Raw genomic sequence first — 514,157 nt, forward strand, 5'->3', positions numbered from 1 at the left:
TAATTGCTGAGATACCATTTCCTCTCCCTCCTCTTGTCCTTTCAAGAGCGCCTCATGCGTTTTGTCAAGAAAATCTTCACCTTCCTTTATACACTGCAGTGTGGACAATTGTGCCTCCAGTCCCTTTATCTTCTCCTCCAGCAGGGCCACTAACTTACACTTGCTGCAAGTGTAATTCGTGCTACTCTCAGGTAGAAATACAAACATCCCACAATCTTTACATGTCACTGCCTCTGCTCCCTCACCAGCCATGCTGCTGCAATCCATTTCAAAATTGTCTTTATCTTCACTTCTCTTTAAATCCCACTGCCAACTGCCACTTGAAACTACTTGTGGGTAGTACTTTCTACAGAACCCCCAGGCTAGACCCCCAGGCCAAGAGCCGTTTGGCTCCTGCTCTTTGGCTCGCGCCTCTGGCAAGGATGAGCCTTGCAAATTAAAGGCTCAAGCCCCCAAATACCTCTGACTCAACAGCCAGAGCAACAGTAGAGGGTGGGGCCAGCAATTACCCCCAGGCAAACAAGCTCTCCTCACTCAGCAACAGCTGCACAAAAGACACACAAAAGCAACCAGAAACCCCTCTCCAGCAGGCACCAAGCACTCACACAGTTCCCTCCCACGGCAACCCTAGGTAATGCTCCCCAGCATTTTTAGAAAAGCAAATCAAGTGTCACTCACCTTACCAGCAGCTCTGTTCTAGATCCAAACACTTTCTTCTACTGCAGCTGAGCCACTTCAGTAGGCTCTCCTGCCTCAGCAGTTCTTTTACTCTAAGCAAGCAACAGTGCTTGCTTTGCAAGGAATTCCTATTATATTATTGACAAGGCTGATCCTTTTGAATGCCGTACAAGTTTCTCTCTTTAAGCTTTTCCTTCCACTTGTATGACTGTGGCTGATCCCAATTTGGCATTAAAAATGGTTCTCAAAATCTTTAATGTTGATCCTTCTGAAGACTACATATCTGATTATTCTCACTGACAAGTGATAGTGTGGTGGCAAAGGAACTGAACCATCAACCAGGAGGTGCCTAGTTCAAAACTCATTGCAATGGCAAGTGACTTTCTTCCAATCACAGTGGGAATAATATTGGCCTATCTTGTATGTTTGCGGTACCGATAATAGAGACTATGTGCTTCCTCCTATATAACAGTGCCAAATGCTTCCATTTCTGCTCTGTAAACACAGGGATTATTCTTGAGGTGCTCAGGTACCACCTATAATCTGACTTAATTCCATTTTATGCCCTTTTGGATATTATCAAGAATGTGCCACAATGAACATTTCCTGTGTTAACACTTGTGTTTATTTTAGGCAACCATATAGTTGCATTGCACTTTAATCAACTTCTAATCAAGGAGGCAGTATATTTTCTTAGACAGGAAGCTGAATGATGTAATATTATGTCCTGTCGCTATGGAGACCTTTGCTTCTGTTAGTGTGCTATGGTGCTTTAAGGTAACCCAGTATAATCTTAAGGGAATGTTTCCAGTCATAGACCTTTCACCTTGGCATGATTTCATCCAGATACAATTTCCACCAATTTTACTGGTTTTGACAGAATAAAGGACAGGACCATCTGAATAAAATAAAATATCACCATTAAATGGGGCGGGGGGAGCTTAAGGTATAAAGTAATGATATCCCTCCCCCAACAGCTGCTTTTAGTTTAAGAAGAAGAAGATAGTTGGATTTGAAGTTTCTAAAACTCCAGTGTGTGTGAGATAAAGTAATAAAATGCAGGTTGCCTAACTTCCTCTTTCTGTGGCTTAAACAATAAGCATAATCCAGATACTTCATGTAGAAATTGAAGACTATTAAGAAATTTTATTAAAGAAATTTAACATGAATCACTGCACCTGACAACAGATAAATGAGTCTGACAACAGATAAATTTGTTGCTCCCATCTATATATCTAATAGCCAACATACCCCCCCTGTGTGGATATCTAAATCTGCAGGTCCCCATGGAGGCTAAACAGATTTTTCTGCACACCTGGAGGACTCCCCAGGTTTGCAGAAATACCTGAAAACTTTTAAAAATGCACGGACAGTTAATTTCCCCCTCAAAATAAAAACTGCTCTCTGTGCATACGCTGACAATGGAACTTATCCATCTGGCCTTGGACCTCCCAAAGCCTGCAAGGCCAGGAACAATGGGGCCATAACTCCCCAACACCAGGACCACAGGGGAGGCCACTGGAACCATGGCAGATGCTGCCAGGGCAGAATCCTTTCCCCAAGCCAGTGGGACCACAATGGAGGAAGCAGTTCCTGCAAGGGAAGCTGCTGTGGCGGGAACCCTCCCCACCAGGGCTACCATTGGAGGAAAGGGCAACAGGAACATGACTTTCCAAGCTGCCAGTGGGGGAATCCATTGAGCCATAGAAGAATGGTGGCCTGTCTCGTAGGGACCCATGGAGCCCACCCTGGCAAAGGCTACAGAGTGGGACTCCCGAGGCCCAGAACCAGGGGCCTCTGAGGCATGCCTCTGTGTGTGAGAGAGAGAGAGAGTAAGGGTGGGTGGGGAAGAAGCCTCAGAGATCAGCGGCTGTGCAGCTACCAATCTACAAGGCATGCCTGTGCGGGGCACAACTCATGCACAAGCCAAAACACATCACACAATATTCTGTTGTGGGCCCCCAATTGTTGTTTACTAATTACTATATAATGCTAGCCCTAGTACATTAACATATGAAGCTGCCTTATACTGAATCAGACCCTGTCAGTATTGCCTACTCAGACTGGCAGCAGCTCTCCAAGGTCTCAAGCTGAGGTTTTTCATGCCTACTTGCCTGGACCCTTTTGAGCTGACGATACCAGGGATTGAACCTAGGACCTCCTGCTTCCCAAGCAGATGCTCTACCGCTGAGCCACCGTCCTCCCCCTTTCATTGGTTTTTTTAATGTTCTCTGACTGCACTGTTTTACATTCTGTAATCCTTAGTGAGCCTTAGTGAGAAAAGCAGGCTATAAATTCAGCTAAATAAATAAGGATTGCATATAAATCCCTGGCCAGCTTCTCTTTTCCCACCAGTCTACCATAACGATCAGCTTCAATGGGTTGACACAATAAACTGTGTCTGGGGTCAAAATCACAAGTTGAGCAGTACATGCTGAATTTAACATGAAAACTATTCAATGCACAAAGAAAGAAAACTGAGTGTACACTGTTCACAGATTTTGTGTGTGTTCACTGTAACTTGTGAACAAAGTTTGAGGTACCTTCATGTGTCCAATCAGTATTTTTAGAACAGAAATTTCTGCTTTAAGTGACAGTTATGACACAAGGGATGTTTTGTGAATTCAACAATCTTTTTGCAATAGCACTGAAGCATGCAGAAATATATACATAGCCGTTCCAGTGGGGAAAAAAAATTCAAAATTGCTTGTGTGCTTTGTTAGCACTTCAGGTTGCAAATATGGTTCATGTGGCTAAATAGTTTAGTTTAGTTTATTTATGATTTATATCCTGCCCTTCCACCAAGTGGCTCAGGGCGGCTCACAGCGCATAAAACCTAACATTAAGATATTAAATTAAGCATTTTAGACAATTAAAATTAAACATTTATAATTAAACATAAATAATTATCAGAATAACAGAAATGCAAAGGGAAGAGCTCTGGTCTAGTCAGTTGCCTGGTCATGCATGTGATGAGTTTTCTGTTTTGTGCACACCTCCTGCAGTTTGAAATGGTACAGCTCATACACAAATTCAGGGCCAGTTTAAGGTATTTTGCTCCTCCAAGCAGGGTATGCTCACCCCTCACTGGCCACATGCCACTGCTGTCTGGGTCTAAGTCACACCCCTGCACCCTGGTTGGGGAATTATCATTACCCAGTTCCAATTTCTGCTCCCATGTAACTGAGGGCATGGAGAAAAAATATCCCCACAAAGTGTCATTCTAGGAATTTCCTCTGGTTTCTATGATAAAGACCATAAAGACTAGAGAAACAGCCTCATTGGTCTCTTCCTCGCTAAACACCACTTTGAGATCCCTGTACTCTTTGGGTTTGGATCTCACTTCTTCTATGGTCAGGCATAATTTCTAATTTGCTGTGGGTGGATCAGGACCCCAGTTGTCTCGCCACTTATAGCTGTCACAGGCTGAGTCCTTAAAGTCTATGATTTGGTCACCCCACCTAATGTTCAGCTTGTGTTTGGCCACCCAGCCTACCCCTAGCACCAAGTCAAATGAGGACGAGGGGGCTACTACAAAAATCTCCATGTCCCAGTGATCCTCTATCCCCACTGGTACCAACTGGGTTTACTCAGTGCAGGGTTCTCCATTAATTATTGTCCCATCCATCTGTTCGAATTGAATGGGGTGGTGTAGAGGGCTCTTGGCTAGTCCTAGAACCTCTACCATTTTGGGGGGTAATTATGTCTCTGATACACCCTGAGTCCAGCAAAGCATGAAGTGTTTTTGGGCAGGGTTCAACAAAGTTAGTGGGATGAAAAATAAAGTTCCCGTGATTCTCACACTCAGGGGCGCTATTCGATCTCCGACCTGCTGCTCGGTGCCGCTCATTGCCAGTCGCTCCTGTTTCTCAATGGCCCTTCTTCCCAGGATTCCTCTCCGGACTCCAACACTAGTATAACATCCTTGTCTCATGGGGCAGCCCTGTCCCAATTCCTTCGAGCGGCTTTCTGTCTTCTTGGGTTTGGGTGCACTGGTCTTCGGAGTAAAGGGGGGCCTCGAGGTTTTCGCCATGTGGTTCACATCCCCACATCGGAAGCAATGCCAGGGCCCAGCAAGTTTTGGTGCTGCCCTGCTGGGTCCCTGTTTCTTCCCTTCTGGTTTTGCCCCGGACCGAGACTCACGTCCCCCCTTATCCCCTTGCTGCTGTTGACGCTGGAGGGCGATGCGCCGCATGTGGGTCTCCACTTCTCCTGCTAATTGGTTCCACCCCACTAGCAAAGTCGGTTGGGCTTGTGTAGGCCCAATCCAGGATGCTGGTTTTCAGCCCTCTCAAAATGTTCCATCTTCATCAGTTCACTCCACCTGCATACTTTGGTTGCATTAGCCCAAAAGTCCGCGGCGTATTCTTTCACAGATCGGGTCCCTTGCTGCATGTCATGCAGTGTGGCTAGGGCCTGCATCTCTTGTAGCGTGTCTTCATACTGGGTTAGGATGGCTCATAGAAACGCTTCTACAGAGTCCAGTTCGGGACTGTGGGTCTCATAGAGGCTTACGGGACTACGGGTCTCATAGGGACTGCAGCAGCGGCTGTGGGGCCGGTAACAGCTGGGGTGATGGTGGTGGTCTACCTTGTGGGTCGGGCGGTTGCTGTAGGGCCAACACTTGTTTGATCTGCTGACCAACCTCTTGTGTAAGGTGCACGTTGTTCACCCGCATTTCTTCCCTCAGGTTGCATGCCATTTCACCACCTCAAATCTCATCAATTGGAGGAAGTCTCTCGGATCTGCTCCATCTTCTTCCCCCTCGTCATCAGGGATTGGGCTTGTCGCCTTCTCTTCCCTTTCATCACCCCCTCCTGTTCCTAGCTGGTCCTGGTCATCTTCTGCTTCCCCTCATAGTCGGAGGGGTGGTAGTTCCAGGATTGCATCTTGTCTGGCCAGGCCGGCATCCATTAAACTGGTGGATCTGCATGGCCCCCAGTCCTTCAGGGTGACGAATAGTCTCTGGATGTGCAGTGGGGAACCCCCCCCCCCAGCCTTTGTCTTCTTGTCCATTATATGCCACGGGGGTTGCTTTGGGATGGCTCCTGGTTCCCAGCCTCAGGTTTCTGGAGAGGCTGGTCGATCTGGGATCTGGCTATTGTCCAGTGCTTCTTCCACCATAGCATTAAAAGTTACTGGATCTGGTTCAGTCCCAAAGTGAGAGTTCTTTCAGTATGTCAAGCTCCGATAGTCCCAATAATGATATCCTTTGTTTATTTCAAATAGATTCATTTATTAAGACCTAGAGATGCTTACAAGACAGGTAACTGAAAGAACTGAAGAACTAAAGCACATACAGAGATATATAATGGGGGTTCACAATTGTTACTATTTGGCGGGAATATCTACCTTAAGGGTCAAATGTTACTACAATAAACAACAAGAGAGGAAGAACTGCATATCAAAGAGATAAGGATGTTTGAAGTTACTAGAGCATTCATTCTCACACTCGTGAGACACAACAGCGTTCCATGAGAATCTAAACATTCCTAACCAGATGGCCCTGGCCATTAAGTGGTAAATACCACAATTCAGCTTCTAAGGGAAAAATATATGCAGGAGCTTGACAAGCTGCCCCCAAAGAATTATAAGATCTCAGAAGGAGGAGCTCTTATTGATCTAACTTCATCTAATTGGAAGACATGGCTCCTGGGCCAACTGGGCAGGAAACCCAAGATATCTCCTCAAGAGCAGTTCCTCAGGCATGATGGTACAAATTTAAAGGGACTCAGAAAGAGCAGAAAGAGACTGCTGCCCTTGAACTTCTATCCTGGAATGTGGCTGGATGGACATGATGCATCTCTCAGTACTCAGATATTCCTTTTTTTTTTCCATCAGAACTACAATATTATTCTTGTACGAGAGACTTGGTCAGATGGTGATCTAGTTTTAGAAGGTTTTAATTCTTTTAGAGTTAATGTAAAGTAAAGTAAAGTAAAATTTTATTTATATCCCGCCCTCCCCCACCAAGCAGGCTCAGGGCGGCTAACAACAGGAAAACAACAACAATACATTAACAAACCATTGCATTAATAAACATTAGATTAGCCTTAAAAACCAGTTAATACATTAATTAAAAACCATTATTAATCTAATTACATTAAATTAAGTTACATTAGTTAAATCTAGTTGTATTATTGTCGCTGACGCTATATCTGTCAGTTGGTATCGATGGCGAATATTTCTTATTGTGCACTTGTAATTCAGCTATTTGGAAACGCCAGTTTAAAGAGAGTGGTCTTGCAGGCCCTGCGGAATTGATCAAGGTTCCGCAGGGCCCGCACCTCCTCTGGGAGCTGGTTCCAATGCACTACCAGGGCATGGGCTAGGGCAATTGAAAGGGGGGTTAGTTATTTTAACATCGACCTCCTGAAAAGTAAAATGTATAGCAAATCCTCCCTTGGGGCAATTGGCAATGGCCGTGAATCTTGGGGAAGGAAAAACTTGCTGATTATAAACAGTTATCTACCCCCTCTTTTCTAAAAAAGGAACCTTCCCCCCAAAACTGACCAATGTATATAAAACCAGCCTCTTTCCAAGTGTGAAAAGGTGAAACCCCTGATCCTGGAACAAACCATTTTTGGTTGGTATAAGATGTTATTGAGGGAAATTGTGGGGTTAATTTTTCTCTTCTTTTGTACCATATGGCTAGTGAATTATCAAAAATTCTTAGCTCTCTTTTTTTCTTTTTTTATAAGGTCCAAATTTCATAAAATATCATGGAGCATGTTTGGGGAAAGTGGATATAATTCAATTGAAACCCAATCAGGCGAGCAGTAGCTGCTGTAATCGATGTACCAATATTAATTGCTTCAGAATATAAGTTTAAGTTTGTTATATCTAAACCTCCTCTCTTCTGGAGCCTAGATAAGGTTTTAAAGCTAATTTTAGGTTTCTTCTGAATCCATAAGAATTTAGTAAACAATTTTTGCCAAGTGGTGAAGGCTTCTTTCTGGATTTTTATCGGCAATGTGCAAAACAAAAATAAAAATTTTGGTAAAATAAAAGATTTTAAAATACTGATTCTGTTCTGCCTGCACAAGAGGGCAGAGAATTAATCCAGTAAGAAGAAGGAATTGCTGTACCGTTAAGTGCATTGGGTTATGGGTTTTGTAGTTCTCTAGGTGCTGTAGGTCAGGTGGGATTATATAGCCCCCCCCCTAATTGGCTAATTGTGGAAGGTTCTGGCCCCTTCTGTGGACCTGGGAAAGTTTTTATTGTCCTTTTCCTGTCTGTTTATAATCCTTTGTTAAGCAACTAGAGCAACATGGGCACCCAGGGGAATGCGTCTGTCTTTCCACCTCTCATTCATAATTTGTAAGAGCTATCCAGCGTGCGTGTCCCACCTGATGACAGGGCACAGTGAGTACTCTGTAATATGCCTTGGGATTTCAATGAAGTCTGTAAAAGTTCTGCAAGTGTGTTTGCGCTAGTTGGCCACATCTGGACACAGCTGCTATAAAGAGCTAGCCTAGCTGCTGGGGCTCCAGAACAGCCCATGTCAATATTTGAACGTTGCTTCTATTCAAAGTGCTTTCTATATCTTTCTGTAACCTATTGAAATTAGTAGAAAAAAGGTCTGAAATATTTTTAGGAATATATATCCCTAGATATCTTCAGGGTTTATTCGGGAGGACATATTGGTATTTAGATTATACTGTTTCTACATCTCTTTGTTGAATATTGATAGGGTGTATTATGGATTTTTTTTCATTAAAAGACAAACCTAGACTTTGCTAAAATTTTGGACTTCCTGATGGAAAACTGGTAAGGATAGGGGAGGTTTGTTAAGATAGAGTATGACATAGTCTGTATAAAGTGCAATTTTGTGGGATTCTTTACCAATATTGATTCCCTGTATGTGTTCATTTGCTCTACTCATAATTGCAAGGGGTTCCAAAGCCATAATAAATAAAAGCGGAGAAAGGGGGCACCCCTGTCTAGTAACTCTCTGAAAAGGAATGGAATCTGTGGTTGGATTATTGACTCTTAGTTTTGCAAATGAGTCTTTATATGTGCATTAATTGAATTTTAAAAGTTAAGTCCAAAGCCCATTTTTTTTAATAAGCGATTTTAGATATGTGATGTTGACACTTTTGAAGGCTTTGTTCACATCTAGTGCTATAACTAGAGCTTGGATTTTTGCTTGTTGGATGTGTGACATCAAACTAAGAGTCCTTCTGATATTGTGAGCAATATTATGGATGGATAAAAAACCTGATTGGTCTCTGTGAATATATAGGGGTAAGATTTTTTAAAGTCGATTAGACAGAATTCTAGTAAATATTTTTTGGTCAGTGTTTAAGTGGGCTATAGGTCTATAAGAAGAGGGTTGTTGTAAGTCTTTATCTGGTTTGGGAATTAAAACAATTTCAGAATATGACCATGTGTTGGGTGTTTGACCTAGTGTAAAGATTTCTTCGCATAGAGCTTCAAAAGGCTCTGCTAATTCTGCTTTGAAAATTTTAAAGAACTCAGAGGGGAAACTGTCTGGCCCTGGTGCTGAGTTGTTCTTTAATTGTGTAATGGTCTCCTCTATTTCTTGTTTATGCTCTCTTGTGAGTGAAGGTATAACACTGTATTTTTCCAAGTATTCTGAAATGCTTTCATGTGGGATATCCTGTAGCTTATATAAGTTAGTATAATATTCTTTAAGTTCCTGTTTGATTAAATTTGAATTTGTCAAGACTTTGCCTTCTTTGTTCTTTAATGAATAAATCATTCTGGCAAAATTCCTTTCCTTAACCTTCGAAGCCAGTAGTTTAATTGTCTTTGGAGTTTTGAGCCAATATGTTTGTTTAGTATATATAAGGCCTTTCTGATTTTTTTTTTTTGTGATTAGTGATTCTAGCAGAGCTTGTTGGACTAGGAGTTTTGAATAATTTATTTTATTACCTTTTTAATGTGCTAGTTCTAATTTACTACTTTCTATGTACAATGAATTAATTTGGGAATCTCTCTCTCTTTGTTAGGGCTGAGGCAACTGCAATCTTGTCCTCTTAGCACTGCTTTCATGGCGTCCCATGTGGTACCGGCAGAGGTGTCCTGGATTTTATTTTCTTTAAAATGTATATTTATATTTTTTGCTATTTGTTCCTTTATATCTTGTTTCAAGAAAATAGAGGTATCGAAAGTCCATTTGGTGTCTTTTTTTTGTATGTTCAAAGTCTTGCAGTTTACATGAAATAGGTGAATGATCAGACCAAGTTTTTAATCAACCATATCTACCAGAACCGAAGAAGTCAGCAAGAAGTCAATACGTGTGAAAGAATTGAATTGGGAAGAGTAGTATGTGTAATCCCGCTCTCTTGGGTGTTTCAGCCTCTAAACATCATGTAAACCAAATTTTTGTATTATATAATGCAAGTTTGTCATTTCCTTAGAATGTGCATTTTTTTGCGGTTTTTGATCTGTCCCAGTGTTTGTCTAAAATGAAATTAAAGTCACCTCCAATTAAGGTTTCACCTTGTTGATAGTCCTTAAGCTGTTGTAACATGTCCCTAATAAACTTAAACTGATGCTTATTAGGCGCATATACAGAGCTTATTGTTATTCATTTTCCATCAAGCTTACCTTTGATAAAGTTGAATCTACCTTGGGCATCTTTTAGTTCATCCTGGAGCACAAATATTAATGTTTTAGCAATTAGTATTGCTGTCCCTCTGGATTTTGATGACCCTGGGAATGAGAATTGAGTTGGATACCAAGTGGTGGATAGTAGTAGAATAGATTCCTTTTTGTGATGTGTTTCTTGGAGAAGGAGAATTTGGGGTTTGGTTTTCAGAATGTGGTTTGTCACCCTTTTTTTTATGTGGTTGTTAAGGCCGCGGACATTCCATGACAAGATTGAATATGGCATTCTATTGAGAATTCAGTATTGCTTTGCAAAATAAATTAGTTTTTAGGTACTTGTTTTAGAGCTTCTTCTATAACCTATCAAATTAGCTAGTTTAAACCAGTTTTTTTACTGTTCAACAATTAACAAAACTATTCAAAATCTTATTTTATTGAATGTTGTTTACTTAAATGGTGATTTTAACAAGCTTGACTACGATCAAAGTTACAGTTAGTTATAAACCTTTAACTCTAAAAAAAAAAAAAATGTTTCGAACTCTTAATGCCCAGATCAACTGGCAGGTCTTTCCTATGACCAATCTCAAAACTTTGTTAATCTCTTCCTAAATTTTACAGAGAGCATGATCCCTCCAAAGTGCCCCAAGCCCTGCCCACCCCCCTTTAGCTTATATAGCATTAATCACACTCTCCATTATAACATAAATAAAATTGACACAAAGCAATGTGTACATACATGTTGTTAGATTTTCCCTTTGTCTTTAGAGAACATTTTGGTAGGTCTTCTGGTGTCTCAGTAGTCTCACTATTATAGTATGTTCAAGTCACTGTCCATTGTTAGGATTTAGATGTTGCTGCATTGATGCCTATCCTTCAGATGTCTTCTTCCTCTTCCCTTTCTTGAGATTTGTCTGGTGTATCTAGTAAAGATAATTTTCTTTTGGCTGATTTTCATGTTGAGTCTTTAGTTGGGTCTTGTCCCAGAGTCTGTAATAATTGCAATCCACTTTCTTCATCTATTGCATGTAAAGTCAGACCATTTCTCTTTACCATTATTTTTCCTGGTGTAATCCAATTGTAAAGTATTTTTTCTTCTCTCAGCTTTGTAGTGGATATTTTCAGCTTTTGTCTTGCTGCGAGGGCCTCTGGTGGCAGATCAGGAAACACTGAAATTCTTTGTAGCTTCTTGCCATGAAGAAGGCATTTCAGCTTCTTTTTGAATCGTTTCTATAAGGTGTTTGAGTGCAATCAGGAAACTATCTTTAAATGCTTTATATAGAATTCTGCAGGAAGACCATCTGGTCCCGGAGATTTATAATTTTTTTTTATGAGGCTATTGCTTCTCCCACTTCTTTTATTGTTATAGGTTCATTTAAAATTTTCTGTTGGTTTCTGTAAACTTATCAGGTTTATTCTGCTTAAAATAATCTTCTAGATCCTCCTTTGACATCTGCTTGACTTAATTCAACTTTTTATAGAATTGTTCCACAATTTGACGTATCTTTTAAGTTTCTCTTTTAAGTTTCTTTTAAGTTTCTCTTTATTATTTTAATCTCTCAACACCGTTATGACTCTCTTGGCATTTTCTTTCTATATGCCAACCATCTTCCTGGTTTACTGGCAAATTCAAAATAATTTTATCTGGCAACAAGTATTTTTTTTATGGGGGAGGGGTAAGAAAGAAAGAGCACAATAAAATTTAGAGGTTCCAGAGCTCCACTCCTGTGAACTCCTGTCCAAAATGAGGCCTGGCTAGATAGATAAATGGACAGACGGATAAGAGAGAGAGAGAGGCAGACAGGCAGGCAGACAGACAGACAGACAGACAGGGAAAGCCAAACTTTTTAAATTGAAGTGCCACTGGATTTTGGATCATTATTTAACTGATTTTACTATACTTTACATTGAAAAAGGAAAGGAAAGGGAAGGGAAGGGAAGGGAAGGGAAGGGAAGGGAAGGGAAGGGAAGGGAAGGGAAGGAAAGGAAAGGAAAGGAAAGGAAAGGAAAGGAAAGGAAAGGAAAGGAAAGGAAAGGAAAGGAAAGGAAAGGAAAGGAAAGGAAAGGAAAGGAAAGGAAAGGAAAGGAAAGGAAAGGTCCCCTGTGCAAGCACCAGTCGTTTCCGACTCTGGGGTGACGTTGCTTTCACAACATTTTCATGGCAGACTTTTTACAGAGTGGTCTACACTTTCCCCCCAGTAAGCTGGGTACTCATTTTATCTACCTTGGAAGGATGGAAGACTGAGTCAACCTTGAGCCGGCAACCTGAAAACCCAGCTTCTGCCGGGGGATTGAACTCAGGTCGTGAGCAGAGCTTAGAACTGCAGTACTGCAGCTTTAACACTCTGTGCCACGGGGCTCACATTGGACAAAAGCATGTCTATTAAAAAAGACAGTCCATGAGACAATTATAAAAACCTTCCCTGCTTGCTCGCAGCCTTTATTGCTCATCTGCCTCCTTCCTTACTCAACCTGCTGCCTTCATAAGAACATAAGAACATAAGAGAAGCCATGTTGGATCAGGCCAACGGCCCATCAAGTCCAACACTCTGGGCGTTTTCGCACTGACCTTCAAGTGGCGCGACCACCCTCTTCACACCGGAGGATCTGCGCGGATTTCGCACAAGAAGCGCCAGAGCACCCAAAAGAGCCGGCGACTTCCGTCGCAAAAGCCGCTCAAACGTTTTCCTGCTTCTTGGCGGTTTCCGTTTGAGCGGGTTTCGCGACGGAAGTCGCCGGCTCTTTTGGGTGCTCCGGCGCTTCTTGTGCGAAATCTGCGCAGATCCTCCGGTGTGAAGAGGGTGGTCGCGCCACTTGAAGGTCAGTGCGAAAACGCCCTCTGTGTCTCACAGTGGCAAAAAATTTTATATACACACATACACTGTGGCTAATAGCCACTAATGGACCTGTGCTCCATATTTTTATCTAAACCCTTCTTGAAGGTGGCTATACTTGTGGCCGCCACCACCTCCTGTGGCGAGTGAATTCCTCGCTTGCCCACTGCCTTCCCTGCCTTCCTTACTGCTCACCCACTGCCTTGCTTGTCTGCCACCTTTCCCACCTTTCTTGCTGCTCACCTGCAACCTTCCTTGCTCATCCACAGCCTCCCTCACTTGCCTGCCACCTTCCTTGCCTTCCTTGCTGCTTGCCTGCAGCCTTCCTTGCTTGCTCACCATCTTCCCCGCCTTCCTCACTGCTCACCTGCTGCCTTCCGCACTTGCCCGCCACCTTCCCCACCTTCCTTGCTCATCCGTTGCCTTCCCTGCTCTCCAGCTGCCTTTCTCATTTGCCTGCTGCCTCCCTGGCTGCTCATCCGCCATCTTCATAGCGCGCTCGCCACCTTTCCCACTCGCTTGCCCACTGCCTTCCCTGCCTTTCTTGCTTGCCCACAGCCCTTGATTCTAAGTTCAAATGTGGCAAGCTGTATTATTTAGTCAAGTGAATCAGAGTGGGTTAAAAAAAAAGGGGGATATGAATGTGAAATGGCTCATTAACCAATTCCATAAACGCTACCCTCAAAAGCCTGGGGGAAAGGGGGAATATGTTTTTTTGAGGGGGGCAGAATATAAAGAGGGTTGTTTGTTTGCAACACATTAAGTAACCATTTCAACCCTGGGAACAGGGAACAGATAGCTCCAAGGCCACCCAGTGTTATCTGACTCCCAGAGACTTTCACAGTTTTGTTTCTTCATGCTTAGGGGGGCTTAGAATGCTTAGGGCGGTGTAATGTATTGGCTGAAATACGCGCCCACGCGCAGAGGCGGCTGGGTATCCCAGGCATCTCTAGCGCGGGGCGCGGAATCCCCGCCTACCACATCCGCGGCGGGAAGTTTAACAGGCCAGGATTGGCCTGATCTGTACAGGAGGTGGAACCGGGAAAATGTACATAAGCGGGGCCCGGCCCGCGTGTTCTCTCTCTTGCAACGTGCTCCTAATAAACTATGTTGCCCTACTCTCGTCTCCGCTTCGAGTACGTTACAGTGGTGACGAAGGTGGGATTCTAGCCTCATCGGCTACAACGGAGATCTAGGGCAACCACCGGCCACTACCGCTGACGCCGCCATGGCAAGCCAGAGCGGAACCACCGGGTCCATCGAGACCTTCGACCCAGCGAATCCAGAGGGCTGGGAGTCCTACTCGGAAAGGGTCGAGTTCTACCTCAGGGCCAACAAGATCACCGACGCCGGCACAAAGAGGGACGTTCTCCTGAGCGTTTGCGGGGCAGCCACGTTCGAGATCGCCAAGGGTCTCTCGGCGCCCGCCCGCCTCACGGAGAAGTCCTACGAGGAGATCATCAGGCTCCTCACCGGCCACTTCTCGCCTCAGCCGTCACGGGTGGCCCGCCGGTTCCTGTTCCCCAGGAGGGACCAGGCTGTAGGAGAATCGGCCGCCGACTATCTGGCAGCCCTCCGCAAAATCGCCGGGAGCTGCAACTTCCCCCAACTGGAAGAAACCCTGGCCGACCGATTCACGTGGGGCCTCCGCGACGAGAGGCTCCAACAGAAGCTCTTTGCCAAGGAAGAGCTCACCCTCCAGAGCGCCTTCAGCGAAGCGGTGGCGTTCGAGCGGACGGCCCGGACCTTCCCCAAGGGCCGGACGGACGCCGTCCACCACAAGGAGCTGGACTACGACCGCCAGGAGGAGGGGGAGGCCCACCAGCTGCGCCGCCCAGCGGGGCTACCTAGCAGAGCGGCACCACGGCAGCGAGCGCCCAAGCGACCCCCAGCGGCAGAGAGAGCCCCGGCAACCAAGTGCGCCAGCTGTGGCGACCCCCACGACAGAAGAAACTGCCAGTATCGGACCTGGGACTGCCGGAGCTGCGGGAAGACCGGCCACATTGCTCGGGCTTGCCGAGCAAAGGACAACCGCCGGAGGCCGACCACGCACCAAGAGTCGGCGGACTTCCACACGGCGGACTCAACAACCCCCCAGGTACTGAACTTGCCCCTCAACAGCCCCGGCAAAATCAAACTGGCGGTCCTCATAGAGGGAAGCCCCTGCCAAATGGAAGTGGACTCAGGGTCCTCCCTTTCCATAATAGCCGAGGACACCCTGAGGGGCCTGTGCCCCGGCCGGCGGCTGCAACTCAGGCCGGCGGACTTAATACTCAGGGACTTCCAGAGAAACCCAGTACAAATCGCGGGGTGGGCCCGGGTGCAAGTCGAGCGGGGGGCCTTCCGCGGCCCGCTGGACATCCTGGTGGTGAAGCGACAGCTGACTACCCTGTTGGGACTAGCATGGTTCAAGCCCCTGGGAATCCGCGTGGAGGGGGTGGGGCAGACCCTAGCGCCCAAGGGGTTCGGGGAGATTTGCCGAGAGTTCCCGGACGTGTTCGATGGGTCCCTGGGGAGCTACAAAGGGCCGGCAATTTCCCTACCACTAGACCCCACGGTCAGGCCGATTCGGCTCAAGGCGAGGAGGGTCCCTTTTGCCTTAAAACCGAAGATAGAGGCGGAACTAGACCACCTCACGGCCCAGGGCGTCCTGGAGCCGGTGGACTACGCCCCCTGGGAGACCCCCATAGTAACCCCAATCAAGCCAAACGGGGACGTGCGAATCTGTGCCGACTATAAGTGCACGATAAACAAGGCACTACAGGACAACCCCTACCCAGTGCTGGTGGTGAGCCACGTCCTGGCTGCTCTAGCGGGGTCTAAGGTCTTTGGGAAGCTGGACCTGGCCCAGGCCTACCAACAGCTCCCAGTAGACGCCAAGACGGCGGAAGCCCAAACCATAGTGACACACAGGGGGGCATTCCGGGTGAAGAGGCTACAGTTCGGGGTAAGCGTCGCTCCGGGGATTTTTCAGAGTATAATGGACGCTCTCCTTAAAGGGATCCCCGGAGTGCAGCCGTTTTTTGACGACGTTTTAATCGCCGCCCCCGGCCCCGAAGAGTTCGGAAATCGCTTGAGAGAGGTGCTCCGCTGGTTCCAGACAGCGGGGCTCAAGGTCAAACGGGAAAAATGCTTGCTGGGGGTCCCACGGGTGGAGTTCCTGGGTTTCGCCGTAGACTCCGCGGGAATCCACCCAACAGAAGAAAAAACTCGAGCCATCCTGCAGGCCCCGGCTCCCACCTGCAAGGCGGAGCTCCAAAGCTTCTTGGGGGTGCTGAACTTTATCATTCGTTCCTCCCCCACAAGGCAGCCCTCGCTGAGCCCCTCCACAGGTTACTGGACAAAACGGCCCCGTGGGTGTGGGGAAAAAGGCAAGCCGCCGCATTCCAGGCGGTCAAGGACATCCTAGTATCTAATGCGGTGCTCCACCATTTTGACGAGGGTCTCCCCGTCATCTTGGCGTGCGATGCGTCGCCCTACGGAGTGGGGGCAGTCCTGGGGCACCAACTTCCGGACGGGAGGGAGGTCCCGGTGGCATACTACTCCCGCACGCTGTCTCCAGCCGAGCGCAATTACGCGCAGATAGACAAAGAGGCACTGGCAATCGTGGCGGGGGTCCGCAAGTTCCACGAATATCTGTACGGGCGGAGGTTCACTATTGCCACCGACCACAAGCCTCTCCTAGGCCTGTTGGCCCCTGACCGGCAAACCCCCCAAATTCTCTCACAGCGCGTGTTGAGGTGGAACCAATTCCTCAACTCCTACACGTACACACTGGTGCACAGGGCAGGCAAGGCCATGGGCCACGCGGACGCGCTCAGCCGCTTGCCGCTCCCAGAAGTAGGCCCAGACCCCGCCCCCGCACACCAGGTCATGATGATAGAGAGCCTCCCGGAGCAGCCCCTCCACGCGGCGGAGGTCGCCAAGGCAACACAGAAACACAAAACACTGGCGAGGGTGCTCGACTGGGTGATGAGGGGCTGGCCGGAGGGGAACATGGGGGAAGAATTCAAACCATACACGACCAGGAGGGAGGAACTAGCCGCGCACAAGGGGTGCCTATTATGGGGAAGCAGGGTGGTGGTCCCGCCTCCGCTGCAAAAGCGAGTCCTGGAATCCCTACACGAGACCCATCCCGGCATAGTCCGAATGAAGGCGTTAGCCAGGAGCTACGTCTGGTGGCCGGGAATGGACGGGGAGATTGAGACGTGGGTGCGCAGGTGTCAAACGTGTCAGGAGTCAAGGCCTGAGCCCCCCAGCGCCCCCGCCACACGGTGGGAGTCCACCCGGAAGCCCTGGTCGAGGCTCCACATCGATTTTGCGGGGCCATTCCAGGGTCAAATCTTCATGATCATTGTGGACGCCTATTCCAAATGGCTGGAGGTCATTCCCGTAGGGTCCACCTCAGCGGCCGCCGCCATCAAAGCGCTGCGCAGGGTCTTGTGCACACACGGTATTCCGGATACCATAGTCTCAGATAACGGGACAGCATTCACAGCGGCGGACTTCCAAGGGTTCCTCAATAGATACCTGATTAAACACATTCGCTCCGCCCCCTTTCACCCGGCCACCAACGGCCAGGCGGAGCGGATGGTCCGCACAGCCAAGGAAGCCTTAAGCCGCATCGTTCAGGGAGACTGGGACCACAGACTAGCTGCGTTCCTTTTCGATAACCGGGTCATCCCCAACCCGGCCACCGGGGTCAGTCCGGCCGAGCTCCTCATGGGGCGCAAACTCATAACACGGCTGGACCGACTACACCCCGACAGGACCGCTGACCCCAGCGGAAGTCCCGAGGTCCGGGACGCGGCAAGGGGGTTCTTCGCAGGCGACCCAGTTTATGCCCGGAACTACGCTAGGGGACCCGAATGGGTGGCGGGCAGAGTGTTACGAGTAACGGGGTCCCGCCACTACGACATATCGACAGAGGGGGGCCAGGTCCTACGGCGGCACATCGACCAGCTACGCCGCCGGACGCTGCCCGAGGACCTGGCGGACATAGAGGAGGCGGAGCCAACCAGAGGCCGACCAGACGACGCGCCCCCAACGACGGCAGGGCCGACGCCCGAAGTGCAGGGGCCCACCGAGGCCGACCGACCCGAGGAACCAACCCCGCCGCCTCTGGCGGCACCACAACCCCCAGACGTGCCCGCCAGGGAAGCAGCGCCCCCCCACAGGACCTTCCCAGACGGTCCACCAGGGAGAGCCGACCGCCCGCGTATCTTAAAGACTATATTCGTTAACTAGGGGGGGAGGAGTGTAATGTATTGGCTGAAATACGCCCCCACGCGCAGAGGCGGCTGGGTATCCCAGGCATCTCTAGCGCGGGGCGCGGAATCCCCGCCTACCACATCCGCGGCGGGAAGTTTAACAGGCCAGGATTGGCCTGATCTGTACAGGAGGTGGAACCGGGAAAATGTACATAAGCGGGGCCCGGCCCGCGTGTTCTCTCTCTTGCAACGTGCTCCTAATAAACTATGTTGCCCTACTCTCGTCTCCGCTTCGAGTACGTTACAGGCGGGGGGGTGCTATTGGTAGATTTTGGTGCTTAGCAGTTTGAATGTATAACAAACATATCCAGGGTTATAACTATGTGGACTGGGGTCACATGCATTAGATTCAGCAAGAACCATCTTGCTGTCTAGCTTACTCAATAAAACACCTTTATTCAACTATGAAGGAGTATTGATTGAAAGACAGACAGACAACCTTTAATGGCATGTCAAAAAATATAAATTACTATAAAAACAGTACAAAAACCAGACAGAATCCATCAAATACATCAATTAATGGTTTCCTTGGTTTGAATTGCAAACTGGAGAAAATAGGCAACATTAGCAGTTAGTGAAGAATTATGACTTGAGAGTAATCACTGAATCTTAGCACAATTCAAATTTTTTCTCATAATTTAGTGTAAAATTGACAGTCTAATAAAACATAAGAGACAGATTCAATGGCTTCCAGATTACAAAAGCATTGCCTTAATTCATAAGGATTTTTTTGGCACCTTCCAGTGAAAATAGTTGATGGCAGTACATTAAATATAGCCAGCATAAATGCTCTTCTTTGCTGAGGATCAGTTAAAGAGCAAAAATAAGTAGCTAGCTGTCCTGGAATAGGAGATAAGCCCAGGTGTAATAGGGAGCAAGTTTTCCTAGCTGCCTCAATCAGGTGCTGGCTTTGAATATCTAGAAACCTACATTTGCTTATCTGGAATATTTCTGAAGCAGAATATAAAAATTAGTCCAAAAAGATGCCTATAGAGACAATTTTTTTTCTCAGCTATTTCCAACCATTGAAAATCATGAAGCTCAACATTAAGAAGGCAAAAGAGTTTGTACTGGAATTAAATGGAAGAGCCAAAATTTGAAAGTCAACAGCCAGGCCTGAGTTTCTAACAGCATCTGGCCAGTTTCAAGGCAGATTGTGGCATATTGTACACCATCAGGCAGGCACCCCTTTTACTAAATTTTGCATACAATTTGACAAAGTGATCCTAAATGATTCCCACAGTGGTGATATTCCTAAGGAATTTACTTTTTCATCATCCAGAGGCTGTAGCATGTTGGATTGTGTTCTAATTCCACTGTCTTTTATAGGAAACATTGAATGTTTCTATATTGATGTTCGCACAGAGAGTGACCACTTTCCTTTTGTCCTTTTAATCATTCCCCAGTCGTATTTTGTGCCTTAACGGGTCCCTCCAGCTAACTCCTTCCATCCTGAATTTCTCCCCAGATTTATTTGGATGCATAATCTAACAGAGTATTAATTGGTGAAGATTGGGCAGTACTTAACAGTAGCCAGTAGCCTGAAATAGGATTAATACTTGCCATCTGTCTTTAAAATGTATTGTAATGTTTTAATTGTTTTATCTTGTGTATGTTTTTATTGATACTTTAGATTGCAGCAGAAGGGATTGGGTGATTCATAAATTCAGTAATTTATTTATTTATTTATTTCATTTGATTTATATCCCGCCCTACCCCACCGAAGCGGGCTCAGGGCGGCTCACAACACAGAATTCTAACAATAAAATCAAAAATTAAAATACATTAATAATTTACACAGTAAAAATAAACACAATTCGTCAGCGTACTATCCTACAGTCTTCCTTAAAATCAGATTCAGAGGCCGGTCAGTTGTATGCCAACCGGAAGAGGACTGTCTTACAGGCCCTGCGGAACTGCCCAAGGTTCCGCAGGGCCCTCACCTCTTCCGGCAGCTGGTTCCACTAACAGGGGGCTGTGATCGAAAAAGCCTTGTCCCTAGTTGACTTCAAACGGGCCTCCTTTGGCCCGGGGATTGTAAGGAGATTCTGAGAACCCGATCTCAGTACTCTCCGGGGAACATATGGGAAGAGACGGTCCCTAAGGTAAATAATAATAGTTCATCGTCCGTCTTGCTGTGCATCCCCACATTGGGACTGCCGCAAGGCAGGCCTGCTGCGGAGGTTGATTGACAAGCCTAGAATTCTTCCAGATAACTGGCGGTCTGCTGTTAACAGACTATGTCTGCACTACCCCCGTTTAACGGACTCCCCCCAACAGCAGACCGCCCACATTCCCCCAGTTCCTTTTTCGCCGCTGTTGGAGTAGGTCAGTTGTCAATTTCTTCCAGATTTCTCTTCAGAAATGGCATCTAAGCCTGTATTTAAGAAATGTATTAGATGTGGTGTTAAGATGCCCACTTCAGATGAGCACGATCTCTGCCTGATCTGTTTGGGAGAAGGGCATAATGTCCCAAAGTGCAGCGTCTGCCAGGCGTTTACACCGAAGGCACGATCTGACAGGGCAGCACGTCTCAAAGCAGCCCTGTGGGAGAGAGCATTCTCATCTATTCTACAGGATAAGGGGCAAGAGCCCTCAGGGGCTGATATAGAGGGGCCCTCAAGTTCTGCCTCTGTGAGATCAGTCCCCTTAGTCCCATCCTCAACACAGTTACGACCTCCAAAACGTGCAGCTTCTGTGTTGGCAGGGAGTCGGGGCAGGCGTGAACGGCCACAGATGGAGGAGACGGCTAGAGCAGAGTCTGAACCTCCGCCCCTAAAGAGATCAAAGAAGTCAAAGACAAAGCACAAGCATAAGGCTGTCGAGTCTGCTTCTTTGGCCGGTACAGCTTTGGAGGAGTCGGTTCCAAGAACCCCATCTCCACACTTTTCGGATCCAGGGTCCTTATCGGATCATGATCCTGACTTTGCTACAGGGACAACCCCTGTGGAGGTCCCAGTTGTGCAGGAGAGATCTCGACCCCGTGCTGTTGGAAATACTCAAAGGGGTGAATTATATAGCATTGGATCAGTGGGCAGCATGGAACCCTGGCCATTAGATGAGACTGAGAGTCTCTCAGCAGTGGGTAACTACCCAGTACCCAAGGACTGGAACCGAGATTATGATCTTGAGTCTTCCATCTCAAGAGTGGAGAGTAATTCCAATCCATCACCTGATGAGAGCCTGGGAGATTTATTTTCTTCTCCAGCTAATGAGGACTTTAAGTTGTATAATGAGCAAATGGTGCGCATGGCGCGTGCCTTAGAGATCAATGTAGCAGTGTCAGATACAAAGCCTAAAGATAAAATCCTGGCACGCTTGTCAGCAGAGTCACCAACCACAATAGCATTCCCTATATTGAAGGGTTTAGATGAGTTGTCACTGCAGATATGGAAGACTCCTGGGTCAATGCAAGCAACTCCAAGGAAACTGGAGCATTTGTACAGGGTAAAGCCTGACAATGCAGAGTATCTTGTGCAGCATCCTATGGCTTCATCTGTCATTATTGAGGGCATGCAGACGCACCGCAAGCCAGGTCAACATAATTCTCCATCCAATAGAGAAGGTCAACGTTTAGATTTTATAGGGAGGAAGATATATGCCTCAGCTGCTTTAAACTTTAGGGTAGCGAATTATGAAACAATTATGGGAGGCTACCAACTGTTTTTGTGGGAGGGCATCCAGAAATACGTTGAGATGCTACCTCTTGAGGCCAGATCTCTGGCTAGAGTAATTCATTCGGAGGCTAGATTAGTGCTGGGAAACACTCAGCAGAAATTGCAGCAAGATCAATGGCTTCAGGTGTGGTGCTGAGACGTCACTCATGGCTACGTACAACCACTCTCCCTTTGGAAACTCGAACACGGGTGGAAGATTTACCATTCCATCGCACATCGCTCTTTGCACAGAATACTGATGAATTCTTGTCAGAGATTAAGAAAAGCAGGCAAGCAGCGAGAGCTTTAAGTGTCTACTCTGGTGGACATCAACAGGGCTATCGCTATACATCAAGGCAACAGCAGTTCCCTCCTCAGTTTTACTGATCTGCTCGTCCTTTTGGCCAGCAACCCTTCCAGTATCCTGGTCGCCAATTTAATAATCAATCTGCTCCCTTCTATAGGAAACGTAATGCTCCTAGGTCAAGAGGCCCCTTCCAGCAGAGGGAGCAGCAGCAACAGCAGCAGCAGCAGCCATGACTTCTGCAGGAGCAAGGGGGGAGGGAGCAATGTTTTCTGGATCGTTTGTGTAATTTTGTTAAGGCCTGGGAAGAAATTTGTTCTGATTCCTGGATTCTGTCAGTGATCAGTTCAGGTTATAGGTTAGAGTTCTGTTCCCATCCAACCCTTTCGCAGGGGTACACTGCATTTGACAATCAGTTCCCAGAGTTGCTAGTACAACTAGATGAGTTGATAACCAAAGGAGCGGTGCAGGAGGGCCTTTCGGCCTCAGGTTTTTATTCTAGGTTTTTTGTTATTGACAAGAAGGATGGAGGTCGCAGACCTATTTTGGATCTGAGATCATTAAATGAGCATCTGTGTATTAAAAGATTCCGTATGGTCACTTTGCCTTCAGTCTTAGAACTCCTTTCCAGAGGAATCTGGTTTGGTGTTTTAGATCTTAAGGATGCATACTTTCACATTGCAATTTACCCGGAGCACAGAAAATTCCTTAGGTTCAGACAGGGACAGAAGGTTTTCCAATACTCTGTGCTACCTTTTGGTCTGGCAACAGCTCCACGCGTTTTTAGAAAATGCATAGCTGTTGTCATAGCATATTTTAGAACTAAGGGCTGCACCATTTCCCCATATTTGGATGACTGGCTGTTGGTGGCCGAATCACGGGAAGAGTTGCAGGAACAAATACAGTTTGTGTTGAGCACTTGCACTAGCTTAGGACTCATAATAAATTACAAGAAGTCACATTTAATTCCATCACAGCAAGCCCAGTTTATTGGGGCATATCTGGACTCACAAGAGAATAGGGCTTTTTTGCCTAGAGATAGAGCTCTGAGTCTAAAGAGGATGGTAAGGGCCTTCCAACGGAAACGTTTTCAGCCCGTTCAAATGATACAACGAGCCCTTGGCTTGATGGCATCTACGACTGTTGTGGTTCCCTTTGCTAGGTTGCCTGCTACAAAACTGGTTCATAAGGCGGTTTGATATACGGGTGCATTCCCCACATCACGCCTTTAATATCCCTAGAATGGTGCTTAAATCATTGGAATGGTGGACTTCAGACTTACATTTATTTGAAGGGGTTGAATTTGGGCCATGGTCACCTGAGGTAGTACTGACGACGGATGCCTCAAGGGCGGGCTGGGGTGCACACTGCGAAGGTATTCAAGTGCAGAATACATGGCCGCGGTCGCATTCCGGCTATCACATCAATTTATTAGAGTTAAGAGCAATTAAGTTGGCTTTAACAACTTTCTCAGATATTTTACAGAAGAAGAAGGTGCTGGTACAAACAGACAATTCCGCAGCTATGTATTACATGAACAGGCAGGGAGGGACCGTCTCTTTGAGGCTGTGCAAGGAGACACAGGATCTATGGGCCATAGCAAGTCGCTTAAGATCCTCTCTTTGAGCAATCCACATAGCAGGAGCGGCCAACCAGGAAGCGGACTCCCTGAGCCGCAAGTTTCTGGTCAATTACGAGTGGTCCCTGCAAGAAAAATATATCAACCCAATTTTTGCAAAGTGGGGGATGCCGAAAGTAGACCTGTTTGCTACAGGCCAGTCAACAAAGGCGCAATTTTTTTGTTCATGGGGAGGCCACGATCAGAGGTCAATAGGGGATGCATTTCAGTTCCGGTGGAGAGGAGAACTGCTATATGCATTCCCACCTTTCCCCCTCATTCCAAGGGTCCTGGGAAAGATCAAGGTAGATCGATCCAGGATGATTTTAGTGGCCCCATTTTGGCCAAGACAGGTCTGGTTCCCAGAGTTGCTAAGGCTGACCCGGGGGAATTTTGTTCCTCTCCCACAGGTTCCCGACCTGCTAGTTCAGGTCAGAATCTACCACAAGGTGCATTTGACAGCATGGTATATAGAGCTGTGAATGAGGAGTTTTCGGAGGAGGTGCTACAGGTATTAAGAGAGGCCCGTAAGCCCTCTACTCGTCGATCTTATGCGAGTAAATGGGACCGTTTTGAGAAGTGGTGTAAGGAAAAGAATTTATGCCCATTTACTTGTCCAATTTCTATAGTTTTAGAGTATTTACTATTTTTAGCACAGAGTGGTTTGGCGGTGTCATCAATTAGGGTGCACCTAGCAGCAATCTCTGCTTGCCATATGGAAGTGGAGGGTGCCACGGTTTTTGCTAATAAAATAACCAAATGTTTTTTAAAGGGTTTGTTACATAGGTTTCCACCAATACTTGGTATTGTTCAGCAATGGTCTTTGTCTTTGGTATTGGCATATCTAATGAAGGCCCCATTTGAACCTTTAAAGTTGTGTACGTTGTCTTTTTTATCATGGAAGACACTGTTCTTAGTGGCAATGACTTCCATTAGAAGGGTGAGTGAGTTAGCAGCATTAAGAGTAGATCAGCCTTATCTGCAATTTTTTGAGGGCAAGGTTGCTCTTCATCCAGCAAGAGAATTCCTACCAAAGGTAGTTAGTAGATTTCATTTGGCACAGGATTTATCGCTGCCAGTTTTCTTCCCTAATCCATCTTCTGAGGCAGAGAAGAGATTGCATATGTTAGATGTTAAGAGAGCTTTATTGTATTACATTAGTCGAACAAGACAGTTTCGCAAGACGAAGACACTATTTGTGTGCTACTGGGGTCTTAGGAGAGGAACTCCAGCATCCTCTCAGACCTTATCTAGATGGCTGGTTTCTATTATTGGCCATTGTTATAGATTAGCAGGGGTCTCCTGTCCAGTTGGAGTAAAAGCTCATTCAACGAGAGCTATGGGTTCATCAGTAGAGGCAAGGAGAGGAGTTCCATTAGTGGAGATCTGTAAAGCCGCAACTTGGTCCTCAGCAGAGACATTTGTATGACACTACGCATTAGATCTGCAGCAACATCAAGATGCAGATGTGGGAAAAGCAGTTCTTCATTCGCTATTTCAATAAGAGACTCACCCCACCACCATCAAGGTGAGAAGCTCGAGAGTGGGTCCCAATGTGGGGATGCACTGCAAGACGGACGATGAAAAACAGTGTTGCACTTACCTGTAACTGTTGTTCATCGACGTCTTCTGTGCAGACACACATTCTCTCCCGCCATCCCCGCTGTGAGTTCTCATTGATACAGTAGGTTAAGAACTTTTGGCGGCGGAAGCGGAACTGGGGGAATGTGGGCGGTCTGCCGTTGGGGGGAGTCCGTTAAACGGGGGTAGTGCAGACATAGTCTGTTAACGGCAGACTGCCAGTTATCTGGAAGAATTCTAGGCTTGTCAATCAACCTCCGCAGCAGGCCTGCCTCGCGGCAGTCCCAATGTGTGTATGCACAGAAGACGTCGATGAACAACAGTTACAGGTAAGTGCAACACTGTTTTTATGGCTGCATGATTCAGTGTTCACCATAGGTGATAAACTGTTTCAGTTCCATATCAGTCTGCACATAGGCATTCTTGCAAGGCCTCATGGGAATTAGAGTTTCTCCTTGTACATGTCAACAAAGAATGTGTATATAACATTTGCTAAAAGAGGTAGATCTCAGGACTCATTGCAGTGAGCTATTCCCAGCATGCATCACTTCATTGAACAGTAAAAGGAAAGCCAGTCAGATTGAATTTAACATTGGATAAATTCATGCATGAACATTCTCACACTGTGTCATTGTCTGGAGTGCAAGAAACAGGCAATGTATCCAGTGTACATTATGGACATATCTACCTGTGTGTACGCACAAAGAGATGCTGAACTTCAAGTGAGTTGTTTGGCATAGTATTTGAAACAATACCAATGGAGAGGGGACAACTCACATGCAAAAAAGCAGTCAATTGTGTTTGCATTAAACTCCTCAGCATCACTGCCTTTTATACCCCATTATTGATTTGACTACCAATTCCACAGGTCCATTGTTGCATGATCATTTCATTGAATTCCTTACAGTCCAAGTCATATTTTTTGTTCATTCCTCCAATATGCTCTGGTTTTTTTCTTGCATGCCAGTCTTCTCATTCCTTCTAATATCCCCGTCTCCTTTCTTTAGGAGGAGTGATCTAAGGTTGCTGGTTCCATGGCTGACCTGACATTTGGAGAGTTTTTCTGAGAAAGGAGTCAAATACCATGGCAAAGGGTCAAAATCAGAGAGGAAGCTAGTTTCTTCTTGGCTTGAGAACTTTTGTCATTCACTTTTTTCCTACCGTGTTAATCAGGCTCCACCTCTGTGACATCTGACACAGCCAGACTCCTCCCCTAACATCCTCTTCAGGGCTGGTCCATCCATTAGGCAGCTCTAGGTGGCTGCCTAGGGCATGGCCCTGGGGGTATCAGTTTAGGCCCTTCCTCCCTCGCTTCCTCAGTGAGGGAAATAGGCAAGCATAGTGGCACAGCTGCTGCACCTCAGAGCTCATGTGTTACCCTGCTGCTGTTGCTCAGTCCAGCTGCCAGTGCTTCCAGAAGTACCAGTGGCTGGGCTGAGTGATGGCAATAGGGCGGCATGCACCCTCTGAGGTTCAGGAGCTGCCCCATGCTGCTGCCACGGCACTCATCCTTGTCTTCACTGAGGGCAAGGGTGGGGTGGGGGGAAGGCAGATCAGTTACACACAGAAGAGTTACAGATTCAAAGATCACCACAAGTACCCCTTTAAAACAAAAAGAAAGTCAAGCCTGTTTTTTGGGGGGGGGGCATATATGGTAATTATTACACTTTGGAGCAACAAATGTTTTATTGATTCAAGGCAGATGGCTTTTCAGATTCAAGGAGCAGATTTAGACAGAGGTTGATGCTTCCTTATTCATAAATAGTGCAGGAACAGGTGTGAGGAGGAAGGGTTTAGCAATGCTTGGTTGCTGCTGAAAGGTTAGAGGTCTAGGATCAGGGAAAATAACAATGAATACAAAGACAGTTCTGCTGCATGAGATGTCTTCGGATTCATACTCTCAAATATGTACATGCCAGAAAGAGATTCTCTTGAGGTCCCTAATTAGCTATGCTCCAATTAAAATTACATTTACAACACTTTTCTGTGGCTAGTCTGTCAACTGCTTAGGGAAGCAAGAAAACACGCCAGAATACCTCAGCAATTGGCAAGTCCTGTAGCACTTCATCCACACACTGATGTATGGCCTGGGACCTGCCTACCTGAAGGACCGTCTCTCCCCACACGTTCCCCAGAGAGTACTGAGGTCTGGGACGCAAAACCTTCTCACCATCCCCGGGCCCAAAGAAGTCCGTCTCAAGACAACCAGAGACAGGGCCTTCTCTACAATGGCCCCCACATGGTGGAACCAGCTGCCGGAAGAGGTGAGGGCCCTGCGGGATCTTACTCAGTTCCGCAGGGCCTGTAAGACAAGCCTCTTCCGGCTAGCCTACGCCTGACTAGATTAATGTGGCTTATCAGACTTTAGTGAAATATACGGTATAGTTTTAATGTTAAGATTTTAAGGTTTTTAAATGTTTTGACTTTTTAACTGTAACAATTTTGCACTTTGTGTATTGTTTTATCGTTTGTTGTGAGCCGCCCTGAGCCATTTTATGGGAAGGGCGGGATATAAGTCATAGAATAAATAAATAAATAAATAGAAACTGACATTGTTTGAGACGTGTTGGGATAGAAGCATGGTTCTATTGGCATCCTTACCTCTTCAGCCCCTCCTCTTTGCCCCTGTGGCAGACAATTTAAAACCTTACTAGGGCTCAAGAGTGCTACCTACAGCATGCAGGATCTTGGACACCCATTAATTTCCATTACACACTAAAGAATCCTGCCAAGCCTAATCCTTCTTGGACAAAGGACAACCTGGTTTGGGCCAGACCACCTATTTATCATAGGAGTTCAGAGCCATTACCAAGTGTTTAAGGTGGGTGGTACTGTATTTTATAAGTCTCTGATTTGTAACAGTAGCCTCTGACAAAAGAGATGGGGCTTTTTCTGGGATTGGTGAAATCAGCTCATCACTCTTAAAGAGGATGTTAGTTTAGGTCCAATTGACCATAAACATCTGGGCATTTGGGATTTCCCCATCTTCAGTATTCAGCAGAAACTAGAGTCTACAGGACATTAGGTAGGGGTTAAGATTCCTCCAACATCTTGGTACTGCAAGAAACTCTCTGAAGAACCTGCTACTCCAGTGTACTTAACTGATTTGTTCAAGTGTATTGATTTTTATTTCAGAATTATGTGTGCTGTGTTCTTGCATGTTTTACCCCCTGCGTTTTGTTCTGCACTTTTTCTACCTCTTTGAATCCAACCACCCTTTCCCTCCCCCCCCCCTTTTATAATAGGCCTTTTTTTTTGGTCATTGCTTCGGCATCTATTTCTCCGGAATATTTCTTTGAAGCTCTTTCTTATGTTCACAGTGCCACACAGTTGAGTATAAGGTATTTTCGAGGGTTTCTACCCTGTTGTTTTGTTATTGCTCTAGTACTCCACTAGGATACCTTCTCAGCAGGCCAGTCTGGGTGTTCTCATCTGGGTGATGGCAATCCTTGGTCTATGTGAGTTGCCCAGCAAGGAATAACACTATTATCCTCTTCCTTCCATAACAGCCCCCATCAACAGCATAGTAGTGTGCTAGCAGAAACATTGTGTACATCTAAACAAAGCCACTGAAACTGTTATCAAAGGATTGCTTAAGGAAGATGGAGAGATGGTTCATAAACTGCATAAACTGATGAAAACATGGAGTGCACATCCATACAAGAGCCACTGTTTTCATATTTTTGGCAGGGCTTTTTTTGTAGAGAAAGCCCAGCAGGATCTCATCAGCATATGAGGCCACACCTCTGACTGTCAGGACGTGGAACTTCAAACAGAGACGGATCATAATGTTGCAAAATTAATCCATTTATTTGAGAACAAACAACCCAGTATAGTGGCAGGTTGAGTTTGATAACAAGCAAAGCTGAAGACTCCCCTTTTGTACATTTCAGAGGGGGGAAACAATATAGCATTTTCACACTCTTAGAGACAGTCGGCGCTTCTCATACTTTCTTATCTCTCTCCCAGGAAACAATCACCTTGAATATGCTAAACTTCAAAGGCCCAGATGTCTTTCAGGCCGGGTGTGAAATTTCTCTCCCTGTGGTTAGGAATTGCCTTGGGGAAAAATACATGTTTCTGTTCTCATGGTTAGTAGAAAGCAGGGGTCATAGCAGATTACAAAATGGAGTTAGTTATGTCAAGTATCTATTCTCTACCATTATCATACTATAGCTAAGTTACACGTCTGACACTGACATCACCCTCATTTACATACTAGGCCACACCCCCGTGTGGTTAGCAGAATCCTTCCTAAATCTCCTGCTTAACATGTTTAGGAGAATCCTCAACTTTTGATTTTGAAGGTCAGCACTCCTGCATTAATTACTACAGATTAAATCTGCTGAGTCAGACAGCTCCCTAGAAAACACAAGGAATTAGAATTAAGTTCCACAAAAATGAATTCACCATAGAGCTTGCAATGTTGGACAAAAGATGTTCCTTTAGCTCTTTGTCAGCAAAGCACACACCTTCTGGCCCCTAAAAGGCATGCTCACTCCAGCAAAATTAAGCCACTTCGATAGTCTCCATTTTAATGTCACTCTTAAAGGCAAAAGCAACTTCATAGGAAGTTTGACTTTGCGGAAGTCGTGTAAGTCTGTGTGTGCGTGTGGGAGAGAATGGCTTGAAGGATGGCGAAAGCACCCAGTAAACAGAAAGATGCATAACAACCAAAAACGACAGAGGTTAGATGGCCATCTGACAGCAATGCTGATCCTGTGAACTTAGGGGGGAAGTAGTTGTAAATTTCCTGCATTGTGCAGGGGGTTGGACTAGATGACCCTGGAGGTCCCTTCTAACTCTATGATTCTAAATGCCTGAGGCTGCAAAGATACCATAAAGCATTATTTTCCCTTTGCAACTCCTGTTTATCTATACGAAAAGTCATGCAGATTTTGTCAACTGATTTTAATACAGTTAACTATGAGTTGAATGACAGCCTTAGCACTTCGAGGATGAGCACAAGAGGCACTGGAGCCCCATTTAAAAGCAAAATCCTGGCTCATGTGTATGATTGCCGTATGTCACACTTTGGACTGTTGACTGTTGACACTATAGCTAGTAGAGGCTACAGAAAAACATAGGAACAGTACCATGAACTATTACTAAGGTAAGAAACGTTTAAAGACTTCATAGAACAAAAGAAACAAATACCAGTTTTTGGCTGGGGCTGATGGGATTTGTAGGCAAAAAACATCTGGAGAGCTACCGTTGGTCACCCCTGTGATAGGGCATATATGTCAGGTCTATGACTATCTTCAATAATAACAAGTCTCCATTTCATCAGGATCAGCGTTTATTATAAGACAGGATAGTATCATTGGCAAGGCCAGTGGCGAAATTAAAGAGGGATGCTGGTGAGTGAATATATATAGAAGCAGTTAGCTGTTACAATGTACGCCTAACTTTCTGGTGCAAGGTAAGTTCAAAACACTAAATTGGTAGAAGACAGACATTCTCACATCACAGGATTCATTAGCAAAACACTCTAACAGATTGGGCTGACCTTGAAGGACAGTGTTAAAGGGCCTTTATACTTTTGTTTCCCCAGCAACATCGCAGGTGTTTCAGCACAACGCAGCAAGATTATTAGAACATTAGAAAATGGCAAGGGATCTTTACAATATCTAGAGGGAGGCATACAGGAATTGTGTCTTATCCTTGTCTTTTGAATTCCCCTTTCAGTCTCTTTCTGTGCTAAAAGTATCCTTGCGAATATTCTCTTTTTTAACAAATGCTTGATAACTGTTGGTACTGATATTGGTTCTCTGTACCACATGGGTCTCTACTGCCTTGGACATTCTATTTTAAAAGGAGTGCCAGGAGGAAGGGAGAGGTAGTCAGTGGGTAAGTAGCTACTTTTCCAGTGCTGTACAAGGCAGTAAGTTGTCCCCATAATAATCAGATGCTTGATAGCGGGAGGCCCAGAAGGAAGCCCCAGAGCTTGGAAGGGAAGCTGAGAGTCCAGGTTTTCCTAGTGGGCAATCCCTACAAAGCCAGGTGGTGGCAGCAGTCGACCAGAGAGAGAGAGAAAAGCCCCTCCTTGTGGTGGGAAATGTTAAGATCCCTTGCCATGTTAATGTTTTGTTCCATCACGGTTCTGTTCTGAAACACCTGCTATGCTGCTGGGAAAACGGAAGTATTTGGGCCCGCTAACAGTGTCTGCCTCTTAAGGTCATGACTATCTGCTAGCGTGTTTTGCCAACGAATTTCATAGTGTGAGAATGTCTTCTTTGTAATAATTTAATGTTTTCAACTTATCCCGCGCCAGAAAGTTAGGTGCGCCTGTAACGGCTAACTGCTTCTATATATAATCACTCACCTGCAACCTGCCTTAATTTCATCGCTGGCTTTGCCAGTGGTACTATCCTGTCTTACAATAAACGCTAATCCTGATGAAATGGAGAGTTGTTATTATTGAAGATAGTCGTAGACCTGACAGGAAAACCTTGGAGGGCGTGATGGAATAGGCCTGCAGGTCAGAGCAGGACTCTGCCATCACAGAGTGAAATGAAGCTGACAGAAACATAAACTGCAGATGGGAGTTCATTTGAATAGAAGAGAAGAGAATGGATTTATACTCCACCCTTTATTTGGAGTCTCGGAGTGGCCTACAATCTCCTTTTATTTCCTGTCCCCACAATAGGCACCCTGTGAGATGGGTGGGGCTGAGAGAGCTCTTTCAAGACCCAAGGTCACTCAGCAGGTGCATGTGGAGGAATGGGGAATCAAACCCAGTTGTCCCAGATTAGAGTCCATGCCCTTAACCACTACGCCAAACTGGCTCCATTAGAAAATATTCCCTCCATATAGAAAGATAAGTAAGAAGGAGGAAGTTCTAATCTAGCTTTCCCCTTGACATGCTTTTCTACATGCAGGGACATTTTTATATGGAGGACTACATATGTTGCCCACAGGCTAATGTGATACCACCCAGACGGAGAACATTGTGGTGCAGGTTATCGTTTCCTTTAATTGTCTCAGCCTGAGAACTGCCCCCCCCCAACACCTGCTATCCAAAGACTTAGTACTCAAGTATTAGCTGGAAATATTTATAGGCTGCTTTTCAATCCTACTGGATCCACAGGGCTGGTTAAAATAACATTTTAAAGTTATTTTATAATGGTGGAGCAAGGTTTGAGAAATCTTTACTTTTCAAAAGATCTCAGATCAACTGTATATTTCAGAAAATCTGGACTATCATTCAGATTTCTTAGAGTGCTGATTTCCATTCTTTGCGTACATTGAAAGCAGTATACAGATTAAGAAGATTCCTACAAACTGCAGATTAATATCACTTTTTAAAGACTAGGATATTATTTAGTGTTGTATGTTTCTGCTTCTGTACTTTGTTTTATTGGGTTTTTTTTTTTAAGTTATGCAAATACTACCATGTTAACCTTGTTATTTGGGGGGAAACCTTAAAATAAAAAGTTATAGAAAACAATATGCATTCACCTAAATAATATCTAAAGAGCCAGTCATTTTAAATACACTTAAAGGAAACCAGCAGATCCCAGCAGATTAACACAAAAAAGCATAATAAAACAGCTCCTCCACATTGAGTAGCAGACACATCTCAAAATTACAAAGTAAAAGGACTCTGAAAGACAACTGTTTTCAGCAACTAATGGAAAACGAATCAGAAGGGGGTCAGAGATACTTCCAAAGGGAGTAACGTCACTATTCAGAAGTTTCTCTCACAGTACTGATAATGGAGGATGTGAAGAAGGGCAGAGCTGGGAACTTCCTGTGTGCAAATGCAGCCCATGTGCTATCCCACCCAGAACCAGGCCTATTTGAATGCTGTTATTTTGGGGTTTTTTTAATCTGGCATCAAACAAAACCTCAGAAAAGACCTGCATATTCTGAACAGTGCTGAAATCCAATCAATCTTGCAGGTGTGCTATTCCCCCCACCATCCAGTCTTTTCTGAAAAGAGGTCAGTGACAAGAATACTTCCAAGGTGCCCAGGGACTTGTACAGCCTTCCTCTTTGTTTCCAGCCATAGTTCTGGCTTTCTGCATGTTCACACTGTAAACAGTCATTTGCAAAAGAAGAAAATGTTTTCATAATGCAGATTTATTCTACTTCTCTTTATTATTTACATACAGTCGACCGGGTTCTCTGTTCATTACATTTCCCGTTCCATATCCCAGTAGGGTTGCCAAGTCCAATTCAATAAATATCTGGGGACTTTGGGGGTGGAAGGAGACATTAGGGGTGGAGCCAGGAGCAAGGCTGTGACAAGCATAATTGTACTCCAAAGGGAGTTCTGGCCATCACATTTAAAGGGACGGCACACCTTTTCAATACCTTCCTTCCATAGGAAATAATGAAGGATAGGGGCACCTTCTTTTGGGGCTCATAGAATTGGACCCCCTGGTCCAATCTTTTTGAAACTTGGGGGGTATTTTGGGGAGAGGCACTAGATGCTATTCTGAAAATTTGGTGCCTCTACCCCAAAAACAGCCCCCCTAGAGCCCCCAGATACCCGCAGATCAATTCTCCATGATTTTCTATGGGAATAAATCTCCATAGGGAATAACAGAGTTCCCAGAAGACATTTCCCTTCCCTCCCCGGACTTTCTGATGACCCTGAAGTGGGGGGAGGGTCTCCAAACCGGGGGTTCCCCTGTCCCCACCTGGGGATTGGCAACCCTATATCCCAGTAATGACTGTAAGCCATATATTGCTCATTCAGGTCATTGGGGACTATTCTATGAAAAGGACTATTTTCAGAAGGCTTATTGTGCTTCCGGATTTACTCATGGTGGTGGTGGTGGGGGGGGGGGAACACTCTAAGCCGGATCTACAGAACATATAGTGAACACACATATATTATTATAATAAATCCAAATTTGAAAAAATAATGACAGGTACTAATATCCAGAAACATTCTGATCAGGTCAGTATTCTGGCATCTCTCTACCTGGTTTAGAGTTCGAAAAGGTCAGAGGAGGGGAGAGAGTGAAGAAAGAATGACTCAGAGACCATGTTAAGTGACAGAGATGTTACCTATCAGCAGAGTGCCCAAGAAGATTCAAATGATAGGTTTTCACCAATCACTGACTATAGGGAGGGATTTTATGTGTTGCCTCATTTCTCTGTTCTCTGACAAACTGCACACAGGCAAAATATGTGTTTGCATATACTGACATGCAGTCAGCATTGGAAACTGTGGAGCAGCAAATCCCACAAAGACTGTCATTCTTCTCTGTGGGCGAGTACTCCTGACATCTATTTATATTTATATTTATTAATTTATTTGGTTCACTTATATTCTGCTCTTTCCCAGACAGGCTCAGGGCGAATCACATTCTGATAAAAACCAGTCACATATAATAAAATCAATAAATACAATTTAAACAACAGCATTACATCAACATTAAATAGCAGAGGCGGGCAGCACATAGTGCAACTTTAGGTGTAATCATTCAGTGGCCTGAATATAAAGATTCAGAGGACAGATCACTGGGGGGGGGGGGGCAGCCGATGGTATAGGCAACAGAGGAGAGGACGCCCACCTGCCTCAACTAAATGCCTGGCAGAACATCTTTCACTTTCCACTTATACAAAACATATGACATCTCAGGTCATGTTTGTTCTATCATGGCAAGTATAGGCGTAAACTACGTGGGAGCTCCGGGGCTTGAGCCCCTTCCGGATTTTCCTGGTGGGGGCTAAGCGCCCTCCGGGCAACCAACACAGGACTTGGAGGCTTCCAATTTAAATTTTTAGGGAGGAGAGATCATTATCTTCAAAGGCATGAATGGGGTGGTAGAATTCATGTGTGGTTTTCCCTCTGGACTGCAAAGTTAGTGGTGTTAATGACTTTACAACCCCAGCTTCTTAGAAATGCTAATTGAGCTAAAACAGAATAAAACTTTGTTTGTCTTAAAGGTGTTACTGGACTCAAACTTCGTTCAACTAGTTAATGATTGGGGGGAGGAATAACACTGTATTGCTATGTTGCATACATATTGCTATAGTATTCTATGAGCACATGTAGGTATATTTGCAGATCTTAAAGTGGCTATTCTAAAAGTGAATTTCAAAAACAGGACACAACAAGAGACCTCTGAGATACTATTATAACCACTGGCCAACTCTCACCTTTTTCTGGGTTTGGCTTGGTCCATGGGCATTGTTGGGGGGGTGCTTCCTAAATGTATGGGGAGGGAGCTTCTCCATAAATTCATAGGTAGTGATAATGGAGGCTCCTCCCTATGATGTCACTGGCTCCTCCCTATGATGTCACTGGATCAAATGCCTCTGGCATTTCCCACTCCCCGGGAAATTGAAAAGTCTACGCCCCTGATGGCAAATTATGAATTTGGTGATGTTTCCTTATTGAACTGTTTAGTTATTTCTCACTCATCCCTCAGGGCTGAAAAGCCTGTGCTGTAGTTTGGTTTCACTTCCTGTTCTGTTTGTTGGCTGATAGATTCCGTTCAACCAGAGGCCAGGAATAAAACTTTCAATCTTTTTTGGCATCGTGTGCTTGTGAAATTATTACACTGTTCAATTTATGGATCTAGGAGCAGGGCTGGGCAAAGGCTTAGGTTGAGAGCTGGGAGAGCCACTGACGATCAGACCATGCTAGGCAAGTTGTACCAGTGGTCTGACCCCCTTTCAGACCATTTCATATGCAAATAGGACAAGGTTGCAGGTTGCTTGACAGGAAACAGATTTTAAGTTTCAAAACACAAATGCCTGTAACTTTTCTTTCTTCATCAGTATTCCACGAATGCCCCTTTTCCCCCCTCCTCACTGCCTAGTCTGTGGTGATGAGTATAAACAATGACCAGTTTTGTCTCACATTGATGTATGCTCATCCCTTTTTTTCTCAAATGTAGAGATAAATGCTTAGCAAAGAACAGTAACTATTTAAAAGGAAAAATGGAGAAAGATTTCAGAAACAGTTAATGACTCTAACTTTCCATAACTATAGGACAGACAATTGGGAACCCTCAAGGACCTGCAGGAGGCTTCTCATTTCCCTCTCTCCCACTATTTCTTTTTCCCTTTCCTGAAAGCGGCCGTAGCCTCTTTCCTTTTCCTGTTTCTTTCCTCCTTCCCACCCAACAGTCAACTTATACTTAATTGACCCTCTGTCTTCAGCTTCCCCTTTAGCAGCCTCTTCCCAGGAGAACCATGGACAGTTTTGTGCTGCCAGCCTCTGGGCCAGGCCCACTTACATGGTAGTGAATCCTCAAGGACGTATGGGGTGGCACCTCACTTTCCTCTGTATCCTGCTCTCTGCATTATTTGCTCTTTCCCTCCTCCTGGAAATCCTCCCCCATATCCTCTTCCCTTCCCTTGCCTCATCTCTTCTCAGCCATTCGCCAACCTCCCAATGTCCACTATATTATTTATTTATTTCTCCACACTGGAGACCAAAACAGCTTAAATTATTCTCTTGTCCTCCTTTTTTATCTGCACAACAACCCTGTGAGGTAGGTTAGGCGAAAGTATGCGACTGGTCTATAATCAGCCAGCAAGATGAGGATTCAAACCCCATCCTGGAATGGGCCTAGCATGAGCTTCATTGCCAAGATCCTTGCTGGATCAGGGGAATGCTGTAGACATCGTTTATCTTGATTTCAGTAAGGCTTTTGATAAGGTTCCACATACTATCCTTGTTGACAAGTTGGTAAAATGTGGTTTGGATCCTGCTACCATTAGGTGGATCTGTAACTGGTTGACAGATCGCATCCAAAGAGTGCTTGTGAATGGTTCCCCATCTTCTTGGAGAGGAGTGACAAATGGAGTGCCTCAAGGATCTGTCCTGGGACCTGTTCTGTTCAACATCTTTATCAATGATTTGGATGAAGGAATAGAAGGAATGCTTATTAAATTTGCAGATGATACTAAATTGGCAGGGGTTGCAAATACAGGAGAAGACAGAAACAGGATACAGGATGACATTGGCAGGCTGGAAAACTGGGCTAAAACTAATAAAATGAATTTTAACAGGGATAAATGTAAAGCTCTACATTTAGGTAGGAAAAGTACAATGCATGGTTATAGGATGGGGGAGACTTGTCTTAGCAGTAGTATGTGTGAAAAGGATCTAGCAGTCTTAGTGGATTATACGCTGAACATGAGTCAACAGTGTGATGTGGTGGCTAAAAAGGCAAATGCAATACTGGACTGTATCAACAGAAGTATAGTGCCCAGATCACGTGAAGTGATGGTATTGCTTTACTCTGCTCTGGTAAGATCTCACCTGGAGTATTGTGTTCATTTCTGGGCATCACATTTTAAGAAGAATATAGAGAATCTGGGATGGGTCCAGAGGATGGTGACGAAGATTGTGAGGGGGTTATCAAGGCTCAAGATTCCCAATAATGAAGTCCTTTGTTTTGTTTCAAATAGACTGGTTTATTTAGGAATTCAAACGGGCCGCAAAGAACATGGTCCTTGAAAATACTGAGATACCAAAGGTTACATGGTGCATATATAGGATATCATAAAACGTTACAAAATGCGCTTCATTCAGATCTAAGGTTCAAAGGGTACAGCAGTGACTACCCATTTTACTACAAAAGCATTCTCACGCCACAGTGTGAACTGATAAGGAGTCTGTGAATATTAGAGAGAGTGCATCTTTCAAACACAGCATGCCTTCCCCGATAACATAAACATTATTTTGCCAGATGGTTAGGCGTATGTGCTTTCTGGGTTGTTAAAAATGGAGGAGAATCAGAGTATTAGCCTGACATTTGTTCAGCCATCTTATAAAATAACTGGGCTTGACATAATGCCCCCCCTTAGGTTGGCCCCCGGGGTTTGTGTGGGTGCTTGGTATAGAACTTTTTGACTAGTTTGGTGTAGTGGTTAAGTGTGCAGACTCTTATCTGGGAGAACTGGGTTTGATTCCCCACTCCTCCACTTGCACCTGCTGGAATGGCCTTGGGTCAGCCATAGCTCTGGCAGAGGTTGTCCTTGAAAGGGCAGCAGCTGTGAGAGCCCTCTCCAGCCCCACCCACCTCACAGGGTGTTTGTTGTGGGGGAGGAAGGTAAAGGAGATTGTGAGCCGCTCTGAGACTCTTCGGAGTGGAGGGCGGGATATAAATCCAATATCTTCTTCTTCTTCTTCTTCTTCTTCTTCTTCTTCTTCTTCTTGTAAGGGAGCTTCTACGTCCCTCCTAGCCATCCACTCATCATGTGATTTTGGGAAGTGTTTCCAGTGAATCAAAAAGTATAACACCCCTCTCTTTATTCTAGCATCTAAGATTTCTTCCACTTCATGATGATTCTGATTCCCAGCCAGGATCTGGTCCGGCGCTGGGGGTCGAGGATGCCAATGCATTGCACCAGGGTCCCTTCGGAGTAAACTGGAATGGAAGACAGGGTGAACTTTACTAAACATCTTAGGCAGATCTAATTCTACAGTCACTTTATTTATAAACCGTTTTATGCGAAAGGGTCCCAAAAACTTGTATGCCAATTTTTTAGAAGGTTGTGGAAGGGGCAAATTCTTAGTGGACAAAAATACCATATCCCACACTTTAAAGTCCTAAATGGAGGAGCAGTTTTTGTCATAATGCTTTTTGTAAGATTCCTTGGCAGCGTCCAGATTTTCCTGGATGTTATTCCAGGCTTTCCCCAAATGAGTCCACCATTGTTCGAAAGAGGAGGGTGCCTTCGGTGACTCCCCTCCTGGCAATAGGGGGAACGGCTTTCCCCATTGACCACCAGGAACTGAGTAGTTTTTATGGAGCTATGCACACTGTTGTTGTATCGATACTCCGCAAACAGGAGTAATTCTACCCAGTTCAACTGCTGGTGTTTCACAAAACACCATAAATATTTTTTTAGCACCACATTTTTTCATTCCGTCTGCCCGTCTGTCTGGGGGTGGTAGGCTGAACTAAGCCCCTGCTCGATGCGAGCTAGTTTACAAAACTCCCGCCAGAAGTTGGCAAAGAACTGAGACCCTCTGTCGCAAATCAACTTATCAGGAAATGAATGTAGTTTCACCACATGTTGGAAAAATGAATGCTCCAGTTTCTTGGCCATCGGTATTTTAGAGCAGGTAATGAAATGCACTTGCTTTGAGAAGGTATCCACTACTACCAGAATTACGGTTTTTCCCTGAGAGGGGGGTAGTTCCACAATAAAGTCTTACAACACTATTGACCACAGTGAAGTGACTGACTCTAATGGTTGTAGGAGTCCTGGGGGCTTCCCTCTCCCCCGTTTTGCCATGAGGTAGACTGGGCAAGAGGCCACATACTTGGAAATATCCCTTTTCATGAACGGCCACCAGAACTGCCGATATACCAAATGAAGTGTATTTATGTAACCAAAATGCCCGACCATCTTGTTGCCATGGCAGCCTTGTAGCACTTCCTTTTGCAAACTTTCGGGCACATACAGTTTTTCTCTTTGTACCTAAAGCCCCCTCTCCCTTCTTAACACCCTCCAGTTTGGCATCTCCCTCCTTCTCTACCTCAGCTTTCAATCTAGCTCCCCACTGATCTTCAGTATCCTGGCGCAGCTTTTGTGAGCGGGTGGTTACTGCACCCCCCAAATGTGAGGGTGAGATCAATGAGTCCATTACTTCCTCTTTTTGACTGTTGTGCTGAGGGAGCCGAGATAGGACATCTGCTAGAAAGTTACGGGAACCCAGGATGTGTTTTAATTTGAAATCAAATTTTGTGAAGAACCCCGCCCACTGAATCTGTTTCTCTGTTAGCTTTCGGCGGCCTGTTAGGGCTTCTAGATTTTTGTGGTCCGTCCAGATCTCAAATGGGACCAGGGCACCTTCTAACCAGGACAGCCAGGTCTCTAGGGCGAACTTGATGGCAAATGCCTCCTTGTCCCATACAGACCAATTTCGTTGCTCTAGGAAAAACTTTTTGGAAATATAAGCACAGGGTCTGAGCGTTCCCCCCTCATCGGGCTGCAATACAATTCACCCCACAGCCACATCACTTGCGTCACATTGAACCACAAATAATTTTAGTTCATTTGGGTGGATTAATATGGGCTCACTAGTGAATAGTCTCTTTAAGCTATCAAAAGCTTCCTGGCATTTGACTGTCCATGCTAACTTCGCTCCAGGCCATTTCGCTTCCTGCCCCTTGCCTTTCATTTTCAGTAGGTCTGTTAGTGGTAGCATAATTTGGGCAAACCCCTGGATGAAACTACTGTAGAAATTAGAAAATCCAATAAAGGATTGTAACTGTTTCCGAGTTTTGGGTGGCTCCCAGTCTAAGACGGCTTGTACTTTGGCTGTGTTCATCGCTAAACCCTTCCCTGACACTCTATAGCCCAGGTAGTCGAGTTCCGTTTTGTGAAACTCGCATTTTGACAATTTGGCAAACCGTTTGTGTTCATACAATGTTTTTAGCACCTCTCTCACCAACTTTATGTGCGATTGGAGGTCCTCTGAATATATGATGATGCCATCAAGGTACACCACCAGACTTGGTATAGGTACTTTCTAAGCACCTTGTTTATAAAGTTCATGAACACCCCTGGAGCTCCTTGTAATTGAAACAGCATCACTAGGTATTCAAATTGTCCCATGGGGGGTGTTGATTGCCATTGTCCACTTGTCCCCTTCTTTTATGTGAGCTCTAAAGTACGCATCCCTCAAGTCCAATTTTGTAAATATCTTCCCATGGAACACCATGCTGAGTAGATCTTTTATGAGGGGAATCAGGTAAGCGTTTGAAGGTGATATAGCATTTATCCCTCGGAAGTCTGTGCAAAGTCTTAGCCCCCTGTCCTTCTTTTTCTGGAATACTATGGGGGCAGCATGGGGGGCGGTAGCCAAGCGGATAAACCCACACGCTAGATTTTTGTCTAGGAACTTACATAGTTCAGTTTTTTCTGCCCACCCCATTGAGTAAATTTTTGCCTTGCATAAGGTCTGACCGGGTATCAGCTCTATTGCACAATCAGTCTCTCTGTGGGGTGGGAGCTCATTGGCTTCTTCCTCGCTGAACACCCTTTTCAGGTCTCTGTATTCCCTGGGAATTGACTTCACCCCTTCTATGGTGAGGCACAGTTTTTCGTTTGGGGGGGTGCTTCCGAGCCCCAACCCTTCCTTCACATGTGATTCTTACATGTGGGATCTTGGAAGTCTATAATTTGGTCTCCCCATCTGATGTTGGGTTAGTGTTTTGCTAGTCATCCCACTCCCAAAATTATGTCAAATGAAGATGAGGGGGCTACCAGAAAGATTTCTGTGTCCCAGTGATCATCTATCCCGACTAGCACTCTGCGTTTGCTCTGTGCATGGCTCCCCTTTCATTATAGTCCCATCCATCTGTTCGAACTGGATGGGGTGGTGCAATGGGCTCGTATGGAGTCTCAAAGCCTCTACCAATTTTGGAGTAATTATGTCTCTGGTGCAACCCGAGTCTAGCAACGCTCTGGCAGGTATGAACCGCTTGAGACTAGGGTTCACTAAAGTCAAGGGAATGAAGAACAAAGTTCCGGTTACTCTCACCCTTAGTGGCGCCGTTAGCTCCACGACCTGCTGCTCGACGCCTCTCACTGCAGGTCACTCCCATTTCCCGGCTCGTCTTCCCAGGATTCTTTCCCCAATTCGGTCACTAAGAAGATCTCCTCCTCCCGAGGTGCTGGGGTAGCAATGCTGCCTTTCACTGGTTCCCTCGGGCGTCACTCCAGCTTCTGGGTTTTGGGAGTGCTGGGCTTTGGAGTGAGGGGGGCCCTGGAGGTCTCTCTGGGCAGTTTGCAGCCAGGTGGTTCACATCTCCACATTGAAAGCACTGTCAGGGTTTCGGGGTACCCCCTCCACCAGTGGTCACTTTCTTCCCCTCTGGCTTTGCCCCAGACTGAGACGCATTTCCCCTTGCTGCTGTTGGTGTTGGAGAGCCACTCTCTTCATGTTGGTTTCTATTTCTCTCGCTAATTGAACCCATCCTACTAGTGTGGTAGGTTGGGCTTGCTGGAGGGCTCAAGCTTTACCAGATTCTTGCTATACATACTGTTGTAGTGCTTAATGTTTTTAATGTTTTAAATGTTTGAATGTTTTAGATGTTTATATATTTAAATGCCAATTTAATTTTATGTTAGACTATCTCTTGTGAGCCGCCCTGAGCCACCTTCATGGGAAGAGTGGGATATAAATCATAAATAAATAAATAAATCCAGTATGCTCATGTTCAGACCCCTCTGGAACTGTTCTACCTTCATTTGTTTGTTCCAACTGCGTATTTTCATGGCATTGGCCTGGAATACTGCAGCGTATTCTCTCACTGACCTGGGGTCTGTAGCATGTCATGGAGGGTAATCAGGGCCCAGGTTTCTTGGAGCGGGTCTTCATACTGGATCAGTATTTTATGTAGGAATGCTGCTACTGAGTGTAGTTTGGAACTGCGAGTTTCGTATAGACTCACGTACCACCTTTTGGCAGCCCCTTTCAGCTTGGAACCCAGGTAATCCATATGCCTGAATTCGTCGGGGAAGGTGTGCCCCCAATAATACATGAAGCTATTCGTCTGTATGGTAAAATACTCCACCTCTTCAGGGTCGTTGTCAAAGGTCATGGTTAGCTCTCTGCCCCATGCAACGTCCGGCAGTTGTGGTCCCCCCACTGGCGCTGGAGAGTTCAATGCTTGATCAATTTGCCTCCTCATCTCTTTGGTCATGAATGCATTATTTGCCCACATTTCCTTGCGGAGATTGGGAGCCATCTCCACCATCTTGAACCTCATGAGTTGGAGGAAATTCCGTAGGTCGGGATCCTGATCCTCCTTTTCCTCCTCAGGAACCAGATCGGTGGCTTGGACTTCCCAGCCATTACCTCCACTCATTTCCATGTCACTGGGTCTGGAGAGGGGGTAGCTAAGAGGCTTTATGATCACCATCTTCAAGTACTTGAAGGGTTGTCATATAGAGGATGGTGTGCAATAGTTTTCTGTGGCCCCAGAAGGTAGGACCAGAACCAGTGGGTTGAAATTAAATCAAAATAGTTTCTGGCTCAACATTAGGAAGAATTTCCTGACCGTTAGAGCAGTTCCTCAGTGGAATACGCTTCCTTGGGAGGTGGTGGGCTCTCCTTCTTTGGAGGTTTTTAAACAGAGGCGAGATGGTAATCTGACAGCAATGAAGATCCTGTGAATTTAGGAGGAGATGTTTGTGAGTTTCCTAGATTGTGCAGGTGGTTGGACTAGATGACCCTGGAGGTCCCTTCCAACTCTATGATTCTATGAGTTTGTGTTTCTAAGTTGCATTCTTGAAGAGTGACTGGCATTCATTGGCCTCTTTCTCAAATATCTGGATCCCCAAAATGCAGGAGGGCAGTGTTTCATAATTCTGAGGTCATGTCTCAGAGTAAGGCACAGGAAAGAGCGGTGCTTGTTATAGTGAAATGGCAGAGTGTTTTCTTTGCCCAAGTCTCACTTCCACTCTACAAACTTTTACCTATTACAGGCTCTAAGGAAACATAAAACGAGGAAAAGTTTACTTTGAGTTTTCTTGAATGATTGCAGTTTGTCTGATACTCTCTGCTTCAGTGAGTGCCTCTGTTTCGATTAAATAGCTTGCATTTTTGGGCATCAAAACAACACATGTCAACTTTTTCGTTCCTACTTTTCGCATTATCTGTTTTGATTTTTGCAGAACATTGTACACCCACACGCATGATTAAATAGAATCACTGCTTCCAATTCTCTATATCAGAATAAGGTCTCATTAAAAAATAGACTTCTTGCTCTCTTCCCCTTGCTTGGAAAGGTAACTGCAGCAAAAATCTGTAGTGATGACAGCCTGTTATTATTTTGTAGCTTTAATATTTTTGACACATTCTGGAGAAAAAGAGGGAAAACAAACAAACAAGAAAAAGCAATGCTCAAAGCAGATGTTGCGTAGAGGTTCTCTGGTTTTGTTCAGAACTCATCTCCAATGTACCTTGGGCATTCCAGAGGCTTATAATAAATATGTGAGCGAGATGGAAAAATCGAATTAATTTCATCGTTCTTGAGCATCTGACAAAGCAAAGAAAACTTCTTGGGCAAAGATGTAGGCTTTGAAGTAATCAAGATTCTCTTTGGACTTGTAAGGTTCTAATAGCTAGACTTGCCAAGAGGCAGGCAACCTCTCAGGGAAGATCCCCCTTTCACTTGCTGTTGCATCTCAGGCAAGCAGAAGAAAAAATAGTGGGTGGAAATGTCTTTGGGCTACATGCCAGGCAATGTGATAATACCATAATATTTTTAGAGCATTGGTTGCTATGTTGATGTCATATCTGGGGTTTTGCCTAGATGCAATGTTGGCATGCAGCCTGACATCATTTTGAAGTCCTAATCTTCCTTTGAAGCGTCTGAGATCTGATTTGTATGCTGCAACAGATGAAATAATTGGGCGGCTGATTCCTTGTCTTGTTTTGATGCTGTGTCTGTCAAATATGGCTTTCCCAATTCAATATAGTACCCACTCTTTTTTTTAAAAAAAGGCTAGAATGCCCAGCATAGATATATGTTCATGGCTGCTTCTGACAGTCTTTTCTTCTCTTCCCATGGGGGTGGGTATCCAAGAACTTCATTAGGTGTCTTCAAGGGCTTGGTATGGTTGTTACTTTGTTCCTTTAAACAGCAGGCTCCCTCGTCATATTACAAACTTCTAAAAAATCCCAGTTACAAAAACAAAAGTGCTGATGGAGAACCGTGAAACCAAAGTCCCCTTTCTATACCAATTTGTCTTTTGATTTTTTTCACCAGTTGCAATTAACTCAGTTTCACGCTTGACAAATTGTACAGTGGAGGCTGAGCTGTTCAGATGGATTGTGCTAAAAGCCACTTGTACATGCACATTAGTAGTAAATAGACCCCACGCATTATTAATGAAGGGGGCGTGGCCAGTGATGTCACTTCCGGTGACACCACCAGAAACTGTCATCAGGGTCATGACCCCAATGACGTCACCCAGGTCATGACCCCAGAGTCACATGACCGGAAACTGCATCAAATGGAGGGTGGAAGTGACCTATTTTGGGGGCGCCACCATGATGTAGGCACCCCGCATATTTAATCAAGCCCCTCCCACCAGGAGGTGTCCTGCCTAGCCCCACCCCCATGTGACCTAGCCCGCCAATCAACATCTATGCCCCACCATGGTGTAGCTACCCTGCATATTTAATTAATTAAGCACCTCCAGGAAATGACCTTACTGACTCACACCACATGACATAGCCAGGCCAATCAGCATCTATGTCCACCCCCCTGTGACGTAGCTACCCCGCATATTTAATTAATTAAGCACCTCCTCCAGGAAATGACCTTACTGACTCACATCATGTGGCATAGCCAGGCCAATCAGCATCTACATCCACCCCGCTGTGACGTAGCAACTCTGCATATTAATTGAGCAGGCCAGAAACCACATGTGTAGCCACCTCCCCTGCCCCCTTCTCCGGCGCCACCCACTGCAGCATTATTGAACTTCTGCCTGTGGCACCCCACCCCGGAAAATGGGGGCTGCCACTGAGAAGGCCTGAGTAGGTCCGTGTGACCCCTCTAACAACACACCCAGTCACCCCTGGTTATTTTAGGAAATAAGCCATTTGTGCTTGAACACACGTGGCTCTGGCTGAGAACATGGAAACTCCTGTCAGGTCCCAGGTATTCACCACACCACCGCCATTGGGGAGGCCTAGCTTCAACAACATTGGCACTCCTGCCAGGCAGCTGGTATTTGACATCCCTTCTGCATCTACTATGTACGCTTGGCAGAGTTGTCCCTATGCGCTGTACTTACCTGGTCTCCAATGAGGCTGCAGAGATGCCTGAGCACTCCGCAAGTCCAGAGGTAAATGGTGTTTGAACCAATGTTATTTACTGCAATATATTGTAATAATACTTATCATCTATTATTAAAAAGTTAATACAAATACATTACATTTTTCTCCTCCCTCCCCCCCTTTTCATGACCCCCGACGGTGTGTTTTAATTAAATTGCTAAAAATAAAATGTTGTTTTATCAATTAAAGAATCTTCATTAAAAAAATCTTAAAACAAGAAGAAAAAGGAAAGAAAAAACCATAATTATAATCCCTCTTCATTATAATTGAAAAAAAAATATGTTCACATAGTCTCGCTTTTTGACTGTAGTCCATTTATTATTCCTCTAAAGTTCAACCATTGTCAAAAATCACCAAATATCTTTTAACCTTCCATTGTTTTTCAACATATTTTTGAAATTTTTCCCACTCATTTCCAAACCTCTCTAGATCATATTCTCTCAAGATTCTTGTAAGCTTGTCCATTTCACTCCAATGCATAACTTTCAAAGTCCAGCCCCACTTTCCTGGTATTTTATCTTGCTTCCACATCTGCGCATATAATGTCCATGCAGCTGAAGCATGTACCAAACCATTGCGCTATCTTGTTTCAGAAATTTTATTAGTTTACAGTCTTGTAGCACTGCTTTCTCCTGCATTTTCTTTATAGTGGAATCCACTGTGTCAATTCTTGAGTCTTGGTCTTTCACCTTTTCTTCAACCGCCTGCACTTTCTTTAATGCTGCTTGGGAGCCTTTTCTGAGATCCTCAATTTCTTTTTTTTTAATTCTTTTTAAATCACCTCTGCACTGGATTCAATGTCTTTTTTTTAATTCTTCCTTACTCTGTGTTATTGAATCCTGTATTATTTTTACCAATCTTGCCTCCATGGCCTCTATTGCCTCCTGCCATTTTGATATTTTTGCTTCTTCAAGTGTTCTAGCCCTCATATGAATCTGCTTTGCTCCTGATTTATTCACAGACATCACTGTCTGCCCATTGCTAAAATAGGCTCTGAAGTTGACCTCATCAAATTAATTTTCAATATCACAGTCCTATAGATTAAGGCATGCCCTTTTAGATGAACCTAAAATCGCCATTCCCAGAGACTCCTAAGTCAAGATATTATTTTTTTAAAGTTTTATTTTCTTCAAAATGGTGTCCGCAGCTTTTCTGTTCCCTTTTTAAAAAAATTTCCTTTTTCTCCTGGAGTGCTCCAAAATTAATTCAAAATATATAGTCCAATAGATCTCACCTTTTAATGATGATATCTGCCGGCTCCACTATTTTTTAAAGTTCCGTTTAGTTATAAATTTTTCTTAAACTTTTGACCTTCTTTTAATGGCCGCCGGTACTTCTCTATGATTTATAGTCCCAGAGAGGGCTTGGAGGCTTGCAGTTTTCCCTTCCCTTAATGGCCACTTCCTTCCCTTCTTGCCATGAAGTCTCATTTTTTATGGTTGAGAAATCTCACATTAGTTTTATAACGTCATTTCCTGTGACATCCCACAAGTCAGCAGATCCGTTTCGGAGGGGGTTATCTAGCCCGACCACAGGTATTCAAAACAACAGTTGTTTTCCTTCTTTTAACCTTATTTCTCCAAATTCGTTAGTCCCAAATTTACCCCCTCCTTTATCTTCCTTACTTTAACATAACGTAATTGGATCCAGACCTTTATCTTTATTTCAAATAAGTCTTATTTTAGTCCTGGAGTGATAGATAAAGATCTTTTACCTTTAAAATTGCAATCCTTTTAAACACCGTTCTCTTCAAAGATAGACGTTATTTAGTTCCAAAGAAGCTTTGAATCCTGGTGAATTTAAGTCAATTTAATGACCTCAGAAGTCCTCTGTAGACAGAATGCAGTCCTTCTCTGGGGACTCTTCAAAGCCAAAAAGGAACCCCACTGGGATTCCTTGTCAGCCAAAATAAATCCCCTCAGAATTTAATATGCGTGTCTTGGCCATCTCCCTGCCTGGAAGATGTAGGCAGCAGGCACTTTCTCTGCCCAGAACAGAGGCTCTGGTCTGCTCCTCTATTGAGAAGCACCTCAGTCCTCCATGACTCAAAACTGGAAGCCAACTCCAGAGGTAAATGGCAGAAAAGAAAACACAATGATGCCTGCATGGGGAAGCCAGCATGATGTGTGGATGGCACTTTCCAGTCGCCCTGAAGATGAGATAGACTTGGGAATGCCCAACCCGCTGTGATGTATTTACCGGGACCCTGCTGAGCAGTTTGAAGATGATGAAGAAACTCCAGAGGGGGGTGCAAATGAAGAGGTTTTAGACGAATCTGTGGAACAAGAGAACGCGGTGTCAAACTCACAGGTAATCATGTAAAGCAGTGTTTGTGAATGGGTGTATAATGAAGGTGGGTGATGGACTTTTTCACTGAGCTGTTCTTTTTATTTTATTTTGACAGCTTGATGAGAATTTTATCCAGGCTTTCAGTAATCTTCACATCGGTAACCCTGTTGACGTGAATCTATCGCGTGTGTCATGTTTCTGTACCAAAGTTACCCAGTGTGACAAGAAAAAGAAGAATAAAATGAATAATAAGAGGAAGAGGTAGTTTTGTTACAAGAAAGACATTTGTTTTTCCACAGAACACTACAGCGGCCTTTACCACCCATCTAGCACAGTCACTGGACCTTCCAGGGGCCTGGGAGGTTGGGCTTGTGGAAATACAGTATCCTCACAGCTGGAAGACCCTCACTAAAGATTCCACCATTGTAATCGTTACCAAGGAGAAACAGTGGAAATACAGATTCAGTAGCGGCTATTATAAAAGCATTCCTAAACTGGTGGTGAAACTGAACACCACCATACAGTCACATTCCCCCCCCCCCCCTGAACTGAGCTTGGACTATGACCCATGGTATAGGAGGATTGGTCTAAAAGCACCACCTACTTATACCTTTCAGCTTCTAAAGAATTGGCTCACCTTTAGGGGCACCCACAGATGAGGCGATCCAAAATATAAACTTTACAGCAGACATCACAGGGGGGTTCAGCACTTTGTACATTTACACAGACACTGTGGATCACCAAATTGTGGGTGATGCATATGTTCCATTACTGCGTTGTATCACTGTGCAAGGGGAGACTGGCGACTGTATCAATAATATCTATGACAAGCCACACTATATTCCTGTGAATAAGCACCACATAGACACCATCACTATTGAAATAAAGACGGACCAGAACAAGATCGTGCCATTCCAGTTTGGTAAGGTGATCGTGAAGCTTCACTTTCATCCGTGGAAAGGCCTGGGCTGTTAAGCACACAAAGATGGTCATCTTAAAAAGCTATGGGGATCCTGACCTCTATAGGAATCACTACAAGAACTAGACTGGCTATGCTCTTCCTGGTTACCATGGTGCCCCAGTGATGTATGGGGCTGGGGTAGGTGGAATTTTTAGAGCCTTTTCAGAAAAGCTATCCCTCTTTTGAGAAGGGGGTTTGAACTCATGAAGCCCCTTGTGAGAACTGCCACCAGAAATATAGCCAAAGATGTAGTAGGTCATGTTTCTGGCGCTGTTCTAAATAAAGTGAATCCTCCTATGCAACAAGAGGGCTCAGGCCTCAAGTACCTTAAAAGACAGCGCGTAGTTAAAAGAAAGGCATCACGGGCTCAACTAATTGGCCCACCATGCCCCTTTAAAAGAAAAGCTGTGAAGTGCAAGGTCCCTCAGAAGCAGAAGGCCAAGAGAAGGGCAGGAAGTCGTCTCCCAAGCCCCCGAGATATATTTTAAACAGCAATGGCTTTTATTCACAGCGGGTCAGAAGAATGCACCAAATCTGTGTTGTCGTTTGAGCAGATTTGTGACTGCCTAGTCCCACCACCACCAGTCCACATAGGTGAGTTGCTATAGTGAGACACAGTCCAACAACACTCTGTGTACTTAACTATATACAGGTTTATTTACATATATACAAACTCTCATCGAAGTGCTCCGCCAATCAACCATATAGAATAGAAGGGTAGTTATGTACAGCACAGCATTACTTATATACATATGCACTTAGTCACTCTACCAATGAGTGCTGAGTCATCACCTTATTACCTCATCAACCTTTCAGTGCTGAGTCATCACCTTATTACCTCATCAACCTGGTTAGAACCAGTTCTTACTTGGCAGATCCTTGCTAGAACACTAATGTCATCTATTTTGACATTAGGTAAGGTAAGGTAAAATTTTATTTATATCCCGCCCTCCCCCGCCGAAGCAGGCTCAGGGCGGCTAACAGCATCCAAAAGTAAACAATACAATAATAAGACATCAAATTAGCATTAAAACATAATTAAAATAATTAATTAAAACATTCCTAAATCTAACAATACTAAATCTGGCAGTAGACATTATTATTTGACGCTATGTCTGTCAGATGGTATAATGATAGTAGATCCCCTAAACCGGACCATTTTGGCGTTTCCTTTATTATACACCTATAATTCATTCGTTGATGAACGCCAGTTTAAAGAGGGTGGTTTTGCAGGCCCTGCGGAACATTAGCTGTCAGATCAGCATTCTTCACTTGCCTCATGCCTTACTGAGCATTTTCATATGCTAACAATCTGAATTGGACCTATTCCAAACAGCCCCTACACAAACCAGCATTGAGATATGTCTATATACTGAAGTTCCTCCCCTGGCTGCTTTGTCAGAATCAGCGCCACTTGACTTTTTTATCACTGGAAATGGAGATGATTATATGGATTTAAATAATACCCTGCTTTACCTGTGCTGCAAAATCGTGAAAGAAGATGGGACAGACCTTGACAGAAATGCAAGGGTTAGTCTAGTGAATTACCCTATCGCGTCCATCTTTAGCCAACTGGATGTGACTCTGGGAGACAGGCTCATCACGCAGTCGCATAACGCATATCCATACAGAGGGTTTATAGAAGCTGTACTGAATTACACCGATGATACTCTGAAAACTCAGTTCTCTGCAGGCCTGTTCTACAAAGACACAGCTGCTCAACATGAATCAACTGCCCTGGATGGAGACAAAAAAGGGTTTGTTAAAAGAGCAGCTCTAGCAGCTGAAAGCAGAAAAATAGATTTGCTAGGTCAGCTTCACAGTGACCTGTTTTTCCAAGAAAAACTGCTCTTAAATGGCATGGATGTCAAAATTAAACTGACACGCAGTAAAGATGCTTTTTGCCTCTTGGTGGATGAATTAAACAGGGGTTGCAAATTAAACATCTTGTCTGCTTCCCTTTTCGTCAAGAAAGTCAGAGTAGCCCCGGGTGTCCGTTTAGGCCACGCAGAGGCGCTCTTCACAGATAATGCCAAATATCCTGTGGACAGCGCGGGCATCAAAGAATTTAGCATCTCTGCAGGAAGTTGTGTCAGCAACCAAGAGAATTTATTTTGGGGGCAATTACCCAAGCTGCTGGTTATCGGACTGGTGGATAATAAGTCCTTCAGTGGGGCCCATAATAAAAACCCATTTAACTTTAAGCATCATGACATCAATTTCTTTGCTCTCTACTTGGATGGAGAACAGGTACCCAAAAAACCACTGCAGCCGGACTTTGAAGGTGGAAACTTCATGAGGGAATACATGCATCTGGTTCAGGCCACTGGTAAACATATGAAAGAAAGATCTTTGTTAGTAAACCGTGAAAAGTTTGCACAGGGCTACATGCTATTTGCATTTGATCTTTCCCCAGATCAGGAATGTGCAGACCACTATTCCTTGATTAAAACTGGGAACCTGCGGGTTGAAGTGCGGTTTGCTAGAGCATTGCCTCACACTATCAACATGAAGTGGAAGTGAAGTAGTAGTGAGAGGAGATGATAACCATGGCGAGAGGGCTGAGGGACGAGATCCAAGCCAATGCCACGTTTATGGCCCAAGAGATGCGGAGGCAGATCGACCGGCTACTGTGGCCGGACCCGAGGGGGACACTAGGGTTCCCGGGAAAAGCACCACCGGTAGCACCACCAGCTCCACCAGTGGGGCAGCAAGCACTGCTCTAAGCCCCGAGAGCTCCTGCGCCCCCTGCTCCGGCACCGCAGCCAGTGGTGCCGGGGCCCCACAACTACGTGCAAGGAAGGGAATTGGATGCCACCTTCGATGGCGACCCTGAAGAAGTGGAGTACTTCTCGATTCAAGCCAATAGTTACATGCACTATTGGGGGAACACATTCCCAGACAAATTTAGTAGAATGGACTACTTGGGGTCCAAGCCAAAAGGAGCGGCCAAGCAGTGGTACGTAAGCCTATACAAGACAAGGGGTCCTAAGCTAGACACCATGGCCGGCTTCTTGCAAGCCTTGCTCACCCAATACGAAGACCCTCTGCAAGAAACCAGGGCCCTCACGGCACTGCGGGAGCTGCAACAGGGGTCAATGTTGGTACGTGAGTACGCGGCTGATTTTAGAGCCAACGCAGCAAAAGTCCAGGGTTGGAACAAGCTAACGAAGATAGAACAGTTCCAGAGGGGCCTGAACGCGAGGGTGCTGGTTGGTAGGGTGGGTGCAGCTGGCAGGGGAGGTAGAGACCAACATGAAGAGAGTGGCCCTACAACGGCAACAGCAGCTAGGGGGAAAGGGAGGATGTGAGTCTCGGTTAGGGGCAAAACCGGAGGGGAAGAAGGGCCCACAGACGAACGGGGCTACCAAAACTCCACCTGTCTGCAAGTGCTATCGGTGTGGGAACCCGAACCATCTGGCGGCAGATTGCCCTGAGAAACCTCGAGGGCCCCCCCTGACTCTGAAGCCGATGGCAATGACGCCCAAGAGGACATCCAACCATCCCAACGAATCAGCGAGGGAAAGCACCGCCGCTTCCACGATCCCTAAGGAGGAGACTATCAACCTGGACGAGTTGAGCAAGATGTCCTGGGAAGCAGAACTGGCGGGAAACAAGGACGACCTGCACTGAAGGGTGCCAAGCAGCAGGTCTTGGATCTAACAGCACAGCTGAGAGTGAGAATAGCTGGGTCTTTGTTTTTTGTCCCATTGACTTTGTTAAATCCAAAGCTCAAGAGGTGTATGCACACATGAGCATTAATTGACTCGGGGTGTACAAGGGAAATAATTCCCCCCAAATTAGTGGACGCCCTCAGACTTACGCGAACCCCGCTACCCCATCCCATCCAATTCGAACAGATGGATGGCACGGCAATGAAGGGAGATTTGAGACACGCATACTTTAGGGTACGAATTAAAGAAGGGGACGAGTGGAAAACACCCTTTAACACACCGATTGGCCAATTCGAGTACTTGGTGATGCTTTTTGGATTACAAGGAGCGCCTGGAGTGTTCATGAATTTTATCAATGAAGTCCTGAGGGAATATTTGTACCGGGGGGCGGTCGTATACCTGGATGATATAATTATTTATTCTAATTATATGGAATCTCACGTGAGTCTTGTGAGGAAAGTATTTTCCACCCTGTACAAGCACAGGTTGTATGCTATCTAAGTGCGAATTTCATAAGAGTGATTACTCTTACTTTCATAAGAGTGAATCCTATTACTTAGGATTCAGCGTGTCCAGGAAGGTTTTAGCCATGGACCCGGCCAAGATCCAAGCAGTACTGGACTGGGTACCCCCGAGGACACGTAGACTGCTACAATCTTTCATCAGATTTGCAAATTTTTATCAGACCTTCTTTCAGGGGTTCGCCCAAGTCATGTTACCCCTCACTGATCTCTTAAAGACCAAGGGGAAAGGCCCTGAGGCAAAAAAGCAGGGAGCCAAATTAAAATGGATGCCAGCATGTCAGAAGGCGTTCGATAAATTAAAAAGATTGTTTACCAGTGAGCCGGTGTTAAGTCACCCCAATGAGCTCTGACCCTTCGTGATGCAATGTGACACTTCCGACGTGGCCATAGGAGCAATACTTTTGCAAGCGGACACGGAGGGAAGACAGCGCCCTTGTGCCTACATTTCTAAAAAATTCTCCCAAGAGCAGCGCAATTGGTCTGTGTGGGACATAGAGGCGTTTGTGGTGACTTTTGCCTTAAAGACATGGCGATCATGGCTAGAAGGGGCGAGAGTGCCCTTTGAAATTTGGACTGATCACAAAAACTTAGAAGTGCTAATAGGGTGCCGAAAACTCACTGAGAAGCAAATTCGGTGGGCAGGGTTTTTTGCCAAATTTGACTTCACTCTCAAACATATTCCAGGCTCAAAGAACTTTCTGGCGGATGTGCTGTCCAGGTTGCCCCAACATGACAGCCAAAAGGAGGAGGTGATAGACTCTATAATACCCCCCAGCCATGTGATTGGAGTGGTTACCATCCGTTCCAGGAAAAAGAGGGAATTGGTGGAGCCATCGGGGCGTCAGAGATTGATACAGGCAGTCGAGGCAGAAGGAATTGAGAGACCAGAAGGAATACATAAAGGGCAAGGAGGGTTCTGGTACCATGAGGGTAAACTCTATGTACCTAAGAGCCTCAGGAGAGAAGTGCTGCAAGATTGCCACAATAGTAAACTTTCAGGATACTTTGGATATGTGAAGACCCTGCACTTGGTCAATAGGCAATTTTGGTGGCCACAAATGAAAAAAGACATTTCGAGTATCTTTCTACGTGCCCGGTGTGCATCATGGACAAGAAGCGGGGGGGAGGGGAAGCCCCCCCGGGCTACTACAACTTACCAAGACTGCGGGGAGACCTTGGTTGATTGTCTCTATGGACTTTATTGTAGAGCTGCCACCCTTCCAAGGGAAAACAGTGATCCTGGTGATTGTAGACACCTTTTCAAAACAGGCTCATTTTATGCCTTGCGCAAAAGTACCAAACGCCAAGAAATTAGCGTACCTGTTCTTCCAACACATGGTCAAAGTGCACTCATTCCCTGATAAGGTCATTAGTGACAGGGGCCCACAGTTTGTTGCCAACATTTGGTGGGAGTTTTGTAAACTAACTGGAATGGAGCAAGGTCTGAGCTCCGCGTACCATCCCCAAACTGACGGGCAGACGGAGAGGGTTAATGCGCTTCTAGAACAGTATTTACGGTGCTACGTAAATCACCAGCAGTCGAACTGGGTGGAACTGCTGCCCTTTGCCGAATATGGATACAATAATAGCATTCATGGCTCAATTAAAACTTCTTCCTTCAAAGTAGTGAATGGGTATAAGGGGAAACCATTCCCCCTCCTACCAGGCAGCACTAACAACCCAGCCCTTTCTTCATTTGAGCAATGGTGGGGTGATTTGGGCAAGAGTTGGAAAACAATCCAAGAGAACTTAGAGGCTGCCAAAGACATGTATAAAAAACAATATAATAAAAACATGCACTGGAAGGGGATTTTAAAGTTGGAGATACTGTATTCTTGTCAACCAAGAATTTACCATTGCCACAAACCTTGAGGAAGCTGGCGTACAAGTATTTGGGACCATTTAAAATAAAGAGAGTAATAAACAAAGTGACTGTGGAATTAGAGCTACCCAAACTGTTTAGTAAAATACACCCTGTTTTCCATTGCAGCCTTCTCTGGCGAGATCCGGGGGCTACGAGCTAGCATCCCTGCTTGCCAGCGCTCACTCCGATTCGAGTGGACGGTCAGAGCCATCATGAGGTGCAGGAGATATTGGATGCTAGAGTGAAAAGGGGGTTACTCTATTTTCTGATACGGTGGAAGTACTTTGGTAGTAATTTGGAAGTAATTTGGTAGCTACCAGAGCACAATGGATTATCAATAAACCAACTTTGTTTCAAAATCAACGGCTGGTTATTTTGAGATCTAATGCTTGGCAGTTATAGAGATAAACCACAGGTGAAATGTTTTGTTTGACTATATGTAACATGGATACCCTGAAGCTAACTACTGTATTATCTACTAACCCTTACACCAAAAAGACTTTCTTGGGAGTGTATCCAAGCGACTGGCTCCCCAAACAGAGAGTGGATCAAAGACCAGCAGGGCTAGTTGTAAATACCCATCCACATGATCTCCCTGGAGAACATTGGCTTGCCATATACTTGACAGAGGATGGGTGCAGTGAGTTCTTTGATTCATATGGACATGTACCTAGCAGTGTTTTATTTCCTAAATCCATTGTGAGATTTTTGAGAAAAAAATGCCAGTGAGACTGCATTCCAACCAAGGCAACTACAGGCATCTGACTCTGTGGTCTGTGGATATCACTGCATATTTTTTCTACAGTTGCGCAGTAAAGGAATTTATTTTGAGTAGATTCAAGAGCTGTACTCTGATGATTTAGCGCAGAATGACCGAATGGTGGAGCAATTTGTAAAAAAGAAGAAGGGCATGCCAGACATGCTCTAAACTTCTTTGTGCAACCCCAGGCCTCTGTATCTTGCAGTGAGTTCCACAACAACAACATTGTATTTCAATAAAGCGCCCCCTTGTGGGCTTAAAACCTGACCTTTTGTCTGTTCATTTTTTTAAAAAAACTAAACAAACAAAATTTCTTTTAATTAAAAAACCATTTATTTACAAGTTTACAATGTTATCCAGCCAGGGGGTGTGACAGCTTTGTGTTTTTTAGATGTTCTGTAAGACAGCTGTGGCGTCTCTGGAATGGAGGCGGGGTTCTTTAGGTATTCAAAAGCATGGCGATTAGCCGTGTTGCCCACAACAGAAGATGGAACGTTTAGTTCAGCCACAGCCTTCATGAAAACATCCCAACCTTTAGGCTGGCGATGGCTAGGCAGATCATGTGTTTGAGTGATGGCCTTCACCGAATCCATAAGATGAGATGCCTTTATATTTTCACCTCGATATACAAAGGTTCCATTGCCATCCCAAGAAGAAATAATTTTGTTCTGTTTCATTTTGTTTAACAGTATCTTTGCACGGTACTTAAACCTGTCAGGCAAGGTGTCTATTATTTCTTGGAAGACCACATCAGAACTCGTATTGGTTTCTCCAGAGGCTGTCTCTGGCTGAGGCAGAAACAGGTTCAGTTTAGATTTTTCAGTTTCTCCCTGCTTCACATGAGCTAAATATTTTTGCAGCAGAGTTTCAAATAGGCTTACTTTTTGAAACTCTGTTAAATCCTGCCTTTGGAGAACACCCTTCATTTCAGTATCTAGGAAATGCATTGCATTAGCTCTGATGTTCTCCTCCTTAAAGGGAGAGGGGTTCCTTAATTGTTCCAGCTGATGGCTAGGAACCAAGTACATTTTTTCTGCATATTCCATCACCTGCTTGTTAAAAGGCCAGTTAAGAGAGGGATAGCAAAGCTTAACAGAGGCCCTATAAATCCACCAGATTGTTTCACCAGCTGTTTCTTCTTTTTCAGTGGTACTCTCCTGTTACTCAGTTACTGAAGCTGAGCATAGAATGGCTTTCTTTTGTTGCGGGGTAGTCTTGATAAGTAGTTTTAGGAGGGGCAGATTCCTCTTTATATGACTGGACATGTTGAGGATTGGAGGATTCGGAGATGACAGACTGTTTAGTGTACCGTCTGTTTCCTTTTGTGCCCACTGGGGGCTTGTTTTGTTTTTAAAACATACGCAGCAGGCCACTGGGGTGGGAAAAGGCCCATTCTTAACCTCAATGAATCTGGCGTGCATGCATTTAAATCCACCACCAGATACCCATAAGGTTTTTGTGTTGCATCCTCAAAGGCCTCCAGAAAGAATTGGGAATTCCCCGGGTACGGGGTTTTTAAACAGAACCAGGTATTTTGTATTCAAACATATGGTTCTGATGCTTTTTCCATGAAAGAAAATATTCTGAGTAATAAATATAATGCTCAGATTCCGATGATGCACGTATTTGAAGGCTCTCTCAATTTCAGGGCTTTGACAAGCAGAGTCCATCAAATCATCCACTATAATCAGATTTACTTTATTAGTGGGGAGCAGTTGATCATCATTTAGGGTTTTAGGCAGCCCTTCAACAAACTTTACAGATGTGAATTTACAGAGGATTTTGTCATACAGATTCTGCCAACAACTGTAAGACCACATGACATTATCAGGTGATACAGAAAGCACATGTTGAGCATTGTCCAAAATACTCTTTACAAAGACACTCTTGCCACGATTGCTAGGCCCTGCCAGTACTGCAGAAAATGGATGTTGTCACTGTACATCTATTTTAAAAACCATATGGCAATGTTCTGTATTTGTCCACAAGGACCCTCTTATCATAAATTACTTTGAGGGTTTTCTTAAGTAGCCCTGTCTCAATAAGCCACTGATTCCTTTCCCTTATGATGGAGGGTTGCTGGACTCTGATCTCTTTAGATGCCTGCTCGGCAGTGTAATCTAAGACCAGGTCCTTCAAGGTATTAAAGTTAATTTTTTCACAATTAGAAACGTTGAGGGTGATGCCTTTGGCTTTCATGCACACCTTTCCACCCAACAATTTGTAACCATAGGTTTTAGGACCTGCTGACATGGGAGTTTCAATGTCAGACATCCTAAATACTCTCCGAGAGCTGGAATAAAATTCCCCTCCTTACTGAGAAAAATGACTGAATCCATGTCATGGTAAATGACGTGGTCCTGCAGCCTGTCTAAAATTTCATACAATTCTAACCGTGCATAGGATGTTGTAAAACATGCAAGCAGAACATTCATGTTGCCAGCTAAGGTAACTGTATCTTTTGCGTGTTTCCAGGACACGCTTGCTGTTTCATGGTCAATTATGTCAAATCCTGACACATCTCTATCTCGGCTTGGCTTCGCGAACGAAGATTTAAGAAGGGTGCAATAGTCCATGTCTGCTGCAGGCTCGCTGGTGGCTGACAAGACCAATGCGGGACAGGCAGGTCCGGCCACAGTGGCTGCAGGGAAAAGTCTGATTTAGGGTTGGTGCTGTAGCAGTGCGATTCTTCCTCAATCTCCTTTTGTCCTCAAGACCAGCTATACGTGCTTTCTCAAAAGAAGAGACAGCCTGGTGGACGGTGTGCCTCCATGCTTTGCGATCTGAGGCTAGGTCAGACCACTGGTGATGGTTGATGCGACAGGTGCCAAGGGATTTCTTCAAGGAGTCCTTGTACCTCTTCTTTGGTGCCCCTCTATTTCGATGGCCGGTGGAGAGTTCGCCATACAGAGCAATCTTGGGAAGGTGGTGGTTTTCCATCCTAGAAATATGCCCTGCCCAGCGCAGCTGCGTCTTCAACAGCAGTGCCTCGATGCTGGTAACCTCCGCCCGCTTGAGAACTTCAGTGTTGGTCACAAAGTCACTCCAGTGGATGTTGAGGATGGTGCGAAGGCAGCGCTGATGAAAGCGCTCAAGGAGTCGCAGGTGATGACGGTATAAAACCCACGATTCGGAGCCATAGATGAGGGTTGTCATCACAACCGCTTTGTAAACATTGATCTTTGTGCCTTTTTTCAGATGCTTGTTGCTCCACACTCTTTTGTGCAGTCGGCCAAAGGCACGGTTTGCCTTTGCCAGCCTGTTGTCAATCTCCTTGTCGATCTTAGCATCTGAGGAGATGATGCACCCCAGGTAGCTGAACTGCTGGACTGTCTTCAGAACTGATTCACCCACAGTGATGCAGGGAGGGTGATAATCTTCCTGGGGTGCAGGCTGGTGGAGAACTTCTTTCTTCTTCAGACTAACTTCTAGGCCGAACAGCTTGGCAGCCTCTGCAAAGCAGCATGTCATATGCTGCAGAGCTGATACCGAGTGGGAGACGAGTGCAGCATCATCAGCAAACAGTAGCTCTCGGATGAGTTTTTCCATTGTCTTGGAGTGGGCCTTTAGTCGCCTCAGGTTGAACAGGCTGCCATCGGTGCGATAGCAGATGTAGACACCATCGTCATCATCTAGATCTACTGCGGCTCTTTGAAGCATCATGCTAAAGAAGATCGTAAAGAGAGTTGGCGCGAGAATGCAGCCTTGCTTTACACCTGTGCCTATTGGGAAGGTCTCCGAGAGGTCGTTGCAGTGTCTGACTTGGCCTCGCTGGTCTTCGTGTAGCTGGATGATCATGCTGAGGAACCTTGGGGGACATCCTAAACGTTCCAAGATTTGCCACAGGCCTTTCCTGCTAACGGTATCGAAAGCTTTGGTAAGGTCGACAAAAGTCACATACAGAGCCTTGTTCTGTTCCCTGCATTTCTCTTGGAGCTGCCTGAGAACAAATACCATGTCGGTGGTGCTCCTGTTAGCTCTGAAGCCGCACTGGCTCTCTGGGAGGAGTTCTTCTGCAATGCCGGGCACCAGTCTGTTCAGGAGCATTCTGGCAAGGATTTTGCCTGCGATGGAGAGCAGGGTTATCCCCCGGTAGTTGGAGCAGTCTGACTTTTCCCCTTTGTTCTTGTATAGGGTGATGATGATTGCATTGCGAAAGTCCTGTGGTAATTTGCCTTGTTCCCAGCAGGTGACAAGTACTTTGTGAAGTGAGCTATGTAGTACTGTGCCCCCATGCTTCCAGATCTCTGGTGGAATTCCATCAACTCCTGCTGCCTTGCCACTTTTCAGTTGCTTGATGGCTTTAACAGTCTCTTCTAGAGTGGGGATCTCATCCAACTCTGTTTTCACTGGTTGAAGTGGGGTGAGGTGAATTGCTGAATCTTGAACTACGCGGTTGGCACTGAAGAGAACCTGAAAATACTCCGACCACCGGTTCAATATGGATGCCTTGTCTGTGAGGAGCACTTGGCCGTCTGCACTACGTAAGGGACTCTGAGTCTGATATGATGGACCATATACTGCCTTCAGGGCTTTGTAGAACCCTCTTAAATCACCAGTGTCTGCACACAGCTGGGTTCTCTCAGCAAGCTTGGTCCACCACTCGTTCTGAATGTCTCGAAGCTTGCACTGGAGGTTGCTACATACAGCGCGAAAGGTTGCTTTTTTCCCAGGACAGGAGGGCTGAGCAAGATGTGCTTGGTAGGCAGATCTCTTTTTCGCCAGTAAATCTTGGATCTCTTGATTGTTCTCGTCAAACCAGTCCTTGTTCTTCCTTGTGGAGAACCCGAGGACTTCTTCAGAAATCTGCAGGACGGTAGATTTTAGGTGCTTCTGTGGGGCAACTGGAGTCCTCAATTCTTGACTGGAGTTTTTCCTGGAAGGCAGCTTTAACTTCGGCTGACTGGAGGCTGCCAACCTGAAACTTCCTCCGAGGGATACCTCCTCTCCTGGGTGTGGGTTTAAAGTGAAGACGGAGATTGCAGCGTACAAGACGATGATCCGTATGACATTCTGCACTGGGCATTACTCGGGTGTGTAAGACATCTCGAAGGTCTCTCTGGCACACCAGAATGTAGTCGATAAGGTGCCAGTGCTTGGACCGTGGGTGCATCCAGGTTGTCTTTAGACTGTTCTTCTGCTGGAAGATAGTGTTGGTGATGGTGAGCTGGTGCTCCATGCAGAATTCTAGCAGGAGGCGCCCGTTGTCATTGCAGTTGCCAATGCCGTGTTTGCCAAGTACACCTTTCCAGGCTTCCGAGTCTTTACCTACTCTGGCATTGAAGTCGCCAAGGATGATCACCTTGTCCTCTGTAGAGGTCTTCCGTACGAGGTTGCGTAGATCAGCATAGAACTTTTTCTTTTCTGCAGGATCTGCTTGAAGGGTTGGGGCATACACACTGAAGAGTGTTGCATGCTGCTTGTTTTGAAGTGGGAGGCGCATGGACATGATGCGATCTGAGTGACCTGTTGGCAGGTTTTCGAGTTTGGAGGCAATGGAGTTCCTGACCATGAAGCCAACGCCAGAAAGGCGGCTCTCAGCCTTTGACTTACCTGACCAGTAGAGGGTATAGCCAGCACCGTGTTCTTGAAGACTACCTTCCTCAGGGAAACGGACCTCACTGAGAGCTGCTATGTCGATATTCAACCTGAGAAGTTTGTGGGCAACTAGAGCAGAGCGTCGTTCAGGGCGACCACTGTCTACTGTGTCAAGCATGGTTCTGATGTTCCAACACGCAAGCTTTAGTCTTTGCACACTTTGTGAGGCAGGTGCATGCCTTTTCTTTGTTGTTATTTTTTGACCGCAAGTAAGGATGCCCGTTGACCGCGGCTAGTCAACTGGGGTGGAGGAGACGAGCTTTGTTTAGGCCACCTTTTCTAGGCCCCTCTCCGTGTGGAGCAAGCAGTGCTGTCCCTAAATAAGGCTGCTTGGTCGTTCAGGGTGCTGCCGAAAAATGCTTTCGTCTCCGGGTTAGCATCAGGTGACCAATACCCTGAACCGCCTACATGCAGGATCGGGACTGCGGCTTCCAGTGGCACCTTCCACCTGCCGTTTCGCCCCTTGCCCATCGCTGCAGGACTTGATGTGTTGTGGGTTGTGTATGTGGATATGCCCTTCAGGCCTGCGCAGAGGAATTTTTTAGGTGAAGCCCAGTGTGTGCGGTACTGGCTCCACCCTTTCACCTGCGGGTCATCTGCCATGGCCCAGTAAGCCGGGACGCCGGCAGCGAGTCCTCCAGGTGGTAGGTGTTACATTAACGAGCTCTATCTGCCCGGGTTTGATGTTAGAGTTTTCCTTCTCTTAGGCTGGCAAGGTTGGCGGGCCCAGCCTGCCCATCCGGTTATACCGCCGGACAATTCGGTCGCACCATGACGTAGCAAACTCTGTGAAAAACGGGGGGGACCAGCGAGAAGGTGTTGCTACGGATGCAGTAATGCAGGAGAGGCCATTGCAGTGACCATCTGCCAGGCATAGCCAGACAGTGACCACACGGCATTCACTACACCGGGAGAGGAGAGGCTATGTATTGCGCATACACTTCCCCTGGGGGGGGTAGGATACCCAGAGGGAGCCCACCCCCCCCACCCCCCACCCCCATCCTGACACATCATATGCTGGAGAAAAGGCAAATTCTAGAAGCTTGGTAGCATCCCTCACTATGGTAGTGTTTACCAAGTTTGAACACTGGCCAAACTTGTCCCACAAGAAATTTAAAAATAATGTTGCAATCTGCCTCTTTGCAGGATTGACAGCTATGTGCACTTTAATGTATTCAGAAAACAGGTCTTCAGAGCTTTCCTCAAAATGCCACACCTCGCTAATAGACATGATCTGATACCCCTTCTCGAGGGCCTTCATCAGTTCCACTGTGCACCACACGCTTTCTAGCACTCTTTCCACTGAAGAATGCATACAACGCTCTTGTTGCTTAGTCTCTGCACATATGTGACAGAGGGGGAACAGAAGTTTGCCCCCCACCTTGTAGGGTAATATAGGGAAAAAGAGACCTCAAGGTGGAACACCTTCAGTTTGACCAGACCAAAATATTCAGATACTGGGGCAAAGTCCTTATAAATAATTTAGGGGTGTCCAATTGGATATTTCTTTGTCTTGTTGACAAAAGGGTACAGGCTGGTGAAATCATAGTAATGTATGTTTTCACCAGCTTTAGCAGTGTAATAGAGGCAAATGGCATTTGTTCTGCCCTCAAAGAGAGCATCTCTGGGGAGCTGCGATGATGGAAATTTCTTCTCACTCAGAAAGCCTCCAAGCTCCCTGTCAGCTGTCACCCTCTCCCTCCACTCATGTTCCCATATGGACCTAACAGCATACCCCTGGCTTTTCAAGTAACTTTCTTTCCTCAGGGTTCTATAGTGTAAGTCAGCAAAGGATGAATCTGTCAGTGGGTTTCTATCACTGGGGCTGTAGCATGTGGGGCAACCATGGAAAAAGCACTCATTAAATTCAAAGGCTGTTGGCCACCCCCCAACCATCGCATAACCATCAAGAAAATAATTTCCTACTTTTAGCTCACTACCTTTCAGGGCATGCTGTATCTGGAGACCCTCCTTGTGCTCAATATACATTAGCAACTGTATGGATGGGGTTGAAAAACGCTTTTCTTCCCTGTGGTAATGGTCATGTGGCAGGAGGGCAATTGTATCAGGTTTCAAAAACATGTGCCTATACATTGCCATGCACACCCCAGCGAGAGTTATGTGGTTAAAGGGTCAATTCCTGACATGGATATAATTTCCTCCCTCTACAAGAGACAAGCCTTTCTCAGGATTTTAACATCTTGTTGACAATAATAGGCCAGATCTTTTTGTAGGTTAAATTCATTGCTTTTGTTCTCCATGTACCAGGAAAGAAACTCTGCTTTCTCACCCTTCATCATGTTATCAACCCCATAATCCTCCATCCTAGGCATCGACCCCAAAAACTTCCAATTAGCAGCTGTATTAAAGTAATAGGGGAAGAACCCCTTACATCCAGAGAAGCCCATGGCCTGTGGCAATTTGGCCAGCTTCATTGGCAAGAAGTTTAAGCTATCCAGAGATCTGATGCCTAGCTTCTTAACTGTGATGCACATGAGCTTCCCCCCTTGCGTAAGCAGGTCGACTTTCATCTTTTCTACTAATAATTGCCTAATGATAAAGTAATTATCATACCCCTTCGCCATACCATACCAAACCTTTAATGGCATAATAGATTCAGATAAAAATACACAGAATATCAAAAATTTAAACATTGGAGATAAAATCAAAATAAAACCGAGTTTACAGATGTATTCAAACATGGTCAGAATTAAATTTAAGGATGTCAGCCAGAAATTTTGCCACAGCCTCACTAACCACCACCAACCTCACTAACCACCACCTCAGTATCACTCAATAAATAATAACAGGGTGGCAGAATAGACAAATCTGGAGAAAAAGAAAGCTTGCCAAATAAATCTTTACGGAGGTTATGGTAAAAAGAACAATCAAGCAATATATGCTAGATTGAGTCAGGGGTATTCGCTCCACAGGAGCAAAGTCTGTCGGCTAAAGGGACTCGCTGATATCTCCCTTGTAAAACTTTGGAGGGAAACGTGTTTCGTCTAGCCAACATAAATGCCCTGTGATGACTTGGAGTGGTTAGGTCTGATAGATAATTGGGCCTTTTGCCACAAAAAGCATAAAGAACTAAGGAAGCTGGAGAACAAATATAAGGGTCAGTTGGCTGTAATTTCGTTTCCTCCGATTCCCACAGTCTCAGTTTAATACATCTGAAGATATATGACTCATCAGAGGTAGAAAAATCATCTACCTCTAACCCCAATTGTTTATTTATTTATTTATTATTTATATCCCGCCCTTCCCACAATTGGCTCAATTGTCTACATCTTCGCATTATGCGCTAGGAAGTTATAATTCTTGAATTTCTTGTTGATGAATTTTTTAACAAAACTTGACACACAGCCCTTTCAAATAATTAATTATTCCATAATAATGATTCTCATTATTCAAAACAAAATGGGTTCTCTGGTATACAGCAGGCTGTGTTCTAAAAATTTCCCAACCTTTACCACCATTCAATACCTCTCCTATATTTACCTTTAATATTTTTCAAAGGTGGCAACATCCGATAATAATATCTCCTGCTCATCTGAAAACCCAAGCTCTCTGTACAACAGCCACGCCCTTTCTTTTAATTTAGGAATGGTTACCAACTTCTGTGACATAACACCAATGAGACTTATCCCAAAGCACAGAATACGATTGCCATGATCTGGATTTAAAAAACGCTGCCACTTCTTTTTGATAACTTCACTATAGAGGACGGTACTTATAATTCTCTTCCCTCTCCCCCCTTCTGTTCCTTATTACCGTCATAATTAAGCGCAGGGTTCCATGAAGATGAATTTCGGCATTACTCTGCATGAGGTTTGACATCTGATTTTTAAACTCATCAGCAGAAAAGCCACCTGCAGGCATCCTTACAGAATGCAGGGGATTGCTTAGCCCTGCCCCATCGATATGGAGCTGCACTAAATCACCATCCTGGAATCTGGCTCTCATATTGTTAAGAAGGCCTTGAATAGCTTCCCATATTGCCTCTTTTATGAGGGCAGGTTGGCTTAACTGCTCTAAGTTTACAAACTTGAAGGCCTCTGAATACTGATCCATTGGCAAGTTTGCAAGATGTCATTCCCACTCTCCAACTTTTTCTAGGTAAACCTTTGGTGTGTCAGGGCTAGGGGACGGTTTTTGTGGGGGTGACGAGGGGCCTTGTTTCCTGACTTTTGCCAACCACAATAATGGATTATGGTCTGCACCTATTTTTGGAATAATCTCTATTTTTCCTTGGCCAATTAAAAAAAATTCTTCACCTAAAAAATTATTCCATAAAAATTTATAATCCATTTGTTTGATATGTACTTCTTGTAGACAAATTATATTACATTTTTGTTTTTTTAATCCAATGAAACATTTTTCTTTTTTGTGGTGAATTTAGTCCATTTACATTCCAAGTGATTCTTCAATTATTCTGAATCTGCAAATTCTTTGTTGTCCTCAAAAGGCCTTTCCATGCTTTGAATATCTATTATTGCAATTCTCAGTCTTTTGTACTCAAAGCTAAGACCTTCTGGTAAAATCCATCTATATCTTATTCCCTTCGGCCTTAGCTTTTCTGTCAATTTTTTGAAATGTCTTCTGTCACTTATAACTTTCCTTGGCAGCTCCTTCATTATTCTTATTCTGCTTTCTTCCACCACCATTGCTTTTTCAAAATCCTTCCCACCATGTCTCTTGTAGTAAATTTTACTACCACATCCCTTGGTAGCTTGTTCTTTCTAGCAAATTCAGAGTTAACCCTATAAACATAGTCATACAAGTGTCCCGTCACCTCAGGGTTCTCTCCCATATACTCAACAATGATTGCTGAAATATACTTCTTTAAGTCCTCTTGGTCATTTTCAGGCACACCTCTTAGACGGATCGTGTTTTCCATTAACTTACAATCTTGTAGTGTTGCTTTCTCCTCATTTTCTTAATGGTAGCATCTTGATCTTTAACTCTAACTTCTATCTCCTGTGTCTTCTGTGCTGTTGCTTGTGACTCCTTCCTGAGATCCTCAATCTCTTTTTTGATCTCTTTCTTGACTTCTTTAGCACCAGAATTTCTTTAGTTAATTGTTTCTTACTAACAGTTATTAATTCTTTCATCACCTTCACCAATCTTGCCTCCATAGCATCCAATTGTTCTTGAACTTGTTTAGCCATTTTTCCTTTCCCCAAAGAACTTGCCCTCAAATGTGTAAGCCTTGGTCCCAGCTTTTGGTCAGACATCACTGTCCTCCCATTGCACAAAATGGGCTCTGAGGTTTTCAGCAATCAGCAAACCAATAACATAATTCTATAGATCAGAGCATGCCCTTTTCAACAAGCCCAAAATCGCCGTCCTCCGAGCTTCCTAGCTTGAGATATTAATTTTTAAAATTATTATTATTTCCAAAATGGCAGCCGCAACTTTTCCAAGCGCCTTTTTAAAACAAAATTTCCTTTCTCCAATAGCCCTTCAATTTTAATTTCAAACATATAGTCCAAAATATTTCACCTTTTTGGGATGATTCCTGCCAGTTTTATAATTTTTTAAAGTCCCGTTCTATTTTAAAAAGTTTAAAATCTTTGACCCTTCTTTAATGGCCGCCACTGTTTCTCTATGGTTTTGGGTTGTAGAGATGGCCAGGAGGCTTAAAAACTTCCCTTCTTTCAATATTCACTTCCTGACTTTCTGGCCATGAAGTCTCGTTCTCAATGGTTTGTAGTCCCACGATAGTTGTAAAAAGTCACTTCCTGTGTCGTCTTGAAGATCAGCAACTCTGTTATGTCGGGGGGGGGGGGTTCAAATTCACAGGTATTTCAAACATCAGTTATTTTTCTGCACTTTCCTGCTTAGCTTAATTTCCAAAAATTCCAAATTTACCCTCTTCTTCTTCTTAACTTTATGGTCTTACAGTTAGTTCCAGATCTTAATCTTTTTATTTTAAAAGTCTTATTTTAGTCCCGGAGTGATAGATAAAGATCTTTTACCTTAATGAAAGTCTATTCTTCTGTACATCATCCCGTTCACATTCAGATGTTATTGTAATCCATAGAAAGTTGGAGTCTTGATTAATTTAAGCCAATTTAATGGGCCCAGAGACCCTTTGTAGACGATGGAATGCTATTCTTCATCGGGGACTCTTCAAAGCCGGAAAGGAACCCCGCTGGGATTCCTTGCCAGCCAAAGTAAATCCCCTCAAAATTCTTCAAGCACGTCTTAGACAGTTCCCTTTCTGGAAAATGTAGGCAGCAGGTGTTAGGATCGCCTTTTAAGCCCAAAACAAAGGCTCTGGTCCGCTCCTTCTAAAAGAAGCAGATCAATTCGCCATCTTCCAACTCCGGAAGTTTTTTTTTTTGGCCAGTTTGTGACACAGAGTGTTGGACTGGATGAGCCATTGACATTGTTCCTATGTCCCTTGTGGTCCTGTTCTGCTCAGCAGCTCCAACTCCATGGCCAGACAAATGGCCACCATGATGTCAGCAATGGTTGACTGTGGAATCCAAAACTGATTGCTAACCACTCTGTAACAGTATGTGTTGGCAAGCCACCGCACAGTGATCGTGACATGCTCCTAAATGGCAATGTGTACCCTCATGGCCATCCCTTGGTGCTCACTCCTGACCCACAGTGACTCCACCAACCAGCTGAAGATGGCCCTTGTCATCCTGAAGTTTTGAAATCACTGCTAATTCTCCCACTCTCTCGTGACAAAGACATGTCACCACTGCAAGTAGTAGAACAAAATAGGAGTAAATTGCACCTTTAAGACCAACTCAAATTCAGAACATAAGCTTTTGTGTGCATGCACACTTCTTGAGCATACACCCACCAGTGACACAGGGCACCCTCTTGCACCATCCTGAAAAGGGTGGCCCTTGTGAGGGATCATCTGGCAAGATAGTTCTTCGTTCACACTCTCCAGCAATCCCAGTGCCCTCCTGGCTTGAATAAAGCTGAATGTCTCCTAGTGATGCTGCAGGAGCATCCGGCAAAATTTAATGCCAAGCAGGAGAACCACCAAATGAATCTCCTGGGGGTCCATTTTCAATGCTTACTGAACTATGAGTAGAAATGGAAGTGGGATTGGGTGGGGAGTGGAGTGTTTCATGGTGGGGAACCATGGATGTGTAGGAGCCAATAAGTTTCCAGAGCTCTGCAGAGGGATTACAGAGCTATTGGATGGAAGCAGTGCTTATGTTATGTGCATGCAATAACAATTTTTTAAAAAATAATATATATTTTTAAAAAGTGTGGAGGATGCAAAGCAATTATCTGAATGATTAACCATGGGGTTAGCATGCAGTGAAGCTGGTTCAGGATGGGATGTCTGGGAGAAATTTTCTGATTATGTGATGTCTTTGTCTAGGAAATTCCATACTGCTCAGCTCATGATTTTTGGTGATTTTAATGCTCGGATAGGCAGTAATAATCAGAAATAGATCTCTCATTTTGGCTTCAAAACAGCTGAATCCCTTCCACTACAATTATGTTTGCCCCGTTGTTCTAAAGATACTTTAACCAATAAGAAGGGTCTTAGATTAATTGAATTCTGCATAGCACACAATGCTATAATATTTAATGGTCTCTCCAAATTTCCAGCCGCAACTGATTTTACTTTTTTTCCCACACGGGGGTTGCAGTGTGATAGATTTTTGTTTGGGTTCACCCAACCTTTTGTCATCTATCGATAGATTATATTATATTATATTATATTATATTATATTATATTATATTATATTATATTATATTATATTATATTATATTATATTATATATTTTTAATTTTGTAATATTGTAAGTTATGTCTCAATAGTATTTGTATCAATAGTTTGGTAACTGCTATTATTATTCATTTAGTTTTGTTGTTTGTTAAATAATTTTTTAAAAATAAAAATTCTATACTTCATGCTCACAGTCCAATGGGTCATAAGCAAACAAATTCCATATGATACAGAAGAATACAGTCTAATGATACAGAATCATATAGTCCAATAATACAGAAGATAACCAAACAAACAGGAATACTAAGTATAAAGCATAAAATATTCCAATGATAAAAAATAATAAAAAATAGATTAAAAATATGCCACAGCAAGAGTTACAGTTGGATCAGTATCAACCAAAGCTTTGTAACTACTTCTTGTTTTGAGACATGTTCCCATTTCTGAATAACTTTTCTTTTTTCCTAGTTTCCCATATCTGTTTGTATAGCAGGTGTGTTTTTATTGCTCTCCCCACAGAGGTCTATACTTCTATGACACTTTGAACATTTGAAAAGCGTTTTCAGTGTGGCGGTAAATATTCATAGGTGATTATATACATTTATTGGAGCTCCTTTCAGTATACAAGTCCTGGAGAGCTTTCTTACTTGTCCTAAGAGACAATGTACTACAAATAGCAACCGACAATCATCACCATGTATAACATAAACAAGTAAGGTGAGACAGGATCCAGAACATACCTTCTGGCTTGTCATCTGTGCAGAAAGATATATATAGCAAGATATCTCACCTATACATATCCATGTGGCAAAGAAAGAGAATGCTCTTGTAGAGTAAGCAGAGGTGACAGGCTATTCACTAATGATCCATAACCAGGGCATAATTTTAATTGGTATGACTGGCCATGTATAGGCATGTTTGCTTCCACAACCAGTGCTGAGTGCTTCTGATACTGCTGAAAGGCATCCTTAGGGATGCCTTTCTAATTGCTTGACCATGGGCCACAATTAGATGAACTGCATCTTACTCATTATTGACCTGGGAATGAGTAGATTAATCCACTCAAGCTTTTCATAAGATGAGGTGGAAATAGTGATCACCCTGGGCAGCAGTGACCATGTGATTTAGGAATCTACAGTCTTAGGAAAGGGGAAACTGTACATAGTCAGACATATAGGTTGGACTTCAGAAAGGCAAACTTTGACAAACTTAGATCTATGCTAGGTAAAATCCCAAGGTCAGAAATACTTACGAAGTAGGGGGTTCAAGAGGGGTGGAAATTTCTTAAAAGCACAATCAGAGACTATTTCTATGAGAAGAAAAATGGGAGGAGCCTAAAGAAAGCAACGTGGCTCCATAAACAGCTCTCTAAAGACTTGAGAAATAAAAGGACTCATTTAGGTAATGGAAGGAGAGCCTTATAACCAAGGATGAATATAAACAAATCACCAGTGCTTGTAGAGAAAGCGTTAGTAAAGCTAGAACTCAGTATGAGCTTAGGCTAGCAAAAGATGCTAAAAACAACAAAAAACAGTTCTTTTCTTACGTTCAAAGTTAGAAAAAGAGCAAGGACATGGTTGGCCCATTGTGGGGATGGGAAAGTGAAATTGTAACAAGTGTCAAGATCCCTTGCCATGTTGTTCCAGTGTGGGAACTGAAGGAAGGGGACTGTATACGAGTCCACCAAAAACCTCCCTTCCCTGCAACCATCCAAGAAATTGGGATATAAGTATTTGGGACCTTTTAAGATAAAAAGAGTAATAAATAATGTGCCTGTACAATTAGACTTGCCTAGACACTTCCCTGGAAGTGCCTGTCATCTATCATTCAAAATAAACATTTATCCTGAATTCATGGAGAGTGCTTTTTTATTGACAACAGGTGATGAAGGGAGGGCAGAACTGCTCAATTCCTAGTTTTCCTCAGTCTTCTCTTCTGAGGGAAACAATGCTCAACATGGCAAAAACAGAACAAATGATGAGGGTAGGGAGCTGTATGTCAAGCATGATTGTTTTGGTCCATTACCAAGTTTAATCACTGTCCTTTCTGTATTACTCCAGTTCCCATGGCTGCATATCAAAGCTAAATAACCCCTCTCAGTTCTCACCTTCCTTTTTCCTTTTCCCACCTTTGAGTACCAAATGTAGGAATGCCTTGCTTTGATTATAGAGAAAAGGAGGCACCTCCTGAGAAGGTCTCCCAGTCAATACTTATCAACAATAATGAGAATGCATGAGACCCGGGGAAGTTTTAACCACAAAGATAGTAGTTCGCATATTTGTAATAGTTCACACGTATTTGTTATGTCTTTAAGCTATCTTCTCTATACTCTTTGATGGAACCCTTAAAGCTTCATACCATGGGTAACTTTGTATCACTTTCAAGGTGTTCCACCTTGAAGCAACAATGGATTATCAATAAACTGAGACTTTGTATTCACCAACTGCTTAGTTATTTGAAACTTCCATGCTTGACATTTTGAAAGTGATCCTCGAGGAATTCAACTGAACTGGCAACTTTCTGACCGGATGGCAGAGAGAGCTCCAGATAACAGTGAATTCCTCAACCCTCTGGAAAGAGGACGAGATCGAGGTGAGGACCCTCTCCCCCCGTGGCATATCCTAGATGCCCAGAGAGCTGCAGGGCACGGGTCCCCTCTGCACATCCAACAACTCCTGGTTACCACCAAAGTTGGGAACCGCGAACTTCGAGCACCCTGATGGAAGAAGCACCAGCTTGGAAAGATGCCATCCTGACCCGGCATTCCCGCCGAGTAAGAGTGATGATCGGTGAGAGTGGCCTGGGGGGCTCGTGGGAGTATGCCCCACCCATGGAAGGTGAGGAACGGGAAGAGCCCCAACCGGACGAAGAAGATGGGGGTAGGGATCCCGAGCAGCCTGGCCCTGACGAAGAAGAGGAAGAGGAGAGAGATCCGGTTGAACGAGGGATACTCCAGATCATGAGAAACGAGATGGCAGATCTAGCCAGGGGCCTGAGAGATGAGATTCAAGCTAACGCCACCTTCATGGCGCAAGAGATCAAAAGACAACTCGAACGTGTGCTGAGGCCCGCAGACCTGAGAGGGATACTGGTACTCCACGTCAGGAGACCGCCAATAGCCCAACAGCCTCCGGCCCCACCAGTGATCCCCGCCGCTCCCAGCTCTGGCACCACAGCCGGGGCCACCAGCTCCAGTTCCCTGTGACTACGGCCGGGGAAGGGAATTAGATGCCGCATTCGACAGAGACCCCGAGGAAGTGGAATACTTTTCTATCCAAGCCAATAGTTACATGCACTATTGGGGAAACACCTTCCCTGACGAGTTCAGCAGAGTGGACTACCTGGGGTCAAAACTGAAAGGGGCCACTAAGAGATGGTACGTGAGCCTGTACAAGACAAGAAGCCCTGAATTGGATACCGTGGCTGCATTCTTGCAGGCGCTGCTCACGCAATATGAAGACCCATTACAAGAAACCTGAGCGCTGACAGCCCTCCGGGACATGCAGCAGGGGTCGAAGTTGGTACGTGAGTACGCAGCAGAGTTTAGAGCCAACATGGCCAAGGTCTGGGGTTGGAACGAACTGATGAAGAAAGAGCAGTTCCAGAGACGCCTGAATGCCAGCGTGCTAGATTGTGCCTTGCAGCAAGCTCACCCCACTATGCTGGTGGGGTGGGTGCAGCTGGCAGGCGAAGTAGAGACTAACATGAAGAGAGTGGCCTTACAGCAGCAACAGCAGCAAGGCGGAAAGGGGGGACGTGAGTCTCGGTCTGGGGCAAAATCTGATGGGAAGAAGGTTCCCCTGGCTGGGGGAGCAACCAAGCCGCAGACCCCCTGACGATGCTTTAAATGTGGGGACCTCAATCATCTGGAGGCTAACTGTCCTGAATGGCCTCGAGGCCCCCCCTTACTCCGAAGACCAGCGCATCAGCACCCAAGTAGTCTTCAACTCTCCCCAAGGAGTCAGTCAAGAGGAGCACCATAACCTTGACTGCCATGGATGAGGAAACCATCATCATAGATGAGCTGAGTGAAATGTCCTGGGAAGAAGAGCCAGTGGGAAACAAGAGCGACCTGCACTGAGAGGTGTCGAGCAGCAGGTTGGGGAATTAACGGCACCGCTGAGGGTGAGAATAACTGGATCTTTATTTTTTGTCCCATTGACTTTACTGAATTCGAGACTAAAGAGATTTGTACATGTACGAGCCTTGATTGATTCAGAGTGCACCAGGGAGATAATCACCCCTAAACTGGTGGAGGCTCTAGGCCTCCCTAAAGTCCCATTGCCCCAACCCATACAATTTGAGCAGATGGATGGGACAGTAATGAAAGGAGAGCCATGCGTAGAGCAGACTCAAGCTGTGCCATTAGGCATAGAAAATCATTGGGATACTGAACTTTTTGTGATTGCTCCCTCCGCTTCCTTTGATGTGGTTTTGGGAGTGGGCTGGCTAGCCAAACATGAACCAGATATCAGATGGGGGGACCAAAGTATAGACTTTACCGACAGTAAATGCAAATGCCATCAGTGGGCTAAGGCGTGGGGAATGGAGCCCCCCCCTAGGAATGAGAGACTATGTTTAACATAGAAGAAGTGCACTCCATCCCCAAGGAGTACAAAGACTTAAAGAGAGTGTTTAGTGAGGAGAAAGCGAATGAGCTCCCTCCCCACAGGAGTATGGACTACGTTATAGAACTCATCCCTGGGCAAGAGCTATCCAAAGCTAAACTATACTCAATGGGGTGGGCAGAAAAAGCTGAATTGAGGACATTTCTAGACAAAAATCTAAAGAGAGGATTTATCCGACCGGCAACAGCCCCCCACACCACCCCAGTATTATTTGGAAAAAAGAAAGATGGGGGACTTAGACTCTGCACAGACTTTAGAGGGATCAATGGGATTTCTACGTCAAACGCTTACCCCATCCCATTAATTAAGGACCTGTTAAGCACGGTATCGGAGGGGAAAGTGTTCACGAAATTGGACTTGCGAGATGCTTATTTTAGAGTACGAATAAAAGAAGGCGATGAGTGGAAAACCGCCTTCAATACCCCCATGGGTCAATTTGAATACTTGGTCATGCCATTTGGATTACTTCATTAACGAAGTACTAAGGGAGTACCAGTACAAAGGAGTCGTGGTGTACCTGGATGATGAGTTGTATTTTCTTTAGCGGTATCTTAATAGGCAGTGCACGAAACAGAAACATATATTTGGGAAGTAGGAAAGATTTAACCAGTGAAATCCGATCAAACCAAGAGTGAAGTTGTCTATTCCATTTTCAAAAAAGGATCAACAGAGATTTAAATAATTAATCAAAATTAACATGAACAATGTCATAAAAGAGTACTGGTATCTCATCTTCTTAGAGACCTGCTTAAAGTTAAATCGTGTTTGTAGCTTGGCTACAAATTAATTGGTCAAATTAATGGGGAACAGCTCCAATTCAGACTGATTTAACTACCAAGCCAGAAATTAAACTAAACTTGTGTAAGGTATCTGAAATTACTTCTAAGGAGAAGAACTATAAATAAGAATTTCATGAGCATAAAGTGAGATTTTATGTTCATAGTCTCTCACTTGAATGCCTTGTATCTGAGGGTTTTGTCTGATGACCTCCTCTAATGGCTCTACAGCAAGTGCCAAAGGAAGAAGAAGACTGCAGTTTTATACCCTGCCCTTGTCTCTGAATCAGAGACTCAGAGTGGCTTACAATCTCCTATAACTTCTTCCCCCACAACAGACACCCTGTGAGGTGGGTGAGGCTGAGAGGGCTCTCACAGCAGCTGCCCTTTCAAGGACAACTCATGTGATAGCTATGGCTAACCCAAGGCCATTCCAGCAGCTGTAAGTGGAGGAGTGGGGAATCAAACTCCCTTCTCCCAGATGAGTCCGCACACTTAACTACTACACCAAACTGGCTCTCATCAGGAAAGGGAATAGCAGACAATCTTGCCTAGTACCCCTATTTATATTAAATGCACCAGATTTCAGATTGTTTGCCTTAACTTAAGGTTTTGTAGAGGAATACAGAGCCTGCAGAGTACACAGAAATTTAGGCCCGAAACCCATGTCTAAAAAGGGAAAGAAAATTGGACTTTTCTAAGGAGTCGAACACTTTAGCCATATCTAGACTCACCACAACTTGCCTCTTTTTGGTGAGTTTTACAAAAAAATATTATATTTAGCGTCTGTCTGACATTGTCCATTACATTTCTATTGGGTATAAAACCCATTTTATCTAATTATAGCTTCTCAACCATTTTTTTAGACCATTTGCCAATTCAAAAGTGAAAATTTTGTAATCTGTATTTAATAATGCTATTGGGTGATATGACGCCAGGTCTAGAAAGTTCTTGCCTTCTTTTAGAACGGACACAATAGATGCTGCTCTCCAAGAGGGAGGAACATCTCCCCTCCGGAGGATATTATTACATACATTAGTAGGGGGTATATTGGAACCCCACCCCAGACAGCAGCCAACTCCCAGTACTAGCCAGGAGTCCCAATTAGGGCCAGGCTCCAGTGCTCCAGGTCCCTTAAAAGCCCCAGGAGTCCAACCCATGTCTCTATCACTGCCACCACCACACTAGTCTCTTAAGAACTGGAGTTGGGAAGTCTCCAGCCTTTCCCAGGAAATTAGCAACCACCCTGCAAGGTAGACTCACAGAACAGCAACCACCCAGCCAAACAAACGTTAAGAACAGTAAAAGGCTTCTTTATCCTAATAGGTAGCCCTGGTCTAAGACACTACATTAGCCTTTGGGACTTGGCAATCAAGATTCCGCACAAGAGTAACTGTTAAGAAATATTTTATTGTGTGTGCAAAGGAAAAGAATAAAAGTTTAATAATTACAGGAAGGGATGAAAACAGACCTAAGCATAACCAGCCTTACTAAAACTTAGTATAATTACCCACACAGGCAACTTCAGTTAGACAGGACCATAGGTTCTTCAGGTTCAGCTAGGCACACAAGGTTACCAAAGTACCACCATAGCTCTGAATAAGTTAGCACAACAGCACACCAAGATATGAAGGAAGTCTGAGAGGAGTCAGATCAAACTGGGCTTGGCATAGCCATATTTTATAACCAGGTCACATTAACTGCCCGGCCCTTGCAATGAATTCCACCTGGGATGTTCAGACCACTCCCTAAATTAAGGAATGATTTAGAATAGCCCCAATCCGTCATCCTTCCAGCTGTGGAATGTTCTCTCTTAAATAAGAGCCTCTCTCTTCATGACACCCACCCACAGCTGACCCATCTTGCCAAAATTGCATCCCAGCTCTTATATACTTAAACGCTGAGTCTCCAGATCCTTAGGTATGAGTTACAACTTAGATCACCAAAGGCTTTGGCCCAAACTTTAGGCACCCTGAGATCAAACTTACTAATGATTTAGGAGGACCCCAAAGCATTACAGGGGGACTAATAAGTGAGCAGAAAACGCTTTATAAAATTCAGTCCTGAAACCATCAATTCCTGGAGCTGAATTGGTCAAGTTTTTAATAGAGCCTAATATCTCCTGCGAGATTATAGGGTTGTCCATAAGGCTTTATCTGAATCTGATAAGGAAGGGGAAAAGGTGTTAGAGGTAAATCCTCAATTGCTTATTCTTTTGGCTGTAAAGATGAATATAACTTTGCATAAATAATCCACAAAGATATTAACCATCTTTCTGGATGAGTGTTTCTTTTCTTTTCTTAGAATCTAACAAGCCCTGGATGTGGCAAGATTTCATCTCCTTTTTTGTTCTCCAAGCCAAAAGCTTTAAAGATTTGGGAGAGAGATTCCAATATTTTTGCTTTGTAAAAATGAATTGATTTTGGACCCATTGTGAGTCAAAAGCATCCAGCAATTTACATTCAGCTAACAATTTTTATCGATTCTCCCCCCGCCACCCCACCGCGCTTTTAGTTTATGCTCCTCTTCTATCTTGGGTATGTTAACTCTCATTTGCTCTCTAATCTGTGTTCACTGTTTTTTTAAAATGTGATGCCTGTGAGATCAATTTCCTCGCATAGTTGTCCTCATAGCATCCCAATAGATGGCATCAGAGATATCCACAGACTTGTTAGATTCAAAATAAAATTTCAGTTCAGAGGTTAGAATGAGAACAGATGATTACCAATATTAAACTTCCGTTTGACTCCAAAGTTTTATTATTAAGCAAATGGTCTCCCTCAGATGATAACTTGATTGAAAATATAAGGATACACATCTTGCTATCAGTAGAATGCACTAAAATTGCAGCCAAATGGATATCCCATCATAAGCCAACAATTATTGACTGGCAACAACGTCTGTGGGAACGCTTTATAATGGCTAAAATTTCCAATTCAATGGTTTCTTCTTCTGTTGATAAATACAAAAAAAATCATTTTGCCCCCCCAGTCGGAATGAAGAGGCTGACACAGTGTGTTGGATAAAAACCCGGGCCGCTTTATTGAAACATAACTTGAACGAATAAGGATGGCAAGAGGTATAGGCCTACAAGAACAAGCCCTGGGGTCGAAACACCAGACCCCGCCTTGTCCTAGAAGGGCGAGCCACCCTGCCCCCAGCACGAGGCCAATACCATCTGACTAGTGCTGAGCAGCCAGGCCCAAACTCCACCTCCACCTCTGTCGGCATCAATCACTCAGGAAAGATCTGCCCCGGTGAGGATTTGTCATGATCTGCACTCCCAGCATTGAGCCGTAAAGCCCATCTACCGTTCATACAGACCACCTGCACCCACTGGTGCAGAGCCATAGGTGCTCCCCTGAAAAGACTGTAGCCAATACCTCATCCTGCCAAGTGACCAAATCCACCAAACTACACCCCAAACTCCCTACACTATCAAGCAGTACAAGGTAGGCAAAAAACAAATTCACATAGACCAAATCTGTGAAAATTAAAAAAATTCCTACCTGGCCCCTAATAAGGCGACCGGTAAAACCTTTACTGCATAGGGCGGGTGGATGGGCCAAGAGCCACGAGAAAACTGCTGCAACACGGGCGGAAGCCGGGGCTTTATAGCCCCGAAGCCATGCCCCCTCCTCCAACTCCCGGATGGCCGGGAAGCCAGCGTCAGCCTCCCTCCTTCCGGGAGCGCAAAGCACGGCCCCCAGCCTATAACTGGCGTTGCCAGTGCGGCTGGAAGGGGCCAATTTGTATCAATTTGGCTTCCTATTGTAGAATATTTGGCAACTTTAGACATAATTCCTAAGAATTCGATGTACAATCAAATGCTTTACTTCTAACGATGGTCAACTGAATGTCTTATGTTACTTTTGTTTTTAAAATCAAAACTTGAAGTTATATACTTACCTACCTTCTGCAAAAGTTTTTTATTTGTAATATCCTTTTGAACACTTAATAAAGGAAAAAAATGTAAGAAAACAAACAAACAACAGACGGTTTTCCAGCAGAGGCTGCAGACAGCTGAATCCACTGCTCCAAAACACTAAGTAGCTTTTGTTTTGTTAGTAACTTATTACTTTCAAAACTTCTTAAGGATTTTTATCGTTCCCTGTTTTAACTTTGAGCAGTTTATTTTAAGTTTATTTTACAATAGTCTGCTGGAGATAGGAAAAAGAGCCTTGGCTGCTTAATTGGATAATTGTTGGCGCTTTCTGCTGGTGGAATGGCTTGCTGCCATTGTCACGTTCTCAGGGTGCAGGCAGGCAGGAGTCCAAAGCCAGTCCAAGGTCAAAGTTCAGGAAGTCAAGCAAAAGCCAAGTCACCAATGCAGAATCACAAACTGGAAGCAAAATTAAGCAAATTGAAATTGAACTGGAATCAGAAGTCAATGTCCAAAAGCCAAAAGGTCAGGGTGCCAAGGAAATCAAGCAGGTCAGGATCAGGAAGGAGCGTGGATGGAAGCCAGAAAATAGACTTGTGGCTTCCACAAGGTTACCAGGTCCTGGGTGGGAGCTATAAAGGAGCCTCAATCAGCCTGCTCCCTTGGTGGCAGTGACTCTGCTAGAACTCAGAGCTGAGAGACCTGAAGCATCGGCGTGCCTCATGTCTTCGCTCTGAAAGTTCTTTCCAGAACCTGCTTGAACTCTTGAGATGGGAGGAGGAGAGCTTGGAGGAGATTGATCATCAACAGCTAACACTAGTGCCTGGAGAGTGATTGATGGGCCAGCTGCTGTTTGTTCAGCTGAGGAAGTGGCTGGCAACTCTTCCAGGTCTGTTAACCCTTCCAGCTCCCCCTCATCAGGGCTCATGACAGCCAAGTGAAAACTTTGCAATGTGTTTAGCTATAAACAACTATGAAGTGGGGAAACATTTAATCTTTTGGAGGAGGAGACCGCTTTGAAGTGACTAGCTGTTAAGACTTACCTTCTAACCAAGCAGCTTAATGACAGAAGAGGGCTGTGTTGTAACTTCAGGACTGAAATGCAAGACACAACACCCCTCCCCCTTAGTTCAAGACACAAAGTCTTTCAAGTAGGCTGGCGCCCTGCGTTCCCTGGTCGACCTCCTTGGGGTTATTTGGGGAGTTGGAGCAACCGCCGTGGCTGGCGGGGCGGCCGGTTCCTCGTGGTGGGATGATGCCGGAAGAGGGCTGTCTGCCACTGGTTGCTGTTCCAGAACCTCCTCTCTAGGGGTGGTCGCTCCCTCCGCTGTGGTGCTCTTCCGCCCGCATAGTCGGTGCGGCCGGGGGTGTTGCTGTTAGTTCTCCCCCGCTCCCCTGATCACTGTCGGTTCTTCCGGCAAGGTGCGGCGGCGCAGCTGGTCAATATGCCTCCTTAGGATCTGGCCCCCCTCTGACGAGACCTCGTAGGAGTGGGACCTGGTGACCCGCAGCACCCGGGCGGCTACCCACTCTGGCTCACTTGCAAAGTTCTTTGCGTATACCGGATCCCCTGGAAAGAATCCCCTAGCAGCTTCCCTGGTTTCGGGGGAACTGCGGAGGTCCATAGCCTGGTCAGGATGCAACCTGTCTAGCCTAGTGATCAACTTCCTCCCCATTAGCAACTCGGCAGGGCTTAACCTGGTGATGGGGTTGGGGTGATTCGGTTCCCAAATAGGAAGGCCGCCAGGCGGTGGTCCCAGTCTCCCTGTACAATGCGACCCAGGGCCTCTTTAGTGGTGCACACCATGCGCTCTGCTTGGTCGTTGGTGGCTGGATGGAAGGTTGCGGACTGAATGTGCTGGATGAGGTACCTATTCAAGAACTCCTGAAATTCCTGGGAGGTGAAAGCGGTACCATTGTCCATGACGAGGGTCTCAGGAATCCCATGAGTGCAAAAGACCCTTCGCAAGGCTCAGACCGCCGCCGCGGTGGAGGTTGAAGCTACGGGAATCACTTCCAACCACTTGTGTACGCAACGACTAGAATAAAGAATATTTGGCCCTGGTATGGCCCCGCAAAGTCCAGGTGTAACCGGGACCATGGCCTCCTGTTGGACTCCCAGCGGTGGACCGGGGCACTGGGCAGATCAGGCCGGGACTCTTGGCAGGGTTGGCACCTTCGAACGCACCCTTCTATCTCCTCGTCCATCCCCGGCCACCATACATAGCTATGTGCCAAGGCCTTCATACACACTATCCACGGGTGTGTTTCGTGGAAGGCTTCCAGCACTTGCTTCCGCAATGGGGGTAGAACCACCACCCTGCTACCCCAGAGAATGCACCCCTTGTGTATGGACAGTTCATCTCTGTGTGCTGTGAATGCCCTGAATTCTGCATCTAGTTTGCTCGCGGGCCACCCCTTCCCACCCAGTCTAAAACGCATGCAAGGATGCAGTCTCTACCCGTGACCCTAGCTATCTCAGCGGCGTGGAGGGGCCTCTCGGGTAAAGTCTCTAAGTATTACATGGTGGGCAGGGGTGGGATCCGGGTCCGTAGAGGGCAGCGGCAGGCGGCTGAGGGCATCAGCATGTCCCATAGCTTTGCCAGGGCGGTGGACCAGGGCATATGTGTACGACTTGAGGAACTGGTTCCACCGCAGGACGCGCTGTGACAGAATTTGCGGTGTCTGGCGGTCTGGGGCAAGGAGGCCCAGTAGCAGCTTGTGGTCCGTGGCAATTGTGAAACGCCTACCATACAGGTAGTCATTGAATTTACGCACACCCTCCACTAGAATCCCACCTTCGCCTATGCCTCTGTAGCCAAAGTCGATCCAAGTGTTACTTGGTAAAAACCTCACCTTTACCAAATTTGAAACTGTTTCAAAGACCAGCTGTTGGGAATGTATGTACACTAATGGCTGCATATAAGTCTGTGTGCATATAAGTATGTGGGAGAGCCAGTTTGGTGTAGTGGTTAATTGTGCAGACTCTTATCTGGGAGAACCGGGTTTGATTCCCCACTCCTCCACTTGCACCTGCTAGCATGGCCTTGGGTCAGCCATAGCCCTGGCAGAGGTTGTCCTTGAAAGGGCAGCTGCTGTGAGAGCCCTCTCCAGCCCCACCCACCTCACAGGGTGTCTGTTGTGGGGTAGGAAGGTAAAGGAGATTGTGAGCTGTTCTGAGACTCTTTGGAGTGGAGGGCGGGATATAAATCCAATATCTTCTTCTTCTTCTCCAATATCTTCTCCAAGAGCTGTTTCAAGTAGAGAAAACAGCATGGTGGGTAGGGGGGGGGGGGGGGGAGAGACCTAAATCCCCTTTCCCTGAACACAATCTCAGTCAGGTCTACATGCTCCTGGGAATCACGTTCCAACCACAGAATTTCTAGATTTAAGCATCCGGCAGGTCTGAGGACTCTGTAACTGAGAACCCAGTGATACATGACTGCAGGGAATGGTGGATGTTTCAGGGTGCCCTTTCAGCTGATGTGGAGAGACTTACGATCTCCTTTCCCTTTCTCTTCCCGCAACAGACACTCTGAGGTAGAAAGGGCTTGATAGAGCTCTGACAGAAACTGCTCTTGAGAGAACAGCTCTGACAGAGTTATGACTGACCAAAGGTCATACCAACAGTTGCATATGGTGTCATGGGGAATTAAACCCAGTTCTCCCCGATTAGAGTTTTCATACTTAACCACTACATCAAACTGGCAAGCCTCTTCTATCACTGTTGCAGTTCACTTAGGAAGAAGAAGAAGAAGAAGAAGAAGAAGAAGAAGAAGAAGAAGAAGAAGAAGAAGAAGAAGAAGAAGAAGAAGAAGAAGAAGAAGAAGAAGAAGAAGAAGAAGAAGAAGAAGATGATGATATTGGATTTATACCCCAGCCTTCACTCTGAATCTTAGCATCTCAGAGTGGCTTACAATCTCATTTGCCTTCCTCCCTCACAACAGACATCCTGTGAGGTAGGTGAGGCTGAGAGAGTTCTCACAGAACCTGTTAAGCCAAATGCCCCCAAAACGAGGTTGGGGAATTAATCAGGTGGGCACCTGGCTCAAACAGGGATCTTTTACCAATGTATACCAGGCTCAACCCTCCAGAGAGTGAATGCTCAATGAAAGGACTCTAATTTAATAAAAACCAGTTGTGTTTTATTTGGAATAATATAGCTCTTTCACACAAGGCAAAATGCAATTCAATCACACAGGTCTAAGAAACATAGATAGATCGATAGGGGAACATAAATGGATACACTGACAGGGTGATATTTACCATCGTAGTCTTCCAGGAAGTCTCCAGTGGCGATAGTTGAGGGGATGGGGGGAGGACCCGAAACTGATCAGGAATCGGGGATGGATCTATGCAGCGGGATGCGGGATACTGATAGAAGCACACACGAGTGGAGTGGGGTCAGAGGTTATAAGGACTCCTTTGACCCCTTAGGGGATGGGCAGTGACGGGGAGGAGAGATGGGGAGGTTCTGTGATGACCATGAGGGCTGGGCACCATCAGTACCAATAGTGAGTTCCTTGAGGACACCTGATTGGGTGTTGGCTTGGACCAATGAGCTTTACCTTAGTTCTGGGCATCCTAGAAACTTCCAGGTGGCGCCAGGGTCTGGGACGTCTTCACAGGTATCAGTATGGAAATAGTTGGGGGCGCGGGATTGTTTGAAGAGGTGACAATAGGGAATCACATATGCACCTAGGTCTCCCCGGTGTAGATCGGGGAGACTGGGATGTGCCAGGAAATGCCCTTCCTCTTACTCTTTGATCTCTTGGGCAGGGGGCCTCTGCCCAGTGTTTTGCTAGATAAAGAGCATCAATAGTTGAGCTGTTATTCCATTCATGGGCTAAACAGGTTGCTTGTGGGCTGAGGGTGACTTGAGGTGTGTACGTGATCGTTATACCATGAAGAAATGAAGTCCAGCCTGCTGGGAAGATGGCTGCGCGTGGTGTTGGCTTAACACAGTGGGTTCCATGTCCAGCTCTACCAAACAATGTTGCCCGGATAGCTCTGTGGCGGTGCAGGTCTCTTCCACTCCCTGGCTGGCCCGTGCAGCGACGGGGAAATATCTGTGGGTGGGCAAACGCTCTTTACCTGGTTGGAATGCCCGCACCACTTGTATCTAGAAACACACACAAGTCTCGTTATGCCTCTGGGTAGCTTTGCCTGCACTCTCTCTAGCCAGACGGGAGCAAGCCCACTTCTCCAGGCGCCCTGGCAACCTTGCTTGTGACTTATGTTTTTGGGGAAAAGGGGTCTTTTCCTCACAAACCTGCCCTTTCAAGGACAGCTCTGGGAAAGCTATGGCTGACCCAAGGCCATTCCAGCAGCTGCAAGTGGTTCTCCCAGATAAGCATCTGCACACATAACCACTACCCCAAGCTAGTGCACCTCACAGAGGAAGGGTGAGGGCAACTGTCACCCTCTCTCCAGTCCCACCACCATCATTGCTTGCCAAGCCAAGGGCTACCACTGGTGCTCAGCCTCCTATATGCCTTCCCTCACTCACAGTTCTCTATATTCCTTTCCCACTTCACACATGATGGAAATAGTCACCCACCTATAGGTCAGCTCTCAGAGGCTGACTGAGATCCCAATGCTATACATGCTTACTTGAGAGTAAGCTTGCATTAAGTTCCCCCTTGAATTCTGGGAGCTGCACAATATGTGTGAAAGAGTCACATGTGGCTCCCAAGCCACAGCTTGACCACCCCTGCTCAAGACAGTAAAAACTGGTGAAATTCCCAGAGCCCTGCAAAAGATGTTATGTTAATTCAAGACAGAGGTTTGGGGGATGTGATGTCACATCTGGATGACACTCTAGGTGTCCCTCCAACCTCTATGGTCCTTATCCTCTGCACTATTTCCCCTGACATTTTTCTCCTGCTACTCAAAACATTTAGGGCAGGAGATTGAGGGTAAGGGCAAAGGTTTGCTCATGGTCAACAAGCAAATGGTAAGCCTACCAGTTTGGTGTAGAGCCAGTTTGGTGTAGTGGTTAAGTGTGTGGACTCTTATCTGGGAGAACCGGGTTTGATTCCCCACTCCTCCACTTGAACCTGCTGGAATGGCCTTGGGTTAGCCATAGCCCTGGCAGAGGTTGTCCTTGAAAGGGCAGCTGCTGTAAGAGCTCTCTTAGCCCCACCCACCTCACAGGGTGTCTGTTGTGGGGGAGGAAGGTAAAGGAGATTGTGAGCCGCTCTGAGACTCTTCGGAGTGGAGGGCGGGATATAAATCCAATATCTTCATCTACCTCACAGGGTGTCTGGCGTGGGGGAGGAAGGGAAAGGAGATTGTGAGCCGCTCTGAGACTCTTCAGTGGAGGGCGGGATATAAATCCAATATATTCATCTACCTCACAGGGTGTCTGTTGTGGGGGAGGAAGGGAAAGGAGATTGTGAGCCGCTCTGAGACTCTTCGGAGTGGAGGGCGGGATATAAATCCAATATCTTCTTCTACCAAAAGGCCCGACCAGTTCAACATTTCAAGTAGCCATACAACTATACTGTTGAATATTCTGCACCAGGTGTTCCTTCACAAATGAAGTTTGAAAGGATTCCCTGAAAATAAAAAGTTAAAGCTTCCCCCAACCTCAGCCAGGATGCAATTCCCTGCATAGTTCAATCGGTTCATTAAAATGTCCTCTTTTTTTTAATTAATGCAGGCCAAGTTTGCACAGGGTTACTTCCACCACAAAGTATGCTAAAAACATTGTAAAAATGATGCGTTTTTATCTTGCCTGAACTGTGGGTCATGGTTTCTGTGTTGTTTGCATTGTGTCTCCGGACACAAAAATGCTATTCAATGGGCCACTTCTCCAGCTAATGTCATTGTGACAAGAGGCTCCTCTGTTCAGTGAATGTCTGCAGTCAGTAATCCATGGAAAATAGACAGGCATCTCTTGTCATTTGGGAGTGTTAATCCTTTGCTCCTAAAGCATGAAAGTACGCAAGGATAACAAATGTAGGAGACTAAAACTAACATTATCGTTGGGTTTTATTTTCTCAGCAACGGCAGAGGTCAATGGAATTGCTGAGTATGTCAGATAAAATGTGGTCAGGATTAGCGAACTGCGCTCAGGAAGCTGAAGAGCTCATTGAACACAGAAGGGAATCAATCTCTTTTGGTGCGTCATTGTGAAAGCGGCAGTGGCATGTGACGCAGCTACTCCAATGGAATACTGTAGTATTAACTGTGCCAAGTCCATCCTAACAGTGGTTTTCACTTAAAATCCTATTATATAGAAGGTTTCAGTCAAGTTTTGGCAGGTAACACCACTCCAATATAGGTGACTCTGCTCTGGCTGAGTTGGTTTAAGGACACAGGTGGGCACCTACAGACAAGAGGGGATCTCTACATATTCAGAACATAAGGAATGCAGGAAGAGATGACAGTAAATTTAGCAAGAGGTGATGGGGCTTTTAAAAATTGGCCAGGTGACTGCTGGGACATATGATAATCTGCTATCAATACAGAGTCCTTTGAAGGGGGAGAAGAAATCCATCTGAGAACTGATCACACCGTAGAGCAGGGGTATTAAACTCATTTTGTTATGAGGGCCGAATCTGATATAAATGAGACCTTGTTGGGCCACGCCATGTCGGGTTGGGCCGTGTGTGTTCCTATTTAAGATTAGGTAGCAGAGATATAAACTTTATAAAGGGCACAGACAAACACTATTAAAGATTTTTTTAAAAACTTAAAACATGCTTAAAACATTAGCATTGATCTTAAAGGTGCTTTCTTTGAATCTATCCCATGCAATCCAGGGGACTGGGCAAAGGAAGCTCCGGCTCTTTCCTTCCTATACTATACTAAAACAAAGATTATGATCTTCAGCAAGCAGCTATAGTGGAATAGGTAGGCAATGAATAGCGATTTATTAGAACAGGTGACTTCCTTTAAATATCTAGGGATTATCTTTCATCGGTCAGAATCTTGGACAATGCTCTTAGCACATATTAACTAGACAAAAACTTAATAAAGTACTAACTGAATCATACAGTTTTTATGGAACAAGAGGTAGTGCTTCAGTAACCCCCTCCCCACTCTTGATATTCAGTTGCACAGTCAAGTCTGACTCTTTGTGACCCCATGGACCTAGTCACACCAGGCCCTCTTGTCTTCCACCATCCTCCGAAGTCTGCTCAAATTTATGTTAGTTACGTCAGTAACGCTGTCCAGCCATCTCATCTTTTCCCATCCCCTTCTTCTTTTGCCTTTTGTCTTTCCCAGCATCAGGATCTTCTCCAGTGAGTGCTCCCTTCTCGATGTTTCAAAGTTTTATTAGATTTCCAAAAGTGAAGGGAAAGGGGGAGATGGGAACAGAGAAATAAAGTTGGTAATACAGTTATGGTTCATTCTGCCTGGTAATAGTCCTCAGCATACAAAGCATTAAAATATTATCCATTTTGCATTGTATCTTCACCGTCTATATAAAATCTTATACAGATTGTAAGTCAATACTAAAACTATATACTTATGCAGCATTACTCTTTTACATTTAATATTGGTCTAAAAGCTCAGATGATAATAAAAGTTCACACTGCAATGTCTTAAGTATCTAACCACTCAAATAACTTTTCCCATGCTTCCTTGCATCTTCCTTAGATTTCCTTAGATAAATAGTCTGATTCCACCGTCTCCAAGATTCTCCCCAACAAATCCAGTCTAGTGGGAATTCCTTGGAGCCAGTAGAATTTCTGCGCCAATAGAATTCTAGCCGCAGTATTAAAATGGGCTATTAAGTTAAGAACATAGGAACATAAGAACAAAAGAGAAGCCATGTTGGATCAGGCCAATGGCCCATCCAGTGCAACACTCTGTGCCACACAGTGGCCAAAAAATTTTATATACATATATATATACACACACACATATATATATACACACTGTGGCTAATAGCCACTGATGGACCTCTGTTCCATATTTTTATCTAATCCCCTCTTGAAGCTGGCTATGCTTGTAGCTGCTACCACCTCCTGTGGCAGTGAATTCCACATGTTACTCATCCTTTGGGTGAAGAAATACCTCCTTTTATCCGTTCTAACCCAACTGCTCAGCAATTTCATCGAATGCCCAGGAATTCTTGTATTGTGAGAAAGGGAGAAAAAGTACTTCTTTCTCTACCTTCTCCATCCCATGCATAATCTTGTAAACCTCTATCATGTCACCCCGCAGTCGACGTTTCTCCAAGCTAAAGAGCCCCAAGCTTTTTAACCTTTCTTCATAGGGAAAGTGTTCCAACCCTTTAATCATTCTAGTTGTCCTTTTCTGCACTTTTCCCAATGCTATAATATCCTTTTTGAGGTGCGGTGACCAGAATTGAACACAGTATTCCAAATGAGACCGCACCATTGATTTATACAGGCATTATAATACTGGCTGATTTGTTTTCAATTCCCTTCCTAATAATTCCCAGCATGGCGTTGGCCTTTTTTATTGAAATCGCACACTGTCTTGACATTTTCAGTGAGTTATCTACCACGACCGCAAGATCTCTCTCTTGATAAGTCTCTGCCAGTTCACACCCCATCAACTTGTATTTGTAGCTGGGATTCTTGGCCCTAATGTGCATTACTTTGCACTTGGCCACATTGAACCTCATCTGCCACGTTGACGCCCACTCACCCAGCCTCAACAGATCCCTTTGGAGTTCCTCACAATCCTCTCTGGTTCTCACCACCCTGAACAATTTAGTGTCATCTGCAAACTTGGCCACTTCACTGCTTACTCCCAACTCCAGATCATTAATGAACAAGTTAAAGAGCTTGGGACCCAGTACTGAGCCCTGCGGCACTCCACTGCTTACCGTCTTCCATTGCGAAGACTGCCCATTTATACTCACTCTCTGCTTCCTATTCATTAGCCTGTTTTTGATCCACAAGAGGACCTGTCCTTTTACTCCATGACTCTCGAGCTTACTAAGGAGCCTTTGATGAGGAACTTTATCAAAAGCTTTCTGGAAGTCAAGGTACACAATATCTATCGGGTCTCCTTTGTCCACATGTTTGTTCACCCCCTCAAAAAAATGTAATAGGTTAGTGAGGCAAGATATTCCCTTACAGAACCCATGCTGAGTCTTCCTCAATAACTCGTGTTCATCAATGTGCCTACTCATTCTGTCGTTGATAATGGTTTCTACCAACTTTTCCGGTATTGAAGTCAGACTGACTGGCCTGTAGTTTCCCGGATCTCCTCTGGAACCCTTTTTAAAGATGGGGGTGACATTTGCAACCTTCCAATCCTCAGGAATGGAGGCAGATTTCAATGAAAGATTACATATTTTTGTCAGAAGATCCACAAGTTCAACTTTGAGTTCTTTCAGAACACTTGGATGTATGCCATCCGGATCTGGTGACTTATTAGTTTTTAATTCGTCTATCAGTTGTAGGACCTCCTCTCTTGTCACCTCAATCTGACTCAGGTCTTTCAACACCCCTTCCAAAATAAGTTCTGGAGCAGGCAAACACTTTTCATCTTCCACAGTGAAGACGGAGGCAAAAAATGCATTCAGCTTCTCAGCCATTTCCCTATCCTCCTTCAGTAATCCTTTGACCCCTTGGTCATCCAAGGACCCCACTGCCTCCCTGGCTAGTTTCCTGCTTCTAATATATTTGAAGAAAATTTTATTGTTGGTCTTTATGTTTTTTGCAATATGCTCCTCATAGTCCCTTTTTGCCTGTCTGATCACAGTCTTGCATTTGATTTGCCACATCCTGCGTTCCCTTTTATTAATCTCATTTGGACTAGCTTTCCACCGCTTAAAGGAGTCCTTCTTACCTTTTACAGCTTCCATTACTTTCTTTGTTAACCATGCAGGCCTTTTCCTATACCTGTTTGTGCCTTTCCTAACTTGTGGTATATATTTTATCTGAGCTTCTAGGATTGTAGTTTTAAATAGCCTCCAAGCTTCCCCAAGGGTTTTGACTGTATTTACCTTTCCTTTCAGTTTCCTCTTCACATGCCTCCTCATCTCAGAGAATTTACCCCTTTTAAAGTTAAATGTGGTTGTGCTGTTTTTTTGGGCAACTCTCTATTTATACAAATGGTGAAATCAATAACGTTATGGTCACTGCTCCCAAGTGGTGCGATCACATTTACATCTCTCATCAAGTCTTGGGCATTACTTAGGACCAAATCCAGGATCGCCCCACCCCTGGTAGGTTTAGAGACCATCAGCTCCATAGCACAGTCATTGAGAGCATCTAGAAACTCAATTTCTTTCTCTCAACCAGAACACATATTGACCCAATCAATCTGCGGGTAATTAAAATCACCTATGACAACACAGTTTTTACGTCTAGCCACTATCTTTAATCCTTCCATCATATTATAATCGTCCTCTATCTTTTGATTTGGTGGGCAATAACAAACTCCCATAGTTAAATTTCCTTTTGGGCCCTCATCTCTTTTGTATAAGTATTGGGATAAATGTTAAATAAGAAAAGTTTTGGCTTAAATTGTATTAAAGCCTATTGTCTTGTCTTTAGCGTACCTAGATTCCAATTGCATTCTCATCCACCAACTCATTGTAATACCCATGTCTTCTAGTTCTCCTTTTGTTTTCAGCTGATTATCCTTTTTCAGCAGTTCTTCATATTTGTAGATCTGATTTAATTTAATAAGATTTGATGGTACAAATGCTTCAACAGGTGAGACCCATTTTGGAATTTTCTGATATATTCTAGGTTTCGCCCATGACCAAGTATGATACAAAGATTTCCTGAACCAGTGGCTTTTAAAGTAGGAATGCCCTTCTAGCCTTTGATATCACAGGTACGCATGCCAACCCATGGTAAGATCGTGTCCCTCTAATACTAATTGTCTCCTGACATTCAATAACGCCCAGTCTCTTAGCCATGATAGCACTGAAGCTTTATAATTTAGTTGCCAAGCTGGGAGACCCAGTCTCATTCTTGTTTTAGTGTCTTGCAGTGTTTTCAGATTAATTCTTGGTTTTTTCTTTTTCCAAATAAGAACATAAGAGAAGCCATGTTGGATCAGGCCAATGGCCCATCCAGTCCAATAAATTCAGAGGTCATTTTATTAAGTTCTTGTAAAAACGCATTTGTTAAAAGCACCGATATAGTTTGAAATAAGAATAAAAGCCTTGGCAAAATATTCATTTTTATCAAGGCCATTCTTCCCATTAAAGAGATGTTCAAGTCTTGCCATTTGTCTAAGTCTTCTTTAATTTCTTTAAGAAGTTTGTCATAATTATCCATCTTTAAATTGCTGCATTTATTTGTAATATGAATACCCAAATATTTCACCTTTTTCTCATAGGAAAAACCAGACTTTTGTTGAAGAAGATGAATTGATTCTATTGTCATATTTTTAGCCAAAAATTTTGTTTTAGCATAGTTTATCTTCAAACTGGCCCAGATTTCAAATTGATTAATTTTGTCCATCAAATGCTCCATTGAGTCTAGGGGCTGCTCTAATATAAAGACCAAATCATCTGCAAATGCTCAGTTTATACTGTCCCCCCTTGATCAATGTACCCTTAATATTTAATTCTTCTCTTATCTGATTATTCAATATTTCCAAACATAGAATAAAAAGCAATGGTGATAATGGGCAACCTTGTCGTGTACCTTTCTGGATGGGAATTGGATCCAATAGTTCACCATTAACCCTGATCTTCGCAGTCTGAGAGGAATATATTGATTGTATTGTCCTTAAAAAGTTGTTGCCACATTCCATTCCCTTCAATTGCTGTATCATAAATTGCCAATGGACATTATCAAAGGCCTTCTCTGCATCCAAGCATATCAATGGCACTTGTTTCTCTGGATGGGTCTCATAGTATTCCATTAAGTTACATATTGTTCTGACATTGTCTTTCAGTTGTCTTCTAGGAAGAAATCCTGCTTGGTCTTCGTATATGATAACCAACAGAACTTTCTTAAGACGTTATGCAAAAATTGAAGCAAAGATTTTATAGTCGACATTTAAAAGTTAAATTGGTCTTTCAAATCCACTCCTTCTTTTGGAATTAAAGCTATTATTGCTTCCTGCCATGAGTTTGGGACTTGCGCTTCTTTTTGAATCACTTCTGTAAGATGTTTGAATGGAACTAATAAGCAATCTTCAAACACCTTGTAAAACTCTGCAGGAAGACCATTCAGAAGAGAAATCTGAAGACTTGCATAAATTGTTAAGCCAAGCTCTTTCTGAACATGGTGAACATTCCCTGTGATTACCACCGGCTTATCTCTTGCTTGCCTCAGGATATTATCGCTAATCCTTTTCTTTGTCAATTTCAAATGAATTTCATTGGGCAATTTATTCTTCCTCGTGAAACTTGAAGGAACTTGTTTCACTTGATCAATATTCCAGCTTGTCTATATCCTTCTTAAATTGTGGTGCCCAAAACTGAACACATTGCTCTAGGTGAGGTCTAACCAGAGCACAGTGAAGGATACCAACACTTTGCATGATCTGGACAATGTACTTATGTTGTTACAGCCCAAAATCACATTTGCCTTTTTAGCTACCACACCACACTGCTGACTCATGTGTGGTCCAAGACCCCTAGATCCTTTTCACACATACTACTACCAAGAAAAATCTCCCCCATCCTATAATTATGCATTGGATTTTTCCTACCTAAATGCAGAATTTTACATTTATCCTTGTTAAAATTAATTGTATTTGTTTTAGACCAGTTTTCCAACCTGTCAAGATCATCTCGTTTTCTGACTCTGTCTTCTACTGTATATGCTACCGCTTCCAATTTAATATCATCTGCACATTTAATAAGCATGCCCTCTAGTCCTTCATCCAACCTTTAAACAGGTCCCAGGATAGATGCTTGGGGCACTCCACTTGTCACTCCTCTCCAATAGGATGAGGAACCATTCACAAGCACTCTTTAGGTGTGATCTGTCAGTCAGTTACAGACCTACCTTACAGTAATGGGATGCAAACCACATTTTACAGATCACAGACACTGTCTTTACTAGTTAACCAAGATTATCTGAATAATATTTCAGGAGTTTAAGTGCTAGATGCTTAATTAAACAAACATTATTGGATATAAGTTCACAAGTAGATCATGGCTTTCTTAGTACGATAAGTTCAACTACTTCATATATATAGGTCATACCTTGATGACTGATGGTTATAGAATTTTGAAAGGCATTTACTAGGGCTCGGATTATATATATTTTATTGAAATTTTAAATTGACAGGGTAAGGGGATACGGAATAGGAAAGAGGAAAAGGAAATAAAGTGAAATAAATTAAACAACATAGATTACATCATTAGATTACAAAAGGTACTCTTAGTCTATAACAGTTAAAAAACTATAGATTATAACTGTTTGCTAGTGTAAATTTTATAATATCAGAATTGAGGAACTTGCCCCAGCGGAGCCCCTGGGTTAGTGCATGGGTTCCCAGGGGTGGCCACAGGCGACACCCGTGCCACGCCTACTCACAGCACGGACTCCCCCATAGGAGCCCCGGCCAGGCGCCGGGTGGACCAGATGTGAGCACCACCCGCTCCCCGTGCAAGTGGCCCCCGAGGAGGTCCTGCTGTGCGGCAGCCCATTCTCCCACCCCCTCCCCTTCTGCTGGGGTCTGCAAGGGGAAATGACCTGGGGTCTGCAAGGGGAAGGTCCTGGGGGGTGGGCAGGCATTGACAGGTGGCTATGTTGTGCAACATGACACACACAGCGACCAGCTTGGCTACAGGCCGGGGCTGCATGGTGCGTCAACCACCTGTGTGGTGCAGGCAGCGGAACCTCATCTTCTGCTGCCTGAAGGCATGCTTGATGACCATGCGAGTGGCCCTGTGCAACTGGTTGTATGCTGCCTGGTCCTCAGGTATGTCCTCCAGGTACAGGGTCAGCAGGTAGGGCAGCAACAGGTACCTGTGGTCACCTGTGGAAGAGAGGACGGTGAAGGCCCTGGACCCAGGGGCCATGGTACCCTGCCACCTGCTGGTCTTACCTAGCAACCACCCCTCGCCCTCCAGCCAGGCAGCTAGGAGGCGGCTGAGGCCTTAGGACGTGAAGATCTGAGCATTGTGCACACTCCCTGGGAACTTCACCACTAGATCCGTGAAGAGCCCCTGGCGGTCGCAGGATGCCTGCACGTTGAGACTGTAGAAGTGGTGCCTGTTTCAGTACACCATGGGATCCTCTCACAGGGCCACCAGGGTGACATGGGTGCAGTCCACAGCCCCCATGACATTGGGGAACCCTGCAAATGCCGCAATGCCAGCTCTGGCAGCCCGCAACTCCTCTTTGCCTGTTGGGAATAACACACGCTGCTGGAGGCACTGTAGCATGGTGTCTAGGAAGGAGTGGAGAAAGCGGATGGCCAATGACTGGGAGACCTCCAAGGCCTCGGCTACCACACCCTGAAAGGAGCCCATCGCCAGGAACCGCAGGGAGATGAGGACCTTCTGTAGGGCAGCTGCAAGTTTAGGGGCTTAATGAATCTCACTCATTCAAAAACTGGGGTGGTGGCTCTCAGCAAGGACTTCTGCACAGAACCAGTGCATTGAATGCACTAGTGCCATGCAGCAGAGATGGAGCATGGGCTTCCTGCATGCAAATCATCTGCCCACTGAACCACAGTCCCACAGAAGAAACACCCACGTGGAATCCCTCAATACTCTACTTGTTAGTCACTGAAAGAAAATCTTGGGAACTATTATTTATTTATTAGGGTTTGTAGAATCTTTCGGGATCAAGTGCCGTGTTCTACTGGAGAAAGTTTTCCTTCCAGACGTTTCGTTCTCAGCTGCGGAGAACATCCTCAGTGGCGTTGCAGCCGGAGCAGGCGCTCAGACCTTCTTGGCTGCTGTGCATTGAGTGGGGCCAGGGCTGCTGGAGAGCTGCTATTTCTAGGCTGGATTAATAATAATTTATTAATTAATAATAATTTATTAATTATTTAAAATTTCTATCCCATTCTTCCCAAAAATGGGGTCAGGGTGGGTCACATCAATAAAATCTACATATATATAAAACAACTAACTAAAACAACCAAAAACAAAACAGAACCAAATTCTAAATACAGCCAGGTCAAAAGTCTAAAATTTGGCTGGCACAGACAAGTAGCAGTGATCAAAGTCAGACTCACAATGGATTCACAAGAGCGCCCGCATGTGGCAGGGAGGCCATGTTGATGTTTAATGATGTCCACTGCCCCAATTAAAGACCTACACAACAAAAAACACAAACTAGTGACCGATTTACTAAGAAATATATAGAAACCAGTCCAAATGTCCAAAACATGTACATTCAAGTCCCAAAGTAGTGTGGTGACAAGCCAATTGATTAAGTACTTGTTTCTTTCCAGTCTTCACCAGACCTGGGACCACTAACAAAAGAAAATAGTGCACAAAAATATCAGAAGGACATCCAGACACCACCAACCCTCTTCCAGTGAAAAAATATCATACTTACATATTGATTCAATTATATAGATTCTTTACATAAATTTTAAAAAAGGGAATGCAGAGCGTTTCCAACAGCAATTTCACATCGGCTACAGCTCAGTATGAGGCTTCTTGTGCACCCTAATGATGCAACTAGGCAAAAAGGCAAACATCTCATTTACAGCTGCCATTACACAAACCTCTTAAAGGTAAAGTAACATATTTCTAATGCAACATGCTAAAAGACACAAACACCACAAACTATATCCACAGCAGATACAACATACAAAATATTCCATACAAAGAATATCAAATCACATAATTTATACAAAATTGTGTTATCACACAGCCAAATTATGCAAAGCACTCATAATATTATAAAGAAGACCATTCATAAAAAAACATGTCAAATCATTGGTCGTATTCAGTCCATATGGAGAAATGCAATTCATCCGGTGTATCCAGTATGCCTCTTTTTGCAGCAGGATCTTGTGCAAGTCTTCATTTCTATCTGTTTGTTCATATCTGTATAAGGTGAAAAAACAAAAATCTTCACAGTCATGATTCTTTTGCAAAAATGGCTGACCATAGGAGCTTCGATCACACGGTTCCTAAGTCTGCTCCTGTGTTCCAGAATACGTACTCTAAGGGCTCGATAGTGCTGCCAACATACCTTAGGCCACACCCACAGATGATCAAATACACAACACAGCGGGTAGCACATGTAGAGTAATGATATAGAACAAATGGTCTAGTCTTTTCAGCAAAATAATACTCTTTGACATTCATAGATAAATGACAAATTGCACACCTTTTACAAGCAAAGTGCCCTTTAAGAGTATGCTTGACCGATTGGTATTCTCTAGATCTTACCAGTTTATCCCTAATGGAATAAGTGCGATGCAATCCTATTTGTGGTGGCATTAGTAAATTGGTCACTAGTTTGTATTTTTTTGTTGTGTTATCCATTATAGTGACCTCTCTCCGTTTGTATTCTATTCCATTTTGGAGAGTTATGGTACAATATGATACACTTTTTGCTTATACTGATGCTCAGAAAGAGCAAATACTGGCTGATATGCCAGACATTGGAGATGCTATAAGAGAATTCACCACAGATTGGGGGCAGTTTTTTAATGCCCAGAAGAAAATAAGCAGATTGCAACTACATGCTCTTTTCCTTTCTGAGTACTGTAGAAATAATAGAATTCCAAGAGGCCTCAGGGTGCACAAACCTCCAGCTATGTTTGCAGAAGACGCAGATTTCAGGATTAAATGGGCTACTATTTTGAATAAATTCTCTACAGATCTGATGCTATTACTCATTGAAAAATCTAAAGCTGAGATTGTTGTAATTAAAGCTGATGTGGAAAAGATGGAAGTATCCCTGAAAGAGACATGTTCTACTCAGATTTTTTTATAAGAAAATTAAGGAATTTAGGAGTAGTTTATATGATTTTGAGAATAAGATCAAAGAGGTTAAAGTTAAGAAGTTCAACAGGGACCTTAAAGACTACACAGATGGGAGCATTTATAATTGGACTGTAGACTGTCCTAAGAAATCAAAAGCTAATGAGTGTAGGTCTTGAAGAGCCCAAGAATCTAAACAGCCTGAGAAATAGTCACCCACTCTTCCTTGGTGAGCCAGTTCTCTGCCCAAATGACCCCAGTCTCAGAGACTAGGGCTTCCAGGACTGCTCTCTGCTCCACAAGAGCTCCAGCATGGCACAGGTGGAGTTCCAGCATGTGGTGATGTCCCTAAACAGGCTGTGATCTGGCACGCCCATCAGTGTCTGTTTATCATGCAGCAGATAAGTATCGCTGCATAAGAAGTGACGTGTGATGAGCCGGCATTTCTGGAGCAGAAGCTGGTATGCATGGATCACAGCAATGTATCTGTACTAGATCCCTGGCCCAATGCGTCCCTTACCATGAAGTGGAGAAGGGGGGGCCACACAGGGGGTGCATTTGAGGCCCAGATGCTCAACCACCACTTTGATGTTTGGGCCACCATCTGTTACCACAAAGCCCATGGCAACATCCCTGCCCAGCCACTAACTGCCTTTTGATGATGGCTCTGAGATTGTCCGCTGTGTTTGGCATGTCAACTGGTTTGGTGTGCAGCTGGCCCAGCAGCTCTGCCCCTGCCTAATGCTAGCACCTTCCCCACCCTGAACCTCGCTATGTTGCCATCAGTGTACAGTCAGGGGAAGATACCCTTTGTGAGCATGTTGGGAGGTTCAGAGATCCAAAGTGAAGTGAACAGTCCTCCTGGCAGCATGGGACAAATGCTCCTTCGCTGTGGACCTTGTGCCTCTGTAAAGAGATGGTACAATGGTGGCTCATGGTGGTTCCAGGGCACCAGGTACTCAAGCATCACTAGCATCCCAGGATTCTTGGACCCTGTGAAAGGAAGCCCACGAGTGACCATCCTGGCAAATTTCCAGGACAGCATCCTCCTGCTGTGCCTCGTCTCCCCCTCTTGGCACACTAGTGCCACCTCCACCAAACATCTCTGGCAGAGGTGTCTGGCACCCCTGCCCTGTCGTGGAACACTTTTGGAGAGCTCTGGAGGTGGTCACAGCAGGACTCACTTCCTGGCTGAGTGGTGGCGACCGTTTGGGCACCCCAGCAGCAGCCTGTTTTTCCCCTGAAGAAGCTCCACCTGGTCCCTGCCAGACTCAGGTGGGAGGGGTTCCTCCCACAACTGAACCAGGCCCTACACAGCTGCCCTTGTGGCATAGTGGGGATTCTCCATCAGCCGGAAGTGGTTCCAGACTGTGAATGTGAATTGGTGCCCCTGCTTGCCAGCAGCTTGGGTTTCCAATGGAGCTGCCTCCTGTGAGGGGCTCAGGGTAGACACATGTCTTGGGATGGCATGAGAATGCTGAATGGAAGAAGGGAGTTGAGATGGTGGTGCCTCATGCATCTCCATCTCTTCCCCCTCCATACCCTGCAGCCTCCCCTCCTGACCATCCCTAGAAGGCCTGCTGGTGCCCAGAGGAGCAGACGACATAGGCTGGTCATCCTTGGCCAGCTTCCTCTCCAGCTCCTCCACCACACTCTGTGAACTCCTTGGTGTGATCTTTCAGGACAGAAAACTGTCCCCAAAACTCAGCTCCAAGGAAGACTACTCTTGCTACCCCTTCTCCTACTGCTGAGGTAAAGCAGCATCAGCTGGAGGAGGGACTGCCTAAGCAGCAGACCCCTGCCCAGTTCCAGCACCTACAGGAACCTGTGCTGGGGCTGTCCCACCAGCTGCCTCAATGAAGAGCCCAAGGTGAGGCTTCACCCTATGAAATATAAAAATGCACTGCCCTTCAGTGACTGAAGGTCAGATGCACACATACCGTGGTCTTTTTTAAATAGAGCCTGTTCTGGCCTAGTCATATTGCTTTTTGGAGAAACCTACACTCTTTCACCCTATCTGGTCTAGTCAGTTGAGAATGAGAAATTGAAGCCCTAAGCTGGAGTACTTAGACTTGTTTAATAGAGGATAACAATTCCTAAAAAAAACCCTTATTTGGCAGGCAGTCTATTTACTGGCCCTGTTCAAACCAAAAACACCCTTAGATGCCACAAAAGCCTTGTAAAACACAGTACCAAGCTAGCATAGGGGCAGAGAAACAAGACCACTGGCCTTTACTTAACTACACAACTCAGTCACACTGCCACAGTCCTCCTCCTCTCTTACCCCCAGGCAACAAGTCAAAAGGAATTCACAGGAGGGGAAAGTAACCTGGACCTGATCTACAAAGCCAACACAGACAACCAAAGCTGCAAGGCCAATCCCACCCCCACCCCGGGAAAGAAGGGCAAAATCTCAGAACAACACAATGTAACCTACACCCACCACCAACTCCCTTCCAAGCAACCAAAAGGAAGAAAGGGACTTTAAAATACCAAACCACAAAACAAGTCACAATGTCAAAATAAAAAGCCAAAAAGCCAACAGCACCATTAAAGGGAAGAAACAACACAGCAGCTTCCCCACCAAACAGTAAAGTCTTCCAAAATATCTAAAACCAGTAACAACATAGTGGCCAAAACTTGTGAACAACCACAGTTAAAGTGAACAAAACACCCTGCTCCCTCCCCCAGCAACAAGTAGGAAATATAACAGCAGCAAATAACAACAGCAAAAATAGGAAATAGCAGCAGCAATTAATTTATTTTAATTAAATGCAACTATTGAAAGACTTTAAAGACAAAATCTAAAACTTAACCCCACCCCACCCCAACAGAAAACCCTAACCCATCTCAAGGGAGCCACCCTCCAAAGCAGAAAATCAAAGGACCACTTTATATTTGTAAAAAGTCCTTTTACGTGTCTTAATTCCAGTTTCTTAAAAAAAACAAATTACCCCAAAACTTACCTGATTTTTTCTTCTCCACTTCCAGGAGTCCCGTCAGTCCAAGCAGCCAGGCACAGGCAGGCAGCAGCAGCTGTTGCCAGGGGCCAGTCAGCAGCACATCTCTCTCTCAGCCAAAGCCAGCCAGAAATGGAGTCCAGTAGGCAGCAGGACTCCTTAAATCTGTTCTCTGGCCATGCACAGAGCAGTTTCAAAAAAGAACACTGCTTTGTGATTGGACAGAGAACACTGTTTACTTGCAGTTTTATCAGCAGGCCGCAAGTAAATAATGTTGCTTAACTGGGCTGGTATAGCCTAGCCAGCAGCAGCAGCAACAGCCTTGCAAAGCTGTTTGCAAATGCATGCCTTTGGTTGACTTCAGAGGACCTTCCTCCCCCTACCCCTCCCTCCCTGATCCAAGGGAGGCTTCGGAAAAGGTGGGGAAAGGCAAAAAAAACAGCAGGAAAGGAGGTAAATAGCTTCCCTTTAAACCTTCCTCCCCACTGTTATTTGGAAGCCCCACATACCACTTAATACTGATTCGGCAATATTAGGGGTAGCCATAGTCAGCTCCCAAATACCACCAGAGAATCTGATTTGGCTGTATTCTGGGCCAAATACAACTGAATCTGTGGCTATTCAGGGTTTGTTCAGTTCAGCCGAACCAAATGCACCCCTAGTTGCGAGCTCTCCCTCACTGGCAGTCTTTAAGCAGTGACTGGACAAACACTTTTCAGGGATGTTCTAGGCTGATTCTACACTGAGTAGGGGGTTGGACTAGATCAGGGGTGGCCAATGGTAGCTCTCCAGGTGTTTTTTGCCTACAATTCCCATCAGCCCCAGCCAGCATGGCCAATGGCTGGGGCTGATGGGAGTTGTAGGCAAAAAACATCTGGAGAACTACCGTTGGCCACCCCTGGACTAGATGACCTGTATGGCCCCTTCCAGCTTTGTGATTCTATTATTCTATTCTATAACATTGTATTTTGGCATTAATATTATTTTCTTTTTGTGTTTTGTTGATAATATGTTCTTTTTGTGTTTTGTTGATTACTATAGCTGAGCTGAAGCAATAAAGTTACCTGATGTGATGGGAATTATTCTAAACAATATGTAGATTGTTTCATACTGGAACAGCTTGAAACATAAAAACTGTAGAGGAAAAGGAGCAGAGAACCACAAATGCTTTTGGACAAACTTGTTTAGAAAACTGTCTTCTTGTATATTTGATTACACTAAGTACAATGTGGAGAATCTGGGATGGCTAAGACATGGACTTTTCTGGTTGAGGTTTTCTTCCCCAGAATATTTATGTAGAGTCACTAATCCTGCCAAGCACTAGTGGTCCCAAATTGTGTGTTTATGTGTGTGTGTGTATGTAGTGTCTGGCAACCAGACTTCTCTCTCTTGAACACTACTGCTTCCACTGGTTGGAAAGAGGTAATGCAGCCTGCTGACAAGCCTGTAGTGTAGGGATGGTAAAACTTGCTTAATGTCTTGCGGCCTGTTTTGTTCAACATTTTTATAAATGATTTGCATGAAGGAATTAAGGGAATGTTTATTAAATTTGCAGATGATACTAAATAGGAAGGAGTTGCAAATACAATAGAAGACAGGATTATCTTGACAGGTTGGAAAAGTGGGCTGAAATCAATAAAATGAATTTTAACAGGGATAAATGTAAAGTTCTGCATTTTGGTAGGAAAAATCCAATGCCTAGTTATAGGATGAGGGAGACTTGTCTTTGCAGTAGTATGTGCGAAAAGAATCTAGGGGTTTTAGTGGAGTATCCACTGAACATGAGTCAACAGTGTGATGCAGTGGTTAAAAAGGCAAATGCAATATTGGACTGTATCAACAGACAGGGGAGTAGACTTTTCAATTTCCCGGGGGGGGCGTGCTGGGGCCCTGCCAGAGACATTTGATCCAGTGACATCATAGGGAGGAGCCAGTGACATCACAGGGAGGGGCCTCCATTATCACTACCTATGAATTTATGGAGAAGCTCCCTCCCCATAAATTTAGGGAGCACCCCCCGCCCAACATTGCCCATGGACCAGGCCATACTCAGAAAAAGGTGGGAGTTGGCCCAGTGGTTATAATGGTATCTCAGAGGTCTCTTGCTGTGTCCTGTTTTTGAAATTCGCTTTTAGAATAGTCACTTTAAGATCTGCAAATATACATACCATGTGCATAGGACAAACTAATGGTCACAAATTTGACAGTAAAAGGCAATACAGAAAAGCTTTAGGGGGACATTCCTTCCCCCCCCCCCCGCTGTTTTCTGATGGCCCTGAAGCAGGGGGAGGGCCTCCAAACTGGGGGATCCCCCGCCCCAACCTGGGGATTTATGCAAACCACAAAAGCAATCTCTGTGATATGAATAAACGACCAAACTTTTAAATACTTTTAAAATATGTTTATATACTTTTTAAATATAAAACTGCTTCATACCCAATATGTTTAACACAAAAGCTCACACTGACAACCATAAAAAGCAATTAAATCCTTATAAGCAGAGCCCATAGTGATTAACTGATACGGCATACAAATAACTAGTTAATAATACAATAGACGCGTTTCTTGTTTCTAGGCTTCCCAACCCTCCCGCTCTGGCGGGAGTCCCCTGGGTTTGCAGCCTCATCTCCCGGTCTTCAAGAAGTGGGAAGTGGGGGGTGGGGGGTGGAGGGGGGGGAGAACATACATGTAGGCTTCATTATAGAGCTCCTGAGCCGTTTGTAAAATGTCTGCCCCTTTAAGGCTGGGCAGGGAGCAGGAAGGGCTTCGGAGAACAGCCCCGCCCTTTCTTTTGCTTTCACTTTCACAGCAAGAGTTCTCCGGAAGAAGATCTGGTAAGTGTGTGTGTGTGTGTGAGAGGGAGGGGGCAGGGGATTCCCTGGTTTGGAGGCCCTCCCCCCTTTTAGAAAGCGTGGGGGGGGGAGGGAAATGTCTACTGGGCATTCTATTATTCCCTATGGAGAACGATTCCCATAGGGAATAATAGGGAATTCATCTGTTGGTATTGGGGGCTCTGGGGGGGCTGTTTTTTGAGGTAGAGGCACCAAATTTTTAGTATAACATCTAGTGCCTCTCCCCAAAATACCCCCCAAGTTTCAAAACAATTGGACCAGAGGGTCCAATTCTATGAGCCCCAAAAGATGGTGCCCCTATACTTCATTATTTCCTATGGAAGAAAGGAATTTTAAAAGGTGTGCTGTCCCTTTAAATGTGATGGCCAGAACTCCCTTGGAGTTCAATTATGCTTGTCACATCCTTGTTCTTGGCTCCACCCCCAAAGTCCCCAGATTTTTCTTTAATTGGACTTGGCAACCCTACTTGTTTCCCACCTCATCAGTATTATGATATCTTCCACTTGTGCCGTATATTACAAAGGAGTAATCCAGTTCCTTTCTACAGAAGCATAGCAAAGCCAACTCCATTGCTGGCCACAGGACCCTTCATACGGATTGGATACAAACACTGAAGGCACCACCTTGAACATACAAATTACAGGTCGTTTATGAACTAATATGATACATTTCAAAGACCCAGGGGTGAAACCAAAACTTTATCTCCAAACAATTTAGCTGTTACAGGGAGCATGCATGCCCTCTTAACACTCACCCATTGTTGCAATATATTTCTTTTCATTTGGAGCAAGCCACTTATCTATCTGATTCCAAACCTTCACTTCTATGTATGGCATAACACTCTCCAATACATTTCGTTATGCAGCAATGAGACCAAGTATATATAAGGAGTAAGTTATTTTTCATTTAGAGCAGGACCAAAGTCTGTCTTTATTGCTGGCAAAAAAGGCTCTAAAGATACTGCCTACTGTTGGTCCTTTTCAAGGGAATGTACCCCATAATTCCCTGCAGCTGGCTCTGCAGTCTCATGGCCCCAAAGGTGCACAGACCTTAATCAGACCTTAAATTGCCAATTTATTTATATCGCTTTAATATGATTTCTTTAGTTCTTTGAGGCAACCTAATGTTTCAGACAAAACCAGCCGACATAAAAAGTTTGTTTCATATTTATGTCTCCTTTACAATTAATTTTATTATCTTATGCAGGAGTCAATCCATGGGTCATAGGGAGGGACAGTGGCTCAGTGGTAGAGCATCTGCTTGGGAAGCAGAAAGTCCCAGGTCAAATCCCCGGCATCTCCAACTAAAAAGGGTCCAGGCAAATAGGTGTGAAAAACCTCAGCTTGAGACCCTGGAGAACCGCTGCCAGTCTGAGAAGACAATACTGACTTTGATGGACCGAGGGTCTGATTCAGTATAAGGCAGCTTCATATGTTCAAAATAGCAGCTGTCCTTTCAAGGACAACCTCTGCGATAGCTCTGGCTGACCCAAGGCCTATATATATATATATATAGTAGTTAAGTGCACGGACTCTTATCTGGGAGAACTGGGTTTGATTCACCCCTCCTCCACTTGCACCTGCTGGAATGGCCTTGGGTTTACAATCTCCTTTATCTTCTCCCCCCCACAACAGACACCCTGTGAGGTGGGTGGGGCTGAGAGCGGCTGCCCTTTCAAGGACAACCTCTGCCAGAGTTATGGCTAACCCATGGCCGTTCCAGCAGGTGCAAGTGGAGGAGGGGGGGGAATCAAACCCAGTTCTCCCAGATAAGAGTCCGTGCACTTAACTACTGCACCAAACTGGCTGTCACCAACTACATGTTGGGTTCAGTATATGCTACAGTTTACAGCTGCTGTTGATACCTAAATCATTCAGTCTATGATTCTAAGTCTATGATTCCAAGAAGCACACTGAATAAATATCAGATGTTTGAGGACTGCAAAACATAAACAACTATTACACGTGTCTTTATTAAAACTCTTAATACTTTCTTTGCACTGAAAGATAAAATACATACATATGCACCTTAAAACACAACCATGCTATAAGGAGACTTTTTAAAAAACAGAAGCTGAGAATAACAGTCCTCAGAAGACCAGCATAGGGCAAGGTTAGGGAATTATTTTTGGCATCATATAAATCACTGACCACCGTTTGTGCCATTGTGCATCTCTCTTTGCCTTGACCCCAGGGTTACAAAATCAAGCTCCTTCATGAGCTATGAAACTAAGGCGGAACCCTGCACTGCCCTCTTTAATTCCGTCCTTCCTTCCAATGGCTTCCTTAGCTCTTACATTCTCTTTCCCTGATCCAGGTCTCCAGATGACCTCTGTGGTGGAGGAGAAGAGCTTGCAAGCCTGTCAATTTCCCCCTCCTTCCCTGCTTCACACATGGCAGAAATAGTCACCAACATATGGGTCAGCGCTCAGAGGCTGACTGAGGTCCTTACTTGAGAGTAAGCCTGCATTAAGTTCCTCCTTGACCTCCAGGAGCCGCATGCAGCTTCCAAGTCAGCTTGGCTACCTCTGCTGTAGCGGAAGTTTGTCATGTGATTGTGCCACAAGGGTTAATAAGGTTTCATATCCCCCTATAAATCTCCACAATGTGAGGTGGGTCCTTGCTCTCATTTTCACAGTGGGTTCCCTAACTAGCTATCCTATCCTGGTATACCCCTTGAAGAGCACTGCAGTAAGCTAAGAACTTGCTTATGGTCCCTGGCCTGAGAGATATCTGGCTGTTCAGGGCCAGGGCTTTTAGTGCCCTGGCCCCAACCTGGTGGAACTCTCAGCCAAGTAACATCTGTTCCCTTGTTTCAGTTTCACGGGGACTTGTTTCAGTTCCACGGGGCTTGTGAGGTGGAGATGTTCCACCAGGCGGGACTTGTTTCAGTTCCACGGGGCTTGTGAGGTGGAGATGTTCCACCAGCAGGGACTTGTTTCAGTTCCACGGGGCTTGTGAGGTGGAGATGTTCCACCAGGCGGGACTTGTTTCAGTTCCACGGGGCTTGTGAGGTGGAGATGTTCCACCAGCAGGGACTTGTTTCAGTTCCACGGGGCTTGTGAGGTGGAGATGTTCCACCAGCAGGGACTTGTTTCAGTTCCACGGGGCTTGTGAGGTGGAGATGTTCCACCAGCAGGGACTTGTTTCAGTTCCACGGGGCTTGTGAGGTGGAGATGTTCCACCAGGCGGGACTTGTTTCAGTTCCACGGGGCTTGTGAGGTGGAGATGTTCCACCAGCAGGGACTTGTTTCAGTTCCACGGGGCTTGTGAGGTGGAGATGTTCCACCAGGCGGGACTTGTTTCAGTTCCACGGGGCTTGTGAGGTGGAGATGTTCCACCAGGCGGGACTTGTTTCAGTTCCACGGGGCTTGTGAGGTGGAGATGTTCCACCAGCAGGGACTTGTTTCAGTTCCACGGGGCTTGTGAGGTGGAGATGTTCCACCAGGCGGGACTTGTTTCAGTTCCACGGGGCTTGTGAGGTGGAGATGTTCCACCAGGCGGGACTTGTTTCAGTTCCACGGGGCTTGTGAGGTGGAGATGTTCCACCAGCAGGGACTTGTTTCAGTTCCACGGGGCTTGTGAGGTGGAGATGTTCCACCAGGCGGGACTTGTTTCAGTTCCACGGGGCTTGTGAGGTGGAGATGTTCCACCAGCAGGGACTTGTTTCAGCTCCACCGGGCTTGTGAGGTGGAGATGTTCCACCAGCAGGGACTTGTTTCAGCTCCACCGGGCTTGTGAGGTGGAGATGTTCCACCAGCAGGGACTTGTTTCAGTTCCACGGGGCTTGTGAGGTGGAGATGTTCCACCAGGTGGGACTTGTTTCAGTTCCACGGGGCTTGTGAGGTGGAGATGTTCCACCAGCAGAGACTTGTTTCAGTTCCACGGGCCTTGTGAGGTGGAGATGTTCCACCAGGCGGGACTTGTTTCAGTTCCACGGGGCTTGTGAGGTGGAGATGTTCCACCAGCAGGGACTTGTTTCAGTTCCACGGGCCTTGTGAGGTGGAGATGTTCCACCAGCAGGGACTTGTTTCAGTTCCACGGGCCTTGTGAGGTGGAGATGTTCCACCAGGCGGGACTTGTTTCAGTTTCACGGGGCTTGTGAGGTGGGGATGTTCCAACAGCAGGGACTTGTTTCAGCTCCACCGGGCTTGTGAGGTGGAGATGTTCCACCAGGCGGGACTTGTTTCAGTTCCACGGGGCTTGTGAGGTGGAGATGTTCCACCAGGCGGGACTTGTTTCAGTTCCACGGGCCTTGTGAGGTGGAGATGTTCCACCAGGCGGGACTTGTTTCAGTTCCACGGGGCTTGTGAGGTGGAGATGTTCCACCAGGCGGGACTTGTTTCAGTTCCACGGGCCTTGTGAGGTGGAGATGTTCCACCAGCAGGGACTTGTTTCAGTTCCACGGGGCTTGTGAGGTGGAGATGTTCCACCAGGCGGGACTTGTTTCAGTTCCACGGGGCTTGTGAGGTGGAGATGTTCCACCAGGCGGGACTTGTTTCAGTTCCACGGGCCTTGTGAGGTGGAGATGTTCCACCAGCAGGGACTTGTTTCAGTTCCACGGGGCTTGTGAGGTGGAGATGTTCCACCAGGCGGGACTTGTTTCAGTTCCACGGGCCTTGTGAGGTGGAGATGTTCCACCAGGCGGGACTTGTTTCAGTTCCACGGGGCTTGTGAGGTGGAGATGTTCCACCAGGCGGGACTTGTTTCAGTTCCACGGGCCTTGTGAGGTGGAGATGTTCCACCAGCAGGGACTTGTTTCAGTTCCACGGGGCTTGTGAGGTGGAGATGTTCCACCAGGCGGGACTTGTTTCAGTTCCACGGGGCTTGTGAGGTGGAGATGTTCCACCAGGCGGGACTTGTTTCAGTTCCACGGGCTTTGTGAGGTGGAGATGTTCCACCAGCAGGGACTTGTTTCAGTTCCACGGGCCTTGTGAGGTGGAGATGTTCCACCAGGCGGGACTTGTTTCAGTTCCACGGGGCTTGTGAGGTGGAGATGTTCCACCAGCAGGGACTTGTTTCAGTTCCACGGGGCTTGTGAGGTGGAGATGTTCCACCAGCAGGGACTTGTTTCAGTTCCACGGGGCTTGTGAGGTGGAGATGTTCCACCAGGCGGGACTTGTTTCAGTTCCACGGGGCTTGTGAGGTGGAGATGTTCCACCAGGCGGGACTTGTTTCAGTTCCACGGGGCTTGTGAGGTGGAGATGTTCCACCAGGCGGGACTTGTTTCAGTTCCACGGGGCTTGTGAGGTGGAGATGTTCCACCAGGCGGGACTTGTTTCAGTTCCACGGGCCTTGTGAGGTGGAGATGTTCCACCAGCAGGGACTTGTTTCAGTTCCACGGGGCTTGTGAGGTGGAGATGTTCCACCAGGCGGGACTTGTTTCAGTTCCACGGGGCTTGTGAGGTGGAGATGTTCCACCAGGCGGGACTTGTTTCAGTTCCACGGGCCTTGTGAGGTGGAGATGTTCCACCAGCAGGGACTTGTTTCAGTTCCACGGGCTTTGTGAGGTGGAGATGTTCCACCAGGCGGGACTTGTTTCAGTTCCACGGGGCTTGTGAGGTGGAGATGTTCCACCAGCAGGGACTTGTTTCAGTTCCACGGGGCTTGTGAGGTGGAGATGTTCCACCAGCAGGGACTTGTTTCAGTTCCACGGGGCTTGTGAGGTGGAGATGTTCCACCAGGCGGGACTTGTTTCAGTTCCACGGGCCTTGTGAGGTGGAGATGTTCCACCAGGCGGGACTTGTTTCAGTGCCACGGGGCTTGTGAGGTGGAGATGTTCCACCAGGCGGGACTTGTTTCAGTTCCACGGGCCTTGTGAGGTGGAGATGTTCCACCAGCAGGGACTTGTTTCAGTTCCACGGGCCTTGTGAGGTGGAGATGTTCCACCAGCAGGGACTTGTTTCAGTTCCACGGGCCTTGTGAGGTGGAGATGTTCCACCAGCAGGGACTTGTTTCAGTTCCACGGGCCTTGTGAGGTGGAGATGTTCCACCAGGCGGGACTTGTTTCAGTTCCACGGGGCTTGTGAGGTGGAGATGTTCCACCAGGCGGGACTTGTTTCAGTTCCACGGGCCTTGTGAGGTGGAGATGTTCCACCAGCAGGGACTTGTTTCAGTTCCACAGGGCTTGTGAGGTGGAGATGTTCCACCAGGCGGGACTTGTTTCAGTTCCACGGGGCTTGTGAGGTGGAGATGTTCCACCAGGCAGGACTTGTTTCAGTTCCACGGGCCTTGTGAGGTGGAGATGTTCCACCAGGCGGGACTTGTTTCAGTTCCACGGGGCTTGTGAGGTGGAGATGTTCCACCAGGCGGGACTTGTTTCAGTTCCACGGGCCTTGTGAGGTGGAGATGTTCCACCAGCAGGGACTTGTTTCAGTTCCACGGGCCTTGTGAGGTGGAGATGTTCCACCAGCAGGGACTTGTTTCAGTTCCACGGGGCTTGTGAGGTGGAGATGTTCCACCAGGCGGGACTTGTTTCAGTTCCACGGGCCTTGTGAGGTGGAGATGTTCCACCAGCAGGGACTTGTTTCAGTTCCACGGGGCTTGTGAGGTGGAGATGTTCCACCAGGCGGGACTTGTTTCAGTTCCACGGGGCTTGTGAGGTGGAGATGTTCCACCAGCAGGGACTTGTTTCAGTTCCACGGGGCTTGTGAGGTGGAGATGTTCCACCAGCAGGGACTTGTTTCAGTTCCACGGGGCTTGTGAGGTGGAGATGTTCCACCAGGTGGGACTTGTTTCAGTTCCACGGGGCTTGTGAGGTGGAGATGTTCCACCAGCAGAGACTTGTTTCAGTTCCACGGGCCTTGTGAGGTGGAGATGTTCCACCAGGCGGGACTTGTTTCAGTTCCACGGGCCTTGTGAGGTGGATATGTTCCACCAGCAGGGACTTGTTTCAGCTCCACCGGGCTTGTGAGGTGGAGATGTTCCACCAGCAGGGCCGGCCGTGGGGTGCATGGTGCCCCTGGTAGACTTATTGCCTGCTGCCTCTCTCCACAGGGGTACTCCCGGGCCACCCCTCCCCTCTTCTCTGCAGCACCACAATGCGGTGCCGCACTCCACCCCCCCCCCCCCGGGGCGCTCAGAGGAGTGATGCCAGCTTCCTGCTTCAGCGGGTATCGCAGTAGAGTGTTCTCTCTTAATAGAGAGCAGGATGAGGCTTTGCTCCCCCTCCCTTCCTGTTCTGGAAGGGAGCAAAGAATTTTCCTGCTCTCTATGAAGAGAATACTCTATTGTGATGCCCGCACTGAAGCGGGTAAGGATAAGACTAGCATCACTCCTATGAGTGCGCTGGGGAGGGCAGAAGGTGGTCTGCCCACTACCAACACCAGCCTGCAAGCCAGTGACGGTGGCAATTAGGCATTTGCCTTGGATGCCGGGAGGGGTGTGTGTGTCAAGCATGAGATTTCAAAATAACCAGTCCTTGGATTTTGAAAGTTTGGTTTATTGATAATCCATGTGGCTCAGCCGAGTGAGGTATTGGAACTGATACCTTGTAACTTTAGGATACATGCTTTAAAATGGCACATCAAAGGTTCTATAAACAATTCTACATTCACGTGTGAAATTCCCACGCTAAATCTCTTATCTATATTACAGCTAGCGCATCCTTGGTTCAGGCCTGGCTGAGCCTGAGAACGAGTCCCAGGAGGTCTTATCTTCAAAGAGGACATTTCTGCATTTGTTAGTCAAGGCGAAAGGAGTACAGAAAGGAGTTTACTACTTTGATGTCCCTAAGCTTAATTTACGGTTAGTTGCAGTTCTCAAATCTGGCAGCTACAATATAGAAGAAATATACAATGCTTGACAGGGGGAGAGCACAATTCAGCGCCCCCCCCCCCTCCAGGCGCCCAAGCAAATGCCTAATTTGTCTAGTGGGTGGACTGGCCCTGTCCCCCAGATGTTTGGTTGAGGGCAGCGATGGCATCCACCTGGCTGGCACTCTCACCCCTCCCCCTCCTGCAACACGGTAGCTCAACTGGAACTCGACCACCGACAGTTTGAATTGTATTGCTGTTATTAATTTTATTGGGAAGCTTATTTATTTTTAAACTGTTCAGTGTTTATGATTTGAATTCATTGTATACTGTCCTATTTGGAGAAGGGGCGGCATATAAATGGAATATGATAAATAAATAAATCCTCCTTAGCAGTGGTGGGATTCAAATAAATTAACAACAGGTTCTATGTCCTAATGACCATTTTAACTATACCAAAAGATATGCCAAAAGGTAGTTTCATAATTCACGCATTAAATACTGCAATAAGAACAGTAAAAGAGGTAAAGACAACTAGATTATGTTTAAAGAAAGATTTATAATATTAAATACCCGTCAGTTATTGAAGATATTTCCATATTGCTGTTTGATTGGCATCCTCACTTGCAATTTTCTTTGCTTTTATCCGAGCATCATCAGCTGTGTGATTTACCCTTAACCATCTTTGCACTGTAGGAGTAGGTTATCAGAGGGATTCCTCTTCTGAACACCAAGGTGCTATTATGGTTAATGGCCTTTGGAAAATGGTTGGCCCCATTTTCTGAAGTCCACCTAGATCTTCATTGCATCTAGCTTGTCTGTTTAGTGAACTTCCCACACTCATCCCCCAATACATAATTTACTGCTATGCCCTTCCTTATCCCTGTCTATCAAAAGTCATTTGAATCCAGCAGCACCTTAGAAACCAACAAGATTTTTTAAGGTATAAGCTTTTAAGAATCCAAGCTCCCTTAATGTTGGGGAAAGCAGTAGCCCAGGGGCAGAGCAATTGCTAGTGAGGTATCAGTCATAAAGGGGTCACACAGAGAAGAGAAAAATGTTACAGTCCCCTTTTCCTGAACCTGCCAATTCTCTTTGTACCCTGTCAACTTGGATGGAAAGCCAGAAACAATCAACACTTGAAGGGAGGGGACTGAGCAGAAGGGAAAATAGCCAATTAGAGACAGTAAAGAGGGTCTTAAGCACAGCGGGGAACAGCCACTTCAGATGGAAGTGGGCTTAGTGTGGGGGCCTTATATGGTACACACTGGTTTATGGGTTCTCATTCATAGTCTTTCCAGGTAACTGGAAAGCTACCTGGCAAACTCTTCAATTTCCAAATTAAAAAATTATGCATGTGTGTATAGGTGTGTGTGTTAGAAGAAGAAGAAGAAGATGATATTGGATTTATATCCCGCCCTCCACTCCGAAGAGTCTCAGAGCGGCTCACAATCTCCTTTACCTTCCTCCCCCCCACAACAGACACCCTGTGAGGTGGGTGGGGCTGGAGAGGGCTCTCACAGCAGCTGCCCTTTCAAGGACAACCTCTGCCAGAGCTATAGCTGACCCAAGGCCATGCTAGCAGGTGCAAGTGGAGGAGTGGGGAATCAAACCCGGTTCTCCCAGATCAGAATCCGCACACTTAGCCACTACACCAAACTGGCTCTACACCACTCAGAGTCACAGAGTGGCTCACAATCTCCTTTACCCTCCTCCCCCACAACAGACACCCTGTGAGGTGGGTGGGGCTGAGAGGGCTCTCACAGCAGCTGCCCTTTCAAGGACAACCTCTGCCAGAGCTATGGCTGACCCAAGGCCATTCCAGCAGGTGCAAGTGAAGGAGTGGGGAATCAAACCCGGTTCTCCCAGATAAGAGTCCGCACACTTAACCACTACACCAAACCAGCTCTCTCACTACACCAAACCAGCTCACTTAACCACTATACCAAACACACACCGACACACACACACATACTTCAGTGATAAGAAGCTGGTACTGAGTGTCCCCAGTTTATTTTCCCCTCCTTCATACCTAGGGTGCCAGACAGTCTGCTTCTTGGATTCTGATCTTTTCTGGGAGATTTGAAAGCAAATTACATTCTCATTTTGAGCCACGGAGGGCGGTCGTCGCCAAGTCCTTGCACAGCTCGCTGTGCCTCCCCCGCGCTCTGCGGCCGATTCCTCCCGGAGGAGCGAGGGCGGGGCAGGACGGCGAGAGAGCCGCCAAGTCACACCCCCACCGCTGGGCAGGCGCGAAGAAAGGAGCGGGACTCGCCGGCATCGTCGCCTGCGCTGGAGCTCAGCAGGGGCCGTGGCTGCTGGAGAGGGAAGGCGAAACCGAGGAGGAGGAGAGGCCGCGTCTCCCGCTCTGGGCTTGGAAACTGACCCTTCGTGGGACGACCGACTGCAGCTGGAGCTGCGGGACCGGCTGGGCCAAGTGGCGCTTCTGCGCTTTCTGCTCCGCCCCCAAGCTTGCGCGCCCAAACCGGCAAACTCCGCCTCCTCCTCCCAGGGAGGCAAACGGAGTGAAAGCAGCCTAGCAGCTACCGCTGCAAGCTGCACGCTCTAGATAAAAATTAACACCAGGCGCCGGCCAACAACCGGTTCTGCCGAACCAATAAGACCTTAGGTAACGGTTCGACAGAACCGGTGCGAACCGGCTGAATCCCACCACTGCTCCTTAGGCCACTACCTCCATTTGGGGTGGTGCTAATACGGGAAGAAATTACATCTGCTGCCCATCTCACATGTCCTCCCATTGTACGGACCTCTTTCATACAGATATTGCAGCCTTCCTTCACTGGTGTTTGGCTACTGCCCTTAATAGACAATCTGGTTTCTTGATGAACACTTATATCGACAATGGCAGATGAAGGGGTGGCGGTTTGGGTTGCTTTATTCTTAGAAATGGTCACAAACATAAAAGAAAGCCCGTCGGGGAAGACAAGACATCTAGGTTCTCAGGGGGAGCCAGTTTGGTGCAGTGGTTAAGTGTGCGGACTCTTATCTGGGAGAGCCGGGTTTGATTCCCCACTCCTCCACTTGCAGCTGCTAGCATGGTCTTGGGTCAGCCATAGCCCTGGCAGAGGTTGTCCTTGAAAGGGCAGCTGCTGTGAGAGCCCTCTCCAGCACCACCCACCTCACAGGGTGTCTGTTGTGGGGGAGGAAGGTAAAGGAGATTGTGAGCCGCTCTGAGACTCTTCGGAGTGGAGGGCGGGATATAAATCCAATATCTCCATCTACCTCACAGGGTGTCTGTTGTGGGGGGGAGGAAGGGAAAGGAGATTGTGAGCCGCTCTGAGACTCTTTGGAGTGGAGGGTGGGATATAAATCCAATATCTCCATCTACCTCACAGGGTGTCTGTTGTGGGGGAGGAAGGGAAAGGAGATGGTGAGCTGCTCTGAGACTCTTCGGAGTGGAGGGCGGGATATAAATCCAATATCTTCATCTACCTCACAGGGTGTCTGTTGTGGGGGAGGAAGGGAAAGGAGATTGTGAGCCGCTCTGAGACTCTTTGGAGTGGAGGGCGGGATATAAATCCAATATCTTCTTCTTCTTCAGCTAAAAAAGACTTGAAGGCGGTGACCCCAGGCTATGGTGGGCCACCTCTCCGTTGAAAAATTCCTGGAGGTTGGGAGTGCTGTGGGTGGAGAGGAAAGGGGGGTGGAGGGGGGGGGAGGAGAGAGATTTCACCTAGAATCTGATCTATCCTAGAGTTTGTCCTCTGAATCTGCCATTTTGTCCAGGGGGAATGGATCTCTGTAGTCTGGCAATCCATTGTAATGATAGGAGACCTGTAGGCTTCACCTTGAGACTGGCAGCGCTCCAAGTTTGTGTGTGTGCGGGTGTGTGTGTGTGCACGCGCACGCCTGCGCCCTTCCTCCTGTCTTGGATCTTCCTTTCCCCATTTGAGACAAAGATGGTGGGGGAGGGAGCCCGCGAGGGGCTCTCGCATTCCCGCAGCCTTCCCAGCAGCGGGAGGAGACTGTGGCCGTTCTGAACGGAACGGAAGGGGGGGGGGGGGAGAGAGAGCGAGCCTGCCTGGCCTGCGTTAGCCGCGCGTCTCGAAGGCGACTTTTTTGCAGCAGGCGTCGCTCCCGCTGGCGAGTGGGAGGGCTTTGGGAGGAAAGTCGCGGCGCAAAGTTGTGGGAAGGGGCGGCTCGCCTCGCCTGCCTTCTTTTTCCCCCCGCCTCTCCCTCGGCCCTCCACAGCGGAGTTCAGGGCTGGGCGCCTGCGGGGCGGGGGGCGGCCGCCGGGCTGCTGCTGGCGCGAAAGCAGCTCCCCGCTCGGGCGCCCCAACTCCACCCCTCGGGCCGGGAGGCGGGCGGAGAGCGGAGCAGCCTCGGGAGGGGGAATGGGGCGCCGCCGGGTCCCTCCTCGCAGCTAGCCGCCTTTGGTGACAGCCGCCTGGCGGGCCGGCGGGCGGGCGGGCGGAGGAGGAGGAGGCCAGCCGCAGAGAGGGAGAGACCCGCCCGGCTCGCTCCATGTGCGCGGCTCGAAGCAGGCAGCCTCGGTCGCTGGCGGCGCTTGGGGGAGCTCGGCGCGGCAGCAGCGCTAGCAGCCTCGGGGGCTCCGGCGTGGCCATGCGAGGCGGCTGCTAGAGCGCCGTTCGGGGCCTGCGGGCGGGGGGCGGCCCCCGGGAGGGAGGGAGCGAGCGCGCTGCAACGCCGCGGACGCAGCATGGGCTGGCTGGGCCGGGGCGCCGTGTTGCTGCTGGGAGCCGTGCTGTCAGCCCACCGAGGAGCCGCCACCGCTCCGCAGCAGGGCGCTAGCAGCAGCAGCAGCAGCAGCGTGCCGCGCCTCAGGCTAACCTACAAAGGTAAGGCTCGGGGCGGGCGGGCTGCAAGCGTGGGGCCGGGAGGGGGGGCGCTGCCGGCGGAGACAAAGGAAAAGAGTTGCCCGGCGCGGGCCCCCAAGGCGGGCTGGGCTCGGGGGGCGCTCGGCGAGCAGCCTTTGCCCGGGGCGTCGGGGAGCCGCCGGGTGCGTTCCTGAGACGTCCATCTGCACCCCGGCCCGGAATGCCGGAGGAGCCCCGCTCGTGTCTGCGCGCTAGACGGGCTCGTTGGCAGCACGAAGGAGTTAACCGTGCCGTCATGCATGTTCCAGCGAGGCTCGTCTTGACAGCCTGGGGGGCGGGGTGGGGTGGGGGGCTTGCAAAGAGAACGGGGAAGTGCCGAGGAAGAGCAGAGAGGGGCTCCCCGCGAAAGTCTGCCGAGGAGGAGGTGGGCGGAATGGAGCGCTGGCGCGCGCTCGAGGCGCTGCAAAGCTTGCTGCCTGCTGGGCGCGCGTTGTCTCCAGCAGCTTCGCCGGTGCTGGAAGTGGCGGCGGCGGCTCGCGAGGAACCGGGCTGCGACGGCAGAGCAGCGCCTTCGCCGTGCCCCGGCTGCAACCCGGCCTCTCTCGTCAAGCCGAGGGGAGCCAGGCTTCTGCCAGCGCCTTTCAAAGCACACCGAAGTCCATGCAGCAGAGTGAAGGCGCGATGCGTTTGGGGCATATGGAAAAAAAAAAAAAAAGGAGGAGTGCGTTTTAAAACCCACCCTTTGGGGGAAAAAAACAAAAAAACTTTTGGAGTATTCTGGCTGCAGATGTGAGCAAGTAACAAAGCTGGGTGTTTTTTTTTTTTTTCTGCTGTGGAGGGGAGGGAGAGCATGTGTTTGTGGTCAGAGATGTCTGCCCCTTTGCACAGTGTTCCGTGGCTCTGCAGTTTATGTTGTGCCAGGAAACCCCCCCCCCCCCCAAAGATCTTTCGTTTTTAGGAGTCTGTTTCCATGCTAGGGAGGATTCTTGTTTGGGTTGGCAGGAGTTTAAAAGCAAAAACACACACACACACTCCCTCCCCCCAACCTGCTAGGCTCTGATACTAATTAAGTTACTCAGGCTGTTTACATGGGGGTAGCTCAGTTGATGTCAGTAAAGCTACTTTGAAGGAAAGGACACAAGAGCTAACAATCTCCAGACAGACATTTAAAAAAAAAAACTTGCTAGGTAAATGAAGCAGCCTTTGGAACGTTCCTGCGTTCTGATGTAATTGTGAAATCCATGAGCCATTTCGAAAATAGGCATAAACTGGGTGGGTAAACAACTTTTCCTGGTTCCTAGGAAAAGCTAATAAATTTGTCACGAGGAGATTACTGTATACTTAATATAAATTCAAGTGAACTGACTGAGTTTTGATTGCTGGCGTAAGGTGTTGCTGCACCAGTATATTGGCTCCCCTAAATGGATACTTAATTGTTTGTGATCCAATTTGCTTTCATGTTTCTGTTAAAACGTCGTTATAGTAAGGGGGATTCAGTTGATGGTTCACAACATTCTTTTAAAATGAATAGCAGTTAATTGGTAGTAGTGGACTATGGTAGCTTCCTGAAAGTTAAGTGAAGCCTTCATTTTAACACCACTTCCCATAAGGAATTACCATTATCCATTCCATTCATCACTGATGAGTGATGCAGAGTGAGATATTAAGGCAATATTGCCATATTGCTTCTGTATGTTGTGTTCTTCTTTTCATTGAGCTGATACCCGTAGGGTGGTTTACATTGCTATTTATTCAGTCTTGCGTACCAAAATGGGCACCAAAAATTCAGAGCGCTGCATATCTTTCTTGGACTCAGTGGGATTTACATCCAATTCAGTACGCAGCCCAAGTGCTATTTTTACTGAGCCAGTTTGGTGTAGTGGTGAAGTGTGCGGACTCTTATCTGGGAGAATCGGGTTTGATTCCCCACTCCTTCGCTTGCACCTGCTGGCATGGCCCTGGGTCAGCCATAGCCCTGCCAGAGGTTGTCCTTGAAAGGGCAGGTTCTGTCAGAGCTCTCTCAGCCCCACCCACCTCACAGGGTGTCTTTTGTGGAGGAGGGAGATAAAGGAGATTGTGAGCCGCTCTGAGACTCTTGAGTGGAGGGTGGAATATAAATCCAATGTCTTCTTCTTACCCCACTTGTATTCCAGCCTTCCAGTGAATTTAGGATGGTGCACACTGTGGTATTATACTCAGGGCCAGCTCGCCCACTAGGTAAACTAGGTGGTGCCCAAGACAACCGCCTAGTTTGCCTCTCCCTGCTGCTGCCGCCACCACCAGCCCCTTCCCTTCTGCTATGCTCCCCCCCCCCCGCAAGCTTGCCGCAATGAGGCTGGGCCCTACCACCTTCAAGGCAGCTGGGCGTTTTTTGAAGTCACTGTGGGAGGAGGCTTCACTCCCCCTCACTTCTGGTTCCAGAAAGGAGACGGGAAGAAGTCTCCTCCCATGCTGGCTTCAAAAACGCACAGCTGCCTCGAAGCTGGTAGGGCCCAGCCTTGTTGCAGCAGACTGGGGGGGCGGGAGCATGCGACGGAGCGCAGTGGGGCGGAGGGAGGGCAGGAGGTGGGGGTGGGCGGCACTGGGTAGGGTGCCTGCCTGGGGCACCATGCGTCCTAGGGCAGGCACTGATTATACTATAAAACAACTCTGCGGGGAAGGTTGTACTGAGGTAACAACTTTTAAAATGTCATCCAGTACATTTCATGGTGGACCAGGTATTTTGAACACAGACCTCCGTAGTCCAGATCTATTCCCTTCACTGTGCTGATGCAGAATTTCCCTGTGCTAAAACTAAGCTAGCAGCAGAAAAAGAATGTTAATAATCCAAGCCTCATGAGCTATTTGAGCCCAAGCTTAAAACTAAGCTTGTGATTCACAGAGAATTAGGGTTTGTAGAATCTTTCGGGCTCAAGTGCCGTGTTCTACTGGAGAAAGTTTTCCTTCCAGACGTTTCGTTCTCAGCTGCGGAGAACATCCTCAGTGGCGTTGCAGCCGGAGCAGGCGCTCTGACCTTCTTGGCTGCTGTGCATTGAGTGGGGCCAGGGCTGCTGGAGAGCTGCTATTTGTAGGCTGGAGGGGGTGTGATGAAAGGGCAATTGGTTTGTGGATGTGCCCATTGTTTGGTGGGGCTTCACAGAGAATGTTTGTGGAATATTTGAAACGCTTGCAGTGCACTGAATACGTGCTAACTAAATGCTTGTTACTCTTGTTCCTGCTAATTGTGGCATTGCTTACTCTCGACCACATGGATTTTGCATAGCGGAGAGTTCTTGGATGATCAGACTGGTGCTAACCTGAGTTTGGGATGTGTTCTTGCGATGCCAAGGCAAGTCATAAATATCAAGTTCTTGAGGGGCATGAGAGAATAAAGAAGGTAATCTAATAAAGCTTTGGGTAATTAATTGCCCTTCTAATGGCTCTTGCTGTGAATATTTCCTCAATGAAAGGAGCACAGCGGTCGTTTTAAGAGTTCTTGGTGAGTTAACAGGGAAAATGTTATTCAACAGCACATTCATACGCCCCCAGCGTCATGGTGGATTTTCCAGGATGGCACCACCAGCTCTGTATTTATTTCAAATATGCAAAACATCTCTCCTAGACTACTTGGTGAGTCTTTTTCAGGGAGAGGATTCTTGATTAAAATGAACTGTGAAATGAACACAACACGCGCCCCCCCCCTCCCCCAATTTTTATTGATCACTCCTTTTTTTATTTGGCATGCGCGTAGCTGGGGTTTTGTATCAAATACATACTTTGTAGTCGATCGTTACTAGCTGTTACTAAACAGTCGTCACGAAAAATAGTAGTGAATTTTAATGACTAGTTAAATCCGAGTGCGATTAAAATGGGAAAAAAAATTCTGCTGATTTTAAAAGACAATTCGTAAAAGTATCAACCTGTGCCGGCCTTAATTTCCTGTTGGTCACTCGCTCTGAAATGAACACTGTTACTCCGCCATTACTCAGGTTGCCAGACAGACACATGTTCTGTGACCTTGCTTTTAAAATATATATCCTTGTGACTTCCCGTCCTCCAGACATTTGTGCCATATTAGAACAAATATTGCATGTAGATTGAGAGTGATATAACAATGGCGAGCAGCATGGACATTTTCAGCAACTGACTCTTGTGGGTACTGGGGACATGTCAGAAATCAAAGAACCATGAAAATATTTTAACCATTTGTTTGTCAAAAAACATCCCAACGCCCATGGCTATTGGCTGGGCTTTTTTGAGCAGGAACACACAGGATTGCCGTTCTGGCTGGCTTGGCATTGGGGTATGTGGCCTAATATGCAAATTAATTCCTTTTTTATTTATTTATGGTTTATATCCCGCCCTTCCCACCAAGGTGGCTCAGGGCGGCTTACAACAGGTAAATCAAACATAAAATTTTAAGTTAGGTATTTAAGATATTTAAACATTTAAAACATTTAAGCATTGCGGCAGTATGCATAGCAAAAATCTGATAGAGCTACATTTAATTTCCTATATCAGTTAGGTGTAAGCTAGCCGGAATTCTTGCTGGGCTTTGTCTACAAAAAAGCTCGGTGTGAAACAATGGTGACACCAGGGGTGTGACCTGGTATGCAAATGAGTTCCTGCTTGGGGTTTTTTTCTACCAAAAAAGTCACGGCTATTGGTATAGAATTATGGGAGGTTGTTTTGTGCACAACCACGCCCTCTCTCTCTCTCGGCTTGGCTTCGCGAACGAAGATTTAAGAAGGGTGCAATAGTCCACGTTTGCTGCAGGCTCGCTGGTGGCTGACAAGACCAATGTGGGACAGGCAGGTTGTTTTGTGCAAAACCACGCCACCTTCTTTACAAACTGTCTATGACCATAACCTATTAATGGGATGCCTAGGAGTTGTGGGAAGCCTGGAGGGGCACGCAACTTCCCTCTCATAGTGTTATGGCACAAACTAATTCTTCGGGCCTTCTGGTTTTCATGTGCACAGCCCCTCTCCTTCTCATAAGTGGTCATTTCATTTTGTGAATTATAATTAGCAAATCACCCAAGACCTGGACATGGAGTTTAGGAAAGCATTTAAAGGCAGCGTTCATTAGTTATCACCTCATTGTACTTCAGACTTGAATATATCCACTGACACCACTAAAGCACATTTTCAGTGGATGAGTAGCATAAATAGTTGAAACATGAAGAAAGCAGGCCATTCCCCATTACATCAATACTTAGTGCTGCATTCAGTCTCACAGTTCATTGTGTTTGTTGCTAGCCGTTCTTCCTTGGATATATATCGTCTTACTGATCATGTTGGGTGGGTGCAAATGCAAAACTGAGGCTTTTTTAAAGACTCTGGAAGAGATTGGGAACTGGGTGGAAAAGCCCACCTCCCCCCCCCTTCCTTATCCCCTCTCAGTACCAAACTCCTGCTACCTCTCTTGCCTGCAGTGAGAAACACTGATATTAATCGCAGAATTTGAAAGCTGATTTTTAATGTTGATTTAAAATCTATGGTTAAGTAGGAATCCTGGTAAGACTTATTCACTTGGTGCCAATATGCCATGGTTGAAACGGGTAGCGAGAATTCATTCCTGAGCGCAGGGAGAAAAAGAGGGAGAGGCATCTTGCACCCCCCTTCGCTATCTCTCTTTAGCTACTGTTAAAAGGGAACCCTAACCCTTCACATACAGCTGCATGCTGTAGCTGCACATGACTGGGGGCTGCATGTGAGTGAAAGACCCTTTTGGGTGGAGCAAGTTACATGGGTCTTGAATTCTCACCTTGTAATAAACCCTTTCCCTTCAGCAGCAGGCAGACTAGGTGGGAAAGACCCACCCGTGGCCTAACCCTCGGCTGCGTCACTCAGATGTACCTCCCGCCTTTGTGGAACCTCCCTATGGAGGTTAGCAGAATTACAGCTATAGTGGTGAGCAGAATGATGTCTCTATTGATCGAGCATTTACTTCAGTTCATGTCCCCACTGGTTTATTTCTTTGCTCTTTTGTTTTTATGAACGAAACAAACCATCCCACCTTTTAGTTGTCCTCTTAAGTGGCTTGGTTTGCAACGGCTTTGCTTCTGATCCTTCCAAGTCTTGTTACCCATACTTATCCTCTGCATGTGTAAACCGCGTGCTTCTGAAATGCATCTGTTTCATCCAGTTTGTTTACTGACTACGTCTCAGTACTGTCCAATATGTTTTGGAAGATTCCATGTGGTTCTTTTCTTTTTTATTGTTGCTCAATTGAACGCACATTACTTCAAAACAAATGACTGGGAACATAGTTGTGTTTCTTCATTTCTTTCCCCCCCCCCCCTGTTGGTTCTATTCAAACTATATTAAGATAATTTGCTTCAGAATTGATACAAATGATTATAGAATAATAATAGTAACCAGATTAAAAGATAAATAGCAAGAATCTAATGAAGCAAACAGCTTAAACATTAAAAGGGATTTTCCCCCCCATGCATTTTGGGGTTGCCAGGACACACCTGGCAAGCCCTTGTATCAATCAGGCGTTTGCCATGCTGGTGAACTGAAGAAAGCAAAAGCAAAAGTGACATCATGGATTTACAAAAAAAAAATCCATTCTAAAACTACATGCCTCAGTTTGTGTGCCCCAGGCACTCCCTCCTTCCTGCTGGCACTTCAGGTGCTGGCGAACAAAATAACAGGTTGCCAGGGAATCTGCCTCATGCGTTTGAGTAATTTGGTGAAATTCTATTTGTAGAAGATATTGCAAAGGGGGGGAATGCAGCAACCCAGGGAAGTTTGCAGTAATAGCTAGTCATTTAGGGCTAAGCTAAAACATTTCTTTTTTTTAATCCAAGCTTTTATCTGAAGTTATGCTGTCGTTTTTAACTGAAGTTATGCTGCTGTTTTTATGGCTGGCATTCCATCTGAGGACCGGCTTTAGAGACTTTTCTGACTGCTTTTATCATTGATGGATATTTTCCCTTTTTGTTTTTAGCTGCCTGTGCCAGATCTCTGGAGAAATGGACTATGCATTTTCCAAATGAGTAATTTCTTTTTAAACACACACAATTTTCTTTGAACATCCGATCCAAAAGCACTGCCCACAATATAGTCATCAACAGAGGCTAGCCCAGGGGTGGCCAGACTTGCTTAACGTAAGAGCTACATAAAATAAATGCCAGATGTTTGAGTGCTGCAAGACATGAATGTCAGATGTTTGAAAGTTGTAAGACAAGGAAGGAAGACAGGCAGGCAAAGGGGGGGGGGGGAGAAGACGTGGAAAGAAAGCAACTTTAAATGTATTTCCCAAGCTGCTGGCGGGCTTGGAGAAGTGATTTAAAGAGACAAATGCCTTCTCCAAGCCAGCCAATGAGGTGGGTGGGGGTTTCAAGAGCCACACAATATGTATGAAAGATCCATATGTGGCTCCTGAGCTAGTCATATAATGTAAGAATATAACAAGAGCCTTGCTTGAATCAGACTAGAAAGGGTCCCTATAGTCCAGTATCCTGTTTCACTCAATGGCCAACCAACTGTCCTGAAAGGCCAGCAAACAGGATATAGAGGCTCAGGCCTCCTTGGCAGCCTTCCAATAAATCCTATAGTTATCAGTTAGGAAATAATCTTGTCTTTAACACAACCGTCAACAGGAAAGTTACTAATTATTAAAGCTTATTATACTTCGTTTATATCCTATCTTCCTCCCTAGTGGGGACCTAAAGCACCTTACGTTGTTCTCTCCTCCATTTTATCCTCACTCCAACCCTATGCAATAGGTAGGGCTGCTGCTGGCCTCCAAATGGTGCCTGGAGATCTCTCAGAAATACGACTGCTCTCCAGACTACAGAGATCAGCTCTTATGGAGAAAATGGTGGTTTTAGAGGGTGGGGAGTCTATGGCATTAACCTGCCTTGAGGTCCCTCCCCCACCTAAACCCCACCCCAAGGCTCCACCAGGAATTTTCCAACCCAGAGTTGGCAACCCTTGAAGTTAATCAGACTGAGCGCGTAACAGGTCCAAAAGATCTTCCATGGCCAAGTGGGAGTTTGGATTAGGATCTCCCAAATGAGAGTCTAGCACTCAGACTACTGTACTACCGTGCCTTTCCATTAGTATTTCCAGATAACACTGTCCTTGTGGTCCCTTCCTCTGCACAGGACCTGATTCTTCTGGAACCGACTTTCAGTTTATTAGCCCCATTAAAGATCGGAAAGCATCACAGTTGGAAATCAGTTCATGTTAGGAAAATTTGCTTGAGACTATTCTCCCCAAATTCATGTTAGTTCATGCATCTGCTTGGAGGTTGCAGTCTTCTTTTTTGAAGGATAGAAAAAGCCAGAGGATCTGGAACGACATTCAGACGCTAGTCTTGGAAGACATGCAAGTGGGGTTTTGTGAGCGTATGCAGGAATTTTGCAACATTTCTCAGCTAGATCCCATCAGATCTCAGAAGCTAAGCAGCATAGGTCCTGGTTAGTATTTGGATGGGAAACCTCCAAGGAACACCAGGATTTTAATATGGATGCAGGCAATGACAAATCACTTCTAAACCTCTCTTGCCTTGAAAGCTCTATGGGGTCAGCATAAATCAGCTGTGACATGACAGCACTTTCCATCACCAAGGCACACATTTGCTTGCTGTACAAAAGCCCAGTTTCTTTTGCTTCTATTGTTATGAACATATATGGACATATGAAGCTGCCTTATACTGAATCAGACCCTTGGTCCATCAAAGTCAGTATTGTCTACTCAGACTGGCAGCGGCTCTCCAGGGTCTCAAGCTGAAGTTTTTCACACCTACTTGCCTGGACCCTTTTTTAGTTGGAGATGCCGGGGATTGAACCTGGGACCTTCTGCTTCCCAAGCAGATGCTCTACCACTGAGCCACCGTCCCTCCATCTCCATCTCTTACTGCCTGGACCCTTTTTAGTTGGAGAAGCCGGGGATTGAACCTGGGACCTTCTGCTTCCCAAGCAGATGCTCTACCATTGAGCCACCATCCCTCCCTGACTGGCAGCAGCTCTCCAGGGTCTCAAGCTGAGGCTTTTCACACCTATTTGCCTGGACCCTTTTTTAGTTGGAGATGCCGGGGATTGAACCTGGGACCTTCTGCTTCCCAAGCAGATGCTCTACCACTGAGCCACCATCCCTCCCTGACTGGCAGCAGCTCTCCAGGGTCTCAAGCTGAGGTTTTTCACACCTATTTGCCTGGACCCTTTTTTTTTTTTGGAGATGCCGGGGATTGAACCTGGGACCTTCTGCTTCCCAAGCAGATGCTCTACCACTGAGCCACCATCCCTCCCCAGTTATGTGAATGAAAAAGTTGCAGGCTATTTGCTTTGGATTGGACTTCCATAGCCCTCCCCCACAAGGAGCTTCCTGGTCCCTTGAAGGGCCTTTGCCCTGGTCCCTTGAAGGTCCTTGCCTTTGGAACAGCCTCTTGGCTTGGAGGTAGAAGCAGAAGTGGAAGCAACGGGAACGTCTGGCATGGGAGCTCAGCTGGAAGACAGAGGGAGGGAGCTGCAGTGGGGTGTGCTGGAGGTGGCAGGGAGGAGAAACGGCACTCAGTGTCAACTGGCATTTCCCCTTGGCTTTCTAGGGTGGTTGAGTCAGACCATGTCCAAGGCAGACAATGAGGGAAAGCTCAGGGAAGGGACAAGGCCTGCAACACTGCCTCAAGAGTGAGACCCACCTTGGCCTCCTCCTCCCCATGATGTGAAACCAAAATAAAAAGGTGCACCACAGTGGCTGAGCCACCCCCTGGGAGAGGGGAGAAAAGATGACCAACATCAGCTGTCCCAATGAGTGAGTCTGGCGTGGGAGCACAACTGGAAGACAGAGGCAGGGAGCTGCAGCAGGGGGTATCTTGTTTCTGTCTTCTACTGTATTTGCAACCCCTCCCAATCAAGTCTCATCTGCAAATTTAAGAAGCATTCCGTCTATTCCTTCATCCAAATCACTTATAAAAATGTTGAACAAAACAGGTCCCAGAACAGATCCTTGAGGCACTCCATTTGTCACTCCTCTCCAAGAGGATGAGGAACTGTTCACAAGCACACTTCAGGAAGGAGGTGGCAGGGAGAAGGTTTGGGCTGGCCATGATAGGGGATGCCTGTATGCAGAGCAGCTCCATTGGAAGTGAGCTGGGGGAGAGACCAGATTCACCCCCTCATATTTTATTGAGTGGAGGAGCTCAAATGTGGTGCAGGTGCCCCCTTCTTTTATATGCATGGGGCCCCACTAGCTGATGACTGGGCTTGGGGTGGGGAAGGGGTTTAATAATCCCTAATTTCTTCATGGCTGAGTGCCCCACTAATGGAATGGAAACTCCTGGCTACAGCCCTGCAAAGTCCTTTTCAGACACCGAATCCTCATTCTTCACGCATGCAAAATGGGAATGTGTATAATTATCATGTATGTGCAATCACCATTTTGTGTGAATGGGGCAATGTGTATTTTCTATATACATGCAGTTCAGGTACATGTGAGCAGAAGCCCTGGTTTTTGAGAAGATTTGTTCATGTGTACTGAAGGACTGGGAAACAGATGCCATGACACACAGTGGTGCAGGAGCAGCTTCCCAGCTCACCATGATTCCCAGAAAAGCCAGGCAGGACACGAGCTGGCCAGCAGCCAACCCATGGGGAGGGACAGTGGCTCAGTGGTAGAGCATCTGCTTGGGAAGCAGAAGGTCCCCGGTTCAATCCCTGGCATCTCCAAAAAAGGGTCCAGGCAAATAGGTGTGAAAAACCTCAGCTTGAGACCTTGGAGAGCTACTGCCAGTCTGAGTAGACAATACTGACTTTGATGGACTGAGGGTCTGATTCAGTACAAGACAGCTTCATATGTTGGGGAGGGACGGTGGCTCAGTGGTAGAGCATCTGCTTGGGAGGCAGAAGGTCCCCGGTTCAATCCCTGGCATCTCCAAAAAAGGGTCCAGGCAAATAGGTGTGAAAAACCTCAGCTTGAGACCCTGGAGAGCCGCTGCCAGTCTGAGAAGACAATACTGACTTTGATGGACCAAGGGTCTGGTTCAGTATAAGGCAGCTTCATATGTTCCTATGTTCATAGGGGCCAGCAGCAGAGGCATGAGGCAACAAGGGTGTCAGAAGAGCAGCAGAACCCCACCACAAGGGATGGTCCTTTCTTCATCTGTTGTGGGAGCCGGGAAGACGACTTTGGAAAGGTGGGGCAGGAAACAGGCTGCGGTAACCTCCTTTGTCCAGCAGGTGTCAGAGGAAAAGGCTTCCAGTGGGGGAGGGCAGGGAAAATGGGACACCAGGCAGGCAGTGCCCAGGTTCCACTACTCCCATAGGCCCATCCCCCAGGTTCGAGGGAGTGAGTGGGGCCAGGATTGTCCTTTTAAAGGCGCACCCTGGCAAAATCAGGGAGGGGAGGGGAGGGTCAGGCTTCAAGTACAGCAACTGGAGAGAGGCTACTAGAGTGTTTAGTAAGAGAAAGTTTAGTAACCCCCACCTCAGTCTTTTCTGAGGTACTTCCCTTAAGGGTAGCCTTGCTAAAGAAACTATGGAGAAGGAGACAGCCTTGGACTTCAGCCTGATGCAAGTGTCTGACACAAGGAATGGCCCTTGCTCTGTGTAAGGTACATTGGAGATACCAATACCACCAGAAGTCAGCTGCTTGAGCCCTGGGCAGGTACAGCCTGCAAGAACCATTCTTCTTTCCTCCCCGCCTTTGAGTGGGTGGGGCTTTGCACAGTTACTTCTATTAAGCATGGGACCCTGGGAAGCTTTCCCTGTTATCCATTCCCTAAGACCACACAGACTGAAGAACAGATGAATCATAGAATCAAAGAGTTGGAAGGGAACTCCAGGGTCATCTATCCAACCTCATGCACAATGCAGGAAACTCACAAATATCTCCCCCTAAATTCACAGGATCCTCATTGCTTGCCAGATAGCCATCTAGCCTCTGTTTAAAAACCTCCAAGGAAGGAGAGCCCACCACCTCCTGAGGAAGCCTGTTCCATTGAGGAACCTCTCTAAACGTCAGGAAGCTCTTCCTAATGTTGAGCTGGAAACTCTTCTGTTTTAATTTCAACCCATTGGTTCTGGTCTTATCTTCTGGGGTCACAGAAAACAATTCCACACCATCCTCTATATGATAGCCCTTCAAGTACTTGAAAATGGTGATCATATCACCTCTCAGCCGCCTCCTCTCCAGGCTAAACATCCCCAGCTCTTTAAACTTTTCTTCATAGGACTTGTACTCCAGACCCCTCACCGTCTTCATTGCCTTCCTCTGGACCCATTCCAGCTTGTCTGTTTCCTTCTTAATGGACCATACGCTGAACATGAGTCAACAGTGTGATGTGGTGGCTATAAAAGGCAAATGCAATTTGGGCTGTATCAACGGAAGTATAGTGTCCAGATCACGTGAAGTGATCATATTGCTTTATTCTGCTCTGGTAAGACCTCACTTGGAGTATTGTGTTCAGTTTTGGGCACTACATTTTCACCGTGAAGGTTGTAAGTTGAGATTTTTAGTCAACAAGTACACCCAATCCCCACATTGTACATCCCAGAAAGGTTGTCTTTTCTTGTCATATGCTTACTTATAAATCCATTTAGCTTTGTCTAATTGATGCTGGGCCCCTCTCCAGGTTGTTTCGAAGTTGGTCCACCATGTTTGGAAGTCTGTGGCTTCCGGGTCAGTTTTCCTGGGGAGGGTGGGTAAAGGTTCGCCCTCAAACCCGTGCACGATCTGGAATGGCGAGCGGTTAATGGAGCAACGCATAGAATTCTTATACGCATATTCTGCAAAGGGCAATAATTCATACCAATTGGATTGTTGGAAATAGATAAAGCACCGCAGGTATTGCTCTAGCATGGCATGAATACCTTCAGTCTGCCCATCCGTTTGGGAGTGGTAGCTAGAGCTGATCCCCTGATCCATTTTGGTCAGCCGGCAGAACTCCCTCCAAAACTTGGTGCAGAATTGTGACACCTGATTGGATATTACCTTATCTGGAAAACTATGTAATTTCACCACGTGGTTAAAAAGTAATTTAGCCAGCTTCTTGGCTGATGGGATTTTCGAGGATGGGATAAAATGAGCCTGTTTAGAAAACGTGTCCACCACCACTAATATCACTGTTTTCCCTTCACTTTCCAGTAAGTCAGTTATAAAGTCCATTGAGACCACAGACCAAGGTCTGGTGGCCGTCTCTAGAGGCTGGAGCAACCCTGCGGGTTTACCACACCTTTCCTTTGCCATTATACAGATAGGGCCCGAAGTAATATAGTCTGAGACATCTTTTTTCATTCCTGGCCACCAGAATTGTCTTTGCACTAAGTGTATAGTTTTGATGAAGCCAAAATGCCCTAAGAGCTTGCTGTCGTGGCACAACTGAAAGACCTCCTTTCGCAGCGATTGGGGCACATATAGAAGAAGAAGATGATGATATTGGATTTATATCCCGCCCTCCACTCCGAAGAGTCTCAGAGCGGCTCACAATCTCCTTTCCCTCCCCCCCTCCCACAACAGACACCCTGTGAGGTAGATGGAGATATTGGATTTATATCCCGCCCTCCACTCCGAAGAGTCTCAGAGCAGCTCACAATCTCCTTTCCCTTCCTCCCCCACAACAGACACCCTGTGAGGTAGGTGGGGCTGAGAGGGCTCTCACAGCAGCTGCCCTTTCAAGGACAGAGTCTCAGAGCGGCCTACAATCTCCTTTCCCTTCCTCCCCCACAACAGACACCCTGTGATGTGGGTGGGGCTGGAGAGGGCTCTCACAGCAGCTGCCCTTTCAAGGACAACCTCTGCCAGAGCTCTGGCTGACCCAAGGCCATTCCAGCAGGTGCAAGTGGAGGAGTGGGGAATCAAACCCGGTTCTCCCAGATAAGAGTCCGCACACTTAACCACTATACCAAACTGGCTCTCCAATTCCTGAATCCCAGCCCATCTGCATTTGCAACTATCGATGGGGGTAGGTTGGCGGATCCTTCATCTTTAGTGGCTTGTTTGATTTTAGTTTGTAAGTCCTCGGGGACCTTTCCCCGTTTGGTTTGGCTATGGGTTTGAGCCGCCCCTCCCCCCACAGTTGCGCTGGGGTGGAGTCCACAATTGGCTCCCATTTACTTTCATGGTGAGGCAGTCGAGAGAGTGTGTCTGCTAAAAAGTTCTTTTTTCCTGGAATGTGCTTTAGGACAAACGCAAGCAAGATAAAAATCCAGCCCAGTGCTCTTGTTTGGGGATAGTTTCCTGCTAGCACATAATGCCTCCAGATTTTTATGGTCAATTCATATTTCAGATGGAACCCTGGCACCTTCTAACCAATGCCACCAGGTCTTTAGCACATGCTTTATAGCGAATGCCTCCTTGTCCCATACTGACCATTGTCTTTCAGTTTCATTAAATTTACACAAAATGTAAGCGCAAGGGCGTAAGCGGCCCTCCCCATTTTGTTGCAAGAGGGCGCAGCCTATTGCCATGTCCGATGTGTCATACTGAACCCAGAATTTCTTAGTGTCATCAGAGTGGGTTAAAATAGGCTCAGAAGTAAGCAGCTGCTTTAATTTGTCAAAAGCCCTTTGGCAGCCCTCAGTCCAATTAAGGGGGGCACCTGGCTTGGTAGCTCCCCGGGCCCTTCCCCTTCGTCTTTAAGAGGTCCATTATGGGCAGGGCCACCTGTGCAAAGTCTGAGATGAAGGTTCTGTAAAAATTACAAAACCTTAGGAATTGTAATTGTTTCCAGGTGTGAGGGGCCTGCCGGTCCACAACAGCCTTGACCTTGGCTGGGTCCATTGGCAGCCCCTGCACAGAGACTTTGTACCCCAAGAGATCCAGTTGTTCCTTGTGGAACTCGCATTTGAATAGTTTTATAAACAGTTTATTTTTGTATAATGTCTTTAGCACCTCTTGCACCAGTTTCGCATGTGAGGGGAGGTCCTTAGAATAAAATAAGGAAGTAATCTAAATAAACCAGGACCCCCTTGAATAAATATTTGTGTGGTACGTCATTAATCAAGTTCAGGAACACACCCAGGCCTCCCTGTAATCCAAAAGGCATCACTTTGTATTCAAACTGGCCCATTGGTGTGTTAAAGGCTGTTTTTCATTAATCTTCCTTTTTGATGCGGACTTGGTAGTAAGCTTCACGTAAGTGTAGCTTAGTAAAAATTCTGCCCTGCGAGGCGGTACTTAGCAAGTCTCTGATTAAAGGTAAGCGGCACGCATTGGACATTGAAACTGCGTTTATGCCCCTAAAGTCCGTGCACAGTCTTAAACTCCCATTTTTTCTTTCTAAAAAGCACTGGGGCCACGTGGGGGGGAGGATGCAGGGGTACTACAGCAGCCGTTTATTTAACGTGTACACAGACCCCAGACCAGACTCATGTCTAAACGAATCTGGGAGCCCCGATTTCAGGAAGGTCTACAGTTTTATAGTCACAGACAATCATTTCCAGTAAACGATCGCCCAATTACAGGAAAGGACCACCCCATATCCCATACATCATTACAAGCGTCATATTACTAAAGGAACAAGGAGGAGACAGGTGGGGTCTTTCCATACATGGCATTGATGTTGCTAACACTCTTGCAGCAATATCCTTCATTAAAAACACATTTGCACCTTTGACCTGCTCCCAAGACATTTTCCAAGGTATATTACTCAATGCTTATTCCAGCCAGTTTCTAGTTTCTCTTTTCGGCAATTGCGGTGGGTGAAAGATTAACATATGAACATATGAAGCTGCCTTATACTGAATCAGACCTTTGGTCCATCAAAGTCAGTATTGTCTTCTCAGACTGGCAGCGGCTCTCCAGGGTCTCAAGCTGAGGTTTTTCACACCTATTTGCCTGGACCCTTTTTTTGGAGATGCCAGGGATTGAACGTGGGACCTTCTACTCCCCAAGCAGATGCTCTGCCACTGAGCCACCGTCCCTCCCCAAACTTCTCTTCAAATTAACTTCAAACTTCAAATTAACTTCCTCTTTTCCTTACTTTCGCAATCTAGAAGGATTATTTCATTAGCGTCTAGCAAGCACTTTTAAAATCTCTTTGACCTTTTGCTTTCTTGCCCTTGTGCCTAATTAATGGCTTTCAATTTACCTTATTTAATATCTTTTTATTTCAGCCCTTACCACTAAGCCCTGGAGTGTAAATTATTTTCCCTTCCTCCCTTCTCTCTACTGTAGTTAGTGGTCATTTTATAGTTTTGATTTCCTCCCTGGTTGGAAGGGGGTTGGGCAGACATTGACCAGTGGAAAGAAGAAGAAGAAGATATTGGATTTATATTCCGCCCTCCACTCTGAAGAGTCTCAGAGCGGCTCACAATCTCCTTTACCTTCCTCCCCCACAACAGACACCCTGTGAGGTGGGTGGGGCTGGAGAGGGCTCTCACAGCAGCTGCCCTTTCAAGGACAACCTCTGCCAGAGCTATGGCTGACCCAAGGCCATGCTAGCAGGTGCCAGTGGAGGAGTGGGGAATCAAACCCGGTTCTCCCAGATAAGAGTCCGCATACTTAACCACTACACCAAACTGGCTCTCCAGTTTGGTGAACACATTTAAAAGATATGGGAAAAGAGAAAGAAGAGCACAAATGAATATTTATCCTCTTCCTTTTCCTTGGGAGAAAGAACCTTAAAAATAGAGCTTCCCCACACATAGACAGATGCAGCACTCACTGGCTGCCATGTCTGAGCTGCTGGCTGGCAAGGGCTATGCTGGGTGAGCGGCTTCTTCCTATGCCCACCCTTCCCATGGCCCCTTCTGCTGGCAGGTGATGGCAGCGATATCGGAGGAGCCTAGCAGTGGCTGCTGCTGTGGGGGGGAGAGCTCCCTGGGGCTGCACCAGCCACAAACACTCAAGAGGTACCATTGGGGCCAGGGGGGGGGAGAGGCTGTTCCCCTCCAGCCTCTGACCCTCTTGGGTTCTTCTAGGCAAGTGGTTAAGCCTTGCCTAAGGTGCCAAACAGTCTAGCGGTGCCCCTGCTTATACGGTTGCATTGTTTGTTGCACTGAAACGTGGTTAATGAACCCCCTCCCGCACTCCCCCCCCCTTTTAATGCATACAGACCCCTTAAAAGAGAAAAGCTCAACTAGGAGAGACAGCAGAACCCAATGCAAAAACATAAATGTCGTTAGGGTTTGTAGAATCTTTCGGGCTCAAGTGCCATGTTCTACTGGAGAAAGTTTTTCTTCCAGGCGTTTCGTTCTCAGCTGCGGAGAACATCCTCAGTGGCGTTGCAGCCGGAGCAGGCGCTCTGACCTTCTTGGCTGCTGTGCATTGAGTGAGGCCAGGGCTGCTGGAGAGTGAGGAGCCCTGGCCTCACTCAATGCGCAGCAGCCAAGAAGGTCAGAGCGCCTGCTCCGGCTGCAACGCCACTGAGGATGTTCTCCGCAGCTGAGAACGAAACGTCTGGAAGGAAAACTTTCTCCAGTAGAACACGGCACTTGAGCCCGAAAGATTCTACAAACCCTAATGATGATGCCAGCCGTGAAAACCTGAAATCTTTGATAACATAAATGTCGGTTTGCAGATTTGACAGGAAAGTTGTAAGGGCAAAGAAAAAAAGTGTTAGCAAAACGCAAGGGAAGCAAGGCAATAGAAACTAATAAAAAAGAAAGAATGACAATTACAGTCATCTTTACAATCATCCTTTCCTAATCCAAGAATGATGCAGAACTCAAAAGAGGCTAGTAAACTCCAAAGAAGGCTGCCCCCCCCCCCCGCAACAGAAAGATAAAGCTTAAACGATCAGCAAAGACTAAAAGGGAAAGGAAAACGAGAAGACAAAATAGCTGAAATTGAAATAATAGTGTCAGTAGTCGACCTATTAAGTAGTTGACTGGGGAAGGCAATGGCAAACCACCCCATAAAAAGTCTGCCATGAAAACGACGTGATGCGACATCACCCCAGAGTCAGAAGTGACTGGTGCTTGCACAGGGGACTACCTTGTACCTAGTAGTCAACCTGAAGGGCTAAAGAGAAAGATTGGGCAGGGAACTGTAATTAGCATTCGAAAAAGAGCAGTTTAGCAAGCAGTAAATAGGATTAGTGAATTATGCAGATTCATTAAGGGAGTTATCCAGTCTGTGAAGAGTATTTAATTGGGATTATGTTCCACTTCACCAGAGATTGGGAAGAGTCCAGTTTGCATTTGTCTTCATCATAGGATTTTGTAAGGTTTCAGTATTAAGGGCTTGCAGCAGGGCATGGCTGCTGTCAAGGTCGAATGCAGTGAAGCGTTTTCCAACTTGCATAGCCCCTGAAGGGAGCCGCTGGTATCTGATGTTAACTTCTTTCGATTTGGATGTGAATGGTTAAAGAAGATTTCTGACCATCAAAGTCTTCCTCAGCAAATCTGGGAACATGAAGATACATTTCTCTTTGTAAGCCTTGTTTCTTTGCTGTCTGGAAGATACGTCGTACAGTGCAGTGATCATGAAACTCAGCAAAGATATCACATGGGCCTCTTCTGGAGCCAACATTTTTGGTGCCAATTCAGAAAGCTCTCAGGTTCAGGGGGGCTGTTATGTCATTTGAACTGATGCTAGCCAGGGTTTCTTGTGCGCCTTCCTCCTCATCTATATCATGAAATTTAATGGACAGACTTTTAGTTTTTGTTTCAAGAGCTAATAGTTTGTATGCTGCCAATATTTTCCACTCCTGCAAGTGTTTAATGTCATCCTGAGCCTTTAGTCCTAATTCCATCACCTCATTAGCAATGTCTGATATTTTTTAAATCATTTTTTGTATTGCCTCTAGTTAATCCCCTAAGGGTTTTAAATGAAAGTTGAAATGGTCTAAGGTTTTTTTTTTTTAAGGTTTTGAACAGTTTGTATGAAAACAGAGTTCTCTGAGAGATTACCTTCTTCCAGTATTTCTGTGTCTCCTCCATCCTTGAGGGTAGAAGAGAGGAGGTTTTTTTTGTTGTTGTTACAAACTGGGTTAAAGAAGGATTTAACAGATCGATCTTTCTCTTCTTTTTATGTAGATTTGCTTCTGGAGTGGTTTCTCACGCCCTCCCAAATTATAAACACATAGAAAAGATGACTAGTAAGGCAAGATGGGCAGGGTGAAGGAAAGAGAGTGGAGTTTAGACATCTTCCAAGAAGTCAAGCCAACATCATGCCCCCTTGTGTTCCTAATAGAAGGGGATTACATGGGAAGTGATTATCTCCCAGTCTCCTTTTCTATAGACATAGAATCACAGGGTTGGAAGGGGCTATACAGGCCATCTGGTCCAACCCCCTGCTCAATGTAGGATCATCCTAAAGCATCCTCGACAAATGTTTGTCCAGCTGCTGCTTACAGACTGAGAGTGAGGGAGAGCTCACTACTTCATTTGGTTGATGATTCCACTGTTGAACAACACTTACTGATGTTTTCCTAATATCTAACCACCTCAACCTTATTTTAAACCCATATAAACCCTGCTGCCAACAGGAATAGCTCCCTGCCCCCCTCTAAGTGACAGTCCTTCAAAGACTTAAAGAGAACAATTATGTCACCATTAGGGTTTGTAGAATCTTTCGGGCTCAAGTGCCGTGTTCTACTGGAGAAAGTTTTTCTTCCAGACGTTTCGTTCTCAGCTGCGGAGAACATCCTCAGTGGCGTTGCAGCCGGAGCAGGCGCTCTGACCTTCTTGGCTGCTGTGCATTGAGTGAGGCCAGGGCTGCTGGAGAGTGAGGAGCCCTGGCCTCACTCAATGCGCAGCAGCCAAGAAGGTCAGAGCGCCTGCTCCGGCTGCAACGCCACTGAGGTTGTTCTCTGCAGCTGAGAACGAAACGTCTGGAAGGAAAACTTTCTCCAGTAGAACACGGCACTTGAGCCCGAAAGATTCTACAAACCCTAATGATGATGCCAGCCGTGAAAACCTGAAATCTTTGATAATTATGTCACCCCTCAACTTCCTTTTCTCCAGACTGAACATTCCCAAGTCCCTCAGCATTTCTTCATAAGGCCCTTGATCATACTCATTGCTCTCCTCTGTCCATTTTGTCCACATTCTTTTTGAAGTAAGGACTCCAGAATTGCACATAGTAGTCCGGGTGCAGCCTGACCAATACAGTGTACAGCAGGACCATAACATCTTGCGATTTGGATGCTATGCCTCAGTTGATACACCCCAAGATGGCATTTGCCTTTTTTGTTGCTGCATCACACTGGCTGCTCATATTTAACCTATGGTCCAAGATCCCAAGATCTTGTTCACACACACTGCCACCCAGAAGAGTATCCCCCCATCAAGTATGCATGTTTCTCATTTTTGTTACCCAGATGTAGAACTCAGCACTTATCCTTGTGAAATTGCATCCTGTTCACATTCACCCACTTTTCCAATGTATTCAGATCTTGTTGAATTTTGTCTTGATATCTTCTAGTGCAGGCATGTCCAGCTTTGAACAGGTCGTGATCTGTTTTTTCCCGGACAAAAGTGCGGGTGATCTACCACCATGAAAATTAAGTTTCAAGTTAGTTTCGAATTAGATTTTAACCCACCAAAGTTGGGTTCCACTGCCCCCCCCCCCATGTATAATGCACCTTCTGTCATTTACTGGTAAGCAAAATAAGCAAAAACAAAACAGAGAGATGAAGATTCAGAAAGAACTGCAAACAGTTTTTCTTAAATTTTTTATTGTTATAACTTTCTTTAACTGTCTTAATAACTTTCTTTAACTTTTATTGAGTAATTTGTGTTAAATGTAGGTCAAGTATTGATCCAGGCTGATCTTGTGCAATCTTTAAAACTTCGTTCTTGCTAATCAGTGAGACGTCTGAGCCTGCATTTCATCCACCAGCTTTTTGAAGTTGGGTGAATATTGCGTGAGGGCCAGTCTCAGGGAATCCTGGAGATGTTCATCTGTCATGTTGGAATGCTGTGCACTCTTTGTCATTTTCAGATGGGAAAACGCAGATTCACACAAATAAGTTGAACCGAAACAGGAGTGTACAGCTTCACTGCATCTTCTCAAGTTGGGAAATTTGTCTCTAGGCACTAGCTTCCAAAACGATTCTTGCTCAGCACGGGTCTTGAGAAAAATGTCATTTTTAAGGGTTACTGTTTTGTTTGCAAGAGATGCCTTGTTCAATGAGTAATTTTTACTGATAGCAGCTGCAGTTTCCTTAATGTCCATATCTGCTTCGAATGGGTATGATAAGTACTCCAAAACTTTTTCATTTCTTTGGAAGTCACAGAATCTTTTTTTGGATTCCTGGATAACAGAGCAGATTTCTGTCACATACTTCTCATTCTGAAAAACAAAATTTGGATATTGTCCCAGATGGTCCTGCGTATTAGGAAAATGATCAAAAGTGTTGTTTGCAAGGTCAGTCATCATTAGCTCAAATTTGCTCTTGTAGGATGAAACTGTACTCATCATCTCGCCAATGCATTTGTTTTTATCTTGTTCAGTGTTCATATCACTTAGTTTGCCTGTAAAGTCAGCGAGAAATGTGAGATCACATAACCACTCCTCATCTTCCAACTCTGCTTTGTCATCTCCCTTCTCCTTCAAAAACCTTATTTCATTCAACAAATCACGAAATCTTTGCAGAAATTTGTGCCTACTTAGCCACCTTACATTTGTGTGCAAAATGATTTCCGCTGCTCCTTCGTCAAGAGTAAGATTGAAAAGCTGTCTTTGAAGTGATCTTCCACAAACTGAATTTACAGTTTTGAAAGTGATGTCCATGACAGTCTTTGTATTGAGACTCTTGCTTGCCAAAACTTGCTGGTGAATGATGCAGTGGTAGGAAAGGAAATCTGGAAAGCCGTCATGCTGTCTAACCTCACCTGTTATTGCTCTTGCTCCATCAGTAGTGATGGAAACAAGTTTATGCAATGGAAGATTACACTTTGTCACAAAAGAATGGAAAGAGCTGAATATTTCCTGACAGGTAGTTCTCCCTTTTAAAGAAATCATTCAAAGTAGTTCTTCTTTAACACTGAAGTCTTCAAAAACCATCTGGATAAAGACTAGTAATTGGGCTATGTCTCTTATGTCTGTAGATTCATCCAGTTGGAGTGAGAAAGCAACACAAACTGAAACATCCTCCAACAATTGTTCAGTTGTGTCTCCACACATCTTTTCTATTCGCCGCACAACGGTGTTTCCTGACTATTGTACATCTTGAACAGCAGCTATGATCTCTTTCTTATTCTTAAATCCTTCAAAAAGATTGTCTGCTGCTTCAAGAAAACAATCTTCATTGAAAGGTTTGCATTTCTTTACAATCAGCTTGCTGACCTTGAAGGATGCCATGTTTGCGTTGAACGAATGTGACCTTGGCTTCGCCATCAACTGTTGCTGTACAGCCAATTTAGATTTAAGTTCTTTGAGCTTCAGTTTACGAATTTCACTTTTGGGTGGAAAAATCAGCATCAAAGTTATTGCTATGCAGAGCCTTATAATGACACTCCAGATTACCCTTTTTGGGAAAGGATACAGCGGCGTTACAAAGTAGACAACACTTGTCTTTCACCATGATGAAGAAGTAGTCCATTTTGCATTCATCATGAAAGTGGCAGGTTTTGCTCTTCTTTGGAACACTCATCTTCAATATACTGAGGTGGCTGGGGTGCTAAGTTAATACTGGCTGAATCTGGTCCAAAACTGTCACTGTCCCAAAGTATTAAAGATCAACAGGAACTGAAGACCTCTGGATGATGCCAAAACCACACATGCAGTTCTAAAAGTAAAAATAAGAATTCATCATTCTGGCCCCAATAATCAAATACCACCACACCAATCATCAAAAAACAAATACCTGTCCAGCAAACCATGAGACCAAGTGGGGCTGGTGATCTACCTCTGACCCCTCCACGATCTACTGGTAGATCACAATCTACCTGTTGGACATACCTGTTCTAGTGTGTTCTCTGCTCCTCCCAATTTGGTATCATCTGCAAATTTAATTAGCTCCTCCACACCCTCATCCTGATCATGGATAAAAATATTGCAAAGTACTAGGCCCAGAACTGAGCCCTGTGGCACCCCACTGGACACCTTCCTCCATTCAGAAGAAATGACATTGACAACTGCTCTTTGAGTGTAATTCTCCAACCAGTTCCCTATCCACCTAATTATCCTAGAGTCCAATCCACAGTCCTCTAGTTCAGGGGTGGCCAACAGTAGCTCTCCAGGTGTTTTTTTGCCTACACCTCCCATCAGCCCCAGCCAGCACGGCCAGTGGCTGGGGCTGATGGGAGTTGTAGGCAAAAAACATCTGGAGAGCTACCATTGGCCACCCCTGTTCTAGTTTATCCATCAAAACATCATGGGGAATCCTGTCAAAAGCTTTACTAAAATTCAAGTGAACAACATCTACAGCATTCCCTTCATCCAGTAAACTTGTCACTCAATCATAAACAGGAATAAGATCCGTCTGGCACAGGGTGGCCAAAATGCAAATCGGGAACTGGGGAAAAAGCAAATGATGTGCTTTCTAATGTTAGCAGCAGTCCTGGAAAAGAGACAATGAGAAGGAAGTTGTTCGTGGGACAGAACTGAGCCCTGCGGTGGCTGAATCCAGCCCATGGGCCATATGTTTGACATCCCTGTCCTAACCTTTCCCTATGCTGGCCTTATGGGGACTGTTATTCCTAGAGCAGTGCAAGCATTCAATTTGAAATTGGGTCCCTTCATACTTTATGGTTCAACTATTGGGATTAAAGCTGTCTCTAATAACATCAATCAACCCTTAGTCCAATTTTTAAGGAAAATACTGAATATTCTCTGCTGTATGTCGAATGTTGTATTGTGGGCAGAATTTGGACAGAAACCCTTGGAAGCCAGATCTGAGATTAAATATGTGTTAAATATGGTTTATTAGCCACTCTACAAGATACCCATAAATTGACTTAGATAAAAGCCCTGGATGAGAAATTGATGATATCTGCAATGTCAATTAATCATAGAGTTGGAAAGGACCTCCAGGGTCATCTGGTCCAACCCCTGCACAATGCAGGAAAGTACCCCACCATCTTCCTTTTCATCTGCTTTTCACAGAATGAGCATCTAGCCTGTTTAAAAACCTCCAGAAAGGAGAGCCCACCACCTCATGAGTAAGCCTGTTCCACTGAGGAACTGCTCTAAGTGTCAGGAAGTTAGATATTTTTGAGATGGGCAAATCCAAAGCATTTTCTCTGATCAAAAAAAATGTCCTAGAAACTGATTATAGTAGTCTTATCCTTAGAGCCCGCAGAGTTTCCTCACCCCATACAGGGCTTTTTTTTGAGCAGGAATGCACAGGAACACAGTTTTGGCTGGCTTGGTATCAGGGAGTGTGGCCTAATATGCAAATAAGTTCCAGCTGGGCTTTTTCTTCAAAAAAAAAGCCCTGCCCCTATCTCTTGGTCTGTCTTTCCCAAGATCTTTACCCTCCCCATGTGCACTATTTTAAAATCCCACATTACTGTAGAGCAGGCTTGTCAAGCTCATTTGTTATGAGGGCCGAATCTGAAATAAATGAGACCTTGTTGAGCCGGGCTATATGCTTCTTAAAATGTAATGCCAGGTAGCAGAATATAAACTTAATAGGGATGGGCACAGATCAGAAAATGCTGGTTTGGTTCCCGGACCAGTTCACGAACCGAACCACAGCTTGGTTCGCAAACCAGTTCGCAAACTGGTCCGGTTTTTAAAAAGCCCCACACAGGGCTTCGAGGTTCCAAAATGGCAGGTTGTCTACAGATCACTCTCTTCGATGCAAACTTTGGGCCACATTGGACTTCGCGGGGCTGAGTTGCAGACCCCTAAAAAGGTCGTTCAGTGCAATGCTTTTCAAAGGGATGTCACCTCTGCTGGTTCAGGAGTGACAAAAACCGACCTGGGTGAGCTAGAGGCCTTCAACGCACACAATTCCTCCCTGGGGTGACCCTCCACGTGGCCCACATGCATGTCAGATTTGAGGGGATCCAAGTAGCAGACCACCAAGCAAGGTGTCTCCTGGAAACTGTTTTTGGGGGAGTTGTCCTGCACCATTTTGAGACACTACAGTGTGGACCTGGTTAAGCTACAGGCATCAGACTCCCAGAGTATCTCCCCAGGGACCACCCACATGGCTGCTGTGGGTGGCTGTGTCTTCCTGGGACCAGCCACCCATCCCTGGCGACATGGTGGCTGACTGGGGCCAAGCCTTCCATCCTACCTGGGAAGGTGACAGGGACAACCAAGCCTGGCAACCGGGCCTCACTGCACAGGTGTGGGAGGGGGCACTGGTGGGCTAGCTAAGGGAATGTGTGGAAATATGTGGGAGAGGAGAAAGGATGCTTTCTCTCGATCGCTCCATCTCTCTCTCTTCACCACCACTGCCTTTCTCCAGATCGCCCCCGTCTCTCTCTCTTCCCTGCCGCCTTTCTATTGATCACCCCGTCTCTCTCTCTTCCCCACTACCTTTCTCCCAATTGCTCCATCTCTCTCTCTTCCCCGCCGCCTTTCTCCTGATCGCCCCCATCTCTCTTTCTTCCCCACCACCTTTCTCCTGCTCGCCTGGGCTCTCTCACTTCCCTTCCCCCTCCTCTTCCTTTTCTCCTTCCTGCCACCCCCCCCACCCTCCGCTTTGCCCTGGGCACGTTGTTTCTTCCACCTCTCCTTCCTGCTTTCTGTCATCCCCCTTCACTTTCTTCCAGGCACGTCGTTTCCCTCCAACCCTTCCCCTTGTCCCCCTTTCCTTCTCTCCTTCCTGCTTTCTGTCACTTCACTTTCTTCCAGGCACGTCGTTTCCCTCCCAGCCTTCCCCTGGTCCCCTCTTCTTTCCTTCCTGCTTTCTGTTGCCCTCTTGCACTTTCTTCCAGGCACTGTTGTTTCCCTCCCAGCCTTTCCCCTGTCCCCCTTTCCCTCTCTCCTTCTTGCTTTCTGTCACTTCCCTGCGCTTTTTCCTGGGCACATTGTTTCCCCCCCCCCGCATTCCCCCCCCCTCTTCCTTCTCTCATACTTTGCTTTCTGTCTCTCCCCCAATTTTCTCCTGGGCACGGTGTGGTGCTTCCCTTTTCCCCCCTCACTTCAGCCTGTCAGTCCTCACAGCTGTTCCTGTGCAAAATTCTTTCACTCTGGGAGTGATATTTCCAGGTTGGAAGTAGGTGCTGCCAAGGAAACTGGGGAACTTCTCTCTCCCTTTTACACATGGATGGTAGGATACTGCAAATGTTGCGTTTTATTATTTGTATATTATAGATAGATAGATAGATAGATAGATAGATAGATAGATAGATAGATAGATAGATAAATTTATTGTCATTGTTCTCAACAAAAAGAGAGCAACGAAATGAGGTGCTCTTCCACAAAACATACCAACACATCAAGCACACATATTCATATTCGTACCATTTAAATACATCTAAAACCATTTAAACCATTAAAACCATTTAAATACATCTAAAACAGATAAACATTCATAAAACCATTAAAACCATTTAAATATATCTAAAACAGATAATCCTTCATATTATCACTATACATTGTATAATACCCAGCACTGATAAAGGGCAAGGAAGAATGGTGTTCAGCTGGGCGACTTCATCTTCACATATAGTTTCATGGACATGAAAAAAAATAATTTTTAATTAATCATTGAAATTATAATCACCATTTTTCTATTGGATTTTCTATTCTGGATCTTATAGCACTTTTGCAAATAACAATAAGCCCGTGAAGATGACTGGCCAGTTTTCCTAATCAAGAACAGTTTTCTTGTTATATGCTAATAACAGTTAACTGTAGGTGTGGCTTTAGGGTTGTTTTGTTTTTTTAAAATCATTCATTTGGTGTAGCGTGGAGTCTGTGGTTTGGTGTTATTTCTGTTCGGCTCACTGGTTCTGTCTGCATTTGAAGTAGGGATGCCAGCAGTCTCCAGGTGGAACCTGGGGATCCCATAGAATTACAGCTCATTTTCATTTTCATTTCATTTTATTTGATTTATATCCCGTATTACCCCACCGAGGCGGGCTCAGGGCGGCTCACAACACAATAATTCTAACAATAGGGTTTAAAAAATTAAAATACAATAATAATGTACATAATTAAAACAACCAGTATATCAATGTATCTGTCAATGTCAGTTGCTATTTTATTGTCTTCCTTCAGAATATTTCAATGCCAGTCAGTTATAAGCCAACCGGAAGAGGACTGTCTTACAGGCCCTGCAGAACTGTCCAAAGTCCCGCAGGGCCCTGACCTCTTCCGGTAGCTGGTTCCACCAGCAAGGGGCTGTGATTGAGAAGGCCCTGTCCCTAGTTGACTTCAACCGGGCCTCCTTTGGCCCGGGGATTACAAGCAGATTTCGAGAGCCGGATTGCAGCACTCTCTGGGGAGCATATGGGAAGAGACTGCAGAGATCAGTTCCCCTGCATCTTAACAAAGGATGGAGAAAGTGTGCTCTTTCCCTCTAAGGGACTATTACCAATAAGTACAATTTATTTTACTTGTTAGCAGAAAGTAGAAATTTTGGAAGATAAGAGAGATGCTGCCCATGGATACGCAAGGAGATCCCTGTGGGTTTCTCTTTCCTTAAAAGCTTTTTGAAACTGGACTTTGGAAGGGGTCCTCTTTGGAAATTTGAAGAGATCAATTCTCAAGGGCTAAATTTCTCAGCCCCTGCACTGGTTGTCCTTTGTACAGCATAGGATGTGTTTGAGAGAGATTGGGGTACAGTGTTTACGCCTTTATGTAGCTCTAAACAGAAGCTCCATTTATGATGTCTCTTAAGTGCCTAGAACTTGCTTTTTGATAGCAGCTCATTTCTGTTAGCAGAAGTTCTGTTTAACCCTTGAAAGAATAATAGCAATTATATAGACTATTTGGTAAATGAAACATTTCAACAGCAGGCAGAAACATTTCTACGGCCTTGGTGAATAAGCCCGGACACCTTCTCTTATTCTCTCTTCCGTTCTCCAAAAGCAAATGGTCAGCTCAGACTTAGAGAAAAACGCCCAACCGAGATGCTGAATAGAGCCTTCCCTCCCAACTTTGTTATTTCAAGGAGGTCTCCCATCCAAATTCTTGCCAGAGTTGACCCTACTGAGCTTCCAAGAGCTGACAAGATCAGGCATGCAGCTGGGCTATCTAGGTCAGGGAGTAAGTTCAAGTTTTGTGCTTTTCATTTGTCCCACAATTCATCTGTTTTTTTTTAAAGTTATCAGTGGGGGGAGAGGGGGTGCCAGAAGTTAGCCTTGCCTAGGTGCCAACTAGTCTAGGGCCAGCCCCGGATATATCTTTCCATGCCCTTCTTGAATGCAGATTCTGCTTTCATTGTCAGCTCTGTGACTGTCCTCAATGGAAGACGTTCTCCGTAAGGATAAAGCCTTTATTTGACAGACAGAATACAGGAACTTCCAGGAAAGTGTCAGAACTAAAGATGGCTATAGGTGTCACAGGTTATATAGACTAGGTAGGACCGTTACCAGGGTCCCACCAGATTTTTTGTTTGACCAACTCAAAGAAAGAATTTGGTAATTTTCCTTCTTTGTCATTCTTCTTTTGGCTTGATCTGTCAATATTATTTTGTATTGTCCCATTGAAATCGCCTATCATCAAAATCTGATCATACGTCTTTTCATCTAATTGCCGATTAATATCTTTGAAAAACTTGTCTTTCGCTCCATTGGGTGCATATAATCCTAGTAACAACGTTTTTTTCGCCTCAATTGTCACTTCTACTGCAATATATCTTCCTTCTTTATATTTAAATATTAGTTTAGGTTCTAGTTGTTCTTTAATATAAAAGACTACCCCTCTTTTCTTTTGTTCTGCTAGTGAAAAAAATTCCAGCCCCAAATTTTTATTCCACAAAAATTTACGATCTTTTTGTTGTATATGCACTTCCTGTAAGCAAATTATATTACATTTTTGTTTTTTAATCCAATGAAATGTTGTTGTTCTTTTTTGTGGTGAATTTAGTTCATTTATGTTCCAAGATAGTAACTTGTACTCCATTATGATGCAGATTCTTTATTCTCTTAAAAAAGCTATGCATCTCTTGTTCACTCTTTATTGTAAACCTTTTTCCAACTTGTTCAAAGCCAAGACCTTCAGGTAATATCCATCTATATCTTGTGCCCTCTGTACGCAGCTTGTCTGTTAACTTCTTGTATTTCTTCCTGTCATTGATCACTTGTCTTGGTAACTCTTTCATTATTTTGACTTTGCTCCCTTCTATGATCTAAGCTTTTTGAAAACCTTTGTTTAAGATCTTTCCTGCCAGATCTTTAGATCTTAGTCTTATGACAAGGTAGGCCTTTGTCCTTTGCATATGTCCAGATTTTGAGTTACTGAAAGTACGCACTTGCAAAGACAGTTGGTCATACCAGATTGTCAGGTGATATGGGCTGGGATGTCACCAATATGCAGACGACACCCAGCTCTAGCTATTGATGGGTGGTCAGTCCGACTGTACCCTGGAAAATCCAGACCTGGCTCTTCAAGCTGTAGCATCTTGGCTCAGGCTGAGTCGGTTGAAGCTGAATCCGATGAAGACGGAGGTTCTCTACCTGAGCCGGGGTGGTCCGGGGGGGGGGAGATTCCTCTGCCGGCTCTTGGCGGGGTGTCACTAATACTGGCCCCTAAGGTCAAGAGCTTGGGTGTGCTCCTTGAGTCCTCTCTTACAATGGAGGCCCAAGTAGCAGCCACTACTAGATCCGCCTTTTCTCATCTTCGGCGGGTGCAGCAGTTGGCCCCTTTCCTGGAGCACGACGACTTAGCGATGGTGATCCATGCTACGGTCACCTCAAGAATAGATCACTGTAATGCTCTCTACATGGGGCTACTCGTGGCACTGACTTGGAAACCACAGCTAGTGCAGAATGCTGCGGCACGGCTGTTAATGGGGCTCCCCGGGGTGGGAGCACATTCGGTCAGTGCTGAGAGAGCTGCACTGGCTACCTATTGTGTTCCGGGTCTGTTTCAAGGTGTTGGTAGTGACCTTTAAAGCCCTCTATGGTCAGGGACCTGTCTATCTGCGGGACTGCCTTTCTTCACATGTTCCCCAGAGAGCACTGCGTTCAGGGACAAAAAAATCTATTGTCCATCTCTGGACCAAAGGAGGCTAGGTTGCAGCTGACGCAAGCTAGGGCCTTCTTGCTGGCAGCACCAGAATTGTGGAATGCTCTCCCGGAGGCCATAAGGGCCCTGCGGGATCTCTCTACTTTCCGCAGGGCCTGTAAGACTGAACTGTTTTGACAGGCCTTTGAGATCTAACCGGGAGAGAGGTGCCACCCGACATCATTATAGAGTACTAGGTGATCACCTCTTATATTATATTGTAGTGATACAGCACCATGAAATGTTTTCAAAATTTTAAATTGTAATTATCTTTTATTGGTTTTAATCTGTAAAAATGAATGTTGTTAGCCGCCCTGAGTCCGCTTGCAGAGAGGGCGGGATAGAAATTTAAAGTAATACATAAATAAATTAAGAGAGCACAGGATGCAATGAGGCTTCGCTCCCCCTTCTGGGAGGGGGGAGAAACCTCATCACACCACGCTCTCTCTCTCTTAAGAGAATGCTTTATGGAGATGCCCGCATCGAAGCAGGTAAGGGGAAGCTGGTATCACTCCTTTCAGTGAGCCAGAGTGGGTGGGGCGGAAGGTTGCCTGCCCACTGCTCCCCCCCGGCACTCTGAGAGGAGCACGCCAGCCTCCCCTTACGTGGGCCGCCTTGACCCGGGTATTTCCATAAAGTGTTCTCTTAAGAGAGAGTGTGGCGTGATGAGGGAAAATTTACGCTACTGATATTTGTCTATTTGATGCTAGTCGGACTCGACTGTGCGACTGAACAACAACAACAGCAACAAACAAATCTAATTGATGCTACGGACAACATTTGATTTGCTACTATTATATGGTTGATACAATGGGGAAGGATCCATTGCAGGATCTCCCAGCTCCAAGAGGCATCTTTGCAGGATCCCAGATTCAGGAAGCATCTAAAATGGTGGCATGCTATTTCAAGATACTAATACCCATGGCTCCAAGTCTTTTCTAATTTCACTTACTGAGATCCTTTAACTGCAGATGCAAGCAGTTAAACAAAGCATGTCTTCAGTCAGGTAATCGTGGCTCTGTTGTGAAAAGATACAGTGTTTTCAAAAATATTTTTGTGTCAGCACAAAGAAATTTGGTTAGTGTTTCTGTTTCATTCTGGAATCCCCCATTTCATTCTGGAGCAAGCCCCCATTCCTGTGAATATGTAGGCACTATTTTACCTTTTGCCAGACATATGGAGGTGATCAGTGAATGGAAATTATATGAGAAGTTGAGATGAGATAGAATTGCTAGGAAATGTTTAGTTAATAAAATCTGAAAAGCACACCAGAATGGGAAAAAGCCCTGTAATTTTTTCCCCCCAAAAATAATTAATGACAAGTGGTTTAAATCATCAAGGATAGTTTTGCAACTTACAAGACTCACAGTTTTGTTGTGGCAAAACCATTCTAAGACTAGTGCCTGCTATGTTAGAGGCATCTGCAGTCTATGAACTTTGAGGTGCCAAAAGTCTTGTTTCATTTTAATCAGTTCCGGGGGGTTAGTCATGTCATTCAGTCGCAGCACTGTGTGTGTTTTCTTTCTGAATCAAGACAGGCATTGTGCTCGCCCTTTGGGAGCAGCTGAACCACAAGAGAGCTATGCCGTGCCCCATTACGAGGTGTGTGGTTTGTCTTGACGGGGGAGCCTTCCAAATTTCCAGCATGCAGCTTTTCTGTGGGAGTTGCTTTCATAAAGTGGCCAATCCCATCTTCAAACTTTCCTGGTGATCTGAGAGCAGTGCCTGGGGAGAGTGGAGCTTGGGGAAGGGAGGAAGCAGGGTGGTTTTAGGTCACCAGTAGACCAACAAGAGCTGCTGGTGGGGCCCACTCAAAGTGGTGACTTCTTCAGTGATAGAGGGAGTCTAGAAGAATCAACTAAAGGCAAGGAAGCGGTCGCCTCCTTCCCTGCTCCCCTCTACCTTCCCTGTCTCCTTCCCCAGCTTCCCCCTCAGTTTGCTTTCTGTGCAGCAGTATTTGCTGCTGCCAGGTCCCTCAGTCAAGCTGGTGGGGGATGGGGGTGCACTTACCGGGTCAGAAGGAAGAAAAAGCAGGAAATTAATGTGACATACCTATGCTATTCCTGGTTGACATGTATGTTGGGGTGGTGCTCTGGTTTGTGGGCAAAACTATATGGTAGAATTAGCTTTAAACCATAGAGTTTTGCCCCCAAACCAGAGTGTCACGCACGCACACACCCAGCATCACCGAGGAGCATATGTCACTTCTGGCTTCTTATCTTTTTTGGGGGGGGGGGTAATTTCCCCCCTGTTTCTGATAGTCCTGAACCCTAGCTCCTGCACATTTGGAAAGATTTGGTGCATTTGCTGAGAGATGTATTCGTTTTAAGCCATGATTGCCATTGGGATCAATGGGAAAGGTTTGAAGGCCCATCGGATATAATGAGAGCAAGGAATGCCATTTGATTTGCATGGGCTCCATTGAAGTACATTATAGCACAAAAAAGTTTCATTGAAAATGTGGAATGGATTTTTGATTAAGCTCTCTGAGCCCAGATAGACTGATCTGGGACTGGAATTACAGTCTGCAGAGTGAATTGATGGATCTTCATTGTGGTCTCTGTGCAGTCCCACACTTGGGTTCTGTGCTCAGACACAAATCTTACCTCGGAGATAGCAAGAGCTAGCCTCAGGCTTTTTTGGTGTGCTTTTCCTTCACTCTGGGGAGCATGCCTGGGGTGAAGGAAAAACACTCTGCCCACTTAGCTTCTTCCTAACTGCCTCTTAGGAAAGACATACCTCACTGCATCCCTTTCCAAATCTCCTCAGCCTCATCATCTTCTACATTCTTTTGCAAATTTTCATCTTGGTACTGTTCCTACTTTTTCTTCTTCTTCTTCTAAAAAAAAAGACTTCGTTTTTATCTTCTTTGTTCCATGTTCCATCCACCCCCTCCCCCCTTTCCCTCAGACCATGTTGTTGGTCTTTTCTGGATATTTTTATGGAAGGAAAAGAAGGCGAAGTAACTTTTAAAAAGTGCCGAAGGTGTGAGGCCAAAATCCCTTTGTCTGACACACACTCGCACTGTCTATTTTGCTGTGGTGAATCTCTAAACTGGCACCAACCAGCACGTCTGGAACTATCCACATTTTCTCAGGCTCGATTCCTTCCAGGACATACGTCTAACGCCTCCAAGTGTGTCATTCTGCCACGCAAGTCACCCAGCCATGGATTCGACAATCTCAATCCCAATCTTGACACCAAGACTCATTGGTTTGTACGTCACCCTCCTCTTGAGAGTATATTCCTCAACAGTACTGTTGCCACTACTATTCCAGATTTCCATCTTATGATCCATATACATATTATCAGAAGTATCATGACTAGCTCTCTCTGCAGTGTCCTGATCCTGGATTTCAAGAGTTTTGTTCTCATCGTAGAACTCCTCCAACCTCCGCGGTGACTACATCTCATCCTCAATGGGAAAGAATCTATTGACGTTTTTGCTCCTCAAACACAGCCTGCTGCTCCATCACTTCAAGATGAATTTCTGGCTGTTTTTCACCAACAAAACCCACCACCTACATCTTCATCCTCAGAATCCACAGATTCAAACAATGCTGCCTCCTTGCCTGGGGATAAGCAGCCCATCTCTCTGGATACTGACATTACCCAACCAAGTAGCTTGTTTCCATCTGAAGGTTCTAAAGCCTACCTTGATCTCCTTTCCAGCCTTGTAGAAGCTCTCAATGTCAAACTCTCCAGTGAGGCTCCCAAAGTTTCTGATGTTGGTCATGACCTGGTACTTAAGTTTGCATTTCCAGGCTACTACATCATGGACCCAAAATGCAAAATAACAGCTAATAATGCTAAAGCAAGTGTTAATGCACTTCTGCGCTTCTATTTCTCTGAAAGAGAATATGTTCCAGCTGTGCTAAAAGTTTTTAATTTGAAAATTGGCCCTCAGTTACTCTATGAGTAATTGTGGTCTATGATCTTTAAAATTTGGCTTTGATTGCACAATAGATCTGAGCTCTCTAGCTACTGTGCCCAATTCTTGACAGATTCTAATATTTCCCCATGGATGGCCAATATTAAAAACAAATGAAGAACACTGAATATGTCCTTTGAATCTCTTCTCTCCCTTTCAGAATTAAAGGCAATGCAAACAATAAGGGACACATTATTTGAGGTAGAGCTATTTTAACTGTACAATGCAGCTAATAAGACATGCTCCCCTCTTAGTCATGGAATCTTGCCCATTGCGGGCCTTCTTGCTAGCTACTTTTACCAACTTCAGACTCCAGCATTACGCAGAATCTTTCTCTTGCTAGGGTCAATGCCCTCCCTTCAACGATTTTAACTGGGAGATTTAACAGTACACCTTTTGCTAACAGACTATGCCCTTGTGCAAGTGGGTCCATTGAAACTGTGTCTCATGTGTTATTAGAATGCTATTAAGTTAATATTTGGCGCAGCATTTTATTGTTAATTCTTGATAGTATCTTAGGGTTTCTGGATTCATATAAACTACTGTATCTATTCAACAACAAAGATGGGAACACAACTGATGCTGTGGCAAAGTTTTTGCAGGCTGCTCTTCTTATACACAGTAATGTATTGTAATTTAAATTTGTATTAGACAGATTGACTTCTGACTTATTTTTGTGCAGATTTTAGACCCTTTTAGAATGTTTTTGTCTTGACTCATGTTGGCATGTTTTATGTATTTGTATGCATATGTGTGTACATCTATTTCCCCCCCTCTCTTTTAGCTCTCCTTTAATGCCAATAACGGTAATTGAATTGAACTGAATTGGTACAATCAGTCATGCCAACAGGTTATCTACTACCTATCCTGAACAAGGACTACTTGACACTGATTTTCCATGCTTTTGGTCATCCATCTGTGGATGTCTTTGTGTCTGACGACAATGCCAAATGCAGGACGTTCTTCAGCCAAGGTACTCCTATTCATCAATGTCTCAGGGATGCCTTTCTCTACCACTGGTTAGGATCCCTCCATTACCTGTTCCCATCACTTCCCTTGATAATCAAAACTCTTCAGAAAATCTCATGCAAACACATGGACTGCATTCTGGTGACACCCTGGTGGCTGAGGCAACCATGGTTCACTAGACTTCTGCAACTATCTTATGGCATTTATTTTCGCTTCCCACTTGTGGCAGATCTCATATCCCAATAGCACGGTCCTACACCATGACCCATCGCTTCTCAATCTGACAGCTTGGAGAATATCGGTATGAATCTATCTCCTGCTGTTCAAAATGTTATTCTAAATACTAGAAAACCATCTACTAGATGTTCGTATTTGTCTAAGCGAAAGTTTTTCTTCATCTACATCGCCAACCATTCCTTCCAACCAGAGTCTTCTCAATTGCCTGAGATTCTGTCCTATATCCTCTTCCTTCGGGATTCAGGACTCAGATACTCCTCCTTAAAAGTTCACCTTTCTGCTATCTTAGCATTTCATGTTATGATTGATGGACGCACTGTACTTTCTCAGCATGTTACGAAGTCATTTCTCAAGGGGCTAATACATTTGCACCCTCCCACACGCCTGATGGTGCCTGCCTGGAGTCTTTCTATAATTCTCATGCAGCTTATGTACCCACCTTTTGAACCACTTGCCATGACCTCTTTACAGTTATTATCATGAAAAACTGCTCTCCTAGTTGTCTTGACTTCTGACAAGATGGCCAGTGATAATTGTGCATTCTGTTTGGACCCACCCTATACTATTTTTCATAAGGACAAGGTAGTATTTTGTCCAGATCCTTCATTTCTCCCTAAAGTTGTCTCCTGTTTCCACTTGTCACAATCAACAGTTTTGCCAATATTCTTCCCTGAACCTAAAGACAATGGAAACAGCGCTCTCTACTCCTTAGACATCAGGAGAGCCCCCTCTCTCTCTTTTTTGTCATGGACTCGTTCATTCTGCAAGGACTCTAGTTTGTTCATTACCTATGGGAAACCCATTCAAGGCCCCAAAGTTTCTGCTCAACATCTGTCCAAGTGGTTGACATCTGCCATCACCCTTTTGTTATCAACTGGCTAAGCAGCCCCTACTTGAGATGGTGACAGCACACTTAACAAGGGCTGTACTGATCTTGTTGGTCTTTTTGGAGAGTGTTTCCCTAGAGGACATCTGCGCTGCAGCAACATGGTCCTCTCCATCCACCATCATCTTACACTACGCAGTGGATGTATGAGCTAGACGAGAAGCCTCTTTTGGCCAATCTGTGCTGTGTTCAGTTTCCTTACTTATACCATCACCCACCTTCATTTCTCGAAAGTTTGCTAATCACCCAAGTATGGGGCTACGCAGATACCACAATGAAGATAAACAGGTCACTTACCTGTAACTGATGATCTTTGAGTGGTCATCTGTGCAGTCATATATGCCCACCCAGCCTTCCCCACTGCTGGCTCTTCTCATCATATTATTATTGGCTTTGGGATTTGCTGGTAGCAGCTGGAAGAAACTGAGTGGACGGAGTATTTTCCCTTCACTCCAGGGATGCGCAGTGAGTGCCTGCTCCCCAGAGTGAAAAGCATACCAAAAAAGCCTGAGGCTAGCTCTTGAAGTCTTCGAGGTAGGATTCATGGCTAAGCACGGAACCCACGTGTGTGACTGCACAGATGACCACCTGAAGATCATCGGTTACAGGTAAGCAACCTGTTTTTCCTGAGAGTAGCAGAAGTGTTCTGGGACAGGAATGACAGCTGCCAGAGTGGAACAATGGCCCAGTTTCCAAGAACAGCAGATATGATCACTGGGGTTAGTGAACATGGGGCAGGAGAGGGGAAATGCCTAGGAGTCCTAGCTTTCCCATTTTGTCTCCAGCCATGTTTTATTGCTTTCTGGTGTTCTGTTTCTCATACGCTGTGTGCTAGTCACCATCCTGGGGAGGAGGGTAATGGCATGAGGAGATGCAAGCATAGCTAAAATTTGCCAACAAACAGGTGGGGCCTGCATATCTCCCAGAATTTTAACTGATCCCCAGACTATAGAGATCAGTTTCCCTGGAGAAAATGGCAGCTTCAGAGGGCAGGCTCTATGGTACACCATAGAGCCTAGGTGAAACACCTCCTCAAATTCTCTCCCTCCACAAGTGCTGCCCCCCAAATCAAGATTTTCCAAACTAGAGTTGGCAATTTTAACGTGACTGCAGGATAAGTCAGTACAGGGACAGGGTTCCACAGTGCTTAGAGGTCGCCACTCCTCTCTCCTCCTCCTCGCTACACTCCCAGATTTGAGAGGAAGGGTTTAGCACAAATCTCTTGTCCTGCTGCTAAAAAATTAAAACCCAGCAACTAAATAGAATTTAAAAAAAAAGATACACGTGAAAAGATTTTTTTAAAAAAGATATATATGAAAATATATACATAAAAGATACACATCTATACGCAGATGACACCCAGCTATGTTGGACGACTGGTCAGCCACTATCCCGCAAAATCTGATGGGTTGGCAGGGCATGGTGGGTTGGCAAAGAAAAAGCAGGTGGAAGCTGAATCCATCAAAGATGAAGGTTCTTTACCCAGGGGGGACCAGATTGGGATCAGAGTGCAAATTACCAGCTCTTGATGGAGCACCACTGATACCAGTGCCATCTTTCGAGAGCCTGAGTGTGACTCTGGGTCACTAATCCCTCTAAGCTATGGAGTCTTGTGAGCAAAAATTCTATTTTGTGAGCTATTGGCATTAGAGTTGTGAGCTACTGAATAAATTAGTTTGCTCTGGGGCCATTTTTTTCTGAGCTAAGGCAAAAATGTGTGAGCTGGAGGCTATAAAACTGTGAGCTAGCTCACCCTAACTCACCTTAGAGGAAACATAACTGTCTGTGCTTTGTGCACTTTGTGATGTCATAGCCCCCTAGGTTCCTACACAAATTTAAATGGATTTGATTTTTTAAAAGGAAATTGCTAGCAAAATCTGAGACAAAGTTTCTCAGGTATTAAATGTTAAGTATTTCCCAAAGCAAAGAAGGAGAGAGCTGGCCGATCCCGTACTGCTCTCTGGCCTCCTCCTCCTCCCCCTCCCTCCCTCCCTCCCCCCTCCTGACCTGAAACTGAACTCTTCTCAGATGATTCTATTAGTGAAGGAATTCTGCATTACACAGTTCTTCATTGACATGATTGTCCTTTCTTCAGCTGCTTAGAGGTTTCTCTAGGGTGGCCATGTCCTTCTTTGTCCTGGGCAGGGGATGTTGGGAGTGTTCCTGGAGGGGGCAGAAGTGACATCATCATGGTGGGGGCCAGCGCCCGGTGTCTGAACTCCAACAGGTGAATTCACCACTTGAATTCCGGCACTCCCCCCCTCTTGCAAGCAGCATTTCAAGGGTCCCTTTAAATGCTGTTTCCAAGAAACTGGGGACATGCATGCCTGAACTCCCAAGTAGTGAATTTGCCACTGGTGTTCAGACATGCCCCCTCCACCACTTCTTGCAAACAGCATTGCAAGAAATGAAAGGGGGGGGCGCTAATCTTCACCTGTGAATTTGCTGCTTGGAGTTCAGGCATGCCGCCAGCAGCTGCCCTCTTCCTCCCTCACCTTCCACCAGTTCAAAGGAGCTTACTGCCATGCAAGCATTGAAAGGCAAGTCCCTAACACCCGTAAGACTGCAGCTGTATAGCCGGAACACTACTTGCTGACTCCCAAGTAAGACCCCATAACTTCTGTGCACACTCACTGGGGGGGGGGGGGGTAGCTTTCAAGCATGCGTGCTGAGTTTAGTCAGGCTTGTTTCTGACTCCACCCACACAGGGGCTCCCGCCACCCCAGTAGGGTTGCCAATTCCCAGGGGGGTGGGGGATCCCCCGGTTTGGAGGCCCTCCCCCCCGCTTCAGGGTTGGCAGAAAGCGAGGGTGGGGAGGGAAATGTCTGCTGGGAACTCCGTTATTCCCTGTGGAGATTTATTCCCATAGAAAATAATGGAGAATTGATCCGCGGGTATCTGGGGCTCTGGGGAGGGAGGCTCTATTTTGGGGTAGAGGCACCAAATTTTCAGTATAGCATCTAGTGCCTCTCCCCAAAATACCCCCCAGGTTTCAAAAAGATTGGACCAGGGGGTCCAATTCTATGAGCCCCAAAAGAAGGTGCCCCTATCCTTCATTATTTCCTATGGAAGGAAGGCATTGGAAAGGTGTGCCGTCCCTTTAAATGTGAGGGCCAGAACTCCCTTTGGAGTTCAATGATGCTTGTCACAGCCTTGATCTTGGCTCTGCCCCCAAAGCCTCCCGGCTCCACCCCCAAAGTCCCCAGATATTTCTTGAATTGGATTCGGCAACCCTACACCCCAGACACCCCTCCTCTAGAGGAAGATTCAGTCCCCCCCCCCCAAACCCCCTGCATGGCTGGCCCTGGGTCATCAGGACGTGGCATTTTGTTTTCTAGCTGGCAGCTGAGGCTGGTTGGCTAGGAAGCCTTTCTGCCTCCACAGAAGTGACTCCAGACTGGATGAGCCTCCCTGCCCTGCTGGGCTCGTCTTTGCTTACAAAGGAAGGCGGTTGCACTGGGGAGCAAGGGAGAGGGCTGACCAAGCAGGGAGGGAAGTGTTGTGAGCCGCACCAGCTGGTTGCCCCCCTCTCTCATTGGCTGCCCGTGCATCTGCTGAGCCACAGAGCAGGCAGTCCACAAGGCACCAGGAGGAGCCCAGGCAGGCAACCCAAACCTGCCACCTGCCTTCCCAGTCAGCTAGAGGGTCCTTTCTGGCAGGAGGGGAGAGAGAGGGGTGGTTGCCAGATGCTCTTGGGCCAGCTGGACAGCAGCAGGCAAGAGCCCTCCAAATTGTTTCTGTCTTTTTGTGTGTGTATGTGAATTGGCCCTTACCCTGTCACGTGCTGTTATTTACTAAAACCCTGCAACAAACGGACCAAATTAGAAGAAATGGTATGATCTTTCATGCAGTTTTTATTTTCCTTTTTTCTGAAAGGCCACAGAGATCAGAGTCCGGTCAAATGTGCCACAGAGATAAAAGACTGCTCAAATATATTCCTTATTGAGCTTTATGTCATCATTTGGTACCTAATACAAAACATTCTTCGTGCCCTGTCCTTTAGATGTTTGCATATCATAAAACGTGACAGCTTTATGGCCCATCCATCCTTATACCGTGTGAGATTTGTTGTGCTTTACTCCTCTACAAAATCTATTTATAATAAATAATAAATAAATCAGCTATAATAAAAGTCCCAAACATCCCAAATGGGACACTTCTCTCACAACTATATTTATATGCGGCATCCAGAAATCTTCAATGAGATGTCTGAAACAAGTAAAGGCTCCAACATCCAGTTTTTCACATCCAAAATTTGAAAATAGGCAGGAATTTTCTTTCTGTGCTTCTTGGGAAGGTTTTTTGCAACACCTTGAAGGGTTAAGAAAGTCTGCTTGGCTTTCTAGTTTCTCCAGGGAAGTCATCTGAGGAGCAATCTGTGGTGACCTTCAAGTTTCCTCAAGAAACAGGCTTGGCTAAGCAATTGTAAAGCCTTAGCCACAGCTTTCCAAAGTGCAAGGGCTCATTCAGTTCTGAGTTGTGGAAACGGAATCCTTGCATCGTTTTGGCGAATGTTGCCAAATGACAGAGAAAAACTAAGTGCACCTCCTCCACTGATTTTTTTTTACAATTACTGGAGAGCCAGTTTGGTGTAGTGGTTAAGTGTGCGGACTCTTATCTGGGAGAACAGGGTTTGATTCCCCACTCCTCCACTTGCACCTGCTGGAATGGCCTTGGGTCAGCCAGAGCTCTCTTATCTGGGAGAACTGGGTTTGATTCCCCACTCCTCCACTTGCACCTGCTGGAATGGCCTTGGGTCAGCCAGAGCTCTCTTATCTGGGAGAACTGGGTTTGATTCCCCACTCCTCCACTTGCACCTGCTGGAATGGCCTTGGGTCAGCCATAGCTCTGGCAGAGGTTGTCCTTGAAAGGCAGCTGCTGTGAGAGCCCTCTCAGCCCCACCCACCTCACAGGGTGTCTGTTGTGCGGGAGGAAGGGAAAGGAGATTGTGAGCCGCTCTGAGACTCTTTGGAGTGGAGGGCAGGATATAAATCCAATATCTTCATCTACCTCACAGGGTGTCTGTTGTGGGGGGGGGGGCGGGAGGAAGATAAAGGAGATTGTGAGCCGCTCTGAGACTCTTCGGAGTGGAGGGCGGGATATAAATCCAATATCTTCATCTACCTCACAGGGTGTCTGTTGTGGGGGAGGAAGGGAAAGGAGATTGTGAGCCGCTCTGAGACTCTTCGGAGTGGAGGGCGGGATATAAATCCAATATCTTCATCTACCTCACAGGGTGTCTGTTGTGGGGGAGGAAGGGAAAGGAGATTGTGAGCCGCTCTGAGACTCTTCGGAGTGGAGGGCAGGATATAAATCCAATATCATCTTCTTCTTAATTTCTTTTGAATTATCAGGAGAAAGACAGAAACAAGAATGACCTGAACCCACTCTGGGGAGAGGTGGGATATAAATGAAAGAAAATAAATAAACATTTCGATGAAATTCGAACTGACTTCAGGATTACACTTGGAAAATCCATTTTTTTTTTACTATTACTTCTTTTGATTTCTTGTTGTCCATTCTGAGTGGTGGCGTGCAAGAACCCAGTCGGGGTGGAGGACCAAGTGGCAAAAGCAAGATGAGGTTGTGGGTAAGAGCAAGAGTAGGAATGGGCATGAACTGAACCATGTAGCGAAATTCATCATGATTGTGCCCTGTTCATGGTTTGTGATAGGTCTACTATCACAAACTTCCATGAGCTTTTAAAGCAGTGTGTGGTTCATGGATAGAAGAAGATAAGGTATTGGATTTATATCCCACCCTATACTTATAGCATTGGAAAAAGTGCAGAAAAGGGCAACTAGAATGATTAAAGGGCTGGAACACTTTCCCTATGAAGAAAGGTTGAAACGCTTGGGGCTCTTTAGCTTGGAGAAACGTTGACTGCAGGGTGACATGATAGAGGTTTACAAGATTGTTCATGGGATGGAGAAAGTAGAGAAAGAAGTACTTTTCTCCCTTTCTCACAATACAAGAACTCGTGGGCATTCGATGAAATTGCTGAGCAGACAGGTTAAAACGGATAAAAGGAAGTACTTCTTCACCCAAAGGGTGATTAACATGTGGAATTCACTGCCACAGGAGGTGGTGGCGGCTACAAGCATAGCCAGCTTCAAGAGGGGGTTAGATAAAAATATGGAGCAGAGGTCCATCAGTGGCTATTAGCCACAGTGTGTGTGTATTTGGCCACTGTGTGACACAGTGTTGGACTGGATGGGCCATTGGCCTGATCCAACATGGCTTCTCTTATGTTATGTTCTTATTCTGAATCTCAGAGCGGTCACAATCTCCTCCCCCCCCCCACAACAGACACCCTGTGAGGTAGGTGGGGCTGAAAGAGCTCTTACAGCAGATGCCCTTCTTGAGCAGCCATTTTCTCCTGAGGAGCTAATCTCTGTTGTCTGAAAATCTGTTATAATTCTAGAAGCTCTCCCAGCTCCACCTCTCAAATAGCAATGCTAGTTTCACCAACCTGAATCTTCTGTGCTCTCAGCCACTTAATAGCACTGGTCCTAACCTTCTACTTTAAGAGTAGTTTACTGTGTTCTGAATACTTCTCAGGTGGGGAAAGAATTTCAAAGGAAATTCTCATGTGATCTACTTGGTTGCTAAGGTAATATTTCTGAGCTCACTTCTATGGAAAAGGAATTAAAGTCAGGCACAAAACCAGATATTTTTAAGAAAGCCACTGAAAGAAGGAGTTTGCATTCAGTTTTGCTGAACCGAATACAAGCAAATACAAATTTGGCAGCCATTGAGCCTCATTATACCCTATGGGCCATTGAAGTCAATGGCAAAATAGGGTATAATGAATTATTGCTGCAAGGGAGGGGGTTTGAGGTTGAGACTCCAAATTTGCAGGGCAGCTCCTCCACAGAAGCCCCAAGTTTTTTTTTAAAAAATAGACCTTGTCCAATTCTAGGGGCATCCAAAAAGGGTGCCCCCATCATCTCATTATACCCTTCGGGCCATTGAAGTCAATGGCAAAATAGGGTATAATGAAGTGTGGCTGGGAAGGAGGGGATTTAGGTATCCAAATTTACAGGACAGCTGCAGAACCTGCTCTCCCATAGAACCCCCAAGTTTCAAGAAGATTGGACCAGGGGGTCCAATTCTAGGGCCACCCAAATAGGGCCCTTTTCCCATATGACAGGGAAAAAAAGCAATCAGTAATTCCAGTGAGAAAATCGACTGGGTGGGGGGGGGGAGGTTGAGTGAGAGGCACCAAATTTGCAGGGCTGCTTCTGGTACCTCTCCCCCACAGAACCCCCAACTTCCAAAGGATTGGACCAGGGGGTTCAACTCTAGGAGCACCACCAATGATGGGAAAACCTACCCGAGGCAGCATTCCGATTCTCTTAGAGAATCTCTGCAGTCAATTCAACTTTGCTGAGGGTGCTAGCCAGCAGTTGCCCAGCAGAATAAGTGCTACTGTGGCAATGGTTTGCCTGAGAATGATGTTTGAGACCAGTGGCACTTTTAAAACCAATAGTGTCTGAATTCTGGGGAAAATTAAGAGCTGAGCAAGTTATGTCCACTGAGATAGGAAGCTGATATTTCTATTAAATCGTGGTTCGGGGGGCGTGGCGGCAGAAGTTCCAGCTGGCCATATCCTGCTCTCTCTCCTGATACTCCCTTTGGATAATATAGAATTGCACTGAAATTAAGGTGCGATTCTAACATACTGCAAAAGGTCTGTTATGAGAAGAACTAAGGCAAAAAAAAGTGGTAAAAATCTCTCAAAGAGACCACGTACAAGGTCAGAATCTGTCTCAGAAGACGAGCTGCAGCCGGAGTTACTTTCCTTAGAGAAAATGGCGTCAGGTTTGAGTGGAATCAGACACAAGCTTCCAAACAACAATAATGCATGTTCTCACGGAAATGTTCTCTCTCCCCATATATTCCCCAGAGGGTACTTCGATCTGGTTCTCAGAATCTATTGGTAATCCCTGGGATGAAGGAGGCCAAACTGAAAGTCACCAGAGAAAGGGCCTTTTCGATTGCAGCCCCCCACTGGTGGAATCAACTGCCAGAGGAAGTGAGGGCCTTAGAAACCTTGCCCAGTTCTGCAAGACCTGCAAAATCACTCTCTTTCAGTGGGCTTTCCATTAACATGGAGCCTACATCATAGAAGGAATACCGTCGCCACTGAAAAAAAAAAGTATAACATCAAGACTTTAGTACCAAACTAACTTTGTTTTTAATTACAAAATGAGTAATTTTATAGAATGTATAATTTATAATACGTACTGTATTAACTGTTGGTAGTGATTTTATGCTGTGAGCCGCCCTGAGCCTGCTTTGGCGGGGAGGGCAGGATAAATAAATAAAAATAAATAGCAAATAGCAAGCCTTTATTGGCATAAAACAGATTTAGCAGTAAAATAGCAATATAAATAATATAAAATCCTAGATTATAAAGTACATAGGGAGCTAAAATACATAAAATAAGTAAAATATATATGGGTCGAGTTTAGCCAAATTAAATAATTAAAAGAGATAAAATGTGGTCATTCCAGAACCATTCTCTCTCGTATTTCCATGGCCTGATGGAGAAATCTAGCTACCATTAAAGTTACCTCAGCGCAAGTGTCATTTAAAAGTTCGTGGACTTTGCCTGAATCAGCACAGCCCAACATATCTGCTAAGATATCTTTCAAGTATATACAACGAATATCATCATAAAGAGGACAGTTCAGTAGTACATGGGAAATAGTTTCAATACACTTGGAATTACAACGACAGTGTCTATTAGAGTACTCAATCCTGTTAAATCTACCAAATAGGATAGCAGAAGGTAATGCATTATATCTCGTTAACGAGAACGCACGCCGTTGCTGTGGAGCTTGCAGAGAGGAGAAATACGACGCTAATTTCCCTACTGAAAGAGGAAGTTCGAAATTCAGCGGGGAGCAGGACTTATTGGCCAGGCTATATAACGTTTGCATTTCAATATCTAGAATTCTGAGCTTAAGTTTCAAAAAAGCTGCTTTTAAGGATAGCATAAGGATAGCATCTAAATCAATGTGCATAGATTTTATTTTCCTCTCAATAAATACTAGCCAATTTGACAAATTAGATTCTGAGAGCAGTTGATATAAAAGGCTCTCTGAGTCAGAGTGGAAATGTAGCTGAAGCCAGTATTTAAGTGACATTAGCCATGCTTGTGTTTCCACAAGATTCGTCCCTGTTTCTAAACACATATGGGACGCACTTTGGGAATAAAAATAAAATAACATAAATGAAAACCGAATTTAGTCAAGGCATTGATTTTATAAAAGGGGAGATTGTATATTTAAAAACAGAACTGGGGAGACTTAAGGAATCTGCTGAACCAATGCAAAAGAAGTTTGAACAACTGACAACGGCAATGAAGGAAAGAAACAAAAGCTGAAACAGCTTTACAAGCAACTCCGAAGGCAGCAAAAGATTTGAAAGTAATTAAAGACTTTGAGATGTGCGTGAAGAATAAAATTATATTACAGGACATTAAATTAAGAGAGCGCAGAGCTACAATCAGAGGAGTTTCAAAGAATTACTCACCAGGAGAAGATTTGTGTACCTTCTTAAATTCTTGGCTCTCATCTCTGCTTGGAATAGCAGCTTTAAATCAAAAGGTAATTATAACAGCCTTTCTTATGTCTTTGTTGAAAAACAAAGTATCTGAAGTAACCCCAGACATTTTAGTGGAATTTGTAGATATCCAGAAAAAGAATAAATTACTCCAAATGGCGAGAGAAAAATTGACGTCTGCAACTGGCTGACACTATTGTGCAAATGTACTCTGATCTTCCTTCTGAGATTCTTGCTGCATGGAGGAAACAGTGAGAAGTGGCTGATAAGCTGAAGACAAATTGTGTCAAATTTCGCTGGCTGCCTTTAGGACATATTATCGTTCACTTGGATAGCAAAACCTATACAGCCTTTGAAGCAATTGGTGGCAGCATGTGTAAAACCATAGAAATTAGTGGGTAAAATAGATTAGAATGATATTGGAAAGTTTATTAAGAATAATTTAAGGTGCAATTGAAAGATAAAAATGTTATGGAAGATGCAAGGTTTCTGGGCACTATTAATAGAAATGTATTTGGGTAATATTAGTAATGTTTCTGTGTAATATTAAATAGAAATGTAACAAATATGCATTTGGAAGTGTATAAATTAAGTTTGGGCTGGAACTTTGGGCATAATGAGGAGCGAGGGGGCTTCTCCCCCCTTGTTGTTCAGTTGCACAGTCGAGTCTGACTCTTTGTGACCCCATGGACCAAGTCACGCCAGGCCCTCCTGTCTTCCACCATCCTCCGAAGTCTGCTCAAATTTGTGTTAGTTACATCAGTAACGCTGTCCAGCCATCTCATCTTTTGCCGTCCCCTTCTTCTTTTGCCTTCTGTTTTTTCCAGCATCAGGATCTTCTTCAGTGAATGCTCCCTTCTCATTTGGTGGCCAAAGTATTTGAGCTTCAACTTCAGCATCTGATCTTCCAGGGAACAGTCAGGGTTGATTTCCCTTAGGACTGACTGACTGGATCTTCTTGCAGTCCAAGGGACTCTCAAGAGTCTGCTCCAGCACCAAAAGTCAAAAGCATCTATTCTTCTGTGCTCGGCCCTCCTTATAGTCCAGCTCTCACAGCCATACATTACTACTGGAAATACCATCGCTTTGACTATATGGATTTTGTTGGCAAGGTGATGTCTCTACTTTTTATTATACTGCCTAAGTTCGCCATAGCTGTCCTCCCAAGGAGAAAACGTCTTATAATTTCATGGCTACAGTCACCATCTGCAGTGATCTTGGATCCCAGAAATGTGAAGTCTGTCAATACTTCCATGTCTTCCCCTTCTATTTGCCAAGGTGTGATGGGGCTGGATGCCATGATCTTAGTTTTTTTGATGTTGAGTTTCAAGCCTACTTTTGTGTTCTCCTCTTTCACCCTCAACAAGAGGTTCTTAGGTCCTCCTCACTTTTTGCCATTAGAGTGGTATCGTCTGCATATCTGAGATGGCCAGGAAAAACATCAACAATCTTAATTCCGGCTTCTGCTTCATCCAGGTCAGCATTCCCCATGATGTACTCTACATATAAATTAATAAGCAGGGTGACAATATACATCCTTGTCGAACTCCTTTTCCTATTCTAATCCAATCAGTTGTTCCATATCCCGTTCTGATAGTTGCTTCTTGACCCTTATACAGGTTTCTCAGGAGACATGTGAGGTGGTCTGGTACTCCCATCTCTTTAAGGACTTGCCAGTTTGTTGTGATCCACACCATCAAAGGCTTTAGCATAGCCAATGAAACAAATATAGACGTTTTTCTGATATTCCTTTGCTTTCTCCATAATCCAGCGAATGTTGGCAATTTTTATGATTCAATATCATTTCCACCGCAATAAATCTACTGTCATCACCTTTAAAAATCAACTTTGAGTCTAGTTCTTGCTTCACATAAAAAAACACACCTCTTTTTTTCTCCTTAGCCAATGAACAGAATTCCACACCAAGTTGCTTATTCCATAAAAATTTGTAATCCATTTGTTTAATATGTACTTCTTGTAGACAAATTATATTACATTTTTGCTTCCCAATCCAATGAAAAGTTGCCCCCTTTTTTCCCCAGCGAATTAAGTCCATTTACATTCCAAGATATTAATTTGTAATCCATCATGGTTTTCTGTTTTTAGTCTGTACTCCCAAATTCTTTATGCTCCTCAAAAAACTTCGTCATGTCTTGAGTGGTTGTGATGATAAATCTCTTCCCTTTGTATTCAAAACCCAGACCCTCTGGAAGTATCCATCTGCATCTTATTTCACTTTCTTTCAGCTTGTCAGTCAGTTTTTTATACAGTCTTCTGTCATTTATAACTTTCCTTGGCAATTCTTTCATAATTCTTACACTGTTACCATCCATCTCCAGTTTGTGCTCAAATTGTTTGCTTAAGATCTTACCCACCAAGTCTCTTGTCACAAATCTCACTACCACATCTCTTGGTGGTTTATTTCTCCTTGCATAGTCTGAGTTGACCCTGTAAATGTAGTCATAAAAAAACCTGGTTTCATCAGGGTCATCTCCCAGGAATTCAGCAATGATTTTTATTATATATGTCCTTAAATCAGTCTCATCAGACTCAGGCACCCCTCTCAAACGTACCTGATTTTCCATTAACTTGCAGTCTTGTAGTACTGCTTTCTCCTGCATTTTTTAAATTGTGGAATCCACTGTATTAATTTTAACAAAATGGTCTTTTACTTTTTCTTCAACTTCCTGCATTTTTTTTGACACTGCTTGGAAGTCTTTACAGAGAACTTCTATATCTTTTTTTAATCCCTTCTTACATTCAGCTATAGATTCTTTTATCACTTTAACCAGTCTTGCCTCCATGGCATCCATTTGCTGTTGCGTTTTGGACCTCTTTACTTCTTCCAGTGTCTTAGCTCTCATCACGATCTGCTTTTCTCCTGGCTTTTGGGTGGACATCACTGCCTTCCCATTGTAAATATAGGCTTTAACGTTGATCTCACCAATTCAGTTTTCAATGGCACAGTCTTGTAGAATGGAGCATGCCCTTTCAGATGAGACCAAAATCGCTGTTCCCAGAAGCCCCAGAGTCAAGATACTAATTTTTTAAATTTAATTTCCTTCAAAATTGGTTGGCCATAGCTCTGGCAGAGGTTGTCCTTGAAAGGGCAGCTGCTGTGAGAGCCCTCTCCAGCCCCATCCACCTCACAGGGTGTCTGTTGTAGGGGAGGAAGGGAAAGGAGATTGTGAGTCGCTCTGAGACTCTTCCGAGTGGAGGGCGGGATATAAATCCAATATCTTCATCTACCTCACAGGGTGTCTGTTGTGGGGGAGGAAGGGAAAGGAGATTGTGAGCCGCTCTGAGACTCTTCGGAGTGGAGGGCGGGATATAAATCCAATATCTTCATCTACCTCACAGGGTGCCTGTTGTGGGGGAGGAAGATAAAGGAGATTGTGAGCCGCTCTGAGACTCTTCGGAGTGGAGGGTGGGATATAAATCCAATATCTTTATCTACCTCACAGGGTGTCTGTTGCGGGGGAGGAAGGGAAAGGAGATTGTGAGCCGCTCTGAGACTCTTCGGAGTGGAGGGTGGGATATAAATCCAATATCTTTATCTACCTCACAGGGTGTCTGTTGTGCGGGAGGAAGGGAAAGGAGATTGTGAGCCGCTCTGAGACTCTTTGGAGTGGAGGGCGGGATATAAATCCAATATCTTCATCTACCTCACAGTGTGTCTGTTGTGCGAGAGGAAGGGAAAGGAGATTGTGAGCTGCTCTGAGACTCTTTGGAGTGGAGGGCGGGATATAAATCCAATATCTTCATCTACCTCACAGGGTGTCTGTTGTGGGGGAGGAAGGGAAAGGAGATTGTGAGCCGCTCTGAGACTCTTCGGAGTGGAGGGTGGGATATAAATCCAATATCTTTTACCTCACAGGGTGTCTGTTGTGGGGGAGGAAGGGAAAGGAGATTGTGAGTCGCTCTGAGACTCTTCCGAGTGGAGGTGGGATATAAATCCAATGTCTTCTACCTCACAGGGTGTCTGTTGTGGGGGAGGAAGGTAAAGGAGATTGTGAGCCGCTCTGAGACTCTTCGGAGTGGAGGGCAGGATATAAATCCAATATCTTCATCTACCTCACAGGGTGTCTGTTGTGGGGGAGGAAGGTAAAGGAGATTGTGAGCCGCTCTGAGACTCTTCCGAGTGGAGGGTGGGATATAAATCCAATTTTAAATCTTCTTCTCTTCTGCTGGGAACTGGATGCTAGTCTAGGTAGCCCCCCTTGGTCTGAGCCAGCACTGCCTCCACTGACAGGTGGGCCTCTTTGGGAAGGGAGTTTCACAACTGAAAGCACTCCTGGCAGGGATATGTTGCACCTTAGATAGCAGCTGACTTCCCCAGAAGAGCAGTTATAATCAAAGGATGGTGAGAACTACTTGGAAAAAGGCAAACAGGAATCAGACTTTGGTTTGATTGAACCTTGTGTTAAATTTCCTGCTAACTGCTAATTCAGTTCAAGCCAATGTACCCTTGGAAGATTTTTGATAGGCTTCACACTGTTTACCTTCACTTCCTTTTTTTACTAGAAAATTTACACCTGATAGCCATGTGACAGATTTCACACCCTAATACGGATGGTCAGTTTTCCACCTCTCTGAGGTGGCTGCTGAGTTGGCCTAATGGTAGCACTGGTGTTGCTCACACATATATGTGTGCAGATACACAGGCACACACCAGTGGCTGCTGCCACTGCTGTACACACCCCTTCAGCTTCCCCGACCAGCCTCTTGGGGTCACTTCAGTCCCCAAGGGGAAAAAACCTCCCCACCAGGACTGGCTGGTTGGTGCATTGCACAAGCTGGTCGAGGCTGAGCAGACAGGTTAAAATGGATAAAAGGAAGTACTTCTTCACCCAAAGGGTGATTAACATGTGGAATTCACTGCCACAGGAGGTGGTGGCAGCCCCAAGCATGGCCACCTTCAAGAGGGGTTTAGATAAAAATATGGAGCAGAGGTCCATCAGTGGCTATTAGCCACAGTGTGTGTGTGTGTGTGTGTGTATGTATTTGTCCACTGTGTGACACAGTGTTGGACTGGATGGGCCATTGGCCTGATCTAACATGGCTTCTCTTATGTTCTTATGTGACTCAGAGTGTTGGACTGGATGGGCCATTGGCCTGATCCAACATGGCTTCTCTTATGTTCTTCTGTGACACAGTGTTGGACTGGATGGGCCATTGGCCTGATCCAACATGGCTTCTCTTATGTTCTTATGAGGCATCTTAAAAGTGGGTGAGCTTTTGAAAGGCAGCCTCAATCCCCCTGACTTTAATGCAAGATGATTTCTCCCCCCACCTGCTTTTATTTTCTGGGGATTTCTGGGCCTATGTGGAATATATATATATATATAGGTGGAACAATGAGCAGGGAAAACCCATATCTCAGATATCTACTACAGGGTCCTGGCATTGGTAGGCATATTTGTCATGGTGAAGGTGGAACAATGAGCAGGGAAAACCCAGTGACATGATTTGACCAATGTAGGCATTCCTGAAAAGTTAAGTGCAAATGCTTGATGTCCCCACTTGGAAGCCATGCATTCTGATTTGTGGGCGGCGGGGGGCGGGGGGGACATCAGGTAATGCCAGCATTTGGAAACAGCGAGGAGCGAGGGAAGAACATGCAGGTAAAATTCTGGCACACAGCATCATGTGTGGAATAAATTGCTTGTTTTGAATGATTGAAAGCATGAGCATCAAGGTGAGTGCTTTTGCGGAAACAGTCTAAAACATTTTTTCTTCATCAATAACCAGTTTCTCCTCTCCAGTCATAATGATAAAATTGTAACAAATACCTGACATTTATTGCCCTTTGAAGGTACTCCAAATTCACCTTCCTCATTAAAATGTCCATCTGGTTAAAATTTTTATGGTAGTAATTGGTTTATATACGGCTCAGGGGGAAATGTATTTTCCATATATTTTGCTTAAAGCAGTTCATTTCATTGTTGTGGATGGCTGCTGAAATATGTATCCAAAAGATGGGCACATTCAGGACAGCCAGGCAGAGCCCAAAGGGTCTGGATTCCTGTATAAAAATAATATTTACTAGTTCCCAAAACAGCTGGTAACACTTAATTGGAACTGAATAATAGTAATGTTCATGTAATCAGGTGAGCCCGAGGGAAATGATTTCATGCAGTGCATTTGATGAGGGTTTTCCCCACCTTTCTGTCATATTAATATTATTTATGCACTATACTTTGAACAATAAAGCCAAGCAGAAGTCTATGATTATTACACCAAGGGAATATAATTCCACTGTCAATATTTGCACAAAGTAGAGAGAATCAATTATATAAATATTTCCCCCTTCATAATGCTTTGATGAGGTCCAGATTGTATTTCTCACTGATTGTACCTGCCAGAAAGGAGTTCCAAGGGCAGCTTGTGAGGAAACTATATTAACACTTTCTGGTAGCCTTTATTTAAAAAAACGTATAGATGAACAAGAACAGTATTGGAGCCATAAAATAAAAAGGTAGTCCCCTGTGCAAGCACCAGTCGTTTCCGACTCTGGGGTGATGTTGCTTTCACAACGTTTTCACGGCAGACTTTTTACGGGGTGGTTTGCCATTGCCTTCCCCAGTCCATCTACACTTTCCTCCCAGCAAGCTGGGTACTCATTTTACCGACCTCAGAAGGATGGAAGGCTGAGTAAACCTTGAGCTGGCTACCTGAACCCAGCTTCTGCTGGGATCGAATTCAGGTTGTGAGCCGAGCTTAGGACTGCAGTACTGCAGCTTTACCACTCTGCACCATGGGGCTCTTATTGGACCCATAGCGACAATAATTCTGAAATCCCAGAACCCTTTGAAACTGTTCCTCACAATCAGAAACCTTTTTGATAACTTTCTCTAGCTAGTTCCAAACTTTAAAAAATCCTGGTATTTCTTTTTCTCTCTTGTAGCAGTATTCTGTTTGGCCCCCACCCAGGCTTCTAATGCGTGATCCAAGTTCTAATGATTTAGAGAAGCTGTTCTGTGTGGGCTGGCCAAATCCGGTCTCCTCTGGAGCGGTGTTCTCAGGTTGAGATGACAAAAGTTGGGTGTGTCAATAGGTACTGGGAGCCAGGAACAGGACCTGGAGACCACACACTGGAGTTGGTATGCAGGCTTGCACCTTATGGATCAACTGATCCAGCAAGGCAGCTTTCCTGTGTCTCAGTTTACATAGCTTGGGAAATAATCAGGCTAATCTGCCCTGCTGACAGGTATTGAGCTCTTGGCTGCACTGTGCTGGGCCAGGATCCTGCAAAGAGTTATTATTCTCTGGGGTGTGGTTGAATACAGCCAGTCACACGCTTTGCCTCCTTTGGCTACCTCAGCCTGAGCCTTCCACCATTCCCACTACTGCAAAGGATCCCCTGGGAGACCATGGGCCTGGGTTTGCATCTTGCCGAGCAGAGTGCTGGTGATTATTACAGGGACCAGTAGTGACGCTTCCATTGCAGGTTCAGGCAGGGTAAAAAAAAAGGGGACACCTTGCATTAAAGCGAAGCTCCAACAACAACAAAAAGTCAGGGTGAAAATGTCAATGTTCGCTATTCTAAGAAAAATAGGCTCATTCACACAAAGCCTGTTCATGTTGACTGGCGTAAAATGTTTTCTTGCCCTTATCAAGACTAGTGGCTTCAAGTGGAACCTGTAATTCCTGTCTTTTCCAAGGCTCTAGCTTGGAAATGTAGTTGTCATCTTGAAGTTAAACTGGAAGAAGAACTAAGACCATCAGCACTGGCATCAATTGAGCTTGTGCACAGTCTGTAAACCCTCCAGATTGTGGTGGTCTGCCCAAACTTGAATGGGAGGTTGAGCCTCTTTTACATAAATGGCTCCATGTCTCAAAGGCTGGTTTAATTGCCAGCAGTTCCTCATCTCCCCCCCCCCCCCAAACCCTATTTATGTGGGATCCTATGTTGTAAGCCGCCCTGAGCCACTTGGTGGGAAGGGCGGGATATAAATTATAAAATAAATAAATAAATAAATCTCAGTTGGTGTAACTGAGTTCTGCTGGACTTACTGTATTTTTCGGACCATAAGACGCACCCCCCCCCAAAAAATGGGGGGAAAAGTGTGTGCGTCTTATGGAGCGAAGGTACCTTCCTCCGGGGGGTGTGTGTGTGATCCGCTGCCTCCACCTCTGATCCTGGCGCTTCCCCCGCGCCTGCCTGCCTGGCTCCAGCTTCTGCCAGCAAGCGCTGGGATCGCTCCACGCTGCCCCCACCGCAAACCCAGCGCTTCACGAGCACCGGCTGTGGAGGGGGCGGCGTGCTTCCTCCGTGCCTGTCTGCCTGGCTCCAGCTCTGATGCTTAAAGCAAGCGCCGGGATCGGAGGGCGGAGGGAGCGATCCTGGCGCTTGCTGTAAGCGTCAGAGCTGGAGCCAGGCAGACAGGCACAGAGGAAGCACGCTGCCCCCTCCGCAGCCAGCGCTCGCGAAGCGCTGGGTTTGCGGTGGGGGCAGTGTGGAGCGATCCCAGCGCTTGCTGGAAGAAGCTGGAGCCAGGCAGGCGCGGGGGAAGCGCTAGGATCGGAGGTGGAGGCAGCGGATCGCCCCCCAGGAGGAAGGTGCGTCCTATGGTCCGGAGCGCCTTATGGACCGAAAAATACGGTAACTTGCAAGATTGGTAAGCACAGGGCCTCATTGGTGACGGAGAAAAACATTGTTGAATAACTTGTGGTGTTGGCGCTGATGGCAGCAGACACATAGAAGCTGCGCTCCTCTTCCCAACAACCCGATTCTCTTCCTCGGCACAGGCTTCTAATAATTTTGGCCATTGTATTATGGGCAAATTGACTGGGAGTCACTCAAGGTCAGTCCCTTTGACTCCAGCAGTTTTAAAAAACTTCCTAGAACTAAAATCTTCCTCAGCTAACCTGTCCATGGTGCCTCAGTCAGAAGCCAAAATAGTGACTGGAATGAATTCCTCTCTCCCTCAGAATAATCTCCTCACTGTTCCAATCTTTCAGGAGACATTGCAGGCCCTCAAATTAGACATTATGGACACTATTAACTCAGCAATAAATCCTTTATCAGACCAACTGGCAGTCTTAAAAGAAGTAACTGCCACAGCTAACTCTGCCTTAAACACAGGACTGGCCAATCAAGATGGCATTAGACAATTACAACAATTTTAATGTTAGAAAATAAATCAAGAGAGAGGAATGTGAAGCTATGCGCATTTGAAGAGCAAGATGAAGGCCCCACAGATCTTTCTGCCTTCATAGCTTCATGGTTAGCTACAGTCCTGCAATTGGAAGATGGCATTGGGCTTTCAGGCAAGAGGTCCTGAAGATGTCATGATGCAGCACAGTGATATGTGTGTAAAGAGAAGAATTTTGGACACTGCTAGGAGCAAAGGTGGTCTGCCCTACAAAGATAGACACATTTTAGCATTTCCAGACCTGTCAATGGAAGCTCTGCAAAACAGACATTTCCTCAAGCCTATATCACAAAAACTGGCTGTTGCCAGCATTCATTATCACTGGTCTCCTGTTGCCAAATTACTAGTTCATCACCAGTCCAAGTCCTGGGTCATTGAAGATTTGGATGCTGGCTATTTTCTCCTGCAATCTCTGCATCTTGAGGTGCCCATGGATCTAGATCGCAAATCCAATAAAAGGAAGATGGCTTTTTCCTCGTCTTTGAAAGGAAGCCAGATTCCCATTCGCACATCTGAATCCCCACTGGGAGCTGGCTGCTGATAACCTGAACTTTAGATGCATGCTTGTACCGTTTCTCTCATCTTAATTTTCTTTTCATCTAATATTTTTTCTACAGTTGTTTTGACTCTTTTTTAGGGATTGGGGCGGGAGGCGTAAAGAAGGCGTAAAGATGCTTCCTGCCTCTGTAAGCAATGGGATGACGTAGTGGAAGACCTCTTTTTGTTCTGCCCTGGGGGAAAAATTGGGGTCCACAATGTTCTCCCACTTGCCTCTGTTTAACTCAATATAGTTTATTGAGAGGGGAGAGGTTCCTCTTTTACTGTTTTTGTTATTTCCTCTCTCATCGTTGTTCTCTGAGGGAGAGGGAGGGAAGGGTTCAACTGTTTTTCACTTTTCAGCTAGTAATGTTCTACATATCAGCATTAACTTCAACGTTAGGATATGTTATCACTTGTTGCTGTCTGATCTGGGTCTGAGGGAGGGTGGGAAAGACTACATAGCACATATCTTGTTTTGGTTTTTTTAAATTAACTTTTGGCATGTTGTAATCTGTTACTCATATGGATTCAGCCAGTATACGGCTTTTCTCTGTACAAAAAACTTATTTGAATCTACTAATTTTCAGCTGGTGATTTTAAATACGTTCTTATTATTGTGACTTCATTATGGTTAAAGAGAATGCTGATGCAGGATTTCTTTAGCAAGGACAAGCCAAACATGATTGCTGTTCTCCTTGTTATTATTTTGTCGAGAGGTTGTTGATATTTTATTGCCTTTCCTTCTTTTAAGCAGCATTCACAAAAAGTCAGTCTGACAGTTAAGGGTTATTCTATTACTCTTACGATATATTTCAACTTTTTATTATTTGATCCTCAGGATGTTACCTCTATTCAATGTACTTTCTCTCTTCACTTGCTACTGCTTACAGTCTTCTATTTCTTCTGGCCACTCTGGGTTTTTATTTCCTTCATCAATTTAATCTTTACCACTATACATTTAATCCTCACTATACAAACAAATGGTGGCTAAATTCTTTATTTATCATCTTCCTTCTCAGCTTGCCAAAATGGACACTGGTTTGAAAATTGCCAGGGGGTGAACAATAAAATCAAGGCTAAACACGTTCACATTTATCTCAAAAGACAACTACCTGATATTGCCTTTTTTGCAAGAAACTCATTTGCAAAATAATGTCAACTACATACTTCAGTATAAAAATGTAAGGTTCTCATGCCAGGCTGTTGAATAGGATAACTAGGGTCAGTATCTTTTTTGTTAAAGGCATCTTAAACAATGACAAAATAACTATAGCTACAATGTATGCACCTAATTCTGGTCAATTAGAATTTATACATGAAGTGAAGATAAAACTACAACTATTTCATGAAGGCCATATAATTTTAAGGGCTGATCTTAACTCTAATGAATAAATGCCCAGATAAGAAATCTGTCCATTCACTTCCAAGTCTCTAAGTAAAGTTTCTTTGAAACTAACTAGCTTGCATAAACTTATGGACTGTCTTGATTTGGTGGATGCTTGGAGATTTATACACACCAATGAGTGAGATGACACATATTTTTCAGCTCACTTTTAGACCTATACTAGAACAGACTATATATTCATCTCCAAACCTCTTTGTAATTCTCTACTGACACCATCTATTGGCTCCATATGCTGGTCAGACCATGCACCAGTTTTGTGTACCTTTAAGAACTCAGAACATTTAGACAGAAGATTTAAATGAAAGTTTAATAATAATTTACTGAAAGATAGCAAGTCCTTCCATCAAATAGAAAATGAGATTCTTGATTATTTTAGATGCAATCTAACAGATGAAGTTCATACAGTCTGGGACGCTTGTAAAGCCACACTAAGAGGCAAATTCATTTCAGTCTCTTCAACCTGTAAAAAACAGAAAGAACAACTCTTACAAGCCATAACAGCAAACATTAAAACCCTGGAAGATAAACACAAATATACATATAACCCTAAAATATATAGGCAACTACTAGAAAAACACAAGAAATTAGAAGCCCTTGAGGTGCATAAAATCCAATTAAATCTTTATTTACAAGATAATCTTATTGTTACTGAAGCCCTAAATTTTTACGCCTTTTAGCTTGGCAAGTTAAACAGAAATCTAATGAATTAGGAGTGAAGGGTATTCAAGACTCCTCTGGTTCTTTACACACTTCAACCAAATCAATTTTAAATATATTGAATCAATTTTATTAACTATAGTACTCTCAAAAGCCTTCTCCAGAATCAATGATTTCTATGATCAATTAAATTCCTTAATTCATTATCAGAAATTCATAAACATTTTCTAGACAAGCCCATTGATGAATTGGAATTACAAACAGCCATGAAACATACGAAATCTAATAAATTGCCCGGCATCAATGGCTTCACCACAGAATTTTACAAATCGTTTGGCAAATTACTTTCCCCCTATTTATTGGATGTATTTAATCATATTTTAAACACAGGAAATATACCACAATCATGGACCATGGCTAAAATAATAGTTATTCAACATTTTTGCCAATTTCTTAGGTGACATATACCATCTATATAGCATTTTAAAGCAATTTTCTTTAATGTTATAACATGTCAATATCTTCATAGAGTTCTTCCATAAATACTCCCATGATTTCATTTGTATTTCTTTGTTAAAATTAATTGCCCATTTTATCATTTGAAATTTAACTACTTCATCTTCCGCAGATCACTTCAATAATAATTTATAAATTCTTGAAATCAACTTTTCATCATCGCCCAACAGCATTATTTCCAATTCTGTTTGATCCTGTCTTATACCTTCATTTTTTATGTCCTGTTCCACCAAACTCTTAATTTGTTGCAGTTGAAACCAATTATATTTATACTGTAATTCTTCAGCCGATTTTAGTTCCACCTTTCCTCCCTGTATTTTTAATAGTTGATTAAACGTTAACCACATCCCTTCATCAGTTTCTGAAGATAATTTTATTACTTCCGTTGGCACAATCCATAGCGACTTTCTCTCATCACCATATTTTTTATATTTTAACCAGGTACTTAGCAGATTTCTTCTTATATAATGATGTGAGAAAAAACCATCCATCTTATTTTTCCCGTAATACATATATGCATGCCAACCAAAAATATTTCCATGGCCTTCTAAAACCAACAATTTCTTATTTAATAACGTCATCCATTCCTTAATCCACACCAAACACACTGCATCATGGTACAATTTTAAATCCGGCAACTGGAAACCTCCCCTTTCTTTTGCATCGATTAAAAATTTCATTTTGATTCTTGTTTTTTTCCCGGCCCATATAAATTCTGAAATTTTCCTTTGCCATTTGCTGAATTGTTTATTGTCCTTCACAATTAAAATTGTTTGAAATAGGAACATAATTCTTGGTAGAACATTCATTTTAGTTACAGCAGTTCTGCCCAGCATAGACAAGTTCAATTTATTCCATTTTATCAGATCTCCATCAATTTTATGCCAGAGCTTCTCATAATTATTTTTATATAAGTCTATATTTTTCATAGTAATTTCCACATCTAGATATTATACTTTTAAAGTAACCTCACACTCTGTTGCACTTTGCAGTTCTTCTTGTTGACTCTTTGTCATATTTTTACACAAAATTTTCGATTTTTCTTTATTTATATAGAAGCCTGCCAGTTCTCCATATTCTTGTATCTTACGAAGCAGCAATGGTGTTACATATATGGGATTTTCTTTATAGACTCGTGAGGAAACTATATTAACACTTTCTGGTAGCCTTTATTTAAAAAACGTATAGATGAACAAGAACAGTATTGGACCCATAAAATAAAAAGGTAGTCCCCTGTGCAAGCACCAGTTGTTTCCGACTCTGGAGTGACGTTGCTTTCACAACGTTTTCATAGCAGACTTTTTACGGGCTGGTTTGCCATTTCCTTCCCCAGTCATCTATGCTTTCCCCCCAGCAAGCTGGGTACTCATTTTACCAACCTCAGAACGATGGAAGGCTGCATCAACCTGGAGCCGGCTACCTGAACCAGCTTCTGCTGGGATTGAACTCAGGTCATGAGTAGAGGGCTCCAACTGCAGTACTGCAGCTTTACCACTCTGCACCTCTAGTTTACTCATCAGAATATCATGGGGAACCTTGTCAAAAGCTTTACTGAAATCAATGTAAACAATGTAAACAGCATTTCCTTGGTCTTGTCAACTCGTTACTCAATCAAAGAAGGAAATTATGTTGGTCTGGCAGGACCTGCTGGGGACAAAACTGTACTGACTCCCTTTGATCACCAAGTTGTCCTTTAGGTGCTTGCAGACTGATCCCTTTAAAATCTGCTCCAGTATCTTCCCTGGGATAGAGGTCAGACTGACTGGCCCGTAGTTTCCTGGGTCATCCCTTTTTTGAAGATTGGACTGTCATGCAAGTGGAAAAACTTAACAACAAGGAATATATACAACTTTCGTAAAAACATTTTTCAACCGAACACCAGAGTTTTCCACTTGCATGACTCAGGGATGGACGGTGGCTCAGTGGTAGAGCATCTGCTTGGGAAGCAGAAGGTCCCAGGTTCAATCCCCGGCATCTCCACTAAAAAAGGGTCCAGGCAAATAGGTGTGAAAAACCTCAGCTTGAGACCCTGGAGAGCCGCTGCCAGTCTGAGAAGACAATACTGACTTTGATGGACCCAGGGGGGTCTGATTCAGTATAAGGCAGCTTCATATGTTCAAATATGTTCATATGACAGTCTGATTTTAGTAATAAGTTGAGTACCATCTACTGTGCTGCACATATGGACCTGTGGTGCTGTACTGGAATGACTAGTAGTATGAAGAGGAAGAGACTGTTAAGGTTGCATGAAGAGACTGGTATGATTGTAAACAATATAATGGTTAGAAAATGTTTTGAATTTCTGTAGGCTTTGTATTTATTTGTATTTCATAAGCACTCTTTCTATATTTGAATATTTGTCACGGGGAAGTTTGTTGGATGGTTCTGTAAGTTGGGACATAAGAGAAGAATGACATTTCTGCTCTGTTACCTTCTCTAATAGATGGTGATGGCATATCACCTGCCTGCTTTTCAGCTGAAGGAAAGAATTTATACCTCTGGTATAAGTCAACTATATATTACCAGTTTGGTGTAGTGGTTAAGTGTGTGGACTCTTATCTGGGAGAACCAGGTTTGATTCCCCACTCCTCCACTTGCACCTGCTGGAATGGCCTTGGGTCAGCCATAGCTCTGGCAGAGGTTGTCCTTGAAAGGGCAGCTGTTGTGAGAGCCCTCTCCAGCCCCACCCACCTCACAGGGTGTCTGTTGAGGGGGAGGAAGGGAAAGGAGATTGTGAGCCACTCTGAGACTCTTCGGAGTGGAGGGCGGGATATAAATCCAATATCTTCATCTACCCCACAGGGTGTCTGTTGTGGGGGAGGAAGGGAAAGGAGATTGTGAGCCGCTCTGAGACTCTTCGGAGTGGAGGGTGGGATATAAATCCAATATCTCCATCTACCTCACAGGGTGTCTGTTGAGGGGGAGGAAGGTAAAGGAGATTGTGAGCCCCTCTGAGAGACTCTTCGGAGTGGAGGGCGGGATATAAATCCAATATCTTCATCTACCTCACAGGGTGTCTGTTGTGGGGGAGGAAGGGAAAGGAGATTGTGAGCCGCTCTGAGACTCTTCGGAGTGGAGGGTGGGATATAAATCCAATATCTCCATCTACCTCACAGGGTGTCTGTTGTTGGGGGGGGGGAGGGAAAGGAGATTGTGAGCCGCTCTGAGACTCTTCGGAGTGGAGGGCGGGATATAAATCCAATATCTTCATCTACCTCACAGGGTGTCTGTTGTGGGGGAGGAAGGTAAAGGAGATTGTGAGCCGCTCTGAGACTCTTTTGAGTGGAGGGCGGGATATAAATTCAATATCTTCTTCTACTCATTATTAATTAGGCAACTCACCACTAAGTGGCTATGCCAACTGTGGATGCTCTGTGGAATTGCTTTGAATGACCACTTGGCACCTGTAGCTCTGCAGTGGAGCACCTAGAATCATAGAGTTGGAAGGGACTTTCAAGGTCATCTAGTCCAACCCCTACACAATGCAGGAAATTCACAATACCTCCCCTCCACACATACACATACATACCCAGTGACCTCTGCTTCATGTCCAGAAGATGGCAAAAAAACCACAAGCATCCTTTGCCAAACTGGTCTGGAGAAAAATTGCTGACCGTGTCAATCAGCATTTCCCTGGATGTGCCAATCAGTATTTCCTTGGGAGCTGTTAGCCAAATTGCCATCAAATGAGGTATGGGAGAATTAATTTAGGTGAGCAAAGGTGGCAAGTGAGCTGGGTCAATAACCTGTGTATACCGGAGTCAGTCTACTCAAGAGCCCTCTTGAAATAATGAGATTTGTAGACTAAAAATAGATTTTAATTAAGAAAATTGTTCAAGTATACAAAAATATATCATACAGCAATCACATAGTCCTATGAAAATATAGGGGGAGAAATTGGATAGAGAAACACATAAGGAAAACATATGAGATGATATCTACCTTTTGATCAAGCAGAAGGAACAGTCTAATAAGGGAGGGGGGAGCAAGAAATAACTGGCATATCTCACAACAATGGGCCCAATACTGATCAGGTAATTGGGGGTGGCTCAGACAGCAAGGGAAGGGGTACCGTTAGAGACACCCCGAACTGGCCAAAACCCAGCTTTCTTATAGCCAAATTCATATCCTGAGGTGGTGTCGTGTGGTAACTGACATCACCCCCGGAGATGGCTCCCAGGATTTTGACAAAAAGATTAATGGGCGATGATGGTTTTACCTAGTGTAAACCATAGTTAAAACAAAGAAATATGAGTGGTCAATCTAGCACCAAATTGTTACCTATTGTGATGCCCTTGCTGAAACAATGAAGGAGGTCTACATCACAGGATGGAGTAGTTGACAAGCGATCGTCTTCCATGATGTTCTGTTGTGTAAGATGCTTGCCTTTTTGATTGGCAGGAAGAATCTTTTGTTAGACATGAAGATGTCACAGCAAGTCTACTGCTGACCACTGGTTTCTTCATTTACATCTCCAAAGCATGCCTGGTCTTTGGAATGTAGTATGTGGTTCAAACATCTCCTCTGCATGGCAGTTTGCAGGAGCTGAAGTTGTTGTTTTGGGGCATCTCAGAAACATGGCTTCTGTGAGGGCTGCCTCTTGGCGCTTTCTTTTAGGTGACAGGAATGCCATTGCTGTCTGCAGGGCTGAACAGTTCATCTGGGAAGTATAGTCTGGAGTCCTCTTTGCAGGGCAGGGACAAACAGTCACACAATAGCAGGCACAGGCAGGAAGCTGGCTGGAGCCTGGCTGAAAACACTGTCGCATAGTCCATGCAGGGTAAATGTCCATATTGGGGTTGGCACAGAGGCTAAATGCTTATCATCCATCAAGACTGAATGTCCATAGTACAGTCAGCATATGATTTTAAGTGATCATAGTCCATTATAACTGTAAATCCATATAAGCCTGGCATCAGGGCCAGAGAACTATAGTCCATAATGGAGGGAGAGGGGGTCCAAGGCTAACAGCATGTAAGAAAGGAAGGGCCACAAGAACGAAGCACTGATGCAACCTTTCCTGCCCTCCTTCTCAGGATCTGCCTGATTCACAGAATCAACATTGCTGTCAGATGGCCTTCTACCCTCTGTTTAAAAACCTCCAAAGAAGGCAAGCCCACCACCTCCCAAGGGAGCCTATTCCACTGAGGAACCGTTCTTTCAGGAAGTTCTTCCTAATGGTTAGCTGGAAACTCTTTTGATTTAATTTCAACCCATTGGTTTTGGTTTGGCCTTCTGGAGCAACAGAAAACAATTCTGCACCATCATCTATATGACAACCCTTCAAGTTCTTGAAGATGGTGATCATATCACCCCTCAGTCATCTCCAGTCCAGGCTAAACATACCCAGCTCCTTCTACCTTTCCGCATAGGACTTGGACTTGAGACCCCTCACCATCTTTGTTGCACTCTCCTGGACATGTTCCAGCATGTCTATAGCCTTCTTAAATTGTGGTGCCCAAAAATGAACACAATAGTCTAACCAAAGCAGAGTAAAACAGTCCCATCACTTCACTGTACCATTGCCTGCTTTGCATGTAGGTTCAGTCTACAGTATCTCCACTTAAGAAGATGATGATGAAGAGGAAGATATTGGATTTATATCCCGCCCTCCACTCCAAAGAGTCTCAGAGCCGCTCATGATCTCCTTTCCCTTCCTCCCCCACAACAGACACCCTGTGAGGTGGGTGGGGCTGGAGAGGGCTCTCACAGCAGTTGCCCTTTCAAGGACAACCTCTGCCAGAGCTATGGCTGACCCAAGGCCATGGTAGCAAGTGCAAGTGGAGGAGTGGGGAATCAAACCCGGTTCTCCCAGATAAGAGTCCGCAAGCTTAACCACTACACCAAACTGGCTCATTGTAGTGTGAAATAACTCAGCCTGAGACCTTGGAGAGCCACTATCAGTCAGAATAGACAAGATGGTTTTTGAAGAACCAGTGTTCTGACACAGTAGAAGGCAGCACCATATGTGTTTGTATTTTATTTGGAAACTAAAACAATCTAAAAAAGAGAAATGTTGGCAGGGAAGGGCAGAGCCATCTGGCAATCTGGCATTTGGTGGGACTGTGTTTAGGCCAATAACTGCAGCACTGATAGAAAAGGATACCAGCTTTCTTTCAGGGACAGCAGTACCATACAGAATCACAGTGGAGAGCATCATGCATCAGCTGAAGAGCTAACAGTAATTGCCCTTCATTATGTGCCCTGTCCTACCAGCCCTTTCCCTGACCAACGTTTAGCTTCCCCTGAAGTCAAAAAGGAATCAGTGCATATGTAATAAAGAGGGAAACTTTGCATTTAGTAGCTGTTGGCTGGGTGAACTGTGAATAAGACTTCCCCCCACATAACATAGCAGGAAACATATGACATAACAGGAAAGCATAATGTGCACAGCTTCTGATTTCTACACATTCATGCTTACAATATAGATCAGGGGTGGCCAACAATAGCTCTCCAGATGTTTTTTGCCTACAGCTCCCATCAGCCCCAGCCATTGGCCATGCTGGCTGGGGCTGATGGAAGTTGTAGGCAAAAAAACATTTGGAGAGCTACCATTGACCACCCCTGACATAGATGTACTTGAACTCTCCTGCCAGGCCCCACTGCCTCACCACCAATCCAGTTTGGTGTAGTGGTTAAGTGTGCGGACTCTTATCTGGGAGAACCGGGTTTGATTCCCCACTCCTCCACTTGCACCTGCTGGCATGGCCTTGGGTCAGCCAGAGCTCTGTCAGAGGTTGTCCTTGAAAGGGCAGCTGCTGTGAGAGCCCTCTCCAGCCCCACCCACCTCACAGGGTGTCTGTTGTGGGGGAGGAAGGTAAAGGAGATTGTGAGCTGCCCTGAGACTCTTCGGAGTGGAGGGCGGGATATAAATCCAATATCTTCATCTACCTCACAGGGTGTCTGTTGTGGGGGAGGAAGGGAAAGGAGATTGTGAGCCGCTCTGAGACTCTTTGGAGTGGAGGGCGGGATATAAATCCAATATCTTCATCTACCTCACAGTGTGTCTGTTGTGGGGGAGGAAGGTAAAGGAGATTGTGAGCCGCTCTGAGACTCTTCGGAGTGGAGGGCGGGATATAAATCCAATATCTTCATCTACCTCACAGGGTCTGTTGTGGGGGAGGAAGGGAAAGGAGATTGTGAGCCGCTCTGAGACTCTTTGGAGTGGAGGGCGGGATATAAATCCAATATCTTCATCTACCTCACAGGGTGTCTGTTGTAGGGGAGGAAGGTAAAGGAGATTGTGAGCCGCTCTGAGACTCTTCGGAGTGGAGGGCGGGATATAAATCCAATATCTTCATCTACCTCACAGGGTGTCTGTTGTGCAGGAGGAAGGGAAAGGAGATTATGAGCCGCTCTGAGAGTCTTCGGAGTGGAGGGCGGGATATAAATCCAATATCTTCATCTACCTCACAGGGTGTCTGTTGTGGGGGAGGAAGGTAAAGGAGATTGTGAGCCGCTCTGAGACTCTTCGGAGTGGGGGGCAGGATATAAATCCAATATCTTCATCTACCTCACAGGGTGTCTGTTGTGGGGGAGGAAGGGAAAGGAGATTGTGAGCCGCTCTGAGATTCTTCGGAGTGGAGGGCGGGATATAAATCCAATATCTTCATCTACCTCACAGGGTGTCTGTTGTGGGGGAGGAAGGTAAAGGAGATTGTGAGCTGCTCTGACACTCTTCAGAGTGGAGGGTGGGATCTAAATCCAATATCTTCATCTACCTCACATGGTGTCTGTTGTGGGTGGGGGGAGGGAAAGGAGATTGTGAGCCGCTCTGAGACTCTTTGGAGTGGAGGGCGGGATATAAATCCAATATCTTCATCTACCTCACAGGGTGTCTGTTGTGGGGGAGGAAGGGAAAGGAGATTGTGAGCCGCTCTGAGACTCTTCGGAGTGGAGGGTGGGATATAAATCCAATATCTTCTACCTCACAGGGTGTCTGTTGTGTGGGAGGAAGGGAAAGGAGATTGTGAGCCGCTCTGAGACTCTTTGGAGTGGAGGGCGGGATATAAATCCAATATCTTCTTCTTCTTCTTCAGCTAGCTAGTGGGGGAATTTATCCCCCTCCCCAAGGGAAATCCATCCAACATGCAGCAGTATGTCAAGCACGGTTATTTCCACCCTAAGATGGCTGAAGTAATGTCAAGCAAAAGTCCTGGCTGTCCTCCATTCCTTACACCTCTTTCCCACATCCCTACTGCCATCTGGCAAAGGATGTTTACCTAACGGAAATTGTCTTGCTATGTCTAAGTGCCCAAACTCCCCTTTCATTCCAGGCACTTCACAAGCCTTATCAGGGTCACAGGTTAGTGATAGAATGCTATTGCCAGGCAGAGGAAATTTACTGCTTTGCCCTTTGAACCCCAGGTTCAAATGCTATGTTTTTGTGTGAGAGTGTGGCAGGGGTGTTTGGTCCCACTGACCTTGGGATCGGTTTCAACAAGCTGATTCCCACTCTTTAGCAGGAAAAAAAAACCCACAGTCTTCAGCACACAGCACATATAAAAACGGAGTTTTACATTTAATTAAGAAAAAAAAAACCCATTCAAACACACAGGATGCATAGAACAGAAACATTCAGTACCAAGCAACGGCAAAAGACATTTCAGTAGCAAACAGGCTTGTAAATCTCAAGTTGCGGCTTGTTACCAAAAGGTCCTTGGAGCGAGTCCTTGGAAAAATCAGCCTCGAGCAGGAGTTGCTTCCATCTTCTTGTAGGGCCTGCCACGTCCCCAGCCCAGGTACTGTCATCCAGTTGCAAGGTTGGTAAGAACCACCAACTCCTTTCAGATAAAAGGACCTTGCAGCTGCCAGCAATGGTCACAACTGGGCTGTGTCTCCACAACAAGGATGGATCCTGCCACACTTATGACTCCTTCCACATCACCAGGGCTTGTAAAAACTAAACTTAGTCCTTATCCGTTACAAGGGGTTATGCTGCCTTGCTGGCCATACTCTTCCAGCCAGTCTCAGGATGGCAAGATGTTGTCCAACTGAGGGCCGAAGCTTTTGAACCACACGGTAAATCGCCTGTTTGTATTAGTTGTTTATGTTAGTGTTTTTATTTTCTTTTGAAACTTCCGTAATTACCTTTATAACTTTGACTTGCTTAGTAATAAAAGCCTGACTATTTTTAAAGCACCTGCCTGAGCTTGCCTGTTGGAGCTATCCAAGGGTCCAGTGTGTTAGACATCGCGTCATACTCTGCCTGGCTAAATTGGACATGGCTGCAGTTAGGCTATCCTGCAGGGCTGCAAGCCTTTAATCCTGGTAAGGGCAAAGGGGTTTCTCCTTGTCTTCTCCTTGGCCTTTGTCCTAAAAAGGGAGTGGGGGCAGAACTACCAGGAAGGCTGAGAATTATTCCAGCCTGGATTTCCCCAACAGCTCCCCAGCTGGGTTGGGTCTGGTAACACAGGGAGTGGGGAACAAGGTTCCCTGTATGCTCCTTAACACTTTGGTGCCAAGATATAGTGGCAACCCCGGCACACCATAGCAAGGGGGCGGGCAGCGTTGAGGAAAGAATCCATGATAGTATACCTATAATAACAAATGTACTATCCCAAAATATTAATGATCTCTGTGTTATTCCCCAGCAATTCAATTGGATACCCTGTTTTAATTAGGGTTGCCAAGTCCAATTTAAGAAATATCTGGGGGCTTTGGGGGTGGAGCCAGGAGACATTAGGTGCGGAGCCAAGATCAAGGCTGTGACAAGCATCATTGAACACCGAAGGGAGTTCTGGCCATCACATTTAAAGGGACGGCACACCTTTTCAATGCCTTCCTTCCATAGGAAATAATGAAGGATAGGGGCACCTTCTTTTGGGGCTCATAGAATTGGACCCCCGGGTCCAATCTTTTTGAAACTTGGGGGATATTTTGGGGAGAGGCACTAGATGCTCTACTGAAAATTTGGTGCCTCTATCTCAAAAAACAGCCCCCCCCTCAGAGCCCCAGATACCCGCAGATCAATTATCCATTATTTTCTATGAGAATAAATCTCCATAGGGAATAATACAGTACCCAGCAGACATTTCCCTCCCCTCCTCCAGCTTTCTGATGACCCTGAAGTGGGGGGAGGGCCTCCAAACCGGGGGATCCCCTGCTCCCACCTGGGGATTGGCAACCCTAGTTTTAATGCACAGACACAGGCCTGGAATTCAGCAGGAGCTCACAGGAGCGTAGCTCCTGAACCTTCCTGACAGCCCTCCCTCCTCCTACCTAACTTGTCCATTGAATAGTAGGCGCAGCTGCATAATTATCCCTGGATGAGCTCCACCACCTATTTTTCTACAAAACAACCTCTGCACAGACACATTTAATTTACAACCTGCTTCTGCTCAGTCCCTGTGTAATTTGGCACCACTCACAAGATGCTGTGCATTTCTGGGATTCTTTCCAGTTTGAGGACAGCACAATTTTTTGAATGGATGCTTTCAAAATTAAATCTGGGTCAATCATGCTCTAGTTAATTTCTTCACTAAAACACAATTTGTGATTTTTAGATATGGGTTCCTGCCCATATATAATTAAAAAAAAAATAAAGCAAAAAGGAGGTGCAGAGAAAGACCGGAAAACAACAAAAGCTGAGGAGGCTAGCAGGTGTGACGAAGTGTTAGACATGCTAAACTATAAATTGGACATGGATATGTATAAATCAGTTTTGTGTAATCTGAGGGGGATTGGGGGTGGTGATCATAGGTGATATCTGCTTGTGTAGTATGTCTGTTTATGAGAGGGGATGGCTCTGAGTGTGTGCATATTTATTTATTTATTCGACTTATATCCCGCCCTCCCCACCGAAGCAGGCTCGGAGCGGTTCAGATTGAAAGGTCATAAAAACCAGTATTAATAGACGTCACTTAAAAATATAAAGTACATCATAGATAAAAACATATCTCTCTCTCTCTCGGCTTGGCTTCGCGAACGAAGATTTAAGAAGGGTGCAATAGTCCACGTTTGCTGCAGGCTCGCTGGTGGCTGACAAGACCAATGTGGGACAGGCAGGTCCGGCCACAGCGGCTGCAGGGAAAAGTCTGATTTAGGGTTGGTCCTGTAGCAGTGCGATTCTTCTTCAATCTCCTTTTGTCCTCAAGACCAGCTATGCGTGCGTTCTCAAAGGAAGAGACAGCCTGGTGGATGGTGTGCCTCCATGCTTTGCGATCTGAGGCTAGGTCAGACCACTGGTGATGGTTGATGTGACAGGTGCTAAGGGATTTCTTCAAGGAGTCCTTGTACCTCTTCTTTGGTGCCCCTCTATTTCGATGGCCGGTGGAGAGTTCGCCATACAGGGCAATCTTGGGAAGGCGGTGGTTTTCCATCCTAGAAATATGCCCTGCCCAGCGCAGCTGCGTCTTCAACAGCAGTGCCTCGATGCTGGTAACCTCTGCCCGCTTGAGGACTTCAGTGTTGGTCACAAAGTCACTCCAGTGGATGTTGAGGATGGTGCGAAGGCAGCGCTGATGAAAGCGCTCAAGGAGTCGCAGGTGATGACGGTATAAAACCCATGATTCGGAGCCGTAGATGAGGGTTGTCATCACAACTGCTTTGTAAACATTGATCTTTGTGCCTTTTTTCAGATGCTTGTTGCTCCACACTCTTTTGTGCAGTCGGCCAAATGCACGGTTTGCCTTTGCCAGCCTGTTGTCAATCTCCTTGTCGATCTTGGCATCTGAGGAGATGATGCACCCCAGGTAGCTGAACTGCTGGACTGTCTTCAGAACTGATTCACCCACAGTGATGCAGGGAGGGTGATAATCTTCCTGGGGTGCAGGCTGGTGGAGAACTTCTGTCTTCTTCAGACTAACTTCTAGGCCGAATAGCTTGGCAGCCTCTGCAAAGCAGGACGTCATATGCTGCAGAGCTGATACCGAGTGGGAGACGAGTGCAGCATCATCAGCAAACAGTAGCTCTCGGATGAGTTTTTCCATTGTCTTGGAGTGTGCCTTTAGTCGCCTCAGGTTGAACAGGCTGCCATCGGTGCGATAGCGGATGTAGACACCATCGTCCTCATCTAGATCTACTGCGGCTCTTTGAAGCATCATGCTAAAGAAGATCGTAAAGAGAGTTGGCGCGAGAACGCAGCCTTGCTTTACACCTGTGCCTATTGGGAAGGGCTCCGAGAGGTCGTTGCAGTGTCTGACTTGGCCTCGCTGGTCTTCATGTAGCTGGATGATCATGCTGAGGAACCTTGGGGGACATCCTAAACGTTCCAAGATTTGCCACAGGCCTTTCCTGCTAACGGTATCGAAAGCTTTGGTAAGGTCGACAAAAGTCACATACAGAGCCTTGTTCTGTTCCCTGCATTTCTCTTGGAGCTGCCTGAGAACAAATACCATGTCGGTGGTGCTCCTGTTAGCTCTGAAGCCGCACTGGCTCTCTGGGAGGAGTTCTTCTGCAATGGTGGGCACCAGTCTGTTCAGGAGTATTCTGGCAAGGATTTTGCCTGCGATGGAGAGCAGGGTTATCCCCCGGTAGTTGGAGCAGTCTGACTTTTCCCCTTTGTTCTTGTATAGGGTGATAAAAACATATAAAACAATATCATACAACAATGGAAGGTGCTATTTGATCTAGGGTTGCCAATCCCCAGGTGGGGGCAGGGGATCCCCAGGTTTGGAGACCCTCCCCCCACTTCAGGGTCATCAGCGGGGGGAGGGGAGGGAAATGTCTGCTGGGAACTCTGTTATTCCCTATGGAGATTTATTCCCATAGAAAATAATGGAGAATTGATCCGTGGGTATCTGGGGCTCTGGGGGGGGCTGTTTTTTGAGGTAGAGGCACCAAATTTTCCGTATAGCATCTAGTGCCTCTCCCCTCCAAGTTTCAAAAAGATTGGACCCGGGGGTCCAATTCTATGAGCCCCAAAAGAAGGTTCCTGTATCCTTCATTATTTCCTATGGAAGGAAGGCATTGAAAAGGTGTGCCGTCCCTTTAAATGTGATGGCCAGAACTCCCTTTGGAGTTCAATTATGCTTGTCACAGCCTTGATCTTGGCTCCACCCCTAATGTCTCCTGGCTCCACCCCCAAAGTCCCCAGATATTTCTTGAATTGGACTTGGCAACCCTAATTTGATCTTACAGTTCCAGGTCACAGTAGAGTGTTCGAGGTGGGTCAAATAGTGTCTGTTTCTTTTTGGGCCAGATGGTTTAATATTTGTTTTTTCTGTTGTCGTAGATTTTAATTCAAAAATGCCTGGCAGAAGAGCATCATTTTGCAGGCCCTGTGGAACTGTGAAAGCTCTCGCAGGGCCCTAACCTCCTCCGGAAGCTTGTTCTAGCAGCCAGGAGCCAAAACATAAAAGGCCCTGGTTCCGGTCATCTTGAGCCTGGCCTCTTTAATGCTGGGGATCAAGAGTAGGTTTTGTGACACTGACCAACGTGCTCTCTGGGGTACATGCGGGGAAAGGCAGTCCCCAAGGTAGGCAGGTCCTCAGCCATATAGGGCTTTAAATGTAATAGCCAGCACCTTGAAGTGCATATGATAAGCAATAGGTAGCCAGTGCAGCACTTTCATAGGTCATAGTGGATGCCTATTTGTACCTCGCAGGTTGTTGGTGTGTTTACAGAGTGTATGAATGGACGTCTCCATGGCTAGTCTAAGTCATCTGGTCAGCTTCTTCCAGTGCTTCGAGTTATACTTGGGATTGGGTTAGACAGGGTATCTTCTGTGGACTCCACTCCCAGGCTCACTAGACTCTGTCCCAAATGTTTATGGGTATGGTCAGAATTCATGTGTTCCGTAGACAAATGTCTATATGAAAATGGCCTGTTTTCCACTTGGAGTTCATCTCCATACTACAATAGCCAAATTCAGATAAACTACCTTCTTTATACTACTCACCTAGTGCACCGTAGTTTTACACTTGACTAAAAAAAAAGCCGACCGATCTAAGCAGTGACTCAAAAATATTGGGATCAATGTCTTGGAAACACTGAAACCTGGACAGAGTAAAAATCAGAAATAGGATTTATTTTAGGCAGGGGTTTTTTTGTAGCAGGAACTCCTTTGCATATTAGGTTACACATTCCTGATGTAGCCAGTCCTCCAAGAGTTTACAGTAGGCCCTGTAAGAACAGCCCTGTAAGCTTTTGGAGGATTAGGGTTTGTAGAATTTTTCGGGCTCAAGTGCCGTGTTCTACTGGAGAAAGTTTTTCTTCCAGACGTTTAGTTCTCAGCTGCGGAGAACATCCTCAGTGGCGTTGCAGCCGGAGCAGGCGCTCTGACCTTCTTGGCTGCTGTGCGTTGAGTGGGGCCAGGGCTGCTGGAGAGCTGCTATTTCTAGGCTGGAGGGGGTGTGATGAAAGGGCAATTGGTTTGTGGATGTGCCCATTGTTTGGTGGGGCTTCCTGGAAGGGTAGTGATAAGGAAACTGGCTGTTGAATGTGACCATTGTTCTGTGTTAATTGCTGGGAGGGTTGGAAGGGGTTTGAGGATTGGCTACATCAGGGGTGTATGGCCTAATATGCAAAGGAGTTCCTGCTACAAAAAAGCCCTGATTTTAGGGAACAATACAACAGGAAGAGCAGTCATAAAATGTGTAATAATATCAAATACACAGCTCCCCAGTACTAAGCAAGTTCTTCCACTCAGGAGGGGCGGGATGCCAGGTAACCAGGTATTAGAGAATACAGTTTCCAATCCAAATATCCTAAAAGGAGGTATGGGTCCAGGCATTTGGGCTGCAAGCATCCAAAGGTCATTGCGTCAAATGCTAAATGGGAGTCCAGGCTGTTCCTGACGCAAGTATAGTCCTGAGATATGATGAAGTACCAAGCAAGATCACTCTTTGAGGAAGAATTCTTTCCTTAACTATAGGACAAATAGGGAAATAATATTCTCCTTTTTCATGCTTGGAGAGAGGGGAAAGGGCATAGGTGGGAGGGGTCAGGCATGCACTCTGACTGGTGCAGAGAGATAGGGGATAGTCCAGTCTGCTGGGAATAATTTCAGCTGAAGACAAAAGCAATCCAGATCAGGAAGAGTCATGTTTGGGGGTACATTCAGCCTGAGCATGTGAGAGGAGTGTTGTAAACAATCTATATCTAAGGTGTTGAACTCATTTGTTATGAGAGCCGGATCGGACATAAATGTCACTTTGGTAGGCTGGGCCACATGGGCCATAAAATGTAACACAAAGTATCCAAGATACAAACTTTATAAAAATGATTTCAGATGTCAAATAGCAATAGCAGGCTTGATTGGATAAGGTGCAATATGCAGAGGGGTAGTAGGCACAGATATATCAGTGCTGGTAATGAGGCAGGAAACCTAGATCTCACATTGGTACAGGAGGATTCAGTCTAGGAAGATGCAAAAAATAAATGGAAATAAGTCTGAAGAAGTGAGAATCATAGAGTTGGAAGGGACCTCCAGAATCATCTAGTCCAAATCCCTGCATAATGCAGGAAACTCACAAATACCTCCCCCTAAATTCACAGGATCTTCATTGCTGTCAGATGACCATCTAGCCTCTGTTTAAAAACCTCCAAGGAAGGAGAGCCCACCACCTCTCGAGGAAGCCTGTTCCACTGAGGAACCGCTCTAACGGTCAAGAAGTTCTTCCTAATGTTGAGCCGGAAACTCTTTTGATTTAATTTCAACCCATTGGTTCTGGTCCTACCCTCTGGGGCCACAGAAAACAATTCCACACCATCCTCTATATGACAGCCCTTCATATCACCTCTCAGCCACCTCCTCTCCAGGCTAAACATGCCCAGCTCCTTCAACCTTTCCTCATAGGATTCGGTCTCCAGAACCCTCACTATCATCATTGCCCTCCTCTGATTCCAGCTTGTCTATATCCTTCTTAAAATGTGGTGCCCCAAACTGAACACAATACTCCAGGTGAGGTCTTACCAGAGCAGAGTAAAGCAATACCATCACTTCACATGATCTGGACACTATACTTCTGTTGATACAGCCCAAAATTGCATTTGCCTTTTTAGCCACCATATCACACTGTTGAGTCATGTTCAGCGTATGATACACTAAGACCCCTAGATCCTTTTTGCACATACTACTGCTAAGACAAATCTTCCCCATCCTATAACTATGCATGGGATTTTTCCTACCTAAATGCAGAACTTTACATTTATTCCTGTTAAAATTCATTTTATTGGTTTTAGCCCAGTTTTCTAGCCTGTCAAGTTCATCCTGGATCCTTTTTCCGTCTTCTACTGTATTTGCAACCCCTCCCAATTTAGTATCATCAGCAAATTTAATAAGCGTCCTCTCTATTCCTTCATCCAAATCATTGATAAAGATGTTGAACAAAACAGGTCCCAAGACTGATCCTTGAGGCACTCCACTTGTCACTCCTCTCTAAGAGGATGAGGAACCATTCACAAGCACTCTTTGGGTGCTGGCTCTTAGTAATCACAGCCATCCTTTCTAAATGTTGCAGGACTGATTGTTTGATAATTTGTTCTAAAACTTTCCCAGGTATAGACGTCAAGCAGATGTGTGGGTTGTTACCCGGATCCTCCTTTTCCCCTTTCTTGAAGATGGGGACAACATTTGCCCACCTCAATCTTCCAGCACTTCTCCTGTTCTCCAAGAATTCTCAAAAATAATAGCCGGATGCTCAGAAATTACACCTGCAAACTCTTTTAGAAGCATTAGGGTTTGTAGAATCTTTCGGGATCAAGTGCCGTGTTCTACTGGAGAAAGTTCCTTCCAGACGTTTCGTTCTCAGCTGCGGAGAACATCCTCAGTGGCGTTGCAGCCGGAGCAGGCGCCCAGACCTTCTTGGCGGCTGTGCATTGAGTCTTTTAGAAGCCTTGCATGCAGTTCATCTAGCCCTGAGGACTTAGGGCGTTTTCGCACTCACCTTCAGCCGGCGCGACCCCCCTCTTCACCGCGCAGGATCTGCGCGGATTTCGCACTAAATGCCGTGGAAGAGCCGGAAACTCCCGTCGCAAAAGCCGCGCAAACGGAAACTGCTTTTTGGCGGTTTACGTTTGAGCGGCTTTTGCGCCGGGAGTTTCCGGCTCTTCCGGCTGCTCCGCGGCATTTAGTGCGAAATCCGCACAGATCCTGCGCGGTGAAGAGGGGGATCGCGCCGGCTGAAGGTGAGTGCGAAAACGCCCACAGTCTCATTTAAAGAAACAAGGTGTTTATCTACTACTCCTTTGCTGATCCTAGGTTGGAACTTCATGCTCTCCTTATGTGATCTGTTTTTGCCATGTTGAGCACTGTTTCCCTCAGAAGAGAAGACTGAAGAAAAGTAGGAATTGAGCAGTTCCGCCCTCTCTTCATTACCTGTTACAGTTTCACTTTCCTGCCCTTGCAATGGGCCATCACCACAAAATGGGGGAGAACTTGCATTCCCCGGGCGATTTTCCAGATTCCTGATTTTTCATTTTAAAGTAAATCAGTACCTGGAAGGCAGACCACCAAGAAGACTCTGCAGAAGATGGCAGAAATAGAAAGGGGGGAAGAGGGGGAAATGGAGCGAGGAGGGGAAATAAATGGAACCAGGAGGGGAAACATATTGAAGGTATGAAATGGAAATAAGGGGGTGGGGGGATGAAGGAGAGAGAAATGAAACAGGGAAGAAATCGAACCAGGAGGGGAAAGGAATTGAAAGAAATGAAAATAAGAGGGGGGGGGGAATGAAGAGGGGAAGAAATAGAATGAGTGGTGGGAGAAATGAAACAGGGAAAAAATGGAACCAGGAGGGGAAAGAAATTGAAAGTAAGAAATGGAAATAAGGGGAAAGGGGAAAACGAAGAAGGGGAGAAATTGAACGAGAGATGGGAGAAATGAAATCAGGAGGGGAAAGAAATTGAAAGAAATAGAAAGAACGGGGGAAAGAATGAAGAGGGGGAGAAATGGAACAAGGTGGATAAGAATTGGAACAAAGGGGAAAAGAAATGGAACGAGGGGGGAAAGAAAGGAAAGAAATAAAAAGAAAGTGACTTACTCATCACCACATACTGTTGACTGTACAGCTGGGAGCATGAGCTGGATGGGCCCCCAAAATCGGCAGATGACCTGGGCACTGGGAGGCAGCTACAGGAGCGCAGCTGGGCCCACCAAAGACAGCAGGCGACCCGGGTGCCAGGTGGCGGCAGCAGGAGCGAGGCTGGGCCCCCGAAGGCTGCAGGAAGCCCAGGCACCGGGAGGCATCCGCACAAGCACAGCTGGGGCCCCTGAAGGATGCAGGTGGCCCCATGAGCTCAGCTCACCCTCAAGCGCAGCAGGCGAGAGGAGCCGGAGCGAAGCCGGAACACTTGCAAAGGCAGCTGGAACGCTGCCAAAGCATTCCGGCTCAAAAAAAGGCGCTGTGTATTTCCATTATCTTATTAAAGATATATCACTATGCACTACCCTGTTTTTTATTTACCTAGTTTCTAATACATTCCCATTGGCTTAGGGTATAATATGCCCATGAGTTGTTAACACTTGTTCTTAAGGCTGTGTTTATGCTGTCAGAGTCAAAGCTTATTGGGTCTTTTAATCCTGAGCGTTCCTTCTTTGTTGTTTTCTTTTCAGTGCAGCTTTTTCCCCGAGATTCATAACTTGTACAAATCAAGTGGAAAGCTTGTTTGCTTTGGAATACCCTGGTGGGCATATTACTGTAGAATCTGTAGTATTAGCAGATGCGGTGGGGGAATTTTATACTTTCTTGCTTCCCGGACCTCTAAATGGGTGTAGATGTGATAAAATGCATCATAACGTGCGGGCAGATGCTATGATCATCTGTGGTATCTTGGGTTTCCTTTCTATTTTTCTCACTGGGGAAGGATTGTAAAAATGATGCCATGGTGTTCCACTTGGTTATTTTTATTCAGGGCTGAGGTGGTGGTCATTCTTCAAATTAACCAGGATCTTTTTGCTTCTCATTCCACAGAAATGTTTGAATCAGACAATATAGTCACTTTCAATGGTCTGGCCAATAGTTCCAGTTACCAAACATTCCTTTTGGATGAGGAGAGGAGTCGGCTCTATGTTGGAGCAAAGGATCACATATTTTCTTTCAACCTAGTGAACATCCAGGAATATCTAAAGGTAATGTCAAAAGTTTTATCATTTGTTAGAGTGACTTTTTACCTAGATAGAGGAGAACAGGCAACCAACCATTTCAACTGTTACCTGTTTCTCCCTTACTCTGTCAACCCAATTCTTGACTGTTCCACTTCATTCTTCTGGTTAGTTCAGGGTTGACATAAGATGCTCCCTCAGCTTGCTTCCCCTAGTCTTCATGGTTCTTCAACTTAGAAAACTGGCATTTGAGGAAGAAGGCTAGGCTAGAACCCTTCTTCTGGATAGCTAATTTTCTATGTGAATGGATTTGTTATTCCCTGGGCTCCAGTGTCGAGCCTGTAGTAACAAATCCTAGGTACAGATGGTCCATTCAGCCTACATCCAAGTTTGTGGTTTAACTTGTGCCAGGGTTGTAACATTGGAAGTGATGATACAAAAAAGAACCTGTGAGTCTGTTCTGAGTAACTGAAGTGGTTTTCCTCACATAATGTAAAATTTGCAAGTAACACTCAGGTAGGCTTCTCTTTCACTAAAATAGATGAAACTTTATTAATGATTTGTTACAAGTGTTCTCTCCCCTGGTGGGGCATTGCCAGGAGTAACAAAAGCCAAGCAAACTGTTCTAAAATAATCCCATGCTCCCTCCCCCCACTTTGGTGTAGTGGTTAAGTGTGCGGACTCTTATCTGGAAGAACCGGGTTTGATTCCCCACTCCTCCACTTGCACCTGCTGGAATGGCCTTGGGTCAGCCAGAGCTCTGGCAGAGGTTGTCCTTGAAAGGGCAGCTGCTGTGAGAGCCCTCTCCAGCCCCACCCACCTCACAGGGTGTCTGTTGTGGGGGAGGAAGGAAAAGGAGATGGTGAGCCGCTCTGAGACTCTTTGGAGTGGAGGGCGGGATATAAATCCAATATCTTCATCTACCTCACAGGGTGTCTGTTGTGGGGGAGGAAGGTAAAGGAGATTGTGAGCCGCTCTGAGACTCTTCGGAGTGGAGGGCGGGATATAAATCCAATATCTTCTTCTTCTTCTTCTTCTTACACCCAACATCCTAGCCAAAGCAATAAAAGACATTATTTTTTAGTTTAACCAAAACACTACACAGTTTAAGTGGTAAGGTGTTATCTGGAGGCTGTGGCCAGATGGCATGTGTGGGAGGGGTTAACATATGAGTGTTTCCAGATCACAGGCAATTCACACGGGGATGTATTTCATGATGTAATTCAATTCTCCCAAGAACAAGAGATATCTCTCAGATGGCCAGGCATGAAGCAGAGCAAGTGGGAGAAGAAATGGGGGAAGGGTAGGGTCAGGGAAGGAAGAAGGAAATAGAAATAGAAGAGATGAAAACCATGGCAAGCAATCTGTGTCAATGGGCTATGGCAGAGGCATCTTACAGTCTGTAACGATAATGCATGGCAGAAAACTGGGAGGGGTTCTGACACATTAACAATTTGGCTTCCGAATCAGTGCGAGTTGAAACAAATGTAGAAATTATTTGCTGGGTGATATGTCTGATAAAATAATTTAATTTATTTTATTAAAATATTTATAAGTGATTATTTATCAAGATAGTTTCAAGGAAAGTGAAAAAACAGTGTCTATAAACTGAAGTAAAATGTCACCAGGAAGATATAATATCCCTTGTTTTTGATGATACCTTTGCACAAGCCATGTAAAATACTCGCTTTGGATACCGGGGAGGGGGACCTTTTCTTTCAAAGGTCTGGGGATTCAGACTAAAATTGGATACCTGGGGAAAAATCCAGTAAGAGAAGTAATGCAGGCATCAGGACGGGTATTATTGTAAAGTTACTCCCTTTAGCAAGTGCCTATGCCATTGGCAATTAGGATGACCTTCCTTTATTGGGGCTCAAAGAGAGAGTTCATAGAAGGGTCCAGGTGTAATTACAGTTTAATTTTATTAGTATTATTTCTACCCTGAGTAATAATTGAAGAGATATGAACTATGTCTCTTCCTTGTAGGGATTTTTTCATAGAATCATAGAGTTGGAAGGGGCCATACAGACCATCTAGTCCAACCCCCTGCTCCATGCAGAATCAGCCTAAAGCATCTCCGACAAATAATCATTGATAGGGTCAAGAATGAATTGAACGGTGATACTTTGAGAGAGACTTCAGTAAAATCACTTTGTAAAGGTAACTGAAACAATCAGGAGATACTAATTAACAGAAAAGAAATTATTTGATAGTGTGGTTGTATAGTTCATGAAGTTAATTGTAGGGATGGGCACCAACCTCCCCACAACCCAAAATTCCTCACAAAAATAATTGGGTCATGGCACTGATAATCTCTCTGAATCATTTTAACTGAATCAAGAACATCAGAATAATCGGAAATGCACTTCTTGGTTTTAGTGATTGTAAACTGTATGCATGATTTTATTGTGTATTTTTGGGGTTTTTTTTTAATGTTTTATGTGGTTTGATCTGTTGTTGCCAGCTGCCCTGATCCTGTCAGGGGAGGAAGGGATATAAATCTGATAAAATAAAAATAAATAAATAATCGGACTTATTAAGGATTGATTTTCATATATTATGACTCTCACATGGGAGGCCACTAAAAGCGACTGTGTGCTGCTGCTGGTGCTATTTAGAGGCCATAATATTTGCTTACCATCTTGCCTTAGTTTGATAATGTGAAGTATAGATTCCATTCTGTGGAAACATAACAGCAGCCTTCTGCATGTGAGCTTTCACGTGTAGATTTGACACTATATCAGCTACTGCCAGTGGGTTTCTCTTGATTTTTGAATGGACAGTTCTAATATTCCACTGCTAAACAAGCGCGTGGAGATCGGAAGGATATGGACAGATAAGACTTTGATCCCCGGTTGCATTTTCCCCTTCTTGACCTTGGTTCCTTCTGTGCAGCATGCCGCTGCTGTTCATAAAACATAACAAATGGGACACAAATGGAGAGATGACAGATTGGTGAGAGTACTTTGCTCAAGATGCAAGATGTCTGTTTAGCTACAGATTGTGTCCTTGCATTAGAAGCTGATGTACATTTCAGCTGTATTCCTCAATACATGTGTGTGTGTTCTTACAATTAAAGGTGATTCATCATTTATTTATTTTTTTTCCTAATGAGTATATATTTGGTATACACTAAAATGCAACTGAAATGCAGCAGTTTTACTATGTTTGGGACAAATAGGGCAGTGTTTCTATGTGTGTGTCTGAAAGTCAGAGAGAACGAGTCACAGACACTAAATGAACAAAAGAAGCTTAACTTCAGTACCGGTGAAGTTGTTTCTTACTTCGTGTTGTTTTTAAGCCTGTTGGTTTCCATGAGCACTAGTCATAAATATACTGGGACTTTTACTATGAAAGAAGTCTAGGGTATTCCTTTATATTCTCTAAGGACAAGGATCAGAATGAAGTATTTTCTATTCTCTTTAGAACAAGCATAACGGAGCCTGGTTATTTATTTGGATTCTCTGTGGGATTCAGAGCATAATGCAGAAAACATCTGGAATTTTAAAAAGAAGTGCTACTATAATATAAACATGTTTTCTGAGATGGTGAGAATTTAGGACTGACTCACACAGAGACCATTACTACACATGCAGCAGTTTTGTGGCCTTTGATTGAAATAAGAGCATAAGAGCACGGCAAAATTGGACCATCAAGTCCAGAATATCGTTTCAGCAGCTGTTAGCCAGATGCATCTTGGAAGCTCACAAGTAGGAGATGAAAGCAAGAGCTGTGCTTTGCTGGTCCTTGTAGAGAAATTCCCTCCATCCTAGAATTCACCCCAGTAGTAGTTCAACCAGTGGAACTACACTCTACTAGTTTGGAACCCAGTTGCAAGCTCATAGTTGGCAAGAATTAGGAAGCCAAGGGATGAGCCATAAATCCCGAATACATAGCGCATTGTGTACATAAGCTAATTACTCTGACTGAAGAAGAACAATGACTTTACCATCTCACACCTTGCTAATAGGGCACACCTCAAGAGACAGAACGCTTAATAGCTTGATGGAAGAGTGTCAAACATGATCTGGCTGCACAGGGCTCAAATCTTGTCCCTGAGCAACTTCTGCTTCCTTTTCCAAGGCTGCTGCTGACATTAGAAACCACAGTTGCTTCCCCCCCTCCCCTGCTCCCTCAGTGGCTCTTTGCTTCCTGCTTCTTGCCTTCCCCCCCTCCAAAAGCTCTGTGGCTGCCTCCATGTAGAGACACAATGAGAAGCTTCTCTCTCTCTCTCTCTTGCACACACACACACACATACACACACACACACACACAGAAAGAGAACTTCCTTCTTGGAGCTGCTCCTTCTCTTTTGGGGGAGGAAGGGGAGGGGAAGAGAGTGAGAGAGAAAAAACAAAACTGAAGTCCCATGGCAGCTTTCAAATCAACGTTTTATTCTAGGTTTAAGTTTTTTGTGTGCAAGCTCACTTCTTCAGAGGGCGGGTGGCTGGGTGGGTTCTTCTGAAAAGTGCAATTTACATTGTGAAAGTTATTTTGGCTTCTTCTGAAAAGTTTGTTTTTAAAGATTAGATTTCTCCGTTCCTACCTGGATTGAAATTTCTTTCTAAAAGCCCCTGATTAGGAATTAAAACTCTTTGACTGGTCCTTATATCTTGGAGAGTGGAGTGATGCCAAATGATAATCGTACACATTGCTAATGAGACAGGAAAAGTAGCTCTCAGTTCAGTCCCGGAGGATGCCTTGTCTTGAGCTTCATTATCAATTGCAATTTATCCGTCTCTCTTTCTAATCTCCCCTTAAAATTCCTTTGTAAGAGCGCTGCTGCTGATGATATTGGATTTGTATCCCGCCCTCCACTCCAAAGAGTCTCAGAGCGGCTCACAATCTCCTTTCCCTTCCTCCCCCACAAGAGACACCCTGTGAGGTAGATGAAGATATTGGATTTATATCCCTCCCTCCACTCCGAAGAGTCTCAGAGCGGCTCACAATCTCCTTTACCTTCCTCCCCCACAACAGACACCCTGTGAGGTGGGTGGGGCTGGAGAGGGCGCTCACAGCAGCTGCCCTTTCAAGGACAACCTCTGCCAGGGCTATGGCTGACCCAAGGCCATTCCAGCAGCTGCAAGTGGAGGAGTGGGGAATCAAACCCGGTTCTCCCAGATAAGAGAGCTCTGGCTGACCCAAGGCCATTCCAGCAGCTGCAAGTGGAGGAGTGGGGAATCAAACCCGGTTCTCCCAGATAAGAGTCCGCACACTTAACCACTACACCAAACTGGCTCTCCTATGCTTATGCTGGCAACAGAATGTTGTTGTTTCCAGTGTCAGACATACAAGGACCAGCAAAGCACAGCTCATTTAGTTGCATCCTTCGGGACTGAATCCCCCAGATGGAACCGAGACCTAGGTTTCCTGTCTCGTTACCAGTGCTGGTATCTCCAAACCTACTACCCCTCTGCATATCACACCTAATCCAATCAAGCCTGCTATTGTCATTTGCCTGCTTTTGCCATTCAGCACCTGAAATCACCTTTATAAAGCTTATATCTCTGGTACCTCGTGTTACATTTTATGGTATGCATGGCTCAGCCCAAGAAAGTGGCATTTATGTCAGATCTGAACTGCAAAACAAATGAGTTCGACACTCCTAGGTTAGGGAATGATTTTTTGGCACAAGTGGGAAAAGGAATCACTCATGTATCATATACATCACTGACCACCATTTGCATCATTATGTATCTCTCTCTGCCTTGGCACCAAGGTTAGTAAATACAGCTCCTACAAGAGCTATGAAATGAAGGGGAACCCTGTGCCGCCCTTTTTAATTCCATCCCTCCATCCTGTGGGACAGCCTAATGGAGGGAGGCTCCTGAGAAAAGGTGTGAAGTGTTATCACAAGCTACCCAAGGGACACCATGACTTCACTGCCACTTCTCAAGCTGCCCAGAACCTGGTGAGAGACTAGTTAACCTGCTTTCTTCTAAAACCCAGCACAGGAGGAGGAGGATATTAGATTTATATCCTGCCCTTCACTCAGAGTTTCACAATCTCCTTTTCCTTCTTCTCCCCAAAACAGACATTCTGTGAGGTAGGTGATGCTGAGAGAGGTCTAACAGAAACTGCTCTTGAGAGAAACAGCTCTGCAAGAACTTGTTACAGAGTCAAGGTCATATCAGCAGGTGCATGTGGAGCAGTGGAGAATTGAAACTTGTTCTCCCAGATAAGAGTCTGCACACTTAACCACTACACCAAACTGGTTCTCAAATCTGCCACCTGGATTAGAAAGGGTACACTTCTGTACCCTCCCACCAATGTTTCAGTCTCTCCATTTTCAGTTCTGCTTTGTTCCAAGAGTCTTTCTTCAGTCCAATGCCCTTCCTTGCAGCCTTCTGGAGAACTTTGCCCCTGGAGCTTTAAGTCCCTCTGTCTCTAATTTCTTCATTCCACCCACTTGCATCCTCACTATGACTAGCACTTTCCCCAAGTCCTACATTTTCAGTACCGCAGAATGCCAGGTAACTCTTCCTTCCATGTCTCTCGACTCTGCACTCCCACATCTGCCAAGACTGGCTCTAAGCATGCTGGTCTTTTGCTCTTATGTGTTAACGGCACTCCCTCAAGCTGTCCCAGTGCTTCATGCCCAATGATTTATAAAGCACTGATATTGGACCTTTATTAAGAAAGGCAGTATTTAAATTTTGTTAAAGGTCTGTTAATATCTTTCTTGATCTTCAAACTGGGAGGCAAAATTCACCTTCATGTTCCAAACCTGCGTTTTCTTTTAACTTTCCATTAGTTGCAACATCTATAAGTCTTGTCAAATTCAAGGATTGACAAAGAGGGTAAGAGTGGGTAGAATTACCTGGCTCGAACCAAGATTGATCCAAAAAAATTTGCAACTGTGACACTGAAAGAGCAAGCTGTTCTCTTATTCCATTTCAAGTCTTGAAAGTGGTGTCCAATAAAGGACGTAGTATGTCACTGGAAACTTGTTTAGTGTGGCTAGACCATAAAGCATCCCAGAATGAGCTGGAAATGAAATAACTATTTTCAATTTTTTTCCCAATCTGCCCAATAAGAAGAATGATAATCAGGGCTTTTTTTTGTAGCAGGAACTCCTTTGCATATTAGGCCACGCACCCCTGATGTAGCCAATCCTCCAAGAGCTTACAGTAGGCCCTGTAAAAAGAGCCATGCATGCTCCTAGAGGATTGGATACATCAGGGATGTGTGGCCTAATATGCAAAGGAGTTCCTGCTACAAAAAATGCCTTGATGATAATGTTTGGTCAGATTTGCTAGTTGTATTTCTTTCTAATACAGTTGAAAAACTGAAATTACAAGGCCTTTGTATGAAAGAGGTCTGCAGATGGTTTGGAAGGAAATTCTAGGTTTTTTAAAATTCCAAAAGAAATTATTCAAAATTCTTTGCCATCCACAAAGGAGAGCTACTAGTATATATATGGGCAGCACCCTGAAGATAAAAATAAATCTAGATAGAACGAATGATTTTATTATATTGATTCTTTCAGGCCATGGTAATAATTTTTTATTCCATTGCTGAAGGATGTCCAAGGCATTTTTATTTACTTCCAAATGATTATGTTTAGCCAAGTCTGCAAGTTTTAGAGGTATTTTTAACCCCCAGGTACCTCCAGTAATCACAAACCCATTGAAAAGGGTACTATTTTTTAGTGTGATATTTATATTAAGATTAATAGAATATAATACAGTTTTCGCTTGATTAATCTGGAGTCCTGCCATTACACAAAATTCCTGTATTGTGTTGAATAATTCAGGAAGCAACACAGACAGGTCTGAAATATAAATTGCCATGTTGTCTGCAAATAGACTGGTTTTGATGTTTATCTGAGCCACCTGGTGGGAAGGGCGGGATATAAATTCCAAATAAATAAATTATCTTATTTATTTAGATACCTTTACTACTACCTTTACTATAAATTGCCATGTTGTCTGGAAATAGACTGGTTTTGATGTTTATCTTATTTATTTAGATACCTTTACTAATTGACTGGGCTAGTGGCTCTGTAGCCAAAGAAAAGAGTAATGGTGATAACGGACATCCTTGATTAGTTCCTCTATGCAGTGGTATTGGAGATTAACATAAACCATTAATATGCAGACTGGCCTTTGGTGAGAAGTAGCTTGTTCATATAGCTCTTTTAAAATTGTTACCAAAATTTATCTTCTCCGGAAGGTTATGTAGATATTATGTTTGACATCATATTGTATCAAAATGCCTTTTCAATATCCAAAGATAAAATTAATGAAGATCTTAATCGATGGGACTTACAATAATGGATTATACCTATTGTTTTCCAGATAAAATGTCTGCCATATCTCAGTTTATGATAAAATCCAATTTGATCATCATGAACATAAGAGTTGATAATACGGTTGAGGTGAGCTAATAAGACCATCATGTAGGATACATATTTAAAATATTTCCATATATTATCTAGACAGATTTTTAAATAATTCAGTATTTTAAGGAACATACAAATATCTATTTGATAGTTGAAAAATAGTATAACAATTGAAATTTGAAAGATATATCTGTTAAGATATTTCAGTGTACGTTCTGACTCCAGTACATCCGTTGGCTGGAGATAGTAAGACCCCCAATCACAATACTCTCTGTTTTATAATGTAAAAACACTTTTGTATTATTAGTAACCAAGAATATATAATAAGAATATTTTGACATTTTAATAAAGTTAAGAAAAAGCCACTGATTTGAAACAACTTCATACTGTTAACATCCTCCCAGTAGATTTTAGTGACAGATCTAAAGGAAGCATAAATGTGCAATCTCTACACTAAGAAATGTAGAACCATATATTATATAGATTATTTTTCATAAATCTCTCAGATCTGTCATAGAGTTTTTTCCAGCAATCAAGTAAATTATATTATTGAGAATATCTTACCCAATTCCTAAGAGCAATGTTAGGGATATTAATTTTTAAAAACCAAACTATTCACTGGAATTCACTGCCACAGGAGGTGGTGGGGCCACAAGTATAGCCACCTTCAAGAGGGGTTTAGATAAAAATATGGAGCACAGGTCCATCAGTGGCTATTAGCCACAGTGTGTGTGTATATATAAAAATTTTTGCCACTGTGTGACACAGAGTGTTGGACTGGATGGGCCGTTGGCCCGATCCAACATGGCTTCTCTTATGTTCTTATCCATTCAAAACTCCCTTTTTTCTCTTTTTCCCGATTTTAACAGAAATTTTCCAGGAGTAGAATTTCTGTAGAATACAAAAAAGGTCTTCCATATTAAAAGTTAAGACGTATAGTGGAATTACAAATTCACAGTTCATTCAACCTGTTCTTCACAATTAACAATGACGTGGAACAATAGTACCTCCACCAGTCATGTAAACAGTAACAATGCAGTTTTGAAACCCAACTATTAAAAACATTCGTATTAGTAGAATTCATTAAAAGTACCTGTGTTTGTAACCTCAGTTAAAAAGAGAGAATCCTCCTTGCATTTTCTAGACAACTAATCCACAACAATATTAGTTCTATAACAAAGAAATTCATTATCCCATCCCTATTAAACCACCAATCCACCCTGAATTTATTTTCTAATCTAGATTTATACCATACTACTACTACAACAACAAACAAATCCCATTTATAGAATTCAATCTCACGCTGACTCTCTCCCTCCCCTTCCCCCCATTCCCTTAAGATAATTGTAGCTAGAACAACAAAAAAGCATATGATAAACATCCAAATCTTAATTAGCATACAGATTACCATCAGAACATGTAAAAAGCTCCACCATCATGGTTATCAGAGAAACCGGGAGCAGTTAACTGAAAAATCCCCCCCCACATCAGAATTCTTAGCTTTTAAGCACATACAAGACAACCAAATAGCCTAAGTTGTTTTAACGCTACTATTTTGCCTTCCAAAAATAATAGTTGGAATAATAATGGCTTGAGCTTGCAAGAGATCTTGTTTTGGGAGAGTAATAGTAATGGCTTGAGCTTGCAAGAGTTCTTGTTTTGGGAGAGTAATAGTAATGGCTTGAGCTTGCAAGAGCTCTTGTTTTGGGAGAGTAATAGTAATGGCTTGAGCTTGCAAGAGCTCTTGTTTTGGGACAGGCCACCCCTCACTTGCTCCTTTCTATTTCTGCAGTCTTGCCCATAGAATAATTCTCATCATGTCTCTGAGTTTATTAAAGTCTGCCCTAAAGTCTGAACTCCAACATAGATGCATGGGTACCAACTTTCTTGGTCCCCCACAGCAAAAGGAATTCTAGCAGGACATGGTCACTTCCCCCTAATGTCCCCATCACCTTCACCCCATCTACCATCTCTTGTCTGTTGGTAAATATTAAGTCAAGTATGGCTGAGCCCCTTGTAGCTTGCTCCACCATTTAATAAAGGAAGTTGTCAGCCAGACAGGCCAAGAATGAATGTGACTGTGGATACTTTACAGAGTGTCTTCCATCACACATCAGGGAAGTTGAAGTCACCCATAATTGCCAGGTCATGTTGTTTGGATACCCTGTCAAGCTGGTTCAAAGAGGACAGCATCCACCTCCTCATCCTGGAGGCCTTTAGCAGACCCCCAACCACAATACCTTTTGACCTTCTTTCCCTTGTCCTCACCCAGACATTTTGCACTGGTCTGTTGCCCTCCTCCTCCAGTATCTCCTGACAAACTAATCCTCTCCTCACCAATGTTCCCTCTAAACTGCAGAGTCTTGTGAGCAAAAATTCTACTTTGTGAGCTACTGGCATTAAAGTTGTGAGCTACCGTATAAATTAGTGTGCTCTGGGGTCATCTTTCCTGAACTAAGACAAAAATGTGTGAGCTGGAAGCTAAAAATCTGTGAGCTAGCTCATGCTAACTCAGCTTAGAGAGAACACTGCTCCTCACATACAATGCCACTCCACCTCCTCTTTGACCCTTTCAGTTTTTCTTGAACAATTCATCCATCCACTACTACATTCCAGTCATGGGAATTATCCCACCAACTCTCTGTAATGCCTACTAAATAATATCCCTCTATTTGCATAAGAAGCTCAAGCTCTTCCTTCTTATTGCCCAAGCTTTGAATATTGGTACATAGACACCTGAAGCCTCACACCTTTGGCTCCATTAGACCCGTCCCTCCTAGGCAGACCTCCATTGTTTGCTCTCTTTCATTTAAATCCCTATGTTGGTCATCTCCTTCCCCTTAAGTTTAAAGCCCTCTTGATGACTCTCTCTAGGTTTCTGCCAAACACCTTCTACCAGACTTTGACAGGTGAAGTCCATCCCATGGTCAGGAGTTCAGTTAACAGGGAACCACGATCGAATGTGTCCCAGAATCTTTTAAATTTAAATCACACAGGAAGGGAGAGGGGCAGTCCCTGACTTCTCCAGCTTCCTGCTCTCATACCTGTGGCCCCCTCCCCCTGTGCCCCCCATGATCCCTTCCCCCTGTGGCCACCATGGCTCTATCCCCCTGCAGCCCCTAGCTATGGGACTGCTTCAAGGCCACTTTCTCCCCCTGTGGTAGTCTTCATTGAGTCAGATCCCACCCTCTCATTAGAAGTAGTGCATCACTTCCATCTTGGTTGTTTTTAATCTGACCAAGCTGTGAGAAATTTCTGGCCAAGCCATGTGAGACTGCCTCATCAGCCACAGGTGCAAACCTTGCTACTTCACTCTGATATGGGAGCTGCTTTTAGTCTGATTCGTCTGGGACTGGCTTTTTCACGTGGCAAACAGAAACCTCTAAAAACCAGTTTCTGTTTATGGCATGAAAAAGCCGACCCTAGCTGCAGCCCCAAGGCAGATAGTGTGAAATCGGAAGGAAGCCTCGCTGAGAAGGGGAACACGAGAGCGGTGTGAGGTGTAAAGTGAGTGGGAAATTGGTCTGGGTTTGTTATATAGCTGCAGACTCTCAGTATCTTTTGTCTTGCAAAAGGCAAGAATAACAATGGTTGCTAATATGTAAGCTACCTTGAGCTGAGAGGAATGGCCAGGTATAAGTATAAATAAATACGATCTTGGTACTTTATTCACATCGATGGATATCAAAGAAAGCATTTTACTCAGATATCCCTGGCAATGAGCACCGCATACAATTTCCAAATGGTTTTAAGTACAAAATGATCTGAAATGACTTTTATTTTACTCCTTTAGATTATCTGGCCTGTCTCTCCTGCCCGTAGGGATGAATGCAAGTGGGCTGGAAAAGATATTCTGGTAAGTGAAAATATTTATAGTTTCTTTATTCCACCTTCCTCTTTTGTACGGCTAGTCAATATTTCATGAACTTTCATCTTTTTAAATATTAAAGCATGGTGTTTCCCCCTTAAGAATTCTTTCTGGTAGTTGTAGACACGAGTAGCTTATTTTTTACTCTGTGTAACGCCGTGCAGGGTAGGTTTACATGTAAAGGCATGAGTACCTAATTGTCCCCTTATTTAAGAGTTCATACAAGTTTGACCTCATTTTTGTAATGATTTAAGTCCTCAATTTGCAGTGAACACTGAATAGACAGACCATTGTGAATACAACAAGTCTCATTAACGTCAAGAAGTTGCCTTGAAAGCCTCCCAGAATCTTCCCTGAAAAGAACACATTGATGCCTTAGTGATGTTAATCCTCCATTGTGTTTTCTCAAAAGAGAAAAAGGAAACAGTTATTTTATGCGTATTTTATTTGCAAGGGCTCTGCTTCATCCATGTCCCTTTTCTCTCCCGTATAATCCAACTATTGGAGAGAAAACTGCTGGAAAACGGTAGCAGCAGGCCTTGAATTCAGCAGGAGCTCACCGAAGCACAGCTCCTGAACCTTTCTGACGGCCCCCCTCCTCCTCCCCACCTACCTACCTTGTCCATTGAATAGTAGGTGCAACTGCATAACAATCCCTGGATGAGCTCCACCACCTCTTTTTCTACAAAATGACCCCTGGGTAGCAGCATTGACTAAGAAGGGGGGAAAATCATGGAACACTTACCATGATGAAGATGAAACATTCTGAAAAGGCCAAAGGGGAAATCACTGTGCTTTCAGTAGCAGAGGAAAAAGAGGACCTTACACACAGGTGTACCTATAAGAGGCTTGATATTTAGAGATGGTTCACTAAGATATTCATAATGGTAGCTGCTACTGGTCTGTATCCTAATGCTGTATCAAGTCATACATTCAAACAGTGAACAGCTTATAGTCTCTGTATTTTAAAGTCCTTACAAATGAGTTGTTTTATGTCATAATGAAAACACAAGAGAGGCACAGTTTATTTGTGAGGAAGCAGAAGAACTGAATCTTCACCTACAAGATCACAACATCTTCTGTAAGACTTTAGAGGGGAGGCAGATAATCTGAGATGGTTAACAGCCATATAGTCTAGCTATCTAGCTAAATACCTGTCTCAGGACCAAATGAGATGTTATGGCACCCACAGGTCTGGCCCCATGGATGCTGCCATCATTTTAGAGGTGATTTTGGACCATTTAAACGTTCTACAGCACAACAGCACTGAGTGACTTCTCCCCCCACACTTGCTTTTTCAAATGCTAAAACAGCTTCAGGGGACAGTTTCAGCACATAGTATGGGGGTGGAACAGATCTCCTGGTCTCACTATGCTGCTGTACTGATCAGGATTGGACCCTCAGAACCTTTTTAAATGGCCCAAGTTCGCCTCTGAAATGGCAGCAGTGTCTACTGGAAGAAACATGCATGGATGCTGTAATATCTAGTTTGGGCTTCCCACCAATAAAATTAAAACATTTTTAAAAATACATAGATTCAGCAAACATGAAAACAATTACAGCTAGAAAACAATCAGAAGTCGCCCAGAGAACTGGATTGGGGAAAGAAAACACAAGAGCTGAGGGAGCAACTGGAAGGACAGACTGGATTAAAGAGGGCGGTGGAGGCTTCTCCCTTAGTTTCACAGTTCTTGTAGGAGCTGAATGCCAATTCAACCTGGTGTCAAGTAAGAGAGAGATGCTTAATGATGCAAATAGTGGTCAGTGATTTATATGGTACGTGCTTGTTTCCTTCTCCCACAGGTGCCAAAAAAATAATTCACTAATGCTTTCCCTAAACTGGTCTTGTGGGGACTATTACTCCCAGCTTTTGTGTGCGTTTTTTTGAAAATCTTCTAGCAGAGTTGTGTTGTAATAGTCCCCAGGGGTGGCCAGACTTGCTTAATGTTAAGAGCCATATAGATTAAATGTCAGATGTTTTAGAGCTGTAAGACATTAACAAATATTACAACATGTCCTTATTAAAGCTCCAGTTTGAGAGAGCCAGTTTGGTGTAGTGGTTAAGTGCACAGACTCTTCTCTGGGAGAACCAGGTTTGATTCCCCACTCCTCCACTTGCAGCTGCTGGAATGGCCTTGGGTCAGCCGTAGCTCTCATAGAGGTTGTCCTTGAAAGGGCAGCTTCTGTGAGAGCTCTCTCAGCCCCACCCACCTCACAGGGTGTCTGTTGTGGGGGAAGGAGATAAAAGGAGATTGTAAGCAGCTCTGGGACTCTGATTCAGAGAGAAGGGCAGAGTATAAATCTGCAGTCTTCTTCTTCATCATCTTCTTCTTCTTCCAAATGCATTCTTTGCACAGAAAGAAAAAAATCAGTAGTCTCAGATATACCTTCTACCCACATTACAGCACCATAAAGTATCATTTGATTAACACACACACACACACACACCAAAAAGTCCTTATAGCTGCTTACTTCCCTCCTTCTGTGTGGGGAAAAAATGTCAAGGCATTTAAATATGGTATTATCTTATAAGAGAAAGATTGGAACTGATTTTTCCAAGATAAATCTTGGGAGAATATAAGTTCTAAATATCTAACTGTTGTTACTTGTTGTATTGATATTTGCCATCCTGCAGTCTTTTTTCTTCAATTGACATCCTCTTGCAAAGACAATTTTTTAACTTCCTAGAATTTATAGTTAAACCTTCATCAGCACAGTAGGAGAGAAACTAGCCAACGTGTTTTAAACCTATTGGTGTGCAAGACAATAACACAGTATCATCTGCAGAAATTGGAATGGAAAGGATTATTAAGGATAGGTACATAGTGAGCAGGTCCTGAAACTGCTTTGATGATATCATTGATATATAGATTAAAGAAGTAAGGGAAGAAAAGAGAACATTGTTGAGTCTTTTAAAGGTTGGAATAGTATCTGTAGTCTGGCCTTCAGGGCTATGTCTGATTTTCACATCTGTACTTTGATATAATCTAGTCAATAGCCATAGCAGTCATCTGCTGATTGTGGTTTCCTTTAGCTTCTGCCATAGTCCAGTTCTAGAGATACTGTCAAATGCTGAGCATAAGTCCATGAAAGCTATATGAAGCTGCCTTATACTGAATCAGACCCTTGGTCCATCAAAGTCAGTATTGTTTTCTCAGACTGGCAGCGGCTCTCCAGGGTCTCAAGCTGAGGTTTTTCACACCTATTCGCCTGGACCCTTTTTTGGAGATGCCAGGGATTGAACCTGGGAGCTACGTATACTGAGGAAGTGTATGTCCTGATTAAATAGGCTAAAACCAAGCGGTGATAAACTGTAGAGCATCCTTGGCAGAACCTACCTTTTTCCTCACTCAAACTTTCTGACTCCTTCATCCATTCTTTCAATCTTATGCTTAAATAAGCTTTATATAGTTTCCCAATAACTGAGAGGAGGGTGACTGGGTGATAATTCTGTGGGTCCTGCCTTTCCCCTTTGTTCTTAAAAATAGGTACCACCAAGCACTTTCTTCCATAAAGAAGGCATACACCTCAAGCTACTTATCCTAGAGAAGAGCTGCCTACCACTTGTTTGATTGTAATAAACCTATTGGTACTCCATTCCTGGTGCTTTCCCAATTTTCTGTTCTTTATTAGATAATCAGTGGTCTCAACTGACACGGGTGGCCAGTGTTCCAGTTCCCCAATTCCAGTTCCGCAGTTGCTGAAAAAAGTAAACCATATATCCAAAGAGAAGCAAAAGGGAATAAAAGAAATATTATTGACACTATTGTTCACAATATGCCAAAACTGTCTATCGTTTCCATCGTGGGCAGCGGATATCAGAGGTCTCAATTTTTTTCAGAGCCAGTTTGGTGTAGTGGTTAAGTGTGTGGACTCTTATCTGGGAGAACCGGGTTTGATTCCCCACTCCTCCACTTGCACCTGCTAGCATGGCCTTGGGTCAGCCATAGCTCTAATAGAGAGCCAGTTTGGTGTAGTGGTTAAGTGTGCGGACTCTTATCTGAGAGAACCGGGTTTGATTCCCCACTCCTCCACTTGCAGCTGCTGGAATGGCCTTGGGTCAGCCATAGCTCTCTTATCTGGGAGAACCGGGTTTGATTCCCCACTCCTCCACTCGCACCTGCTAGCATGGCCTTGGGTCAGCCAAAGCTCTGGCAGAGGTTGTCCTTGAAAGGGCAGCTGCTGTGAGAGCCCTCTCAGCCCCACCCACCTCACAGGGTGTCTGTTGTGGGGGAGGAAGGGAAAGGAGATTGTGAGCCGCTCTGAGACTCTTCGGAATGGAGGGCGGGATATAAATCCAATATCTTCTTCTTTATCATCAAAGTTGCCCGTTTCTTATTATTAGTTGTTTCCTGCTCTCCTTAGCCATCTTAAGTTTGATCAAGGTATATTCTGATCTCTTCTATCTAAACTCCTTATGACAAACTCTCACTTTTCTCGGGAGGATGCAGCATTCATAATCGCACCACTCATTCTTTATTTTAGTTGGGTCAAGCAGGGTAGCTGGTATACAGATTTACAGAAATCCATCATTTGGCTCAAAAGATCATAATAAGATCTGAAGGAGATTTGTTGGGCAAGAAATTACATTCTTGCAAGTGGATCATTAAGATAATTCCTCGTGATATCAATGGGGTCCATTTCCTTATTTTTATTCTCTGGTTGATCTGCTCCACATGTGAACTTGGAGACGGTGCCTTGACTATTTGCTTATCTATTGTTAAAGTTAGCATAAGAGGGAGATGGTCACCCCCAAGTAAATCACCCTCTTTGAATTCACAGATTTTAGCTAACACCTCTTCCGGTAGTGATCTACTGTGTTTGACACCCTTATGAATAAAATTAGTAAGCACCCCTTCATCGTCCATCAGTTTATTCCCATTGACTATCATCAAGTTTGCGAAAGCACCAGGTTTATTAATCGTTTACCAGCTGGGCTTGCTCGTTGATCCCTCCCTGCCGCATTCAAAAGGGAAGAGTAAAGAAAAGCAACAAACTGCGTATATAAGAAATAAATATACTTCCAAAACTCCCCCCAACAAACTGCTGTCCCCTTTCCGTACAGTGATGGGCCAGCTGCAGCATAGATGGTGTCCTCTGTCAATTTCTATAACCATCAGAGATTCTAAATAACAAAGCAGAAACAATTTCTTTCATAAGGGAAGGTCCCGCTGCAGAAATAAAGTAGTCCTTTTTTTCATAAATGAAATCTAAGTTCAAAGATACTTACGAAGCAGCAAGTCTTTGCACATTTCCATCAATCTCTGCGTAAAATCCATCAATCCCCTGTAGTAATTCGGCTCCAAAGGAAAGGTACTTCTGAAAGTAGAGGTACTCCTTACGTGTCAGTCAGCTCCAGACCATGTTTTGCGTTAAAACGCTTTTTCTAGAGCCATACTGTGCTGTAATATTCGCAATTTGACGTCAAGCAGAAATTCTTATTGCATTTCCATTAGGCCTAAGAGGAAGCTGCTAGGCTTCATGGTGTGTCCTGGGAGTCACCTGAGAGAGAGATTACTTGGGCTATCTCAGTGGGGTGGCCATGGCGGGGCGGGGAGGAGCAGTGCAGCCTGTGGGATTGGGTCACAGTGATGCCTGCAACCTTGTCAGTTTCCACACAAAACCTCAGGTCCATAGCCCACCTTCATAATAGTCCCAGCCCCCTGAAGACCCCGCTCCAGTGTCCGCTCTTATGGGGCACCTTTGTCACGAGGGCATGGACTCATCTCCTTGTGAGGTTGAAGAAATCATTTCACCACTTCATGGTGGACATTTCAGTCCAGGCAGCACATCCCAAGGCTTACACCTGTTCTACTGCCATGTGCCAGAAGGAGTGGCAGCAAGAGGTCACACAGCTGCTCCTGGCATTAGCCAGAGTCATGCTTGATGATTAAGCCAAACAGCAGCGCCTTCTCCACCTTAGTCTAACTAAACAGACGCCTGCCATCCCCCCCTGCCAGATGTCTCAGCTGCCATTTCAGAATGTGTGGGTGGTCTGTCCTGCTGAGGGAACCGCAACATCCCACTGGGCAGCTTTGCCTCTGTTCTCCACATCATGGTGATGTGCCACCAGGATGTGTCTGCCGCTGGAGGCTGCTGGACTGCAGAAACAGGTAGTATCCTCAGCCCCTTGCCCCCACCCCACAAGGGTGATGGTGCACCTGACTTCCCCCAACAATGACACTGCTGTCCCCTTTCCATACAGCGATGGGCCAGCTGCAGCATCGATGGTGTCCACTTCTGCCCCGCTGCGGATGCTGGGAGTCTATCACATTCACCTGCTCCCAGTCCAGTATATGTGAGTTGCATGGTGGTGGTGGAGGTGCCACCATGGCCACCATTACCAAGAGCATATTATTACCCTTCAGATGGTGGACTGCACATGCCTGGATCAATTCTGCCTTGACCATATGGCCATCCAGGACCTGTGCAAGGAGATTGGGGTCACACTCTGTCTTGAAAAAACCCCTGCTCTCACTGTGCTTCTTCACCACAGGCTCCTTGAACATATATATGAACATATATGAAGCTGCCTTATACTGAATCAGATCTTTGGTCCATCGAAGTCAGTATTGTCTTCTCAGACTGGCAGTGGCTCTCTAGGGTCTCAAGCTGAGGTTTTTCACACCTATTTGCCTGGACCCTTTTTTGGAGATGCCAGGGATTGAACCTGGGACCTTCTGCTTACCAAGCAAATGCTCTGGCACTGAGCCACCATCCCTCCCCTGCTCTCCAGGGTCTCAAGCTGAGGTTTTTCACGCCTATTTGCCTGGACCCTTTTTTGGAGATGCCAGGGATTGAACCTGGGACCTTCTGCTTCCCAAGCAGATGCTCTACCACTGAGCCACCCTTGTTGCTGTAAGATTTTGCCCAGGTTCAATCATGAGACTTCTCAAGTAGGAAGTTTTCATGATGATGCTTTAAGCAAACATTACATGGCAAGTGGTCATAAATCCAGGTCTTGCCGAACTGAAGTACAATAGAAAGTTATCCACTATTATGGAAGAGGGGGCAATGGCTATTCACTTTCCTGCACCCACCAAAAGTATTTTTAAAGTATCTTGGAATAATATACAGTTCTTTTTCAGGCCTCAGTCATCAAAGTCGTCTTTTCAGTTGGTGCCTATCAGCTTTGCCCAGGGAGAACAGATTAGACCTGTCTCCCGTGGCCTCTTTCCACATGCGAGTCTGGATCCCACATCACACAAAATACTGAACATTTCAAAAAGAAAGTTTGTGATTGTTAGTAACTGGGTAAGAACATAAGAGAAGCCATGTTGGATCAGGCCAATGGCCCATCCAGTCCAACACTCTGTGTCACATAAGAACGTAAGAGAAGCCATGTCGGATCAGGCCAATGGCCCATCCAGTCCAACACTCTGTGTCACATAAGAACGTAAGAGAAGCCATGTCGGATCAGGCCAATGGCCCATCCAGTCCAACACTCTGTGTCACATAAGAACGTAAGAGAAGCCATGTCGGATCAGGCCAATGGCCCATCCAGTCCAACACTCTGTGTCACATAAGAACGTAAGAGAAGCCATGTCGGATCAGGCCAATGGCCCATCCAGTCCAACACTCTGTGTCACATAAGAGAAGCCATGTCGGATCAGGCCAATGGCCCATCTAGTCCAACACTCTGTGTCACATAAGAACATAAGAGAAGCTATGTCAGATCAGGCCAATGGCCCATCCAGTCCAACACTCTGTTCACATAAGAACATAAGAGAAGCCATGTTGGATCAGGCCAATGGCCCATCCAGTCCAACACTCTGTGTCACATAAGAGAAGCCATGTTGGATCAGGCCAGTGGCCCATCCAGTCCAACACTCTGTGTCACATAAGAACATAAGAGAAGCCATGTCGGATCAGGCCAATGGCCCATTCAGTCCAACACTCTGTGTCACACAGTGGCAAAAAAAAAAAAAAAATACACACACACAATCACACACTGTGGCTAATAGCCACTGATGGACCTCTGCTCCATATTTTTATCTAAACCCCTCTTGAAGGTGGCTATGCTTGTGGCCGCCACCACCACAAGTCTACATAATGAGGTTTGTATTCTATGGAAATCAGAATGGGCTACATTGAACATGAACTTAATAGGCATGGATAATAATCCCAGGGTAATAACATCCGCAATGCAAACATCAGTCAGAGAGCAGCAACCATGAAATGGAACCTTGTCAGGGACTTGTTCCTGACAGTTGCAAAGGTTCTGGAGGTGTCCCAGTCATTGAGCAGTCAACGTCTGCACACATTCCTGGATGTCGAGCTTGGTCACCTCCGTGAACGTGTCTGCTTCCCCATGGGGGAGGCTGACTTCAGTCCAATTAGGGCTGCGTTAGTGGTGATTGCACACTACCGAATGGCTATTTTGGCCATCCAGTTCTGGTTGAAAGATGTTTTTTTTTTCCTAAGGGCTTGATCAGTTTAATTCTGCAAGATACCTTGGTCCCAAGACGGATTAGGGCCATAGAGGACAGAATTCATTATTATGGCCTTTCAAAACAATATCTCAGTTCTCTCACTTATGATAATGCTAGGGTGATAGTGAAACAGAGACTATTGGACATTGTCGGACAAAATGACCTTAATACCACAACCAAATGGTGCGCTCTGACAGATCCAATTAACAGGGTGACCCCGATGCCCTACCTACACCCCTTAACAAATAATGAATATAGGAGAACGTTTACGCTTATGAGGTGGGACATTCTCCCTTCAGGTGGTGCAGGGGAGATATAAAAAAGTGCCATTCCAAGAATGATTATATCCCTGCTGCAGTGATGGAATCTTTAGCCCATGTCATATTTGACTGTGAGGTGTATAATGATTTATGTGAAGTACTTCCATTTTCCACGGCCATACCTTTTACCAGTAGTCAAAACCTGCAACTCCTTAAGAATCATCTTGATGATAAGAACCCTGAGGTTACATTTGTTGTTGTTGTTCAGTCAAACAGTCGAGTCCAGTCGAGTCACGCCAGGCCCTCCTGTCTTCCACCATCCTCCGAAGTCTGCTCAAATTCGTGTTTGTTACATCAGTAACGCTGTCTAGCCATCTCGTCTTTTGCCGTCCCCTTCTTCTTTTGCCTTCTGTCTTTCCCAGCACCAGGATCTTCTCCAGTGAGTTCTTCCTTCTCATTTGGTGGCCAAAGTATTTGAGCTTCAGCTTCAGCATCTGACTTTCCAGGGAACAGTCAGGGTTGATTTCCCTTAGGACTGACTGATTTGATCTTCTTGCAGTCCAAGGGACTCTCAAGATTCTTCTCCAGCACCACAGCTCAAAAGCATCTATTCTTCTGCGCTTGGCCTTCCTTATAGTCCAGCTCTTACAGCCATACATTACTACATGGAATACCATCACCAGTGGTCTGACCTAGCCTCAGATCGCAAAGCATGGAGGCACACCATCCACCAGGCTGTCTCTTCTTTTGAGAACGCACGCATAGCTGGTCTTGAGGACAAAAGGAGATTGAGGAAGAATCGCACTGCTACAGCACCAACCCTAAATCAGACTTTTCCCTGCAGCCACTGTGGCCGGACCTGCCTGTCCCGCATTGGTCTTGTCAGCCACCAGCGAGCCTGCAGCAGACGTGGACTATTGCACCCTTCTTAAATCTTCGTTCGCGAAGCCAAGCTGAGAGACCATCCCTTTGACTATACGGACTTTTGTTGGCAGGGTGATGTCTCTACTTTTTATTATACTGCCCAAGTTCGCCATAGCTGTCCTCCCAAGGAGCAAACGTCTTTTAATTTCATGGCTACAGTCACCATCTGAAGTGATCTTGGATCCCAGAAATGTGAAGTCTGTCACAACTTCCATGTCTTCCCCTTCCATTTGCCAAGGGGTGATGGGGCCAGATGCCGTGATCTTAGTTTTTTTTATGTTGAGTTTCAATTCTACTTTTGTGCTTTCCTCTTTCACCCTCAACAAGAGGTTCTTTAGGTCCTCCTCATTTTCTGCCATTAGAGTAGTGTCATCTGCATATCTGAGGTTGTTGATGTTTTCCCCGGCAATCTTAATTCCGGTTTCTGCTTCATCCAGGCCAGCATTCCGCATGATGTACTCTGCATATAAATTAAATAAGCAGAGTGACAATATACATCCTTGTCGAACTCCGTTTATATTATCTGGTTAAATGTGTCCATTTAACCATATAATATAAAATTCCTCTTTTAACTTTGGAGTCATCTTCAATTTCGTCATCAGTCTGACCCCTCCAATCGGAATTGGAGGAGGTGTGGTTACAGGAGAATGCCAGGGTTATTCAAGGTCTTTCTTCAGCCAACTGTAATAGAACACAGGATGAATTTTTTTTTGTGCTATAGGCAGTTTAAATTCTATATTAACTTTGTTTATAACTCGTTTAATTCTGAAAAGATCCAGATACTTCCAACCCAATTTCCTGGATTGTTGAGTGGTGGGTAAGTGCTTGCTGGAGATATACACAGTGTCTTCTACAAGTCCCATGCAGGTGTGTGTGTTGTTGTGTTTTTTTGTCAAACTGGTCTTTATAGATTCTCTTGGCTTTATCCAAGTTCTGTTGAATACCAGACCATTGGTTAGCAAGTTTCTCCCACCATGAATTAAAACCAGACGCTTTGTCAGTTTTCCCCCGCACCAGGAAGCTCAGGAAACAGCTTCCCCTGGTAGCCATTGACAATCATAAATGGGGTGGTTTGGGTAGAGCTATGCACACTGTTGTTGCAACTATACTCAACAAAGGGGAGGAGGCTCACCCAGTCATCCTGCTGGTAGTTCATGAAACAGCATAAGAACTGTTCAAGGATCTGATTGGTCCTCTCGTTCTGGCCATCAGTTTGGGGGTGATAGCCTGAACTCTGTTCCACCCCCATGAGTTTACAAAACGCTTTCCAAAATTTTGCCATGAACTGAGGCCCCCTGAATGGAGGTAGACTATGTGCTTTAGAAATATATCCACCAGTTTTCTCGCAGAAGGCAATTGTGAGCAAGGGATAAAATGTGCTTGTTTAGAAAAAGTGTCCACCACTACCCATATTATCCATATGACAGTTTTCTCTTGGGGGGTTGGGGAGGTCCATTATGAAGTCCATGGCTATTACTTCCCAGGGGCATTGAGGAGTTTCAAATGGCTGCGGTTGCTCAGGAACTTTACCCCCACCTCTTTTTTTGCCATGATGCAGGAGGGGTATGAATTCACCTACTGAGAAATACCTTTACTCATGTCCAGCCACCTGAATTGCCTTTGGATTAGGTGGAGGGTCTTTACAAAGCCACGACTGAGTCTTGGTAGGACTGAGTCCCTCAGGTACAGACAATCAATTATATTAAGATGGTCCTGACCATTACAAGTTTGAAGCAAGGAGCGCCTTTCCCCCCCCTACCAATGAAGCATTCCCTTCCCCCCTCCCCTTAGTATTATTTCCAGTTAGAACAAGTTAATTCAAAAGCAATAGTCTCCAAGTGTGGCTGAGCTTGATGCCGAGGTGTACCACATAACTTAGGGACAGAAAAGCTGACTTGTAACTTTTACAGACATAACACAGTTGATTAGCAAGCAAGCAATTGCAACAACATAGCAAGGAGATTACAAAGGCCGGGACCAAAATGGAGTTGCTCATGGCAAGAAGCATTCTTGACACTCTGCCATGAGCGAGGGGCAAGGTACTTTTGTGGTGGGTGATGCATAGAGAGGGCACTCAGAGAGTATAGCATGAGCTCCTTAACATGCAAGGAGGAGAGTGAAGTCTCTACTCTGTGGTTAACCCCTTCCATTTCTGAGTCCCAACACAGCCTCCAGAGGCTCAACACACAAGGGAGGTCACACACAGACAAGTAGGTATGAGCAAGCACTCCAGACTTGCCTCCCTCCTCCCCTCACTAGTGTCAAGTGCCCTTACCATTTTCAGCCTTTGTATATCGCCTTAGAGCTTTGTTTTGGAAATAAGAGGGAGTGTAAACTGTGTCTGCTTTACTCTGTCTGTATAGTAGTTATACGTATCCATTTCTACCCTGTGGAGAGGTTTGGAGCTGCCTCCTTAAGGCCACTTTATCTCATCCCAATTGGCTGAGGGCTCCTGGAACTTCCTGGTGAGTGTATAAAAGGAAGAGAAAGTGAGCAGAGTTCCTCTGTTTGTTTGGAGCTGCTCTGCTTTCATTTTCCTGTTAGTCTTAAGAAGTTAGCTGAAGTACAACAGATGGTTCTGGTGAGTAAATTGCTCCAGTGAGTAATTGCCCCAGTAAGAACACAAAAGTGTGTGCTTGCAAACTGTGTTTATTTGGCTGCTTTTTGTGTGTGTGAGAGAGTGGGTGTTCACTTTAATTTAGTTGAAGTAGTCAGCTGCAATGTTGTATTTTTGGGGGGCGGCGGGGGGGGGGAGGAAAGTCTCCCAGCTCCACCACCAAAGTCTCCAGGTATTTTCTGAGTTGGGCCTGGCAATCGCAGTCAAGCTCGGTTCTGTCAGTAAAAGGCAGTGGGAGGAGGGTCTTTCCAAGCCTGTTTTGATGCCACTTGATTGGTATGACTTAACTAGGCCTGGCTGCTTGCTCCTGCTTGCACCAAAAAACCCTCACAACACCCACTGTGATATACTGGCTAACAGTATGTTTAGTTAAACATTTTTAAGAAGTCATAAAAATACTTTTAAACTAGGGTTGCCAAGTCCAATTCAAGAAATATCTGGGGACTTTGGAGGTGGAGCCAGGAGACTTTGGGGGTGGAGCCAGGAACAAGGGTGTGACAAGCATAATTGAACTCCAAGAGAGTTCTGGCCATCACATGTAAAGGGACAGCCTTTCTTCCATAGGAGATAATGAAGGATAGGGGCACCATCTTTTGGGGCTCAAAGAATTGGACCCCCTGGTCCAATCGTTTTGAAACTTGGGGTATTTTGGGGAGATGCACTAGATGCTATACTAAAAATTTGGTGCCTCTACCTCAAAACATAGCCCCCCCAGAGCCCCCAATACCCGCAGATCAATTCCCCATTATTCCCTATGGGAATCGTTCTCCATAGGGAATAGTAGAGTGCCCAGTAGACATTTCCCTCTCCCCCCATGCTTCCTAAAGGGGGGAGGGCCTCCAAACCAGGGGATCCCCTGCCCCCTCCCTCTCTCTCACACACAAATACTTACTGGGTCCTGTTCCTGCAGAACTTTTCTTGATCTGAAAACGAAAGCAAAACAAAAAGAGGGGCCCTTCTCCGAAGCCCTTCCTGTTTCCTGCTTCCTGCTCAGCCTTAAAGGCACATATTTTAAAAACGGACCTGCAGGAGCTCTAAAACTACATGGTGATTGCGGGGGGCGGGTCTTCCCCCGCCGGCCAGCTGGCTGGGGGCGGGGAGAAGCCTGTAAAAACGGGGGATCCCCCGCTGGGACCTGGGGATTGGGAAGCCTATTTTAAGCACATTATAAAGAAATTCAAGTTTGCAAGATTGCAATGTCCATCCAACGAGCACCTGGATGTAAGCTCATTTAATCAAAATGAGTATTTCTGTTTTCTTCAGTTATCAGCTTCTTATTACAATTCACTGTGAATACTGGGAAGCCAGCCAGGTCTTAACATCTTCTCTAAACAGATGCAAAAGCCTTCTGAATTTGACTTGCAAAATGCTCTCTGCAACCTCTTTATTTTCATCAGAATTTCTCAGGCAGGAATAAACCATGGTGATTATAGCAAGTCACAACACAAAGCTGGATGGAAGTGGATAACTTTTAACATTTTTTAAATGAGTGATTTAAAAATATATATATTCTTGATTATTATCCAGAACTTACCTCTCAATCTCACTTAAGTGTTTCTATTTTAACTAGAAGCAGGCCAGTCCTCAACCTCTTCTCTAACCAGATGCAAAAGCCTTCTTCTGGATTTGGCTGGCCAAATGCTCTCTGCATTACATTTATATTAGGAGCCAGCTATTCCTGAACCTCTTTTTAGCCAGATGCAAAAGCCTTCTGAATTTGACTGGCAAAATGCTCTCTCCAAAAAGCTTGAAAATGAACTCTACTTAAAGAAAACTAATTTGGTAACTGCATGTGGCTGTGTCTTGGATAGCTCTTTGCTAAAGGTATAAGACACTGAGATATAGTAAAGATTCAGTGACACAGTAGCAGGGGTGGCCGACGGTAGCGCTCCAGATGTTTTTTTGCCTACAACTCCCATCAGCCCCAGCCATTGGCCATGCTGGCTGGGGCTGATGGGAGTTGTAGGCAAAAAACATCTGGAGAGCTACCGTCGGCCACCCCTGCAGTAAAGATACATAAATGGTGTTCTATTAGATCCTCAAAGGAATAATAAGTTTCTGGCATGATTTTAAAATGTTTTAAATACTTCATGGATGTAGGGGTTAATGCTGCAGTTCTTTAGTAAATGTAAGAAACGGAGGCCAGTTCATCTCTTAAAATCATCATATTTAAAGTACATTGAAGTGGAAGTATGATATATGGTTTCAGCCCACAATCACTTTGACAGCCGCTGTGACGTGACAACCAGGGTCTGCCAGACCCAAGTTCCTACGGTGGAAGCTGACTGGGTGATTTCAGACCAGTCACAGAATTCCAGCCTAACAGGGTTGTTGTGCAGATCAAAAGGGGGGAAGAGGAGAATGATGTAAGCTGCTTTGGTCCCCACTGTGGAGAAAGACTGGGAGGCGGGGGGAGGAGATGGAAAACTGAAGTCAGGGGTCAGGTAAAGGAAGACTTATGGTTGACTGGGAAAGAGATAAAGTTAGGGGGAGGGACGGTGGCTGAGTGGTAGAGCATCTGCTTGGGAAGCAGAAGGTCCCAGGTTCAATCCCCGGCATCTCCAAAAAAGGGTCCAGGCAAATAAGTGTGAAAAACCTCAGCTTGGGACCCTGGAGAGCCGCTGCCAGTCTGAGAAGACAATACTGACTTTGATAGACCAAGGGTCTGATTCAGTATAAGGCAGCTTCATATGTTCATATAAGTTGCCAACTACAGGTTGGGAAATGCTTGAAGATTGGAGAGGGTGGGGTTCGAGGAAGAATGAGAATGCAGACAGGTACAATGCCACAGACGCCACCACCAAACCAGCCATTTCCTCTTGGGGAACCATTGTTGCCAATCCCCAGGCAAGGCTGGAGATCACTCAGAACTACAACTGCTCTCCAGGTGGGCAGATATCAGTTCCCCAGGAGAAAATGGCACATTTTGAGTCATTATACCTGTCAAGTACCTTGCCATTTTTTTATTTGGAAGAAGCTGTAATAATGAGTACGGTTGTTTTGCTCTTTCGCTGTACTGCTTATCGGTTGCAAAAATTATATGAATTCTTTCCAACTGGCTATGGGGTTGCTAAGAGTTACCAAGGCCACGCCGATAGCCAAGATGCACCTGGAAGGGGACGGTGGTGTCTTTGGGGGGAGGGCTAAAGATTTCCCACTTTTGCTTTCCACTTGCTTTTTAAAGCATAACAGTCTGAGGTAGCCTATATAAAGGTCCGGGTTGCCTGCCTAGTTAGTCTTTGAAAAAACCACCATGCCTTTAAACCGTTGTCAAGGACCAATAAACAACCATTGCTGAGGTCACCCCCCCCCCTTCCAGGACTGCCAGTGTGACATGGCAGCTGGCACTTCAGAGCAGAGTCTGCCATCTGCTCCCTTCTTGACATACCTTGCCTCCCTCTATCCTTGCCTTCCCTCCCCAGCCCCCCGCCAAGGCCATGAAACTCACCCATAGCAAATTTCTAGCGCCCGTTGTATTTCTCCCTACAACAGGCCTTATTACTAGTATATAATAATAGACCATTAATGAGCAAGTATAAGAACACCAGCAATACAAGCAGCAGTGACATCTCAAAGCTATAACTGTCAGGCTATATTCCTGACATAGGTGCTCGAACATAGATGTAGTTTGGGATTGCTCTGTTAGAGGATGAACAACAAGCCACCAGCGAGGAAGATTAGGCTGAGTGTGTATCTAGCACATTTCCTTTGTAGACTGGGATTTTGAACCTAGGTTTCCCAGATAGTAGGTTTATACTGACCACTATACATTGCTGTGTCTCTATTCTTGCCCTGCCTCATAGGAGTCATGGTTATTTTTCTGGGGAAGACTAGAGTTGTGTAGATAAACATGTAGCCCTCAGTCTATGTCATTGTGCATTCACATGTTCTTGACCAGCACACAAAGCAACTTTTGTACAAAAGCTCACAATGTCCAGCTGTTTCATGCTTTCCCTTGGGTCCTAGGGCACAAAGCACTGAACATGTGCTGACCATGCACTGACCATTTCTGAAATGAGTGTCAATAAATCAAAAGTAGGTTTGCAACTTACAGATACACACCTAAACAGCATACTCAAGATTGTTACAGCATAGACATTGTCTCCAGATTTTGATGCAATAATTCAGAGCAAGAGGGGTCAGTTGTCAGAAACTGTTAAATAAAATATTGCAAATGTGCTAATGTTTTAAGCATGTTTCATTTTAAGAATTTTTTTTTGCCATATAAAGAATATATATCCCCAATACCTGGAACCACATTTTATGACACACATGCCCCGGCCCAACATGGTCTCATTTACATCAGATCCAGCCCTCATAACGAATGACCCGGGATCTCGGCATTCTTCAGAGCTAACTCCCTGTTTCATGGGGTAGGGGGTTTCCTTTTCTCTCTAGAAGGTCTATCCCTTTTCCTTGGCCTGAATGGGAGTCCTCACCTACTTCCCAAACTTCCTTGCTAACTTTCCCCCAGCTCTCCATCTGTGTTAAACTGCTCTCAGCTAAGGCTGAAATCAGACTGAATTCTCCTCAGCATCCAGTTGAGAAGTCTCTCTCTGCTCAGCTGATGCTAACCAATTAGATCTCTTGGAACAAGCTGTCACTCAAGGTCCTCTGTTTCTGTGAAGAATGAACCATTCACAAGTCTTTAGCTGTTTGTTCTGCACTTCTAATTTTTTTTAAAAAGTGCAGTTCATAATAGCAGCTTTGTGTGTGTTAATTTCCAGATCACCCTTCCCATCAATATAATAGACCAGAACCAGTGTGTGTCCTGCTAAATGTGTGTGGCCAGTAATTACTTGGGACGAGGTCATCAGGGGTGCCATGAGGTCCTGAACCACACCTGACAGCTTGGTTTCAGCAAGGATGTTAAAGTCACCCAAGACCACCAGTCCTGGGTTCTTGACCTGCATGCCTGAGACCAGACCCGCTAGCTCAGGAAGAGAGACAGCAGGGCAGTGTGGTAAACAGTACACCTGCATAATCCCTATCCTATCCCAGTAACCCACCTTCAGGAACACACACTCAAAAGTGGTGGACTGTGGAAGAAGACGCTTTGATAGATGGATGGAATCACAGTAGACCACTGAGACACCATCTCCCTGTCCCTCTGACCTAGTTTGTTGCTATACAGAGAAGCCCAGAGGATACAGCTGAGCTACATTTAGACCCCCAGCTTCACCACGTCTCCATAATGTATGCAGTGGTGGGATTGAAATAAATTAACAACAGGTGCCTGGAACCTTTTTAGTGGGAGATGCCGGGGTTTGAACCTGGGACCTTCTGCTTAACAAGCAGATGTTCTACCGCTGAGCCACCAGCCCTCCCCTAAAATATCATATATATGAACATCTGAAGCTGCCTTCTACTGAACCAGACCCCCTTTGGTCCCTCAAAGTCAGTCTTGTCTACTCAGACTGGCAGCGGGACCTTCTGCTTAACAAGCAGATGCTCTGCTACTGAGCCACCATCCCTCTCCCAAAATTGAAACTACAAATGCAGCCCACGCTGCTCAGGGCAACAAAACGAGGGCTGCAATCCCCTCTTAAAGCTGGCTATGCTTGTAGCCGCCACCACCTCCTGTGGCAGTGAATTCCACATGTTAATCATCCTATGGGCGAAGAAGGACTTCTTTTTATCCGTTTTAACCTGACTGCTCAGCAATTTTACTAAATGCCCACGAGTTCTTGTATTGTGAGAAAGGGAGAAAAGTACTTCTTTCTCTACTTTCTCCACCCCATGCATAATCTTGTAAACCTCTATCATGTCACCCTGCAGTCGAAGCTAAAGAGCTTCTCCAAGCTAAAGAACCCCAAGCGTTTTAACCTTTCTTCGTAGGGAAAATGTTCCAACCCTTTAATCATTCTAGTTGCCCTTCTCTGGACTTTTCCCAATGCTATAATATCCTTTTTGAGGTGCAGTGACCAGAATTGCACACAGTACTCCAAATGAGGTCGCACCGTTGATCTATACAGGGGCATGATGATATCGACTGATTTGTTTTCAAGTCCCTTCCTAATAATTCCCAGCATAGCATTGGCCTTTTCTATTGCAGTCGCACACTGTCTCGACATTTTTCAGTGAGTTATCTACCACACACACACACACACACAAAATAATGCACTTTCAATGCATTTCCCAACTGGATTTTACTGTGTGAACAGGCGGAATTCAGATGGAAAGTGCATTGAAAGAGGATCGAAAGTGCATTGTTTAGCGTGTGTGTGACCGCAGCCTCAGTTAGACCCTTCCAGGTGGGCAGCCGCGTTGGTCTGAAGCAGCAGAACAAACCAGGAGTCAAGTTGCACCTTGAAGATCACTCTCTCTATATTTAGGACTGCTGGTCATTGCATCCTATGAAGTGCGCTTGGAGCACACGGAAGCTTACATTCTGAATAAAAACTCGTTGGTCTTAAATGTGCCACTTGACTCCCGCTTTGTTCTTCAGTTAGACTGTGAAAAGGCAGCTCCTCTTTAAGGGAGAAACAAGTTCCAGGAGAAGCCCGGCGGCCGAAAGGCAGGGGGAGGCCGAGGACTCGGTCGATCGCGGCAGAAAAAGCTTCGCGCCCCCATCCCGCTCCAGTTTATGCATCGCTGATCCCTCTCCGTAGACTCTGAGCTGTCAAGTCAAGGCGTAGAGGTGGTTTTCAAAAGCATGGGCTTTCCTGATCCCGGGCGCTTCGGTCCCGCATGGATAGGGAAGGAGAACTGGGAATGGCGAGGGGTCGGGGAGGCGGGGCAGGGAAGGGAAGGGGCTTTCACGGCCATGCAGCCACACCTGGATCGCGGCAGGGGGCGCCCAGCGGGAGTGCGGCTTCCTCCGCCCACCTGAGGCCTGGGTCCATCGGCGGAGAAGCCAAGTGCTCCGGGGCCGCTCTCGCTCCGGCGCGGGAAGAACCACCAGAGCCCAGTGGGCTCTGCTTTGGGGCCCATGCAAAGGAGGTCCCCCAGGTGCGTCTCAGGGAGTCCCTTGCTTCAATGTCGTTTTCAGCCAAAAGAGGAGCGAAGCTTCATCTGCTTTCATCTGCACGCCGCTTTTAACACAGAGCGGAGGCTTCTGAAGGAACACAGAAGCCCCGCCCTTGCAAACGCGCCAAAAGCGTGCTAGATTGGCCGCTCTCTCCTCTGGAGGGGGGAAAATCTCCCCGGCAGCCGCGCCGCGATGCGGCGGGCTGCTGGAGGCGCCTTCGTGGACAAACAAAGTAATAAAAATTAAAAGCAGGCGCCCGGCCAACAACCGGTTCTGCAGAACCGGTGCGAACCGGCTGAATCCCACCACTGAATGTATGCCTTTTCATTGAATGCTAAATGGCTGTAGTTTTTCCATTGCATTCAGCAGCAGGCTCTTAAGGCCAAGGAGCTCAGCCTTGATGCAACCAGGTCTCAGTTCGTTTTGAGAAAGACCTGAAGGAAAAATAGCCAACCAGTGTCCAGGTCCTTTTTCCTGAAATGTCCAGTCTGTGTCCTGCCATCATGTCTTCCTCTGCCCAGGACCAGGGAAATGACCGTCCCTCTCTGGCACATACCCACCAACGATTCCCCCACCCCCCCTGTAAGGGTGCAGCTGAAGACCAGCAGATCCACTCCCCCAACCACCTTTAGTCCTCCCGTCACCAATTTTTACCAACAGGGCACAGGACCTTGTGTCAAAGTGGCTCTTCCAAAGTGTTGACCCCCTTTGATGTCTTCTGCTGCTGCTGCTGGTCTCTGCCACAGAAGACCAGACTTTATCCAGGAAGCTCAGGGAGAAATTACAATGCAAGCTAGCCAGGAAACTGCTGATTCAGCAAAGAGGCTTGCTCCAGCAAAGAGTCACAGTCATCAAGCAGGAATCCCACCGGTGAGGCCTTAGGAAGGAACAGCGGACAGCTGGTTGGTAGATGGTCTACCTTACCCTTTTCCCACCATGGTGGCAGTTTCTGGACATGGTCTCTGCATTCTTTTTGTTTATATCCACGGTAATGAGTTATAGCCACAACTAGGGTTGCCAGCCCCTCCCCTGGAGGTGGGGGAATCCCTCTCAAACAGGGGTGGGGGACTTACCAGGAGCAGGAAGGAAGCCTAAGCTATGTTGATGTCAATGTGGTGATGCCACTTATGAGATACATTGGAAGTGAATCCATCACGTCATCAACATCACAGTGATGCTCTGGAGTCATTTTTACCACAGAGTTTTTGCTCAAATACCAGAGCATTGAACATATATGAACATATGAAGCTGCCTTATACTGAATCAGACCCTCGGTCCATCAAAGTCAGTATTGTCTTCTCAGACAGGCAGCGGCTCTCCAGGGTCTCAAGTTGAGGATTTTCACACCTATTTGCCTGGACCCTTTTGAGTTGGGGATGCCGGGGATTGAACCTGGGACCTTCTGCTTCCCAAGCAGATGCTCTGCCACTGAGCCACCGTCCCTCCCCATTGTCATGACATCACAACATGATGGCATCCCTTCTGGTACACTCCAGAAGGGACATCACCATTTCACTGGTGACGTAGCCTTAGTGTCCCTCCCCCCACATCTCCTGCCAGCTGCCAGGAAGGACTTGGTAACTCAAGTGAGAATCTTGGGCAAAAAACTGGAGGGAGGTCATAAAATTAATATGGATGTTACTCATACTTTCCTTTTTTTTGCACCTGCATAATCTCAAGAATCTTCCTTTATTACGTGTTTTAAATTGTCTTTGGACTCACAGTTGGTCTTTGACAGACAGGTTCAGGCAATGGGAATGTGTGTTTTTGCCCTAGAAGTGCTGGGGTCCTCTCTCCACATATCCAACGTTGTCTCCCCTCCCCATTTCTGCCTGGCACTACTGTACTGAGTTCCCTGTATTTGTGCAGAAATTGCCTTTGCTATGCTTGCCAGCAACTTACACTGTAAGACCACGAGGTTTAAACTACTCTGTTAAGATGAGTCGAGTCATTCCAGGCGTAGCGCCAAGAGGAACCGCTTTGTTTAAAATTTTACAGACTTTGTCATCAGCATTCTGAATAATATTGTGCGCCAAATTTCACAGTTAAGACATTTCATACAAATACTCTGTGAAGAACAGGAGAGCACCATAAGAAAGTTGGCAGACTATTTTGGGCTTGGCTATGTCATAATAAACCTTATATCCGCTCCTGTGCCATTTGGCATAACCACTTCGCAAATGGAAATATAATTAGTCTTTGCAGAAGCCAATAGCCAGGTTTCCAGTACCAATACCACGTTGATTGATATGTCTTCTTTCCAGTTGACTGCAGCCATTAGAGTGGGAAGTTATGCCAAGCAAATTGGACTTTCCCACAGAGTTGTGGAAGGAAGAGAGTCTCCCACAACCTGTACCACCCAAATGGCAACTTTCAAAGGGGAGCAGGCTGTGCATCATTCTTGTCTTTTCTTAGCTTTCTGCCAATATCAGACTGAAACAACAGCCAGTCTTGTATGACCTTAGACTAAGAGATTTATTGGAGCATGGGCTTTCATGGTCTAGAGGCTAGGGACAATGTTGACGATTAAGCAGGCTTACATCTATGGAGGCTTATGCCATGACAAATCCATTAGTCTTCAGAGTGCCACTGGATATTATGTCAAGTTGTTCTAAAGATTACTGAATTGATGTTGAAATTAACTGCTGTGAGCACTGCAAGATTGTCATTTTGCTCACAATCAGTATGAAAAGTCATTTTGTTTAGTATCAGTTTGTGTATGTTTTGAGAATGACATGTTTTGCAAAAGTGTAAGACCTTATAGTGTGTAGTTTCTATTCTAAAAATACAGTTTATGTTAATAGTTACTGGAAAAAACACTTGCCCTGTTTAAAAGATCTTTGGGTTATGGGTGTCTTCCTATAACAAATAGCCAATATGGAGGGAGAACAGGGAGAGGTACAAAACTGAATATCACCTTTGGAAGTTTCAGTGGCCTCGAGTGGATTATCTATTCCTTAGTGTTGATTTAAAAGATGCATTGGAAAGGGGCCATGATAATGCTTCTCCCTCTTGGACATTTAAATATATGAGTGCATATGAAATCCAATACACATTGGTCCAAATGGTGTCTCTCCTCCCCGCCCCCAGTTGTATGCCTCATTATTTATTTACATCATTTATAGTCCACATTTCTCACCGAGACTCAAGATGGATTACAACATTTAAAAACAACACAAGAAAATAGTAGGATAAATACAATAAGAATTTAAAAACGACTAAAGAAAACTGTTATAAAATGATGTACAGGTGGTCTATGACTCCTAAAAAGCTAGCAAAAATGAACAATAAAATGCCAGATAGATGTTGGAAGTGTAAAGAGCATGAAGGTTCTTTCTACCATATGTGGTGGACTTGTGAAAGAGCGACAGTTTTGGCAAATGATTCAACAAGAAATTTCTAGAATCTTGGGAGATGATTTTAAGAGAACTCCAGAGACTTTCCTATTGGGATTACAAATGGAGAAATTTCCAAAAAAGGATAGAACTGTTATTTGGTACTTGCTTTCAGCTGCCAGGACATTATATGCGCAGTTATGGAAGCAAGATAAAATACCAGAAAAATGGGACTGGATTGTAAAAGTTATGTTATGGAGTGAAATGGACAAACTGACAAGAATCTTGAGAGACTATGAGTTAGAGGGATTTAAAAAGGATTGGGATAAATTTAGAAAGTACATAGAAAAAGAATGGAAAATAAAAGGACACTGGGTGATTTTTGAGAATACTACTTAGGTTTCAGAAGAAGAAAGAAGATGAATTATAACAACTGGGTGGGACTTTATAACGAATAAGAAATAGTGTTTTTTAACTTCTTTGCAAAATGATATATATATATTTTCTTTTTATTTCTTATTATTAAGATTCTTTTAAAGTTAAAGCTACCTTTTGATATTAGAAGTTTAGGTAACTGACACTGGCAGAAGTCAAGATTTGGAGGGAGGGGAGAAGGGGAAAGTGTAATGTATGGGGAAGGTAGTAATATTTTATTAGAACTGGATATAATTACCATATATTACCAAATAAAATTGTGTTTAAACAAGAATTTAAAAATGACTGACAACCTTGAACCAATTATACAGTAAAACAGTGCACCAAATAATAATAATACCGCCTAATTTTTCATAGACATTAAAAATTAACCATTCCATTTATAAAAATATCTTCCTGAACCTTTCACTTTTAAACATTCTGCAGAATAATAAAAGTGTAGCAGCCTTCCTGCCTGCCTCAGGTAGACCATTCTGCCAGGTGGGAGACACAACAGCAACTGGTTGAGTATAGGCAGCTATTGATCTTACTTATTTGCAAAGTTACACCTTTGCTTGGGTGAGTCATATAGGGGGAGGCAATCCTGCTGGTATGAGAGTCCAAGGCCATGAAGGGCTTTATAGATACTAAGCTACATCTTGGATTGAACCCAGAAACTAACCAGTAACCTGTGGAGAAACTGCAGAATAGGTGGTGGTGGTGATGATGTTGATGATGATATTGGCTTTATATCCCGCCGTCCACTCCGAATCTCAGAGCAGCTCACAATCTCCATTATCTTCTTCCCACACAACAGGCACCCTGTGAGGTGGGTGGGCTGAGAGGACTCTCACAGAAGCTGCCCTTTCAAGGACAGCCTCTGCCAGAGCTATGGCTGACCCAAGGCCATTTCAGCAGGTGCACGTGGAGGAGTGGGGAATCAAACCCGGTTTTCCCAGATAAGAGTCTTCACATTTAACCATGTCACCCAACTGGCTCTTGAAGAAGGAGGAAGAGGAGGAGAAGGAGAAGAAGACTGCAGATTTATACCTCGCCCTTCCCTCTGAATCAGAGACTCAGAGCGGCTCACAAGCTCCTATATCTTCTCCCCCCACAACAAACAACCTGTGAGGTGGTGGGCTGAGAGGACTCTCACAGAAGCTGCCCTTTCAAGGACAGCCTCTGCCAGAGTTATGGCTGACCCAAGGCCATTCCAGCAGGTGCACATGGAGGAGTGGGGAATCAAACCCAGTTCTTCCAGATAAGAGTCCGCACACTTAACCACTACACCAAACTAGGTGTAGAATGTTTGCTCCATCTAGCTCCTGATAGTAACCTAGGTTTGCTAGCCTTCAGGTCCAGAATAGCAAAAAGCCAATTTTTTATAAGTTCAAATAGTTTTTACAAACATGGGGGGTGTATGGCCATATTGCTTTTTGGGGTGCAGAGGGCAAGCAATGAGAGGGGAAGAGAGCACAATCACTCTGTTTTACATTTGTTTCAGGAGTCATTTGTATAGTAAAATGGATAGTAAAGAGTTAACTAGAACCTGATTGTGGGATGGGGGGAAACTCCACCCCATAGGCTGCTCCCTTACTTTCATTTTCCTGTGTTAGTCTGAGGAAGTTGGTTGAAAAACAGCAAATTGTTAAAATCAAAATAGTTCCTTATTCAACTCTCCTTTGAAATACAGGCCTCTTGGTGGCACTCCAAATAGAAGCTTGTGGTGCCAGAACCAGTGTTTGGATCACACACCACTGCATGTCTTCTTGCAGGGGACAGTGTCCTGAGCGTGGGGATGCGTCTCTTGAGGTGGTCCAAATATTGGTTTGGGGTACATCCTGGCCCCAGTGTCTGCCTGTTTGAGTGCACACTATTTTCAAGTCATTGGAATTTAGTAATACCAAGCACTCTGCTTGATTAAATTGCTGCTGTTACATCAAATATTAGTCAAACAGGAAATGCTGAGCTGAACTGTAGAGTTACAGTATAATTGTCAAGAAGAAGATAGAAGATATTGGATTTATATCCCTCCCTCCACTCCAAGGAGTCTAAGAGTGGCTCACAATCTCCTTTACCTTCCTCCCCCCCCGCCCACAACAGACACCCTGTGAGGGCTCTCACAGCAGCTGCCCGTTCAAGGACAACCTCTGCCAGAGCTATGGCTGACCCAAGGCCATTCCAGCAGGTGCAAGTGGAGGAGTGGGGAATCAAACCCAGTTCTCCCAGATAAGAGTCCGCACACTTAACCACTACACCAAACTGGCTCTCCAGCTGCTGGGTCAAACAGATCTTAACTGTGTTTTAGAATTATAGATTTCGAAGGGACCTCCAAGGTCATCTAGTCCAACTACCTGCACAATGCAGGAAATTCACAAGTATCTTCCCCTTACACACAGACCCAGGGACACCTGCTCCATCTCAAAACAAGAAACAATGGTGTAAGGTTGAGCAACCACAGAAATAAACACAGTGTAAACTCGCTTATATTGGTGTGTACTTGTATTATTCTCACAGCACACACTCAGCAATATATATCATATCATACACAGCACATAGCACTCTCAATTGGTTCAGTAAGACATGGGAAGTGTCTCTAGCAGTGAAAGTCCATCAAGCTCTTTGTAAGTTTCACAGATGTGTTTTCAGCACAGCTTGATCAATGATGATGATGATTAATGATGGTGATACCATGCCTCATGGGCTTAAAATTGCATGTTTCAAGAGACTCTTTTTCAGATCACCCACGTTGAGTCGGAACTGTAAAACATTTGTACAGCAGTTCTCTTATCGGAAAAAATGTAGCTCTGAAACACAGTATAAATGATCATAAACAATGTTCCCTCTAACTGCATAATCTCGTGAGCAAAAATTCTACTTTGTGAGCTACTGGCATTAAAGTTGCAAGCTACTAGCAAGTCCAGATTCCAGAAACCTTTATTAGCATAACAATAAAATAAAAAACAGTACAAATCAGCCTATATGCCAACAAATGGAGAAACATGAACATATGAAGCTGCCTTATACCGAATCAGACCCTGGGTCCATCAAAGTCAGTATTGTCTACTCAGACTGGCAGCGGCTCTCCAGGGTCTCAAGCTGAGGTTTTTCACACCTTTTTGCCTGGACCCTTTTTTGGAGATGCCAGGGATTGAACCTGGGATCTTCTGCTTCCCAAGCAGATGCTCTACCACTGAGCCACCGTCCCTCCCCGATCAATCAAAGTACAACAATTTGTAACCTTTGGTGTGATAATAGGACAAAGTTATAAAAGTTTGGAACAGTATTCTCAAATATTACAGTAATTAAAATGGTTATAGTAGAAAGTCAAACCTTCCAAAGAAGAACCATAGATACATAGAGTTAAGGAGCCATAAATAACCATAGAGTTAAGGAGCCTCTGTCATCAAATCTAACCTGACAAGTGTTAGAGAGATGAAATTTATGTAACAAAAACAGAAGACGTTGATCAAGATCCAATTTGTGTAATTTTTCTCACAGAGTCTGTCTGTCAACTGAGTCCAAAGCTCTACAAAGATCAATAAATGCAACGTATAACTTGCCTCTAGGGTGCTGGAGATATTTTTCTGCTAAAAAAGATAATGTTACACAGTGATCTGAAGTAGAGTGATTTGTTTCAAATCCAGTTTGCTCTCTCCCAGGTAAATTATGAGAAGTTATCCACTCAGATAGTTTCTTAAGAAGATGGTTGGCATAATTTTTTCCTAGAATAGACAGAAGACTAATGGGTCTGTAGTTCTCTAGATTATTAGGGTCACCTTTTTTGAAAACTGGAATAATTATGGAATTTAACCATTATTCTGGTAAAGTACCAAATTTATCAATTAATGTAAAAAGATGTGCAAGAGAATGAGACCACCATTCAATATTGTTCTTCATGAGCTCAGCAGTTAGGCCATCAAGGCCTGGGGCTTTACCAGATTTAAGACTAGCAATGTGCTCATACATCTCCTCATGCGAGACAGGAGGCCACTCAAGTACATCTAAAGGTAGCACATTACAAGCTGGTTCAGCTACGAGAGAATTATTAAACAAGTTGATATTATGTGACCCATTTCTGAGAGGGAATTGAGCTAACGTTAAGTAAACCCAACTGACATTTAAAGCCTGTGACCAAGGACCAGAAAGCATTGTTGTTATTGCTTTTGATCGCATGAAGAAGCTGAGCCCATTTCTCCATAGAAAAAGTATGTTTCTTTTGGGCTATCGGCTCTTGACATTCCCTCCTCATTTTACAATAAACAGAAGGGATCCAAGGCAGAGTACCAGTACACATCTGCCAAAAAAACTGGCACAATCTATTTTTAGCAAGATGACATTCAGCATCAAATCAGGAATTAGTTGAGCATTTCACATGCTTACGGCTAAGTGGTTGGGCAAAATCACTAAGTTTATCAACAATAGAATTATAAACTAAGATAGCCTCTGTTGGTGATTTAGTACAGGCTAGCTTTTGGTTTAGTTGCATCCCAATATCACTGTGCATCCATTGCTGGATCTGTGTTGAAAGAGTTGAGGACCATTTTATTCTCTTATATACAGGGCAATCAGTTTCTTAACACTAAGCAGAGGAGACCTATCTGAAACACAGCTTATCCTAAAAGTCAACAACATAGGACAGTGGTCACTCTCTGTTCGATTGCCTGTTGTAAACTTAGTGATATGGTTCCTCAAGTCTGCTGAAGTAATCACAGTCTACAACACTACAACCACGAGGGGAGATGTAAATGTATTGACCATGCAGATCATATTCAGGGGACCAATTCATTATATATAAATTAATTCCATGCAAAGATCCACCAGATAATAATAATAAATAATAATAATAACTTTATATTTCTATCCCGCTCTCCCCGCCAAGGCAGGCTCAGGGCGGCTCACAGCATAAAAATACATTATACATCAAGTTATACTTATAAAATCATGGTTAAAACAATTTACAGATTATATTAAAATTAACAATATGGTGCTATAAACATTAGATCTTCAATAGAATTCAGTAACTAAAAGCATTTTCAGCGGCACTTCTTAGCTTGTCGTTAGTTGAAAGGCTATTTTGAAGAGGTGGGTCTTACAGGCCCTACGGAATTGATCTAAGCATCGTAGGGCCCGTACCTCCTCTGGGAGTTGATTCCACAGCAGTGGAGCTGCAATAGAGAAGGCCCGATCCCGGGTGGCCTTCAATCTGACCTCCCTTGGCCCAGGGATATTCAGCTGGTTTTTTCCAGCTGTCCGGTTTCCATAATGTCCGGTCTGATTTATAACTTGGTCTTTAGATTGTCTAGAAACTAAGAATGGGAAGGGTGTGTGGTCCTCATCTCCCCAACTCAACAAATTGCCTAACTGATTGTTATTAGACCCCAAGCTTGCATTAGTTCCGCAGGGATTGTAAAACTGTCCTCTTTCAACTAGCTTATAAGGTGGAATCCTGAAAGTGACATCTAGCCATCTTGATATATATGTATTGTACTGTAGCACCTTTAATCTATAGTGGTTTTTAAATTATTTATTTAACTGTGTTTTAACTGTATTTTACTGTATTAATTGTATTTATTGTAATCACGGTACACACCATGTCTTGTGAGCCGCCCTGAGCCTGCCTCGGCGGGGAGGGCAGGATATAAATAAAAGATTATTATTATTATCATCATCATCATCATCATCATCATCATCATCATCATCATCATCATCATCATCATCATCATCACCAGCTAAAAGAAAAGTAGCCTCAGGAAATTTCCCCAAAAGAATAGTCAAATAAATACTCAGCAACTTCCAAGCAGATTTTATCAATAAAAGGAGCAATGTAAAAATTAACTAACAATATTGGCAGATCTGTAATAGAAATATAAAATTTATTTATTTATTTATTTATTTAATTCGATTTATATCCCGCCCTACCCCACCGAGGCAGGCTCAGGGCGGCTCACAACATAAAAAGCTAACAAAATCAATTTAAAATACATTAATAATACATTAATAATTATAATTATACAATAAAATACATAAAATACTTATAAAATACATAAAAACACGTAAAACTCACTTCAGTATGTATTATGCTACCTTCCTTAAATCAATTCTTCAATATTCCAGTATTGAATAATCTGATGTTCGAGATTTGAACATTGAAAATGCCTGGGCCAGTGGAGGGCAAGGGTCTAATTGGCTAACAATATGATTGATAGAGTTATTAAACAAACACAGGCCAGCCTTAAATCGGCCCTTTGTATTCATTTTAGATGCAGGAAGTGTATAGGCAGTAAAACCTCTGATTAAAATATCCCTGGGCAACCAAGTCTCCTGTAAGAGAATAATGTCAAAGTCCTTCAGGAAGCTCAATAAATCAGGATCTCCGCCTTTACTTCCCCATCCCGCAATATTCCAGGAGATGAGTTGGAAGGCTTGTCCCTGGAGTTTTCTCTGTTTCTGGTGGTTATAATCTAGTCAATCCAGCTTGGAAATTAAACTGAGAGATTTGTTATGTTCAGAGCAAATACAGCTATTTGCCCCAGCTTTAGATGAGGAGCCAGCTGGAGGGGTAATTGAAGACTTCTGATGAGGTTGTCCAGTTAATTCATTCAGAGAATGCTCTGTTAAGAAGCTGCCATAAGAGCTGTATTTGGTGTTTTGGAGATTATTGGAGCTCTGAGATGATATATTTGGGTGCTCCTGCTTTGTAGTTGTCGTTCAGCTGTCAAGTCGGCAGATTCAATAACGAGTCATTGTTGATACAAAGAAGCTACTTTATTGATACTGATACTTGAGGCTCGGCCAGCATTGAAAAGACTAAAGAATACACTGTAGATACATTGCATATAAGGGATACTTCAAAGGGATTCCTAAGGGGGGAGGATTATGCAGGGAACATTCACACATTGATGTTACCAATTCGTTCTCAGGCTTGCATGGTCTTGATCGTAGTGGGCTCCTGACTCCCTTCCGAGAGCCAGGCCTGAGAAGGCACAGATAAGACTTTCACATCTTTTCCATTTCAAAGCAAGGTTACTCACTACAAGAAGGAAGGGGTAGGGAGAGCATAAGCTAGCAGCATTTGATTATACTTTGGTTCTACCCAGAATGCTCTTTGATTGAACCAGATTTACAGACAGACTTGACATCAGCATCCAGTGATGGTGTTGGTTCTAGGAGAACTGCTGTAACATTCAGGTTTTTGTGGGCTTTGGGTTTATCAACTGGCTGCAGCTCTGAATCTTTAATCTCACTCAGTTTGTGGCTCATAAAATCCAGTCTATCAATAATTGATTGTTGCTCATTGTAGGGGAGATTCCCAAAAGAATCAAAAAGATCATCCTCCAAAGGATTTGCCAGGTACTTATATGTCAGTTGTCTTTTGGGGTCCAAGGGGGTCGGGTTTGTTCCTTGACCAGCTTGTGCATTATGATGTTCTGAAGAGATTTGTGTACTCTCCATGGGCTCACCCGGGTCATCCCAGGAAATTTTCATTTGGGGTTTTTGATGTATCTCTGTCTGCATTGGTGACCCCTCTTGTAATGGTGAGTTCATATCAGCACCAGAGGATTTCTTATGGCACAAGGGTAACATAATTGCATTTTGGATCACCCGTGTTGGAAAAACACCTTTGGTAACGAGCTGTAACTTCTTCTCATGAATCAGAGAGGGTATTTTGGTAGAAGCAAAGGAGAGCAGAACTTTTTGAGACTGATTTGGGGGATTAAGAGATTCAGCCTCCACCAGGTCAGCTTCTGAGTATTTTATTCTAAGTAGGTCAGTCAAATGACATTTGGGATGCTGCTGACCTCTTTTCCATTTTGGAGTTTGTCCCCTTTGTCCACATATTGTTAAACAGATCTTTTGGGGCTGAAATATTAGCTGGAGAAAGTTGTTCCATGAAGCACTTCCCTGTTTCAAGTTGTGCTCCCTTACCTCCTTGACGGTATATGGCTGCCCCCGTCTCTCCATGTTAGTGTTCTGGGATATTGGCTGTGCCTGAGATGTTAATTGTATCTGCTGATTGTTAGCAGACAGCTTGGTGAGCTCTGCAATTACCTGTTTCATTTGAGCATTAATGTTTTGAATGTCTCTAAAGAGACATTCCACAGTTCTTGCAATTAAGATTAAAAGGCTGCTCTCCGTAGGTGTCCCAGCTGCCTCAGGGGCTGAATCAATGTGCCCCACCTTTGACTCCAAAGCAGTAGTAGTGTCTTCAGCCAGGGTACTCACATCTTCCTCACTGCCAAGCTCAAGTGGTAAACAACGATTTGCAGTCTCAACAGCATAAATAGGAGTATGATTCTTACTCCTACTTTTACTTTCACTTGAGCTAAAAAAGTCTCTGATCCTGGATTGTTTGGAAGCTGGAAATGGAGCTGCCTCGTCTATATCTCTAGGTTGCTTTTCTGCCGACATTGTAATACATGAAGAGAAGGAAAAGGAGAAGAAAGAACGGGGGGGGGGGGGGGGAGGAAAAAGGAAACCTCCTCTTAATTAGGAGAGTTTCTCAGTGTACTCTTTATCACAGCAAACCAACTAATTAAGACTCCCAGTTCCAGAGTGAGTGATAGGGGAGGCAAACAGTTTAGAGTCAAAGAGCTAGCAGCTGTTCCAAAACTTTCTCGCACGGAAGATAAACAGTTCACTTTCCATAGAAGAGAGGCTAAAACTGATAGAATGGGTATAAAATAAGATTAAAATACTGTTCCAAACAAGCAGCGCTGCAACTCAGACGTCCTCCCTCATCGGCCAGAACCAGAAGTTCAGTCCCATGCAAGTCATCAATAAGGGGGTCAAGTGTTGAGCTACTAGCACTAAAGTTGTGAGCTACTGCATAAATTAGTTTGCTCTGGGGCCCTGAGCAAAGACAAAAATGTGTGAGCCAGAGGCTAAAAATCTGTGAGCTAGCTCACACTAACTCAGCTTAGAGGGAACACTGCTCACCAACTACTCAAATATTCAATTGCACAAGTCCACAAAAGTCAATCTGGCAGTCTAGGTTCTCAGCAAGAACAGAGTCAACCTGTTCTCCATAAATAGCCACATTCCTTTCACCTGCCATCTTCCTCTCAACAGTCTTAAAGATACAGTAAACTAAACAACAAGCACTACATTAGCCTACATTAAGCTAAACAACAAACCATACCATTATGTCATTTATCAAAATACTACTTATTCTGACACTGACTTTGTGAATCTATAAGTAATACAAAGCTGTATAACTCCTCTCACACACCTCCCAGCTAAAGACACATATACAATTCCTTTCTCATGAAACTTACCAAGATACAATGTAACCCTTCCCTTAATAATACTAAACTCACAGGAGGCTTACATCGACACTTGCACTCTTGCATCCAGTATATATCAATTACAGTACATACATTAATCACTGAAAAGTACGTGTCAATTACAAAACATACAACTATATATATATAGACAGTTCTAAAACATTTATACACAGATTCTCCTGTAGATTTTTTGCAGAAGTTTTTTACAAGATTTTCTACAAAAAGGAACTCAAATCCATAGCTGTATTTAATCCAGATGGAATTAGAGTGTTAAATTTATGTATGAAGGTTTCCTTTTGCAATAATAACTTGTGCAAATCTTGGCGATTATATTTATGACCATTCACCCTGTATATTGCTGCTCATTGAATATTTTTTTATATTATGTTGTTTTTCGAGACAATGCTACATAATGGGTGCTTCCCTCACTTGCAATCTTATTCTTGAGAAGTGCTCCAGGACCCTGATTTTAAGACTTCTCATACTTGAAACCACATAAAACTTGGGACATTCACATTTCAATAATATCACCAAACAACAAGACAGGTGGCTAGGTTTTGTTCCCAGGTTTATAAAGAACACAAAAACCGAGACAAATAGGCCAGACTAAATCTTTTAACAAATTTTAAAGTGACTTTTTTAAATGGTTAAAAGGTTAAATAATAATCTTTTAAATTCCTTTTTTTTTTTTGCTGTTATAACCCTTGTCATCAAATTTTAACATGCAGATTCTTTGCGGGACTTTTTATAAGGTACTTTTAAGGTTGTTCTAGATGACTAAAAATGCCATTTTTCCAAATCTTTTTAAATTTCTTTAAGTAGTTTGTCATAATTGTCTGTTTTTAGATTGCTGCACTTATTTGAGATAAGTACACCTAGATAATTGATTCTTTTCTCATACAAAAACCCTGATTATTGCTGAAGAATTTGAATTTGATCCATCATCATATTCTTTGTGAAGAATTTAGTTTTATGATAATTGATCTTCAATCCTGCCCAGTACCCGAACTGTGTGATCTTGTTTATATTGAATCTATTGGTTGCTCTAATATAATATAAAAACTAGGTCATCTGCAAAAGCTCTCAATTTATATTATTAAATCTTCTATCACTGCTCCCTTGATACTTGTGTCTTCTCTTGTCTGATTGTTTAGTATCTCTAGAGATAGAATGAAAAGTAGTGATGACAGCGGACAGCCTTGTCTTGTACTTTTTGAATATTAATTGCTTCTGTTAATTCACCGTTCACTGTCACCCTTGCTCTTTGAAAAGAGTATATTGCTTCTACTGCTCTCAGAAAACTTTCACCACATTCCATACCTTTCAGTTGCTGTAACATAAATTGCCAACGAACGTTATCGAAGGCCTTCTCAGCATCCAAACAAATTAAGGCCAATTGTTTCTTTGGATGAGTTTCATAATATTCCAAAATATTACAAACTGTTCTAACATTGTCTTTCAAATATCTTCTTGGGAGGAACCCAGCTTGATCTTTCTTCAAACGTTAAGGCAATATTGCAGCAAAAATGTTATAATCCACGTTTAAAACGAAGATTGGACGATAATTTTTGATATTCTTCAGATCAGCACCTTCTTTTGGAATTAGAGATATTGTAGCTTCCTGCCAGGTAGCTGGTATTTGGCCTTCATCTTGAATCTTTTCCAAAAGATGCTTAAATTGTAATAGTAAAGATTCCTCATAAGCTTTATAAAATTCCGCAGGTAGTCCTTCTGGACCTGGGGCCTTGTCATTCTTTTGGGATGCCATTACATCTCCAAGTTCTCTTATTGCTATTGATTCATTTAAATTTTTTTGCTGTTCCTCTGTAAATTTATTAAGATTATTTTGTTTAATATAATCTTCTAAGTCTGTTTTATGAACTTGCTTCTCTTCATATAATTTTTTATAAAACTGTTCCACAATTTGGCATAACTCTTGTTTTTGAAATTTCTCTTTATTATTCTCATCTTTCAAAACTGAAATTATTATTTTGGCCTTCTCTTTTCTCATCCTATAGGCCAACCACCTTTCAGGCTTGTTTATTTATTTATTTATTTATTTGGGATTTATATCCCGCCCTTCCCACGAATGGCTCAGGGCGGCTTCCAACAATTAGTCAAACTTAAAAGTAAACAATTTCAAATATAAAACAGTTAAATAATTTAAGCAGTTAAAACATTAAAACAGAGTAATTCAGAGTAATTAAAACAGAGTAATTGTTGGCATGCTTTAAAAAGTTTTGTCTGGCATACCTCAGTTTTATCTCCATGTCCTCCATGAGTAACAAGTTCAATTGGTGTTGAATTTCTTTCACCTTCTTTTGAAACTCATATCTTGTTAGCTGTTTTTTAAAATTCTTTTCAGCTTCTCCAACTTGTAACATTAATTTTTGAAAGTTTTCAATTCTTTCTTCCTTTCTTGGCACTATATCTAATTGCAAGATCCCTAAAATAGGCTTTAGCAGTATCCCAAACTACTTGCATCTTTACATCTTGAGTTATATTTTGCTTTAAAAAAGCTTCCATTTCAACCTGAGAGCCTTTAATCTCTTCTAATTGTGACGACATTGTGGCCATACTGTCCCTAATACCCTTTCCCATGCCTTTTAAGTAAGCTAAAATGTCAATGTTTACTTGCGGTTCTTGTGAAAACTCCATTGCCGCTGTTTCCGCTGCCATTTTCATCTTCGTGAGGGAAGTTTTCCCTCCAGAACTTACTGGGGCAAAGAATTGCTCAACAGTCAGATATGTTGCAGAATTATCTTTTTTTCTGTGTCCCTCGCTTTCCCCCATAACTTTAGGGTGTTTTACTTTAAATTTTTACCATGTAAGGTTGGATGGCAGAGGTGGTAGAGGAGAGCATATCGCTTAGGCATTCACCATGTTCTGTGGCCATGCCATGCCATGCCAGCCCTGCCCCCCAACCCCAATGTTTTGGAGGGCTGAGAGTTAGGCAAGTTCTTGGTGGAGATATATACTGTGTCTCCTACTTTAAGATCCCAGAGTTTGGAGTGGCTTTTGTCAAATTGTTTTTTATAAGTCTCTTTGGCCTTTTGCAATTCTGTTTGGATAACTTTCCACCCATGGGAGAGGGCCCCACCACCATTCTGTGAATTCAGGGGAGTCCCCAGGGCTAGGGCATCCGGGGAGTTCTGGAAAGGGTTTGCCCTCATAGCTGTTTGCAATGAGGAAGGGGCTGGCATTAATTGAGATATACATGCTATAGTTGTAAGCATACTCGGCTAAGGGGAGGAGGGACACCTAATTGTCCTGTTGAAAAGAGACAACAGCATAGGAACTGCTCGAGCATGCCATTAGTGCATTCTGTCTGTCTGTCTGTCTGTCTGTCTGTTTGTGGGTGATAGGCAGAGCTAAGCCCTTGCTCAATACCAGTGAGTTTGCATAGTTGGCCCCAAAATTTGGTGATGAACTGCATTCCATGGTCAGATACCACCTTGGCCAGGAAGGTGTGCAGCCTAACGACGTGTTGAAGAAAGAGTTCAGCCAAGTTTTTGACAATGGGTACCTATTTGCAGCGGACAAAGTGGGCTTGTTTGGAAAAATGTGTCTACCACAACCCAGATCACAGAACTGTGTCTTGCCATGTTATTTGCTATGTCAATAGAGGTCTCTTGGCCTACTCTGGTTCCCATGCTAAATGCTCGCAGGTGTTTTGCTAATTTCTTATCTGTCCTTTGTAATGGTTCAGAAATAACCACTCTGCCTTGGCCACATATGCTATGGAACCAACTCCCTGAGGAGGTGAGGGCCCTAAAATGTTTAGATCAATTTCGTAGGGCCTGTAAGACCCACCTTTTCAGGATGGCCTTCAACTAGTGACAGAATCAGTGACAAAGCTAGTTATGCTGCTGGAAATGTTCTATTCTTGGAAGTTCACTAAAATCTAGTGCTATAACGCCACACTGTTATGTTAATTTTAATAATTTATAACTGTTTTAATTATGTTTTTATGTTTTTATTATGTAAAACCGATGTAATGTATCATTATGTTGTGAGCCGCCCTGAGCCCGCTCCGGCGGGGAGGGCGGGATAGAAATAAAAAATTATTATTATTATTATTATTTCTGGAGAGCTGAAGGTCACCCGTTATCTGCTGTCTGAAGAAAACTTTTGCTTCAAAGAAGACTGTGACCGATTTCCCACTAGCCTTATGCTGCTCTCATGCGCCTCTTCTCCACGGGGCTTGTGTCGGATTTCACACTATCTGCCCCAGGACTGCAACTAGCTTTGCCCTTTTCACGGGGCAAACAGAAACTGGTTTTAGAGGATCTTGTTTGCTGGGTGAAAGAGGCAGAGCAAGTTGCAGCCCCGGGGCAGATAGTGTGAAATCCAACGGAATCCATTTTAACCTTACATCAGCAATTTCATTGAGTGTCCACAAGTTCTTGTATTGTGAAAAAGGGAGAAGAGGAGAGTGGCATAAGGATAGTGGGAAATCAGTCAAAATGTACTGTGGGGGTGGGGAAGGATGGGGAAGGTGTCCTCCTACGTCTAGCTTCGAATTATTCCCCACCAAGTTTGCCTGCCTCTTTTGCACTAAATAATTAATGGCTGTTTATCCAAGTATAAAGGTGTAACTTGACCAGTGGTAACCAGTTTTGGCAAAGTCTGTCTTTGCTGTGATTATGTCTGTAATTTCCCATAAAAGCCTAATTTCATTTACATCAAAGAAGTGAACTGGGTGATAACTCCACAGAACTTGACATTTATACCTACTTGATTTCTCTTATGCTCAGAGGCTATAATCTTTTGTGGTTCAACTGCATGTCTTTACTTCTTATAACTGATGATTGTTTATGTGCTTTAAGATAACATTTCTTTTCCTGAAACTGCAGTTATTTGGTCTTTGGGCCACAAGTAAACCCTAACCATTGCTAAGAGCGTAAGAGTAAATGCCTAGTAGGGAATATTTCTAACAAGTGAGATTTCCAAAGTTTCTTCCTAACTGCGGGGTAGCTTGAGAAGGAATGGAATCTGAATTTGATCAAAGGGTCTGACTGCAAGCTATCAGACTGCAATGCTTGTATTTTGCTGCTGGTAGAAGTAGAGAATAAACCTTATTTGTGAAAAAGGAGTGGTTATATTAGGACTGGAAAGGTAAGCTCCTTATTGAGGTCTTGCCATTTCAGACTGAAGCCGACTAATAAATCCTTCTGCACATTTTGTAATTATTTTTGTTTTATTTATTCAGCGATGCAATATAACATGTTTAAATGAAATGTTTTTATTGGAAGCTGCCTTAACGAAGTACGCCATTGTGACTGTGCAGTCTGGAAGACAGTATGCCTGGGAATGAGTACAATATTTACACTAATTTAATTTAATTTTTCACTCCATAGAAAGAATGTGCCAACTTCATCAAAGTGCTTAAAACTTATAACCAAACACACTTGTATGTCTGTGGAACGGGGGCTTTCCATCCAGTGTGCACATATATTGAAGTTGGAGAACATCCTGAGGTAAGTGTAAATCAACATAAATATCCATTTTTAAAAATCTTCAGTGCCTTTATCAGTGATCTCCCCCACTTCTGAAGTGCATGATACTGAATTAATCGACCGGTTAACAGAACTGTTTGCGTAGTCTGAAAGCAAAGAGCTGTGAAAGATGTTCTGATGTTAAATCTGGAGATATTAACCAAGTATGGGGATCTCAGGTGATCAGATCTGATTAGTCTGAGCCAGGGGGCTACTTTAGATTTTAGGATTAGAGAATAATCTAGCAACGCATCCGAAAAATATATCCAGTCCCTAAATTGAGAATTGTCATTTTGGGCACCTAGGAGATCGTCAGGAATAGAATAACTCTGGGTAATGTAGCTGAGATATCTAAAATGCCTATGATCTTTTGATAGAAGAAGATTAAATGACTGGTAATTAAGGGAAGAACAATGAGAGGATTTACTTTTTTCCCCAATGTTTTATTATAGCTAGGTGTACCTGTGAATTTTTTGTAAGGGAATCCTGTTTCAACCCTCATCAGGGCAGGAGAGCCCCTAGGGAGAGGAGGAATTAGTTTTAGGAATTGATTCTGGATTACCTCCAGACTAGATGAAGCATTCTTGTTCCACCCCCATATTTCAACACCACACAAAAGATGTGGTAGAACCTTGCTTTTAAATAAATTTTAGTGCCAGATCTATCAAGCGTCCACCCTTTGTATGGAAAAGTGGAGAATTGATCCCACAATCCTCAGCATTGAGGATTTTACCAATGCCAGATGTGCATTCCAATTCAGTGTCTCCTTAAATGTTACCCCCCAGGTAGTCAAAGGGACTGCATTAGTTGATTGGATTGCCCGCTATACTCCAGCAGAAGATTTGGGGGGTTTTTTTTCTGAAGACCATGACTTTAGTCTTTGCGTGGTTGATCTTGAGGGCTTCATCATTACAGTATGGCCCTAGATGCTGTAATAGCCTTCTCAGACCTATTTTGGTCTAGGATACTATGGCCATATCGTCTGCGTAAAGCAAGATCGAGACTTTCTGCTGTCCTAAAGTTGGAGGAGTGAACTGGGGACCTGACAGGCTCTCTGTTATGTTGTTTATATATAGATTAAATAGTAAGGGGGTCATCACACATCACACGTCCCTTACATATAGGGATTTTGTTAATTAGGGAGCCTGCAGTGCCCACCCTAATTTGTGCAGAGGTGTTGCTGCGAAGCTCGCAGAGCAGGAATAATAGCTGCTTATCGATTTTAAATTTAGCAAGCTTGGACTATAAGTGGGACCTACTGATGGAATCAAACGTGGCAGCTAGGTCCACAAATGCTACAAATAGTGTCTATGATAGAGAACCTTCCCCATTATATTCTATCCTGTCCACTCTACAACGCCCCCAGAATTAAATTTCTGGCTGGAATACGAACCACCTTAAAAGCACATTCGGAAACTGAAAAGATTATATTTTTGTTATCTGACAATGATGCTAATGTGTCCTATAGAGTCTCTTTGTTGGCCCTTGCAGCTAAGAAGATAAGATCAAGAGTGATAGCAAATGTTTTAACTTCTTGAGGTTGACCTTTCTGGGGAACTTTTAAAGTGTTATCTGGGAACTTTGTTGTTTATGTTCTCTTTTGTAATGGCCAATGACTATACACAATAAAATTTTGGCTGACTGCATTAATCATGTTTGGTGTAGTGGTTAAGTGCACAGACTCGTAAGAGCCAGTTTGGTGTGGTGGTTAAGTGCGTGGACTCCTATTTGGGAGAACCAGGTTTGATTCCCCACTCCTCCACTTGCAGCTGCTGGAATGGCCTTGGGTCAACCATAGCTCTAGTAGGAGTTGTCCTTGAAAAGGTAGCTGCTATAAGAATTCTTGTGCAGAGGGAAGGTAAAGGATATTGTGACCATATAGCAGCGACCTTAGCCGCTGGTGGTCAGGCAAAAACGAGGCCACGGGCGAAATCAGGAAGAAACAGCCATTTATTAAATGTGTAAACGGATCCCAGACCAGACTCATGTCTAAACGAATCTGGGAGCCCCGATTTCAGGAAGGTCTACAGTTTTATAGTCACAGACAATCATTTCCAGTAAACAATCGCCCAATTACAGGAAAGGACCACCCCATATCCCATACATCATTACAAGCGTCATATTACTAAAAGAACAAGGAGAAGACAGGTGGGGTCTTTCCATACATGGCATTGTTGTTGCTAACACTCTTGCAACAATATCCTTCATCAAAAACACATTTGCACCTTTGACCTGCTCCCGAGATATTTTTCAAGGTATATTTACTCGGTGCTTATTCCAGCGCTTATTCCAGCCAGTTTCTAGTTCCTCTTTTAGGCAGCTGTGGCAGAGCCGATGGGTGAAGGATTAACTTCCTCTTTTGGTGTCTTATGCTTCTACAAGCCGAACACACTGCTAACTTCCCTTTTCTTACTTTCACAGTCTAGGAGGATTATTTCACTAGCGTCTAGCAAGCACTTTTAAAATCTCTTTCGACCTTTTGTTTTCTTGCTCTTGTGCCTAATTGATGACTTTCAATTTACCTTATTTAATATCTTTTTATTTCAGCCCTGCTTCAACCGCTCTGAGATTCAGAGTATAGGGTGGGATATAAATCCAATATCATCATCATCATGTTTCATCCCTAAGTAGCTCATATGTCTGAGAAATGGCAGAAGTTTATTATTGTCTGTCTTATTTATTACCCACTGTTTTGCCATGGTTGGCCCCCAAAGTGGCTTAAATCATTAATATTCAGTTAAAAGGCACTATTTGTTAGAATATGCAAGTGTCTTGAGAGCAGTCTCCTCTGACCCTAATTTACAGATTTAATTCAGCCAAAAGGAAATACTTCAGAGTTTCTTTTAATGAGACAGATGAAAAATTGTGACTTACATAAGAACAGAAAAGCACAAGAGAAAGCCATGTTGGATCATGCCAATGGCCCATCCAGTCTAACACTCTGTGTCACACAGTGGCCAAAAAAAAGCAAGGTGTCATCAGAAGATCCACCAATGGGGCAAGAACACTAGAATTCCTCCCACTGTTGACCCCCAAGCACCAAAAATACAGAGCATCACTCGCCCCAGACAGAGAGTTCCAGTGGCTAATAGCCACTGATGGACCTCTGCTCCATATGTTTATCCAATTCCCTATTGAAGCCGTCAATACTTGTAGCTGCCACCACCTCCTGTGGCAATGAATTCCATATGGGTAAAGAAGTACTTCCTTTTATCCATTTTAACCTTACATCAGCAATTTCAGTGAGTGTCCACAAGTTCTTGTATTGTGAAAAAGGGAGAAAAATACTTCTTGCATGCAGAATCTTGTAAACTTGTCATGTCACCTCTTAGTCATCATTTCTCCAAGCTAAAGAGCCCCAAGCACTTTAACCTTTCTTCATAGGGCAAGTGTTCCAAACCTTTTTGAGGTGCGGTGACCTGAATTGTACACAGTATTCCAAATGAGGCCACACCATCGATTTATACAGGGGCATTATGATACTGGCCGATTTGTTTTCAGTTCCCTTCCTTATAATCCCCAGCATAGCGTTGACCTTTTTTATTGCAGTTGATGATGATATTGGTGATATTGGATTTCTATCCCGCCCTCCACTCCGAAGAGTCTCAGAGCGGCTCACAATCTCCTTTATCTTCCTCCCCCACAACAGACACCCTGTGAGGTGGGTGGGGCTGGAGAGGCTCTCACAGCAGCTGCCCTTTCAAGGACAACCTCTGCCAGAGCTATGGCTGACCCAAGGCCATTCCAGCAGGTGCAAGTGGAGGAGTGGGGAATCAAACCCGGTCCTTCCAGATAAGAGTCCGCACACTTAACCACTACACCAAACTGGCTCTCCACACTGTCACAACATTTTCAGTGAGTTACCTACCATGACTCCAGGATCTCTCTCTTGGTCAGTCTCTGCCAGTTCACACCCCATCAGCTTGTATTTAGAGTTAGGATTTTTGGCTCCAATGTGCATTACTTTGCACTTGGCCACATTGAACCTCATTTGCCACTTTGACACCCACTCACCCAGCCTTGGAGTGCCTCACAATCCTCCCTGGTTCTCACCTCTTTGAATGATTCAGTGTCATCCGCAAACTTAGCCACTTCACTGCTTACTCCCAACTCCAAATCATTAGTGAACAAGTTAAAAAGCATCGGACCCAGTACTGAGCCCTGCAGTAACCCAGTGCTTAGTACCCTCCACTGTAAAAATTGCCCATTTATACTCACTGTTTCCTATTAATTAGCCAGTTCTTGATCCAAGAGAGGATTTGTCCTTTTACCCCATGACTATCGAGCTTACTTCGGAGCCTTTGATGAGGAACTTTATCAAAAGCTTTTTGGAAGTCTAGGTAAACAACATCTATTGTCTACATGTTTGTTCACCCCCTCAATGAGCACAACAGTGGGACTTTAAAATCCAATAGTGGGAGTTCAAAATTCTATAACTCAAAGTGGATTGTGTCTCTAGCTACTGGAAATTTTTCCTAACAAGTACTAAATTCACAGCTAAAAATTAGAGCCATGTGTGTTTCCTGGATCACCTGCTCTACCTCTTCAATTCATGACTCATTGTCATTCAGTCCATGTCACATTATCAGCAGTTTTATCCTACAGCCACCTTTTCCTTCAAGGATTTTATTTATTTATATTTTTTATATTTATATCCCACCCCGCTCTAGGGAATATGCTTTTTTTTTCCCCTTGGCACTTTTTAGTTTGGCTTATTTAACCTGGAAAAAAATGCAGGATTCAAAGAGAGAGAGAGAGTTCCAATAACAGTAAAGCATTTGGATTATGGATTAGACCCAAATCAGAATACATAGAAGCAGAAAAGCAGCTGCCAAGCTGCAAAAAAACAGCTGAGGGGCATTTCAGCTGATGCTTTTTTGGGTGGTCTTTTTAAACTGGACTGCCCAGCAGAGCCCACAAAGCAGCTGAACCTGCAAGGAGAACTCTCCCTGCAGGCTCAGCTGGGGCTCTCTTTGGCAGTTTGGTTGAACAGCCCAAAAGAGCCCCAACTGAGCTGGCAGGGAGAGTGCTCCCCTGTCAGCTGTTAGCACACTGTATTTTGCATTCCATTTCAATACCCCCTGTTTAAATGGACTGCAGAAAAAAAGCCCCAAAACAGCTAAGCAGTGGAAGAAATCTGTTCCAGCCCCTCAGATCTTGTTCTGGCTTTGCCAGTAATTAATGAATATATCTGGAATGGGGGGGGGGCAGTTCCAGTGCTTCCAAAAAATCTTGGATACATTTGGGATGCTGGACTACGCCCCAAAAATACTGATAGGGTGTTCTTTGGGGAGGGACAGTGGCTCAGTAGTAGAGCATCTGCTTGGGAAGCAGAAGGTCCCAGGTTCAATCCCTGGCATCTCCAAAAAAGGGTCCCGGCAAATAGGTGTGAAAAACCTCAGCTGGAGACCCTGGAGAGCCGCTGCCAGTCTGAGAAGACAATACTGACTTTGATGGACCGAGGGTCTGATTCAGTATAAGGCAGCTTCATATGTTCATATGTTTGGGGAGGGATGGTGGCTCAGTGGCAGAGCATTTGCTTGGGAAGCAGAAGGTCCCAGGTTCAATCCTCGGCATCTCCCAAAAAGGGTCCAGGCAAATAGGTGTGAAAAACCTCAGCTTGAGACCCTGGAGAGCAGGGGAGGGACGGTGGCTCAGTGGTAGAGTGTCTGCTTGGGAAGCAGAAGGTCCCAGGTTCAATCCCCGGCATCTCCAAAAAAGGGTCCAGGCAAATAGGTGTGAAAAACCTCAGCTTGAGACCCTGGAGAGCAGGGGAGGGACGGTGGCTCAGTGGCAGAGCATCTGCTTGGGAAGCAGAAGGTCCCGGGTTCAATCCCCGGCATCTCCAAAAAAGGGTCCAGGCAAATAGGTGTGAAAAACCTCAGCTTGAGACCCTGGAGAGCCGCTGCCAGTCTGAGAAGACAATACTGACTTTGATGGACCAAAGGTCTGATTCAGTATAATGCAGCTTCATATGTTCATATATTTTCCGTTCAGGGAGACCCAAATGAACTCCCCTCTCTTCTCTCACAATAAAGATATCAGGGTGGCTCACGACATTTTAAAGGACATAATACAGAAGCATAAAGTTCTTCATTAAAAAAGTTAAAACAGCTAAAATTTGTGAAGGGTGCTTCCCACTGTTTGGGGTAGGACATCATCACAGGCTCCCCCCTCCTCTTTTAGTATGCATCATATACTACTTATGAACATATCTCAGTTTTTCAGTTTTCCACACTGTTTCAGGTTTGGTCTAGAGAGGCGGCTTGGTTTTTTCATGCATTGTAATACTTATTGTGTGGATGAGAATAGTGCTCTTGAACATATTTCAGTTTTTGCTGGGTCTCTCAACTTTCTATGTAGGTTGTGATTTGCAGAACATGTGACGAGGTCTCAAATCTCAGGTGCTGGAAAACAGCTAGCCAAATGTTTAGCGATGGAGCCCTTTGCAGTGTTAGTGCTTTGTGTAGAGGGCACCTGCTCAGCAGTAGGACGCTTGATTTTCATAAAGAAGAGATCAGGCCTTGAAATCTTAAGTTTAATAAATCTCAGGCAGGAGGGCTGGGAAACATTGCTGAGACTTTGCGATGGGGTGTCAAGTTCTGCACAGCAATCACCAAATTCGCCTCTTTGATATAAATCAAATTAGGTTTTATTTTTGAATTATATGGATGTTCACAGCAAAGACTGACTTCGCTAATACAGGGTAGCATGGGTCAGATTACACCTTTACAGATTACAGCAAATCGTTAATTACACAGTACTCCAGGCATGCAAATTCTGGTGGGCTTAATGTTCAAAGACAGGCACCTTATTCATCTCCCCCCACCACCCCAGTTCACAGTCTTTTCCCAAAGCAAAAGTTGAAACTCCAGCTGATAACTGTTGACCTTCACATCTCTCAAAAGAATGCATGTTGTCAACTAGGGCAGAATGGTTATTTATACACACAAAAGTACAAATAAAGGCTTTTCACCCCCTCAATGAGCACAACAGCGGGACTTTAAAATCCAACAGTGGGACTTAAAAAAATCCTATAAGTGGATTGTATCTGTAGTAAGAACACAAGAGAAGCCATGTTGGATCAGGCCAAAGGCCCATCCAGTCCAACACTCTGTATCACACAGTGGCCAAAATATATACACACACAGACACACTGTGGCTAATAGCCACTGATGGACCTCTGCTCCATATTTTTATCCAATCCCCTCTTGAAGCTGGCCTGGAGCCACCTTGGAAAGTGGTACCTAAATTCAGAGGCGGCTCTAAGGTGCCTCCCCAGCCCAGGGAGCAGCAGATGGGTGCACAAGTACTGTGGATGCTCATCCAAGGTGCATTCAGCCTGTGCTTGTTCTGGGGGGTGGACCATGCACCATCAGGACACTCCTGGGCACTCTTTTACAGCTGGCTCTCTTCCAGGGTGGCTCAACAGTGCATGGAAGGGAAGATTAAGGATGAGAAGGTAGTGTAACTTTTCATGCTCAGTGCGAACTACTTGATACAGCTGCACTACATGTTCTGTACTCTTTCTGAAGACTCTCTCTGTTTACAATACATGATATGACAAGCATTACTGTAAGTTGTGTGTAGTGGTTAAGTGTGCGGATTCTTATCTGGGAGAACCGGGTTTGATTCCCCACTCCTCCACTTGCACCGGCTGGAATGGCCTTGGGTCAGCCATAGCTCTGGCAGAGGTTGTCCTTGAAAGGGCAGCTGCTGTGAGAGCCCTCTCCAGCCCCACTCACCTTACAGGGTGTCTGTTGTGGGGGAGGAAGGTGAAGGAGATTGTGAGCCGCTCTGAGACTCTTCGGAGTGGAGGGCGGGATATAAATCCAATGTCGTCTTCTTCTTCTGTCTTGTATGAACTGGAAGGCCTCTTTTCATTGGGGCTACAATGTTTCATCATTAATGTATTTGACCAAGAGCAACAATCACAGGTGTTTGAAGTGGGATTTCCCCCCCGTAACATAAAGGAATACAGGACTTTTAAAATGTTCAAAACATGCAATTCCTGAAAACAATGCATAGCTCTAGAAGCAAATTTATATATTTTAAAAGTTCAAGCCTTTGGCATTAGTTTTGTCCAGTCTCCAGTTCTGAGGATTTCCCTCTGTTGACTTCTAACAGTGCAGTCCTGCATAGATCTGCTTCAGACTGGATTGTACTATAAATGTCATGGAGTGTCACTCTAAGCAAACAAGCCTGTGCACAGACAAGGACAGCACACAGGTGTGTTACAGTAATATGATGTGTGCATAAATTACAATCACATGTCACTGTACAGTTTCAAACTTCCCTTTCAAGGCGCAGCTTAATAATGCAAAGAGGGTGGGGAACACAGCCACTCCTAATCAATCAGCAACAATCACCTTCAGCCCACTCAAACCAAACAAACAGCAGTTCCCCAGCAACCACAAACTCAGAATTTTCAGCAATCACACAGTCACACAAAAGCAGATGATGGCTACTTGCTGGCAGGCCTGATTTGAGCTGTTTGGGGGAAGGATCAGGCCAGCAGGCTGTACATTTGACACCCCTGCCCCATGGAGACTGGCCCCTGTAGGGTATAATGGAGAATCAATCAGTGGGTATCTGGGGCTGGAGGGGTCAATTTTTTGAGGTACAAGCACCAAATTTTCAGCATAGCATCTAGCGCCTCTCTTCAAAAAAACTCCTGAAGTTTCAAAAAGATTGGACCAGGGGGTCCGATTCTATGAGCCCTAAAGGAAGGTGCCTCCATTCCTCCATTATTTCAATGAAGGGCATGGTCCCTTTAAATGTGATGGCCAGAACTCCCTTCAGAGTTCTATAATGTTTGCTCCTGGCTCCACCCCCAAAGTCTCCTGACTCCACAGCTGAAGTTCCCAGATTTTTCCTCAGTTGGACCTGGCAACTCTAGACAAACCTGGGGAACTTTTGGAATCCTGTCCTGCTTCCCGTCTCCCTCCTCTTGTATCCAGCTCAGGGATTCAATCATTTTTGTTTTCTCGTCAAACTGTAGTTTGTTGTCCCCTGCCAATCAAAAACTCAGAGAGCTGTTGCCAGCCAAATCTGAGTTATGTGGGCCAGTAATGGACCAGTCAAAAGCACCTTTCTATTGGGAAGGGACAGTTTCTTTGCCCCTCTAGCTCCTTAACATGCATTCCCTGTTCTGTACCAAGATACCATGGTTGTGAGCCCTTGAAGAACACCAGCAAAGTTCCACAATAGAGACCCAGATTACAAAAGAGGGATCCCTTTTGAAATGCTGGCCTGCCTAGAAAACTCTGCATGTAGAAAGCTAGCACATATAAGAGAATGCTCCAGCACAGTCCTTCCCTCTATATGACCACCTTCTCCCCACCCCCCCAAAACAAGCTTTCAAAAATCCAATGTGAAGCAATCCAGTTTCAAGACACTCTGGTATGAGATTTTATTGTGTAGATAAATCAACCTGCAGTTCCTTGGCTAGGTTTGGGAGAATGGCAGATGTTAGTTTTGTTATAATTACCAGACCAAGAATATACTGTAGAACTCAACCTGGAGGAAGTCGATGGGATCCTCTCCGCTGCTCGCCCAACAACATGCGATTTAGACCCTTGCCCCTCTTGGCTGATTAAATCTTGCCAGAGGGAGCTTAGATATCCTTTACGGGACATCATAAATAGATCCCTTGCAGAGGGGCACTTCCCAACACCTCTGAAAGAGGCGTTGGTTCGCCCTCTCTTAAAAAAATGTACAGCAGACCCGGCCGAATTGGCGAATTATCGACCGGTGTCTAATTTACCATTTTTAGGTAAAATCATTGAGAGGGCAGTGGCGTTGCAGCTACAGAGGTTCCTAGATGACGCTTCCGTCCTTGACCCATGCCAGTCTGGTTTCCGACCGGGTCATGGGACGGAGACGGTGCTGGTCGCCTTGGTGGATGATCTCCAGTGGCAACTGGATCGTGGCGGCGTTGCGGTACTGATGCTATTAGACCTGTTGGCGGCATTTGACACAGTCGACCATCAGTTGCTAAGGCGCCGCCTCGCCGACATTGGGGTTAAGGGGTTGGCCTTGCAATGGCTCTCCTCCTTCCTCTCAGGTCGGGGACAAAGGGTGGCTATTGGGGGGGAGCGATCCCAGAGACACACACTAGATTGTGGCGTGCCTCAGGGAGCAGTTCTCTCCCCAATGTTGTTCAACATTTATATGCGCCCCCTTGCCCAGATTGCCTGGAGGTTTGGGCTGGGCTGCCATCAATATGCAGATGACTCCCAGCTCTATCTACGAATGGACGGCCGACCCGGCTCCGCCCCAGGGAACCTGGATCGAGCTTTACAGGCTGTTGCGACGTGGCTCAGATTAAGTGGGCTGAAGCTGAACCCAGCGAAGACAGAGGTCCTTTGTGTGGGTCGTGGCGCTCTAGGAGGGGAAATAGCTCTCCCAGCCTTCGATGGCGCGCCATTGAAACCAGCGCGCCAGGTAAAGAGTCTGGGTGTTTTACTGGAGCCTTCATTGATAATAGATAGCAGCCACTGCCAAGTCAGCATTCTTCCATCTGAAGCGGGCAAGGCAGTTGGCCCCTTTCCTGGAACGTCGCAACCTCACAACAGTGATCCATGCAACGGTCACCTCAAGATTGGACTACTGTAATGCCCTCTACTTGGGGCTACCTTTGTGCCGGACCCGGAAGCTGCAGCTAGTGCAGAACGCGGCGGCCAGGCTACTGTTAGGGCTCCCAAAATGGGAGCACATATGACCGGGGCTGCGCGAACTGCACTGGCTGCCAATTACATACCGAGTCCAGTACAAAGTGTTGGTTATTACCTTTAAAGCCTTGTATGGCCGAGGACCAGCCTACCTGAGGGACCGTCTCTCCCCATATGAACCCCAGAGGGCACTGAGGTCAGTTGGAAAAAATAAAATGACTATCCCTGGGCCGAGAGAGGTCAAGCTCCAGAACACCAGAGCACGGGCCTTCTCAGCTGCGGCCCCTGCCTTGTGGAATCAGCTTCCGGAGGAGGTGCGGGCCCTGCGGAACCTTGATCAGTTCCGCAGGGCCTGCAAAACTGTCCTCTTCAAACGAGCATACACCAGCTGCTGAATTACTGTGAATTAAGGACCCGCCAGCATGGTCCTGTTTCAAGGACCTACATTATCATGGAATTATTAAACTGGCAGACCAGCGTCAGAATGCCACCACTGCTGCCAGATTAACTTAAATTAACTTAAACTAACTTAAATTATGTATTCTTAATTATTAACTGGTTTTTATAATGTTTAAATGCTTTTATTGTTAAATTTAAAGTTTTTATTTATTATTGTACATGTATAAAAGGTTGTTAGCCGTCCTGAGCCGCCTAGGCGGGGAGGGCGGGATACAAATAAAATTTATTATTGTTATTATTATTATTATAACCCAGAAGTAAACAGCACAAAACAAGCTTTCAAAAATCCAATGTGAAGCAATCCAGTTTCAAGACACTCTGGTATGAGATTTTATTGTGTAGATAAATCAACCTGCAGTTCCTTGGCTAGGTTTGGGAGAATGGCAGATGTTAGTTTTGTTTTAATTACCAGACCAAGAATATACTGCAGAACCCAGAAGTAAACAGCACAAAACATTTCTCTTTCATTTGGAATTTTTTTTTATGAATATGTTTTAGGTTCCTCATTAGCTGCTAACTGCATGAATTTCTTTAATCAAGTTCAGTTTTTAACCTGCACATTTCCCCCAGGTCCCATCTCCAGCTTTTCCTGCCCATTTTGATATACAAATAAGTGAGCCAAACTGTTCTACCTGTGACATAAACAATGAATTCCTGACAAACTCACAGCCACATGGAAATTAAGCTGGAATTTCGGTTTCCATGCAGCCACAAATTCAATCTACAGTTGTTTTGTGGCAGGTGGTCTACTTTCCTCCTAACTTCCCTCATTTTGATGGTTGACATTGATAATTCTGAGGCATGTGAACAGATTAGTGCAATCATAAATATTGGTGGGGGGACCAGGGCCGGCCCTTTCACTAGGCAAATCGCCCTGGCTCTCTCACTTCCCTGCTGCCTTTCTCGTGCTCACCCCCAGCTCTCTTGCTTTCCTGCTGCCTTTCTCGTGCTTTCCCCGACTCTCTTGCTTTCCTACCGCCTTTATTCTGCTCTCTCGCTTTCCTGTTGTCTTTCTCATGCTCGCCCCCAGCTCTCTCGCTTTCCTGCTGCCTTTCTCGTGCTTGCCTCGGCTCTCTCACTTTCCTGCCGCCTTTCTCGTGCTCGCCCCCACTCTCTTGCTTTCCTGCCACCCTACTTCTGCTTGCCCCCAGCTCTCTCACTTTTGCCTAGGGTACCTCCCAACTGCAGAGGCCTTCCTCACTTTCCTGCCACCTTTCTCCAGCTTGCCCTCGCTCTCTCACTTTCCTGCCACTTTTCCTGCCTCGATCTCACCTCCCTTGTGTGGGTGGTGTGGTGTGGTGCTGCGGGCCCACCTAGGGCACTGTGCACTCTAGGGCCGGTCCTGGGGGTGGGACTGGGAAAAATGGCAATTGGAAAGTGGCAAGTGTAGCTGACCAGATTCTGGTAAGAATACTAGAGAAATTCAGACACTCTCTCTGGGCTTTCAAGCTTCATTTGCAGAATTTTTCGGGCAGAATTGTGTGTATGGGGGAAACAGAGGCCTACTAAAGATGTAAGTGAATGAGAAATGGGTGTGAGATTGAGTACTTAATTGATTGCTCTTCTTTAGCTGACTAATGATTTCTTGACAGGAGTCTGATTGCTTGGTTAGATCATTCACCTCTTCCTTCTTCCCCACCAGGAAAACATTTTTAAACTAGAAGATTCACATTTTGAAAATGGCAGAGGAAAAAGCCCTTACGACCCCAAATTGCTGACAGCTTCTCTATTAATAGGTATGTCGCATTGTGTAAAATGAACTTTTTCTACAGTTACCTGCTTCTTCCCTTTCTTAAGGTTTTGCTTCCTGTTTTTAAAAGTTTTTTGAGGAGAGTTGAAATATGGATTTACTCCATAGCATTATAAGCGAAAACAAGCTTCATCCTGCATAACTAATAGTTACTCATAATCTCTGCTGAAGGATGTGCAAACTGGGGCTTTCTCCTGGCATTCCAATGGTACAAGTGGTAAACTCTGAATTTGAAGGAGGACAGGGGATGCCCAGAGTGTTGCAAAGTAAATAACTAAAAATCTGACTGATCAAAGGCAGTGAATTTCAGTTCTCTTCCTGTGGGCCAAACTAGACATGAGGCCAGGAGTTCTGTGAATGAGCTCCCAAGTATTTCCCCCCCCTGAGAAAAACAAAATGTAGTGACCTAATTTGGATTGAGAGACAACACAAGGGTCATTTTCGCACTCACCTTAATCAGCAGCGATGACCCGCTTCACCGCGCAGGATCTGCGCGGATTTCGCACTAATTGCCGCGGAGCACCCAGAAGAGTCGGAAAGTCCCGGCGCTTTTGCGGCGCAGACGGAAACTGGTTTTGGGCGGTTTCCGTTTGCGCCACAAAAGCGCCGGGACTTTCCGGCTCTTCTGGGTGCTCCACGGCAATTAGTGCGAAATCCGCGCAGATCCTGCGCGGTGAAGCGGGTCATCGCTGCTGATTAAGGTGAGTGCGAAAACGACCAAGGTCTCCCCTCCATACCCTTTTCTCAAAGAGAAATAGTCCTACAGAGATGCTGTGTGATACTTTAAATCTTCTGGAATTATAAATGATCTCCAGACATCAAAGACCAGATCCCCTGAAGGAAATGGCAGTTTTGGAGGTATGGTTGCCAGGTCCAACTCAGGAAACATCTGGGGACTTTGGGGGTGGAGTTAGGACACTTTGGAGGTGTAGCTGGGAGACTTTCACATTCGCTAAAAATAAATAAAACTACAGCAGTGCAGTTCCCCTGAATACAGTCTTCATTTTCTTCTCTTTTTTTGCATTCAAATGTTCCGCAGCAGCTGCACTTCCACTAAAATGAAAGTAAACTCACACACTCTCACACTCACAAAGCAGCCAAAATAAACTGTTTGCATGCCCACACTTTTGTTATCTCCCTGGGGCAATGGTATAGATAGCTTTATTCACTAGAGTTGTTGAATGTAACAATCTGTTGTATTTCAACCAACTTAGAGAGAGGTTATGGGGTGAAGTTTTACTCTATCACAGTTTGGTGTAGCCAGTTTGGTGTAGTGGTTTAGTGTGCGGATTATTGTCTGGGAGAAGCAGGCTTGATTCCCCACTCCTCCACTTGCACCTGCTAGCATGGCCTTGGGTCAGCCATAGCTCTGGCAGAGGTTGTCCTTAAAAGGGCAGCTGCTGTGAGAGCCCTCTCTAGCCCCACCCACCTTACAGGGTGTCTGTTGTGGGGGAGGAAGGTAAAGGAGATTGTGAGCCGCTCTGAGACTCTTCGGAGTGGAGGGCGGGATATAAATCCAATATCATCTTCTTCTTCTTATATGCAGGTTCTAGTTTACTATCCCATCTACTACTCTAAAAGGTATGCAAAAAGAACAAAGTTATTGATTTCTCTTGCTTTCTCTCTCTTCAGACAAGTGACTCTTCATGATAGTGCCCCCCCCTGGCAGCTTCAGTCTAGCTGAAATTTAAAGGCACACACACACACCTTCCAAAACAGAAGCAGTTGCAACCTTCAGAACCTGCTTGAGATCTGGCTGTTGGGGTGGAGCTCCCCTGCTGGCCAGCTGGCTGGCGGTGGGGAGGAACCTGCAAAACTGGGGAATCCCCTGCCCAGACATAAGGACTGGCAAGCCTATTTAGAGGTTGGATGCTGTGAAATCACATCTTTGCTGAATTCCCTCCCAGGCTCCCCTGTTACGTGAACTGGACTCAGAGAAGGGAAAATTAACTTTAGAAAAAGTTCCAGAAAGGAATAACTCATACAATTGTGAAAAGAGTGAAGGAGAGAGTGATTGTAAACACATTTTTTTTTGTACACAAAAAAGGAATAAAAATGTAAAGAACCTACCCTGGGCGCCTGAAAACTAATTCCCTAAGTTACCATGCACACACACCAATAAGAGGAAATTGGGAAGTTTTAGGGAAGGGACATACAACCTGAAATCCTGGACTTAAAGACTGTAGAGGCCCAAGGGCAAACACAGCTGAGGTCCAAGGAGCTGAGGAGCCAGCTAAACAAGGAGAAAAAGCCTGCAAGGTGCAGTGGGAGTTCTCAGCAGGAAACCAGAGTTCTGACTAGCAGAGATCTCAGTTGGAGTCCAGTGGAGCCTATAAGACCAAAGAAGTTTTATTCAAAATGTGAGCTTTTATGTGCACACACACTTCCTTGGACAGAATGGAACTGCCTCTGTCTGAGGAAGTGTGCATGCGCATGGAAGTTCACACTTTGAATAAAACTTTGTTGGTCTTAAAGGTGCTACAGGATTCCAAATTTGTTCTATTGCTTAATAATAATAATAATAATTTTTATTTATATCCCGCCCTCCCCACCGAGGCAGGCTCAGGGCGGCTCACAGACATGGAAAGTGCCATGATTACAGTTAATACATTATACGGTAAAAACATTAAAATACATTAAATAAATAAATAAATTAATTAAAACCATTACAATTAAGGTGCTATAATGCAAGACATGTCAGATGTATATCAGATGGCTAGATGTGATTTCAGGATTCAATCTTGTAGGCCATTTGAAAAAGCCTAGTTTTACAGGCCCTGCGGAACCGATTATAGTCCCGCAGGGCTCGAACCTCCGCTGGTAATTGGTTCCACCAATGAGGAGCCGTTACTGAGAAGGCCTGCTCTCGGGTTGTTTTCCATTTGGCCTCCCTTGGTCCAGGGATTTTTAAGAGATTTTGGGAGCTAGATCTCAGTGCTCCCTGGGGGATATATGGAGAGAGGCGGTCCCTAAGGTAGACAGGTCCTCGGCCATATAGGCTGCTTCACCTGGATCCAGCAGAGTTCTGGATCAGGTATTTAAAGAACAATTTACTATGGCATGGGAGTCTCTCTTTTATGAACAGAAGATCCCCAGGGAAGGTGGGATTCAGGCCACCCTGATTTCAGATTAGGTCAAGGTTAAAAGTTTGAAACTCACTGTGTGGTTTAAAGTTAACTGCTATCAAAATGTTGTGGGGAGGGGGTAGAATGGGAAAAATACTTTGACCAGGCCATTGTGAGTTAAATCTGCATGAGCACAAGAAGCCCAAGATTAGCATACTTTAAGACAACAAAGGTTTGCATGAGTCAAGATAGCTCCTGGAACAAGGTGCAGCAGTGCCCTTTTTGAGTGAAAAAAAGTGATCAAGTGAAAAAAAGGAAAAAAGAGGAACTTGGGCATTGGTTAATACAATAGCAACTTTCTTATACTGGGCAAATGCCTCTGGCGTATGCCAGGGTATTCCAGTGTTGAAGAGTCTTTTCTTATTGAGAATGAAGTGAAGTCTTATTGCTATTGAGAATTCTGAACAATGGGAGATTGCACACTTCCAGCGTACCCTTCTTCTCCTGTCCCTTGGAATTCCCCAATGTCATGGCTGAACCCAGGTACCTTTAAAGTACTTAGGCTCTAAAACGGGGTACCTAAGTCCAAAATAAAAGGGGGGGCCAAACTAACCAAGGGTATCTCAGCTAGAGGAGGGGACGGGGTCTTCACACACACAAACACACATGTACACACAATCTCCAGGCATTTCCCAACATGGAGTTGGCAACATTGTGAAGTCTTTCTGGTCACAGGAAAAAAACTAGGTCACTGGGAAAGACAAGAGGTCTATAAGGGTGTCTGTGCAGCAGCCCTTAGCCATCACCATTTTTGCCACAGGACCAAGATACAGGGGCCAGAGTCTTTTAGGGGAGGAGGAGCTAATACATCCCTTCTGTCAAATCAAGATTTGATGAGGAGATAAGTCCCGCCTTCCTGGCTCCCTCCTGGCTTCCCCCTCCCACCCACCAGGGACTGTCAGGTGGGTGGAGCCATCCCCTGGGGCCTGGAGAGGGCTGCTGGGTAAAAGAAGTGGCAATATGGCTACTGTTTTTTTTCATAGGGAAAACTGTTTGGGGCAAGCTTTATTTTTTTTTTGCGGGGGGGTGGGGAGCTGTGCTTTTGCAACTTATTTTGGAAAGTGTGCTTTTGTACATAGTGGGGAAAATGTTTGGTGTGCTTTGAAAACTGTATTTGAAAAGCAGGGAGCTGAAATCACAAATTCCTGCCTCACAGACAGAGCAAATGTTTGCAGGGGCTTATAGCAGCCATGGTGAGCGGTTCTCCCACAAGGAACAGTACCCTTTTTAAAAGCAAACCAGGTGTGTGTGTTTTTCTGTGGGAGAGTTCTCTTTTTGCAAGGAACAGACACCATTTATTTTTTAAAGCCTGCACAAAAGCTGAGAGAGACAGCTTTTACCAAGAGAAATCCCACCCCCACTGCCAACCACAAACAGCAAAAAACAAGCTTCCAGCAAGCAGACGCAGATGGGTAAGAAAATAATTCATAAACCCTTGTAAGGAAGAGTGTCCTTTTAAAAGTTTAAGCAGCAACCATGCAGCAGAAGCACCAAGTAGAACACACACACTCACACACACACACACACACACAGAACGAGAAAGAGACAGACAGAGAGAGCTGTTTTAGAGGAAAGCAGAGAGCCCTTCCAAAAAGATCTTGCAAAAGAGGGCTTTAGTTCAACCCTGGAAAAGCTGAAAGTCCACCCCAAAGCACTGCCATTCCCCTTCAGCTTTCTAAAGCAGAGAGACGATCCCCCCTTCCCCTTCAGACTTCAAAGTTTAAACATTAAGCATATCCCTTCCTAAAAGCAAAAGAGGGTTTTAGCACTCACCAGGAAAAGCTGAAAAAATCCACACAGCCAGAGTTTCCCACCCACACCTTTTCAAAAACAAAGTGCCTGAATGCCTTTCCTACAAACAGCTTTTAAAACAGACCCCATTTCACCCAACCTTTTCCCCCTAAAAGAAATGAAATGCTAGTCTCCCTGAGATGTGTATTCCAGGCAGGCAGGGAACTATTGACTAACAGAGTCAATTGAACAAGCACGCGGCAGTTGAGGAGGAGGGACTGGAAAACCGAGATCCAATCAACAGCTTGCCAGATGGTGATTACCCCGGCTGAAAAGAGGGCTTTAGCCAATGACTGCACGTGCTGTCACATGCTCCTTTTCACCCAATGGCAGCTTACCCTACAGAAAAATGGCAGCATTTTTCTTGCATAGAACCCCTCCCCCTTCGTTTGCTGCTGTCTCTGACTTGTTAAAATAAAACACACAAACTTTATAAATAATAATAAGACAATGGATTTATAGTCTGCCTACCACACAGAGTCTCAGAGCGATTCACAGTCTCCATTAGCTTCCTCCCCCACAACAAACACCCTGTGAGGCAGGTGGATGTGAGAGAGCTCTCCTAGAAGCAGTCCTTTCAAGGACAAGCTCTGTGATAGCGATGACAGCCCTGCCAGGTAGGCTTAGGAGGAGGAGAACCTTGTGGTATTGTTTTTAGGGTGCTGGAGGGGTACCCCCAAACCTGAAAACCCACAGTTGTATGGGGCTTAAGGAAAACTTTTGAGGCCAGAGCCTGCAAGATAGACCTAGTCCAGCAGGTGGCTTCCAGCAACCGGGGCCCCTCTGTAAAGAAAAGTTCCCCTTTCATCCCAAGAGGCTATTTCTTTGTTTTGGTTTATTTTCTTTAGCAGCACTCGGGCATTGTTTCTCAGGGGTAGATTCTCTAGCACCTTTTCAAAAACTATTGCATTTTTTTCATCAGTGCCCATTGCTAAGGGCTTTGATGTGGTATCTTCATAAGCCTCCATAAAAAAGACAGCTTTCCCCGGATACATTTGCCTGGCCAGAGTCGCTATTTGTAATTTATCTCTGGGGTTTTAAAATAACACCATGTACTATGGTTCTGCTGCTCTTCCCCGGCAGAATAAATTTTGCACGATGTAAATAATACTCAGATTTCTGTGATGAACATACTTTCGATTTCACCGCTACCAGAAGCACTGGCCATCAGATCGTCCACAACAACCAGGTTTATTTTATTAGGAGGTAACAGTTCATCATCATTCAAGTTGGAGGGCAAACCCTCCACAAATTTTATAAAAGCATAGTGTTTGAGCAATTCTTCATACAATGGTTGAGAGAATGAATAAAACCACACATTATTTTCAGGCGTTACAGAAAGCGTAGATTTTGCATTCAAGAGTAAAATTTTAATAGAATAACTTTCCCCAGAATTGCTGGGACCTGCCAGGATGGCTGAGAAAGGGTGATGGCATCTTGTTTCCATTTCAGTACCAGTAGGGCAGACTTTTAAAATCCTCCCTGAGGACCCGTTTGCTGTAAACCACGTTCTGAGTTTTTTAAAGAAGTTTTGTTATAAAGTTCTGTTTGTTTCTGACGATGCCCGGGTGACTCACTGTGATCTTGCCCGGCTCAGAGTCGGAAACGTGTGTAAAAACCAAATCCTTCAAACTGTCAAAATGGATCTTTTCTCTGTTAGCGGCATTCAGAGTAACACCCTTTACTTTCAGACATACTTCCCCTCCTGACAGCTTGTATCCATAAGTCTTAGGACCCACAGAAATAGTTATTTACTGCCCCGAGGGTACCTCACTCATCAGCTGACCTAAATAATCTCACAGAGGGGGACACCAGTCACCGGGGTGGCTCACAGAGATACAGAATCAGTATCTGAGTATAAGCATCTCTCTCCTAAACTTTCAATGAGATCATGGAGTTCCAATCACACATAAGCGGTGGTGAAAGCCGCTATGTACACATTAGTGTAACCGGGAGATGTCAAACGCTCCTTAGCGTGTTTCCAAGACATGCAGGCATCATCCTCACTGATAAAACTGCTTGTGGCAACCTTGTAATTGTTTGAAAATAGCAACTCGAAATAACGGTCTGGATCTCTCACAATTTCGGTGGTTGGCAAGTTTGTTCTCTGTGCAAATTTACCCCACAGAGAATTGAGAAACAGTTTAGCGATCTGACGCTTTGCGGGGTTGGGGCAGATATGCTTGGGGCGGAGAAGGACCCCCTCCTTTTTATAAAAATCTGCAATGTATTTCTCTTTATCAGCCTCTGTCACACACAAGTCGGGGTAGCCTGAAGATTCCTGTTTCTGTCTGAGATGTCTTTTAATGTATTTTGCAAACAACTGATTGGATTTGTCCTTGAAATGCTAGACCTCGAAGATTTTCACAGTCTGATAACCTTTGTCCACCACCCTCTTCAATTCTGCTGTAACCCACATGCCCACTAGAGACCTCTCCTCATCAGTATGGGTGCAGGTTTCCTGTTGTTTTGTTTTGGCACAGGTCCTGCACAGTGTAAAAAACAGCTTCCTGTCCACCTTGGAAGGCAACATGGAGCAGAAAAGCCCTCTCGGGAGATAGACTTTGACCTTAGCCAATCCAAAATATTCTGTCAGAGGCACAAAATTATTCTGGATGATCTCAGGGTGGCCTAGAGGGTATCTTTTCCTAGCATTCACAAAGGGATACAGGCTGGTGAAATCATAGTAGTGGATCTCCTCCCCTTCCTCCACTTTGTAATAGAGGGTAATGGTGTTAGTGCGCCCCCCAAATAGGGCATCTCTAGGAACAAGAGGTTCAGGAAACTGAGCTGATTTAAGAAAGGCTTTCACAGACTCATATGTGTTTTTTAGGTGATTCCGCTCATGTTCCCAGATGCTCCTGACTTCAAATCCCATTCTTTTAAGGTCATTACTCCTCTGCCTGGTGGCGCAGTCAAGGTATTGAAATGGTTTCCCAGTTGTCTTGTTGATTTTGAAAGGATCATAGCATTGGGTGCAGCCGTGCCAGAAGCAACCATCAAATTCAAAGGCCGTTCTTTTACCATCCACCACCACAAACCCGTCTAAGGAATAATTCCCCACCTTAAACTCACCCCCTTCAGCGTGTGGTGAATTTGGATCTTTTCAGAGTGCTCTAAGTAGCAGAGCCACTGAATTGAAGAAGAGAAAACCTCTTTGTTTGCCTGTCATAACCATTGGGAGGGGGAATGGCCACAGAGAGAGTCTGCAGAAAATTAAATCTGTACATGGCTAAACAGACCCCCGCTAGCATGAGATATTGTAGGGGATCTATGGAGAGAGTGTCCTGAGACATCATGTTCATAATCTCAGAACGGTATAGAGTACAAACTTGTTCCAACATCTTCACATCTTGCTGGCAATAAAAAGTTAGTTCTTTTTGGAGATCGAAGATATTAAAACGATTTTTCTTGTGCCATTTTAAGAAATCCTCTCTTTCTATGGGCATCATCTGGTCTACCTCGTAGTATTTGGGCTCTGGTAAAGGACCCACATAAGACTGATTTTCCTCAGTGTTGAAAAAATGAGGGAAATACTCCTTACTCTTGGGAAAATCCTAGAGCTTTCAGTAGCTTAGAGAGGGCCATGGGGAGGTGGTTCAGAGAGCTGATGAACTTTATGTCCAGGCTCTTTATACTCACACACATCAGCTTTCCCCCTATGGCAACTAGCTCAGAATCCATCCGCTCTTCAATCAGCTGCTTAACAATGAAGTAAGAATCATAGGCCTTGGAGTTATGGGCAATAAAGGTCGTTTCTCTAAGCTGTTTCTTGGAAGTAATTGTCTTCACAAACTCACACACACATGTTTCACCCCTAAATTCCCAACTTTGACCTGCTATGTGACATACCTTGTCTTGGTCAAAAGCTGTAGCAAAAACATAGTTGGGCTTATGCTCCCCACCATCTTGAGTGCATTTAAAATCATAAAATATGTACTTTGCTGAAAAAGGGGGCTCTTTCAGACAGGTAACACAAGTCGTGAAAATCTTCACCTTCCTCCAGCACCCCACCACATTGTCTACAGACCCTCCCCCGGCATTCTTTATATTGGTGGTTCATGATGACGTGACCTGCATTTTTTACACCACACCCTGGAGGGACAGGCTGTTTCATTCTTGGCGGCCAGCTCCCCATGTAGTTTTAAGCAAAAGTCACTGCTACAGTAGAAACAGCAGTTGGGACATTTCTGTGGGGTACCGCTGATGTTTTTACATTCAGAGGTCCCACACATTCTGCAAAATAAGGAACAATCGTGCTTATGGTGGTACAGGGTGTGACAATGTTTACAGAAATTCCGATACCCCATGAACCCCTGAACATTCAATATGCCGAGATAATGATCTTGATACAAAAGCACAAAATGTTCCACCCCTTCTCTGAACACAGCACCACCTGGATATTTTTAAATGCTCCTCAACAACTGATATGTTATTGAGACCCACTTGTTTCTGATCAGACCACCCCAGTTCGTTGTGTAATTTCTTAGCAGCCTCTAAGACTTCTGCATCAGTAGGATTCTCTGCTCTTTTCACGACACCCATTAACCCCATTGCAAAACAGGAATAAAACAGTCATAATAGGAATGATCTACCAGAAAGCGCCTCTTTTTTTCAATGATGAAACTGTAAGGAATAGACTTGATTTTCCGGCGTACACCGGCCCTGGGAGGTTTGGATATGGTCATGATTAAACACAGAGTATCATTGCTCAGGACCTCCCTGTTATTTTGGAGCATATTAACTACAAAGTCCAGAAACTTAGAAGCATTTAGCTGATTTTTTCTTTTTTTAAATGAAAATACGGGATTTTGTAGCCCCCCCTCCCTCAAGCCTCAATTGAACATAGTCACCCTCCTCTATGAGTCTGTTTATCTCATCCAAAACCTCCTGACCTCCTTGTGTTAATGCTTCAGTGGTGTTGGCAAAAGAACACACATGTTCTAAATTGACAAATTGGAACTCCTCACTGATCACCAAGGATCGGAATCTGTCATAGGGTCTTTGCCATCCTCTGACACGCTCCACGTAGACTTCTGGAGGTGGTGGGGAGGCTGCTACTATCTCCTCCTTCTCACCCCCCACCCCATCAGTGTTAACAGATATTTCTGGAGGTGGTGGGGAGGTGTTTGATGCCTCAGTGGCATTCTCTGACAGAACCCCCCCCCACTCTGCACACTGGGGGCCCCCTGGTTAGATTTTTCATTCATTGGGAAACATAATTCTCAACAAATCGATTGTAGTTCCAGTATTTTGCATCCAGAAGAAATTTTTCCGCCTCCATCCTGAGGACGTGTTTTCTTAATTCAATACTCTCTTGGTCTATTAGACTCAGGCTGTACCAGGGATATAATGGCTCCTAAGGTGGTAGAGGCATTAGGCTTATCCACCTTTTTACTACCCTAATCAATACAGTTCAAACAGACGGATGGGACCCCCATGCACCCATGAGACGGAGCCCATCCCAGTAGGGGTGGACCCACACTGGGAAACAGAGACTTTTGTAATAGCCCCATCTTGCTCATTTGAACTGGTCTTGGGGGTGTTGTGGCTGGCCAAGCACGAGCCCCACATATAATGGAGCATCTCTAAGAATATTGAAGCATTGCTCTCCTAGGAAAGAATGTTATTAATGTATTCTTGAAGCTCATTGAAGCACTATGTGAAACAGAGAGAATAGCACAACTCTGTCGCGTTCTGATGCCTTGCTGCGTTACATCATTCTACTCATCTGTTCACCAAAAAAAGATTGGAACGTTGAACTCCGTTTGAATATCGACCTTTTTCACCACAGCCCGGATCTTCAGTTCAAGAAATTTCATGTTTAAAGACTTAAGTATTAAATATGGCTACGGGCGTGGTCAGCGTTCTGGCACTTTAAAATGTGATTTATTTCACTTTTGATATGTTTATTTTTGTTATAAGAATTTTTGTAAATTATACTTAAATTCCTTTACTGTTGAGGCTGGTTCTCATGGAGGTTTTTGTACCTTTACCTTGCACCATTTGAAGTTCAGCATCAAACAAGCAGCTCTCAGTCTCAGCGGAGCTCCACCCACAGTGCCCATCTCGCTCTCAGAGTCACTGCTGTATCCCCAAGCATGATGTTCCTCACCGGCTCCGGATAGACGAGACTGCCAAGCTTTGGGGGTTCGAGATGGCCACACATCCCAACTGCTGGCAGTCTTTGACTCTCTCTGGGTGGTTATGAACTTGGCCAGTGGGTCAGCTGGTACTTCGGTTCTTCCACTGGTTTCTCAGGTGGATCGGTTTGGGTGCCCTGACCTGTGTTGCTTTCATCATCTGACATTGCAGCAGATGGTTAGTAGGCATGAGGTCGGAGAAGAAAGTTTCAGCTATCTGTCAAGTTCTGCACAGTTTTCACCAGTAATCACGCCTTCATCATTTGAGGAAGGGTGGTTTAATAAGTGATTAAGCAGGTACAGCATACATGATACTTCTCGCTGAAACTGAGACTTCAGGACTCATTTCTCTCAGTTTATAGATTCGGGTCCGTCCATTATGCATTCAAAATGCAAAGCACCAAAAGCCTACCAATTACTTTCCCTTCCATCCCCCACCAGCATTCCAAGTCCCCTTTTGCAAGAGAGAAACAAAAGTACACATTCTCTGGGAGTCAGATAACATGAGCCATTGTGTTCTCTTCTCTTCCCAGGGTAGAAACAGTTGCATAGTAAGGTATGGACACAATAGAGCAGGTTGATAACAGCTAAGCAGGGCCCTGAGAGGTTACATAAAGTCATTTATACAGCTGTGATATCAATCATGACAAGAGGCACTCTTGACACAGAGTTCAGTTTATGGCTTCACCAGTTTATGAGTTCAGTTTATAGCTTCACTAGGAAGATGGTGTTGTATTCTCTTATGCATTCACTGACTAACCCTTTGATGCAATCCCATACTGTATTACAGATGGGGAACTTTATTCAGGAACTGCAGCAGACTTCATGGGCAGAGATTTTGCAATTTTTCGTACCCTGGGGAACCACCACCCAATCAGGACAGAGCAGCATGACTCCCGGTGGCTTAATGGTAAGTCAGGTGCACCTTTTACCCAGATCCACTTTTTTTATGAATGGCTGATGAAGTTAAACATGCAGGGCAGGTGCCCATAATGCTTACCTCCTTCTCTTAGCTTAGCACCATTATAGTCTGCAGCATGGAAAGTATATCAATGAAACTAAGCAGTGCTGATTATTGACATTGATTTGATTTGATTTGATTTATTCGATTTTCAGACTGCCCTTCCTGTGAATGGGCTCATAGCTTGTGGGGATGCAGTTATACTGCAAAACAGCCAACTTCCTCGTTCTTGACGTTCCTCTGTTCTAGGGAAAGTAGCTTCGTAGCCTGAAATTTATTTGATGATTAAAATGGCCAATAAGTTCCTTTTGGAAAGTCAGGCACCATAATAAAACTAGTGCTAGCCCAAAGGGCAGTGCTGGTGCTTAGATGTGGTGTTATGTGCATTTATGGATAATCAATCAAAAAATCTAAATAAGAGGTAGAACAGAAAAGTCTGACATCTCTTTGCTTCTTATGGGTTGAAAACTTGCCTTTCCAGGCCTATTTTGTCCTCTGAGGGAGAACTCATTTGGGCCAGTCCTGACTAGGGTTGCCAGCTCCAGGTTGGTATGAAATTCGTGGAGATTTTGTAGTAGAGTCCAAAGAAACCAGAGTTTGCGGAGGGGAGAGACCACAGCTAAATATAATGCCATAGAGTCCACCCTCCAAAGCAGTTATTTTCTCCAGAGGGAGACAGATCTGTTGTCTGGAGTTCAGTTGTGATGCAAGGAGATCTTCAGACTCCACCTGGAGGTTGTCTACCCTAGACCTGGCAGCACCCTCTGGGTGACTTGATGCCACCTGACTGGCATGATTTAACTAGGTTTGGCTGCTTGCTACCACTTAAAGGAATCCTTCTTACCTTTTACAGCTTCCATTACTTTGTTTGTTAACCATGCAGGACTTTTCTTATACCTGTTTGTGCCTTTCCTAACTTGTGGTATATATTTTATCTTAGCTTCTAGGATTGTAGTTTTAAATAGCCTCCAAGCTTCCCCAAGGGTTTTGACTGTATTTACCTTTCCTTTCAGTTTCCTCTTCACATGCCTCCTCATCTCAGAGAATTTACCTCTTTTAAAGTTAAATGTGGTTGTGCTGGTCTTTTGGGGCAACTCCCTATTTATATATATGATGAAATCAATAACGTTATGGTCATTGCTCCCAAGCGGTGCGATCACTTTTACATCTCTCACCAAGTCTTGGGCATTACTTAGGACCAAATCCTATATTATATACTTATATACTCTAACCTCCTCTTAATTTCCAGAATCTTATCCTCACCTAGCTTTTCTTGTTTTAACATCGATAATATGTCCAACTGGATCCATTCATATAAGTATCCATTCCATCTGTCTATAGTCCATTTTGTAGCATCTTTCCAGCCAAACGTTATAACTGCATGGACAGCTAAAATCATAGCTTTAAATAGATCCTGATAGGATTTATGTATTTTATAGTTCCCCAAAATTCCCATAAATAACATTTCCCCTGATAGCTCCACTTTAACCTTACATACTTTTGCCAACATTCAGTCACCTTTGAACATTCCCATCAAAGATGTGCATAATATCCCTTTACCTTTTTACAATGCCAGCAGTCAGATGTCATACCCTTGACCATATAAGATAGTTGAGCAGGCGTCCTATACCATTTCAATATTAATTTCATCTCCAGTTCTCTAAATTTCTCCATCCCTAATACCTCTCATTATTTTATTTATTTCATTTTCTGATAACGCTACTTCTTTCTCCCATTTTGACTGATTATGCCAATCATATGATTTTTATCTTCAGTCATTATACTGTATATCTTTCTCACAATGCCCTTTTTATTATCTCCTTTAGTTCCATACAGGTCTTCCATCAGGGTATCCTCCTCCTTTAATATTCCAGAATACTTCCTTTGTTTCAAAAAATTAGATAAACTCATAACCCTTAACCAATATTGTCCTTCCACTCTTTCCAATACATCTTGTATTGGAATTAAACTCTCTTGATCATTATACATATCTTTCACTTTCCATAAATCCTCTCTCTCTAACTCCTCCCAAAAAATTGTCTCAAAATTTTTAGATTCCTCATTCAGTGATTCAAGTGGGGCCCACTTTGAAAGTGACAGCATCCACTTAGTCTGTTTCCCCCCTGTATTTTTAAAGTTGTCTGTCTTGGGCCTGTTGTATTCTCAATCTCCTTTTTTAACCTTTGTGTAAATACTCCAGATCTGCCTGCTCCTCCGTTTATACTGTCTTCCCATCAGACCCATTTATCCTTACTTTTACCATCCAATTCCATCAACATTTTTATTTGAAAGGCTTCATAATATCCTTCCAAATGTGGCAAGCCCCAACAACTCTTCCTTTGATGAATATATCACTTTCCTTGTGGGTGGTGGGTTCTCCTTCCTTAGAGGTTTTTAAACAGATTCTAGATGGCCATCTGACAGCAATGAAGATCCTGTGAATTTAGGGGGAGGTGTTTGTGAGTTTCCTGCATTGTGCAGGGGGTTGGACTAGATGACCCTAGATGACTCTTATGATTCCTTGATATTCTACCTTGGTTTTTTCCCAAAAGCCCAATTTTTAAATGCCTTATTCCACATTGTTAATTGTTTCTTAGATACCCTTTCTGAAAGTACCTGAAACAAGTACATCAATTTAGGTATTATAAAAATTTTAAGTGCCCTAATCTTCCCTAATATACTCATTATTCCATTAGTTTAAGTTCTTTTGCATCTTCTTCCATACTATTTTATAATTTATCCCCACCAAATTCATAACATTTCTTGTTATTATTACTCCCAAATAATATTTCAATTTTTTAATTCCTAATTTCGTACCTGTTAACTCTGCTAGTTCTTTTTGTTCCTTGAAATCTATGTTGCTAAACATTATTTCTGACTTCTTAATATTTACTCCCAAACCTGAGCATGCTTTAAAGTCTTCTAAAATTATTACTAATTCTTTCATCGCTTCTAGAGGATTCCCTAAAACAAATAATATATCATTCTCAAATAAATTCAATTTCATTTCCCCCTTTCCTACCTTATACCCCTGTATTCTAATACTATTTCTAATTCTATCCACCAAAGGTTCCATAGCTATAACAAATAGCGTCGGGGGAAAGGGGCATCCTTGCTTGACTCCTCTCTGTATCGATACTTCCCCAGTATGTCCATCATTTATTTTGATCACTGCTCTCCCTTCTCTATAGGTTTCTTTTATTGCATTCACAAAAGGACCTTCCAAACCAAATTTATTTATTTATTTCCGTAGATTTTATTTCCGTAGATTATGTAACCCTTGGAACAAGTATTCATGATTTAATGTATCAAATGCCTTTATATACATCCAATTTCAAAAGAGCAATCTTCTTATTTCCATGGTATAAAGCATTGGTCACATTCCTATATACCTTCCTTTCACAAAACCATATTGATCTTCTCCTACTAGACTCGGTAATAGCTTCTCCAATCTATTTGCTAACACCTTTGCAAAAATTTTATAATCCTGATTTGCCAAGTTTATCGGTCCATACGAGTTAGGATCCTCCAGGTCTCTCTGTTGTTTTGCAATTGTAATAATTTCTGTCCTCCTCCAAGAGTCTGGAGCCTTCCCTTTATTCAAAATTTTATTAAACAACCTTTGTAATTCTGGAAATATCAAATTTCCCACCATTTTATAAAATTCCGCTGTAAGGCCATCTAAACCTGGTGATTTCCCATTTTTAAAGTTGTTTATAGCATTTAAGATTTCTTGTTGTGTAATAACATCATTTAATTTAATCAGCTCCTCTTTTTTAACTTTATTCCTTATAACTTCATCAAACTGTTTACTTTCCTCTACTTTAAATAACCTTTGGTAATATTTTAGCAAAAATCTCTCTTATCTGATTATCCTTTAAAAACCTTATTTCCCTTTTCATTTTTCATGCAGCCTATCCTTTGCCTTTCCCCTCTTTTCTTCAAATAATTTGCCAACCTCTTCATTGTATTTATACTACTTCTTTGATACTGATTTTCCCCTAATAAATCTCTTTTCCACATAGAGGTAATGTCCAATTCCTGCAGTTCATTTTTCAGGTTATTCAACCATTCCTAAATTTGCTTTTCATATTTCTCTGATGTTCTAACATCTCCTTCAATTTTTGCTCTCTTTTAATATTTATTTTCTCCTTAAACTGAATTTCTTTAGGAATACATGTTCCTCTGATAATTGCCTTTGCAGCATCCCAAATTATATCTTCTTCTGCAGATTGCCTAAAATAATACTCCACCCCCTTTAATAAATCCTCTCTGTCCTTCTGTTGAAAGAATACTTTAGGATTAAATCTCCATTGTTTAACCGTACTTTCCTCATTCAGTTCTACCTCTATAGTAATTGGTGCATGATCAGAAATCCCATATTGGCCCTGTTTCCACCCTACTAATTTTCATATCATTGGATTCTTTTATTAATATGTGGTCTATATAAGCAAAATTTTTATATCTTTTTTTTGGGGGGGGGCGGAGTAAGTTGCCTTTCCTTTTGCAAAAAATCATATATATCTCTAAGTCTTCATTTTTTTTGTTCAATTTCTTGTTCAATTTGTTCAATTTTTTTTGTTCAATTTTTTGTTCAGTATAATATCTATACTGAAATCTCCTACTATTAATAATTCCCCTTCAAAAAAAATATTGTAACCTTTGAAAAGTTTGATTCAGAAATAAGTTCTGACCTTTGTTAGGTGCATAAATATTTGCCAATGTATATATCTTCCCATTCATACTATTTTTTTTTTAAAAATCTTCCCTCTCTATCCTTAGAATGTCCCAAAATATTAATATTCAGTCTAGAATGAAGTAAAATAGCCACCCCTCTTATTTTTTTTGTTCCCCTTGATTCTGTTTGCATACTCCATACTTGAGCATTTAATAATGGTTTCAGATCCCTTTTGCTTTTATGTGTTTCCTGAATGCCTAGTACATCTGTTCCTAAATCCTTTGTCCATTTATTTAGTCTATAACATTTAACATCTGAGGCCAAACTATTTAATAGCTTAACCACCCTCCCCATTTCTTATTTATTATACCCCCCAGTGTGCTTCTTGGTCCTTTCCCCCACTTTTTTCAATTACTCTTATTACCCTGTCAGTCCCCTATGGCCCAAAAAAACCCTCCTTGAGGGTTTAGAAAGGGATTTCATTGCTCCCTCCTTTTCAGTCTTAGAAGTGAAATCCTGCCTACTCCTATAGACCCCCCCCCCATATTCATATTCATTTTCAAGTCAACAATCAACTCTACCTAGAACATTATCTTAAATAACATAAATTCATTAAATTCTTAGAAATCCAGTGCACACTTTACTTTAATTCACCATAAAATTCCCTCTTCCCTTTCCCTCCATAGCATTATAACTCAGTCCTTATTTAATTTTCCTTATTCTTCTCCTGCTTACTTTTCCTTCCCCAGTCTCTTTTCTGTTCTTTTTAGGATTGTGGCTTAAATTAAACTTTTCAAGTAGTTTCTCTGCTTCTAAAGGGATTTTAGCCCTCATCAGTTTTTCCTCCTTGAAGATTAAGATGGTTGCTGGATATCCCCAGGAGAATAAAATTCAATTGTTAAACAGCTCCTGAGCATACGGTCTCATCAGGCATCTCTTTTGTATTGTCTCTGGTGATAAATCAAGACGTGGTATTACCCTCTGTCCTTGAAGTTGTAAGTCTTTAATTTTTCTAAGGGTTTCCCACACTTTATTTTGCAGTTTTTCTCTTGAAAAAGCAATAACATCCCTAGGACCTTCTCCAGCTTTAGGTTCCAAACTTCTGTGGACACATTCCAAATCATTTTCTGTAATATTTATCCCAAGCTCTTGAAACCATTCAATTAAATTATTTTCAAGGTCCCTAATTGGGATATTTTCCTTAACTCCTGAAAGCCTCAGATTCCTTTAGTGTTGACGATCTGATAAGGAGACAAGCTTTCTTTTAAGTTCTTGTAATGCTTTCTCATAAGTTCTTGTAATGCTTTCTCATTATGTCTCCTGTTCTCCAGAGCCTTATCAGCAACTGACTGAACTGCTTTAACTTCCTCCATTATATGTTCCACTTTATTTTGAAGTTCTTTAATATCATTTCTAATATTTTTTCCATGTTTGTTATAAGTTCAGTCAGTCCCTTCAGCTCTTTTTTTGCCACCATTTTCTCTTTGTTTTATCTGCAGTCTTAAGAGCATCTTTAAGTAGATTTAAACTCAAAATAACCCACCAAACCAGGTCAGCAATTGCTCTTCAAAGCTTATGCTCCTTATAGTTCCATATAGTCAGTCATATATTTGCAGTATTCTTTTTCGCTTCTTAAGTCATGGCCTTCAACAGGAAAAACTGACGAAAACACAACCTGCACTCTCACCCAGCTTCTTCAACTTCTGACCCAGAGCCACATAGTCTCTTTTAGAATATTCCAGGCTGTGCAGGGTAGGATAATTTGTTCCCACATGGATCAGCAAGAAAGGATAATAATCTCTGGGCTTGATGAGTCTTTCTACCCTTTCTGTCACATCCTGGATACCTGCACCTAGCAGACAGCATGCTTCTTGAGACAGCAAGTTCGGTTGGCACACTTTGGGCTCAACCCCTCCGAGTAGGGATTCCCAATTCCATACCCCCATGGCTCAGCCACCAGACCTCCATCTTAGATAGATTCCATTTCAATCAACTCTGATGCAAACAGCCAGTTAGCCACAGCCTCTAATGCCCTTGTCGAAACATCTGGGGTGGAGTCCACCTGGGTGTCATCAGTACCCTGGTGACAACCCAGCTCAAATCCCTGGGCCAGCTGGACAAGGAGGCTTGTTTTGTTCAACATCTTTATAAATGGTTTGGATGAAGGAATAGAGGGAATGCTTATTAAATTTGCAGATGATACTAAATTAGGAAAGGTTGCAAATACAGTAGAAGACAGAAACAGGATACGGGATTACTTTGACAGGCTGGAAAACTGGTCTAAAACCAATAAAATGAAATTTATTTACAGCTGGACAAGGAGGCTTGTTTTGTTCAACATCTTTATAAATGTTGAGCTGGAAACTCTTTTGATTTAATTTCAACCCACTGCTTCTGGTCCTACCTTCCGGGGCCACAGAAAACAATTCCACACCATCCTCTCTATGACAGTCCTTCAAGTACTTGAAGATGGTGATCATATAACCTCTCAGCTGCCTCCTCTCCAGGCTAAACATCCCCAGCTCCTTCAACCTTTCCTCATAGGACTTGGTCTCCAGACCCCTCATCATCTGTCGCCCTCCTCTGGACCCATTCCAGCTTGTCTATATTCTTCTTAAAATGCAGTGCCCAAAACTGAACACAGTATTCCAGGTGAGGTCTTACCACAGCAGAGTGAAGCGATACCATCACATCACGTGATCTGGACACTATACTACTGTTGATATAGCCCAAAATTGCATTTGCCTTTTTAGTCACCGCATCACACTGTTGACTCATGTTCGGCGTATGATCCACTAAGACCCCTAGATCCTTTTAGCACATACTACTGCTAAGACAAATCTCCCCCATTCTATAACCATGCATTGGATTTTTCCTACCTAAATGCAGAACTTTTCATTTATCTCTGTTAAAATTCGTTTTATTGGTTTTAGTCCAGTTTTCCAGCCTGTCAAGGTCATCCTGTATTCTGTTTCTGTCGTCTTCTGTGTTTGCAACCCCTCCTGATTTAGTATCATCTGCAAATTTAATAAGCATTCCCTCTATTTCTTCATCCAAATCATTGATAAAGATGTTGAACAAAATAGGTCCCAGGACAGATCCTTGAGGCACTCCACTTGTCACTCCTCTCCAAGAGGATGAGGAACCATTCAGATGGTGGGCTCTCCTTCCTTGGAGGTTTTTAAACAGAGGCTGGATGGCTATCTGACAGCAATGAAGATCCTGTGAATTTAGGGGGAAATATTTGTGAGTTTCTTGCATTGTGCAGGGAGTTGGAGTAGATGATCCTGGAGGTCCCTTCCAACTCTATGATTCTAAGATTCCAGAGAGATTCAATGGAGTGAACACTTTTGCAAGGACCCAGACAAAAGTAGAGACATGAATATTAAGTGGCTGATGTGAAGAAAGGGGAGGAGAAATGGTTATCACCCATATACAATAGACTAAACTCATGTGAATGCAAATGTATGGGGGGGGTGAAATTATATATCATTCCAACCACAAAGTGTGTACCTGGAAAAATTAAAGAACTGGTTTTAGATAGCTCAGGGCAAACCCTTGTGCTAATCCCGGTAAAGATATGGGCCAGGACGATTGGATAACAGAAACCTACCTAAATAGAACTCTGATTCAGAGAAACCTATAATGGGCAATGGTGGAAGAGGAGTGCCTAGCCATGGCATGGTCCATAAATAACCTAAAGCCATACCTTAGGGGAAGGAAAACCCCCTCACATGGGCCAATCCCTAATGCATTGGATGCACCATATCAAAAGTAACAATAGCAAATTGCTGCCTTGGAGTCCATCATTCCAGAATGTTGACTTTGACACAGAACATGTAGAAGAAGAAGAAGATATTGGATTTATATCCCGCCCTCCACTCCGAAGAGTCTCAGAGCGGCTCACAATCTCCTTTCCCTTCCTCCCCCACAACAAACACCCTGTGAGGTAGATGAAGATATTGGGTTTATATCCCGCCCTCCACTCTGAAGAGTCTCAGGGCAGCTCACAATCTCCTTTCCCTTCCTCCCCCACAACAGACACCCTGTGAGGTGGGTGGGGCTGGAGAGGGCTCTCACAGCAGCTGCCCTTTCAAGGGCAACCTCTGCCAGAGCTATGGCTGACCCAAGGCCATTCCAGCAGGTGCAAGTGGAGGAGTGGGGAATCAAACCCGGTTCTCCCAGATAAGAGTCTGCACACTTAACCACTACACCAAACTGGCTCATGTACAAGCACATGAAAACTTCACCAGGTCAGGCAACTGTCTCACCACTTTCTGTCTCACCCTGGCCTATCCCCTGTAATCCATACAACAGTCATCCATACAACAGTCATCTCTAGGCTGTAATTTACTCTTTGGAGGACTGCACTTGAGACTGACCCAGAAACTCCAGCTGGTGCAGAAAGCAGCAGCCTGGGTCCTTACAGAGACCCCATGCACAGCTCACATCTCCCCTGTGCTACAGGAGTTGTATTAGCTCCCAGTAAGTGTACCAGATCAGGTCCTGGTATTGACCTTCAAGGGCCTTAACAGCCAGGGACCCACATACCTTCAAGGCCACCTCTCCTGGTATACCCTCAAGAGAGCCTTGCACTCCAGTGACCAACATCTACTGGTAATCACCAGTCCAAGAGACACCTGGTGTCAAATCCACCCCCCCTTGGTTCCCTGAAATGAAAAGTCTTTTAGTCTTTATAAAGTTCCTTTTATTAGGAGATCCAAAGTAACAGGTACAGACATCTCGTCTGAGTCAGATCTAGCGAGTCCCAGATCTTCCTCCAATATTAGAGGGTATACTAACAAGCATTTCCCCCCCTTCCCAGCATACATGAATAAATTTCCCAAGCGTTCTTTGAGCAAAGCATGGACAACTCAAGGCTACCATGTTAGATACAATATCGTTACTTTTGCTATAGCAGACTAAACAACAGGTGGGATCTAATGAGTGGAGAGGAAGGCAGGAAAGGCAGGAAAGATAAGATTGTGTGAGACCGACATTCAGCTTTTAGTTTTCAGAGCAGCAATTAACTCTTCATGGCACATTTATTTGACACCTGGCTGTCTTCAACCAGGGCCAGGGCCTTCTCTGCCCTGGTTCCAACGTGGTCAAATTCCATCTGGGTCCCACAGGACTTATTACAGTTCTACAGGGCCTGTAAAGCAGAGATGTTCTGCCAGGTATTAGGCTGAGGACCGCGACAGTTCCATCTTACACTCCCACTTCTGCTTTCACTCCTTCTGCAAGATAGCAACACCACTATGATTTGATGCCATTTTGGTTTTTAAGAAATGGTAATGTTTTTACTGTTCATTTATTTAATTTTACTCTATTGAAATTGTAATTATAAATTGTTGCGAACCACCCTGAGCCCAGTTTCTGGAAGGGTGGTCAAAAATTCAAGTAAATAAATAAATGTCAGCGAAGGGGCATTGAAGTTCCAACAATGAACAGGCTTAGCTTTGTTAAAAATAAAGTTTCCTTTTATTGATTACAGCAATGCATTTCACTACGCGGGTTCGTTGATACTAATAACAAGAGGGGTGCAAGCATGAGCATATATGGATACACATCAAAGGGTAGGGGTTTTAAATCATTTCCCACAATAAAACTGGGGCTCCTCTGTTGAGAAGAGCCAGGGCGCCTATCTGTTATCTCCCACAGTCTCTCCTCCTTTGCGATGGCGTTGCTCGTCTCTGTCCTTCTTTGCTAGGCGCCTGGGAACCGGATAGATGTTTTGCACTTCAAATGGCCTGCTGGCACTTCGGCTCTCCCTGCCCCCCCCCCCCCCCCCGGCCATCGTTCACATTCCTCCACAACACTAGGGTTAGTATAGCAAAAGGCATGGGGTTAGTTAACAGTAAATAAACAGTTCAGGTCATAAAGCAAACTTCAATGTATACAAGCTGACAATAAATAGTGGCAGATTGCACATCTAGAAGGAAGAAGGGGGGGGGGAAGTTAAGTAAATATAGTGTGTAAGTATTCTGCTGTACTGTTTAAATGGGTTTATTTTTTATTTTTCAGGGAAACAAAAAGTTGTAATTCACGGGAATATAAGTTTGCAAAATGCGAAAGGAATATGCTAAAATTTATTTAATCATCTTAAATAGGTAAACACAACGTAAGTGCAGTTTAAATTGATGTGAATAAATTTTCAAGTACATAGTTCTCAATGAGAATAAAAAACACCACTGTCACCAGCAGAGGACTTGGGAGACCTCAGTCTTTGACAATGTCTTGGGGAAGGGGCATGTGACGGACAGGCTGGGTTCAGCCTCTCCCTAAGAGTAGTCAGTATGAGTGGAAGGAATGTTGAGAGTGAGGAGAAGTTGACCGTATAGGAATGGAAGTGACGAAAAAACAAGGGTTTCTGACAGAGCTGAGCTGTGCAGAACAGCTGCTTAGAGTGGCCTGAAAATAACCAAACTGCAACCAAAGGAACTGGACCTCAGTTCAAAAGTTCAATGGGACATTCTTACTTGCACTTTCCTTAGTGTTTTGTTCACATCATAAAAGTTTTCTTGTTTTTATTAACCCTGTGGGCTTTATGTCTAAGGGAAAGAAACACACACATGCACACACAATGTAATACCTCAGTCTGTGTTTATTATTATTATTATTATTTATTCGATTTATATCCCGCCCTACCCCACCAAGGCGGGATTAGGGGACATTAGGGGACATGAATGAATGGTGGGCAGCGGGTGATTGGAACAGTGTCTGAACCTTGAACCCTAATAATTTTGTGTGAAGTCTGATTATAAAAAGGAGCTGGGCTACCTGTCTACGGATGTCTCTGGGAGTGAGAGGACCTAAGATGTGAGATGGTCATGACCCTCTATAGATTTTAAGAAAAACAAGAGAGGCAAGTGTGAAGTCCTGACCTATTTTTAACCCGTAACCTAAATGAAAGACGTTTTAGATGTAGAGGGTGGTAGGCATTCTGTGTGAGTCTAGAAACGGCATCGCAGTCACCTTAACTCAGAAGAGACTTGATGGCACTTCACACGCACACAGTAGCAACCATATAATATCATTCCCAGCATTTCTAATATTGTGAGTTTGGTGTCCGGTCATAATGATTAAGTCTACTTTGTAAGCTGGGCCTAAAGTGGTTTACCCGGCGGGAGGCAGAGCACACAAGCCAGAGGAATTGCATTGTTTCTTAAAGCCTGGAGAGATATCTCTTCACTCAGCCTCAATTATTAGGAAATTGCTGTATCCAAGCTTTTATCAGGGCTTGGGTGACCCCACATTCAGCTATGGGGAGAAGGCAGAAGGACTTCTGTGTAAAAGCAGTAGTTTTGAGTAGAGAGACAGAGTGCAGAAGACAGACACTGGGAGCTGCCTGCATATCATATAGTGAAACATGATGTCACAACAAGGCTGTAAAGCATGATGTCACAGCAAGGAAAGCCAACTGATAGAATAGTAGCCTAATCCAAAGGCCTGGCAGAATAGCTCTGTCTTACAAGCCGTACGAAATGATAGTAACTAAGGTAAGGCCTGGATCTCCATAAGGAGCTGATTCCACCAGGCAGGGGCCAGAGCCCAGAAAATCCTGGCCCTGGTTGGGGCAAGATGGACTTCCTTTGGGCCAGGGGTGGTCAGGAGGTGTTGTGTAGCAGATCGCAATCATCTCCAGGGCATATATGGGGACAGGCGGTCCCTCAAATATGTCGGTCCCAGGCCGTGTAAGGCTTTAAAGCCGGAAAGGGACAAGGATAGAAGCAGATCTGGTACTCAATTGGTAGCCAGTGCAATTGATGCAGCGTTGGTGGGATGCTTGCCTATAAAAGCAATGTAGTTACCAGCCATGCTGCCACATTTTGCATCAGCTGGAGTTTCCGGATCAGTCCCAAGGGCAAGCCTGCGTAGAGCGAGTTACAGTAATCCAGCCTGGAAGTGACTGTTGCATGGATCACTATAGCTAAATCCTAGGGGATATATAGGGCGCCAGCTGTCTGACCTGCTGAAGATAATAAAAGGCAAATCGAGCAACTGCTGTGACCTGGGCCTCCATGGTAAGTGAGGCATCCAATATCACTCCCAGACACTTCACCTTCTGAGCTGGCACAAGAGATGCACCATCCAAGGTTGGGAGTTGAAAGCCCAACTCTAATCCCCCTCGGTTCAGGTACAGAACCTCCGTCTTAGCTGGGATGAGCTTCAGCCGGCTTTGTCACGACCATCCAATCACAGCTTCTAAAACCCTAGTCAGATGATCGAGGTCAGAGTCTGAGTGGCCATCCATCAACAGATAGAGCTGGGTGGCATCTGCATATTGGTGACAACCCAGCAAAAAACCTTGAGCAATCTGGGCAAGGGGGCGCATATAGATGTTGAACATCACTGGTGAGAGAATAGCATGCCAAGCAAAGGTTCTTCAACTGAGCCACAATTCCTGTCCCTCAACCTAACAAACCCAATAAAAAAAAAGACACACACACACACACACATATGGCCGAGGACCTGCCTACCTGAGGGACCGTCTTTCCCCATATGAACCCCAGAGAGCACTGAGGTCAGCAGGGAAAGACCTGTTGACTATCCCTGGGTCGAAGGAAGCAAGACTGCAGAGCACCCGTACTCGGGCCTTCTCTGTTGTGGCCCCACACCCGTGGAACCAGCTCCCAGAGGAAGTACGGGCCCTGCGGGACTTTGACCGTTTCCTCAGGGCCTGCAAGACCTTCCTCTTTAGTAAAGCCTTCACCGACTAAACACTGAAAGACTGCTTAAATGATTTTGTTACTTGTCAGAATAGCACCAAGATGTTAATTTTATTCTTTTACTGTTTTAAAAAAATTTAATTAATTCTTATCTACTGTTAAAGTACTGTATCATTTGTTATATTGATTGATGTTGTTAGCCGCCCTGAGCCTGCCTCGGCGGGGAGGGCGGGATATAAATAAAAGGTATTATTATTATTATAACACCCCACTGTAGCAAGGCAATGATGGAGGAGGTGAGGGGGAAAATTACGACTGATCAGCAAATGTTAGTGATTGCTTCCCCTGGAGGAAATGACAACATGGGATGAAAGAATCAATCGCGCCACATCCCCCACCCTGAGCTTTCACATCTCCACTGAGGAATGATATTTAAATAAAATATTTAAAAGGTGGTGCAGATTAAACAGAGAATGGAAGGTGTAGATAGCAGTATCAAGTTCCTTGCCATTTTCTGTATCTCTGAGGAATGTATGGGTAGAATACTTAGACTGCTGGGGAAACTAAAGTTAACTGGAGTTGCGGTTTCAGCGGCTTGCGATTGAAAGCGGCTCGGACAGTCGCGTCCAGAACCGCTTTCAAATTGGGTTGTTGAGGGGTCGCCCCCCAAGGTCGACTCAACTCTAGGGCCCAGGGAGCGTCCCAGAAGGCAGAGGAATCAGAGCGGTGGATCAGGAATGTCAACAGAAGCAACAGCTTCCCGATCCCGCTTTTCCCAAGCATCAGCATCCCGATTGCCATTTTTAAATGGCCAAAGAGTCAGCCACTGGTTTTCTTTCTTCTTCCTGCTTTTTTCTTACACGCTACATTTTGGTTCTTCAAGCCTTATATCTTCAAGACCAAGGACATTGAGCTTCTCAACATTGTGTTTCCCCATATTTTTGTTTGGATTGGTAGCAAGTTGCAGGGGGGGAAAAGAGAATCAGGAGCAGACTTTAAGTAAGGCAGGAGACTGAGAAGGGGGGGGGGACTCTCCCTCTTTCTTTTTCAAGGTTTGTAAAAGTCTGCCTAATCTGATATATTGAAAATACCTGCAGCAAGAGATTTCATCAATCTGTAATGGATGGTTGAATTTAACTAACTTGTCTTAAACTCTCTTTGGGAAATGAAAATGTTTTGCTTCTTGGGGAAGATGTTTGCTGACAAGTGCACTTGGATGTGAAAGTTGGTTGGTTTAAAAATATTTTGAAGTGCAAGTTCTAGTGCTTTGACTGAATTTATAAATACTTTAAGAAACTATTAAAAGCTGGTGGGTACCTGATATTGATTTTAAGACACAGCAGGATCTTTGGTTGCAAGAAGAGCATTTTGTAAAATTTTAAAAACTGGATTTCTATCCCTTTTAGTGGATATAATCATTTTAACTGGTATTTCATTTTTTATTTTTGTTTTGTGTACACTTGTGGTTGGATTATTTTTTGGATATGGTTTTAAAGACTTTTGGTTTGGGATTTCGTTTTTTGTGCCCCTATATGTTTTTATTTTTGGATTTGCTGGCTTTTTTCCTTTTTGTCTGGATTACTGATTTTCTGTCTGTTTTGGGGGGTCATGCTTGGATTACAAATAGAGTAATCAGCCCCGGATTACAGATTTATATTTTGTAGCCTCTGCATCTGGATTATTCATCTTTTGTTTTATGCATTTGTTCTTTTTGCCTTTATTTTTGAGTCTGTTGGTTTTCTTTCATTTATGTCTGGATTACTGGTTTACAGTTTGAATTTGGGTCACATTCTTGGATTACAAATAGGGTAATCAGCCCTGGATTACAGATTTATACTTTGCATCTTTTATACCTGGAATTTAACAGGAAGACCTGGTGGTGATTTGGATTACAATTGAACTAGCTTTGCTTCATATAACAGGCAACGGCTGCAGCTCCAGTGAACTGAACTGAATTGTTTTCTCTATTGACTGTCTACTGTGGTGAACTGAAAAGGGGTGTTTATTATTATTTTTAGTATTGTTTTGACTAACAAAACTGTTGATAGAAGCCAGAAGGTTGTTTTCATTTTTGAACTGCTTTATAATAAGGATATTCTTTGGTGGAGCTAAGTTTATCTGGTACAAACAGGAACACAGAGTTTCAAAAGAAATGGGGAAGAGGTGCTATTGGATTTTTGGTTGTGAGTGTCTTTATTTTAACAAGAATGAGTGGTTCCAAAGAAACTGTAAAAAAAAAAAAAGACAACAAAGAAGGAAAGCAAACATTTATTTCACCTAACCCTCCATCTGAAACAGGCAAATTTACGACCATGCAAGGAGACATGAAAGAAATGCAGGCTGCTTTAATGACTGCTATAGTACAACTAACAAGCAAAGTAGATAACATTAGTGAACAGATGGCAGAGATAAAAAAAGAACTTTTGGAGAACACCAGACAGACAGCTGAGACTAATAAAGGTCTAAAAGTTTTAGAGGGTCAGGTGACAGAGAATAATCAAAAGGTGGAACAGCTGGAAAAAGAACATAGCTTACAAGATTCTAGACTCTTACAACTGGAAGTAGATAGAGCTGCATATATGTTGAGGTTTCGAAACATACCAGAAGAGAAAAATGATTTACAGAAAATTCTAAGTGAAGCCTTGGCTGCAATTTTGCAGGTGACTCCTGAGAGAATGGAAGAAGAATTTGACTAAGTTAGACGGGTACCTTTGAGCTATACCAGGTGAAACAAACTGCCTAGTGAAGTTCATTTGAGATTCACAAGAGGACCAAAGAAGATATTTTAAAACAAGTAAGAGATAGACCGATGATGATAGCTGGAAACATGGTGAAAAACTTGAGAGAGGTTCCCTGGCCTGTGAGACAAAAGAGGAGAGAATACCAAGACTTAACAGACTTTTTGAGAAGAAGAGAAATACCTTATATGTGGCTAATGCCAGAGGGCCTTCTTTTTACATATCAGGAGAACAGATAAAGGATTAATTCCATCTTTAAAGCTCAGAACCTTTTGGAAAGAATGAAGGAGAAAGAAGGTAAACAAAAAAGGAGGAAGAGGGAGAAGGCTCAGGGGAAGAAAATCCAAATGAACCACGGAGATACCATACAAGAAAACACCTCAAAAAGGATTAGAAAGATAATGATAATCCAAATCCATAATGGCTCCAATGTGAATGGACTTAATTCTCCTGTTAAAAGGAGGAAGACATTTAGATATTTGGCAAAATTGGAAATGGATATAACTTGCTTACAAAAAACTCATTCTAATGAAGACCAACATTTTTTGAAAAACAAAAAATTGGGTGATTTATTCACAGCAACAGACAAGTATAAGAAGAAACAGGGTGTGGCAACATATATTAAAGATAAATTTAATCCACAATTGCAATTTGCCTCTGAAGATGGAAGAATTTTATTGGTGGAAATCACAGTGGGCAATAAAAAATTTTTACTTGCAAATATTTATGCCCCAAATGATCACCAAGAGAAATTCTTCCAAGTCCTGCATCTGAAATTATCAAATTTGGAAAATGCAGAATATTGTTTAATAGGAGACTTTAATGCAGTTCCAGATAGACAACTGGATAAAAAAAATGCACAAACAGATGAAAAGTAAAGGTCTTCAGTAACCAGTAAGTTTTTGGAAATTATCAGAAGAAATGGATCTGGTAGATGTATGGAGAACAAGATATCCCAACTCTAAAGATTTTACCTACTATTCTTCCAGTCATCAAACCTGGTTAAGAATTGACATGTGTTGGCTTTCAGCAAGTTTGATTAAAGATCTAGCTGATGTAGAAATTCAAACAAGGGTTATCTCAGATCATAGTCCTGTAATGATAAAGCTAAAAGGTTTACAGAAGAAAAAATTATGGAATTTAAATATTTCAATTTTGAAAGATAAAGACTTTCTTAAAGAATCCAAGAAGGAAATGGAATACTTTTTCAAACAGAATATAACACAAGAAGTAAAGATGCAAGTAGTTTGGGACACTGCTAAAGCTTATTATAGGGGCCTTGCAATTAGATATAGTAACAAGAAAAAGAAAGAGAGAACTGAAAACTTCCAAAATTTAATATTACAAGCTGGAGAAGCTGAAAAGAATCTTAAAAAAACCCAACAAAATGTGAATTCCAAAAAAAGGTGAAAGAAATGCAACAAATTGAATTTAATTCTTATGGAAGAGATGGAGATTAAACTGAGGTATGCTAGACAAAAAATTTTTGAACATGCTAACAGGCCTGGAAGGTGGTTGAGAACAAACTTGTTTATGCCAATTGTTACAGTTGTATAACACTATCAATTCCAAATGTGCTTTCGCTGTCAGGTCAACCTTCGGTCAATGACCACCCTAGTTTTCTCTTTACTAGAGAAATACAGACCCTTCAATAAAGACAGTCATATAGAAGCATTATATATATAAATCCAACAGCAGGATTCTAAATTAAGAGCAGGCATAGGCCTGCCAGATTGGCAGTTATATTACAAAGCATCTGTACTTTTATGAGTAAGAGACTGGATACTTCTGAATGACAAGAGACAAATGTTATTAGAAGGACATGATTTGACTATGAGATGGCACGCATATTTGTGGTATCAAAGACTTGAAGGCCACTCCTATTTTAAGAATCATTGATTTCGAAAATCTTTGTATCATACGTGGTCATGGTTAAAGATGAAAATCTATCAAAAAATTCCAAGATGGGTTTCTCTAGTAGAAGCATTTACTCATCCAAACCTCCTAAAACCAAATCAGAATTATAGATGTGCTGACTTGTTGGGAAAAGATAACTGAAAACCAAAGAAGAATTGGAAAATGTGGATATTAAAATGAATTGGTGGTTGAGAATGCAAATTGACTCTAGATAAGCCAAAGATAAGGTGACAGGTTTTAATACAGAGCAATATGTATTTGACAAAATTTTGTTGGGCCCACAAGAAAAGTTAATCTCCAAAATATATGCATACCTACTTCAAATGAAGACATAAGATGAAGTTGTAAAGGACTGTATGGTTCAATGGGCAAAAAACTTTGGCTACAATATTGCATTAGAAGACTGGGAGAGACTATGGAAACTTAATGTTAAATTAACTAGGTCAGTAACTTTCAAAGAAAATCTATATAAGATGTTTTATAGATGGTACCTGACCCCACAGAAACTGTGTAAGATTTATACTAATATGTCCAACGAGTGTACTAAACAGATTGGTTCCTTTTACCATATGTGGTGGACATTTGAGATTGTGAAAGACTATTGGAAAATGGTGCATGGAATGTTACAGAAGATCATGAAAACACAGATTCATTTCAAACCAGAACTATTTTTATTGAATATATTCCCTGAGGACTATTCCAAAGAGATGAGACACTTGTTGGAGCACTTTAATACAGCAGCTAGGATCCTTTTAGCGCAGAGATGGAAATCTCAGGAAATCTCTACGAAAATGGATCTGGTGGGAAAAGTTCTGGAAACAGCAAGAGTTGGACTTCTTATCCCAGCTGTTAGCTGGGAAATCTAAAGAAGAAGCAAGAAAATGTTGGATGAAATTCTATGCCTGATTAGATAACCAAGACTCTTAAGATTCTCTGATGTGAACTTATTTTTTCTTATTTTTTCCTGTACCTTATATTATAAAATTTATCTTTACTGGAATTATCAAAATTACTACACAGTTTTAACAAAAGGTCTATACTATAAAATTTGAAAATGAATTCTGTGCAGTTGAGACAAAATAATAGGGGACAATTTATGTAAAGAAAATATTGTAGAATTAAGTTTTTTGAAAGTATTCCTATGCAAAATAATACCGGAATGTATTGTGTTGTTTTTTTTCCCCATTCCCCATTCCCTTCTTTTTCTGAAACTAATAAAACTTTTTGAAAACCCGAAACTAAAGTTAATTCACTGCCTTCTAGGAGCTGGGAACCTATTTGGTACCAAGGTCATAACTCCCTTCCTGGGATGTTTTGTAAGTGTGTGTGTGATTTGTAGCCACTGGATTTGAACTGTCTTCATGCCCTAAATTTAGTCACACTTTTAACGACCCTTGTAAGAGTATATAACCTGAACCGGTGCATCTTTGTGCTACTTTCGACACTGACTGTGTGTCAGTGTCAATGTATTCTGCCCTACAATAAATACTTATCCAAGCATGTGTAGAGTCAATTTTATTGAAGGAAAATTGGAACTTGACATAGTGTCAAATGTCTCCTTTTAATGTAACTGAATCCCCAGTGGCTTGCTGCCATGGCAGAGAAGGCCCCAGATAACAGAGACATTCCAGATAAGCAAGAAATGCCCAAGCGAGTGGAGCAGGAGATGGGAGCCATCCTGAAGGGACTACCTTGGCATGTACTAGATAGGCATCCGCCCCAAGGAAGAGGCTCCCCAATCTACACAGAGCGCCTGTTCATTACTCCCCATGCTTGGAACCCCCGCAAGTCCACCGACATCATGGATGCCAGTCAGGTGTGCAGAGACACCTTCCTTGGTGGTCGGGACAAGATGGGAGCCAGAGGAGGTATATTGGGAGAAGAAGATGAATAAGGGGAAGAGAGTTCAGAAAACCACAAAAGGGTCAAGCCAGTGGAGACGGGGCGAGGAAGAAGATGACCCGATGCAAATCATGAGATTTGCTAGAGCTGGCGCAAATGCTGAGACAAGAAATGCGAGCCACTACTGACTTCTTGGCACAAGATGTCAGGCTGCAGATCATGCAAGCATTGGCCTAGATTGCCCTACCGGCTAGAGATGGGTTGTCCTCCGCCACGACCACCCACTTGGCTCGAGATCGAGCTGGGTCCTGAAAATTGTCTGCCATGTTCAACAGGGACCCAGAACAGATTTAGTACTCCGTGATCCCAGCCAATAGCTACCTCCGCTATTGGGCGAATACGTTCCCAGACAAGGCCAGTTGAGTGAACTACCATGGATCCAAGTTGGAGGGAGCGGCGGCCTGCTGGTATGTGAGCCTTTATGAGACCTGGGTGGCAAAACTGTATTCAGTACAGAATTTCCTTCAGGCCCTGCTAGTGCAGTTTGAAGACCCATTGCAGGAAATCCGGGCCCTGACTGCCTTGCAGAACCTGCAGCAAGTAAGCAAGTCCGGGCATGAGTACTCAGCAGAGTTCCAAGCCAATGCGGCTAAAGTGAGGGGCTGGAACGAGAGAATGAAAGTAGACCAGTTCCAGTGGGGCCTCAATGCCAACATCCTAGATCGAGTGCTTGGCCAAGCTGACCCCAACGCCCTAGTGGGTTGAATCAACTAGCATGCAAATTAGAGACCAGAATGCAATGAGCAGCACTCCAGTGGCAACAGCAGCAAAGAGGTAAGAGGGGGGACATGAGTCTCCATTGGGGGCAAAAGGAAAGGTGAAGAAACCCATGAGCACACAAGGCAAAGAAAAGCCCCTGCCAGGGAGATGATTCTACCAGTGTACTGCCATGGGGAACCTGGCCAGTGAATGCCCAGAAGGACCTTGAGCCCCATCCCCTTACTCCAAAGACAGCCAGCGCTCCCAAATTCAAGAAAGAAGACCCAAGCAGGAAGAAACCCTCCAGAAACAAAGCAGCAACAGCGAGTGAGAGACAACACCTCCCTGGCATGGCACTCAGATGGGGAGTCTGATTCTGAGCTGCCAGAGGGAAACGGGAACAACCTGTTGTAAGTGGCATGAAGCAGCATGTCGTGGCAGTATCGGTGCCACTAAGGGTGAGAATAACTGGAACTTTTTTTTTTATCCCTTTGATTTTATTGAATCCGAAGCTTAAATGTTTCATGCATGTGCATGCCCTACTAGATTCGGGATGCACTAGAGACATAATGACTCCCAAATTAGTAGAAACCTTGGGACTTTCTTCCTCACCCTTACATCAGGTGATCCAATTTGAGCAAATGGATGGCATTCTCATGCGTGGGAACCCATGCACTCATGAAACTGAGCCCCTCCCGGTGGGGATAGGCCCTCACTGGGATTTTCGTGCTAGCCCCCTCCTCCTCTTTTGACTTAGTATTAGGAGTGGGATGGCTGGCCAAACACAAGCCCCACATCAGGTGAGATGAGCACACCATAAGCTTTGAGGACCCGGTGTGCCCCGGCCATGTGTGGAAAGAGGAGTGGGGGCCCTCCCCTCCTCCTATCAATGAAAAACTGTGTTTAACTATAGAGGAAGTAGCTAGCATCCCTGAAGAATACCAAGTTCTGTGGGTGGTGTTTGAGAAGAAGGAAGCGGACGAATTGTCCCACCGCAGAGACACAGACTGTGCCATTGAACTCATACCAGGGCAACCACTTCCTAAAGCTAAAGTGTATTCTATGGGGAGGGAAGAGCTGCACAAATTCTGAGTGAAAAATCTAGCATGAGGGTTCATCTGCCCTGTGGCCTCCCCCGCACACAGCCTCAATGCTTTTCTGGAAAAAGAAAGACAGGGAGTTGCGGCTGTGCACTGACTACAGGGGCATAAATGGAGTCTTGATGACTAATGCCTATCGCCTGCCTCTCATCTAGTACCTATTGAACACAGTGACCCACGGGAAAGTTTTCTCCAAACTAGACTTACGAGATGCATATTTTTGGGTCTGCATAAGGGAGGACGACTAGTGGAAAACTGCGTTTAGCACACCTATGGGACAATTCAGATACCTCATCATGCCATTAGGATTACAAGGGGACTCAGGGGTGTTCATGAATGTCATCAGGGCTTTTTCTAGCAGGAGCTCCTCTGCATATTAGGCCATGCGCCCTTGACATAGCCAATCCTCCTGGAGCTTACAGTAGGACCTGTACTAAGAGCCCTCTAAGCTCTTGGAGGATTGGCTACATCACGGGGCATGGCCTAATATGCAGATGAGCTCCTGCTAGAAAAAGAGCCCTGAACTTCATAAACAAAGTACTCCAGAAATACCTGTACAAGGGGGTGGTAGTCTACCAAGATGACATCCTTATTTATTCTGATGATGTCACCTCCCATGTGAAACTGGTTCGAGAGGTGCTACAAGCCTTGTATGATAACAAACTGTTTGTCAAACTTTCAAAATCTGAATTTCATACCCCAAACTAGACTACCTTGGGTACCGAGTGTCGGGAAAAGGTATAGCCATGGATCCGAATCCGGCAAAGATGAAGTGGCTCAGCTGCATTAGACGAAGGTGCTTGGAGCTGGGACAGAAATGCTGGTAAGCTATTCCTGAGAGAGGAGAAATTGTTTGCCTGGGGATAGTTACTGGCCTCACCCTCTGCTGTTGCTCTGGTAGTTGAGTCAGAGGTGGGTAGGGACGTGAGCCAATAATTTGTAAGGCTAATCGTTGCCAGACACAGATGTCACTCAGCTGCATTAGAGGAAGGTGCTTGGAGCTGGGACAGAACTGCTGGTAAGCATGGCTGGTGAGGGAGCAGAGGCAGTAACGTGTAAAGATTGTGGGATGTTTGTATTTCTACCTGAGAGTAGCAGCTATTACACTTGTAGCAAGTGTAAGTTAGTAGCCCTCCTGGAGGAGAAGATACAGGGACTGGAGGCACAATTGTCCACAGTGCAGTGTATAAAGGAAGGTGAGGATTTTCTTGACAGAATGCATGAGGCACTCTTGAAAGGACAAGAAGAGGAAGAGGAAGTAGTATCTCAGCAATTAGAAGAGAACCCAACACAGGAGGAGAGTTACTGGAAAAATGTAACCCAAAGGAAGAAAATCAGGAAATGTTCTGAGCCTCTGCTGCTCAGCAATAGGTTCCAGGATCTTCCCACAGTAACTGATTCTGAACCATTGGAACAAGGGCTACTTCCCCAGCCTATGTGAAGCTCGAAGAAAGTTTCTCAGGATCCTGTGGATAAGAAGCCTGAAGCTTCTGCTTCCCAATATAGGGAGATGGTGGTGGTAATTGGAGACTCCTTGCTCAGAGGAGTGGAGCCCAAAGTGTGCCGAATGGACTTATCATCCCGAGAGGTCTGTTGTCTGCCAGATGCATGCATCCAGGATGTGACAGAAAGAATTGGAAGACTTGTCAAACCCATGGATTACTATCCTTTCTTGCTGATTCATGTGGGAACAAATGATACTACCTGTCAAAGCCCTGAACGTATTAGAAAAGACTATGTGGCTCTGGGTCAGAAGGTGAAGGAGCTGGATGCACAGGTTGTGTTCTCACCAGTTCTTCCTGTTGAAGGTTGTGGCTTAGGACAAGAAAGAAGAATACTTCAAATAAACGACTGGCTACGTCGATGGTGTTCTCAGGAAAGATTCGGATTTCTGAGCCATGGCTTACGCTTTAGAGATGGTGGTCTTCTATCGGGAGACGGTTTGCACCTTACGACAGTAGGAAAAAGGGTGTTTGGTAACAGCCTTGCTAACTTAATAAGGAGGGCTTTAAACTAAATTGTACGGGAGAGCGATACAATAATTCAAAGCCTCGTATGATGCCAAAAACTGGAGATAAGAGCACTAATCATTTGCAGAGGGTGGTGTATACACTAGGTAATGTTAACTTGTAGGTATGTATGGAAACTAAACCCTCGGGATGCATAAAACATGGATTCTGATGTCTCTACACCAATGCTCAGAATATGGGAAACAAACAGGAGGAACTGGAAGTCCCAATACAAGAAGGAGACTATGACATAATAGGCCTTACTGAAACTTGTTGGGATGACACTCACAACTGGAATATTAGGATTTAGGGATACAACTTATTTAAAAGGGACAGACAAATGAGAAAGGGCAGAGGCATAGCAGTATATGTGAAGGAGGTATATACTTGTGAGGAAAGCTGTGAATCTGAGCATAGCAGCTCAGTTGAGCGTCTCTGGGTAAAAATAAAAGGAGTGAGAAATAACAGTGATATTATGGTAGGAGTCTGCTATAGACCACCAAGCCAGGCAGAGGACTTGGATGAGATACTCCAACAACAGATTGCGAAGTTCTCTAAGAGAAGGGATACAATGATCATGGGAGATTTCAATTACCCAGACATCTGTTGGAAGTCCAACTCTGCTAAAAATGAAAGGTCAAATAGATTTCTGACTTGTCTTGCTGACAACTTCCTTTTCCAGAAAGTGAAGAAGGAAACAAGGGCATCTGCTATCTTGGATTTGATTATCACCAACAAGGAAGAATTGATTGATGAAGTGGAAATAGTTGGCACCCTGGTCAGTAGTGACCATGTGATTTTGGAATTTACAGTCTTAGGGAAGGGGATAGCTATATGTAGTCAGACTCATATGTTGGACTTCAGAAAGGCAAACTTTGACAGACTTAGAACTATGCTGGGTAAAATCCCATGGTCAGAAATACTTAGGAAGAAAGGGGTTCAAGAGGGGTGGGGATGTTGAGGGGTCTAGAGACCAAGTCCTATGAGGAAAGGTTGAAGGAGCTGGGTATGTTTACCCTGGAAAGGTGGTTGAGAGGTGATATGATCACCATCTTCAAGTACTTGGAGAGCTGTCATATAGAGAATTGTGCAGAATTGTTTTTTTGTGGCCCCAGAAGGTAGGACCAGAACCAATGGGTTAAAATTAAATCAAAAAAGTTTCCAGCTCAACATTAGGAAGAACTTCCTGACTGTTAGAGCGGTTCCTCAGTGGAACAGGCTTTTTCAGAAGATGGTGGACTCTCCTTGGAGGTTTTTAAACCGAGGCTAGATGGCCATCTGACAGCAATGAAGATCCTGTGAATTTAGGGGGAGGTATTTGTGAGTTTCCTGCATTGTCCAGGGGGTGAGACTAGATGACCCTGGAGGTCTCTTCCATCTCTATGATTCTAGGTGCAAGCAGTGCTGTTGTGGGAATCCCTCAAAACCTTGAAGCAACTCCAATTCACAATTTTTTACAGAAATTTCATTCAAGGCTTCTTGCAAGCAGTCCTTCCCCTAATCGAACTCTTAAAAATGAAGGGGATGGGCCCCTAGGCTAAAAAACCCAGGGACAAATTGAACTGGATCGCTCAATGCCAGCAGGCTTTCGAGCAACTAAAAAAGCACTTCACAAGCAAGCCGGCAATGTGTTCCAGAAGTTCTAGTTACACATTATGTGAAAAAACCCAATGAACTGAAGTCTTTCATTGTACAACGTTGCACAAGTGACGTGGCCATGGGTGGGATTCTCCTCCAGCATGATGAGGAGGGAACACTCCGCCCTTGTGCGTAGATCTCAAAAAAGTTCTCCCCTGCTGAAAGAAAATGGTCAGTCTGGGACAAAGTCATTAAGTTTGCTTTAGAAACTTGGTGGCCATGGATGGAGGGAGCACGAGTACCATTTGGAGTTTAGACCGATTACAAAAATCTGAAGGCTCTTCGTGCCCCCCAAAAGTTAATGGTCAAACAAATCAGGTGGGCAGGGTTCTTCTCCAAATTTGACTTTGTCCTAAAGCACATCCCTGAAACATGCAACTTCTTGGCTAATGCCCTGTTCCGCCTCCCGCAACAAGAGAGGCAGAGGGAGGAGACAATTGACTCATTATTCACCGCCTCCCAGTTAGGCAGGGCAGTAATGACGCACTCCCAAAAAGCCTGCCTTATTGACAATGAACAGTTGGGGGTAAGGCTTAAGCTTGAAACTGAGAAGGAGGTGAACAGGTCACCTGAAGTAACACAAGGTTTCTGGTACAAGGGCGGTAAACTGTACATACCGGAAGCCCTCCACAGGGAAGTGTTACAGCATTGCCATGACAATAAAATAGCCGGGCATTTTGGATATGTTAAAATGTTACATCTGGTACAGAGACAATTTTGGTGACCCCACATGAAGAGACATTTTGGATTATGTGGCCCTACATGCTTAATGGCAAAAAGATGAGGGGGAAAGCCCCTGGGGCTCCTGCAACCTTTAGAGACAGCCCAGTGACTCTGGTCAGTGGTTTCCATGGATTTTATAACCGACCTCCCCTCTTCACAAGGGAAAACAGTGCTTCTAGTAGAGGTGGACACTTTTTCTAAGCAAGCCCACTTCATACCCTGTTCCAAACTCCCCACTTATTGGCGTACTTATTGTCAGGACCACGACTCAAGGAACAACTCAGGTAAACAGTTCATCAGTTTATTCCAGGTATCAAAGGCAGTAATCCTTGCTAAGACTGACGTCTTAGCCCAGTGCCTCTCTATTTAACCCCTCACCTCAACCGTTAAAATTCAAGTGCAAGCGCGGCAAAGCAAAAGCAGCTTTTGGCGGTACCCACTCCCCCCAAGTCTGGGAGTCCAGGTGGTTATCTGTACTTCGTTAGCGGCACTTTCGCATTTAAGAGGCAGAACTTACTGGTTCAATCCCTCACCGGCTTCGAGCCCTGCCGTAGGTCTTGCAGCATCAATATTGCATTTGTTTCCTGCAGTGGGTTTTCAAAGTGGCGCCACAGAGCCCAGAGTAGCTCTCTAGCAGAACTCAGGGCCGGGGAGTAGACTTCGAATAAAGTCGCAACCCAGTCCACCACCGCTCCCTCCAAGCAGCCCCCAATGTAGAACACTTTCATGCTTCCATCAGAAAGTTGCGCGCCCACACGCTGAGGTGGCCTCTCACCAACACCATAAAATACTCCAGCTTTGTAGGGTCTCCTTCAAATTTTGCTTCGGGGACCCACGGCCCTCCGGGTATGTGAGCTGGTTCCTCTGGCACCTCAGGTGCAGGGGGGGTGTGGCTCCTCACCCACCAGCATTTCTCCCCCTGGTGCTTCCCTGCCTGGGAAAACCATGGTCCTCATGCAGGTGCCCCAGTGACATGAACAGCTACTTCTCATAGTTGACGGGCGAGGCCTTTCATCTCCTGCATCAGGAACTCATTCATCGCCAGCATCTCATCTCTCAGTTGCCGGCCCTGCAACGCTAGTGCTTCATGAACCCAGTCACTGAAGCTTTTGCTCACTCCGCTCCTACAGGGCCACCCTGCATCTTCGTCACCAAACCCCCATGAGGGGAAAGCTCTGGGGAAACACAAGGGCCTTGATCTGGAGGGGGGCTTCCCTCAGTATCTCTGATAATACTCTCCCAGAGATATCTGGAGTCCCACTCCCTTCTCCAAACTGTGACGGAGGTGGGAACCACCTTTGCCCCCTCCACCTTTGGTTCTTCTACCATCATCATAATTAGTTTTTCCTTAGCAATGTCCTTCTCTTCTCCCAACGTCTTTGGGGATGGATGGTGACTAAGGTTGTAGGTGAGTCTTAGCAATATGTCAGGACCTTGATTCAAGGAACAACTCATGTAAACATTTCATCAGTTTATTCCAGGTATCAAAGGCAGTACACCAAATCCTTGCTAAGATTGACGTCTTAGCCCATTGCCTCTCTATTTAACCCCTTGCCCCAGCTGTTAAAATTCAAGTGCAAGTGCAGCAAAGCAAAAGCAGCTTTTGGCGGTACCCACTCCCCCAAGTCTGGAAGTCCATGTGGTTATCTGTACTTCGTTAGCGGCTGACCTTGGTTGGTAGAAAGTGCTTCAATAATAAGTTCCTCAGATAAGATGGCAGAAGCAAGATGAGCTAAGCAAGAATGCATTCAAGCCAAACAATACAGTGACAGCAAAATCATGGCAAGAGGGATAAAGAGACGTTCTTGACACTTATTCTTCCAACACGTGGTGAAATTGCATTAATTTCCAGATAAGGTCATAAGTGACAGGGGCCTTCAGTTCATTGCCAAATTCTGGAAAGTTTTCTGTGAACTAAACCAGATTGAGATGGGTCTTAGTTCGGGTTGCCATCCTCAAACAGACCGCCAGACTGAAAGGGTTAATGCTATTGTTGAACAATATCTGAGATGCTTCATCTGCCACCAACAATCTAATTGGGTAGAGCTGCTTCCATTTGCAGAATATGGTGCATTGTTTATGGTAAACGCCTATGAGGGAAAACCCTTACCATTGCTACCGGGGAGGGGGGGGAGAGGGAGATCCCCTTACCGAATTCTCCCAATGGTGGACTAAGTTAAGTGAGTCATGGAAACTCATACAGCAGAACCTCCAGATGGCCAAAGAGACATATAAAACCCACTATGATAAACACCACTCCCCTTCCTAGGACTTCAAAATAGGGGATTCGGTGTTCCTGTCACTAAAGAACCTTCAGCTGAATCAGCATTCTTAAAAACTGGCTTATAAATATCTGGGGACATTCAAAATAAAGAGGATTATAAATAAAGTGTCTGATGAATTGGACTTGCCTAAAGCCTTTAGTAAAGTTCATCCTGTCTTTCATTCCAGCCTGCTGAAAAGGGATCCTGGTGGATCATGGTGGCATCCACACACCCCCCCCCCACTCCTGAACCCATTCCGGTTGGCGACCAAAACTACCATGAAGTGCAATAAATATTAGATGCCAAACTGAAAAAGGGGACATTGAACTTTTTGATTAAATTGTTGCAGTTTCCTCCCTCATATAATGAATGGGTGCTGTCTTTGCAAGTTGACACCCCCTATCTTATCTGTAAATTCTATAAGAAAGTTCCCTCAAAACCCCAAGGGACCACTTAAGGGGGGCAGTGTGTCAAGTTACTTGCCATTTCTGTATCTCTTTGATGCAGCCTGTGGAATGTATGGGTGCTTAGACTGTTGGGGAAACTAAAGTTAACTCGCTGTCTCCTAGGAGCTGGGAACCTACTTGGTTCCAAGGTCATAACTCCCTTCCTGGGATGTTTTGTAGAAAGCTTGGTCGTGAGTGTGTGTGTGATTTGTAGCCACTGGATTTGAACTGTCTTCATGCCCTAAATTTAGGCACGCTTCTAACGAACCTTGTAAGAGTATATAACCTGAACCGGTGCATCTATGTTCCACTTTCGACACTGACGACAGCAACAACGGGGCAAGGGGAGATGCGAGCCTCAGTCGGGGCAAAAGGTGGAACCAAAAAAATCTCCCGGCCCAGCATTCACCAAGAAAAAGCCAGGAAGTTGCTGTTGCTACTGATGCAATGCAATGGACCACCTCACTAACGAATGCCCGGAGGGGCCTTGAGGCCCTCCCTTTGCTCTGAAGATGTTCACTGCCACCAAACCCAAGAAGGACCAGCCCAGAGGGAAGAAACCAACCCAGGTGAAGACATTGGCAGTGAGAGAACAGGAAAAGAATCTAACTCTTCTCCTGACCAGATCGGGACTCTCTTCTGTCGAATCTGGAGCCGAATCCGAGGATGCCTCGCCAGTGGGAAATGACAACGACCTGTTGTAGATGGCATCCGCCAACAGGTCAGAGATATAGCGGTGCCACTGAGAGTGAGAGTTACTGGAACTTTGTTTTTTGTACCATCGACTTTGTTAATCCCAAAACGTAAACATTTCATGCATGTGTGTGCCCTATTGGACTTGGGCTGCACCAAGGATATAATGGCCCTGAAAGTGGTGGAAGCAGATGGAAGGTACCCCCATGAGGGGTGACCCATGCACCCACAAGACAGAGCCCATTCCAGTGGGGGTGGGCCCACACTGGGAAACGGAGGCCTTTGCTCATTTCAACTAGTGTTGGGAGTATCGTGGCTAGCCAAACACGAACCCCACATCCACTGGAGTGGCCATGTAGTTAGTTTTGTAGACCGCTCTTGTGACAACCACATGTGGAGGTCAGAGTGGGGCCCAAACACACCCCCTGTGAACGAAAAACTGTGTCTGACTGTAGCCAAAGTGCATAGCATTCCCATAGAGACCTTAAGGCAGTTTTCAAAGAAAGGGAAACGGACAAGCTCCCTCACCATAAGAACACGGACTGCACTATTGAACTGATTCCAGGGCAACAGTTGCCAAAAGCAAAAATGTACTCGATAGGGAAAGGGGAAAAGGAAGAGGTCTGCAAATTCTTGGATAAAAATTTAGCCTGTGGCTTCATACGGCCAGATACCTCCTCACATGCTGCCCCAGTACTATTCTGGAAAAGTAAAGACGGGAGCCTGAGACTTTGCGCACACTACCATGGCATTAATAATAATAATAATATATAATAAATTTATTCTTATATCCCGCCCTCCCCTGCCAAAGGCAGGCTCAGTGCGGCTCACAGAACATGGTATTTACCATGATTACAATAAAATATAATCATTCCTATAAAAACAATTTAAAATATAAAACATAGTTAAGTTACAATCATAAATTAAGTTAAAAGTTAGATAAAACAAACATTATAAGTTATTAATTAAGGTGCATTATAAGTTATTAATTAATGCGGTCTCGATGATGAATGTGTACCCATTGCCCCTTATCAAAGATGTACTTAATATGGTGGCACAAAGACAAATATTCTCTAACCTGGACCATAGAGATGCTTATTTCTGAGTCCGCATAAGGGAGGGAGATGAATGGAAAATGGCATTTAATACACCCATGGGACAGTTCAAATACCTGGTGATGCCATTTGGCTTGCAAGGGGACCCTGGAGTATTTATGAACAAGGTGCTTAGAGAATTCCTTTACAAAGGGGTCATGGTTTACTGGGACAATATTTTGATTCATTCTGATGCCGTAGATTCACATGTCAAACTAGTCAGGGAAGTCCTAAAAACTTTGTATAAAAATAAAACTGTTCGCCAAACTATCCAAAAAACGAGTTCCACAAAACCAAACTTGACTACCTCGGCTACCAAGTGTCAGAGAAAGAGATAGTGATGGACCCTCCCAAAGTACAGACGGTATTGTTCTGTCACTACTCTGTTCTGAAACACCTGCTATGCTATGGGGAAAACAGAAGTGTTTGGGCCTTTTGGCAGTGTCTGCCTCCCAAGGTCATGAATATCTGTTAAGAGTGTTTTACTAACAAATCACATAGTGTGAGCAGGTCTGCTTTGTAACAGTTTAATATTTTGAACTTATCTCACGCCAGAAAGTTAGGCACACTTGTAACGGCTAACCACTGCTGTATATATTCACTCACTTGCATCCCGCCTTAATTTTGTCACTGGCTTTGCCTGACCTGAGTTCGATTCCGGCGGAAGCTGGATTCAGGTAGCCGGCTCAAGGTTGACTCTGCCTTCCATCCTTCCGAGGTCGGTAAAATGAGTACCCAGCTTGCTGGGGGGGGGGGGATGGAAGTGTAGATGGCTGGGGAAGGCAAGGGCAAACCACCCCGTAAAAAAGTCTGCCGTGAAAACGTGATGCGACGTCACCCCAGAGTCGGAAACGACTGGTGCTTCCTTTCCTTGCCAGTGATACTATCCTTTCTTACAATAAACACTAATCCTGATGAAATGGAGAGTTGTTATTACTGAAGATAGTCATAGACCTGACACACACCAGCATTGCTGCCTCTTTATTCTCCCTTCCACCTCCCAGGCTCTCATGTCTCCAATGCTTCAGGGACCGGCTCAGGATGGGAGGAGCGGCTGTCCATCAAGCTTCCTCCTGTAGGAATGATCCATTTTTGAAGTGATGAGTGGGGAATGCCTCTTCGAGGAAGAGTGAACCAGAAACGGTAACAAACGCTGACATTACTGTCAGAGGCTTCCTTTGCGCCCACTTTTATGACTTCCAACTTGTCGATGTTCTGAAGCTGTTATAACTGCTGTTTGGAAAGAAGAAAGAACTGATATAAAATCATAAGGCACTTTTCTTCAATTGAATCAGCACAAGCGCTAGCACTTTAACCCGCCCTGCAGGAGTGGGGGGCCAAGTTACTGAAGTCTGAGCTAAGCTACTGAAGTCAGAAACTGACATGCTTACACGGGACTGAAAGGACTGGGACTTTGGTTGTCACAATTTATGTTTGACTGTTTACAATGATGATAATGAAATATATGTAATATTGAGATATAAAATTTATTCTTCAGGCTGTTTCACTTTCGAGAGAGTTTTGGAACCGGGTTTAACAGTAGCAACTTCTAGTATTTGGGACTTCCTTAATCTTCCATCGTTTTTTCGGTTTGTCCTTGAGTCTGATATGTAGCCCGATGTCGGTTTTTCACATAACAGAGGAAATCAAAGGGGAGATTCACCCTCTTTTAAAACACTTAGGGTCTCAAGACAAAGAATTTGTTGTGGCACTAGGTATTTGTGGCAGTAAGCTTGCAGTCAATTTTAACTTTCCTTTTCAGCCCATGCTTTTCTCTGCCTCAGAAGCAGCTTCTCTAAACACTGCAGCTGTCAGTTGTATCTTCTGCTCACCTTTCCATTCTTGTACTGCATTTCTACCCTACGATCTTCAGCTCTGCATTTGGACACATTTGGACCTTTACTCCAGTGAAGTCTGCCCTTGACCTCATAGGTCCCATGTTTGGGAGGAACCCTTGGGCAGATTTTTGCCTTCCAAGGCTTGGTAAACCTAATTAGAAGCATTTGAATGAAGCGATGTCATTTCATGAAATTCACCATTGTGCTGATCTGGCTATTGATACATGAACGTATTTACAGACAGACAGGAAATTAAGGCTGTCAGAACTCTTGAAATTCCCAAATATTTATATTGAGATAAAACCCACAAATTTTGCTTAGAATTTTATTTCAAACAATGTCCCATGAGATGTTTAGATACCCTGCCTGAGGCATATCTTTTTGAACTTCTTTTAGCTTTTAGCCAGTTTGGTGTAGTGGTTAAGTGCACAGACTCTTATCTGGGAGAACTGGGCTTGATTCCCCACTCCTCCACTTGCACCTGATGGAATGGCCTTGGGTCAGCCAGAGCTTTCATAGGAGTTGTAAAAGCTCACTTAGCCCAACCTACCTCACAGGGTGTCTGTTGTGGGGGTGGGGGGAGGTAAAGGAGACTATGACCGCTCTGAGATTCAGAGTATAGGGCAGGATATAAATCCAATATCTTCTTCTTGTGGCACTCGTCCCGTGAGATGTTTAGATACCCTGCCTGAGGCATATCTTTTTGAACTTCTTTTAGCTTTTAGCCAGTTTGGTGTAGTGGTTAAGTGTGCGGACTCTTATCTGGGAGAACCGGGTTTGATTCCCCACTCCTCCACTTGCTAGCATGGCCTTGGGTCAGCCATAGCTCTGGCAGAGGTTGTCCTTTTAAGGACAGCTGCTGTGAGAGCCCTCTCCAGCCCCACCCACCTCACAGGGTGTCTGTTGTGGGGGAGGAAGGTAAAGGAGATTGTGAGCTGCTCTGAGACTCTTCGGAGTGGAGGGCAGGATATAAATCCAATATCTTCATCTTCTTTTTCTTCTTTCAGAATTTCTCAGATATTTTTCTTCTTCTACATCTGTGTTGGTTTTTTGTTTTGTTCTGTTTTGTTTTCTTGTGGCAAAATCTCAGTAGCAATTCAAACATAATCATAGTCGACTAACCTTGCCAGATATAACTCAGTGGAGCAGCAGGAACAAATGGAGGTGGGGATTGTCAGCAGCACCAGCTTCATGCAGATACCATTATGGCAGCTCAGCTGTGAACCTGAAAGTGATGTCATTGTTGCCTTGACAGAATGGCATCATTTCTGAGTTTGTGCTGAAAGTAACTTTCTGGCATAGGGTACAATACCAATTTTCCAGACTCCCCCGCTCCCTGCATTTCACAGAGGTTTTTGGGCTAGGTAGACCAAAGAATAGAAAGAATGCATCTGCACTACCGTACTTTTCTTGACCCCATTGAAAACTCTGGCTGAGTCTTCTAATGCGGGTCTTTTGTAGTTGTGTCGATCATGAGTAGTTGTGACTACTGTTGAAATGAAGTAAGATAGCTTCTATGTAACGGGACTGTTGTGAGAGTGGAGGTAAGAGGCCGCAGCTAAGATGCATGCATCTGAGAAGGTAGAACTGCTCCGTGAAGTCAACCGTGAGCCATCGAAAACAATAACTACATACCACTGCTGTAAACAAGGCCTATTTTGGATCCTGACTGCTCCTTGTGACACCTACAAGCGAAGGAAATCAAGTCCCACATAGATATTTTCTTAGCCTAAGTTCTCCATACGAAGACCCAGGTGCTTTAATTCTCCATTTCAATTTCTTATTACAAATCTTCCACAGTGGTTAGGCTAAAGAAATTAAGAATTTTACAAATGATTAATAAAATTATTATACAGAAATGAATTCTGATTTTTGATACAAATGTTATTTCAGGCTGACCTTGTAACGATGTTGTCATTCACATCACCATATGTGGACGTTCAAATTCATCCATGTGGACCAACGATCTGTTTCCAATAGCAGTTGTCTTTAGATGCTCACAAGAGTGTACAGGAAGGTGTTAGCTCTTTCCTTGTGGTGTTGGTCTCCAACATCTGATCTACTATGCTTATTATCTGTTGGTAGGTCAGTCTTTTGTTAATCATCTGATACTTGTAACAATCATACTACTTCAAACCACCGCCACTTCTTGGGGCAATGTGTTCCAGAAGTTCTAGTTACACATTTAGGGTTGCCAAGTCCAATTTAAGAAATATCTGGGGACTTTGGGGGTGGAGCCAGGAGACATTGGGGTGGAGCCAAGATCAAGGCTGTGACAAGCATCATTGAACTCCAAAGGGAGCACTGGCCCTCACATTTAAAGGGATGGCACACCTTTTCAATGCCTTCCTTCCATAGGAAATAATGAAGGATAGGGGCACCTTCTTTTGGGGCTCATAGAATTGGACCCCCTGGTCCAATTGTTTTGAAACTTGGGGGATATTTTGGGGAGAGGCACTAGATGCTGTACTGAAAATTTGGTGCCTCTATCTCAAAAAAACAGCCCCCCCCCAAAGCCCCAGATACCCGCGGATCAATTCTCCATTATTTTCTATGGGAATAAATCTCCATAGGGAATAACAGAGTTCCCAGCAGACATTTCCCTCCCCTCCCCCCGCTTTCTGACGACCCTGAAGCGGGGGGAGGGTCTCCAAACCGGGGGATCCCCTGCCCCCACCTGGGGATTGGCAACCCTATACACATTATGTGAAAAATGTACTTCCTTTCGCTAGGCTGTTTGTTTCTAAAGTCAGGACTAACCATTGTGGGACATGTTGAAAGGATGGGATCATGGAAAGGGCTTGGCAAAAACAAAGTTAAGCAAAACTGACATTCTGCTTTTCTCTTAGATGCCACTGGTGTGTTGTTTGGTGTTGACGGATCACAACAAAGCATAGTGCATAGAGCTTTTGTGTACAAAAAGTCCAACAGGGGTTCATTTGCATATTAGGCCACACACCCTGACATCAAGCCAGCCGGAACTGTGATCCTGTGCATTCCTGCTCAAAAAAAAGAGGAAAAAATGGTTTTAAAATTTCCCATAAAATTCCAAAAAAAGCATTGAACATTTTCATCGTTCTTTGGGGACTGATAACATTGCTTTTATTAATTCCTATGCAAAAGCAGGGGACATTCAGTAGGGCTAAAGCACACACTTTGCTAGTGCAAGTTTCTGACTCAGTCCTTAGCATCTCATGCTAAAAGGGCAATAGCTGTCCACAGGCTGGAAAAGAAAAGAACCAATTTTTCAAATACTTAACCAGTCGCAGGTAGAAACTAATAGATAGAGTTCATAGACAAGTTGAGAAAAGTTCATAAGTAGTGTTCCAGCAGGAACTATAGTGTACAGTCCACAAAATAAAGAACAGCTTATTGTATTTTTCAACAGGTAAAGACCAATCTTACAAATGTTTTTCCAATTGCAGGCAGAAACCGATAGGTGGAGTTCATAACCAAGTGAAGTACAATTCATAAACAATGTTCCAGCCGGAACTGCAATGTGTAATCTAACAAGTAAAGAGAAATCTTTTGTATATTTCTCAATGGCACTTTGTACGGTAATAGAGCCATTTTGGATGAGATCCTTTGTCAAGAGATGTACAAATCCAGCTGCCTGTAAACAAATGTTGCATAAGCCCAAACTATAAAATGTTCTTAGTAATCCCCTTACAAATGAGCCACATTATAACAAAATTTGAATGATACTCGCAAGGATATGGAAGATTGGTCTTTATCTGTTGAATTTTTCATGAATTGCATTTTGTAGTTCCTGATGGCACATTGTTTATGAACTTTTCTTATCGGTGTTTGTCTGTATTGTATATTTATGTTTAGAATAGTTTGATTTTTTTCCCTTGGTGTGATTTGCATATCAATGTTTATTGTGTTTTCATATGTAATTCCACTGTTGAACTATTATTACTATTTAAAAAACCCCAATATCCAGTTGGTATCTTTCCACTCATAATTTAGCTCCCTACGGCCCTCTAAGTGAAAGCCTTTCAAATACTTAAAGGGTGATTAACATGTGGAATTTTTTGCCACTGTGTGACACAGAGTGTTGGACTGGATGGGCCGTTGGCCTGATCCAACAGGGCTTCTCTTATGTTCTTATGTGACACAGAGTGTTGGACTGGAGGGGCCACTGGCCTGATCCAACATGGCTTCTCTTATGTTCTTATGTGACACAGAATGTTGGACTGGAGGGGCCACTGGCCTGATCCAACAGGGCATCTCTTATGTTCTTATGTGACACAGAGTGTTGGACTGGATGGGCCGTTGGCCTGATCCAACAGGGCTTCTCTTATGTTCTTAAGAGAACAATCATGTCCCCACTCAGCCTCCCTTTCTCCAGACTGAATGTTACTGATTGGCCGAAGGGCACCAGTGAGTTTCATGGCAGAGAAGGGATTTGAACCTGGCTCTCCCAGATCAAACACTCAAACATTGTAATTGCTGCTCTACACCTGCGCAAGAACATTGGACTCCAGAGTTTATTTCTACAGCCAACCTTGTGGTTGTAGCCAGTGACAGTATTTGAGGCAAAGACTGAGTAAAATGAAAATCACTTATTTCCTTTGCTCTAATCCGCCCATTATAATGCATTTTCTTTTCAGATCCAAGATTTATTAGCATACATCTGATCCCAGAAAGTGACAACCCTGAAGACGACAAGATCTATTTTTTCTTCCGTGAAAATGCAATCGATGGGGAACATTCTGGGAAAGCCATGCATTCCCGAATAGGACAGATCTGCAAGGTAAATGGGATTGAATGGCAATGAATGAGTGATGGTGGAATTCCATCCGTCTTGGTTTGCGCTTGGTCACAACCAGCCAAGTTATTTCTCTGTCTAGAAAAGATCCTTTTTATAGAAGCCCAATTCTGAATCCTCAACCTCATTATATGTCGCGTATCAGGAGCTTCAAGCAAAGGCCCTTTGTTTGAGAGGCTCCTGGCAGCTGCACTCAGATTGCCCACTCTTACAGAGCCAGCCAATCAGGAAATACCCATTTGAATGAAGCCCATTGCTGAGGCAGTCAGTTAGGTAATATCCATTTGAATGAAGCCCATGCAAACGAAGGATCCAAGCACCTGTTTTTCTGTTGGGCTGTTTATTGCTGGAAGTGTGTTTTGGGTGGAGTTTGTGTGTATATAGTGGCAGCTTCCCACGTGAGTTTTCAGAGTGCGTTCTCGCTAAATAAAGAACTATGCTGAAACCACTCTAGCATCTGAACCCACTACTTTTCACTGGCAACAAAGGTGGGGTTTTGCTTGGGTTTGCAGCCCCAAGAGCTGAATCATGGAGCTGTTGCTTGGGCTTGCAGCTCCAAGAGCTGAATCATGGAGCTGTTGCTTGGGCTTGCAGCTCCAAGAGCTGAATCATGGAGCTGTTGCTTGGGTATGCAGCCCCAGGAGCTGAATCATGGAGCTGTTGCTTGGGTATGCAGCTCCAAGAGCTGAATCATGGAGCTGTTGCTTGGGTTTGCAGCTCCAAGAGCTGAATCATGGAGCTGTTGCTTGGGTATGCAGCCCCAGGAGCTGAATCATGGAGCTGTTGCTTGGGTATGCAGCCCCAGGAGCTGAATCATGGAGCTGTTGCTTGGGTTTGCAGCCCCAAGAGCTGAATCATGGAGCTGTTGCTTGGGCATGCAGCCCCAAAAGCTGAATCATGGAGCTGTTGCTTGGGTATGCAGCCCCAGGAGCTGAATCATGGAGCTGTTGCTTGGGTATGCAGCCCCAAGAGCTGAATCATGGAGCTGTTGCTTGGGTATGCAGCGCCAGGAGCTGAATCATGGAGCTGTTGCTTGGGTATGCAGCCCCAAGAGCTGAATCATGGAGCTGTTGCTTGGGTTTGCAGCCCCAAGGGCTGAAACATGGAGCTGTTGCTTGGGTTTGCAGCCCCAAGAGATGAATCATGGAGCTGTTGCTTGGGTTTACAGCCCCAAGAGCTGAAACATGGAGCTGTTGCTTGGGCATGCAGCCCCAAGAACAGAGCTGAATCACTGTGTGGAACCACTTCTTGGCAAGGAATTGTCACCTTGTCCAACCAGCACCCAATCCCTCAGTCACTCCAGTGGAGTAGTCAACATGGCTGCCAAGGGCCATTTTGAACTGTTTGCTGCTGCCGCCGAGGACTAGGACTCATATATCTCCCCAGAGGCTATTTTTTTTGTAGAAAAATAGGTGGTGAAGCTCATTAGCATATGCTGCCTCCCCACCAGCCCAAAGCAACCCAATGCAAGAAAAGAGAGCCCTGGATGAGCAAGGCCTCCTTGGGCTGGCTAGAGAACCAGCTAGTCCAAGCACACCTCACTCTCCTAGGGCTCTCCTGGACCACCACCATCCTCAGTCAAAAGGCCAGAAAGCCACCCACCATCCCAAATCATATAAGAAGTGGAGAAAGGGTGGCATAGGCTTCTCCAGGGGTTTATGAGGGCTGCTGGGGATGTGGGAAAGCTCCTGGTGGCTGGCTGGCTGCCCGCTCTCCTAATCCAGGGATTGTTATGCAGCTGCACCTACTATTCAATGGACAAAGTAGGTGGGGAGGAAGAGAGGGAACCTTCAGAAAGGTTCAGGAGCTGCGCTCCTGTGAGCTCCTGCTGAATCTGAGGCCTGCATCTCCCAATTTCAGTTCCATCTCGATGGGAACACATTCAGCCTGTGCTTAAAAGAGCTGCGCTGGCCGCCTATTGTATACCAAATCCAGTTCAAAGTATTGGTACCGACCTTCAAAGCCCTTACATGGCCAAGAACCTGTCTATCTAAGGGACCACCTTTCCCAATATACTCCCCAGACATCAGGAGCCCAAAATCTGTTATCCATCTGCGGACCAAGGGAGGCCAGACTAAGCTCTACACGGGCCAGGGCCTTTTCAGTGGCAGCACCGACGCTATGGAATGCTCTCCCAGAGGCCATAAGGACCCTGCAGGACCTCTCCCAGTTCCACAGGGCCTGTAAAACTGAACTCTTTTGACAGGCCTACAACAACTAATGGGGGATGAGGCTGCCTCTCCTATGCCACTGAGCAATACCAACTGCAAGACTGCTAACAGACTGACAGAAGAACTGAGATATCTATATAAGCCACCTGGGTTAACTGTCAAGACGTGGAACTTCAAATAGAGACAAAATTAATCCATTTATTTGAGAACAAACAGTCAAGCAGAAAGGCAGATTGAGTTTGATACTGGGCCAAGGCTGAAGCTGGCCTTTTCTACAATTCGAAAGTAGGAAACAATACAGCCCTTTTCACACCCCTGGAGACAATCCGGTCTTCCCAGGGCCTTATCTCTCTTTCTCAGGGAAGAGGGACTTGGAGATGTTAACTTCAAAGCTGCAGCTGGCTTTCTCGACTGGGTGTGATATTTTACTCCTTGTGGTTACAATATGCTTGGGGAAAGGCACTTGCTACATTTCTCAGGGTTAGTAAAGCAGAGGCTACATCAAAGTACATCATGGCGTTAGTCATGTCAAGTAACTCTATTCTACAATTCAGTTTCAGCAAGTTACACGTCTGACATTAACAAAATCTTTTTCATAGCACCAAATGTTTGGTCTTTTAAATTGTCTATATATGTTTTTTTTTAATCATTTTACAACTGTAATCTTAAAAATGTTTTATTATGATTGTTAGCCGCCCAGAGTTCGCTTGCGGAGTGGGTGGCATAAAAATCCCAAGTAAATAAATAAATAAATCTCATGGCAGAATCTCTTTGGTGACACTGAGTGCACCAAAGCCATGGTCCTCAGTGTCTGCAGGCAAGCCACCTTCAAGGTTGCCCGAGCTCTCGTGGCACCAGAAGAACTCAAAGCGGTGTCCTTCACCATGTTCAAGGCGAAGCTCCGAGACCACTTCTTACCACAGCCTTCCAGGTTTGCCTGCCATTATGTCTTCTACAAGCAGAACCAGACTCCAGGGAAAATGATCACAGGCTTTGTGACCACCCTTAAGAAAGCTGCACACCTGTGTGAATTTCCCAACCTTGAAGAGGCCCTCTGTGATTGCTTGGTATGCGGCCTCTGTGCTGAGAAGCTCTAGAGATGACTCTTTGCAAAGAGGAACCTGGATTTCAAGGCAGGATATGAAGAGGCCATCGCTGCAAACAGTCAACGAAGGAGGTATGCCAGACCCACCTCCTTCCCCCAAAACCAAGCCTGTCCACCAGGGGCACATCAAAGATTTCTCCTCCATGGACAAGGAAAATGAGGAAGTTCTGTCTACGAATGTCTCTGGCCAGAAGTGAGAAGGGTCACAACCATTCCAGAGAACCCCTTGTGCCAACTGTGTGTGTGTATGGGTGGGGGGGACCCACCAAGGGAAGACATGCAGGTTTCAGGAAGCATAACACTGGAATTGTAGGAAATTAGGGCACATTGCCCACACCTGCCACTCCATGCACCCCTGCAACGTATCACAGTGGCAGTGATGCTCTGTATTCTTGGCGGGGCGGGGGGGGGGGGGCAACAGTGTCCTGGCCCCACTGATGGACCTCCCGAAGGCACCAGGGTTTTTTGGCCACTGTGTGATACAATGTTGGACAGGATATGCCATTGGCCCGATCCAACATGGCTTTTCTTGTGATCTTATCAACATGATAAGAACACAAGACCCCTTATACTTATTGAACCCTTATACTTTATATTTAGCATATCTAGATTCAATCTGTGTTCTTGTCCACCAAGTCAACTCAGTGTTTTGTTTTTTCAATATTTCACTGGCTTTCAAAGTATCATCCTTCTCTAGAAGTTCCTGATATCCAATTAGATCCTTCCTTTGAAATAAGTTTGGGTGTGTAAAGGCTTCCACTGGAGAGACCCAGTTTGGGATCTTACTATATATGTAAGCTCTCGTCTTCTCCCAAACTAATATTAAAGCCCTTCTCAGGTAGTGGTTTTTAAATTTCTATAGAATTCTGGTAGTCTATACCAAAGAAATGCATGCCAACTCTGTTTAAGGTCATGGCCTTCTAACTTCAAACGTCTCGAATTGTCCAATTTCATCCATTCTCTGATCCAGACCAACACACAAGCATTATGTTTTCCAATCTGGTAAGAAAAAGACTGCTCTTTCTCTTACATTTTGCAGAGCCTTAAATTTAATCCAAGGTTTTTTCCCTTGCCAGATGAATTTAGACACTATTTTATTCAGCTCCTGGAAAAAAGTATTTTTCAAAATGCCATACCAAACCTTTAATGAGTTGCTAATGAGCGTACACAGAATATAAAAAAATTAAACACTGGAGATAAAATAAAGAAACCGAGATTACAAATGCATTTGTACATGGTCAGATTTAAATTTAAGGATGTCAGCCAAAAATTTTGTTTCTCAAAATGATTGTAATAGTCTGAAAAAAGGAAGAGAATTTTTGGTAATGCATTCATCTTGACTACCGCTATTCTTCCCATTAATGATATCTGTAAATCCTTCCATTTCTCTAAAATTTTCTGTACTTCACTCATCATCTTAACATAGTTATCCTCCCGCAGTGAGGTGAGTCTGTTAGTAAGATAAATACCAAGATATTTAACTTTTTTCTCCACTTGAAACATTGACTTTTCCACTAAGTCCTTAATTTACATCTCAGGTTCTTTGTTATCATCTTTGTTTTTTGGTAGTTTATCTTCAAACCTGCTACGTTGCTATAAGTCAGGGGTGGCCAACGGTAGCTCTCCAGATGTTTTCTGCCTACAACTCCCATCAGCCCCAGCCAGCATGGCCAATGGCTGGGGCTGATGGGAGTTGTAGGCAAAAAACATCTGGAGAGCTACTGTCGGCCACCCCTGCTATAAGTCATAAGATTAGTTTTTAAATGCTCTATAGAATCAGCAGGTTCTTCTAATATGAATACCAAATCATCTGCAAATGCTTGCAATTTATACTCTTCTCCCTTTATTTTGGCTCCTCTGATATTTTCATCCCCTCTAATCCTTTCATTAAAAATTTCCAAAGTAAGGATAAATAGCAACGGTGAGAGTGGACACCCTTGTCTTGTTCCTTTCTAGATGGGGATTGTCTCTGTAAGATCACCATTTATCGCAATTCTAGCTTTCTGATTTGTATATAAGACTTGTATCATCTTAACAAACTTCTCACCACTTTGCGTCATTCTCAATGTTTCTATAATAAACTGCCAACTGATGTTATCAAACGCTTTCTCAGCATCCAAGAACTCAAGCACCAATTGCTTTTCGGGATATGCCTCATAATATTCCAATATATTTAATATTACTCATGTTATTTTTCATTTGTCTCCTAGGTAAAAAAAACTTCTTCCAAGACAGCTTTATAAGGACAATACAGAGATTCTTCAAATATTTGATAATATTCAATTGGCAGGCCATCAGAACCTTCCCTTTATTTTGGCTTTTAATTGCATCTGTTATTTCTGTCACTGTTATACTTCCATTCAAAATTCTTTTCTGATCTTCATTTTAAAAAAATGTGATTGTACAAATCAAAATATTGCTTTTGCTTCTCTATAGAAATATCTGATTTTTGTATAAATTTTTATAAAAAGTCTCCACAATATTTTTCAAATTCTGTAAACTATGCTTCTCATATCTCTCCTCATCTCTCAAATTATCTTCTTCTGCTTTTCTTTTCTTAATCTGTAAGCCAGCCATCTACTTGTTTTGTTAGCATTTTCAAAGAAGTTCTGTCTCGCAAACTTTATTTTTTTTTTTTGGCTACTTCTTCCATATGAATAATAATGTTGTAAATGCTGTATTTTTAACTTCAGTTGTCCTGCAGCGGGGTTCTTTTTCAAATTATTTTCATTTTCCTTTAGGGCAGCTGTCAATTCCTAGATCTCTTATTTGACTTTTTTCTGTTTAGCAACAAATCCAGTCACCAGCCCCTTGAAAAAAGCTTTACTTGCATCCCAAACTGTCCGTATAGCAGTATCAGGCTGTATATTTTGATTTTAAAAGTTCTCAAACTCTTTCTTAGTTTCTTCTACAAATTTCTTATCTTTCAGGTGCCATGTATTTAATGTCCATTGCATTCTCCTAAAGGGTTCAGATAGTTTTACTAATAAAGGGCTATGATCCGCAAATGTTCTTGGAAGTATTTTGCTTCTTCTAAGACCTTCATTAGATGAGCTGAAACCGAACGCATGTCAGTTCTGAACCAGGATTTGTTTCTATGTGAGTAAAAGGTCCAGGGATTTGTCAAGGGATTTCTTGTTCTCCATGCATCCACTATGTTGAATTCTTCTGCAAGTTGAAGAAAGGATCTTGGAAGTAGAGTACTCTGCTTCTTCAGTTGTTTGGCTGATTTTTTATCTTGTTTTTTGTCATAGATTGCGTTGAAGTCTCCAATCAGACAATACTCTGAATATTCAAACTTAGTTAGTAACTGCTGCCATTTTCTAAAAAAAGATTTCCAGTCCATCATTTTGGGGCATCAGCAATATTTTTTCCCTTCCTTCTGTATTTCTACTAGCAAAAGTCTGCCACCTTCTGACTTATAAATTGCCTTTGAGTTATATTTTTCTTTAACTTAGGTTACAAGCCCTTTTTTCCCCACATCTGAAGCTATAAAGGATTTCCCAAGTGTTTTAAAGTCCAATAAATGTTGGTCTTTTTCTCTGATATGGGTTTCTTGTAGACAAATTATATCTAATTTCAATTTTTTAAGTTGTAAAAATGTCTTTCTTCTCTTTTGGGGGGAGTTCAGTCCATTAATGTTAATAGGGATGATCTTGGTTGGAGTTTCATTCATGATGCTTACTACCTTTGCTATTTTTCTTCTCTTGGACTCTTGTCTTCATTCTTGTTTTAGCTTTAGCCCCTCCATCTGGCTCTGACTCCGATTCCCTCGAAGAGCTGTGGGCACTTCCTTCAGTCTCTTCCCCTTCATCCTCCTCTTTGCTATCCCCTTGCTCTTCCTCGACTTCTTCTTCTGACTGCTGATCAGTTCTCTTTAGATGATTTCCTTTCTCCTTCAAAAAGTCTTGTGCTTTAAAAACAGTTAATTCTGAATCTTTGCCCTTCATAGGTAGATAACAACCCTTCTTGCGCTGACTATTTAAATGCAACTGCATTACTATTCAAGAGTGATGCCAAAGTTTTATATTCTTTTCTCTTCTGCCTCACCCTCCAGGGAATTTCCTTCAAAATTCATATCTCTTTTCCTTTTATCTTCAATATCTTGTCTCTTGTACTTCTCAAAATGGCATCTCTAATAGTTTGTCTACTAAATATGATATGGACCTCTCTGAGCAAATTAAACTTTTTCACATAGCTTGAATGGATTCTATATATTGTGTCAAATTCTCTTCTTATTTCTACTGCTGTGGTCTCTAATTCCGGGGCTAAAGCTTCATTCAGTAGGTTGCTCAGATCTTCCCCTTTTTCCTCTGGTATATTCTGAAATCTAAGCATGTAGATCTAAGCTGCTTTATCCATCTCTAATTGTATTAGAGTCTGTTCCATTCCTCCTCCTTTCTGCTCCACTTGTTCCATTTTAGTGCCCATAGTTTTAATAGATTTGGCTAATTTGACAGTTTTTTGACTATTATGAGAAAGCTGCTTCTGCATATTCTTTATTTTTTTTCTTCATTTCCTTACTTAAATCCTTTGCTTCGGTAGAACTTCTCCATGATGGAATATTCACAGTTTCACATGCCAAAAATGGCTGCTGTTGCAGTCTGTTCCTGTGGGGAAAGTCCTGGAGTGCTCAATTTCCCTGGCCTCCACCCAGGAAAGAACACACCCCGATGCTCCCTGGTTTCGAGATTCCTCTCCAGGGGTCCTCTAGGGGGTCAGGATTACTTCTGACCCCCCCCCCCCTCCAGAACCGCACAGCCCAACACAGTCCCGGGAGCTAGTCCGGGATGTGTCTGGCAGCACAGTGCTGAAACCTCACCAACTGGACCAGTTTCTTACAAGAGTATCCACACACGATGGCTGGGGGTTGCATCACCATCTGGACCATCTCTGGACCAGGTGGCCAGAAAGGACAGTGTCCTCCAGAGACAACCCTGAGGCAAGCACATTGGGACTCACAGCACAATCCAGCTCAGATGGGAACATCATGGAACTGCTTTCGGACCTGTCTACAACCTCCGCAACCAGAGGCAAGTATTGCTACAGGGAATTCCCTGGGACTGGGTGCAGAATCTGTCATGGTGATAGCAGCACCACCAGACTCTTGTCAGCCTTTGGATGATACTGGACTAAGATGCTCCCAGCAGGTGTGGGCTCCACTCCACTACCTGCAGGACTATGTTTGTAACCAGGTGCAACCCTGTCTTAGAGGGGAGGTGTGTAGTATATCGGGAGGTTCAAGCAAAGACCCTTTGAGAGGCTCCTGGCAGCTGCACTCAGATTGCCCACTCTTGCAGAGCCAGCCAATCAGGAGATAAACATTTGAATGAAGCCCATTGCTGAGGCAGCCAATTAGGTAATATCCATTTGAATGAAACCTATGCAAATGAAGGATCCGAGTGCCTGTTTTTCTATTGGGCTGTTTATTGCTGAAAGTGGAGTTTGTGTGTATAAAGTTGCAACTTGCCAAGTGTGTTTTCAGAGTGTGTTCTCACAGTAAAGAGCTATGCTGAAATCACTCTAGCATCTGAACCCAATACTTTTCATTATACAACCAATTCTATCACTGGGATAGGGAAAAAGACAAATCCCTCCCTCACCCCACTGACCCGCTGTCAGAATCCATGTCGTGTATGTTATGTCCTCTGCCATTATTTCTTTCTCATCTCTTCATCCTTCCGGTCCCTTTGTTCTACAGTATATTTTATGTACTGTCTTTCGGGAAGCTGGGAAGCAGCCAGTAAGCATCCCCTTGTAAATTGCCATAGGAGGCCTGAGAAACGTTTACTGCTCCTCTGCATACCATCTAGGAGAAATGTGAAATGTGGTATCTGAGATAAGGACCTGTGGTCTTTCTGAAGCATCTCTGGATTTGCTTACAACTAGAGAATAATGGCTGCATTGGAATGTTTATGTACAGAGAGAGGGAAGGCTGGGGTTTGGACTTATTTAGAACTGTTTGTAGTCATTACTTTCATTCCTAGCATTGAGTTCTGAACCTGTGGCAGTTCAGTGAAGCTTCACCTATCTTCACGTAGTGGAAGTCTATCTGAATGCACTTGGCAGAACCCCCTTCTTCTTTGGTTATCACAAAAAAAAAAAACCCAGCAACTGTCAGGCCTTCTCTCTGACCAGCTGCTTTTCCTTCATCTTTTTAGTACCCACTTCTTGAATTTAAAAATCTGGTGTATGAGGAGCCCTGTCCAGTTTCCTTCATGGCATTTGGATGCATTTCTCAGGACACCTGAAGATCAGGTTTTGGAGGGAAGCAGGTATTTATGGGCTGGCCCAGAAAAAGAATTTGGGGTGGGCCTCTGGCTCAGTACTACAGCATCTGCTTCACATGCAGAACATCCCAAATTCAATTCTCAGCAAGGACCTTATGGTAGGTGATATAAAAGATTTCTGCCTTGGACTTTGGAGAGCCGCTGCCAGTCTGAGTAGACAACACAGTCCTTGATGAACTGAGTCCAGTATAAGGCAGCTTTATGTATTCATGTAAGCCAAATTAAATTAGCCAGTGCCAGCCAAAGAATTTAAATGCCCCCCAACTTAAAAATGCCTGGTTACGGACATGTCTGACAGCAGTGTGGATTGTATGACTCATGGTGAATTTAGGCAGGTTGTAAGAGTGAGGCAGGAAGGCATAGACCAGTGCTTGGCTCTTGTGGCCCTATCTTATATGCTCAGGGTAATGCTGGCCACTTTGCAGTCAGAAAGGAACTTTCCTCTAAGGAAAATTGGCCCAGGGATCCTGGAGGGTTGGGATTTTTTGCATTTCTCTGGGCAAAGAGCAGGAGTACTGGTGCAGTGTGTTGGAGGAGGTATCTGTTAGTTTCCTAAATTGTGCTAGATAACCCTTGAAATTCCTTCCAGCTCTATGCTTCTATGAATCGTATCTCCAGGTGGGAACTAGAAGTCCAGCTGCACTGAATCTACACCTATTCTGTTTGTAATTTTATCGCAGACTTGACCTTCTTTCTAACTATACTCTGTCATGCTGCCATCCTACCTCCCTCACCTCTGGCTGCCAGACATTTTTTCAGAAGGCAGGCAATTGTCAGCAGGAAGAAGAGACAATCATAACTAAGAATGGTGGGGAGGTCAATAGTGTGTGGCTTCAGCTTCCATTGCTGCTGCTGGTAGATTTGATAGGTAGGTCTGAATGCAGTAAAACTATTGAGAGGCATGACCTCACTTCCACATTTCCCCCTGAAGTGATATCACACCACCATTGATAGCTTTTCTGTTTTCTTCTGCTGCTGCCTGCAGGAGTTCTGGCAGACAACATTCCATGGGGCAGGAGATCTCCCACCCCAAGCAGGCTTATGGCAACCTTGGCTCTGACTTATTTCCTGGGGGATTAGTTGGGGGAAGAGGGGAATAGTGATTCACAGTTCACTAGCCTGACCTGGTTTCAGCTTCTCCTCTTCTAACCTGCCATGCAATGTCCTTTTTTCTAGAATGATTATGGTGGCCACAGAAGTCTTGTCAACAAGTGGACTACGTTCCTCAAAGCCCGCCTCTTGTGTTCTGTCCCAGGGCCCAATGGCATCGATACACATTTTGATGAGCTCCGTAAGTGACCAAAATCAGCGGGGAGTACAAAATAACCTTCCATCGAGCTGCATGCTCATTATGGGACTGACTAGGTTTCTTTTTTTCCTTGGCAGAGGATGTGTTTCTAATGAACTCAAAAGACCCTAAAAATCCAGTGATCTATGGAGTATTTACAACCTCAAGGTACAGAATATATCTTTTTTTACTTGTAGAGGTGCTTGTGGGGACTTGCTATGTGAAGTCATTTAAAACGAAATACATTTTCTTGACCTTTTAACCCCTAGAAACAAGTAGATGCCATAGCTTAAGGAACTGGGCGTTCCTTATGAGCAAGGTACATAATCACTGAAAGCTCTGGCCACACAGCTGGGAAAAATATGTGTGATTTTCTGCAAATTGGTTGCAATGTATTAGGATCTGAGGAATGTTTATTGCCTCTGGCATCCTGAAAACTTCCTGTTTTCATCCAGAAGTTTCAGCTGGCAGTAAAGTTGTTCCCCTTTGCTTTTCTTGAGCTAGTTCAATGTTGTGATCGTATGAGATAATTTACAAACTGCACAAGCCGCTCCAGGGCCCTTCAGAAGTCTATTGCTTGCATGGCTTACAAACACAGCATGGAGTTGATCCTCTCTGATTATTTATTTATGGGAATCCCCCCCCCCCCCCAAAAAAAAAACCCCTGTAAGTGGGCTCAGGGCAGCTTACACCATGAATCCAACAATAAGACCATACATTAGATTAATTAAAACAATTCATTAGAACATTTTAAGTAACAATTACAATTAATTAACTGATATAAATACCTGTTGGCCACTCAGTGAATAATTTCTTATTTCAGTGCAAGTTGAGTTCATGTCAGGGAGAGCCTCTAATTAGAATAGGGGAGTCACTCCTGGCACCCATAATGTAAATAGTGCCAGGTTGCTTGAATTGGGGAGGCCAAAGTCCTTTGATATATGCCACCTCAACCGAAGGCCTGGTGGAACAGCTCCATTTTACAGGCCCTGTAGAACTGTAAAAAGTCCCACAGGGCCCTGATATCAATCAGGAACAAGTCCCACCAGGCCAGATGACATTTTTCAGGCCACAGACTGAAGAACTCGAGGTTCTCATACAGTGAGAGACTTGCCCCTGGCTGGTCCCCTGGCCCATACCCTTAAACCTGACTCAGTACTCAACTGACAACCAAGGCAGCTGGCACAACACTGGCTGAACATGTGTCCACACAGGCGTTCCAGTCAGCAGCTGCACCATTACATTTTATACCACCTGGAGTTTAAGGGTAGGCCTGCATAGACCGAGTTGCAGTAATCAAGCATCGAAGTGATCATTGCATGAATCACTGTTGCCAGGTCGTCGTCGTCGTCGTCGTCGTCGTCGTCATCATCATCATCATCATCATCATCATCATCATCATCATCATCACATTTTATTTGTAGCCCGCCCTCCCCGCCGAAGCAGGCTCAGGGCGGCTAACAACAAGAATTCAATACATACATTGTACAATACAACGTTTTAACTACAATTAATTAAAATCTGTTACAATTCTGAAAACAGTAAAATTAATATTTTTGTGCTATTACCTAGATGGCAAACTTTACTTAGCAGTTCTAATCAGTGAAGGCCATTCGAAACAAGATGGTCTTGCAGGCCCTGCGGAACTGTTCAAAGTCCCGCGGGGCCCACATTTCTTCTGGAAGTTGTTTCCATAGTTGTGGAGCCATAACAGAGAAAGCCCGAGTGAGGGTACTCTGGAGTTTTGCCTCTTTTGGCCCGAGGATAGTCAGCAGGTTCTTCCCAGCAGTGCTCTCTGGGGTTCGTGCGGGGAGAGACGGTCCCTAAGGTAGGCAGGTCCTCGGCCATATAAGTCACGGAAGGAAAGGTAAGGAACCAGTTGTCTGACCAGTGGAAGATGGTAAAAGGCTGATCTAGTAATGTCAGTGACCTGGGCCTTCATAGATAGGGAAGCATTCATAGAAAGGGAAGCAAGCGCCTCACCACTGGGGCTGGCATCAATGGTGTCCCACCAAGGGCTGGGAATTGAATTCCCAAACCTATTTCCCCATGACACAGGAATAGGACTTCCATCTTAGCTGGATTAAGTTTCAGCCTGCTCTGTTGTAACCAGTCAGCCACAGCATCTGCCGCCCTAGCCAAGATATCTGTGGAGACTGGATGTCCATCAACAGGTATGCCAACAGGATGCTCGTAACCACCCAATCCAAACCCCCAGATTAACTGAGCAGAGGGGCTCTTAGAGATGTTAAATAACATTAGGGAGAGGATTCCCTGTTGCAGGTCACCACATGTCATAGGGTAACAGTAGCTGAAACTACTAAACTGCCAAATAAATTTGCCAGCGGAATAGCACTAAATGTATTAATGTTTTTAGAATGTTTTTAGAATTTTGATGGATTTTAATTAATTATAGTTAAATGCTATTTACTGAATAATGTATACACTGAGTTTTGCTGTTAGCCGCCCTGAGCCGCTTGGTCGGGGAGGGCGGGATACAAATAAAATGTGACTGACTGACTGATGGTGAAACTCTCTCCCCAAATGCCACCCCTTGTCCTTGTCCATGGAGAAAGGAGGACGGCCACTGCAATGCAGTTCCCCATATCCCCACATCGGTGAGGCGATGGGTCAAAAGAGCTGCCATATTCTCCATACTGGATTGGTCTGGGAGGGAAAAGCTGTTGTGCCAGGAAAAGGGAAAATGCTATATAATGCTCCCAAGTGAAATTATTTAAATTAACTTCATCTTCAAGGACCTTTCCTTTTGGGATTTGTTATTTATCTTTATTAGAGCTTTTGGGGGTTTTGTTTTACAGCATGTAAACTGTTTTGACATGTAAAGAATGTCAAAAAGGTATTTCTAATTATCTGCGGTGCCACAATAGCTAACGTGGAGACACTCATTTTTCATCCCTCATAGCCACTGTTTCTCTTTCTAGCAACATCTTCAAAGGATCAGCAGTGTGCATGTTCAGCATGACTGATGTGAGGCGAGTATTCCTGGGTCCGTACGCTCATCGAGATGGACCTAACTATCAGTGGGTTCCCTACCAAGGAAGAGTGCCTTATCCAAGGCCAGGAACAGTAAGTGTGTTGCCTCACTGGAAGTCAGATGATGCCAAAGAAGAACTGACTGGCCTTTCGTTGGGTGGACTGCTAGTCTATCAATAGCAGATTCCTCATTGACTCCAACAGTACTAAAAGTCGATAGTGTATCAGCCTGTTTACTGGAGTAGCAGTACTCGGGGAGGGACGGTGGCTCAGTGGTAGAGCATCTGCTTGGGAAGCAGAAGGTCCCAGGTTCAATCCCTGGCATCTCCAAAAAAGGGTCCAGGCAAATAGGTGTGGAAAACCTCAGCTCTTGAGACCCTGGAGAGCCACTGCCAGTCTGAGAAGACAATACTGACTTTGATGGACCAAGGGTCTGATTCAGTATAAGGCAGCTTCATATGTTCATATGTTTGGGGAGGGACGGTGGCTCAGTGGCAGAGCATCTGCTTGGGAAGCAGAAGGTCCCAGGTTCAATCCCTGGCATCTCCAAAAAAGGGTCCAGGCAAATAGGTGTGAAAAACCTCAGCTTGAGACCCTGGAGAGCCGCTGCCAGTCTGAGAAGACAATACTGACTTTGATGGACCAAGGGTCTGATTCAGTATAAGGCAGCTTCATATGTTCATATGTTCAGTATTGGTTAAAATGGTAGCACTGAAATGCAAGATGTTTGAGCCAGCCTGCGCATTTAGAGGATGGAAGTCTTGAGTAACTACTTCAGAATACAGGTGGGAAGATCATGTTTGAATGTACCCCACATAATAAAATTTCTTGCTTGAAAAAACTATCAGATCAGAGAAGAAGAGTGGGACAGAAGATCAGGGAGGGCTATGCCTCAGTGGTAGAGCATCTGCTTTGTACACAGAAGGTCCCAGGTTCAGTACTCAGCATCTCCAGCTAAAAGGTTTGGGTGATAAGTAATGTGAAAGACCTCTATCTGAAACCCTGGAGAGCTGCTTCCACTCTGACTAGACAATACTGACATCGATCAGGGTCTGATTCAGCATAAAAGCAGCTCCTTTCTGTGCTTGTGTTCCACGAGCAACAACTTCCAGCATTTCATGGAGAATGCACCGTCTGCATTCTGAGGCAGTACAGTCCTCAGAAGGCTCATGTACTTTTTTACTGAATGTGAAGATTTCATGTTCCTGCAGCAAACAGGACAGCATGGCCAACTTCTGTAGTAGGGCCCCCTTCGTCTCCTGCAAGCAATTGCCTATGATGGACAGGCCATTATTGCTTTGTCTTTAAAGTCCCCTCAGTGTACATATCTGTAATCCTGAGATCCCAGGAGAAGCATGCCTGTCCATTGTAACAGAGAAGTAAAAACGATAACCGAGAACAACGGTTCAGCATTTCCCCTTTTATGCACTAGAAACCATATTTGTCTTTTTTTTTTTTTCATTTTTGCCAACTAAAGTTTCTATTTCTTACTGAACGCACGTGGGCACTCTCATATAGCACGAGCATATAGGTGTTGAAAATCAGATGGTTTGGGTTTTTAAATTTTCCAGCAAATAAGGGGCAAGATTGGAAAGGGCTTCTAACAAAAACAAAAGAGTTTTCTGCTACACATTAGGAAGAACTTCTTGACTGTTAGGGTGGTTCCAGACAGGTAGTATAAGCCACCCCATGGACGGCTGGCAAATGGATCAGAAAAGCGCATCCAAATGCACACATCTGGCTCCCATCCTGTTCCCGCCCTCACCCCATTCCTAAGTGCATTCCAGCCACCTCAAAAAGGTACCACTTCCTAAGTGGTACCAAATAGCTGAGGCATCTCTGAGGGACCTCCCCGGCTGTCTGGTAGCTGGGAAGCATACCAGGGAACAGCAGACAGGTGCATGAGTGCTGTGGACACTCCTCCGAGGTGCCCACAGCCCATCCCTGTTGCAGTGGCAGACCACGAACCATCTGGATGCCCCTGTTTCCGCCAGCTCAATTCTGAGTCAGCACACTGCTGCCCCAAACCTTTGTTGCAGTTTGAAATCAGGTTAGGTTCAGTTGATCTTGGCCTTATTTGGGGAGGGGGCGTTGTTGCTGGGTTGGTTGATGGTCAGAAAGAACCAGTTAGAGTCAAGATGTATAACTAAAAATGGAGCAAGGGAAGAATACAGCAGCATACAGCTACAAACCTGAACACCTAAATGTGAGAGAATGACATTTAGAAGTGTGCCAGTGGCATCTCAAGATGAGCAAAGAATGGTATAAGCAACACCAGACCTCTGTAAGGTTCAATGAAAAGGGTGTTCCTCATATTTCATGCTGGGGGGGGGCGTGATTTGTTGCCAGGAAGCACCATTAGAATCTAGATGCCAAAATGACAGAGTGGTAACTGCAGCTGGAAGTGGATAAACATATTAAACAAGAGCAAAAAAAGCTGCAATTTTGGATTCAGAACAGGTACTGATGGGGTTAATAACATGCCTGAGAACTGATTGCAGTGGCATCTTTAAAACCAACATAATCTGTTTTCGGTGAAAAGCTGAGAACTAAACAACTTAGTTATTAATTATTATGTCTACTGAAATAGGAAGCCAATATCTCTGTTATGTCCTAGGGGGTTCCATTGTGTTGACTGTTTTTATGATGCCTGATCTCTCAGCTTTGTTGTGATAGAAAAGTAAGGCTTCTCTCTTTGGCAATGTGCCATGTCAGAACCAAGATGCAGGATAAGTATCTGTATCACATCAGGCTGTACAAGCTATTTTATAATCCCAAATGCTTCCATGAACCATGGGGAAAAACTGCAGCTTAATTCAGTGAGATACATTATTGTGTGGAGAAACTGACAGTGTGAACCTGCCATTTCAATAACATTTGTCTGTGTTAAAAATGTAATACCGTAAGGATCACTTCAGAGTGGAAAACCATAACTCCCACCCCAATTATTTATTGGTCTGTATCAAAGAGCTACTTCAGGTGTGTCAAGGAAATTGGGCAAACCTAGCATAACGTTTGGTATTTTTCCTTCAAACACCACATGTGCAATTCATATGAAAAACTTCTTGAGAAGCTGTTCTCAGGTTTCAAAGAAATTTGCCATGTGACCTGGGAGTCTGCTGTTCAGGAAACACTAGTCCAAAGTGCCGTTTAGCAGACAGCTCCTTAGATCCAGAAGGCTGTTACACTTTCTTTGGTGTATAAAGTATGTCACAATTCCTGTTCCAGTTATCTTCATAAATAAATAACAACCTCCTTTAGCTGAGAGGCAATGTCTTGGCTAGGAAGTAAAGTTCACCCAACCGCTCTCACCATTTGTAACACGTAAATTCTGATGTAATTATTTAGACAGTAATTAGGCATGATTTATAGACATGCTAAATTAAAGTTGAGAGATGTAGTATGATTTGTGTTTGAAGTTATGGCATGAGAGGCATTTGAAGGTAATAGAGTAGCAAACTTTTGAGACATTCAGTTTTTGCTGCAAGTTTCCAAAGACATCAAAGATTTCAGGTTTTCACGGCTGGTAACATCATTAGGGTTTGTAGAATCTTTCGGGCTCAAGTGCCGTGTTCTGCTGGAGAAAGTTTTCCTTCCAGACGTTTCGTTCTCAGCTGCGGAGAACATCCTCAGTGGATGTTCTCCGCAGCTGAGAACGAAACATCTGGAAGGAAAACTTTCTCCAGTAGAACACGGCACTTGAGCCCGAAAGATTCTACAAACCCTAATTTCCAAAGACACATTGCATAGAGAGGAATGCAGTGCAGGTGAAAGACATCTGTACTTCCTTACTCAGCAGATGAAGAAGATATGGAGTTGACTGCCAAAAGGTGTTGTGATGACCAAATGCATAGATGGATTTAAAAGGCGATGAGACAGATCCATGGAAGATAGGTTTGTCAGGGGCTACTATCCATAGTGACTAAAGGGAACCTCCATATTCAAAGGCAGTAAACCTCTGAACACCAGTGCTGTGGGGCAACATCAGGGGAAGCCTTGGCCTCTATGCTTTGTTGTTGGCCCTCCACAGTAACTAGTTGGCCACTATATGAGACAGGAAGCTGGACTAGATGGACCACTGCTTTGATTCAGCAGGGCCCTTTTTATGTACTCATGGGCCCTCTGAATGTGGATGCTGTTCATTGGCACTGCTTTACTTCAAAAGTGCACATTCTCCACATTTGAGTTATGGCAAGAAGGGAGGGACGGTGGCTCAGTGCTAGAGCATCTGCTTGGGAAGCAGAAGGTCCCAGTTTCAATCCCCGGCATCTCCAACTAAAAAGGGTCCAGGCAAAGAGGTGTGGAAAACCTCAGCTTGAGACCCTGGAGAGCCATGAATGGGGCTGTGGCTCAGTGGCAGAGCATCTGCTTGGTGAGCAGAAAGTTCCAGGTTCAATCCCCGGCATCTCCAACTCAAAAGGGTCCACGCAAATAGGCATGAAAAACCTCAGCTTGAGACCCTGGAGAGCCACTGCCAGTCTGAGTAGACAATACTGACTTTGATGGACCGAGGGTCTGATTCAGTAGAAGGCAGCTTCATACGTTCATATGTTCAAGAAACCCATCTGAAGCCCACACCATTTCACACTCTTGTGAAAAGAAGTTCAAAACTTACCAAAAAAGGTGGGTCTTCTGACTTGGGGACAGAGTGTACTCTGCTTTGTCCATATTCTTCCATATTGTCCATACTCTTCCATATTCTTCTATTTGAACTCAGCACTATTTCTGGAGTACTTTTCAGACATTGGATTGTGGACAGATATGGATTAGATGCTAGATTTATGGTTTTCCTTTCAATCACAAGCAAGAAATCAATACAAACGTAATAAAAATGAATTTATTAAAATGATTCAGCACTTATTTCTTTTAAGAAATCACAAAGGGGTTTTAAGTGATTACAGTCATTAATCGTCAGGACTGTGATTGACATTCAACCATATCTTGTTTGACATGCCCATTTTTTGTTGAGCTGAGCTGCTCTGCAGAGCATATTGAAGACTTCCTTGTTATTACAAATGAGTAGCCCTGCAAGCAATTTTGTTTCTGTGCAGAGGACAGCTTAGCTGTTGCCTGGCTCAGTAGGTACTGATCACAATTATCTGATTACTGTGTCTGTGACGGACAGTAGGCATGGGCATGCTGAGAGGCAGTGCATACGAGTGACAGTTAACGGAACTGCAAGTGAATGACAACTAAACGGAACTCACTCCGATTGGTGAACTGCTTCTGCCAAAAGAGGGTGGCAGTTAGGCAGTTGGAAAAAGCAGTTACAGAGTGGAAGTAGTTGGAGAGCGACTAGAAAAGACAGTGGCGGTCTTTGTGATGGTCTGTAGTGCAGGGATGTCAAAGTCATTTGCCACGAGGGCAAAATGAGATCTTGTCGGGCTGGGCCATGTCAGGCCAGGCAATGTGTGTACCTATTTAAGATTAGGTAGCAGAGATATAAACTTTATAAAGGACACAAATAAACACAAAGATATTTTTTATTTTTTTTAAAAAAAACCCTTAAAACATGCTTAAAACATTAGCACTTGGTCTTAAAAGGTGCTTTCTTTGTATTTCTCCCATGGGCTCCTGGGAACTAGGCAAATGAAGCTCTGGCTCTCTCCTTCCTTCCCCAAGGGACCAGGAGGGGGAGGAGCCTCAGCCAATAGAAGGAAGAGAGGCCAGTGGCTCTGATGTGCAATTGAGAAAGCCTTACAAAGCAAGCTCTTATGCAGAAGGAAGCAAGAGAGAGGGAAAAGGAAGCAGAGGACAACCAGTTGCTTGCGGCCTGATAGGAGCCCTCCGGGAGCCTGATTCGGCCCCCGGGCTGCATGTTTTTGACACCCCTGCTCTAGTGTGTGACAAGAGACACAAAGCAGTCTGATTCTGAGCCCATGTGGGATGACTTTGAATAGTGGAAACTCTGATGAGAGGCTGTTCCCAGGAATTAAGAACAGTCTTTATATGTGTAAAACACAGAATCACATCTTGAGAAGGGAAAGGGACCGCCTTTCCCCATATGTGCCCCAGAGAGCACTATGTTTTGGTTCACAACATCTTCTTATGATCCGTGGGCCAAAAGAAGCTTGCCTGTTCACCACCAAGACTAGAGCTTGTTTGGTGGCAGCTCCTGTTTGATGGAACGCCCTTCCTGAAAACATAAGGGCCCTGTGGGATCTACCACAGTTCCTCAGGACCTGGAAAACTGAATTGTTCAAACTTGCTTTTAGCAACTAAGAGGTTGCGCCTGCCATTCCACAGCATTGACAGCCTAATTGATCCCATCCCTTCCCTGCCGGTTTGTTTAAATAAACCAAAACTTGTTTTAAATTGCTACCTATGCCTACTATGTCATTTTCTGAAAAGTAAATTTTGACACCTGAAGCAATAACAGGGTGATAATTCCAGGGGTGTGCTTAGTAGAACAGTTGCCCCTGGCACAGTGCCCCATGTCATCTTCTAAAAACAGCTAATGTCAAGCCAAAACTAGGACCCAAACTAGACATTTTAAATTAGTCAGGTTTGGGGTTCCCCAAACCATTTCATTGTTCACATGGGCAGATGGCAGCTGTGAGGAAAGAATTTTTCTTAAGTCCTACAAGTGGCTGACTTGGATTAGGACTGTAGAGAGATGGATTTAGTCCCCCATTTCCCATATCCAGAATGGAGGTGGGGGGGGGGGGCATTCTAAATAACTGAGTTCATGAGGCACTTGAAAAATTTGCTCCCCAATGCAGCAATCAGGCTGAAAGGGAAAGCAAGTTTCTCAAGATGTATTCCTCCACTTTTAGGAAACCTTAGTAATTCCATTTCAAGTTTCTAGGCTTTTAAATGCATACTTCCAAATTAAGTCAAGAGCAGTGTTCCTCTAAACTGACATGGCTCAAGATTTTTAGCCTCCAGCTCACGCATTCGCTCAAGAAAAATGGCCCCAGAGCACAATAATTTATGCAGCAGCTCACAACTTTAATGCCAGTAGCTCACAACTTTAATACTTAGTAGCTCAAAAAGTAGAATTTTTGCTCACAAGACCCTGCAACTTAGAGGGAACATTGGTCATGAGGAGGGCTCAGTTTGGCGCAATGGTTAAGTGTGCGGACTCTTATCTGGGAGAACTGGGTTTGATTCCACACTCCTCCACTTGCAGCTGCTGGAGTGACTTTTTTGTGGCTGGGCTTTTTTGAAGCGGGAACTCCTTTGCATATTAGGCCACACACCCCTGATGTAGCCAATCCTCCAAGAGCTTACAGGGCTCTTCTTACAGGGCCTACTGTAAGCTCTTGGAGGATTGGCTAAGGACTTCTTGTTACAAAAGAACCCCTGATCAGTCATAACTTTCTCAGAGCGGTTCTGGTCAAGAGCAGTTCTGGAAGAGCTCTCTCAGCCCCACCTACCTCATGGGTGTCTGTTGTGGGGATGGGAAGGGAAAGGAGATTTTAAGACTCTCCGAGACTCTGAGTTAAAAGCAGGGTATAAATCCCATCTCCTCCTCCTCTTCTTCTTTGCCATTGTGAAATGGACATAGCTTTCTTAAACCACAAGGGTTAGCATTTCTACAGCCACCTGAAATATTAAACCCACAGCAAGAGGAAGAAATTTGCTTGGAGAGGCTCATTCCTTCTCAAGAGGCAACCTGTTTTGTAAACTCCACCCCCCCCCCTTTCCCCTTGGAAAGATAGTGATTTTGGAGAATTAACAGCTATGGCATAGCATTGCAAGTCAGCAGTTTTGTAACTGTTCTAATGCTATTTTCCCAATGTTTCATGATGTTGATATCAACATGTAAACGAAGTGTTAGTTTAACAAAAAAAATGCTTGAGTGCTCTTAATTACAGCTTGAATCTGAATTGTTCTAAAACGCCTGTATGTCTGGTGTTATGGATTATTCAAACATGTTCTTGTGTAGGAATCCCAACTACATTAACTATAGTCAGCACTTCTAAATTACTATTTCTTGTTCAAAGCATTTCGCATACATTTTCTGATCAATCGTTATCTAATTAATTAAAGTAATCAATATTGCATTTCATCTGGAAATAAAGACGGCCTTGGAGATATGAAATGTGAGGGTTTTTTTAAAATATATATATAAAATTGCTACAGACTACAAAACCATTGTGAATTGGGATTATTTAACAGCTAGAATATGGGATTGCCTTAAAAAAAAAAACCAAAGGAACTTCTTGCAGTGTTTCTGGTTTTTAATGGTGTTTGATCTTCAGGTATCTCAGGCTTTGGTATTAGCTAATAAAAGTATTAGCTAGGATGTTGTTGCAAGGAAGAACACACAGTTAAATCACTGGGTGAAAATGATCATTCCAATACGTAATAAAACTTGGCTACAATAGAATACATTGTCAAGACAATTGTTGATGACGTTTGCTTATTTCCTCTCTGATGAATGATTTAATAGCCTGTATGAAGGTGATGGCAAAGACAATTGATTTTTGTCCCTATGGAGTATCTTCCAAGATCAGGGTTGTGTAATTACATCTTGGCCTTTCAAAATGAGATAGAAAGTGACAGCTGGGCATTCTTCATCCATGATAAATGTAAAATATAATACCCATAGCACTTCATGTTCAGGAGTTGAGAGCAATTGATGTGACTTTGGTCTATCATCTTACAACGTGGTTGCTATTGCAAAGAGAAGGGTGATACAATGATGCCTTGAGTGAGATTTTACAACTCAAAAATACACTGCTCTAGGCACAAGAGACAATTTAGTAATAGCTACTCATTTGTTTACAAATATACAACATACAAATCCCAAATATAAAATACAGTGAGTCTATCCAGTACACCATTTCATATCTTCCTCAGGTCCAAGGATGAATGGGTTGAATCCAAAAAACTCATAGCCCTGGTTGTTGCTGTCACTTTGAAGTGGGGCCAACCTAAACTCCAAAGAGCTTACAATCTTAATAATTATCACCAGGGCTTTTTTTGTAGGAAAAAAAGTCCAGCAGGAACTCATTTGCATACTAGGCCACACCCCCTAATATCACCATTGTTTCACTTGGGGCTTTTTGTAGAAAAAGCCCAGCAGGAACTCGTTTGCATATTAGGCCACACCCCCGATGCCAAGCCAGCCAGAACTGTGTTCCTGTGTGTTCCTGCTAAAAAAAAGCGCCTTGGTTATCACTTTTGGAATGGGGCCAAAGCAAACTCCAAGGAACGTGCAGTCTTACTTGCAAGAACTTGTGTTTATGGGGGAGTCACCGCAAACATTCACCAGTAGCCAAAGTCTACAATAATTATACAGGGGAGAATTTTTCCCTGTGTAATTATTGTAGGCTTTGGTTGCTGGTGATAATTATTATTAAGACTGTAAGCTCTTTGGAGTCTGGTTTATTGGTATATTGGAGTCTGGTATATTGGTAAACAAATAACTGGCTATTACTAAATTGTCTCTTGTGCCTGGAGCAGTGTGTTTTTTATTTGTATTCTCCACTCTACAATCCTTTCTTTTGAGTGAGATTTTGGCAGAGCTAAGGTTTGAACCAGGAACTTCCCAGATCACTGCAATAAAGGCAGAAGCATGTGGGGCCAGAGGAGATCTGGTAAACTATCCAGGATTGCATGGAGACTTGGAAGCTTCCACTTGGAAGCTGTACATAACTTGATGTTCAGCATTAGCAGATCCACTGATGAACCTTTGCAGTAAGCCTTACACTAAACACCGTTAAAGTCCCCCATCCACCACTGAGTCACTGGTGCCTGTGTGGAATACTGGATGAAAGGAGATGGAATGAAAGAGTATGGAAATTTCATTGCTGTAACCTTGTTAGCAGGAGCAGCCGCTGTGTTGACAATATTCTCTTGTTGCCTTCACCAGTGTCCGAGTAAAACATTTGGTGGTTTTGATTCTACCAAGGACCTTCCTGATGAAGTCATTACATTCGCACGAAGCCACCCAGCTATGTACAACCCTGTATTCCCCATCAATAACCGCCCTATCATGATCAAAACGGATGTGGATTACCAGTTCACACAGATTGTTGTTGATCGAGTGGATGCAGAGGATGGCCAGTACGATGTCATGTTCATCGGAACAGGTAAGGTTTGATCAGCTGATGTCAGAAAGTGCTTGGAATGTTAAGTGCTTCACATTGCCTCTGTATGTTGAAATAAATGAGGCCGTGCTGCGACAGTCCTTTGCAGATTTCAGCCTTGTTAGGAATACATTGCTGCAAAGAGAATTCCCTCCGGAGCCTCGAGGTCCTTCTCTGGGTAAGTGTGGCGTAGTCATAAAAGAACCAGTTTATAAAATGGTCCAAATTCCTCCTCAGACATGATGCTCACTGGGTGACCTTTGGCCAGCCATGTTCTGTCCACAGTTGAGGTAACAATATTCATCATTAGATATAATTCCCCTGTGCTGGTGGTGGCCAAATGGAGCTCTCCCATTGGCTAACAGGTGCATTCATTCAGTTTCTCTGGCCTGTCATTGGCTGACTCCCCTGCACCACCCAGGAATGCAGGCCTAGGAATGTTGAACAAACCACCAAAACAGCTTTTCTTCAGTGACAGACAGATCTCTGTCTCCTCTCTGTCAGCCTCACAAAAAGTGTTGCCAGCAACACACTAATCTCTCATCAAACGCAGCCTCTGAAGGCCACAGAAATAGCCAGGAAACTGTTGCTGCAATAATGCAACTAGGCAGCAAGGCCTGGCTGTTCTGGGAGCATTTCCTCACAGACTATGGCTCTTTCCTGTCAATCCCTCTCCCTCCTCAGCCTAGCCGCTAGCCAGAGGCTGTTGCTAGGGAACCGATTTCTGTCAGTAAAGGCAGAGACCTAAGGTGAATAGAATGGGATACACCCTCCAAAGCAGTTATTTTCTCCAGAATGGGGAGAGAGATCTGTTGTCTGGAGTTCAGTTGTGATCCCAGGAGATCAGGTTGGCTACTAGCATTGCCAGGTCCAACTCTAGAAATATCTGAGGCCTTTGGGGGTGGAGCCAGGAACAAGGTTGTGACAAGCATGATTGAATTCTGAAGGGAGTTCTGGCCATCACATTTAAAGGGACTGTGCTCCTTTTAAATGCCTTCCCTTCATTTGGAAATAATGAAGGATAAGGATGCCTTTTTTGGGTTTCATAGAATTGGACCCAAACAGGAATATAGCTTTTATCATAATGTTTCTTATACGTTTCTTTGGCCACTTCCAGATTTTCTTGAATAACTTTCCAAACTTTTCCCAATTTTCCCCACCATTGTTCAAAAGATGAAGATACCTCAGGTATTACTCCCCCCAGCCGTAGTGGGAAAGGTTTCCCTTCATAACCATTCACTACCAAGAATGCAGAAGTCTTTGTGGAGCTATGCACACTGTTATTATATCCATATTCTGCAAACGGCAGGAGCTCTACCCAATTCAATTGTTGATAGTTCACAAAGCACCGTAAGTATTGTTCTAATAAGGCATTTACTCTCTCCGTCTGACTGTCCGTTTGAGGATGGTAGGCTGAGCTCAATCCCTGCTCAATTCCAGTTAGCTTACAAAACTCCCGCCAGAAGTTGGCAACGAATTGAGGGCCTCGTGTCACTAATTACCTTGTCCTGGAACGAGTGTTGGAAGAATAATTGTGCTAACTTTTTAGCAGTAGGAATTAAAGCGCAAGTTATGAAATGAGCTTGTTTTGAAAAAGTGTCTACTATCACTAAAATTACACTTTTCCCTTGCGACACTGGTAACTCCACAATAAAATCCATCAAGACAACCGACCATGGTCTGGTAGCTGTCTCCAAAGGTTGTAATAATCCGGGAGGCTTTCCCCCCCTTCTTTTCGCCATTATGCATATCAGACAAGAGGCAACATAATTGGAGATGTCCCTCTTCATAAACGGCCACCAAAATTGCTGGTTCACTGAGTGCAGTGTTTTAACATATCCGAAGTGCCCTGAAAATTTGTTGTTGTGACAAAACTGTAGCACTTCTTTGTGAAGACTTTCTGGCACATATAATTTACCATCCTTGTACCAGAAGCCCCCTTTGCCTTTCTTTACTCCCTCTGGTTTGGCTTCCCCCTCTTTTTCCACTTAATTGATTAATGTCCCCCCCCCCATTTTTCCTCCAGTTTTTCGCGCTTGGCCTTAGAGCGGGTGATTACTGCCCCTCCTACTTCACTCAGTGGGAAGATGGAGTCGATCACTTCCTCCCTCTGACTGTTATGTTGAGGGAGTCTAGATAGTGCGTCAGCTAAAAAGTTTTTGGAGCCGGGTATGTGTTTTAGGGTAAAGTCAAATTTAGCAAAGAAGCCCGCCCACCGGATTTGTTTTTCTGTCAACTTCCTTCATCCCGTGAGGGCTTCCAGATTTTTGTGATCTGTCCAAATTTCAAATGGGACCCTCGCCTCCTCTAACCATGATCTCCAAGTTTTTAAAGCGCAGGTTACTGCGAAAGCCTCTTTGTCCCATACCGACCAATTTCTCTGTTCATGAGTGAATTTCTTGGATATGTATGCACAGGGTTTTAATGTCCCCTCCTCATCAGGTTGCATCAGAATTGCCCCCACAGCGACGTCGCTGGTGTCACATTGTATCACAAAAGGTTTTAACTCATTGGGGTGAATTAAAATAGGTTCGCTAGTGAATAGTCTTTTCAATTTATTGAACACCTCTTGGCATCTGGCCGTCCATTCTAACTTAGCTCCCGGCCGTTTTGCCTCTGGACCCTTTCCTTTCGTTTTCAGGAGATCCATTAAGGAGAGCATGGTGTGTGCGAACCCCTGTATAAAATTACGATAAAAATTTGTGAATACGATGAAAGATTGGAGCTGTCTACGTGTTCTCGGGGGTTCCCAATCTATCACGATTTGGATTTTAGCAGGGTCCATTGCTAGGCCCCTCCCGGACACTTGGTATCCTATGTAGTCCAATTCTGTTTTATAAAACTCACACTTGGACAATTTGGCATACAGTTGATTTTCATAGTGGGTTTTCGGAACTCTGACTTTCACATGGGATTGCGCATTTTGAGAATAAATAATTATATCATCCAGGTACACTACTGCCCCTTTGTACAGGTACTTGTGAAGAACTTCATTTATAAAGTTCATGAACACTCCAGGGGCTCCTTGCAACCCAAAAGGCATGACTAGATATTCAAATTGCCCCATAGGTGTGTTAAACGCTGTCTTCCATTCATCTCCCTCTTTTATGCACACCCAGAAGTAGGCATCTCGTAAGTCTAACTTTGTGAAAATTTTCCCTTCCGATACGGTGCTGAGTAAGTCCTTTATCAATGGTATGGAAGTGGAAATTTCATTAATCCCCCTAAAATCTGTGCAAAGCCGAAGCCCCCCATCTTTCTTTTTCTGAAACAGTACGGGGGCGGCGTGGGGGGCGGTAGCGGGTCTTATGAAATTTCTTTTTAAATTTTTATCCAAAAATTTTCGCAATCCGGCATTCTCAGCCCACCCCATTGAATACAGTTTAGCTTTTGGGAGTTCCTGTCCTGGGATTAATTCAATGGCACAGTCAGTATTTCTATGGGGAGGAAGTTCATTGGCTTCCTCTTCACTAAACATTTGTTTTAAATCTCTGTATTCCCTAGGGATTGATTTTACTTCTTCAGTGGTTAAGCATAGTTTTTCATTTCTTGGGGGTGGTTCTGGACCCTAGTCCCCGTTCCAGTGGTGGTGTTCATACCTTTTGTCTTTAAAGTCTATAATCTGGTCTCCCCACTTTATGTCGGGTTCGTGTTTGGCTAGCCATCCCACCCCTAGTACAATATCAAAGGACGATGAGGGAGCTATCACAAATATCTCAGTATCCCAATGGTCTTCTATTCCCACGGGTACTTCTTGGGTTTGCTCAGTGCAGGGCTCTCCTCTCATTATAATTCCACCCATTTGCTCAAACTGTATGGGGCGAGGTAATGGACTCTTTGGGAGCCCCAGAGCTTCCACTAACTTGGGTGTGATTATGTCTCTAGTACATCCCGAGTCAAGCAGAGCTCGGGCGTGAATGAATCTCTTTAGTTTATGATTTAGTAAAGTCAAATGGATGAAAAATAAAGTTCCAGTTATTCTCACCCTCAGTGGTGCCGTTAATTCCACGACCTGCTGCTCGGCACCTCTCAGTGCAGGTCATCCCCATTTCCCGCCAGCTCATCATCCCAGGATGTTTCACTCAGCTTGTCTACGACAATAATTTCCTCCCCTAGAGGGGTCGCGGTGCTCCCCTTCATCGACTCCTTCGATTGACCTTCCGTGTTCTTCGCCTTGGGTGCGCCGGATTTCAGAGTAAGGGGGGGCCTCGAGGTCATTCTGGGCAGTTGGCAACCAAGTGATTTAAGTTGCCACACCGAAAGCAGCGTCGGGGGATAGTTGGTTTAGTAGCTCCCCCAGTTTGACTGGCCTTCTTCCCATCTGGTTTTGCCCCCAACCGAGAGTCACGTCCCCTTTTTCCCCCTTGCTGCTGTTGGCGTTGTAGGGCCACTCACTTCATGTTGGTTTCTACTTCACCTGCTAGTTGCACCCATCCTACCAATGTAGTAGGGCGGGCTTTTTTAAGGGCCTGATCCAGTACACTTGCATTCAAGCCCCACTGGAATTGCTCTGTTTTCATTTGTTCATTCCACCCCCGGATTTTGGCCGCATTGGCCCAGAACTCGGCAGCGTACTCATGCACTGTTTTGGATCCTTGCTGCACGTCTCTCAAAGTGGTGAGGGCTCTTATTTCTTGCAGGGGATCTTCGTACTGGGTCAGTAGGGCTCGAAGGAATGCGGCCACAGTATCTAGCTCGGGGCTTCTGGTCTCGTATAAACTCACGTACCATCTTTTTTGCCGCTCCTTTCAGTTTCGACCACAGGTAATCCACTCTGCTGAATTCGTCAGGGAAGGTATTTCCCCAATAATGCATGAAGCTATTCGCTTGAATTGAGAAGTACTCCACCTCTTCAGGATCCCCGTCGAAGGTGGCATCCAGATCTTATCCTCTCCCATAATCGCGGGGTATGAGCGGTAAAGGAGGTGGAGGTAGTGGCTGTTTCCTTACCGAAGGGGGTATTGGTCCCTCTCTTGGGTCTGGTGGCTACAGCACTCTCTCCAATTGCCTCCTCATCTCTTGGGCCATGAAGGTAGCATTGGCTTGCATCTCATCTCTCAGCCCTTTGGCCATCTCTGCCATCTCAGTTCTCACCATTTGGAGGAATTCCCAGGCGTCAGGATCTGGCTCTTCGTCATCATCTGAGCATGACTGTTCTCTATCTCCCCCGTCCTCTTCCTCTTCATCCGGGCATGGTCACCCTCGATCATCCCGGCCATCTCGCCCACTCGCCTTCAAAGGGCTCTGGTCGCTTTCCTCCCCTGCGCTCGAGCACAGGGAGAGTAGTGCCAGGATTGCTTCTCTCCGAACTGGTGCTTCATCCATCAAGGAGGTGGATGTTTGGGGGATCCACACTTTAGGGGTTTTAAACAGCTGCTGGATGTGCAGGGGAGATCCTCTCCCTGTAGCTCTCTTAGCATCGAGGATGTACAACGGAGGTGTTTGCACCCTGGCACCATCTCCTCTCAGCTCACTTCATGGTCTCACTAGAGTTATGGGGAGTTTTCCGTTGTCTGGAGTTCTCTCCACTATATGATCAGAAAGTTGCCAATTCGGTTATGTCCCTAAGTAGGATTACTTCCAAAATGTCAAGCATCGATATTTCTCAATAATCAAGCTTTTGTTCTGTAATCAAAAGTTGCTTTATTGTTAAAACTCCATAGCTTGCCCAAGGATGGACTCCTTGGAAGTAATGACATACATAACATTGCATAGTAACGTATAGGCATGCTTTAAAGGGAAAGGTTACAGATAACTTCAAAAGGATAACATAAAGATGCAAATTGAGTTGAGGGTTCAAAGGCTACTCACTAGTATCTCTTTATGACTAAGGAATGTCAGCTAGTAAAAACATCTCCCTTTCTCACACATTCTCTGGAAACCAATAGGACCTGGCTTGTGTGAATCTGGGGGAGAGGCACTCTACACCGTTAGCACAAGGTTACTCTAAACATCCTGGGACCAGATGGATTTATTATGCAGCTTTTGGTTAGGAAGGAGAAAGCAGGGGGGGGGAGGAAGAGCATGAAGAGTGTCCTGCTTTGCGTCGGGCCTGTCTGCTGAACACCATTAGAAATAGCATATAGAAATGGCATGCTTGACACTCTGGTCCAATCTTTTTGAAACTCTTCCCCATCAGGAATTGTTTCGCAGATTCTCACCTCCTACTGTCAATCAGAGCAATTTGTCTTTCTGTCGATTTTTCCTGAACAACTCTAATTCAGAAACTACCTGTGCTGTTGCAAAATTTTTGACCACCATTCTCCAACACAACTCTGGCTATGCTTGATTTTATGTCTAACCTAAGTTCAATTCTGACTTATCTTGTTTATCCAGATCTTCTTCTGTATTTTATGCTATGCCACTAAAGGTTTGAAACTGAAATTGAATTGAAACTGGGGGGTCGTGTTTTGAGGAGAGGCACCAGATGTTATGCTGATAATTTGATGCCTCTGCCTCAAAACACAGCCCTCCCCCAGATACCCATGGATCAATTATTTTTTATACCCTGTGGGGATCGGTCTCCACAAGGTATAATGGAGTGCCCAGCAAATATTTCCTCCCCCCCTCCCCACTTTCTGATAACCCTGAAGCAAGGGGAGGTCCTCCAAACTGATGGGTTCCCTTCCCCTAACTGTTGATTGGCAACCCTATAACAGCTACCCTAGGCCTGCCAGCACCCTCTAGGTGACTTGATGCCACCTGACTGGCATGACTTAACTAAGCAGCCCCCCTATGACAGTCAATGTGACTTAACAGTTGCCAACTCCAGGTTGGGAAATTCCTGAAGATTTGAGTGGAGGAGCCAAGAAGAAGACTGCAGAATGTTCTTTTCTCCAGTTTCTGGCATCATACAAGGATTTGAATTATTGTCTCGCTCTCCCATACAATTTAGTTTAAAGGCCTCCTTATTAGGTTAGCAAGGCTGTTACCAAGCGCCCTTTTCCCTACTTCTGTAAGGTGCAAACCATCTCCCGATAGAAGACCACCATCTCAAAAGCGTAAGTCATGGTCCAGAAATCCGAATCTTTCCTGACGACACCATCGACGTAGCCAGTTGTTTATTTGAATTATTCTTCTTTCTCGTCCTAATCCATGGCCTTCAACAGGAAGCACTGACGAGAACACAACCTGTGCGCCCAGCTCCTTCACCTTCTGACCCAGAGCCATTGAGATAACGTTGAGACAGACTCTAAGCTGCTCTTTCAAGAACTGAAATATTCTTTGGACTAATTTCTGCTGAGACATTAGAAAGTAATAGGAAGGCATTAAAAAAAACAGAATTAAGGAAAGGAGGAAGTATATTTGGAGAAGTGGAATACTGTGTTGGATATAAGCTGTTTTGCCTGGCTTTGGGGCTTTACAAGCTATTAAAGATTGGACTCTACAAATATAAACGGGAAAGAACCAGAAAGCTGTGATCTTCTTCATATGCATATCTCACTTCCTGTTCCTTTGACCTGGCGGGAATAATGTGTTCTATGGAAGTACTGAGCATTTCAAACAAATATGCAAAATATGCTTATGGTTGGTCTTGCACAAATACAAAATACTATAAGACAAATTTCAAATCAAATTAAAGAAATGGACAGCAAGATGGGGAAAGTGTGCAGCTTACAAAAACAAATTGAAGATGAACCAGCCACAATTAAAAAGGAACAGGGTATTAAACCAGCAAATACAGCAGAGGAGAGATCAACTTAAATATGTAATCCACAGGACATATTTGCAGACAGTATATTGGACATGTTATTATCTAAATTTGAAATTAAATTTGAAGTTTTGGAATGACAAATGGAAGCACAGAAATGGATATTACCTACAAGATCTACATGGGTTTTGCTGGGAAAAACCCTTTTACAAAGGAGGTTTATGCCAATTTATTAAGGAGGCCTGGAAGCAATCCAGTCTTAAATTTACAGAGAAGCTGAAAGAGGAGGAGGAGGAGGAAGAAGAAAAAGACGAAGGAGGAGGAGAAGAACCGCATAGCTCAGCTGAACTAATACATGTGTTAAGTCATGCACAGAAAAAAAAATTGGGGAAAATTAGATAAATATGGAATGGCATAAGCTGGTGGCTAATTTTTTTTTATTTGGAAATCTTATGATTTATTGTTATATTTGGGAAATTAATGTGAGAATTATAGAGGGGTTAAAGAAATTTAAATTTAGTTGCTCTTAAATAGTTCAATTAAAATGTAAGGTGAAACATTAAATGAAGATAGAATAGCTAAAATGAGTGGTTAATATTTTTGCAAATTATGGCCAGCAGGACTGAAAAATTATGAGTCATTAAAATATAATGGGAGACTTAAATCAATCTGAGAATTTTATTTAATAAGTGACTAGTTCTGGGTTTTTTTATTGTCAATAGGGCCAAAAGTTAAGACAGTGAGAAAGGGGCTTAAAGAATGGAGGAAAATATCTGTAATACTAGTTTTTAGAAACTCATAAATGATCCAGTTGTTAACAAAGATGAATAATCATCTATTATTTTTGTTTAAATTAGAAGATGTGACATGGTTCCAAATGTTAGAATGACAAAATGATAGACAATAGAATATTATGATATATATTAGAACATATATATGTAACCTTTAGAGATTTTGGATATATTAAAAAATGGTTGAATTAGCAGAGCTTTATAGTTTACTTGCAACATCTTGGAAAGCATCTAAGATTCCTGCTGAATAGGAACTAATTGTAAAGAATGTGCAAACTGACCTAAATGGACAAGCTTAACTATTTGTTAAAAGGATAAATGGAAGAAGACTCTCTTGGACCTGGGAAGGCCCTTTATAACTGGTTAAAATTTAAATATAGAGCTATGGAAATGTTAATGGAATAGAAAAGGTATCTGTAGTTTTTGGAATCAGAACATGTATAATTTTGGAATAGTAACGACTAATTGGAGAAAAGTTGTATGCAGGGAATACATATACACATATATCTTTCCTACTTTCCCTTTTTTCCTTTATAACCTCAATAAAATGTTGTTTTTTTAAAAAAGCTAGTTTGGCCATCACTGATCTATACCTTGTTGGGTAATAGCCACTGATGGACCTCTACTCCATATGTTTATCCAATCTTGAATCTGTCTATGCTTGTAGCTGCCATATGGTGTCATCCATAATAAAGAATGGTTATTATATTGAATTTAATCAGTATCCAATCCATCAGATTCAGGTTCCTTCTCTTCACAATCTTGATACAGTTGTTTTACCTGAAACTCACACCTTTTTTGTGGAAGCAGCAATTGTGAAGGTTGAAGATGATGATGATGATGATATTAGATTTATATCTCGCCCTCCACTCCGAAGAGGCTCAGAGCGGCTCACAATCTCCTTTATCTTCCTCCCCCACAACAGACACCCTGTGAGGTGGGTGGGGCTGGAGAGGGCTCTCACAGCAGCTGCCCTTTCAAGGACAACCTCTGCCAGAGCTATGACTGACCCAAGGCCATGCCAGCAGCTGCAAGTGGAGGAGTGGGGAATCAAACCCGGTTCTCCCAGATAAAAGTCCACACACTTAATCACTACACCAAACTGGCTTTGACCTCCCCAGAGTTTTACTCCCCTTATTTTATCATTCACAAAAAGGATGTTGGAAAAGTGCAGTCTTAGACCTCTGTAAATTGAACAAGTTTCTTTCTCAATCTATATTTTGTATGTCATCCTGCAAGAAGTCATCTTTCTATTACAAAAGAATTGCTGGTTTGCTAGCATTGATCTTAAGGATGTGTATTTCCATATTACAGTCTACAGGGCATACACAGTTTTACCTTTTGGATTAGCCTCAGCACCACTAGTCTTCTCCAAATACATGTCTGTCATTGTTTCTTATCTATGTCTACAATGGTGTGGGGTTTACCCCTATCTTTTTTTTTTCCTTTTAAAAACTTTTATTTAATTTCCAAAGTACATTAATCACATCTACAAAACAACTAAAAGGAGCAAGACTGACTAAATGCAAAGTAGTACATACATTTGAAAGTAATGCATAAGTAATATCGGATTAGCGTGTACAAATCAGTAGTAGATAAAATCCAAATACTTCTTTGGCAATTTACAATCTTTTGTATTGTTTGAAGTAACATATTGAAAATAGGGAAATCATTTCTCCTCAAAATGTGACTTATACAATAGGTTATCTACTGTTAGAATTTGAGACGTGATTTTGTCAGATACTAGTATATCCCAAATTTTAAGGAACCATTTCCAGACCATAGGTGCGATCTTCTTTTTCCAACATTGAACAATCACAGTTTTAGCAGCTAATAACAAGATAGCCACTAGATGTTGTCTTGACTTTTTAATATTTGTATTCCCCCCAAAATTTAGCAGCACTCATTCAGGAGTATTTGGAATTTTAGTAGCAGTTATCAAATTAATAATTGGTAAGATCTTATTCCAGAAAGCTTTGATAATTGGTGTCAGACTCTAGAGTCAAGGAACACACAGATGGTTGATTCAGACGTTTATTCCAAGCATCTTAAGGCAATGCAACTGTTTGCTGAAACTGGGGTTCCAGCTCAGAGGCACTGCATATATACCCTTGGTGGACCGTTATCATTTCAAGCAAAGCATGGCAAAAAGCGACAGGCACATTTGGCGGGCATTCTACATCCCCTTTCCCCTCCTTACTACAGTTCAGGTGCAATATCTAATACTTCCTCCGGTCTCCTCTAGCCACGACCTTGGTTGACATGTTAACAAGCTGCTAAGATAACTATTAGGGATGTGATGGCTGGGTAATGCAAAAGCAAAGGAGCAGTTATATATTTCAGAATGGAATGCAGGCTGTCTCACTCCACAGTTACAAAAGTGTTCATGGTCACTCTTACAACAATTGCAAGCTGTTATATGAGGATACAGTCTGGGGTAGACTCTAAACAATTGGGCATTCCCACCAGCAGTGTAAAAATAAGCCCAGGAACCCACAATTCTTCCAACAATTTGGAGTACTAAAATAAAACTTTCTTGGAGTTATATACCATCTGGAATATACCATGTAGTTTTGTAATCTAATATTTTTGGATTTTGACTTGAACAAACAATTAGACCATATAAGTTTCCCTTGAGATTCATCCAAAACGAGATTACAATTCCTATGCCAAGCTTTTTGTTGAGATGTTAACAATGACATTTTTTTTTACTATTTAACAGTTGGAAGATAATTTTCAAAACACCCTTTGAACTAGAAAACCCAGCCATTATTTTTTTCAAAAGACGTAAAAGTCCTTTGTGAAGCAGATTGTAAATCATTCGCCCTAGTCATGGAATATAATTGCTGATATTGGAACCAACTAAATCAACATCTTTTCTCCATCTGGTCATGCAACCATAGTTTTCCCCTGTAGGTTATATCACATAATCTAAATATTTTACCCACTCTTTAAAAGAATTTGATGATTTTCCAGGAGCAAACCAACTCTGACCAAGAAAGGCATTCACGGGTCAGATACCAGGTGCCAACACTGCCTCTATACCTATCTCAGATTGACAGAGTTTGCAATAAAAAAGGGTTTATACTTATATTTTGAGGCCTCTCTCTAGGACGATTCCATAGCACTTCATGAAGGGCATAAGGATGACAATACTCCTGTTCAATACCAACCCATTGTTTTGAAGGTTCAGAGCAAAAGTAAAACAAGATTTATTTTAATTGAGCTGCCATGTAGTAGGTATGCAAATCAGGAAGAGCCAAGCCGTCCAGACTCAAAGGTTTCATTAACAAATTAAAGCTGATTCTCGGAAACTTTATTCCCCACAGAATATTTTCCCATTGAGCTTGCCAAGTCTTAAAACAATTGTTCAGAATAGCGATAGGTAAATGTTGCAGAAGAAAAAGAAATTTGGGAAATACGAGCTAATTCGTTAATTTTTCTCCAGTGGAAAGAGATTAAATTTGTTCCAGTCCTCCAATTGTTTTTTTAACTGAGGTTGTAAGTACTTCATAGTTGTATCTATATAATTCTGCTAGTCAAAGAGGAATATGAATACCCAAGTGCCTCCACACCTAAGTCACCCATTTAAATGGGAACTTCTCACTAATATAGTGTTTGATCTCTGGGGTTATACAGATTGGAAATAATTCCCATTAGTTAATAGTGTTGATAGTTCTTTAAAATCTCAATACATCTTTCAAATAAGAAATTTTCACCCTGTCAAATGCCTTTTCAGCATCCAGAGCTACAAAAACAGAACACAGATCATTCGATTGACATTAATGGATTAGATTTAAGGTCTTGCATATATTGTCATTAATAGACATTCCTGGGATAAATCCTGACTGATCCCCATGTATGTATTGTGAGATTGTCTTGTTTAATCTAGTAGCCATAATTGTGGAGAATAACTTAAAATCATGGCTCAAGATAGATATTGGACAGTACAGTTCAGGGTAGAATCTATCCTTGCCCTCCTTGTTGTTGTTCAGTCGCACAGTCGAGTCCGACTCTTTGCAACCCCATGGACAAAGTCACGCCAGGCCCTTCTGTCTTCCACCATCCTCCGAAGTCTGCTCAAATTTGTGTTTGTTACATCAGTAACGCTGTCCAGCCATCTCATCTTTTGCCATCCCCTTCTTCTTTTGCTTTCTGTCTTTCCCAGCATCAGGATCTTCTCCAGTGAGTGCTCCCTTCTCATTTGGTGACCAAAGTATTTGAGCTTCAGCTTCAGCATCTGACCTTCCAGGGAATAGTCTGGGTTGATTTCCCTTAGGACTGACTGATTTGATCTTCTTGCAGTCAAAGGGACTCTCAAGATCCTTCTCCAGCACCACAGCTCAAAAGCATCTATTCTTCTACGCTCAGCCTTCCTTATGGTCCAGCTCTCACAGCCATACATTACTACTGGGAATACTATCATTTTTACTCTACGAACTTTTGTTGGCAGGGTGATGTCTCTACTTTTTATTATACTGTCCAGGTTCACCATAGCTGTCCTCCCAAGGAGCAAACGTCTTTTAATTTCATGGCTACAGTCACCATCTGTATTATTATTATTATTATTATTATTATTATTATTATTATTATTATTATTATTATTATTATTATTATTATTATTATTATTATTATTATTATTATCTGTAGTGATCTTGGATCCCAGAAATGCGAAGTCTGTCACTATTTCCATATTTTCCCCTTCTATTTGGCCAATGATCTTAGGTTTTTTGATGTTGAGTTTCAAGCCTACTTTTGTGCTCTCCTCTCTCACCCTCAACAAGAAGTTCTTTAGGTCCTCCTCACTTTCTGCCATTAGAGTAGTGTCATCTGCATATCTGAGGTGGTTGATGTTTTTCCCGGCAATCTTAATTCCGGTTTGTACTTCATCCAGGCCAGCATTCCGCATGATGTACTCTTCATGTAAATTAAATAAGCAGGGTGACAATATACATCCTTGTCGAACTCCTTTTCCTATTCTAAACCAATCAGTTGTTCCATATCTCGTTCTGACAGTTGCTTCTTGACCCTTATACAGGTTTCTTAGGAGACATATGAGGTGGTCTGGTACTCCCATCTCTTTAAGGACTTGCTACAGTTTGTTATGATTCACACCATCAAAGGATTTAGTGTAGTCAATGAGACAGACGTTTTTCTGATACTCCCGTGCTTTCTCCATAATCCAGTGAATGTTGACAATTTGATCTCTAGTTCCTCTACCTCTCTAAAACTCAGCTTGAACTTCTGGTAGTTCCCAGTCTACATACTGATGAAGCTAGGATCATACTAGGATCTTTAACATGACCTTGCTGGCATGTGAAATGAGTGCAATGGTGTGATAGTTTGAACATTCCTTGGCATTACCCTTCTTTGGGATTGGAATATAAACTGATCTTTTCCAATCCTGTGACCACTGTTGTGTTTTCCAGATTTGTTGACATAATGTGTTCATCACTTTAACAGCATCATCTTTTAGGATTTTGAATAGCTCAACCGGATACCATCATCGCGCACTTTGTTTTTAGTAATGCTTTCTAAGGCCCATTTGATTTCACACTCCAGAATGTCTGGCTCAAGATCAGCGATTTCACTGTCATGGTTGTCAAGGACATTGAGATCCTTCTTGTATAATTCTTCTGTGTATTCTTGCCACCTCTTCCTGATCTCTTCTGCTTCTGCCCTTCTTAGGAATCACTATAACCCTAGCCTCCTTCCAGGAGGCTGGCATTCTACCTGTGGTTAACATGGTTAACATGTTTTCAACAGTGGTCTTAATATCAATGGCTGAAATTTCCTATAAAACCCCACAGGGAGACCATCTCTTCCTGTAGTTTTGTTGTTATGCAATTTAGACAAGGCCTCTCTCAGCTCTGATTCCTCTATTGGGTGGTCTAAAAAGTCTGCATGATCCTTGGCCAATTTTGAATCAAAATGAATTGACCTCAAGTATGCTATTGTTTGTCCATAATTTGAGATCTCAGATGCATAAAGTAATTTGTAATATTGAGAGAAAGCCAAAGTAATCCCTTTTAATGAGGTATGAACTACCCCCTGAGGTGATTTAATAGTGTGCACTAAATGAGAAGTCTTTATTTTGGAGACCCTAGACTTTGATGTTTTAGTGACAAACTTTTGCTGCAAAAATAATATATTTTTCTGAATAGAGGAAGTTTCCAACATCGAGAGTTTTTTCCTTTCCATTTCTAGCTTCCTCCAAGTTTTTACCTCCAAATTTGTTTTGTCTTATTTCCAGAGATCCCGTCTCGATATTAACTCCGAAATAACTTCCTGTCTATTCTTTAGGGGGTGGTGCTTGTGAATTTAGATGATCCTGGAGGTCTCTTCCAACTCTATGATTCTTTTTTTAAGAAGATGTCAACGATAACAGCTTCCCCTGAATCACCACTTTAAAGGTGTCCCATATGACGTCTGAAAGAAAAGAGGCTTGATCTGTGGACTTCCCACGTCTTCATCAATTCTTCTAAACTTTAAATCGTTAAGGCGCCATAGATGTTTTAAGTTAGAGATTTTTGTTTGCAATGCAAGCTCTTGTTCCGGTAGTTGTTTAACTGACTCCTGCAGTGTTTCTCCCAGGGTGAAAACCATCTCCATCATCTCTGAAGTCTCCTTTAATTCACTTGTCAAGTCCGATATTTTAACATAAGTAGCATTGAAGCCATCATATTCTGTAGAGAGTTTGTAAGATCCCGCTTTAAAGCCTCAAAATCAAGCATACTGTACTCTCAGCTTGGTATCTCTAATTGATTTTTAATGGGCGCCATTTTAGAAGAGGGTGACAGTTCAGAGCCCACAGAACTGTTCTGTTTTCCACTAGTAAAATAAGATTTTACCATTGCTGGTTCTCTTGGGGCAGTCTTCAGTTTTGTGCCATTTTTAGGATTTTTAGTGCCAAAATTGTCAGCGAATTTTAGAAGGGAGCATACGGGGCACCAGAGCGCTAGAAACTTGCATCCGCCATCTTGAAGTGATGCTCTGTCCCCTTTACCCCTATCTTAATGTTTGGTTACTTGTTGGATCTGCAACGTAGCCTTCACTCAGTCTTAGAGACTGATTTCGCACTAACCTTGCTCCATGGCAGGCTTCCCTTTTTCTCTGGAGCAAGCCAGCAATTTTACACAAGCTGCTCCGCACCACCATTTTTTGTCATGGCAACCCCTGCTTTGATGTGCGGCAATGTAAACCTGTTTTTTCAGATTTATGTTGCCACGTGTCAAATCAGGGGTTGCCGTGACAAAAAATGGCAGCACGGAGCGGCTTGTGCAAAATCACTAAGCTTGCTCTGGAGAAAAAGGGAAGCCTGCTGCGGAGCAAGGTTAGTGTGAAATCAATCTGTGTCTTTGTGACTGCTGCTGAATGCTTTTAAATCAGTTTTGCAGCCTTCAATTGAATTCATTGGTGCCACTTTTGATGCTATACTGGGCAAGGTTTTTCTCCCACTCAACAGGGCATTATGCCTACAGTCTTTGGTCCAGTCCTTCCTGGCATGCCATCGCCAGACAACTAGGTTCTTACAACATTTATTAGGTCACATGTCCTCCACTACCGCAGTCACATGTCATGCGTGATTGCATATGAGATGACTCCAGAACTGGTTTCTTAGGGTTTTTCATCCACATGATTCCCAGTACCAGCGTTTCTCCATTCCAGTCTATTTTGAAGTCTCTGTGCTGGTAGTCAAATGTAGTCAAATAAAAGGAAGTACTTCTTCACCCAAAGGGTGATTAACATGTGGAATTCACTGCCACAGGAGGTGGTGGTGGCTACAGGCATAGCCAGCTTCAAGAGGGGTTTGGATAAAAATATGGAGCAGAGGTCCATCAGTGGCTATTAGCCACAATGTGTGTGTGTGTGTATACACACACACACACACACACATATATATATAATATATAATACACACACATATATATAATTTTTTTGGCCACTGTGACACAGTGTTGGACTGGATGGGCCGTTGGCCTGATCCAACAGGGCTCCTCTTATGTTCTTATGTGACGTAGAGTGTTGGACTGGATGGGCCTTTGGCCTGATCTAACATGGCTTCTCTTATGTTCTTATGTGACACAGAGTGTTGGACTGGATGGGCCACTGGCCTGATCCAACATGGCTTCTCTTATGTTCTTATGTGACACAGAGTGTTGGACTGGATGGGCCATTGGCCTGATCCAACAGGGCTTCTCTTATGTTCTTATGTGACACAGAGTGTTGGACTGGAGGGGCCATTGGCCTGATCCAACATGGCTTCTCTTATGTTCTTATTCAATCTATGGTCAGGTGTAAACTTTGGCACTCAGGACCATGACATTCAGTTATTCATTGCTGCTTCACTCATGGGATGGGATGCCCATTGTGCTGAGGCCACTGCACAGGGTCTCTAGTCTTGTACTGAAGCCTCTCTGCGTATAAATATGTTGGAGAGCAGCACAGTAAGAAGAGTTATTTTGCAGAAATGCTGCAAGGTTGCTTCCACCGGGGATCGAACTCAGTTCATGAGCAGAGCTTAGGACTGCAGTACTGCAGCTTTAACACTCTGCGCCACGGGACTCTTTGAATATACAGAGTACCATTAAAAATCAGTAATCTCCCCAGACCTGTAATTTTATACTCCCTGATTCTCATAGCAATCAGAAGTAAACTTGCTACTGAGAGGGTGATATAGGGATACTGATCTGATAAAAGAAGGGAAAGTCTCACTTTTGGGAGGTTATGCCTGTTAAGCAAAAGAGGACTAATCAGAACATCCCATGTTTAGACATAACATTCATGAAGTCATCCAAGTCATCCTCATCATAAAATCACAGTTCCAGCAGGGTCATCATTAGACTCCATTGCCAAACCAACACCAATTCCATAACCCCTTCATCATCAGGCTGTTCTGCAGTGCCAGCTGTGTCCATAGCAGATCACCAGTTTCCTGCCATAGACCCTTGTCGTCCCATTGACTCAGCACAACATATCAGTCGGATCCAACGGCATAGCCCATTCTCTGTCCTCTAAAGTCTCTGGAAGATCTTGACTGAACAGAATATGTATGCTCCCCTAGGTTCGAATTTAGTCAGTGTCAGAGTGTCACAATGCTGCAGTAGCATTAGGAATAAACACTGATCTCCAGTGGACCTGTGGCCCAACTTTCATTTTTATTAGGACTATGAACAGTCACTGTACATTGAACAGGACTTTAATTTTGCCTCAGAACCATCCCGAGTGAAAACACTTCCAGCCCCATCCAATATTCCTCAAGTGGCTTGGTGAGATTGCTTGAAATTGATGTTTTCTGTGCCTCCCCAGGGTCACAGACCCTGTGTTCAAAGTGATGTATCACAGCTCCACTGGTCTTGACACCTTTCTAGTCATGGCAATACAAGAGCAGGGACCATTGTGGATACAAAATCAATAATAGAAAACAACCACACCATGCCAAAAAACTCAATACATTACAATAATAATCAAAATATATTTCTATATTCTTTTACAAAAAAGTGTCAGCAATTCAAATACAAAAGTAATAACATGTTTAGTAAATAATCATTTAAATAAAATATTTATGATTAGGGTTTGTAGAATCTTTCGGGCTCAAGTGCCGTGTTCTACTGGAGAAAGTTTTCCTTCCAGTTTTCTCCAGTAGAACACGGCACTTGAGCCCGAAAGATTCTACAAACCCTAATGATGATGCCAGCCGTGAAAACCTGAAATCTTTGAAAATATTTATGCAAAATACTGGAATCATGAAGTCATTCTTTCATCACAAAAATATCCACAGAATATCTAAAGTCCAACTTGATTAAATCCATTGTCCTCATAAATTCCATTTCAGTTGAAAAGGATGCTAGTTCTAAATTCTTCCACAATCCATGCATCCAATCTATGGAAGTCCCAGTAACACTTATTTACATATGAATGTTTGATCCATATTTACATATAAATTGGTGATGAAGAACGGAGAGGTTGCTGCATTCCATTTGAATGCTCTTTTGTAACATGAAATCTGAAGCTACTCAAAGGTTAAGACCATCAGATCTTGAGAAAGAATCCTTTCAAAATGTATGTTACCAGGACATAGAGCTTTTGCCCCGAATACCACATTTCTGTGTGACATCATCACACTAAAGACATTGCACATAGTGACATCACCCCGCTCCCTCACTCCTTGAAAGCACGCTCCTACCCCTCGCCAGTGAGAATCTAGGACCTGTCAACCTTAGAGCAGCCTGTAGGGTTTTTGAGCTTCAGAATTTCGCTACAGCAGTTCTGCACATGTACTGTAACTACGTGTGACTGCAGAGATGATCACTCAATTAACAAAAGTTACAGGTAAGTGCAACCCTGTTTTTCTAAATTGCCATGAGACTCTAGAATTTTGTTTTGATTTTTTCTGCAGCAAACTAATATTGCAGACCTTCCAGAAGATGTATTTATTTATATTGCATTCACATCTACAGCCTCCTTTACTGAGTAAGCATGGTGCAGTGTTTAAGAGTGGCAGGCTGTAATCTGTAGTACCGGGTTTGATCCCCCACTCCTCCACATGAAGCCTGCTTGGTGACTTTGGGTTAGTCACTGTTCTCTCAGAACTCTTTTGGCCCCATGTACCTTACAAGCTGATAGTTATGGGAGAGGAAGGGAAGGTGATGGTAAGCCACTTTGAGAGGGAAGAGAAAAGTAGGGTATAAAAAACTACTAATCACCATCATCATCATGAGGTGACTCAGATGGATTGGAGGAAGGTGCTTGTAGCTGGGACAGAAGTGCTGGCAAGGTGAGTGTTAATTTTGCTTTTCCAAAACTGCTGAGGAGCATAACCTAGGGTTCCTGTGTGAGAGGACTGTGTGAGTGCTTGAAGCCTGCTGGAGAGGGGTTTCTGATTGTTTCCGTGTTTTTTTGTGTGGTTGTTGCTGAGAGAGGAAGGCCTGTTTGCCTGGGGTTGATTGCTGACCCCACCCTCTACTGTTGCTTTGGCTGTTGAGTCAGAGCTGGGGGCTTGAGCCTTTAAATTGCAAGGCTTCTCCTCACCAGAAGCACCGGAGCTGAAGGGTGAAAGCAAAAGGGCTCTTGGCCTGTGGCTCTTAGCCTGGGGGACTATCCTAGGGGTGAGTAGTGTCAGCTCCTGAGCAGTCCTCAATAAGCAGGCCTCTTTCTGGTGTTCAGAAAAGGTTTAATTTTTTTTTTTTTAATTTTAAAATGCTTTATAGGTGGTATATGACACCTAAGAAACTGTCAAAAATGTACAATCAGGTGTCAGATAGGTGTTGGAAATGTAAAAAACATAAAGGATCTTTCTACCATATGTGGTGGACTCAAATGATTCAGCAAGAGATTTCAAATATTTTAGGTTATAACATCAAGAAGGCACCAGAAATCTTTTTGTTGGGATTACAGATTTAAAAATTTCTGACACAAGATAGAATGACAATTTGGTACATGCTTTCAGCTGCAAGGACATTGTATGCGCAGATGTGGAAGCAAGATAAAATACCAGAAAAGTGGGACTGGATTATTAAAGTTATGCACTGGAGTGAAATGGACAAGCTTACAAGAATCTTAAAATAATTTGATTTAGAGAAATTGAATGGTGTAAATTTCAAAAATACATTGAAAAACAATGGAAAGTTAAAGGATATTTGGTGATTTTTGATAATAGTTGAATGTTAGAAGAATAACAAATGGACTACAATTAAATAATGAGACTATTAAATAAGGTGGAGATCATGAAATGGGGGGGAGGGAGGTGGAAAATGTGATGTATTGGTATGAAGTTTTATTAGTAGATGAATATTATTGTTACAATATGTTGCAGAATAATAAAATTTGTTTATACCAACAACAGTTAAAATAACAGAGTGTTAAAATCAAAGGAATAGTGATGGCTTGAGCTTGCAAGAGCTCTTATTTTAGGAGAGCCCACCCCTCCTTTCCCTTCCAGCAGTCTTGCCGATGGAATAATTCTCATAATCCCTCTGAGTTTATTAAAGTCTGCCCTTCTGAAATCTAATATACATGTATGGCTAAAGTTTTCTTGGTCCCTTATCCTCACCAAGACACTTTCCACTGGTCTGTCACTCTCCTCCTTCAGTATTTCCTTACAAACCAACCCTCTCCTCACATACAACACCACTCTGCTTCCTCTTCAACCCTTTCAGTTTTTCTTGAACAACTCGTTATCCATCCACTACTACACATTCCAGTAATGGGAATTATCCCACCAATCTCTGTAATGCCAACTAGATAATATCCCTCTGTCTGCATTAGAAGCTCAGGCTTTTCCTTCTTATTGCCGAAGCTTTGGGCATTGTTACCTAGACACCTGAAGTTTTGCACCTTTGGCTCCATTAGAACCGACCTTCCCTGGCAGACCTCCATTGTTTGTTCGCCTTCATTTAGGTGTTCTGTATACAAGGGGCAGGGAAAAAGTTACGTCTAATACCAAACTTAAGATTCCTCTGAGTTATCAGAGCCTAAATTACCTTTTCCTAACGCCCTTCATGCCAGTATCAGTTGCAGAAGCCGAGTATGTGCTTGCTTGGCAAGTTCTGGGAACAGTCTTGCATAGTTAGAACCTCAGTTCTGGCTTGACAATGCTGCCTGATGTTATCAATCCGGGTACCACTTTCCTCTCATTGTTAACACTCCAGTTGGACAACTAACACTACTTTCTCTCAATTTTCCTCAGCTGTTTAGTTGGAGCTGAGGGGATCACTGTGAGAGTTCACAAAACTATGCTGGCCATTTGCTGCTTGCTGCATGTTTGTTTTGAAACCATCTTGGAAAGGGTGGGAAGGAATTTTTTCAGTGCTCCGGAAGGGCTGGAGGAGGCAAAGGCAGGGGCTGCTGCTCCCCCAAAACCTCCACCCAAGGCTACTTTCTTGCCCCATGACAGACCAGCCCTCAAAATTCAGTAAAGGACCCAATTCATACAATATTTGTCACAGGTTTTTTTTTCCTTTTGCCAATAGCAGCCTAGCCCGAGAGAGCGAGAGACAGAGAGTCTGAACTTCTAACAGAAAATTAGTCAACTCTAAGCTCTTGCTCACTCTGCAAAACAAACCAACAAAACCATTGTCGCTGCTTCTGCACTCAGTTTTTTTTTAAACCACCTCTCTCTCTCTCTCTCTCTCTCTCAAAAAGTATTAAAGGAATTATTTTTAGACCACCAGCTATGGCTACTTTCTGTTGTTCTTGTTGGAATTATGTATCTGTTCTGTATGTCTTTTGCAATGTTCTAAACTTCCAGTCATTATAGGGTTAAAACTGTGCCTGTTTCCCTATTGTCTGCATGACCTAGGAAGAAGATACTGACTGCTATCAGTGAAGATCTAGAAGCGGGAAAACTGATTTGTTTTGTCAGTTAGTCAGGTGACTTCCTTTGTTCAGGCAGAGAGGTCAAAGAGAAGGGAGAAGTATCCTCCATTAAGCATGTGTTCTTCAATGTGTTAGGATGTAGTTCCTAGTGTTTGCTGTTTTTACCTCCCAGTACCCTTTCCCTGTACTAATAAATATGGTTTTTTGCTTTCTTGTTAAATGCCTCTCAATGATTATTTAATCCAGCGATCTATCGAACTGTTTCAGATATAGCAATTGATTTTTCAAACAGAATTCCCTACAAAATTGGTAGCAGAGGGCATGGTTTTTGCATTCAAACTGGTAGCTTATAGCATGGACTGTTTTTGGCTTTTGAACTCTAACTGATATATATATATTGAGATTTGGATCATATTGAGAGTGTTTGGAAAGCAATGGGCAGTCAAGCCTCATTTTAAAACGATGCATCTTTTTTCCTTTGAAGCCTCCTGAGTGCATTCTGAGTTAAATGAGCCTGGAACTAGGACTGTCAGCTAAAAAAAAAGAAAAAATCAGTAATATCCGGATTTGGAAATATTCGGTTATAAATTTTTCGGTATTCTGGATATTACCAAATAGTGGTATTTGGATATATCCTAATATGCAGGTATATTTGGATATATTCGGTATTCGGCTCTCGTTACACCCTATGGGGCAGTGAAGTCAATGGCAAAATAGGGTATATTGGAAGCCACCTGGAGGGGAGGGGGTTTGAGAGAGCGCCCCCAAATGTTAACTAAGTTAACAAGAATAATTTCTCATTCTGGTTCTCGCTCCTAACACAAAGACTTGAAATCTATGGAGCTCAATGAATTTTGTCTGAAAATCCCCCTGATAATGAGCAAGAAAAATCACATTTTAAATGGTTTTGCAAAGTCTATTGCACCATATGAAATTCCTGAATTGCATACCCTTAAAACTGCTAAAGGAATGATTGAATGCCTTAAATGCAAATAGAATGAAACTCCCATCAGCACTATTCATGATGTAAAGGGCAAAATATTTGGTTTTCAAGTGCGAGAAGGGGAGAATGTGACTAAATGTCTGAAGGAACTTATTTGCATGCAATCCAAACTACAGGAGCTTGGTGAGGCTATTGCAGAAAGAGACTTAGTCTCTACTATATTGAAAGCTCTACCAAATAGTTATAAGCCTCTTAAGATGATCTTGAGACTGCAAACAAATTTGAGTCTGGAAGGTCTGTTAAATGCTATCAAAGAGGAAGCAGCCTTCAGATCTGAGGACAAGGACACTGAATTATCTGATTCTATGTCTGCATTCAGCTTGAAACCACAGCATAGAAATAAGGCAAGGAAGGAAATAATCTGCCAAAGATGTGAGGAAAAGGGCCATATTGCGAGATATTGTGATGCTGCTTCTAAACAAAGGAATAGCCATTTTGAAGCACATGGTTCAAATGAGGGAACACGGGTGCCATCTCGTAGCCGTAGAAATAATAGCAGCCCAAAATTTTTAAAGCAAAGTAGCCCAGGAGGGCAGAGAATGCACCATGCATATTAATAATGTGAATTCTATTGGTGATAGAGGAAGCTTTTTGATTGATAGTGGTGCATAGATGCATATTTGCCGATACAAAAGCATGTTTTCAGAGTTGTATGAGAGTCAGAGACCTGAAATGATAGGTGCCAACCAGAAACCCTTGAAAGTTCATGGTGTGGGTGAGATCAAAATGAAATTGCTTACCACTGATGGAGATTTAATGCCAGTAAGACTGAAAAATGTGGCTTATGCACCTGAATCAATTGAGAATTTACTTTCAAGTCAAGTGCTTATAAGAAAAGTTTATGCTGTATATCTTGATAAAGGAGATGATGGTGAAATTATTAAGAAGAATTCTGGAATTAGTTTTAAACTGGATGAAAGAAATGGAGCTCATTATATTATGGATTTAAGTGAAAGGTCAGATGCTGTTGATGTTGTGGAAAAGACTGTTTGCCAGACTGAAGGCAGAAAGTGCGATCATAGGAGATGTGTTTATGCTTGGCATGTGAAGTTAGCACACAGAAGTATGCAGAGTGTTGAGAAGTGCCTAAAGGATTATGGACTTGAAGTTGTGCATTGTGATAAATCCATGGAAATATGTGATGTTTGTCTGAGAGCAAAGGGAACCACACCTTGCTTCAGTGGAAAAAGCAGTGTGCATAATGAAAAGTTTTTGGAGACAGTTTTCAGTGGCGTTGTCAGGCCAATAACAGCTTTGATTGCGAAAAATAAATATTTTTCCGTTTTCACAAAGGCAAAGACAAAATATAGCACTGTCTATATGCTCAAATCAAAAGATGAGACTCTTGATAAATGTAAAGAATATGTTGCCATGGTTAAAAACACATTTGGGCATGCACCTCAAAGCTTGCTGACAGATGGAGGTGGTGAATATTGCAATACTGAGTTTAAGAAATTTCTGAAAGCAGAAGTGATTGACTACAAAGTGACTTTCCCATACACTCCACAGCAGAATGGGAGTGCAGAAAGGCTTAATCGTGTGTTACAGGAAATGACCAGAACAATGCTCATGCATTCTGGATTATCTAAAGGCTTGTGGGCTGAAGCTGTAAATACAGCAGTGTATATTCACAGTAGAATACCTTCAAAAGTAACAGGTATTACTCCATTCCAGGCTTGGTTTGGCAAGAAGCCAGGACTTAAGCACATTAAAACGTCTGGAGCAAAAGCCTATGCATAGGTTCCTAGATAAAATAGAGGGAAGCTTGATGCAAGGACTGAGATTGGGTTCATAGTAGGATATCCCTCAGTGGGAAAAGGCTACAGAGTCTATGATTTAAAGCTGAATAAACTAAACATTGTAATGTTGTATTTGTGGATGACAGTAATTTGCCTAAAGCAGGTATGTCCAACAGGTAGATAGCGATCTACCAGTAGATCACGGAGGGGTCAGAGGTAGATCTGTATCAGTAGATCGCAGAGAGGTCAGAGGCCCCACTTGGTCTCATGGTTTGCTGGACAGGTGTTTGGGGTTTTTTTGATGATTGTTTGGTGTGGTGGTATTTGATTATTTGTGCCAGTATGATGAATTCTTATTTTTACTTTTAGAACTGCATGTGTGGTTTTGGCATCATCCAGAGGTCTTCAGTCCCTGTTGATCTTTAATACTTTGAGACAGTGACAGTTTTGGACCAGATTCAGCCAATGTTAACTTAGCCCCCCAGCCACCCCAGTATAATAAAGATGAGTGTTCCAAAGAGCAAAACCTACCACTTTCACGATGAATGGGAAATGGACTACTTCTTCATCATGGTGAAAGACAAGTGTTGTTGTCTACTTTGTAATGCTGCTGTACCTTTGCCCAAAAAGGGTAATCTGGAGTGTCATTATAAGGCTCTGCATAGCAATAAGTTTGATGCTGATTTTCCACCCAAAAGTGAAATTCATAAACTGAAGCTCAAAGAACTTAAATCTAAATGGGCTGCACAGCAACACTTGATGGCGAAGCCAAGGTCACATTCGGTCAATGCAAGCATAGCATCCTTCATGGTCAGCAACCTGATCGCTAAGAAATGCAAACCTTTCAATAAAGGAGAATTTGTAAAATATTGTTTTCTTGAAGCAGCAGACAATCTTTTTGAAGGATTTAAGAATAAGAAAGAGATCATAGCTGCTGTTCAAGATGTACAATAGTCAAGAAACACTTTGGAGAAAGAAAACAATGGTCAACTTGCCTTTCTTGACGTCCTCATCACCAGGAAAGATGACAGAAAACTCGGCCACACTGTATTCAGGAAACCCACACACACCGACCACTATCTAAATAAGAATTCCAATCATCATCCCCGCCAAAAACGTGCAGTTGTAAAAACCCTCATCCACCGAGCATCACATATTTGTGATCCAAGCCAATTCCAGCAACAGCTACACCACCTCAACCAGTCACTGCAGGCCAATGGATACTCCCAACAAGAAATTAGAAGAGCCCTCCATCCCAGGAGACCATCCACACCAAATCCCGAGCCACACACAAATGTAGGTACAGCCTTCCTGCCCTACATAAAAACTGTCACCGACCGCATTGGCAAGATTCTCAAACACCACAATGTGGACACAGTCTTCAAGCCCACACAACAGATCCGCCACATGCTGCGCTCTGCCAAAGATATGAGAGATCCACTTTCAACCCCTAGAGTCTGCAAAATACCTTGCTCCTGTGGTGCAGTCTATGTTGGCACTACCCAACGCAGTATCAACACCCGCCTCACCGAACACAAGAGACACTGTCGCTTGTTTCAGCCAGAAAAATCAGCTGTCGCTGAACATGCACTTCAAGAAGGAGACCACGTCATCCACTTTGAAAGAACTGAAGTCCTTTCTACGGTCTCACATTATCACACCCGCCTGAACAGAGAAGCTATTGAGATTTACAAACACCAGCACAACTTTAACAGAAAGGAAGAAGGCATTTCCATCCACCATTCTTGGTATCCAGCTCTGCAAAACACCCTACAGACTACAAATTGCAGAAGGTCACAGAACAACCAGCACATTCCAGAGAACAATCAGCACAATCAACTACCATCTTCCTTATCTTCACACCCCTTCCAACCCTCCCAGCAATCAACACAGAACAATGCTTACATTCCACAGCCAGTTTCCTTATCACCACCCTTCCAGGTGTTGAAAAGCTGAACAAAGCGTTCGAAGTCAAGAGACTTGGAGATATTAAACACTATCTAGGAATACAGATTGAGAGACTCGAGGATGGAACCTTTCAAATGTGTCGAAGATGAAAGATTATGGACTTTATAGAATCTCTTAGCGTGAGAGACTGTAAAGAATCTAAGATACCTCTTGAACCTGCATACCTGAGAGCTCAGGGTGGTCAACCACTCAAAGACATTGGAGAATACAGAGAAGCTATAGGAAAACTCCTGTACCTGAGTAAAACTACCAGATCTGATATTACAGCTGTTGTTGGAATATTGAGCAGAAAAGTAAGTTTGCCTAATCACCACAATTGGAATGCAGTAAAGAAACTTGCCAGATACTTAAAAGGGACTTTGGACTTAAGACTGATCATTGAGCCTTCTGAGAATCCCAGACTAGTTGGATACATGGATGCCAACTATGCAGAAGAATCGTGCAATCACAGATCAACCAGTGGATACTTGTTCTTCTACGGAAATGGACTTGTAGAATGGACTAGCAGAAAACAAACTATAGTGGCACAATCTACAGCAGAAGCTGAATGTGTGTCAGCAGCCAGTGCCTGCAGTGAACTTGAATGGATTTTCCATCTGGTCCTTCTGTTAGGTGCTTTATGCTGTTTGGTTGGTTTCTCATGTAAAATAACAGTGAGAGGCAAACTTCCAAAATGGAGGGATAGGTGGGGAGGACGTATGGGGGCCAGCAACCCTAGAGCTTCTGGAGCACAGCTCCAAAGTGTTCTGGCCCTAACTGAGGTGTGGTTACAAAGGGAAGAAATCCTTTTGGATTAGTATATATTTTAAGCCATTGGGAAGCGGATGTCAACAGAATTCTCACCTCAATTCTCATGTGACCTATTTCTAGATGGAGAAGAGAGTTAGGGACAGCTGGAGGGACCTGTAAAATGGCATGAAGGAATTTAGACTGTATCTTTTCAAATAAATTCAAGCTTGTGGCCAAAATACCAGTAAGAATGCCATACAGAAGTTGGACTATTGCTTTAGCCTGAAAGAGCTTCAATGCAGCAGATACATAAAGGCCCCCCCTTAGAAAAAAAAAGTCTTAATATTACATACATAGTTCTCTCAGGACTATCTGCTCTCAGCTTACAATGTGCAGCAGTAGATCTGGACTCCTGGAATACAACCCCAAGATAGATGAATTTATTGATCTGTTCAATTTTATTTCCCTTCATTGACTATACTCTTTTTGGGGGGGGGGGCACCTACCAAATACAATAACTTTGGTCTTATAACAATTGATTCTAAGATGTTTTTTGTGGCAAAGCCACAAAACTATTTGTGTCCCTACAGATCCCCCGCAGCATCCTTGATAAAAGAAGCACATCGTCTGCATATAGTAAAATAAATATGTGACATGAGCCAATAATATAATAATAATAATAATAATAAATTTTATTTGTACCCCGCCCTCCCCCGCCGAAGCAGGCTCAGGGCGGCTAACAACACAGTGACCAATGGTACATTAATAAATAAAACATTAATAAACAACATAGTAACCAATGGTGCATTAATTAAAACCATTACATTAAGAACATTAAATTAAGCATTAACTTAACCTTAAAAACCAGTAGAACATTAATTAAAACAAACTAGAACATTATCATTGACGCTATTCTAGTTAGTGCTAATGGCGGATTTTCTTCGTTGTAAAATTGTACTTCAGCTGTTCATAAAAGCTAATTTAAAAAGAGTGGTCTTGCAGGCCCTGCGGAACTGATCAAGGTTTAACCCCGCCAAGTTTTAACCCCCCCCCCAACCATTTTGGTCCCAGTAATCAGCTTCCATCTGTGTTTTTGCATCTAAGAAAATAAACATGTCAGCAACACAGAAACACCGTCACAGTAACACGTGACAGAGAGCCAGCAGAGAAAATAGCAGCATGGTTTTGTTATGCTAGGTTTACCAACTTCCAGGTAGGGCCTGAATACCTCCCAGAAGTAGAACTATTTCCATAATATTAAGATCAGTTCCCCTGGATCAAATGACATCTGGGCGGGGTGTGTGTGTGGACTTTATGGCACTGTACCCCACTAGGGTCCCTGTCCTCCCCAGGTTCCATCCCCACTGAAGTCCTTTCCCTCCCCAAATCCACCCCATCCTCCTCGGGCTCCACTCCCAAATCTCAAAAGGATTTTCTAAACCAGAGTTGGCAACCCTATATCATCCTTAATGACACTGAAGAGGCCTCTTAAGGAGTTACCTGGAAAATACCTACTTCATAGCTGCCTAGCAACTGTTGGGAGTCTGGGGTGTGGTAGAGACATGGGAAGCCCTGTTAAGTGATGGCATGATGTCACTTCCACAAAAAACCAGAAGTAGAATCATACCTCCCTTGAAATCACCATACAGTTTCCAGAGATACGATGTCACACCATTGCTGACCGATTAAAAAACAACAACATTTTTTCCCTGTCAGCCAAAGGAGATACATTGCTTCAGGGGCCATCAGTCAGGAGGCTTTCTTGGCACTTAATATCATGGGATTTCCTTTCCATGGTGATCCATTAGACCTGTATTACTGCAGTTTTTGGCATGCCATTAAAAATATTTATTCTACAATAACTTTGAGGGACTTTTAATTGTATCTGATTTTGTGAATGTACATGTTTTCTTTTTTTGTGATTTATTGATTATTTTCAGATGTGTTTTTTGTTTTGATCATGATGATGATTATTATAATTATAGATTCATAGACATAGAGTTCGAAAGGTCCTCCAGGGTCATCTAGTCCAACCCCCTGCATAATGCAGGAACTTCACAAGACCCTCCGCTAAGTTCACAGGATCAGCATTGCTGTCAGATGGCCATCTAGCCTCTGTTTAAAAACCTCCAAGGAAGGAGAGTCCACCACCTCCTGGGGAAACCTGTTCCACTGAGTAACTGCTCTGTCAGGAAGTTCTTCCTAAGGTTGAGCCAGAAACTCTTCTGATTTCATTTCCACTCATTGGTTCTGGTCCTACCTTCTGGGGCTACAGAAAACATTCTACACCATCCTCTACATGATAGCCCTTCAATTACTTGAAGATGGTGATCATATTACCTCTCAGCGACCTCCTCTTCAGGCTAAACATCCCCAGCTCCCTCAACCTTTCCTCATAGGACTTGGTCTTCAGACCCCTCACCATCTTCGTCACCCTCCACTGGATTTGTTCCAGCTTGTTTATATCCTTCTTAAAATGTGGTGCCCAAAACTGAACACAATTCTCCAGGTGAGGTCTTACCAGAGCGGAGTAAAGCGATACCATCACTTCACATGATGTGGACACTATACTTCTGTTAATACAGCCCCAAATTGCATTTGCTTAGACACTAAACTTCTGTTAATATAGCCCAAAATTGCATTTGCCTTTTTAACCACTGCATCGCACTGTTGACTCATGTTCAGCGTATGGTCCACAAAGGCCCCTAGATCCTTTCCCGCACATCTTTTCGTCAAGACAAGTCTCTCCCATCCTATAACCATGCATTGGATTTTTCCTACCTAAATGCAGAACTTTACATGTATCCCTGTTAAAATTCATTTTATTGGTTTTAGCCCAATTTTCCAACCGGTCAAGATTATTCTGTTTCTGTCTTCTACTGTATTTGCAACCCCTCGCAATTTAGTCTCATCTGCAAATTCAAGAAGCATTCCCTCAATTCCTTCATCCAAATCATTTATGTTGAACAAAACAAGGCCCCCAGGACAGATCCTTGGGGCACTCCATTTGTCACTCCTCCCCAAGAGGATGAGGAACCATTCACAAGCACTCTTTGGGTGCGATTTGTCAACCAGTTACAGATCCACCTAACAGTAACAGAATCCAAACCACATTTTACCAACTTGTCAACAAGGATAGTATGTAGAACTTATCAAAAGCCTTACTGAAATCAAGATAAACAATGTCTGCAGCATTCCCCTGATTCAGCAAGGTAGTCACTTTCTTAAAAAAAGAGATCAGGTTAGTCTGACATGACTTGTTCTTGAGAAAACCATGCTGGCTCATAGTAATCACAGCCATTCTTTCTAAATGTTCCGGGACTGACTGTTTGATTATTTGTTCTAAAACTTTTCCAGGTATAGACGCCAAGCTGATGGGTAGTTACCCAGATCCTCCTTTTCCCCCTTCTTGAAGATGGGGATAACATTCACCTGCCTTCAATCTTCCAGTACCTCTCCTGTTCTCCAAGAACTCTTGAAAATAATAGCCAGAGGCTCAGCAATTACATTCGCAAGCTCTTTTAGTACTGTTGGATGCAGTTCATCTGGCCCTGAGAACTTAGTTTCGGTTAAAGAAACTAGGTGTTTATGTACTATCCCTATGCTGAACCTAGGTTGGAACTCCATACCCTCATTATGTTCTGTTTTTGCCATGTTGAGCACTGTTTCCCTCAGAAGAGAAGACTGTGGAAAAGTAGGAATTGAGCAGTTCCGCCATCCCTTCATTACCTGTTACAATTTCACTTTCCTGCCTACCCCGTCCTTGCTCTTTTTCTTACTCTGAACATAAGAAAATAATCCTTTTTTGTTGTTTTTGTCCTCCAACCCAGCTGAGTCACTTACATTTCTTTACAAAAAATTTAATACAATCATTTCACTTTACAGATACATGCATGCATGCATGTATGTGAGAAGGAGAGATCACATGGCATGCATAGAGACTGATGAGGATCAAGCTCTCTCTTAAACACAGAAAATAAGGAATTTTTCTATCTAAGGTTGCCAGCCTTCAGGTGGGACCTGGGAATCTCCTGGAATTACAGCTTATTTCCAGAGATCAGCTGTCCTGGAGAAAATGGATATTTTGGAGGGTGGGCTTTATGGCATTGTACCTCACTAGCATCCCTGTCATCCCCAGGATCCATTCCCAAATCAGCAGAAGTTTCCCAACCTGGATCTGGCAACCGTACCCTTTCCCATCCTCTGCCAGGGGCCAGAGAAAACCTGGAAACCCTATTTGTATCACTAGTCTTTCAGGTTTTGTGTCTGATTGAGCAATATTATCTGCACTGCTCCTTCCTCTTTAGAGCCTTGAGAGACCTCAAGGAGCACATGTGCATATGTTGGGACCCTTTCAAACTGCAGTGCTGGCTGGATCTGCTAGCATTGTTTGCAGCATTTATCTGAAAGAACTGAGATCTAATCCCAGTGAGCATCTGGTGTTCCAACAGAGGACTGACTCTTAGTTTTCTTAGAAGAGTTCAGGGGACTCTTTGCAAAGGAACATGAAATTACATACATTGCTTCTCTGAGCTGCTGTAACTATAAACTATAAATATAAACTATATAACAATAATAATAATAATAAGCTTTTATTTATATCCCACCCTATATAGGGAGAGCCAGTTTGGTGTAGTGGTTAAGTGTGCGGACTTTTATCTGGGAGAACCGGGTTTGATTCCCCACTCCTCCACTTGCACCAGCTGGCATGGCCTTGGGTCAGCCATAGCTCTGGCAGAGGTTGTCCTTGAAAGGGCAGCTGCTGTGAGAGCCCTCTCCAGCCCCACCCACCTCACAGGGTGTCTGTTGTGGGGGAGGAAGGTAAAGGAGATTGTGAGCCGCTCTGAGACTCTTCGGAGTGGAGGGCGGGATATAAATCCAATATCTTCTTCTTCTCCCCGCCGAGGCAGGCTCAGGGCGGCTCACAAGACATGGAGTGTACCATGATTATAATAAATACAATTATACAATAAGATACAATTAAAACACATTAGATAAATAAATTAATTAAAACCACTACAAATTAAAAGGTGCTACAGTACAGTATATATATATGTCCAGATGGTTAGATGTCGCTTTCAGGATTCCATCTTATAGGCCAGTTGAAAAAGGGCAGTTTTACAAGCCCTGCGGAACTGATTAAAGTCTCACACCTCCTCTGGCAGTTGATTCCACCAGTGGGGAGCCATTATTGAGCTCTGAGCATGTTATAACTATAAAAACTGTGCAATTAAGTATTTTGTTCTTATACTTCCTGTAGCAAAGGCCCATTTTAATCTCTCTCCAACAGGTCAAAATCTACATTTCAAATTCTGTGTTTACATGCATAACTTGACTGGGAAAAGTGAGATCATTTAGTGCAGTCCATCTCTCAGTAAACATGAATTAATAATAGTAACTTTATCTTCTCAAGCAAACTGATCTGGTTCCATTTGTGTGAAATGGTGTGAAACATAATTCCATGAAAACCATAAAAAAACTCAGATAAAGCTTCTCCTCGGGTGTCTGGGTCTTACACAGAGTTGCTGCAGTGATTGACATGCTGTACATTTGATCTGAAAGACTTTATGGTGTAACAAATCTTGAATCATGGCAGGATCCTCCGAAACAAAAATGAATTTAAAGGCTGAATAGGATTATATGTTTTGTCTGCCTGCTAGGCTCGCATTCCCCCCTCCAACTTGATTAGTTCTTGCGATGTGGAGTTTGAAAAGCTATTAGTGGAATACCGTGAGACTGCAGCACTCAGCGTGGCTTGTTCGTTTTCAGAAGATCAAAGTCTTTCCATATTGATGCTTATGAATTGGTAGATTTTTTTTTTCAAAGCTGTAATTACCATATTAGTGTTGAGGCTCTGGGTGGCTTTCCTTCCTTTCATCTAGCTGCTTAGATTGCTCAGCAGCGTTTGTTCCTTTATTCTTAAATTACTCTGAGAAAAATTAAGTTCTTTTTAAAAGTTTGCACGCCACATATTCAATTCTGTTTGTTGTTGTAAAAAAAAAGATGCGTTATCACCATTTAACATCTATCTTTCTATTTGCTAAAGGCAGAGGAAAGTCGGCAGCAACTATTGTTGTCTGGCTCCTCCTTTTGCTTCCAACACCTACACGAATGAATGAAACTGAGTAGCTCAAGGAATAGCTTAATTTCCAGCTTCGTGTGATTGTTAGTGAAGCCATGGAACAGAATGTTCAGGGGTTAAACCTTCTGCACCTGAAAGCAATAGCCACCATCCAAAGACACATCTGCAGTTCAGACTCTACGCTTTACTTTCTTCTAGGATTGCTAGGTCTTGCCTTTACCCCAGTGCTGGGATTTGGGGGGAGGGGTGTTCCTAGAGGAGGTGGGGATATTGTGCAACAACCGTGACATGATGACATCTCACAGAAATGACTTCATCGTGTCATGGACGTCATTCAGTGACACTCTTCTTTGTGGGCAAAGCTCTATGATAAGATTGCCCCCAAACCGGAGAGTTTTGCCCAAAAAGCAGAGTGTTTCTGATGTGATGACATCTCTTCCATGTGACATCATCACATTGGGGATATTGCTGCATGGTGTCACTGCTTAGGAGGGGGTTTCCCCTACTGGCCAGCTGGTTGGAGGTAGGCAGAAGCCTCCAAAAGTGGAGGATCCCCCACCCTGGCCTGAGGAACGGGAACCCTACTTTCCCCCCCCCCCCCCCCAGTGTTTTCCATTTCAAATTGTACCACTCAGTCTGCTTAACTTCCCTTTAATGGAGCTGAGCAGTCTCCGTTCTTCTTTTCACTTCATGGTTTCAAAGCATGTCCCTTTTGTGTCTCTAAATTATTTTCTTCAAAGTCCTGAATCCTGGCAGGCAGTGTACCAAACATTGATAGTTTTCCCAAACATTGGTTGTTAAGTCTTCAGGGAACTGCAAAATCCCTGAGCAAGCCCCACATACCACAGTTCAGAGAGTCTCCTAAACCTTTGGAGTAAAGGAGCTGTGCTTGAGCTTGTCTGCCCAAGTTTGGGAAAGTTTTTTCTGACTGAGCTGAACCAAAGCTTAGGGACATTCCACAGTTTACATATACATTTGTGGCATCTCATCAATAACATTATACAGTTGTTTACAGTAAAAACGGCTCAGGTCCAAATTATTTAACTAGTTTAGTAATTTATTTTGACATTAGAAGATTTCAGCATAACCCCATTTAGGAAACTCTTGAGAACTTCATTTACAAGGGAAATGCAAATTCAGTGGTATCAAGTTTAAAGAATGCATTGCTGCAAAATCTTCTTTTTGAAATATGATTATAGAATCCATAACTTTACATTGACCTGAAACTGGAAAACTCTCCCCCCTCCCCCTTTCTCTCTCAGATGTTGGGACTGTTTTGAAAATTGTTTCTATTCCTAAAGAAACTTGGCATGATTTGGAGGAAGTTTTGCTAGAAGAAATGACAGTTTTTCAGGTGAGTGTGGCTGAAATTTTAGGTTAACTTTTTTGTTTCCACCAGCAGTTGAAAATGCATTTTATTGTGGAAAAATCCAGTGAGTCTTTATAATTAGCTTGTCGACTAGGGGTAGATTTGCCAGTTCCAGTTCGGGAAATACCTAGAGATTTTTGAGGTGGAGACTGGAGAGGGTGGGATTTGGGGATTTGGGGAGGAGGGAGTGGAAGTAATTCAGTGGGGCATGTTGCCATACAGTCCACCTTGCAAAGTGCCATTTTCTTCAGGTGAACTGATAATTTTTAATCCCAGGTGATCTCCAGCCACCACCTAGAGGCTAATAGTCAAAACTAAGGACTGCAGCATGATAAAAATTGCCCCCAAACCAGAGAGTTTTGCCCAAAACTCAGAGTGTTTCTATGCATCATACCTGACATCTCTTCCATGTGACATCATCACATTGGGGACATTGCCGCAAGGTTCAGGTCCAGATTATTTAATTGGTTTAGTAATTTATTTTGAAATCAGAAAGATCACTTTGAAGTTGAATCAAACCAAAGAGCTTACAGTCTTAATACTTTGTTATCACTTTTTTTGTTATCACCAGGCAGGGGTTGTTTTGTAGAAAAATAGGTGGTGGAGCTCATCCAGAATTGTTATGCAGCTGCACCTGCTATTCAATGGACATGGTGGGAAGGAGGAGGTGGAACTCTCAGAAAGGTTCAGGAGCTGTGCTCCTGTGAGCTCCCGCTGAATCCGAGGCCTGCCAGTCAGGAAAAAATTCTCCCCTGTATAATTATTGTAGGCTTTGGCTACTGGTGAATGTTTGCACTGATTCCCACATAAACACAAGTTCTTGCAAATAAGACGGGACGTTCCTTGCAGTCTGGCCCCATTGCAAAAGTGATAGCAACAAACAGGACTATATGTTTTTTGGATGCAACCTATTCATCCTTGGACCTGAGGAAAATTCGAAACTGTGTACTGGATTGACCCACCATAGTCCATATTTAGGATTTGTATGTTGCATATTTGTAAACAGATGACTGACTATTACTAAATTGTCTCTTCTTGTGCCTGGAGCGGTGTATTTTTGATTTGTACCACCTTGAGGCTGGGAACCCTAATTAGAGGCTTGGACACTCGTCAAAACAAAACTAGAAGATTTCAATGCCAGTTATGTGTTAATAACAAAATATGATATCAGTGACACTTGATGTTTCATGGAATGTAAAAATCAATAGATATGAAAGATTTCAGGTTTTCACGGCTGGTAACATCATTAGGGTTTGTTGAATCTTTTGGGCTCAAGTGCCGTGTTCTACTGGAGAAAGTTTTCCTTCCAGACGTTTCGTTCTCAGCTGCGGAGAACATCCTCAGTGGCGTTGCAGCCGGAGCATTGAGTGGGGCCAAGGCTGCTGGAGAGCTGCTATTTCTAGGCCCTTTCATCACACCCTCTCCAGCCTAGAAATAGCAGCTCTCCAGCAGCCTTGGCCCCACTCAATGCACAGCAGCCAAGAAGGTCAGAGCGCCAGCTCCGGCTGCAACACCACTGAGGATGTTCTCCGCAGCTGAGAACGAAACGTCTGGAAGGAAAACATTCTCCAGTAGAACACGGCACTTGAGCCCAAAAGATTCTACAAACCCTAATCAATAGATATGACTTGTTCTGCCCCCACACACGGGGCAGCTAGCTAGCTCAGAAGTAGGAAAATAGTTTTGAACCTTTAAATGCCAAGGAATCATGGGATGTGTAGTTTTAGACCACTGCAGGTCAGATGGTCCTTAGAATAGCCTCTATTGGCTAGAATAGAGGTCTTCCAGCTGCATAATCAGTCCAGGGAAGTTTGTTTATTGCTCCCTTCCTTCTTTTACAGCCCTTTGTTAGTGCTCTCTATAACAATGGGAGACAGGAGGGACTCATCTCTCTTCCTTCATTAGACACCTGTAAGGATGGTATTCAGCATGAATTTCCCACCTGATGTAACAGGCACCTGTTGAGCACTTTGGGCTTTCAATAAAGTCTGTAAAAGTTCTGAAAGTGTCTGTGCGTTGGCCACTATCTGAAAAGAGCACTCCAGTGACTGAGCTGAGTGCATGAGATGGAATATGACTGTTTGCAATTTACAGTTTGATCTATACAACTGAAGGGTTTTTTCCTCACAAAAATAGACAAAATTAATCCAACATATATGCAAATGTCATTAAGGCCAGGGCAGAGTGGAAACGGTTATCTGATTTTGAACATTTCTCTGACATGACAAATATGCGCCTCACAGTATTCATATGGAATCCGAATTGTCTCGAGCCAAAGAAGTGGAAAAAAATGTATATAGGGAAAGTCTTAGAATCTCTGTGGGCAGCCCAAGTATTATTCAAACTGAAATCGATATTATTTGCACTTTTGATGTTACACTGCAGTTACTGGATTTCTTCGACACACAAGTAAGCACAACATTGTTCTGCTATGTGTAGAATTCTTTATTTCCCAGTCATAGAATGTAGGTGCTGGAAGGGACCTTGGATCACCTCATCCTACTTACTGCTCAGTACAGGAACCACAACTCCAGGCTCCCTGGCATATTTAATTAGAAAGGTAAGAGAGATGCATGCCCCTCTGCTTCTCTTAATTTGGCTCAACACCTCAGGAGGTGGTGGTCTCTCCTTCTTTGGAGGTTTTTAAACAGAGATTAGATGGCCATCTGACAGCAATGAAGATCATTTGAATTTAGGGGGAGGTATTTGTGAGTTTCCTGCATTGGCTAGGGAGTTGGACTAGATGACCCCGGAGGTCCCTTACAACTCTTATGATTCTACTTTAAACATGCTATGCTATAGAGGGAAAGCAAATACATTCATTAATTAATCAATCCCTGACAAATTTTATTTATTATTTATTTATTTATTTAGTGGACTTATATCCCGCCCTTCTCACCGAAGTGTCTCAGAGACCAGTGTAGTTTACTGAACAGTTATGTTTCATTTTGCCATGGGTTTTTGAGCATGTTGTTTTGAACAAGATACAATTTTCAAGCTTTGAGATAAAAACACAGAAGTAGCTTCTGTTTAAAACAACAACAATCCTCCATCCTAAATCAGGTTGCCAGGTCCAATTCAAGAAATATCCAGGGACTTTGGGGGTGGAGCCAGGAGCAAGGTCTTAGCAGTAGTATGTGTGAAAAGGATCTAGGGGTCTTAGTGGATCATACGCTGAACATGAGTCAACAGTGTGATGCGGTGACTAAAAAGGCAAATGCAATTTTGGGCTGTATCAACAGAAGTATAGTGTCCAGATCACGTGATGTGATGGTATTGCTTTACTCTGCTCTGGTAAGACTTCACCTGGAGTGTTGTGTTCAGTTTTGGGCACCACATTTTAAGACGGACATAGACAAGCTGGAATGGGTCCAAAGGAGGGCAACGAAGATGATGAGGGGTCTGGAGACCAAGTCCTATGAGGAAAGGTTGAAGGAGCTGGGGATGTTTAGCCTGGAGAGGAGATGGCTTAGAGGTGATATGATCACCATCTTCAAGTACTTGAAGGGCTGTCATAGAGAGGATGGTGTGGAATTGTTTTCTGTGGTCCCGAAAGGTAGGGCCAGAACCAATGGGTTGAAATTAAATCAAAAGAGTTTCTGGTTCAACATTAGGAAGAACTTCCTGACTGTTAGAGCAGTTCCTCAGTGGAACAGGCTTCCTCAGGAGGTGGTGAGCTCTCCTTCCTTGGAAGTTTTTAAACAGAGGCTAGATGGTCATCTGACAGTAATGAAGATCCTGTGAATTTGCGGTAGGTATTTGTGGGTTTTCTGCATTGTGCAGGGGGTTGGACTAGATGACCCTGGAGGTCCCTTCCAACTCCATGATTCTATGATTCTAGTTTTAAAAAAGTTTTATTGATTTCAAGGAATTAGGGATAGGGAATAAGAAAGGATATGGGATAGGAGTACATATTAGTCTTATTCTGCATAAGAAATACTTTCAAAGAATTTAAGTCTACATCTGCAGTACTTTCTTAAAATATATAAATTGTCACATATTATTGTCTCTAAACTATGCATCATCAACATTTTGATATTTTATGTTATAAATCTTTTTGTTAAAATGTCTATTGAATTTGACAATTCCAATAAAGGCAATCTTGCGATACATAGGACAGGAAAAAAGGAGATATAAGTTCACACCAGAGAATCTTAAGAGTCTTGCGTGTCTAGCCAGGCATAAAATTTCATTCAGTATTTTCTTGCTTCTTCCTTAGATTTCCCAGCCAACAGCTGGGACAAAAAATCCAGCTCTGCTGTTTCCAGGATTTTTCCCACTAAATCCATTCTCGTGGGAATTTCCTGAGATTTCCATTTCTGCGCCAAGAGAATTCTGGCTGCTGTATTGAAATGTGCCAACAAATGTCTAATTTCTTTGGAATAGTCCTCAGGAAATAAATTCAATAAAAACAATTCTGGTTTGAATTGAATCTGTGTCTTTATAATTTTCTATAATAGTTCATGAACCATTATCCAGTAGTTCTTCACCGTCTCACATGTCCACCACATATGATAAAAAGAACCAACCTGTTTAGTACACTTCCAACATTTGTTAGACGTATTGGTATAGATCTTACACAATATCTGTGGAGTCAAGTACCATCTATAAAACATCTTATACAAGTACTGACCTAGTTAATTTAACATTGAACTTCTACAATCTCTCCCATTCTTCTAATGTAATGTTGTGACCAAAGTTTTTCGCCCATTGGACCATACAATCTTTTACAATTTCGTCTTGCATTTTCTTCTGTAGTAGATATGCATATAATTTAGAAATTAGCTTTTCTTGAGGGCCTAGAAGTATTTTGTCAAATGGATATTGTTCTATGTTGAAAACTGTCATCTTATCTTTGGCATACCTAGATTCAACTTGCATTCTCAACCACCAGTTCATTTTTATGTCCATATTTTCCAACTCTTCTCTAGTTTTCAACTGATTATCTTTTCCCAACAAGTCATCATATCTATAATTCTGATTTGGTTTAGAAGATTTGGATGAGTAAATGCTTCCACTGGGGAGACCCATCTTGGAATTTTTTGATAAATTCTCATCTTTAACCATGACCATGTATGATACAAAGATTTCCGAAACCAATGGTTCTTAAAATAAGAAAGTCCTTCAAGTCTTTGATACCATAGGTATGCATACCACCCCATAGTAAGATCATGCTGCTCTATCAACAGTTGTCTCTTGTCATTCAGTAATATCCAGTCAATATTTGGAGACCATCTTATTCAATTCTTGAAAAAAAACCACTATTTAAAAATACTGGAATAGTTTGGTACAAAAATAATAACCTTGGAAGGATATTCATCTTTATTAAGGCTATTCTTCCCATTAAGGATAAGTTCAAGTCATGCCTTTTTTTCCAAATCTTTTTTAATTTCTTTGAGTAGTTTATCATAATTGTCTGTGTTTAAATTGCTACACTTATTTGAGATAAGTACACCTATATATTTGATTCTTTTCTCATACAAAAATCCTGATTTTTGCTGAAGAGATTGGATTTGTTCCATCGTCATATTCTTTGTCAAAAATGTTGTTTTGTGGTAATTGATCTTAAGTCCTGCCCAATGGCCAAATTGTGTAATCTTGTTTGTAAGACAGTCTATTGACTCTATTGGTTGCTCTAATATAAAAACTAGATCATCTGCAAAAGCTCTCAATTTGTATTTGTTCACCTTTTGTCACTGCTCCCTTGATACTTGTATCTTCCCTTATCTGGTTGTTCAGTATCTCTAGAGATAAAATAAAAAGTAGTGGTGACAGTGGACCTTTTCTTGTACCTTTTTGAATATTAATTGCATCTGTTAATTCACCGTTCACTGTCACCAGTTTGAAAAGAGTATTTTGCTTCTACTGCTCTCAAGAAATTTTCACCACATTCCATACTTTTCAGTTGCTGTAACATAAATTGCCAACGAACATTATCGAAGGCCTTCTCAGCATCCAAGCAGATTAAAGCCAGTTGTTTCTCTGGATGAGTTTTTTAATATTCCAAAATATTACAAACTGTTCTAACATTAGGGTTTGTAGAATCTTTCGGGCTCAAGTGCCGTGTTGTACTGGAGAAAGTTTTTCTTCCAGGCGTTTCGTTCTCAGCTGCGGAGAACATCCTCAGTGGCGTTGCAGCCGGAGCAGGCGCTCTGACCTTCTCGGCTGCTGTGCATTGAGCTTCTTGGCTGCTGTGCACTCAATGCGCAGCAGCCAAGAAGGTCAGAGCGCCTGCTCCAGCTGCAACGCCACTGAGGATGTTCTCCGCAGCTGAGAACGAAACGTCTGGAAGAAAAACTTTCTCCAGTAGAACAGGGCACTTGAGCCCGAAAGATTCTACAAACCCTAATGATGTTACCAGCCGTGAAAACCTGAAATCTTTGTTCTAACATTGTCTTTCAAGTATCTTCTAGGAAGGAACCCTGCCTGATCTTGATGTATTGTAGACTGCAGAACTTTCTTCAAACGTTGTGCCAATATTGCAGCAAAAATTTTATAGTCCACATTTAATAGAGAGATTGGAGGATAATTTTTAATATCTTTCAAATCTGCATCTTCGTTTGGAATTAAGGATATTGTAGCTCCTTACCATGAAGCTGTTATTTGGCCTTCACCTTGAATCTTTTCAATGAGACACTTAAATGGTAACAGTAAAGACTCCTCATAAGCTTTATAGAATTCAGCAGACAGTCCATTTGGGCCCGGGGCTTTGCCATTCTTTTAGAATGCCATTAAGTCTCCAAGTTCTCTTATTGTTATCAGTTCATTTAAAAAAATTTGCTGTTCCTCTGTAAATTTGTTAAGATTATTTTGGTTAATGTAATCTTCTAGATCTATTTTGTGGACTTGCTTATCTTCATATAATTTTTTTATAGAACTGTTCCACGATTTGACCTATCTCTTGTTTTTGTGCTTTCTCTTTATTATTCTCATCTTTCAGGACCAAAATTATTCTTTTGGCCTTTTCTTTTCTCAACCTATAGGCCAACCACCTTCCAGGCTTGTTGGCATGCTCAAAAATTTTTTGTCTAGCATACCTCAATTTTATCTCCATCTCTTCCATAAGTAACAAGTTCAATTGATGTTGTATTTTTTTCACCTTATTTTGGAATTCCTATCTTGTTGGTTGTTTTTTTAAGTTCTTTTCAGCTTCTCCAGCTTGTAACATTAATTTTTGAAAATTTTCAGTTCTTTCTTTCTGTTTCTTGATACCATATCTAATTGCAAGGCCCCTGAAATAAGCTTTAGCAGTATTCCAAACTATTTGCATCTTTACATCTTGCATTATGTTCTGTTTGAAGAAGGATTCCATTTCAACCTTGGGTTCTTTAAGAAAGTCTTTATCTTTCAGAATTGAGGTATTTAACCTCCATAATCTTCTCATTGATGTACCTTTAAACGTTATCATTACAGGACTATGATCTGAGATAACTCTTTTTTGAATTTCTGTCTCAACTAGATCTTTGACCAGATTTGTAGAAAGCCAGCATATATCAATTCTTGACCACATTTGGTGCTTAGGGGAATAGTAGGTGAAATCCTTGGAATTTGGGTATCTTGTTCTCCATGCATCAACCAAATCCAATTCTTCTGCTAGTTTCCAAAAACTTATTGGCAATTGGAGACTTTTGCTTTTAGTCTGTTTATACTTTTTTTGTCAATTTGTCTATCAGAAACTGAATTAAAATCTCCTATTAATCAATATTCTACATATTCCAAATTTGATAGTTTAAGACGTAAGTCTTGAAAGAATTTCTCTTGTTGATCATTTGGGGCATAAATATTTGCCAGTAGAATTTTTTTTTTTTTTGGTCTACTGTGATCGCCACTAATAGAATTCTTCCATCTTCAGAGGCATACTGCAATTGTGGGTTGAATTTATCCTTAATATATATTGCCACCCCTTTTTCTTTTTATTCATATCAGTTGCTGTGAATAATCTACCAAGTTTTTTATTTTTCAGAAGATGTTGGTCTTTAGTTAGAAAATGTCTTGCAAACAAATTATGTCCATTTCCATTTTTATCAAATATCTGAAAGTCTTCCTCCTTTTGGCAGGAGAGTTGAGTCCATTCACATTAATAGAGTTTATCCTGTACCTATTCTCCTGGTAAGTAAAAAGAAGGCCTTCCGGCATTAACCATGTATAGGGTATTTCTCTTTCTCTCAGAAAATCTGTTAACGCTTGGTATTCTCTCCTCTTTTGTCTCACTGGCGAAGGTACCTCTCTTAGAATTTTCATCATGTTTCCAGCTATCATCATGGGTTTGTCTCTTGCTTGCTTCAAAATATCATCTCTGGTCCTCTTTCTTGTAAGCTTCAAATGGACTTTGCTAGGTAATTTGTTTTGTCTTGTATAACTTGATGGCAGTCGTCTAACTTGATCAAACTCTTTTTCCATCTTTTGAGGAGTCACCTATAAAATTTCAGCCAAGGCTTCACTTAATATTTTCTGCTAATCTTCAGTTTTCTCTTTTGGTATGTTTTGAAGCCTCAACATATAGGCAGCTCTATCTACTTCCAATGGCAAAAGTCTAGATTCATGTATGTTCTGTTCTTTTCCCAGTTGTTCCATCTTTTGTGTATTATCTGTCACCTGGGCCTCTAATACTTTTAGGACTTTATTGGTCTCTGATGTCTGTTTGCTGTTCTCCGAAAGCTCTTGTTTAATCTCTGCCATCTGTTCACCAATATTCTCTACTTTACTAGTCAGCTGTGCTATGGTGGTCAATAAGGTATTTTGCATCTCTTTCATGGCTCCCTGCATGGTTGTAAATTGCCCTAGCCCAGATAGAGCGCTAGGTGAAGGTATAGGTGTTTTTCCTTCTCGATTATCTTTTTTTAACTGTTTCTTTAAAACCAATCGCAGCTTTATTTTCCATTCTTATTAAAATAAATACATTCACAGCCACCAAGTCTATATGATGCCTCTTCAGAGTTTGTTTTGTAACTCAGTGTTCCTGTTTATAACCAATAAGCTAATCTCCACCAGGCAATGTTGTTGTTAGGAAGTGGTTTTAAAAGAAAAACAGCCTTTTAGCTTCTATCAACAATTTGTCATACCCAAAACAGTAGTAGAAGTAATAATAAGCAAAGACTTTTTAGCAAAACACGCTTAATTGTAGGCAAAACAGTTCAATTCACTGCAACAAAAACAATTCACTATAACAAGTCCTCTGCCAATAATGGTTCAATTAAAATCCAAGTCACTATGGGATCTTCCAACTATTTCAAGGTATGAATTTGTAATCCAGGGAAGAATGCCCTATTTATAAACCAAGAATGAGATAAAAAAAAATTAACAATTAAACAAATAATCCAAGAGAAAAATAAAACCAAGCACTCTCAAAGAGAAAAGCAAAAAATAATAAAAATAAGGAAAAAACTCCAAATTTGATAAGCCAAGAGAGGAAGGGTGAAAAAAATGAATCCAAAGCAAAAAATATTCAAACCATATCAAAAATATTCCAACCATAAGTAGAAAGAAAAGAAAAGATAAAAGCAAAATTAAAGGGTTATATCCATAACATCCAACGTCAAGGAATTATAATTCGCTTTAGAAATTGGCACAGATATTCTTCTTCCAACCAAAGATCCTGTTACGTCTTATGGGTCAATATATAATGCCTACTAGCATTTAAAGGTCAAATTGGAGCTCATATAAATTCATTCAGGGCACTTCAGTTTAAGCTTCAAATGGCTTTTAAGCCAGCTATCCTTCACATTCATATATGCTTACAAACAACTTTCCCAAAGTCAAAACATTTTCCCCAGAAGGGAGTTTAAAACAAATCAATTAAATTCAGCCATCAAGTCTCTTCTACAATTAAAGATCGGTGTGGATCTCCTCATGCAGGTATTATAGATATCACCAAGATAGGCAGAAACTTTTAGAAGCCTTGAAGGAGAAGGAGAGAGGACCGCCCCCTTCTCAATCTTTTGCCTCCACTTGAATTCCGCTTCAGCCCTGGTTCTCCATTTCCCTGCTTGTCAAGAACAATGTCTTAAAAGTAAGCAATAAGAAGAAAGAAAACTTACAATGATAACAGTAAAGATGCAGCTTGTCTTGATGTTGCAGAGTCGTTTAGATCAGGAAAGAAAAAGGAAAAAGCCAGCAGTTGACCCTCACGCCATTTAAAAATGGCGATCGGAACAGTGAGGCTAGAAGCGAGCAGAATCAGGGGGCAGCCACCTTCGTTGTCACCCCCATTCAACCTCACAAGCTCCCTGCCTTCTGGGACTCTTCCTGGGTCCCAGAGTTGAGTCACCCTTCGTGGGGGACCCCTCGAGCAGTCCGATTTAGAAGCGGCTGTGGATGCGCCGCTCTGAGTTGCTCCTAATAGCGCGTCGCCGAAACCGGAAGCCGTCAATTCTATTATTCTAATTGAACTCTGAAGGGAGTTCTGGCCTTCACATTTAAAGGGACTGTACAACTTTTAAATGCTTTCCTTCCATTAGAAATAATGAAGGATGGGGCACCTTCTTTTGGGGTTCATAGAACAGTTTCAGTTAGTATATGTGCTGCCGAAGCGAGCACGGTTCATAGAACTTGACCCCTTAGTCCAATCTTTTTGAAACTTGGAGGGTATTTTGAGGAGAGGCACTGGATGTTATGCAGCAAAGTTGTTGCCTCTGTCTCAAAAAACAGCCCCCTCTAAAGCCCCAGATACCTGCAGATCAATTCTCCATTATACCCTATGGGGATCAGTCTTCATAGGGAATAATGGAGTGCCCAGCAACATTTCCTTCTGCCCCTCTGCTTTTTGATGACCCTGAAGCGGCAGGAGGATCCCTTGTCCACACCTTTTCTACAGTCAGGGATAAGAAAGTTGGCAACTTGTATCTTTGGTCTTTTCTCTTTAATGTAACATTCAGCTGTTTTCAATTAACTCTGAACATGGTCATTTAAGCGCTTCTTTTTGTGTACTTTGTGAGAGGTTTCTCCATTGATGAGACATTGTGCTGGAAACCAGGTAGAGAAAAATAAGGAGTAGTTTTCAGGATTATAATGTTTACTATTGTAATATGGAAGTGTATTTCATCACCTTTATATTGTATATAGAAAACCTGTGAACTGTTCAACTTACCCCTCCTTGATTTAGATGTGATCTCATTGAAATGTGCAGAATACGCCGGCTATCCATGTTGAGGGCCTCTTGGAATGTATATTCATATTCTGAACATGTTTAAAGGACATTTCAAATTTTGCACTAGCACTTTGTCATTGTTAAAAATGATGTAAAGTTAATTATGTAAAGTGAGTTAAAATTTTTATGTGTATGTACTTACTTGACCTTGATGAATTGTTGTGAATGAACTATATGTATGAACTGTGTGGATAATAGTATTGACATTTAACAGTATTGAGTTTTGTGTTAGTAATTTTTCATGGATTTGCTTCTGCCACACCTTGGTATTGGCAACCCTAGTCCTAAAAGATATAGTTACCTATTGATACAGTAATTGGCTAAGCTCCTTCCTTCTCCAGAAGAAGAAAAACCAAATTAAGGCCTAGCCCAAACAACTACTGTGTGAAGCCCCAGTGTTTGGTAATGGCAGGTCTAGTGTTCCTTTTTCTAAATAAGAATGCCACATGACCAAGCAGAAAGGCCCAGAGCAGTAAATCCCTAATTAAAAGGGAGATATGCAATTATTAGCAATATGTAGCCCCATCTCTGGATATCTAAATCCATAGATTGAGGCCACATGTCAAGCGCACTCATTTCTGGACCACATTTTGCTATGTAGAGAGCACGCCACCAGCTCTCCATCTTTTCCCCATTATTTACAACCCAGAGGGCACGTAGCAAAAACATCTGGCCCTGGGATGTTTATGGTATAGGTTGGCAGTTGGTACGTCAAAGCGGCCTCCCCCGGTTTCACACAGACAACCTTTATCTGTTCACAAAGAAGTGTGAGAATGTTTCTGATGTTTTCAATAGCCTAAGATGCCTTAGTAATAAATAGATAGTTGCTTAGGAACCTTTGAACCCGTGACTCAAGTATGCATCTGTAATATAACCTTTGATGATAGCCTATATAGCAACTGTGTAACTGCTGGTATTCCATTACTCCCAAGTCTTATGTCCTTGGTAAAAGCTCCTGAGTTTCTTGCAATAAACATATCTTTTGATTCAAAACAAAAGGACTCTGTTATTGGGAAATATCAGCACTTGACATTTTGGGAGTAATACCCATCTGGGGACTTAACTGAAATTGGAAACTTTGTATCGCGATGGCGGAGAGAGCTCCAGATAATGGAGAGGGCCCCGACAACCCAGAACTGCTGGTTGGCGAGGATCAAGGACCAGATATAGTCCCGAGACAGCCTCTGTGGCACATACTTGAAGCCAGGAGGCCAGCTGGGAGAGGGTCCCCGCTGCACATACAGCAACTATTCATAACCCCAAAGGATTGGGGTCCCAGAAGGTCTACTATCCTGATGGATGAAGCACCAGCACGGAGGGAAGTGATCTTAGCGCTGCCCCCTGCCCCGTGCACACGGATGGGGGACAACAGTGATCAAGGCACATCCGAGGCAAGTGAAGGCAATAGTCGAGAAGACCGGGGTACCGACCCTATCCCAGACAAAGAAGAGGAGGAACAAGATCCTGACCCATGGGACTTCCTCCAAATGATGAAGTTTGAAATGGTGGAGACGGCCAGAACTCTCAGGGAGGAAATGCGAGCAAACAATGGCTTCATAACTCAAGAGGTGAGGAGGCAGCTCGACCGGGTGCTGCAACCACCAGCACCGGGGGGGGGACCACAACAGCCCCCACAACCCCAACTTCAGCAACTGCAGCAACCCCTGCCACCACCGCCGCTGCAACAACCCCAGCAACCGCCGCCACGTCCAGTAGATTACAGCAGGGGCTGAGAGTTGGATGCCACCTTTGATGGGGACGCCGCACGTGAGATTAGTGAGGAAGGTATTGGCAACCCTCTATGAGAATCAACTGTATTCAAAACTAACTAAGTGTGAGTTCCATAAGACGAAACTGGATTACCTGGGCTACAGAGTGTCGGGGAAGGGATTGGCAATGGACCCAGCCAAAATACAAGCTGTGCTGGATCGGGAACCCCTGAGGACATGTAGGCAGCTACAATCCCTCATCAGGTCTGCAAATTTTTATCATAATTTTATACAGGGGTTCGCCCACACAATTCTCCCCCTAACGGACCTCCTTAAAATGAAAGGGAATGGTCCCGAGGCCACACGGCCAGGAGCCAAACTGAAATGGACAGAAAGTTGCCAAGAGACATTAAATAAATTAAAAAGACTGTTCACCAGTTAACCCATCCTGATGTCGCTGTGGGGGCAATTTTAATGCAACCAGATGAGGGGGGGGGGTCCCTAAAGCCCTGTGCTTACATATCCAAATTTTTTCCCCAAGACCAAAGGAATTGGTCAATGTGGGACAAAGAAACTTTTGCTGTAACATTCATGTTAAAGACATGGAGATCATGGCTCGAAGGAGCGAGGGTCCCGTTTGAGATATGGACAGACCACAAAAATTTGGAGGCCCTAACAGGGTGTTGGAAACTAACTGAGAAACAAATCTGATGGGAGGGGTTCTTCACCAAATTCGATTTCAAGCTAAAACACATACCGGGGTCTAAGAACATTTTAGCGGATGCTCTATGACGTCCCAGCACAACAGCCAAAGAGAGGAGGTGATTGATTAATTAATTTCCCCCATCCACTTGGGGGGGGGAGCTATCACCACCCGCTCACAATCAAAGCGCAAAGTGACTGAAGAGCAATGGCGGGAGAAACTGAGTAAAGAGGTAGAAAAGGAAGGAGATGCAAAACCGGAGGGGGTGAAAAGAGGCGAGGCGGGCTTTTGGTACAAAGACAATAAACTATACGTACCAGAGAGCCTCAGAAAAGAAGTACTGCAATCCTGTCTCGACAACAAGATTGCCAGTCATTTTGGGTATGTTAAAACCCTCCACCTAGTGAATAGGCAATTTTGGTGGCCATTTATGAAAAGGGACTTATCTGAGTATGTGGCCTCATGTCCAATTTGTCTAATGGCAAAACGGCAAGGAGGAAAACCGCCAGGATTATTACAACCACTAGAGACAGCAGCCCGACCCTGGTCGGTGGTATTGCTGGACTTTATCATGGAGCTCCCTACCTCCCAGGGGAAAACCATAATTCTTGTAGTAGTGGACACATTTTCTAAACAAGTGCATTTTATCCCATGCTCCCAAATACCGACGGCTAAGAAACTAGCCCAATTATTCTTTCAACACATGGTGAAATTACACTCCTTCCCAGATAAATTGATTAGTGACAAAGGAGTACAATTTGTTGCCAACTTCTGGCGGGAGTTCTGTAAATTAACCAGTATTGAGCAGGGACTGAGCTCCATGTATCACCTTCAGAAGGACGGACAGGCTGAAAGAGTGAATGCATTGCTGGAGCCATATTTAAAGTGCTTTGTGAACTACCAGCAGTCGAATTGGGCAGAGTTGCTCCCCTTTGTGGAATATGGTTATAATAACAGCATGCATAGCTCCATCAAATCTTCCCCCTTCCTGGTGGTGAATGGCTATGAAGGGAAGCCCTTCCCCCAGTTACTGGGAGGACTGACAGCAGAAAGCCCATCCACCTTCGAGCAATGGTAGGGGAAATTGGGGAAGACCTGGAGTAACATCCAGGAAAACTTGGAACTATCCAAAGAGACATACAAAAAACATTATGATAAGCATCACTCACCCGATTGGGACTTTAAAGTGGGAAATACGGTGTTTCTATCCACCAAGAACTTGCCGTTACCACAAACGTCTAAAAAACTGGCCTACAAATTCTTGGGACCGTTTCGTATAAATAGTGTGATCAACAAAGTGACTGTAGAACTAGAATTGCCAAAATTGCTTAGTAAGATACACCCAATTTTTCATTGCAACTTACTGGAGCGATGCCTTGGCACCCTAGACCAAAAGCGCTGGATCCTATCCCGGTGGGAGATCAGAATCACCATGAAGTAAAAGAAATCTTAGATGTTAAGAACATAAGAACATAAGAGAAGCCATGTTGGATCAGGCCAGCGGCCCATCAAGTCCAACACTCTGTGTCACACAGTGGCAAAAAATGTTATATACACACATACACTGTGGCTAATAGCCACTGATGGACCTGCGCTCCATATTTTTATCTAAACCCATCTTGAAGGTGGCTATACTTGTGGCCGCCACCACCTCCTGTGGCAGTGAATTCCACATGTTAATCACCCTTTGGGTGAAGAAGTACTTCCTTTTATCCGTCTTAACCTGTCTGCTCAGCAATTTCATCGAATGCCCACGAGTTCTTGTATTGTGAGAAAGGGAGAAAAGTACTTCTTTCTCTACTTTCTCCATTCCATGCATTATCTTGTAAACCTCTATCATGTCACCCCGCAGTCGACGTTTCTCCAAGCTAAAGAGTCCCAAGCGTTTCAACCTTTCTTCTTAGGGAAAGTGCTCCAGCCCTTTAATCATTCTAGTTGCCCTTCTCTGCACCTTCTCTAAAGCTATAATATCCTTTTTGAGGTGCGGCGACCAGAACTGCACACAGTACTCCAAATGAGACCGCACCATCGATTTATACAGGGGCATTATGATACTGGCTGATTTGTTTTCAATTCCCTTCCTAATAATTCCCAGCATGGCATTGGCCTTTTTTATTGCAAACGCACACTGTCTTGACACTTTCAGTGAGTTATCTATCATGACCCCAAGATCTCTCTCTTGATCAGTCTCTGCCAGTTCACACCCCATCAACTTGTATTTGTAGCTGGGATTCTTAGCCCCAATGTGCATTACTTTGCACTTGGCCACATTGAACCGCATCTGCCACGTTGACGCCCACTCACCCAGCCTCAACAGATCCCTTTGGAGTTCCTCACAATCCTCTCTGGTTCTCACCACCCTGAACAATTTAGTGTCATCCGCAAACTTGGCCACTTCACTGCTCACTCCCAACTCTAAATCATTTATGAACAAGTTAAAGAGCATGGGACCCAGTACCGAGCCCTGCGGCACCCCACTGCTTACCGTCCTCCACTGCGAAGACTGCCCATTTATACCCACTCTCTGCTTCCTATTACTCAGCCAGTTTTTGATCCACAAGAGGGCCTGTCCTTTTACTCCATGATTCTCAAGCTTTCTAAGGAGCCTTTGATGAGGAACTTTATCAAAAGCTTTCTGGAAGTCAAGGTAAACAACATCTATCGGGTCTCCTTTGTCCACATGTTTGTTCACCCCCTCAAAGAAATGCAACAGGTTAGTGAGGCAAGATCTTCCCTTGCAGAACCCATGCTGAGTCTTCCTCAATAACCCGTGTTCATCAATGTGCCTACTCATTCTGTCCTTGATAATGGTTTCTACCAACTTTCCCGGTATTGAAGTCAGACTGACTGGCCTGTAATTTCCCGGATCTCCTCTGGAACCTTTTTTAAAGATGGGGGTGACATTTGCTACCTTCCAGTCCTCAGGAACGGAGGCAGATTTCAATGAAAGATTACAGATTTTTGTTAGAAGATGTTAAGCTGAAGTGGGGTGTGTTATACTTTCTGATTAGGTGGAAACATTTCTCAACGGCCCATGACAAATGGGTAATAAGTTCAAATGTGAGAGCCCCAGCATTAAATAATTCTATGCTAGAAGGGGAGTTTAGGGGGGGCAGTAAGTCAAGCACGCTCATTTCTGGACCACATTTTACTATGTAGAGAGCATGTCACCAGCTCTCCCCCATTATTTACAACCCAGAGGGCACGTAGCAAAAACATCTGGCCCTGGGATGTTTATGGTATAGGCTGGCAGTTGGTTCCTCAAAGCGGCCTCCCTCGGTTTCACACAGACAACCCTTATCTGTTCACAAAGAAGTGTGAGAAGGTTTCTGTTGTTTTCAATAGCCTAAGATGCCTTAGTAATAAATAGACAGTTGCTTAGGAACCTTTGAACCTGTGACTCAAGTATGCATCTGTAATGTAACCTTTGATGATATCCTATATAGCAGGGGTGGCCAACGGTAGTTCTCCAGATGTTTTTTGCCTACAACTCCCATCAGCCCCAGCCATCAGCCCTGCTGGCTGGGGCTGATGGGAGTTGTAGGCAAAAAACATCTGGAGAGCTACCGTTGGCCACCCCTGCTATATAGTAACTGTGTAACTGTTGCTACCCTGTAATCCCATTACTCCCAAGGCTTGTGTCCTTGGTAAAAGCTCCTGAGTTTCTTGCAATAAACATATCTTTTGATACAAAACAAAAGGACTCTGTTATTGGGAAATATCGGCGCTTGACATTGAGATTTTCCAGCAAACTTGCAGGAAGTAGGTATGTGCTGTAACCGTAAGTTTTCCTTGAGCATAAATATCCTTTGTCCAACTTTTGTCTCAGTAAGAAATGCAGCCTACAAAGAAGGTAAATAAATAAATACATCTTTTTCTCTTTAGTAGTTTTGTTCTGTCTCAGAAAGCTGTCAGTCAGAAGTAACAGATGGAGTAGAAGGAGTTGTACTCAGTTCAACCATTGTAAGGGGAAACTGGGTCAGGGGAAAGCTTACTTACAAAGTTGTTGAGGAGGAGTGGGGACTGTGGCTGAAAACCAAGCAGCCTCAAGAAGCCCAAAGGTGGCTGTTTGTGGGCTCTGAATATGTCTCTGTGGCTAATGTTGGAGCTTTGTAGTCTTTCTCTCTCTCATTGTAGCAAAATTCTCTTTTGCGTTCATTTTCAGGTTGCCTGGAAAAATGGAACCACTGTAGCCACTCAGATATATATTTATGTGAATCTGTGTGTGTGTGTGCCCATGTTTATTTTCTAACACATGGCCTGTTAATCGTTGCTGCCTGAAATGTCCCCGATGTGATGACATCACATGTTGAACATTGCACTGTGATGTTTTCCATGCAATATCCCCAGCATGATGATGTCACTTCTGCACAATGTCATCATGTTGGGAACTTCATGTAGGGTCATGGCTGTTGGGGACTGGGCTTCCTCCACCAGCCAGCTAGTCAGTGGTGGACAGAATTTTTTTTGGGGGGGGCTCCTTCTACCATCTGGGGGCTGGTAACCCTATTTCTTGAACGTAGAGGCAGGCTACTGTTCCTGCAGGGTGATAGAAAGGTCTGCATCTGGCCAAAGGCACAGGTATTTCCTGGCTTAGCAGGAGGGTGGGTCAACAAACTATCTGGTAAGCAGAAGGAGGAGGCAGGAGGCAAATTAAAAGAAGCATCTAACAGGAAGTCATTGAGGTTGCCTCTGTAGCCTCTTAGTTCCTTAGCCATGTGGAAGTATCTGGAGTTCAAAGGTGGAGGCTTAGTGCCCAAGGAACTGAGCTTCATATAGAAATCTGATATGAACTTTCATGTAACCCATCACTTTTGAGTTTTCATATATCCCTGAGGTGTTTGAATCTAATTTTCTGTCATTGAAGAATGAATAACTACCTGAATTCCAATATACCAAGTACAATGCTTTTTATTTAGAATTCTAGCCAAACTGAAGGCATTCCAGATATTGGTTGTTGTAGATTTTCTAGGCTGTGTGGCCGTGGTCTTGGCATTGTGAGATCTGACGTTTCACCAGATATAAATTACCTGCCTACCAACTTCTTCTCAGTTTGACCCAGAGAGAACTCCAGTTTTCTGGGTTACACCTCTGAGGATGCCAGTCACAATTGCTACCAAGACCATGGCCACACAGCCTGGAAAATCTACAACAACCAGTTTGTCAAGACCCCCTCAAGTTCATTGAGTCACACAGTCCATTTCAATGGCAGAGTTTGTTCACCAATACATGTGGAGGCAAAACAGGGTTTTGCAGAAACTCATCCACACATCCCACTGCCCCCTTATATATGTTATCGTAACTGTTATAACATTCAAGCAGAAACAGGAATTAAGAGTGGGAGATTTTGGCGGGTGACTGGCGCCCTAATTCCTCTCTCCCCCTTCCTGGGAATGTGAGTGTCTTTATCTAATTCACTAATTCAGCAACTGACCTTGACTGTCTCGGTTGGCCTAGCTTCAGTAACAAGTTACACAGATAGCAGTGCAGCAAGCAAGATGGGGGGAAGGGAATAGCAAGCGGTTGATGCACAGTACATTTCTCAGAGCATAAAACACGGCAAGGGCTTGACACAATTGACTCCGGCCTTCGACAACATATCACATTCCAGAGACATTACCTTGTTAACAAATGCTCTTTTAACCCAGTTTGTGAGGCTCTCTAAACAGCTGAGCAAATATTTCATTGTAGCCCTTAACTCATGCCTTCCAGTACTGAATGGGGAGTCTTCGTGATGAGCTTTCACTCAGCTATATTATATCCCCCATAGGGTCAGTGGAGATGAAGCACCCTAGGGGTTGCTTGGTCTGACCTTGACTAGGTAAACAATCTTAAGAAACTGTAAAGGTGCTTGGTGTCCTTCATCTGGGGCTCCCCCTGAAAATATCAGCCCTATGTGGAGTATTCCACTGTTGTGAAAACTGTGTTCTAACATCCTCATCACTAGGAGAGCCAGTTTGGTGTAGTGGTTAAGTGTGTGGACTCTTATCTGGGAGAACTGGGTTTGATTCCCCACTCCTCCACTTGCACCTGCTGGAATGGCCTTGGGTCAGCCATAGCTATCGCAAGAGTTGTCCTTGAAAGGGCAGCTGCTGTGAGAGCCCTCTCCAGCCCCATCCACCTCACAGGGTGTCTGTTGTGGGGGGAGAAGACATAGGAGATTGTAAGCCGCTCTGAGTCTCTGATTCAGGGAGAAGGGCGGGGTATAAATCTGCAATTCTTCTTCTTCTTCTTCTAGTCTGGAGGGACAAAAGTTGTCCAGGAAGTGGGTTTCAAACTTGGGTGAAATTGGTTAATATTCATCACTACCAATTTGACACACAACATGAATCTAAGGACAATAAGGAGTGGTCCATATCCCCAAGGCTGGTTGTGAATTTGCAATATGTGGTATGCTGGGGAGTAAGCAAGTTTCACACCTGTTGTGTGCTTTTGTAAAACAAATACTTGAAGAATTTCCATGTCAGGATTTTTGATACACAGAGTTGCATGGCAACAAACGTATTCAAGTGCCCCCATGGCTGCATCAATGTTAAATGTGAAAGTTATCACTAGCAAAAGTCAAGTGTAAGAGGCCAGTTCTCATCCTGACTGATGAAGCTTTGACACTTGAAAGTTTATATCCTGGAACTCTTGTTAATCTTTAAGGAGCTACTGGACTCAAATCTAACTGTTCTACTGCAGACCCGCATGGCTACCATCTCAAACAACATATCCTTCTGTTAAGGAAAGCAATGACTGAATGCTCCCTCTCCTTCTGTTTTCTAGGAACCGACAGCTATTTTGGCAATGAAGATATCTACAAAGCAGGTACGTTAGGTGCAGCAGTGGTCTCTTTAAATATTGATGCAGTGCAAAATTTCAGAGATGTTAACTTGGCTCTCTGAATGGATATTTATGCCAACTGCCCACCCAAACTTTTCCAGAAACGTTTTCAGTTTCTTAACAAATATCTGACAGGCAAATTGAAAAAAGTCTTTGGCCGTTTTCCCACTGACCTTACTCCGGAGCGACGTCCCTCTTCGCGCAGCGTCTCCGCGGGTTTCCCACCAACTGCTGCGCACAACCAGGAAGTGCCGCGGCTTTTGCGTCGCAGATGTAAACCGCTAAAAAACAGTTTACATCTGCGACGCAAAAGCCGCGGCTCTTCCTGGTTGTGCGCAGCAGTTGGTGGGAAATCCGCGGAGACGCTGCGTGGTGAAGAGGGACGTCGCTCCGGAGTAAGGTCAGTGGGAAAACGGCCTTTATTTATGCTTTAGTAGTAATTAAAATGGCAGCCATGTATTGCTTCCTTGTGCCTCGCTAAGGCATATGCAAAATGAAGGACATTGTCCAGCCAAATTGAAGCATTTTAAGTCCCGTACAAAACTGTTGAACTTTTACAGCTAAAACCCTTAAAATGTTAGATGTATATCACAGTGACTAGTGACTACTATGACTTCCAAAGCTATTCTTAAGGAGCTATGTTTGAATAAACAGAAGGGTGTAAAGGGACATGTTCAGGACAACGTCATACAGATTTTAATGATATTGTGGCTCACGGTGAGAAGGGAAGATTGGCTAAAAGATCGCCAAAAGCACATAGTGTGAGGGAGCAGTTACTACATCCAGGGCTAATGCTGCTATAATACGTAGCTTCTTCACCTACCTATACCCTTTTGTACTTTGTACCACTTGAACAAGTCAGAGAATTCCAAATGCATCCCACGTCTGTTTTGGAGACCAAATCCTAAGAATAAAGGTTGGAAGGAGCTGAGTATGTTTAGCCTGGAGAGGAGATGACTGAAAAGTAATATGATAGGCAGCTGAAAAGCGATGATAGCCATCTTCAAGTATTTGAAGAGTTGTCATATAGAGGATGGAGCAGAGTTTTTTTTTCTCTGCCCCTGAAAGTCAGAGCAGAACTGTATTAGATACAATGCTCATCTGCCAGAGGTAACTCAATGGACGGCAATAAGTGTTCCAGACCAGTAGAATGATGAGGTGGTGTTGTGATATATCCAGCCACCCGTGACCTTTGTGAAGCAGGACTTTCCTACTTCTGTCTCTTGTTGCTGCTTTTGTTCAAGAGTCAGTGGACCCTCATGAAGAACAAGAGAATGGCAAACTCGTTGCTATCACAGATAGGGAGGAATGGGTGGGTATTGCTACTGGAGAACCAGTTTGGTGTAGTGGTTAAGTGTGCGGACTCTTATCTGGGAGAACCGGGTTTGATTCCCCACTCCTCCACTTGCACCTGCTAGCGTGGCCTTGGGTCAGCCATAGCTCTGGCAGAGGTTGTCCTTGAAAGGGCAGCTGCTGGGAGAGCCCTCTCCAGCCCCACCCACCTCACAGGGTGTCTGTTGTGGGGGAGAAAGGGAAAGGAGATTGTGAGCCGCTCTGAGACTCTTCGGAGTGGAGGGCGGGATATAAATCCAATATCTTCTTCTATCTTCTTCTACTCCCTCTTCTAAAGACGTCAGTACCATCAGGTCTTTGGAATTTCCAGGTTGGATCCTTTCTGTTCTGTACATAAATAAATGAATATTTGGTATTCAAATAAGCCAAGCTAAATCATGAGATGGTCTTTAACAGATATTTTGCAGCCTTTTGTGATTTTGAGAAACTTGTAATAGATTTATCTAATAGGGTTTTCCTCCTGATAACAAACGCGTTATAACTTAAAACAAAAGAAAAATAAGATTTTTTTTAAAAAAAAATAAAGATACAAATTAGGTATGCAATTGGCATGGCTTTTTATTGCAAAGGGATAAGGAACCATGAAAGTTCAGTAGGGATCCCACCTACCATGCCCAGGTGGGATCCCTGCTGTATATTGGAAGATTGGCTAAAATGAATGTGTTTGGAATGAAATACTTTTATTACCTGAAATAACGGGGTAGGGGAGATTTCAAAAAGGTATACTATAGAAAATCCTATCTTCAAAACACAGCTGTCAAGTTGTATGTGTGTGCTCATGTGGCAACAGAATATTCTGCTTTTGATTTATTTTTACAAGAACCTTCTTCTGAAAGCAGCTGATTGTATTAGAGAATGAGTCCACGGGTCAGCTTCTCTCTCAAAGGCCTCTTTCTGTAAGCAGCAAGGCTTACAATTTTTCCTGATACATCAGAAAACAATATGAATGTTCTCTCATCGGTTTACAAAGCCCAAATTATCCATCCAAAATGAAGCCTATAATGGTACTTTAGACATGGGTGAAAATTGGGGAGAATGGAAAAAGTGGGATTTGTGAGAACTAGCTTCTAACTTTGGATCTCTGTAGGGTTGCCAGCTCTGGGTTGGGAAATTCCTTGTAGATTTGGGGGCAGAACCTAGGCAGGGCTGGGTTTGGGGAGGAGAGGAGAGGAATCTCAGTGTGGTATAATGAGAGAAAGTTCACTGTCCAAACCAGCCATTTTCTCCAGAGGAACAGATCTCGGTAGTCTGGAGATCAATTGAAATTGGGATCTCCTGGTCCCACCTGGAGGCCAGCAATTGTAATCACTATACTGAAAATCTGAGAAAGCTTTGATTCCTGATTCTAGAACAGAGACGGTTTCATGCTTTGAATGTTCTGGTTCTTGTATTCAGCTATGTTGATTAGACAGAGGTGCTCACTCCTAAGAGAAGAGGAAAAGCTGTGGTCATGGGAGCACCCATATGCACAGCCACGCTTTGGGGCCTGTGTCTTGTCTTCCCCCATTTCCCACTTGATTAAATTGTTGAGGAATTGGTCTTATGGCTTAATTGTTAAACACTTGTGGTGGACACCTTGATTCCAGAAGACCTGCAGCCCAGCAAAGAGCAGTTTGCTACACTCTAGCTATGGTGGTATCTTAACTTGCTCAAGAACAATAGAAGAAACCCCTGGCTCAGGTCCCTACCATGACAAGGTCTGTGTACTATAACAATTTTTCCACTTCCCAAGTTCCAATTTTATTTTTCTTGGCTGAGCAGCCCCTTCTTTCTTACTTACTTTCTTCTTTGTTTATCTGTCCCACCCAGTTGTTTAAATGTATCTGCTGACCCAGCCAAGGGAACTGAGAAACCTAGACTGATTTCGCACTAGGCTTGTTCCAGGTGGAGAGCCCTTTTGCTCCCAGCATTTCTTTCAGTTTTTGCACAAGCTGCCCCAGAGCTGCGAGTTGGCACGCTGCTTTTCCGCAGCAAGCGAGATCCTCTTACAAGCCGTTTGTGCTTGTCACAGAAAAGCGGCAGGCCAACTCGCAGCTCCGGGGCAGCTTGTGTGAAAATGGAGAAAAGCGCCAGGGGCAAAAGGGCTCTCCACCCGGAACAAGCCCTCGTGTGAAATCGATCCCACTGACATCCTTCTTTTGTCTTTGTCTGCTAACCGCATATGAGAGGCTAACGGTAATTCAAAATGAGCCCCCCTGAGCCTGTTAGGGGAGGGTGGGATATAAATTTGATAAAATAAAATAAATAAAATTAACTACTTTTTTTCAGTTTTGAGGGGAAATGGTCAGAGAGGATATTGGGTTTAGAACGTAGAAGGAGAAAAGGTAACAGGTAACCCTATAAATATAAATACAAACTAGTAGTTGTTCTGTTATACAGACAGGTCTATAAAACTGAGGAGTGAGATTTCTTAGCAGTTGCAGCTTAAATAAACAAGCATAAGCTTCTTTGTCTTAAAGATACTTGGTTGTGAAGGCAGGAACATTCAGACAAGTTTCAATATCCCTTCTTAACCACTTGATAGGGGGTTACCATCACCTCTTTACTAGGAGCTATTTCCCTCAGGCCTCATTTTGGGCAGAAGCTCACAGGAGAAAAGATCTGGGACCTCTAAATTTTATTATGCTCATTAACCCACCCACCCCCCAAATACTTGCTTCTGGACTCCATTGTTCAAATTCCGTGAGAATTATGCTGAACCCTAAGATTTGACAAACTTTCATCCAAAATGAAGCCTATAATGGGAAAAGAAATGGGAAAATAACCAAAACATATAAAGTAGACAGATGGAAATCTTCATCATGCCGCTGTGGCCACAGAGGAGAAAGCAATTTAAAAATTATGATGGGGGTAAGGTTTTATTATGACAATTGTAATTCAAGAAGCATTTTAAGGTAACTGCTGAGCTGATATAATTGAGTACATCTTCTGGCGATGTCAGGGGGGTGTGGCATGTGCAAATGAGTTATCTTGCACTAATGAGCTCCAGCACCTCTTGTTCTATGAAATGACCCCTGGATATCACTTCCCTCTACTAGTATCAAGAAGGTTCTTGAGTTAGGGAAGTGGGGCAGGTGGACGTTCCTTGAGAGAAATACCTCAGGGAAGAGCCATTCATCCCACTTCCCTAACTCAGGCTCCTTCTTGATCCTCTCACTCTGCTTAACTCTCTTTCACACTTACCTATCATTCTTAGCTACCACGCTTAACTGGCAATCTCATCTTGTTTGATTCCCCTGTCACTCAGAGTTCTCACACCAGAGTTCTCACATTAACCATTTACTGTCTGTCACATGTGCATGGCTGAGCTATATCCACAGAAGGAGAATAACTTGGGATATTCCAACAGTAGGGTTGTGTCCAGCCATTTGCACACAGCCATTTGCACACAGCCCTGGATGCCAATAGTTAATGCCCAGTCATGGAGCTCCACAGAAAGTATCAAAAATCCTGCAGGGAAGCTAAGTCCTCCCTATGGGTCAAAGGTATGGCTGCCACCAGGCTCTGAGACTATATCCCCACAGCAGTGAAGACAGAGTCAACCTTCAAGCCTTTCCGGCAGATTGACAATAAAAACCAGCCCTACAAGGTAGACTTTCAGTACCGAAGCTCAGAATAACAACTTTAACTGTAGTCAAGGGGTCAAGGTTATTGGACTTAGCTTTGAGACGTAAAGAGGAAAGACTTCGCAACAGAGATTAATAAAATAAATGATTTATTTGTGTGCAAAAGATTAAAAGTCAAGGCTTGTGAGGAGACACAAAACAAAAATATCTATCCTTCACCAGACTAGATGACACAGTAGTTACAAAGAGTTCGAGCAGACAGGCTGGAGGACAGTTCCAAAGAAATCCAAAGTGTTCAGCCTGGCACCGGTTCTCAATGACTAGTTACCACTGACATGATGGAATGTCAGAGGTTCAGTCCATCTGGCCATGGAGTGAGAATTGAGTCATCTCTGACTTGGATGGAGTGTCAGAGAGCAACATTCTCTGGAAAAGCTCACACTGGTCATCACAGCATAGTGAAATTTATGCAAGATTAATTAGCCCCCAGGCCGTTGGCAACCAATCAGAGCCGAGCAGGCTCTTCCTTAGTTGCTAGGGGAATGCAAGGGTCATGTGACTACAGATGGCCTTGGTTCCCACTTCTTCAGAGAACTAGGTTCAGCTGAAAGGAATCTCGTAATTAGGAAGGCTAGATGGCTTTCACAGTGCAACCACTATCAGAAGGCCACATTCCAATCCAATTTTCTTTGTGAACGCAGACCCAAGTAGTCAGCTGTGTTGGTCTGAAGTAGTAGAACAAAATAGGAGTCCAGTTGTACCTTTAAGACCAACTTAGTTTTATTTGGAACGTAAGCTTTCATGTGCTCTCTAAGCACACTTCCTCAGACTAGGAATCCGGTACAGTGAGCAAAGCCACACATAGCTGGTAGTCAGTGGCTCAGAATGCAAACTGGTACGAATTTAAGATCCAATGTCAGTATAGTAAAATTATCTGGTAGGGAGTGGTTTAAAATGCAAAATGGTACAAATTTAAGATTCAATGACAGAAAAGTAAAATTTTAATAGTAAAAATGTTAATTTTAATATTCTGTCATTGAATCTTAAATTTGTGCCATTTTGCATTCTGAGTCACTGATTACCAGCTATGTGGGTCTTTGTGAACACAGACAGTTGTTTTGGCAGTCAAGAGGCCTAACTAAGAATCTTAAAGGAAGCCTCTTGACCAAAGTTGGAGTCAGCCTTCAGAACCAAAGTCTGTTTGAACCCAAAAAGCACTACAGGTTGCCGACCTCCAGTTGGGCCAGAGACATCCTGGAATTACAAATGATTTTCAGAGTACAGAGATCAGTTCCCCTGGAGAAAATGGCTACTTTGGAGGGTGGACTCTGTAGCATTTTACCCTGTTGAGGTTCCACCCTTCCACTCTCAAATTTCCAGGAATTTCTCTATCTACAGCTGACAACCTTGTCCAACAGGGCCTAAAAAGCAAATGGACCCACATTCTTGTTTTCTGCTGCATTAATGTAGATTGCCTGTCTAATGTGTAAAGAGATGTCTCTCTTTAGGAGAAGGCAAAGTTTCTTTTCTTGGACAACCCGGCAGAATGCAGAAGCTAGATTTCAAAGCAGGAATGCTAAATAGCTAATACACTCCCGTTTTGCTGCTTGTTTTAATTGCCTTCAGCACAATTTCCTGTTTCTTTCTCCTCCCCCTACCCCCCCCCCAGCAACAGCTCTACATTGGCTCAGCTGTCGGTGTTTCCCAGCTTCCCTTACACCGCTGTGATGTGTACGGGAAAGCCTGTGCAGAGTGCTGCCTTGCTCGGGATCCCTACTGTGCCTGGGATGGTTCCTCCTGCTCTCGCTACTTCCCCACGGCAAAGAGGTGAGGACAGCTCTCGTCAAGCCTTCTTGTCCATCCAGTTCAGCCATTGGTTTGCAATGCTAGACAGCAAGAAGCTCACAAAAGCAGATGGCCACACCCATTTCTCCCCAGCATCTGGCATTCAAGGTCTGACATGGAGGCTCATACCATAACCATTGAAATAGCCAATTGCAGTTGATGTATCTTAACCTTCATTGTTAAAAACTAAGCAAGCTAAGTGAGCATTTGTAATAGCTGGCATAACTGTCTTAAGTATTCTTCAGCTTAATGCATTTTGTCCTCTGCTTTGGGGCTGGAATCGACTGCAGGGTGACATGATAGAGGCTTACAAGATTATGCATGGGATGGAGAAGGTTGAGAAAGAAGGCCTTTTCTCCCTTTCTCACAATACAAGAACTCGTGGGCATTCGATGAAATTGCTGAGCGGTCGGGTTAGAACGGATAAAAGGAGGTACTTCTTCATCCAAAGGGTGATTAAGATGTGGAATTCACTGCCACAGGAGGTGGTGGCGGCTACAAGCATAGCCACCTTCAAGAGGGGGTTAGATAAAAATATGGAGCAGAGGTCCATCAGTGGCTATTAGCCACAGTGTGTGTGTGTGTGTGTATGTGTGTGTGTGTGTGTGTGTGTATATATATATATATATATATATATATATATATATATATATATATATATATATATATATATATATTGCCACTGTGTGACACAGAGTGTTGGACTGGATGGGCCATTGGCCTGATATTTTGCCACTGTGTGACACAGAGTGTTGGACTGGATGGGCCATTGGCCTGATCCAACATGGCTTCTCTTATGTTCTTAGTTCTTGTGTACCAAAGGAGGCTTTAGGTGTCTGTTTCGTTTGAAGACCAACTCTATGCCCATCACATAGGGAATCACTTTTGAAGCAGATGGGTCTTTCCAAAGCAAACAGCTTGAGTAAGTCTCATTCTTACTAGGCATGGCTGGACATCCATTAGGCAGGCTGAGGCGGCTGCCTGGAGCATGGCCCAAGGAAGAGGGTGCCGGTTTCAGCTCCCTCCCCCACCCTTGCCCTCACCCCTGGCAAGGGAAATTTCCCAGCTTGGCACTGGCGGTGAAGTTTACACAGCGTCCCCCGCCACCGACTGCCATAGCTCTGGTTTCAGCTCTCCCCCACTCCCAGGCCTCACCCCAGGCAAGGGAAATTTCCCAGCTTGGCAGCAGTGGTGCAGTCTGCACAGCATGGTTCATCACCTACTATGGTAGCTCCACCTCCCACACCGTGTCTGTGCTTCCGGAAGCACAGAAGCAGCGTGTGAGGCGGATCTAGGGCAGTTGGTGGTGTGGTGCCCTGTGCGAATTGCACCACTGCCAGCCAAGCTCGCCCTCACTGGGGGCAAGGGTGGGGGGGAAGGAGGAGTGCACCAGACAGGGGCAGGGAGGGGCACTGTGCCTGGGGCACTGGACTTCTGCCAGCATCCTAGCTCCAGCGCTATTACTAGGAATACTCAAGCCCTTCAGCACTTCTTAAAGCACATGACCGTTTTTGAAACTCAGCCCTGTTTTTATTGTTTTGTGTTCACACAGAGGCTGTTTCCCACAGAGCTTACCGCGGAGCGACGTCCCTCTTCACCGCGCAGCGTCTGCGCGGATTTCCCACCAACTGCTCCGCAGAACCAGGAAGTGCCAGACCTTTTGCGTCGCAGATGTAAACCGCTAAAAACCAGTTTACGTTAGCGATGCAAAAGTCGAGGCTCTTCCTGGTTATGTGGAGCAGTTGGTGGGAAATCCGTGCAGACGCTGCACGGTGAAGAGGGACGTCACTCCGCGGTAAGTTCTGTGGGAAAACGCCCAGAGTCTGACCGTGAAGTGCTATGTTTATATGGGTTGGACTTCAACTGGTGCTAAGAAAATGGAATATGTAGAACTGAAGGAACAGCTGGTGACTTGTTGGCAGGAAAAACAATGAAACAAAACCTGAATTGAAAATCAGCTTTGCTAACAGGGTTGCCAGATTCAAAGAGAATTTGTTTGTTTAGCTGTTCTGGGACAGTCAAGCAATACAGAGGATCGGGGTCTCCCCCCCTCTGCTCCCAGGCCTGCTGCAGACAAATGAGCACTTTCCAAACACATCTAGAGAGGTCAGTAATTCAAAGGTCATTCTCTTTCTCAGTTTTTCCATAGGATAATGGGCATCTCTCAATGAATTTCAGACATTTCTCTCATATCTAAACCAGACCAAAAAGTCATTGGAAGCTGGAGCATGGCTTAATGCTTTTAAGCTTAGAATAAATTCTATTTTGGTGTAGAAGTGGAAGGATTGCTATTTTATACCAAAGAAGAAGATGCTTATTATTCAATATGAATGAAGCACCTGTAATGGTTGCTGCCCTCGTGTAGACGCTATAGACTTCCTCTTGCTGGTGTACAGCCCTGTTAGAATACTGGGGGCAAAAAAAAAAAAATACTCTTGTGGTCTCATAGAGCCAGTTTGGTGTGGAGAGCCAGTTTGGTGTAGTGGTTAAGTGTGCGGACTCTTATCTGGGAGAACCGGGTTTGATTCCCCACTCCTCCACTTGCACCTGCTAGCATGGCCTTGGGTCAGCCATAGCTCTGGCAGAGGTTGTCCTTGAAAGGGCAGCTGCTGTGAGAGCCCTCTCCAGCCCCACCCACCTCACAGGGTGTCTGTTGTGGGGAAGGAAGGTAAAGGAGATTGTGAGCCACTCTGAGACTCTTCGGAGTGGAGGGCGGGATATAAATCCAGTATCTTCATCTTCTTCTTCTAGTGTTAATCTGAAAGGGATCTTATACCCAAGGTGATCTTACAATAGCACTGTCAAGCAGCCAAGGCCATGGGCAAGAAATATGTGGGGCTCCTCAGCTGAAAAACCACCACCACCACCACCACCATAATCATCTTCATCTAGGCAATGTACAACAATAAAATACATATAATCGATAAAATCAGTTAACTTAAACAACAAAAGGGATGCCCGCCAGCAACTGTCGTTGTCCTCAAGCAAACGTCTGATGGAACAACTCTGCTTTACAGGCCCTGAGGAACTATAAAAGATCCCACAGGACCCTGGTGTCTTCTGGGAGGGTGTTCCACCAGGTTGGGGCCAGGGCTGAAAACGGCCTGACCCTTGTTGAGGACAGCCAGACCTCTTTAGGGCCAGGAATCACCAGCAGATTGCAACATAGTGTGATTCTATTCCAGGGACATAGTGGAGGAGGTGGTCCCATAGATATGTCAGTCCCAGACTGCTCAAGTCCTTAAAGGTCATAAACAGAACCTTGAATCTGACTCAGTACTCAGCTGGAAGCCAGTGCAGCTTTTGCAGCACAAGTGGAATATGTGCCTTCCTGTCAGGACTTGTGCCACCGCATTCTGGACCCATTGAAGTTTCCAGGTCAAAGTCAAGGGTAGGTCAGCATAGAGGAGTTATAGCAGTCTAACCTGAAGGTGACTGTCGCATGGATTACTGTGGCTAGGTAACTGAGCAAGGCAGGAAGGGGGCCAGTTACCTAGCTTGGTGTAGATGAAATAATGCCATTTTAGCAGTATGTGTGACCTGGGCCTCCATGGAGAGAGAGGCATCCAAGGTCACTCCCAGGCATTTGATGGTTGGCACTGGTGTTAATAGAGCCCCATCAAGAGCAGGCAAACTGCTCTCCAACTCCAGCCCTGATCCTCCCAGCCACAGAACCTCCATCTTTGAAGGGTTCAGTTTCAATCTGCTCTGCTTTAGCCAGCCCACCATGGCTTCCAGACCCTCAGCCGGAGATGACAGGACCAAAGTCGGTCACCTAACAGCAAATAAAGCTGTGTTGTCTGTATATTGATGACACCCTAGCCCGAAGCTCCGTACCAGTTGGGCTAGGGGGCATGTGTAGATGTTAGCATTGAGGAAAGAAGGGCCCCTTGAGGACACATCCTCCCCTTGCACCATCCTCTGTCCCCATCTGTCTAGAAATGAGGAGAGCCATTGTAAGGTCAACCCACATATTCCCATGTTGGCAAGGTGCTGAGTCAACAGATTGTAGTCAACTGTGTCGAATGCTGCCATAAGATCTAAAAATAACAGCAGCGCTGACCCGCCTCGATCCAATTGCCTTTGGAGATTGTCTATTAGAGTGACTAGAACAGTCTCAATCCCATGGCCAGGGCGGAAGCCTGACTGGAATGGATCTAGTGCCTTCCAGGAAGCCCTGGAGCTGCTCAGCTACTGCTCTATAAATTACCTTACTCAGAAATGGTAGGTTTGATACTGGGCGGTAATTGGCTGGATCTGCAGGATCCATCAATGGCTTTTTAAGGAGCGCTATGACCACTGCCTCCTTTAGGCCCTCTGGAAACACCCCAGTCTCCAAGGATAGGCTGATAATTTCCCTCACAGGGCCTCGGATCTTCTCATCACCAGCGTTGACCAGCCATGAGGGACACAGGTCCAGTAAGCAAGTGGTAGACCTAACGGCCGTCAGGACCCTGTCAATATCGACAGAGGAGAGCAGGCTGAAAGAGTCACAAACTGAGCCCAAAGATGGCCAAGGGGCTTCCAGTTCACTCACTGTATCAATGTTGGCAGGTAGGTCATGGCGGAGCAAAAAGACTTTATCCACAAAAAAGCTCATAAACACCTCAGTATCTATGGCCAAATTTGTACCTCTCTTTGAACCTCTTGGCATGAGGGATGTTAAAGACTGAATTATCCTAAACAATTGAGTTTGGCATGAGCCCACGGATGTGATGGAGGCTGAGTAGTACTCCCTCTTCGCAGCCTTCCCTGCTATCTCATAGAATCTCACCAACGTCCCCTTCATCACAAGTACGCTGACAAACTCACTCTAGTTGTCTAAGCTCCTGTTTCATCTGCCAGAGCTCTTCTGTATACCAGGGGGATGATTTGTCTCAGGAGTGAAGGATGTTGGGGTGCAATCTCCTCAATGGCTTCAATGAGACAGGAGTTCCAGTTTCCTACCAGCTCATCTAAGGAGGTGCAGGAGGGCTGTGGATCCTGCACAGCATCCTGGAACCCAATAGTCTCCGTGGGCAAGCAAAAATTGGCTCACCACCTAGAAATGTCCAGCCGAGCCTTCAAAACCAAGTGGTCTGACCATGGCACCTCTTCTTTGAGCTTAGGTCCACGTTCAATGCCATGTTGAAGATCAAATCCAAAGTGTGGCCTGCTTGATGTGTGGGCCCCAAGACTATCTGTGTGAGTCTTCATGTTGCCACAGAAGACACTAGTTCTGAAGCCTGTTCTGAACAGAGGCAGCAGGTTCATATACAAAGCACAAACTCATTGGTAACTACAAGAGGGGGAGGGACGGTGGCTCAGTGGTAGAGCATCTGCTTGGGAAGCGGAAGGTCCCAGGTTCAGTCCCCGGCATCTCCAAAAAAGGGTCCAGGCAAGTAGGTGTGAAAAACCTCAGCTTGAGACCCTGGAGAGCCGCTGCCAGTCTGAGAAGACAACACTGACTTTGATGGACCAAAGGTCTGATTCAGTATAAGGCAGCTTCATATGTTCATATGTTCAAGATAGTTCCAGGTAGAGCTAAGCAAAATAAAAAGAAATAGTAGGAAGGTTACTTGTTAGTTAACTTACAATCCTTGAACATCTGTGCAGCCTCAGCGGGAGGCGGACTGTTGCATTCATAGTGAACCCCTCCCCTGGGCCATACTTGCAAGCAACATCCTCCTTCATATTCACATTGAACTCTCCTTTCTCTCTCTCTCTCTTTGAACCCTAAATAATGGAACAGTTCCCCCCTTTTAGATCCCTTCCCACTTTAGGCTTCCCAATCCCCAGGTCCCAGAGGGGGATCCCCCGGTTTTACAGGCTTCCCCCCTCCCCCAGCCAGCTGGCTGGCGGAAGCCCCTCCCCCACAGCCATCATGCACCTCCATGAACGATTCCTATAGGGAATGATGGGGAATTGATCCATGGGTATTGGGGGCTCTGGGGGGGGGCTGTTTTTTGAGTTAGAGGTGCCAAATTTTCAGTATAGCATCTAGTGCCTCTCCCCAAAATACCTCCCAAGTTTCAAAAGGATTGGACCAGGGTGTCCAATTCTATGAGCCCCAAAAGAAGGTGCCCCTATCCTTCATTATTTCCTATGGAAGGAAGGCATTTAAAAAGGTGTGCTGTCCCTTTAAATGCGACGGCCAGAACTCCCTTGGAGTTCAATTATGCTTGTCACACCCTTGTTCCTGGCTCCTCCCCCAATGTCTCCTGGCTCCACCCCCCAAAGTCTCCTGGCTCCACCCCCAAAGTCCCCAGATATTTCTTGATTTGGACTTGGCAACCCTATCCCACATAGACTGATAGAGCATTAGCCAATTTACATGTCAGGTGCCAGAATTCAAGCCCGCCAAAAGCAGCGCAGCCAACAGAGGGAGGTTAACACATCAAAGAGATGGCATGTTTTCCCTTTGGGTCGTGAGCTACATTCTGTATCCCGTGAAGTGTATCTTTCCATTGCTATGTCAGTCTTTGGGATGGCTTCTACCTTGTCCATCACCATTATCCCTGCCATCGGCTCCTCATCCCACAACCTCAAGCAAAGGAAACCCCCAGTAAATCGTACATACAGCCTTCACTAATACTTACTAATACTCATCCCACAACAGCAACCAAAACAAGAAGAATCCAAAATTTGGTGCAGCTGAGCTCACTTGGTTAGCAATTCCTGGGGGGTAGAGAGAAGGAAAAAAATATATATATTCATAGTGGTATTTCTTAGAGCGTGGGTGTTGTTATGCGGGTTGGATCTGACATAAATGTGACTCATGTTGGGCGAGGCATGAGCATAAAATGTAATGCCAGGTAGCAGAGATATAAACTTTGAAAAGGACGCAAACACAATTAAAGATTTTTTTAAAACTTAAAATATGCTTAAAACATTAGCACTCATTGGTCTTAAAGGTGCTTTCTTTGTATCTCTCCTGTGTGATCCAGGAAACTGGGCAAAGAAAGCTCTGACTCTTTCCTTCCTTCCTTCCCCAGGGGACTGGTGGAGCCTCAGCCAATAGAAGGGCTTGGCTTAGTAGCTCTGCTTGTGCAATTGAGAGAGCCTGGCAAAACAAACTATCCCTCTCTCCCTTCCTCCCAAAAGGAGGAGCCTCAGTCAAAGGAGAAATAGAGACTTTGCGCTGTAGCTCCTTTGCTATTGAGCAAGCCTAGCACAGCAAGCGATGATGCAGAAGGAAGCAAGACAGAGGGAGAAGGAAACAGACAATAGCCAGTTGCTCAAGGGCCTGATATGAGCCCTCTGGAGGCCTGATTTGGCCCCCAGACCACATGTTTGACACCCCTATATTAGAGAATCCCAGTGTTTCCATACTTCACATGGGCAGAAAATATGGTCCTAGGAAGCCCTTATGATCTGAAAAGGAGCCTTTTGTTTGCAATACTTTGGGATCTGGAATTTTCTAGGGTAATAAATATTGGCCTGTGGCATTTCCAGTGCCACCCCCTCAAGTTGTTGATGATCCTTTCTTGTGCTTCATTAGCCATTTTAACACCAGCATGTCTTGAAGGAAACACTTTCCCAGCACCTATTCCACAGCCAGGAAAACATCTGTGAGTCATGCAGTTGTTAGGACCAGGAAAAGAGACTGTTCATCTTTAACCTTTTTTTTAAAAAAAAAATCCCTTAACCTTTAAAAAAATTCAGCACTCACTGGAAATTAATCTGGTTTTCTAATCTGCTCCTTTCAGACGCACAAGACGGCAAGATATTCGGAATGGGGATCCTCTTACACACTGCTCGGATACACAGCATCATGGTAAATTTGTAGATCATTGCAGAATATGTTTTCCTGGTTCACAAAGCAAAGGATTGGTCACAGATGTTGAAAACACAGCACTGAATTTGCATTTCCAAAACTGTAACTCTCTGAACTTAGCCATATGTGATGTTTACTCAGGAGTAAAATCACTAAATTAACTGGCTGCAAACCCATGCATATTTCCTACTTTCTCTCCTCCATGACTGTCACTTCCTCTCTCTTTCTGCCCTCATCTCATCATTCCCTCTTTCTTTTTCTGCCTCTCCACCTCATCACTCTCTCTCTGCCCCCCCCCCATCACTGTCCTGGCCTCCCACCTTTTTCCTCATTCCCTACAGCGGCGGCGGTGGTTCTTTCAGCTGCCCATCTGCTTCCTCCCACAGCGGCAGTGGCTCTCCAGAAATAACAACAGGATCCCAACAACAGAAATCAATTTCCCCTTAGAGTTGCCAGCTCCAGATTTGGAAATTCCTGGAGCTTTGCAGAATGGAGCCTTGGGAAGGTGAGATTTGGGGAGGAAAATAACCTCAGCAGAGTAAAATGCTGTGGTCTCCACCCCTCTAAAGCAGCCATTTTTTCCAGGCGAACTGATCTCGTCATCAGTTGTAATTCCAGGTGATACCCAGCCCTCATTTGGAGGTTGGCAATGCTAGTTCCCCTGGAGGAAATGGCTGCTTTAGTGGGTAAGAGTCTATGCCATTATAACTGTCTTAGGTCCCTCCTCTCTTCAAACCCACCCTTCCCAGTCTCAACCCTTCAAATCTCCAAGAATTTCCTTAGCTTGAGCTGGCAACCCTATTTCCTTCCCACCCAACAGCCAGCCTACCTTTATTTGCCCCTCTGCCTTCAACTCTCTATCTCCATTCCCCCTGCAGCCTCTAACAAGGAAAATTATGGTCTTTCTCCACAGTGGGGACCAAAGCAGCTTCTTCTTTTCTGCTTTTTATCTGCTCAACAATCCTGTAAGGTAGGTTAGGCTGAATGTATGTGACTGGTTCAAAATCACCCAGTCAACTTCCACAGCAAGATGGGGATCTGAACCTGGGTCTTACAGACCCTACTGTGAAGCTCTAGCTCAGGGGTGTCAAACTCATTTGTTATGAGGACCAGATCTGACATAAAAGTGACCTTGTTGGGCCAGGCCATGTGTGTCATAAAACGTAATGCAAGGTAGCAAAGATATAAACTATATAAAGGGCACAGACAAACGCAATTTTTTTAAAAAAACTAAAATATTAGCACTCTGCAATATTTTATTTAACAATTTCTGATAACTGACACCTCTTGCTCTGAATTATTGCATCAAAATCTAGAGACAATGTCTGTGCTGTAGCAATCTTGAGTATGCTGTTCAGGTGTGTGTGTGCAAGTTGCAAACCTACTTTTGATTTATTGACATTCACTACAGAAATCTCATGGTTAATGTTTTGAACCTAAACCCAAAGGAAAACATGAAGTAGCTGGGCATTGTGAACTTTTGTACATAATTGCTTCATGGGCTGGTCAGCCAATGGAGAAAACAGAGGCTTTGCTCTGTAGCTTCTGTGAGATTGAACAAGCCTGGCAAAGCAAGCTGTGATGCAGAAGGAAGCAAGAGCGAGAGAGAGAAAAGATGACAGTGAGTTACTTGTGGGCCGACAAGAGCCCTCTGGGGGCCTGATCTGGCCCTCAGGCCGTGTGTTTGACATCTCTGCTCTAGCTGAAATACACTGGCTTTCATAGGGAAGCTGCTGTTGAACAGTAGCAAGCAGTCAGGCCTAGTTGAGTCATGCAAGTCTCCAAGCATATAACTGCATAGCGTGCACATGCTTGGCAGCCCTAATAGTATCCTTTAAAAGTTGGACTGTATTTGTTCTACTGCTTTAGAGCCAGTTTGGTGTAGTGGTGAAGTGTGCGGACTCTTATCTGGGAGAACCGGGTTTGATTCCCCACTCCTCCACTTGCACCTGCTGGAATGGCCTTGGGTCAGCCATAGCTCTGGCAGAGGTTGTCCTTGAAAGGGCAGCTGCTGGGAGAGCCCTCTCCAGCCCCACCCACCTCACAGGGTGTCTGTTGTGGGGGGAGGAAGGGAAAGGAGATTGTGAGCCGCTCTGAGACTCTTCGGAGTGGAGGGCGGGATATAAATCCAATATCTCCATCTACCTCACAGGGTGTCTGTTGTGGGGGAGGAAGGGAAAGGAGATTGTGAGCCGCTCTGAGACTCTTCGGAGTGGAGGGCGGGATATAAATCCAATATCTCCATCTACCTCACAGGGGGTCTGTTGTGGGGGAGGAAGGGAAAGGAGATTGTGAGCCGCTCTGAGACTCTTCGGAGTGGAGGGCGGGATATAAATCCAATATCTTCATCTACCTCACAGGGTGTCTGTTGTGGGGGAGGAAGGGAAAGGAGATTGTGAGCCGCTCTGAGACTCTTCGGAGTGGAGGGCGGGATATAAATCCAATATCTTCATCTACCTCACAGGGGGTCTGTTGTGGGGGAGGAAGGGAAAGGAGATTGTGAGCCGCTCTGAGACTCTTCGGAGTGGAGGGCGGGATATAAATCCAATATCTCCATCTACCTCACAGGGGGTCTGTTGTGGGGGAGGAAGGGAAAGGAGATTGTGAGCCGCTCTGAGACTCTTCGGAGTGGAGGGCGGGATATAAATCCAATATCTTCATCTACCTCACAGGGTGTCTGTTGTGGGGGAGGAAGGGAAAGGAGATTGTGAGCCGCTCTGAGACTCTTCGGAGTGGAGGGCGGGATATAAATCCAATATCTTCATCTACCTCACAGGGTGTCTGTTATGGGGGAGGGTAAAGGAGATTGTGAGCCACTCTGAGACTCTTCGGAGTGGAGGGCGGGATATAAATCCAATATCTTCTTCTTCTGCTGCTTTATTAAGGGCTGTGGTCCAGACTGGAATCCCATAAAGCAGTTTAGCACTGATTTTGTGGTCAAAAACTCCAAGGGCTACAGGAATGTATTGATTTCCCTTAGTATAATAAAAACGAGTGATTGTGAGTATGTTACTATTCACAGATTTTTATCACTTCTTTTTTGTGGGTAACCCATCCTGACAAGAGCCCTCTGGGGGCCTGATCTGGCCCTCAGCCCTTGGGCCGCAGATACCTTGCATCCTTTTCATAATAGGTATCTAAAGCCTTTGACCTGTTCAATCCTGCCTCCCTCTTGACAGGTTTCCAGGTTTTCCCCAAAGCCATGATTTTAGATTTATCAAAATTTATGGTCCGTTTATTCGATTCACAATGGTCTCCCTCTCGGCTTGACCTCGCGAACGAAGATTTAAGAAGGGTGCAGTAGTCCACGTCTGCTGCAGGCTCGCTGGTGGCTGACAAGACCAATGCGGGACAGGCAGGTCCGGCCACAGTGGCTGCAGGGAAAAGTCTGATTTGGGGTTGGTGCTGTAGCAGTGCGATTCTTCCTCAATTCCTAAAAAGCGCGATAACATCCTTTTTGTCCCTATTTCTGAAAGGGAACATAACACAGCATCATCTGCATACAAAAGCAGCAGTACATGCATCACCCCTAGTTTTGGATTATGGTCATCAATTCCTTTCAGAAAGGGGGGCTAAGTAATTTTTCAAAATATTAAATAATAAGGGAGCTAAGATGCATCGTTGCTTCACTCCTATGCTAACTGGAATCTTAGGAGTTACATCTCCCTCCTTGGAGCATCTAACTTGACGGGTGGTTTCAGAGTGAAGCCTTTTGGTCAAAAAAAGCAATCTTGTATCAATCCCTAGGTCCCTTAATTTTTTCCACAAAAGATGTCTAGGGACAGAGTCAAAGGCACCCGTAAGGTCTAAAAAGGCTGCAATAATTTAAGCCCCTTCTCTTTCCTGTATTTGTTCACCAAATGACAGCACAATGCAATGGTCTAAGGTTGATTTTCTCTGGCAGAATCCATAAAATCATAGAGTTGGAAGGGACCTCCAGGGTCATCTAGTTCAACCCCCTGCACAATGCAGGAAACCCACAAACACCTACCCCAAATTCACAGGATCCAACTTGCTCTGGCCCTAAAATTTGTTGTTCTAATACCCATGACTTGAGTTTGTTTGCATACAACTTCCCAATAGTAGATAGGAGACTAATCGGTCTATAGTTGCTAGGAATCTGACAATCTCCTTTTTAAAATATATGGACCACTATTGCATTTGTCAGAGCTTCAGTTTATCAAGCCTGTCCTATCAATTATAGTGAATAGGGCAGCTAAAAAAGGAATCCACCACTCAGGAAATGTCCTAATAGCCTCAGCAGGGATGGTATCAGGCCCAGGGGCTTTCACCAGTTTGATTAGCACTATCAGGGATTTACCATATTTTTCGGACCATAAGACGCACTTCCCCCCCCAAAAAAAAGTGGGGGGGGAAGTGCGTGCGTCTTATGGAGTGAATACTGAAAAAAAAGGAGAAGAGGCAGGGGGGAGGGGGCCTGCAGCCCAGAGAGACAAGCACCGTGATCGCTCCCTCCGCCTCACCGCAGACCCAGACTCACCGGACCATAAACGCCCCCACTGCAAACCCGGTCGCCAGCGTGCCTGGCTCCCTCCGCGCACCTGCATGCCTGGCTCCCTCCGCTCCACCGCAAACCCAGCGCTTCGCACGCGCCTGCATGCCTGGCATGCCTGGCTCCAGCCCGAAGGCTGCAATGGCGCCAGCATCCCCGACGGCTGTGCTGGGAGGCAGCGGAAGACGAAGGTGCGTCTTATGGTCCGAAAAATACGGCAACCTCTGCTGCTTGTACCTGAGGCCATTCTAAACAATCATCCAAGCTAAGATCAAATTCTTCTACAGAATTAACTCTATTCTGAAAAATCTTCTTTAAAATGTTCATTCCAAGTATTTACTGTCATTGAGCTACTTATGAAGCCTTTCCTACCCACAGAATCTGAAATCAAGGCCCAGAATTTCTTCATGGCCTGGAGGAGGGGTTCCCAGCATTTCTGTAAAAAGGTTTTTTGCGGGGTAGACATGCCTGCTAAAGGCAAGGAGCTCAGTGATGATTCAGAAGATGACAAGATGCCTGGTGACAACTCTAAAGAAGAGCCAAAGGAGCCGGCAAACCCCAACATTTGCAAGCCAGAAGAAGGGGGCAGGGGCACAACTCCTGATGCCCTGGCCTGATGCGAGAAGGAAAATGGGGTCCTGGTCTGTTCATTGGATGTACAACATGACAGACTGGCCAAAACAGACACCCATACACTGGACTCCCCTTGACAACAGGAATGGCCCCAGAATCACTACTTTGGCGGTAACATATAACCGATGAGTACCACACAGAGAAGTGTCAAGAGGATGATGGAGAGGAGTTAATTTAGGTGGATTGGGATGCTACAGAGCCCCAGGGCAACTACCTAGAGGATCACTCCTCACTGAGTGGCAGGAAGAGATACAGCAGGAGATGCTTTTCATGGCATATGGCGCAGGCGGTGCAGGCGGCAGTCACTGTGGGCCAGCCCCCACCGATGCAGCCGCCAGCTGACCTAGTCCAGGCTCCAGATGGACAATGGCCCCTACCCACACTGGCAAGACCCCAAGATGGGCAAACGCCTCCAGGAGGACAAGCCCTTATGAGGTCAGTGCCCTCTCCAATCCCTGTACCGGCACTGCCACCACCTCAGATGCCAGCAGGACTGGCCGGGCTGATACCAAGGCCAATTGGACAAAGGAAATTAAATGCGAAGTTTGAAGGTGACCCAGAAGAGCTGGGTTTCTTCTTAGTACATGCCCATGAGTTCCCGTGTGAATGGGAACATATCTTCCTGTCTGAAACAAGCTGTGCAAATTATTTTGGCTTCCAGTTGGGGTGTAGTTGGGACTTGATCACCTCCACAGTGGCCACTGGACTGGGGGTGGGCTTGATATAGCTGCAGGAACCCATCCAGTTTGAGCAGACTGATGGGACCCCAATGAGGGGGAAACCTTGCACCCTAGAGGCAGAATCCATCCCCGTCAGGATAGGCCACCACTGGAAGGAATGGACTTTTGTTGTTACTCCTTCTGCCAGTTTCCTTGTGGTGCTGGGAGTGAGCTTGCTGATGGATCATGACCCCTACATACAATGGAGTGAACAGCGATTGTGTTTTCCAAGCAAGTTGTATGAATAATATGGCTGGAACATGGACTGGGGACCTGGCTCCACCACCAATTCCTGAGGTGGTTTATTTGACCCAGGAGGACTTGGAGCAGATCCCTCCGGAATACCAGGACCCCACAGCTACCACCCCACAGGGAAACAGACTATGCCATTGTAACGTACTCGAAGCGGAGACAAGAGTAGGGCAACATGGTTTATTAGGAGCACGTTGCAAGCGGGCGAACGCGCGGGCCGGGTCCCGCTTATGTACAATCCCGGGTACAGCCTACTGGGTTGGTCGGGCCAATCCAGCCCCGTTGAACTTCCCGCCACAGCTGGAGATAGGCGGGGAACTGGCTCCCGGCGCTGGGGCTCCTGGGACTGCCCAGTTGCCCCCCCCGTCGGGTCGCATGACATTTCTTGATACACTACACCCCTCCCCCCCTGGTTAATGTACAAAGTCCTGTAAGTATGCGGGGGGCCGGCGCTCCCGAGTGGACCGTCTGGGGGGTCCCGGTGGCGGCGGCGCGGCCGCCGAGGATGGTGCCTCGGTGGGTCCTGGAGTGGACGGGGGCGGCCCGTCCGGTTCAGCGGATCCCTCGGGCTCGGTCGGTTCCGGTACCTCCGGCGCCCGCATCACGGATGTTGGGATCGCGTCCTCTAGGCGGTCTCCGTTAGGCTCCTCGCTGGATATAGCCTCGTCCGTGTCTGTGGGGGCCTCCGGAAGGGTGCGGCGCCTCAACTGGTCAATGTGCCGCCGTAGTACCTGGCCCCCCTCCGTTGATATGTCGTAGTGGCGGGACCCGGTTACCCTCAGTACCCGCCCCGCCACCCAATCGGGGCCCCTTGCATAGTTTCGGGCGAAAACTGGGTCGCCCGCGAAGAAGCCCCGGGCGGCGTCACGGACTTCGGGGCTCCCGCGGGTGTCTGAAGCTCGGTCGGGATGCAGCCGGTCCAGCCGGGTTATGAGTTTGCGTCCCATGAGGAGCTCAGCCGGGCTGACTCCTGTGACCGGGTTAGGGGTGATCCGATTATCGAAGAGGAACGCAGCCAGCCTGTGGTCCCAGTCCCCCTGTACAATTCGGCCGAGGGCCTCCTTTGTTGTGCGGACCATCCGCTCCGCCTGGCCGTTGGTGGCCGGATGGAACGGAGCCGACCTTATGTGCCTGATCAGATATCTTTGCAGGAACGCCTGGAAGTCGGCTGAGGTGAAGGCGGCCCCGTTATCAGAGACTATGGTGTCCGGGATGCCATGTGTGCATAGGACCCTGCGCAGAGCTCTGATCGCGGCTGTGGACGAGGTGGACCCTACGGGGATGACCTCCAGCCATTTGGTGTAGGAGTCCACCATTATGATGAAGGTTTGCCCCTGGAATGGGCCCGCAAAGTCGATATGGAGTCTCGACCATGGTTTCCGGGTGGACTCCCACCTAGTGACGGGGGCGCTGGGCGGCTCGGGCCGTGATTCCTGGCAGGTCTGGCACCCGCGGACCCAGCCCTCGATCTCCCCGTCCATTCCCGGCCACCAGACGTAGCTCCTGGCCAGAGCCTTCATTCGCACTATGCCGGGATGAGTCTCGTGTAGGGATTCTAGAACACGCCTTTGGAGCGGGGGTGGAATCACTACCCTACTGCCCCAAAGTATGCAGCCCTTGTGTGCGGCTAATTCCTCCCTCCTCGCCTTGTAAGGCTTGAATTCTTCCCCCATGTTTCCCTCTGGCCACCCCCTCACCACCCAGTCGAGCACCCGTGCCAGTGTCTTGTGTTTCTGGGTGGCCTTGGCCACCTCCGTTGCGTGGAGGGGCGGCTCTGGGAGGCTCTCTATCATCATGACCTGGTGTGCGGGTGCGGGGTCCGGACCCGTCTCCGGAAGCGGCAAACGGCTAAGCGCATCCGCGTGTCCCATAGCCTTGCCGGCCCTATGAACCAGTGTGTACGTGTATGAGTTGAGGAATTGGTTCCACCTCAACACGCGCTGTGAGAGTATTTGGGGGGTTTGTCGGTCTGGGGCCAGTAGACCTAAGAGGGGCTTGTGGTCCGTGGCAATGGTGAACCTTCTCCCATATAGATACTCATGGAACTTTCGGACCCCTGCCACGATTGCCAGGGCCTCTTTATCTATCTGCGCGTAGTTGCGCTCGGCTGAAGTGAGCGTGCGGGAGTAATATGCGACCGGTACCTCCCTCCCGTCCGGAAGCTGGTGCCCCAGGACTGCTCCCACCCCATACGGCGACGCATCGCAGGCCAGGATGACGGGGAGGGCCTCGTCAAAATGGTGGAGCACCGCATTGGACACCAGGACGTCCTTGACCGCCTGAAACGCCGCGGCCTGTCGTTTGCCCCAAACCCAAGGGGCTTTTTTGTCCAGCAGCCGGTGAAGGGGCTCCGCCAGGGCTGCCTTGTGGGGGAGGAAGGAGTGGTAAAAGTTGAGCACCCCCAAGAAGCTTTGGAGCTCCGCTTTACAAGTGGGAGCCGGGGCTTGCACGATGGCTCGGGTCTTTTCTTCCGTGGGGTGGATTCCTGCTGCGTCAACGGCGAACCCCAGAAACTCCACCCGTGGAACCCCCAGCAAGCATTTCTCTCTCTTGACCTTGAGCCCCGCTGCCTGGAACCGGCGGAGCACCTCTCGGAGGCGGTTGCCGAATTCTTCGGGGTCCGGAGCGGCGACTAAAACGTCGTCGAAAAACGGCTGGACTCCTGGGATCCCTTTAAGGAGAGCGTCCATTAGGCTCTGGAAAATCCCCGGAGCGACGCTAACCCCAAACTGCAGCCTCTTTACCCGGAAAGCCCCCCTGTGGGTCACGATCGTTTGGGCCTCCGCCGTCTTATTGTCTACTGGGAGCTGCTGGTAGGCCTGGGCCAGGTCTAGCTTCCCAAATATCCTAGCCCCCGCTAGGGCGGCCAGGACATGGCTCACCACCGGCACTGGATAGGGGTTGTCCTGTAGTGCCTTGTTTATGGTGCATTTATAATCGGCACAGATCCGCACCTCCCCGTTTGGCTTGATGGGGGTAACGATGGGGGTTTCCCAGGTGGCGTAGTCCACCGGCTCGAGGACGCCTTGTGCCGTGAGGCGGTCTAACTCTGCCTCAATCTTAGGTTTCAAGGCGAACGGAACCCTCCTGGCCTTGAGCCGAATCGGTCTGACCGTGGGGTCTAGGGGCAGGGAGATGGGCGGCCCCCGGTAGCTCCCTAGGGACCCATCGAATACCTCGGGGAATTCCTTGCAAATCTCCCCGAACCCCCGGGGCGTTATGGTCTGGCCCACCCCCTCCACGCGGATTCCCAAGGGTTTGAACCAGGCCAGACCTAGCAGGGTGGCCAGCTGGCGCTTAACCACCAGGATGTCCAGCGGGCCGTGGAAGGACCCCCGCTCGACTTGTACCCGCGCCCACCCCGCAATTTGCACCGGGTTCTTCTGGAAGTCCCGGAGTATGAAGTCTGCCGGCCGAAGTTGCAGCCGCTGGCGGGGACACAGTTCTCTTAGGGTTTCTTCCGCAATGAGGGAAATGGAGGACCCTGAGTCCACCTCCATTTGGCAGGGGTTCCCCTCTATAAGGACCGCCACTTTGATTTTATCGGGGGAATCGTGGGGCAAGTTCAGTACCTGTAGGGACGTAGAGTCTACCGCGTGGGACTCCGCGGACTCGTGGTACGTGGTCGGCTTCCTGCGGTTGGGCTTGGCTCGGCAAGCCCTGGCAATGTGGCCGGTCTTTCCGCAGCTCCTGCAGTCCCAGGTCCGGTACTGGCAGTCTCTCCGCTCGTGGGGGCCGCCGCAGCTGGCGCACTTGGTGGCCGGGGCTCTCTCCGACGCTGGTGGTCGGTCGGTCACTCGGGGGCGTTGGGTCGCTCTGTTGGGTGGCCCGGCTGGGCGGCGTAGCTGATGGGCTTCCTCCTCCTCGGGGCCGTCGTGGTCCAGCTCTCCGTGGTGGGCAGCTTCCATCTTGGCCCGGGGAAACGTTCGTGCGGTTCGTTCCCATGCCACCGCTTCGCTGAAGGCGGCCTGGAGAGTAAGCTCTTCTTTGGCGAAGAGCTTCTGCTGGAGCCTCTCGTCGCGGAGGCCCCACGTGAATCTGTCCGCCAGGGCTTCCTCCAGTTGGGGGAGGTTGCAGTTCCCGGCGAGTTTGCGGAGGGCCGCCAGGTAGTCCGCGGCGGACTCGCCCGCGATCTGGTCCCGTTTGTGGAACAGGAACCTGCGAGCCACCCGCGAAGGCTGTGGTGAGAAGTGTCCCGTGAGGAGTCGGATGATCTCGTCGTAGGATTTCTCTGCCAGACGGGCGGGTGCCGAGAGACCCTTGGCGATCTCGAACGTGGCAGGCCCGCAGACGCTCATGAGAACGTCCCTCTTTGCTCCGGCGTCAGTGATCTTGTTGGCCCGGAGGTAGAACTCGACCCGCTCCGCGTAGGACTCCCATCCCTCTGGATTGGTTGGGTCGAAGGGCTCGAGGTAGCCGGTGATTCCGCCTTGGTTGGCCATGATGGCGGCGGCAGTCGCTTGTTGCCCAGATCTCCGTCGTAGCCGCTGAGGCTAGTATCCCACCTTCGTCGCCAGTGTAACGTACTCGAAGCGGAGACGAGAGTAGGGCAACATGGTTTATTAGGAGCACGTTGCAAGCGGGCGAACGCGCGGGCCGGGTCCCGCTTATGTACAATCCCGGGTACAGCCTACTGGGTTGGTCGGGCCAATCCAGCCCCGTTGAACTTCCCGCCACAGCTGGAGATAGGCGGGGAACTGGCTCCCGGCGCTGGGGCTCCTGGGACTGCCCAGTTGCCCCCCCCGTCGGGTCGCATGACATTTCTTGATACACTACAGCCATATAACTAATACCTGGGGAGCCCTTACCAAAAGCCAAGCTTTACTCCATGAGCTCAACTGAAAAGTCAGAGCTACAAAAGTTCATTGACAAAAATTTAACAAAGGGATTTATCTGCCCTGCAAACTCCCCCCACACTGCATCATTCTCTTCCAGAAAAAGAAGGGTTAGACTTTGTACTGATTACCATGTGATAAACATGGTTTCCACCTCAATTTTTTTTTAAAAAAAGAATTAATTTTTTGTGTTTGTTTTAATAAAAAAAATCAAAAAACATACAACCATAAAACATAATAACCAGGATAACCATGGACACTCTGTTACAAAACCTAAATTCACAGTTACCTACAACCTAGCTTTTGATGCATCGAGGGGATTATATCCTTATCACATAAAAAATTCAAATCTGGTTTCCATGTTTCATCATATTCTGATAAGGAAACTACCTCATGAGAGTCCCAAAATAAAATGGATTATGCATAATCCTGTCCATCAGAAATTGTTCCCAGAGTTTCTGGTACCATTGTCTGTTTCCACCTCAAATGCAGATCAAATCCTGCTGATCAAAGACTTGCTGGGGGAGGTGGCTAGAAGGAAGATTTTCACTAAATTGGACTTGCAAGACGCATACTTCAGGGGCCGTATCATGGAGGCGGACGTGTCGAAAGCAGTTTTTAACACACACCCTCAGGCAATTTGAGTATTTAGTCACGCCTTTTGGGCCACAGGGCACCCTGAGAGTGTTCGTGAACTTGATTAACAAAGTGTTATGCAAATTCCTGCAAAAGGGTGTGTTTCTGGTGTTTTTGGGTGACATATTGATTTATTCCGACCTCCCCTCCCATGTAAAACTGGTCCAGGAGGTCCTAAAGACCCCATGAGAACAAGTTGTTTGTCAAATTATGAAAGTGTGAATCTCATTAGGAGGAGCTGGATTTCTTGGGTACAGGGTGTCCCAGTCAGGGCTAGGGATGGCCCCTACTAAGACATGTTGGGTTGATTAGCCCTGAAAACCTAGAGCCACTTACAGTCTTTCTTGGGATTGCCAACTTCTATCGCCCCTTCATCAAAAACTTTGTCGAAATGGCCCTGCCACTCATAGATCTAAAGACTAAGGGGGAAAGCCAGGGGCCAAAGAATGCCAACAAGCATTCCAAAAACTAAATGAACTGTTTACGGCAGAGCCTGACCTGCTAAACCCAGACAAGGCCAAAAGGTTCGCTGTGCAAGGTTGATCCTCGTGATGTGGCAATGGGTGGGGTCTTGTTAGTAGAGCGACCTGATGGCCAGCTCCACAGTTGTGCGAACATCTCCTGGAAGTTTTTGGAGATTGAGCAGAACTGGTCAGTGTGGGACAAGGAGGATGCAGTGGTAAAGCTCTCCTTAGAGACATGGTGCCAATGGCTGGAGGGGGCGAGAGAGCCGTTTGAGATTTGGGCAGATTACAAGATCCTGGAGGCATTATGCTCCCACTGTAAACTGAAGACCAAGCAGATATTCTGGGCAGAGTTCTTCTCCAAATTCAATTTCAGCTCTAAGCAACTCCCAGGGAAGTCAAACTTCCTGGCAGATGCCCTCTCTCACTTAACACAACATGAAAGCAGGTGAGAGGAAATAATTGACTCATTGTTTATTGAAGCCCAGCTAGACAGAGCAGTAGCGACCCACAGCCAAAGCAGAAAAGTTGAGGACAGCTCCGCACCGTCCCCATGGACTGTCAGAATTAATGAGGTGCTGGATACAGAAGGAGATCTGGACTGATCTCCAGCTGAAGGAGGATGGATGCTTATATAAAGGGGACAAGTTGTATGTGCCGGAACCCTTGCAGGGGGAGATCTTGCAGCATTGTCATGGTAATCACTCAGCTGGGCACTTTGGGTTTGTGGAAACGTTGCACTTGGCACAAAGACAGTTTTGGTGGCCAAGCATCAGAAAAGAAATAATAAGTAGCTTTTTGGCCAGTGTGCATCATGAGGAAGAAACAGTGAGGTAAACCCCCAGGGTTGTCGAAGCCCTTAGAAATCACCAGAGCAACCATGGGCTACCGTCTCCATGGATTTATTATGGATCTGCCTCCGTAATGGGAAAACAAGAAGAAGAAGAAGATATTGGATTTATATCCCGCCCTCCACTCCGAAGAGTCTCAGAGCGGCTCACAATCTCCTTTCCCTTCCTCCCCCACAACAGACACCCTGTGAGGTAGATGAAGAGATTGGATTTATATCCCGCCCTCCACTCCGAAGAGTCTCAGAGCGGCTCACAATCTCCTTTCCCTTCCTCCCCCACAACAGACACCCTGTGAGGTAGATGAAGAGATTGGATTTATATCACGCCCTCCACTCCGAAGAGTCTCAGAGCGGCTCACAATCTCCTTTCCCTTCCTCTCCCACAACAGACACCCTGTGAGGTAGATGAAGATATTGGATTTATATCACGCCCTCCACTCCGAAGAGTCTCAGAGCGGCTCACAATCTCCTTTCCCTTCCTCCCCCACAACAGACACCCTGTGAGGTAGATGAAGAGATTGGATTTATATCACGCCCTCCACTCCGAAGAGTCTCAGAGCGGCTCACCATCTCCTTTACCTTCCTCCCCCACAACAGACACCCTGTGAGGTAGATGAAGATATTGGATTTATATCCCGCCCTCCACTCCGAAGAGTCTCAGAGCGGCTCACGATCTCCTTTACCTTCCTCCCCCACAACAGACACCCTGTGAGGTGGGTGGGGCTGGAGAGGGCTCTCACAGCAGCTGCCCTTTCAAGGACAACCTCTGCCAGAGCTATGGCAGACCCAAGGCCATTCCAGCAGGTGCAAGTGGAGGAGTGGGGAATCAAACCTGGTTCTCCCAGATAAGAGACTGCACACTTAACCACTACACCAAACTGGTTCTCCGTCCTGGTGTTTGTGGACACATTTTCAAAGCAAGCGCACTTCATTCCGTGCTCCCAAGTCCCAACAGCCAAAAAGCTGGCTATGTTGTTTATGCAACATGTTGTCAGACTGCATTCATTTCAGAACAAGGCGGTATCAGATCGGGGTGCACAGTTCATTGCTGAATACTGGCGGAAGTTTCTAAAACCGACAGGGACTGAACAGGGGATGAGTTCAGCATGCCATCCGAGATGAATCGGCAATCCGAACAGACCGATCAAATTTCGAAACAATTTCTGCATTGCTATGTGAATTTCCAGCAGTGGACCTTCTTCCTTTTCTGGAGTATTTTCATAACAACAGTTTCCACAGCTCAGTAGGGGCTTTGCCATTCCAAGTGGCTCAGGGCTTTGAGGGGAAGCCTCTGCCACGTGCGCTGTGGTGGGGAGCCTGGCACCTGGGGGAATTCCAGGAATGGTGGACAAAACTGGCCACTCAGTGGGGCCCTACAAGGCACTAGGAAAAGCTGAGGTGGACTATAAAGCTCAAGCCAACAAGCAGAGGTCTCCTCCCTGGAACATTAAAGTAGGGGACTCAGTGTATATTTCTACTAAGAACTTGAGGGGGGTGCTACCTACAAAAAAGTTATGTTGGAAATACTTAGGGCCATTCGAAGTGGTGAGACTCATTAACAACTGGATTTGCCAAAGAATCTGAAATATACTGCATCTACCCAATCTTTCAGTTCAGCCTGCCAAAATGTGACAAATGGCACCTGCAGCTTGCAGTGCCCCTGCCCTTGTTAATTGATGGCCAGCAGCATCACGAAATAGACTCTGGACTCTAAAATTAAGTGGGGAAATGTGTATTATCTAGTTAAATGGAAGAGCAGAAAGAATGGACATTTCCTGGAAGGGCAGAAAGAATGAGTCTGATCATCTGAAATGCATGCCCCCAGGTTGATACGGGACTCTCACAAACAGCTCTCAGACCAGCTAGAGGAGGGAGTAAATTTGGGGGGAGCAGAATGTCAGATTGAGCCTTTCATGGTTTTTCATTTTCATATCCATTCTGTTAAGTTTTGCTACTTGCTTGTTTGCATATAACCGTTCTGAGATTTCAAGTATGTGCAGGAGCTGGTTGGGGTGGACAGAGACTTTGTTATAAGAATCATTGCTACAGCAAGCTAGTTTATCTGGTAGTAACAGACCCATCTGACCTTGAAGATGCCCCACACCTCTCTTACCAGCTTTTATGAGAACCAACGGACCAGGGGGTGAGACAGATTTTGCCTGCATTTTTTTATGTTTATAATTATAACTGCTGTTGTTAGCTGCCCTGAGCCTGTTAGGGGAGGGCAGGATATAAATATGATAAAATAAATAACCACTTTGTCCATTGGGTCATTCCTGGCAATGGATTTCTAGCAGAAGGTCTACTCTTGTATTGAACTCTCAATAAATCCAAACCATAACTTTTTGTGCATGGATTCTTAAGAGTTGGTAACTGACAGAACCTTACATTTTTAAGTATTTGAATGGCTGCCACTTAGAAGAGGGCAGGGAGCTGTTCCGGTTGGCAGCAGAGGATAGGACTCACAATAATGGGTTTAAATTAAAAATGAGAAGACACCAGTTGGTTATTAGGAAAAACCTTTTTGTTGTTGTTGTTTATTGGCAGTTTCAGAAGCAAAATGAGGACCTCAAGGAAGAGGTATACCCTCTAGATGTCACTGTTGGGTTCCAACATGGCATTTAGGCTTTAACTGCAGATTTACAGAGTCACAAATATGTGTCTCAGACCTAAGAGCGGTTCAACAGTGGAATCAGCTACCTAGGGAGGTGGTGAGCTCCCACTCATAGGCAGTCTTTAAACAGCAGCTGGATGAACACTTGTCAGGGATGCTGTAGGCTGATCCTGCTTTGAGCAGGGAATTGCACTAGATGGCTTGTATGGCCCCTTCCATTCAATGATTCTGTGAAATGGGTGCTGGTCCTAGAAGATGAAAATACTGTCCTGCCAATATTTCTCTGCTGACCTTACTAGTGGCGTTGTTAATAATGCTTGTCTCCAACATCCAAGTAATAATTTTAAAAATTATGACAGCATGGCACTGATTGGCCACTATGCAATCTCCAGTCTCTTGCATTTGGGTTTTCCAAATTCTTCTTCCAACTGGCTTTTTGAGTCACTCTGGCAACAAAGCTTTTTCACATTCTCATTTTACTTGCTGGTAACTTCCTGTTTCCTGGGGTGGGTGGTCTGTTCTGCACATGTTGTGTCCCTCTAGTGATTGTTTCCATATCACACAGCTTTTTTTCTTAGCATATCTACCTGCAGATTTTTGTTAGTGTTTATGCTCTGTGATATCAAGTTGACCACTAGAAGGAGCCAAAGACACGTGGAACAGAATGGAGAAAAAATGAAACAGGAGCTAGTTACCAGTGAGTAAAATGAGGATGCGAAAAGGCCTGGAGATGCACAACTTGTTCAGCTTGCTTCCTACTGAAGGCATACACTGCCTTCTGGTTATGTTTAAGTTATATTATGTTTCCTTCCTCATTCTTTGCAGATAACCCAAGTGGACATGGGTTTGAAGAGAAGATTATCTATGGAGTAGAGAACAGTAGCACTTTCCTGGAGTGTAGTCCAAAATCTCAGCGTGCTCTGGTTTATTGGCAGTTTCAGAAGCAAAACGAGGACCTCAAGGACGAGGTATGCCCTCTTGATGTTGTCACTGTTAGGTTCCAACATGGCATTTAGGCTTTAACTCCAGATTTACAGGGTCACAAGTGTCTCAGGCCTAATTCTCAGTGAGGTGGTAAACCTATGTCTGGATGGAACAATTTGCCAGAGAGAGAAAAAAAATGCCCACAGACAGAACACCATCATGTGTGTTAGTGGGAAGGCTAAGCTTGCACTCTGCTTCCTGTTTTGTTTGTGGAATTTGGAGGGGGGGGGGATGGAGGAGCTGTCTGAAGCAGTAAAACCCAGGTGCAGATTCACCACTAAGCATTATCTACACTAGCTGTCAGTGGAGGCTGAAGTGCTGCTCTGAGCCAAAAGTGTGTGCTTCTGGGCTCTCAAAGTGATGCAGGACTGACATAACCATCCCTAGGGCCAGGGCTGAGCCCAAGACTCACACTTGGTCAAAGTTCTCATCAGAAGTCCCTTGGAATGGGATCTAATCCAGCATTCAGTCTGAAGGATAGGGAACCATTTCAGTTACAAAATCCAACTGAACTGTATTTCACAATAATTCCTGCTAACGACAACTATAGTTCTTAAGAGGCCCTTTTTACATCATCATGGAATCAGAAAGTATCCCTGTTCTATATTGTATGGTTATTGTTAAAAAAGGGGAATGGTGCAGATTATTTAAGATACAGTTTTAACTCTGCATGCACATTCAAAAATCTTAAAGCATCTTTTTTTCCAGAGATCTCTGTCAGTAGGAACCTTTTTAAAGAATGGAAAGGGTAGATTACGTTGAGAAACCTTGTGGCATAGTATGGACAGGAGTCGTTATTCTGTAGTCAGATGGATAACTTTTACTCAAGAAATTACCTATAATATGTGACCTAATAGAAAAAATATACTTTGGAAAGCTATATTTGATCGTGTTAATTCATGAAGCTGGAGAGCCACTTCGAAAAGAGAGAGGAAAGTGGCAGGCTTGTACCCCAGGACTTTCACCAGTGGTTCAGCACCACAGCTAGAAACATACTGATTTCCTCTGGGGTTTGCAATGGTGCAGAGAGGATCTGGCATTACAAGGAGCCAGTTCCCACCCACCTCCCGAGAAAAAAAACCCAAAGTAGTATTTTTTTTCCTTTCCCCCACAAGCAGTATTTCATTACAACACACCTTTATTATGCTGACAGAAAGTAATTTTTCCAGTAAGCTTCATCACTTAGTAGGTTGTGAGCCCAGGACTCCTCAATATAAGTTCATCACCACCTGCTTATACTACTCTCCCCTCATTGGTGGATCTGTATAATATGGGATGTAAAAGGAAGATACAAATGATCTTAAGGGACCCTTCACATCCGGGCCACTTGCTATTTGAGATCTTACCGTCAGGTAGGCGATATAGAGTGTTGAAGGCTAAGACAAATAGATTCAAGGGCAGCTTTTATCCAAGTGCCGTGGTTAGGCTAAATGCAGGGTTATGAATGGTTATTTGTTTTTAGATGCATTTAAATGGTCTATGTATATGTCCTTTTTTTGGGGTGTTGATGTGTTGGTATGTTTGTGGAAGAGCACCTCATTTCGTTGCTCTCATTTTCTTTTTTGAGAACAATGACAATAAATTTATCTATCTATCTATCTACTCTGTGCTGAAACCTTTTTCTCCCACACAGATCAAAGTAGATGACCGTTTAATCAGAACAGAACAAGGCCTTCTGCTACGGAGCTTGCACCAGAAAGATTCAGGCATTTACTTTTGTCATGCTGTAGAGCATGGCTTCATGCAAACCCTTCTTAAAGTGACCCTGGAAATTATAGACACAGAACACCTTGAGGACCTGCTTCATAAAGAAGATGGTGACAGCGCCAAGATCAAAGAAGTTTCCAACAGCATGACCCCCAGCCAGAAGATTTGGTACAGAGATTTCATGCAGCTCATCAGCCATCCCAATCTGAACACAATGGATGAGTTCTGTGATCAGGTGTGGAGAAGGGATCGCAAGCAGCGCCGGCAACGACCCACCAGTGCCCAAGTGAATACAAACAAATGGAAGCACCTTCAAGAGAACAAGAAAGGTAGGAATAGGAGGACCCATGAATTTGAGAGAGCACCACGAAGTGTCTGAGCAACAATTACCCCTGGGAATTTCTTCCAAGTTGAAACTTTCATAGACAGAAAACAGGAAATGAAATGCAATTTATGAGAACTTTTCCATGGCTTTCACATGGAAGTTTACAAAGAGCTGGGAAGCTCAAACAATTTCTACCTTATTTAAAATGAACCCAGTTCAAACCTTCCTATTGAACCCATTCCACCAATTCCTAAGGTTTCAAGGATGCAACTTACTTTGAAACTAACTTATTGTTTAGTGGGTTCTGTAGTGAGACTGATTGAGCAACTGAAAACTCTTTGGCCTGAGGTATAAAAACGCCATCTGCCATTCTGCCATTTTGAAAAGGAATTATAAGGAGAAGAGACAAAACAATTACCATCAGCAATGCTAATTTTTCTTGAATTTGCCTAAAAACTTCATGAACTCATAAAGCTGATGGACACTTTGACACTTGGTTGCACACAAGAACTTTTTTGTTTAGTTTTGTTTACCTATTCTCTTCTTTATATATGTACTGGAAAGATGAAATCAATAGTGTATGCAATTGCCTATCAGAGTAGGATCACCATAAATCATTCATTTTCAGACTCAACAGCAACAGGAAGTGGAACTCTTTGACCTACTACTGCTGACGTACTTCCCTAAACTTTGACCTAAAGATATATTTTATTAAAGCTATAATTTAAATGTACCACAAAAACACACAGTCAAAAAGTGCTCTTTTCAATAGAGAAAAAATAGAATAGACCTTTTGTCTGATCATATTCTATTATTCTAATTTGTAGTCTTTTTTTGGGGAGGGGGGGGAGCAGATTATACAGTTTTCCGTTGTTCATCTGCAAATTTGTGTTGTTTTGGAAAAATATTCTGAAAAGTAATCCAACAAAGCTTCTCCTCAGCAGTCATTCTCTCTGTTGGGTAACTTCCACCTAACTGAGCTATTCAGGCAAAAGCCTGTTTTTTCCTTATTATTTGGTATGAAAGATTTCAACTTCAGTACAAACAGAAACAGATTCTGACAGAGGGGAAACTTAGTTGACTTAAGTTGTATATTTTTCTTTTGATTTCCAAAGACTGTGAATAACATTAAAATATTGCCTCTGTTCGCAACAAAAATGAAACCCTGTAGGTTATGGAATCTAATTGACTGGTATTATGTTAGTTGTATCAAGGACATGCACAGTGATTCTGGAACATGGAAGTCACTGTGGCAAGTATTCTCTGAAATCTGAAAGTCCCAAAATCATGTTAGCAAACCATTGACCCTAATTTAAAAAGTTACAGAGACAGCAAAAACGTGCACAGAAACTTCTGCACCCACTGGAAAAACAGTAGCTATTGCACAAGTTTCAGGTATACTGAATCCATATGAAATTACAAAGCCTGATATCCATGACTTATTTTCATTACAAGATGAAAATAACTCATCTCATTACTAGATGAAAATAACCCATAGATATCTGCTTTCTGAGCAGATGAGCTTCATCATCAGAAGATATCTTTACATAACATAGTGATAGCTTCATTAGGGTTTGTAGAATCTTTCGGGCTCAAGTGCCGTGTTCTACTGGAGAAAGTTTTTCTTCCAGTTTTTTTCCCAGTTTTTCTCCAGTAGAACACGGCACTTGAGCCCGAAAGATTCTACAAACCCTAATGATGTTACCAGCCATGAAAACCTGAAATCTTTGATAGTGATAGCTCTTCTGTGTAGATGGTTTTGTGTCACAATTAGATATTCATCCTTATACACATTGTAAATGAAATATTAACTACATTCCTGATGAGTATATGGCTTGTCCAAGAATGCCTCTGTCTGGGAAGAAGAGCAGGAAGACAAGGCTTGCCTTGCAGTGCCCAACCAACTGCCTTGCTAGCAGCTCAACATTGATCACCTTCCACAAGTATCCAATTTGTTCATTACATTCAGTATGCACAAGAGATTATCACGAATATATACACATTCTGTTGTCTGCATCTGTTACATGTCAGCAGATCAATGTGCACTTTTTGGAATGCATAGATATCTGTGGAACAAATCCTCTAAGAATCTACAAGGAACCAAGAGCCAATTATCTCTATTTTAAGCGTACATTTTGGTGTAGTGGTTAAGTGTGTGGACTCTTATCTGGGAGAATCGGGTTAGATTCCCCACTCCTCCACTTGCACCTGCTGGAATGGCCTTGGGTTAGCCATAGCCCTGGCAGAGGTTGTCCTTGAAAGGGCAGCTGCTGTAAGAGCCTTCTCAGTCCCACCCACCTCACAGGGTGTCTGTTGTGGGGGAGGAAGGTAAAGGAGATTGTGAGCCGCTCTGAGACTCTTTGGAGTGGAGGGCGGGATATAAATCCAATATCTTCATCTTCTTCTTCTACATTTGCTTTCATTTCTAAGGTTTCTTCTTGGCCCTTGATTTTCACAGTCATCTCATATCATGCTGTGATCTGGTCGCATACACTTACTAACTGGGGGGTCTTGTTCAGTGGTGGAACATTTCTTCTCATATAAGGCATTAAACAAGAGCTCCATACATAGACCTAAGCATGCCTGTGCTTGATTTGGGTGATGTCCACACACTTTAATTGAGGGTGAATGATCATACAAATCAAGCCTCCACATGCCTATGCCTCCATTTGGGAGTGCCAAGCTCAAAAAATCATTTATTCCTAAACTGACAGGGAACTTTCACTTACTCAATACACTGAAGAACAATAATCTTTACTATGTGAATTGAATGAACTGTCTCTATTATGGGAGTTCTTTGATGTCTTTAGATCATCATCATAAAGTGACTGAAACACCTGGAAGCTTTTTTTATTTGCCAAGCATATCAATGCAATCATTTCTAACCATCCCATGATCTTCTGGTGTTCACTATGATTCATATTTTGGTAAACATCACTATAAAATTGGAAAGCCTATCAGTACTGGTGACGCAAGTTGCAAAACCAAACCACCCGTAGATGAAATAGGGGTGCCTGTCTAATCATTATATTGAGGGATGCAGAAAATTATGACGTCGTAAATTAATGGGGGAGGGAAAAACCCAAATAAATATAGCATGAAGAGGATGAAATATGCTCCAGAAGAATGTTGAGAGCAGCTGAGAGTCATCAAAAGGAAATAAAGGGAGAAGAGAAATTAGTCTGTTAAAGGCCTTCAGTTCCTAGAGAGGCCTAGAGGGGGAGATTTTGAGAGGTAGGAGGGAAATTCTCAAACTGTTCCTCAGTTTCCCAACTTGTTATTATATATAACACAGCATGTTACTTCTTTGTGATGTCTAAGTATTGCACAGATGGTCTTTGCGTTTGTGCAGAGCTTTGATTCAGGAACTTCCAGAGCTAGACGTTAGGTGCAAAATCCTCTCCACAAAGGCACAGCCTTAACTGTATACACCAAGAAGTCACAATTCTCTTTCATCCATCCCAAAGACAAGATTTGAAAATTTTTCTTCTCTCATCCTCTGAGGTGAATCTGTGCAATAAAGAGAGGGAAACCATAATTATTTCTCCTCTCCAGTTTTGCTACTTTTCCTGTTCTTTGACACTTTGATGCTGTGGCAGTCACACATGTGGGGGAAACGGCGTATGACTGATAGCCACAACTGGTATCTCCCATGCTTTGGAGAACAGCACTCAGTTGAGACTTGCGCCTGCTATGTCAAATTCACTAAGCAAGCAAATGGCCCACCAGGCTCCAAACTACTCTCTGGTAGAGAGCTTTATCAGACTTTGAGTCTGTAGATGAACATTTGGCATGAAATATTTCTTCAGGTTTGGCTCTACTGCTTCACTATCGTTTTGAGACAATCAATAATAGTAGTTGAGATAGCCAAAGTTTAAGTGTCCAGCTTATCTCCTTGAGAACAGAAAAAAGAAAGGGGGGGGAAGCATCTACTAAACAAAAGTATCTACCACCATCAGCCCTGACTCTGAAATGGTTGCTACGTATTTTAGAAGTCCCTAATACAGAATCTGGAATACTAGAACTAATCAACAGGAAGATTCTACTGTTCCCGATAACCCTGTCAGCAAACAGAATATCTTTCCTTGTAGTTGGTTTCAAAAGGACAGTTGGAAAAGTCTCCAGCATTGATGCAATAGCTGCCCTGATCCAAGAGTTTCAGTATTGCCTGTATCCCTGGCATCCCTTTAGACGGCTCTTCCTATCTTAGCCTGAGAGCCAGTTTGGTGTAGTGGTTAAGTGTGTGGACTCTTATCTGGGAGAACCAGTTTTGATTCCCTACTCCTCCACCCACACTTGCTGATTTGACCTTGGGTCAGCCACAAGTTCTATCAAGGCTGTTCTGCTCAAGAGCAGTTCTGGGAGAGCTCTCTCAGCCCCACCTACCTCACAGGGTGTCTGTTGTGGGGAGGGAAAGGGAAAGGAGATTTGTAAGCCCCTCTGAGACTCCTTTGACTAGTGAAGGGTGGGGTATAAATCCAATCTCTTCTTTATTTTATTACTGAGAGCACAAACAGGAATACTATAAACACTGGGATCAGTACTCCATGACCTCATGCAGGGACTAATCACTTCCATGGCCTTTCAATATCAGCATACTCCTTGGTCTTGGATGTCAGACTACAAGCATCTTCATTTGGCTTCGTATGCTAGAATTTCTCAACCATGCCCTCATTAAGGCTACTCAACCATCGGTCCCCCATGCCTGAGCATTACCTGCCACCATGTTAGTATCAACAAAACAGAGGTGACTCCAAAGCCTTTTTTAACATCCTTTCGGGAATGTACATGAAATCTCATGTCCGATCCACCAAGGCCCAACAAATCTCTTTAGCCTTCCATTTTAAGTAGGAAATGATTCCTCAGACTTGAACAGATTGGATAAGGCTTCAGACCCAATTGGTTTTCCCACAATTTATGTGGGGAGCTGAGAAGATATTTGAAGTGAGCCACATGGCAACTTAGGACATGAACTAAAGCAAAAGTCCCCAAAACTGAAGATCCTGTAGCACATCCTATGGTTTTTGTGCTCCTTCAGTTGGCTAGGAATTCAAGGGATGAACCAGTTCTACACGTCCCACATTAAAATGAGCTTTGACAAGGTCTGGTGAAAAGTTCAAGTTCAAGTTTATTTATATCCCGCCCTTCCCACCGAAGTGGCTCAGGGCGGCTCACAACACATAAAAATCTAACATAATTTGAATTTAAAACATCTTACACAGTTAAAACAGTAGAATAATAAAACATATAATGGCGGTCTATCAGAACTACACTCAGCTTCCAATGCTAGTTAATCATAAGCCAGCTGGAAGAGGGCTGTCTTACAGGCCCTGCGGAACTGACCAAAGTCCCTCTTCCGGCAGTTGGTTCCACCAGAAAGGAGCCGTTATGGAGAAGGCCCTGTCCCTGGTGGATTGCAGGGTTTTTTGCCCCTCTATGATCACCCTTCACTAAACACACCTTCAGATGTCCAAAAGGAGATACTTCTGCATAGTACTTACATTTATTCTTAGCCCAGCTCAGAAGGAACTCTTAACTCTGCTTGTCTTTAAGGCGCCTTTCCTCAGTACAATATTGTTGGCAAATAAGGTTTTCCCAGTAGTTCAGCCATTTGGTAACATCCACTATCAGGTTCTGCTAAGAACTTGTTCCCAGAAACAAACTTGGTTATTTATAGGCCTTTCTATCAGAGCTTGTGCTACGTCTTCAGCATTCAGTTCTGGGATCCCTCTTCCTAAATTTCAGAGGAATTATCTGGGCTCTCTGCCTTCCACCATGGGTAACTATGCCCGTGATGATAGCCAGAGAAGATGAATCCTTTGGCAGGACACTTGGGGCCACTTCAAGATGGGAGTGCTTGCTTGTCTTCACTCATCTGACTAATGCACAGAGACCACAAAGAAGCAAACACCTGTCGCTGTTGTTCTTCAAGTGATTACGTACATGGCCTATCAATCCGTCGTATCTGTGACAGGTGCTTTTCACTTGTTGTGACATATTTTATTAAAATGAAGATGGGATTACCTTGAGGGGATTGTTTTCATGCCCAAAAGCTAGCTTTTACTGAATCAGATATCTGCATAGGTGCAAAGCCCATCCTTGTGAATGCACACATGCCCTCTTAAAGAAAAACAACTGTAAGTAAAAAAATAATAATAATGGGGGGGGTCAGTCATTTTGAAATGTATTTTATTGAGCATCTAAACTGAAGGGAGGGCAACTGAAACAAGATCTTATGCCGATAAAGATACTGAACTAAAAAAAAAATCTGAAATGAAAGTAAAATACTCTCATTTATTGGGGAGAGCTAATAGGCAGCTTCTCTGCAATCAGTGGAACTGTATACTAAGTGTGCTTCCTCTAACATGAGGAAGTAATCTTTACAAGTCATCTCTTTATTCCCCGGAATAGCAATCAACTGTTTTCTGCAGAGTCCCCTCCACCGCATTTCTAATATTTTGCTTCCATGCTCCTGCAACCCCCTTATGTCTTATTAAGACACATTCCTTCCTTCCATTTCCTTTTTGACTTATTGGCTGCAAAAAAAAAAAAAAGCTGTTTGTGTGGCATTTCCAATCAGTAGGGATTTCCCCAATTTCCATTGTGCTGAAATTACACATTCTTGTGCTGCTAAAATGACCACATCTGTGAACTTGTCTGGATTTCTTTTTATTATATTTTTCTATCCTTACAGTAATTGCACACTTGAAATTCTTAGCATAAGGACATTTGAAGATGCTATATATGAGAGAATGCTCATAGATATCAGATTTTCCCTTCAACTATATTTAACTAGGGATGGGCACAAAAGGAATGATGAATTTTGAATGATGATATTCACATTCATTGTGAATTTCTGGGTTTGCAAACCTAAGTTAATGAATTGAAGAACCAGGACAAACTACCGTGAATTTTGGGTACAATTTGTGGTGGATTGTGACAGTTTGTGAACAGCAGAGAGCAAGGACACCCCTTTTTTCTACTCCTCAGGAAAAACAGCTGAGTGGCCAGGAGCTCTCAGCTGCTCAGTGGTTTGGTTTAAATGGCACAGAGCCATTTAAACCACCACTGCTTTGCACTCCCTGTAGCTTTATGTGGGGAGCAGAAAATGAGTTTAAATGGAAGGGGTGAAGTCTGTTCCTGAGAGATCTTCCCTCCCTTCCTTTCAGCAGGCTCCCCACTGTCAACACAAAGGGGTCAAGATCAATACCCTCTCTAAACTGTGGAGTCTTGTGAGCAAAAATTCCACTTTGTGAGCTACTGGCATTAAAGTTGTGAGCTACTGCATAATTCAGTTTGCTCTGGGGCCATTTTTTTGAGCTAGGACAAAAATGTGTCAGCTGGAGGCTAAAAACTGTGAGCTAGCTCAGCTTAGAGGGAACACTGGTCAAGATCTGATATCTACCCTCTTTTCATTTGTGTTGGCATAGGCTCCCTGCCACCAGCAAAAGAAAAGGGGGAAAGATCTGTCATCTTCCCACCCTTCTTTTCTGCTGGCATTGGCTCCCCGTTTGACAGCAGAAAGGACGGAAAGAAGACCATCTGACATTTTCCCTCCCTCCTTTCTGCCAGTGGTGGCTCCCTGCCAAGAGATCTCTTCCCAGGAGATCTCCCTCCCCTTTTTACTGGCTGGGGCTCATCGCAGCCAGCAGAAAGGTAGGAGGGAAGTCCCTTCCTGTGAGATTGCCCCCTTTATGCTGGCCCTTTTTTGGGGGCTGCTTTCTGCACAAATCAGCTCAAAACAGCGGAGTGGTTTTTCAGGCTTTCGGCAAACCCTGTCTAAAAGGATTGCAATCCTTTTCAACAGGGTTTGTTGGGCTGTGAACCTCATGGTTTAGTTCGTAAATGGGCTGGTTTTTCCCCAGTTCATACCCATCCTTACTTTTAATCTTTTTTGGTACTCTTTCCTTCTAGATCTCAAAATCGTGAAGTCCATATTTTTTACACTCCCCATATCTTGTTAATATTTCCACATGGTTCTAAATCAAGAGTTTAAACTAATAAGTTAATAACCCGTTAATAAACAAAAGAGTTTAAATCAATGTTAAAGAATTAGGGTTTGTAGAATCTTTCGGGCTCAAGTGCCGTGTTCTACTGGAGAAAGTTTTTCTTCCAGACTTTCTCCAGTAGAACACGGCACTTGAGCCCGAAAGATTCTACAAACCCTAATGATGTTACCAGCCGTGAAAACCTGAAATCTTTGATAATGTTAAAGAATGGCTGGATTTAATATAATTTAAATTAGATTAGGTGTCTATTTTAATATTTTCTTTTCCACTCCCTCCTTGAGAAGCATGCTGGTATAAATATATCTTGAAAATATAGGAATACTTTTATCCACCTTCTTAAGTGTGCCATCTGCACCGCTTAAAATTGCCCCCACCAGATGCTGAACTAGCCGTTGAGTTGATTAATCTACTGATTTAAACCAGCTAAAGTTAGTAACTAAATATCACAAATCTTCATGACATTTAAGGGGCTTCGCATAATAGTCTTCCATGGGCTATTACGTGTGAACAAGGGTTGTTGTATATAAGTCAAAATAATACTAAGGTTTAAATCAGCTGTTTACGTGGAGTTTGTTTGAAATACAACATTACCTGATGATTTTTCAGTATAAGTGACTTTTAACAACATACTGGTGAGTATCCAACCATCTGCAGACTTTGCAGAGTGAAATGTCCATGCTTCCCTCTCCTGCTGCAGCCACCTCCGATTCCCACCCCCAAAATTATTCCTGAGGTTGGAGGGTCCTCAGGAAAAGCATTGTGGAGGAGTAGGACTCGGAAGGTGAATTGACAGAAATCACCATCCTGTCTTGCCATTCTGTCAGAGAACTGTGGGGTTGGATACATGCTCTCCTTCTTAACTATTTCCTTGGGTACTGGATAAAGTTATTTCCCCCCAAAACAAACTACCAGGTACATCTGCCCATGCGGACTCAACAGTAATCTGAACAGAAATAATTTTTTACACACATTTCTCATTGATGCATCTTCACAACTGGCAGTGATCATAGAATCATAAAGGGGCCATACAGACCATCTTGTCCAACCCCCTGCTCCATGCAGGATCAGTCTAAAGCATCTCCAACAAATAATAGCACTTCTGCTATTCCCAAGGACCATTATTCCATGCTGGCATCTGTCATTCCAGTCCCAGAACAATTCTGCTACTCCCAGGAACCCTCGTTCTAGTCTGGACCAGGCATGTTTAGTCTATGCTAGTAAAGACCAAAAATTCATGCACTGTCACCTATGAAAAGCTAACACAGAGCTCATATGTCTCAGTGCTACCTGGTGAAGCGTCAAGATTTGTATAGCAAAACTGACCTTTTCGTTTTAAATGTTACCAATTGATACAGAAGAAAAGATTTTTTTAAAAATGGCAGAAAATCATAAACAACATATGCAATGAGAAAAAAGCCAAGAGTAAGGTTTAAAACATAGAATCATAGAACTGGAAGGGACAATCATAGAATTGATCAGCCCCCTGCTCCATGCAGGATCAGTCTAAATAATCATCCAACCGCATTTTTAAGACTGCCAATGAAGGGGAGCTCGCCACCTTCCTAGGCAGCTGGTTCCACCTCTGAACTACTCTGACTGTAAAAAACAAACAAACCTAATATCCAGACAGTACTTTTCTGCTTGTAATTTGAGGCCATTGCTTCGGGTCCTATCTTCAGCTGCCAAATGGAACAGCTCCTTGCCCTTGTCTAAATCAGGGGTCCCCAACCACCAGTCAGTGAACCGGTACCGGTCTGTGGCCTGCTAGCAACTGGGCTGCGGAGGAAGGCCACACCACCTCTTTCATCTACCTGGGTCCCAGGCTGGCAGAAGGGGCAACGCTGCTGTCATCTTATCCTATGCCTTATTTATAGGCCCCCGCAGATCAGTTGATCAGAGGGGGTCTTTAAATGGGTGGGGGAGGCAGATTGGCCTTCTGCCGCCTGGCCATTTAGTGGGGAGGTGGCAGCCCCAGTCCCTCCCCCATTTAAAGATCCCCATGGGGAGCAGGGATTGGGGTGCAGGCTAGGGGGCAGCCTGGGATAAACCCCCCCCAGTGCTGCCCCCCACTGGTCCGTGGAAAAATTGTCTTTCATGAAACTGGTCCCTGGTGCCAAAATGTTTGGGGACCCCTGCTCTAAATGACAGCCTTTCAAATATTTAAAGAGAGCAATCATGTTCCCCCCTCAATCTCCTCTGCTCCAGACTGAACATTCCAAGGTCCTCAGCCTTTTCTCAATGTGTTTTTCCTCCAGGCTCTTCATCATCCTCATTGCTCTCTTCTGCACCTGCTCGATTTTGTCCACATCTTTTTTGAAGTGAGGCTTCCAAAACTGCACGCAGTATTCCAGGTGTGGCCTGACCAAGGCAGTATACAGCGAAGCTATGACCTCCTGTGATTTTGATGCTATAGTCCTTTTGATACAACCCAGGACTGAATTTGCCTTTTGTGCCATGGCATCACACTGACTGCTCATATTTAGTTTACAATCCACTAGTACCCGAAGATCTCTTTCGCACACACTACTTCCCAAAAGAGCATCCCCCATCCAGTATTTGTGCATCATATTTTTGTGACCCGGATGTAAGACTTTGCACTTATCTTTGTTGAATTACATCCTGTTCACAACTCCCCACTTCTCCAGATTGTTCTGATCTTGTGAATTTTAACTCTATCCTACTGGATGCTTGCTACTCCTCCCAATTTGGTATTATCAGCAAATTTTATGAGCAGTCCTTCCACCCCTTCATCAAGATCATTGATAAAAATATTGAAAAGAACCGGGCCCAAAACTGAGCCCTGCAGCACCCCACTGGACACCTCTCTCCACTCTGATGAAACTTCATTGACAACCACTCTTTGGATACGGTCCTCTAACCATTTTCCTTTTTTTTTTTGTCAAACCAATTTTATTATTGCAATGTATTGTAACAATATTTATAGAAAAAAGCACTAAAGCAAAAATAATACCAATACATCACTTTTCACCCCTTCCATCCCCCTTATTTTGACCCCCGCCATTATTTACTTAAATTGCTAAAAATACAAGGTAATATCTCTTAGGAAAAAAACCCTTATACTCTATCCTCTTAACCTTATCAAAAAAGGTACTAATAGTCCAATAAAAACCAAAACAAAAAAAAAGACATTTCTTTATAATTATTACTTTAGTCCACCAATGTAATTGTTCAATGTAATTAAAATGCCTCTTATTACAGCTTTATATGCATCCCACACCGTTTGAAATTGTCTGTCCTCTTTTTCATTTATTTAGAAGAAAGCTTTAGTTTCTTTTTCTAGAGACGCCACTATATCTACGTTCTGTAGTAAATCTTCATTTATCCTCCACCTCCTAGTCTTTTTGGCATACTTTGCCGACCACATTATTGGGTTATGATCTGCCCCCACTTTAGGAAGAATCTCTGTTTTTTTTCGTTATAAGTCCAAGATCTTTTGTAGCCCATAACATATCAATCCTTGAGAAAGAATTATGTCTTGCTGAAAAAAGGTATAGTCACACACCATAGGATTAAATTTCCTCCAAATGTCTTCCAAACTTCCTTTATTTACTAAGTCAAAAAAAGACTTTGGTAATTTCGCTTCTTTATTTCTTTTTCCAGATCTGTCTAAAATATTTTTTAACTGTTCCATTAAAATCTCCCATCACCATTATTTGTTCATCTACCACTTGGTCCAATTGCTGTAAAATTTCTTTAAAGAAAGAGTCCTTTGCCCCATTTGGGGCATACAATCCCACTAACAATGTCTTTTTGTCATGTAATGACGCTTCCACTGCTACGTATCTTCCATCATCCTCTTTAAAAACCAATTTTGGGTTAAGTTCCTGTTTTATGTAAAAAATCACTCCCCCTTTTTAGCCAATGAAAAAAATTCTGTACCTAATTGCTTGTTCCACAAAAATTTGTAATCCATTTGTTTAATATGCACTTCTTGTAGACAAATTATATTACATTTTTGCTTTTCAATCCAATGAAATGTAGCCTTTCTTTTTTGCAGTGAATTTTGTCCATTTACATTCCAAGGTAATATGTAATCCATAATGATTCTTCACTTATTCTGTATCCCCAAAATCCCTATGTTCCTCAAAAAGTCTCCTCTGTTCCTGGACATTGTTAATTGTAATCCTCTTTCCTTCCAATTCAAAGCTTAGACCTTCTGGTAATATCCATCTGTATCTCAAACCTTTGTCACGTAGTTTATCAGTTAATTTCTTGTACAGTCTTCTGTCATTTATGACCTTTCTTGGCAGCTCTTTCATAATTCTCACTCTGCTTCCTTCAACCTCCATTGGTTTTCCAAATTGTTTACTTAAAAGTTTTCCAACCATGTCTCTTGATACAAAACTTACTACCACATCTCTTGGTAGCTTATTTTTTTGGGCATACATTGAATTGACCCTATATATATAGTCATAGGCATAGCTAGATTGAACAGGATCCATCTCCAACAATTCAGCAATTATACCTGTTATATATGTCTTCAACTCAAATTCTTCATTTTCAGGAACTCCTCTCAGACCTACCTGGTTCGCCATTATCTTACAGTCTTGTAGGACTACTTTCTCCTGGAACTTAGTAATCATGGAATCTTAATCTTTTACTTTATTTTCAACTACATGCACTTTATTTAATGTTGCTTGTGAGTCTTTTCGGAGATCCTCAATTTCTTTTTTAATTTCTGTCTTCACCGCTTCTGCACTTGATTTAATGTCTTTTCTCAGTTCTTTAATATCTTCAGTTATTAATTCTTTCATCACTTTGACCAATCTGGCCTCCATGGCTTCAAGTTGTTCATTAATGTTGGCCATCTTTATCTCTTCCAAAGACCAGGCCCTTGGACGAAGCTTCGGTCCCCCCTTATGTTCAGACATTACTGTCCTCCAATTATAAATATAGGCTCCAAAGTTGGTCTCTTCAATTCAAAATTGAAATACAGATTCTGATAGCTTAGAACACGCCCTTTCCAATGAGCCCAAAATCGCCATTCTAGGAGCTTCCTATCTCCAGATATTAATTTTTAAAGTTTTAATTTATTCAAAATGGTGCCCGCAATTTTATCTGGCTTATTTTTAAAACTTTTTTCTCTTTGGGCCCACCTTATTATAACAATATCTGCCGGCTGTACCAAGTTTTAAAATCCCATTCTTTCTTTTTAAAAGTTTTTTCAATTTTTGACCTTCCTTTAATGGCCGCCGATGTTTTTCTATGGTTGATTAGTCCTAGAGGGTCCAGGAAGTTGAAAACTTGACCTTCTTTCAATGGCTCCCTCCTGCTTCTCTTCCTGTTTTACTTCCTGCTTTTCTTGCCACGAAGTCCCATTCTCTATGATCACGTAACCTCGCGATGTTTACGCCACTTTCTGTGACGTCTTCCAGTTCAGCAACTCTGTGATGATGGGGGATTTTGCAGAAACCACAGGTATTCCAAACATAAGTTGGTGGTTTTTTACTTTTAACTTGTCTTCTTAGATCCTAATAGTCCAAAATTACCCCCTTCCTTTCTTCTTAATTTTAGAAAGTTGTAATTAGTTCCAAATTTTAGTCCTTATTTCCCAAATAGCTTATATTAGTCCCAGAGTGATAGATAACGATCTTCTTACCTTGGGATCAAATATATCCTTAACACCATTCTTGCTGAAAATAAATGAATAGATACTAAAATAGTCCAAAGAAGGCTTTAATCATGATGGGTTTAAGTCAATTTAATGACCACGGAAACCTCTGTAGACCCTGGAATGCAATCCTTCACTGGGGATTCTTCAAAGCCTCGGAGAAGCCCCGTTGGAACTCCTCTTCAGCCAAAGTAAACCCCCTCAGAATTTCCAAAGCATGTCTTGGCCTTTCCCCGTCTGAGAAAAGTAGGCAGTTGGCGTTGAAATCACCTTTTCTGCCCAAAAACAAAGGCTCTGGTCCGCTCCTCTTTGGAGAAGCGTCCTAACTCTCCATGATCCAACCCCAGAAGTTCTCTAACCATTTTCCCATCCACCAAACTGTCCTATAGTCCAGTCCACAGTCTTCCAGTTTGCCCATCAGAATATCATGGGGAACCTTATCAAAAGCTTTACTGAAATCCACATCAACAGCCTTCCCACAATCCAGTAAGCTTGTTACGCAATTAAAGAAGGAAAACAGGTTGGTCTGGCAAGACCTGTTGGAGACAAATCCATGCTGACTTCCATGAATCACCAAGTTATCCTTCAGATGCTCACAGATCGACCCCTTTAGAATCTGCTCAAATATCTTTCCAGCAACAGGTCAGACTAACCAACCTGTAGTTTCCTGGTTCATCCTTCTTCCCTTTTTAAAAGATTGAGATAACGTTTGCTCACTTCCAATCTTGTGGGATATCCCCAGTCCTCTAGGGGTTCTTGAAGATGATTGACAAAGGCTCTGCTAGTTCTTTAGAAAGTTATTTGAGCACTCTTGGGTGCACACCATCCAGTCCAGGGAATTTGTACTCATCCAGTGCAGTCAGGTGCCTCTCCACAATTTCTCTGTCCACATCAAAGAGCCTCTCAGACATTCTGTTAAGTCTTTCACCAGCTCTAGATGGGCTTGAATTCTTCTTCAAGAAGAAAACCAAGGCAAAAAAGTCACTAAGCCTGTGTTTTTTCCCTGTCCTCCATTAGAGTTTCTCCTTTTACTCCAAACAGTGCTCCAATTGCCTGCCTTTATTTTGGTTTGCTTTTCACATCTCTGAAGAAATTTTTCTTGTTGCAGCAAGACTTCCTAGCCAGACCCAGGTTATACTGAGCTTTGGCCTCTCTGATGGCCGATCTGCAGTACCTAGTAACCCTCATATAATCTTCTTTAGAGGTCAATATTTTCTCCATTTCCTGAACATGTCCTTTTTCTCTGGAGCTCTCTGTTCATCCCCATTGATTTCTTGAATTCCTTACCATGTTGGAATAGTGAGGGCTTGAGCTTGCAAAAGCTCATGTTTGAGAAGAGCCCACCCTTCACTCGCTCCTTTCCTTTCCAGCACCCTCTCCCATGGAACCCTCTCCCATGGATGCAGTAATTCTGGGGCATGCATATAAGCTCTGGAGCTTCTATGTTTGTTCTCGTAAACAAAGTGAAGTTTGGTATGCAGGAGGAGGGATGTTTTCTATTATAGTGCAGAATTCATACATGCAAACACTCACTTTTTTAAAATCTTGCATCTCACACACACAAGAGTAGCAAAATTTTGTTCATTTTCTGTTTATGGAGACAATGTTATAGTATTTGGGCCAAGATTCAAAAACCTATTTAAAAACCTGTAAGGCCCCTTTATTTTAACAAGAAAGTTGGTATTTGGTATTATTTCTCATCAAGATCAGGGGCACTGGAAATTGCTTCATGATTGGGTTCTACCAGGAACACTTTGAACATTTATTAAAACCCCATCTCAAGATGAAGAAAAAGTTTCCTTACTCTTCAGCATCTATAAGATCCACTGCATTAAGTGCTGTATCCACCATGTATTTTCTCAGGGTCAAAGCAATGACACATGTTCTGATCCAGCAAGAACTGGGTGAACCAATGCAACAATGATGTAATGGATGCAACTTTTAATGTGATAGGAGCCAGAGAAGATTGGTTAATGTTGGATGGAGAGGAGGAATGTAGTCATTGGTCCACATCCACGCTCCTGTTACTCTGGAGTGTATTGTCCACACAGGAAAATCCAACTGTAAAAGATAGCCAGTAGCATAATTACAGCACAGAATCCAGGGAAGGGCAAGTAAAACCAATGTGTGAAAAAAAAACTCAAACAAATCAAATACCTGTAAATGCTCATCTAAAAAGCACCCCTTAAAGATATCATAATTATTTAGCCATGATTCATGGCATGGTGTCAAGCATCGATATTTTGAAATAATCAAGCTTTTGTTTTAAATCAAAGACTTGTTTTATTGAAACTCTATGACTTGCTCCGAGGACAGATTCATTGGAAGTAATACTGAATACAAAGTTGCATAGTGTCTTATAGGGTAGTTCAAAAGGCAGGGTTACAGATAACTTCAAAAGAATAACATAAAGATGTAAATGGGGATGAAGGTTCAAAGGCTATTCCCTACCATCTCTTTACGACTAAGGAATGTTCACATCTCCATTTCTCACACATTCCCTGCTAGCTGATAAGGCATGGCTGTGTGAATCTGGGGGAGAGGCGCTTTACACCATTTAATACAAGGTTACGCTACACATCCTGAGAAGAGAAAGTTTTATTATGCACCAACGGGGGGGGGAGGGTGGAAGAAGAAAGGTATGGATAAAACAACACTTAGAAATAGCATGCTTGACACATGGTTTGGTTACTAGCTCCATTTCTGCTGTCTATCCATTATCCAGAAGAGATATAAATATTTATCCATAGCAAGGAGGTATAGTATGAAGTATTGCTGTCTGTAAGTGCTCACCACAATGCTTAAAGGTTTTGCCACGTAAGTAAGGAAAAGGTGATTTGAGATGCTAGTATGGTTGTTCTGAATGATCCTACAAGGCACATTCCTTTTTCCAATTTAAATTTTATTGATTTTTTTTTAAACTTAACTGACATAAGAAACATAAGGGGCTTTATTCCAAACATTACAAACAAATACTGTGTGAGATCAAAATTTGTATCCATAAGCCAACATTCAAACAAAGTTACAAAGGAAGTTACATATTAATATATTGATGATTCCAATTTTATCAAATTTACATTTTAGGTTTCCTGAATAGTCAATGAAAAGCTAATGATCCTTAGTCTAATATCAGTATTTAAAATACTGATTTAAAATTTAAAATAAGGGATAGAATAAACACATTTATGTAAACAACCATATATTATAATCTGATCAATTTGGTAGAACATTGTTGGATTTAAGGTAACCAATAACTGGATTCCAATAGTATTGCATATAGTTAGTTGTCGATAATGGTCTCCTAAAAATAATACATTTTGAGAAATTTGAGACATAATGAATGTTTCTATAGCACCAGTTTTGAGCTGAATCTTTCCAGCAGGAGGCAATGGTATGTCTGGCAGCTTCTAGTAGCTGGGAAATAAAAAATTTTTTGGATTTTAGCATCAAGATATCTGGCCAGTGATCTAAAAGCAGAAATTCAGGACTGAAAGGGATGTTCACCCCTGTCCACTCTACGAATCCTGACTTTTGACCAAAAAGACACCACCTCCTGACACTCCCACCACCGATGAAAGCATGTTCCCAACTGGCCACATTTTTTCTAACAATAAGGGGAATGGTTTGAATGGATGAAGTTGGCTAGGTATCATATACCAATTTGCTATGTTAAAAAATTGGGTTTTGATACTAAAGATTGAAGATAAATTAGACGGAGACCACCATATCTTATCCCACTCATCTAAAGACAATTCTGTTGGGAGGATTTTTGCCCATTTACTTACATATGATGGAGGAAATGACAGATAAGTGTCCAAAATAGTTTTATAGATGCAAGAGAGGAGACCTCTTGTTTTTGAACCATAATTATTTATAATGGTCTCAAAAGCAGTCAAAGGTATAAGGGTGAGTTTCCTGGGGTTAATTTCTAGCATGATATTATGAATTTGAAGATATTGAAACCAATGAACCAGCTTGTGTAATTTTGATTCCACCTCTTTGTTAACACTGCTTTATCTTTAAACCACTGAATAGTTTATCAAAACCTGCCTTTTGCCATGATAAGAGAGACTTAAAATCACTACCTTGAGGAAACCAATGTACATTTAAAACACTCAAGACAGGTGAAAGTGGGAAAGTTAATATCTTCCTGAGTCTGTCCCAGATTTTAAGAGTATTACTCAAAATTGGGTTTGCAACAACTGTATGAGATCTAACATTTGGGTTTTGACCATATTGTTCCTGGCATTGGAAAAGGTGAAGCATAGGCAGATTCTATAGCCATCTTATCTGGATAAGATTGCAAGAGTTTTATCAAGTGGGCAATTTGAACAGCCCAATAATAGAATTTTAAATTGGGCATATAAAGACCTCCTTTTTTAATGGGTCTACATAAGATATGGAAGTGAATCCCTGTTTCTTTCCCCTCCCAGAAGAAATTATTAAAAGATTTTACCATTTTGCCAATATAGAATCTGGAATTTCCATAGGTATTGTCCGGAGAAGATAAAGAAATTTGGGAAGGGCAAATGTTGCCCATGACAGATGTAATTTATTCAACTGGGCAAATTTATTGGCCATGAAACAATACATCATAATTATATTTAAGGGTCTTGGAAAGATCTATTGGCACTTTAAAACCCAGGTACTTCCAACTTTCCATAATCCAAGTAAAAGGAAAGGCCTTTTTGAGAGAGCAGTATAATGGGCTAAATTAATTGGATATATATATTTGTGGGCTAAATTAATTGGATATATATATTTGTGCATTTAACTTCAAGCCAGAAATCTGACAAAAATGGTTCAGAGGGGAAAGCAAGGGAGGAATAGATTTCTTAGGGGATGTAATATACACTACCACATCATCGGCGAATAGGGAAAGTTTATGTTCTATGTCACCTAACCTTACTCCCTTGATTTCACTATGGCGATGTGTCGTTTCCACTAGTGGTTCCATAGATAAAGCAAAAAGGAGGGGAGATAGAAGGCAGCCTTGGTTGGTGCTCCTTGCAATCGGAACGGTTTGGGATCTTGTGTTTTTTTTACCTTAACTTGGGCAAGATTGTTTCCATAAAGAGCTCAAATAGCTCTTAGGTGATTTGGTCCCAAGCCCATAATACAGAGAAGACGAGAAAGTAAGACTTTTCAATCGTATAAAAAGCTTTTTTATCTAAGCTAAATAACGCCTCTGCTTTAATTATTTTGCTATGTTGGATCACATTAAAAGTTCTTCTTGTGTTGTCAGATATATTTCTACCAGGCATAAAGCCTGTTTGGTCCAGTTGTATATGTTTGGGAATAACTTTCTTCCACCTGTTTGCCAAAATAGATGAAAAAAATCTTATAATTGTTGTTTTAAAGTGCTATTGGCTGGATTTGCTGGATTTGTTTTAAAGTGCTATGAGGCTGGATTTGCTGGATCTTTCTCTGATTTATGAATAGGAACCAATGCAGCATATGACCAAGATGGAAGAGTGATACCAATTAACAGCCAATAAACGCAGAGGTTACGTGATTTGCTAATCTAGTCTTGAATGCTTTATAAAATTTGGCTAAATAACCATCTTCTCCTGGGGCCGAGTTATTTTTCATACAAGATATTGCATCTAACACTTCTTGTTCTGTTATGGGAAGATCTAACATTTCCCTATCCAGTGGTGAAATAGATGAAGTAACTTTTTGATTCAATAAAAAATCTTTGACCTCATCTTAGTCAGGGATGGTGGAAGAATAAAGGCTGGAAGAATAAAGACTCCATCTCTGCAAAGATGGAGACCAGATCTTTAGAAGCAGTTGTAATATGTCCATCTTTACTTCTAAGCTGGTGAATAGTTCTAGAATGAATAGTTCTAGAACAAATTTGTGTTTGTAGTTTTCTTACTGGGTAAGAAAACAATTCCACTGCTGTACTTATATTGCTCTAACTCAAATGAGAACTGGAGGGGTGGTGTAATGAAACTGCTGCTGTAAATTATTTCTTCTAGCATATATTCAGTTATTATAAACATTTCTTTAAAATATTTGAAGTTGGTTGTCTTGAGTGTTTACATAAAAAAACTTGTCAACTTAACTGAAGTGTGGAGTGTATTACTGCTGGCATAATTCTGTCACTTCTTTTTCAGCTCTTTCAACTCTCCATATACTAAGCCTGAAGTGTTCTCTTCTAGCCTTCATGTTAACCATATTTAGAGGAGCTGGTCTAACGTTATTTTGCTATGTTGGATCTAACGTCACAGAACTGAGAAAAGAAGAATCCCATCTTTATTCTCCTATGAGATCCTGGGGAGAGATCCTGATGTTTTCACGACAGACTTTTTAATGGGGTGGTTTGCCATTGCCTTCCCCAGTCATCCACACTCCCCCCCCCCCCCCAGCAAGCTGGGTACTCATTTTACCAACCTTGGAAATCCTGAGTCAACCTTGAGCTGTCTACCTGAACCCAGCTTCCACCAGGATCTAACTCAGGTGGTGAGCAGAGAGTTTGGACTGCAGTTTTGCAGCTTTATCACTCTGCACCACAGGGCTGCAAGTTATAAAAATTAGTGTCAAGCAATTGCCTCCGTACTTCCTTTTCATAGTCTATTCTGCCCTAAAAATAATTGTGTAATTCTTTGCAAGATTCGCCAATAATACATTTTCCCTAGAGATATTATGCCTAATTCTTTCATTGGTTTCCAATTTTTTTACTTCCTTCAACGCCACCTTTTCAAACATTAATATTGAAGAATCATTATAACTAGGGGAGTATGTTGATTTAGGTTCAAACTGGGTTTGCCCTTAATCCACCAAAGAGTTGTTTCAGCCTCAGCATCCTAAAAGCTTAAATAAATCTATTATTGTCTGTAAGGAATCCTAAATTTAATGTGCATTCCTCACTGAATGTTAAGGATCAAGATGAAAGATTGACATTAAACTTTCTTCTTCTCCTTGCCGTTCTAGTAAGTCCGAAAAAAATAATTCTTAGCCTGCTGTTTAGTCTTCCTGTCAGGTAAAAAAAATTGCTAACCATCTCTTCTCCATCCAACTACATGTGCTACCAAAATAATAATTTACTTAATAAAATGTGGTTGCTCTAAGTTGTATGTAGGTTCCTCTATGAGGGTGGTCCAAACCAGGATCTGCATGCATAGGCCTCTCATTAGAATTTGGATGCCTCTCTTTGTCAACATTTTCTGGCAGTTAAACATACCCTTAGGTTGGAAGCTTCTGGCTTCTGGTGGAGGAGGACAGCCGCACTGATTACAACGTCCCACAAGTAAACTTATTTTGGCTACTTTTTATTTGAATGAATGCTTTTACTGAAGCAAAATACACTGTTTTTCTGCAGTCAGAGGACTGAGGGGACTGCTATTTGACTCTTAAAATAAACCTTAAACCGCTATGGAGAGCCAGTTTGGTGTAGTGGTTAAGTGTGCGGACTCTTATCTGGGAGAACCGGGTTTGATTCCCACTCCTCCACTTGCACCTGCTGGAATGGCCTTGGGTCAGCCATAGCTCTGGCAGAGGTTGTCCTTGAAAGGGCAGCTGCTGTGAGAGCCCTCTCCAGCCCCACCCACCTCATAGGGTGTCTGTTGTGGGGGGGGGGGAGGTAAAGGAGATAGTGAGCCGCTCTGAGACTCTTCAGAGTGGAGGGGATATAAATCCAATATCTTCATCTACCTCACAGGGTGTCTGTTGTGGGGAAGGAAGGTAAAGGAGATTGTGAGCCGCTCTGAGACTCTTCAGAGTGAAGGGCGGGATATAAATCCAATATCTTCTTCTTCTTCTTCTTCTTCTTCTTTGAGCTCTTATCATCAAGATAAACCGGAAACGCTGAGTTAATGAGGCTGCTGCTAGATTCAGTCACAACTATTGGCTGAAACCTCAAATACTTATTATTCAGTATTGGCATTATAGGCATTGCGGTGGGACTGTAGAGGGGCTATAAAAGAAACTGTAAACTGACAGTTTTGATTATACCAGAAGGAATATCTGTTGATATTGGAGGACATTCCTTTAATTAGCGATTACTGGTGTGGACTTCAAATTATAGTACGGCTGTAAGGGTAGGAACGGAATGGCTTCAAATAAAAGAATGTGTGATCCAGAAGATACAGCTGTTTATCCTGCTAATAAGCAGAAAAGAAATGTGGACTGCTTTGGCATCAAGGAAGCCTCCCCTTTTAATCTTCCAACTGCAAATCCTTATGCTCCCCTGTCGGAAATTGAGAACTCTGACAAAACCCACATTGCTGAAATGGACACTTTTCTTGATATTGCACCGCAACCAGCAACGAGAATAGAAACAGCAGGCAGTACTCTGAAAGAAGCTACTCTGTTAACTGCTAAGACAGTGGAAAATATTTTTGCAGCGCTGAGTGAAATCAGACCAAGCCTTGAACAACTTATGGAGAAAGTAGCAGATTTAACAAGGCAAAGGACTGTAACACTTCGTGATACTTCTCATTCTGCTTCCACTAATGCGGTTTTAAAAGAGGCTTCCTTGAGTTTGGGTCAGACTCAAACAGGTGAAAATAAATCCTGTAACCTGATCCTGCAAGCTCATAAGGTCTGCTTAACAGTGGGCTCATTTAGAAATCAGATGCTGTTTTGAGGTCATTTTTTTTCCTGTGTTTAATGCCCCAGTAGACTTAACCTCTTTGGAGACTTTATTTTATTCCAACCGAACACAGAGAGTACTTTTAAATTTTACCAGCACGAAGATGCTTTGTCAGAAAGCCTTCCTGGCATCAAAGGAAATCTTCCCGGCAAGAGTTTTTGCTAACATTATAATAACTCCGTTACTCCCTAAGGTACAACATGTAAACATCACAGCAGGCAAGGACTCTCTCTTGAAACCCAAGCAGTGATTTCGCAAATAAAAACTAGTCTGCCTATCACACCAGAACATTTTCAAGGTAATGCTGGCTGTTCCTATCTTGAGAACTCTATGGAGAGGGATTTAATTAACTCCTTCACGACTCTGCCAGAGGAGGAACAATAACAGCAAATAGCAATAAGCAGCAAAAATGGATTGGTTGAAAACAAAGCTTTTAAAATCAGGGGATGTAGAAACAATGCAAATAATATCTCAATAACCAGACTGTGCTTCAGTGAAGATGATTAACATAGACACAAAACCTCTGTTCAACCTTATGACTGACAACACCAAAGGCCATCCAATTTCTTGCAATAGCCATCTTATTGGAGGTTGTCCTGCATAAGCCTACTCATGAGCAGAACTTCTCAGCACAATGAGAACAGAGAAACCTGCAGCGAAATGAATCACCTTGCAAGCGGAAAGCTCAGACACAGGAATTACAACAAAATGGTTGCATTTTCCAAGACCTAGATAAAATCTCAAATGACCTAGATAAAATCTCAAATGACTGACAACTAAAAATACTGTCATGGAACTTGGTGGTGGTGGTGGGGGTCTAACAAGCTCTCAGACTCAGAATTTCTAAAATACCTGTGTGGTTTTGACATTTTTACAGGAAACTTGGTGCCAAGATGCCACCTATATAACCCTTCAGGGGTTCAGAACATATGCCATCCCAGCAATAAAGATGCACTCCAAGGGGCAGGTTAGTGGTGGCCTGGCATTTTTCGTTAATGTAGATCTAAAAGTAGAAATTCAAGTTTTGGAAAGCATTTGTTCAAATTATATACAGACAATATTAATTAAGGGGTTGAATACAACCCCCCTCTTATGCATTAATGCCTATTTACCTCCAAAGAATTCTAAAGCCATGGACAAAGGAAAGCTGTGGGATCAGCTATTTATAACGTTTGAAGATCTTACATTGCAATATCCCAGATCTAATATAATTCTAGGGGGCGATTTTAATGTCAGGATAGGCACAGGAAACTTTGATTCCTGCACAGACACCTATGTCTGTGTTTCAGAACAAGCTTCTCTTTTGGATCGTCAATCAATAGATTCTGTAATAAGTAAATCAGGCTTAAAATTGCTAGAGTCGCTATCCATGTTTAATCTTTATGTACTGAATGGGACAAACTTTGATAAGTCAGGGGGCACATATACCTACTTATCTTCACTACATGCCAGTACAATAGACTATAGAGTTGTTACTCCTGCATTGCTAAATCAGGTAGACTACTTTGAAGTTAGCGATAATTCAGTCAGCGATCATTGCCTTTTAAAGGTAGTATTAAATACTGATAGGAGTTTTTTTCCTGATGCCAGAACCTGTTTCCATTGCAGATTTAGTCACAGGTCACAGGAGGGATAGATGGACAGAACAGCCGCAGACAACAACAGTGGCTGCTCTGGAGAACACTGACATTAGTGATAGAAGACAAATTCTGTTAGATTCAGAAGTGAATGTTATCCACCATTATGGAGAGTTAATAAAAGCTATCCAGCCATTGCCATTCCTTATTAATGATAGACCTCCAAATATTTGTTCTAGTCCATCAGATGGGTGGTATGATTCAGAATGTAGGAGCCTTAGGACTCCTTTTGACGTGGAGACTTCACACTGTACTCACAACTCTAACTAAACCACCCTTCGAACCATTCAGAGAAGTTTCACTGAAAGGGCTGTGTCTTAAAACCATCGTTCTAGTGGCAGTAACTTCTGCCAGGTGAGTACTGGAGTTCAGCTGAGTATGTGTTAAGCAGGAACCCTGCATCTTTTACATGAGCCCCACTTTCATGGACCCCACATTCCGACCCAAGGTCACTTCCAGATTTCATAGGTCTCAAGAGCTGTACCTACCTTCCTTATGCCCTGACCTGAAGCATTCTAAGGGGAAATTGTGGCATATCCTAGATGTGCATAAAGCCCTCAAGGTCTCTGCAACAGCAGAGGGTGGGACCAGCAACCACCCCCAGGCAAACAAACTCTCCTCTCTCAGCAACAGCTACACAAGAGACACACAAAAGGAATCAGAAATCCCTCTCCAGCAGTCACCAAGCACTCACATAGTTCCCTCCCACAGCAACCCTCAATAATGCTCCCTAGCAGTTTTAGAAAAGCAAATCAACACTCACTTTACCAGCAGTTCTGTCCCAGCTCTAAGCACTTTATCGATATAATGCCATAAAGTCCACCCTCCGAAGCAGTCATTTTCTCCAGAGGAAACTGTCACCTGGAGTTCACTAGTAATTCGGAGAGATCTCTTGGTCCCACCTGGAGGTTGGCAACCACAATGAAGCTGGCTAATATGACTAGAAATATTCTGTGCCAGTTTTGTATCTTCCCTTCTCTATATAATTGCTTCTTGCACTGTAAAGCAAACAACCTGGTACCACAGCACTGAATTAATGAACTGCTTTACACAGACAGTTCCGCAACTCGCACTGTAGGCATCAGAGCCATGCTCATCTTTAGAACATTTCCACATGCCCTCCCTTAGCATGATCGTCCAGGGCAAAAGGAAACGCAAGGAATAATACCAAACGACAGCTTACATCTAAGAAAGCATGGCTAATACATGCATCTTTCATTAAAACGCACATGCAAGAAATTGACCTGTATTAAAAGAGGAACAAAGGTAAGAGAACACCACATCCTACTTAGACACTGAGCTTGTTTCAGGATTTTCTCTGACTGGAAGGCAATAGTTGTCTCCGGTCAATTATGACCTTTTGTAGTTTAACAACCACAAGTGGGGTTGCAATACTGATCCTGGAGGATTTCTCCTTCAGACCAGTCCTGTTCCCCAAGATTGTGTTGATTTTGTTGACCTAGTGTGGGATGCTGAAGAGGGCTGTATGTCTGGTGTACTGACCGCCTAGTGCACCAGCTGACAGTCTGCCGAGTCTGCTGGAGGCAATAGCCAGATGGACCATGCTGATAAGGCTGCTACCTCCGTTCAAGCCTCAAATCCAGCACCTCCCAGTTTGTATTAGGGCCCACACGTTGAGTGGGCCTGTCACACAGCAGGGGGCCAGAGAGGGCCTCTACCGGCTGCCATCACTCTGGTAAGGGTCTGTCTGGGAGGACCCAGAGCATCCACCCAGCCCGTCTTCCTTATTAGCAAACTCCTTCTGACATGACCAAAGAGACATGAGGATCCAGGCTCGGGGGTTTATTGTAAGTGCTCAAAAACAATAAGTGGTTTTGTCAGACACTGGAAAAATACTATAATGAAATGCTTAGCTTAAATGAATGTGATGAAATGCTTAGCTTAACTGACTCCATTTTCTAACCTCTGTTACTAACCCTGGGAAGAGACGTTGCACATCAAAGTAGGAGCATAGTACTTACTAACGCGGGTGTGAATTCCTGTCCCGGGAACTAACAAAGGCAATTCCCCTTTGAAGATAAAATGCCTCCAGGGATGGCGGTTTGGCCATCCCTGTGAGATCAAGGACTGCAAAGAGATACGTTACTGTGTGAAAAGTATCACTTTATACTAAGAATGCTGGGGAATGTAGTTTTGTTTAGAAACCTTTGATGTGCAATTCCTTAAAGTAACTCCTCACTGGCAAAAATGTATCAGTTCCAATCTTTCCACGCTCAGAAACTCTCTCTCTCTCGGCTTGGCTTGGCGAACGAAGATTTAAGAAGGGTGCAATAGTCCACGTCTGCTGCAGGCTCGCTGGTGGCTGACAAGACCAATGCGGGACAGGCAGGTCCGGCCACAGTGGCTGCAGGGAAAAGTCTGATTTGGGGTTGGTGCTGTAGCAGTGCGATTCTTCCTCAATCTCCTTTTGTCCTCAAGACCAGCTATGCGTGCGTTCTCAAAAGAAGAGACAGCCTGGTGGATGGTGTGCCTCCATGCTTTGCGATCTGAGGCTAGGTCAGACCACTGGTGATGGTTGATGCGACAGGTGCCAAGGGATTTCTTCAAGGAGTCCTTGTACCTCTTCTTTGATGCCCCTCTATTTCGATGGCCGGTGGAGAGTTCGCCATACAGGGCAATCTTGGGAAGGCGGTGGTTTTCCATCCTAGAAATATGCCCTGCCCAGCGCAACTGTGTCTTCAACAGCAGTGCCTCGATGCTGGTAACCTCCGCCCGCTTGAGGACTTCAGTGTTGGTCACAAAGTCACTCCAGTGGATGTTGAGGATGGTGCGAAGGCAGCGCTGATGAAAGCGCTCGAGGAGTCGCAGGTGATGACGGTATAAAACCCACGATTCGGAGCCGTAGATGAGGGTTGTCATCACAACCGCTTTGTAAACATTGATCTTTGTGCCTTTTTTCAGATGCTTGTTGCTCCACACTCTTTTGTGCAGTCGGCCAAATGCACGGTTTGCCTTTGCCAGCCTGTTGTCAATCTCCTTGTCGATCTTGGCATCTGAGGAGATGATGCACCCCAGGTAGCTGAACTGCTGGACTGTCTTCAGAACTGATTCACCCACAGTGATGCAGGGAGGGTGATAATCTTCCTGGGGTGCAGGCTGGTGGAGAACTTCTGTCTTCTTCAGACTAACTTCTAGGCCGAATAGCTTATGAACTCTCAAATAAAGCCTTAAACTTTGTATTGAATGGAGTCGGGTTGATTTGAAGTTCCTTTGTCTGACAGGTTTGTAAAAACTTTTAGTACAACAGTGAATGTGAAAACAGTAAAGGTTGATACAAAGAAAAAAAAAAGCCCTAATGCAACCAACTACATATTCCCTTCCTCTAATTCCAATTGACTCACTCAGCATCCTTGGGGAAGAGATCTCTACCCAGCTGCAACCTTCTCCAGCCCAACCTTCCCAGAGTAGGCTTCCCAATCCCCAGGTCCCAGAGGGGGATCCCCCAGTTTTACAGGCTTCCGCCATAGCCACTATGTACCTCTAGATCTCCGGCAGGACCTGCAAACAGATCCAGTTTTAAAATGTGTGTGTTCCTTTAAATTGGAGCAGGAAGTACTTCATGGGAAAGGGTTAGCAACAGCAGACTTCGTCAGAGTGCAGCCCCTCCATCTGTTTTGCTTTCGTTTCAGACAAGTGAGTCTCTGTGTAAAAGAGAGCAGCATAGCTCCTGTACTTTCCAGACCTCATTGTGGAAGCACCAGGGACAGTTAAGCATGTGTGTGAGTGAGAGAGAGAAAGCGGGGGGAGGGGAGGGAACTCTATTATTCCCTATGGAGACTTATTCTCATAGAAAATAATGGAGAATTGATCTGCGAGTATCTGGGGCGGCTGTTTTTTGAGGAAGATGCACCAAATTTGCAGCATAGCATCCAGTGCCTCTCCTCAAATTACCCCCCCAAGTTTCAAAAAGATTGGACCAGGGGGTCCAATTCTATGAGCCCCCAAAGAAGATGCTCCTACATTATTTCCTATGCACATTATTTCCTATAGAGGGAAGGGATTTAAAAGATGTGCGGTCCCTTTAAATGTGATGGCCAGAACTCTCTTGAAGTTCAATTATGCTTGTCACACCCTTGCTCCTGGCTCCGCCCCAACGTCTCCTGGCTCCGCCCCCAAAGTCCCCAGATATTTCTTGAATTGGACTTGGCAACCCTATCCCAGAGACAACACTCTTGACTGCATCCATTTCCAGAAATAACAACCTCTCACTCCAGCTAGTCCTATTTATTCTGTCTTCTCAGGTTCCACCCCTTAGGACAAGTTTTCCCTCCAAACTGCAGCCCACCCAACCAGAGGAACAGAAGGGATCCTGGGAAATGTAGGCCCTATACCTGCTTAAACAGAGGCTTCTCTCAAGCTTAGAGGCCTCACTAGGTCTAGGATCACGACGGGGCCACACACTGGATTTGATCTTTGCTATGGGGATGGAGGTGGATCTGACATTGAAGGAGGAGTGCCATGGTCAGATCTTGAAGGCCTGGTTGGGTGTTTTGACACCTCCCTGTCTAGGCGGTGAGCTAATTTAGAAAAATTTAAATGCCAAAAGTATTGTGTCATTTTGAAAAATGATAGATATTATAAACAGTACAGAGAATATGGTTATGTATTATTGATATGTTAAGATGCTGTATGAAACTAGTATTTTTCACTTTCTATATATAGCTAGTAGTTAATAGATCTACTACAAATACTTAAGGGTAATGTTTGGGAACAAATATAAAAATTCCTATCATTACATATATAGCTAGAACCTCTCCTGGTTTAATTTTTCTTTCAGACAAGGGAACAGTTGGGTGTGTCCCTTATACTCATTGGGAGTACCTCTGAAAGCTGTTTATTATTGTTCAAAGTGTCTTTGATTGAGGGAGAAGTTAAAAGTTGGTGTTTATTAATTTTTAATTAACAGAAGGGGGAAAATGTTTTTTTTCCTCTGTCCTATCTCAACAATTTGAGAGACAAGTAGGTTACTAAGATTTTCCGTTGCTCCTCATACAAATTAGTTAGCTAGTTTTATTGATTGAGTTTTTTGCTAAATACTTGGCATTTCTGTTGGTTTTAAGCATGTCATCCTTACAAAGATTACAGTTGGAACTGCAGAGGATTAGGCAATCCAATCAAACGTAAAAGAATTCTAAATGCAATAAAGGAATGAACTAATATCTTATGCTTGCAGGAGACTCACCAAAAAAAATCTAATACTAATCTGTTTAAATTTCCCTGGTTCACACAATGCTTTCAGGCCATGGGCTCATCCAGATCCAGAGGGGTTGCAGTACTGATTTCCAAAACAGTACCCTTTCCAATCTCCAATTAATCCATCCTCTCTCACGATGCAGAAATACATATCGCTCTTTCGTAATCCAGGACAAGGTATTTTTCTGTTTCCTTTTCTGTGTTTAAACTGCCTAGGGTTTTGGGTTTTTTGTTATTTGAATACTGTCAGTTTGTAGAACTAATTACAGGCTTACTCCACGCAAAGTAGGACAATGCTTATAGAATTAAGAAAATAAATAACGTGGATTTGTTAAGGGGGGGGGGATAAGAAATGTATATCTGTATTTTTTTTTTGTTACAATGAGTTTAACTCTGCATATTGATACTATCTGTAATTTGTAACACTATATGAATCTTAATAAATGTTGAATTAAAAAAAATTACTTACAAGAAGCTCTTTGGAATAAACATAGGGATAGGCGCTTTAAATCAACACCCAATCCCTTTTTGAACTTTATTTTAAACCATTGGGATAAGCATAAGCATGTCTTGGCACCAGGAGTATCTCCTGAGGCTAGTTTCCTGGGAAAGCATTGGTTTACAGTGCAGGAAGAGATATAAATCATTTCTAGGTATGGAGGGAAACTGGACTATATAAACTGGGTGACATTATTTCCATCAATTCCATACTTTCTAAATCCCAACTTGAACTCTGTTCAGATTCCCTGGATATTTTATCACCAAATCTGCTTTGCAATTCATAGTTCTAAGGTCTCAGTTCAAAAGAAAATACTGAAACTAAGAGGAATTAAACAATTATTTACAACCTCCTTAACTGGGAAGATGTTTCTACTAGGCTTCCCAACCCTCCCGCCCTGGTGGGGGACCCCAGGATTTCCAGCCTCTTCCCCCGCTCCCCCCAAAAACGGAAGCGGGGGGGAGGGGGGAAACGGCAACCCTACCCCAAGCCCTTCCTCAGGAAACGGTGCAGGAGGGAGCCCCTCTCGCTCCTCCCAAGGAGACCCTACCGCCAGGCACAGGCTGTGCCTCGAGCGCAGCACAGTCCGGGCACCTGCTGGCTGGCTCCTCCCCCCCCTCCGCGCCCTGCTGCGGTCCAAGGCTCCGCCGGCCACAAAGGGCAACCCCCCTTTCCTTCCCCCCAGACCAGCCGGAGGGGCGCTCAGGAGCCCACTGGCCTCTCGATCAAGAAGGCCCCAAAAGGCAAGGAGGGAAGGGGACGGGAGGGAGGGAGCCTTCGCGGTGGGGGCGGGGGAGGCCAACGTGCAGGAGCTCCGCAGAAGGGCAGCACACACACACACAGCCCAGCAGGAGCGCCCCTGCCCAGCGCGCCACCAAAGAGGAGTCCCTGCCAGTTTGGTGTAGTAGTAGCTCGCCTCTCGATCAGGACGAGCCCAAATGGCAAAGAGGGCAGGGGACGGGAGGGAAAGAGCCGTCAGGGGTGGGGAAAAGGTGAAGGCACCAGAGCTTGAGAGAAGCGCAGCAGCCCCCATCCTAGCACGCTCCCAACCCCTTCCCCGGGCAGCCCCCCCTCTCTCTCCTCCTGAGGAGACCCTACCGCCAGGCAGAGCCTCTTCCTTGCTCACAGCACGGCTGGCTGGCTGGATCCTGACGCCCCCTCCCCAAGACTCCATCCCGAAGGTCTCCAACGGCCCGCCCTTGAATGTTGCCAATCCAAGCCTAGCCAGGCAAGTGATTGGCCCCACTCCCCTTCGCCCGCTCCCTTCCCTCCCTAGGGTTGCCAGTCCCCAGGTGGGGGCAGGGGATCCCCCGGTTTGGAGGCCCCCCCCTTCAGGGTCCTCAGAAAGGGAGGGGGAGGGGAGGGAAATGTCTGCTGGGAACTCTGTTATTCCCTAGGGAGATTTATTCCCATAGAAAATCATAGAGAATTGATCCACGGGTATCTGGGGTTCAGGGGGAGGGGCTGTTTTTTGAGGTAGAGGCACCAAATTTTCAGTATAGCATCTAGTGCCTCTCCCCAAAATAACCCCCAAGTTTCAAAAAGATTGGACCAGGGGGTCCAATTCTATGAGCCCCAAAAGAAGGTGCCCCTATCCTTCATTATTTCCTATGGAAGGGAGGAATTGAAAAAGTGTGCCGTCCCTTTAAATGTGAGGGCCAAAACTCCCTTTGGAGTTCAATTATGTTTGTCACAGCCTTGATCTTGGCTCCACCCCTAAAGTCTCCTGGCTCCACCCCCAAAGTCTCCTGGCTCCACCCCCAAAGTCCCCAGATATTTCTTAAATTGGACTTGGCAACCCTAGTTTTCTACCCAACATAAAGTTTGGTATAGGGATATTGGAAAAACCTTCAACCTAGATCAATGGAATTCAATATGGTTATCTTCCCTGTATAAGACTTACTCATTTAACATTAAGCTACAAAACTATAAGATGTTTTCCACAACCTGTATCTAGCAAAAACAAAATCAAATTCCAATTGTTGGAAAGGATGTTCCCAGGTGAGCACATTTAAACACTGCTGGTGGGGTTGCCCAAGAATCTAGACTTCTGGGGAAAGCGATTATTCAGATTATAACAATATATTAAATTGCTCCCTTCCCGATACTCCTGAGTCAATCCTGCTTAACCATTGGCCAGCTCTAAAGCTACTTCAACTCAAGAAAGAATTAGCTTTGCTGTTGCCATTAGCTGCCAAAGCAGTAATAAAAAGGCACGAGACAGAACTTGATACCTACAACACAACAATGGTGTGAAAAAGTATGGGAGACAGTTGCACTAGACCAATTGGCTACACAGATATACGTGGTAGAAGTTCCAATGAGGAAGAATGAGTTTTTGTAAAGATGGTATTCCTTTTTTGAATACGTTAATTGTTATGATGATATTCTCTGTAGGATTCAACAAAAATATATTGTTTTCTTTTTACTGATAATGTTAAGAAAAATGATATAATTTCTATGATATTTTATTGCAATTATGTTACAATGATGATCAATTCCTTCTGTTGTAATGATGCAATGCCAAGTGTTGTTACTGTATTTGGTTATATGGTTTTTTGTTAAAAACTTATATGGTTTTTTGTTAATGTTAAAGGAAATTTTTTAAAAAATTAATTTAAAAGAAAGATCTTGAAATACTGTATTTTTGAATAGGAATTGGTATCGTTTGAAAGAGGAACAATAATCTGAGTAAAATATTCATCTTGATTGCAGCCACCCTGCCCATCATGGATAGTTGCAGGTTCTTCCAGTTGTTCAAATCTCTATCAATATCTTCAATTAGTTTTGCGTAATTATCTTCCCATAACAAGATAGATTTATTTGTAAATTGAATTCCTATTTGACTTTTTTCAATTTATAGGCTGGATTTCTGTTTCAGTTCTTCTATTTGTAGTTTTGTCATATTCTTTAAGATTTTAATTTTTTGGTAATTAACTCTCATATCTGACATCCAGATTGTTCCAATTTCACTTTTAAAGGTCCAATTGAGTCGAGGTCTTCCAAAATCAACATTTGGCATATGCCTGCAGTTTATATTCTTCTCCTTTTACATTGGTTCCCTTTAATCTTTCATCTTTTCTAATTGCTGTATTCAGAACTTCCAATGTCAATATAAAAAGAAGTGGGGATAAAGGACAGCCTTGCCATGTGCCTTTGTGGATTAAAGTATTTAAATCTCCGTTTATTATCACTTTCACTTTTTGAGTTGTATAAATTGCTTGCAGCATTTTCTTAAAGTTGTCTTCACCCACCATCTTATTTAGCTGTTCCAGGATGAAGCACCAGTTGACATTATCGAAGGCTTTCTCCACATCGAAAAATATAAGCGCCAATTGTTTGCTAGGATGGACTTCATAATATTCCAAGATGTTAATAATTGTTCTCACATTGTTCCTAAGAACTCTTTTTGGGACGAATCCAGATTGTTCCTGATGAATTATCTGAGATAGGATTTTTTTCAGATGTGATGCCAGGATTGCTGTGAAGATTTTATAGTTACTTTTAGTAATGAGATTGGTCTATAATTTATAATTACTTTACCATCTGTACCTTCTTTATGAATCAAGGAGATCCTGGCCTCATTCCACAAATCTGAAATTGAACCCTCTTCTTTTATAGCATCTGTCAAATGCTTAGGTGGAAGTAAAACTATTTCTTCAAATGATCTAAAATATTTTATCAGGAGACCATTTGGTCCTGGAGCTTTCCCTGTATTCTGTTTTCTGACTGCGTCCACAATTTCTGCCATTGTTATTGACCCATTCACTAAATTCTTCTGATCATCCAATTTTGGTAGATTTTGGTTATTCAAATATTCTTTTTGTTGTTTTTTTGGAATGTTTTATATCATATTGTTTTTCATAAAAATTTTGGACAATTTTCCTCGGGTCACACTTTTGACCTCTTTCTTTTCTTTCCTTCCTTAATCTGTAGGCCAACCGCCTACCAGGTTTGTTTGCATTTTTGTAGCTTTGCTTAACTAATTGGACTTTTCTTGGCACTCTCCTCCAGCATTAATACATTAACTTGAAGTTGTATTGCTTTTATTTTACTGTCCAACTCTTGGAGGATCTGACTTAAATCTCTTCTTTTTTTCAAAGAATTAATGAATTTGTGATATTCCTTGTTCCTTTCCCTTTTCTGTTTTGCTGTAAAACTGATGGCTAAATCCCTGAAGAAAGCTTTGCTTGTGTCCCAAACTATTCTCATTGAGATTTCTGGTTGGATGTTTCTAATGAAGAAATCTTTCATCTCTTTTTTGGTTTCTTCCATCAACCCTCTGTTCCTTAAGATAAAGGTGTTTAGTCACCATCTATATTCTTTGTGGTTTTTGTTTATGGTGATGAGCAATGGGCTGTGATCTGCATATGATTTTGGAAGAACTTCTGCTTCTGTGATATCTTTCATCATATGAGCTGATGCCCAGCACATGTCAATCCTTGACCAGGATTGATGACCGAATAGAAAGTGAAATCTCTCATTGTCCAATTCCTTGTTCTCCTCACATCCACTAGGTTAAATTCTTCAGCTAACTGCAGAAAAGTCTTTGGAAGTTGGAGGGATTTAATCTTTTTGTGTTTTGATGTTTTTCTGTCTTGAGTTGCATCAAAAAACCACATTATAATCACCTATCAAGCAGTATTCTGAATAATCTAGTAGCTTCATCTCATTGTAGTTTCTTAAAGAAAGTTTTCTGTGAGTCATTTGGGACATATATGTTTACCAACAAAATCTTCCGCTCTTCTTTTTGTATTTCCACCACAGAATTCTTCCGACAAGGATTGTACTAGTTTTGGTTTTAATTCTTCATCGACATATATAGCTTCATTGACATACATCTTTTCTTCTTGTTCACATCAGCCACAGTGAATATTTTGCCCAATTTTTTGTATTCTAATAAATGTTGGTCATTTTCCTTGATATGTGTTTCTTGTAAACTGGTCACTTTGGTATTTCTTTTTTTTTGAGTTGGGTAAAAAGAATTCTTTTCTGGGGTGAATTCAATCCATTTAGAAGAAGAAGAAGACTGCAGATTTATACCCTGCCCTTCTCTCTGAATTATTTATTTATTTATTTATTTATTTGGGATTTATATCCCGCCCTTCCCACGGATGGCTCAGGGCGGCTTCCAACAATTAATCAAACTTAAAAGTAAACAATTTCAAATGTAAAACAATTAAATAATTTAAGCAGTTAAAACATTAAAACAGAGTAATTCAGTTTCCTGTGAACAGATGGCTGGCCAGTTTCCTCCGGTTGTTATCCTAGCTAAATGTAGGCTAGGTGTAAGCTAGCCGGAAGAGGGTCGTCTTACAGGCCCTGCGGAACTGCGCCAAGTCCCGCAGGGCCCTCACCTCTTCCGGCAGCTGATTCCACCATACGGGGGCCATAACGGAGAAAGCCCTTTCCCTGGTGGCTTTCAGACGGGCTTCTTTTGGCCCGGGGATAGTGAGGAGATTTTGTGTTCCTGACCTCAGTGCTCTCTGGGGAACATGTGGGGAGAGACGGTCCTTCAGGTAGGCAGGTCCCAGGCCATATAGGGCTTTAAAGGTAATAACCAGCACCTTGTACCGGACTCGGTATATCACTGGAAGCCAGTGCAGAGTCCGAAGACCCGGCTGAATGTGTTCCCACTTTGGGAGACCCAATAACAGCCGGGCCGCGGCATTCTGCACCAGCTGCAGTTTCCGGGTCCGAGACAAGGGCAGCCCCATGTAGAGGGCGTTGCAGTAGTCCAACCTTGAGGTGACCGTAGCATGGATCACTGTTGCTAGGTCGTCGCGCTCCAGAAAGGGGGCCAGCTGCCTTGCCCGTCTAGAGAATTAGAGACTCAGAGCGGCTTACAATCTTTAATATCGTCTCCCCTCACAACAGACACCCTGTGAGGTGGGTGGGGCTGAGAGAGCTCTTATAGCAGCTGCCCTTTCAAGGACAACTCCTACAACTGCTATGGCTGACCCAAGATCATTCCAGCAGCTGCAAGTGGAGGAGTGGGGAATCAAATCCAGTTCTCCCAGATAACACTTAACCACTACACCAAACTGGCTCTCAATTTACATTGACTGAGAGAATTCTGACCGTTATACATCACGTGGAATCTATTTTACTGTCATTTTTGTATTTTTTTCCTTGATCCTCTTGTTTCTATTATTGGTATTGCTTTTGGTTGTTCTTTTTTCAGTTCTGGCTACTTTTTGAATTTCTTTCTCCAGATCTTGCTTCTCTAGTTTTTCCCATGAGTCTTCAGAAATTCTTTGGCTTTAAAAGTTGAGTTGATCTTACATCTTTGGCTCTCAAATGAAAAGAGAAGACTGGGATCAGCCATCTATAATTTACAGAGTTTGCTTTCAAAGCTTCAACAATAGTTATAGTTCTTTCTCTCACCCTCCAGATTATCTCTCAAGATTCTTATCTCATGTTCTTTGAAATAAATGTTTTCATCGCTCATCAATTTTAATATTGAATCTCTGACTCTCTTAAAAATTTAACATGAATTTCTCTCAGTAGGAACATCTTTTCCATGTACGATGAGCTCACTCTAGAGACTTGCTCATTTTCTTTTGCAAATTCTTCTGAGTCTCCATTAACTCAATTAGAGTTTCACTTACTATTTTAATTCTTCCCTTTATCTTCAGGTTGGGGAAGACAATGGCAAACCACCCCGTAAAAAGTCTGCTGTGAAAATGTAGTGAAAGCAACATCACCCCAGAGTCGGAAACAACTGGTGCTTGCACAGGGGACCTTTCCTTTAAGAACATAAGAGAAGCCATGTTGGAGCAGGCCAATGGCCCATCCAGTCCAACACTCTGTGTCACATAAGAACATAAGAGAAGCCCTGTTGGATCAGGCCAAGCGCCCATCCACACCAACACTCTGTGTCACATAAGAACATAAGAGAAGCCCTGTTGGATCAGGCCAGTGGCTCATCCAGTCCAACACTCTGTGTCACATAAGAGAAGCCATGTTGGATCACGCCAATGGCCCATCCAGTCCAACACTCTGTGTCACATAAGAACATAAGAGAAGACCTGTTGGATCAGGCCAGTGGCTCATCCAGTCCAACACTGTGTCACATAAGAACATAAGAGAAGCCATGTTGGATCAGGCCAATGGCCCATCCAGTCCAACACTGTGTCACATAAGAACATAAGAGAAGCCATGTTGGATCAGGCCAGTGGCCCATCCAGTCCAACACTGTGTCAAGTAAGAACAGAAGAGAAGCCATGTTGGATCAGGCCAATGGCCCATCCAATCCAACACTGTGTCACATAAGAACAGAAGAGAAGCCATGTTGGATCAGGCCAATGGCCCATCCAGTCCAACACTGTGTCACATAAGAACAGAAGAGAAGCCATGTTGGATCAGGCCAATGGCCCATGCAGTCCAACACTCTGGGTCACATAAGAACATAAGAGAAGCCCTGTTGGATCAGGCCAATGGCTCATCCAGTCCAACACTCTGGGTCACATAAGAACATAAGAGAAGCCCTGTTGGATGAGGCCAATGGCCCATCCAGTCCAACCCTCTGTGTCACATAAGAACATAAGAGAAGCCCTGTTGGATCAGGCCAGTGGCTCATCCAGTCCAACACTGTGTCACATAAGGACATAACAGAAGCCATGTTGGATCAGGCCAATGGCCCATCCAGTCCAACACTGTGTCACATAAGAACATAAGAGAAGCCCTGTTGGATCAAGCCAATGGCCCATCCAGTCCAACACTCTGTGTCGCATAAGAACATAAGAGAAGCCCTGTTGGATCAGGCCAATGGCCCATCCAGTCCAACACTCTGTGTCACATAAGAACATAAGAGAAGCCCTGTTGGATCAGGCCATTGGCCCATCCAGTCCAACACTCTGTGTCACATAAGAGAAGTCATGTTTGATCAGGCCAGTGGCCCATCCAGTCCAACACTCTGTGTCACATAAGAACATAAGAGAAGCCATGTTGGATCAGGCCAGTGGCTCATCCAGTCCAACACTCTGTGTCACAGAAGAGAAGTCATGTTGGATCAGGCCAGTGGCCCATCCAGTCCAACACTCTGTGTCACATAAGAACATAAGAGAAGCCCTGTTGGATCAGGCCAATGGCCCATCCAGTCCAACACTCTGTGTCACATAAGAACATAAGAGAAGCCCTGTTGGATCAGGCCATTGGCCCATCCAGTCCAACACTCTGTGTCACATAAGAGAAGTCATGTTGGATCAGGCCAGTGGCCCATCCAGTCCAACACTCTGTGTCACATAAGAACATAAGAGAAGCCATGTTGGATCAGGCCAGTGGCTCATCCAGTCCAACACTCTGTATCACATAAGAACATAAGAGAAGCCCTGTCGGATCAGGCCAGTGGCCCACCCAGTCCAACACTCTGTGTCACATAAGAACATAAGAGAAGCCCTGTTGGATCAGGCCAGTGGCTCATCCAGTCCAACACTCTGTGTCACATAAGAGAAGTCATGTTGGATCAGGCCAGTGGCCCATCCAGTGCAACACTCTGTGTCACATAAGAACATAAGAGAAGCCATGTTGGATCAAGCCAGTGGGCCATCCAGTCCAACATTCTGTGTCACAGAAGAACATAAGAGCAGCCATGTTGGATCAGGCCAGTGGCCCATCCAGTCCAACGCTCTGTGTCACAGAAGAACATAAGAGCAGCCATGTTGGATCAGGCCAGTGGTCCATCCAGTCCAACGCTCTGTGTCACATAAGAACATAACAGAAACCCTGTTGGATCAGGCCAAGGGCCCATCCAGTCCAACACTCTGTGTCACATAAGAACATAAGAGAAGCCCTGTTGGATCAGGCCAGTGGCTCCTCCAGTCCAACACTCTGTGTCACATAAGAACATAACAGAAACCCTGTTGGATCAGGCCAAGGGCCCATCCAGTCCAACACTCTGTGTCACAGAAGAACATAAGAGAAGCCCTGTTGGATCAGGCCAGTGGCCCCTCCAGTCCAACACTCTGTGTCACATAAGAACATAAGAGAAGCCCTGTTGGATCAGGCCAATGGCCCATCCAGTCCAACACTCTGTGTCACATAAGAACATAAGAGAAGCCCTGTTGGATCAGGCCAGTGGCCCCTCCAGTCCAACAATACTCTGTGTCACATAAGAACATAACAGAAACCCTGTTGGATCAGGCCAACGGCCCATCCAGTCCAACACTCTGTGTCACAGAAGAACATAAGAGAAGCCCTGTTGGATCAGGCCAGTGGCCCCTCCAGTCCAACACTCTGTGTCACATAAGAACATAAGAGAAGCCCTGTTGGATCAGGCCAGTGGTCCCTCCAGTCCAACACTCTGTGTCACAGAAGAACATAAGAAAAGCCATGTTGGATCAGGCCAAGGGCCCCTCCAGTCCAACACTCTGTGTCACACAGTGGCCAAAGATTTATATACACACACGCTGCTGCTAATAGCCACTGATGGACCTCTGCTCCATATTTTGTATCCACCCCCCTCTTGAAGCTGGCTAGGCTCGTGGCCGCCGCCCCCTCCTGTGGCAGCGGATTCCACGCGCCCCTCACCCTATCTGTGAATCCCTTCCTATCTGGAAGCCACTTTTCGCTAGTTTTGCAAAGCTCCATCAAGCAAGCAAGCAAGCCAGGCATTTCTGCAGCCTGCCGCTGGGAAGGCCGCCTTCCACCAGTGGGTGGCGGAGCGAGCGGAGCTCTCCTTGCACGTGGCTGGGTAAGCCGGCCAAGGCAGCCCGCTTCCGCCGCCGCCGCCGCCGCCGCCGCCTGCTGCCATTGGGGTGCCCCGAGAGGGGAAGAGGCTGGAGCCGGCGGGAGGGGGCCCGAGGCTCGCAGCTTCTGCAGGCAGCCAGGCGAGCGAGCGGGCGGGCGGGCGCCGTCCTTGCAGGCTCGGGCACCGCGGAGAAGCCGCGTTCGAGGAGCCTGGAGCGTCGCCGGCCAGGAGGCGCCGGGAGAAGAGCCCGCGCGGGGCGGCATGGCAGCGGCGTCCCTCTCGGCGGCAGCGGCGTGGGCGGCGCTCGTCCTGCTTTCGTGGCCGCGCTGCAGCCCCGGCGAGCCCAGCCAGCCCCGCTTGCGCTTCTCCTATCAAGGTAAGCCCCGACGGGCGTCCTGCAGCAGCCGAGCCCTCCTGCAGCTCCTCGGCCAGGCGGCCTCCCGCGACGCCCCTCGTTGCCCCCCTTCGTTTGGGGTCTCCGGAGGGAGGAGCGGAGGGAACGGGAGCCGGGGCGCCCTTTGCAACCTAGGAGCAGCCGCTCCCCTAGATTTACTGGGCGTCGGATCCGTGCAGCTGGCGAGAGCGGCCAGCCGGGGTTGAACCTATGAAGCTGCCTTCTCCTGAATCAGACCCTGGGTCCAGCAAAGTCAGTATTGTCTACTCAGACTGGCAGCGGCTCTCCAGGGTCTCCAGCTGAGGTTTTTCACCCCTATTTGCCTGGACCCTTTTTTGGAGATGCCGGAGATTGAACCTGGGACCTTTTGCTTACCAAGCAGATGCTCTACCATTGAGCCACTGTCCCTCCCCAAACATATTAAGATATGAAGCTGCCTTCTCCTGAATCAGACCCTGGGTCCATCAAAGTCAGTATTGTCTTCTCAGACTGTCAGTGGCTCTCCAGGGTCTCCAGCTGAGGTTTTTCACACCTATTTGCCTGGACCCTTTTTGGCTGGAGATGCCGGAGATTGAACCTGGGACCTTCTGCTTCCCAAGCAGATGCTCTATCATTGAGCCACTGTCCCTCCCCAAACATATTAAGATATGAAGCTGCCTTCTCCTGAATCAGACCCTGGGTCCATCAAAGTCACTATTGTCTTCTCAGACTGTCAGTGGCTCTCCAGGGTCTCAAGCTGAGGTTTTTCACACCTATTTGCCTGGACCCTTTTTAGTTGTAGATGCCGGGGATTGAACCTGGGACCTTCTGCTTCCCAAGCAGATGCTCTACCACTGAGCCACCGTCCCTCCCCTGCTCACCAGGGTCTCAAGCTGAGGTTTTTCACACTTATTTGCCTGGACCCTTTTTGGTTGGAGATGCCAGGGATTGAACCTGGGACCTTCTGCTTATCAAGCAGATGCTCTACCACTGAGCCACTGTCCCTCCCCTGCTCTCTAGGGTCTCAAGCTGAGGTTTTTCACACCTATTTGCCTGAACCCTTTTTTGGAGATGCCAGGGATTGAACCTGGGACCTTCTGCTTCCCAAGCAGAGGCTCTGCCACTCAGCCACCGTCCCTCCCCTGAGCCACCGTCCCTCCCATTCCCACTGTCATTCTGGGCACATGCAGCTGGCCACGAAAACTTTCAATTGCCTGCAGCCAGCGGCTCCCCCAAGGCAAGACTCGTGATCAAACTAGCCTGAAGACAGGAAGGCGCGCGCCACTGCTGCCCGGGCACCAGCCTACCAGCCGCAGGCCTGCCCTAACGGGGTGCCCCGAGGCGCTTTCGCGCTGGCCTTTCCATCTAGCCTGAGATTTTGGGATAGGGTTGCCAATCCCCAGGTGGGGGCAGGGGATCCCCCAGTTTGGAGACCCTCCCTGGCTTCAGGGTCGTCAGAAAGCGGGGGAAGGGGAGGGAAATGTCTGCTGGGAACTCTATTATTCCCTATGGAGATTTATTCCCATCGAAAATCATGGAGAATTGATCTGCGGGTATCTGGGGGGGGGCTGTTGTTTTGGGTAGAGGCACCAAATTTTCAGTATAGCATCTAGTGCCTCTCACCAAAATACGCACCAAGTTTCAAAAAGATTGGACCAGGGGGTCCAATTCTATAAGCCCCAAAAGAAGGTGCCCCTATCCTTCATTATTTCCTATGGAAGGAAGGAATTGAAAAGGTGTGCTGTCCCTTTAAATGTGATGGCCAGAACTTCCTTTGTAGCACAATCATGCTTGATCTTGGCTCCACCCCTAATGTCTCCTAGCTCCACCCCCAAAGTCTCCTGGCTCCACCCCCAAAGTCCCCAGGTATTTCTTGAATTGGACTTGGCAACCCTATTTTGGGAGGGCCTGGATTCGTACGCCACCCAAGGAGCGCTTGGGAGCGGATGTCAATCGCCAGCTCCACTGGGAAGCCCCCCCCCCCCCGGTCAAATGATATCTTACTAAGGAAATATTGAGGCCTTTCCAAAGTGCTTAACTCTGGCGTGAGCAGGAATAGACTGCATTAAAGAGACTGCATCTCATCTCCGCACGCGCCCGTTTTCAAAATCTGATGTTGAACAATCTGCTAACATTCATTAACATGGCTTGTTTGGCCTGCGCACTGAAGCCGAAGCCTGCCTTTATGATTTGTTCCTGCGCTGGGAGGAAAAGTGCTTTTCTATAGAGGTTTGCCTGTTTCTTACTGTAGGGACATATTATATAGGCCCACCTGGAATTTGTTTAGTCTCGTGCAAGGGAACTCCAGGATATGCTGTCTGGGAATAAGTGCCACTCAGTAGAACGGGCACATGTCTGCAAAGGAGGACGCTTCTTGCCAGCTTGTGCTCACCCCTAGCTGATGGTGCTTAAATGTCAGCACATATATTCAGCCTGATGCTCTGCAAATTTATATAGGTGCAGTCAGGGCTGACGTGTGGGAGTAGGTGCCTGCCTAGGGCGTTACCCCACCTGGGGGCACCACCAGGTCCCCCCTTACACTCTTTGGAGGCTTTCCAAGGAAGCCTCCGAAGAGCGTGGCGTTTTAGCTGCGCCCCACAGCTTTCAGGATGAAAGCAGCCCAGCGACGCCTTTCCATGACTTCTAAGTAAGTTTGCACAGTGATTCAGTCTTATGCTTACCTGGAGAGTAAGCCCCGTTGATTGTCCTGCTTCTGAATTAATAGAGAGTCAGACTACATGAGTACCAATCCGTGCACATTCAGTGATCCACTTCTGAGCAGGCACAAATGAGATTGCAAAGTGGCTTTCTGCAAATTGCTTTTCCAGAGCAGTTGAAAGGTGGTTAAGAGAACTACTTTGGACTGTCTAGAGAGCTGCAGTTCCTTTTTATTATACCGTGTGAGTAGACTGACATTTCCAGAGTTGAGGTGTGATGCCTTCTCAGAGGTGATGATCTGCTTTACACTGTAGCCACATCACTTGAAAGCATCCCTACTACATCGATTAAAACCTACATCATAAATAGATTGCTTAGGGCATCTGTAAAGAAGATGACATCCTTTTGTTCTCTGAATGAATTCACATTAATTAATGTACCTTAAGCAATCTTCAAGAGAACCCTTATGATAGAGGGGGGGGGGGGGGGAAGGGGAGAACATGCCACTGGTGGTTTTTACAATGCTAGCTATAATGAGAAAATGGAAAGAATCAAACAGCTAAAAGGCCTAATTTGTCTGGGTGTTTTGATGTATGACTACTGTACTTTGATAGATGACTACTATCAGGTGATAGAGAGCCAGTTTGGTGTAGTGGTTAAGTGTGTGGACTCTTATCTGGGAGAACTGGGTTTGATTCCCCACTCCTCCACTTGCACCTGCTAGCATGGCCTTGGGTCAGCCATAGCCCTGGCAGAGGTTGTCCTTGAAAGGGCAGCTGCTGTGAGAGCCCTCTCCAGCCCCACCCACCTCACAGGGTGTCTGTTGAGGGGGAGGAAGGGAAAGAAGATGGTGAGCAGCTCTGAGACTCTTCAGAGTGGAGGGCGGGATATAAATCCAATATCTCCATCTACCTCACAGGGTGTCTGTTGTGGGGGAGGAAGGGAAAGGAGATTGTGAGCCCCTTTGAGACTCTTCGGAGTGGAGGGCGGGATATAAATCCAATATCTTCATCTACCTCACAGGGTGTCTGTTGTGGGGGAGGAAGGGAAAGGAGATTGTGAGCCGCTCTGAGACTCTTCGGAGTGAAGGGAGGGATATAAATCCAATATCTTCATCTACCTCACAGGGTGTCTGTTGTGGGGGAGGAAGGGAAAGGAGATTGTGAGCCGCTCTGAGACTCTTCGGAGTGGAGGGCGGGATATAAATCCAATATCTTCATCTACCTCACAGGGTGTCTGTTGTGGGGGAGGAAGGTAAAGGAGATTGTGAGCCGCTCTGAGACTCTTCGGAGTGGAGGGCGGGATATAAATCCAATATCTTCATCTACCTCACAGGGTGTCTGTTGTGGGGGGGGGGGAGGAAGGGAAAGGAGATTGTGAGCCGCTCTGAGACTCCTCGGAGTGGAGGGCGGGATATAAATCCAATATCTTCATCTACCTCACAGGGTGTCTGTTGTGGGGGAGGAAGGGAAAGGAGATTGTGAGCCGCTCTGAGACTCTTCGAAGTGGAGGGCAGGATATAAATCCAATATCTTCATCTACCTCACAGGGTGTCTGTTGTGGGGGAGGAAGGTAAAGGAGATTGTGAGCCGCTCTGAGACTCTTCGGAGTGGAGGGCGGGATATAAATCCAATATCTTCTTCTTCTTATATGTGATTTTATGAAACATTTGAAAACATACTGGAGGTTTGTATAATACCTTGACACCCTGGTTCTAAACATCAGCACCAATCAATTTGCTTCTAGTGATGGAACTGTCCTGCACTTATTGTAATGTGTTGGAGTTTATTAGCAGCCCAAGGACCAATAGTATTTCCTGCGAACAAGGCTTCTGTGGTTATTAAGTGCAAAACGGGGGTGAAAAATCTTAACTTTAAGCATACACTGAAATAGAGGTAAACAGCCAGGAAAGAGATCTTGGGGTCATGATGGACAGTTTGATGAAAACATTGACTCAGTGTGTGGCAGCAAAGAAAAAGGCTAATTCTTTGTTAGGGTTTAATAAGAAAAAGATTGAAAATAAATGGTGTTTGGAATATTGCGTGCCGTTCTAGTTGCCCTATCTCAAGGATGCTATATTGCTGGAAAAAGATTAGAAGGCAAACAAAATGACCAAGAGGATTAGAAGAATTCATGGAGTGTAGGTACATCAGAGGTTATTAGTTAAGTGACTAAATGGGACCTCCATGTTCAGAGACAGAATATCAGAGCTAGGAAAAGAGCAACAGCAGGGGGAAGTCTTGTAAGCCCACTGTGTGAGGGGATGTAACACTAGCTGGGCCATTGATCTGATACAGCACTACTGCTGTTATTAGAGAACAATCCAAAATGAATCTTGCATTTTACTGTGGAATGACATTTTGCAAATGAGAGCTCATTTTTATCTGATGCATTTGAACAAGACAGTTTATGCCACAGTCATTTAAATCATTGATTGGCCAGATGGAAAGAAATGCCTATTAAATTGATTTCTTTGCCTTGTACATATAATTTTGAAAAAAAAAATCTTTCTGGTTTGCAGGAATCCTAAATTGCTCTAGCAACTATTAACAACAAAAGAATTGTCCTTGCTGGGAATAATTGCTGCAGTTGAAGGCTTGCTCAAAATCCCATTGATTGCTACTTAATCATAAGTACTGAAGCAATCAGAATAAAGCAGAAATACTGTTGGATCTTTATCTGGAGTCTGTCCTTGGTAGTTATGAGAGTGAAACAGGGTAGGGGGAATTCATAGGGTAGTCCAGATAAACGGTCTCTTCTATTTCTGCTCATTCTCTGCTTTGCCTGGTTTCCTCATGGGGTGCTGCCAGTATTAATAGTTTCTGTATACACTTGCTGGCATAAATGTTTTTCCAGCGATTAAAATAAATATTGCATTTCACTGTGAGTTCTTTCAACCAGTAATTTAGCTGTAACATACCATAACTCTGGCAGTACTCTTATATGAAAAATCCAGTGCCGGATTTAAGACACATGAGGCCCTGTGCTGGTTAAGTTATGAGACCCATTACTTGGGCTCTGAAGGCCTGGCATGCCTACACAGGCAGCCCGGCATACATGCTCAGAAAATTTAGAAGTAGTTAAGGGAGGGACGGTGGCTCAGTGGTAGAGCATCTGCTTGGGAAGCAGAAGGTCCCAGGTTCAATCCCTGGCATCTCCAAAAAAGGGTCCAGGCAAATAGGCATGAAAAACCTCAGCCTAAGACCCTGGAGAGTTGCTGCCAGTCACGGAGGGACGGTGGCTCAGTGGTAGAGCATCTGCTTGGGAAGCAGAAGGTCCCAGGTTCAATCCCTGGCATCTCCAAAAAAGGGTCCAGGCAAAATAGGTGTGAAAAACCTCAGCTTGAGACCCTGGAGAGCCATGAATGGGGCTGTGGCTCAGTGGTAGAGCATCTGCTTGGGAAGCAGAAGGTCCCAGGTTCAATCCCTGGCATCTCCAAAAAAGGGTCCAGGCAAATAGGTGTGAAAAACCTCAGCTTGAGACCATGGAGAGCAGGGGAGGGATGGTGGCTCAGTGGTAGAGCATCTGCTTGGGAAGCAGAAGGTCCCAGGTTCAATCCCTGGCATCTCCAAAAAAGGGTCCAGGCAAAGAGGTGTGAAAAGCCTCAGGTTGAGACCCTGGAGAGCCGCTGCCAGTCTGAGGAGACAATACTGACTTTGATGGACCAAAGGTCTGATTCAGTAGAAGGCAGCTTCATATGTTCATAGTTAAAATATCACATGTTACCTGATCAATCATTATTTTCAACACATTTTAGGCAAATTTTTGAATGATCAGGGCTCAGCTTTATGGAATGTTTTTGGGGAATTTTATGGCTAAATTCAGGTCTAGACTGTATGGGCTATAGGTCAGATATGTACATTACAACGAAAGCGATTACATATATTAACCAAAGCCCCACCCCGCCCACACTGTCTTACACAGATCACATGATGAAATAGTCAAACTTGATGAAAAGAGAACAGACAGGGCAGTCATTATAGTCAGCATCATGTAATTAAATCTAAACATTATGTGACATTTTAACCTTTGAAGAGTGACAAAAACTTTAATCTTAAACTTCGTTGAAAATAATCTTAAATCATACAGTGATGATTGATGAAGAGGTTTATTGTTTACACAAAACAATCAGATAATCAAATTGCCGTGTTTTCGTATTACCCTGTTAAGGCTATTTACACATTTACGGTAGGTCATTTAATGTCAAAACATCTTCCTTCAAGCTTTCCTGACTGCAAAGTCATCAATGATTTCATCAAAATCAATAAGTCGCAGTTTATCATTCTCTATACAGAGAATACTCAGACTAGACAGCCGCTCTTGTGACATTGTTGAACGGTCACTTTGGATCCTTTTCAGCCTGAAAAAAGATCTCTCTCCAGAACAGTTAGTTACCATCAAACACAGGAACAATCTGAAAATTGTTTCCACATTTGGAAAAGCAGCCTGGATTTTTTTCCTGTTTTATTATCTGGTACACATCTTGGTGGCTGAAACTTTCTTTTTGTGCATGAACCTGTTTGACATACAAGTGGAAAGTCAAGAGTTCATCAACATCCTTTGGATATTCTTGTTCTAGTCTCTTGACACCATGAAGAATTTGTTTCCTCGTTGCTTGCAGACCAGTTAAAAACGAAAAATTGTCAGCAGCGCTCCTGTACACAGTAGCTCTCCTCTCCAAATTTGAGTGAAAAGCATCAATTACAGGGATAAATGAATGTATCCTAAACTTATCTCTTGGAGGGATATCAACCAAGGCTTCAGTAAGTTTCTCAAGAAACAATGCCCTTTATTTAAACTAACAAAGCCAGAAAGTTACCTAGATTTTTGGCACTTCGCACCTACAACAGCAATCTGCTTTTTATCACCCTCCAGCGTTTTTTTCAGCCCTGTTTTGTCCTAACACTAACAAACACAGATCTCTATTTGTGATTCTTTTAATCTGCTAAAAACATTCCCATGATTCTATACTGCCCACTTATATTAAGAATTGCTGCTTCCACTCCCATTTGTCTGATGAAGTCTGCTTAAGAGCATATGAAAGCTTACATTCTGAATAAAACTTAGTTAGCTTTTAAATTCGTTATATCTGAAAAGTTTTAAGTAGATCATCCTGATTTTAGGTTACTAATATGTGCAAAAGCTTATGCTGAATTGATGGAGATATATTTTAATGCATTTCAGCAGGATTTTGAAAATTTTTTGGAAGGAAGATGCTAGAGTTGTCTGGCCCCCTGGGCCTGGGTCCAGAAAGAAGCTGTGGCGTTCTCCCCAGTAAAGGACCTATTGTCATTGGCATCCTTACACACTTCTATGAGCAGAAGTCCCTCGTCCTCGCCCACAACACCTCACTGTATGGAATTGGAGCTGTCCTCAGCCACAGGATGCCCACCGGACGAGAGGCCCCCATAGCATATTTCTTCAGGACACTGTCATTCACAGAGCATAATTATGCCTAAATCCACAGGGAGGTGCTAGCGATTGTTGCAGGAGTCAAATTACATGACAACCTGTACGTCCGGGAGTTCACCATTGCTACAGAGCACAAACCACTGCTTGATGTTTTTGCACTGGATGGTCAGATCTGTCATCCCGGATGCTGCAGTGGACTGTGTTCCTGTTAGCCTACTCCGACGAGCTCCAGGACCACTCAGGCAAGGCGATGGGCTATGCTGATGCCCTCAGCCACTTCCCACTTCCTGACCCTGCTGTTGACCCGTCTTCGGTCCACCTAATCCTCCTGGTTGAGGACCTGCCTCAACCCCCCACTCTGCACCTCTGATGTCACCACACACTCCTCCAAGGACTGCAGCCTGGCCCATGTTCTCAACTGGGTGTGGATGGGGTGGCCAAAGAGTCCCTGCCATTCACCTCCAGGCAGCACAAGCTATATCAGTGCATAAGGGATGCCTGCTGTGGAGGAAATGAGTTGTTATCCCACCAAAACTGCGATACCAAGTCCTTGAGGCACCACACATTGGCCACCTGGGCATCGTGTGCATGAAAGCACTTGCCTGCAGCTATGTCTGGTGGCCCGGCTTGGACAAGGCAATTGAAGACTGGGTCTGTTCCTGCCAACCATGCCAGGAATCACGGCCAGCCCCAGCACAGGCCCCTGTACATCCGTGGGAGGCAATGCACACCATGGTCCAGGCTTCACATAGAACTTTTTCACACAGCCTATGTATTCTGGTATGGAAGCTGGTCAGTTACTGAATAGTAACAGGTTTCTGCTGGCATTTCAGACAGACCCGACTCAGTAACTGGCTGCTACCGGAATACTGTCACCTTTTCACACAGTCCCGCAGCTGTCCCGGTAGTGAGGCATGCCTGAGTCGTTACTAACGAAGAGCAGCTTCTTCCAGTTTTCAACCCCTCTTTCCGGGTTGAAATCGGTATGGGGCGCTGTGTGAAATGTCCAGTATCTAATCCGGGAGCAGTTTTCGCGCCCTTTTTCGCCCGCCGGTGTGCGATCTTCGGCTTTTTTTGGGGGGGAACGTCCGGCTAAGATTGCTATAGCACTATAGGGATGTATCACAACAGCATCACCATAGGGATGCCTGGGTTCCATTAAGATGCCAGAGATTGCCGCCGCTGAAACTTGGTAACTTATCTCAATGGAGCCTAGCCATCTCTATGGTGGTGCTGTTGTGATACGTCGCTATAGCGATCTTTGCCTGAGGTCCCCCCCCCAAAAAAAAATAAGCCGGAGATCACGCGCCGGCAGGCGAAAACGGCTGGCGCTGGTGGAAGCGAGATAAAAGCGGAACAGTGTGAAATGGCTTGCTTCAATCACGGAACCCTACCGGGAAAAAAAACATGTGTCTGAAAACTCCCATCCCTGTCTCGGATTACTGCAAGGCGGCACAATACCGACTCCCTTCCGGTTTCCACCGGTAAGTGTGAAAAGGCCCATAGACTTTGCCAATCCCTTCTAGGGACAAACGTTCTTGATAGTGGTGGATTCGTACTCCAAATGGCTGGAGGTCATTCTGGTTTCCATCATGAACAACCACTATCATCATCCATATGCTGTGGAGCCTCTTCGCAATGAATGGTCTCTCGGATACCATCATATTAGACAACGGGGCTCAGTTCACATTGGCAGAGCCAGTACGTCACGGACAACAGCAGCATTTAACATGTGATGTCTGCTCCATTCCATCCCTCTACCAATGATCAGGCTGAGAGAATGGTGCAAACAATGAAGGACAATCTCTGCCAGATAGCTCTGGGAGACTAGCATGCTCGACTGGCTGCTTTTCTGCTACAGCAGCACATCACGCCTCACTCTGCAATGGGACGCAGCCCAACGGAACTTGTGGTGAACAGGAGGCTCACCATGCAGCTCAATTAGACTGCACCCGGATCTGTCCCTGGAGGACCACCCACGACCTGATTCAGTGAGAAAGGTGGGAGCATTCCAGCCAGGAGACATGGTCTATTCCAGGAGTTATAGTGGGGATCCAATCTGGGTTGCTGCAACTGTGTCTAGGGCAACTGAGCTGGTATCCTACAAGGTGGCCACCCCTGACAGCTGAGAGCTGTGATGCTATCTGGATCAACTTTGGTGCAGATGGCCAGAGAGGACGTTGTTGGCCAGAAATGGTCTTGGTGATAAGCACTCCAGAGTCAGCATCTGCATCCAGTCTGCAGGACGCAGCACCACAGCTGTTCGAGGCCCTACGACGACTCCACAGTCAGTGACAAGCCACACTACAGAAAACCTTCTGGGTTCCAGCACAGATCCATCTGCAGCACCGGCACTGGCATGGCTGGCAGTACCAGACCATTGCTTGCCAATTGAGGACAATGGACTTAAGTGGGTTCAAATGACGCCTCACTACCTGCAGGACTACATTTGCAACTGGGTGCAACCCTGTCTTGGGGGGAGGGGTGTTGTGTATCACTGCCTTTGAGCAAGAACCCATTGCGTGAGAGGCTCCTTGCAGCTGTTTTCAGATTGGTTGCTCTTGCAGAGCCAGCCAATCAGGTAACATCCATAGTATGATACCTATGGAGAGCCAGTTTGGAGTAGTGGTTAAATGTGCGGACTCTTAACTGGGTTTGATTCCCCACTCCTCCACTTGCACCTGCTGGCATGGCCTTGGGTCAGCCATAGCTCTGGCAGAGGTTGTCCTTGAAAGGGCAGCTGCTGTGAGAGCCCTCTCCAGCCCCACCCACCTCACAGGGTGTCTGTTGTGGGGGAGGAAGGGAAAGGAGATTGTGAGCCGCTCTGAGACTCTTCGGAGTGGAGGGCGGGATATAAATCCAATATCTTCTTCTTCCATGCAAATAAGGGTTCCAAGCCCCTGTTTTCTTATTGGTGTGTTTATTGTTGGGGGTGTGTTTTGGGTTGGGTTTCTGTGTATATAGTTGCAGCTTGCCAGGGAAGGGACGGTGAAGGAAAGGAGGACATGGCAGGAAAGGGGGGGGGGGGTCAGGCTATGGTGATGCCCCAAGGGTTCTGCTCCCACCACTTCAACACCAAGGTCAAAGTCTTCGCCTTATCACTTCCCCCCGCTGCAACTTCCAGTTGTCTCCTGTGCTCTCTTTGGGGGACTGGCGGAGTCACCAGAACAGCCAATCCCATTATGCCATCAGCTGAGCAGGGGAGAGGCCATTTAGCTCATGCAAAAAATATTCATTACTTGGTGAAAAGGCCAACCTGTGAGCCTCATTTCCCCCCATGCTCCAAGCAAATTGCTTTAGCAGCTGTGCTGCTTGCGTGCTTTGATATTCTTTACTCTCTCCAGGCGATGAAAGAGTTCATGCTTTGGCCACATGCCACAACCTCTCACACACTAGCATCCTTCTAAAGAGGAGGCACCCAAATTTGCTGAGCGGCTCCTGAGGTGGAGAGCCCAGCTCCATGGTGCGCCAGGCGGAGGACGTGTGCTCTGTGGCAGGAGGCTCCTCATGGCAAAGCACCCATCAAGAGAGGGGACCCATGGCAGTGCCTGTGCCCAAGGGTGCAGGATAGCAAGTCAGGGATGGGAGGAGGTGAAGGCACTCCCAGTGGCTTGACAGCTGAGCCTCAGATCAGTGGGACCATTGGGGTAGGAAAACCTGTTCCCCCCTCCACTAAGTTAGCTGGCTCTGAGGGAGGGGCCGTTTGGTCATTCCCCGTTGAAGTCCACCAGAGCGAGAAACTGGTTGGGCAGAGGAGGGCTGTTGGGGAATTTTCTCTTTTTCTCTTCTTTTATTTCAATGACCCCCCCCCCCCCCGTTTTCCCAAAACAAATTAATTCTCCTAGCAGCTAATACGTGAGATGCAAACTCACTGTTCCATAAACAACTGAGAGTGCTTTATTCTTCTCCATACCCAAGCTACTTGTAAAAAGGGCAAAACTATTTCCAGTTTTAGAAGTTTTAGATAACAAGACTTACACACTGTACTTTATTAGTTAGAGACTTATAATTTTTTTTTGCACCTTAGGCTTCCCAACTCCCTCGCCCTGGCGGGGGACCCCCGAATTTGCAGCCTCCTCCCCTGCTCTCCAAAAACCTGGAAGCGGGGGGGGGGGGGGAACGGCGCTTCCCCCTCACAGCACCCGGCCGCCGCCGCAGCAACACCAGCGCCGCCACCACCAGCGCCGCCGCCATCGCTGCCGCTGTGGCCCGAGCTACAACCCACAGCGGTGGGAGCAGCGCACCAACCCCAACCCGCAGCGGCGGGAGCAGCGCGGAGCCTCGTTCCCCCCCCCCACTCGGAAGCCCACCACCGAGCAGCCAGGCGGGAGGAGGCGGTGGCGCCGATGCGAGAGGAGAGGAGAAGCGGGGAGGGGAGAGGAGGGGGCGCTGGCCGGACGCCTGCCTGGGCTGCCCAGCCTTTGTTTCCCGGCGCCTCCGGGAGCCTCTCCTCTCCCAGCAGTGCAGCCTCCTCTGACCTTCCGTCTCCCTTGGAGGGCGCCAGGGAGGGAGCAGGGAAGGCCCCACCAGAGATCTGGAGGGGGACTGGGGGGATCTTCCTCCAGATAAATCTTGATAGCTAGACATGCTGCACTCCAGAGCCATTCCACAGTTCAGAACTCTGCAGCTGAGTCAGCCTGTACAGGCATACCAACACTGAGCCGGAGCACGGTTTATTCTTGAAATTTTTACCGGGAAGCCCTGATCGGCAGATGCAAGAAAGTTGCTATGGGTCACTGATGTTTATGCAAACAAATCCCATCCCTCTCTAACCTTTATGCCACGGATGAGTTCACTTGGCCTTAACCTATCATCCAGTTAAGTGTTTTTCCTCAAAAGCTCTGCCAGTTTTCCATTTTTAACCTGAAAGCAGGCATGATTCAACCACCTTTGTTTATCACGTCCTTTACAGGAATACCAGAAGCTCCCCTTTCCGGGCAAATTCTAGAGGGTTAGTAACTGTGTTGCTGCCCAAGCCTGTGCATATTTACTTACAAGTAAGCCCCACTTTATTCAGTGAGGCTTACTCCTGGGTTAAGTGTGCACAGGACTGCGTCAGAAATTGTAAGCTTTACAACACTTTATACAAGGCCATCTTTGCAGTGTTACTGCAGTCTAATCCTTTGAGGTCAATGGGTTCAGACTGGAGTAATTTTGCAAAGACACTATTATTCTGACCAGACTAGAGTCAACATTGTCTCCTTGAGTATACATGCACACGCACACACACACACACACACACACTAACATAGGGTTGCCAGGTCCTCCCTGGCCACTCTGGAGGGATAGGGAGGTCGGTAGGGTTGCCAATCCTCAGGTGGGGGCAGGGGATCCCCCGCTTTGGAGACCCTCCCCCCGTTTCAGGGTCGTCAGAAAGTGGGGGGGGGGGAAGAAAAATGTCTGCTGGGAACTCTATTATTTCCTATGGAGATTTATTTCCATAGAAAATCATGGAGAATTGATCTGCGGGTATCTGGGGCTCTGGGGGGGGCTGTTTTTTGGGGTAGAGGCACCAAATTTTCAGTATAGCATCTATTGCTTTCCCCCCCAAATACCCCCCAAGTTTCAAAAAGATTGGACCAGGGGGTCCAATTCTATGAGCCCCAACAGAAGGTGCCCCTATCCTTCATTATTTCCTATGGAAGGAAGGAATTGAAAAGGTGTGCTGTCCCTTTAAATGTGAGGGCCAGAACTCCCTTCGAGTTCATTTATGCTTGTCACACCCTTGCTCCTGGCTCCGCCCCTAATGTCTCCTGGCTCCACCCCCAAAGTCCCCAGATATTTCTTGAATTGGACTTGGAACCCTATTGCACCTGCTAGATTCTAAGAGTGCTGAGCATTTCAGAGACTGTCTCAAAGGCTCTCAAAATGTTCTCTAAGTGCTCTCAGCTCATATCTATTAGAGATCTCTAAAAGAAATTGGCTGGCCTCCCTGGAGCACCATTGGCACTCTAAGACAGGCAGCAAATTATGACAAAAAACATAAGGCCTATATAGAATCTGGCTCTTCTCTTTTTACATGGTTATCTCAAGATAAATATCTTGCCTATTAATCTTACGTTGACATCTTTCTTAGCACCTGCTAGAGCAGACGGATTCCCATGTTGGCTAATGTCCATCTCCCTTAGACATCAGCTGGACTCCAGTGAGAAAATCTTGATATCTAAAGTTTCTCATCTCTTAACTAATCAAAACATCTTTCTTGTCAATAATTGGTCCTTTCCCATCTTTCTCATCTGAGATCTCCTTGGATAAACTCTTCTGACCTAAAATACTCTTCAAGCAGCTAAATCCTGCAAAGCTTATAGGCAATGAATGAGTTTAAGTGGTTCAAACAGTGTATGAGTGATTTTTGTTTTGCTTTCATAAAGAGCCAACTTAAAATTTTTCTGTGACAAGGGCCAGAAGGAGTAACAAAGGACAGTGTTGGGAAGTCTGGGGGCGGGGGGGGGGGGCAGCAGCAGCAATGCACAGGCGGAGTCAAGCAATCATTGCATCAGGGACCACCTAGTGCTGGGAGCCTGGTTGGGGCCACCAAATTGGCTGAGAATTCGGGGTGGGCCCAGAGGCATGAATCCAGACTCCATTGCTGACTGGGTTTCCCAGGGCCCTAATTGGGTCATCAATGAGCGATGCCATCCTGGCCCCCTCCAAATGAAAAATCCTGGCTATGTGCTCCACTCAGTGAAAAATCCTAGCTACAGCCCTGGAGGGGTCTGTGAGGATCTGGATCCCAGGCCTTGAAAGGCTTGACAAGTAAGAATCAGCACCTTAACATGAATTCACAAACAGGCAGCACGCTTAGAACTGGAGAAATACATGTGTAGTAGCTAGCTCCTGATAGCAGATGAGCTGCTACGTTTTATACCAATTAAAGTATTACAGACAAGCCCATGTAAGGCATGTTATAATAGTCTAGCCAAATAGGCACACTGATTTTATGCAATAAGGGAACATCATAAAAGTGGAAACAGCTTCAAAGCTCCTTTGAGGCAAATGGAAAATAAGAGAAATGTACAGGCTGTTCTGAGTTTATTGACGAATGGAAGAAGAAGAAGATGACATTGGATTTATATCCTGCCCTATACTCTAATCTCAGAGTCTCAGAATGGTCACAATCTCCTTTATCTCCCCTGCCCCCCGCCCCACAACAGACACCCTGTGAGGTAGATGGGGCTGAAAGAGCTCTTACAGCAGCTGCCCTTTCGAGGACAACTCCTATGAAAGCTGTGACTGACCCAAGGCCATTCCAGCAGGTGCAAGTGGAGGAGTGGGGAATCAAACCCAGTTCTTCCAGATAACAGTCCACGTGCTGTTTCTAGGACCACTCTCCTCATGCTTTGCCCCACAAGAAATAGTTCAGTCCAAATTTCTAAGAGCCGTTCTGCAAGTTTCAAACTGTGTATCCAATGCTTGGATACGACTGGAATCTGGTAATCTCAGGTTTGAAGCTAGGGTTTGTGTTCTATCCATCTATATGTGGCTGAAAGGTCATTTTAACCCACAAGGCCTGTTTCCTTTGATTTTTCAGGATGATTTCCAATCCAGTTGGCTCATGGCAGTCTACAGCCATATTCACAGAATTGTTTCACCTAAGCTACTTTTATCTTATGGACTTGAACAAGCTAAAGGGCTAATTAAACATAGAACTGAGGACATAGAGCGACAGTCTGATATCTCTAGTGCATCCAAACTAGGGGTGTTGTTAAATATCAAAAGCACTTATCCACCCCACCTGTAAAATATATGTGTGCCACTGACGACTTCCTCAAGCTTTCACAGCAGAATGGGACTCAAATTTGGTTTTTCCAGTATAGGAGTAGAGGCGGTCCAAAAAATAAGTTAGCCGATAGCATCTGGTCGCATCCCTAGATTATAAAAGTCTTGGAATAGTTCCAGGGTGCTTTTTTCTGCTCTGCTCTCTGAGTTTTACATGGATAAGGGGTTTGCTTGTTGCTAACTTTTAGTGCTGTTGCTGAATAGCTTTGAAGTCTTAAACCTGCTTGTATCTTTCAGTCAGCTTTCACCGTCTGAGTCTTTATTCTGTTTCTTATGAAGCTTATTTTTTTAAAAAAATTCTTCCCAACCTTTTTTTCAGGATTTTGCTTCAATTTCAATCTGGTTTGTTTGCAGGCTCACATTCTAGCCCTGATTGTCTTTAGTGTTTGTAGAATTTTCTCCTCAGAATTTTCATATTAATTAGACCTTCCAACACCTTTATGTGCTAAGTTTTTTTCAGATCTCACATCCCAGCCCTCTGGATTTTAGGCCAGTGTTTTGTTTTGATTTTCTTCCTGTTGCCTAGAACACATTTAAATTCTCCCCCCACCCCAATATTTTGAGGTAAAATCCTGAAATTATTCTTTCCCCCTCTCTGTATGGGTATTGTTTTGATATCTGTATTTTCCAGTATCAATATCTTATTTTCCAGTAAAATACACTTCAGTTCTGTGTTTTTTCATTTGCCCTAAGTAAGTAAAGGTAATGTGCTTCTACAGGTTACTAACAGTGGGAGTTGGGAATGGTTGCATTTATTTCAATCGAAGCCCCAAAAAGAAGATGATGATGAAAAAGATGATATTGGATTTCTATCCCTCCCTCCACTCCGAAGAGTCTCAGAGCAGCTCACAATCTCCTTTACCTTCCTCCCCCACAACAGACACCCTGTGAGGAGGGTGGGGCTGAAGAGGGCTCTCACAGCAGCTGCCCTTTCAAGGCCGGAGTCTCAGAGTGGCTCACAATCTCCTTTACCTTCCTCCCCCACAACAGACACCCTGTGAGGTGGGTGGGGCTGGAGAGGGCTCTCACAGCAGCTGCCCTTTCAAGGACAACCTCTGCCGGAGCTATGGCTGACCCAAGGCCATTCCAGCAGGTGCAAGTGGAGGAGTGGGAAATCAAACCCGGTTCTTCCAGTAAGAGTCCGCACACTTAACCACTACACCAAACTGGCTCTCCAAGCATAAAAATGCAGTAGCTGTTTCAAAAGTGAGTGGCTCAATAAGGTAGTATTGTGTGCAGTTCTGGAGGCCTCACTTCAAGAAGAATGTGGACAGAATGGAGCGGGTGCAGAGAGAGTGACAAGGATGATCAGGGGCATGGAGACCAAGCCCTGTGAGGAAAGGCTGAGGGATTTGGGAATGTCCAGTCTGGAGAAGTACTTGGGAATGTTCAGTTTGGAGAACAGGAGGTTGAAGGGGGACATGGTTGCTCTCTATAACTAATTGAAGGGCTGTCACTTAGAGGAGGGCAGTTCCTGTTTGCAGAAGAGGAGAGGACTTGTAATAATGGGTTTAAATTAAGGGTGGGAAGGTATTGACTGGACATTGGGAAAAGCTTGCTTACAGTAAGAGTTGTTCCACGGTGGAATCAGCTACAGATGGAGGTGGCGAACTCCCCCTCACTGGCAGTCTCTAAGAAGTGGCTGGACGAATACTTGTCAGGAATGCTGTAGATTGATCCTGCATTGAGCGGGGGGATGGACTAGATGGCCCAGGGGCCCCTTCCAATTCTATGATTTCTATGATAGTTGAAACAGAGCTTCCAAAATCAGCCCCCCCCCCAAAAGGTTGGATTGTATTTTCATTTATTGTGATTGTGGTGCAGTGGTGTGTGAGTAGGCCTTCACCTTGTAGGTGTTCGTTTAAGCATGCTGGCTGTTTGGCCTAATACTTAAGAGAATTTGCTAAGAGGATTATTGTAGCTTGAAGAAGCTCACGCGAAACAAGGGTTCAGTACAATCTTGTCCTTGGAAACTTGGATTATTGGCTGCATTTTTTGACAAACGTTAAACATCTGGAGTACTACACCAGGATTTCATGGAATGAGATGGGCAGTTTTACCACAGGATCGCAAGCGCCGGCTGTGGAGAGGGCAGTGTGCTTCCTCCTTGCCTGTGTGCCTAGCTTCAGCTGTGATGCTTAAAGCAAGCGCTGGGATCGGAGGGCAGAGGGAGCGATCCCAGCGCTTGCTTTAAGCATCAGAGGTGGAGCCAGGCACACGGGCAAAGAGGAAGCATGCTGCCCCCTCCGCAGCCGGCGCTCGCGAAGCGCTGGGTTTGCAGTGGGGCCACGTGGAGCGATCCCAGCGCTTGCTGGAAGAAGATAGAGCCAGGCAGGGAGGCGCAGGGGAAGCGCCGGATCGGAGGCAGAGGCAGCGGATTGCCCCCCAGGAGGAAGGTGCGTCCTATCATCCGGAGCGCCTTATGGTGCGAAAAATACGGTATATTTGCTGGGATTATGACTCTGACTCCATGTGGCAGTATTTCAGTCCCAGAAGCCATTTCAAAGTTTTACGGTGATAATGACCTGGATTTCAAAAAAAAAAAAAGAGAGAAAGGAAGAAAGAAAAGAAAAGCCGTGTTCTCATCCATTGGAGCTTCTGTCGTTAGGAAAGCACATTGGTGTGGCTGCACAACTTCATTGTGACATTCATCTCCTGGAACAGCAGTATGTGGCCCGCTGGAAGGACTTAGTAAAGTAAAGTAAATTTATTTTTATATCCCGCCCTCCCCCGCCAAAGGCGGGCTTAGGGCGGCTCACAGACATGGAACACCATGATTAGAATAAAATACAATGTAAACAAGAGTTTAAAATACAATTCAATTATATAAATTAATTAAAATAAACAGGTGCTATAAGGTGCTATAAGTCACAATCATACCTAAGATGGCTAGATGGCTACAGGTCAATTTCAATTTAGCCAGGTTCTGTCTTAAAGGCAAGCTGAAAGAGAAAGGTTTTGCAAGCCCTGCGGAACTGATTCAGGTCCCGCAGGGCTCGCATCATCTCTGGAAGTTGATTCCACCATCGAGGGGCCATTGCTGAAAAGGCTTGCTCCCTGGTTGTCTTCAGTCTAACTTCTCTTGGCCCAGGGATATTTAAAAGATTTTGAGAGCTAGATCTCAGTGCTCTCTGGGGGACATATGGGGAGAGGCGGTCCCTAAGGTAGGCAGGTCCTCGGCCATATAGGACTTAGGGACAAAGGATGCCTGCAATCACATATCCTTAATGGGAGACATAGAAACATTTCTCAGAACTGTGTATACCATATTCAGCAGATCTTCTGTAAAGCAGGCAGAGTTCTGGGAAGTGGTTGAAGTCCTTGAATGTGAAAACAGTGCCTTTGAAGCCATTGAATTAAGTTTTAGATGGCTATTTCAACACTTTTGTATTGAGGGCAGTGATTAAAAACATTGAGGTTTTTTGGGCATTACTAGTGGACGATGGGAAGAAGCAAGGAGGGGAGCTTCTGGGATCGGCACCTCATGGCAGGGCATGTTCGCGATGCGCAGCTCTAACGAACAGCTCTGAATCAGGCATCAGGACAGACTCCCTGACTGGGGAACAAGTGGACCTTGGCAAAGGGTCTCCTCAGCAGGTGGCTTGACAGGGACAGTAGGTTCATGTGGCGGTCCAATCCACAGGTTCCGTGTCGTCACAAAGCTGCTCTGCACCGATCACCATTCTGCAACAAGAGGTGACTCCTGGCTTATTTCCTAACTTCCAACTGCTTATTGATCTGCATCCCTTTCTCTCATTTGCCAGTGGGATTTGACTGTACACTTATGTTTTGCTCGCTGAAACTATAATTTTTTGGGGAAAGGATTGTTTTTAAGGGGCAAACAGCAACAGATTAAGAAAGGACGAAGGGGAGGTTTTTGGGTTCTGCCTGCCCTCCCTTCTCCGAAGAGCTGGGCTTTCAATCTTCACTAGTCTGTGGCTGTGTTAACTTTTTGGTTGATCTAAGTCCCCTTAAACTTTCTTGTAATGCGTTGCTAGTACATTTTCTATTATTGGACTTGCTAGCTACTTGCCTTGGATTATATTTTTGGAGTTTTTCTTTGGTTTTATTTGCTGCATGAGGCTCTTTGTTTTAAGTACACAACTACACAATGGTTCATGCTGCTTTCATCTGCCTTTTATAAGGAAACCTTCTCTGCTACTGACTCTGAAACTGTTTGAAGCTTTGGCCTTCAAGGGTGAGAGTTATTACTGCCTTGTCTCTCTTTAGTATTACATAAAGCGTTTGTAAAAAGAGTTGTTTAAGTTCCTTTTACTGTATTTCTTGCTTGAGGGAAGTACCATTGAAATATTTACAGTAGTTTTACAGTATTGTTTTTTAAATTCTATTCTTTTTCTGGTGTGGATTGTTTGGGTTAAGGAATATCTTGATACAAACTGCCTCGGCGGGGATGGCGGGATATAAATAAAAATTTATCATTATCATTATTATTATTATTATTATTAAACTTGCATTGTTTAGCTGTTTCTGATTTAAGGCCATTATCTGCAAGGACTCAGGAGAGAAGCCGAGTATGGATAGTCTCTGGTAAACAGCTCTAAACCAGCAGGAAGTATGCCTAACCTTCAAAATTAAGGAAGCAATATCGACTGGACGATGATCCAGCTTGAGCCGGGTGGTGATTGAATTGAGGCTTATCCTAGCCTCTATTCTTATCATTCCCGATTCCAGGCTCATGATGGCATTTTGGAAACTGAAATATAGCTCTCAAAAATTTTGATTGCGTTTTTTCGAGAGAAGAGAAACTTGATGATACTGGACCCAATGTCGTCCCATACAAAAGTTGGGGTATAGAAAAGAAAATAATTTGAGAAAATAATTTGAGAGCCGCTGGTATATATTACCCCCCCTCCCCTTTTGCATAAAAAAAAATCTAACGATGCCTTGTGAGGATTTAAACCCAGAGTTTGCAACATACTGATGGTTGGGCTTCTTCGTCCCTGAAGAATGAATCATAACCCCAAGATATTTGTAAGCTGTTACTTGTTGTATCTTATAACTATTTAAAGTCCACTCCCTAGCTTTAGGTTTTGTACCAAAGGTCACGATTTTTGTTTTATGGTAATTAATCTCCAGGTGGTTTAATTCACAATATAGACCAAATTGTTTTAATGCCCTTTTTAGGCCTACAGGTGTCCTGGATAACAAAACTGCATCATCTACATACAAAAAAGCTGTCAAGTGGCAGTCTGCTAGGGCAGGGGGATGAGTGTCTACCAGTTCTAGATTGCCAATCAGATCGTTAATATAGACGGCGAAAAGGGAAGGGGCTAAAACACAGCCTTGCTTAACTCCTTTGCTTGTTGGTATAAGATTAGTAAAGAGGCCGTGATTATTGCATCTGACCCTAATTGTGGTGTTTGTATAAAGTGTTTGGATTAGGAAGAGAAGTCTCTTCTCAGTGGAGTTCTCACTTAACTTTTCCCGGAGAATTTCCCTAGAAATAGAATCAAAAGCTAATTTAAGGGTGATAAATGCTGCATAGGGTTGCCAAGTCCAATTAAAGAAAAATCTGGGGACTTTGGGGGTGGAGCCAGGAGACTTTGGGGGGTGGAGCCAGGAGACATTGGGGGTGGAGCCAAGAACAAGGATGTGACAAGCATAATTGAACTCCAAGGGAGTTCTTGCCATCACATTTAAAGAGACAGCACACCTTTTCAATGCCTTCCTTCCATAGGAAATAATTAAGGATAGGGGCACCATATTTTGGGGCTCATAGAATTGGACCCTCTGGTCCAATCGTTTTGAAACTTGGGGGGTATTTTGGGGAGAGGCACTAGATGCTATACTAAAAGTTTGGTGCCTCTACCTCAAAAAATAGCCCCCCAGAGCCCCCAATACCCACAGATCAATTTCCTATTATTCCCTATGGGAATCGTTCTCCACAGGGAATAATAGAGTGCCTCGTAGACATTTCCCTCCCCCCCCCACACTTTCTAAAGGGGGGAAGGGCCTCCAAACTAGGGAATCCCCTGCCCCCTCCCTCTCACAGACACACACTTACCAGATCTTCCTCCGGACAACTCTACTTCCTGCGAAAACAAAAGCAAAGAAAGGGAGGGGCCGTTCTCAAAGGCCCTTCCTGCTTCCGGCTTCCTGCCCAGCCTTAAAGGGGCAGACATTTTGCAAACGGCTCAGGAGCTCTACATGCAGCCTAAAGGTATGTTCTCCCCCCCCCTCCACCCCCCACCCCCGCTTCCAGAGTTTTGAAAAGCGGGAGGTGAGGCTGTGAAACCAGAAGTCTCCCGCCAGAGCAGGAGATTTGGGAAGCCTAATGCTGCATAAAGAGCAGTAGTCTTATTGGAAGCATATTTACCAATCAAGTGGGCTAAAATTAAATTGTGTCCCAAAGTGGAGTGTTCTTTCCTAAAGCCTGCCTGTTCATCTCTTAAAAAATTTTCTTCTGTTAGCCAACTTTGTAATTTCTCTAACAAACGGGTGGCATATAATTTACCTAGGATGCTCAGGAGGCTAATAGGCCTATAATTAGCTGGTTCCCCTCTATGCCCAGTTTTATACAAAGGGACAATAATAGCTTGTCTCCAAACCTCAGGAAGATTTCCAGTTGAATCTATATATCTAAAAGGGAGGCCCACCAGTCAACATATTGTCCATTAGTAATTCTGGTGCTTTTCTGGACCCAGTGCTTTTCCCTTTCTAAGTCTGCCAATCAGGGTATCAATATCTTTGGTTGTCACTGAGGGCCAAACTGGCAAATCCAATGGTGCCTCTTGTTTTGATGAAGGTGATGAACAGTTGGCATCAAAATAAAGCTTACAAAAAAATGTTTCCCATTCCGTAGGTGACATATAGGTGTCAATCAGTGAGGGCTTTTTTGGAGAGTTGATTGTTATCAGTTTCCAGAACTGAGTCAGAGTCCTCTCATTGGAAGACTGAATTACTCTTTTCCAAAGCTTCTTTGTTTCCTCACTTTTTTAATGTCACCATTTTCTTATAAAATTTCTTTAATTGTAATAGGTGTTCTTGGGCATATTGGATATCATGATTCAAACAGTTCTTATAAACTTTGTAAGCATCTTTAAGGTCTCTTTTGGCTTTTTGGCAGTCTTTATCAAACCAACTCCTTGAAAATTTCTTTGTTACCTTTCTTTGAGCAGAAGCATCTTGTATCAGGAATGGCTCCAGAAGCTGAAGAATATGCTCTAATGGGATCAACGGGTTTTGATCACATGGACACTTTTTAATTGCCACTCTCCACCTGTTGGCTTGTTCGTCTTCCAAAATCCTCTTTATCCTTTGCCCCAGATGTTCTGACCACTGGACACGATGTCTTATTTTTTGATCTGATATCAGATGTGGATCTGGTTGGAGTTTATAAGGAATCCAGGAGGATGAAGGGGCCATTTTAAGTTTAAGTGGGAGGTGGTTGCTATCAAATTCTGGTAAGATTGGTAGGTGCGTGATCTTATGCAAAAGTTCAGAACTGGCTATAAAATAGTTGATAGTACTACCTTTGGATCCTGCCAAAAAGTGAGTCCTCCAGGATAGTCTCCAATTGTGGAGTCGTTTAGTACAGCTAGGTCAAATTTCTTGGTCATATTCAATAAACATAGTCCAGCAAAGTTTACTTTCAGGTCTGATAAATGTGGATAATGTGTAACATTATAGTTGATGTCTAAATTTATCAATAAGAGTCTTGTCATTCGGGCTAAGTCTAGCTTTAAAATCTCCCCCCCTTAGAATCAGGCCAGCTGGAGTGTTTATTAAAAGATCTTCAATATAGGATTCAAGTTCATTCCAGCACCTTGTTATATCTGGTTGTTTCTGCTGGGAAGGGATATATACATTCATTATTAAAAGTGACTCTTTATTAAAGTTTAGAAGGACTGTCATTGCCCAGGGTGTGGGTTTTTTAAATGGACACATTCAACTCTTAGTGACGTAGAGATTAAAATTCCTAAATCCCCTTTTAACCTCCCTGGGCCTGCTGCTGAGATGGCCTTTTTGGAGAAGGTATAATAACCATTGATAAGAAGTTCGTCTGCTGTCCAAGCCTTTTGAAGGAGCAGAATGTCATAGTTCTTTTGGAGGAGAGGGCCATTAAGACTTCTAAGACGGGCCCAGCCAGCTATGTTCCAGGAGATAATTTCAAGATCACCCAATTTCCCTGTTTTGTACTGGGTAGACCATCATGCTTTTTGCATGTTTAGTCTGAAGTGTAGGATTAGTATTAGCTTCCCTGTCAACTGGTTCTTCTGTGATAGTATATAGAATTGGATCATCAGAAGATATGACCAAGTTAGTACAGAGGTTCCCTTTCTTAATCGAGATGGTCGGCTCTAATGGAAGATTGTTCCAAGAGACTGAAGTTGGATTAATGGTTGCATTATTTGTATTTGTATCGCTCAACAGTTTCTTGCTATTTTCCACTAGCTCACAGATTTTTTTAGCCTCCAGCTCACACATTTTTGTCTTAGCTCGGGAAAAATGGGGCCCCAGAGTAAACAAATTTATGCAGTAGCTCACAACTTTAATGCCAGTAGCTCCCAAAGTAGAATTTTTGCTCACAAGACACTGCAGCTTAGAGGGAACATTGCTCATGAACATTATCAAAACAAAGACTCATAACCAGCTGTAAGTGTTCCACTTAGAGAGCCTCAAGTCCTACCCAAATTCAGGGCTACAGATAGATCAGCAAAGGGCCACTGTCAGAAATTGGATAATATTAGTCTTGCCTACTAATATAATTGTCCTCGTATTGCTTCAGAAGCACACTGTCATTAGAAAAGTTTTTGTGGGTTCCGACTGCCATCTTGTCCACACAACAAAAGAAAAAATGTGTTCAGTTATGGCTCTGCATTTCACAGAGGGACAGTTCTGTTTTATTTGCCCATGTTGAATCAGGAAACCTTTATCAAGATCCCAGGTGGAGTCACTTGTGTGATGGGAAATCGGGAGAGTGTTCCCTAATAAAAGGAGTATCGGTCGATGGTTTACATTAATATCTTTTCAGTGGGGAAATCCAATCTCAAGTTGCTTCTTCTCTATAAGTTCCTTGCATATCTAACAATAATATTTGGGGTCTTCGTGTGCATTTACTTTCCACTTATCTAATGTTTTCTTAACATCTACATCTTTTATGTAGAAAGTTTGCTTTGGTGGTCTTTTGTGACAAGTCTTTTTTTTGTGTTGCACCATCTCTCAGGCCTCCTGTGGTAGCAGTTGCTTTTTATTTGTTCCTTTCTTCTGAAAAAAAAAAGCTATTATTAAATATGGAGCTGTTGAAGTGGTGGATGGGTAGTATGTCGGCTGTATCCCTAACGTTCCAGTAGGGTTTCCTTAGAGAAATATCATTGTAAAACCTATCAGGGTATTTTTTTTGGGGGGGGGGGGTCTTGTTAGAGGAATAGTGAGTTCTAAAAAGTGTACTAATGTGCTCACTAAACTGCCGTATGTTGTGTTATGGTAACTTTAATGATTCTGCAAACTCTATTAATCCTACCCCCAAATACTGCTTTGAAGCTTCTCCATGCTGTCATGGTATGTACTCAGCGTTCTGAGTTAAGCCAGACTATTCAACGATGGTTGTATCAGCTAGTTGTTGTAGATTTTCTGGGCTGTATGGCCATGGTCTTTGCATTGTGAGACCTGACGTTTCATCAGCAACCCTGTCTGACATCCTCAGAGGTATATCCCAGAAAACTGGAGTTCTCTCTGTGTCAAAGTGAGAAGACGGTAGGCATGCAATTTATATCTACTCAGGAAGGTGGGGTAGGGCTTAGTCATTATCTTGTAGGAGCTTCCCAGGCTGTGACATACTATTGGAGGAGCTTTCCTGAGGAGGTTCTTTTATATATGGATTGGCTATTGAAATTCTAATCTTATCTGTAGTGCTGTTGTAAGATGGAGAGCATTTTGTGTTTTTTCAGGACTGGAAACCATGCCCTATTAATTTTTAAACTCTCTTCCTTCCTGTTGAAATTGTGTTTATGTTTATGGATTTCAATGGCTTCCCTGTGTAATCTAACATGATAATTGGATGCATTGTCCAGCATTGCAGTGTCTTGGAATAAGATAGTGTCCTGTTTGAGTTAGGCTGTGTTCAGCCACTGCTGATTTTTCAGGTTGGCCAAGTGTGCAGTGTCTTTCATGTTCTTTTATTCTTGTCCGGATGCTACATTGTGTGGTCCTGATGTAAACCTGTCCACAACTGCAGGATATGCGGTATACTCCTGCAGAAGTGAGGGTATCTCTTCTGTCTTTTGCTGATCTGTTGCATTTTTCTGGAAGGAAGAGAGTTTAAAAATGAATAAGACATTTGATGACACATTTCACTGCAGCAAGAATTTTAATTGCAAAGAACTGAGAGCACCCAGAAATGCCAAAAAAAACAAACAAACCAGGAACGGATTGAAAAAATACTAGAAACAGTATACTTTCATCTTTACTGAAAGACATTAGTATACAAGAGCCAAAAAATCTTTGGAATTCTTTTTATATATGGTTTGATACACATATATAATCCTGTTTGTTATATGCAGTTTTAGTAGATAGAAGCTAACTACTTTGATTGATTTATACTTGTTTTACGATGTTGTTTATAGATCGTAACTGAAACTGTTTTATGACTTACAGTCAATGACTTTTTTTTTTAATTTGATATATGGGCTTGGCTGATATAATATTTCTATACAAATAATGCAGAAATGTAACGGTGAACTTTTTCCTTTCCTTTCCCCCCCTTTCCCTTTTCTATGTTTAAAACTAAATAAAATAATTAAAACACATTTTTAAACTCTCTTCCTTCCAGAAATCCGGACTGGGGGTGCTGGATTGGGTGCTCCCCACATGACTCAGTGAGGTAGCTACCTAGTGGCTACCTCTCCAAGTCCCCCTCCACCTCTTGGGAGTCTCCTGAGAGGCACAAGTGGTGGGGGCTTGGGAGACTCTTGGGAGACTCTGAGAGGAATGGGGGGAGAGATTGTTCCCCTGTTTCTGCACCCCTGGGGTCTCTCCTCCCCATGCCTCTCTCTGCCTTTGCACCCCTGGAGTGTAAAAGCAGGGAGAGGATCTCTCCACCCCCCGCCCATGCGTCTCAGGATTTTTCTGAGAGGCACAGAGACAGGGGCTTTCTCCCTGCCTTTGCACCCCTGGGTTGCAAAAGCAGGCAGAGGATCTCCCCCCCCCCCCATGAAGGCAGGGGCTTTCTCCCTGTCTTTGCAGCCCCAGAGTGGAAAAGCAGGGAGAGAAACTTCTCCCTGTCTTTGCAGCCCCAGAGTGGAAAAGCAGGGAGAGAAACTTCTCCCTCCCCCTTCCCCATGCCTCTTGGGAGAACTTGTGACTGACTCAAGGTCACATCAGTAGGTGCATGTGAAAGAGTGGGGGGAATCAAACCCTGTTTTCCCACATAAGATTCTGTACATTTAACCACTACAAGAAAATGGTTCTCTATAATTACCTACTTAAAATTTCAGTCTACATAATTCTTTCTAGTATATTGTACAGTTTAAGGGTTAGAATCTGAGCAGATTATACACAGGGTGTTATTTTGGCTCACATTTCCGTTGGAAATATGGCAGTTCAGTGTCTGCACTTGGACAAATGCACCAGCCCTGAGACAACAGTTTCTGATTTGTAAATGGGTTTGGCTGAGGGAGAGGGAGGAAAGAATGTCGAAATACATGCCTGTGTGCCGGAGACATTCCTTTACCTTGGTTCCTTGCTGCTACATAGTTTCTAGGTCACCTAGATGGCAACAAATTTCAGCCAGGCTTCTGCATTGTTTCATTCTGGAAATTAAATACATGTGTTTCACAGCTGTTTCTGCAAATACCGGAAGCTTCATTTTGACCCGTAGGCTGTTTGCAGATCTTTGCAGGCAAAAAAAGAAATGAACTCTTACTTGAATTGAATTGATTGCAGGTTGATATGGGCGGTCTGTAAAATGCACATAAACAAATGTGTAGTCTGTCAAACATTGCACTAGGGTTTCAGGATATGCAAGCAACCTCATGGAAGCATCTCTCAGACATTCTGGATGTCTAGATGTCCCTTGGTAGTCCTGACTGGGACATCCTCCCACGTTTGAGGACAGAAGAGATAAGCCAGGGCAATATCTCTACAGCCTAGCATGAAATCACAGCCCCTGCCAATGACTGCTAGAACTGCTGCCCAAGACCTCTTTGGAGGTAGATTCTTGGAGCTGCTGATTATGGACGCTTCACTGATTTGTTGACCCTAGCTATGCCCATATTGTTCTTGCCCACTGTTTTCAGCTTCAGTTTATTTCAATTTATATCCCGCCCTTCCCACCAAAGCGGCTCAGGGCGGCTCACAGCATAAGAGCTAACATTTTGGTTTTAAAAAATACATCGATTTACAACAATTAAAACAGTAAAATAATAAAACAAATAAAACAGCGATCTGTCAGAATACTACACTACAACCTTCTATAAAGTTTCCAATGCCAGTTAGTTATAGGCCAGCCGGAAGAGGGCTGTCTTACAGGCCCTGCAGAACTGGCCAAGGTCCCGCAGGGCCCTCACCTCTTCCGGCAGCTGGTTCCACCAGTAAGGAGCTGTTACTGAAAAGGCCCTGTCCCTGGTGGATTTCAGACGGGACTCCTTTTCTTTAAGTTGTTAGGTTTAGTTAGGTCCAGTTAGGTAGAATTGTTGGGAATTTAGTTTTTTAACCATAGTCTTTTAAGATTCTTGTAAGTTTGTCCAAGACATAACTTTTAAAATCCAGTCCCATTTTTCTGGTATTTTATCTTGCTTCCGCAGCTGTGCATACAATATCCTTGCAGCTGAAAGTAGATACCACACAATAGTTCTATCTTATATCGGAAAACTTCCATTTGTAATCCCAACAAAAACACGTCTGGAGATCTCTTTACGTCATAACCCATTTTTTTTGACATTTCTTTCTGAATCACTTGACACTATTGTCTTGCCTTTTCACATGTCCACCACATGTGGTAAAAAGAACCTTCATGCGTTTTACATTTCCAGCATCTGTCCGACATCTGGTTACTCATTTTTGCCAGTTTCTTAGGAGTCATATACCATCTATATAGCATTTTAAAACAATTCTCTTTGATATTATAACATGTAGATATCGTCATAGAGTTCTTCCACAAGTGTTCCCATGACTCCATTTGTATTTCTTTATTTATATTAATTGCCCATTTAATCATTTGAGATTTAACTACTTCGTCTTCCGTAGACCATTTCAATAACAGTTTATAAATTCTTGATATCAATTTATCATTATCACCAAACAACATTCTTTCCAATTCTGTTTGTTCTTGTCTTATGCCTTCATTTTTAATATCCTGTTCCACCAAGCTCTTAATTTGTTGCATTTGAAACCAATTGTATTTATATTCCATTAATTTTGGTATCTTAATAAGATACCAAAATGGGCGTTTGAGAAAGAACTTATTAAGATACCAAAATTAAGATACCAAAATGGGCGTTTGAGAAAGAACTTGGCTGAAGGTTTCAGTTGACTTACGAGGAAGCTGCAGGAGCAGCGGAACGCAATCAAAGCTGGGGTTTGCGTGAAGGCTGGAATTTGTCCTTCAGAAGTCAACAAGCAACGGAGGGACTCCTGTGGAACTTTATTATTGAGTCTTAGTACTCAGTTTGGAAAACTCAGTGACTGTGTGGGGTCCTCCTTGGAATATTGTTTTGAGACTGTTGTTTCTTTTCTATTTATACTGTATGAATGTATGCCCACTGTTGTAGGCTGTTCATTTCATGATAATAGAACTTTGTATACACCAGTCAAGAGTGTTTGTTTGTGCACAATATTTTGTATTTTTGTATTGTTTATATCCATAGCTGATGCTGATAGTTTAGGGACAACAGCTTCGTGAACTCTTCTGATGAAACGCATGTATGAATTGGATTTCCCAAGTCCTGTAGACTGTGTTCTCCATTATACCTGGGTCTGCCCTTGTCAAACTCTTTGCCATTATCAAAGGTTTCAGGTTTTCACGGCTGGTAACATCATTAGGGTTTGTGGAATCTTTCGGGCTCAAGTGCCGTGTTCTACTGGAGAAAGTTTTCCTTCCAGACGTTTCGTTCTCAGCTGCGGAGAACATCCTCAGTGGCGTTGCAGCCGGAGCAGGTGCTCTGACCTTCTTGGCTGCTGTGCCATTATCTTTGCCGTTATGTTTTTAGTTTGTGATAGTACTCAAATATAGGAGAGTATGGTGACTCAATTGAACGCTCTCCCTTTGGAAGAAATAATAAGCCATCAGGGGAGGATTCCTTTCTCAGACAGGCTTTGCCATTGCACAACAGGAATGATTGGCACTCAGAAACATTTATTTGAATGTGCCCTGTTTATTTCAGACAGACAGAGCTGGATCTTCCCTTTTATGCATGGTATGGCAATGTTACCTTCTCTAAATCAATGGCTGTAATAGAAGTTAAAACTACTTTAACAGTAGTAAAGTTTTTGTTAATTGTTATTAAACGTACAAATAGGAGGGGTGATTTTAATTTACTGGCCTATTGGTGTGAGCCATTAAAAGCCATTGAGCTAGTTTGGTGTAGTGGTTAAGTGTGCGGACTCTTATCTGGGAGAACCGGGTTTGATTCCCCATTCCTCCACTTGCACCTGCTGGCATGGCCTTGGGTCAGCCATGGCTCTGGCAGAAGTTGTCCTTGAAAGGGCAGCTGCTGTGAGAGCCCTCTCCAGCCCCACCCACCTCACAGGGTGTCTGTTGTGGGGGGGGAAGGTAAAGGAGATTGTGAGCCGCTCTGAGACTCTTTGGAGTGGAGGGCGGGATATAAATCCAATATCTTCATTTACCTCACAGGGTGTCTGTTGTGGGGGGGAGGGGAAGTAAAGGAGATTGTGAGCTGCTCTGAGACTCTTCGGAGTGGAGAGTGGGATATAAATCCAATATCTTCATCTATCTCACAGGGTGTCTGTTGTGGGGGGGTGGGGAAGGTAAAGGAGATTGTGAGCCGCTCTGAGACTCTTCGGAGTGGAGGGCGGGATATAAATCCAATATCTTCATCTACCTCACAGGGTGTCTGCTGTGGGCAAGGAAGGTAAAGGAGATTGTGAGCCGCTCTGAGACTCTTTGGAGTGCAGGGCGGGATATAAATCCAATATCATCTTCAATATCTTCTATAAGAATGGATTCATTAAAGAAAGAAATAAACTGATACCATAAGGGAAAGGAGACAACCATCACAGAGATTTCAGTGAAGAACAGCAAACAGCAGAGGCACACCTGGGAAAACCAGATCAAATAGAGTCAGAAGTCTGGGGCTTCAGATGCCTATGTACCAATGCCCAAAGCTTCAGTGATAAGAAAGAAGAGCTTGAGAAGATGGATATGATTTAGTAGGCATTAAAGTCTTGGTGGGATGATTCGCGTGACTAGAATATAGTAGTGGGTGGATATGAGTTGTTCAAGAAAAACCAAAATGGTCAAAGTGGAGGTAGAGTTGTACTGTATGTGAGGAAAAGGATTTGCTTTTCAGGACCTGCTGAAGGATGTAGGTGACAGCCCAAGGGAAATTGTCTGAAGGGAAGGAAGGACATGATATTGCTGTTGGAGTCTGCTACAGACTGGGCTGCCTGTCAGAGTGAAGAGGTGAATGATGTTCTCCTTGAGCAAGTGTATCCAAGGTACATGACCCTATAGTTATGGGTGACTTTAATTTCCCTGGGAGACACTCTGATAAGTGTCCTGAGTCCCACAACTTCTGGAACTATCTTGCTGACAAATTCTTTTTTCAAATGATGGAGAAAGCTACGAAGGGTTTAGCCATACTTGACTTAATATTAACTAACAGGCATGGGTATATGGGGTGAAGGTGGTGAGGATTTTAGGGGAAAGTGAGCATGTAGTCAAGGAATTTGGTGTGGTCAAGGAAATCTGTAGCATTCACTTTCTGAAATTTGCTTTTATTACACTCCTGCACTGGATGCCAGGACACACACAGAGAATATTTGTCTGAAACAGATCCAAACTCAGCAGAGCATGAATTATTCACTGTCAAGACTGTGAATGAGCTAAAGAGTCAGATAGCTGGAAATTTTAATCTGCATCAGGAAATAAGGTTCGTTCACTGAATAATGTATTTGTTAAGAACTGTTTGCTCGGCATCATAATAAACTCTCTTCTTGTTGGCTGCAGTATATGATATTTGGTTTGTCACCAGTATTCTGAGAAGGCTGGGGGAATAGATGGTCCTCTGTGGACCTGTGAACTCTTGAAAAGCACCAGCTGTTAAGGAAAAGGAATTTGTGTGTTCCTTAAGAAATAACATTGCTCACATTTTTTAAACATTTCATCAACATGGAAGCTGTACAGCATGAGCAGAGTATCTGAGCTTTGCCATGTTTTGTTTTGCCAGTTTCAAGATTCTCTGCAAAAGGAATATTTACTAATAGATTTAGAAAGGACTTTTAAAAACTCATATGGCAGTGATTATATTTGGCAAATGGCTAATGTGGTAGTCCTGCAAGCCAGTGAACTAAGATTTGGAAGAATCCCAAATCCTTCTAAATGATATCTGTTCCAAACTTCCTCCTTTGTAGTGGTTTTCAAAGGCCTACTAGCTTCAAATTGTGATGCAATAAATGTTCTATTGGAAGTCAAATAGCAGACTTTCTAAGCATCCTAAATTTATTTAATAATGAGGGGGATAGGAATTATTCCATGTGATAGACAACAGATTTATTTGGTAGGACCACTATACAACAGCAGCAGCCAGCTATAGATCTGTTAGATCAGCTGCTTGCACAATTGAGCTAGAAAGTACAGGATAATTATAAGTTGAGAAATAAAAATAGCTCAGTTGTAAGGAGTCAAGATCTGAAGGACTTTAGCAAGACAATCAAGCATTTTAAACTGCCAATTAAAGAGGCAGTCCAGTCTGCAAGTGCATGTTTTTTTATAAGATAGATCCTTCTTCTAGATTCTGTTAGTGAAATTCATAGAACAGTGGCCCTATTTGTGTATGTTCCTAGTACACTTTGGCAGTATAGATACATCTTCCATCTACTGCACAGCCCCACATTGGGACTACATGTGCACAGGCCAACTGCAGGCATTTTATTATCTAGCTTAAGGCTCTGAAAAACATGGCGTCAGAGCCAGTTTGGTGTAGTGATTAAGTGTGTGGACTCTTATCTGGGAGAACCGGGTTTGATTCCCCACTCCTCCACTTGCACCTGCTGGAATGGCCTTGGGTCAGCTATAGCTCTGGCAGAGGTTGTCCTTGAAAGGGCAGCTGCTGTGAGAGCCCTCTCCAGCCCCTCCCACCTCACAGGGTGTCTGTCGTGGGGGAGGAAGGGAAAGGAGATTGTGAGCCGCTCTGAGACTCTTCGGAGTGGAGGGCAGGATATAAATCCAATGTCTTCATCTACCTCACAGGGTGTCTGTTGTGGGGGGAGGATGATAAAGGAGATTGTGAGCCGCTCTGAGACTCTTCAGAGTGGAGGGCGGGATATAAATCCAATATCTTCATCTACCTCACAGGGTGTCTGTTGTGGGGGGAGGAAGAGAAAGGAGATTGTGAGCCGCTCTGAGACTCTTCGGAGTGGAGGGCGGGATATAAATCCAATATCATCTTCTTCTTCATCACACCCCTCAGGACCAGCACATTCACAGGATCTCCAACAACATGTCCTTAGGGCAGGCATCCCTATTCCTTCAGTTCCTTTTTTGCCAATGTGTGACTAGGTTGCATTTCCATTGTTCCACATTTCTCCTTTAGTTTTTTCTCCTCAGAAAACTCTCCATCTCAGCTTTTTATATTTTTATTTTTATTTTGTAGAGTAGCTCTTACACATCGTTGGGGACTTCCAACTTCTTAGCTGCTCCTCATTTATCTTTCAGCTCTTTTAGTTCCTCCACCATGGCAACTAAAGCACTTTTTAAGAAGTGCTCACTTTGCAGCACCAAAATGCCTCACACTAATGAGCATGATCACTGCTTAATTTGCCTCAGTGAAACCCCTTATGTAGTGGCCTGCCAAGTGTGTCAGCGTTTCACACCAAAGGTAATATCTGCCAGGTTGAAGGCAGCTCTAGGAATGGGCACTATCTTCTTCCCTCCCAGCAAAAGTGACCGCCATCTTGGTGTCAATGTCATAGAATCGTAGAGTTGGAAGAGACCTCCAGGGTCATCTAGTCCAACCCCTTGCACAATGCAGGAAACCTACCCCAAATTCACAGGATCTTCATCGCTGTCAGATGGCCATCTAGCCTCTGTTTAAAAACCTCCAAGGAAGGAGAGCCCACCACCTGTTCCAGCTTGTCTATATCCTTCTTAAAATGTGGTGCCTAAAACTGAACACAATACTCGAGGTGAGGTCTTACCAGAGCAGAGTAAAGCGATACTATCACATCATCTGCCCATCACTCCCAGCTCCGATTAGATTCCCAGTCGAAACTGCTGTTGGTCAGTTCTGACAGTCTCAACTCCAAGGTCAACTTCTGTTCCTAAAAAGGGCACTACCTGCAGTTTCTGAGACAGAAAAGTTCACAGCACCATTGCCCATACTGGCACCAGCTAAAAAGTCCCAGACCGCCTCTCCCCATTGGTTCCCCAGAGAGCACTGAGATCTAGTTCTCAAAACCTACTACGAATCCCTGGACCAAGAGAGGCCAGATTGAAGGCAACTAGGGAGCAGGCCTTCTCCACAATGGCCCCCAAATGGTGGAACCAACTACCAGAGGAGGTGTGAGCCCTGCGAGACCTAAACCAATTTCGCAGGGCTTGCAAAACCACCCTCTGTCAACTCGCATTTAAGATGGCGCCCGGAGATGACACCTAGCCATCCTATACACATTCTGAACTGTGGCACTTAAATTTAATTTATATTTGATAAATTTTAACTGTTAATTAACTTAATCTGAATTGTATCTAATTATTTTAATTGTTTTTAATGTATTGATGGATTTTAGTGTAATCATGGTGTAAACCATGTCATGTGAGCCGCCCTGAGCCCGCTTCGGTGGGGGAGGGCGGGATATAAGAATAAATTTATTATTATTATTATTTCAAGCCACCAAGTAAAAAGCACAAGAAATCCAAGCATAAGAGTTCTTCTGTTCCAAAACTGAAATCTGTGCCATCCAACGAGCAATCAACATCAACTCTGAAGCAAATAGTGGAGACTGCTCACCCATGAACCCCATCACCACATTTGGCATCCTTCACGGGTTCAGGCTCAGACCTGGAAGCTAGCCCAGACATTCCCCTTGGACAAATCTTGCCTGGAGAGACTGGTCCTCCCTTGACTTGGCAGCTTGCGATCGGTGAGCAATTCTCTTACCTCATGTCTCTGACATACTTAAGTGGCTGAGAAGACTAACATTCCAAGCTTAGGAGTGCCTGCCACATAAGAACATAAGAGAAGCCATGTTGGATCAGGCCAGTGGCCCATCCAGTTCAACACTCAGTTCAGTTTCAGTTTGCTTTATTATGGTCCATGACCAAATACACAGCACAATGCAGGCCAACACCAACCACATAAAAATTGTAAAATTCAAGATGGACCTAAATAGGTAAAATGTAAGATATTTAAAAAATAAATGTGAAAATAAAATATAGGACATTAGTATAAATAATGAGATATGACAAATAATACAGTAGTGGTCAAACATCTTCTAGCTTAATAAATATAGTACATAAAATAAAAAATTTAAAAATTATACAGCTCCAGAAAAAATATTAACTAGAATACACTGGTTAAAATTACAATCTGTTACCTCGACATTAATTTGTAAGAACCATAAAATGCAATTTGATTGCATGGGAACAAAATTTGGCAACTTTATGCATGGTCTCTGTATTTATATCAGTTTCAGTAGCATTTGTGATGGTATACAGAGTACTCAGGCATTTAAGAGAGAGGCATTTAAGTGAGAGCCAGTTTGGTGTAGTGGTTAAGTGCACGGACTCTTATCTGGGAGAACCGGGTTTGATTCCCCATTCCTCCACTTGCACCTGCTAGCATGGCCTTGGGTCAGCCATAGCTCTGGCAGAGGTTGTCCTTGAAAGGGCAGCTGCTGTGAGAGCCCTCTCAGCCCCACCCACCTCACAGGGTGTCTGTTGTGGGGGGAGAAGATATAGGAGATTGTAAGCCACTCTGAGTCTTTGATTCAGAGAGAAGGGCGGGGTATAAATCTGCAGTCTTCTTCTTCTTCTAAGAAAAGATAAAATACAAGCTTGGAAAAATTCAAAAAACAGTCAGTTCAGGACCCCTTCTTTACATAATCCTCACGAATTCTCCTATCTGCCGCCATAAATTTGGCACAATTAATTGTGAATTGGGGGTTAAAATCTGATAACAGTGTCTTTCTGATTTTGAAATCAGAAAACCCGAGACATCCCTCCAACAAAGAATAAATGTACCTGGCTCGTATGCCAGGGTATAGGCCACACCCAAACAAAACATGGTCAATCGTTTCAACTTTATCTGCACCACAAGGACAAACCCGCTCAACCATAGGCACCTTTCTAAAGCGGCCCTCAACAGCTGCTGAAGGAAAGATATTACAACGGGCCATAGAAAAGGCCCTTCTGTGGGATGGTATTGTTAGAGTTGAGAGATAGGGGGCTGGAGCTAACACATATCTCCTGTGGCAGTGAATTCTATGTGTTAATCAGCCTTTGGGTGAAGAAGTACTTCCTCTTATCGTTCTAATCTGACTGCTCAGCAATTTCATTGAGTGCCTACGAGTTCTCGTATTGTGAGAAAGGGAGAAAAAGTAATTTTTTCTCTACCTTCTCTATCCCATGCATAATCTTGTAAACCTCTATCATGTCACCCCTCAATCAACGTTTCTCCAAGTTAATGAGCCCCATGCATTTTAACCTTTCTTCATAGGGAAAGTGTTCCAACCCTTTAATCATTCTAATTGCCCTTTTCGGGACTTTTCCCCAATGCTGTAATATCTTTTTTGAGGTGTGCTGACCAGAATTGTACACAGTACTTCAAATGAGGCTGCACCATCAATTATGCAGGGGCATTATGATACTGGCTGATTTGTTTTCAATTCCCTTCCTAATAATTCCAGGCATGGTGTTGGCCTTTTTTATTGCAGTCCGACACTGTCTCAACATTTTCAGTATAACTATCTATCATTATAACTCTATCTAACTTTATCTAATTTTCAGTATAACTCTAACTCTATCATAACTCTATCTACCATGACTCTATCATAACTCTATCTACCATGGTGTAGTGGTTAAGTGTGCGGACTCTTATCTGGGAGAACCGGGTTTGATTCCCCACTCCTCCACATGCACCTGCTAGCATGGCCTTGGGTTAGCCATAGCTCTGGCAGAAGTTTCCTTGAAAGGGCAGCTGCTGTGAGAGCCCTCTTCAGCCCCACCCACCTCACAGGGTGTCTGTTGTGGGGGAGGAAGGTAAAGGAGATTGTGAGCCGCTCTGAGACTCTTTGGAGTGGAGGGCGGGATATAAATCCAATATCTTCTTCATCTTCTTCTTCTTGGCCTGGGGGCTCTGTAAGTAGCCAGAATGACCAGGAAGTGGGGGCCCTAGTTTCCTTGTGTTCCCAATAAGGCAAGTAGACTTTCCACAAGGAGAGTCACATAAACGCAAAAGAACTTAAAGGGAGGATTGTATATTTTAAAAGCTATTATGAAGATAGAATACCAGCAGGGGGGTGGGCTTTCCAGTGTTTTGCACTGAGTGTCGGATATATGACTATCTGCCCACTGGACAGAAGTCTTGGGTGTGTGTTTACAGCTTTAAAAACTGGGAAATTTTTCTTTAAACCTCAGTTCTGTACATATAGGTTAGTAGTTTATTATCTGGGGCTGATATGAATCAGGGTTATTTCCAGAACAAAAATCCTTTAGAGGTTAAAAAAGCTTGACCATTATATAGTCTGTTAGAAGCCTTGAAAGTTAGGAAAAGGAGGTTGGGTGAATAACCCCCTCCCCTTCTTCCTTCTAGATCACATTTCTGTTCAAACTCTCCATCCCAAAGTCTTTAAGCCATCCGATTAAATCAGAAGTGAAAGAGAACTTACAGTTTATTAAATATATCTTCAGTTCAACCCGATCATACAGAGTTTATATAGGAAAAGAAGAAAGTGCCGGCATTCAACTCTGATGCCATTTAAAAATGGTGATCAAGGCAACGGCGCTCTGCGGCATTAGTGGGTATGGGATTCGGCCACTGCCGGTGTCCCAGCCCAACCAACAAGCCACCTTCCTTCTTGAAGCCTTCATGGGTCCTAGAATCGGGTCACCCGACATGGGGGACCCCCTGATTGTCTGATGAGAGAGCGGCCATCTGGAGCTAGTCCGTGGTCACTCTCTATGATGGGTCACCAAAACCAGAATTTGCCAGTGAAGTTACATGATTAAAGTGTACTGATGCTGTGGTAGATTGAAGCAGAGGTTTGGAAGGGAGTTCTGAAGCTTAGAAGTATGGAATTCATTTGCTGAAAGAGTTGAATGCTGAGGGGCTTTTATCCTGAATGAAACTTTGTTCGTCTTAAATGCACAGAGGAATTTTGTTGTGAAAGGGAATATAACCTAGTGAATTTACATGTGAAATTTACAAAAAAAAAAAAATCAGAGATAACATTTTAAAACGAACAAGACATAAGCCAGTCTTGACAGCAGGAAACAATATGAAAATTTTGAAAGAGGTTCCATGGCCAGTCAGAAGAGAAGAGAAAATTAACCCTTGATAACCTTCCTAAGAGGAAGAGAAATACAATATACTTGGTTAACACCAGAAGATCTACTCATACAGGATTAACTCAACTTTTAAAAGCAGAAAACTTTCTGGAGAAATTTGGAGAGAAAGATGAAGGGAAAAAGAAGAAACATCAGAGGAGGAATGTCAAGACAGAACGAGGAAATACTCAACACGACTGTGAAGAAAGAAAGATAATAAAGATAGTGATAAGAAGAATACATAATGGCGTCAATAATCTCTATTAATGTGAATGGACTTAATTCTCCTATAAAAAAAAGAAAGACCTTTCAATATTTATCAAAATTGGAGGCTGATATAATTTGCTCACAAGAGACCCACATATTGGCAACGGATCAACGTTTGTTAAGAAACAAAAAAATTGACAATTTGCTTTTGGCTTTTGACTTGAATAAAAAGAAGAGAGATCTGGTAATTTATGTGAAGGACAAATATAACCCACAACTCCGGTTTGCATCAGACAATGGAAGAATTTTATTAATTGAAATTACCGTAGAAGGCAAAAAAAAAAAAAATTCTCTTAGCAAACCTATACACACCAAACGATCATCAGGAAAATTAACAAATTTAGATTACTCTAATAGGAGATTTCAATGCCGTTTGTGATAAATAATTGGATAAAAAGATACCTAAGCATACCAAAACCAAAGGACTGCAAATACCTACAAGTTTTTTCAAACTAGTTGAGGAACTAAATCTAAAGGATGTATGGAGAACAAGGTAGCGAAAGTCAAGGAATTCCACATATTACTCAGCAAGACATCAGTCTTGGTCAAGAATTGATATACGTTGGCTGTCGGTCAGTTTGATGAAGAAATTAGTAGAGAGTGATATCCATCCAAGAGTGATATCAGACCACAAGCCGATAACCATAAAATTAAAGAGTATTCAAGTACAAAAAAAATAGATTAAATACCCAAATTTTAAAAGATATAAAGTTTTTTACAAGAAGCCAAGGCAGAAATGGAGCTGTTTTTTAAACAAAATATAACTCAAGATATGAGGATTCAGGTCATGTGGGATACAGCTAAGGCCTGTTTTAGGGGACTGGCAGTTAGATACAATGCTAAAAGGAAGAAAGAAAGAGCTGAAAGCTTCCAAAATTTAATGACGCAAACAGTAGAAGCAGAAAAGAAACTAAAATTATATCTCTCAAAACAGGAGTACCAAAACAAAATTAAAAAGTTTCAGCATCAACTCAATCTGATTAATGGAAGAAGTGGAGAGAAAATTAAAATTTGACAGACAAAATTATTTTGAATTTACCAATGAATCAGGAAGATGACTGGCATACAGACTGAGAAAGGAAAGTTCCAAAAGGGCCATATTGATATTGAGTGATGAAAACAACAAAGAGAAGTTTCAAAGACAGGAAATACAACAAATTGTGGAACAATTTTATAAAAAGCTTTATGAAACCAAACAGATCCCAAAGGAAGATCTAGAAGACTATCTTAAGCAGAATAAATTTAATAAACTTACGGATGAGCAATGGAAGACTTTAAATGAACCCACAACGATAAGAGAAATGGGAGAGGCAATAGAGCGACAAAAGATTGCTAAATCAGCTGGCCCAGATGGCCTTCTGGCAGAATTTACAATGCTTTTGAAGATAGTTTATTGATTTCATTAAAACATCTCATAGAAACCCCTTTCCTCATTGGCCCCTTTCCTGGAGCACGGCGACCTGGCAACAGTGATCCATGCAACGGTCACCTTGAGGTTGGACTACTGTAATGCCCTCTACATGGGGCTGCCCCTGTGCCAAACCTGGAAGTTGCAGCTAGTGCAGAATGCCACTGCCCCGCTGTTATTAGGGCTTCCTAGGTGGGAGCACATTCAGCCGGGACTCCAGGGACTGTACTGGCTGCCAATAATATACCGGGTTCATTAAAGCCCTATATGGCCTAGGACCTAACAACCTTAGGGACCGTCTCTCCCCACTTGTTCCCCAGAGAGTACTCAGATCTGGTTCTCAAAATCTGCTAGTAATCCCCGGGCCGAAGGAGGCCCATCTGAAGACAACTAGGGATAGGGCCTTTTCAATCACAGCCCTCCTGCTGGTGGAACCAGCTACTGGAGGAGGTGAGACCTTGCGGAACCTTGGGCAGTTCCGCAAGGCCTGTAAGACGGTCCTCTTCCGCTTGGCATATAACTGACTGGTATTTAAAAACTGTGGAGGAAGGCTGTGAGAATAGCACCGAACTGTTAGACCGTTGCTTCTTGTTTTACTGTTTTAACTATTGTAAATTATTGAAAATGTATTTTAATATTTATTAATCTTAGTTGTTCTGGATTTTATGTTGTAAGCCAATTCAATGGTGGAGGCTTCTTTCTCCCACACTGACCAATTCCACTCCATGGGGGTGAATTTTTGCAACAAGTAAGCATACGGGTGGAGTTTCCTGTCTGCCCCCTCTTGGAGCAACACGGTAGCTTGGGCTACATCGCTTGCGTCACATCGCACAACAAACTTTTTGTTCTCATCAGGGTGGATGATGCAGGGTTCTGAGACAAATTTGTTTTTCGCTTTCTTGAACACCCTCTGACATTTGGGGACCAATTCAGGGTGGCACTCGCTTTTGAAGCGTGGGTGCCCTTGCCCTTAGTCTTTAGCAAGTCAGTTAGGGCCAGAGTGACTTATGCAAAATTGTTTATAAATCTCCTATAGAATTTTGCAAAACTGAGGAAACTGGAGTTGTTTGCGCGTCCTGGGGGCTTCCCACTCAGTCACCGCTCGTACTTTGGTGGGGTCCATTCCCAATCCTCCCGCCGAGACCTGGTACCCCAGGAAGTCAAGTTCTGTCTTGTGAATTTCAAGAGTTTAGCAAACAGTTTATTGTCATAGAGGGTCTGTAATACTTGGCACACTAGCTGGACGTGGGAGGGAAGGCCTTGCGAATAAATTAAAACGTCATCCAGATAACAAACCACGCCCTTATAGAGGAATTTGTGTAGCACTTCATTGATCAGATTCATGAAACCCCCCGGAGCCCCTTTCAACCCAGAGGGCATCGCCAGATCCTCGAATTGACCTAGGGGGGTGTTGAAGGCGGTTTTCCATTCGTCCCCCTCCCAGATGTGGACCTGGAAGTACGCATTTCTAAGATCTAACTTTGTAAAAATCTTCCCCTACGAGACTTCGCTTAGCAGGTCTCTTATGAGGGGGAGGGGGTACACATTACCCATCGAGATGGCGTTCAAGCCTCTAAAATCAGTCCACAGTCTCAGACTGCCATCCTTTTTCTTGCAAAAGAGGACCGGGGCCATGTATGGAGATTTGGCTGGCCGGATAAATCCCCATTGTAGATTCACATCCAGGAACTTCTTTAACTCCTCCCTCTCTGCCCTATTCATCGAATACAGCTTTGATTTAGGCAGGGGTTCCCCCTCCACCAACTCTATGGCACAGTCTGTGGGTTTATGAGGGGGGAGTTCATCTGCTTCCTGTGTTTCTAACACCCTTTCCAAGTCTTGGTACTTGGGGGGGATGGAGAAAACTTTGAGCACCATCAAGCACAGTTTTTCAACCTGGAAGGGTTGAGATTCTGCATTCCACAGCTCTCAGGAAGTGTGCCTTCCATCTTTCTGTGCCAAGGAGAATTGTCATACCTAGGGTGTATGCCTTATGTATCTACATTGTGGATAGCAGGGATGTCAGAAAGTGAATAGTTTATTGTATATGGCCATTGGCCATTGCAATATAAAAGCACATTATAAAAACACACACTATAGAATTTACATTCAAAATACCAAGCTTAAAAAACCAAGCCTTCAGGTTAAAACTGTACGCACTTCTAAAATTTCAAGCATACAACTTTTAAAATAGTTAATATTAACTATGCTGAACTACAGCGCTCAGTGTGATGTATTACTAGGAGCCACCGTGATCTAACTTTTCTAGCTGCAAGTGCAAAGAGCGCTACTCTACGTGAGAGCAAAGGATTCATATCTGACAGTAGAAAAACCAGGTTTTCATTGTCAGGAAAGTTATGTATTTGGCTTAAAATTGGAGTTCTCCCATGGGATCCAGGGAACTGGGCAAAGGAAGGTCTGGCTCTTTCCTTCCATCCCCAGGGGACCAGGAGGGGGAGGAGCCTCAGCCAATAGAAGGAAGAGAGACTTGACTCGGTAGCTCCCATCTTGTAACGTCCCAAATGTCAGGATGTCTTTCTCTCCTCAAATGATAAAAGAAGTTTGGATTTACTGTGAATGTTCATTCCATTTGAAATAGAGGAGGACATTCCCCTGATACAGGGGAATTCGTTTGCCTTGCATATAATAGCCCTCTTTTCTCTCTCGTCTTAAACTTGTTCCCCTGGTGTAACTGTTAAATATTAACCGTTTTCGCACACAGCTTACCTCGCAGTCACAATCCTGTTCCCTCCGCAACGTCTATCAGATTTCACACCATCTGCGCCGGAGTTACAGGAAGTGCTGCGGCTTTTGCGTAGCAAGCGTAAATTGGGTTTTAGCTGTTTACGTTTGCTACGCAAAAGCTGCGGCACTTCCTGTAACTTCAGCGCAGATGGTGGGAAATCCGACCAGACGCTGCGGAGGGAACAGGATTGTGACTGCGAGGTAAGCTGTGTGCGAAAACAGTCATTGTTTCTTTTCTGAAATAGGAAGTGGCTTTCTGGCTTTGTTGCATAAATCTTCAGGTTAACTCCTGTTGGCAGCAAAAAAATGACAGTACACATTTTGTTTTGAAAGTTCTGGAAGACTCTAAACTAATGAAAGCGATATTCCTCTCCTCATGGGCAGAAGAAAATGATCTTGCCGCCAGAGATTGTGGAAGAAGGAGTAACCAAACTCCAGGATGTCCTTCTCAACTTCAGACAGAAGGAGCTTCCATGACAAGTCCAAAGCTCCTTTCTCAGGCAATTCAACTATTAAACTATTTTCCTGACATTAAAACACTGTGTTAGGTATTTGCACACGCATCCCTCATGGACGTGATTCAAGCCAGCTCAAATAAATTGCTGCTGCCTCATTTCCCAGCAATATAAGGGCTAGACTTGTTTGCCCCTCTGGCCCCACAGTGTGGGATATGCTGCTTGTAGTACTATGAATAATGTGCTTGCCTGTAAAGGTTTTCTGATGTTGGGAATAGCCATGTCTATAATTCTCCATTAGTGTCAGATTAATTTGTGATGCTGCATTAAGTCTGGCTGCCTTCTGAAATGTGAACCACTCTGTAATGACAATAGATTATGCTAGACATGTGGAAGAGGAAAGAGTTTTAGATTTATGAACTCTGAAATTCCCTGGAGCAAATATATTTGCAACTTTATATTGTCACTGAATTGAAGTATATTTATCTAGGTATATAACTTAGAACACTGTCAAGCGCCGATATTTCCCAATAACAGAGTCCTTTTGTTTTGAATCAAAAGATAAGTCTATTGTAAGAAACTCAGGAGCTTTGCCAAGGACATAAGCCTTGGGAGTAGTGGAGTCCCAACAGTTACACAGTTGCTATATAGGATATCATCAAAGGTTACATTACAGATGCATACTTGAGTCACGGGTTCAAAGGTTACTAAGCAACTATCTATTTTACTACTAAGGACTCTTAGGCTATTGAAAACATCAAAACCTTCGCACACTTCTCTGTGAAGAGATAAGGGTCGTCTGTGTGAAACCGGGGTGGGGGGAGGCGGCTTTGAGGTACCAATGGCCAGCCTATAGTATAAACATCCCAGGGCCAAATGTTTTTGCTACATGCCCTCTGGGTTGTAAATAATGGGGGAGAGCTGATGACGTGCTCTCTACATAGTAAAATGCGATCTAGAAATGAGCACGCTTGACAAACATTCCGTGAGAGCTTTAACTAATACATATATTGAAAACAAAGTTTTAAACCACAGTATTTTTCACATATTAATTTGGAATTATTTTACAGTCCAATTTACATTATACAATGTTTTTTCTTCATTTGTAGGACTTCCTGAAGTCCAATGCAGGTGTGATTGCAGTTCCCAAACTGATGTGGTTGCAACTGGAATGCTGCTTCCATCCACTTTCAGAGTGAATCCTTCTCATTTTTCAGAAAATGAGGTGCCGGAGCTCATTAGCACAACTCATTTACATAACTCATTTGCATATGCCACACACCCCTGACATCACTGCTAAATTATATCAACTAAGCATCTACCCTAAAATGCTTATTGAATTATCTCTCTCTCTCTCGGCTTGGCTTCGCGAACGAAGATTTAAGAAGGGTGCAATAGTCCACGTTTGCTGCAGGCTCGCTGGTGGCTGACAAGACCAATGTGGGACAGGCAGGTCCGGCCACAGCGGCTGCAGGGAAAAGTCTGATTTAGGGTTGGTCCTGTAGCAGTGCGATTCTTCCTCAATCTCCTTTTGTCCTCAAGACCAGCTATGCGTGTGTTCTCAAAGGAAGAGACAGCCTGGTGGATGGTGTGCCTCCATGCTTTGCGATCTGAGGCTAGGTCAGACCACTGGTGATGGTTGATGTGACAGGTGCTAAGGGATTTCTTCAAGGAGTCCTTGTACCTCTTCTTTGGTGCCCCTCTATTTCGATGGCCGGTGGAGAGTTCGCCATACAGGGCAATCTTGGGAAGGCGGTGGTTTTCCATCCTAGAAATATGCCCTGCCCAGCGCAGCTGCGTCTTCAACAGCAGTGCCTCGATGCTGGTAACCTCTGCCCGCTTGAGGACTTCAGTGTTGGTCACAAAGTCACTCCAGTGGATGTTGAGGATGGTGCGAAGGCAGCGCTGATGAAAGCGCTCAAGGAGTCGCAGGTGATGACGGTATAAAACCCACGATTCGGAGCCATAGATGAGGGTTGTCATCACAACTGCTTTGTAAACATTGATCTTTGTGCCTTTTTTCAGATGCTTGTTGCTCCACACTCTTTTGTGCAGTCGGCCAAATGCACGGTTTGCCTTTGCCAGCCTGTTGTCAATCTCCTTGTCGATCTTGGCATCTGAGGAGATGATGCACCCCAGGTAGCTGAACTGCTGGACTGTCTTCAGAACTGATTCACCCACAGTGATGCAGGGAGGGTGATAATCTTCCTGGGGTGCAGGCTGGTGGAGAACTTCTGTCTTCTTCAGACTAACTTCTAGGCCGAATAGCTTGGCAGCCTCTGCAAAGCAGGACGTCATATGCTGCAGAGCTGATACCGAGTGGGAGACGAGTGCAGCATCATCAGCAAACAGTAGCTCTCGGATGAGTTTTTCCATTGTCTTGGAGTGGGCCTTTAGTCGCCTCAGGTTGAACAGGCTGCCATCGGTGCGATAGCGGATGTAGACACCATCGTCCTCATCTAGATCTACTGCGGCTCTTTGAAGCATCATGCTAAAGAAGATCGTAAAGAGAGTTGGCGCGAGAACGCAGCCTTGCTTTACACCTGTGCCTATTGGGAAGGGCTCCGAGAGGTCGTTGCAGTGTCTGACTTGGCCTCGCTGGTCTTCGTGTAGCTGGATGATCATGCTGAGGAACCTTGGGGGACATCCTAAACGTTCCAAGATTTGCCACAGGCCTTTCCTGCTAACGGTATCGAAAGCTTTGGTAAGGTCGACAAAAGTCACATACAGACCCTTGTTCTGTTCCCTGCATTTCTCTTGGAGCTGCCTGAGAACAAATACCATGTCGGTGGTGCTCCTGTTAGCTCTGAAGCCGCACTGGCTCTCTGGGAGGAGTTCTTCTGCAATGGTGGGCACCAGTCTGTTCAGGAGTATTCTGGCAAGGATTTTGCCTGCGATGGAGAGCAGGGTTATCCCCCGGTAGTTGGAGCAGTCTGACTTTTCCCCTTTGTTCTTGTATAGGGTGATGATGATTGCATCGCGAAAGTCCTGTGGTAATTTGCCTTGTTCCCAGCAGGTGACAAGTACTTTGTGAAGTGAGCTATGTAGTACTGTGCCCCCATGCTTCCAGATCTCTGGTGGAATTCCATCAACTCCTGCTGCCTTGCCACTTTTCAGTTGCTTGATGGCTTTAACAGTCTCTTCTAGGGTGGGGATCTCATCCAACTCTGTTTTCACCGGTTGAAGTGGGGTGAGGTGGATTGCTGAATCTTGAACTACGCGGTTGGCACTGAAGAGAACCTGAAAATACTCTGACCACCGGTTCAGTATGGATGCCTTGTCTGTGAGGAGCACTTGGCCGTCTGCACTATGCAAGGGACTCTGAGCCTGATATGATGGACCATATACTGCCTTCAGGGCTTCGTAGAACCCTCTTAAATCACCAGTGTCTGCACACAGCTGGGTTCTCTCTGCAAGCTTGGTCCACCACTCGTTCTGAATGTCTCGAAGCTTGCGCTGGAGGTTGCTACATGCAGCGCGAAAGGTTGCTTTTTTCCCAGGACAGGAGGGCTGAGCAAGATGTGCTTGGTAGGCAGATCTCTTTTTTGCCAGTAATTCTTGGATCTCTTGATTGTTCTCATCAAACCAGTCCTTGTTCTTCCTTGTGGAGAACCCGAGGACTTCTTCAGAGATCTGCAGGACGGTAGTTTTTAGGTGTTCCCAGAGTGCTTCTGGAGAAGGGTCTGTGGGGCAACTGAGGTCCTCAATTCTTGACTGGAGTTTTGCCTGGAAGGCAGCTTTAACTTCGGCTGACTGGAGGCTGCCAACCTGAAACTTCCTCCGAGGGATACCTCCTCTCCTGGGTGTGGGTTTAAAGTGAAGACGGAGATTGCAGCGTACAAGACGATGATCCGTATGACATTCTGCGCTGGGCATTACTCGGGTGTGTAAGACATCTCGAAGGTCTCTCTGGCGCACCAGAATGTAGTCGATAAGGTGCCAATGCTTGGACCGTGGGTGCATCCAGGTTGTCTTCAGACTGTTCTTCTGCTGGAAGATAGTGTTGGTGATGGTGAGCTGGTGCTCCATGCAGAATTCTAGCAGGAGGCGCCCGTTGTCATTGCAGTTGCCAATGCCGTGTTTGCCAAGTACTCCTTTCCAGGCTTCCGAGTCTTTACCTACTCTGGCATTGAAGTCGCCAAGGATGATCACCTTGTCCTCTGTAGGGGTTTTCCGTATGAGGTTGCGTAGATCAGCATAGAACTTGTTCTTTTCTGCAGGATCTGCTTGAAGGGTTGGGGCATACACACTGAAGAGTGTTGCATGCTGCTTGTTTTGAAGTGGGAGGCGCATGGACATGATGCGATCTGAGTGACCTGTTGGAAGGTTTTCGAGTTTGGAGGCAATGGAGGTCCTGACCATGAAGCCAACGCCAGAAAGGCGGCTCTCAGCCTTTGACTTACCCGACCAGTAGAGGGTATAGCCAGCACCGTGTTCTTGAAGACTACCTTCCTCAGGGAAACGGACCTCACTGAGAGCTGCTATGTCGATATTCAACCTGAGAAGTTCGTGGGCAACTAGAGCAGAGCGTCGTTCAGGGCGACCACTACCTACTGTGTCAAGCATGGTTCTGATGTTCCAACACGCAAGCTTTAGTTTTTGCACACTTTGTGAGGCAGGTGCATGCCTTTTCTTTGTTGTTATTTTTCGACCGCAAGTAAGGATGCCCGTTGACCGCGGCTAGCCAACTGGGGTGGGGGAGACGAGCTTTGTTTAGGCCACCTTTTCTAGGCCCCTCTCCGTGTGGAGCAAGCAGTGCTGTCCCTAGATAAGGCTGCTTGGTCGTTCAGGGTGCTGCCGAAAGATGCTTTCGTCTCCGGGTTAGCATCAGGCGACCAATATCCTGAACCGCCTACATGCAGGATCGGGACTGCGGCTTCCAGTGGCACCTTCCACCTGCCGTTTCGCCCCTTGCCTATCACTGCAGGACTTGATGCGTTGTGAGTTGTGTGTGTGGATATGCCCTTCAGGCCTGCGCAGAGGAATTTTTTAGGTGAAGCGCAGTGTGCGCGGTACTGGCTCCACCCTTTCACCTGGGGGTCATCTGCCATGGCCCAGTAAGCCGGGACGCCGGCAGTGAGTCCTCCAGGTGGTAGGTGTTACATTAACGAGCTCTATCTGCCCGGGTTTGATGTTAGAGTTTTCCTTCTCTTAGGCTGACGAGGTTGGTGGGCCCAGCCTGCCCATCCGGTTATACCGCCGGACACTTCGGTCGCACCATGACGTAGCAAACTCTGTGAAAACGGGGGGGACCAGCGAGAAGGTGTTGCTACGGATGCAGTAATGCAGGAGAGGCCATTGCAGTGACCATCTGCCAGGCATAGCCAGACAGTGACCACGCGGCGTTCACTACACCGGGAGAGGAGAGGCTATGTATTGCGCATGCACTTTCCCTGGGGGGGTAGGATTCCCAGAGGGAGCCCACCCACCACCACAATTGTAATAATAAAACCTTACTCCCATCATACTTTTTAAATTACTTTTTGCTTTGTGGCCACAGTGTCATGATGAAGATTTTCATCTGTATGCTTTATATGTTTTGGTTATTTCCCCATTTTTTGTGGTGAAAAATAGTAAGAAGTTTGATGAATCTTAGAGTTCAGCAAAATTCACACAGGGGGCTTGAACAGTGGAGCCCAGAAGCAAGTATGGGGTGGGGGGAGAGAAAGAGCACAATAAAATTTAGAGGTTCCAGAGCTCCACTCCTGTGAGCTCCTGCCCAAAATGAGGCCTGGCCACATCACTGGCATCAACTTGGACAGTGAACCTTTTATTTTCATCGGGGTGTACTAACACAGACTCAGATGTAAACAGTTCTTTCAATTTCTGAAATGCCCACTGGCATTCCCCTGACCAACCCCAGCGGCTTCCCTTCTGGGCCTTTCCCTTTTGTTTTGAGGTCAGTCAGGGATAGGGCTACCTGTGCTAAGTTCCTTATAAACGGGTGATAGAAATTTGCAAATCCTAGGAAGGATTGTAGTTGGCACTGGCCCAGTGCATTTTGGACTTCAATTGGCCCCACCCAAGTACCCTAAGAAGTCCGGTGGAATTCACACTTTGATAGCTTGGCAAACAGTTCGTGTCTATACAAAGTCTTTAGGACCTTATGGACCAGTTTCACATAGGAGAGATCATCTGAATAAATCAGTACTTAATCCAAATAAATGACCACTGCCTATGCCTCATTAATTAAGTTCATGAACATTCCTGGGGGCCCCTGTGCCCCAAATGGCATCAGTCAGGAAAGAAAACCACTGGGGAGTAGAACCTTCAAACAATTCAAATATTAAAAATGTGCCCAAGCATCCATGTATTTGTTATATTATTCACAATGGATATATATATGTATTTGTTATATTATTCACAATGGCTCACAGTGAGAGCCAGGCACAACATATATCAAAGCACAGTGGCTTATTTTAAGGTGAAGTACATGTAAATAAACAAGAATCCCAATTTTGTGTACAATAAGCGGTACACAAAATAATTTCCCAGGCAAAACAATTATGCAATAATCCTTCTAGTCAGGTTGTAAGTGTTCTGTACAGGGTCTTTAGGACCTTGTGGACCAGTTTCTCATAGGAGGGGAGGTCATCTGAATAAATCAACATGCCATCCAAATAAACAACCACTCCCTTGTAGAGGTGATAAAGTCCTGTCGCTCCGTCACAACCTACCTGCCAGTTTTGATACAGTGAGTGAACTGGAGGCCCCTTGACCGTCTTTGGGTTCAGTTTGTGATTCTTTAAACCTGCTCTCCTCTACTGATGTTGACAGGGTCCTGAGAGCTGTTAGGCCTACCACTCACTTACTAAACCTGTGTCCCTCGTGACTGGGCAAAACTGGTGATGTGAGGATCCAGGGCCCCATGAAGTAAATTATCAACCTGTCTTTAGAAATTGGGGTGTTTCCAGAGGGCCTAAAGGAGGCAGTGGTTGTACCGTTCATAAAGAAGCCGTCATTAGATCCTGCGGATCCAGCCAATTACCACCCAGTATCAAACCTACTGTTTCCAGGTAAGGTAATTGAGAGAGTGGTAGCTGAGCAGCACCAGGGAGGACATATCAGCACTAGACCTGTTTCAGTCAGGTTTCCACTGTGTCCACGGGACTGAGACCGTCCTGGTTGCTCTAACAGACGACCTCCGAAAGCAGCTGGATCAGGGTGGTTTGGCACTGCTGATATTATTAGATCTCACAGCAGCGTTCGATACAGTCGACTATGATCTGTTGACTTACAGCCTTGCTGATGTGGGAATACATGGGTTGGCCATACAATGGCTCTGCTCTTTTCTCCACGGATGGGGACAGAGGGTGGCGCAAGGAGACGATGTGTTCAGAAGACACACTCTGGTTTGTGGGGTTCCTCAAGGGGCACTCCTCTCCCCAATATTAACATCTACATGCGCCCCCTTGCCCAGCTGGTATGGAGTTTTGAGCTAGGGTGTCATCAATATGCAGATGACAGCTGTATTTGCTGTTGGGTGATCGGTTGGCTTCAATCCTGTCATCCGTGGCTGAGGGTTTGGAGGCTGTGGTGGTCTGGCTGAAGCAGAGCAGGTTGAAACTGAACCCCTCAAAGACGGGGTTTGAATTGCTGGCTAGTTTGAAGTGCTGTTTTTCCGCTGTGTGGTTTTTTCCTTCTCATGTTAGGCCAGGGCAGTGGGAATTGTGCCCTCACCCCCCCTTCTTCAGGTGTGCAGCTACCAGGGCCTGCTGGTCAGTTTGGGACCTTTGGTCCTTTGACAGGTACGTTGATGGGCTCCTTGTCAGGCACTTGGATTCTGCCACCTCTATTACCAGCTATGGCTCAGGGTGCTGGTGAGGCCCTTGCCATGGTCAAGGAGAAATACAGAAGATTCTCAGCAAAATGTGAGGTTTTGCCAGTCAGCACATATGAAAATGGTCAAAAGTTTATTAGAGATCAATACAAAGCAATGGACATTCAAGCTGCAAAGCCACTTCCGAGAACAGAGTAATTTAGAAAATGAACCAATAATATACCTACTGAAATGGCCTTGGGCCAACCATACCTCTGGCAGAGGCTGTCCTTGAAAGGGCAGCTTCTGTGAGAGTCCTCTCAGCCTCACCCACCTCACAGGATGTCTGTTGTGGGGGGAGAAGATAAAGGAGATTGTGAGCCACTCTGAGACTCTGAGATTCGGAGTGGAGGGCAGGATATGAATCCAATATCATCATCATCATCATCATCATCATCATCATCATCATCATCATCATCATCACAAGCAAAAAGGCGTATAAGTTAAACCCAGTCCCAATAACTCAAAATCTGCAGGATGAATGGGCAAAAGTACCACCCATACTGCCCGGTCAAATGACATATACCGTACCAAACAGTGGTGCATCATTAACTGACCGCACCAAACTACTGCACCAAACAGTGGTGCATCATTAACTGACTCTCACTTCATAAATGACAGATGATGTATCAAATGGAACTCCCAGTTTTCTTGGGCACTATACCCAACAGGGACACTCAGAGCATGGGAATTGGTGGGGTGAAAAATGGTCCCAACACTCGACTCTTTTTACACCCCTTCTCAATCTTCCATTTTACTATAATCTCCTTGCCAAGTACAGATGATAAATTTGTGGCCATAAACCCAGCTCGCTCACCCTGGTATGGAATCCTGAAACCAACGTGGCAGATGCGGTTCAATGTGGCCAAGTGCAAAGTAATGCACATTGGGGCCAAGAATCCCAGCTACAAATACAAGTTGATGGGGTGTGAACTGGCAGAGACTGACCAAGAGAGAGATCTTGGGGTCGTGGTAGATAACTCACTGAAAATGTCAAGACAGTGTGCGTTTGCAATAAAAAAGGCCAACGCCATGCTGGGAATTATTAGGAAGGGAATTGAAAACAAATCAGCCAGTATCATAATGCCCCTGTATAAATCGATGGTGCGGTCTCATTTGGAGTACTGTGTGCAATTCTGGTCGCCACACCTCAAAAAGGATATTATAGCATTGGAGAAAGTCCAGAAAAGGGCAACTAGAATGATTAAAGGGCTGGAACACTTTCCCTATGAAGAAAGATTGAAACGCTTGGGACTCTTTAGCTTGGAGAAACGTCGACTGCGGGGTGACATGATAGAGGTTTACAAGATAATGCATGGGATGGAGAATGTAGAGAAAGAAGTACTTTTCTCCCTTTCTCACAATACAAGAACTCGTGGGCATTCGATGAAATTGCTGAGCAGACAGGTTAAAATGGATAAAAGGAAGTACTTCTTCACCCAAAGGGTGATTAACATGTGGAATTCACTGCCACAGGAGGTGGTGGCGGCCACAAGCATAGCCACCTTCAAGAGGGGTTTAGATAAAAATATGGAGCAGAGGTCCATCAGTGGCTATTAGCCACAGTGGTGTGTGTATATATATATTTTTGCCACTGTGTGACACAGAGTGTTGGACTGGATGGGCCATTGGCCTGATCTAACATGGCTTCTCTTATGTTCTTATGTTCTTAATATGTATATTGCTATGTTAGGTCCAGCCTCTTAATTCTAGCATGAATTGTTTCATGGGCATGATAGCAGTTGCTGCATGAGAGTCATGCTTTGTGCCAATGAAAAAAAATAGACTGGCTTAAACTTCTAATAACTGCAAAAATCTCTTTGAGAATACTGTGTGCACCAAGGTCTATCTTGCAGGGTCTGACCCCAAAGATTTTCCCTACAAAAACAGTGCAGTGTCATTTTATTTTAAAACATGCTGTGAAACGTGTTTTTATTCTTTAATTTCCTTATTAATTATATAGGCGTTGTGTTTGTATGGTTTGAACAAGTCAGAGTCAGCAACACATGAGTTGTGTGTGTGGGGGTTCTATGCAAGAAAATTCAGGCTGAAGGTTAAGCTCCCATCGGGTGAAAAGGATCATGTGACAACGTGTGTTGCCATTGGCTAGAACCTTCTTTCCAGTTGTTAGATGTGAGTAAATTCCGTCTGGTGAGCTATGTTGATTGGCTCCCTGCTTATCTAGACCCACCTCCTCAGCCTGCCAGGGAGTTCAGTCTCTCATCAGCCTTCCTAAGCTCCCTGCCTGCCTTCCAATACACATCTCAGGGAGGAAAAAATGAGCTGTGTTTTAAAAGCCGTTTTTGTTTTTTAAAAAGCAGTGGTTGGTAAGCAATTGCATTCTCTCTCTCTCTCTCTCTCTCTCTCTCTCTCCTGCTGAGCTTAAAGGGAGTTGGCTTAAACTTTTAAAAGAAGACTGATCCTTATAAGGGCTCTGCGTCTGCTTGTGTGGGGGAAGCGGGCGCTTGCATGGTTAAACTTTGCTTTATTGCTTAAAACTGTGCTGAAAACTCTTTGCTCTTTGCAGTCTTTGGGGCTGTTTGTGTGAGGGAAACGGGAACTTGCAGGGTTAAACTTTGCTTTATTTTTTAAAATTCTGTTTGCATGCTGAAAATTTTTTGCTCTTGGGCTTTGCAGTCTTTGGGGCTGCTTGCTGCATTTGTAGTCTCTCTTTCGGAGAAATGGCTGTCTGTTATAAAGAGAGGGGTTGCTTTTGTGAGGGAAACGGGAGCTTGCATGATTAAAGTTTGCAGTCTGTGAGAGGTTGGTCTCTCGCTTTCAGAGCAGGGAGGTCTGTTGCAAACCTCTCCATTTCTAATATCTGTGTGGGGAAACCATTGAAGCTTGCAGGAAAAGGGGCTTGCATGGCTGCTGTAAGCCATGCAAAAACATTCTCCAGGCGACATTCCTGGAGAAAAACATTCCAGGAATTTGTGTTTTCAGTTCTCTCCTTTTCAAATACTGCTGCAAAAATACAGTTTAAAAGCACAAGTCTGCACCCAAGCATTTCCCTGTATAGTAAACCTTTTCATTTTCCCAATACCCCCCTGTACAAATACACAGCACACAAAAATATAGTTTGCACCAAACAGTTTTCCCTATGAAAAAACAACAGTAGCCATATTTGCCTTCTCCTTCTCAAAATCCCATTCTGCTCCCCAGGAGGGATGGCTCCACCCACCCCGGCAGTCCCAGGTGGGAGGGGGGAGCCAGGAGGGAGCCAGGAAGGCGAGACTTCTGGTCAGACCCATCAAATCTTTGATTTGACAGAAGGGGTGTACTAGATACTACTGCCCGTGACTCAGATTTGGAAGCTGCAGCTAGTGCAGAATGCTACAGCCAGCCTACTAAATGGGCTTCCCTGACAGGAGCTCATTCAGCCTGTGCTGAGAGTGTTGCACTGTCTACCTATTGTGTACCGAATCTGTTTCAAGGTATTAACGTTTAAAGCCCTATATGGCCTAGGACCTATCGATCTGTGGGACTGCCTTGCCCCACATGTTCCCCAGAGAGCATACAAATCTCATGCAATAAATACATAAACAAATAAATAAAGCCGAACACCACACTGCAGTTACCACAGCAACAGTTCCAAGCCTTCAAATGAATTCTTCATGCAGGCTCCTGGATAAAGCATTTTCCATTAACAATAATCAAGATGGGACAAATTCCAAGAATCTCACAGCTGCTGGTTGCTGCTAAAAGTGTCCTGTCAGCAGTCCTCCAAATTCTGTTCCAACTCTGACTCTCTCTCTCCACCTCGAACCTGCCTGTTAAGCCACCCCAAGCTGCCAGCTCTGTCCTGTAAGGGTAAAGATTCAGGCTAACTTAACCCACTGCAGGGCCAAAAAAGGAAAGGAGGAAATCATAGAAGAAGAAGAAGAAGAAGAAGAAGATGAAGATATTAGATTTATATCCCGCCCTCCACTCCGAAGAGTCTCAGAGCAGCTCACAATCTCCTTTACCTTCCTCCCCCACAACAGACACCCTGTGAGGTGGGTGGGGCTGGAGAGGGCTCTCACAGCAGCTGCCCTTTCAAGGACAACCTCTGCCAGAGCTATGGCTGACCCAAGGCCATGCTAGCAGGTGCAAGTGGAGGAGTGGAGAATCAAACCCGGTTCTTCCAGATAAGAGTCCGCACACTTAACCACTACACCAAACTGGCTCTCCATAGAAGGCTTGCACCCGCTGTCACAACCAAGAAATCATACGCATAACATTCTTTATCCTTTACACATGTGAGTCTGAGAGCATATGAACATATGAAGCTGCCTTATACTGAATCAGACCTTTGGTCCATCAAAGTCAGTATTGTCTTCTCAGACTGGCAGCGGCTCTCCAGGGTCTCAAGCGGAGGTTTTTCACACCTATTTGCCTGGACCCTTTTTTGGAGATGCCAGGGATTGTACCTGGGACCTTCTGCTTCCCAAGCAGATGCTCTACCACTGAGCCACCATCACTCCCCAAACATATGAACATACGAAGGTGCCTTATACTGAATCAGACCCTTGGTCCATCAAAGTCAGTATTGTCTTCTCAGACCGGCAGTGGCTCTCCAGGGTCTCAAGCTGAGGTTTTTCACACCTATTTGCCTGGACCTTTTTTCATTGGAGATGCCGGTGATTGAACCTGGGACCTTCTGCTTCCCAAGCAGATGCTCTACCACTGAGCCACCGTCCCTCCCCAAAGAGTAAGCACTATTGAATAAAAATGGGAGTTGCATCTGAGTAGACTTAATTAGGCTTTACCCCCCTTGTAGGGTTGCCAAAACTGGATTGGGAAATTCCTGGAGATTTGGGGTGGAGCCAAGAGAGGGTGGGATTTGGCAAGGGAGGAGAGGGACCTCAGTGGAGTATAATACCATAGAGTCCACCTTCCAAAGCAGCCATATTCTCCAGGGGAACCCTCCACGATCTGGAGATCAGTTGAAATGACAGGTTTTTTCTCCTGGAGGTTTACAGCACCATGACTAATAAAGATACGATTAAATTATTTTTCCTATCGTGATAATTTCTTCTTTGTCTTAACAAAAACAAGATCTAAGTAATAAATAGCACAATGATGAATTGCGTTTATTTTATTGTGTAAATTATTAATGTATTTTCATTCTTAATTTTATTGTTAGAATTTTTATGTTGTGAGCCGCCCTGAGCCCGCTTCGGTGGGGTAGGGCGGGATATAAATCGAATGAAATAAAATAAATACAAAATAAAATAAAATAATGTATACAAACAGATCAGAGACAATATACACCAATGTGAATTTCAACAATTTCAAAACTCCAGAAATTTGGTGTAATTATTTAGCTATCCTCCTATGAAGTTACAAGACCTGATGGTGTACAAACGGGACCTTGGATCGACCTCCCGTTGTCTTGTTTACTTCTTTATGGAAATAAATTGACTATATGGAACACAAATTTGAAATTCTCAAGTATTTCCTCAGTTAGGAAATTGTTGAAAAGTCCATATTTTGTATATGTTGTATTTATTTATTAGATTTATATCCCACCCTTCCCACCAAAGCAGGCTCAGGGTGATAAAACATTTAAACAATTCATAAATTCTGGAATTTAACAGTTAAAACATTGAGTAAATTAACCAGCAAACAAAATAATTTAAAACAGTTTTGGTGCTAGTGTCCTTAATTTCTGATGTCATTCAGCCCTCTTAGGTATCCTCATACCTAAATTCAGTTGAAGGTGAGCTTATAGGCCTTGCGGAACTGGGCAAGGTCCCACAAGACTTACTTCTTCCGGGAGTCGGTTCCACCAATAGGGGGCCGCGATTGAGAAGGCTCTCTCTCTGGTGGTCTTCAATCTTGCCTCCCTTGGCCCGGGGATCTATGATAAATTCTGCACCCCAGACCCTCTGGGGAAAATGTGGGGAGAGACAGTCCCTAAGGTAGTCAGGCCCTCGGCCATATAGGGCATTAAAAGTAATAACCAGCACCTTATAGCGAATCCGGTACACTGTCAGCAGCCAGTGCAGCTCTTGCAGCCCCTGCTATATGTGCTTCTGCATGGAGAGCCCCAATAGCAGCCTGGCTGCTGCATTCTGCACTAGCTGTAGTCTCCAAATTCGAGACAAGGGCAGCCCCATGTAGACGGCATTGCAGTTGTCTAATCTTGAGGTGACTGTAGCATAAATCACAGTTGCCAGGTCACCACAGTCAAGGAAGGGGACCAACTGCCTTACCTGCCTTAGGTGAAAAAAGACGGATTTGGCAGCGGCTGCTGTCTGGGCCTCCACTGTTAGTGAAGACTCCAGCAGCACCCCCAAGCTTCTGACCTTGGGCGCCATTGTATATGTACAATATATATATATTATATATATATACAGTCTGTTGCATTATATATATATATATAGTCTGTTGTATATATTAACTGGAGATATTGTTTTTGTTACGGCAATAAAACAAATTATCGCAGTAGAAAAAGAATGTCATCATATCTTTATTAGTCATGGTGCTGTAAGTTGTAGCTATTCATCCCACGGTCCTTTTGTGGCTAGTATTACTCGCCTTGAGGTTGGCAACCCTGTCCCTTTGTCACTGGAGCTGTCCTCCCATAAACTGCCTTCATGTGCCTGGGAGCCCTGAAGCAGTAGGTAGGTAGGTAGGTAGGTAGGTAGGTAGGTAGGTAGATAGATAGATAGATAGATAGATAGATAAATTTATTGTCATTGTTCTCAAAAAAGAAAATGAGAGCAACGAAATGAGGTGCTCTTCCACAAACATACCAACACATCAACACCCACAAAAGGACATATACATAGAACATTTAAATGCATCTAAAAACACATAACCATTCATAACCCTGCATTTAGCTTAACCACGGCACTTGGATAGAAGCTGCCCTTGAATCTATTTGTCTTTGCCTTCAACACTCTATATCGCCTACCTAGCAAGTGGCCCGGATGTGAAGGGTCCCTTAAGATCATTTGTATCTTCCTTCTACATCCCATATCATACAGATCCACCAATGAGGGGAGAGAACATCCACAAGTACACAGTGTGGGTCAACCTACACATACCCAATGTGTCTCACATCTCTCCCAATGTTCATCCAAGAAGCTCAGGAAGGCAGGTCTTGTCCCACACTCTATCAACTTCCCACTTCCCCCCATATTCAAAGGTGAAATCTCTCATGAGATTTCAAATATTTCCTTTTAAAAAACAAAACAATATCTGATTTTATCTCATGTGTATATACCTAGGCACTGCAAGTTTATAATTCTGAAAAACACTGAGAATTTTCCATTGATTAATTATTTCCTCTTTTGTCCTCTCTACCCAAGGGCATATTCTGTT

At 44.2% G+C, this 514,157-nt stretch overlaps 2 protein-coding genes and 1 non-coding gene across 3 annotated transcripts; 2 read left to right on the forward strand and 1 right to left on the reverse strand.

Moving 5' to 3' along the window:
- Positions 1 to 51,001: 51,001 nt before the first annotated feature.
- On the forward strand, positions 51,002 to 52,075 carry LOC132586454 (uncharacterized protein F54H12.2-like). Its single transcript, XM_060258535.1, has one exon. It carries the CDS (start codon positions 51,002 to 51,004, stop codon positions 52,073 to 52,075), a length of 1,074 nt encoding a protein of 357 aa, XP_060114518.1.
- Positions 52,076 to 115,000: 62,925 nt separating this feature from the next.
- SEMA3A (semaphorin 3A) lies at positions 115,001 to 417,131 on the forward strand. The gene is made up of 17 exons (XM_060258129.1): positions 115,001 to 115,167; positions 191,830 to 191,987; positions 204,098 to 204,160; positions 241,772 to 241,891; positions 254,684 to 254,777; positions 266,641 to 266,760; positions 303,839 to 303,981; positions 314,739 to 314,853; positions 314,949 to 315,018; positions 317,793 to 317,937; positions 327,668 to 327,887; positions 362,427 to 362,518; positions 382,860 to 382,901; positions 389,505 to 389,662; positions 397,369 to 397,436; positions 413,778 to 413,920; positions 415,570 to 417,131. The coding sequence occupies exons 1-17, from the start codon at positions 115,029 to 115,031 to the stop codon at positions 416,020 to 416,022; spliced, it is 2,343 nt and encodes a 780-aa protein (XP_060114112.1). The 5' UTR covers positions 115,001 to 115,028; the 3' UTR covers positions 416,023 to 417,131.
- Positions 417,132 to 456,555: 39,424 nt separating this feature from the next.
- TRNAI-GAU (transfer RNA isoleucine (anticodon GAU)) lies at positions 456,556 to 456,626 on the reverse strand. Its single transcript has one exon. It is a non-coding gene; the product is annotated as a tRNA-Ile (tRNA).
- Positions 456,627 to 514,157: the final 57,531 nt, after the last annotated feature.

Source organism: Heteronotia binoei, chromosome 17 (assembly GCF_032191835.1).
Source record: "Heteronotia binoei isolate CCM8104 ecotype False Entrance Well chromosome 17, APGP_CSIRO_Hbin_v1, whole genome shotgun sequence".
Classification (NCBI taxonomy): domain Eukaryota; kingdom Metazoa; phylum Chordata; class Lepidosauria; order Squamata; family Gekkonidae; genus Heteronotia; species Heteronotia binoei.

Excerpts from the sequence above, each read along its gene's own strand:
- LOC132586454 (XM_060258535.1), top strand. The coding sequence starts at position 51,002 with ATGGATTTAAATAATACCCTGCTTTACCTGTGCTGCAAAATCGTGAAA.
- SEMA3A (XM_060258129.1), top strand. The coding sequence starts at position 115,029 with ATGGGCTGGCTGGGCCGGGGCGCCGTGTTGCTGCTGGGAGCCGTGCTG. Across the intron at positions 315,019-317,792 it reads GGAGTATTTACAACCTCAAG|CAACATCTTCAAAGGATCAG; the intron begins GTACAGAATATA and ends TTCTCTTTCTAG. Across the intron at positions 389,663-397,368 it reads TACTTCCCCACGGCAAAGAG|ACGCACAAGACGGCAAGATA; the intron begins GTGAGGACAGCT and ends TGCTCCTTTCAG.